This window comes from Puma concolor, chromosome C1, assembly GCF_028749965.1.
Source record: "Puma concolor isolate L17-30 chromosome C1, mPumCon1.1.hap2, whole genome shotgun sequence".
NCBI lineage: Eukaryota > Metazoa > Chordata > Mammalia > Carnivora > Felidae > Puma > Puma concolor.
In genome coordinates, this window is record NC_141674.1 from 150,675,237 (window position 1) to 151,251,952 (window position 576,716).

At 39.6% G+C, this 576,716-nt stretch overlaps 2 protein-coding genes and 3 pseudogenes across 21 annotated transcripts; 1 reads left to right on the forward strand and 4 right to left on the reverse strand.

Moving 5' to 3' along the window:
• Positions 1 to 6,456: 6,456 nt before the first annotated feature.
• ITGB6 (integrin subunit beta 6) lies at positions 6,457 to 139,458 on the reverse strand. Of its 11 annotated transcripts, none has more exons than XM_086718742.1 (19): positions 139,177 to 139,458; positions 84,140 to 84,221; positions 83,395 to 83,447; positions 83,048 to 83,209; positions 82,794 to 82,869; positions 81,977 to 82,056; positions 79,138 to 79,169; positions 77,863 to 78,109; positions 65,962 to 66,127; positions 64,575 to 64,736; positions 61,519 to 61,614; positions 43,839 to 43,928; positions 36,826 to 36,960; positions 36,187 to 36,604; positions 29,975 to 30,197; positions 27,326 to 27,423; positions 21,983 to 22,102; positions 16,213 to 16,379; positions 6,457 to 7,110 (listed from the first exon to the last, which is right to left on the reverse strand). In XM_086718742.1, exons 5-19 carry the CDS (start codon positions 82,806 to 82,808, stop codon positions 7,012 to 7,014), a joined length of 2,148 nt encoding a protein of 715 aa, XP_086574868.1. In that variant the 5' UTR covers positions 82,809 to 82,869; positions 83,048 to 83,209; positions 83,395 to 83,447; positions 84,140 to 84,221; positions 139,177 to 139,458; the 3' UTR covers positions 6,457 to 7,011. The 11 variants fall into 11 exon arrangements, with proteins under 11 accessions (XP_086574868.1, XP_086574866.1, XP_086574861.1 ...); XM_086718740.1 differs by having other exon boundaries at positions 82,978 to 83,209; XM_086718735.1 differs by lacking the exon at positions 83,048 to 83,209 and adding an exon at positions 82,978 to 83,047 and having other exon boundaries at positions 78,965 to 79,169; positions 139,177 to 139,454.
• On the forward strand, positions 11,358 to 13,615 carry LOC112867998 (oxysterol-binding protein-related protein 9 pseudogene; annotated as a pseudogene).
• Positions 139,459 to 157,738: 18,280 nt separating the features above from the next.
• Positions 157,739 to 380,153, reverse strand: RBMS1 (RNA binding motif single stranded interacting protein 1). 10 transcript variants are annotated; one of them, XM_086718725.1, is made up of 15 exons: positions 379,623 to 380,153; positions 251,522 to 251,694; positions 202,083 to 202,141; positions 196,855 to 196,946; positions 187,612 to 187,769; positions 185,324 to 185,403; positions 171,863 to 171,978; positions 170,920 to 170,969; positions 170,700 to 170,793; positions 168,163 to 168,210; positions 167,230 to 167,280; positions 164,199 to 164,309; positions 163,002 to 163,082; positions 161,162 to 161,246; positions 157,739 to 160,407 (listed from the first exon to the last, which is right to left on the reverse strand). In XM_086718725.1, exons 1-14 carry the CDS (start codon positions 379,695 to 379,697, stop codon positions 161,169 to 161,171), a joined length of 1,266 nt encoding a protein of 421 aa, XP_086574851.1. In that variant the 5' UTR covers positions 379,698 to 380,153; the 3' UTR covers positions 157,739 to 160,407; positions 161,162 to 161,168. The 10 variants fall into 10 exon arrangements, with proteins under 10 accessions (XP_086574851.1, XP_086574850.1, XP_086574853.1 ...); XM_086718724.1 differs by having other exon boundaries at positions 251,522 to 251,697; positions 379,623 to 380,151; XM_086718727.1 differs by having other exon boundaries at positions 171,872 to 171,978; positions 251,522 to 251,697; positions 379,623 to 380,148.
• Positions 380,154 to 444,083: 63,930 nt separating this feature from the next.
• On the reverse strand, positions 444,084 to 444,963 carry LOC147578497 (actin, cytoplasmic 2 pseudogene; annotated as a pseudogene).
• A 67,038-nt stretch (positions 444,964 to 512,001) lies between these two features.
• On the reverse strand, positions 512,002 to 512,147 carry LOC112849201 (U2 spliceosomal RNA; annotated as a pseudogene).
• Positions 512,148 to 576,716: the final 64,569 nt, after the last annotated feature.

The window sequence follows — 576,716 nt, forward strand, 5'->3', positions numbered from 1 at the left end:
AACCAGAGAATTAAGGCCTTGGCCCAAGCTGTGGGACTATTTGGCTGCTGCTCACCCTCCTGGCTGCAGAAGCATCATCCAGAACTTCTCTCACTTAGTACTAGAGTATTCAGACCCAAGTGACCTATTAAAAGAGCCACTGTGAAGTCCTGAACTTAAATTGCCATGCTTTTTAGTTGCGTTTACTTGAGTCCGTTGCAGTATGATGACATTTAACAGAAGGGAGAATTTCTATTTATCACATGTCATTCAATTCCTCTGAATAGGGAATATTTTCCCCATTTAGATATTTATAAAATGAAGATGACACAAAATTGTTTTGAATCCCTAACATTTAAATACATTTACTCTTTTGAGAGGTCAGCCTTCTCCTAGAGTCAAAGAATGTTATTGGCAGGTTTGCTTCTCTAATACTGGGAGTACTTGAAGGACTGGGTGTGGAGAGGTGAAGGAGAGAGCAAATCAGAAGATGCTGGTTTGCTTTGGGGGCTGCCCTTTGCCCTTTGGGAGGGTTCACAGAAGCTTTCAGGGCATGGTTGTTTCTGATGTTAAAGAATCTTAAAGGAGAAACCTGAACCAGATTAAATCCACATTTGGACTCGCAGCTGACACACCCACAGAGCTGGGTCTTCCCACTGGGAAGCCCCACAGGTTGCCTTAGGGCAACAGTAGGCTCACAAGAATGAGTACATTTAAAATGAACAGCCAACCACCTGCAACCCCATATATCTTATTCTCAACACTGCCCAGACCCAGTTGCTGCTCCAGAAACTTTCTCTTCCCTCTTCCCAAACTTCCCAATCTTTCCTGGCTCTCCCTCCAGCCCAGACAGGTAAACTTTTAGTTTCTTTTCTCTCCCCTCCCTGGCTCAGTGCCTTACTGTGCCTTACAGAGCAACTTAGCCTTAGATTTTTCTTTTAAAACTTCTGTTTTCTTTACTACCTAGATTCAGCAACCTCTCTGGACTGGGGAGTTAGGTGCAAGATGGGTTTTACTTTTAAGGGAAATGTGTGAGCTGATGCTGAAGTGACACTTAGCTTAGACCTTGGAGACAGGTGGGGACATGTGCATCTGGGATGTGCATACCCTGATATTGTACATTCATTTGTTTACTATCTTCTCCCTTACTAGAGAGCACAGGAACTGCTTATTTTGTTCATTTCTGTATCTGTAATCATAAGGAAAATGTCAAAAAAAATTAAAAAAGAAAAAAACGTCTAGCATATATTAAGCACTCAATAATAATGACTAAATGGGGACATCTGGGTGGCTTAGTCGGTTAAGCTTCCAACTCTTGATTTCAGTTCAGGTCATGATCTCATGGTTCATGAGTTTAAGCCCTCCATCGGGCTCTGCACTGACAGTGTAGAACCTGCTTGGGATTCTCTCTCTCTCTCTCTCTCTCTCTCTCTCTCTCTCTCCTCTTTTTGCCCTTCCCCCACTCTCTATGTCAAAATAAATATACATTAAAAAAATAATACTGACTGAATGAATTTATTGAGCATCCACTATCCTGTAGGTGTTGGAAGAAGACAGGCATTGCCACCATGTTACAGCTGGAAAAACTGAGGAGAAAAAGGACTTCCTCAGTGCTATCTAAAATGTGAACAGGTTCCGGATTTTCAGATATCCAGCTTTTGTCTGTAATAAAGTGTTTCAGAGTATAAGTACTTTTGACTTGAATTTCTCTGCCCTTCTATGAGGAAAGAGCCCAAGAATAGGACTTTTTCTAAGCCGGGTCTGTTTGTAAGCATTGGTTTCTCTCTGCTTAACTTTGGAAAATGAGCATGGCCCCATGGAATCCAGCAAATGGATGCCCAGAAAAGCGGCACCATCTGACTGTACTGGTTTGCTAGGGTTGCCATAACAAAGTACCAGGAGTGGAGGGCTCAAACAACAGAGATGCATTTTCTCACAATTCTGGAGGCCAGAAGGCCCGGGGCAAAGTGTTGGCAGGGTTGGTTGCTTTCAAGGCCTTTCTCTTTGGTTTGTGGATGGACTTCTTCTCCCTGTGTCATCACATGGTTGTGCCTTTGTGTGCATCTGTGTCCTAATCTCCTCTTCTTATAGGGACACCAATCATATTGGACTAAGACCCAATCTAATGACCTCACTTTACCTTAATTACCTTTTTATCCATTCTGATACCCTATGTCTTTTGGTTGGCGCATTTAATCCATTTACATTCAGTGTTATTATAGAAAGATATGGGTTTAGAGTCATTGTGATGTCTGTATGTTTTATGCTTGTAGTGATGTCTCTGGTACTTTGTCTCACAGGGTCCCCCTTAGGATCTCCTGTAGGGCTGGTTTAGTGGTGACAAATTCCTTCAGTTTTTGTTTGTTTGGGAAGACCTTTATCTCTCCTTCTATTCTAAATGACAGACTTGCTGGATAAAGGATTCTCGGCTGTATATTTTTTCTGTCTAGCACACTGAAAATCTCGTGCCAATTCTTTCTGGCCTGCCAAGTTTCAAAAGAGAGATCAGTCACGAGTCTTATAGGTCTCCCTTTATATGTGAGGGCACGTTTACCCCTTGCTGCTTTCAGAATTTTCTCTTTATCCTTGTATTTTGCCAGTTTCACTATGATATGTCGTGCAGAAGATCGATTCAAGTTACATCTGAAGGGAGTTCTCTGTGCCTCTTGGATTTCAATGCCTTTTTCCTTCCCCAGTTCAGGGAAGTTCTCAGCTATGATTTCTTCAAGTACCCCTTCAGCACCTTTCCCTCTCTCTTCCTCCTCTGGGATACCAATTATGCGTAGATTATTTCTTTTTAGTGTATCACTTAGTTCTCTAATTTTCCGCTCATACTCCTGGATTTTTTTATCTCTCTTTTTCTCAGCTTCCTCTTTTTCCATAACTTTATCTTCTACTTCACCTATTCTCTCCTCTGCCTCTTCAATCCGAGCCATGGTGGTTTCCATTTTGTTATGCATTTCGTTTAAAGCGTTTTTCAGCTCCTCGTGACTGTTCCTTAGTCCCTTGATCTCTGTAGCAAGAGATTCTCTGCTGTCAGCTATACTGTTTTCAAGCCCAGCGATTAATTTTATGACTATTATTCTAAATTCACTTTCTGTTATATTATTTAAATCCTTTTTGATCAGCTCATTAGCTGTTGTTATTTCCTGGAGATTCTTCTGAGGGGAATTCTTCCGCTTGGTCATTTTGGATAGTCCCTGGCGTGGTGAGGACCTGCAGGGCACTTCCCCTGTGCTGTGGTGTATAACTGGAGTTGGTGGGCGGAGCCGCAGTCAGATCTGATGTCTGCCCCCAGCCCACCGCTGGGGCCACAGTCCGACTGGTGCCTGCCTTCTCTTCCCCTCTCCTAGGGGCGGGATTCACTGTGGGGTGGGGTGGCCTGTCTGGGCTACTTGCACACTGCCAGGCTTGTGATGCTGGGGATCTGGCGTCTTAGCTGGGGTGGGTAGGCAAGGTGCACAGGGGCAGGAGGGGCAGGCTTAGCTTGCTTCTCCTTAGGTGATCCACTTCAGGAGGGGCCCTGTGGCAGCAGGAGGGAGTCAGATCCGCTGCCGGAGGTTTGGCTCCGCAGAAGCGCAGAGTTGGGTGTTTGCGCGCGGAGCCAGCAAGTTCCCTGGCAGGAACTGGTTCTCTTTGGGATTTTGGCTGGGGGATGGGCGGGGGAGATGGCGCTGGCGAGCGCCTTTGTTCCCCACCAAACTGAGCTCTGTCGTCCGGGGGCTCAGCAGCTCTCCTTCCCTTTGTCCTCCAGCCTTCCCGCTTTCTGAGCAGAGCTGTTAACTTATGACTTCCCAGACGCGAAGTCGCGCTTGCTGTCGGAACACAGTCCGTCAGGCCCCTCCGCTTTTTGCAAGCCAGACTCGGGGGCTCTGCTTGGCCGGCGAGCCGCCCCTCCGCCCCGGCTCCCTCCCGCCAGTCCGTGGAGCGCGCACCGCCTCGCCGCCCTTCCTACCCTCTTCCGTGGGCCTCTCGTCTGCGCTTGGCTCCGGCGACTCCGTTCTGCTAATCCTCTGGCGGTTTTCTGGGTTATTTAGGCAGGTGTAGGTGGAATCTAAGTGATCAGCAGGACGCGCGGTGAGCCCAGCGTCCTCCTACGCCGCCATCTTCCGCTCTCCTCTACCTTAATTACCTTTTTAAAGACCTTATCTCCTAATACAGTCATATTCTGAAGTACTGGGGGGTTAGGACTTTAGTACACAAGTTTTAGGAGAGGGACCACAACTCAGCCCATAACACTAATCCTGATTTTACAAAATGTAGGGTAATATCCAAGACTCTTTTTTTAAAAAACCTTATGATGTGGATATTGTAACCATGCAGCAAACTGCAGCCCATTCCCTGCTGTCTCTTGCCATTGGTGACTGCCTCTCTCAGCTCTTCTGCTTGGCCCCAGAATGAGATCAGCAAGGTGGTCAGAGCAGGTCACACAGGGATCCAGAAATCCAAGAAGAGTGTTTTGTGTCAAGTAAATAAAAGGAATTATCATCCATCTAAGATTCGTTGTTTAAATTACCACGTTTATTTATGTCAACACAAAATACAATACAACAACTTACAAAAAACCATTTATCTTCATGTAATATAACTCTTCAGTGAACAGAAGTACTACTGTTAATGTTTTGACCTTTTAAGGTCCAGCCTTGGGTCAAAACAGTATTTAGAGAAATAGCAGATTCTTCTCTACCTTCCCCAATATACACACAAAGAAAACTCATATTTTCTACAGTCCCATTCCTATAATTATACAAAAATATCACGGGTAGAGGTGAATACTACTGTTGGTTCATCACTATTGCAACTTCCTTGTTGCTGTAGGTTTTCCCCAGACCCTGGGCTTCAGTCAGGAACAGAGGGGGTACATCTGTCCTTCAGGTGTCCAAGGTGATTGTTTAGTAATTCTTTGAGTGTAGCTGTGTATTCCCCAAGTGTCTGATTAACCTGAGTTACTTAGAAACCAGAAATCCAAGTGATCAAATGTGAATTGAAGAAACTTATCATACATTACCTGTGCCAATTCCGTGGATACATTTGAAGTTTCTATTACAGAATGAACTATTCACCTAGTAAAAGTTTTCACATTACAATTTACTCAAAGGTAATAAACACTGCACAAAAGTACAAGACCTCACCTCTACTCCAGTACTCCAGTCATTTAAATGTTATTTTAGTCTCAGTACATTTTCAAACAAACGATAGTGATCACTTAACTAACAAAATCTTTCCATCATTTCACGGGCAAAAGGGTCTGTCTCATACTGTGGAGAGAAAAAATATCTTGGAGTGGAAGATCTAGATTCTGGACCAGTTCTTCTACTCACTCTCTGAGGCTTAGTTTCCTTATGAACATCAAAAAAGAGGACAACACTTTGTGAAGCAGTACTAATAGGAAATACTATTCTACAACGTCCATCTCTTCAATCAACCTATGGAACTCAAATTATCCACATCTATTTTGCAAGTAAAATCTTACTTTTTATTTTTTATTTTATTGTTTTTTTCATGTTTATTTATTTTTGAGAGAGAGAGAGAGAGCACAACCTGGGGAGGGGCAGCGAGGGGGAGACACAGAATCGGAAGCAGGCTCCAGGCTCTGAGCTGTCAGCACAGAGCCTGACGCAGGGCTTGAACCCATAGACTGCGAGATCATGACCTGAGCCAAAGTCAGACGCTTAACCGACTGAGCCACCCAGATGCTCCATAAATCTTACTTTTTAAAGTAAATATAAGATGCATATTTACCATATGCAACTGAAATGTGCAAGTTAGGTTATGTAAATGGGAACAAATATAGATAGAAAACCTATTACTCATGAGAGACTGTGTACTCTTGATGTGTTTGCTTTAAAGCCATTTAAAATTTTGTTCTATTTTTAACCCATGTCCCTTTTGCATTATTGGAGCTCTTTTTGAATAAACTACCTAATCGTTTACAGTAGTTTTTTAACAAGAAATTAAAACTTTCATATGGCATTTCCAGGGGTTAGGTGACTATGAAATTAAGTAAAAAGGATTGAAAAATATGGGAGAAGTAAGAGTTTGAAAACTTGGGGTCAGGAGGGAACCTGAGTGTAGAAAATTTTCCGGTAATTAAAAATAATCCAAATAATGGACTAGCTATTTTTGTTTTTACCGGTAACTTTCTAATTTATAGATTTCTTCTTCATTTGTAAAACAAATAAAATACTTGTTTGTGTACCTGACTTTTAGATACATGCAAATCCACAGAAATTATTTTTTTTTTAATAATTTTTTTTTTTTAATTTTTTTTTCAATGTTTATTTATTTTTGGGACAGAGAGAGACAGAGCATGAACGGGGGAGGGGCAGAGAGAGAGGGAGACACAGAATCGGAAACAGGCTCCAGGCTCCGAGCCATCGGCCCAGAGCCCGACGCGGGGCTCGAACTCACGGACCGCGAGATCGTGACCTGGCTGAAGTTGGACGCTTAACCGACTGCGCCACCCAGGCGCCCCAGAAATTATTAACACTAATTACATTTGGGGCATCTTTAGAAGAATTGCATCTTCTCAGTTGAAGTAAAAGTCAGCATCTCATTTTTCATAGATTTTTAAAAGAATCCTCCTTTAGGAAAGGGCAGATTTACTCAAAGTTTAGAATTAATTCGCAAGTGTGATTATTTAATGTGAGCATATGGACTTTGTGACTTTGCTGAGACAAAGACTTCAGGTAGCTATATTCCTGCAACAAATGAGATTCTAATTTCAAACATTTTTCAAATGCAAATCAGGCCCCCATGTGTCATTTTGATGATTTTTTGAGGCATTAATGCAACAGAGTTAGTATTCCTCAATGATCCCCAAAGTCACCCCTTTGCTAAGGATATTTCTCTTCTTGATTATTTTGAACCTGCCAACACAGTCTCTAACCTTCATACAGACAATGACTGATCTCCAAATGACCTATTATTATCTTAAACCAACCTCATTTTAAAGCAACAAAAAAGAAAAATTAAATAGTGCATTAACATTTCATATCAGTGAAGCAGACTTTTTTTGTGCATGAAGTAGTTCTATCCATCTGCGGAAAGATCCATCTTTTGTTTCTCCCTGTGTTTATAGGTTACGTTTTTGAAGGTACTGGTCGAACCTCTATACAGTGGATTGGTTCCCTAAAAAAAACAACAAAAAAGTTCAAATGAAAGTATGTACATATTATTATATGGTTTTAATATATCTTTAATAATTTCATTGTACATTATAAATGAGAAGAAGAGAGTCAGGCTCAAGCTTGGAAGCCATTTGAATAATTTTGATTAATTCCATAGATTCAATATATTCTTATGTAATTTCATATATCATTTTAGCATTTTAAAATTTATACTTCTTCATTTAATTTTTTATTTTTATTCATTTAAAAAAATTTTTTTAATGTTTATTTTTGAGAGAGAGAGAGAGAGAGAGAGAGCACGCACACGCGCACACAAGAGAGGGAGGGGCAGAGAGGCGAGAGGGAGACACAGAATCCAAAGCAGGCTCCAGGCTCCGAGCTGTCAGCACAGAGCCCGATGTGGGGCTCAAACTCACGGACTGTGAGATCATGACCTGAGCTGAAGTCAGCCGCCCAACCGACTGAGCCACCCACGCGCCTCCTGTTCATTTAATTTTTTAATATGCAGAACCAGTGCCATATGTGTATCATAAAAATCTGACCCTGTTTGGAAACACACTAATTTATGGATAGAAAACAAGACTTTGACTGTTTTGTTCACTGCTGTTTTACCAGAGTTGAAAACAGTGCCTAGCCAACAGCAGGCATTCAGTATTTACTGAACGAATAGAATGAACCATAAGGTGGCCCCAAGAGGAAATAAAAAGTAAAAAATGGGAAAAGTGCACTTGTAGAAGCGTGCAAAGACAATGACATAGTATCTGCCTTTAAGAGAGGTGTTGCTGGTGAGAGGCATCACACAAGGGCACAGATAATCTTGCTAACGTGAGATAAAAATTCAGGAGAAACAACTAGCTGCTTGGGAGAAGCAAGGAAAGATCCCTAGGACAGTGAAAACCTTTTCTAGAGACTGGAAGAATTAGGTAGCATGTGCTTCCTAGAGAATAGCAGTGTGTGAAGCAGAGAGTCACCAGGGACTGGCATGTAGGACACTGGGCGCATGACAGAGTACAGGTCCCAAGGCAGGTTGGGCAAGAGGGCTTTGCCTTTGGGGAAGTGCAGAGGATTTGTGCCAATGTCGGATAATTCAGTTGTGCTCTTTAGGGTGTAGATGTGTTTCTAGGTGCCATCACCAGGACCAGAAGAAGCCAGGCTCTGTAAGTGTTTAAAGAAATACCAAGCTTGATCCTCCAATTTCCCTCCTTTGGTTGAATCGTTCCAGGCAGGCACAAGATGTCTGTGTAAGTTGCAGTTTCTTCTCTCCCACTTTCCAAGGTTGACCACACAGGCTTTGATGTCAGACAGCCTGGTTACAAACCCAGCTCTACCACATGACCTCAGTTAAGCAATTCTGAGTCTTGGTGTCCTCGTCCACTGGAGGGATTACCAAAGTGCTTACCTCATTCATGAAGTATACTTTAGCACAGTCCCTGACACACATTCAGTGCTCAATAAATGCCGCCTCTTATTAGTTCTTATCTCTACCTCTTCTTCATATTTGGAATTTCCTTCAATTTTAAGTTTTGGAGAGGGTTAGAAAGATACTTTCCCCTGGAGCTTTCACATTCAACATTTCCAAGCCCACTTCTGCTTGTGTATGAAGTCTAGGTATCACCTAAGACCTTCCAAATTACTAAATCTTATATTTTGGTCTCCTTATCCTATATATTGTAGAGATTGTTGCAAGTTCTAGACATAGATTTCAAAAACAGCTGTATTTGCTTTCCCAGGACATTTCTCTCGGCTCTCAGAAGAACTAAATAAAATTGAAAAACATTCCTGGGCCTTCCACTTGTTGTCCTTGCATTTGCCACAGTGTCTTTATTGTGAGGAGGAATCACACCTGCACCCACTTCTCCCAGAGCCAGTAACCTGACCTCTGACTGAGTAACATGTAACCTTTGTTCATGTGCCTTCAGAAAGAGATGCTATCTCGGCCATAAGCGCAAATAGGAAACAGGCTCTCTGATGGTGGATGATGAATGAGGTCCAGGTCACCATACTTCTCTATTCCCGAAGTCAGCCTGGATGATTCTGAGGATGCTCCTGTCGTAATTTAGTCCTGCTGCCATAAGAACTTGGAATTTGGAGAATGAAGGACACACTAATATGGTCTTAAGTGCGGTTGGAGTCTCATTTGGAAACAAAAATCATGTATGAATTCTATTCAACTTTCAAGACTACAAGCTATTAAGTTTAAGCCGGTTACAGAAAAATAAAGAACTCAGTCGAAGAGGAAAAATGGCAAAAATAAGTACAGGTTGGGATGACAAGTCCTGGAGGAAGAGGAAGGCTTAGGGAAGAGAAAAAATACTCTGAAAGAGTAAATGGGCTGTGAGCAGGGCCAGCTTAGATCTTCATAGGACCAGGAACTCTTTCATGAACCTCATCCCATGCTATGTCAAACATATTAAAATGCACCCACATTCCACACTAAGTATAATTTATTGCACCATAAGGGAAGTGACTTAAGTTACAATGAACTGAATGCATGATGTTATTTTGTAGACATTTAGATGATTGTTCATTTTGATTACAGTGTTCATTCTGTATTTTGAGGCAACTTTATTCAGGGGGTCTCTTGCAAAGCTAGTTGTAGGTCCTGGGCATGATGGCTGAAGCAGACCCCACCATAGTAAGAGGGTAAGGTGGGAGTTGAAAGGTGTAGAAAGAGCAAGTACATGTTGCTGGGAGGCAGTTGTGTTTCCTGCCCTCAGCTGACGATCAGAACTCAGGAGAATAAGCTCAAACCAGATTTTGTTGGTAGAAAAAAGGATGGCAATGTGTAGTACTGCCTCCTCTAGGCCATGCAGATGGTAACTCTCCTACAGGTTTCCAGCCAAGCCACAGCCTTGGGTCTCCATTTCAGGTGGGTCTGAATTCTTTCACTGTTTAGACAAGGTTGGGTTTCCCCCACAATGATCTGGGGTGACCAGGCTGATTTCCCCTGAAATCTGGGGGTGCTAATTTCGGCTGTGGATTCTGTAAATGCAGTGGCATATTTCTGGAGCTTGAAAAAGTGGTAATAAGAAACCTCTTTGTCATGACCCACAGCTCTCTTAATGATTGCCTAACTGCCAAATGCAGACCTGATTTGCTTAGCACAGTACAAAATCAATCCATGGCTGCAAGAAATGTCAGACTGAACATTTTTTGCCTCTAGTTAATGACTTGTCATCCTAGAAAAAAATGTCTAATCAAAGATGAATTTAAATATCCTCCCTTTGTGTTTTCATAAAGAATATGGATGGGGAGGTTATTTTTAAAAGTATAATAAAAGGTAACCTTTCTTTATGGCTATGATGAAATGTTTCAAGAGGCAAGAAACGGAGCTCTTTTTGTCTTGAGCTCTGTCACCTTTAGAGTCCAGTGGAGGCCTATGGGTCAGGAGATCCAACCCACCCCTACTGACTCTGGAGGTCCCCTGGGGTTTGAAGACCAGTCAAAATCAGTTCTCAAGAAGAAACAGTTTTTAGATTAAAAGTGGAATCAAACTGAGGACCCCAAAATGGATGCACTGAGCAACACTTTTTTTTCCAATAGGATATATTAGTGAAATTTGAATTGAATTATTTGAATTAAACCTCTTTTGCATCCAAGTGAATAATTATTACCCAGTTATTATCTAGTCAAGAACATCAAACATTTGTTATTCAAAGAAACTCAGTTTAACAAGGGAATAATATTTTTCATTTATGATTTTATCTGTTTAATGCATATTTTTGTTCCATTTTAGATGAAGAAACAGTAAAAATCAGCATTTAAATTTCAGTCATGTTCTACATCCTGAGGGAACACAATGCATGTTTTGGGGAAATTAACTGTTAATTAAAATGTTATTTTAAAGATATTAATCATTTGTCAGTGTTCATGCCTTTGTATGAGAACATTAAAATGTGCTGGTTAGTAGATACACATCACATAATTGCCCAAGTGCTTGTTTGTAGAACACCTGCTTATTATTTCTAGGAGGGTCAAGGCTGTGCTTAGAAGAAGGCTGCAGTTAGGATCTCAGCTCCAGCATGGATCAAAAGTTTGGGAAGTCTGGAGTGGACAGACTTCACTGCATTCTGGGGGGTACAGACTGGGGGAGAAAAAAAGGGGTGCTTGGAAGCAGCCCCTGGTTCCCCCCTCTGGAGGCACAGAGGGCGGGGGCTTTGGTGAATGGCTTTCATGCTGGCCACTTGTGGAGTGAGTAGACCCAGAGGGTCTGGGAAAGGGGCCGGCCCACACTCCTGAGTCCCCAGGATCCCTGCTGCCTGTCTGGGCCGGGCCGTGGGTGTGAATGTCGCTCTCTCCCTGCCTCCTTTCCGCTGCCCTCTGGGGGTTTGGATTCAGGATTTGTTCCTAGTGTCCAAGACTTTGATAAGAAACTTACAGAGGCCTATGCTTACTTACAAATCTTGATAGAACAATTAAAGCTTTTTGATGATAAACTTCAAAACTGCAAAGATGATGAACAGAGAAGGAAAATTGAAACTCTTGAAGAAACAACAAATAGCATGGTAAAATCAATTAAACATTGCATTGTGTTGCTGCAGATTGCTAAAAGTACTATTAATCCTGTAGATGCAATATATCAACCTAGTCCCTTGGAACCTGCAATCAAAACAATGCCTACTCAGACTGTCTTACCTCCAGAACCTGCTCAGTTGTGTAAGTCAGGGCAGCATCCATCTTCCCTACCAGTTTGACCTGTAGTAGCTACCTTGGGACATCATCAGACTCCAACACCAAATAGTATAGGCAGTGGGCACTCACCACCTAGTAGCAGTTTGACTTCTCCAAGCTATGTCAACTTGTCTCCAAATACTGTCCCTGAGTTCTCTTATTCTAGCAGCAAAGATGAATTCTATGATGCTGATGAATTTCATCAAAGTGGCTCATCCCCAAAGCACTTAATAGATTCCTGTGGATCTGCCTCTGTCTTGACACACAGCAGCTCAGGAAATAGTCGCAAGCACCCCAATACCACAGAGTCACTTAATTCTTCCATGTCCAATGGAACAAGTGATGCTGACCTCTTTGATTCACATGAGGATAGAGATGATGAAGGGGAGGCAGGGTCCATGGAAGAGCACAAGAGCGTTGTCATGCATCTCTTGTCACAGGTTAGGCTTGGAATGGATCTTACTAAGGTAGTTCTTCCAACATTATTCTTGAAAGAAGATCTCTGTTAGAAATGTATGCAGACTTTTTTGCACATCCGGACCTGTTTGTGAGCATTAGTGACCAGAAGGATGCCAGAGATCGAATGGTTCAGGTTGTGAAATGGTACCTCTCAGCCTTTCACACAGGAAGGAAAGGATTGGTTGCCAAAAAGCCATACAACCCTACTTTGGGTGAAATCTTTCAATGTCATTGGTCATTACCAAATGATACTGAAGAGAACCCAGAGCTAGTTTCAGAAGGACTAGTTCCCTGGGTTTCCAAAAACTGTGACATTCATGGCTGAGCAGGTTTCCCATCATCCACCCATTTCAGCTTTTTATGCTGAGCGTTTTAACAAAAAGATACAATTCATTGCTCGTATCTGGACCAAATCAAAATTCCTTGGGATGTCGATTGGGGTGCACAACATAGGGCAGGGCTGTGTCTCATGTCTAGATTATGACGAACATTACATTCTCACATTCCCCAATGGTTATGGAAGGTCTGTCCTCACAGTGCCCTGGGTGGAACTAGGCAGAGAATGCAATATCAATTGTTCCAAAACTGGCTATAGTGCAAATACCGTCTTCCACACTAAACCTTTCTGTGGGGCAAGAAGCACAGAATTACTGCTGAGATTTTGTAGTTCTCCAAATGACAGGAAATCTTTTTGCTCAATTGAAGGGGAATGGAATGGTGTAATGTATGCAAAATATGCAACAGGGGAAAATGCAGTTTTTATAGATACCAACAAGTTGCCTATAATTAAGAAGAAAGTGAGGAAGTTAGAAGATCAGAATGAGTATGAATCCCACTGCCTTTGGAAGGATGTCACTTTCAACTTAAAAATCAGAGACATTGATGCGGCAACTGAAGACAAGCATAGACTTGGAGAAAGACGAAGAGCAGAAGCCCAGGAAAGGAAAGAGAAGGAAATTCAGTGGGAGACAAAGTTATTTCATGAAGATGGAGAATGTTGGGTTTACGATGAACCATTACTGAAAAGTCTTGGTGCTGCAAAGCATTAGGTTGGGAAATGCAATGTTTACACCTGATGACCAGGGCAATAGGCATAATTAAGCACCAATCTTCCTTTGGGAGAACCTATTCACTCCCTTCTTATTGCAGTGGTTCCTATCTCAGGGATACTGGACTTTCTGATGCAGATGAACAATTAAAGCAAGGAAACTTCCCTTTTTTTCCTTTTCTGTGGCAGTTACAATTGTGACTTCAGTCCTGAGAAAAACTTCAGGTTTTGAAAATAAGGTGTCTGCTTTTTCCCCAAACCCCATGCTTTGAAAAGCATTTATGAATCCCAGTCTTAAACCTTACATACCAGTTTGGCTGTTTCATAGTTCATATAATTCTGGCTTCTACATATATATATATATATATATATATATATATATATATATATATATGTAACACATATATAAATATATACCTGATGCCAGATTTTTCATAAATACTCTATCTACTATAAATATTGATTCTTCTGAGTTGTTTTAGAAAATTAGTGCAATGCATTAAAATCAAGTGTTAGAAAATGTCATGGCCTCACCTATAAAAACTTTTTTTTGGAATTGGACTATTAATAGGAATTAGACTATTATTAAATTGTGTCTAATGCTGGACTATATTTAATTATACTCAGTGCCTCTTAAGGCTTCATAAAGTAATTTTTCCAGTTAAAAAAAAAAAAAAAGTTTGGGAAGTCCCTTAACTTCTCTGAGCTTCCATTTCCTTACGTTCAAAATGGGATTATCTAGACTACTTCACAGGGCGGTGGTGTTCAACCAACTACTGCTATTTGTTTTTTTTTTGTGTGTCAACTTAATCATATTCTTTTGCCTGATTGCCCTTTTTAAAAAATTTTTTTTAATGTTTATTTATTTTTGAGAGAGAGAGAGAGAGCGCGCGCACAAGTTGGGGAGGGACAAAGCGAGAGAGAGACACAGAATCCAAAGCAGGCTCCAGGCTGTCAGCACAGAGCCTGCGCGCAGGGCTCGAACTCACAAACTGTGAGATCATGACCTGAGCCGAAGTTGGACACTTAGCCGATTAAGTCACCCAGGCGCCCCTGTCTGATTGTCCTTTTGACCATTGTCAGGCATTTGCTTGACAGTTGATGAGAGTTATAAACACCCACGGCGGGGGGGATTAGATGAAGTTAACTGCCCTCAACTTTAGCCTCATAATACTATGTTCTAAGTCACCAGACTAATCTAGCAAGTTACATTTTACCTTGTTAGGGACGGATAAATTGTATCCTCATTGCAAATCCAAATTTACTCTCCTAAAGCATTTTATTTAATTATGAATAATTCATACATATACAAAAGAGGAAAGCTGTATAACAAACCTCTATAGACCCATCACCCAGATTCAACAATGATCAAGATTTTGCCACACTTGCTTCACTATTCCCTTCTCTCTTAACATGAAAAAATTTTTTAAGTTTATTTATTTATTTTGAGAGAGAGAGTGAGTGACAGAGAGACTGAATCCCAAGCAGGCTCCATGCTGTCAGCACAAGCCTGACAGGGAGTTCGCTCCACAAACTGTGAGATCATGACCTGAGCTGAAATCAAGAGCCAGACGCTCAACCAACAGAGCCACCCAGGTGCCCCACTATCCCCTTCTCTCTTTTGGCTGAATTATTTCAGAGTAAACCTAATCTTCATTTCCTTTCACTTCAAAATGTGGATATTTTCTAGCAAAGTTATCATGCCATTATCTTACCTAGTGAAATTAATCATAATTCCTTGCTTTCATTCTAATATCCAGTCTCTATTATCCTCCTTCCAGGTGTCCAAGAAATGTATTTTTACAGTCAGACTGTTCAAATCGGGATCGAAACAAGATCCATGCATTGAATATGGTTGTTGTGTCTAAAGGCATTTTTAATAGGAAGATGAAGTAGCTGAATATTTTTGTTGTCCATTGTCCTGCACTGTATCTTAGTGTTACTTCAAAATAATTGCATGATATATAAACATGCTTTATCAAGATAAATTTATCCAAAACAGAAATTCCATTTGCTTTAAGAATTGAGGATATCACTATATAATTAGAGGGAAAAAAATGTTAATATCAACTTATTGGGGCAGATGAACACAAAAGAGCATTGTGTTTGCCTGTATTTTCTGCAGTAAAATCACTGTTTTTAGAATCAGCAATGTAAGATAATTGCTATTAGATAGCTGGCACACCATTAGAAATAGAAAGATGAAATTAAAACCATGAAATTGTTTCTATGGCCCTCTAGAAATGTAATTATCTCTCCTGTGGAAAAGAAACACAGAAAATTGGAGTCCTGTTTTGTGTTTGTCTACTGCGAAGGGGAGACACATAAATTATATCTATTGAGTATACGTACTTAAAGGTTGACACTTTTTAGGTATTTTTCAGGTAGCTGTTTAAAATTTGTTATTGAGAAGAACTACCTGAATGATATTTAAAAGGTCTTCTCAACTTGGCATTGTAACCTATTATAAATAATGAGTATTTCTATGGAAATTGGCATGAACTGTAATACTACTCACAAACATTATTCTGTTGGCTATAACACAACTGATCTATGGAAGTGTTTAGATACAGGCACCTATGCTTTATCAAGAGGGGCCTGAATGATCCTCCTGGTGGTAATGATTAAATGTATCTCCTTTATGTCCCTAAACAGTATATAAGGAGTTTCAGGAGACTCTTCAGAGTGGGGGAAATGCCTACTGCACTGAGAGACAAATGTATGCTATGAGCGTTATTTGGGTCCCAAATAGCTATCTGGGTTCCTTTGTCCTCAACAAATCAAAGCTGTTAGGGACATGGTGAGAGGGGTAGGGAAAGAACCAGTGAAATCACTCTCTTTTAGAGCAGAAGAAAGCTGACACCCATCTCTTCCATGAGTCACTTTCTCCAGGAGACAAGGGATAGCACCCAAGTGTTTACATACCGTTTGCCACTTGGCCTTTGACCGTTCTGCTTCAAATTTGGCAACTTCTTTACGATCATGAAATGACACCAACAGCTTCCAAATGCACAGGAGGACAACCCCAATGAGGAGAATAGCCAGTGAAACCCCCAACATGATCATGGGAATGTTTGGGGGCTTTGGACAGTCTGTGGAAACAAAGAAAATTATATTAAGAAGATGGTATAATCTTGTGAGGCAGAGAAAAGATTTCTCGTTAAAATGTCCAACTGTATTTTTTCTCCAGTAGAGGGAAAATTGTAACAAGTTTTGTTTTGATGAATTAAAAAAAAAATGAGTTACTTGTTGAAAGATAGCCCTATTCCTATGAAGTAGAACAAAAGATAAAGTTTTGTTATTTAAAGCAAATGGATATATACTTGAATGGCTGACTCAAAAAGAGTTAGAATCCAAGAATGAGGTTCATACACACAGAACACGTAAAGGACCGTGAAAAAGACTATAGTTTAATTCCTAAAAATGGTCTCTTCTGGATACATGATAGAATAGAAATGAAATGTGTATGTGTGTACACATTCACACACAAACACGTGATATTACTTTTTTATGGATTTCCTTGAAACATAAACTGTTTAGGAGATTATATTCAGAATTATATAAAACCCACCCCCTGAGAAGTTTACTACTTGCCGCTGCTTCTTTTTTTAATCGAAGACAATGATGGCTATTTGTTTTATTTTAATACTAATGTAGTGCTCTGGTGTCCTAGAAAGTTCCTGGACTGGGGTCAGGGGAGGTGGTTTCAATTCCCATCTGATGTAGCTCTCTGAAATCCATCAAGTCCATCGATCTCTCTGAGTTCCAGGACCTTCATCCATCAAACAAAGGTGTAGGACTTCAGTGTTCCCTTAACTTCCCTGAGGATAAGGTTGAGCTCAGGTGCTTATGCTTATTAAACCCACAGCTTCCAGTGGGGAGCCCGGGTGGCTCAGTTGGTTAAACGTCTGACTTTGGCTCAGGTTATGATCTCAGAGTTGGTGGGCTGGAGTCCTGCTTCGGGCTCTGTGCTGACAGCTCAGAGCCTGGAGCCTGCTTCGGATTCTGTGTCTCCTTCTCTCTCTGCCCCTCCCTGGCTCACCCTCTGTGCCTCTCTGTCTCTCAAAAATAAATAAAAATGTTTAAAATTTTATAATAAATAAATAAATAAATAAATAAATAAATAAATAAATAAATCCACTGCTTCCTAGAGCCCAGAGATTCTGATTCAGTGGGTCTTAGATGGAGCCACAGACTTTTTATTATTAGCAGTGTCCCAAGTGATTCTTATCTTCAGGGAAGTTTGGGAAACTAAAGTTTCTGTATAGTCCTTTCAACTTGAACATTCTATGAAATGTTATTTTGACTCTATTGATGATATTAATATAATTTCACAATTACACAGTGCCTTCCCTCATTGACAGCAGAATGACTAATAATTCTTGCAATATGCCTGAGAGATGATACATTTCTTAATGAAACATTATAATTAAGCTCTCCCCTTGCTTTCACGAGGAAAAAAAATCCCACATAAAAATTATCATTAAATATCTGCCTCCCTCTGCAAGAAGTGAGGCAAATCTGTGGTATCTGGGGAGGAAATGAATCATGCTTAGTTTAGCCTAACTCTTATTGCTTTTAGATATTTAATCAGGAGAGTTATACACATGGGATGAGTGATGCTGCTTTCAAGGTAAGGATCTATAACTGATCTGAATTTGAGCAGGACTAATGACCCTACAACAGCATGATGCTTGGCCTCAGACACTTTTGTTCTTTGGACAAAAAAAACCATGTAAGGAGATTATGCAGAAATAAGTAAAGGAGCTAATGAAATAGCGACTCCAGTATGAAGATCTAAAGACTGTTTCTAGCACAGCAGATGAACCGTGGCTGCTTCTAAGAGGTTAGCAACACTCCTGCAAAGAAAGTGGGAGGTGTGTGTCAGTGAGAATATACACTAGCTACATCTTTGACAATGAAATGTTTGGGATGGGGCATCATAGCATGTTCTTGCCGAAAGCAAGATGAAGCTTACTAGGACCCTGCCACCAGAATGTGAATTAGGAGGGCTCTCCAGTAGAGAATAAATAAAGGAGGAACAGGCACAGCTTGGCAGAGACAATTTTTTAAGAACTTAGAGTCATTATACATTTATACATTGAGAATACATTATACCTTGAGAAATTATACATTTCTCAAGAAAAGATTTCGGCCCAAGTACCAGGGCAGGTATCACACAATAGAAATCTCCACTGTATATTTTCTCTTTAGTTTTTTCCTGAAATGCTCAGACTGAAGACATATTTCTAGGTGGGAAAAGAGGGCCATCTCCACCACGGTGTGCAGTATTGCCTGTCGAGTCCTGGCCACTGCCACCTAATTCTAAGGTCCAAACTTTTAGCTCTGTCACATGCTAACCGAGCATGGAAACATGACTTTTCTGAATTAGGTGGTGTGGTAAGTATACAATACACACTGATTGTGAAGACTTAGTTTGGAAAAAAATAAAGCATGTCAATAGTTTGGGTATTGCTAAATGACAATATTTCGGATATGGATTAAATAAAACATATGATTAAAATTCATTGCACCAGATTTTGACTCTTTGGTGCAGTTACTAGAAAATTTTAAATTACACGTGTGGTTTGCATGACCTTTCTATTGATGCTGATGTAACATATTTTTGGGAGTCAGGTATTTATTATGATCGTACAGCCAGTGGGAGGCAGTATCGCACAGGAGTTAGGAGCCTAGGCTCTAAGCCAGCCAGCCAGAATTCCCTAACCAGCACTGGTACTTAATTGCTGCAAGACCTAACACATTTTTAAACTTTTCTGCTTCAATTTCCTTATCTGTAAAATGGAAATTATAGCAATACTTGCTTTATATGGTTGTTATATGAGGGGGCTAAAAGAATGCATGTAAAACATATAGAACAATACCTGGCATAAGGCATTAGTATGGGCTCAATAAATGAGAGCTATTACTGTTATTGTTATTCCTATTCTTAAAAATGCAAATACATTCTTCCTCCTTTTCTATTCTCAAGACTTCAAGGACCTGGATCCTCCATGTTGGAACCTGTGGGTGTAAAATCCACATCCACATCCCTGCCAGGAAGGCTCCTGAATATCATTTCTTTTTTTTTTTTTTTTTTTTTTTTGCGTATTTATTTATTTTTGAAGGAGAGAGAGACAGAGCATGAGCATGAGCAGGGCAGGGGCAGAGAGAGAGGGGAGACACAGAATCCGAAGCAGGTTCCAGGCTCTGAGCTGTCAGCACAGAACCCGATGTGGGCTCGAACTCACAGACCTCAAGAACATGACGTGCCGAAGTCGGACGCTTAACCGACTGAGCCACTCGGGTGTCCCTCAAATGTCATTTCTTGACTGGCTCTTATCCTCTGAAAGTTTTTCCAGATGGAAGAAAAAAGATGAGCAAAGCTGTCCCTACATCCACACACACCCTGATACTGACTGTTCACTTGGTTTCTATTTAAATCTGTTTGTAGGACTGTGGGAATCCTTAGCATCCACTTCCTCCTTTCTATCCTTGCCTCTGATCCCCCGCCATGGGATTCTCTGGTCTTATAGCTGTGAGAAGGGCCTGCAGATTCCAGGGCAGACTCTGCCCTCAGGGCCCCTGGAAGCTCGGGGCCTACCTAGGAACATGAATCTTGCCAGGGAGAAGCATCTTTGCAGCTGTCAGGTGACTTCTGTTAAGCCTCAGGGAGGTAATTTTCCCCTCACTTTTCGCTACTACAAAAGCATAGGGAGAATAAAAAGCCTTAATAAAAAGTCATCAGGGAGTCTGAGTGCTTTCAGAAGGACGTCATGTTTATGTGCCACTCAGATTGTGTGGAAGCACACACACAGACACACACACACACAAACCCAATGGTTCAGTAATGAGGGGGCATTTGTCAGCCAAAGGCATGTTTCTCTCTCTCTCTCTCTCTCTCTCTCTCTCTCTCTCTCTCTCTCTCTCTATCTCTCTCCCACTCACACACACACACACACACACTCAAAATAAAAATCAAACCTACCAGATACAAAAGCCCCTGAATTAAAGACAATTCTGGAAGTTCATTTTTGTTGCTTAAAACTCATTTTTCCAATGGAATCAATATTATATTTCACGAGAACTTGCTAAAGCCACTGCCATGGTTACAAGTAGAGGGTTGGGGGGATGTAGTTCACGAATCTGGCTTTATAAAACACATAATGAGGAGCCAGGTTTTTTGTACTAAGTAATTCTTCTTTGTGCAGCAGGATTCACCTTAAATTTCATTAACTAATGGCCTCTACAAAGCATTTTATATATGCATTTCAAAGAGTTGATTCATAGATTTTCAAGAGCAAGTCTCCAGGTGCACTCTGCCCACCTGAGCTTCAAGGCCAAGGTCACAATCATACTCTTGTATCTTGTATTGTGCTGACTTCTGCCTCCCCTTGACCCCTAATACTATACTGTGATATTTTTCTAATCATGTTTTCTTGGTTGGTTTATAGTATCTTGAACTTACTTTTTGGTTACATTGGTATTGCTTTTGTTTTTACACACTTTAGTGATGGCAGTTTGATATCCTTGGTTTCAAATTTAAGAGTTACTATTTTGTTGACACACTGATAAGCAAGCACACACAACAAAATACATCTGCCTGCTAGCCTTCCTTTGCTGCTGTTTTCTGGGGCAGAACTTAGGCTCCACACTTTTGGGGGTAGGAGGAGGAAGAGGTTGCTGACGAGAGCTGGAGCGATCTGATTTAATGCAGGTGTCATTTCTGCCAGAAAGATTTAGGAACACGTCATTAATTGAAGACAGAAAAGGTGAGGCACTTGTGAATATCTAAGAATGCAGGCAGGGAGGTCTGGAAGCCATCTGTAGCAGAGTAGTGTTAAAATGCAGAGTCCTGGGACACACATCACACCTGCTGACTCAGGATGCAGGCAGTTTAGCAAGCTCCCCAGGTGAGTCTGATACTCACTAAAATTTAAAACTTCTGGACAAAAGTATCTTTTCCACTATTTTCTACCCAATATAAACTTCTCTCTGAGATTTTCGAGATTTTTTACTTGAGAGCTTCCCAGGTCCTAAGCAAACTCCATGAGCTGGTGTGTTGAAAACCTAAGAAGCTAAGGACCCTGACTTCTTTGTGGATCACTTTCTTCTTCATTTGATGTTTCATGTCTTTTCTGGCTCAATGACCCATTGTTGTAGGTTATGAATTGGCACATGTTTTATATGCATTATTCCATTTAATCTTTGAGTCAACCCTTAGAAGATGGTACTATTATTTTTCCCATTTTACAGATGAGGAGACTCAGAGGCAAGTATCTTCCAGAATGTCAAGCAGCTATTAAGTGGTTAGAGCAGGATTTGAACCAAGGTTTGCCTGATGCAAATCTCATCCTTTTAGAGTATTATGCTCCTCCCTGTTAGCCTTTCTTAAAGATATACCTTTTGCTTACATTGCATTCAGTCAGTCCATCTTTCTACAAACCCTCAGCCAGCTTTTGGGGAGATGATGGTTGGTACAAATGCGCTCATCATGTTTTGTGGTCTAAGTAACAGACATTGGACCATATCAAACCTCTCAACAGGTATATTTCAATCCCTGGGAAAGTAGAAGCACTCCATCAAAATTCTGGAAATGCCTTTCGTGGAAAGCTACCCCAAGTGTCTTTCTGGTTGTTTCCTCCTCCCCCACGTAGTATCACTTACCATTGACAATAGAAGGCATGCCACCCACCTTTCTCATTGATGCTATGAATGATGGTTTTCCCTTCATTGTCTGTAGTTATTAGGAATGTAATAAGACATTCATTTTCTCCTTGCAGAGAACAGGGAACAGAACTATCCTTTGAAAAATCTGCAGATAAAGGAGTCATTCATTAGATTAAATGAGATTCCAAAAAAGATTATTTTTAAAGCAAAGTGGCATTGAGTTTTAATATGCAAATAGGAATTTTTGACATTGCAGAATAGGAATCAAAAGGACATAGGATTTTTCCCACCACTGAGGTTTTAGTTTCTACTCATGTTCCAGAAGAACAGTTCCAGGTGTGGTCAATCAGTACTGACCATCAAATGCACTTATCGAACTAATGGGAGCAGGATTTCAATAGAGTGAAAGTACTTGAAGGCAGGTATGCCTAGATGTTTTGGGAATAGAATGACCTTGATTGTGGCATTGAGAGGGCTGTATGTTCCTCTTGGCTGGAAGCATCTGGGAGGAAGCCTAGATTACATTTCAGAAAAAGACTGCACAGCCCAAACTGATACTGATACTTCTAAGGGGGCCTTTCCCACAGTCAAGTTGATGGTCATGTATTGTCACAACAGTAAATATACATTAATATCAGGAAATGGCCATTGAAGTCTTATGTGCTCAGGGACTAGTAGGATGAAAGTAAACCCCAGATTAAAAGGAACCCAGTTGACAGTTTGCCTACTATTCAGTATAACCCCCTTTTTTAGTTTAAAAAACAAACGTAATCCAGTTTTCTTCAAATCTTTTTCAAATAAACTCTTATTGAGCTTATTCAAGAGGCAGAAAATGAATGTCATACAGAAACTGAAAATATAGTAAAATGGTCAATCCAAGATGTTAGTACTATTTATCAGAAGTTTTAGAGGTTTGGAATCTATGCCAAAATTATGTAGCATTTTCCAAATTAAAAAAAAAAATCTTGCTTAAAATTCTCCTATCTTCTAAGTTGGAGACTTTGTAATGATATTGTTTTTGATACAAATGATACAAAAACTTTTTTCAGAAACCTGTAAATGGAACAAATGTTTTCTTTTAACCTAAAATTTTGACATATGATCCAATATTAGTGTATGATGACACAGTGAGTCAGAATATTGAAACTGGGACAGTCTCAGATAACCTTAGACATACTCTTGCTAGATCTATAACTTTTCCCATTAGCTTAAACATGAGCTTTAACAAAACAGAATCTACATGTGTTCCTCTGATTCTAACAAAGTAAATGATATGCTATTTTTTGTTCAACAATGCTGTAGCCACAGAAAGGAAGATATTAAGTTGGTTTTGCATTTAATTTATAAGATAAAAACCTCACGTCAGGGTCTATAAGAAGAATGCTCATATTATCTATGAAAAAAAGGAATGAGTAAAACATTTACCATTATTAATAAGATTTCAGATGATAAATTTAAGTGAAAAAATTGCTTTTGAATCCATTAGAGGCATCTATTTACATAAGAATATTAAGAAGTCGAATTATAAATCATTCTCATCTGGTCATTCCCAAATGTTTATGATCATGTAAATCACCTGGGATTTATTTATTGCATTTATTTCATGCAATAGCACTGCATATATAATTCATACTTTGGTCATTTTTAGATAACCTTTACCACATGTCCTCCTACCAAACCACTCCAATTAACTAGAATTCATGAAGTCTTGGAGAATATGCTTTTTCTTGTTAGAGTGTTTTTTCTCCCCTTCCTCCTCTCCACCATGACTGTGCACAACCACTCTTCCTCCCAAGTTTACTTAACGGAACATTTTATTCTAAGGTAGAAAATATGTGGGTAGCTTATAATACTCCTTTCAGTAATATTAATCTTGCTCTTTTATTTTCTTTTAAATAGCTACACTGAAGCACAGGGAGGCTTAATTTACTTCACTAGGATTATTTAAGTTTTTAATGGAACTGTTAATATGACCTTTGCGTCATGACTCCCTTCTTGCTTTAATTACTTCACCACTCCTTTTCATGACTGTTATGACTAGATTTAGCCAGTTTTGTAGTGTTTGGGTATTAAAATGGTATTATTGAATGTGCAATGAAAGAGTCCAGCTTGGGCTGAAGATTTGCATAATTAGCTGTTAAGGTTTTCTTTTGTTGTTCATTAAGAAATGGACCTTTCTTTTTTACTCTTCTTTATTCAGTGCCAGCAGTGCTGCTCCAGAATAATACAATGAAAATAAGGTCTCGGGCAGTCCATGAAATTATACTTAGAAAAGGAAGAAATGTGAGAATGGGGGTGAGGAGGCCAGCATCCGGGAAGGTCCAGGAAGGATATAGAAATATAAACCATCTGTACTACTGAATTAAGACACCTATGTGTTTAGGACCTGTGCTTTGGGGCTGGGTCAGTAGTTCTCAGAGAAACAGTTTCCCAAGGAAAAAGAAAAGGGTTCTGTGGTCAAACAAGTTTGGGAATCCTTCCTTACTCCAATTCCTTCTATGCCTCTCCTGAAAATTCACAATGCATATTTAATATAATGTGCATAATTTTTCAGGAGTCGCAAAATAAACAAAAAGCTTAGCTCCCCATTTCCAAAATTTATATGACCGTGGATGCTATTTTCCATTCAACACTTTTAGAATTAGTGTTCTCATGGAACACACTTTGAGTAATAATGCTCTGAGTACCTTAATGTTGGGGTAGATTAAAAAGGGTCTTTCACTAAAATGGAATGAGTAAAGTTAAGCCACATGTCTTTAGAAATGCTCACACTTGGGGCGCCTGGGTGGCGCAGTCGGTTAAGCGTCCGAATTCAGCCAGGTCACGATCTCGCGGTCTGTGAGTTCGAGCCCCGCGTCGGGCTCTGGGCTGATAGCTCAGAGCCTGGAGCCTGTTTCCGATTCTGTGTTTCCCTCTCTCTCTGCACCTCCCCCGTTCATGCTCTGTCTCTCTTTGTCCCAAAAATAAATAAACGTTGAAAAAAAAAAAATTAAAAAAAAAAAAAAAAGAAATGCTCACACTAGTCCCCACAGCAGAGCTGAGGAACGATGTATTTGGATTATAAAGTTTTGCTCTTCTACTTTACTCTCCATATCCTTGTCGGGAAAAGGTGGGGCTGAGAGAAGACCCTATGTGAGAGCAAATACATGATGATAATTTCAAGGTGATGTGATCAATGACATAACTGCATAAGTTGAAATAGAACTCATAAAAGTCTCATTAGAAAAGTGACTTTTACATTTTTATTTTTGTTTTTTATTTTAGAGAGAGAGCACATAAGCAGGGGAGGGGTAAAGGGGGGGAGAGAGAGAGAGAGAGAGAGAGAGAGAAAGAGAGAGAGAGAGAGAGAGAGAGAATCATAAGCAGGCTCCACACTTAGTGCAAAGCCTGACATGGGGCTTGATCCCACGACCCTGGGATCATGACCTGAGCCAAAATCTAGAATTGGATACTCAACAGACTGAGCCACCCAGGCACCCCAGAAAAGTAACTTTTTAATTCACAGGCTGACAAATATGTTTTTTCTCTTAAATTCAACAAGGTTAGTGCCTTAAATGGTATTAGAAATCCAGTTAATATTTTCAGTTTCTGAGTTACAAATAATTGTATTCCCCTATTTTGAAGATAATTTATCTAATTACACAAAAAGAATAATGCAAATATTTTAAATGCCACTTGAGGCCCAGTGTTCCTCTGAAATCCAAGAATTTATGATAATTACTTGAAAACTGTGTATTTAAATATAGCAACTCTGTTCATGACTTACATGTTTCCAAGGTTTATTCCTTTTTTCCCCTTAGCACATTAGATTTCCCATGCTGCTGGTGAATGGTGTTCTAGTAATTTGCAGGACATTTTTCTGCAATTTTTAGCCATTTCTTAGAAACACTTGCTAAATATCTCAACTGTTTGCTGTGAAATGAAGCCCGGGGATATGCTTTGACTTTGAACTAGTTACTGATGTGGATGGTCCACAAATGTTACTTTCCTCAGTGCTTTTACTGCATCCTGCTTTCAGTATTAGTGTAAGGTACACACCATCTTGTCCAATTTATGGCTATTCGGCATATTTATCTTTAGTCACCAGAAAAGAACAGAAGAGGAGTTTTATGAGCAGTAATCATGCTCCTCCGTGCAGGCATATTCAACTGTGCACAGTCAGAAATCTCAATTTTGAAACAATGTAGGTAATTTTTAAAACAATAAATGCCACTAACTTATTCCTCTTTGGAAATGAATTAATTTCTTTATTTCTGTCTCTTCAAGATATGTATCCTAGAGTGTCATAAATTGTCTTGATTATTGCACTTCGCCTGAGATACATCTTGGTCACTGCTCTCATGTGTGTAGGGCAGCGAGCGGTTCTGCCTGAGCAAGATGGGAATGCAGAGAGCTTGGGATGATGGAAAAACTAATCCCCCTAGATTGGCCCTTCAGGAAGAGTCAGGCATCTTCTTTACAAATTATTTGTTTAAATGGCCTTGCCAGCTAAAATACAACCTATTTAAGTATTTGAGATGACATTTTGCCTTTAAAAAGAATCTTATTTTAAATAATTAAATTTTAAAATGACAGGTGAAAGCAAGAGCAGAATTTGCTTAGCACTTAAAGATAACAGGCCCTTCTTGTTTTGGGGGAGTGAGGCAACAGGGAATTAAGGGTGGCCATGTAACACTCATGTTCAGAAAGCACAGAGAAGGGATGGAGGAATAAACGGCTACTAACCAGAAACTGCCTTGTGCCTGAGGCTTGCTCTCAGGAAACCCATATCATACTTTGCCTTGTCCAGTCTTCAAATAGGGCAATCAGATGATAGAGGATGATTTCAGGTTAAGAGATTAACATTTAGCTGTTTTTCAAATTTTCTTCTTTTCTAATTAAAAACATAGCATTCTGGAATTCTCTGCAGTTGTTTTTTGTGAAGCAGAGGTGAATTTGCCAACAGAGCTGAAGCCAAATAGAATAGCTATGACTTTAAATTGCTTGTGTCCCAAGCCATCATGTTTTTAGCCTTACGGAATGCATTTACTCTTAAATCCTAATGTTGCTGGGGCGCCTCAGTGGCTCAGTCAGTTAAGCATCTGACTCTCAGTTTTGGTTCAGGTCATGATCTCACAGTTCGTGAGTTCCAGCCCCGTGTCAGGCTCTGCGCTGACAGTGCAGAGCCTCCTTGGGATGCTCTCTCTCCCTCTCTCTGCCTCTCCCGCTGTCTCTCAAAAAATAAATAAACTTAACAACAACAACAACAAAACTAGTGTTGAACTAATGCCCTGGTTCAAATGAGATTAGTTACTGAAAAGCACTTCACGGCGTTTCTGTTCTCAAAACCTATGCTAAGAAAAAGAAAGCAACTGGAGACAAGTACAACCTTCTGCTTCATTGATGGTCGCACCAACTAGTTTGCATTTGTCAGCACATTCTTCTCGGGCCTGGCCATTGGCAGACAGGTGACATTCAATGCAGCTCCTGTGAACATTATTCAGTAGAGTTTATCAGTTCATGTTGTTGGAAAACAGATATGTAGCTGGGTTATTGCTTTAATGGTTTAATGCTGTTACTATGGCTCATGACGTAGGAGTGTCTCATAAAGGATGTTGCTTTTTATTACTTTCAGAAAGATATTTGAGTGATGTTCAAGAGGAAACTGCTTTATTCTGATTCCATTTAGTAATCAGTATTTCCTGAACCAGGCTTGACAGTAGCTGTTATCCTCATTTATCTCTAATAATTGTTTCTGATTGGTTAAGTAGCAAACAAACAAACAAAGAAACAAACAAAAAAAAACCCAATAATAAGACACACTTATATTGGTGTTTGATTTAGGGTTGTTGTTTTTTTTTTTTGGTGGTTGTTGTTCATTTTACATTTTCCTGGGAAAGGTTTATGCTGTTAAAATATGATTCATGACTAAACAAAGTTTTAATTTCTTAACAGAAATCATCTGTTTTGAGAAGAATTCTAAGAATTCATACATGTCATGAAAGGCTATTTCAAAGATTCACTTATCTGTAGCTATTTTGAATGAGTCTAAGCCTTATAGGCATATTTTCAAAAGCTGGGGTTACAGCTTGGGTCCCCATTAATGTGGGCTTTTTAATAAACGAACTGTACTTACAGAAAAGTGTATTTTCAAGAACATAGCTCAGGAATTAAGCTTCTCTAATGATGTCTCCACAGCAGAGTAAAACTCAGACTCTGAATTAATGTTGTGCTAAAAATCACTTTATAACCAGATTCTGTATGGAGTAATCCAAAACAGCCAAAGTTCTCTTACTATGGGCACTCATCATCCTGCCTCTCTCTCTTCCCCAGGCCATGCAAATGTATGCTCTTGTAAGTGCTGGAAACATTCCCCACAGCCGTGCCATCAGTGTTTCCCTCAGTATCAGCTGAAACTGCAGTGCCCTAGGCAAGCCTTCCCTGACTCCTGCCAGTTAGTTCTCTTACAGTGCAAACCTCTGAATTCCTTTGTAGGAAGGGCTAAGAAGCAGCAGTTTACGTGGGGGTGGGGAGAGAAGTCTTGTCTGGAAATTGCCTTTGCAATGCAAGTATATTGCATTTATCTAGGTTATATATTTACTTAGAGTGGCTTTGCAGGGGTCTGCTGGACATTGTGGAAACCCTTAAAACCTCTACCGTTTGTATGTCTCATTGATGTCTGCCCAAGCTAGGGTGGTAGGCCTGCCATATAGTGCCACAGTCCCCTCTATATCCCTTATTGTAACTGTCAGCTCAGATATCATTATAATTACTTTAAAAAATGTCTGTCTTTCCCACTAGATTCTTAGCACCTGGTATGGCAGGAACTATAACTGTTTCAGTCATCATTATGTGCCCTTGGTGAACAGTAGGTACTTAATATCTATTTGATAAACGAATGTATGAATGAATAAATGGAAGAATGGACACATCTCAAAGCTAATATAAACACTCAAAGCTAACATAAACACCAAGGAGATTACCTGATCCCTCAAATTCAAACTACCTGGTTTGTTAATTTCACATTCTATAAACCAGATTTAAATTAAATCATGTTTACTGAGAAGGTGAAGCAGATAAATAACGGGAGAAACATCCTGAAAGGACGTTTTACATTTAATTCTGTTCAACTAAGTCTAACTATGTCCCCACACATCTCTTGGCATATGTCCAGGCACAGTGACAGAGAAGTTTTGACACCTGAACGGTGAGGAGTCACTGAGTGAATATTGATTTGCTTACTTAGTTTACACTGGAAATGCAAATGTTACCATGTTGGGTACGGAGTTAACGAAACTATGAACTGCTTAAGCAGTGTTCACTGTATAATAAATTATATTCTGCAGTGTCATCACACAGCCCATTTGGAGACTTGCTTTTTTTGACCTATAAATGTTGCCCCCACTACCCATGAAGAAGTTAGCTAGCAACCAAAGGAATAGATTTTTTTTTTTTACTGGAAAACAAAAACATGTCGTTGTTGTTGTTGTTGTTGTTCATCTGGTATAAAAGAAAATACAAAACACAATAGCTGTGTAGAATGACAACCAGAGGGAGGTGCCAAAAGGCACGAGAGGTAAAGAAGAGGGAAGAAATGGAAAGCCAAGATCCTCTTTCTGCCTTTTTGCCTCCACGAGTCTATAGATAGGAATGAATCAGGAAGGTCAAGCTTTAAACTTCTAGATAAGAAAGAAGCTTGTCTGTTTCCCCTGAAAAGGTACTGAATGTGGATGTCCTCAGTCTACCTCCAGGGTATTCCTTCTGTGTGGCTGGTATTGTAAGTGAAAGGCCACCTGATGTTATCAGTGTGGGACATCAGCTCAGCTTCCCCAGGCTTGTTTCTAGCAGGAATGTGAGTGACACTGTGGTCCTGGATAATAAGCAGGACAAAGAAAGAGTCAAGTCCGACACTGACGTTCCAGGTTGACGATCACAGGGGCCCTGTGGGTCTGTGTATTTGGGCGGATGCTCGGAGAACAAACCCACCAAAAGCAATATGAGGTCCGAGTAAAGAGACCAAGGGAAGTTGAGACATTACCGTTTGGAGTTACAGGGATCGCCACAGGTAGGACAACGTTCACAGGTGGGTCCAGAGGCCCCCGGGTTCGTGCAAACACACTTGCCACAGATGCAGTCCCCTCGCCCGCTGCAGAGCACCCCGTCCTCCGAGACGCAGGCGTCGGTGCTGGTGGTGCAGTTACAGTATTCGCCCGCCCAGCCCGTCCTGCACACGCACTCGCCGCAGTCACAGTCGCCGTTATCTGTAAAACAAACACCAGGTGATGCTTAGGGCCCACGCCACTTCTGATTCTGGGGCCATCTTTTCTCTTTGCCTTTATTTATTTATTTGTTTTTCATTTTTTAATGTCTATTTTTGAGAGACAGAGAGACAGAGCGTGAGCAGGGGAGGGGCAGAGAGAGAGGGAGACACAGAATCCGAAGCAGGCTCCAGGCTCTGAACTGTCAGCACAGAGCCCGATCCAGGGCCCGAACCCATGAACCGTGAGATCATGACTTGAACGTAAGTCGGTCACTTAACAGGCTAAGCCACTCAGGCGCCCCTTCTCTTTGCCTTTAAACACCATTAGAAAGACTGAAGAAGAAGAATGAGAAAAAAGTTGAGTGGGGGTGGGAGGGGAAGCAGTGAGCATAGATATATTTTATGGAACAAATTTTGCTAAGTATGTATATTTATTGATCTGGTCTCTTAACTGAAGACTGATTTGATTACCTGATGTTATATCAAACAGAACTTAGAGCCAGATGAAATGAGATAATCCAGAAGCCTATAACAGCAACTTGTGGGGGGGGGGGGGAGGGGGTGTGATTGTGTGTGTGTGTGTGTGTGTGTGTGTGTGTGTGTATTTAAATTGTTTTTACAATTTTTTCCTTTTAATTATGGTGCCATAAGATAGAGATGCAGCACAGACCTGGGTAATACCCACCTCTACATCATTCAAGCTGAGTGATCATAAAAGCCTCATCTATCAAATAGAGGGAATAAAATCTTACAGCGGTGTGGTCAGATGAGATAATGTGTAAATCTTCTACTTCACATTCACCAATTAGATGTCCTGCAGGCATACAGTGAATGCTCAACAAATTCATTTGTTTAAGAAACTTTAATTGAGCATATATCATGTGCCAAAGATTGCATTAGGCATGAAGATACAAAATTAAATAAGGTCACTAAGCTTATAGGCTAGTATTGGAGACAGGCAAATAAATACCACCAGTAATAAATACACTGCAGTGTGATAAGTGTTATGTACACAGAAGGAGAGTTTCCAAATTGGACCAGAGATTTGGAGACCTCTCCAGAAGAGGTGATGCTTGAGCTGAATTTGGAAGATACAGATAAAAGGTAGAAGATGTTTATATGCATTTTAAGCAGACAAAAAAGCATAGGTAAAAGACAGAAGTGTGTAATCATGGGACCGGCTTTTTTTTTTTTTTTAAGTTTTATTTATTTATTTGACAGAGACAGAGACAGTGCAAGTGGGGCAGGGGCAGAGAGAAAGGGAGAAAGAGAATCCTAAGCAGGCTCTGAGCTGCTAGCCCAGAGCCCGATTCAGGGCTTGAACTCATGAAACTGTGAGATCATGACCTGGGCTGAAACCAAGAGTGGGACGCTTAACCAACTGAGCCACCCAGGTGACCCTTGTGTGACCTGCATGTTACCCAGAGTAGTTTCATATAGACAGAGCCAATGGTGCACAGGAGCTGTGGCAGGAGGGGAGGTTGGAGGAGGCGGGGGTTGGAAAGATCCATGGAAAGTCAGAAATCACATCACATCACAAAAATCACATGAAAAGCTTTATGGGCTAAAGTAAGACCTGTTATCCTGACAATTATGGACTTTTAAGTAGAGGAGAGACTGAACAAATAGATATGTGTCTGGTAATATCCTGGCATCAGTAGAGAGGGTCAGACGAGAGATAGGAAAACCACTCGGGAAGGTGTTGCAGCAGTAGAGGCGAGAAGACATGAGGCCCTAACAGTGCCAGTGGGGATGGAGAGGAAAGGGGATACAGTTCAGGGGTTGGAATAGTGCAAGGGCATAGTGTACTTGCTGCCAGGGTGGAGGGAGAGGGGAAGAGAGAGAGGGATGGAATCTTCCCCAGGTAACCAGACTGGGCTGCTCAGTGAACGGTGCAACCTTTTTACTGACCTGGAATGGAGGCTGCCAGCTCATGCTTGCTGCCTTATCCGTGGTGCCTGGCACAGAGTAGTGCTTAATTGTTGAATGAATACATTGTTCTGAAGCAGAGGAAGAAGAGCATCTTTGGGTGGGGAAGATGATGAGTTCATTTTTGGCTCTGTTGAGTTTGAGGGGCCTGTGGGACATTCTAATAGACAGATATATGTATCTATGTATCTATATCTATAGAGAGAGTTTTGAGGTTTGGATCCATCAGAGACAGATGGCAATTAAAGCTGTTGTGGATCAGGTAGAGAAAGCAGATAGAGCGAAAAAAGCCCTAGAGAGCATCAGCATTTAAAATGTGATCAGAAAAAAGGATCTTACCAGGACGACTGAGAGGTAGGAGATCAATGAGTGCAAAGCTGCAGAAACCCAGGGCAGAGCAAAGCTGCTTGAAGGAGGAGACACATGGGAACTTGCAGCAGACATGTCTCATCTAAATTATCCTCTAAACTACAATTGCTTTTTGTTCCTTCCTCAGCAAAAGGGGAAACTTATTCTCATAGTAGGGATAGATTTCTATATTGAAGTTTATTCCAGAAAATCAATATGATTTATAAATATTGTCAAATGAAATGTGCACTTCCTTTGCGAATGCCCAAGTGTATCACTGCATGTAAGAATTACTTGGCAGAGGGGCGCCTGGGTGGCTTGGTTGGTTAAGTGTCTGACCCTTGATTTTGGCTCAGGTCATGATCTCATGGTTCATGAGTTCAAGTCCCACGTTGGGCTTCTCGCTGACTGTGTGGAGCCTGCTTAGGATTCTCTCTCTCTCTCTCTCTCTCTCTCTCCCCCTTTCTCTCTCTCTCTCTCTCAAATAAATAAACTTTACAAAAAGAGAATTATTTAGCAGAAATTTAGAAAACTCTTCCAAGAGCTTCTGTCAGAATTTAGAAACCTTTCTGTGGGCTTTCCAGAACCATCCACCATATTGTTGCTAGTTGATATTCACAAGCAACCAATTATCTAAAGTACCTGCTCATATAACCACAACCACAAAAAGAACAACAAGACCCACACAATGGCTTCATGAAGAGGCAAGATGATAAACAAAGATTTAAAAAAAAATGGTTAGGCTCTTTTCAGAGGGATAGATCTTTCTGGAATGCCATTGACTGATAATTGTAAGTGCATAATGGCAGGAAGTATTTTCTGTAATGCCTTTTGCCTGTTAGTTTCCCGTCTCTTAGAATCAAAATACAAAGGACTAATGGAATTTGGGCAAGGGAATAAATCAATGGAGTACTTATAGGTGGATGAAAGAAAGTACACGAAGAACCTTGTGGTAATAGCCCTTCAGAGAAGTGGCACATTGCAGGGCGAATTAGTTGTAAAATCAGAGAGATCTGCACGAGAAGTGAATTGGTAGCACACTCTGGCCTCTGTTACAAACGACAGTAACCACAGAGCAAGTCACAGTTTCCATCCCTGCGCGAAATGCGATGCCAGGCACCTAGTAGGTGCTCCACAACTATTTGTTGAATTTGAATAATAGTACTTGCTTTTATTATACCTTTTTAAAGAGAAAGTTACTAATGATCTAGTAACATCTTTTGCGATGTTGCTACAAACAAAATAGCTTCTGAGAAACAGTAATGATTGAGAATTGTAAAGTATCCCCAAATATGAAGGAACCGGGCATTGGTGAAGTTTTCTTAGTCCAACTGCAGAAATAATTGCATTATCTAGACAGAACTTCTCTAGCAATCACTGTATCTGATACAGAGAGAGGCCCTACTGCCAGACCTCTCAAACTACGAGGCACAGATCAAGTCCACTCTTTTTAAAGAGTTCAATTCCGTGTGCATACGTGGTACCAAATGCAGTAGAAGACCATTAAGAAACGGTAAGAACTGTGTTGCTAAGCACAGTTCAGCACTGCTCTGGAATTCTTTGATTTAAGATTTAAAGGGTGAAATATAGGTAGGGGTACTATCGCTATCATATCATATTAGGCTGCACATAGAATTTTGTTGAAAGGTAATTTCAAATGTTTTGAGAACATATTTTATTCAAAGAGTTTTATGAGAGATGCAATCTGGGAATCTGCGGAGCATATCCTGTTCAAGACATGGTGACAGCCGCAGGCTTCAGGCTGTCTCCTGCCTGCAATCTTGTGAGAAGAGAACTGATATGGGTTTGGAAACACACCCATTAAATAAGGAAATAGACCTCTGAATGAAAGGGGAGAGAAAAGTGTCTCAGTCTGGACAGACCCTAAATTTTTCGCTCTCTGGGGAGAAGAAAGAAGGCGGCCTCGGAGGAACTTGTTGGTAGCAAGAGCCACCGCAAAGAAATGAAATGGAGGTACGCTTCCAAAGGCATCACACGGTTTTTTCAAAGACCCTGGAATTCTTTGAGGCTGCTCTTCTCAGGCCTTTTTTTCCCGAGAATCAGTCTCTTTTATATGTTCCCGACACTGTGGTTTGAAAACATAACTTGCTTAGTTTTCTTTAAAGATAATGGCTTTCTGTTTTGAAAAGCTGACTGTTCACACACTGTGAAAAAGGGAGACATTGGGAGCTTCAATTCAGCAGTTAGTTAATATTCCAGTTGTAACACAAATTTATATCATTTTAAAGAATATGAACACGTTTGTAATTCTTATGCAGATAGATTATACTTAAATATATGGATATATATCAGAATGACTTTATAATAGTTATTCTTAAACTATTCTTAGACTAGGTCTTAAACTGTAGCAATTTTCCATGTGCAAAGGATTTTTAAAACATACACTTTTCTGCTATTTAAACATTTTCTTTTTTTTTTTAATTTTTTTTAATGTTTATTTATTTTTGACAGAGAGAGAGACAGAGCATGAGCAGGGGAGGGGCAGAGAGAGAGGGAGACACAGAGTCCGAAACAGGCTCCAGGCTCCGAGCTGTCAGCACAGAGCCCGACGCGGGGCTCGAACTCACGGACCGTGAGATCATGACCTGAGCTGAAGTCGGATGCTTAACCGACCGAGCCACCCAGGTGCCCCCAAAATTTTCTTGATCTTAAAAATTTTCCAAGCAATTTCTCATTTTTACCCATTCCATAGCGTTCTTCACACATATCCTTATTCATCTTTATTATACCCGGTGCCTAATCTAGTATCTGTCACATAAAAGGTGTTTAATAAATATGTGTGGAATGAATGAAGGCCCTGAAAGTTCATTTAGTATTTCTGTGTCCCTTGTCCTCGGCAATATGCTCCTTAAGCAGCCTTGCTTTTTATTTTTCCAAAGAGTTGGTTAAGAGGTGCCTAGGTGGCTCGGTCGTTAAGTGTCTGACTCTTGATTTTGGCTCAGGTCATGATCTCATGGTTCATTTGTGAGTTTGAGCCCCGGCGTCAGGCTCTGAGCTGATGGCTCAGAGCCCGCTTGGGATTCCCTCTCTCTGCCCCTCCTCCCCATGTTCTCTTTCTCTCTCTCAAAAATAAATAAACGTTAAAATTTTTTTTTAACGTTTATTTATTTTTGAGACAGAGAGAGACAGAGCATGAACAGGGGAGGGGCAGAGAGAGAGGGAGACACAGAATCTGCAACAGGCTCCAGGCTCTGAGCTGTCAGCACAGAGCCCGATGTGGGGCTCGAACTCACGGACCGTGAGATCATGACCTGAGCCAAAGTCGGACGGTGAACCGACCGAGCCACCCAGGCGCCCCCCCCCCTTTTTTTTTTTTTTAAGAAGAGATGGGTAAGATATCTGGAAACCTGATCCAGGAAAGTCTGGAAGATAATAGAGTTCAGATTACATGCAATTTTGTAAAGTCTGGATAATAACCCAAGAACCTTCTTTTGCCTACTTATTCTTAGGGAAACAACAATAGAGATGTAAATTGAATTGGCAGGCATCTCACCCCAAGAGAATGTAAGAGCCAGAAAAACTACAAGAGAAGATCAGTTACCTTACGTCTAGAGATTAACACATTCACTTGATCAGCAAATACTTATTGAGCACCTACTATGCCCAGGCAACTGTGGAAGGTTCAAAGGATGCAAGGCCCCTCCTCGATACTTGCACAGCCACAGTGTGAGGTGGACTTAGACGCCGCCTACCTCCGCAGAGCAGCCCTTTGTGTCTCACGCAGGAGAAGTCATCACACTGGCAGTAGGGCCCATAAATGTTTCCGTAGGGAGACAAGTGGCAGATGCACTGCCCACAGTAGCAGTCGCCTCTTCCACTGCAGGAGGGGTGATCCGGGGCCTCCTTGCAGGAGTCTGTGCTCAGCATGTCCTCTCCGCACTCACAGCGAGGACCCATGTGGCCAGGGTTACAGGCACACACACCACACTGGAAGGACCCGTTCCCGTTGTGGCATTTGGAGCTGTTCACTTCCACTTCTTTCTGACAATTGCAGTTGCATTCCGGACTGACAAGTATTTCTAGGGTGTCCCCCAGCCCCACGGGCTTTACGATAATGTGCCTGTTTCTTCTCTCGCAGTTTGGTATACTCACGGTCACGTTGAATGAAGCCTGGAAAAGAAAACTCTAATTATCTTCTTGTAGCCTCCCAAAATGCATGGGAGGAAACAGAGCTGCATGGGGATTGGCTCTTCCAAAAGCATTTCTTACGAAATTTTTGAAAATTCCTTTTGAAAGTCTTGAAAGGAAAAAAATTCAGCTTCGGTGCAATAAGGTAACTTCTGACTTACCTGAATATTTTTTTTCAGACAACCTATTGACCCTGTACTTACTGTGTCTCCCACCTTCATGTGAGAGCATTTCTTTTGGTGTGGGAAGAGGGCACCGTTGTTACAGATCGCTGTGAAAGACAGGTTGAGTCCCTCCGTGTCTCCTAACACTTCCAGTTCCACCTCAGACCGGAGTTCCTTTGGTGAGGACGCAAAGAGTTAAAGTCACAACCACAAAATACAACCAGAAGAATCCATGAATCATGTTCATTAAGCTCCAATGAATAAAATTAAATTGAGTCTAGAAGAAATTCACTATACCATCAATCAAACAACAAAGCCAGCAAGATACACATGCACACACGCACACATGCACACACACACACAGGCACGCACACATGCACACACACAAATACATGTCCTATTTTATTGAATCTAAGATGGCATCAATTATAAAACACACCATTATTTTATGACAATGATATTATGACAAAATATCTCAAGATTGCTCTGTGCAACATCTAAATCAATTGTATCAGTCTATCATTTCTTTGAAAATTATTTACACATTCTGAAGGATTTGGCAAATTCTCCAGCCCTCAGTTGCACTGCCTGGCATATAAAAGCCTTTTTTATTTTTTTGCTTGCATCTCAGTAACAAAATATAGTAGCTTCCTTTACTTGTAAGTATCATCATTTCTTAGGTCACAGAGAGCAGCTGGTTGTTGCTTTGCACGGAATACAGAATTATAGTCATTCCTTCAACAATGAATGTTTGCTTCACTGATATCAAATTGATACCCTGCTGCTCTGTTTTGGTACATTTCTGCATACACAATAACTTTTCATTTCAGTATCAAATCATAGTGCAAACTTTTTGAAGGTATTTTAAAATGGCAATTACATTCAACACCTGTACTACCTACCAATGGTGAACTTAATGAATTCAGGTGACAACTACATGTACAGTTACAGCCGATTTCATACATTTGCAGTTGACAGCATTTGTAAGACACCATTAATCATAAAACACATCCCAATTTTAGAGATGTTAAAATGTGGGAGAAACTGTTCCTTAAAATCAATATTGGAATTTATCAAGTACCTATTGTACATTATCAGTGTGGAGTCAGCTCTGGGGGATGAGTGTAAAACGGGATTTGTGCCCTCAAGATGATTACCATTTTGCTGAAAAAAACCAGATGGAACAAGTAAAGCAGTTAATGTCCAAGTCAACTGATGTATAACTAAGGTAAAAAAAATTGCATAACACAGATGTGGGTTTGGGACAGTTCAGAAAAGAGAGTGGTCACTGAAGGCTGGAAGTATAGAAGTCCTTAATGGCTATGTTGGATGTAGATGTGTGGAGAGGATGACAGTGGTATTTCAGGTGAGGGGACCAGAAAAGAGAAAGTTCAAGGCCAAGAGTGGTGTGGAACGCAGACAAATGGGGCTCAGACGAAGCCCCAACTCCTACTGTTCTGGGAGACACCAGACAACAAATAGCCTTGAGGTTTGGAGAGATGAGTTAAGACCCATGGGAAACGTTCCCTATAGCTTTGAAGCAGGGACCCGTTCTACTGAAAATACAGCTGCAGGGAAGTTTTCTAGAAGGTGTGTGCAGGACAGACTCATGGTCTATCAGACTTACAGACATGGTAGGAAGACAGGAGTCAAGAAAGCTGGGACGTTGTTGCGTTCACCCCGGCCTGAGGCATGAGGATCAGGAACCGGGAGTGGTTGGTATATATGATGACATAGATGGAAGAAAGAAAGACTAGATAGGAAGCATATGGGTTATGGCAGAAGGGAGATAAAGGCAAGGTTTTACAGGAGGAAGAATGTCAGGGAAGGAGAAGAAAGAGCTATTTGTTATGAGGAAAGCTAGTGTTATTATGTAGACTTTATTCTTCTTTCTTTTGCAAAATAAAAAGTCTCTAGAGAACAAAACAGAACTTTTAAAAATAAAAAAAAATAAAAATAAGTTGTAAAACATTATGAATTAAGTAATACTTCAGTTCATCTAAGAAGACTTGAGTCCCTATACTCCTGGAATTTTAAAAGCATATTCAGCCTCAAATTTTCCTTAAGTATAATTTTGCCAACTGCATAGTAATATGACCCGCCTTCCTCCAAATTCTAAGTCACTGACTATAAATTCTCAGTCATTCTTCTTCTTCTTCCCTTTTTTTATATTTGCCCCATACCAACACACCTTCAGTAGAGGGACATAAGGCTGACTTTTCAGAATATGGTCTCCATCAGAGATTGAAGTGTCATTTCTCAGTCTTAAAGATTATGTCTTTTCTTTTTTTTTAAAGTTTTTTAAAATGTTTATTTATTTTTGAGAGAGGAAGAGAGACACAGAGCATGAGTGGGGGAGGGGCAGAGAGAGAGGGAGACACAGAATCCGAAGCAGACTCCAGGCTCTGAGCTGTCAGCACACAGCCTGATGCGGGGCTTGAACTCACAGACCGTGAGATCATGATCTGAGTCAAAGTTGGACAACCAACCGACTGAGCCACCCAGGCACCCCTTAAAGATTATTTCTATCATGTCTTAAGATTTCAAATTCTGCCAATTTAGCATTAAAATGTACTCTTTTAGGGGCGCCTGGGTGGCGCAGTCGGTTAAGCGTCCGACTTCAGCCAGGTCACGATCTCGCGGTCCGTGGGTTCAAGCCCCGCGTCAGGCTCTGGGCTGATGGCTCAGAGCCTGGAGCCTGTTTCCGATTCGGTGTCTCCCTCTCTCTCTGCCCCTCCCCCGTTCATGCTCTGTCTCTCTCTGTCCCACAAATAAATAAAAACGTTGAAAAAAAAAAATTAAAAAAAAAAAATAAAAAAAATAAAATGTACTCTTTTAATCTGTTTCATTTCAAATAGTTATATTATAACTTTATTCACCCAGAAAATATTTATTGAGTGTCCAATATGTGCTAGATACTGTTCTAAGTGCTTGGGAGGCAAACAGCACTAAAATAGCTGACCTTTTGTGGTTTACATTCAGAAAGGAAACAGCATAATACATAAAACTATGCAGCATGCTAGAAGGTGATAAATGCTATGAAAAAAAGTTAGGGTGGGATAATGAAGATTAAGAGAGTGTCTGCAATTCTTTAAAAAAGTAGTTACAGTAGGAAGTAAGGTGACATTTCAAGGAAGTGCAGGGTTAAATAGCATGCAGGCATATGTCAAAAGAGTGTTCCAGGAACAGGGTACAGTCGGTGCAAAGGCCCTGAGCAGGAGCATGTCTTAGGACTTGCTTGCTCTGGAAATAGAACAGCAAGGAGGCCAGAGTTGCTATACTGGAGCAGAGACAGTTGGTGTAATATGAGGTGAAGTCACAGAGGTAAAGGAGTGGAGGAGAACAGATCTGGGAGGGTCCTAGGTGGCAGTTTTAAAGAATTTGGCATTTACTCTATGTAAAATGAGAACATAATTAGGGTTATCTATAGAAGAGTGATATGACCTGACTTAATATTTTTAAAGGAAAATTCAGGTTGTGTTTTGTTTTGTTTTATTTTGTCTTCTTGAAAACAGAATGTAGGAAACCAAAGGTAGAAATGAGAAATAGCATTTAGGAGGCTTTTGCAGTCATTCATGTGAGTGAAGATGGTTGGTCTGACAAGGATGAGGGCAGTGAAGGTAGTGTCTGGATCAAATTCTAAATAATTTTGAAGATAGAGCCAGCAAGGTTTTCTGATGGATTAAAAGTGCAGGGTAAGAGAAAGAGGGGAGTCAAGGATCATTTCAAGCTTTTTAGCCCTTGCAACATGAAGGATGGAATTACCATCAATTGAGAAGGAGAAAACTGTTGGTGAAGTAGGTTTAGGAGAGTCCAGGTTACCCTCCTGAATTGCCAACTAATGTATCAGCTGACTCGTGGACGTCTCCACTTGGATGTCTCCTAGAGAAGTACAGCGTGGTTGCTGGGTGGCATTGAGGAACCACTTCAAGTACATGATCATGAATTTAAAGTGAGACCAGTTAGCATGATTGTATGTTTTCCCTTTCCTGTTCAGTTGTGCAGGGTGAATGGACAGTTGGGTTTAACTAGGACCATGATTGGCTAAGCGACCTCAGTGGAGCCGTAAGGGGTAGGGGAGCTGAGGGTATGTCTACAGAGTGATCGTGATGGTGGAATTTAAGCTTGGGGCCCAGGCAAAAGAGGACATCAAGGAGATGAGGAACTACAAAGAGAGGGTAGAGTCACTTGAAGTAAAGAGAGAGAGAGAGAGAGAGAGAGAGAGAGAGAGAGAGAGAGAAGGTAAGGTTAATTAGTTGGAGATCCTGATGGGTTGGAAGAAATACAAAGGGAACTCACCGGGGTGAGCTGAAAAGGTTGGAAGTGGTGAGCAGGGAATGGGTTACATGAAGCTGAGATTAGAGAGGGTCTATTGGCAATGACAAGCTTTAAGGTATGACAAGAGAGGGGGACTAGATCATTTTAGAAGCAGAGTTCAAGAAACAGAGGGCAGGGTACGGGAAGGAATATATGTATACTTAGACTGAAATCATCAAGAGTTAAGGCAAGACTAATGTTAGAGACAGTGGCACAGTGAGTCAGGAGCAAAAGAGGTGAGGGATATGACCTGCAAGTCTGTTCTGTAGATTTGAAATTAGGTGCAGTGGGTGACATGATCTGACCAAAATAAGGGAGATCTTAGCATTGATATAATTGGAATATCACATTGCAGAATTCACCAGGAATATTTTAATGTGAATTTCCCAAAGAAAGGATATAAATATTTATTTGTATATTTTCATCCTATCATTCATTTACTGAGCATCTATTATGAACCAGGCAAAACAAACCAAACCAAGTCATTTTCCTTCTGGAGCCTAAATGCTAGGGGCGCCTGGGTGGCTCAGTCGGTTGAGCATCCAACTTCTGCTCAGGTCATGATCTCACAGCTCATGAGTTCGAGTCCCATGTCGGGCTCTGTGCTGACAGCTCAGAGCCTGGAGCCTGCTTTGGATTCAGTGTCTCCTTCTCTCTCTGCCCCTCCCCCATTTACTCTCTCTCTCTCTCTCTCTCTCTCTCTCTTTCTCTCTCTTAAAAATAAATAGACATTAAAAAAAAATTAAATGCTAGTAGAAGAACTTACCCTTGGGAGCACTGATATTTCAGTAGCTTCTATTAGGTGGTTAAAGAAGGCAGAAAATCAGTGAATGATGGTCAGATGAATACACATCTGGTGTTTAAGGGTTTTCATGTCAATATGGCACTGTAAAATACTGAGCTGCAGTTTGTAGTCACTAGTTATAAACACAAATTGTGTAACTCTATCCCACTGGAAGTTAGAAGTGCTTTATCTTTTCTCTCAATCTATTCTCTTTCCTTTCTCTCTTTTTATAGACTAGAAAGAAATCCAGTCAATGGATTCTCGTATTTTAATGTCTTTGTTGAATACATTTTAAAATAACAGAATAGAAAAATAATTTGAACTAGTGCCAAAATCTATTACATACTTGATTCAGTGAATCATGAAGTTACACTAACAACTCTGGAGCAAGATTATATAGTGTAAGAATTATAAACACTTGTTTATATTTTTGAAACAGTAAAATGAGATTCACTTCAAATGTTTGATGCCTTGATTCAACTACCCTGTAAGTTATGTGAGCAATTTGGGACCACAAAGTGAGACAGAACCCCTGGCAGCACGGAAGGGGCTGGTCAAACAAGAGGGAGAAATGTTTTTGACGTTTATAATTTTCTCATTTGCGTAATTCCTTTGAAGATGTTAGTGGCCAACACTTTTGAGAAACTGGAGTGTGTTCTAATGCATGGAGGAGTGCTATGTGATTTTATCAGATTCTACACATTAAAACTTTAATTACTGCATAAGAGAGAGGAAGGTTTTCATAGTATTTTGTTGACAAGCTTTCCTATCTGGAAGAATTTCAAGCCTGAGCTAATGTGGTAGTTAAATTTTGATGTGAGCCAAGGAAACTGAAGTTTCTGAGGATATAAGTTAAAAAAGCAAAAAACAAAAAATACCTCATCCTGTAATTTTGATGGACACATCTGTTGAGCTGACAAAGGGTTCAATCCCACGACCCTGGGATCATGACCTGAGCCAAAATCAAGAGTCAGATGCTCAACTGATTGAGCCACCCAGGTGCCCCATCATTTCTGTCCTAATTTAAATCTTCATTTCCATCTGTGTGTGTGTGTGTGTGCGTGCACGTGTGTATGTATGTTTTTTCTATGTAAGTGGAGACAAAAAAGGGGAATGATACTTAGGAACCAAAATAAAAAAGAGTTGGTAACTGGCCATCTACCAATGATTAATTGAATTATGAAATGGGGACAAAGCAAGAGAACATAGAAACTCCATAGCTATGTATTTTATTTTAAGGGAGGAATGCTTACCTGATGTACTATTTTCCAAAGTCCAGGCAAAAAAAAATGTCAATTTTTGTATATATGCATACATATGTGTACATATGTGTACATATATACATATATATATATATAGAGAGAGAGAGAGAGAGAGAGAGAGATCTGTCTATATCTTTCTATATATATCTCCATAAAAATGAAAAATTCCTTGGTTCTCAAAAGTAGAGAATCCACAAAGTCGTGTTCCTGATACACTTTTGTCTTTTTTCTTTTCCTTGAGTAATGAGGTGGTCTCATTAAGCCTGTGGAGTTAGTTCTTCACATAGTTCAGTTACTCATTTTAAACTAATTTTTTTTTTTTCAGGTAGAGAAAGGGGAGCTTAATTATAGGACTTGTGGAGTCTTTTCAATAGAATTAAAGTTTTGCAAGTGACAGTGCTGCTATTGGTTATTATTATAAAAATAACCTTAACTTTATGATCAGGTTATGATTTCTCTACCTTTTGCCTCACTTTTCAGGAAGGATATCTGCAAATAATGTGAACAAAATTTATATTTTGGCTGCACGTTAAGGCAGAGAGATTTTCTTTGGATAAGTACTCTTTCTACTAACAAATCAGAATGCACTTAACTGCCTAAAACACATCTGAGTTTTTGAATACCAAAACTGCATGAAAAAAATTAAAAAAAAAAGGAAAGTAAAAAGAGCCAACTGTAAAATATCATACTTCGTAAGCTGAGATGATCAGCTGGAGAATGTTTCCAGAGTCCTTCTGAAGTAGCCCTACTGTAGCTCCAGGAATGAGTTTTGCATAATTCTGTAAACAAAAAAGAATAAGTCAATCTGTTCACTGTGATCAAGAAACACTACCTGTGGGTTTCAACCTGCTGGTTGAGATCACTTCTATTTAACTGGCCAGGGGAAACAGGATCCTGGTGATAAATGAGTGTTTCTCCTGAAACTGTAGTCCTGCCTGATGCTGCTTCCTGCATGCAAGTAGGAACTAGACTGCCATTGGGGATATCAAGTGTCTGTGGTTGCCTTTGTCTAGAGCTGTGATTTATGTCACAACTGGAGTCAAGTCTCAAATAATAATAGCACTTATATACCATCTTCCATTTGCAGAACATCCTTTGTCCAAAATATTACGAGCATACTGCCAGGAGTTTTCTTCTCTTTTTGTAATGTTATGGAAACTTTCTCTGCCATCAGGTGCTCTCCAAGTCATTCAGCCCAAGGGTCTTAATTGTCAGTTGTTTGGTGGAGAAAAGGAGTGAGTTATGTGGATGCTTGCTGTTAACCCCCTTTCCTAGCAGTAACGAGCACTCTTTTAGGGATGTCACCACGGTGCTGGGGTTGACTGGAACTGAGTCCCCACTCATCATGACTGACTCAGTCAGAACCTATCTCTAAACCATCTGCATTCTGCACTTACATCCCTCTCTGAGATGTCATTCCCACCTGAGGAGAACTCACAACATTAGTTTATTCACACTCTAGATATCAATCATGACCAGGGAAATGAGGCATTGCAAGGAAGGGAATTTTCCAGACTGCTGAAAATTACCCCTCCCTTAAGTTTTATGTTTTAATACTTATTTTCAAATGAAAAGTTTCCTGAAGTGTATGGTGCACATATCTGTCTTCCTAAGAAAGATTCCCAAGCACACCTGGACTTTTTTCTTGAAGAAACAGCCTTACTTATCAATATGAGTTATAGGTCTATAATCAAAGACTTCTAAAATCCACGGATAGATCACACTCATACCAAGTGGACCCCAACTGCGATGCTTTTTGCTTCTTTTATTTGTTTTTAAATAGTTTCTATCTTCTCCTTGTTAAGCTGTAAGGTATCACTCACCTACCAATTTTCTCATTTATTCATTTACTGTTGCATTCAACAATGTCTATTAAGCCGGCTTAATATGCTGTGCTACGTCAGGAAGAGACAATCACTCTTTTTGTCAGCTGTGGTCTTCTGAGTTGCTGTGTGTTGTGAAATCAGATGACTGAATTTATTAAAAGTGTATGTAGAAATAGAAAGTAAGTTTTGGCTGGAGGATTTAGGGCACCTCCTCTTCGTTCAAACATAATGCTATTCTGTCTTATTCCAAAGAAGATTTAAGTAGCTTAAAACATGTACAAAAATAAGTGAAAATTAGTAATAATTATTGATTATGATCGTGATGCTATATCAATGGATCAGATCGAGGCGAGCCAAGGGGAGGAACAAATGAAGCGGGGTGACTTTAGAACACCAACATGTTCTAGGAGGTACTTGCTAGAGGTGGGTACCTGGGTTAAGTTCAGGTTTTCTACACCTCCAGGATGGAAAAACGGATGCTGCTTTTAATTGGTGGGTTCTGTAATATTCCACTTCTTTCCATGTTCCTGATTGTGTTTAAGTTTGAAGTTGATGGAAATCTGAATTCTTAAAAGTGGCAGTTGTGATTCTGCCTTGACCCTGAGTTTTATTATCGAAGGGGTCATGGACAGTAAACCAGGGAGGAACATTACTCCTATTACCCAGTGCCCCACATCACTGCCTATTGAAGGTGGGCCCCACTCTGTTTCCCTGAGTCAGGTAGAACTTGTCAAATATGAGAAAGGCACCGGTTCATTGACTTACCTTTTCAAATAAACACATGTCAAAAGGGCTGTGAAGCATGAGACCTGTGGTTAACAGTGAATACCTAAATAGGAACTTGAATTTCACTCAAGTGGAGCTGGAATGTGTGTAAATTTGACTGGTCCCAAAAGAGAAGGCAAAGGAAAACTTTAAAGCTTGACAAAGAAAGGTTTAGATCTTTTCAAAAAAGAATTTCAAGGCTCTTAGCTTTGCATACAACTGCTAGCCTTGAAAAATGTCCTGGTTTCTCCAAGGCCAAGGTATAAAGGGTACTGTCCACAAGCACTAGTTCAAGTGGCCTCTAGATTTTGGGTTAATTCTTGGTTAACACAGCCAAATCCATCTACTTCCCAAAGCATAATTATGATCCTGCATGTGGTATGACGTTTGGCGTTTGGCTATTAGGACAAGTGGTTTAACATTAATTGCATTTGCTGATTGCTACCAGAGCGAGGGTATAAAGGAGTTGGCAGCTAGAGGCAGCACCCTGTGATAACACTGACAATTGTGTAGAGGAAAACTAGTAATTAATTTCTGGATGCTGATTCCTCCCAAAAGCATTGCAAATAATTAACTAAAAACATGGACAATTTGGCTTCCTGATCTAACACTGTAAAAAATTATACTTTAAATCTTGTAGTATTATGATTACTGTAAATATCGTGTGTCAAACGTCTTTCTTTCATTAAAGCCCTAAAGTGCTATTATAAATTGTTCTTATTAAACATGTTTAATGTTAGAAAAAGGATGATTTTGCATGCCTGGATGTGATAAATTATAGCACTGTGACTGTAAAGGATAACTCTTGGATATAAGAAATGGTGAACTCTAAAAACACGATGTTTCATGAGCTAATTAGAAATGCCAGCTTCTTGGGCTTGAATTTCTTGGGCTTCAATTCCCTGTTATCTGCCCATGGGTTATCCTAATTATGGACTTTCTCCCTCTCCCACCACCATGCCACCCAGGAGTTCCTGAGGTTGCTTTTCTCATTCATGTTTGCAAAGTTGGCTTTTCCTGATTGCCTTAGTTTTCTTAACTTCCTTCATCAAACCCTATTTATTTGCTCACTGTGCCCCCACAGTGATTTCTTATTTGTCCCACGGTCTGTTTTTGCTCCTTAGAAATCTCCGCCTTGTCAAGGATGGAGGCTAAGAAGTGGACAGGGGGTGATTTAGTGGGCAGGCAACAAAAGATACAGAGGAAAATTCTTAAATTCACACATGTGCACCTGGGCTCCTCTCGGGGAGTGTCTTCAAGGTCAGTGCTTCTCGGTGTCTGGCTGCTAGAACCAGCTGTCACATGCATACCCCTACACACCTGCCACCCCAGCTATCCATGGTCAGACTACTGGTTGGCTCTTTCTTCAAAGACACTCAGACTAAGGACCTTGGCAGATACTTGGCTGCCTTTGGTGCTAGAAGGGGCATTACTGATGTGATCTTCATTCTTGCATTGACTGAACTTCCTGCTGGGTTCACTCATCTCCAGGTTTAGGTTCTGGGACATGGTTTAGTATTAACTGTATCCTAGCTGGACATCTTGATTGGGTTTCTGCCTTGGACCCTTCTGTCCTACTACTGTGACATTCCTGCTGTGGTCTCAAATATTCTTCACCACCTGAGACTCATAAGCCACCATTTTATATAGACCACACTACTCATGCCCCTCATCAGAGGTGGGAAGCTAGACTTGCCATATATCTGCTAGCAGCATTTTAATAAAAAATCTGTAAGACCAAATTCTTCTCTCTTTAGGCTCTATGCTTGCTTAACTCTTTCTGTGAAGCCTCATTGATATGGAGGGACTTTATGCTCAGCACTGATCGTTTTCAATATTATATTATTAATCAACATCAGTATTTATGACCTTAAATGATATTTACTGAATGTTTTTTGTTTGCTAAAATACATTTAGTAAAAGTTTGGCTTATATAGATTGAGAACCTATGATGTTATAGAATGTGTCCACAAATATTTTCTCTAATATCTCACTGTATATACATAGTCATTACCTAGTATATCTTCAATTAGTAGCTTCTATTCATCCATTTTCTCTCTCAGAAAATTTAACGGCAGTATAACACACATGCACAGCATACAAGTAATAAGTATACAATTCAATGGGTATTTTAAATGTAAACAAGCAGGTGTAACCACCCCAAGATCAAGAGGTAGAGAGTAATCAGCCCCCTGAATCCTCCCTTGCACTGCTTCTCAGTCATTCCCCTCCCTTAGAAGCCTAACTACTATTCTGACTTTTATTACTATAGAAGTCAGGAGAGATATCTTCATTGCCTTAAGGGTAACAAAAATGTCTTAAGTAGGACACAAAAGCACTATCTATAAAAAGGAAAAGATTGATAAATAGGACTTAAACTTAGGAATTTCCACTGTGAAAGGATGCCTTTACGAGAGTAAAAGGGAGTCACTGAGTGGGAGAAAATACATGTAATACATGCATCTGATCTGGCACCAGAATATCCAAACAACTCCTACACATCCACAAGGAAAAGACGTTTGGAAAAAAAAATGGACGTGCAAGTGGCCGAAGAGTACGGCAAATTGTTCACCATCATTAATCATTAGAGAAACAGAAATTGAAACCAAAAAGAGATGCCAGCGTGCGTCTACTAGGAGGGCTACGATTTAAAAAACTGATGATGCGGGGCGCCTGGGTGGCTCAGTCGGTTGAGCGTCCAACTTCGGCTCAGGTCATGATCTCACAGTTTGTGGGTTCCAGCCCCGCGTCGGGCTCTGTGCTGTTGGCTCAGAGCCCGGAGCCTGTTTCAATTCTGTGTCTCCCTCTCTCTCTGCCCCTTCCCCGCTCATGATCTGTCTCTCTCTGTCTCTCAAAAATGAATAAACGTTAAAAAATTAAAAAAAAAAAAACTGATGATGCTCTCAACTACTTGCTGGGGGAGTCTACACTGGTACAACTACTTGGCAGAACTGGCAGTAGCTGCTAATGCTGAACATGAGCTCATCCAGTGACCCAGCCATTCCACTCCTGGGTGTAACCCCCAACAGAGATGAACCCGCAACGTATGACTGCTCTGAGACAAACAAATGCACAGAGAGGCATTCATTCTTACTGCCAAGAGGGTGCTTCTGGTCATCAAGATGTCACTTAAATTGGAGAAAGTACAGATAATTCTTGAAGGGTCTCAGATCATTCAGGGATTTGGCCACAAGGGGGAATCAGTTCTTACCCAGATTCTTTCAACCTGGGGACGGACCCAGGGGAGGTGTAGACTGGCAAACTCCCCAGCACTCACAGCATGGTCTGTCTCTTCTGAATCTCCCTCCATCCCCAGGCACTGGTCTCAGGACCAGGTCTTCATGAGCCGCATTCACCAATTCTGGGAGCCACACAATGGGACGGAGAGGTCCTCACATGCCCCCGACTTCCCTGTGCACCTCCTGCCTTTTGACACCTGCATCCTCAGAAACCCAAGCCTCCTAGAACATCTGCTGTGGGGACTCTGGGACAGCCTTGGGAGAGTGACAGGAATGGACGAGGAAGGGACCACCTTGCTCTCTAGCGGAAGCAAAAAGAAATGAAGAAAAAGTTGTGGTTGTAATCACTTTCAAATGGAAAGGCTACATCTTGAAAAAATGTAGCAAGTAGCAAAAGCATAGAAGCAAAAAAAAAAAAAAAAAATTTTTTTTTGTCCTGGGGGACTGTATTGTGCTGTTTATCTGGTCAAAAGAAAACAGCTCTTTGCTGATGATGCCTTGCTTTTGTTGAGCACTGTGCTTCTTCCAAGTTGGGGGGAGTGGGGGCCGGTAAGGGTTTGCTGAAATAAGTCCTTCTTCTGAAGGCAATCAGAAGGCTTTCTTCCCGTGAGGTCTTTCATTCTTGTGGGGTTTTATACTGCTGGTTCTCATGTTCATTATCGGTAAATGCAGGGCTCCCAGTATTATGCAAAAGTTTACCCCCAGGCTTGACTGTGTTACTAGGACACCCAAGATTCCAAAAAGAATATGTAATTGTTTCTGGCACAAGGTAGCCTGAATGTCTGTCTCTGGGTTGCATGATATCTGCTTTGCCTTCAGGCTTTCAATTGTCAGCATTCCACAGGCAGGCAGGCAGCAAAGGGAGTGTGCTAATTAGATCAGGTGTTTGATCTTGAAGTCTGCACCAGCAATGACTAGGTAGTCGCTTCGGAACTTTTGAGCACTACCTGTCTTTCTTCCAGTCTGCCCTGGAATGTAATTATCTTGTCAGCCAAGAAGCAGCAGCACACAGCTGAACGAGTGCTCGGCAGCAGTGACAGAGTGATAAGGGAAGACGAATGGACCCACCGTGCATGACTGTTCTGAGACAAACAAATGCACAGAGAGGCATTGGAGAATGGAGACTTCAAGAACAAAGAGGCTACACCGAGTATTTGTTGCTGAGGATACTTCACATGGTCCCTTAATAAGATTACCCTGCATTTTGAGAGGGATTGTAGACCTTTGTTGGCAAATGCAAGTCCCAAAGCTTTAGAAAGCTCTTTTAAAATGGGCAGCTGTGTTGGCTTCAGTAGCAGCTTATGTGCTTTGCAGACCAACCGGCAGGTAATAAAACATTGAAAGATGACTAGTAGGAAAACAAGGAAGGGGACCAAAAAATAGAAAGCAGGTGTAGATACAAGGGCTGCTAAAGAGGTATCAGCAGCCCTTGCTGCTAGAAGGGTGTTGGGTGGACCAGTAGCAGCAGCAGCATCTGGAAGCATCTGGAGAAATGCAAAATCTCACTTTAATTTTTTGAGGACCCTCCATTTGGTTTTCCATAGTGGCTGAAGCAATTTACGCTTCCACCAACTGTGCAGGAGGATTCTCTTTGCTCCACATCCTTGCCAACACTTGTCAGTTCTTATCTGTTTGATGATAGCCATTCTGAAAGGTGTGAGGTGATATCTCATTGTGGTTTTGATTTGCATTTTTCTGATGATTAGTGGTGTTGTATATCCTTTCCTGTGCCTATTGGTCATCTGCCTATCTTCTCTGGAAAAATGTCTATTCAAGTCCTCTGCCCAGTTTTGAAAAAGTGTTTATGTTTATTTTTTGTTTGTTTTGCTATTAAACTCTTTACATATTGTATACTCTTGTATGAATTCTTCATATATTTTGGATATTAACTATCGGATATATCTATTGGATATATCTATTACATATATCCAATGTAACTATTGGATATTAATTATTTGGATGTATCACCTCACACTTTGTAGAATGGCTATCATCAAAAAGACAAGAACTAACAAGTGTTGGTGAGGAGATATATATATATATATATATATATATATATATATATATATATATATATATACCTATATATATATATGGTGGAATATTACTTGGCCATAAAAAAGGAATCTTGCCATTTGCAGCAATATGGATGGACCTTCAGAGCATTATGCTAAATGAAATAAGTTAAGCAAAGAAAGACAAATACCATATGATTTAATCAAATCAAAATAAAACAAAACAAACAAAAATGCCAAGCTCATAGATTCAGAGAACACATTGGTAGTTGCAAGAGAAGAGAAGGGATGGTGGGGGAATGAAATGGGTAAGGGGAGTCAAAAAGTACAAACTTCCAGTTATAAAATAAATATTTCATGGGGAAGTAATGCACAGCATGACAACTATGGTTAATAATACTATATTGCATATTTTGGAAGCTGCTAACACAGTAAATCTTGAAAGTTCTCATCACAAGAAAAAAATTTTGAAATTATGTATGGTGATGGATGTTAACTAAATTTATCTTAGTGATCATTTTGCAATGTATACAAATATTGAAATATACAACTGAAACTAATGTAATGTTCTACATCAATTATATCTCAATTAAAAAAAAATTTTTTTAAAGTTTTTATTTATTTTTGAGACAGAGAGAGACAGACCATGAGCAGGTGAGGGGCAGAGAGAGAGGGAGACACAGAATCCGAGGCAGACTCCAGGCTCTGAGCTGTCAGCACAGAGCCAGATGCGAGGCTTGAACTCAGGGACTGTGAGATCATGACCTGAGCCAAAGTCAGATGCTCAACCAACTGAGCCACCCAGGCGCCCCAATTATATCTCAAATTTTTTTTAAAAAAGAAGAAATGCAAAACCTCAGACCCCATCCTAGACCTGAATCAGAGTTGGTATTTGTTTGTTTGTTTGTTCTTTGAGACAGAGAGAGAGAGAGAGAAAGAGAGCATGCATGGAGGGGAGGGGCAGAGAGACAGGGAGAGTAAGAATCCCAAGCAGGCTCCATGCTGTCAGCGTGGAGCCTGATGTAGGGCTAGACCTCAAGAACTGTGAGATCATGTCCTGAGCCGAAACCAAGAAATTGGATGCTTAACCAACTGAGCCACCCAGGCGCCCCAGAGTTGGTGTTTTAATAAGCTCCCTGAGTGATTGGAGACACCAGAGGAACTTAAAAACAAAACAAAACACTGATGCCTGGGCCTCAGCCTTAGAGATACTGAATTAATCAGATCAGGGTGTGGCCTGGGTACTGGGTTTTTTAGAAAGCTCCCTGTGCGATTTTAATGAACATCAATGTTTAAGAATGGCAGATATAGAATAGTCTGTCTATACCATTCCTGTTGTCAAGCAGATGCTTCCAGGAAGGGCTATGGTAATTTGGAAAATAAAGTTTTTATTTATTTATTTATTTAGTTAGTTAGTTAGTTGGTTAGTTGTTATGTTTTTAAACCTGTACACCCATAATTTGTAAGGGATCCTCAGTTGGTCATACACCTGTGACATCCATTCTCTACTCAAGAACAAAAGTGGTGTTTTTGAATGCCTGATGCCCATGGAATAATAACATGCTTACTTCCCTAGGCCTTCAAGACTGAAGTATCTAGTGTTAGCCTATGTTATCTACTCCATCCTCTTCTATCCTAGCTCATATCAGTCTGACTAGCCTTTCTTCCGTTTCTCGAACAAATTGAGTGCTGGGTCCTTTGCTGCCTCAGGGCCTTTGCACATGCCTTCTCCTCTTGAAAACTCCTCAACCTTTTGGTTGCTGCTTTATAGTCACCTTTTGAAAGGGGTCTTCCCTGAAGATCCTATAGAAGTAAAGTCTCACCTTCTCCTCTTTCATTTTTCTCCATTGCTACACACTACTCTTTTCCATTTTTTAGTAATATTTTCAAAATTTTAGTCCCAAATATTGCACTGGAACATACTAATACTAACAAAATTATATATTACTTATTTGGAATTCAAATTGGATACCCTGTATTTTTATGTGCTAAATCTGGCAATCTTACAGAAAAAGTATGTGAATTTCTGAATAAATAAATAAAGTGTGCCCAAACTGTTCAGGCTCAATAAAATGTTCTACTTCGAGAATTTTCTGTTTATTTATTGAAGATTCAATACCGTAAAGGCAACAAAATATTAAACTATGTTATAATTAATAGTAACCCCTTTGTAGCATGTTTTTGGCTCTTGCAGGTAATTAAGCATAATATTAAAATGCATAACCCTCCCAAACTTCTCTGTGTCCAGGGACTGTCAGTTTAACTTGTCCATTGTGCCTTGATGCCCTATGTAATCTGTAAAAGGCTATGGTGGAGAATGCTTGGTTGTGGCTACACACCTGTGTGGTGATCCGTGTCAAAGGGAGCTTCCTTTAAGCATTGCTAGAATTTGGGCCAGCTGCACAGACATGGACGGAGTGGCCAACTGTAAGCATAGGAAAGGTTTCAGGGGATAAATGTGTAGCTGAGTTTAGTGAGAGTCCCTGAATTCTGTGAGGCTCTGAGAAAGCATAGAGTAGAGCAACTGCACAGCTTTAAGCACTTTGTGGTATGGAGAGGCACCTTTGAAGGAACTGAATTTGTTCACAGATATTGGAGTCCTCACCCAAAGGGCACTTTCAAGGGATAAGAAAAGGGATACTGGAAATAATTTGTTGGTTCTTGTTAAGGCCATCACATGAATGCATAAAAAAGTAACTAAGTATCATTTGAATATGTAAACAATGTAACCTAGTAGTTAATGTAAAAATATAGTAATTGTGGATGTTCTGGGGCTGCTGGTGGGAGGGGAGCAGGTTTGTTTTTATTTTAAAGCAGACACCCTCTATGTATGGCAACCACAGATTTGGAATGTTTTAGAAGACCTTGATTTCATCTAATGTGATTCTTGTCAATAAAAGTGATTGTTTGACATATAACTAAAAGCAATTTAATTTTCATGCCTTTATAAGGCTATAAATGTACAAACTCATTCAAAAAATCTGAACCTACTTAATATGTACCGTATGATGCCAATTATGTTAAAATATGTAAAGGAATGCAAAAAAAGAGAAGACTTATTTTAAAATGTCAAGAATGGTTAGCTGTGTCTGAATGGTGAGTTTATGAGTGATCTTTATTTTCTGCTTTGTGCTTTTCTGGATGCACCTCCCCCACCTCTTTGGGGGCAAATAACATGTATTAATTTTGTCGTCAGAAAAAGAGTAAAGTACGTGGTGGGTTTTGTTTGTTTGTTTGGTTGGTTGGTTTTGGCCATACTCCCACACTGTTGGTAGGAGAGTAGCTGATACGGCCACTTTGGAAAGCTTGGACACATCCGGGAGAGTTGAAGATGCCATTGCTTGGGACCCCGAGACTTCAATTCTAGACATGCATCCTCCATAGAGAACACATGTACAAGCATGAGCATGGGTGTGACATTTGCCATGCTTTACCAACTGGGCGTGATCCATGCTCCCAGCTACAGAATGAAGACACTACAGGTTGTACACTCGATGGATTGTCCATGGCAGTGGAACAGAGTACAGTAGAGTTATATGCATCTCTGCAGACAAGCCTCAAAAACGTAACATTGAGCACTACAATATGAATGTACTTAATGTCACAGAACTGCGTATTTAAACATGGTAAGAATGGCAAATTTAGCTTGGGTGTGTTTTACCCTCACAACCCATCCCCAAACATAACATGGAGTCAAAAAGAAAATTGTCAAAGTAATACGTACAGCATGAAGTTAAACTTGTAAGCCAAGATTATGTAATTGTTTATGGATCCATATATATTTTAATGGTACAAAAAATAAACATGAGAATGATAAACACTAAGTTCAGGACATTGGTTACGTCTATGGAGGAAAAGAGGGGAGTGGCATCAGAGTTGCACAGGTATACAGCAGGCAACTGTATCTAGAATGTCTTACGTCTTTAAAAAATCTGAAGCAAATATGGCGGCAAAATGTTAAGATTTGAGAAGGCTGGACAGTAGATGCGTGGGTGTCATTATATGACTCTATTTTTCTGTGTACTTGAACTGTATCATCATAAAAACCTACAGTCTTTGTTAGACCAGGTGTCCCCTTTGTCTCTTAGGCTGGAACTGCAGATGGTGATTCCCATAGACAGTAGCTGCTGTTTAAAGGATGTGTTGACCAATGGCATGATGCTCCCTGACTGTGTGGCCTGTTTTTACCACTCAGAATCCAACAGTCTCTCTTTTTTTCAAGTCCACCCATTTTTAAATTGCTCTATTTGTCTAAATTAACAGCAACAGTAAAGGGCCCTAGATGAAGTGTGCACTGATTTTAAAGGACTCTGCCATTTTTAAGAATTCCACCTATTCATCTGTTCATCTGTCAGGCAGCTCGGCTCCACCCTTAGGCTCTCTGCTTTTACAGCTCAGTGACTTTCAAAGTTGGTGACTTTGTTTAAAAGGCGGCTTCTTTGGTGGTCTAGTAGTTAGGGACTGGCATGTCCTTTCACTATAGCAGCCCAGGTTACAGTGTTACTTAATTCAGTGATTGAGGCTATAGATTCAAAGTGCCTTGGTTCGAATCCCAGCCTACACAGGCAACTTGCTTTATTTTGAGTTCTTTTATTATTTACTTTAATTTATTTGGTCCAATTTTTATTTTTTTATTCTATTTGGGTTTATTTGGGGTCCATAAAATGGAGATTAAATGATAAAATGAGTTAAAATATATAATCCCAAGCTGCCACCTAATGCACCCTCAGCAAACCTTCCCTATGATTCTCATAGTCATAGTTACAGAACATCTTGGCTCTCAGTTTTCCACCACTATAAAGTGAAGGTCTTAGCTCAACACTATCATACTGTTAGTATCAAAGCTAGTTTTATGATGGCCAATTAGTTTACTGCCCATTCTAACAAAGATGGTGAGTGAAAAAAGTGAAAACATTGACAGACATGCAAACTCTGACCCCTCATCAAAACTCTGCCTTGGATAGGGGCACTTGTACCCCAATGTTTATAGCAGCACTTTCAACAATAGCCAAATTGTGGAAAGAGCCTAAATGTCCATCAACTGATGAATGGATAAAGAAATTGTGGTTTATGTACACAATGGAATAGTACGTGGCAATGAGAAAGAATGAAATTTGGCCTTTTGTAGCAACATGGGTGGAGCTGGAGAGTGCTATGCTAAGTGAAATAAGCCATACAGAGAAGGACAGATACCATATGTTTTCATTCTTATGTGGATCCTGAGAAACTTAACAGAAACCCATGGAGGAGGGGAAGGAAAAAAAAAAAAAGAGGTTAGAGTGGGAGAGAGCCAAAGCATAAGAGACTCTTAAAAACTGAGAACAAACTGAGGGTTGATGCGGGGGTGGGAGGGAGGGGAGGGTGGGTGATGGGTATTGAAGAGGGCATCTTTTGGGATGAGCACTGGGTGTTGTATGGAAACCAATTTGACAATAAATTTCATATATTAAAAAAAAAACAAAAACAAAAAAACCTCTGCCTTGGGGTGCCTTTCCAGAACATAACCTCTAAAATGCCCTCATCCTGTTCTTTAGGCAAATTATTGGTCTACAAGTCTACTAATGCTCTGTGACACTTCTTAAGGTAGGCACTGTGTCTTATCCTTCTCTGTACTCACAAATGAAGGGAGGTTCTAATGAAATGCTTGATGAATGATTGAATGAATGAATGCATGCATGCATTCAATAGCATCTTGGTTCTATTGATATGCTAGATATCCTGGGTGTTGTGTAAATCTTAAAATATTTAGGCCTTGTATTGAAATTCCATTTTGTATTTGTTCATGGGCTGGCCTAATAGAGCATCTCATTAAAACCCTACTTTAAGTCTGAATCTTCTCTTTTCTCTCTCTTTTTTTTTTTTTTTTTTTTTTTTTTTTTACCTTTGTGTTTATTTACTGGATTATGAGTCTTTGAGTTCTTTAGAAGAAAAGTACTATGTGTAAACTAAGGGTAACTACTGATGACTTTTCATGGTTATAATTTATTAATTAGTCTGGAAAATGCTTCTAACAACTTTGTGCTGATAATCTGAGGACATGAGTTTTATTTCCAAATCTTCCCTCTCTAAGAGCTATTTTTATTAATGAGGAAAGTATAGGCTGGCTCTCCTCAGTCTTATTCCCAGATATCATCAATTGAAGAGAAATAAAAATCCTTTTCCATTACACTTGAATTAAGAGCAATTTGTTAACTGTATGGGGATTTCTCATAATTCAGAAGTTCTCTTTTTATTCCTAGATGATTTTATATTCACTAAAAGCATAAATTTGGAATACTTCATTACAAGATGGGGTTGATAGGATAAAGAACAATTTTTTTCATACATGCTTAAAAATTAGCTATATTATGGCTAGCTGAACTTTGTGCATAGATCATTGGAATTCATGGTGATTTCCCTTCTTCAGGTTCAGAGTCATTGACTACTAAGGCTGGAGGTCATCCAGTTCAGTCCTTTTATTTTGTCAAAACTGAGGCCAGAGAAAAAGGGATTTTCATCAGAGCAAAATCGTTTTGATCTTTTCCAATAGTGAACATTATAAAACAAAACAATAATAGAACAGGATATCACAGAGCAAAAGGGCTCAATTTTTGCTTTATCTCCCTCTTTAATTCTCTGCCTCCTTTCAACTCTCTTGCTGCAGTGAAAAGCTCAAAAGATAAGCAAAAAAGGAAAGAAGGGGTGATATAAAAACTGGGTTATTGATCTTAAAAAATTGAAACTTGCATATGATAGGTTATATTCACAAGCCACACAAGCTCTTAGCATGTTGTGGCTATACTTTATGCTGGTTCTTAGATAACAATGACCAGCAAATAGGGGTAACTGCTCAGGGGTTTTCCTTTTGTGGCTTAGCGAGAAGGCTCTTGAACTTATCCAACGGGTTGGTCCCAGGAGTGATGGCAGTGTTCCTTTCCCCTGGTGCCATCTGGGTCCAAGGGCCAGAGATGGGGGAGGGGGCAGCCAGGGCTGCAAATGACTGTAGCTCTGGGTCAGGCACACCCACACCTGCTCTTATACATGGGCTCCCTCAACTTCCACAGGTATTTGTCACACAAAATTCCAAATCACTATTTAGAAACTTTGACCCAAATTGACTAAAGATGAAAATCTATTGTGTATCGAGAAATAGCCTAAACAGAAGGATGAGCAAAACCCACCATTCTCCTCAAAGAGGTGATAATTGAGGGCTTTTCACTTCCAGAGGGAAGGGCCCTTTGGTGGTATTAAAACCTGCATGGGTGGGGCTCCTGGGTGGCTCAGTCCCTTAAGCAGCAGACTTCCGCTCAGGTCCTATCTCACAGTTCCTGGGTTCCAGCCCTGTTTCATGCTCTGTGCGAACGGCTCAGAGACTGGAGCCTGCTTCAGATTCTTTGTCTCCCTCTCTCTCTTCCTCTCTCCTGCTTGGACTCTGTCTCTCTCAAAAAATAAACAAACAAGCAAACAAACAAAACCCTGCATGGGTGTCCTGTCCCTATACTTTAGATATATCACTCTGTCCTATTACCAATAGGGACACCAATCAGCAGTCATAAATGTTAGCAACTAAACTGGACGTGTCTATTACTAATACGTCTTGTTTGCTTTCTAATGTTTCAACATTTCATTGTAAATACTAGGTTATATATTAATTATCATTATCGACTTAACAAAACTCATCTTTTCCAGCCAGATGTGAACATTTTGAAAGATTAGACTATCTTAAAGTCTTGTAAATAATTCCAGGTGATTAATAACATGATTTGACAATGTAGTTAAGAATGCTAATTTAATTGCTTTTTATATCAATATCTCACTAGGAAGGAGACACTAGTCAAATTAGACAATTGGGCTTTAGTAGCCTGATACTATCTTAATGTAAATTAAGAGTAAACATTTGAAAACAATAGAGGAGCTAAAAAAAATTTTTTTAAGCTTGGGTAATTGAATCCTGATTCAAAATGGTATTTACCACTAGAATGTAATATGCTACCTACTGCTCAGTCTATTATCTATCATTATCTTTTGAACCCTATAATTGGACAAACAGGCAACTATTCATAATAATAAGTTTGTTCAAAATCATCCTTTTGCTGGAGTCTGGGGTGCACTCTGCAGTCATATTGAACTGAAGGCAAAACTGCTTACTTTATCCTTTCCATTGTTTGTTCTTCTTTGTTACCACAAAGCACAGCAACGCTGCACATCTGGACCGTCCGGAGCATCTTCCCAAAATTACAAAACAAAAACCTATAATTTTTTTCCTGCATTCCATGAATGGGCAACATAAATCATATTTGCTACAAGATGGGCCACCATTGAATCGGAGCCATCCTGTGCCCAGAGTGTATGCACATAGCTATGCTTAACACAGAACTGGGGTACGCAAATTGCCTTTTGGAATTTCCATTAGATCTAACCACGTATTTATCCTATCACTGGTTTTATTTTTCAGTGATTCTTTAGTAGTTATATCCCTTCTATCACAGCTGTCCAAACATCAAGTTGTGCAGGGCTCCACCTCACATTGGGCTCCTTCTAAGAGATTTAAATGGAAAGGCAACACAAGCCATTATTGGTTTATTTTCAGTTTTCATTATCAATAAAACAAGAGATCAGCATTTTCATGCTGTGTGAAGCCTTCAGGGAAGTGCAATGTCGCTGTCATTATTTTTAGGCCAGACTGCCGCCTGCCCCGACTAATGCAGATGGGATGATGAATCCATCAAAATAGAGATAAAATGATGAAAGAAAGCATCAGAGTCGGAGAGTGGGCTTCTGCCCTGGTCTGCTGCATGGCTCCCTGACAATGTCCCTTTGAATTTAGTGGAGCCTGGATGGTAAAGACCACAGATCATGACAGAACATAAATTCGCCTCATAATGAGATTAGGAGGCAGGCAAAATAAATGTCCTGCTGTTAAATGAGAGCCAGGCTCTAATCTGGTGTTTTCCTTGGAAATGATCATTTCCTTTGCAACAGGGGAACCGTCGGCCCAACTAACTTAAATCTGACAGATTCTGTTTTGCCACATGGTTATTTTTCATCTTCTTCTGTCTTTTGGTAGCAGTTTTGAGGAGGCGTGTAAATGAGTTGTGAGTCTTAAAGACTATTACTGAAGTGAGTTATGGACGACTATGTTCATGATCATCAGTTGTATTTCTCTGACTCCCCTTTTAAGAAAAGTTCTGTGCAACTCCCCTTCCCCCTTCTAAACAGGACCAGGCTGTGGAGGAGGTGTTGTGACCCCCAGGGTCCTCTCGCTCTACCCTTAAGGATCAAAGGCAGAATAGACTCACTATTGTATTTGGGGTATTTTTTTTTTTTTTAATCTTAACCGCAACTCTACTACTTAAAACCACTGGAAGCAAGTATCACATACTAAAGAGCCTTAAAAAAATGCCCAGATCAGGTGAACCCACATGGTCTCTGAGTAGAACAAAGGCCTTGAGTATGCAGCTTGATTGCAAAGCACTTTTTTGGTTTTCAGCAGAAGGCAATCTCACCTGGAGTACAATACCCTCCTCTCATTAAAAATGCAAGATAGGATCTCCTCCTGGATCCTTTCTATAGAACCTGATGCAAGTTCATGGGCTGCACTGTCCTTAGCAGTGAGTGGCATTTAATCAAAGCCTTCTGTGAAATAATGTCAGAGTTTCCCGAGCCCTGTAAAGTCACCAAGAGAGTTAAGAGGTCCTTTAAAAAGGAATGGGAGATCGGACTCTGAACTTAGGAGTATTTAAAGCTTCTGCATAGAAGAAGGCACAGACAATTTAATGTACACCTAGTTTCTCTACATTTTCTCAGGTCCGGGCTAGAGATTCCTTACTTCTTTGTGAAACTGCCCAACAGGAATAAGTCATTTGCTAGCATCCTGATATATGGTATTCTGACATATTGTTTTTAGGCTGGAATAAACCCACAGAAATCTTTTGTGTTTACATATGCATTTTACAGTGTATGCAGTGGCTTACAAACACTAGCGCATCTAATGAAACAGTTTCCTTTCTGCGTCTGGTGTTTCCATCCAAAAACTTAAACTGCAAACCCAGCTACTATGAGGGAGAAAATATATTTGTGGCCCAATTTAACAAGCTTTTCTCTTTTACCTTTCTTACTTCTCAATGGTTTGAATTGTATCACTACTTGTATATTTTCTATGCCTTGATTTGTAGATGTCTGAAAGTTTCAAGTCAATTCTGCTCCCTTGCTCTGTTAACTCCCCTCCTTGTCACATGAAACAGTCCAAGGGAAGACAGACTTTCTGTTAAGTAGGTGCTCCCATGTTCCTTGGTGCTCTCTTACAACTCACCTTGTCATTCCTTAATTCTTTCTTCCCTGCCCCACCAGATCTCTCCCCCACTCTCCACGGCACCCCTGGATTTGTAATTTAAATTGCAAACAGTAACTTTACCAAGTGTCCAGCATATCTGTCACATGTTAATGATTTTCTGATAGCAACCCATGCATTGAACTCTGAGTTCATGCTAAAGTTCCACGTCCAATACTTTCCCTGAAGGAATTCCCCAAATTATGTTTGCTTACCTCATATAAATGAACTTGTTCTTGGGTTACAGCAAAGATTAATAACACGTTATTTTGCACCAGTTTATCAATGAGTTGTCCAATTGTTGGATATTCCTAAAATTGACATATAGATTTTAAATGTCATCTTAACACAAGAGTGTAAAATAAAGAAAGGAGTATTTCTTTCAAAGATATCATACTGAGTTTGGCATTTCAGTTTGGTTCTAAGTAAACAAATACACAATTAGCATCAGTCACTCAATTGGTTTAATAATTGTTTCCTAAATCTTGCAAATCGAATTAATTCCAGAGAGTCAGTGCCTGGCAATGTGGTATATTATGCTCAGTCACTTCTAAGGAGAGCACTTGGGGAATTTACTTAAAGAATTATAGTGTGTCGTATTTTCAAGGGTAGAGACACGGTTCTTCTAAGCGCTGCTTGCCAACAGGCTCAAGCTGTAGAGAATGTTAGAGCTGGGGGAGGAGCGGTAGACATGACGGATGTGACTGCGGTGACTCAGGTAGCTCGGACACTCCTACTGGAATTGGATGAGGCGGGAGGAAGGGACAGCCTGCTAAGAAATGACACACTAGGGTTCCTACGTCCATCTGATTTGAGACGTTCCTGCACCAGTTTTGGATTTGGTTTTACTGACTTTTTGATGTCACTAATCAATTTTAGGGGATCCTGCGACATTTTTACAGGACAACTGAAAACACATTGTATTTCTTTTTCATTGACACATTCATGCCCAAGTGATACGAGCTCTTTAAAAAACCAGAAAGGCATAAATGATCAAATTTGAACATGGCCTCTACTTTCCAAGGTTAAAAAACGTGCAGCACACTTGGCTGTTGTACGAATCCAAACGTGGATAATGTACAAACAGGAAACTCAAATGAAAGAGTAGCCTGCAAACAGTGAGGCTAAGATGATGTTGATCATGAAGGCAGCCAAAGCAGAGCAACACTGACATGTAAGCCCTCTCATACACTGATGTGTTGTGTTCACATATTCTCAGCACTCTGGGACTAATTCTGCCTGATATCTTCTTTAGGCACAAGATTCAAATTCCAGGAAAACTATAGTTTTGTCTAAAATACTCCGGTAAGTGATCCAGCTGCGTATCTGGCTGTGTAAAATGGGCTTGCCATCCGATTTGGATTTTTATTAGTAGATATCCAGATAACATAAATCTTCCGGGGTCTGACATTTTCAGTGTCCCCTGCTTTTCAATAGCCCAAACACCAAAAACCCCTGACCTTCAAGCCTAAATTCCTCCATCGCTGGGCCTTCCTATCTCCACATTCTCACACTTTCTACTGATGTGCATGTTTTGCAAGGATCACACTGTGAAGCCCTTCATAGATGGGCAAATGTGGTTTTCTATTTGGCCTAAATCAGTTGGTTTAATTTCCACAGTTATATTGTAAGTTCCTCAAGGCCAGGGACCGTGTCCTATTATTTTGTGGCCCTTGGAGCCTGACTCAGCACTGAGTACATAGGAAGTGTTCAAAGGACCCAGGGAACTATGCTGTAGGCAGACATGGAAATAATCCACAACTTCTGTGCATTTGCACCAACTCACTGAGCAAAAGTAAATTGAACTTTTATTAGATGGGAAGGTCATACCAAGCAACAAGTAGTGCTTGCTTCTAAGATCCTGCTTTTTCAGAGATGTCTATTAATGGGGCATTTGAATAATTGCAAGAAAAAGTAATAAAAAAGAGATCCATGCCTCACAGTTTCTTGGCCCTCAAAGGCTAAAACACAAAAATGTGGCTACTCTCATGGATATTATAATGTGGAAAGGCAACTTACATCATAAAAGAATATATAAGTTTGAGGACTACTATGGGTCAATAGGGGGAAACACTCACGTTGAAATTTAGAAATTTAAGTCAAGGAATGGTAGCAGGTAATTTATGAATCATTTGGTTTTTTTTAAACTAATATATATTATATATATTATAAATAATATATATAATATATATTATCTCATTGAATTCTTTTTTTCAGGAATAGTTTTTCCAATCTGATATTAGAATTCTAGGTTCTTTCCCTCTCTCTCTCTCTCTCTCTCCCTCTCCCTGATATATATTTCTATAGCACTGTCATTTTAAGAAGTCACTTGAATTCTCTGTACCATATTTTCCCAAGTGTTAAGTAGGGATAATGTGATCTTCCCAGGTTGCTGCTTCATAATTCAATTTTATTTCATACATAGTCAACACCCATTTTGTTCCAGGCACTGTGCTGTCAGGAAATAGAGATAATACACCAGTCCTGGCCCCGAGGAACACATATTAAAGACTGACAAATATGAGCAAACACATTTGTGCATGGAGATGGGTAAGGAGACATCTACGTATTAAGAGTGAGGGGAAGGATGATCATTTCGGGGCCAGCAGAGGGCAAAGAGCACTCTCTGGGAGCAGTCATAATTAAGTTGGGTTTTAAAAGATAAGTAAGAGTCTCTCAGCAACCTACGAGGGAAGAGCATTCCAGACAGAGGGAAGAACATGTCCTTGAGAGCCTCATGGTCCAAACAAGGAAAGCAGTTAGATACATAGGGTTCTGGTGAGGATCAAATACGATCATACATGTCAAAGAGCTCTGAAAATTTTACCTTGTTTTACAAAAGTCAAGAGCTTTTTTTTCTTTGAATGTTACCAGCATTTTTTAAATCACAAAAATAAGCCAAACGTGAATAAGCACCAGCCAAGCAATACTTGACTAGTTGTTCCCCATGGAACATTATGGTGCACAAAAGCATGGCATTATTTAGGGGGCATGACTCTGGGACCATCATTCACTGAAATTCCTAGGTGATTGTTATTTTGGCCTAAGACCCCCTTTCTGGGGCTGTCGTTGAGAGCAGACCCAGACTTCTCACATATCCCCACCATCCACCTGTGCTCCTGTCGGAAGCTCTAAGGGCAATTTGTTAATCTCAAATCAGAAAATGTATGGTTTTCACCAAATGTGGGTTATTCTGCTGGGTACTGCAGCAATTGTTGCTTCATTTGCCTACTTGAAGCCCTGAAAACAGTGATGAATGCAGGTTACACACCAAAACAGTTGACATGGAGTATTCATTTTTGTTGTCCAAGTGACAGAGCCCATCGTTAGGAATGACGATGCCTGCCAGTTTGCTGTCCATTCCAAAATGAGAATCAGCATCACTCACAAAGACCAGGAGATGGAGGGAGTCATTCCGCCAGCCAATTTTTTCCTATAGTGAGAAAGAAATATTTGGGTTGTACGGGATAGAGGCAGGCATTTATTGAGAGTGGATCAATTATGATTGGACACATTAAGATCATAAAAACTATAATCCTAATCCATCTATTTTGGTCCTTTTCATCTCTTGTGAGTTGATACTATTAATGAATTAAAAATATGAAACTCTATGGCATTTGATTTTTCTTGGATAACACTTTTAGATGATTTATGCTTCAGAAAAAAACGTTCCACTATAATCACTATCCAGTTGATCTTGACTTTTACATAGTTAATTATTTTTACTGTCCAGCTTTCAATTTACCAGAAAAATGAGGAGAGGGAATGAGGGAGGTCATAGATCATTCCAAACCCAAGTCTAAGCAAAACTAGTAAGAATGCAATACACAGTGGACTTAAAGTATGCCTGTTTTATTAAAATGTCACCCAACGTTTAGGCACATTTTTCTTTTTCTACTGATACCATCCAAAAATTATAAATGTAACACAAATAAAAGAATTTTTTTTTCAAAATCAATCCCCAGCATACGGCTTTTTAAGATGATCTGTTGTCTGTTTCTTAGCAGAGCTCCCCGCTTTAATTGATATTATTCCAGGAACTAGCGGGACAAAAGCTCATACTGGCAGTGCCATCCCACCTGGCCCCTTTTCCCTTTTTCCCTTAATACCTTGGCTCCTCCACCTTCCAGAACCTTCAGCCCTGTCTGTTTCTTGGTATTTTCCAGGAAGACCTGTCATCTGGATAGGGGAATCATTCCCTTGGATACCTGTCTGATTGTCAAGGAGGGGCAATGCCCCTGCATTGTTGTAGGGACAGTGTAGCTTCTGGTACTTATTTTGTTGGCTCAAAACAATAGATGTCTAATCTTATGTAGAACTTTATACTGATTAGGGCATTTTTATTTTTCATTAATTTCTGCCTGTGATTTTTATTTTTACCATGGTTTATTCAAGAACAAATCTGATCTTGATCTTTGAAAATTGATCATACCTAACTATTGTTTTAACCAATTTTTCCCAACACTACTATAATTTTATTAGATTATTTGAATATCAGGCATTAAAAAAGTGTCCATTTCAACATTAATAAATTACAAATTTTTGGAAATTTTTTGTTTTAAGAAATATAGAAATATGGCAGTTAAGGGAAAGATGGCTAAGCTTTTCAGAATAGATTTGCTAATAAGAGATGCAATTTAGGTTACCCCTCAGCATACCTTACACACAGCAGCTTGCATAATTGCATCAAATCCGCCTTCTGGTGTATCAATATTAGCAGAAATTTTCTGATTCTTCACAATTTCATTGAATCTTTCAGCATCATTTGTTAATGGCAGAATGTGCTTGAATCCAAATGTAGGTAAGCAGAAGTATGGAATACTACTGCAAAAGTAAGATGTGAAAATGTTCTTGATGAATTATGATACAGCACACAATTAATGGATCTAGCAGCCTAGCAACTTCATCTTATATCAAGATGAATTTTCCTCAAGTACCTGACTCTGTAACTTGATTATGAATTTCCCCGTTAAGGTTGTTCATGATCTTCCACCTACCCCTTCCAAACTGACCCTATTAGCTCGCACTTAGAGCTTACTGTGTATTTTACTCTGATTCAAGCTCAGATAACAGATAATCAGGTCAGACTCCCCACTCCTCTGTGTGTGTGTGTGTGTGTAATCACTACCTTCCAGTGCTTCTCAACCAAAATCTACCATTAAGCTTGCGTGATGACAACAATTCCTTTGTATTCTGCTAGCTTAAGCTATTATCAAGTATGAGTCACCCTATAGCAAGACTGAGAGATACCTGTCTTCTTTCTTCTCTGCTCCTTCCTGTACTCCAAACCCTACCTGCCAAGGGCCCAAAAGTCAGCGCCAGGACTCTTGGTTCTCTAGCTTGATTCTGTTATGACTGAACAGACTGTTGCATACCTGGCTAGGAATAAGACTACCACTTAAAATAGTTGACACATTGGAGAAATGCCATGTTAAGAGGAGATCTGCTCCAAAGATATTGCAGTTGAACAGAAAAAGTTGATCATGAACTCAGCCACATCTTATTCTAAAAACCAGTTAGTAAGACCTTGGACAAGTTACTCAACCCTTATGAGATTTGGGTTTTCATTTGTAAAATGGAGATAATAGTATACAGCAGAGGCTTTCAAAGGATGGTCCTTGAACCAGCAGCATGAGCATCACATGGGAACTTGTTATAAATGCAAAATCTGGGATCCTATTCCAGACCTACTGAGTGAGATATGTGAGGAGTGGGCTCAGTGTTGCATTCATATCTTCCTGACGCATTCTGATGTTTGAGAAACACTTGTATAGAAGTATGGAAACAGAAGAGAGTAGTCCACAGTGAGGTTGTGCTATGCTACCTGGGGAGAGCTGGTTGATTCTTGTGAGAATAGTTTTTTGGTTCAGTAGCCAAAACTTTGTGTGTCACTGGCACACAAAGAACTGGAGCATCCTTCAGGGTCAGGGTCCTGTTCACCAAGTTCATCTGCCCGAGTCAGTCTTCGTTATTCACAGAATCCATATCTGCGAATTCACCTACTTACTAAAATTTATTTGTAACCCCCAAATCAATACTTTTAGTACATTCTGAGTCATTTATATACACACACAGAAGGGAAAAAAAATTTGAGTCACCTGATTCACATGTTCCCAGCTGAGGTCAAACAAGGCTCTGTGTTCTTACTTCACCTCTCATACTGTAAACAAGTGTCCTTTTTGTCATCTATTTGGTTTCCTTTTCCTTTTTTTTTTTTTTTCAATTGTGTGCTTTTTGTTGATGATTTTGCTGTTTAGAATGGTCCTGCAGAGTAGTGCTGAAGTGTTGTGTAGTGTTCCTAAGTGCAAGAAGGCTGTGATGTGCCTTATAGAGAAAATATGTGTGTTAGATAAGTTTGTTCTGGCATGAGTTATAGTGTTGTTGGTTGTGAGTGCAAAGCTAATGAATCAACAATATATATTAAATAAGGTGTCTTTAAACAGAAAGACACAGAAAATAAAGTTATGTATTGATCAGTTGGAAAAAAAAAAAAAAAAAAGTCCAGAGGCTTGCATGAGCCTAATCCTGTATTTTTTCTAGGAGCAATGATTTAGCATTAGCTAAGTAAGTATTTGAGGATACTTTATAGAGCAAGACTCCCATGAGTAATGAGAATCAACTATACAAATCAGAATGATTGTGGATGCACTCACACTGAGAGATGGGGCTCTGCTGGGACCAAAATGCTAGTATCTGCAAAGGTAGCAATTTTTTTTTTTTTTCCCTGTCAGTAGACTTTAATGGAAAGCAGATCATAATCCAATATGTCCTCATGCTTTAGAACAAGGGGAGTTGGATGACCCCAGCAGTCTGAGATGTCCTAAGACAGCCATCTCCAGAATGGATGCTCTTGGTCATATCTGGCTCCTCCCTCACCTGTGGTTGGCTTCCTCAGCTAACAAAGTTTAGGACGTTCTGATAGTCAACGGGACTAGAAACTCTGGAAGGGCCTTGGTTAAGGCTCTTGGGTGCATGTGGCCCATACTTGCCTCTGGAACCGCTCTTTCTTCACATTCCCTAACCTCCCATGAGCAAACCTACAGGCCTGTTCATTCTTTCAGCTCTGTCGAGATACCTGGTCTGGTGGGCCCAGGAAGCCAGCCTACAGTTTACAGGGAACTTTCTGACTTTCTTTCTGACTCATTATATTTCACTTTAATTCTCAGAAGGCAATCGTTTTCTCTTATTTTCAATATCTTGCATCAGCTTTCATTGAAGCTCTGAAGTGCTGACCACAGATAGTATCTACTTAGTAAGATTGTTGTAAGGCTTGAATGAGCTAAACTATGCAAAGAACACAGCACAATGAGCTTTTCGGTTAAGTGCTTGCTAAACCTTAATGTCATTTTTTTTACCTAAATCACTTTTACACAAAGTCTAGCACAGACTTGACAACAGATCACAGATTTGGCCAATGGCATCTCAAGAATTGTATGTTTTTTACTGATCAAATATTAATACAGGTTCACTGAAGAAAATTTGAGTTAATATAAAGGTATAAAGAAGAAAATAAAAACATAAATGTTAAGTTATGAGATATATCACAGTTTATTTGATAATCTATTAATAAAATTTTATTTCATAAATCTTTCCATAATTAGATAATGTTGTGATCCTTTCGCATACACCTTTGCAGGCTATGCTGTATCTCTGCTGAGAATTGACTCCAGAGAAATTGCTGGGTTACTTTTCAATCCATACTAGCAAATGTCTTTCCAAAAAGTTTGTATCAGTTACATCGTTATAAACAAAACAAAACAAAGCAAAACAAAACAAAAATATACCAGTTGATTAGTTAAAAATGGCATCTTAATTTAAGGTTTAATTTCTATTTTATTGCTACTAAGACTGAGCACTTGTTCATATTTATGGACAGTTTGTATTTCTTCTTTTGCCAATTGCCAGCTTACATCCTTTGCTCATTTTCTTATTGGGGTATTTTTTTTATTTTCTAACTAAATTTTAAGAACCATTTCCCTTAAAAATATTAACCTTTTGCCTTTGTGGTTTGTATTTTAGTTTTGTGTATGCTGTTTTTGGATATATACCTTAAAACTTTATGTAGTCAGGTTTGTTTTCAACCTTCAAATATGAGATGTATTTTAAAGAGTTATATGAGGAAGATGTTTATTTTTTTTTTTCAAATCGTTACCTATGAAATGACAATAATTTATCATTTGTTCTAATTGCTCCAATAGCATTTAACGTAGTTGTGTGCTGGAAGAAAATGCATTTGATTTAGAATAAAAAGACTGAGAGGTGATCTATCGTTGGGCAAGTTACTTCACACTGCTGGGCCTCAGTATCTTCATCTGTAAAATGAGACTGGTGCACCTACTTGACGAAGTTCTTGTGGAGGTTACACGAGATAAAAAGTATGCAACTATGTGAGGTGCACCACTGTCCCTATGAACTAAGTATTCTTGAAAATTGTTAGTTTAACCTTTTATTTGGGGCTGCTTGCTCACACTGTACAAAAGTGACATTTGAACATCTTCTGAAACCAAAGAAACTAGCATTCCTATCTTTTTGTAAGAAATGTACATCTTTGTTGGTAAGAATTGCTAGGCAGATCTTACTAGAATGCATGCTTTTGGAAAATGGAATGAAATTCAGTAAACACACATGTGTGCTGGGAGACCGAGGTAGCTAAAGCAAAGCAGAATGTCAGGCTTGGGTCATGCCAGGAAATTTTGATTAGAGACTCCCCCTGTTTTGGTCAGAGTCTTTCCTCTAACGAATGCTCATATTGGGCTGTTATTTTCTTGGCATAGCAATTGAAGGAAGTAGGTACTCATTACCAAATAATTTTATTTTGAGTCCCTAGATAACAATAGATTTTCATTTAAAACGAAGAATAAGGGCACCTGGCCGGCTAAGTTGGTTAAGCATCTGACTTAATTTCGGCTCAGGTCGTTATCTCACAGTTGGTGAGATCAAGTCCTGCATCCGTCTCTGTGCTGACAGCAGCAAGCCTGCTTGAGATTCTCTCTCTCCCTCTCTCTCTCTGCTCTCCCCCCCTGCCCCCCACTTGTGCTCTCTCTCTTTCAAAATAAATAAATTAAAAAAATAAACTGCAGAATTATTGTGAAACACAATATACAAAAATACTATCTACATTTTTTGTTAGACTTTTAAATAAATGTACACAAACTAAGATTACAATGATACATACCAAATAGCTAGCACCATCGTTTTGAGTGGAATTAGAAATAATTTCCATTTTCCTCTTTTTGTCTGTATTCTCACATGGGCTAGTTATTGCCTTTGCAAAAAGAAACTGTTCTGTACACTCATATGTGTTTGTGTGTGTGTACATGTAAGAAATCTAAGCATTTCATGGTTCTACTTCCTCTTTTGCAAAACTATAATGAATACCTCATTGTTGGCATCATATTAAAAAAACCCACAAAACAAAACATAGCACATGTGGAATGATGTTAAAAAAGAAATCTCTCAATATGTTTGATAGAGGGAGAAAATTTGACCTTTGTGCTATTAAATATTTTAAAATGCGTATTACAACCTATCTAACAGATATGAAAATGGGGAAAATACATTTTTGTTAGTGTATCTTAAACAATAGCATAAGGAAAACTTCTTTAAAAACTGTAAGCCACTTGAGCATTCTTTACATGGTGTAATAAAATTTTTTAGTGACCCTATATCCAAGGAAGATAAAGAAAGAAACTACTCCTAAAAGCATTAGAGATTAGATTAAACAGGTTTTAAAAGTGTGGTGCACAGACCCACATAGGTCCCTGAGACATTTTCAGAGAGGCCATCGGGTCGAACTATTTTCTGATAATAATAAAAGATGTTATTGTCTTTTTCACTGTGTTGACATTTGCACTGATGCTGCAAAAGCAGTGGTGAGTAAAACAGCTGGTGCTGGAGATCAAGGCAACGGCTCAAACCTGGCTAGTAGTGGTTCTTATGATTTTTACTGGCAAGCATTTATCATCATAATAAAGTTGCTAGTTTTACTTGGTTATCTTTGATAAAGCAGTAAAAGTTATTCATTTTATTAAGTCTACACCCTCGAATACGTGTTTTTAAAAAAAATATATTTCTGGGGCACCTGCCTGGCTCAGTTTGTAGAGCATGAGACTCTTGATCTCGGGGTCATCAGTTTGAGTCCCACGTTAGGTATGGAGCCTACTTAAAAAATAAAAATATAATAAATAATAAATAAAGCGTTTCTGTGTAACCACATGGGAAATATGCATACAACATTTCTGCGGCACACGGAAGCACGATGTTCACAGTGACAAAAAACTTCTGCAGTTGTTTGAACTCAACTGGCCCTTTTTTTATAGAAGATTTTTACCTGAAAGAATGTGTGCCAGCCAAACTATTATTCCAACTTGGGTATGTGGCAGATATGTTCTTAAACATGAGGAAAACCTGTCCTTCAAGGAAAACAGCTGTCAGTATTTGTTGCCAATGATAAAATTTGAGGTAACTAGAAAATTAGAATTCTGGAAAATTTTAATCTGCTACCCATGAGATTAATAGCTTCTCAGGACTTGCACACTTATCTGATGAGATTTGTGGTGATATTAACAAATGTGACTTTTTTCAATACTGTGTTAGGAAACTTGGAAGATCTACATAATTCACTGAAAAAATATTTTCCAAATTACCGAAGTATATTACAAAATCACATACATGGGTAAAACAGCCATTCAAAGTGCAAGACAGAACAATGGCTTTATGCAAAGTTCGTTGATATTGTTTCAGACTCCACTTGAAACTAACTTTTACCTCTTGTCCAGTTTGAATGTAGTATCAAAGAAGAATGTCCACAGACATTGTAAAAAGCTATTAAATGCTTCTCTCTTTTCCGACTATAAATCTATGCGAGATTTGACCTTCTTCATGGAATTCAACCAAAACAAAATATTGCAACAGATTAAATGCTGAAGAAGACATGAGAATCCAGTTGTTTTCTATCAAACCAGACATTTTAAGAGGTTTGTAAAAATGTAAAACGGTGCCACTCTTCTTGCTGATTTGTGTCTTGTTATGAAAAATATAAATTTTTTTTATAAAGATGTGATTTTATAATAATGTATGGCATGTTTCTTATTGGAATTATGAAATGAATCAATAAATAATCATTTAAAAAATTTCTCAGTTTTATTTTCTAAGATGCTGAATTTTGATAGATACAACCCACATAACTAAAGCTTTATGGGGTCTTAATTTTTGAAAATATAAGAAAGTCCTGAGGTCTAAAATTGTGAGGACTCTACTTAAAAATAACTAGAAATACTAAGTATGGATGAGAGAAAGAAAATTAATACTTGTTTTGAATGTTTGTTATATTCTGACCTCATTCAATTGTCATGATTACCCTAGGACATGAATATTATTATCCTCATTTATATGGGAAGAGACCTACTAAAAGAGAGTAAGTTGTTTGTCCAAGGTTAGGATTTAAACCCAGGTCTGAAGAACTCCTTACTCTTTCCTCTTATTGCCTTCCTACCAAAGAACATTTTATTCCATAATTATGAGGTTTGGATTGATCAAAGGATTGACTATTATGTTTGGTATTTGAGTTCTTGGTGAGTATATGTCTGGGGGTGGTATCTGGACAGAGAAACTGGGAGAATTAGGGATGTGAAAGGCAAGGAAAAAATATAATACTGCAGGAAATAACTCATTATTTATAATTTTAACTAATGGCAAATTTTGCAAACAAGAATAAAAGAAACACCTTTGGAAAATATTGACTTTTCAAGAGATCAAATGGATGATTCTCCTTTGGGACTCCATTCACCACAGCTTGTGCAATGCTCTGCTCTCCCCCTAACTTCACTCTGTTGATGTTGGTAGTAACTACCACTTACGGAGAACTTCAAGGTCAAGGCCAGTACCAAATGCTTCATTACCTCACCCAGTCTTTACAACCACTCTGTGTGATCAGTATGGTTAATCCAAACTGAAGCTTTAAGGGTGAAAGTGTTCACTTAAGTTGATGTTACAAGTGAGTAGACAAATCTGAACCTAATGCAGGGCTGATGGCAAAGCCCATGCTTTTAATGACCATGCTAATACTGTGTGCCTGCTCCTCAAAGAATTTCAGCTTTTTGAGGACTGAGTGTAAGTCTTTTTCTTCCAGATATCTCCATGCCTGGCACAAGGCTTGTTATGTAGTTGGAGCAGAGTAAATTTTTGTTGAATGAATTAATGAATAAATGAATGCATGAATGAAATGCAGTCAGAGCTATAAAAAGCCAAACTGCTTCCTTTTTTCTAGGAACCTGATTAAGGACAGGGTCTTATTGTTAGATGATGGGCTGCCAACTTAGCTGAGCCATTGGTTTGTTAATTTTAATTGTTTTCTCTGGTAACAGTCCTTACTCATTGGTTCCCATGGTCATTATTGTACTTGATGTTACTACCTCTTATCTGGCCTGTGACAGAAAGAATGATTTTGACTAAGCCCCTGGGGCAGAGGTTGGACTTTGTAATCCTAGATGAAACTGCACTACTAGACTTTCTACCAAAGCTTAACATACCAGAGATCTAAATAAATACAAATTAAAAATAAATAAATAAATACACATTTTAAACAAATACAACATTCTCTATTAAATATATATATATATGAGGGCCAGAGCATCAGAAATGCTTTGGGAGGCTGTTAGAACCAAGTTCACTTCCCTTCACAAGTGAATCAAACAATTGATAATAGTAATCATACCTTACTATTTAATATGCAGCATAAATCTATTCTCTAGAAAGCTCTTTGTTGAGTCTTGCCAGAACTGCTATTCTTCTCTACTACCAGAAATCTGGCTTCATTTGGGGTAGCAATACACTTCCTTTGCAACTAGCCATGGCTATGTAACAAGTCCTGGCCAATGAGATGAAAGTATGAGGAATTGGGGAAAATTTGTGGCAAAACTCCTTAAGTCAAGGAAATAAAATTCATCATCCATTTATGATTTTTTAAAAATTTACCAAATAAGGCATAGAAAAGAACTTTCTTGATCTGATAAAGGAATAAAAACAAAACAAAACAAAACAAAAAACAGTAGCTGATAATATAACCAATAGTGAAACATTGAAGATTCCCTCCTAAGATCACAAGCAAGTTAAGTAACATCATTCTCCACTTCTATTTAAAATCGTATTAATGACCCTAAGCAGTACAACAAGGCAAGAAAAAGAAAGAAGAGGCATAAGTATTGGAAGAGGAAGAGGTTGTTATAAATGACACGATCATGTACATAACAAATTCTAAGAAATCTATAAAAAACTAGACTGGAACCAATGAGAAAAATTTATCAAGGCTGCAGAATGCAATGTGAATATGCAAAATAATTCCATTTCTATATGTTATCAACAAACAAGTAGAAAATACCTTTAGCAACAGAATTAAAAAAAAAACCAAACAACCCTAGGAATAAATCAAAAAAAGGATGTATAGGATATCTACCCTGAAAATGACAAACCATTGCTGAAAGAAAGTAAACAAGACCTAAATGAATGAAAATATATGTCATATGCAATGATTGGAACATTCAGTATTTTTAAGATGTCCATTCTCCTTAAATTGACTCATCATTTCAATGCAATTCCAATCAAAATCTCAGCATATTTTCTGAAGAAATCTACAATGTGATTCTAAAATTTCTGTGGAAATGCAAAGGATCTAGAATAGCAAAACAAAAGAGGAACAAAGTTGGAGAATTTACGCTCCTGATTTTAAGACTGTTTATAAAGTTGTAGTAATAAAGACTGTAAGGCATTGGTGGTTACATGGGTGTATTCAATGGATCAGGGGAACAGAATGGAGTGTCCAGAATTACATTCATACATATATAGTCAATTACTTATTAACAAAGATATAAAGGTAATTCAATGGGGAAAGGAAAGTCTTGCTTAACAAATAGTGCTGGAGCAATTGGGTATTTGCATGAAAACAAAAGATGAACCTAAGCCTTTTCCTCATTCTAAATACAAAAACCAATTTGAGGTCATAGACCTAAATGCAAAAGCTTCAACCGTAAAGTTTCTAGAAGAAAAATAGGAAGAATATTTGGGATATTTGCTAAGGTAAAGATTTTTTTTAGGACAAAAAAACACACTAGCCACAAATTTAAAAATTGAAAAATGGAACTCCCACAAAATTAGAAACTTTTGCTTGACCAAAAAGTTGCATTGCTAGAAAAATAAAAATACAACCCACAAACAGGGAAGAAATATTTGTGAAACATATATTTGACAAAGAACTTTTATCCAGGATATACAAGGAAATTATATAACATAATATTGAAAAGAATCTAATTTTTAAAAATGGGCAAAAAACTTGAAAAAATACTTCACAAAATAAGATATGAGAATGGAAGGAAAACCATGAAAAGATGCTCAACATCATTTGTTATTAGGGGAATGCAAATCAAAACTACAATAATATACATAGCTATCAGAATGGCTAACACTGGAAAGACTGACAGTACTAAGTGTTATCAAGGATTTGGAATGATTGGAACACACTGCTGATGGAAATGCAAAATGGCAAATCTACTTTGGAAAACAATCTCATAGTTTATTTAAAAATTAAAACTACATTTATCATACAATTTAGTAACTCCAATTCTAGGTATCTATCCAAGAGGAATAAAAACATACATACACACAAAGATTTAGTGGCAAGCAGTCATGGCAGCATTTTTCATGATAGGCAAAAAATGGGAAACAATCCAAATATCCATCAATGAAAGAATGAATAAACAAAGTGTAGTAAATCCATACAACGGACTATTACTTAAAACCGAAAGGAACAAGCTACTGATCAACATAAAATCATGGATGAGTCTCAGAAACATTATATTGAATGAAAGAAGCCAGAAACAAAAGGTGTATACTATTTCATTTATATGAAATCCAGGAATAGACAAAACCAATCTAAATTATGGAAATCAGAAAGCAGTTACCTCTAGGCGAATAGAACCAACGATAATGTGCCACAAAGAAACTTTCTGCGGTGATGGAAATGTTCTACATCATGTTTTATGTGGTAATTATATTGGTATATTCAATTGTCAAAACTCATCAAACTGAACATTTCTGATGTATGGCATCTTGGTGCGTGTCAATGATACTCGAAATAAAAGGTGGGGAGAAAGGCAGTGCCTTTTATTGATCTGCCCCTCTTTTCCTCTTTCTTTACTGCCTGGAATGAAGAAGTAATGAGTTGCATCCCTGAAAACTCCTTGGGCCTTGAAGATAAAATCCAAGAGTCAATGATGGGAGAGCAAAAAGCAGATAAGGCCCAGATCCCTGATGTGTGGAACTGCCATACCAGCCTTGAATTGCCTTTTTCTAGACTCCCTTCATGTGAAAAAGAAAACAAAAACCAAAAACCTTCCCTTTTTAAGCTACTATCTCTGGTGCTTGCAACCAAACACAATTCCTAACAGCTACAATCAGTGATGAGTTCCTTTCATGGTCAAATTATCTTTGTCTATGTCAGATTCTAGTTGGGAACCACACTGAAAAGTTTTTAAATGATATTATAAAGGTGCTTGTCTTTTAGAGATTGATGCCTTGGGTGTATAAAAGTATTAAAAGTCAATATACTTTTGGAAAGCCGTTGCATATATACTGGATTCATAATAGTAAGGGGCTTGGTTTTAGACCAACCCAGATTTTGGTACAGATCACTGATTAGTCATGTGGCCTTGGGAAAATTACTAACCTCTCAGAGCCTCTGTTACTTCCTCTGAGTAGAAGGATGATAAAACCCGCTTTGAACTGCTGTTATTATGAAGATTGAATAAGGTCATGTGTGTGCAACCTGTAGCACAGTGTCTGGCACACAGCAAATGGTAGCTCTTTTTAATAGAAGGATGTTGAATCATTTGATTTTGAACATGTCATTGACTGTACACGTATGCCATCACAAAGCCACTTTCCCTTGACCATCACCTGGATAACACATGGTTTTAATAGCTGACAGTAGCAGGTTACAATAGAGTCCATAATGCTTATTTTCCTACTGAATTGGGTAGCAGAGAAGGCTGGAAATAATAAGAGAAAGCCAAGCGATAAGAGAAATCCACATTTCCCAAAGTATGTCAGAGGGAACTGTATGAATTGTTATTTTGGCAGAAATCATGGTCATGGAGAAACATACTCTGAGAAAGTATGGGTTACTGTCAAACAGGCTCAGAAAGAGGCGGCCTTTGGGAATAGAAGGTCTCTGAGAGGTTGTAGATGGACACAGGCCATTGAAACCTATAGCGAAAGAGTCACTTCCCCTGTCTGCAGAACACAAAGCCAAATTTGCCACTCCTGAAAAAAGATTCTATACAGGAAGACAGATGTGAGGGTGCTGAAAGAACCCAAGGCCAGAACCAGGTATTAAGATGAGGTCACCTTGGTTCCAAAATGCCCGGACAACTGAGAGAGCTGCCAAGATCCAACCTGGCAGGAGGGAAATGCCAGGGAGTTAGCAAGCTCCTGGCAAATGCCACTCAGAGCAGGGCCATCTCTACAGAAAATCAGTGTTCAAAGATGCCAGAGAATCATTTACTTACCTGCAAGGGTTGGCGATTTCTTCTGGTGTTGTTTTCATAAAAGGGGAGACGGGTTTTTCCACAAAAGAGCCGAAGCCCAGTCTAAAGTTGCTGGTTAATTTAGACATCTCCTTGGAAAGCAGGGAGCCCAACTCTTTGATTGTGTTGAGGTCATCATCCATGGAGGCTGAGAGGTCCATGAGGTAATACAAGTCCACTGGGTAGTCCTCTGTCTGGCGGACTTGCACTTGCAGGGTCTGTTCACTACCTGCAAAGCCCATGGAAGAAAAGAAAATCCTTAAAAATACATTGAGACTGGGGCACCTGGGTGGCTCAGTTGGTTGGGCGTCCGACCTCAGTTGGGGTCATGATCTCACAGTCCGTGAGTTCAAGCCCCACATCAGGGTCTGTGCTGATAGCTCAGAGCCTGGAGCCTGCTTTGGATTCTATGTACCCCCCCCCCCCCCCATGTACTCTCCCTCCCACAGTCGTGCTCTATCTCACTCTGTCTCTCAAAAATAAATAAATGTTTAGATGAAAAATACATTGAGACTTACTTGTGAATAGCCATTTACTGGGCCAAGTGGCTACTTCATACCAATAAGAACTTGCTGAAGATACTGAGGATTTCATAAACTACCTGGTCAAGTTTACAAGTGAATGAGCCCATGAAAAATCTTTCAGTAGTGAGTTTAGAGCTACTAAAGGAGGTAAAAGTTAGGATATTTTATATCTCCTTGGGAGAACTAGCGTCCATTTAGATGGAAGATAAGCTGAATTTTTTGTATGTGGTTTTAGCCAGGGAGAAGAAAATAAAGAGGTGTTTAAAGCTACATTACAGTTCTTGAAGAAATGTGAGGTAGGCCCTAACAACATTTGAGCAATTCAAATGCTTACTATTAGATAAGCTTATTTTAGTGATGCATTTGGAGTGTGAGTGACCAATGTGAATGAAGAAGAGTATTAGGCCAGAGATTCTCTATTTCCTTAAGAATGGGAACTCTGACTCATAATAATCATGATATGTAACATGGTACCAGATCTATTAGCTTAATAATGGTATTACCATATGTGACGGTAGATTTATTTACATGAGCCAATGCTCGTGTAAATCACAACATACCTGGTCTCAATTTAAGAGTCAAGCTTTGAGGTGCAATCTGAACAATGTCAGAACTATTTTTCTGTCTGCCTACACTGAGAGGCTTATTTGTAAGTATTTCTATTTGGGAGACAGGGTTTTCGATGAAGGTTAGTTGACATCCTTTAGCTAAAAGATTTGCTGGGGTATCACACCTTTCTCCAATTCCAGATGGATGGGTAAAATTCTAAAACAAGAAAAAAAAAAAACCAATAAAGAGAAAAATAAGACAAATCTCCATTTCTTTATAAGACAAAATTTTTTTTTTTGCTTGTTTTGCTAGTTAGGCAGCTTGCCATACTCAGTATATCATATCCCCATGTGCCTGATGTTAATTGTAGGCCTAAAATTAAGTTATAGCAGAATAACCAGAGAATTCTGCCAGTGAAATTCTGAGTAAAATTGGATTCTCCTTTTAATTATACCAGTTGAATTCCCCTACCAGTTGTTTATTTGTTTGTGTTGCTATTTTGTTCTTAATGCTCACTTCTTTAAAGCTCTGTGCCATGACCACCAGATCCTTGAAACAGTTGGTTGATAAAGTTAATATCATTCCATGAAAATATCTGCTTGGATTGACCTGTAGGCTCCTGGACTGTCTTAGCTCTCCGTGTGTCTGTTATCAAATCTGACGACAAAGAAAGCCTTTCCTGTGGGTTCCGAAAGGGCAAAGATTGTGACATCTCCCCATCTAGCTCTCTGTTCTGGCTTAACTTGTGGATACATTCATTACCCCTCTATTGAGGCCTTACTTCACTAAAGTTGACCTGTTGGGGACTGTAAACTCAGTGTCTGAAAGTATTCCAGTTCAAGGTCTTTTGGAACTTTTCTCCAAGATTTGGAAGTGGAGAAGGGAAGCAAAGGAATATGGTGTAAAAGACTACTTTTTTGTGTAGGTAGGACTCAGGAATTTCCCAGGCCCCTTCTGATCCACTTGGTAACAGGAGGCAGTGAGATGATGTTTCCAGGCTAGAAACAACCTTGCAACATTGACCCAGATGGAGTTGAGAGATAATTACCTGACTTACCCCACAGCACAGCTGCTCTAGAGCTACTGAAGTTCTAGGCAACGTCAAATTTGAGGCTCATGGACTGTCATGCTTGGAAAGAAGCAAACCAAAGCTCATAGGGTTTTCCTCATCTCTTAGAATTCTAAGCCACTCTAGCTATTTCACCAACTAGAAAGGTTACATTTCTTCTGAAATTGATTTTTTAGAATTCATTATTTGTCAGTGAGGCCTGGTACATATTTGAGGCCCTAGACTAAGCATAGCAAACACTGTAACTTCCCATGCTATATCCAAGACTAACAGTGGCTTGACAAGGCCTCAGAACGCTTCTCAACACAATATCGCTGCCACCACCTGAAACCACAGTGTTGGCCAAAGTGTCAGAGGTGGTGTTAACCATAGAACCTATTTTTTTTTCCAATCTACTCTAAACAGAAGCCTCGTGTACTGTTTGCTTCAGTTGTCTCAACTGATGTAACTACTTCTCCTGTTAGAGTGTGTTCAGAATACTCTGCCTTTGAAAATTGACAATAATGTGACTAACAAGTGTCATGCACAAATAAAGCTATTCAGGAGTGACTTAAGAAGCCCCCTCTAGGGGCGCCTGGGTGGCGCAGTCGGTTAAGCGTCCGACTTCAGCCAGGTCACGATCTCGCGGTCCGTGAGTTCGAGCCCCGCATCGGGCTCTGGGCTGACAGCTCAGAGCCTGGAGCCTGTTTCGGATTCTGTGTCTCCCTCTATCTCTGCCCCTCCCCCGTTCATGCTCTGTCTCTCTCTGTCCCAAAAATAAATAAATGTTGAAAAAAAAAAAAATTAAAAAAAAAAAAAGAAGCCCCCTCTAATGAGTGCTAAAATAATACATTTAAATAAAAATCTACAGGTAGGCGTATTGTTAGACTGATTTGTCGTTGTGGGTCTCTGGCATGAAATTAACACCATCTTCCTCAGAGAGTCAACATAAAAAAATGTGGGTTTTCCTCTTTGTATATTCTCAAAACTGCTTTTGATATATGAGTTTACAAAAAGCATAACTCCCTCACATGTGTATGTATGTCCCATCAGTCAGATCAGTAGTGGGGGAGTGAGCTGGGTTTGTGCTCTGTGTCTGTGAGGCTTTCCTCCATGGTATACACTCAACTTGGAATTTGAGATTTAGTAATTATAGCCTACTCCTGAGCCAGGCACTCAGGTTTGTTCCCCTTTGAGCATACTACTCAGTTCTTGCTGAACTTGGCGTTTGTATGCTTTGATTTGTGTTCAGATTCTTTTTGTGAGATTCAGTAGAGAATTGTTTTAAATCCAGGAAGAGTTAAGACAGCTCAGGAATCATTTACAGATGGCTCTAAGGTGTCACAGGAGGCAGTGACTTAGGATTCCTTGTTACATGTGCCCCCACCCCCTTATACTACTTTTACATAGTTTTCCGTTTGATCAGATAAGGAATGTCTGTTTCGGGCTTTGTCATCAGTGTGGTACAGAGTCACCAAGCTCATGAAAGCTTAATTTTTAAAAGAACTGGATACTGTCTGAATACTAAAATTTGCCCCAAACCTGGAAGACATCTCTTAGAACCCGGCAGTGGCTCCGAATGGATCCTTAGACAGAGTGCAACTATGCTATTGAAGTTAAATGTATGTTTAACTTTAGAAAATATCCTCTCCGTGATCTCTGATTACTCAGAGCCTTGGCATTTGACATGTAACCGGTTAGAAGCGACTTTAAAATAAGAGGAGGGATCAGGTTAATAAAAGACCCCGAGTTAGGTATTTTTCACAATGATTTGACATTCACTACTTCCGCAAATTGTTTCTGAGAGTAATCACGTGAATGACACTGTGATCTACTAATGCTTACATTTTTCTTTCCTGGTTTGTTTCGCTCCTATACCCCACAGAAAGCAGAAAACTATCAGAATAATCATCGATGGAATCCGCAGGAAGTATAACTGCAGTTTTTATAAACACGATGAGGTCATTTGTTTTACCTCCTGAGAACACCAGGCACACTGAGGTCCAATGAGTAAGCAGTCTTCACAGGTTTCTGCACCTCCCATAGCACAGCCACCTGTGTTTAAACCCAGCAAGACACAAGGGATTCAGCACACTTTCGGTCACTCCACTTACGAGAAAGAAGTATGGCTCTTAAAATACATGAATGAAACAACATCAAAGTCAGTTTTAGTCTTCAAAGATCAGTCCTTGAAATTTTGGCAGCTCGTTAAAAAGTTCATATTTTACATCCGTCACATTGAGAACACTTATGTCTTTTTAGCCAAAATGATCATTCTTTTTTTCTTGAAATATAAAACTATCTCAGCTTTCACAAACTTAGAATCATTCAATTTATTAGCCTCATTCACTATCATCCACTTTAATTTTTAGAAATTATTTGCAACCATTAAAAAATGCTTCTCTCTTAAATGTGTTATTTTTTTATTCTTAAAATAAGGTCTTCTTTTTCAAGATTATTACTCTTAAGCGGAAGACCTTGTACAATAGAATAGCTAGAAAAGTTACCAAGATGGTTGTCACGAAGGTATTAAGGAGCCCTATTGTGTAGAAAAGCTGTTTAATTCTCCTCATTAAGATGCCCACGCAACCTTTGTATTTATTTACCTGAAGCCTAGAGCATTTGCTGTGGGAACAGCCCTGCCTCCGCCTGTAATTTGTTAGTGTTCCTTCAATGGCAACGAGCAAACGAACAGATCAAATAAAAAATGACTTCAGATCTAGTTTCTGAACCAAATGACAGGTTTGTCAAGCATACCGCGAAAGCAATATATCGGAGAGCTTAGGTCTTACCTTGTACGTGATCATTCCTTCCTAGAAATAGAAAGAACAGGCAAAGCAGTTCAATCCCCATTCGTTTCAGTTCTCGCTGTGCAGACAGATTAAAAAATGAATTACCTTCAACATTACAAGACCAAAGCTGAACATCGTTAAAGTCTTTCTTTTCTTGAGGTGTAAAATTTTAAATACTACTTACGCTGCTTTGAAAAGAAACTTGAGATGTAAATTTAAAAGTTTTCATTAAGACTGAAATGAAAACAGGCTACCTGGACAGGTAAAGAAGGAAAGCTGTGTTTAAAAGCAACTTCAACATGATTTACTTCCTTGTTCTCCTTATAAGGAAGGCAGGTGTACGTACAATCACCAAGAAGGTGGGGAAATTCATTCAGTAGAAATTTTTGTATAATTTCTCTTAGTCTCTCTGCACCCTAGAGAAAGTTAATATCTTTAGTGAAATAGTAATCAATGAAATGTCAAAAGAGCAATGGAACTAGAATCTAAAGTTTTTCCTAAAAGAGTTTTAATTTAATGGCAACAGTAAAGGTGATACATAAAATACAAGGCTATAACTTCTATGTAAGAAGGGTTTTAAAAATAAGCTAAAGGCAGATACCTGAGATTTTTGTATTCCATTGTTAAATCCTTTGCAGAAAATTGAAATGAACTCTGAAAAATAAAATTCATTTTACAGTCAAACTAGAAGGCAGACTAGGGAAAGCAAAACACTGCTCCTTTGTTTTTTTGGATGAGAGATATTTTTTCATGAGTATAGAATTCTTTTTTTTAAGTTTATTTATTTTGAAAGAGAGAGGGCACAAGTAGGGGATTGGCAGAGAGAGAAGAGAGAGAGGGAATCCCAAGCAGGCTCCATGCTGTCAGCACAGGGCCTGACGCGGGGCTCAAACACAAACTGTGAGATCATGACCTGAGCTGGTATCAACAGCCAGACACTTAAACAACTGAACCACCCAGGAGCCCCCTCAGCATAGAATTCTCAATTAAAAAGTGTTATTGGAAATAAATATAATATATGAAAATGAAATTAGACCCAGAGTAGATAATTTCACAACAACAGCAATGGACACAGAAATGGTGGTGCCTAGGATTCAGCATCCCTTTGGATAGGGACCAACGGCTCTTCTTTCTGTCCCAGCCTCTAACTCGCCACTTAGCCCATAGCAGGTATTTACTTGTTAAAAGAAACAGTGACCAATTTAAAATATATACAATCTATGGCTAAATTCATGTGGTTGATTGCCTATTTTCCCAATGTATTCAGGAGAGTGTTTGGGGATTTGTAAAAACTGAAAACCGGTAAGAATCAAATATTCGTTTTGTTACTCTCTAAACTCTCTGACCTTGGACAGGCTTCTTTGTGGCTGGGCCTATGTCCTGGGAGATTATCCTTTAAAGGTGTATTTCTAGACAAGCATGCGAATTCTGTGGAGAGAGGAAAAGCTAATTATAGACTGCTCAGCTTCTTCTTGGAAGGCTGTGTTCAATTTTGAACTCCCATCATACACAAGAACATGAAAGAACATGGCAAGAATCCTGTAGAGAGAAACTAGAATTATTAAAAAGCTGAAAGATATACCTTTTGGGAGAAAAATACAGTTGTACAAAATCAGTTGATTTATAAACGCTTGAAGAAGAAATATTTGAGGCACAAAATATCTGTGTCTTTGATATTGTCTCCATATTTGTACTTAGTATTAGCAGTCATTCATTCATTCATTCATTCATTCCTTCAGCAAATATTTATTGAACATCTACTCTGTGCCAGATATTGTTCTAGAAGCAGAGGATATGTCAGTGAACAAAAGCAAGTTCTTGACTCATGAAGCATATAGTCTAAGCTGCTTCTTAAAATCAGGCAATAATGAAGTTGAATAAAAATGACAAAGCTGGGTAAAAGGAAAGAGGGGTAGAGAGGGTATGTTATTTTATTTAGGATAATCAGGGAAGAGTTTTCTGCTCAGCTGACATCTGACAGAGCCCTAACTGACTTCGGCAACCAAATGCAAACGCCTTGAGACAGCCTCGTGCTCAGCATTGTCAAAGACAGTGAGAACAAAAACGGACAAGAAGCATAGGAAATGAGGTCAGATTTAGAGGCAGAGGCCAGAGTGCATGTAGTCTCGACCTTGAACTTTATTCTAAATGTGTTTGCAAGGTCATTGGAAGATCGAAAGCAGAATAATATTATTTGATTTGCATTTAAAAAGAATTACTCTGGCTGCCATGGAGGTCATAATGTATGGGGGAAGATTAGAAGGCAAGAGGCTGATTAGAAATTTATGGCAATTGTTGAGGACAGAGACAAAATGATTGAAACCAGGGTGTTGATGATATAGGAGGACAGTGGTAGGCGGATACAGGTTATAATTTGAAAACAGAATAAGGCTTATGGAATATTGGTGTGCATATGGAAGAGAGATTTTTGGCCTGAGCAACTGAATATATAATACTCTTTCCTAAGAAGGGTTACCCTAGGTAAAGATCAGGTTTCACATGATGGAGGATGGAACTAAAAAATACGTTATGCTTGAGACCTCTAGAAGATAACCAAGTGAAGACGCCACATAGGTAGCTTGGTATCTGAGTCTGGGAGTGGGGGTGGTTTTGAAGTGTGAACTGTAAATTTGAGACCATCAACATGGATTTAAGCTGAATTAGATCCCAAGCAAGGGAAGGTAGATAAGGAAGAGCTCTGAGAACTAAACCCTGGGGCCTGCAAATAGCTAGGGGTCTGGAGCAGAAGGATCCAGTAAAGGAAGCTGCTATCTAAAAAACACTCCTCTAGCTAAACAGGAACTTCTTTCCTGGAAGACCATTCTCCAAGTATCTCCCACATTTGTGTATATCTTTCAAGCAGAGGCACTGACTGCTTTTGTTCTGGATTATCTTTTCAAGGGTGTTTGCAAAGTGAATAGCCTTTGAAGGTAGAGATACTGTCTGTCTGTGGGACAAAGAGCAAATTGCTTCCAGCTTTGGAAGACAGAGATGAGTCACCCTCAGAATAGGAGCAAGCATGCTTATTGCCCATTATAAAGGATTTGGTTTCCCTAAGCTTGGGGCTCCTCTCTTGTAACACAGGCATTCACATGAGCAGGTGCCACTTCTTCCCCTTTGTGTCACCTCCTGGGAATTGGCCTTGGGGAACTGGTAAAAAGAAAGTGCTGTTCCTCTGGCCATTGCTATTGCTGTGAATAACATAGTCCATTATCTCTGACCTAGGCACCTCATGTGTCTGTCAGCACCCATGGATCTGTGATAAGCTAACTTGTTAGCTTGCAAGGAAAATCTCAAGTCCTTCACAGTTCTTGACAATTTTCTACTTGAAATCCACCTTTTCCTATAGACCAAACATGCAATTGTCAAATCTCATTTTTAAAAAAAAATTTTTAACGTTTTTTGAGAGAGACAGAGACAGAGACAGAGACAGAGACAGAGTATGAGAGGAGGAGGAGCAGAGAGAGGGAGACAGAATCTGAAGCAGGCTTCAGGCTTTGAGCTGTCAGCGCAGAGCCCGATGCAGGGCTCAAACTCATGGACCGCAAGATCATGACCTGAACCAGTTGAACCCTTAACCGACTGAGCCACCCAGGTGCCCCTGTCAAATCTCATTTTGAAAGATAATCTTACACCCCAAAAGACTGCCTAAAATACCTTGGACTGACCAGTGCCACCCCAGTCATTGAGCTGTCTGTGTACCCACTGACCTCCCTGGCAACCACCATCAGGTACTTTGGACAAGCTGGGATCAAGGATACCTGCACAACCCTGGATGTGACCACTCCCTAGAAAGTTTTCTCTAAGGATCTAGCCACCACCAAAAATCTACCTCTCCCAGCCTGTCTTGCAGTTAAGAGAATTCCAGTGACTAACTCATGCCAATGGAATATGAGTGAGAGTGGCTTACACCAGGTCCAGGCCATCTTCATGCCCCTCTGCCAACTGGATGCGGGCAGCCGCAGCAAGGTCCTGGGGAAATTCCAGACACTGAGTTCCACCCTGTGCTTAAATTGAGGACCCTGTACCATCCCATGTATAGACTTCCATCCCAGTTCTTAAAGTCATAATTGCACTGCTTTATCTATCCTGTCTCTGATTGCAACCCCTCAATGTTAATTCCCTCCCCTACTTCCAAGCCTTTGCACATTCCTTTGTGCTGCATGGAGGCCCCTGCCTTCATCTCATTCCTCTCACTGGCTACCTCAGCTCGCTGCCAGGTCTCAGCGCAGACATCAGTACCCACAGGAGGTCCTTCATGGTCTCTCCAGACCTCTGTGTGCAGACTTTCTCTAGGATAGCCCTGTTCACTCTGCTTGTAATTGCCTAATACTTGCCTCTCGTGCCCACTAGGCTGGGAGCTCCTTTAAGGCACTTGCTTATTCAACAAGTATTTATTGAATTCTTCCTCCATATCAGGCAGGGACTGTGTCTTAATCTTTATATTCCCAGCAAACAGCATAATGCCTAGTACTTTGTAGGTAGTCAGTTAATATTTATCAAGTAAATGAATGAATTTTATATCTTCATTGTCAAGAATTTTACCTGTTATAAAGCAGGTACTCTATGGATATTGAGTAAATTGATAAGTAAATGAATGAATGCTTTTTGGAAACTGCATAATATAATTAGGAGAGGGAAAAGGTGTCCCCTGCTTGGGTGGTGATGAAAGTTGACAGAAAGCTTAAAAGGCAGGGTGGAAAAAATACTTTAGAGAAAATATAAAGCAGAACAATACTACAAGAAAACATCCATCCACTCTGTTTTCACCTGGGCACCACTCTAGATAATTTGTAACAGGCTATAAGGCATAGAGAAAACATTCTTGCTTCCTGAAGATGTGGTGCCTGGTGCCTTCTCCTGGAAAGTACCTGCCCTCTGTACCCCTATAGATGGAAGTGGCCCTCATTGTTCCATGAGCTAACCAGCACCCCATGAGGTATCCTAAATGAAAACAGTGTCCCCTGAGCCAAGCCACTCAGATTAATTACTTCTGCTCCTTTATATATGGAATTTGAACTAGAAAGCACAGACTAAAAAATCAAGGATTTGGCACTGAGGCTGAAGCTGAAGCTAGCAGGGAGAAGATATCCGGTTAGAGGGAAAATGATGCTTCAGGAGTGAATCAATGTCTAGAGGAACTGGCAGCTACAAGAAGGTAAAAGAGGAAGAAGCCCGAGGTAGAGGAAAGCCATAATGAGCAGAAGATGAAGTGGGGGGTTGAGAGTATCAGAGTGAAAGCAGCAGAGAAGGGCCCCTGTACCACATGAAGAGGACACTAGAGTCAGGTCCGCAAACTCACTCTGTCAAGGAGGAAGCATGGCACAGGCTGAGAATTGCTATGGATCCCACATGCCCGTCCAGATCAAATGTCTCTGAGGCTTGGTCTTCCTGGGTTTCACAAGATCCTGTCTCTTTTAGGGCACTGTGTATTCTTACAACCAATTCCCATCACTTGTAGGGTGTCCAAGGAGTCTGTATATTCTTTAAAATCAAGAGATCCTGTCACATCATGTAAAATTTGGACAGAATTATACTGTCCTGATTGCTCAGAGTCCTGCCTGGGGCTCTCACTCTGAGGGTCTGACCTTCTTCAAAGGATCTGAGCCAGGGGGGCAGGGGAAGTAACACACCTCAGCTCTTACACTCTGCCCTTCAACTAGCCTTTCCTTCTGAGATTCAGAAATGGGCTGAGTTCAGCAGAGCCCTAACTTCAGGAAGCCATGTGAACCCATCTGACTCACTATAATTGGCTTGGGTCTCTCCAGACGCAGCCAGTCATCCATATTAGAGAATGACAGTCTAGGGCTCAGTTGGGCCAGCCTCCAGGCACCTCAAAACACTCCTGAGTAAGCCTGGGTGGCATCCAATTCAAACTCCGGGGACCTTAGTGAGGACTGCTAGCTCTTGGGATGTACTCCCTGCTTTATTTCAAGTACCAGTGACAAGTCCACCTGTAGTTGTCTTTCTAAGAAAATGTTTCACAGTGAGTAGAAGACAGAAGAAAGAAGACAGTGGAAATGGATGCTTTGTCTTAGGGTCTGACCCTGATGCATTTATGTATGTGACACACTGCTGGGTAGGCCTTCTGCGGCACACTATGGCTGACTTGTGGATGTGTGTAATTCAGGGAGTGCAGAATCTGGAAGTGGATACGTTTGTCTCATATTCAAGACTTTCAGAAAAATTCTTTTAAAGAAGGATATGGAATAGTTTCCTGTCATCTTAGTGAATAATGCCCACGGTATATTAAGTGCTAGTGAAATTTTTTGTGGCCTAGGTCTTACATTCTAGTCTGGAGTTTACTTTTTCTCTTGTGGTAAAATATACATAACATAAAATTTATCACCGTAACCATTCTTAACTGTATAATTCATTGGCATTAACTACGTTCACATTGTTGTGACTTTCACCAGTATCCATCTCCAGAATTTTTATCATCCCAAACCAAAACTTTGTACCCACTAAACAATAACTTTATGTGTCCTTGGCCCCCGTCAACCACAACTCATTCTTTCTATCTCTATGAATTAGACTATTCTAGGGAACTCACATAAGTCGTATCATACAATAAAGTCTCTTGGGGCACCTGGGTGGCTCAGTCGGTTAAGCGGCCGACTTCGGCTCAGGTCATGATCTCGTGCGGTCTGTGAGTTCGAGCCCCGCATCAGGCTCTGTGCTGACAGCTCAGAGCCTGGAGCCTGCTTCAGATTCTGTGTCTCCCTCTCTCTGACCCTCCCCCGTTCATGCTCTGTCTCTCTCTGTCTCAAAAATAAATAAACGTTAAAAAAAACATTTTAAAGTCTCTTATATGTGACTTATTTCACTTAGCATAATGTTGGCTCATCCACATTGTAGATGTTTTAGAATATCATTCCTTTTTCAGAAATAGTATTCCACTGTGTGGATAAAGCACATTTTGTTTATCTCCTCGTCTGTCCGTGGCCATTTGAGTTGCTTCCACCTTTTGGCTATTGTGAATAATCCTGCTACAAACATAGTCTCTGTTTGAGTCTGGAGCTTCCTTTGTAAAGTTTACATGACACCCATGATGGGAGGAAGTCAGGTGCAGTGGGAAGAATTTACATTTTTTGTGTAGAGACCTGGGTTCAAACAGCAGCCCTGCCAGGTCCTACTGTATATCCTTGGGGATTGATCTCTGAGCACTTTAGTTTCCAGTCTGTGAAATAGTGATAATATCCACTTTTCAAGATTATGGTGAAGATTCAATCATACCATTCTGGGATAAATCTGTATTGTGAAGGGCCCAAACATTATATGATTTGGGGTGTTGTCTTCAAGAAAAGGAATGCAAAATTGGAAATAAATTAGGTATGGAAGTGTCTATCTAGTTAAAATGAGCAAGAAAGCAAGAAAGGAAGGAAGGAAGAAAAGGAAAGAAAGAAAGAAAGAAAGAAAGAAAGAAAGAAAGAAAGAAAGAACAGAAAAGAAAAGAAAGAAGCCAAACAAACCCATGATAAACTATGCAAGACTTGGAGAATCCACTCCCTTCCTTCATGGTATCTCCTTAGGCAGTTCACCAGAAATGCTTCCTCATGGTAATCTGGCTTCCCCGTCCGCACTTGGAGCCACCTGCAGCCCCCAGCTACTCCCAGACACCTGTACAACGTGGCACCTAGATTGAGCCTTCATTCCTTTCATGCCAAAACTCCCTCTGATTTCACTCAGGACTCATGTTTACTGTAGTTAGCTTTATTGAGTTCTTCCCATTTGCCAGGCACTGTTAAACATTTTGTTAATATTGCCTTATTTCATTCTCACAATTCCCCTATGAAGTAGGGACTATTTTATTTCCATTTACCAAATGAGGAAACTGAGGCATGAGAAGCTCTGTAACCTACCCAGTGTCACTGACCTGCTCAGGCAGCAGAGCCCTGGAGACAGAACGCCCCCTCCAACCTGAGCTTAGCGTCAGTAGGGAAACTGCCTCCTGATAGATAAAAGATGTTCATAGAATTGTCAAGCAGCTGTCAGCAAGAAATTAAATCCTCCAAGGAATCTTTAAACATGTCTGCCTCTCAATCTCCAGACTCTGTCTCCAGCTCTAGCTCTGTATCCAGCTGTCTTCCTTTTGGTTTGTTTTGTTGTTCATCTTGTGGGTCATTCACCACCAAAAATGAGACAGAAATGTGGTCCTGGATCACAGTCATGTTTTTATTTCTCCTCTGATTGAAGTCTGCTACAAAATCACTTAAAAACAAATGAAACAAAGCATGCTGCCCGGCCCTTCAGGGGAAGGAGACACCACTTGGGAGCCAGGCCTGGCATCGAGTCCAGAAGAGGGAGGTCACAGGCATGTCCTGTGGCCAGGAAATGACTCAGAATTAACTCCTCCTGGTCTTCCACATGCAGTCACCCTCCACCCAATTTTGGAGTTCAGTACTCAGTCACACTTAGTTAAAAGAAGATAGTTCTTACTTGGCAAATCTGATGTAAATCTTACATGTTAGGCCTGCTTGAGAAGCATATTCGCTTCAGGTTTGCGAAATTATTTTGAATTCTAAAAGAACTAGTTCCTTCTGTACTTTAGTTTGTGGAAAAAATTCCAAAGACAAGATTTTTCATGAAATATCAGTGAATCTGAGTTTATTCTGACTTGACTCAGAACTAGACTCTCTCTTTGTGCCCCTATTTTCCTATCTATGAAGTGAATGGTATGCCATGGTAAGACGTCCGTTGCAAAGTGATTTACTCATTCACAGCTTGCAAAACCATTAAATATTTTTTTCTTTTCTTTTTAAAAGATAATTCAAGTGGTCTATCCAGAGGTTAGGATTCCTTGGTTTTAAGCAAATATTTTTTTTTCTGATGAGCACCATCACTTATATATGGGGCTGCAATGGGCAACACCATTACTGGTAAAAACTGGTTCTGATTTATTCATTCATTCATTCATTCATTCATTTACTCACTCATTCAGCAGATACCTGTTGAGATCCTACTATGTCCCAAGCACTGTTCTGGGAATACAACATTGATTAAAACTGACAAAGTCTCTCCCTTATGGAGCTTACATTCCTCGAAGAGATGGACAATAAACCCACAAACAAATAAAGATGCCAGGCAGTGACACATGCTAAGAAAAGTAAAGGATAGTAAGAGGTCAGAAAATGGCCAAGGTGGGGTAGCCAGAAAAGCTTCTGATAAGGTGGCGTTAGACAATACCCTGGAAGTCAAGGAGGGAGACACATGGCTCTCTGGAGGAAGATCAAGTATAAGGTTTTAGGCAGCACTATTTGGGAATAGACAAGGTGGCTGGTGAAATTGGGTTGGACAGAGTGAATGACCATGAGGAGGTAATAGGGGACAGGCCAGAGAGGCAAGGGGAAGTAGGGAGCTCATTAGGAGAGTCTTGTTGGCCATGGGCAGGACTCTGGATTTGTATTCTGAGAGAGAAAGAAAAGTTTTATGGGGTTTTGGTGGGACATGATGTAGCTAATGTTTTAATGTTTTGAAGGGATAACTCTGATCAGACAAAGATGGAAGCAGGGAGACCTATCAGAGGCTATTTTAGTAGTTGTGACCAGAGATGTTGAAAGCTCAGACAAGGAAGGTAGAAAGAAGTGGTTAGATTCTGGACATACTTCCAAAATAGACAGGAGTTACAAATGGACCTTGTGTAAGGAAGGAGAGAAATCAAGAGCTCAAGGAAGACTCCAAGAATAACGGAGGTCTCCACTTGATAACCCCACCATCACCAACAGGTTTTTCCAGACATGTCATAGAGACATTGGATAATGTTAGCCCACAGTAAGAGTCATGGTCAGTTCTAGTTGGCTCTGATAACCTGTGGAGTCACGTGGAATCATAACTGTGCAAAACTTGTTCTTGGCAGAACAGGCAGGGTCAGAACTATGCAGGCAGGTGCTCCATGGTGAGACTGTCAACATACTTGTGTTGTTAATATTCTTTTAGTCCACTGAAAGTCTGATTAGCTGATGTCTCTGTTCTTGAATTCTTCATGACTTGGCATTTGGGGAGCAAAAGAAAACCTGGAAAATCCTCATGGCCCCACAGTCCTCTCTAGCTGCACAGGTAGATGATTGGGGTGACTTTCAATACCAAAAGTCTGCCCTAACAGATTTTTAAAAATGCATTTCTCATTAGGCCACTGTGAGAGGGCAGGTGAGCTGGGCATTTTTAATTAAAACAAGATCTTGCAAAGTGGAAGGATTTCAGACTTTTTTCCTTAAAGATACAATTTAGGGGCACCTAGGTGGCTCAGTTAGTTAAGCATCCAACTCTTGGTTTCGGCTCAGGTCATGATCTCACAGTTGGTGAGTTTGAGTCCTGCATCAGGCTTTGTGCTGACAGTGAGTGTGGAACCTGTTTGGGATTCTCTCTCTCTCTCTCTCTCTCTGCCCCACCCCTGCTCATGCTCTCTATCTCAAAATAAATAAATTAACTTAAAAAAAAGATGCAATCTATTAGCTGCAACAGTAGAGATGGTTTTTACTTATTATTATTATTATTATTATTATTAAAGTAGGCTTCACGTCCAGTGCAGAGCCCAATGCAAGGCTTGAACTCAAGACCCTGAGTTGACATCAAGAGTCAGACACTTGGGGCACCTGCATGGCTCAGTCAGGTAAGTGTCCAACTCTTGGTTTTGGCTCAGTTCATGATGTCACAGTTTCATGAGGTCAAGCCCTGCATCGGGCTTTGTGCTGGCAGCATGGAGCCTGCTTGGGATTCTCTCTCTCCCTCTCTCTGCCCCTCCCCCACTCACACTGTCTCTTTCTCTCTCAAATAAAACATAACTTAAAAAAAAAAAGAGTCTGGTACTTAACCAACTGAGCCACTCAGGCACCCCAAGGTTTTGTTTTTGTTTTTGTTTTTGTTTTAATGTTGTTGTTGTTTTTTTTGAGAGAGAGACAGAGACAGAATTCTAGTGGGTTAGGGGCAGAGAGAGAGGGAGACAGAATCCGAAGCAGGCTCCAGGCTCTGAGCTGTCAGCACAGAGCCCGACTCAGGGCTAGAACTCCTGAGCTGTGAGATCATGACCCGAGCCTAAGTCGGATGCCCAACCAACTGAACCACCCAGGCGCCCCCAGGTTTTTATTTTCTAAAAAACTGGGAGAAATGATCACCAGCAATTACGTTTAAGGAATATCCTTGAGGAGTTCTATAGAAGGTTTATTACTTTCGACTGCCATTTTACGGACTTTTCTGATTGTTGCTGATACCCACTCACTGAATTCTACCAGTAAGTTTAATACCCAATAAATTATTCTAACAATTATTCAAAAATCTCGTTAGCCTGGTGATGTCTCAATAATTGGAAGGGGAGAAAGAAGAAAAGCAAAATTCAGCTGGCATGTATTAAAGATGGTAAAGCAGATTTTTATACAGCAGAAACAATGTATCTAAATGTTGTTGGGCTTGATTGCTTTCAGACAAAATGTGCCTCCAAGGAGCTGTCAGATGTGAGGGACTTCAAGGAAGTGTGAAAACTGCCTGCCTGTCCTACAACCTGTTGTCTCAGAGCTCCTCTGGGTGCAGCTGTACTGGCAGAGAGTCCCTTCTCTAGGCCAGGTAGCCCAAGAGAGTGTACCAGGGTTTCAGCTGATGCTTAGTGCAGTGGAGGGCTCAACAGTAGTTTCAACATTTTTTTAGGTGGTGAATAATTTTCTTCATATCAAGGAGTTCAAAGTGTTAAAATTCCAACCAAAACACATATAGTGAAAGTTTTTGATAGAAGAATATTTGTGTTCGTTGCGTATGTTTGGGGAGAGTTTGCTTTTTTGTTTTTTGTTTCTTGGTTTTTTTGGCAAATATTCCTATACATTGATAGAATTAGGATATCTGGAGCATTAATAGCTCAAATGCATGGAAAATGCAGTTGTTGGCTCTGGTCTCATCCAGACCTTGGTGGATTATTGGATATTTGTTTCACAGTGTAAATTAATTTTGAAATGGTTTGGGGTCTAAACTTTAGGCAATCAAGGATTAGGAAGACAGGATTTAAATGTTAGGTCAACCAATAGAATGATTTATTTTGTTGTGTGTCACTGGAGGAAGAACACTGAATAAAGTATGACTTTAGATCATAATGTATCAATATTGTCTCCTGAAGTCTGTTCTCAAGAGAGCTGTTAATCCTTGCCGTTATGATGAAATGCTCCTATAGTTTAGTTAATACAGATGATCAAATCGCCCATATCAGAAATCACAATGCTCATTAACCTATTAAACACTTTAAGAAGCCCCACAGCGAAGAAAATAGCTTACCTTTGTTTAACAATTAAACAAACAATTAAACAACAAATATTTGCTTAAGGAAAATCTTTTTTCTTCATGTATTTATTAGCATCCCTAGATCCATTTCCATCTAATAGTTTCAGAAGAATAGAGATATTGAAAGTTTTATGAATATTTACCTAGGCTACTATCAAGGAGATCCAGAATCAAATTTAAAAATTGTAGCCAGATTTCCCAAGAAAATCCAGGTCTGAATTTGTTTCCTGTTGTATTTTGAAGGCATTATCTAATTCAAAGATCTTTCAAGATGGGTTTTCCTGAAAAAAAATTCTCTTTCTCAGAGAAGTCCAAAGGGCAAGTCCATTTAGAAGATAGTTCAGATAAGGGACTTGGGATAGTGCTGATTCAAATCTCTAAACTCAAACCCAGGCCTTGACCTTGGTTATTTAAAAAGCCCAGATATCATTGGGCTTTTTGTACTGAACGACTTAGTCTTGTCTCCCTTGTGAGACACTGCATGTTACTTCCCTATGACACAGAGGACCCCACTGCTGCTTGTGTCTGCCCTTTGCTTATTTCTTGTTAGTACAGCAGCCCGTCCTCAAACTCTCATTGGTGTACCCATCAGCCTTGTCTTGACTGCAGGTCTAGAAGAGTTCTTTGGGTAGGAAGCATCGCTTTCAGGCAAGAGATTGTGCAACATTTGTTGTTGTTGTTGTTGTTGTTGTTCCTGTTGTTTTTTTCTGTCTCAGGCCCTTAGGATGTAAGGCTTCAGGCAAGGTCTGAAAGATCTGCTTAGATCTGGATGTCCCTCCTTGATATCATCATTCTGCTAACAAGACTCATTTCTAACAGTGGTCACTTGTGTGTCATTCTTTAACAACAAAAATGTTGTTCCTTCATTGAGATAAGAGCCTAAGTGAATATATAAGAAATGAGTTATTTGTCTATGTTGTGTGAGGTGTCAAAATAGCAAAAGAGGAGTCACTGTAATTCACTCTGCTTAATTTTCCAAGAAAAGGGTAAAATGGGATATAGGTGCTTTTAAAACATGGAAGCCAATAACTTATTTTTTTTTTTTAACACATAAGGACCATGTTTCAAAGCTTATATTTCCAAGTATTTTTTTTTTCTTGTTCTTAGATAAGCAAACTGGATTATTCATTTGAACTACATGCAGATAGTGGGAAGGTTGTCAGAAATCAGTTGGAAAATCCAAAAACCAAGAAATACTGAGATATAAGAAAGAGAATGTTCACTGATTTTATGTGGCTGAATCTAGCTTTGGAGTGAGACAAAACTAAAGTTACAATAACATTTTCAGACAACCCCACTCTAACAATATAGCATCATCTTACTTTAGCAAGAAATCATTTAACCTGTTCCATGAACATGAAAAACAAATTACCTTGGTCTTGATAGTAATCTTAAAACAACAATAGCAAACAATCGCCCTTACAATGTACCAGGCACCATTCTAAATCATTTTTCACACTGTTAGGTAAGCTACTAATATTCTACCCTTTTAAAAAACAATATTTAGGGGCACCTGGGTGGCTCAGTCAGTTAAATGTCCAACTTCGGCTTAGGTCATGATCTCACATGAGTGAGATCTTGCCATGAGTTCGAGCCCTGCATCGGGCTCTGTGCTGACAGGTCAGAGCCTGGAGCCTGATTCGGATTCTAGGTCTCCCTCTCTCTCTGCCCCTCCCCCCACTGTGCTCTATCTCTCTCTATCTCTCTCTCTCTCTCTCTCTCTCAAAAATAAACATTAGGGGCGCCTGGGTGGTGCAGTCGGTTAAGCGTCCGACTTCAGCCAGGTCACGATCTCGAGGTCCGTGAGTTCGAGCCCCGCGTCAGGCTCTGGGCTGATGGCTCGGCGCCTGGAGCCTGTTTCCGATTCTGTGTCTCCCTCTCTCTCTGCCCCTCCCCCGTTCATGCTCTGTCTCTCTCTGTCCCAAAAATAAATAAAAACGTTGAAAAAAAAAATTAAAAAAAAAAAATAAACATTAAAAAAATAAAAATAAAAATAAACAATAATTTAATTTTATATTTTAGAACAGTTTTAGATTAATTAGTACAGAGGGTTCCCATAGGTCTCACACCCAGGCATCTCTATTATTCCCTATCAGTACATCTTAGATTAGTATGGTATATTTGTTACAGTAATAAACCCATATTGATACATTATTATCATCTAAAGTCCATACTTTATTCAGATTTCCTCAGGTTTTACTTAATGTCCTTTTTTTAATTCAAGAATGCAATACAGGAAACCACATTACACCTGTTGTCATATTTCCTTAGGCTCCTCTTGAATTCTCCCCATTATACAAAAGAAAAAACCAAACCAAAAACAAACGCTGCACAGAGAGAGGTTAAATAACTTGCCCGTGGTCTCATAGTTACTAAGTGGAAAAGTTGGCCTCAAATCCAAGCAGTCTGATTCCGGCATGGGATTCACCTTTGTACTGAATTATTGTTGCTCTAATAGTATTATTTCAACTTGAATTACTTACATGACATGTCTGGTCAGGCAGCAGAGTGGTGAATGTACCTGACCCAGGTCCTACTTAGTGTTCTCTTCGGTCTGAATCATCTCCTCTTCTTATAAGGACAATTATAATTGGATTTAGGGCCCACCCAAACAGTCCAGGATGATCGTCTCAAGATCCTTAATTTCTCTGCAAATCTCTTTTCTAAACAAGATCACATTCACAGGTTCTGGGTAGACATATCTTCTGCTACGGCCACATTCAACCCACTACAGGGGCTAATAATGCGCACAGGGCTGTTGTGAGGTACTTGATACATGGTAGGCATACTTTAAAAATAATAGCCATTTTATCATTCTTTTATACAGCATGAGGCCCCGGATACAAAAGTGTTAAGTTGGGTAAGTGTCTCAACTGAAATAAATGCATTCATCTGTATCTAGTTTACAACTATTATTAACCTTAACGATTGCTTTATATTATGGTTGTCTTAGTTCCTAACACTCGGTCCTGCCAGGAACTTCACAAGGTTGTGTGAATTGAGCCTTCTTTCTTTACTAGGTGGTAGGGGTGGGGGACACCCTCAATCAACACTTTCAGCTAATGACTTTTGTCAGAAACACAAAAGGACTTCAGGCTTACAAATAATTTCCTCATCAAGAGTATTATGACCCAGAGTCTTGATGAATGAATTTCCTGTCTGTTGCCCATGCTGATGGATATGCAGCAGAAAAAAACAGCTGGGCAGCCTCAGCTGCTTCTCTGCCCTTTGGCTACCCTCTGTGGTCACTAGATGTGGCAGCCCCATTTCCTGATCTGGATCTTTATTTCAGGGATGGAGTTAGGGCTCACTGCTGAGTTTTCAACACCCATCCCACTTCACCCCCACTCCTCTGCATTGCTGTTCCACCCCCTCCCCATGCTGTCTCTTGCAGTCACTTCCCTCTGAGTTGGCTTCTGTGAAATTCCTTCTGCATTGGTCAGAGCCACAGAGTCTCAGAATGTTAGCGCAGAAAGGACCTTTAGACAGCCAAATCCAATCTCCCTCTATTGTTCCCCCAACGCTGTCTTTATATAGTCAGCCAATGCACTGAACATCTACTCTGGGTGACACGTGATGCTAGGTGCTAGTTATGGTGAGCCAGCTCAATGGAAAGCTTCCCAGAATGACAGCGGGTCACCTCCATGCTGCCTGAGTAGGTGTCCATATGATCTCTGATACCTTATGTTTTACTTAGAAGCAATCCTTTAATATACATGTTCTTAACCTGAGGTCTACCTACTAACAGAACTTGGGGAGGAGGGTCTGTGGCCTTGGAATGGGAAAATAATTATACCAATCTCAGATTAAAATGAAACATTTCCTTCCATTATAAATGCAGAAAACAAACCACTGTCATATTAGCAGTACCCGTTAACTCTCACCAGGAGAAATTGCACATATTTTTCATATCACTTTATATTCGTGGCAGATATTTCAAAATGTTGTCAACACTTATCATTGTGTCAAAATCATAGTAGTCATTAGACCTGCCTCTGGGCATTGTTATTTAAAGTGTTAATAAAGAAGTACGTGTGTTACTGTAACATAAATTTGTTTTTCAGTACTTTGATAGCCATGTTTCAATCTAATTGGCTATACTTTAGGAATTTTAAAACATTTTCCCTGCAAAGGGATCCGTAGGCTTCATTAGATTGCCAAAGGGGTCCATGGCATACAAAAAAGGTTCAGAACCCGTAAGTGAGGAAAGGCAATAATAGGCATGCAAGCTAAAAAGACTCTAGACCTTCCAAAACCCACTGAAATGTTCTTCATCTTTTTATCCCTGTAATGAGATTGAGACATCAGATATACAGATGTAGGCCACCTAACTGTTCCTGGATCACTCAAATGTACAAGTTGGCCCTGTGCAAGGTAAAACAAGCATGATTTGGGGTTTCCAAAATAAGATCTAGTACTGGGGAGTAATGTGGTCAGGTTTTGACTACACTGATGTTCTTTAGGCCAATGCTTCCAAATTTCTCTGAATCCCAAAGTTAAGAAAGACTCTGAGTGTTGAGAAGGACCAGAGAGGATTCCCAGCGATGAATCCAGAGTTAAAAAGTTCTTAAAGAAAGGTTTAGGCAAATAATTAATACATTGAGTTAGGCGTAGCTCATAAATTCAACTTTTATTCAACCTATACTTCTTTTAACCCTCATTTAGGTATGCTATCACTGAATTACCTACAGTGATTTTCATTTGTATTTCCACATACCAGTTGGTGAATTAACATTTTAAATTTAAGCTACTGTACATAGCTCTGTCTCGGTGGCCCATATTTCCATTTGGGGAGTAGTGCCATCTTTGTCCATTGAAGTTCAGGCAAACTGAGTATTTTGTTAAATAAATTGATTTCATTTTATTTTTTTTCCAAATAATTGTATGTAAAAAAAGTTGTTGATAATATTTATAAGAAGAAGAAATATCATAAGCCTAGAAGCTATTCGGTTGAAAGCAACACACATTTAGCCTCACATGGATGCTCACTGACTGTGAATTTACTTATGAAAGAAAAGAGCAAACTGAAGGGGAAAAAAAAAACAGACACACATTAGAAGCATACCACTGAAGACTATGTAAAGTGAGAAAAGGATGGGGGGTATAAAGGTTTTTAACTCCCTGGGAACAGACTCTTCACTCCTTCCATCACAAAGAAGTATTTGATTAGCTTTTGTATCCTCAACTTCCACGTGTGTTTTTAGGAAACATGACTATCTGCTTCTGGACAAGGAACTTAAAAAAAAAAAAAAATCTATATTTTTCTTATCCAACTCTCCACCCTGCCCACCCACAAACAACAGCAAGGGTTCTTACGTCAATAACAAGATTTCTACCACCCTCTGAAACCTGCCAGGCCCCTCCATGCCAGAATTCTCAGTTGAAAAGTAGGTGACTGAAGAGGTCTTTAATCCACTTTAAGTGGTCTTTAAGTGGTCTTTCCTCTCCCAATCTTTCTTCCACCACTCACATATTATGCATTGGCTAAAACATAACTTTTAATACTTCAACCATCTTTGGTGATTCTCCATAACCTATAGAATAAAACCCCAAAACCAGCATTCAGAGCCTTCCATAACTTTGCACCAATCTATTGTTATAACTTATACTACATGACTCTCCTATGATAACTAATGCTTCTGGGGGAGAAAAAAAAGGTTTTCCTGATTTCCCCAAAATCCATTTTTACCAGTTTCTGCTGACACCCTTATCCTTGTTGGAAATGTCTGCACCCACTCACCATGTCTCACCTTCTGTGCATCCTTAATTGCCAAGCTCAAGTCCAATCTCTTTCCTGATACTTTGGCCAAAATATCTGTCCTGCACAAATTTCGGTAGTCCTAAATATATCATCCACTTAGGATTTATTAGGAACTATGTTGAACTGGAGACATTTATTTTCTAAGTAAATTGTACTTTAATCTTTTTTAAATGAGAACTGGCACAATTTCAAACACATAGTAGGCATTCAATAAACCCTGGCTTTGTCATTTACTAATTGTTTGATCCCTTAACTTGTGTTACTTAACACTTGGTCTTCTCATTGGTAAAATAAGAATAATTGCTACCCTTCAAGGTTGTTGTTAGAATTAGAGATAATATATGTCAAGGGCCTTGCATAACACATAATATAATGAGGCATCCCAACCCTAAAATAGATAATCATCTAGTTGAAGAAATAGATATAAATTGAAACAGACAAACTGATGTAGAGGAAAAAAAGTAACAAGGAGCTAGGAGACTTAATTCCCCTCTCCATTTAGCCTCTCAGCAAACTAGTGACTTTTCTGTTCATTCTATTCCTAAGTCTCAATTTCCTCACACCTAAATTCAGGGGAGGTGGTGTGTGTAAAGTAGAAAATCTCCAATGCCTTTACTGACAGCAATTTACAATGATTCCAGAAGCAGGAAATAAAAACAGCATAGAGCTATAATTCTGAATTTTGAGCAGTGTAAAAAGTGGAGAGCAGTTATTCAGGACATCATTTTTGAAGATGAGATTTGAGACAACTCTTAAAGAAATTGGAGTACATAAACTTGTTGGAAAAGAGAGAGTAAGGCAGGCATAAGAAACACGAACAAGATTAATATCACAAGCAAAATCTTGGAGTAGTTATGTAGAAAAGCATCGGCTCCCTGGCTGGATCTGTTCTTGGGGCTGTGATGCAGTTGGACATTAAAGAGAAGATCATTTGATGGAAACCTTGAGCACTAAGCTGCAGAATTTATATTTGAACTGCTTGGCAATAGGGAGCTGCTGCAGGTTCTGAGCAAGGGAGTGACAAGAATATAATAGCATTTAAGAAATAGCATAATGGCAACCACTTCACTGTTGATGTAATTTGGAGACACTAGAAGCAGGAAGACTCAGGGGCACCTGGATGGCTCAGTCGGTTAAGTGTCCGACTTCAGCTCAGGTTATGATCAGGTAATGATCTCGCGGTTTGTGAGTTGGAGTCCTGCCTTGGGCTCTGTGCTGACAGTTCAGAGCCTGAAACCTGCTTGGGATTCTGTGTGTCCATCTCTCTCTCTGTCCCTCTCTCACTCATGCTCTGTCACTCTCTCTCTCTCTCTCTCTCTCAAAAATAAATAAGCACTAAAAAAGCAGCAGCAGCAGCAGAAGAAGAAGAAGAAGAAGAAGAAGAAGGGAGACCCAAAAAGGGTCTGTGGGAATACTTCTACTGGGACCAGATTAGATTAGGATTAATAATCCCCTGAGATTTAATAATCCAGGTTATGAGGTGATTGGATCCTTGGCTAAGATAGTATAGTAGATTGTTTTATTGATCAAAATATTCATTTTGTACATTCATGGCCACTGATGTCAAGCTTGGCCATATGACTTGCAGTGGCCCCAATTTAATGAATATCATATATATCCCTTCCTACTGGACTCAGAAGCCATGTGGTCTTCTTTGGCAAAGAAATATGAGTGGAAATGATACATGCTACTTCTAAGCAGAAACTTTAAGAGCCACGCAAGGTCCCACTAGCTTCTCTTTTCCATCTGCCATCAATAGTATTCCTCAGAGGAGCTGCTTCATAAGCCTACATCCTAGAGTGAAAAGAGAGTGATGTATAGCTGCCCTTGACCCAGAGCCAACATGTAATGTGTAAGAAATAAACATTGCCAATGTAACCCCTTGAGATTTTGGAGTTATTTGTTAATGCAGCTTATTTTAGCCTTTGCTGACTGATACAGCTGGTAACTGTCAGAGAAGACTCTATTAAAGAGAATGAAGAGGGAGAAGGAAGTTGCTAATTTAATGAAGAAGAGAACAGCACTTCATGAGCTCAGGGCAGCACTTTGTGAGCTCAGAGCATTAGGCTGTTACCTCAGCTGTGATAAGGAGCTTATTAAAGGTTTAGAGGTAGGTGAGAAGCAAAGGGATAGTAATCCTGTTCCTGACCTTCTGAATTAGATCTGACATTAGGGCATCCAAAGGGATCCTTAGGTGTCAGACCTAGCTGGACTTCCTTCCCACTCCTCACTTTTCTAATGTGACCCAGGTGTGACCCTGGTGTGCTAGATCCAATGGAAGGTAGCATTTCTGGGACTCCCAGATCAGATCGTTGAGTGTGCTAATGTTAGTCGTAGGAATTGAGTCTTTACAGACAATAGACTCTAATGAGGTCAAGGCAGTCAGTAGGAATGACCACTGGACTCAGAACAGTGATTTAGGTGGTCTGGAGGTGGGAGAAAAGAATTATTGAATCAGAGCAAGAGGTGAAGGGGATCTGATGTAGTGCAGGGCCCTGGGAATGAAGAGGGATTGACATTTTAGAGGTCAGATTTGCATGACTTATTTATAGACTTCCTACTATTTGTGCCACTTTTGTCCTTTATATTACACCTGAAATCAGTGATCTTTCCAAAAAGGAATCCAGAAATTAATCTCTGGCCTCACAATCAACCCACCACAGAGCCTGCCTTATCTTCCATCTAATTGCCAAGCCCATTTACCTGTCATAATAATGGTGATGATGAGAATGTTGATGTTATTTAGTACCTACTGTGTGCCTGGCACTGTGCTAAGCATTTTATATGATTTTTTTTCGTTTAATCCTAACTATGACTGGGCCATTGGTTAAGTTACTGTCTCAGCTCCAGACTCAGCCCTCTCTACCCAGCTTTGTGTTGCCGATGCTGGGAGCCTACAAGCCCCACTTGTGCTTCGGCAGCTGCTTCACATCAGGCCCTGCCAATGAGGCCAACAGAGGGAAGCTGTAAGGCTGGGGGCAGGAGAAGGAGCCGCGGCTTCTTGTCTGCTTCCTGTTCCAGTGTCTTCCCAGCGACGCCTCCGCACCCTGGCAGTGGAGCTCATTCCAGTAGCATAGTTGAATTGATTTTTTGTTTGCTCTTTTTGCAGAACCAGCCTCATCATGCCAACCCGGAGACCAGTAGTGCCAGCCCAGCGGTGTCCCTGCCCATAGGTCTGAGTCTCAGCCTTGCAGAAACCCTCCTTAGGTGTCTAAGGTTGCTTTTTTCATGTTTGTTTGTTTGTTTGTTTGTTTGGGGAGGGAGAGAGAGAAAGAGAGAGAGAGGGAGAGAGAGGGAGCATGCAAGCAGGGGGTGGGGGCAAAGAGAGAGGGAGAGAGAGAATCCTAAGCAGGCTCTGCACTGACAGACGTGGAGCTCAATCCCACGAACCATGAGATTATGTCCTGAGCCGAAATCAAGAGTCGGATGCTGAACCGACTGAGCCACCCAGACCCCCCTGTATTTAATTCTTTCTGTTCAGATAAGGTGTGTCATTTCTGTCTCCTGCTGGGACCCTGACTGGTACAGTGAAGTAAATATTGTTATTTCCTTTTCATGAATAAGGTAACTGATGCATAGTATTAAGAGAGACTAGGTAACTTGCCCAAAGTCACGCCGATAATAATTGGAGTCAAGTCAGGGGTCGTAGCTCCTTCCAACTCCCTGGTCATGGATGTTCGCATGTCTGCTTCATCTGGGTCTCATTATCTTGCTCCCTTTCATGGCCTTCTTTCCTTTGTGTCTTGGGGTATGCCATCACTTAGCAGACTGCAGTTCTCCACCCCCCACCCTGTGCGCTGGGTGCAGAGTGGAAGGCCCAGGATGTGGGTCGTGCAGCCTGGCCTGGGGCCAGAGAGATGGCCCAACTAGCTGCTGGTGCCCATTTCTGCTGCATCACGAGTTCAGAGCTTGGCATCCCGTGAACCACTTTGCGACCCTCAGCTGACAGCTTTCTCTCCTCAGCTTCTCCCGGCAGCTTCAGGCAGGGAGAATGGAGCATCAGGGTGTGGATAGCCTGGTGGCTTGGAGAAAAAGCAAGCCTGGTGGGGGCCAGAAGATGGGATCTGCTGGGAACTCCCCAGTGTTTGGCCTGTTTTCTTGGGAAGGAAGAAAAGCTTTAAATCTTGGTCCTCTATGAATAAAAGCCATTCTGGGGTAATATGGTTTTGCTTAGTGCCATAGCTGGAATGTCCTTCTCTTCACAGAGCTAACAAAACAACACAAACAGTCCATCCTGTTGAGTACCGGCTTCCAGCCCTGGAAGCCTCCTGCAGGGAGAAGTGGTGGCCTGAGCTGTGGCTGAGACTGGACCTGGAGGAATGGGAGGAGGGAGGGTGGGCTCAGCCCAGCTGCCCCCTTCCCGCTTCCAGGAAGCCCGGCATAAACCCTCCTCTCTGGCCCTTCAGCACAGCCTGCAAGAGAGGGAAAGTGCCAGTGTTCGCTCCAGGCCTCCTCAGGCCGGCCCCACACGCCTCCCTTCTATGCCACCTGGCTCTGGCCAAGATGATCAGGCCAACATCTGGAAGGCAGTTGGGATGATCTGAGAGCCAAGCAGGACGCTTATGCCACTCACAGTGTCCTCGCTCTGATTTCATGGATTGAGAGGCTGGGAGAATCATCTGCAAACTACCAAGAACTCTGAGAAGGGCCTGATGGCTCATTGTGATCCTGATGGTGATGAGCATTATGGATTGAACAAACTAAAGTTTACTGATTGCCTACAGTGTGCCCGGCCCTGGAATGAAGGTGTTAACTTAATTCGGGTAACCTGGGTAAGCACGGTCCGCATGGCGGACATCGTACATTTGTCTATTTATTATGACAATTTTCTGGGAGATGGCAATAGTGTCTCGAGGGAGGGGCCTCACCTATCTTGGGTAAAGACCCCACGTGGGCACTTTTAGTCTACTTGGTCACCCCTTTCCTCATGCACATACCCCGCTATGGATTGCTGTCTGCATCTCTGGTGTCTATAATGTATCACAAATGCACAAGAGCTTTCTTCTTTCCTCTTGGAGAGGGAAACGCCGGAGGAGCGAACGAAGTGAGGAGGGTGGGAGGACTGGCGTGCTCTTTACTCTTCGTCCAGTTTGGAGGACTCGGGCCACAGGGCAGAATGCCGCAGCACATAGAACTGCTCAAGAAATGTCCGTGCGGGAGGTGTGGGCAGCAAACTGCCTTGGGGCCCAGTGACAAGATGCTGGGAAGGGGGGCCTTCTTCTCTCTGCGTGGCACCCGGCTCTCTTCTGGCCCCTGAGAACCGCAGGCCTCAGGACCAGGCAGTGGCTGCACCCCCAGCAGAAGACCCCAACCACCCCAAGAATAGGTGGTGGCAGAGAGGCTCTCTGCAGCTTCGTGAGTGAGGAGCATAGACAAGCGGGCACCGGGGATGCCAGGTGCTAGCTGTAGATTGAGACTCCCCCTCTGTTCTTCACAAGCACAGCTACAAAGGATCCAGACTTCGGAGACAACCACCAAGAAACAGCTGGCAGACCCATGGGGGAGGCTGAGATCCTGCTGTTCCCCACTCACCAAATATGTAGGGAGTATTAAAGAAAATGTGGTTGGTTACTTTACCCAGTGTGGCCAGGGTGATCCTCTCTAAGGAGCCTGACACAGGGAAAGGGGACGTTTTAGGAGGAGGGAACCAGTTCCAAGGCTTGGAAGGGGGAGCTTTGGAGATGCTCTCTGTGTGACAGAAACCACGAGCCATCCAGTGGGGCTGGAACCACCGGTGCGGGGACAGTGGTAGAGCCGAGAGAGCTAGCAAGGGAGCCAGAACCCTGGAGGTCTCAGAGAGCCTTTGGGTTTTCCTGTCAATGAGATGGGAGCCATGAGAGGGTCCTGAGCAGAGGAATTATGTGGTTTGGGGGATGTAGATATGTCTCCTAAATCAGCAGCCATTTGAAATTTGCACATAGCAACTTTGATGGGGGTATGATTGTTATCCTTGTCCTAAAAGCAGGGAAGCTTCACTTAGAGAATTCAAGGCACCTACCTAAGTTTAGCCAGTGAGGAACAGGAGCTGAAATTTAGCCCCACGCAGAATGAGCCATGCTTTTGATCATTACCGCCTCTCCATTGCTGAAAACCTCCTCATTTGTGAAAACCTTTCCCATGTAGGCTCGTAGTAGATGTGAAGGTACTCTCTGTGCCTGCCAAGAACTTCCTGACCTCCCGGGGATTTACTTCACTCTGCAATCATTCTTCCCACTCTCTGGAACACCCACCTGTCGGGGCTCTCCGGAGGATGCTAATACTTTGGGGTTAAGGATCTTATCTCAATTTATGGGGAGACCCCCAGGGATCCAGAGATCTAGTCCCATTAAGCCTGCACATTTATTTAATTAAAAACAAGTCCAAATGCTGAGGCTTGGGAGATTGCCTGCCTGGTAATACAAATCTATAAATCCCACTTCCTGCTGCTTCCAGGCTGACTGTACATACCCTGAAAATTCAGCTTCACTGGAAATGTTTTGACCATTCTGCTTCTGGCTCAACGGGTAGCAATAAATAAAAATGAAAAGTGGTGGGAGAAAAACTAGATTAAATTTATTTAAAGCTTAGCATGGCTCAGCTCAGGGAAAATGGTTAAGGACTTCTGGCTTGTTCCTGTCATGTCTGACTTGGTCCTTTAATTCCTAACCTCGGGCCCTCAGGGTCTGGATTACCATATCCTGCCTCTGTGATGACTCACCTTCAGCTCTCAAGGTGATGGGCACAGATGAATCACCATCATTCCAGAAGCAACGGTTGATGGAAAGAGCCGCAGTTTTGCTATCTAAATATACAACTGGGGCAGTTGTATATTCCCAGCCCAAAGTAAGCACCAAACCCAGACAAGGGCTACCCAGGAGGTCCTCATGGGCCAAGGGAACAGGATATCTGAGACTGAGGGTCTTCTTGGGAACCTGGATGTGTAGCTGTAATATGTCATATGAAATTGAAATCAGGGTCTTGGGGCTGCCTGAATTCTCTAAAAGGGTGGGCTATCATTTAAGGATGGATATGTGCTCTAAAGGATACATTCCACTCCTGGTAATAATAGTTGTAGTGATGCAACAGTAGGGAATATGGTACACCAAACAACCCCCAGATGCTGCGATCCCAAGGCCTTCTGAGCTCTCCCGAAAATCCCTGGGAGATTCATTTGTGAAGTCAACTCTGAGAGAAGCAGACTCTCAGAGCTGTTGGTGATACTGCCTGGATTTCACGTGGGACAATGTGACCAGTTGGTCTACTTTGTGGCCCCGGTGAGGCTAAGGAGGGGTAAATAAGGTGTAGCTGTGAGCTCCTTACTCCACTGCAGCAGACGCCTGCCTACTCTGTGAGCACTACCATCTTCTTTAGGCACAACGACCAGCTTCCCCCCAACCCCACAATGACCTAGGGCTTTGTTTTATTACCATTCAGAGGTTCCTGGTCTCCCCCATGACGACAAAGCCCATTGTTTGTTTGTTTGTTAATCACTTATTTACTTATTTATTTATTTATACATATATTTATTTATTTTGGGGGGGGAGGGGCAGAGAGAGAGAGAGAAAATCCCAAGCACACTCTATGCTGTCAGTGCAGAGCCCAATGTGTGGCTTGAGCTCACGAACCATGAGATCATGACCTGAGTCGGATCAAGAGTTGGATGCTTTACTAACTGAGCTACCCAGGCACCCCTAAAGCCTATTACTTTTAAGTCAGCCTTTAAGTCTCCATCCTGTGCACTCATGAACTGTGTTCTAGTTGCTTAGTGGGGCCTTCGCAGTGTTCACCACTGTGGCTGTAGACTGTAATTTTTTGTCACTCTGTTAACATAGCACACAAACACATGTGGGCACACATACCCTGAGACCCTACACACACATGCACACACAGAGCTTTCCAGCAAAGAGAATGAAACCAAACACGTGAATCTTTTCTAGAGTGGGGCAGCTAGATCACCACAAATAGTAGAATTGTTTTGTCAGCTTCTTGTTTCACTTTGAATTCAGCTCTACGTAAGCAGAATTGTTTTACATTTTACCGGAAGTGTTAGTGGGAAGGGAACTGATTCTCTGCATGTCCTTTGGAATGTGCCTCCTTTACCGTACACTCTGGGGTTTTTGCAATAGATACTAAGTACGTATCTATTTAAATACAATAAATAAAGTTAATAAAATAAAATAGTTAAATTTTAACTATAAAAAAGTTAAATTTCTTGCTGGTGATATGGAAGACAATTACATATGTTTATATTCAACTCCCAAGTAGACAACTTTATGAACCCAACCTGAATTGAACCATTTTGCCATAGGTCTTTTAACAATCTTGGGGCCCATTTCTGTTGAACTTACAGTGTCATTGCAGGGAAGAAAACTATTTTCCATATTTTGTAAACTTATGCAGAACGCAACCCTAAGGCAGAAGCAATTACAATTAGCTCCTGTTAATTAATTATACCTATTTAAGCACAGAAGCCGACCAGCCGGTGGGCTTGGAGAGCCATCCCAGCAGCCCACAGAGGCCTGGGTGCCACAACAGGGCCCGTGTTCTGCCCATTATTGCCTTTGGCTCCCTCTTGGCATTGGTACTTAATTGCCTCCCGACTGAGTAGGTCTGAACCTGTTTACCGAGCCTCCTTGGCAAGGATGTAACCAAATGTCCCCAGGCCTCACCAGCCTGTGGGGGCCAATTAGATCATATTTTCACTCAAATTTTGCTAGCTGACTGCTCCACCTGCTAGCCCTCCATGCCTCCCCTTTCTCAAAGTCTCTTTACTTATTTGGGGTAAGTCCATAGGACGTATCAGGTATGCTCAGAAAAATTTTGCAGCTCTTGGGAGTACATGGTTTGTCGGTCATTTGAAACCACCAACTCTGCTGGGTGCCCTGAATGCGAACATGTCTGCACAGGGCCCCAGTCTCTGACTCAGCCCCACCTGGCACAGGGTGCCGAGCTGCTGGCTGGGGCCTCTGTGAGCTTTTGGGTGCTGAGGCCATGCAGAGCTCCCCAGTGGCCTGGGGATTTATTCAACGCACTGGGACTTGGGTGCTGCTCAAAGTCCCTGGTGAATATGCTCTTTATGACACTGCCCCTGCTCAAGGTCTGTCTTCAGTGCCCTGAAGCTGCCCCCTTGCCAGGCCCCTCCCCTGTGTGCACAGCTCCCCAGAGCTCTTTGTCTCTCCTCCCCATGCTGTGGGCACATGCTGCACTCCCTGCAGAGGAAGGGAAAACACCCTCACCCACCCAGTACCATTGTTTATATTCTGAGTCCGAAGGCTGCTCTGCTTTTCCTCAAAGACCCGTAATTCTTTCCTGCACATAGCACTTCGGCTTCTGACTCTGGCCTTTCTGCCCTAAGGGCTCAAACCCTGCAGGGCCTCTCTCCACCATCTTGCACAGTGCCCCCTCCAGGTCTCCCTTAGGGTCCATTCCCATTCATTAAAATCTACCTTGATCCTGGGGCACCTGGGTGGCTCAGTCAGCTATGCCTCTGACTCTTGGTTTTGGCTCAGGTCCTGATCTCATGGTTTCGTGAGTTCGAGCCCCTCATTGGGCTCCGTGCTGGCAGTGCGGAGCCTGCTTGGGATTCTCTTTCTGCCTCTCTCTCTGCCCCTCCCCCACTCATGCTATCTCTGTCTCTCTCAAAATAAATAAACTTAAAAAAATCTTCCTTGATCTTTCAGCTGAAAAAGATGATGCAGATCAACCAGGCAAAAAAATGCTTGGAAACTGTTGGTGGGTCCTGGCCTCATGAGTCAGATCTGTGCTTGGGCTTAGCTGGCTCTGCTACAAGGAAAGCGTTGAGCCTCCAACACACATATTCCTTTTTCTGGTATTAGACAGAAAGTAACTTATGGCTTCTGGGCAGCAAGGTCCTTTGACTCCTTTTCCTTAATTTCCTCGTAGCTTCCCACAAGGATCATATGCAATAATGTGTTGATGGTTATACTTAAACAGAAACTGACCATGTTATTGTAAGGTAAGTTGAAAACCTTGCACACTGTGGATGCTCAACGGATGCCATTGCTGAATGGCTGTTGGCCATGACATTTAGCTCAAAATATATTTAACAGCACCCACTGTTTGGCAGGCTCTGTCCTAGACACTGAAGATACAGAGTGAGTAAAAGAGAGGTAGCCTAGTAGGGAAAGATGAATGCTACATAAATTAATTAAAAATAATAATAAAATGTTAGACTGGGATACATTGCAGAGCATTGATTGGGGATGATATGGTAGGGTGACAAGGTGGCTCCTTTGGAGAGGGATACCAAGGAAAGCCTCCCTGGTGAGGCGAATACAAGTTGAGATTAGAACAAAGAAGACACATCCATGTGAAGATCTGAGGAAAGAGGGCTGCAGGCAGAGAAACAGCACAGGCAAGGAGGTGGGTCATGCTCCATGAGCCTTGATGATAGGAAGAATACAGGACATCCAGGGAAGGAGAGGGTGCTGCCAGAAGAGGTCAGTCGGTCACCATGAGAGACCTAGGTGGTAGAGGGCTGTGCAGGGCAGGAGAGACATTTGGTTTTTGCTTTGAGCAGAATGGGAAGCAATTATAGAGTTTGAACCAGGGTAGCCACATAATCTGATTTATGTTCTAAAAAGAGAATAGAGGTTGCCATGGGAGGAAAGAACTTTAGAGGAGCAAGAGATAGCATGCGATCAGGCAGGAGTATGATGTAAGACAGATGGGAGAGATTGGTAATCAGGTGACTGTGTCACACCCCGGGAGCAGAGACAGATTCGGGGTCTTTGGGAGCAGAGCTAACAGGACTTGCTGATTGGCCATGGAGAGTGAGGAAACGATAGGACTCCAGAAGGAGCCCCTCACCAGTTTGGAATGCAGGTGGTTGTCAAAGTATCTGGAGGGTCACTTATTCTATGTATGAGAGGGAAAAGGGGCATGAGCCCGTCCATCCCTCTCTCTCTCTCTCTCCCTCCCTCCTTCTCCCCTGCCACCCCCACAGATATGTACAGGTACAGGAGAAACATGGAGAAAATCTGCTAGAGGAACCAATTGGTTCCCGATTTGTTTTAAAAAAGCAGCTTTTAAAAGCAAACTATAACTAATTTCACAGGCTAGAAAGTCAAATAACTTAAAAATAGCTCAAGGCAGGTAGAGTGGATTGAAGTAGCCAATCGTTCTGTTTACCTGATAAAATATCCATGGCAAGCAAGAGGGAGAGTTCAGGAGCTGGGCGGGGCATGGGAACTTGTGATAACAGTCTTCACGTTGGAATTTAATTTGTTTTACTTAAAGGTAAACCTGAGTGCCTATTCACATGAAGACTGCCAGCCCAGTCTATTCTCCAAGGACCTGAAAACCCAGACCCTGAAGGAACATTCTTCTTTGCCAGCATTCACTGTGTCCCAGTGTTTGCTGACTTCACAAACACATCTCTATGAAAATACGAAAAAAACGCAAAAAACAAAAAACAAAAAACAAACCCAAGAAGGGTAAATGTATGAAATGAGGACCCTCTGGGAGCTCAAGGAAATTTCAGATCCTTCAACTTTATCACTGTACTTACTTTTTAATTAAAGACAATAACTGCTTCTTATAGGTTCTTACAGACAAATAAAAATGCAATGTCACTTAAGCCTATGATATGATAATCTTTCCCAGAACTGGGAGTATCCGGGACTAGATAGTCATGGCATTTTTTTTTCCCCCAACATCTGACACTTTCTCCTAATTACTCATAGTTACTCATTACCTAGAAGGGCATTAAGAGTTTATCCATGGCCACTGTACATTTTGTGCTGCTTTGTTAAACCAGGAAAAATGCAGACGACTGAGTCATTGCTTTCAATTAGTTTTTCAATTTCACCTAGAGCAAAGTTTCTCTATATCCATACCAATTTTATTGCTTTCCACGTTACTCTGATCACATACTTTGTGAGATAATTCAGTCTTTTGCTTGAGGATATTAATAATATGTGTTGTAAGTGGGGAGTGGCATTATCAAAGTACTCTTAAACAGATGTAAAAATGGAAATAAGCAAGATTTAGTAACTCATATTCAAGGTCTATAGAGATGTGGCAGAGAGGAAAGGATAATGAGACAATAAAGAACCTTGAAATCATGGCAGAGCTTTGTTACCTCTGGAAGAACTACAGTAATATGGTTTTCAAATTTAAAACTTATTTAATTCAACAGGAATTACACACCTATTATAGACCCAGCCCCATTTTACAGAATAAGTACATTCAAGCAGTTAATAAATAAGATGTTTTAAGTACTGCTAACGTGCCTGTCTTCCAGGAACCTTTACCTAATTGGATAAAAATACACACATGAACTAAGTTCATGTTCAAGCTCAATGACAAAACATGGTGGAGTGTAAGATGGGCTAAAATGAGAGGTGCAGATAATACATGCTTGGAAGTTAAAGACATAGAAACGATGCAGCATAGAATCGTCAGAATCCCAACCTCAGCTAAATGATCCTTGAAAGACAAACACGACTTAGATGGGAGAGACTAGAGGACAAAACACTCCAGGCAGAGGGAACAGTGTGTACAAAGGCACCTCACTGGGAAGGATTAGTGTGTGTATGTAGGATGGGGGACCCACCTGGTGAGGTGATTTGGTGGAGACACATTGAAAATAACATCTACTAACAGATCATGTCACTTGCTGTGATAAGAAATAACATCCGTCTGGAGGCAATAATGCCTCAATTCACATTGAGTCTATGTGCAGTTGATGAGGAAATTAGTGACAAATAATCTCCCTTATCTATATTTGCATGAGTCAGGCTGGAGCTAGAAAATTGATGATGAAGCATCTCATTAAAGAAGTGGTAAGTCAATTCCTAGAAAGGAGGATGAATTGAGATGGACTAATACTGGAGTTATTTGAGAAAAGAAAGGGAAGAATCACTGGTAACAAATTTACCTACCAGCCCTATGCATTCATTTCCTCCATTGAAGAAATTGAACCTCAAAGGAATTAGTTCTTCATTTTTGGAATTAAAAAATAACCTCAATGATCAAGAGATTCCTTTGGCTCAGAGGGTTCAATGGACTTAAAACCAGAATGGCGGGGCGCCTGGGTGGCGCAGTCGGTTGAGCGTCCGACTTCAGCCAGGTCACGATCTCGCGGTCCGTGAGTTCGAGCCCCGCGTCGGGCTCTGGGCTGATGGCTCAGAGCCTGGAGCCTGTTTCCGATTCTGTGTCTCCCTCTCTCTCTGCCCCTCCCCCATTCATGCTCTGTCTCTCTCTGTCCCCAAAAAATAAATAAACGTTAAAAAAAAATTAAAAAAAAAAAAAAAAAAAAAAAAACCAGAATGGCAACTTTAGAGATCGTCCAATTCTAAATTTTCCGGGACTATTAATTTGCTGCATGTGTGATCCTGGATATAATTATAAAGCCCCAGTTTCTTCATCTTTGAAAAAGACACCAAAGTGTCTCAGAAAGTGAAAAGTAAGAGAATGAGTCTTGGGGCACCTGGGTGGCTCAGTCAGTTAAGCTTCTGACTTCGGCTCAGTTCAATGTCTCACAGCTCCTGGGTTCAAGCCCCACGTCGGGCTCTGAGCCTGGAATTTGTTTCGGATTCTGTGTCTCCCTCTCTCTCTCTCTCTCTCTCTGCCCCTCCCCCACCCACTTGTGCTCTCTCTCTCAAAAATAAATGAAATTTTAAAAAATTGTAATGAAAAAGAGGGTCTTATTCTCCCTTTCTTGCTTTGGCTCTCTACGTAGAATAATGCTGTAAATATAATCCAGCTTCTCTTCAGAACCATAGTTGGCTCTGCCACTTGCTACCTGTGTGACTTTGCACAAGATATTTAATTTCTATAAGCCTCGATTTCCTCCTTTTAAAATCTGCACAATAATACCACCTGATAGAGATACTGTAAAGATTAAGGCAACGTGCAAAGTTTCTAGCACAGAGGCCAGCCTTCGATAAAATACACCTATTGTTCTTTTTGTTCAACCTGCATAGTTATTTATAGTTCGCAAAACATTTTCATAAATTTTACAAAAAGCTTTTAAGGTGGTTACAATTATTACCAGCTTTAGAGATGAGAAAACTGGGGCTAAAAAATACTAAGTCCAGAGACACCCAGTGGTAGGAGACCAGTTGCAATACCGTTTCAATGGTCTTTACCCTCTGCTCTAGTTATCTTTTTTAGTGAGACACACAAACTAAAAGAAAACAAATCGTGCTTGTATTTCATACAATGCATCCTGAGGCCTTGATCCATGTGGTTCCCTTTTGAATTCCACTAGGTAGCTAGCAAGAGCTCTAGGTGACACTGGCAAGTGTTCCCTATGGGAACCATGACCTCACGGGACTGTTGAGTACTTGGGATGTGGCTGGAATGAAGGGCGAAGCAGTACACCTATAAAACACCTGCTGGATTTCAGAGACTTAGTGTGGAAAATATGTAAAATATCTCATTAATAACCTTCGAGTTGATTACATGATGCAATGGAAATATTTGAGGTATGTTCGGTTAAGAATTTCACCTATTTCTTTTTTTTTTAATTTTATTTTTTAAAATTTACATCCCAGTTAGTTAGCATATAGTGCAACAATGATTTCAGTAGTAGATTCCTTAATGCCCCTTACCCATTGAGCCCATCCCCCCTCCCACACCCCTTCCGGTAACCCTCTGTTTGTTTTCCATATTTATGAGTCTCTTCTGTTTTGTCCCCCTCCCTGTTTTTATATTATTTTTGTTCCCTTCCCTTATGTTCATGTGTTTTGTCTCTTAAAGTCCTCATATGAGTGAAGTCATATGATTTTTGTCTCTCTCTAATTTCGCTTAGCATGATACCCTCTGGTTCCATCCATGTAGTTGCAAATGGCAAGATTTCATTCTTTTTAATTGTTGAGTAATACTCCATTGTGTGTGTGTGTGTGTGTGTGTGTGTGTGTGTGTGTGTGTATATATATATACCACATATCTTCTTTATCCATTCATCCATCAATGGACATTTGGGCTCTTTCCATACGTTGACTATTGTTGATAGTGCTGCTATAAACATTGGGGTGCATGTGTCCCTTCGAAATGGCACACTTGTATCCCTTGGATAAATACCTAGTAGTGCAATGGCTGGGTCATAGGATAGTTCTATTTTTAATTTTTTGAGGAACCTCCATACTGTTTTCCAGACTGGCTGCACCAGCTTGCATTCCCACCACCTATTTCTTTTTACTTCTTTCGAATGTGGCTCCTAGAAAATTTTCAGTTGCATAAGTGACTCTTATTTATGGCTTGCATGATATTTCCATTGTACAGAGCTACTCTACCTACCCCCTGCCCTTCCACTGGTGTTCCCTGGTCTCTCAGCCTCTCAGTGGACTCTGAGATCCTCCTCTCTGGAGAGCAGTGATCTGCTGACCTACTTCATGCCAGGGTGCTCAGGATCTCTCTCTCTGCAGAAAATCTATTTTCAGAAAAGGTACTGAAAATGGAAGTTAATGCAGCTTGGATTGAGAGAGATATTAGAGTGAGGGTCAAAATTTCAAGTGCCTAGAGGGATCAGGTGAATACCATAAAGGAGATTAGGTATGGATAGCAATAGGGAGTCGTGGGGACTATGGCAAACTGAAGCTCACCTGCTTGATCCAAAGGGGACAGACACCACCCAGCTCTAGCTAATTATTGCCATATTAGAATTTGAGCCCAATTTGGCCAGATCTTTTGATTTTTCAAGAGCTACCAGAACTCTACATTCTTATGTGATGTCTTCTGAGTTTCAAGAATTTTCAATGACATAAAAGCTTTTAATTATTATAAAGGGCCTATAAGTCTGCCTTAGGGCTTTATTTGGCCCACTTGGCCTCAGTTTGTATCTTTTTATTTAGCTATAAGTAAGGCCCACCTGATGAGATGTGTGGCAAATTGGATAGGTAATGCTTATGACATTGGCTTTGCCTCTTGATATTTGTAGAGCTGGAAGAGTCTTCTCCCTTTATAGATGAGATACTGAGGCTGAGAGAGGACAAGTGGCTTATCCACAGTCTCACTGTCACCCGTTCAGAATAAGAATATCAGGTTACTGATTCTTTGTCCACTGATCCTTTAAAACAACAGACAATGTCTTCTGTCTGCCCCAAGGTTTGCCTCTGAGAAAGAATCTTGATGAGCTGAAACACTCTGCCAGGTGTGTAAGCAAGTCTTAAAGCAGAAGATGCTGTACCCATACTGGTCTCTGTTGGCTAGGGGAATAGCACCAATGGGTAATACCCTTTGTGAGCCTTGCTCACGCATCATAGCTTTTACTCTCCAGGATACACACTAATTGTTTACCCAGAGTGAATTGAATCCCCAGACAATCCCGGTGGAGAAAAATAATCACAATGCTGAATAATCCTGCTATTTATGGGCAAGGATACGTTCTAGACACCTGAGTCAAGCCCCGCAGGGAGAAAAGTTCTTGATTCTGCAATTGACACAGAAAGATCTCCATCAAGGTCATACTTGAAATGTCTTTGCCCTCTTCCCAATTTTAAAGTGTGAACGACCTAAATTGACCGGTAGGAAAAATGTGGATATAAACTTAGCATTCCCTCAAACCAGCATTTGTTCTTTCTGGCCTCTCCTTTCGCAAATACATTTTACAGCACTTAAGACTTAAACCGCCTGCTTGTGTTATTGATAATGGTTCCAAAACAAATATCAGAGTCTGAATAATTTCAACTCTTCTTGCTTAAAACCTGGTACTTTCCCGAGTGAGGTAGAAGGATCAAGCTTTTCCAAATGATCCAGGTTATGATAACATTGCAGAGTTAACTTTTTGGAAATTTATAATACCATGGTTTCTAGGGTTTTCAAGTCTTAAGAGCAATTTCATTTCTACTCTGCTGTTTGTTCCAGTCAACAGTCTAATGAAATTGGAAGAACAGATTTATTGTCCACCTTTTAGAGATGAGGAAACAGAGTCCTAGGGGACTGACTCCATGACTCACCTACATAATGACAGCACCTGGTCCTCATAGACGTTTCTTTCTATTATAAACTGAAGCAGTGGGGATGTAAGAATTCCTTAGCTCCCATTTCTAAGAAGAGTGAAACCCCATCACAACACAGTAATTTATTACCTTGCCTTAGATATTCTGTGGACAAAAAGGAAGTGTAAACCTTCATATTCACATTGATCCTATGTTCTAACCTAAGGCATAAAGATTATTTATGACATTAATTTAAAAATCAAATCAAACAAGCAAGAACGAGCAAACAAATAATTCCAAGAGTATTGAATTTGCCACAATTCCTGATATCCCTGAATGACATGGGGACATTTTCTCTTTCTTTATGGGTATCTAGACAAGAGACCACCTTCTTCCAAATAGGTGGTCTTGACAGGCCCTTTCTCGTTGACTTCTTTTCTATTTTAAGGAGGACAAGGGTATAGAGAGAGGAGAGTGTTTGATAAAGGGGTACATAGCCAGCAAAAGGGAAGGTGAAATGGCAAAGACCAAAGAAAAGTTGGGAGAGGGGAAGAATGGAGGATGTAAATTGAAATCCAGATTGAAATCCAGACTTTCAGCTTCCCTTGAGGAGTTCAAAGATCCTTTTCAACATCTTCAAGTGCTTTTCTCAAGCATGGTCTCCCAAGATACATAACAACACCCTTTGTAATTCAATTTATATTTTGTTATTTGATATTAGTAATTCAACAGTATTCTAGTTTTTCATCTTGAACTTATAGTATGTCAATTGCATTATTCTTTTTTTATTTTAATTTTTTTTTGAGAGAGAGAGAGAGAGAGTGTGTGCATAAACGGGGGAGGGACAGAGAGAGAGAGGGAGACACAGAATCCGAAGCAGGCTCTAGGCTCCAAGCTGTCAGCAAAGAGCCCGACGTGGGGCTCAAACTCACGAACTGTGAGATCATGACCTGAGCTGAAGCCGGCCGCGTTACCAACTGAGCCACTCAGGCGCCCCTTAGTTGGATTATTCTTAAATGAGCTTTTTAGCCCAGTCTGAGAAGCTCTCCCCTTTATCATGCAGATTCTATAAGACAACATGTTCTAAGTTCCATCAGTTGAATTAAAAATGAGTTGTAACGGTGCAATCTGTCAGTTGGGGGCTGTCTATAAGTACAATGACACCACAGGAATGAGTTGTAGATATAGGTTATGCATCTTAAAGTTGCTTCAAGAAACTGGAAAAGACAACTAGCACACAATGTTTTACCAAATACACTCATCACTGCACCCCAGTGCTTAGCTCAGTACTGGCCAGTGGGAGTTTCAGGGTAAATATTTGTCAAAAGAAGTCTCACATCTTCATGTGAACTAACATATGCCTCCTTTAGCATATGTTTTTGTATTTTTACCAAATCAAGGGATAGAATAATTATTTTCAGATAACCACATGGCCCACAATAAATGTGCTTTGCTGCTTTAAAAACTGTATGTAACAAGTCTTCTGCACTGTTATTTAACTGGTCCTAAGTCCTGTGATAGTTCCCACTCAAGGAAACAGTCCATCATTCATTCCAAAATTCTCTGTGAAAGATCCAGTGTGCCAAGCTGTATTGTAGGCCTTGGGGAGAGGAAATAGACAGAAACCCCTGCTCTCATAGAGCTTATGTCCTGAAGATGAGGACAGAGACAATAAACACTATTTAAATTTTTTTTTTTTTTTCAACGTTTATTTATTTTTGGGACAGAGAGAGACAGAGCATGAACGGGGGAGGGGCAGAGAGAGAGGGAGACACAGAATCGGAAACAGGCTCCAGGCTCTGAGCCATCAGCCCAGAGCCCGACGCGGGGCTCGAACTCACGGACGGCGAGATCGTGACCTGGCTGAAGTCGGACGCTTAACCGACTGCGCCACCCAGGCGCCCCAATAAACACTATTTAAAAAGTAAAACGTACAGTTCATTAGGTAGTTAACAGGGCTAAGGAAGAAAGAGAACAAAACAGGGAAGGGAACTAGCAATTGTCAAGAAGGTGGAGTAACTACAGAAACCCTCACTGGGAGGCGGCATTTGAGTGAAGACCCAAAGGCAGTGAAGGATCCACCACATGGATATCTGAAGTGAAGCATTTAAGGCAGAAAAAGCAACAAGTGCACAGAGCCTGAGTGAGGCAGGAGCATTTCTGATGTGCTCAAGGAACATGGCAGAGGCCAGTGAGGCTGGCAGGGTGAGGGGGAAATTGCTCTTGATAAAGCCCAGGAGGTAACATCTAATACAGGTCTTACGTGGAGAGAAGGAAAAGGCATCTATTCCAAATCTGATACTATTCTCCCATCAAGTAGAAACTCCTTTTCAGCTTTTCTCATCTCCATGCAGACCACCCATCTGGAGAAAATCATCCCCCAACACAAATCCCAAAGATGGCCATCTCTTTGACTTAGATTACGCTTTTTCTTACTGGTTGCACATAATATAAGTCATCCATGGACTTCATCAACTCTGCTCCATTTCCATCCCCCTTATCACAGCCTAAGACCACAGGGTCTTTTCTCTGGGTTAGTGGTTAAGCCCTGGGCTCTTGTTCTGCCTCCAGGGTCTATAGCTTGTTACCATCCTGCACACCTGGCCCAGCCACTTCCCTAATACTAAGAGTTCTGAGGGTCCTATGGGGTCTCTGGGACAGGCAAGAGAAAGAAGGAGGTGATGGTCGGGTCTCTGGACTCTCACTCCCACTTCGGCCAGAGCTTCCCTGGTTTATCAGAATTAAGTATGATGCCTCTATGTGAGATTTCCTTCTTCCTCTCAAATTGGAAAACCACTCACCTAAAACAACAGCTCATATCATGTTGTTCTGTCACTCTCTTGCTCCAAAACCTTCAACACTACTTTGCCAATAAAATAAAGCCCAAGCTCCCACTATGCCTCGAATAAAATACAAAGTTCTTACAGTGGCCCATGAGGCATAGTGCAGCCTGGCCTCTCATGGCCTCTCTGACTTCCTTCCCTCCTGTTTCCTCGTCATGCAGCCCAATCCAGCTGCTCCTGAGGCTGGCTCCAGAACCCTCCATGTATACACCGCCACCTCAGACTTCGGCCTGAACTTTCCTTCTGCTGGGGACATAATTCTTCTGCATGTTTGCTTGGCCAACTCCTCATTTCATTCAGGAACTCAGTCAGGTGTCATTCCCTTTTAGTCACCCTCAGCCACCTCATCTAAAATAGCACCCCATTTACTCTCTATTTTCCCAACCCTGCTTTATTTTGCTTTATGTCATCTATTACTACCTGATGTATTACATGTTTGCTTGTTTACTGTTTCTATGCCCAGAACTGCAAGCTATATGAGACTAGGAACTTTGGGGGTGCCTGGGTGGCTAGGTTGGTTAAGCATCCAACTTCGGCTCAGGTCATGATCTCATAGGTCATGATCTCATGGTTCATGAGTTCAAGCCCCACATCGGGCTCTGTGCTGTCAGCATTAAGCCCACTTCTGATCCTCTGTCTCCCCCCTCTCTTTCTCTCTCTCTCAAAAATAAGAAACACTAAAAAAAAAAAAAAAAAAAAAAGAATCAGAGCTTCATTTTGTCACTGTCCTATCCTTAAGCATTTAGTATAGTGCCTGGCCCATAGTAGGTACTCACTAAATATTTGTTGCAGAATGAATGCATGAAGCATGTAAGCATGGCCTTCAAGGCTTTTCACAGTCATTTGGCCAATACTCTCCAGCCCAAACTTATGGCTCTCCCTGCCCTGTCCCCACCCTACCCCCAACCAAACTTAGTGTTGACCTGACCCCAGCCAGTATTGTTTCATTTTTGTTCAAGGGGCCCCTACGCCTGAAATGTCTTTCCTGTCATCTTCACCTGACATAATATGCAATTTTCAAGACTAGCCTTTCCCCAGAACCCTGCCTGGAACATGTTTCCCTCCCTCGTCCCTAGAACTCTTTATTCTCTGGTCTTCCCATAGAATCGCTCTCCCTGCCTGCCTGCCTCCATTTGTGAGCGTGCTGGCACTCCTGGCTATGCAGGGCATTCTGCGTCTAGGACAGTGTGTAGGGGTGTATATGTGCTCAATAAAAAAAATTGATTTCAGAGCTAGGAGAAAGCACTGAGTGGTGGCTAACACAGCCTTCTTGTCCTCCTTGCTTTTATTTTTACTTGGACTGAGCTGCAGTCTGCCTTATCTTTGGGTGCTAACTCACAGCAATGTAACTTTTGTCTCTCCTGGATAGGTTTTGTCTTCCCAGCCTGACTTTTTCTGGTGCTTCTATTCTCCACTGTGCCCACCAGCACATTTCGTACATCCCTGCCTTCAATGCTTATAGCTAGAGAGGCTCGTCAACTTGTATCCAAATTAGTTTTCACCTGATCCTAAGCCAGCATGTCCCAAAGGGTGTCCTGGTGACACCAGTTCTGGGAGGAGTGGAGGGGGAAAGACTTCCACCTGGAGTATGTTCAACATGTTAAATGTTCTGTGAAGTCTTGCAGTAAAAATACCTAGGTAGCATCATTAAGCCAAAGAATCACATATTTCTTTAATTAGTGAAATATTTTGGGGGCGCCTATTAATGCCTTGAAAAATAATAATTCTGCAGTGCATAATTGTATGATGTTATCCTGGATGATGTAAGTGTGCAAGAGTATTTGTGAGATAAATTAAGGAATAAACAAACAGCAGATGGTGTTGCAACTCATGCACGTGCAGAAAAGGAATAATAATCAGTAGCATAATAACACAGTATAACAGTCAGCCTATGTCGATGGTCCTTGCATACCTGGCACCACTCTAGAATAATCCTCACAAAAACTCCTACGAGGAAAGCGCTATCACCATCAGACCCATTTTACAGATGGGGAGATAAGACACAGAGAGGTTAAGGGACCTACTAAGTCACACAGCTATTAAGTGGCAGATGAGGGCTACAAGACTAGGGGTCTGTCTCCATGGGCCCTGCTTTAAGTCACCCCACTCTAGTCAGGCATGGCACATGGGCCTCTCTATAATGCGGGTTTATATGAAACTTTTCTAAGAGGAGGAGAGGAGGACTCGTTTTGTACCTACTGTGCATCAAGCACTTTATCCTCATCTCGTTTAACATTCTCAGTAACCTTATGAAGGAAGAATTATGATTGACATCTCCAATCACCCGGTTACTGAGCCGTTCATCTCCCCACTGCCTTTCCATTCCCGATGGTGCTCAAAAATGGCACCAGGACCTAATGTGCTCTCCTAACCACTTGTTAGGTCTTCCTTATGGCAACTCCTTTACATAAATTCCTTCCAGAAGCCTGGGGACGGGCTGAAGGAGAAGGTCTCTCCTGGGAATGGGTTGTAAGCTGAGGAAACAGCCTTGTATATTTGGAGAAAAGGCAGCAGCATCTACCAAGGGCACCCGTACATCCAGGTAGCTTTTCTTTCCTTTCAGTAACAAGACTGTCGGGCCAGAAATAAAAGCATAAAAGGGTCTGTTGGCCAATACAGGTGAGATCTGTGGATGATCAAAGGCTCAGTGAGGAAGACAGGAGGGCTTGCTGGCTGCTACAGCTGCACTCTGAGAAAGGGGCCCACTGAACACTGGTTCAAGTCTTTCTCAGAGCTGCAGTAAGCATCCCGCACCCCAAACCACACATATCGGCATCGAATGGAGTGTGGTACAAGGATGAAGTGAGCACCATTTTTCTCTCTCCAAAGGATAACGATGGCAGAGTCCAGATTAATCAAGCCAAGTCTGAGAGGAAAGTATCTCTGGGTCTGTGTCCTCAGCACCAAGGCTGCTGGAGGAACCCAAGTGGAACCCAAGTGGCCAGTGCAAAAAATAATTGGACAGGAGCATGACTCATCTGGGCATTTGCATCCCTCAGGTGAGCCCCTCAAGAGCAAGTGGAACAGGGACACCTGGGCTTCACTCTTGGCTGATGAAACCTCATCCAAATCAGTTAGATATTTTTCAGCCAAATAAAGTTTATTGAGATTCTTGGGTAAATAACTGACCGGGAAGATAGAGGAGACACTTGCAGGCAAGAGTAAGATGATTGTGGGAACCTGGAAAATTCTACCGCAGGTTGCCAGGTGGGTAGCTCCGACGTCCTTAGCTCTGGAGCTCCACGACTCCTGAGTGAGCCCCTCAGGGCAAACCATGGGGGGATTCAGTCTCATTTAGGAAGAGATCTGAAGCTGTGGATGCCTCTCAGCTAAACTGGGCAAACCCCCACCCACAGCTTCCTGAAGTAAAGGAAACCCACGTGGCATGGTGCTGGAGATGTTCTAGGTCCACCACAAATGGCTGTGCCTTGCAAAACCCTGGGGGGCAATCTTTAAATCCTATTCCCTGTGGATTCCTATACTGATTAAGACCATCTTAGGGCAGATGGCAGTCAAAAGTCCAAAGGAAGGTGACATTTTTTCTTATTCATAAAAGAGTCTTTTGTGGACTCACTCGGTACAGCCTGAACCCTGAGCTGTTCACAGGTTCTGAGTCTTGCCTTCTCTTCCTGCTACTTCCTCCTCCAGTGAGGAGGAAAGGTGTGGTCATGTTCTTGGTCAGGGAGAGAGCCCTGTGACAGGAAGGGCCTATTCCTGGTTAGGAAGGGATCTGGCTTGTATGAAGGCTAACAGACCTCCGACTGCCTTCTCTTTGAATCTTCTGGTTTGTTTCATTTTCACACTGCTTTCTCTTATATCTTTTCAACAGAGACTTACAAACATCAGGATAGCATATTCCTTTAAAAGCTAATTTAAAAGGTGCCACTTTTAAATCTGCAAAGAGTAAAGGTTTTTCCTGCTCTTTCCCAGCAGCTGTGCTCCTGGGCCAACGTGTTTAAGGTGCAGTAACAGAACCCAAAGCCAGCCTTTCCCTGAAGCTGGGCTGAGGAAAAATCCCCAGGGCTCCTGGAAAGGAAGTGAGGTCATGGTGAGGTCATCCCACCACATCACGAAGGGGAATTCTTGAGAATCGGTACCTTCGGGGGAAGAAAGAGTTTTCAACCTTAAGGTTGCCAATATCCAGAAAAACCACCCTGAACATCTCTCTCTTTACCCCAAGCTTTTGTCTTTTCTTTTCCTTCTTTTCTTCTTCTTCTTCTCTTTTTTTTTTTTTTTTTTTTCCTCTGCACTGTGAAGCCTGGATGCCCCAGATGCCTGGGCAAAATGTTTTATTCCTTCTTGGCTCTGTGCCGTTCCTGGCTGTCCCTGCCCCAGGCCAAGGCAGCTGCAGGTGACTCAGTGTCTGAGTCTAGTTCCTGCAGATTCTAGGCTGAGTTTGTTTCTTTAGGAAAACTCCAGCACTGCCCTCGACTTGCCTTAAATTTTTTTTTTTCAACGTTTATTTATTTTTGGGACAGAGAGAGACAGAGCATGAACGGGGGAGGGGCAGAGAGAGAGGGAGGCACAGAATCGGAAACAGGCTCCAGGCTCTGAGCCATCAGCCCAGAGCCTGACGCGGGGCTCGAACTCACAGACCGCGAGATCGTGACCTGGCTGAAGTCGGACGCTTAACCGACTGCGCCACCCAGGCGGCCCTCAACTTGCCTTAAATCAAAGCTTTCTTTGAGATCCGGGACTGCCTCTTTCTACCATTATTCCTAGCACTTAGCACAATGCCTGGCACTCAGAAAATATTTGTTGAGTGAACTGAATAAATAAATGAACGAATGAAAAATGAATGAATGAATGGTGTGTTTTACATGGATTCATGTATATGATGTGTATCAGTCAGGGTTCTCCAGAGAAATGGAACCAATAAGAGATATTTTATATAGATATATATTTTAAGGAATTGACTTATACAATTGTGGGGTCTGACAAATCCAAAATCCATAGGACAGGCTAGCAGCCTGGAAACTCAAGAGGCAAGAGCTGATGCTGCAGTCTTCTTCTTCTTCTTTCTGAGGGAAAGAGAGAAAGAAAGAGCGAGCACACGTGTGTGCACGCACATGAGTCGGGGAGGGACAAAGAGAGAAAGAGAAAGAATCTTAAACAGGTTCCATGCCCAGCATGGAGCCCGACACCACAGTCTCATGACTGTGAGATCATGACTTGAGCTGAAATCAAGAGTCAGACACTTAAACAACTGAGCCAGCCAGGTGCCCCAATACTGCAGTCTATAGTCAGAATTTCTTCTTCAGGAAACCTCAGATTTTGCTCTTAGGGACTTCAACTGACTGGATGAGGCCCACCCATATTATTATTATTATTATTATTATTATTATTATTATTAACATTGATTTATCTTTGAGAGAGAGAGAGAGAGAGAAAGACAGAATATGAGTGGGGGAGGGGCGAAGAGAGAGGGAGACACAGAATCCAAAGCAGGCTCCGGGCTCTGAGCTGTCAGCACAGAGCCCCATGCAGGGCTCGAATTCACAAGCTGTGATATCATGACCTGAGCCGAAGTCAGATGCTTAACCGACTGAGCCACCCGGGCACCCCGCCTACCCATATTATTAAGAATAATCTCTTTAATTTAAAGTCAACTGATTGTAGATGATAATCACATCTACCAAATACCTCCACAGCAACACCTAGATTAATGTTTGATTAAAAACTGGGTGGCATAGCGTAACCAAGCAACACAAAAAACTAACCATCGTATCTTGTGTCAAGTTATGTCCATAGAAACAATTACTATCACCACCACAGAAACCTGTCACCGAACAAATACTAATTAATAAAAACCCAGGAAAATAGAGTTAAAAACCTGTACCCCAGTTCCAGAGAGGTGCTGGCAGCCCCAAGGTGCTTAAAACACAGTCAGTGCCCTCAAGGTGATAACTTGCCAGTAGGAGAGAGAGTCCGGTAGGCAGATAGTTACAAACAAGTAATAAATGCTACAACCAAGATGTAGCTAAAACTTGCTTACTGCTATTTAGAATTGGTAACCTCTAAGTGGTCAGAATGACTGGTAACCTGAGAGAGGGTCTCGTGTCTGCCAAGCTAATATTACAACCTTAGCTGCCCCACAGGGAGAGTTTCAAATACCTTAAATAAATGGGCTGTGAAATGGCCACGGGGTCTTAATGCCAGCAAATGTCAAAACACCCAAGGCAATCTGGGTATTTGGGGAGCGGCCTGCCAGGCAGCCACCCTCGTTTTGCTGCCCACAGCTTTTCCTGAATGCCAATCACATACCCCTGGCCCTGCTCAGTTTTGGAATAAATTCCCCAAGAAATTAATTGATGTCTGGGAGGGCAGGTGTGAGAGGTGACTCTGCTGCCTCACCTATGGCAAATGAGGCCCGAGCTGACTTTAGCAACAGTTGCATTTCTGGAAGAGCAGCTCTGCATCCCGTTTCCCTCTCCTCGGTGTTGGAGCAGATGAAAGGCATCTCTTTACTTCAACAGTGCTGATGACTTCTATAATGTGCATGTTCTTTTTTCCCAACAATATCTGTTGTCAAAGTAAAGACTGGGCTCAATATGTTTAGCTGCAAATGCATTGCTAACACCAAGATGGGGTTGTCTGATTTACCTCCTGTCCCCTGCATGGAAATAGTAAGATCATACAGTTAAGTGCCAGTACATTCTCAGGCCAGTCCATGTGGTCAAATCCAATGGCAAGACTCCCAAATGGAGGTGGCCCTGTGTTAAATCTGCCACTGAGTCTTGCAGAAGCACAGAGGCAGGACAGGAGTGGATCTCACGGGTACAGAAAAAGTAGCAGCGATCCTACAATGTCATGTTAAGGTGTCAGTATCTGGCAGGTCAGAAAAGTATTCAAAGACTGCAACCTAAAGTATAAGAAGAGTCTGAGAGGAAAGCCTCAGCCCTCACTTGGTTCTCTCTGGAGGGTGGGATGGGAAGGGGCACGGAGGAGCCCTCGTTTTTTACTTTGTACAATTTCATGTTGCTTGAATTTGGATGCAAAGGATAATATATGACTTTTGCATTAAAACATTAAAAGCTAAAGTTGTTGTTGTTGCTGTTGTTGTTGTTTAAATAGAATTGATTGTTTCACCCTGACACAACAGCAGCAGCAGGGATGGCAATGCAATGCTAGAGTCTACCAACTGACCCTGACAGGGAATACCCTTGACCTCACTAAACACACGCTTTGTAAGAGATTCTCCATGACTTTGATCTTATATTGCTCGATGTGGATTTTAAAGGCACTACCTATCCAGGGCAATCCATTCAGAATAGTGCCAGCCCCCGGGGGGGTCCTGGGTAAGGAAGCCCCAGGGCCCTGCCTGAGCCTGAGGGGTGGCGGATGGAGTGGTCATCCAAGTGTGTATTTGCCAACCCAGACGGAGCTTGGGACTGACACGCAGTTTAATTATCATGCGGAGCTGCTGCTGGAGGCGGCTGGAGGGAGCTGGCATCTGCTTTTGCAGAGCACAATTTCTGCAAATAATTAACCACCAGAACTCTTGATTCTCTCTAATTAATGAAGAGGAAGGCTGGAATCTTCAAAGTCCACGGATGTCATGCTGCCATTGTGTCAGGATTGATCTCCTTTGTTCTAAACCGAAGAGCATGCCTCTGCTGCCTCTCCTAATTCTTTATAAATTGAATTTTTCTATTACTAGTTGTGACAGCTAAGTAACATGACTTCAGAAATTCACCCGCAGTTCATGCCAGTATTAGAAGCCTGAATAATAATAATTTTTTAAAAAGAATCATAATGGAACAAGCTTTCTGTCTCTGACCGAGAATTAATCATAGTGAGGAGACACCTCCTGAAAGGAGGGTCGTTAATTAGCTCTAATGGATCTCGCTGGGTGGAGTCTGAATCACTGGGAAACTGCAAACAGGAAAAGAGGAGATTCTTCCCTTTCTCTGTTCATCTCTATGTGAGTCTGGGCTGGAAGATGGTGGGATTTTGTTTCCAGAGGGACAGGGAGTCATGAGGGAGATTCAGATGAGTTCAGTTCAGTGGGGGATACAGTTAGCCTGGAAGCCTGCCAACTCTGAACATCTTTGAGGAAAAGCAGTGGAGGTGGTTATTTTCAGTGCAAAGGGTCTATCTCTGTGACCTAGACTAAGCATATAATGAAACCATACAGAACGGGATCCTATTTAAGTATGTCAGATCACTCTCCTCCAAAGACTCCAAGGATCCCATTTCCCTAAAGAAAAACAAAGCTTATACATCAGCCTACAGAGTCCTACCTACCTGATCACTGTTCCTCTATGACCTCATTTCCTCTACTTTCTTTCTTACCCACTCTGTCGTAGGCATACTGTCTTCCTTGCTGTTCTACTCACACTCCGCTCATGCTCCTACCTCAGGACCTTTGCACTGGCCATTCTCTCTGTCTATAGCACCGCTTTGCATACTCATTTGGCTCCCATCTCTTCCTTTAAGACTTTACTGAACTCTCACCAGTTAATGAGGCCAACATTGACCACCTCGTGTAAAATGAACCCTCTCACCCCCAGCACTGCCTATTCCTCTTGCCCTGCTATATGTTTCTCTCCTACCTCCTAAGATACCATGTAATTTCCTTATTTACTGTATTTGTTGTTGAATATTTGCCTCCTCCACCTCCCCCTAAAATATAAGCTCCACAAGATCAGGGATTGTTGTCTGTTTTGCTCATTGATGTATTACCAGCACCTAGAACTGTGCCAGCTCAATAACTATTTGCACAGTGAGTGAATCAGTCATCACACTTCACAATGCTTGCTAGTATGTGTGAAGCCTGCATGTGCCCATCCAAAACGATTGCTCAAACATCTTATAAAGGCTGGGTTATGAGCTGTTCCTTTTTCCTTCTTAAGTGTCTAGATGAAGTGCTGTTGTTTCTTCTGGTTGCCAAATGTTAATAATTCAAGCATAGCAGTGTGATCAGAGTTAAATATTACTTGAGCTGTTTCTTTTTTTCCCAGTGACTTCTGATAGAGAACACTAGTGTGGGACTGGCCAAGAATGATGCTTTTAAAAAAGGGGGTTGGCTTTTGTCCCCGGGGTCTGTGTTCTTCCTCTTTAAGTCCATAGAGAGTCTTCTCTAAGACTTTAGAGACATGGTGCAGCAGAAGTCATGGCAGGGTGAAATGTGTCCGTGGTGTAATTTCACAGTGACCCTATGAGAGGAGGCATTCATAGGCACCCAAAGAAGAGGCATATCTGCTGAGGATATGGGGTCAGGGCCAGAGCAGAGAACTGTAGGCAGGGAGCAGCAGTGAATTTTACATCTGTGGATTGTTGCCCTATCTATGGATTATTTCCAAATCCCCTTGCACCCTTCCCACTCATGCTTCCCAACAATGGGGCTATAATAGATTCCTTCCCTTAGATTCTTTCCATTAAAGAATATCTGCTGAGTCCTGCTTGTATCTGGAACTTACTGAGGATTAGGTAAATCTGGAGGAGTTGCAGGGTAGACTGATCGGGGAAGTGGATAGATCCCACCTTCCATGCTCTACTTAATTTATGCCTATCAATCCAGTCCTTAGTTCAGAGGGGCTGATGTCAGAGGAAAACATGTGTGCATTCAGTTAACAAGCCACCTGGTACTAGGCTAGGTGTTGAGTCGTGAAACATAGGTTGTAACCCTGATTCTGCAGCTGCTGGTTGAGTGACTTTGGCCATTCATCATCCTGTACCATGGTTTCTAATTGGGCCTTCTTAATACTTTACAAAATTCTTTCTCATGTATTCCTCTGAATAACTCTTTTTTTAATTTTAGGGATAAAGAAGGAAAGGCCCAGAAGGGTCATTGCATTTGCCAAGGTCACACTGTTATTAAGAGGTAGGAGTAAAAAAATCTTAAAATATTACTACCATATGATCCAGCAATCCCACTTCTGGGTATTTATCCAAAGGAAATGAAAATAGAATATCAAAAAGACACCGGCACTCCCAAGTTCATTGTAGCACTATTCACGATAGCTGAGATGTGGAAGCAACCTGTCTATCAAAAGATGAATGGATAAAGAAGATGTGAGATACATATACACACACAATAGAATATTATTCAACCATGAGGAAAAGGAAAATCCTGCCATTGACAACAACATAGATGAACCTTGAGGACATTATGCTAAGTGAGATACATCAGACAGAGAAAAGCAAGTGCAGAATGGTTATCATTCAAATGTGGAATCTTTAGAAACAACAAAAGTCAAAGTCATAGAAACAGAGCGTAGAAAAGTAGTTACCAGGAGTTGGAAGCTTTTGGAAATAGGGAGAGGTAGAAAGAAAGAGAGAGAAAGAAAGAAAGAAAGAAAGAGGAAGGAAGGAAGGAAGGAAGGAAGGAAGGAAGGAGGAGTAAGAAAAGCAAAGAAAAGACATAGGACCAGGACCTAAGCTCTCGCTGAAAATCCATAATGCCCTTCAGGTCAGAACAACATGCACCCTATTTTCCTCTTGGAGCTACAAATGAAACTTCTTATGAGTAAAAAGGGATTTTACCAATCCAAAATGGATTATTATTAATGTGGCCTCCCAATTTAGAGGATGTTCAGAGGTCAGAGCTGAGAACCCGGAACTACTGTTTTTTTTTTAGATATTTAAATTCTAATTCCAAGGCTGACATTTAGAGCATCTCTTCAAAGCCAAGTTTGACACAGTGCTCTGGTTCTAAATAGCAAAATTGACCTTCCCTCTTAGACTCATATTCTAAATTATTCTGAAGATTCTTCCTCCTAGACTGCTCCTGACAACCAACCTGAAGCAGCCTCCAGGACACTCTCGCTGATTTACAACTGCAATCTTGCTAAAAGGAATGGAAAAAAGCCAGGGCGAGTTTCTGTTAGACAGAATGACTGGCATGAAATACTAACATCGCTACAACTTGGCTTACAACAGACTGGCTGACTGAGTGACGGCCCTCCCTTTCTTACTTCACCGAAACAGGTCATTTGTTAGGAAACTAAGGGAGCCTTGTTCCTCAGCCTCCACCCGCAAAAGATGAAGGGAGAAGGCTGCTGACCATGTTCCTTAGAGTGTGCCTGCATGTGGTGCTCAAACGTCAACACTGGGCCAGCAAGCCTTTTCTTGTGACGTTCCATGTCAGTGGTTTGTCTTTGATGAGTGTCTGTGACTGCTGTGTGCAGAGCCCTTCTGTTTCCTGTCTTTATAGAAGGAATAAAGACTGGGCAGGATTCAAGCAGTAAGCTCCAGCTGTCCCTGCTTAACATACAATGATTAGATGTGAATCGGCCATTTGGGTTTGACAAAATATTTATCTAAATGAGGGAGGGGGTCTTTTTCCCTAATCCTTGTTTTCTCCCGGAAACTTGACCCCATGCTATCAATTAGTCAATCAAATACTTGACCACTCCCCTTATCTCATTTTACACAAAGCAAAGGGTGCAGCAAGAAGTAAAACCTTACAAATTATTAAAGACCTAGCTTGGAAATTATGGTGAATATTTATTCATCAAGAGTGGAAAACTCAAATGACTACAGGAGCCAGGTGGACAACATGAAGGAATGAGTGAATGAAGCTGTTTCATAATAGCATCTTAAGGTATTTTTTGACACAGATACATTTTCCTTGTATGTTTAATTAACAGGGATATTCTTTTCTCGATGAAGTCACAGCCCTATTCATCCATATTTAGTTTTTACCTTTTTCTTAAAGAGATGAAGGTATCTTCTTCAACTCTTCTATAAGACAATAGGGTATGTGCCAATTCAAATGGCAACCAACAGCGGAGTCCAGTGTTAAGAGACAGTTGGAAATGCTACATGCAGTGGTGGGGCTGTGTCTAGTCACAGAGCCTGGGGAGTTATCAGCAGAGAGCAGCTTCTTACTAAGTACAACGTTGCCTTACTGCTGAGTTAAGATGGGGGCCCAGAATATATCTTCAAATTCTTCTAAGACACCATTCTTCCCTCAACAGGTCATGGAGTATGTCGCCATATTTCTTTAAGATTGTCTTGTCCTTCTGTTTCCCCCAAATGGATGGGAGGCTCCTCCTGGAGGCTGAGGTTTCCCCCTTTCAGCCCCTCATAAGGGTGGTCTCAGCTCTTTGTACATGGCTGCTGGGCAATGGCTAACTCCATGTCATCACTGGGCTCCTCATGACAGAGAACACACTCCTTGTGCTGTGGATTATGCACAGTCATGCACCAATGCATGAGTTTTGATTCTCAAGGAAAGCAAAGGGATCTCCAAAGTGACATCTAGACTTCATTCAGGTAATTTGGAAAAAGCCTCTGTAGTAGATTGCAAAATGGCCATAAATACCTTTCTTGTGTGCTGACCACTTTGCCACTCCTCCCATCAAGAAGTTTAGTTGATGCTGGGTTTGACTATGTAACTTGCTTTGACCGTTGAAATATTGGCAAACATAATATAGGTAAAGACTTGAAATACAGGTAAAGACTTGCTTACCAGCTCCTACTGCACTGGATCCATGAGAGCACCATAAAAACAAGCTCAAAACCCCAGCAGACTATCTGTTAATCACTGGTCATGTGAGTGAGGCTCATCCTAGACCAACCATCTGGCCCAGATGAGACTTGAAGAAGAACCAAACAGCTGAGCCCAGCCCAGCCCAAATTTCCAATATCCAGAAATGTGAACTAACAAATGATCCTTATTTGAAAAAAGAAAATGTGCCTTGCTTTCTAATCCAACTGAAGAACAGATTCTGCCCACTGCCATCAATTTACTCCACGCTGAGGTAATGATAACTACACAGCTACATGAGGAAAGCATTTGTGAGATCACAGAGTCTCCATGCAACAATACCATACCAGTTCCCTCCTCCTACATGCCAAGTCAGCCCTCTGACTATTCCAATGCCTCTGATAACAAGAGTGACCCTTGAAGGCAGCCGCTTTCATTTTAAGTCCGTTTTGACTCTTAGAAATGTCTTCTTTACATTGATCCCAAGTGTCTCTCCTGGGACTTCAACCCATTGGTTCTGGCTGCAGCACGAGGCAAGCAGCACAAGTCTATCTCTATATATGAAAGTTCTTCACATTCTTGAAGATAATGACTGCAGCATACCTAAGACCACATGACCTAAACTTCTCTTGTTCCCTCGACAACCTTTTATAGGACATGATTCCAAGTTTCTTGACCACCCTATTTGCTGTGCTCCACATGGGCCCCAGTGTGTGTTCCCCATGTGGTGCCCCAAACCAAACATGGCTCTCTGCTGTGGTCTGACCCCAACACAGTAAAACAGATGTGACTCACTTCCTCACCACAGATGGCACCTGGATTTTCAGGTGGCCTAAGATCATGTTGATTGAAGCAGGCCCATAATGAACTCTGTTGACTAAAATTCCTAAGAATTTTTGGGGCGCCTGGGTGGCGCAGTCGGTTAAGCGTCCGGCTTCAGCCAGGTCATGATCTCACGGTCCGTGAGTTCGAGCCCCGCGTCAGGCTCTGGGCTGATGGCTCGGAGCCTGGAGCCTATTTCCGATTCTGTGTCTCCCTCTCTCTGTCCCTCCCCCGTTCATGCTCTGTCTCTCTCTGTCCCAAAAAAAATAAATAAAAAAAACGTTGAAAAAAAAAATTAAAAAAAAAAAATAAAAAAAATAAAAATCCTAAGAATTTTCATTCAGACTGCTGCAAAATTATGTCTTTCACATCCTAGAATTAGATTTAGGCCACAGCCCCAATATTCAATATTTAACAGCTTCTGTGGTTTTAAAATATATTCACAAAGTTTGTGAATACTCCTCCCTTCAAGGTGTGAAGCCTAATTCCCCTCCTTGTGTACAGGTGGACCCAATGACTTGTTTCTAATAAATAGAATAAAGTGGAAGTGATGGTGTGTGAGTTTAAAAACTAGGCATTGTGACTTTCTTCTTCTCTCAGCTTGTTCTTTCTGGAGGAAGTTTGCACCATGTCCTGAGGATGTGCATGCAGCCTATAGACAGGTTTTACTTGGTGAGGAACTGAAGTCCCCTGCCCACAGCCATGCAAGTGAGCCAGATTCAAAGAAGATCCTCCACCCCAGTCAAGCCTTCAGATCACTGCAGCTCTGACCACATTCTGACTGAAATTATAGGAGAAACCCTGAGTCAGAAACACCCAGCTAAGACACATCTGGATTTGTGAACTAAAGAAACTATAAGATGATAAATACTTGTTGTTTTAAGCCACTTAATTTTGGTGTGATTTGCTATGTAGCAAGAGATAATGAATATATCTTGATTCTGTGGTTGGATAGCTTTCTTACCCATCCATGCTGTTCACACAAGGAGTAAGCATGCCTTTTCTATGTGTATCAAAACCTCCAACTGATACAAGTTATAGGTATGACAGAGCCCTTGGAGATACCACTAGAAGCCTCTTTAAGATCAGCACTCTACACAACATCCTTAGATATGGTACTTTAGCCAGTTCTTAATACACCCTGATGTAAGACAGAGACAACACCAGGCTTTGGTGGGAAGACTTGAATAGAACCTTGATGAATTATAAGAATTCAGACCGGTCAGAGGGACGGCAGGTGTGAACTTACTCAGTGCACACGGACAGATTTCCTATATATAAGTCATATTCAAGGGTCAATAGAGAAATAGCTAGATTGCAAGCTCTTGAGGAGAAGGACAGTGTTTGTCTTGTTTACTGACCGTATCTCAGGTCTGGGACATGAAGAAAGGCTCAGTAACTTTTTAAAAAATGAGATAATAATAAAACAGAGAGCTTTATAGATGAAGAGTAAAAGAAGGTTAGATATGGAGACTCGTCTGATATGAGAAGAACTTCATGGTCAAAACACTTTTCTAGGAGTCAACTTTTCAGCAGTGAGGATCGACGTCTGCTTGAGCTTTGAGCACAACTTAAGCAGTATTGACACTTGGTGTGACAAGGAGGTACAGAAAAGATTGTGGGTCATGAACTGTGACTCCCAAACGTGACCCTGGGTAGGTAGAGATTAGTTCAACCTTGGCAGTCTCTTGAAGAAATATTTGTCTTGGAGAAAACTTCATGAGGGGAAATGATTCACCTAGAAAGGCAAAGGTAAGAACCATGCTGGTAATTGACCTTGAAGTGAAGGTTACCAAGTTAAGCCTAGATGTAAGCTGGGAATTTGAATGGATGAGCAGAGCATATAGGGATGTAAGTAAGAGAAGAGACAGCCTCGAGGCATACAATATGTATGAACCATCCATGGTGTCTGTCTCAATTTTATTTTATTTTTAATTTTTTTTGTTTATTTATTTTTGAGAGTGAGAGAGACAGAGTGTGAGCAGGCAAGAGACAGAGAGAGAGGGAGATACAGAATCCAAAGCAGGCTCCAGGTTCTGAGCTGTCAGCACAGAACTCGACACGAGGCTTGAACCCACGGACCACAAAATCATGACCTGAGCTGAAGTTGGACGCTTAACCAACTGAGCCATCCAGATACCCCCATTTCAATTTTAACAGCTCCTTTGGTTCCAAAGTCTTCCAGAATTGGACTGCGCTTATTGGGTGGCATGCCCCTGCCCCAGAACATCCTTGTTCCTGACTCTTTTCCTTTGACCTAATTCTCTGGTCCCCAGTATTTTTCTAGTTCATCTCTTGGCAAAAGCATGAGCTTTCCTGAAGTTCAGATATGGGTCCTTAGAGTACAACCCAGCATAAGACCTGGTAAATCGAGTTCTGTTTAGCAAAGGGCATAGGTTAAAAAAAAAAAAGAAAAAAAAAAAGGACTTGAATTAAAATACACTTTCTTGGATGTGACTGGCTGATTTCTTTGTGAGATTTATTAATACAACAAAATTTATTTATTGCTTTAAGTATCGCTATAGATATTGAGAACACAAAAATCAATAATATAAGATTCTTACATTAAGAACCTCACAGCCTAGTGGGAGAGTCTAAAATCTGTGTGTGCGTGCGCATGCGCACTTCCTAGTGATACAAGAACTAACAGTCAACAATCGCCTATGGAGCATGATAGATGGAAGGACTAACTACACCTGTGTATGTATTTGAGCCATGGGGCAAGTTTTGGAAGAGTGTCAGGGAAATCCCCATCAAAAGGATGATGCTCAAACTGAATCTTGATGGAAGAAATATAGATCACTAGGTAGATAAGATTGCTAGACAGATCTGGAGACATGGGCGAGCATGGAGGGTTTGAGGGAGCGGGTATATTGATATGATGAAGGGAGAGATAGAAAGATGGCCTGAAGGGAATGATAAGAGATGAGCCTGGAAAAGTAGTCTGGAAAATGTCAGTCTAGAGAGTTTGGGATTTATCTTGTAGCCGATGAGGAACCAAGGAAGGGTTTTAAACAGAAGAGTTATGCATTCAGATGTAATTTTGAAATATAACTGATGGTGGAATGTTGGTGAATTGGAGGCAGGAGATTGGCTGGGAGGTTATTACTTCAATCTAGGCAAAAGTGGATGAAATGTAATGGCAGTGGACATGGAAGAGGAGAGATCTATAGGGATCTGAATGGACAAGGCCTGGCAGAGATTAGAGGTTGGTAGATGACGGTAGAGAAGAAGGAAGCTAAATAAGCCTGAGGGTTTCCCGTTCAGGCACTTGGTTGAAGTAATTTGATGTAGCCCTGGTGAGCTTTGTGTTGTTAAACAAAGATCAGTAAAGGTCAGTTTTAATATTATACTTTGACATACCTGTGAACCCCCCGTGGGGGTCTGAAAACAGGTAGGATATTGTAAAGGTGCAAAGAGGCCAGTGTGTAAAGCAGATTATGGTTCAGAACGGTTAAGTATGAAAGTAACTGTCAGCAGCATGAAGGGCAATCAAGGGCCTTCTTGTGGAAATTCCGACTCAGAATAGCTCTCTGGGCTAGACTGGCTGGACTGGCAAAGCCCATGCACTCCAGCAACGTATGGGTGCCATCGCTGTAGCAGGCTTGGGAGATCCCCAGATGACCTTGGCCTATAGTTAGCTCTCACAGTCAGCTGTGGCTGGTTTCCAAAGTAGCAGCAACGGCAGCTGACAGCTTTGGAAGTGTATTTTCTTCTCTGTTAAAGAAAAAGTGCCCATTAGCAATACATTTCCCAAGAAGCTACTCTTCCTGGTTTGACTGAGGGCTTCTGTGGTAGAAAATATGCCAGTGTTTCCAGAAGGCTATTTAAAAAAAAAATTAATCACTTTTCTCTTGAGACAAAATACCTTGAACCTCTTGGATAACTTAGAAGAATCAAAACGTAAGTTCTATCCTTGGAAAACATGTCAAACGCCTTCTTGAATGCCTTAGTTCATTAGAGAATCTTTTCCCCTTTTGCCTATCACAGTAAAACTGAATTAGAATGTAAGGTTTCAAAGGCAGAGAAGGAATCTAAAGCCTAACAGATTAAAGTCAATGCTTACTTTGGGGAGCTGAAGTTGGAATACAAGAATCTAAGTTTGAGACTCTTCGATAAAAAATTCTTGCAATCACTTAGTGTTCATGTCGAAACATCTGGTGGCAACTTTGCTTTAGTGTATGGTAACTGGGGAAAATATTGAGAGATTGCAGTAACGTTTTTTGTTTGTGTGTGAATTGAGCCTTAATTCATGTACTTCATCCAGAAAACACTAGAGGGAGTAAGTCAGATAGAGGAAAAAGGCTACCTCGGAAGGAACAGCAGTGTAGAGGAGGCTGAGGAGGAAAGCATTTCTGCATTTCCCTAAGGCGCAGAATTTTACTTAGGTAGACACTAATCTTTACATTGTGACCAAGTGACTTTATATTTGAAACCTGGTGCTAAAAAACTTTAATTATGATCTGCTGAGCCTGTTCAGAATCCAAAACAGTCAAGGAAAACCATTACTCTCTGACTAGAATCTGTATCCTGTCCATTTTAGGCATTTTGAGAGTGAATATGATAGAACTCTGTGAGTCTTTAATTTTAGAGGACACATTCTTTGGATGAATAACCTTTCAGATATTGAATTTTTTTTTTATAGCACTGGTAGTAATACTTCCAGTGCTCGAAGTGAATAGTAATGATACCAGGCATTTTCAGACACTTGTAGGAATAAAATGAGCTCTTTGTAAATATCCTCGATGGGAAGCCTTCCCCTCTTCATTTTTTCCATAGTTTTCATGAATTAGGTCTACCTTAAAACATCATTTTACAATCTAGTAACACTGAGGTTAACTGGCCCAATGTCATGCACGTGTCAATGAGAACTGATAATGATTCTTCTTGTTTAAATTCCCAGTTCCTCAGTTCCTTTGTGACGCTTTGAAAATGCCAAAAGACCTAGTGAAGGCTAGAGTCAAATCGCCTACTTAAAAAAAAAAAACAACTGACAATCACTATAATCAGAAACAATATCTTAAAAAGCTGTTTAAGAGACTATTCAACTGAATTTTAAATATTTTCCTGAATGATGAACTAATAATTCCATGAAATACTGTCCTTACAACCATAGCAGATTTTTGAAGAAGAGTTGTTAAAAGCATGTGTGAATTCAGATGTAAGAAAAATCACAATAAAGCATGCTAAATTAATGAGGATCTTCCCTCCTACAAACCATGGGGGTCAGCCTCACCTGGATGTTAATATCCAAAGAGAAGTAACATTATGAACTTCCTAAGGCAGAGGCTGTCGGAAAGGATCAATTACACTGACAAGGAAAACTCAGCTCCCAAGTTTGGGTTTGCATTTGTTAGTCATGCATTATACTACTTACCTCTCAGGGCAGACCTTTAATTTCAGAAAGTGCTGAGATGCATTACTGCACCCGTTATCAAGTCTTTGGCAGAAATACCATTTATCCTTGTTGTGGTAATGAACAGATTTGTAACATTCTGGTGTCACCATTCCTGAAAAAGCACGTTCATTTGAATATTTCTTCCACAAACATAGTGAAATATTTCATGAAGGCACATTGGTGTAGACTACTATGGAGAGATATTGCTGGTGAATGACAGAATGTCTGGTTGATTTACATGAAACCCCAAGTGCTCGTATGAGAAGAGGTTAGGTTTAGATTGACGAGCAAATGTGTAACCAGACTTCTGGCTGACAAATGGCAGAACTATGCCAGCGCATTAGCTGCTCTGGAGAGAGACCAAAAGTAAGGCAGGGGGATCAAGTTCGTTCCATAAAGGACATTCAAACCTAATGGATGGCAGGAGGGCTGGGGCAGGAAGCGCTTGCAGATTTTAATGCCCCAAAATAGTAGTGGGCAAGTTGAGAGTTGAACTGGCATCCAAGCCAATGATCAAACTCTTATCAAACTTTTCTGTATCATGTGTGTTGTTTATATTTACATTTCTTCAGAAGGATCCTGGTGTTTTCAAGTTAAGTCTATTTTATTGGCAGCTCTGGCTTAAAGTCACTAGCCTCTAAAAATGGCTTGTTTGGATAAACTAGAAAAAGAAAATAAAAACTGATGAGATTAGTATTAAAAATGGTGCCAAACAGTAAATGATCCAGATTGGATTGGATTTGTTCCAGTCGTGCACAGCGGAGACGAGACATCCATACAGCTTTTGAGAAGAAGGGTGAAGTGTTTGGACCACACTCTTCTTCTGAGGCTGAGGCCAACAGTGTAGGGCTTTGGGTCTGCCTTCAAGGAAGTCCTGTGATAGTAACGAGAGATGCTGTCCATTGAGCTGCCGTGGTGTGCAGCTCAAGCACTTGAGATGCATTACCTCACTTAATTCTTACCAGCACACTGTGGAGTGGGTGTATGGTCCTGCTTTAGAGATTTGTTGACTTGTCCGAGGTCACACACGAGTGACAGGATTGAAACTCCAGTCTGACTCCAAAGCAATTTCCATTGGGCAATTTCCAAAGCATTGCCTCTTGAGCATCTGACCAACAGTCCTGGAGGAGGTCTGGCGGCTTTCAAGCCATGTGGTATTTGAGTACGATGGAAGCAAAAGCTGCAGAGAGCCAGAAGACCCGGGTCTGAATCCTGACTCTACCACTTACTTGGTGTTTGAGCTCAGAAAAATTCCCTACGTCTCTGAACTGTCTTCTTGTCTATAAAGAATGTGTGTCTTGCGTGTGCTGGATTATTAGAAGACTTTTAAGCCGCTTTTCGTTTCTAACCTTCTATGATACCATGGAGCATTCAAGGGGCTTTTAATTCCCCATATTTGAGGTGCACATTCAGTCTTTTGCTCACTTAGTAAACTCATATGTGAGGAAACACTTCGATTTGGAATTCAAGAACTGACTTAATTTCTGCCATAGAGATATTACTCTTTCCCTGCAAAATTCATTTCCTCTGTGGGTAGTCCCAGTGCTGACTATCTTCTATTTCCTGGGTGGACCTACTCCATTGTGTGCAAAGCGTAGTGCTCTGCTCACAGTAAACCATAGACAGAAAGGCCTCTAGAAATACAAAATGGTATTTCGTAATATTATCGCAAAGAATACCACTAAAGTTGGCATTCATCTGAAGGCAATAAATGTGCTTCAAGTAGGTTAGAGAACCAAATGTCCAAGTATTCCCCTCCTTATGTGTAATTCACTGTAATACTCTGACAAGTTTTCTCTGAAAACTGCTGTCTGCCATTAAACTGTGCCCTCTATTGCTTGTTTGGCTTGTACCCATTCTGTTGGTGAAAATGTATACTTTGGCTTTCCTGCCATGGGCATTCATCTCCTGCTACTCCCCCGCTCTGCTCAGCATTCTTGAGGATCAAGTGACATGGGCTGGGCTGTGTGTGGGGAGCAACATTGGAAAATTCCTTTGATGTTGTGCCTTGTGATACTCAATGGCTAAATCCAAGCTTTTGCTATTTGACCAAATGCCAACTGGACTAGTTCCTGAATGAATATCTATGATCTTACAGATAGCTGGATGGAAAAATAAGAAGAAACCACTGGAAAAAAATATTTCAAGACTATTTTACAGGGCTAATTAAGGCAAAGCTTTGATTAATTGGAAAGTGAGTTGAGCAGAGCGTTAATTAATGAAGAGCTAAGGTGTAACATTAAAAAAATTCATTTAATATATCCTGAGTGTCATCTATGTATAAGGAATGCAAAGAGGGTCAAAAGGTCATATAATCCCTCTGTCTAAAGCACCTTCTGGCTTTCTTCTAGCCATTACTGTTGAAAATTTTGTTCTTTTTCCTTCTGGTCCTTTTTAATGCTTATGTTTTTTGTTACAATGATGTGATCATACAGAATATATACTTTGAATCCATTTTTATTCACTTAACATTGTAAGAATTTAATCTAAGCATCATCTAAACTGTAATGGTGTGCTTAAACATTCCTTTATTTGGTTAAAATTTAAGTTGTTTCCACTTGTTTTCCATGATAGGAAATGCTATAAAAAAATCTTTACACAAAGAGAATGCCCCTCATTATTATTGTTAATTTTGTGTTTCTTATGACAAACTCTCATGTGGAATTATTGGATCAAAGAAGACAGTTTTAAGTACTCATTTAAATATTTCATTTAAATACTGAATGCAGGGGCGCCTGGGTGGCGCAGTCGGTTGAGCGTCCGACTTCAGCCAGGTCACGATCTCGCGGTCCGTGAGTTCGAGCCCCACGTCAGGCTCTGGGCTGATGGCTCAGAGCCTGGAGCCTGTTTCCGATTCTGTGTCTCCCTCTCTCTCTGCCCCTCCCCCATTCATGCTCTGTCTCTCTCTGTCCCAAAAATAAATAAATGTTGAAAAAAAAAATTTTTTTTTAAATACTCAATGCAGAGGCACCTGGGTAGCTCAGTTGGCTAAGCCTTGGACGCTTGATTTCAGCTCAGGTCATGATCTCGCAGTTTGTGGGTTTGAGCCCTGCATCGGGCTCTGCACCGATGGTGTGGAGCTTGGTTGGGATTTTCTCTCTCTCCCTCTCTCTCTGCCGCCCGGCCCCCCACATTCTCTCTCACTCTCTCCTTTTCTCCCTTCCACTCAAAATAAATGAATAAACTTTAAAAATAAATAAATACTCGATGCAATATGCATTGCAGTTGCTTCCAACATATACTTGCACAACCATTGTTTGACTATAAATTTCTCCCTACTATCTCTATCATTATTGGGCTCTTGATTGTTTACGTTTGCCTAAAACAGGCAAAATACTTTTGAATCAAAAAAACAAATTTAATGCTCATTATCTATGCAATTCACACAATAACCTTGCAAAGGTTTACAGATGAATAGCTACGGGGAAAGATTAAGTGACTCTCTCAAGACCGTACAACTATTATCTGAGCTGGGACTTGATCTTGTTCCTTGAGCCCAGGCCCGCGTGCTGCCCTCTTCCACAGCTGCCCCTAAAACCAGGAAGCTTTAGGCAAATGAGCCTCCAAGATAAGCCTGGAGAGGCTCCATGATTGGTATGTATCAAGATGGAAATGAGCAGGACTGTCCAAATGGCTTTGTTCCGTTAAAAACCAAACACTTCCTCAAACTGAGTGAATTTTTGGTTAATTTACACATGCTGTTTCACCTTCCCACATGCACATTAAAAAGTTTTTTTTTTTTTTAAAGGAATGTTATTTAATAGTGCCTGAGTGTTGGAGTGTTTTAACTAAACTCAGATATACATGAGTAACTTCAGTGGAAGTTGTTCATGCATATCTGAAGCAGAATGTGGACTTTTGACTTTAGCCTATTAAACACAAGGAAATGCATCGTTAAAATTCCACTCTTGGCTCTCCAGCCAAGATGAGAATTGCCCCGGCCACAAAACATGACAGACAGGTCTGCCACGAGGCCCAAAAATTTGTTGGCATTACAGAATAGGGTAGGCAAACCCCAGTAAATCAAGGCCTCACCTTCATTTCTCAAAAAGCCAAATGAATGAAAGTGTGTGCTTCATTCCTTACAGTGATAAGTTGGGTTTTGCTGGCATGTAAATGTGGAGTAAAGGGGCAGAGTGCAAGTGTGGAGGAAATGACAGATGCCCCCCAGTCAGAAGGTGTTTGGATGCCTCAGGTACCCATTTGGAAGGTCATAATGGAGAAATGATTTGGAACCATGTGGCCTTCCTGTTCTTTGCAGGGGTGAAGAGAAGGCAAACCCAGTTTGCAGGTCACAGTCCTGTACGATAGCAATGTCTGTCAGTCCTGGCTCCGCTGAGTGTGGCTTGGGCAGAGCAGTTTGTGCGTCTTTCCAGCTGGAGGTTCTTAAGATTTAGAAGGTCCCCTGTAAGCTGAGCAGGAGGTTAAATAACGGGGTTTAACAAAACTCAGAGACAGGCTCATCTTACCTAGATTACAAATCCTGTTCATCTCTAATCGGACTACTATTTAATGGACATTAAGAACAAAACAACAAATCACCAATATTTATTTCACAAAGATATGACCCTGACCGTGGATAGCAGAAAGGATGCCTTGTTAACATCACCCACCAACTCCGTTTAGATAATTGCAAAGAGGTCTGGATTTTCCAAGCGTTCCGACAATTTCCTCTAGAAGCTTCTATAGGGAGCTGAAAGTGCTTTGGTGCATCCTTCTGTCTGAGAAGGTGATTTGGATTCACTGTGCTTTAAGGGGAGAAGCGGGAAGCAGCAGGATGGATTTTTAGAGATGTGGACAAGTGAACGTCTCTCCAGGTCACTCGTTTTGTAACCAGATTATAGTTTTAACCAGTGAGGAATCCTGAAAAACAATAACAGAAAACAGCTTGGAAGCAGCTTTGCTTTCAAAATTTCTCAGTGATGTCTCCACTCCACCAACGTATTTTCATAGCCTTTTGCCTGAAAGGCCAGGCAATAAATATGCATAACATTCAGAGCTCTGCCTGGAGCTGGGTTCTTGTTTTGCTGGAAGGCATAGAGAGAAGACTCGCTGAGCAGATTACCAGGGGCATTTTCCCCTTTCTAGTGAAATGGCTATTCTCTCTGATGCTACTAGAGTGTTTTCTGTCACCTCCAAACACTACACACTGTGACAACACTGATCTCCAAGGCCCGTACCGTCTGTGACACTCTGTGTAAGATGCAGGCAGAGTTGGACAAGACGCTGAACCCCTCCCACCCAGCCCTGGCCAGGAGGTGGAGCTGGGGAGGGGCTGGCCCTCAGTTTGCCTGTTGTTTTTGGAAGCTTTCATTTAGGTTTTTACTACTGGGTGGTCCCCTGGGCCTCCCACTACATTCCGACTATTTCCAAAACTTTCTGAGAGGTGGTGGTTCAACCGAATGAGCATACTGTCCTCACTCACGTGGAAAGCTGTAGGCACAGGCTTCCTTCTGTCACACATTCTTTCACGTTTTCCCTCTTTATTTTCTTTAAAGTCAGTTTGAACAAAATAGAATTGTGACTCTGAAGTTCTAAGATTCTGGGTACAGTGGTATATATGCTGTTGTTGTTGCTGTTGTTGTGTTGTTGCTTTTCCAGCCCCTTATGTTTCGATGCTCAGTGATCACACTTTTTGGATGGCTGGCCAGAATGAGTAAAAGATTTTAGAGATACTCCCAATACTTGTTATTTGTTCATATATACCTGTACTATTGAACTAATATATTCTGTTCATTAAAATCATACAAAGACAAACATTAAAAAAAAAAAAAAAAGGCGGCGGGGGCGGCGCCTGGGTGGCTCAGTCGGTTGGGCATCTGGCTTAAGCTCAGGTCATGATCTCACACTTCGGGAGTTTGAGCCCCGCACGGGGCTCTTTGCTGACAGCTGAGAGCCGGGAGCCTGCTTCGGATTCTGTGTCTCCCTTTCTCTCTGCCCCTCCCCTACTCATGCTCTCTCTGTGTCTCAAAAATAAATAAAAACATTTAAAAAAAATAAAAAAAAAATAAAAACACACAAAGACAACATTTTGAAAGGTAAAACAATATTAGGTTCTTTTATTTTCTCCCTGGCACACACGCAAAAAAAACTTTTTACTTTTACTATGCTATTAATGTCATATGCTCATTTTATATTTACATGTGCCTGAACTGAGTATGCCTCGCTTGAAAATCTTGCTTTACCACTTGGTGATAGGATTCAGAAATTTAATTCTGAGGGCAGTTTATGTTAATATTTGGTCTTAGTGATTATTGTGGCTAAAAACAATTCTACAAAGACAATGGGAGAAGTGCACTGTTGTCTGTAATTACTCTATCCTGACTCATGTTTCAGCCACATCTACCAGCTAATGCAAAGGTTCTGTTGAAAGTTCACTAATAAGTTTCCATCTTCCTTGGCATCGGTCATTTGCTCTTGTAATCCAATCAAAAGTGCTTCCCATTGGCCAAACCCAGAGCAAGTCAGAAGGCAAGGGAGACTAGTTAATGTGCATTTTCATAGATGGATACATGATAGATAGATAGATAGACTCAAAGCTCTTTGAAATTATTCATTTGAAAGATTTTTTTTTATTTTAACGTTTATTTATTTTTGAGACAGAGACAGAGCATGAACGGGGGCGGGGCAGAGAGAGAGGGAGACACAGAATGGGAAGCAGGCTCCAGGCTCTGAGCCATCAGCCCAGAGCCTGACGCGGGGCTCGAACTCACGGACCGCGAGATTGTGACCTGAGCTGAAGTTGGACGCTTAACCGACTGAGCCACCCAGGCGCCCCTCATTTGAAAGATTTTTAAATAATTTAGAAAAATCCCACTTCCCAGTTTTAAAAATATGTACATATCAGAATTTTTTTTTTTTAACAGAGAAATCATTGTTTTCAGAAGCAAACATATACAATGATGGAAGCTATTCTAAATGTCCATTTGCAAAGTGTTCTCTCCAAGGCATGAATTTTTCAAGGCAGTCACTTTCTCACTCACCAGTACAATGTCAACATTACCTTGGTTGCACAGATTTGGTGTCTTTATTTTTTGCCAGGCTCACTGCTGGGTTGCAGCTTCTTGTCACCATAGGACATTTCAGAAAATGTTGTTTGTTTTTCTTTTTTTTTTTTTTTAACGTTTATTTATTTTTGAGACAGAGACAGAGCATGAACGGGGGAGTGTCAGAGAGAGAGGGAGACACAGAATCTGAAACAGGCTCCAGGCTCTGAGCTGTCAGCACAGAGCCCAACGCGGGGCTCAAACTCACGGACCGCGAGATTGTGACCTGAGCCGAAGTCGGATGCTTAACCGACTTAGCCACCCAGGCTCCCCTGTTTGTTTTTCTTTAAGAAGTACAGCGGCAGAGGGTTCATCTCACCCAGTGACCCCGTGAACGGTTGTGGTTTGTTTCCGCCAGGTAGGATTAGATTTTAGGAACAATTTGGGCGAATGGTGAGGGCAACAAGTGGATGGGTTGAAGTTCTTGCTAGGAACTCCTAGTGTGCGAATCGGGTATTCGAAGTGAGTTTAGCGAAGGTGGGTAGCAAAGTGAAGCAGCCATGATGCAACAGCAAGACCAAGGAGCCTTTACTTCCTTCCCCGAAGCCTGGGGTCTGGGGACAGAACAATAACCCATGCCCAGGGAGAAAATTGTTTCTAGGAATGGAGCATGGTCTGTATCTGTGATTTTGGTAGAGGGACTGTATGAGTTTGTTCAGAATGCCCTAACAAAGTACTGTGACTAGGTGGCTTAAACCACAGAAATTAATTTTCTTGCAATTCTAGAGGCTAAAAGTCCAAGGTCAAGGGGCTGGTAAGGTTGGTTTCTTCTGAAGCCACTCTTCTTGGCTTGTAAATGACTCTCTTCCCCTGGGGTCTTTGCATAGCCTTCCTTTTATGCATGTGTCCGTGTTCAAATTTCCTCTTCTTATGATGACACCAGTCATGTTGGATTAGGGCCTACCCAATGACCTCATTTTAACTTAATCACCTCTTTAAAAGCCCTGCCTCCAAATACAGTCAGTCACGTGCTGATGTACCGGGGACATATAATTCAACATACAAATTATGGGGTGGGGACACAATTCAATCCATGATAGGGACATGCCGATCCGTGGCCCACAGGGAGGAAGCCTGGGCAATAAGCCTCATTGGATCTTCCCTCCAGCCCACGAGTTCTCTGCATGTACTTTGCACTGGCCAAATTCAGGTGGAAGCCAGAGGACAGGGAACCTGCTTGATGCTATACCCAAAGGTCAGTGTCCTAGGACATGCAGAGTTAAAAAGGGTAAAAAACAGAGAATACCCAGCTCACAAAATCACAGTGCTGAGCTTAGAAAACAGAAATGCCATTGGCCTATAGGGTTATCAATAATTTAACATAGAAGGAAAGAAGTAATGGTCAGAGAAGCCAGGGTACTCAGCTTTGGGGATTGCACTGAGATGCTAGCTTCAGAGAACTGCTGTTACTAGGTAGCTCCTGGTACCAAACACACCCTGCATGACTCTGTGCAGTGACCGTTATCACAGGCTCAGTGTCATGGTCAACATGTCCTCAGTCCCCTTCTTCCAGACCCTTACCACGGACACCTGGAAGGATGCCTGTTGATTTGTGGCTGCTTCAAACTGGCAGCCGCTCTAGTTCCACGTGGAAAAAAAATCATTAAACTATGGCAAAATTCACATCGATCACTGGCTGTTTTATGAAATCCATCAAGCCCTTTTTGCTGGCAGTTTCTGGCTGATCTGAACTGATCTTTTGGTGGTTCTCCCACCTAAAGGGAGTAATTAGTGTTCTTTTAGACAATTGTTCCTTGTGAGCACCTCTTGGTAACCCCATTTTAAGAGTTTGGGATGACTGACAAACATGAGGTCTGAGTATAAGCACTGGAGTTTAATCTATCCATCAGACAGGCTGCAGCTCACGGTAAGAACAACTCTTGGGGGGGAGCACATTCACATAGTCACTGCAGATTTGTATGGTCGTTCTGACAATTTTCTGGCAGGTGGCAGCATAGAGTTCTAAAAATGGTACACACGGAGTTCTAAGAGAGGGTACTTCCTCTGTCCCCAGTTGCTATAAACTTGCTGTCTGGGTAAGTGACTGGTTGGTGCCCTGTGTGTGAGGGACTCTGTTAGGCATGGGAGTGGGCCTGGGGAAAGGGAAGGACCCAAGGAAGACTAAGACATGGTCCCAACTTCTCCATAGAGTGAAGAGGAGGACAGAAGGGTATCCTCTCAAGAGCTTCAGCTTCAGAATAATGTCCAGATGTACCGCCTTCTCTGTCCCACCCTCTCAAGTTCTGACAGTAAATGAGGAGTGGAAGGTCCAGAGGGAGAACTTCCGCATCCCTCCCAGGTGGTGGCGACATTAGGCTATTGCCTGGGTTCTTTGGGCTCAAAGGGTTGAGCCTGTGAGAGACCCCTGACAGCCATGGCCAGGCTGGGAGTGGAGAACTACTGGAGCTGAAGGGTGAGAGCTGGTAGGACTGGGTGGATGTTGGTTGCGGGAGGGGGAGGGGGGCGTGCGGGGCAGGCCAGGAGCAGCCTGGTTGGTCCCGCAGCAGCTGTGGGCATCTGTGGAAACCACCAGAACAAAACCCAGGCACCAGAGCACCCTAACAATAAACTGCAGCTTGCTTGGCAAAGCCCAAGGAAAGCCCTTCTTTTTAGGAGAAAGGAGGGGAACTCTTTTTCAGTGTTCTCAGTGGGAAGCCATTTATACTAGTTATGCACTTGCCCCAGCACTACCCCCTTCCCATGGAGACTGGGCCCCCTTGGCTGTGGTTACTCACCCCGACTGCTGATCTTTGCCAACACTCACCCTCTTACCTCTGGGCTCTTACGACTGCTTCCCCCCCCCCCACCCCTTAAATCTTAAGTAGAGGTATTCTTTGTGAGAAAGACAGTTATTTCACATAATCTTAGGGTCTGTGATTACCACTTTGAAAATACTTGGACATTATCTTATAAAGCCAAAGCTAGGCATACCTCATGGTACAGCAGTCCCCTTCCTGATATACCCTGCAGAAATACGTGTGCACATGTATGAAGTGACACGTACAAGCCTTTTTGATCATTCTTGTTCACACTAGCCAAAAATTGGAGACAGCTCCCATGTTTATCAGAAATGGAATGGACACATTTCAATATGTTTATACAATTTTTACCACCATACAGTGGTACAAATAAACGCATTACTGCTATGCGAAAACACACGATTAAATCTTACAGATATAATACTGAGTGGAAGAAGCAAGACACAACAAAATATTTACATTTTTTAAATGTTTACTTATTTATGAGAGAGAGACAGAGAGCAAGCCGGGGAGGGGCAGAGATAGTGGAAACACAGAATCCGAAGCAGGCTCCAGGCTGTCAGCACAGAGCCTGACATGGGGCTCGAACTCAAGAGGCATGAGATCATGAACTGAGCTGAAGCGGGACGCTCAGCCCACTGAGCCACACGGGCGCCCCGATGCAACAAAACATTTAGTGCACAATTCCATTTATATGAAGTTCAAATGTAGGCAAAACTAAACTGTGGGTTTTCGGGACACATATTTGGGTGGTAAAATCATAAAGAAAAGCAAGGCATGGAATCCTCTATTGTCTACATAGTGTGACCCGCTGAGTGGAAGAAGGGGTTCATTGTGAAGAGGCATCATTGGGGATGTCTAGGCAGGCGGCCATGTTCTACTTCTCATGGGCCGAAGTCATAGGGAGCCCATTCTGCAATGAAAATTCGAGCTGTATATTTGTGTTTTATGCACTTTTCTAAGCTTATCGCACAATTAAAAAAAAAAAAAAGTGAAAAAGAAAGCAACTCTTTATTGCCTAGTTATTCTCAGGAAGATTAAGTACCGGGTTGAATCTTGAAGGATAAATAAGAATTATCCACGTGGAGAAGACTCAGACAAGAAGGGGCAAAGGTGCAAAGTATAGAACTTTTCTGAGATTTTAAAGTTCAGGTGGAGGTGTGGTTGGAGGTGGAAGCGAGGTCTTGGGGAGCCAGGTGTTTAGACGTGGTGGGCTGGTAGAGGGATTTGAAGCCAGGGAATGGAATTTCAAGTAGAGGAGGGCTAGTAACAGGGACAAATGCAACAAAGAGGTCATTCAGATAAAGACTGAGGGGTGTCTGACTTGGGAAAGGAGGTCCCTGGCCTCCAGGTGGGAATTGTGCAGTGGGGCCTGGCAGTGGACAACAGACTGGAGTGGGAGGAGGGTGGGAGGGGAGGTGGGGGAGTAGAGACAGATGTGTTTGGCAGCCCTGACCAATGCTGCAGGGAAGGCCAACAGATGAGGAGGTTTAGATCGGGGAACTCACTATTTCTCCATGACCATAAAAGGATGTAGCTCTTTGGTTCCCCAAGTCTGGAAGGCATTTATTTCAGACTTCAGAATTCACTCATGGGAAATGAGATGGTCAAACCGGTGAGGAAGCATCGCCCTGCTCTGTGAGGTTGGACTACATTCACTTAGGAGGCGCTGGAAAAATCCCTGGGAGTCTCAGGAGACTGTTGCGCCTGAGTTTCTGCAGGATGTTGGATTTGTGGCCTCAGAGATGGCAACTCAGAGATAGAAACGTCTCTGTTCCCTTAATTTAATGCACACCGGAGTAGGTGGCTGAGAGGTTGCAAGAGACCAGTCTGTCTGCCAGGCCCTCGAGGGACAGCTTCAGGAAAATGGTGTCAGTCAACAGTTTCTCTTCTTTTCTCTCCTGCACTCAAACCATCTTATATGCGTTTTCCTTCTTGTCTCCCTTTCTAAGCCTCTCTTTCCTGCTTCCGTTCCTTCTCTCCTTTCAGACATCCTCTCCTTCTATCTCCTTTCTGGATTTTCCACTTCCACACCATTCCTGCACTTCAAGTCTCTGCTTCAAACCTTTTGCCACATTCCATCTGACAATGAGAGGTAAGCAGACTTCATGGGGCCAATTTATGGCATCACAGAAGGCCCCCTTCTTTTGGGGGAGCACCTGCCCCGTTATGGCAGAGAGACTCCTGCCCCTTGACATACAGTTCCTGTCTCCTCCTGGGCAGAGTTGGAGGATGACCAACTTCCTCACCACCCCCAGACTCCCACACAAAGCCTGAGCAGGGGAGCAAGGCTGAGGCATTGGCACAGCCAAGATGGTGATGTCGGAGCTGGGAGGCTGGTTATACACAGGGGAACTGACCAAATGAGTAAATATACCAAGTAAATTTATCGGGATCCAGGTTACTTGCTGTCAGAGAAGAGAATTACAAACATGGGAAGGGAAAATAAACCCGGAGGTGTTGGATTGGAACTGGAGGTATAAATGTGTGAACACGTTTTTCAAAATATATGGATAATGTAGAAAACACAGATGTGAGTGTGGGCATGTGGACACCTCCCCCCACATATACATTCCCTAACCCCATTCACTGACAGGGCTTGGGAACAGTGATATATCAGCAGCACAGTGCACCAGGTCCTCAAATCTTACCTTCCAACGACCATTCTCAACTAAAAGGAACCAAGACTCTTTGGAGAAATGGCCGAAGCCAGAACTGGGACAGGAAAAGCACAAGAGGAGCTTGGGACATCTACTGGTACTGGGGAGCAAGGAAACGCTTAAAAAATAATGGGGACATGTTTTGTTTTTTTTTTTTTTTGTTTTTGTTTTTAAATTTTTTTTTTCAACATTTATTTATTTTTGGGACAGAGAGAGACAGAGCATGAACGGGGGAGGGGCAGAGAGAGAGGGAGACACAGAATCGGAAACAGGCTCCAGGCTCTGAGCCATCAGCCCAGCCTGACGCGGGGCTCGAACTCACGGACTGCGAGATCGTGACCTGGCTGAAGTCGGACGCTTAACCGACTGCGCCACCCAGGTGCCCCAATGGGAACATGTTTTGAAAAAAACACAGAAGCTGGCATGCACAGGGTCCCAACTGACCAAATTAGGGACAATTTGAGCATTAAAACAAATAATGATTGTAACAGATTAGAACCCAGCAGATACAATAGGAAACCCTGAGTCCATCCTCATGTAAATAAGTAAATGAATAAATTCAAAGTTTGAGGAAGTCCAGGATATTTACATGGTTGCAAAGCATCTCCCCACGAAATACTTATTAACGGCCAAGTGAGAAGGAATAACTTTACAGTGGAGATGCCATGCAGAAACCACCTTAATTGAGTGATCAAAGGGAACATTGTTGGTAATGAGAAAAATGGAAATCCTGCACCCCCCAAAGGGATTCGGTGGGGAGAACACAGCCTCACTTTGGTGATACTCCTGCCAAAGGTGCAGGACCACGTGGAAACTTCAACCAACCTGAGGACAATCTGAATAACTGGCACATAATCTTCAATTGTGTCAAAGTTGTGGAAGTCAAATAAAGACTGAGGAGCTATTTCAGACTGAAGGAGACTAAAAACACAGCAAGTAAATGCAACGTATGATTTTGAACCGGACCTTTTTATTATGAAGAACAACGGTGCTCTCATTGGCGTTACTTTCCTTATTTTGGTGGTTGTATTGTTGTCACCTAGGAGAATGTCCTCATTTGTAGAGGATAATGGAGCACTGGGCTGGTAATTTGCTCTCAGACAAACCAGGCTAAAAAAACTCCTTTGTAGTGTACTTGCCACTTTTGTTTCAAAATTAAAAAAATAAATAAAATGGCACAGCCATGTTGGGGGAAAAAGAGAAAGATAGGTTATAAGGTGAACACAAAATTCCCATTAGTTGAGGAAGAAAACATGAAAATTTTTGTGTTTATCAGGGGTCGTGCAGGGCTGTGCCTCAACATCCTTGGAGTCCCCGATGCTCTCTCCTCAGCTCTCAGGGGTCGTTTGACAGAAAAAGCGAGATGTATTATTGTTGACAGTCGTTGGAGAGCTGAAGTATTAGGTAATGGCAAGTGTCATGATTCTCCTTCCCAAGTCACAGGCCTTGCCAGAGGACTTGAGCCCAGCGACTTGAGCTGTAGCTGCTGCTTCACGGGAAGTGGAAGAGAACGGACCATGTGTTGGCTGTCACTGGAAGTGCTCAGTTAGTGGTAGGACAACTTGTGGCTTACATCTCTTTTTCCATCTGAGGGGCTGAACTTGGACGGGAAAGGAGCATCTGGAATGTTTGTGCTGTTGCAAGACATTTTGTCCTTCAGGATCAGGGCAGAAGGAGGGATGAAGTATGTAAGAACATTTGAGAAGAGACTTAACTGAGAACATTTATTACAAGTTTACAGTCTTCCAGAGTCACTTTCATGGAGTGGGGCTTTGAAGTGCTGTCCTTGGCTTCCATTAAGGGGCCCTACCTGAAACAGCCTTGGGAAAGTGTCCTAGTATTGGCAGATACTTCCCAGTATCTCCTGCAGAGGTCTCTATACAAAGGCAATAAATACTATCTTTTCCCAGAGGATTTGGTAGGCTTTGCTACCTTTGACAAGAGTAGATGTACTTTCTCCCTTTTCACCTTGGCTGCTAGGAAACTCAAAATTATTGAGGTTCAACTATAGGGATAATGGAGGCCTTTTGGCTTGCAGAGTTACATTCTGTGCTCTCCTTCTCTCTTCACTGTTAATCTCCCAAGCCCTGATTTTTAAATGTGTTTTATCGTATTTCCTATAAGCTGCTTTAAACTACTGTAAATTAAAGGTTTGTAAACCAAATAAAGGGACAGAAGGATCACTGGAAGAGTAAAAGTTGAAGGAAACAGAAAATTTCCTCTGTAAGACAGAACTAAACATTAGGAAGAAAATTACACAGCAAGAATGCAAGAAGTTCCTTCGGTATTTCTTAAGAAAAGAAGAGGTAAGAGGGCCAGGAACAATATTCACGGTCTCCAGCATGTGTCAAAGCACAGTGTATGACAAGTGGGTACAATGGGATGCCTGCCTAGACTTCTGAGAAGAAAGTAATAAATATAAGAGTTCTCAAGATATTGTGGTGGGGTAGGGAGGCAGGTCAGAAAACCACACAGGTGTTTGCAAATCCACAATCTGGCCTGTGCAGAACATCTGACAGAGGGCGAAGAAAGTCAAAGTGATGCTATTTAAAAAGTATCCTACACCCTGCTTGATTAAAACAAACCAAACCAACACTTTCTTTTCCTACATTCCAATATTTTCAGAGCAGGAGTGACAAAGAACATCAACTCTTTGGACATCTGCTCCAAGTCTCATTCTGGCACTAGCAGACCTATTGAAGACTTCATTTGTCTGCCTGACAATTTCATCTCTCAGAAGACACAGGGGCCGAGGACGGAAACGGCTGCTTTGGCGTGAATTCCGATCAGTAAAAACGGAAACGGTTGGTAATGTGGAAATGACAAGAGTATCAGGAGAGAGGGTTTATGTCGTTCGTCTTGGCCCCTCCCGGAACTCCCAAAGCTCTTGATTTAGGTCATGCTTTTGTTACTTCTCCTTGCTAGATTGTCATTCATATGCTTGTGTCTCCTCGCAAGACTGTCCCTGGAGGACCGGGACCACATCATGTCATCTTTGTGTTTTCTGATGTCTGCTGCAGTAGCTTTTTTTTTTTTTTTTTAATATATGAAATTTATTGTCACATTGGTTTCCATGCAACACCACCCTCCAAAAACTCCCTTGTGCTGTCCCTTTATAATCACATCTTCCTCTCCCTCTTTAATTCCTGGCAATCTCTCATGGCTGTCAATACACTTTTGTCTTTTCAAGAGTGGAAATGACTGACTTACTCTGCAGCATCTCAGTTGGCAGGACTAAGAGTGATAGGTAGAAATTACAAAGATGCAATTTGACTTCGTTATAAGCTAGTTTGGGATCTGTTCCAAAAACATACGTGATGCCAGGTAAGGTGGGAAGTGCCCTGTCTCTGGAGGTATTCAAGCAGAGAAATTGGATTTAGGGATACTAGATGGTGGAAGATATCTGCACCTCATTTATGATCCGAATCTTGTGTAAAAGAGCATTGGAATAACCTAGATCAAATCTCAGCCTCTCAGAATCACATTTAAAATGAAATGAATAATAGCATTAAAGTTTTTATTTAATCCAAAGCCACCTGTTTTCAATTCTGAGCAGCCCAGAGACCTGCCAGTGCTTTCTCGTGCCTCCAAGTCATGAGGTCTGGCAAGGCTTTTGGCTTTCTCCCCTGCCCCCAGCTTCCTTGAGCCTTAAAGTCACATTTGTTACTCCCCGGGTCTGAGCAACAATGCTCTTGGTGAGGAGAGGGCTCTGCCAGCAGCAGGCAACAGTGGTTATGTGTGTCTGTTCTTAAAATTACTCTCCGATTCAGAGCCCGGTTACTCCCAGCAGCCTATGCCTGGAGCTTCAGAATATCCTACCCACCCCCCTTAGTTGCCCTCTAAGGCGCTACACTGTGTCTGTGCATGCAGGTCTCCCAAAGGAGAGCTCACAGCTGAAGGTGAAGAACAACATAACCCTCCCTCTAGTGGCTCAAACTAAAACACTCTGGCCCTACAAAGGTCCAGAGCGAGACGCTCTGGAGCCACCTCGCAGGGCTGAAATTCCACTGCTTCTCAGTTTATCCTGAACAAAGGGATAGGCACAGAGCAGCGCCTCTCAGCTGTGCCAAGAGCTGCCTGCTGGGACCCGTGGGCACCCATCTCCCAGACCCACTCCCCGCTGCCATCTGGTACGGGCCCCGGGTGGGAGCCGTGTTCCGTGATGGAGGGGTGGTTGTCTCATCACGTTGCTATCTGAAGGAAGAAACTGCCCAGCTTTTCTTAACCCCTGAGCTCCGAGTTTCCTCCCTCCTCACCTACGTGACATCTTCTGAAGCTTTGTGTGTAGGGAAGGGACCTTTACTCAAGGTAGCTAGAGCTTTTCCTTTTTGGCTACTCGAGTGGAATGAAGGCATGAGTCAGATCCAACTTTGTTTGAGTCCCACTCAGGCTGGGAAGCACTGCATTACTACTAGTGAATTTTTAATCAGTGTTTGTGAAATGCACGAGGTGGAATTCAGGCTCCTGTGAATTTACCTAGTGTCACTGGCCAACTTCACCCCAGCCAGTATAGAGAGGGATATATATGCATCCCAGGGAGCAACTGTCAGCTCGTCCGCCCTCCCTTCCAACCCAAAAGTTCCATGTCAGAGGATGGGCCCAGCCCACCTCAGACAAAGGTGAAATCCTGGCTCCCGAGGATGACCAGAGCAGCCACGACCTTTTAGCAGGGCACCACAGTTCCCCTATATATGAGGGATGGCTCTTTTGAAAGCACCATCACTCTGGTGATAGAAAGGGTGCTCCTGAAAAAGTGTCTACCAGTTTCCTTAAAAAAAAAAAAAATTTTGCTTTTAATGCTTATTTTTGAGAGACAGGGAGAGCGCGTGAGAGCGTGCACGAGTCGGGGAGGGGCAGAGAGAGAGAGGGAGACACAGAATCTGAAGCAGAGCTCTGAGCCATCAGCACAGAGCCCAACATGGGGCTCAAACCCACAAACTGTGAGATCATGACCTGAGCTAAAGTTGGATGCTTAACCCACTGAGCTACCCAGGCACCCTCAGTTTCCTTTTAAAGGCAGCCACTGGATGTCTCAGGACTCCAGTGACTTAAAGCCTTCCTAAAAGAACAAAGTTAACAAAACCTAAGATGCTTAGCAGCCCAAATAGCAGATCTTTCCTGCCTTTGGTCACTGGTCACATGAGGAAGCACTGGGACAGTGTGAGGCTGGGAAAGAAAGGAGACCATGCAGCTTACAGTCCTAGCAGCCTGTGTTCATCCTGGCGAGGCCACACTTCCTCCTGCCCTGACATCCTTCTTGCTCAAGCACTCATTATCATCAAAGGGCCATATTTCCTTTTCTGAAAGAGCCATTCAGTACCAGGGTTTTCTCGGCCCTGGCAAGTTATGTGGTCTAAACTCCACTTACGTACTTCATACCCCACATGGCCCCACGGCAGGGAGGTGTACACAGATGGGGGGTGTGGGTTCTTATTGCCTACTTCTCTCATCACCGAGCCATTGGGTAGCAGAAAAAGAATACTGTAGGACTACACCAGAACATTTAATCTGCCTTGGGTAAAGGACTCAATTTCCTGTTCTGAGTATTTCCCATAAAGCACCTTAGTGTGGCAAAGAGAAGAGTTCTCTCTCCCCCGTGAATGCTGAACAAGAGCTTCTTAGCCAAATGAGGTCACTGAAGGAGGCCCGTGGTCATCAAGGCACGGATAAGATCATCCTGAAATCCTTACCCATGTGCTTACTTAACATGACAGGGCAGTTTTTATTCTGTTCTGGGCAATGACAAATAGCACCACAGTCAAAGGGTAGCAGTAGGAAAGAGGGAGACGGGTCTGGCTTTCTGGCCTTTTAGAACAGACCAAAGGTGGACTTTGGCTGAGAAGGACTGTGGTCAGCTGATGGCTCATGTCTCCAGTTCCTATCAAAAAAGAAGGAGGTGGCAAGGTTTTCCCACTTCTTTCCAAGGACATGTATTTTGAGTACATACCGAATCTGAAGTAATTTTCAACTCACTTTCAGACCAACTTACTGAGCTGAAGAAAGAGATCAGAAGTGAAATGCATGAAATTCTAATCTACAATGAACCAATTAAAAAAAAAATAATTGACAGGAAAAATAAAATTTCAGATGTTTTTTATTCAAAGGTTTTCAAAAGAAATAAAACAGAAAAAGCTAACAATCTGATCAAATGTACAGTTCAAAAATGTCTTTTGGCGTTTAACAACAAGTCCTAGGAAAGAAAACTACAGAGTTATCTTGAACCGGACAAATAAGTTACCACTGGCAAGTTTGTGGCACTAGTAAAACAAAAATAAAAAATTAACTCTCTTGATCATATAGATATCTCTATGAAAATCTTTTTTTTTCAATCTGTACAAAAGGTCTTTCTTCATAAATTAATTTTTTTTATAATTTAATGGCTGTCTACTATGTGATGTTTAACTGATTTTTTTTTTATTTTTATTTTTTTATGTACAGAGGTTATGTTTCCCAAATCTTACCCAGACGAGTATGGCACTTAGTTCAGACATATCTAGCAGCAGATTTCCCCTCCCCTCTAACCGAGCTATCAAATTTCTGTCTTAACTAATGCAAAAATATCAAGTAGTGAGAGACCCAGGTTTATAAATGTATTAGGTACAAGGAGGGCGCTGCGTTCAGTCTGGACTTTCACAAAGCAGTAATATTCCAGGGAGCATAGAACCAATTAATACCACAACTTTAAAAAAGGAAACAAAAACAAAAACAAAACACATTTCTCTTAGGACTATGTAATTTTCACTAGAATCTACACTTCTCAGAGCAGCAAGGACTTTTGAAACTATGAAATGTCACTGACATCTATAATCAAATACAAGCATAAAATTTAAGAACTAAAAAATACTCGAAAGAAATAACTGCTCAGCCCTAGCTCCTGAGCTAGGAGGATTTGGTCTGTGGAAACAGGGAGGGCCAGCAACCTGTCCCAGCACAAAAGAAAATAGACTCTGAGGTAGATAACTGATCACACACCGTTGACCAGACAAGTACACAGTTTTGGAAGACAACTTAATTTACCATTGCTTTTCAAACGTATGCAATCGTCTCACTAAAAGAGCTTTAAGAACAGTGAATCACCTTAGATGTACTAAAGTAGAAATAACCGTGTATTTATGAATCAGGAATTTCATAGTTTCAAAATTGGTTTCTCTTTACACTGAATACTTGTAGTGATGATGTAAAGTGTGGCACTGCTTGGATCCAAATCTTCCTTCATGCTTTTTTTTTGTTTGTTTGGGTGTGTCCATACATCAGTTAAAATTATAAAACCTAAATGCAAAGGTACAAAAAAGGCACATTCTCCTAACCGCAAACTGGTCCGGCAAAAATAAAGAGCACAGAAGATATGACGCTGAGACAAGGTGGAGCAACTGGTTACTGGCTCTTCGGTCTTTGGTGAAGTTACCTTTTAAAAGTGCCAAGTAATTTTTATTTCTCAAATTTATGTAATAGAGAGAGCGAGTAGCCAATCGTTTTGCTTCTATTCATATCTCAGCTTAGGTTTGAAGATAAAATCCTTACTTTTAGCTTTTGCCATTTAGTTGCAATAGCAACGTTTTTCGCTTTGCCAGATCTCAGGCAGAATTCTCATTCTAAAGCACTATCATTAGTATAAAGGAAGGACAAAACATTCGGTGACTCCCCGCCCCCGCCCCCCACCCCCAGCCCCAACGCTACCTACACTAAATCTAGAACATCGAGTTAGTTTTTTTTTTTTTCCTGAAAAAAGGCAAAAAAGACTTTACATTGCATCATACAGCAGATATCCTAAATCAGTCAAACTATCAGAGGAAACTGTTGGCATACAGCCTTACAAACAATTTACCCTATTAAAAGTTCCCCAGTCAGAAAATGTGTTTCACACAAAACATTTTTTCCCTTCTTGCATTTCACTACCTTACACATCATGTGAAAAATCATTAAAAACACCTACTACATATTTAAAAAAGCCAAAATTTCAGCAACTTTTATTGACTACCTTTTAAAAGCCCTATGCTGCTGTTTTACAAGGCATAATAGACCAGCTCATTTGGTCAAAGCGTTCTACATCATTAGTTTGAACTAACTTTTACTGAAACAGCTACAGCATCAAAGGAGTTAAGGCAAATTGGAATTCATAGAAAAGGAGAAGACACTTCACACTACGTTGAAAGTAAAACGGAAAAGCTAAGAAGAGAGACGCAGAGGGCAACACTGAGTACAGGGACACTCACACGGCAAGCACAGAACGCCATGGGGGAGGTCGGACTACTTAAACTTCAGAGCCCATTTCATACAGCTGAAGAAAACGCAAATTCAACACAAAAATGGACAAAACCACAAAAAATCTGGTCATGCACTTGGATAAGTCTTCATGGTCTTTGTGCATACCCAGAAAATTGAAGTTTTCTTTTTCTTTTCTTTTTTTCTTACTTTTTTTTCTTTTTTCCTTTTTTTTTCTTTTTTGCATCATAACATTTGATAAAAATCTTTCGTTTTGTTTTTTTTTTTTGTTTTTTTGTTTTTTTTTGTTTTTTTTTTACTAAAATAAACCTGTTCGGGGGAACAGCTACTAGATGAATTTAAGGGTTTTATGCACCTTATAGAACTTATAGCAAAAATAGTTTTAGTTGATTTCATTATAAATAACGTTTTCAAGAACCTGTGCAAAACTGTCAATAATTTCCTAAAGCACAATTGATCAGAAAAATCCATGATTGTTCAGCCTTCACACCCTTCTTCATGTAAGAACACCCTTCTGTACATCTGGAAGAGAAAAATAAAAGATAAATGCTTTTGTGCATTTGGTATAATACGGCACCTCCTTCTTGTTTTAACGGTGTAGGTGTTTGAGGAAGGCAAGGTGGTGGGCATCTCTGGTGGTAGACCAATAAATGCTGGAACCAAGGGTCGTTCCGATGCCTTGACTCCACCTGTCAAACCTGGGACCTGCACCAGTTCTGGTGCACTTGCACCAGAACAAACAGAGACCCAAGTGTCTTAAGTTCCACACAGCTATTTTATTACAATCTACATGACCAAGTAAAAAGTTTTGAGACTTGTGGTCCAGGTGAGAGCTGGGAATGCAATCCTCCCATCTAAAGATACTAACATTAAATTCACAGTCAAGATATTGCTAATCTTATAATGCTAGATGAGGCAAAATCTCGTATTTCCTTCAGTTTGTGAGGCGTAAAGCAATATAAATTTGGGTACATGTACTATAGGTCAAATTTGATACCTGGTGTTCTGACAGGTTACAGAGTTTTAGGGTGGGGAGGGGTAAGGAGGGTGAGAGAGTAACTATACACTTGACTTCAATACAAGGCACTATTTTTTTTGGACAGAACTGGAAATTGCACAAAATCACTGATTTAACATTTCAGTAACACTGGATTCCTTGGCCATGATTAAGGCAGTGTGACCAAATCTGAGCTATGCTAAGTATCACTATGATAAAAGAATCATAGACTTTTTCCTTGACGTGAGCCCTACAGTTACAAAGATGTTGCCTTCATACCTCACAGTTACTTATTAGGTTGAAAGGTGTATGGTGAATGGTCATTAGACGTCTCGACAGCCACCTGCTGCTGACCAGTTGCTTCCTACGAGAAAGCAGAACAGGTGACACATGAGCAATGGCATCCAAGCTCTGCTACTCACGTCTGAGCTCCACATCTTAAAAAGCAAGCACTCATTAAAAGTGATTTTCTTCATATTACGTAGGGTTTTCAAGGTTAATTATTTTCCTAAGGAGTTAACATGTCTGACAGACCCAAAGAACCTCCCACCCCAATGTTTATGAGTTGTCTTTTCATATCAAGCTATAACTTATCAAACAAATATCCCTTGAGGCCAGATGTGACTTGGAATTCAGTATTTTCAGATTTTAGAATCTGAAAAACGGTAGGCGCATGCTGTATATCACAGAACATATCCAGTGGGGTCTAGGGCTGCACCTCATAACCAAACACATGAACAGGTCTACACTGAAGGATATAAATATGCCCAGTAAGTGCGCTAGGATTCTTGCTTTCCATAAATTCGGGTTCAGTCTTGCCACAGGTCAGGTTTTTGCTGAAGTGGTTACAAAGAGAATTTTTACTTTCAGATTTTATTGTGTTTCAGAATTGCAGATAAGGGACTGTGGGTTCTGTAACTGTGGCTGTCAATATGTACGCAAATTTAAATCAATCAGAGGAGAACAAAACAAAGCAAGAATGCCCCAAATGATCCAAACACAGGCCTAGGGGTGTTTCTGCAACTGGAACTTGTGGGATCTGCCTAGTGGGTACGGCTGATTGGGATGACGAATTTCCTTGGAATTTTAAGGGTACTGTGCAGAAAAATGCTACGTTTTGTTCAATCGTCATTCAAGTGTCAGTCTTCTTCCATGATCATTAGCATATCGGTATCTTCTATAATAAAAACTAAGAGTTATTTAGCTATACTAACAGCCTCTATTAAAAAAAAAGGTATGGTTTGTTCCTCATCCCTATTATGATTCTAAAACATCTGAAATACCTTACTTGCAATTGACTACTTCTTGTAGTTATTATTATTGACAATCTTTGGTACTAGGATTACAATCTTTAGCTTTATCTTTTTTTTTTTTTTAACGTTTTAAATTTATTTTTGAGAATCAGAGAGAGGCAGTGCACAAGCAGGGGAGGGGTAGACAGAGAAGGAGACACAGAATACAAAGCAGGCTCCAGACTCTGAGCTGTCAGCACAGAGCCCGATGCGGGGCTCGAACTCACGAACTGTAAGATCATGACCCGAGCCGAAGTCAGATGCTTAACCGACTGAGCCACCCAGGCACCCCTTCAGCTTTATCTTAATTTGCCTGTAAGTATCACTTTACAGGACACAAGATAGATTCCTGAAGGGTATAAAATGTGCTACAACCTTGGGAAAATATTTCTGGGAGTTTTGGGGTGTGTGGCCTGGATGTTGCTACACTCATCGGTATGCATAGAATTATCTTTCACAGTTGAAAATAATCCTAGCTATACACGCCCTCTAAACTCAATTCTTTATGCAAATATTTGACTTCTGATGGATCTTTGAGTCCTATCTAATTTACCCATTTCTTTTTTTTTTAAATTGTTTTGAATGTTTATTTTTGAGATAGACAGAGAGTGAGTGGGAAGAGAGAGAGGGAGACACAGAATCTGAAGCAGACTCCAGGCTGAGCTGTCAGCACAGAGCCCGATGCGGGGCTTGAACCCACGAACCACAAGATCGTGACCTGAGCCGAAGTTGGATGCTCAACCGATTGAACCCCCCCAGGCGCCCCTAATTTACCCGTTTCTAAAGCTACTCATTGCCAGAATGGCCACTGGAGGGTCTGTACCAACCTCAACGGGAACCGCCGTTGTCTGCACATGTGTATACTGTGGCAAATAAGCTCCTTGCATAGCTGACGTTGCAGGCATGTACTGAAAAGGAGAATACGGTCAGGATGGGAAATGAGAAGCCATGCAAAATTCTGAGTGCTTGGGAAATTTTGAGATGGGATGTCAAGTATTTGAAACTCTCAAAGGAGAAATTTAAACAAGCCACCGCAAAGTTTAATTAGTAAGTATGTCGCATGGAAGGCAAAGTGAATGTTTTCTACTTTCTGAATTTGTCAAACTAAAATTCCCACCTGTCTTTGGATTTCCTAACAAAGAAATACATACATGAAGATCACTAGGGCTTCTCATTCTCAATTAATTCAATATCACTAATGTGCAATTTTAGAAGATCTCATCTCAAACGACCTCATTACTTTCCAGCAGCCCCCTGAACTAGTATCTATAGAGTTATTTCCATAGGTGGAGACCTAAGGAGTAAATGATGTGTTGAGTTTTTATCAGGTCACCGCAGAACAGGAAATGGACCCTTGGTTTCCTGATGCTGACAATCATCCTTTTCCAAAGGCCGCAAAGCTTTCTTGTTGATATCACTGTGTACGAACCTGGCTGAGCCTTCACAAGAAGCTGCTGCTGGTTTTGAATGTAAGCAAGGAAAACATACCTCCCTTTGTTCTTTTCTGCCACCATCGATATGGTCTGAATTAAAAGCCTTTGGCCATCTTACCGTCTAAATGCTATGTTGATATATATCAACCCCGAAAGTTCCTCTGGTACCAGCTCAACCTCAGTACCCAACTAAGTCCCCTGGACTTCGGAGAAGTCAATACTAAGACTCTAATACAGGGCCTCCAAATTTCATAAAAGAAGAAGCGAGGAACAATCTCCTGCCTTTATCACCAAGTACCACCTTCATCTTTTGCTTCATGAGACCAGGTCTGCAGTATGAATGAATGACACCAGTGATTAGGGCTATATGTGGTCAAGTGTAGTTGCCAGATTCTGGTAAAGGAGAGCTACCCAAAGGACAGGCATTTAGTTCATCAATTAATCATGTGGAAGGCAATGTTGGGGGGCGGTGAGAAGGGCTCGGACATAACCTTTGATGTCACAGAGCCTGTAATTGATAGATAAGACACAGGCTGCATTAATTTACCCCCCTCCCTTTGCTGAGACATAGGATATTAATTTGCCACCTACTGTTCCGGTGCTGCCTAGTGACAGATGACTCATCTGCTGGGCCAGAGGGCTGATCATAGATGCAGGCTGTAGTGACATGGTGTGCTCCATTGAGGGAGTTAACACGGCCCCCTGGGGAGTCGGGAGACAAGAACAGTGTAAGATAAACTCAAGGAGGGAATGAAGATTCTGTCATTCCTTTTGCAAAGGAAATGCCCTAGTCTGTTGAGATGTGAAGCAAAAATAACCTCTCACACTTGCAAACGGTTTCCTTAACAATTGCCTAAAAGTCTTCTAGCTAATGCTTCCTAAAACTTTCTTAAGAGCATTCATTTCACTGAAATCACTGCATTGAACATCTTCCCCTTTCCTTTTGCTCAGCTGTAAAGCAGGCCAGTCCAGCAGGAGGAGCTGTAGTAGGAAATGCAAACTATTTTTGGCTGGATAAGGCTACAAAAATGCTTCCTTAATTTTTAAAAACTAAATGACAGCTGATGTTCTATGCAGCCACAAAACAGCACACATATCATACGGTGTCTTTGTGTGAAAATGTTCTGGACAGTCACTTGACTCAACATCAGGCTGTTAGGATCAAGATCACATTCTTCATTCACTCTGTTTCTCAGAACTTTCAGCTACAATTTGGCACCAAGGGAGGGAAGCAGATCCAGATATGATTAATACTCCAATTTCAGGTTCTTTGCTTTCATTTGAAAAAATTCTGGGCATTAAACATAAAATTAAATACGATTAAATGGGGTGGGGTGGTGGAGAACAAAAAAAGTATCGCCCATAACCCAGCCTCTCCCTAATACACAATAAACAATTTCATATCCTAGGTTTTTGCTTTGAATGTAACATTCTATTATAAATATTTACCTAACTTAGTGCATAGCCATCATTATCATCATTTTTAATTTTTTTTTTAATGTTTATTTATTTTTGAGACAGAGAGAGACAGAGCATGAGCAGAGGAGAGTAGAGAGAGAGAGAGGGAGACACAGAATCCGAAGCAGGCTCCAGGCTCTGAGCTGTCAGCGCAGAGCCTGACACGGGGCCTGAACTCACAAGCTGTGAGATCATGACCTGAGCCGAAGTCGGACACCCAACCGACTGAGCCACCCAGGTGCCCCTATCATCATTTTTAATGATTGCATAATGATACACTGATTGTCTAAACCGAAATGCAGTTAAATCCATTTCTGCATTTTCTCTAATTTATCCTATGTGATATTCTTATGGATTACATCATTCCTCTCACTTCTGCAATCACCCAATTACCTGAGAATGCAGTTATTCTGACACATCCTACCAATATTAATGTCACGTTTTTGGTATCATTGCAACTGATCTACCCCTTCAATAAATACGCTGTTATTTATTGATGATTAGAGCACAAATAAGGCAGAGACTGGTATGTGGGCACTTTAATTCTGGTTGCAGTCTAAACTGGGTAGGGAAAGGCAGATAGGAACCTTCTGCACACACTACCACTGTCTCCTCTAAGATGTTAAACTAAGATATGTGTAGGCTTTGTCTCCAAAAGTTGCCCAAAAAAGATATAGATGTGTGTCAGAAACTGTTTGTTGTTAATGCATGTCATAGAAAATTTCTTTTTAAATTTTTGGTGTGCATCACCAAAAAGTATGTGGGAACATGGAAATGATTCAGAAGCCCAGAATATGCTGAAGGAATTTCCTGCCCCCTTTTCTCATTCATCGGTAGGAGCTACTGTCCAGGATTGTGCACACAGAGACAAATATGTGTGTGTGTTTATATAGACACAGACACGTGTCATCGGAGAGCTCATCTCCTGTGTTATCAGCGAAACTTGTTTTCTCTACTTCTTCAAAGTCATCTCAGCAACTTCCGATTTAGAACATGTCCTTGGATTACTGTTTCATACACATGGTTTCATATTGCATGCTATCCTTCAGGAGCTGTCCTGAGAGACATTCCTACCTCCTCTTATGGCCAACAATGGTTTGCTTTTCCTAAACAACGGATCTGTTATTATCTTACAAGTACCATGAATTGTTCTGCTTATCAGAATTCCCATTTTGCCTTAGTGACTAAAAGCAGAGGGCCAAATTTGTAGCCTTCTTATGATGAGCATATAGGCCACTGTGTTGGGTGCTGTTAGCTTTTTTTGGTGATTCTGTTCTCCGCTTTTATTTTTCAACTGTTATTTACTTATTTTTTTAATTTTTATTTATTTTGGGGGACGAGGAAGAGAGAGAGAGAGAGAGAGAGAGAGAGAGAGAGGGAGGGAGGGAGGGAGGGAGAGACGATCCCAATTAGGCTCCATGAAACATCTGTCAGGGCAGAGCCCAATGCGGTGCTCGATCTCACAAACTGTGAGATCATGACCTGAGGTGAAATCAGGTGAAGTCGGACACTTAACCCAGTGAGCTACCCAGGTGCCCCCATTTTTCAACTTTTAAAAGGCATGTTTTAATTCAACAAACTGGATTTTATGTATTTTTGAAAAACACATAAATACACTTAGTGTAACTCAATTAAAAGATGTAATATGCACATAAATATAAATGCTCACGCCACTAAAGAAATCACATTTATCAAAGAAAGTGTTACTGTTTCAGTATTTATAATTTCTACACAGGCTAAAGTAACACTGATAAAAATCTCTAGCTTAATCTGTAACGCTTTATACCTGCATTAAACAGAATGCAATTTTAAAAAAAAAGTGAACTGTTTCATCCCAACTACTGTTAAAAACAGTAATTTTAAAACTTCAAAATTTTAAAATTCAATTGGGTGGTCCTCTATAGAACTGGTATAAAGAAGAAAATGGTACCCTGCTTCAAATATGATACATTTTAAGTTCTTACCATTGCAAATTTAATTTGATGTCAAGTACCAATCTGTTTTAAGACAAGGGCGAGTGGACGCTTTATACTGAACTTGTATATTCGCATATGCCATGCTTAACATATCCCAAATCCCATACCATCTTTGGCAAAAGGTTTTAACCCAGAGAATGGGTTTCTAAATGTTGCAAACCACAAGGCCATGAAGGTGAAACACTTACAGGGTGCTGTAGGATATATGGTTGAGGTTGCATCCAAGAAGGACTTTGCACCTGGAAAAGGGAGGATTTTGAAAGAAACATTGATTTTCATTGGAATGCTAGCGACTTCTCTAGAGATCTTTTAATCATGTTAAAATCTACAGGAGGAAAATAAGGAAGCAATACTATCAATGATTAAAAAGATCAAGGCAGTTAGAGTTCTTGGCAAACTGGTCACTCTGAATAGGATGAAATGATTATTTAAAACCAAGTTCCACGTGCCCATTCAAGAAGTATTAACTGAGTACCAGGCATCAAAGAGAAAAAGGCAAAGAAGATATGGGCCCACCCTTAAGCAATTTATTGTCTAAGCAAGGAGAAACAAGTAAACAACTCAAATGGTGAAAGTGTTAAGACCTAGGCACTTTCGGGATGCAGATGAATGAGAATTAATTCCAGCACATCTCATTACAAACTAATCCTTAAAGTATGTGCTTATTTAAAAAGAATAACGAAATTCAATCCCTCTTTGATACCAGGACATTAGGTTTCAGGAATCTTGTCTGGTGGTCAACAATTTCTAGTTAGTGTGTAAAATAAAAATCTGAAAATCAGATTTAGGAAATTAAACTCCAGTAACTACATCTTGACATGTACAGTCAAAAGGGCACCTGCACAGTAGACCCTCTGGGTTGAGGAATAAGCCATGAGAGTCAGGTTCCATGGCAGGAAAGAAAGCCTGTGCAGTCTGCCACTCCAGAGAAAAAAAATATCAGTCCATTTCTTGATGCCCAGAGCATTACAGAGGCTACACAACTGTTAAAAAATTAAGTTTCAGTCTCTAATTCTTAGCAACAAAACCCTCCTGTATCTTATCCCCTACTGTTAACTTCAAAGGTTCTATAGAGAGGATATGGGGGAAAGTCATGGGGGGAAGAATGTATTGTGATTTACCTTGATAGCAGAGCCCCGATACTTGTTTTCTCTGGTTTCCTTTGCCACCTAAGGCAGACCAAAGTTAAGTGCTTCTGCCTTGTTAACATTTCAGTTATCTGGACTGCAGTCTTTCCCCACTGGGGTACTACTGGTGGTTTCTTGCAGATGCCAATTTCTCAAATCCAATTGTATAAGCATATGGTGGTTTAGTGGAGAAAGGCCCACTCCAACACGAGTGCGAGGCCTTCACTGAATAAATTGTGGGGAGGAGAGCAGCTCCCTGTAGCCCCCAATTGGGGCAAGATGCTCTCATTTTTGTATGCTTTCAGTGGTCCTAATAATCTAACAGTTTACAGCATTATGGGGTTAGGGAGCTATAACACCTAATCCAATTTTCTTTCTGAAGCAGCAAACGAGCTCCTGTCAATTTCTATTCCTCAATTTTCCCTAACTATAAAATGGGAATAATAATCTATGTTCTTTGAATTCTTCACACCATTGGTTCTCCCCTCCTTTGGGTCATGGCTCCCTCTGAAAACCTGATGAAAGAAATAGAACTCTGTCTCCCACCCACTGCCCGCCCCCCAACCCCGCCAACTAACTGCATACACGCAAGCAACATTTTGCAAACAATTTAAGGGAATCTCAGACTACTTGAAGCTCATCTGCTGACCCCACTGTGTCCCTGAATTTATGGGGTTAAGAACCTCTCAGTTTTACAGGTTACAGCACTAAGTGGCAAATGGAATGAAATTCTACATGCATCTTAGGGAAACACAGAGTGCCCAGGAGAAGAAATCAGGCCTTTGAAATGAAATGCTGTTTCCACAGTCAGGTCTCCTAATTTCTTTTTTCTATTCTATGAAACAATTCTGTGGCCATAATGCTCACTGCATTACAGTAAAGAGGGAAAAAGGTGGTAGGGACATGCATTAGTAGCTGAAATAGTTATAGCAGCACAATTCAAATCAATATGCACAATCATTTACCCGAGAATAAGCTTACTTGTCCCTAGTTTTAATGATCTACATAAATGGCAGAGGTTTCCAAGTTCGGATTTTTAAACAGAACTACCTTTCATTAGGGAATTGTTAATTAGGGAAAACACATTAGAGCAGATGTCACTGAGGCTTCTAGAGTAAGGGAAAATAGAAAAATTTTATGTCCAAAATAATGAAAGAGGCATGAAATCAGCAAATACCATGCCCAGCAGATTGAAGGACTAGCCCAAGTAACATTGAAAACCCAGACAGATAAAAGAAAAAATGAGTGAGAACTCAGGAAAAGGCAGAAAGAAGACCTAAAAGCTGAGGGAAGCTACGAATGCTCCATTAATACTTCAGTTTCAGTGCACTTAACCACTTCTCTTTATTATTCGAAGCTACTTTTATGTTTTCAGACAGAACCACCTTAATGATATTGCTTATGTTGACCAATCCATTATTTTAAAAAGTATAATGAATATACTCTCATCAGCCTGCTAATCCTGTATATGTATTAACGATGATGATGATAATCACGGCTAACATGTAGTGCCTGCTCATGATACACCAGGTACTGTGCTGAGCTCTTTACATTATTTAGTCCTCATACCAAGCCTATGAGAAAGAAACTATTATTATCCCCATTTTAAAGATGAGGAAACTGAGGCTTACAGAAATAAAATAACACAGTTATTAGATATTGTAGTTCCCTAACCCCAGAAATCAGGGCTACAACATCTAATTCAATTGTTTTTAAAAAAACCAAACAAACAAGAATACACAAAAGTTTAGTCACACAGGATCTCAACAGTCAACAAAAGAGAGAACTATATTCCCACGTGTCTGTATTGAACTGTTGTTATGTTTCTGTCTGGACCAAGGCGGTAACCCTGTTAGAGGTACTCTGCTATAGGAGGAGAAATGAACACCACCGGGTTCATGGCGAATAGGAGGTAACCCTGCAATAAAACCGAATCACAGAACAAGGTACTTCATGAGATCTCAGTGCTAAGTTGGGAATTTAAGATAAAGCCTCCTCAAAATAACCTGTTTAAACAGGGAGTCACCTCCTTTTTTTTTTTTTTTTTTTTTGCTGCAAATCTCATTGCATTGCTCATTTAATGTTACCTGATGGAGACACATCTTTACTCATTAGCATGTTCACTTGCTCTTTTCTTAGTTCCTGCTGAGGAATAAACAAAGGCAACGGTGCACACCTATTCTGTATTTTACCTAACGTCAACGTTTTTTAAGTTTCAACTTCTGGGACACGTGGTGTCCAACAGCAAAGCCCGCTGTGGAGGAAGTATGTGGGTTCATCCCAATTCTAAAATGCTATGATTTCAAGGACTGACAGCTGATAACCATTTTCTCTTGTTTTATATTCTCTTACATAAAAGTAAGTCTCTCTGTCAAATAAAAAGCAGCTTATTCTAAACTGGCTATCCAAGCTGCATAACATTGGACTTAAATTTCATTATAAGTGTTTAAAATTTTAAGACACATAAAAACGCAGCAGTGATTCACAGCCGGCAAGTTGTCATATTCTTGATGAATCCTAAAGGTACAAACCTGGTAGGCAGATACAGGAGATGCAATATAGGGTGTGAGAGAAGTTTGAGTGATCATTCGGTTTGTAGCAATACTGTATGGTGAAGGATAAAATCTAGAACAAACACAAAAGCCTTTATTAAGTAATCCTTTAAAAAGAATAATTCCCGGAACAAATGTCTGATATCTTCCACCTTCACATTTTCCCTCAAGCCATTATGCATTGATCTTAATGACATACCCGTTTTGTATAGCAGCTGTGGTTGGGTCATATGTAAGTGTCATTCCAGCCTATGGGAAAGAAAAAAAAAAAAAAAAAAATGAATCACTCACCGCAAGGGCAAGGTTTACAAATTCCATTTCTTAGGTCATGGCAACATAAAATAGAGATAGTTTACTAGCATTTGATAAAAGTGAGAGTTTCCTTTAGGCAAACATAAACTCAATGTGAGCATTCAGCTCTACACCTGCACAGTCTCGTTTGGTAATTATTAGTTGCATGCAGTTATTGAAACATGGCGTCTCTCCAGCACAGTGGCTATATCTCAAGTGCTCAAATAGCCACATGTGGCTCGTGGTTATCACTGGACAGTGAAGACTCTAAACATTTCTCTGAGTCTGAGTCTCTGAAGACTCTAACATTTCTACTGGATGGCACCTCCTTAGACATTCTTGAACTAGTAGGTTACTTAAAAAAAATTCATTGAAAATAAATATGGAGAAATGGACATCCAATATTTTTATTGTCTTTTTTTTTAAAGAACATTACTCAAAAGAATTAGGCAAAAAACTCAACAACAAATACAGTTTGTTTTAATAATGTTACTTAGGATAATTTCTGAGTAATTATAAATGTAAACCTTGAAGAGACCATGACGTTAAAAAAATACCAAACAGTTGTTCCATTTCTTCGAAGCAATTTAAAATTTTCTTTTACTTGATATGCAGCTAACTGGGAACCATTAACTGCACCCACCATCTACCTGTCCATCTGGAGAGTCATCACTCTCTTAGCACCATTTTCACTGGGAAGAGTTTTAATGGGACATCATCTGCATCATAAAGCCTGAATGCTGGCACCTATTTCAGAAGTACAGCGGCCAAGTCAAGATGCTGCATGTGTGCCCAGTCAAGTAGGCTCTCATGATTACACACCCACACTGAAGTCTCAAGAAGGGACTTACAAGTCTCACCTCTCCTTCTCTATGCCATGGTCTTCCATTAGGGATGTATTTGTTTGGGTTCTGCCTCTTCTTCTGTCCTCCATCCGCAAACTTACACAATAAAGGTTCTGTGGGAGCTGAATGAATGGGGACAAAAAACAGAAAACAAAATTGTATGTGTGTGCATGACAAAATGTAGTTCAACTTTTTTTCTTTAAATTTTTTTTGAATGTTTATTTATTTTTGAGAGAGCGAGAGAGACAGCATGAGCAGGGGAGGGGCAGAGAGAGAGAGGGAGACACAGAATCTGAAGCAGGCTCCAGGCTCTGAGCTGTCAGCACAGAGCCTGATGTGGGGCTTGAACCCACAAACCATGAGATCATGACCTGAGCCAAAGGCGACGCTTAACCGACTTAGCCACTCAGGCACCCCCATTTTTATCCCTTCAATAGAAGCTGTGGCAGGTGCTGACATAAGGGAATTGATAGAACACTTTAACTTTAAGCCAAAGGTTTACGCAGACCCTTATATGATTATCCGATGGTGAAAAAGATAGTAAAGAAAATATATTAGTTATTATTTTCAAACCACAGAGTGATGAACAAATTTATTCTAAGGAACCAAAGGAATCTTTTCATTCACTTTTATACTTGTTTACGTGCAGACCCACTTGTTTTCAATTCTGTTGATGAATCTCCAAATGCAAATAACATTGTATCACCTCCCCCCACCCCCAAATTAAAAATGCTCCCTTAGCATCTCATCATTCATTCTTCAGAGGCCTTCAATTCCCCCAGGAGAAAACAAGTTCCCCTTTATACTATAGCTCATATTATATTTTTAAAAAAATTTTAAATTTTTATTTGTATTTTTATACCTAGCATTTATAACAACTTGGAAGTGTGGTGATTTGTTTGGTGTCTGTTTCCGCCTCTGGAATGTAAGCCCCGTGGGGAGCGGTGACACTTATTTCTTCATCACTGTATCCCCAGTGCCCAAGTATCTGTCATGTTGTAGGCATGCATGGCACCTTGGTTGAACCAATGGATGAATAAAAACAGGTCTCATATGTTTATTTGTGAAGTACAGCCTTGAAGACAGCTGTTGTAAGAAACGCAAAAACACCTACCCAAGCTATTTAAAGTTTTTTTTCTGTTCCTTTAATCATCCCTCTTGGGGTTGCTTTACTGTATATCCACATCATAGAATGATCCAAAGAACAACTCAAGAAATGAACGTAGAAAAGCAAAAGATTCAGAAACTATCACACAGGGATAAGTATTCATTAGCTTAAAAGAAAAAAAAGGTGGGGGGGAGGTGACGGCATAGTAGTCTACCCATGACTTTTCATTTTCTTTGCTTTTCCACAATGAAAATAGTAGTATATTCCTGAAAGTTGTGCATATTTCGATAGGTTTCTGGTTAATGTAATAAAGGCAATCATACCTTCCTGTCTGGTTCTCACATTCTGTCCTTTGTCTACTACAGAACTCTGATTACTACTTTCAAGTTCTGTTTCAAAGTTAAATAACCAGGAAGAGAAAAATATTACTTATGGAAAATTTACTCCTTTCTCCTTTGCCTCTTATTATCCTAATTCATCTCTTATTTTATATCACTATTACCCACCCACTAATGACAGGGTGGAAGCAAGAGTGCCTCTCAACACTTCTCTGCCAAAAAAACAAAACACAACAAAAAACGCAACTGTAATTCGTTCTCAGTGAGGGATCTAGGCTGTCATCTGGTATGGCTTCCTCCTCTCCCCGGTGTGAACCAGTCCAGAGGGACAGGCTGGAATGTGAGCTCACTTCTGAAAGGCAGCTGTACTACGGGAACCAGAAGTTGAGAACAACACTGTGAGGTGTTTGGGGAGAATACCAGGGAATCTTGGCCCTACCACTGTTTACCTTCTGACTCCACCCCCAGGCCTCAGGCTTTCCTGAACAGGGAACTTCCATTTAAGACAAATGGGCGTGAAGAAAGACAGACTGGGGCCAAATCCTAGACTGCAGATGAATTACTCTGTCTTTTCAAAAAAATGTACTGACTTTTGGAAATTTCTATACCCACCAACAATCTCAGAAGGTAAAGTAAGTGGATACAAAGGAACAAGAGGGCTTTCTCATAGGTGATGATGTTTTTAATTCTATAACCACGCGTTTGGCAACAGGTGGAAACGAGGGCCAGGAGAACACTGCTTTCGAGTAGAAGGAAGGGATAAAGGGCAAACCTGCCTGAAAGTTAGGATTTTCCTTCTGCCACACGTGGGGATGTCTCACCTTGAAGTCTAAGGACAGACAGCTCAGAAGCACAATCTCATTCTTCACAGATCTAAAAGTCCTTCTGGCATTGAATGTTTCCTCCAGTGATGTTTTAGAATTTTTACTCCCCATAATCTTGTAGGGCAAGTGAGTAGAATAAACTCTGCAGTGCTAGCCCTTTGTGGGACTTCACTTTGAGGACACCCTTTTATCTAGAGGCATTATAAACACCAGCTAGCTCCTAGACAGAGATTTAAGAGTTTTCCAAAAAAGATTTTAACTTGGCACACTGAGTAATGCAAATGGACCATTTTCCTTCATGAGCATCATTTCTTCCAGAGAAAGAAGGCAACCAAGTTGGACACATTCTAGAAACTCACTCTGGGCTGCCTAAGTAGGCAGGTGTGAACAAAAGTATTTAGGCAGCAATCCCTGGGAGCACCAAAGCTCTACATTTGCTCAAAGGCCAAGTGTCCCTATCTGTGGTAAGATGCTGTCAATACATTTTCATTCTTCTAGACTATGCTCTGGCAAAAAAAAAGAAAAAAAAAAAAAAAAGCAATCTCATGCAACAATAAAGCCTGCTAAAAACATCTAATGATGCGGTAAAAGTCGATGAGGTAAACATCAGGTAAGCAATGACACGTTTGCAAATATATCATTCAAAATGAAACGGAATAGGATGTAGCTGAATCTTTCAACAACGAATTATGTTTACTACATGATGTGGTGATGTCATGAGAATATTTTTCTCCCTCCAAAAGCAAAAAGGTAAGTAGTTTAAACAGTTTGATACTGGCAGGTATCCCATATTGTTGGAAAGCAAATTTCTTATTTTAAAGAATTACAACCAGCAGAAATGACAGATTTTTTTTTTTTTTTAAACATAGTTGTTGGCTCCCTGTTTTAGGGAAATGGGAGTGCCCCAGGATTCCATGTGAGGCAAAATAAAATTCTAACAGCTTCTTTCCTCTGTTAAAAATTCTCTTTGGTCTGTTTAGCAGTTGGAACTTATTATTGAGTGCCTACTATGCGTAAGGTATGGTGTTAAGAACAAGGAATACAATTGTGGCTAAAATAGGGTCTTATCTCACACAGCTCTGGCAATCTAATGGGAACGAGAGTGCACAGAGTCTTATGAAAACCCATTTAGCCATTAATGGGACAGAATATTGTTTTGAGAGATGTCCGTTTTTTAATAAAAATGCCACCCAGAAGCGAGATACTTCTGATACTGAAATGGCTGTTATTTCTTTTACAGTGGCTGCTTCATGTACCTGGGTGACATTATAAAAAGCAGGTTATCCCTCTGTGTTCTTGATATGTTATTTATTACATGAATTGTACCGTGTGCTCCAGGAAAGCAACTATGTGAAGATTTCTTTAAGATATTTATGTTAGCATGAAGCTGAGCAAGGGTTAGAAGATTTCAGTTAGATTTCTGAATTGAAAGCAAACAAATACACCCAGATCTGTGTCATGGCTCACTTATTTTTAAGTGTGTGGGAGACTGTTGCAAAATGAGAGATCCTTATTTGATTAGCATATCCTGTGTCTTACTTCAAGCCAGACCAGAAGTCTCTAGCATTTGTGTTTTGAAGCCTAATACACAGTTTCCAGGTTGAATACTGAGAGATGCCATGGGATGTTAGATTGTTCTACACATCAGATACTTCCGGTGGCCTGCTTGGCTGTTCTTTTCAGAAGGGAGATATTGAGGAGGACTGACATGCAGAAAAGGAAGTGCCATGAATACTAGCAATATGACCATGATTAACAGGTAGATTTGGGCATATTACCTCAAAAATATTCATATGTAACAGTCACCCCATATCTTTTACATGGTCAATTTTCTAGATTAGCAATATTTTATCCTATTATGCAAAACAGTAATTGGTAAGAGTCCTAACAAATGATTTGTGACCTGAGATATATTCCTGTATTAAAGTGATATAAAAATTCTATCAGATTAGCCATACTCGATTGGTTTTGCCAAATATGCAGAGAATTCTTAGCCAAATTTAATTAACCACCATATTTTGGGTTTGTAAAGGGTGTGCCTCAAAGGGTGTGAGAGAAGGTCAAATTCTCTTACTATCCAAGACAGAAAAGTTACTTATTTATCAGAACCAACAGGAACATGTAATTCCAAAAGCTTGACCACTGTAGTATATAACCTTCCAGAGATGATGCCACAAACGCAAACACTTACCTGATATTTTCTGGCATCTCTTCAGAGCCATCTAAAGTGACTGCATTGTAGGATTCTCCAATGCGCCCTCCACAGGGCCTTGTGAGCTGGGATAACCTTTTATGAATGCCTGATTTTGTGGCACTAACAATCTGGTCCCATCGTAAGGGACAATGAGCTCTATGGGTGATGCCCTTGCTGATTCACTGCCCATCTCTACCAAACAGTTTGCTTACCTATCTTCTGAAGCTCAAACTCTGTAACTATTTAGGCTAAAATGTCTTCCCTTGACATCCACACTAAAAATCACTTCTGGTATGCCTGCTTTGACTAACCACTGTGGCTCATAATTTGACCTCCTAGAAGTCTTCCTCACCTATTCTAATCCAGTGGCTCAGAGAATTAGAGTTGTCTGTCGTTTGTAACAGAGTGGGCCTTTTCCTCACTGTGTTCTAACAGCTGGAGAAACTGCTACTTCCAAACTCCCATTTTTCTAGTTAAGCAGTATTTATCCTAATCAACATTCTGTAAAACGTGAACTGCCCTCGATGGAAGTTTTTCCATCGGTTGTGGAAAACCAGCCCACTCAGCAACTGTAATTAGCTTTCTTTCTGATAACATTGCCTACTTTCAAAATTCCTCAACTAGCAACACGCAAGGAACTATCTGGGGCTCTTCCTTTAAAAATTTCGACGTAGGGATCTAATACATATTATCCATTTTTTGTGTGCACGTCATCACTTCCTGCCTAGCTTCCTCTTTGTTTCTAACCAAATCCTGCTGTCCTGTCTAAGCACCACACAGAGCCACAGCCTCTCTCCGTAGATGCATGTCCTCCTACGCCTATTTTGTTAGGTTCTCTCCCACATTCCTGACCTTTGTAGAGTGGTTCCTTCTCCCACTCAGCTTTACCTATCAGTAAAATAATGATTTAACAACATAAAAGTCAGGTTAAATAAAAAATAAAAATGTAATCCTTCCACATCACTCCAAGTTAAATATTTTACTATTCTATATTTACTGCTTTTCACAGTCTAAACTTTTCATATTTGCAACGGTAAGTCTTTTTCTCCTACCGTTTTCATTGTGGACCTTTCCCTGTCTTATTATGGAATCTTTTTTTTTTTTTTTAAGTGGCTACATAAGGTTCATTTTGAAATGGGTTTATGTACAGTTTCTTTGTTGTTGTAACTAACACTATATGAACATCTGTGTGTGTATCTTATTTCTCTCTTTAACCGCATTAATGCCGACTGCTAAAATGGTGGTCAGGTTGTATGGTAACACTGGCTCCAGACTAGTCTCCCTGGTTTGAATTTTGGCTTTGCCATTTGTCACTTAGTGACTCCAGGCAAGTTATTCAATGTCTGAAGTTTCATACTCTGTGGAATGGGGATAGTAATTGTACTTATTTCAGAGGATTGTTACAATTAACATACAAAATGCTCAGAACAGCTCAATGCACAGTAGCTATTGTTATCATACTATGACGACAGGAGGAAGTCAAATGTTTGAATTATGACTCTTCTTCTCGCCTTTGAATTATTAAAACAAGTTCTCAGGAGAGGGACTTCTGGTTTATTAATGTTAGAAACATTTGTAGAGACTGGCCTGTTTTCCGTGGACTTTGATTTTTGTGAGATTTTAACAAGCTGGCCAGGGGTTGCCGCCTTGGCTTCACATACAATGAAGAAATGTTCAAGTTGGAGTTAAGGATGAAGTTACTGGCAAATGCCTTTCAGAAAACTGTTTCACAGTAACACTTACACTTCCCACCCAAGGTCCTTATGCTTTAATAAAATTTTACTCTGCTATTTATTGTTCCTCCCTGGCAGAACCCGATAGCGAAAAGGTATAAAACTGATCTGAGTGATCTGCTGTAGGCTGGGTATGATCGATGGAGCCCCATCACCGGCCTGGCATGGCACGCCAAGCATCTGAGGCTGAAACAGTGGCACATTTCCAGTTGAGATCCCTTGTTACTTTTTAAAAGCTAGACTTCCCCTCCACAGTAGAGAATGAGTTTGCGTTTGGAGCTGTAAGACAGCCCTCTCCCCACGGGCCACCCAGGAGTATTCCAGCAGTTTCATGGCAGTGACTGTTCTTCCTAAGAGCACAGCCCTTGGAGCGGCTGTCTTGACAATACACATATTTAGACTCTGCTCTATGTACACACTGGGTAAGGGAGACAGGAACACATCGCAATCCCAGGGGTGTGATCACATTGTCCTAAAGCTACTACCAGGAGCATCACACATGTCTTCAAGGGTTTCTTTTGTCCAGAGCTGTCAACGTTTTCTGTTTTTACAGAATAACAATAGCTTAAGACAAACATTCAAGGAACAAAATAGGCAATAAAAACCCATGAAAGATTTCTAGCCTTTTTGTTAGAGTCGTAATTTTTCCTCTAAACATTACCTTTCTGCCTCCTGGCATAGGACAATGCCCAAATAATATCACCTATAGACAGAGACTTATGAAATGTGGGTAAGAGCAGTTCTCAAGCCCTGCTGGGCATATACCCAGTCTGAAAAGTCAGAATAACACAGAAACAGATGTAAAACAAGCTGAGGTCTTTGGACAGACCTGGCCAGTAGTTATGCACTTCACTGGAGCCCTTCCATGACAGACGAAGCTTCGGGCTGTGGCAGAATGATGCCAGCACAATACCGAGAATATAATGACTCACATATCCAGGGCTAGACACATTTTTCTTTTTTAAAATTCTTCGCCCTTAGCACACAGGAACGTATTCAGACTCCGATAACATCATGGAGAGGTCCAGAAAGAAAGATGAGTAATCACACTGCATCCTGCAGCAATGAACATATATGTGGACTTTGTCTGTGTGTGTGTGTGTGTGTGTGTGTGTGTGTGTGTATGCGTAGGCAAAAACAGAAGGCACGGAGCAAGCACTCTAGGACAGTTCCAGCTAACATGCCAACGTGCATTCATTAGTCTTCTCAGAGACTGTACTCTCTTCCAGGCAGGTACAGGAAGAGCATTTTTTAGACAAAACCCTGAATCATGACCATGAGTGACAGTGTTGTTGCCTGGGGCATGTCTCCTAATCTGAACATCTGGTCTAACTAACGAAAACTCCCCATCCCTTGTTTCTAACATTCACTGTGTGGGAAACCACCAGCATATGATTTCCCCGTAACAGAATTTTTATCAAGGAAATATTAAGTTATTTCAAACCTCTGTGAAATTCACCTGGATTGTCTGACAAAGCAGTCATTGGTTCTTTAACCCTGGTTCGGAACCTTCCACGCAAATCTGATGTACTGCAAACCAGCTAGCACTCAAAATCAAGATAGAAATCAAGACAAATCCAAATAAAAGGACAATGCTTCAACATTTTCAGGGGAAAACAAGAGGCTGGATGGGGAAGGATAGAGGGGACGGCCTTATGAGTAATTTTTTTCCAACACAAACTATTATGTATATTTAAGAAAGTTTGCTGGAAGATAAAGCCTCTTTGGAAATATGGTAACATCAGGGCCACCTGGGTGGCTCAGTCAGTTAAGCGACTGACTCTAGGTTTTCAGTCAGGTCACCATCTCATGGTTCTGTGAGTTTGAGCCCCGCATCAGGCCCTGCACTGACAGTGTGGAGTCTGCTTGGGATTCTCTCTCTCTCAAAATAAATAAATAAACTTAAAAAACAAAATATATGGTAACATCAGGCACCAAAGCACAAGATTTTTAAGAAGCAATTTCAGAAAATAGATTGCATTGAAAATCCTGATGTGGATTTTCACAGAGCTATAAACACATACTACTTTATGCACATGCCCCCAGGACAGGGTGGAATATGTCTGGTGCGGGGAATTCAGCCACATCACTCTGGTATGAAAAGAGCTGGCAGAAGAGTGGGTGGCACGTGATAAGTGACAATTTATGTGCAGATCTGACCTCCTGCTTAGCCACCTAGAGACTTTCTTAAGACCGCTACAGTTAAGATGAGTTCACTGTTCAGTTTGTTAATTTTCATAGTGTCTTTTGGGGAATGCATCTAACGTGGGTTTCTTTTCTGTACTTGCTTGGCTCCAATGTCACAGGCAAATTGCCAGTTGTGCAAGAATCTGAGTACTCTGACAGAAACCATCCTGGGTAATTCTGCTTATGCCGGCTCAACAACTTGCATCACTGATTAAACCATCCTCTGACTGTATTTATGAGACGTTATGTCTGCCTAGCAATGAGCCTACATTATTTAGACATTAAAGTGGAGGCTCATTCAATTTACCCTTGCCTGACAATATTTTTGTTTTTCATCTGGCTCTACTGAAAATAATATATGCATTCCTTGGAGAAACCCATGGTATGCAGTAGCCATTTAGGCAATTTGAGAGAGCAGTATCTAATAAACAGACTGGTAGTCAAAGAAAATTTTCATATTATGTGTACCAAAAAAGGGGAAAAATCCAGAGAAGTTCAAAACTGCTTCAAATTCTGTTGTGGCTCTCAAATCCACTTGGGACTTGTTTTGGGGAAAAGTTGAGTTGACTGGAACTATCCTTCCAAGGCCCACATTATACATTTCAAACTCCTGCCTAAAGGCAGTTCAAACTCGTTTACATGCAAAGAAGTATTCAGAGAAACCCTCAAAATAGCCATGATTACTGTGATGAGCGAGCCCTACGTGAAAAAATGCTCTTGGAAACCACTTGGTAACCTCTGCTGCTATAGGGCGATGCACAGGCTTTCTGTGCCTAGCACAAAATTAAAAATAAAACAGCCCCTGCTGCCAAAGAACTTGCAGTCTAGTTGGGAACTAATACATAGAAAAAAATCAGGAAACGTTAGAAAATGGCACAAAATCAAGTTCTGATTCAGAACAGAGAGAGTGACTTGACTGCACCCCCCCCCCCCAGCAGTGATTCTCTGGAAGCAGAAGGAATCTGTTTCTTACCCCCCGGGTGACACCTGGCTGGCACAACTTAGAAGAAACTATTCTCTACTAGTTGCAAAGGTACAGAGACTCCTACAATCATTTACATGTGGTTTGGAAATCAAGGTCTTTTTTTCCTTGAATAGGTATGACCAATAGTCTTTAAACCCACTTCAAAGAAAACAGTTTAAATCATACAACCATGAAGTCCAATCTCGATCTGTGACACCCTGAGATCTACTTCATTCAGGAAACTGGTAGATCTTATCTCATCTCAGACTCACACAATAGCAAAACAATTGTGTGCAGGGGTATTCTTCCTTCTCGAACTTTCTTTGTTGTACGTAAAAATGAGCTGAGAAAGTAAAGTGGTCACTGGTGGGTGGATGAGCAGCCCTTCAGAGAGACTAAGAGCGTGGGGTCCTGACACTGATGACATGGGGAAGTGAGGAGAACACCAGGAGTTAACCTCAGAAGGCCCCGCGGGGTAGGCTTTACAGAAAGCTCCCACGTATTAAATTTCTCTCTCGTCTTTACTTGGTTGGAGGGTAAAAACATCGCTTTTTATTTTCTTTCAACTCAAGTGCTGTTGATGGAAAACAAAACGAACTTAAAAAACAAAAAGAAAGCTCCTGCACAAGGTTGAGTTCCCTGGAATAGTGTATTCCAGGTCTTTTTATTGCACGCTCCAAACTTGTGCCCTCAGGCACTTCAAGTTCACAGGCAGTCCTGCAAACTGTGTGCTGTTGGGTTTTAGCATGCCAAGATGAAGTGCAGTCTGTGGTATCACATGTACTTACAAATAGGTTCTTCCATGAAGTGAGACTTAACTAGATGTGGAGAATTAAAGTAAATCTCTAATCACTACTACCAGCCACCCAGTGAAGCATGGAATACTGGGGCTACAGCAGAATAAATACTCAACACCAGTTACACATGCACAGCCTAGTGTATGGGGCAAAATGGAAACGTCTTCCAGTTGGTGGTCGGCCGTTAGCACACGAGCATGTGAACATGTAGTATTGTCTTGGTGAACAGTACAGTGAAATTGATACAAAACCAGCAAACATATGGCTGATGTACTGTGCTGGGATAAAACAGGAAGATGAGAAAAGTTTCTGCCTTCAAGGAGCTTCTGGTTTAGTCAACTGACACATTTAAACATATTAAGGGGACACAGAGGACAACCCAACCGAACAGGGGAGGCTCTCACACGAGGAGGCAAGATTTGAACACAGGCCTGAAGGGTGAGGGTTGGAGAGCCAGGTTAAAGGGAACTGGAGGGAACTAACTTGGAGACCTTATGAAAGAAAGCAGAGAGGAACAGGGCAGCATGGCATGTTTGGACTACATCTGCAGTTTGGCCCGGGAGGACAGTACATGGTAAGGCAGAGAACAGAGAGAGGGCTCAAAGTAGGCAAGAGCCCTTTCACCTCTGGCCTTCAATGACATTCTAAGAGCCTGGAAGGGAGAAGGGGGCTTTTCGCCATAAAATGACACAGAGGCCTGTATTTTATCAAACTTGCTGGCCGCAGGCAGGGAGGGTATCTGGGAAAGGAAAGGCTAGCTATCAGGCAGGCAATTAGAAGCCTGCTGTAATGGCCTTGGTGACAGAGAAGGGGTTAAACTAGGCTGCGGTGGGAGGGATGGAGGGGAGAGGGTAGGTTCTAGAAGTTATCAAGAGAAAAAAAAGTAAGGACTTGAATGGCTTTGTACGTGAGAGATGACGGATGGTGCGGAAGGCAGAGCCCAAGGTGACTCGACTCTGAGTTTCTGGCTTGAGTGCCTGGCTGGGTACCAGTTCCACTCACTGAGAAATGGCTAACTGAAGAAGAGCAGGATTAGACGGGAAAGGGGGCTCGTTCCTCTTTGGAGACAGTGAACGTGTGGTGACTGAGACCAGGCAGCCTGAAGCTCAGGGGAAAAGCCAGGGTGGGAGATGAGCGCTTCTGAATGTACATACCAGCTGAAACCTTGAGAATGCAGGACGTCTATTAGAACTGTGGAATTTGGGGAAATAGCAACAGTTAGGGTTTAGATAGAAGAAACAAGCCCACAAAAAGAGAAGGAAGTAACACAAGATGGGAAGAAAACAGAGAGATGGGTGAAAGAGACGTCAAAGGAGGACACGTCAAAGGATGAGTAATGGACCAGTAGCATCAAGTATAGCAGACAGACAGCATCACAAAGGTAGAGAAGCTTCCAAATTGGATAGTCAGGAGCTAAGTGTTAAGGGCTGCATTGTGTTCTCATGGCTCCCGCCCCCCAAAAAGGCTGGCATCCTAACCCTTGGTAACTCATAATGACAGAACAGGACCTTATTTACAAATAGAGTCTTTATGCTTAAAAAGAGTGGGCCCTGATTGAATGACTGGTATCCTTGTAAAAAAGGGGAAATTTGGACATGGAGACAGACATGCACAGGGGGAAGAAGGCATGAAGAAACACAGGGAGAAGATGCTCATCTACCAGCCAAGGATGGAGGGAGGCCCCTCCCTCCCTGCCAACACCTTGACCTTGCACTTTCAGCATCCAGAACTGAGACAACACATTTCTACTGTCTAAGCCACCCAGCTTGTGGTACTTTGTCACAGCAGCCCAGCAGACTAATATGGACAGTTTACCATGCAAGACACAAGGGGAAGAAGTCAGGTTGGGGAGGGCTGAGGTATGAATGTAAGGCAGAAATGGGGACTACACTCTTACAAGGTTTATGTGAGAAAAAAAGCTAGAGAGGAACACAGTGCTTGGTTTAATTTAGTTTCAAGATCAGAGACACGTGAATGATCTCAAACACAAATGGATAGATTTTTCCGGGAAACTATTTCAAATTTAAAACGTATTGGCATAGTTCATAGTTTTGTTCTCTGTATTCTGTTATTTAAAAAAAGGCGTGTTGTAGTAATGGTCACAATTTTTGTTCCTAGTGTTATTTGTGCATTTTCTCAACTTCTCTACCAATTAGTCATGCCAGAGATGTTACAAATTGAAAATAAAGGTTTTTGTGTTTTTTTGGAAAAAAAAATAAAGGCAAAAGACTTTGAAATTATAAGAGAGGGAGGGGATAACTGGCAGAGCAAGGTCCTGATGGGACGCGATCAAGGCCACAGCTTGGGACCCCCTGTTTTTTGAGACTTCAGGGAAGGAAGGAGTTAAGAATGGGGATGGAGGTGGTCCTTGTTGGGAAGAGGCAGGAAGTTGATGGTGTTTCCACCTGTGATCTCAATTTTACTCATCAAGTAAGAAGCAAAGTCATCTGCTCAGAGTTGACAGGGGGTTAAGGAAGAACCGAGCAGGTGGGTGGAGACTGCCGCCAGGGAAGGATGAGAAAACTGAATGAGGGCCAATGATGCTGGGGGTCTGGTCATGCTGGAGACAACATTTACCTGCCTGGATTTAACAGAGGCAGAGGAGGTGGCCTGTTGTAGAATTAATCCAGGTTTAGCATTCTGCAAAGCAGGTGTGACCAAGGTACGGGTACAAGAGAAGTCACGATACTGTTAAAGAAATGGTTTTAGCACTCAAGAACGGAGATGAGATTTGGCAGGGATGGAAAAGTGGTAAAGGAAGATCCTTCTGTATTTTGGATCAGGTTTAGTGGGAGCTAGAATGAGAGCGATCTTGGAATGAAAAGCTCCTGAGGTGTGGTATTCTTGGTCATGACAACACAAGGCAGAGCGCTGGGAGGAGGTGGTTAGAATGGACTGGACAGAAGGGCTGTAGGGACTGAGGTCCGGGCTCCAGAAGGGGGTGCACGGTGACACATGCTGGAACCTTCCACAAGAAAGGCAGGAGCTAAGATGGAAAGTACCTCGGCCCTCAACGGACAGGACTGCAGGACACAAGATTTACTGAGGATGGTAGTGGTAAGATGGGGAGTTACAGGACGGCCTGTCTACCAGAGAAGGAGGGGCTTCTACAAGTCAGACCCTCTGTCCTACTGGGATGGCTTCCATTCATATTTAAACACCCAATGTCTGGAAGAGACACATTTTTAAGTCTTATTTGTACGATCAAAGAAATAAGTTTTAAGAGCTAAATGAGAGTATGTGGTTCTTGATACATCATGTGCTAAAATTATAGATACATTACATAAAAAACGACTGATAAAATTTTAGATAAACAACATACCAGAAACTCCAGGTGGTGTCTTAATGAATTTTCCATTAAAATGACCAATAACGGCTTCGCACTTTTCTGTTGATTCCATCCTATTCATCCATAAAAATAAAACACACGTTTAGAGATGTCTTAGTTGTCATTTGGTTTTGTGCATGTGAGCACTCTTACAGGTTTACTAGATACAAATGAAACCTAGCAAAAATGTGAATAAGAAAAAGTGGGTTTATTCTTTTATCTAATTGTTATATGTGTACTTCTGTCATAAAATGAAAACTGGTCTCCACAGAGTACTTTCTGAATCATAAAAGAAATACATTATACCCAGAGAGTTTAATATCAAGCATATCAAATGTGTCAGTTTTTTTCTACTTATTGGAAAACTGGCAATCGATACACAATAGTCTTTCTTGGTCATGATATTGAATTAAAACAGAAATGCCAGCTCAAAATACGATCGTATTTATTATTGCTGCCAGAATATTAGTCATTTGATGACCTTTCCTTTTATATAGTCACAAAAGGACACTCAAAAGTCATGATAAGAATGAGTGAAAATCACAGGACACTCCTTGTATGGTTTTACGTTAGCTTTAGGTTTAAAATTAAGTCAGCAAAGTCAGTTATGTACCTTCTTTGTCACCCTGGCTTCAGAGAATGAGCAGAGGACGGAGTCTAACTTCACAATTTATTCTACATCTGCAGGTGGCTAAAAATGTTTGAGAAACATTTCAGGGAAATTACATTATTTTGACTTTTTTTTTTTTTTAAATGGAAGAAACACTGAATAATCTATTCAAAATGCACTACACTCCTGATTACCCAGAGAGTTACATCTTGGTTTTAATGGGTAGTAACAGTTTTAAAAAGCCATAGAATTTAATTGGGTTCCATCTTTGGATACAAAACTGAAACTGCTTGATCTGCTTTCCGAACACCCACAGAGGTAAGGATATTTAGATGGTGCTGAGCTTTTCACTGTTACCCTTGGACCTTTGAAGCAATGAAGGGTACGCTGGAAATGCAAGTTTTGGTGACTTTCCACCCGTAGAAATTTTAGTTTTGTTTTAAAATTATCTGGCTGAACAGAAAGAGCTGTTAGCTAAAAACCAGAAGAACCGAGTCCCAGACCAGTGCTTGGAAGTCTGGTGAAAATGCAAACATTTCTTCTTTGACTCCATTTTCTTACATGGAAAATAGTAAACAAATGCTGTTTGTGTTGATTTCACAGGTCTATGGGAGACATGATGGTCACCAAATAGGATACTGCATATGAAAGTAAAATGCCAGCAGTTTTTCTTCTAAAATAAAAGTCAACACATTGAAAGATATAGACGTTATGTGTTCCTGCACAGTATGAATAGGTTCCTAAATAATGTAAAATCAGTTTTCGTGCATGGGCTTTCAAATTAGAACTATGTCAAAAATCAAAGCTCCTTCTGTTTAAGATTTTTCTGTTGGAAACCAAATTAACCAATACACTGAAGTATCCTTTCTGGGGAGGAAGGTATGAAAATAAGCTGTAAGGGGCCCCTGGGTGGCTCAGTCGGTTAAGCATCTGACTCAGGACTTCAGCTCAGGTCACGATCTCAGGTTTGTGAGATTGAGCCCCGCTTCAGACTTCTGCGCTGATAGCGTGGGAGCCTGCTTGGGATTCTCTCTCTCCCCCTCTCTCCTCTGCCTTCCCTGCTCTGCTCCTACTCTCTCTTTCAAAATAAATAAATAAACTTTAAAAAAAGCTAGAAGTGAAAGCACTTTTAGATATATCTGTAACATATTTCTTAAAAAAAAAAAAAAACACTAATCTGAAGCAAAACTGTAAAATGTTACAACTGCTGTAGCAATTGGTGGTTAGACAGGTGTCCAATCATTGTCTTACTTTCTGAATGTTTGAAATAATCTAATCCATTGACTTTATGATGAATCAAATTTCCATCTAATAAGAAAAAGCCATACCAATTTATTTATGAAATTTAGGAGCCTATGATTGTTACTTTTAAGAAGTTATAGGCATCCTGGTCTAATTAATCAAAACATTAAGGAAACATATTTTCAAAACTATTGCTCATGTGGTATTTCCTTGCCCTGGGTCACCGAATATTTAGTGTCCTCCGGTTCAAGAATCCTAATGAACTCCCAAAAGATCTGGAAAAACTACCAACCAAAACTTACACATTTAAATTCATGGTAGAGCTGGCTCCCATAACCCTGCCTCTTCTCTTTTTGCTCAACTTTTATTTTGCAGGAAACTTAGCAGAGCTATTGTCACTGACACGATAAAGACAGAGCAGCGTGCTTACCTAGCAAAGCCAACACCACGACTCGTACCACTGGAATCACGTAGTATCCTTGTAGAAATAACTTGTCCAAATGGCTTGAGCATAGTTTCAAGTTCTTGCTCATCCATGGACAGTGGCAAATTAGAAATATATAGGTTAGTAGGATCTTGTTCCTGTTGCTAAAACAGAACAGAGAATTGTCCGTTAATGTCGAACTGAAGTTGAAGTATTTACGTTAACACACTTACTTTTCTTGAGCCACTCTCTCTGCTCAGGTCCTTTTAGAGCGCTACCTAGAGAGAGCGTGGGAGCTACAGAACACCCAGGTCACCTTGGACACTTGAAAACAGTGTCTGAAGCTTGGACAATCTGTGCAGGTCGGACATGACTCCACTGCGTCGTTCTTAGCGGATCTGGGGGTGGAATTGCTGGCATGCACTGCGGAGCTGGAGAGGAAGCCCTCATTGAACCACACTCTCAGCTGTTTGCAGCGCTCCCAAAAATAACCAACCTCTCCTCCACTACTATTTTTAGGAGTCCATTTCGGGCACACTATTGCACACAAGGGTAATACTGTGAATAATTCAATCCAGAGACAGATAACGGATTCTGAACGAAGGCGTCTAAAGTCCACTGGGGCTTTATCTCAGTCCCCTTCCTCTGCTCCATGGCACGGTCCTTACTACTTCCTTTTGAGTTGTGATCACCAACGGGGAAAGGAGAGCCCGTAAATTCACAAAGACAAATAAACTCAAAGACATATAAAATGATAAACTCTAGGCAGAGCAAACTTTAGAATCTGCATAAAGGTAAACTCAAGAGTAAATGGGGGAAGGGAGCTCTGCTACATCCTTGCTCCTCAAAGAGCGATCCAGGGGCCAGCAGTGATGGGATTACCTGCAAACCTATCAGGAATGCAGAATCTCAGGCGCCCTCCCAGGCCCACAGAATCAGAAGCTGCATTTTAACAGGATTTCCAGGTAATTGATATGCATATGATGTTTAAGGAGCAATAATTAGATCATTTCCCACTCACCTTTCCTTTGCTCAGACAGAATCAGCTGAAACCAAAGATACACAACTGAATTTTCTGAGAACCAGTAACTACTAGGTATATTTACTAAGAGTCCAGTGTTAAATCATCAGAGAAAAAGCTTATATGACAACTGGAATATTTTCTGACCACGTCAGAATCACTTCTAATCACTTCTGCAGGATCACTTCTGCAATTGTAAGATTGGAATTTTAATTTAATTTTAAATCAGGCTTTCCTTTGATCTTACTAACCAAGTGTACCTTTACACACTGAACTATGCAGGCTTATGACTTTTCTTTAATGAGCACTTTTAGTAGTCATTCATTGATATTTTAGCATTAGGCAACAGAATGGCAAACTCATATTTTAGGTGTCCAAAATGCACAGTGCTTTGAAGCATACACATATTTGAATTGTACAAAAGTCTCTACTTTTAAATTTGCCCTATCATTAATTAAACCTGAAATGAAACCCGTCCTTTTATGTCATCTGGAGTAAAAGTGAACACTGACCTTTTGTGATATACTTACCTGGTAAGATTTAAAATAACAACCTGGTATCCTAGGACATGGCAAATGCTCTGGTATTCCCAAGCATTCAAGTTATCAAATCTGGAGAAACTATGGGCAAAAAGTATTGTCCCTATGACCTCCTGGTTCTGACAGTGGGCAGCAACATGGAACCAGGCCAGTCCCAAACGTGTGCAGCAGAGGCTCCAGGCCTGGGAGTCCCTGGGGTGTGTCAGTGTGGGTGGATCCAAGAAAAGAAGTGAAATTTTTCAAATGCTCACTAGCAAGCCAAATACTTAACCTCATTAACCCTTCACAGACTGAACAAAATGCTAACTATCTTTGCTTTTAGCTGAAATTAGGATCAGCTCAATGTGGAACGACTGATTATTTTATGCTGAACAAAACCTATCTTTATATCTTTAAGGTATAAAAATTGGAAAGTGATTTAATAAATGCAAAACACTAACAGATAAAGTGTTTGGAAATATAAAGAAAAGCAAAACGGTCTTAGGTATGAAAGTTTTCAAATGCTTCTGCAGTAGGGTGAGAAGTAAAATGTTCTCCTTATTTTCATTTCACTCACTACATTTGCCCCATTAATTGCACAGCTCCTGGGTTAGTCATCTCACGTGGGCTCTACCCTCCCAAGTCCCTGAAGATTTCCTGCGGTGCAGAAGGCTCTATTTGTTCATATGGAAGTCTGGTCCTTAACTGGCCAGTACAGATGGAGTCCTTTCTCTGAGGGTGGGTCCTGATGAGCCCCGTAGCCTCCTACAGCCAAATGATGTGTACAGCACATTTCATGCATCCCAGACTCGCATAAAATAGCCTTGACTCCAGTCCCGTCTTCCAGCTGCTTATAGTTAAGTAGGAGAGATAGAAACACAAGTAATAAGTGCTATGACAGAGATGGGTACCAATCACAATGGGAGGACGGATGGGGGGAAACGTGTCTTGGGGAGACAGTGAAGACTTTCCGGAGGGCATGACATTGAGTTGAGACTTGGGAAACAAACAAGTCGTTGAGGCTGAAATCAGATTGTGAAAGGCTTTCTAAAGAATTTGATTCTACTTGGTCAGTCACTGCTGTTGAAACTTCCATTTCAGTGCTGCGAACAGCAAGAAGGACTATGTATCCTGAGGAGTCGGCAGGCAGAGGCCAAAGTAACCTTGCCAGAGTGCAAAATTTTTTTGAAGCCTTGTGTTGTATCTTAGAAAAAAAAAAAAAAGTCATGTAAATGTTGCAATCTATTCCCTAACTATTTAGGTTTGTTTTAGTATAGAAACAGTATTTCTGACCTCATACTTTCAAGTACTACTGATACTCTGGGGAGATAAGCTGTGTTTATCCTGTGATTTCATGTACTGGGGTGGGGGAGGGGAAGCAGGAGGAAGGAGGGACTGCCGTCCATGAACTGCAGTTAGAAAGCCACAGTCTGACAAACGGGGAGGTTTCAGAAGCATGGAAACAAGGAAATGATATGATCAAACCTATCTTATGAGAAAAATCTCTGAATCATGCTTAGTCAGATTCAGAATAAAGCTGGGAACCCCCTAATTAAAAAGAATTAAAACCCTCCCTGGGCAAAGATATGGCCTAAAAAATGTTACGTAAGAAACATATACCACAAATATTGTGGAGACTTCTCTATAAGTTACAATTATAACAATTAAATGACTAACATTTAAGAATGTTCAGAGGATATTTGTCATATGTGAAGTATTTTTAAAAGGGTTAACAATGTAGGTACAAAATACTTTCTAAATCCATGTTTTAAAATACGATTAAAATATGTGTAAAATACTACATTCTTTAAAGTCTTGATTCAACCTGAAAATTTACCAGTGAAGAAAAAAATAAGCACTAAAATCAGAATCCAGAAAGAAACTGAGCTCTTAACCCATTCATTGGTAAATAGTGAGCTAAAAGTAGACTAAACACAAGTGAATATTTCCTATGATTTTAATACATTTGTTTTCAACAGCAACAACTCAATTAGTTTTTTCATTTGGGATGATCTTTAAAGCTAATGCTATTTATTTTTCTTTTCAAACGGTCAACTTATCCTGCAAACATTAGCTACAAAGTTGCAGTAATTAAAAAAAGAAAAGAAAGAAAAGAGAAGAAACTCCAGGCTGGCAGGACTGGCCACAAAAATATCTAATCCCCAAAGTGTCCATGGATCCTAATTACCACACGTTCATAGTGAATGGAATATATAATACTTGCAGTGAGTGGGGAGTGGTTCTTGAATGAGGGTAATTTAGTTTCTTTAAAATCAGTGACAACCATAACTCTGTTTTATTGCATACAATGTTATGTCCCAAAAAACAATTATTCTGTAAATTATGGGTGGCCAAACATAAAGTGGGGCCAACAGGCCTCTTTATATCCATCCTTAGGCATGGAAAAGGTTCAATGGCTTCTCTAACAAGTAGAAAACTAGCTCCCACATTGGCCATGAGAGGGATAAATGGCCACTAATGTTCACTTGAGTAGAAAAGCAGGGCTCAGAGGTCCCGTGTGGTGTAAAGCACTCAGTCATCATCTGAAAGAAATTAACAAAAACCTCCCTGTGCATGTGGAATGGTTCCTAACATGCAAGAAAGGGACTTGGCAGGAAGACCAGACATCTGTTTTCCCTTGTACTGAATAGGTTCACCAACCAGCCGAGAGCTGCTTACAGGCATGTGAATGCAAACTGCCTGAAGCATGGTGGACTCTGTGTGGAAGGGGGATTAAATTCCTGCTCCTTTGCCTATTTACTGGGGGAAAAAAATGTGCTCGCTCACCACCAGGCAAAGAACATATGATGGCCTGCTGACTCCCAGCAGGCCTTAAGAGGTAGTGCTGAAAGGCCTGGAGAAGTCATTCTATTAACAGATATTACCAATGTTGATTTGGTTGTTAAGTCTTTTCAGCTTGGTATCTGAAATTTTCTCTTCTCTTTACTGATTCTGAGTCTTCTATTCTAAAAACAAACACATTTGAAACAAAGCCAAGTTTAACAGAAACGGGAATGGCCTTGAGCCTTTGGCAAAAGCTTTTGATAAGTTTCATCAGGGTAGTCTATAGACAGAGCTCAATAAATCTAATTTTTAAATATCCCATTCTTGTCACTATCTGTTCAAGCTAGGAAGAAAGTTTTTCTCTCACTTAGTTGGCTTCTCTGGTCATCAACAAAATAAACATTTAGTGTCTACCCTATGCCAGGTACCAAGAAAGGTACTGAAAGTTAAAACATGAATAAGAAACCATTTCTGCTGCTGAATGCTCTCCACTCTCAATTCTGCACTTCAGTTCTGAGTATCTGGGGAGTCCTTTTTCAACCCAGGTACCCAATGTGTCAAACAATGTTATATGCTTCCTCACCCTGAACCCCACCCCCCACCCCCTGACTTCCCTGGAATGCACTTTAATTTTTTCTAATTACATAAGAAATCAAGACTTTAATATGTAACAACATGAATTTTCAAAACCTTATGTAGTATCCTGATTAATTCACTAGCAAAAAGTGGATGGCAATGGGTCCCTTATGACTCAACATGGGAGCCAGACCTTAACTTCTTTTAAAAAGCTGTCTCCACAAAAGGTGCATGCCAGGTGCTCCTTTATCCAGACAGCATAAAGGGATGAAGTCAATTCCAGATCTTCAAATCCATGGTGCCATGCTACAGAACAATGGACCCTCTAGCATTTAAAATATCTTTTGTAACTTTAATGATATGATAAAAAATAAATCAGGTCCAGGAAACTCAATCTTTCCACAGAGACCTAAAGAAATTCAGAAATTCATGAAGTGCAGGATGTTGGCACACTGCCAGCATCTCTGAACCTACGTACTGTTCCTTCCCGACAGATGATGTAGAGCGGGATCACTCTTCCCAGCCAATTTACACTATCCAAGTCTCCTAAGGAGGCCTTTGAACAGTGCTCATTATCAATCCACAGGAAAGTGGCGTTCAGGTGCACTGTTGACATGTGCCAATCTAGACCCAGTCCAGTTTTGACTAAATGCAGCGTAAAGAGTCCTTCAAAACAGTGGTTATTTCATAGACCATGCTGCTTAATATCACTGGCACTGAAAAGATGCCTAGGTAAGTGCTCTTAGGGTTGCTTTAAAGAAGGCCTTTGCATTTGTAACAGGTTGTTCAATAGCCCTCTTTCTAACTTGGTTTCAGCAGAAGCCACAAAACAACGGTTGGCACTCTGACATTCCAGAGTGAGAAACCAGACCACCTAAAGAGAGCTGCTGAGAACTGGTTTGGGGTGCTTAGCTGACCACCCACCTCCGTCTGGCTACGAGAGATTGGAGAGGCTGAGGATGAACATGTATGTGGAGAGAAATGCTGATGTGTTCTGAGTCTCACCATGTGGGCTGCTTCCCTATCACTGCGAGTCAAGCAAGAGGGGCTTGAACAGACCACTCAGGAGGCTTGATCTGTGTGCCGTGGAGCTTGGTGGATACAATGGATCAATGTCCGACTTAAACCTGAGGAATCTAAAAGGCAAAAGGCTGGCTGAAGGGGCATATAAGTGTGGTTAGTAAGTTACCTACTCTCCCACAGACAGTTGCCAAACGCAGATCAGATGAGGGCCACGCAGGGTAGAACTGGCCCAGCGTTGTGTTAAATCCTTTCAAGAAGGCAGCCTTGAAGGTCAAGGAGGTCTCAGCAGAAAGGGGTTGAAGTTAGACTCTTAGATTATCAGGAGCTGAGGCATATATTTACCAGTTTCGAGGAACCACAGGAGAAAGATCAATTAGGGGTGGTGGTGGTGGTGGTGTAAGAGATCTCTGAAAACCTCCCAAAGCATTCCATGAAGGAAAACATTAGCCCTCTGTCTGGCCAGAGAAATTAATACCAGATTATACTACTGTCAGGTCAAGAAACTTTCCCATCCTGTACCACTGTTCCAAGGTGGTGGGGCGGGGGCATAGGGGGCAAGAAATCACAGTTAGTTAGCTGATGGAAGCACAGGAAAAACAAGCTTGGGAAACAGGAGAGAAACTAATCATGCTCCTATCCTGTTGTAGGCTTACAAATTAGGGCAGACCTGAGCTGGAAAAAGGGAGAAGCTTCAATGGGATACTCAAAGTTTCATAAAAAAAAAAAAAAGGGGCGCCTGGGTGGCGCAGTCGGTTAAGCGTCCGACTTCAGCCAGGTCACGATCTCGCGGTCCGGGAGTTCGAGCCCCGCGTCAGGCTCTGGGCTGATGGCTCGGAGCCTGGAGCCTGTTTCCGATTCTGTGTCTCCCTCTCTCTCTGCCCCTCCCCCGTTCATGCTCTGTCTCTCTCTGTCCCAAAAATAAATAAAAAACGTTGAAAAAAAAAAAAATTAAAAAAAAAAAAAAAAAAAAAGTCCAAACAAGCCAACAAAACCCACCAGGGCTGGACATTTAAATTACAGGCATCACACATACAACATCAGTAATGTGTTCTTAAAAATCAGATGTTCAGCATTAAAATGTTAATTAGGATCCCATTCCACATTATTTCAAATAATAAAAAATCATAATGTATTACACATGAATCACCACCCTCAATTTCCTAAAATGTCATTACTTATTTTCCTGTTTTTCTACAATTTCCTAAAATGTGACTTAAATACATTTGTTACATATGTATGTATATACCCACGTAATAGATGGTTGTATTGGGATATAAACCTTTAAAACATCGCTTCCTGATCACCAAGTAATCAATACAGTTGTTAGCAGACAATTGCAGTTTAAGCTGTGATTTCTTTTAGCACCAGTGACAGCCGAGACACCTATCTCTTTTGCCCACTCTCAGCAGTTTTCAAAACCTCTCCATGTGATTCTGACATTTTACAAACTGTATTTAGAACGTAACTTGAGACTCCCGATACAACATCTTATTTACAATATCGTATTGTTTGGTGTAAGTACATTTAGAAATGGCTGAAAATGTGTCGAAAGATAATTCTATTCCGTGACGTTTGGATATAAAAAAAATCAAGAGGCATTCTACCGAAAAAAAATTTATCAGAAAGACCTGGAATGAAAGCAGCAATGGAAGGGACGTTTTAAGATAATGAGAGTGGCAGGAAAAGTCATGGGACCTGCCCTGGATATTATCCATGAGAGGATGAAGCAGGAACTTTATAGAACAGAGGAAATGGACAGAGTAGAGGGACAAATAGAGTTGTTTTTTTGCCTGTGTCTTGAAAGTCCTGCTTAGAAAATGTACGGTTATCCATTGTTTACAGAGGCAGACTAAACATTCTGTAAATCATTATACAACACAGGTACTGCACAATCATAATGAAATATATTTAAAATCCTCATAATCATGATCTTTCAATAATGCCACAGGGAATTAATTACTCTATAGTATAGACCATCTGAAAATCATGATACTTAATATTTATAGATTTGTTTTATTTTTTTTTAATGTTTTTTTGTTTTTGAGAGGGGGGAAGCACAAGCTGGGGAGGGGCAGAGAGAGGGAGACACAGAACCTGAAGCAGGCTCCAGGCTCTGAGCTGTCAGCACAGAGCCCGAAGCAGGGCTCGAACTCACGGATCACGAGTTCCTGACCTGAGCCTAAGTCGGATACTTAATCAATCCAGCTACCCAGGTGCCCCTCAGTTTATTTTAACTTCTTACTCTGGAGTTTGAGAAAATCTGAAATATGTCCAACTTATGTCCAAATATTGGGGCGCTTGCGTGGCTCAGTCAGTTAAGTGTCCGACTCTTGATTTTGCGGTTCGTGAGTTTGAGCCCTGTGTCAGGCTCTGTGCTGACAGTGTGGAGCTTGCTTGGGATTCTCTCTCTCCCTCTCTCTCAAAATAAAGAAATAAACAAACATAAAAAAATATATCCAACTCCATTCAAAGCTTTAAAAATATTAAAAGTCAAGGACTACTTTAGAAAGGTGATTCCTTTCAGTAATTCCTGACATCTTTCATGATGTTGAATCTTTGAGTCAAGGTAAATGTCTATCTTGGTAGGGGCACCTGTGTCCTTCAGGAGCCTCAAGGTCTTAGCAGGTAACTTATCTCTTTCCTAGAACCCTTTAACTTCTATAAATCTTTCCTTCTGGAAATGGGAATGTCCCTGAGGGAATGATCACATGCTACTAGCCAGAAGTAGCAGAGGACAGCACAAAATTACTTTCCTTTGTACTTCAAGAAGCCAGAGAATATAAAATTATCGATCTTTTGAAAAGGATATACGAAATATCAAATTGGTGAGTTTCAGGCTTGAAAATATTTCCCACAGCAATTCAAGGACCACAAATGGAAAAAAAAAAATGCATATAATTATATGAATTTCTGAATAAGTGCCCCCTACAGGTACTAAGTATGACATAACCTGACTTTACATTTGGGCAATAAAAAGACTGGGGCATAAACCTCACTTTAACAATATTCTTCATCTAGAATGCTAAAAGTTCATCAGAAACAACCCTTGAGTAAAGCCACTATAGAACTACTAAAGAAGAGATTTCTAACCTATAAATAACCAGTGTCTAAAAATGTCGGACTTGTGTACAGATTCGAAATAGCATTTGTGGCTTCCACCTCACTTAAAGTACTACTGAGGATGTGGGGGCACAGGACAGGTGTTCAGAAGTGACCCAGGCTGTCTGGGACGGAGGGAGGATGTTCGCAGTGACAGGCAAAGCACCAATGCCAGGCTTCGGAACCAAAGCCAGGGACCAGAGCAGCGACGACTGGCTCTCGACTCACCTTTGCCATTTGAGCTTGAACCCCACTAGCCTTCAGGGCAGACACAGCTTTTTGAGCTGCCGCAGGACTGTCGAAGTCGACAAAACCATAACCTGAAATGCAAAACACACTTCGTTATTAAGCCATTCTTTTGTAATAATGTAAAGAGCAAAAAAAAATGACTCTAGTTGGTTTCCAATGTGGGCAGCAGAAACGAAACCCTGACGTCCTGACAGATGTCTAGCACTGACAGCTGCAAATGCAGCGTCCTTCTCAGGCTGTCTTTCCCTGTCGTCTCTCATGAGCTAGACCAATGTCCCTTCAAAGTAAAAAAGAAAACAAAACAGTTTCCCCTTTTCTCAGGTGTCCTATACTTACTGGAAAAAAAAAAAAAGACATCTAAGTTAACCAACCAAAGTTAAGAAAAGAAAGGGGAGGGAATCAACTTCAGAGAAATAGCATTTCTAACGATTTGGCGAGAAGGATAGAACAATCCTTTGGAACTTAAGACATGACAGGAACAAAAATGTTTATTCCACAGACTAAACTATATTTTTCAAAGAAATTAAGAATACCCATTAAATACCCCAAATATAAAATAATCTAAATTTTAGTACTTGATTAAAAATATGATCACTTGTTTACTTAAAATACACCTCATGATCCCCCTTCACTTAAAGAAGGGGGTAAAAAATGCCTCCAGATATCCAAAAGAGCTGTTTCAGCAGTTCATGCTCTAAAACCTAAAACTAAACCTCCCCAAAGAGGCTCTGATTTAAAGCTTATTTACCCATAGCTTTAGAAATATTTTTAACAAGCTGGTCAGCTACTCCTTGGCCACAATGTATCAAAAGCAGAAAAAGGGAGGGGGGGTGTCAGGCTAAGGGTAGGGCTGCTACAAAAGAAGCATATGGATGGTACTTACCAATGAAAACTGGCAACAAGCGATGAAAGAGGAAAACTATACAAAGAACAGGACTTACTCAGTGTAGAGCAATAGCTCCACGCGTTTCGCACAATCCAGTGAATATCACTGTACTAAAATAGGCAATCTCTGATTTTTCCCTGTGATCATTCTTAAGTTATTGGCAAAAAGCTAAATTGTATTTAACACACTGTTTAAAAGATCAGGGAGGGGCGCCTGGGTGGCGCAGTCAGTTAAGCGTCCGACTTCAGCCAGGTCACGATCTCGCGGTCCGTGAGTTTGAGCCCCGCGTCGGGCTCTGGGCTGATGGCTCGGAGCCTGGAGCCTGTTTCCGATTCTGTGTCTCCCTCTCTCTCTGCCCCTCCCCCGTTCATGCTCTGTCTCTCTCTGTCCCAAAAATAAATAAACGTTGAAAAAAAAAAAAAAAAAGAATAAAAAAAAAATAAAAGATCAGGGAAACCAGGCAAAAATACCAACAGAGATTTTATTGGAACTCAAACCTATTACAAAATAAATTTTCAATGAGTAAGAGTATTTTGAAAAACAAAAACACTGTTAGGACGCTGCACAGAAGAAGGGCCAGTCCTATCATTGACGTGTAGATATCGTAAAGATAGTTTAGACCGTGAAGTCCTAGTGCCAAAACAGACCAACATACAGATCAACAAGGCCAAATGCAAAGCTTGGAAAAGGTTCAAAGGTCAGTGTGCACTCTTAGTACCAAAAATACGGTCTGGTAACAAAACAAGTTGTAATGAAACAGAGTAAGCCATCAATTATAGAAATAGATGTTTCAGTAGAGATTAGATTAGTTAAAGCTGAAGTAAGAAGCAGCTTCCTTCTATTACTTGGAATTGGACTGAAATAAAGCCTAGTTTGATTTAGACAGTGGAGAAATAGCCAGGTTGGAAAGAAAAAGAAGAGTTAGCTCAGGTAAAAGCAGAGAATGCTACTCAACTACCACATCAGAAATTAGGTTAAACATATTCTGAGTGTTACGTAGAAACCTGTAGTTAACGGTAATACGCATCCCTCCGTGGGCACACACAGGCACACACTCTCTCGCTCTTGTATGTATTTTATTACCAAATACAACTTGAGCAGGCCATAAATGAATACCCAACTACAATGAAATGATGTAACTCCTACTCATGGATATTTAAGCGTGTCCTCCGCACAATTCTGCTGTTGCCAATAAATCACAAGAGACAGAGGATCTCAATTTTGATGTAACTGTGGTTGAATTTATCACCAGTCAAGTACTATTAGTATCATTTTATCTGTTATTTTCTTATTAGGAAAAAATCCATAATGGTTGCATGCTTGTTGTTTACATCCTTTTCTAACCACATAGCTGTTTCATAAATATTTGCTTTAAAACAAACGTTAACGGATAGGCATGCAACCACGTGCCCTTTTCCATTTTCTCTATTGTATCACTTTCTAGTAAAATATGAGAGTATGCAAATTTGAACTACAGGTTCTATGGGTTTCATTATAAATATATGTATAAAGATGTTTCTGAAGGTGGGATTCACTAAGTAACACAACACCCTCACACTGGGTCCTCAGGAGGGGTCTCAGCTCTCAGGACCAGGCATGTCCTGCTTCCTGGATTTTCCTCCACACTGTAGTGACTGATCCATGAGAACAGCTATGTTTTCTGTTTTTGCTTTGGCTATTAGGAAACATAGGCAGGCCATTTCTGTAGGAACCTGAGGTTTCCTGCTCTTACCCTTAGTTTCTCAGTGGTCACCCATTTTTACTTTGCGTGCATGTGTTCTAGTCCTGTATGTAATTCTGTAAGCATTAATAATTAATCAGTGTCATCCTCAATACTTTGTAAGTTGTTTCTTTTTCTTTTTTCTTTTGGTCCTGAATTGCCATATATACCAGTGTTGGCAAGTTTTTAAATACCTTTAGTTGGCTAAAAATGGACAAAAACTGAAATGCAGGAGAGCAACTGATTCGTGAATTTTCACATTTAATAACTAAGGTACATGTTATTCAGAGCAATGTTTCTCCCTTCAGTGTAATTTTCTTTCTTGGATTCTGTCTATAAAATCTGCTTTGTGACCAAAAAAAATGTTCCGTGACCTCTAAGGTCTCTTAATTTCTAGGTGTAAAATTCTTTGATACAGTCAACATCAAAAAATTAGTATATAACACAGGAACTTTCCATTTATGTGAATATAATCTCTTAGCATTACCTATTTATCCATCTATCCATCCATTCACCTACCTACCTTCTCAAGTTATCAGTGGCTAACATGTTATTTGTCTTTACCATGAGGTATGTTGTGTTATTTCTTCTCATCTGTCTTAAAATTACTTTTTTTTTCAGGAGCTCTCTCATTCTCACTTCCAGGATTTTATAAACCCATTTTGCTTCCTTGGTCCCCTCACTCCCTATCCACCCCTCACATATGCTGACATCTATCTATTCCTGAGAGTCTGTGTGAAACAAAGAGCCCTAAAAGATTCCTGTCATTGCCCTCACACAAAGCAGTATCTCCTTCGATTCACTTCAAGAGAAGGTCTCTGAGAGATGTGGCGTATAGAAAATCAGTTCCGAATTATTCCTTCTCTTATTCTAAAAGCACCACAACTCTCTCCACTTACCTTTGAACACTTTCCAACTGTTAAGGCTTTGTATTATGAAAATAGTTTACATTTAGCAGGAGTATTTTTTATTTATACCTTTTCTATACCATGTTGAGCATTTTATGGATTTTGGTTTCTAGGGAATAAGTTCTCATTGGAGAAGAGTGCATAATACGTAGGAATTTTCAGTGCAGGGGCGTAGTGAGGAATTCACCCTTACTTAACTGGGGCAGCTTTGCTAATTTTAAACACACTGATCTGCCATGGAAGATTCTTTTGCGGGGGGGGGGGGGGGGGGGGGGGGGGGGGGGGGAAGGGTGGGGATGGGAGGAAAGATAGGGTAAAGCCATAAAAGCACTGGTCTACTGCGATTTCTCTCTCAGTTTGAAACAAATGTTGGAGATCAGCTTCCTGTTTTATGCCTGCAAAAACCCATTTTGCTTTATACAACTAAAAGATTTTTTTTTCTGTGTCCTGCTTTCCCAAATCATTTACAAATATGTGAAGTGACGCTAACCTTGGCAACTAAATGTAAACAGTTCAGTCTACAATTTGACTCCCTCTAGTTTAATTCATTTAAAATATTTATTGAGTACCTCTCTACATAAAGCAATGCTTTATTCCCTGTCCCCAGGCAAAACTGTCTTAATGTGCTATGTTGCTTCAACAGGAGCTTAGATATTGGCCACAATGGCTTCTTTAAATTTAGGAGCTTTGAAGAAGAGTCAAATACAATGAACCACTTCACGTCTAGATTAAAGGAAATGGCTGGCTTCTAAGGCGAGGCCTTACCATAGGGTTCATTTACATTCTTTGCTTTTCTCAGACGGTGCTAAACCACAGCCATCACCACTACTTGAAAAACTAGGGTCTAATTAATGAGGAGATTTGCCTTCTCTGCCTATTCCTGTCAACCTTATTTCAATTCATGGGGTCAGTAGTTCGACTCAAAGTCAGCTGACTCCATTCTTCCCCTTTCCTAGAAATCACATGCCCATTGTTAAGATGCTGGATCATTAAAAGTCAGAACCGGGGAGCATCAGCACTGCCTACTGTAGACGCCTCCTCTTCCAGCTCATGGAGCTGGATGAGCTCATCCTAATTACATGGAAAACTGAAGGTCAGTGCATCAAATTAATGCAGCAGCATATTTCAAAGGGGGATATGACCTCCCCTCCCTATTACAATTTGGTCAGTGAAAATGGTTCTCTCCTCCCCGCTGCCAATATTGTCAACAGGCATTCAGCACAGAACAATTGGGAGTATTGAAACATGTAATTAAGTACTGCTTAAAACTACTCTATTCTAATTAATAGAGCCAATTTGCACAATATGTAATCTTTTCAGTTCTTTAGTGCAGTCCAATGGTCTTCAGTAAGCAGCTCTAATCTCCTTGGGCTCAGGAAAGAAAAGCTATTTTCTAACTTTACTTCCCTTTTAAAAGTAGCGGCTAAATGCCAACCAGTATCCTGCACATTAGCTCCACTGGTGTCCGATATGCGATTCTGGCAAACTGCTAACTGCTTAGGGTTTCCAGCCAAAGCTCGACCAGGGACAAATGTAAAGGCATATGCTGACAGTGTGCAAGACGGGAACTAGGTGACACATAAGACTTGCTTTTTAATAGAATGGAGGTAGTTTTGAAACCAAAGATCAGGTTTAAAATTCCATCATTTTCCTAAAGCTAGGATTTAGTAGATTATCATCCAAGGGAAGGTACCTTTGCATTTGTTCGTTGTCTTATCCAAAATTGCCTTCGTGGAGACTATTTTCCCATATCTAAAAGATAAACAGGAAAAAAAAAAAAAAGGAGAAGTTAAAATCAAGGAACACTTGTTAACATCTAAGTCCAGAGAACACACATACTTTTCAAACATCTGCAAACTTTAAGATACAAAATGTTCTATACTTAGAGGACAGAAAATGAGACTTCTAAACTCTAAACTAAAAAGGGGAATGACTAGGTCTGCTATTTGAATCTTTGGATTACAGTTGGATGTTGAACTTTGAGGAATCAGAGGTACTTACCTGACAACCTTGGGACCAAAAAAAAAAAAAAAAAGAAAAGAAAAAGGAACATGAGCTCTGTAAAAAGTTTCTTCTAGTAACCCTATGTGAATACAAAGCCAAATGTAAGGCTACAAAATTACTGAAGTACTATGATCCCCAAAGACTTTATGAACTGACATGAGGGGAAAGCTGCCTGCATTATATCTATTCATTTTGGTTTTGCAGACAGCACTGCATGGCTCCACATCGTCACGTGCACGCACGTCCTTGTTTAACATGCCTGATGGTGTATTTAGTGCAGGTCTTTTTTTACCTAAGACTTTGATAGCTATTTATATCTATATAAACAAATCTATAAAAATATATAACTAACACATTCATTAATATCTGTTTTAACTGAGCAGTAACAGCTATATAGTATACACGCTAATGTGTGTGTACATGCATGTGTGTGTAAGAAATGAACACTAATGAGGGTGTGTATAAATGTGTTCAAATTCCTTAATGTACAGTAGACACTGGGGGAAGAAGGGAAAAAGTCCAGAATACACTGTTACTGAAGATGAAAGGGCAGCATGGCTTAAGTATATGTACTGATCCTATATCCTTTATAGTGACTAGACCATAATGTAAGGTGCTGCCACCTATGTCTGTCTTCAAAACCCTAAGGAAAAAAAAAAAAAAACAAAACGCTTTGAAAAATAATTCTTAAAAATGATTGGGACTCAGATATGCACATAACTTACTTCATGATCTGAAACCTGTGTCCTCATTTATACATGGTCAATTTTCAGATTTTACTTTCCTATGTTTTACTTTTAAAATTTCACGTTTTCTCATGATCTTGAGGACTAAAAAGTCTTAAAAGCTTAGGAAATGAAGCATCTGTGCAGCACTTTAAACCATTCTGAATACTGTAGGTTTCTAGTTTATGCATTGAACAAGCTGAAATGTTTTTATCAAGAAGAAACAAATGGCTTGAGCCACCTCTTTCCCTCAGTTAATTTTTACTCTGTGTAATCATGTAATCAAATGATTACTAACTAGGCATGAAAGTAAAGATAATTTAAGGTTCAAAAGACAATTACATCCAAGAGGCATAATGCTGCACAAACACCTTCAATTCCCTGTAGAGACTCTTGAGTATTTATAACAACATTAACACAGGTCACTATGCTTACCAGGAAAAAAAAAAAGTAATAATTAAAAATAAATAAATAAAAAAATAATTTTCTGCTAATCAGAAAAAATAGGTGATTTTAGCAACCATTTCTCTACGTAGGTTATTTACATGCTTGATATTTACCAGTGCTCTCTCCTTTGCTCAAGTTTCGGATGAAAAGATTTTTAGACTGCATTCCTGTCTCATACCATTCCAAAAGTACGGAAGAAGAAAGTTAGTACAGCTCCAATTTGGGATAAGGAGATTGAGAGTCACGGAGATTAAGAGACTTTGCTTGAGGTCACAGAGTTCAGGGTCTTTTGTAAACCACACAGAAGAAAGGAAATTTAGGGAAGGTCAGGGGCTGGCCTTCTACCCTTCTGGTCCTGCCCTCCACACTAATGATGGGAAGGAAAGAGAGGAGTGGGAAGTAGGAAAAAAGAAAAGGATCCCGGAACTCAATCCATGTCACACTCTCTTTGGGTTTCTGTTCTCTCTGGTCTCTTTGCTACTTTGAGGTCACTCCTCACTTCCACATCTATGAAACCCACACCTCTTCTGCTCTGAATTGACTCCCCAGATCTTGTTCTACTTCTCTGGGCACTCTTTCCATTCTTCTTTGCCCATTCAGCCTCTTCTTCTCCCTCCTTAACCAAGTACTCTCATCTCAACCCTTCCTTTGCCTAGGAAATCCATCCAGTGCTATGGGGTTGTTTAACGCATCTTCTCTGATGGTGCCTGTCTCCTTTTGGAGTTGCTTGTTGTTGTTGTTTTATTCCCCCCCCCCCCCGACTTTAGTTTTTGTCTCCTCCGCTTTCAACTTAAATATCTTAGTATGTTATTAATTAAGATACTTTAATATCTCATTCAATGTCACCTAATGCCCGATATTTTCTAAATCCCATCCCCAAAGAACCACAAACACATCTTCCCTGTCTTTTTCATTCAATAGCACTATCTCACTCCCAATCTCCCCTCAAGCTCGAGATCTTACAGACACCATCAACTCAGGCATTCCCGAGTCCAGGCAGTCAGTAACTCTTCTGACTTGTCTCTGATGTGTTTCTAATATTCATCCTTTCCCTTCACTGTGTCTAGACCCAAGCAAAAAACACATAATAGCTCTTGCCTTGCCTCCAGCATCTGGTGCTTCCAACCCTGTCTGCTTTTATTTACCTTAAACATCACTTTAAACATGTCTCTCCCATCCATCCCACCATTATCCCATTCTACCCATGCTTCAACTTGAAGAACCTGTTCAAACATTTTCTCTTCCATGAACCCATCCCTAATCTCCTCATCCAAATCTGTTGTGATTTTGTAAGAAACCAGAAAAGGGATTACATGTACTCAATTCCTACTTATGTTCTAGGCACTGTGCCAGGGACTTTGTATGCATGATCTTATTTAATTAACTTTGCAACAATCTTAGGAGGTAGGTGCTATTATTCCCATTTTTGCAAATGGGAAAACGAAAGCTCCTGTAAATTTTAAGCCTAAGATCTCACCTAAAACCCCAAAGCTTAAATGAATTGTGTTTCATTTTTCACTGCAACTTACTCATGAAATAATTTTGAGAAACAAGTTTCCTTTATACACTGAGGGTATGAAAGGAGAGGAACCAAGCAGAAGCCCTCTTTGTATTTTATTTTACCTGCAAAGACTTCTTCTTATCAAGTGGGAGTAGACTTACTTTTCAAGCCAAAGCAGAGCTTCTGTTTGTGTTAAACACAAGAAATAAACATGTGGTTCCTGGCTGAAAGAGGGATGGGGGGGGGGGGGGTGTGGGAGAAGAGATATTTCTAAAATGTATCAGTTTTGCTTTCTACTGCGGTTTTTACCATGATTTGTGGGTTAAGCCTGAAAGACTGTGACTCTCAGGCAGAAAACAGTTTCCACTCAGTCTGTGCTGCTAGTATTCCATATCGTCTCCCGGCATTGCAGTGGATCAGTGGACTGCCCGTATGGAGTTACCTGAGGGGTGCAGCAGGGTTTACCTCTCATAAGCTATCTTCTTTTGGGGGCTATCCACTCACCTACACTTCCCACAGTGTCAGAGGTACCTCATTAAAATCACCAGGCTGGAACATGTCACACTTGCCATCACTCAGGCCCTGGCTAAGGTAGCTTCTCAGCGGGTGATGAAGTCAGCATGTTGTGGGGAGGGAGTACGGGACAAGTAGTTCTGATGACAGGTGAAAGGATCTAGAACATGGGGATGAACCGTCTATCAAATGGCACCTCAAGAAACAGGAAAAAGTACAGCAGGGCTTTAGAGCAGTCACCATTTCCCACTACTGGTTCTATCTGCAGTAAGATTTACTAACGTGGGGCCAGGGATGAGGGTGTTATAGATGATTAACATTTCGTCTCATTCTGTTGTTGATCATCAGGGTCCAGGTGTAAAAATTCATAAAGCAACTATTCACCTACCCTTGTTCCAACATGCATTTTGTTTAAAAAAATCATGAATTGGGGCGCCTGGGTGGCTCAGTTGTTTGTGTGCGACTGGTGATTTTGGCTCAGGTCATGATCTCACGGTTTGTGAGTTTGAGCCCCACTTTAGCCTCTGCGCTGACGGCACGGAGCCTGCTTGGGATTCTTTCTTTCCCTCTTTCTGCCCCTTCGCCACTTCCCACTGCAAGTCTGCATGCACTTGCTCCCTCTCAGTAAATAAACTTAAAAAAAAAAAAAAAAAAACTCATTAATTAACAGGGACATGTTGGGAAAAACAGGCCTCTTGACTGGCAGAATTCATATCCTGACAACACCAAGGAGAAGAGAGCAAAGCATAGACTTTTATGGGAAAAATGTGAATATGAAGATTCTTTGGGTTTTTACCCGATTCAAAGTAACAAGGCTCAGACCACAGCTCTGGTACCCAAAATATAATATTCTTTGCTAAGAGTAGATAATCCACTCCAGAGGAAGCAAAAGGATAAAGAGTAATTAGGAGATGTGACTACAGAATCATTAGAATTTCAAAGGGAGAGGATAACAAGTAAAGACTCACATTTAAACCTATTGGCCCAAGTGAACTTGGCTGATAAAACCTTCTGCTGATAATCTACCAACATTTCTTGTGCTTCTATCACAGCTTTAGACATTTCTCCCCCATTTTCTTTTAAATTTCTTTCATCTCAGTAAGTTTCAGTCTGTACTTAGTAAATAAAACTTCATTTTCTCCTCTGCCCCCATCAGTCACTCCTAAGCTCTAACTTTTTATTAATTTACCTTAATTACAACAGAAATGCATACTTGTAATTAGAAGACACAGAAAAGTAGGTTGAAATGTTAGTATCACCAGAAGTCCTGGGTAGGAATGTTAAAGCTCATTAGTGCCTATCTTTAGACTTTGTCCAACGTGCGGGCACATATGGAACACACACGTGTGCAACCTGTGTACACACACACACACACACACACACACACACACACGTGTGTGTGTGCACAAACTCCTGTACTAGGGAACTCATGGCTTTTATCACATTCCAAGTTACAAGCCCAGGCTCTGGAAAGTGGAGTCCAACCCACCCACCACCAACAGATGGCGACAGTGGTTGATAAGTTATTTTAACATTGGTCATTCCAGTTGTAAATTTATTTAAGATACCACAGGGTTATGTGCAGTGTCTGTTTTGAAATATTTTAGGATCATTATTAAACCTGAAAAAGCAATGAGTATGTGGAAAACAGGAAGAAAAAGTATACACTTATAATGTGAACAAAAAATATATTTTAAGTTTGATGAAGGTGGGATACTACTCATGTATAGAAGATGATTGGTTTTTGTTTATTTTTTAAATTTTTAAAAGTTTTAAGATAGAGACAGAAAGAGAGAGCATGCGAGTGAGCAGGGAGAGGGGCAAAGGGAGAGAGAGGATACCAAGCAGGCTCCGCACTACCAGTGCAGAGCCTGACGTGGGGCTGGATCTCTTGATCTCAGGATCATAACTTGAGCTGAAATCAAGAGTTGGATTTGACCCAACTGAGCCACCCAGGCTCCCCATGGTTTTTGTTTGTTTTAATAGCTGAACTGCCAGTGAAGGACAGATTGAGTATGCATCCTGTGAGATTCTGTGCCTGTGCAAAGGACAATAATCAGCAAGGAGGGACAGGGAACTGAAATGACGTATGAGTATACGACTATCAGTTCAACATCAATACTGGACAATATGATCTAATGAGTTAATTCAGGAGACTAATAAAAGCAACAGCTTACATTTATCCAGCTTTTATTTTATGCCAGGCACTACTCTAAGTGTTTTAAGTCATTTTAATCTTAACAACCACCTTTGGAGTAGGTGAGGGCTTTTTCTCACTTTGTAGATGTGAAACTAGAGAGCAGAGCACGGGGCCTAGTAAAGGTAGCACAGCCAGGAAGTGGCAAAGATGGAAGACAGGAAGTTTGCTCCAGACAGCCATGCTGACAGATGCAGAAACTGGTTACCAACCATGGGCTGTTCCATAGGTTCAAAGCAATTCCCGTCTTGAGTCTGCATGGCTCTAAATGAGTGAGAGGATGAGGGCAGACTCTAACTGCAAAGGTTTCCAGGACAGATGCTGATAACATTCAGAAGGGAGTTACTGCACTTTCTGAGATAAAATAGACAACACTGTTCTGCTTGGAATAAAATGCCCAATAGAGCATATGTATTAGTGGAAAGGAGGCATGACTGGCTTTAAAGCTTAAAAGGAATAATTCATGTATTTACTGGGTAATAATGGATTTGGGGCTATAAGCCATAACTCTTGTCATTTTGGACTTTTGGGGGAGAAGAAAAACAATGCACACACAAACACACCCACACAGAGATCAATCATACTGTATATGCTGTTTTCTACCTTGCTCTTTTCGCTGCTTTACTTTTCCAGTGGCCTCCCAGGAAAAGAGAATTTCCTAAAATTTGTTTTAGCTCTTCTAACAATGGGTTGAAAAGAGGAAGGAAAAAAAGTATTAGATAACACTCATTTTGCTAATAGAAAAGTTTGTTGGAGAATGAAATAAAAAAGTAGGAGTTTTCCAGTGAGGATTCAGAATAACATGGATAACAAAGCCATGGATATATGTTATATATGTGTATATATATGTATATATATATATATATATATATATATATATATATATGTATATGATGTAACATGCATAACATATATATATATATACATATATATATATATATATATATATATTTCCATGGCTATGTTATCCATGTTATTCTGAATCCTCACTACCTTGAGTAACTCAACTGGTTATGTTTTCTTTATTTACTTGGTATAGGAAGTGGTAAGCATTTGAAGATGTGACATTTTACATTTTAAAATTAGGCAACCAATATCAAGCAAATTTTGTAAGACTTTACCTTTTTAGCACTGAAGATTTTATTTTAAAGTTTATTTATTTATTTTTGAGAGAGAGTGCAAGTGGTGGGGAGTGGGGGGAACAAACAGAGAGAGAGGGAGAATCCCAAGCAGGCTCTGCACTGTCAGTGAGGAGCCCAAAGCAAGGCTTGAACTCACAAACTGTGAGATCATGACCTGAACTGAAATCAAGAGTCAGATGCTCAACCGACTGAGCCACCCAGATGCCCCAGCACTGAAGACTTTAAATGTTTCTGCAAGACTCTTCTAAGATCTAAAAATACGAAAGGTATAGAAAGTTATTCTACTTTTCATTTCAGTTGTTTTTGCCTTAATGGTCCCTGTTACTTGGGTGTAACAAAGGCTGGGTGTGCCTTTGTGGATAAATGATTTCTGGCACATGGGACAGAACAGAAATCTCCCCCATCTTATGCAGCTGAAATTGGAGCCAGAGTTTGAAGGAGGTAAAATGCTTGGCAAGGGAAAGCTGCTACAGCCCTAAAGGTCAGGAACAAACCTGGTGCTGAAGGTGAACGGAACACAGGAAAGACAAGAACAGTCAAGAAAGGGATCAGACCAAGAAACCAACCCACACAGCATGTCTTTGGCATGCCCTTCACCATATAAGGCCTATGAAGAATATACACAATGCCATTCTTGTCATCAAAGGGGGGACACTCTGTTGGGGGAATGTTAGGGAATCTTTAATATTAAAAAAGAACTAAGAGAACTTGAGGTGTTGTCTGATGAATGCTAAATCAAGGAGGCATAAAACATAGGATAAAGGTCAAGTTCATGAAGAAAGACTTTGGGGAAAGTAGAAATTCAATAAACAGAAGAACCTGTCTAATGCAACCCGTGTTGGAGGAGCAAGGGACGCTAAGTGTGCAAAGGTCCTAGAGGGCCTGGAGTTCCAGGAAAAGGAGTCAAGGAACAGGACAAGGCTGGAGGTGTTGCAACTGCACAGTGATATGACGAAAGCAAGAGTTTAGTAAGATTAATGAAAATCTTATGGCTAGGATCAGCAGAGAGATGCCACATTTTATTATTTTTGTTTTTGTTCTTGGTACTCAAGCAATAACACTCACGTTCAAGAAATTAAAATGGAGGGATCAGAGCAGCTAGGAGATGACTGGAAAGGTTCCAAAGGACAGAAAAGTTTTAAGACAGAGGACTTTTGTGAACTAGCCTTAAATGCTTAACTTGACAGCTGAGAAAAATAATCCATGGTGTCTGTGCTATGGAAAGCCGGTGGCTTGTTTCTGTGAATGCAGAGAAGAGGGAGAAAAGGAGCCACTGCAGCTCACTTTTCCACACGGTCCTGGAAAGGACAAGGGGTTCCAGACCCTGTCCCAGACCTAGAGCTTGAGGAGACATGATCTGGCAGAAGCTCTGACTGTCCTTGGGCAGTCTATCCCTCCTCTACACTGGTTCTATCATGGCACAGGTGCTGGTGGAGAATAAATTACAGAAGCTCTGGAACAAAGCGTCACATTTTTCAAGAGAAAATATATACACCTGCGGATCTGATTTTTTGTAACACTAACATGTTAAGATAAACATGCCCTTCAGGAATACAAATAAAATTGGCAATTTGTACCCAGTTTTTGAGGTTTATAACCTCTTCTGACTAAATTTAGAGCCATGCCTGCTCATCTGCCTTTTCAACATTCCTGGGTGGCACAGCTCATCTATTATAATTGCTACACAAAAGTAACCAGTACAGTCTGTTTATTGCATATATGGCTTGAACTAAATAAGTCATAGAGAACGGACATTAAAACTACCTCATTAGAAATGGCTAAGATGCATTTTTGCCATATTCTATGAAAAAATTACACTTCTAAATAAAAGGCACACTATAAAGCATTTGATTTATTACATGGATTTGCTATTGTAGTTTAAGATCAAATCTGTTATGATCTGCAATCAAGGTAAAGTAGCTTTAGACTATTTTATGGTCTTTTAAGAGCACACAGCATGCAAAGTGTCATTTACATTATCTTATGACAGAATTTTTGCCACAAGTCACTGTACTACAGCACTTAGGGATGCAGTCACAGACCTACGTTAGCGCTCCCAATACTAATATGTCAGAGGAAAATAATACTCCCTGAAAACGGAAACCAGAATTTTACATGTAAAATAGAGATTATCTATCAGTCTGAAACACTGATTAGTGTCTAACGTTTAAAACAAAGACAGCTTGGTTGTAGAAAGTGGTCTTTTATTTCTGAACTGAATTTATGCACTGACAATGACAGAGCATTTTAAAAACTCTCTTCCTCTCCCATCAAAACCCGGAATGTATTTTCTTTGCTTTGACAATGTCACCTTCATGTTGACTTCACGTTACTGTATCGTAACGAAGACAGTATTATACTAGAAAGTAGACAGATTTGCAGCCAGAGAGGTCTATGCTCAAGGGATCCTTTGGTCAATGACCAGCTCGGGGACTCTGGTGTAGCAGTTGTCTGGCCTCAGTAATCCTACCCATAAAGCAGAATGGTAACATCTAACCTCACAGGACCACTGCTAAGGGGCTGGCACAGTGCTTGACACAGAATACATACTCAATAACTAATAAATGCTGTCCTCTTCTCCCAACACACTCCAAATAATGGCACTTCTAATTCTTACCACTTGATAGCACTAAGCTAGACTACCTCCTTACCTTAATTTCGACATGATCCTGGGTTTGCAAATGTTGAGAAAATGTAGACCTACCACTTTTTATCGTGACTTTTCAGTACAGTCATTTGCATAATGTAGCCACTCAATATATACTGGCTGAATATGTGAAACATAAACATGTAATATGAATTTTTTTCCCCTGAAAGTGTTTGGTGTAGGGAACTGAAGGAGGTTGGCAGTAGTAGGGAGAAGGGAAATATTACATTTTGCCTTGGAAAATGAACACTGCCTTGTATTTTATTCCAATTTAGCTTATAAGAACACCAAGGAGGGAAGCAAGGTAATTTAACAGTTTAACACGAAGTAAAAATTAGTACCAAGAAGAGAACTGTAAAATGTTAGCAGGGGGAAAGACCCAAAAAACTAACAGAATTTTTGTTCCTAGATTGTTTTTCATGTATCTCTAAATTTGTTGCTCTTATAAAGAAAAATCAAAACTAGAAATCTTTCAGACACACACACACACACACACACACACACACACACACACACACAGTACCAAAGAACTATGTCAGAATCTGCAGAAACTGAATGCATTAAACTGCAACACTGAAAAACATATTAATGTTTTCATTAATTCAAACTGCTTCATTCAAAACAAGAAAAGCGTGACAGAGACTAAAAGTAAACAATGCTCTCTGAAGCAAAACAGAGAGTTATCTGAAACTATTAAAACAGAGTGTGCAAATTACCTAGAAATTTCTTTTGATTCTGATACAAGCAAAAGAGGCAAGAGTCAAATTGGACATTGGACATTTCCTAGACCAAACACTAGTGTTGGTTTTGATCCAAAACACAGCACCAGCATATTGATTTTCTTTTCTTTTTTTTTTTTTTTAATTTTTTTTTTCAACGTTTATTTATTTTTGGGACAGAGAGAGACAGAGCATGAACAGGGGAGGGGCAGAGAGAGAGGGAGACACAGAATCGGAAACAGGCTCCAGGCTCTGAGCCATCAGCCCAGAGCCCGACGCGGGGCTCAAACTCACGGACCGCGAGATCGTGACCTGGCTGAAGTCGGACGCTTAACCGACTGCGCCACCCAGGCGCCCCATCGTATTGATTTTCAAATGCAGTAGGTCCATCCTTTTCTAAAGTAAGATGTCTTGACTGCCACAGGACCTTGAAAAGCCAGTCTGGAGAACAGACTGAAAAGGGAAATGATATCTCTTCTACTCATTTTTAGCTCTAAGAAATCTGGGGACACAGTATAAATGCATCACTGGTATATACACTTGGACAGTATAAGCAAGAGAATGCTAATGTAATCTGCCAGCACAGTTGATGTTCCTAAACTCAGATATTTCATTCAAGGGGCACTTGTGACCATGGTCACGGCTCTGAGTGGATCTGATGGAAAAGGAATGTTGGTTTCTCCCACGTGGATTTCCTACTGGTTTGCCTCTGAGCAAACCGTCCTTAGACACTGTAGCTGAAGATAAGCAGTCATTCCAGAGCCAGAGCAGTATGGTTCTGAAAGTTTATAGTCTTAACAATTAAGAAAATCAGAGGGGAATCATCTGTATGTAAAAGAATGGAACTAAGGAGAACCAAATGCTGTAAATTACTTCAGAATCAGTTTCACGAAATTACCATATCCCAAATCAAAGGGCTATACCTCACTCTCAAGATGGCTGGAATTCACTGCATTTTCCAGAAGATGTTCTCATTCTCCTTTGCAAGTAAGGGGGCTGTGAATGAAGGCTAGGACTGTTTACATGACTTTGTAATAATTTTCCCATCTTGGTTGTTTTGAGAAATCTTGCACAATAAGAGAGGTACTAATGGAAAGTGAAAATGCCATTCAGATTCTCTAAAATAACAAAAAACTAGATTCAAGAAATGAAGGCTAATACTGATCTGAAGCAAAATTCCAGAGTGGATTGGTAAACAGAAGGTTAGAGAGACTTGTGAGAAGAACAAATACGAGTGAAGTCCTGAAGAGCAAACCATACACATTCAAGTTTTGTTCTTTCTGTTTTGGGGGGGGGGGGGGGCGGTGCTAAGGAAGAAAGAGCTGCTTGGGAATGCCACACAGCGTATTTTTATTTGAGCTAAATAAAAATCATTATTTGCTCATGGAACTGGATGAGGACACCTGGGAAGAGAAGTTTGGTTTGGATGAGTGGGTATGTAAAGGGTTAAACAGGTGTCTGGGCTGAACTCTGTTGGTCAGTGATCGCAGCATGGAGGGAAGGCTCTAGTGCTGTGCCACACGGCTCTGTTCCTGGCAGCACTTTCTCAACACGTAAGCAACTACATAAATCAGGTAACTAATAGCATGCTAATTACATATATACATGTCCCAAAGCTGGCAGGGGAGGATGGTGGATGTAAGCTGTCAAAATTAATACTTTGAAACTGTTTCAACAGGCTAGAATAAATCCTTGGCCAAAGCCAACACTATAATATTTAACAGAGAAAAGTAAGTCATTTGTATATGACTTATTCTGGGGGCGGGGGTGGGGGGAATCAACTGTATAAATTTAGGTAATGCTTCAACGTATTCATGTGAAAATACATGATTTTTTGATTAGGAACAAACAAGTTCAAGTTCTCTGAATAAAACAGACTTAGGTTGCACTAAGAAAAATACATGATCCTGATCATAATGATAAATTATGCTTTTGGGTCTCTTTGCTCACCAATCCCCAAAACCCACCATTATGGGTTAAATTGTGTGTCTCATAAGATGTCTTAGGCTCCAGTACCTATGAATGTGATCTTACTTGGAAATAGGGCCTCTGCAGATATAATCAAGTTAAGAGGAGGTCATTATTAGGGCAGGCCCTCATCCAATGTGACAGGTGTCCTTATAAGAGGGAAATTTGGATACAGAGACACAGAGATGCTGTATGATGACAGGTGGGGAACTGAGCTACAAGCCAGGAATACTAAGGATTTGTGGCAAGCCACTGGAAGCTAGGATGAGGCAAGGAGGGGTTCTCCCCTATAGGATTCGGAGGCAACACAGCTCTGCTGACACCTTAATTTTGGACTTCTGGCCTCTAGTACTGTGAAACAATAGTTTTGTTCTTATAAAGCCACCCAGTTAGTGGTACTTTGTAAGAGCAGCCCAAGCAAACTCCTAAAACTCACGCTTGCCTATTGCTATACATGTTGCTGTGCCTGCCCTGCTCGGTCTTAATTTCCTGACCTTTAAGCTATTACTTGGCTCGGGGAACTTTAGTGTCATTCTGCAAGACTCAGTTTCATGGTGTTCTCGGGCAGCAAGGCTTTCTGACCGCCCCTCCCCGCACCCCCCCTCCCCCGCTCCCCATGAAGTGGAGTGCTGTGTCTGCACTACGTCCATGGCAGCGTGTCCTCAGTGCATCTTGTGCGGCAGTCAGCAAGCTGCCGCACGGCCGGCGTGTCTGCGTCCTCGTTAGATGGGTACCTTTGAACTGCTTTCCTTTGTGTATCAGGCTCCAGAATAGTCAGCAGTCAAAATTCAGAAGAAAGGAGTGGAGGAATAAATAAACGAGGAACAACAGCCTGCTTTCTACATCGAACGTATTTGTTCTAAACCTCTCCTCTTCCCCAGTCTGGGTGCTTTTCGGAAGAGAATGAGCACAATAGACAAGTCCAGAAATCACAGCCTCTGAGGCAGGCACAGCTGAGAGCCTTACAGATGCTTGCCTGGAAAGGGAGACTATATATCTATATATCTATATCTATCTATCTATCTATATCTATCTATATCTATCTATATCTATCTCTATCTATCTATCTATCTATCTATCTATCTATCTATCTATCTATCTATAAAGGCCTTTCTAAACACGACGTAGAGAGTTGCCACCACTAGCAGTGGTGAAGCAGAGAAGGATCTCACAAAAACTGACCTAGGAAGAGAGGATCACCAGCACTCAACAGAAAAATAAGTGCAGCGAATTCTTCCAAAAGTTAAATTTATTCTAAGATTAGTTTTAAAATGGCCTTTCTTTTTAGGAAGTAGTGGTGAAGAGTGGTGGTTATTTCAGTTTGTGTCCTTTTTGACAAAATATAATCTTAACTCTGTACTGGCTCTCTAACCTTAATTACTTTTGTTTAGTATACTGGCCCTTAGAATCCAAAACCTGGGGCACCTGGGTAGCTCAGTCAGTTAAGCATCCGATTCTTGATTTTGGCTCAGGTCATAAGCTCAAGATCCGTAGACTGAGCCCTGTATTGGGCTCTGTGCTGACAGCGTAGAGCTTACTTGGAATTCTCTCTCTCCCTGTCTCTGCCCCTCCCCTGCTCTCTCTCTCTCTCTCTCTCTCTCTCTCTCTCTCTCTCCCCATATAAAAACATAAACATTTTTTTTTAAAATTCAAAAACCTGGGGAACCACTAAAACATGCTGGGTTCGTGAGCAGGAGGTTGGTATCTCTGCTTTGAAAAAGGGACCCATCTGGATGACTAAGAAAATTAATGTCAATAAGAATAATGGTTATGTGGACAGAATCACTGGGTAAAAGAATAATGGCAAAAACATCTTTTAAAAAACCCACAGTTCACAGCATTCCACTCATTTTAATTTTAAGTTATAAACTGGGACAAAAACAGCCCAATAAAACTCTGTAAAATTATACAGGAATTTACCATGCCCCCAATAAAGATATACCTGTGGGAAAAAATGAGACAATGGGGAGAAAGCCTGTGGTTAGCTTCCCTCTCTCCAGTTTTCTCCAGGATTCAGCTGAAGTGGGTACTATTACCAACAATGATGCCTCCTTATACTTCCTGAACTATCCTGCTGAATTAGCAGAGCACAACCCTCACTCCTGACTTCCTGCTTTGTTCAGGGCTTACTTAACCTTGAATGCTTCAACTGTCAAGGTAAAACAGGTTCCGAATGTAAATGTTGTATTATGTCCTGTATCTTTAGAAAGGCCCTCTAGAATCTGCTAGGAGAGGATCTTCGTAAGAGAGCCCAAATCCCAGTGATACTAGAAAGTTACTGAAGACAGGGAGTCAAAGGAAATCACCAGAAAGTCTCACTACGTAACACAGTCTTACATATATAAACACGTACATATATGCACGCACGCACACAGTTCTTTTCAGGTGAACGTAAAGTTCACTTACCCCAGATGCCATCCCAGGCCCTAGTGGGTGGAGATGGGGGTGGGGGGAGGAAAGGTGGCCTTTCTTTGAGCTTGAGTTGAAAGCAAAACGTAGGGATACGACATGATTATCTCCTGTGCTTACTGGAAAAATACACATAACATTCAATCTATAGGATGATCCTAATAATGATAATTCCCACTCTCTTGTAAGAAACATGGGACTGTTTTAGAATGCAGATAAAATAAAATACAAAGTGTGAAGTAAAAGTGAAGTACCCTTTCTCAGTACTTAACTGTTCAGAGCTCAGCTTAACAAAGTATTTGTTTTTCTTTTACCTGGGTCGGTCCCCACCAGGCCAGTATCTGTTCCAAACTGTATCTGACGAAGGTGATAACTGTCCCCTTAACACCCGGGCCTACACTGGGCACACAATTGCTCCATGACCTTGAATGTTTCTACTACAACACTCTAACTCCCAAAGAAATCAGGGAATGTCTTTAAGCTGCAGCTTGCTTTCTAGATCTGTCTCCAAGCCCTCACACTTCAAAGGGTTTCCAAACCATACACTTCATTTTCAGAAGCAACGCAACAGGAATGAAGGGCAAGTGAAGAAGGGGATGGGTGGGGGGAAGGAAATAAGCACCTTTCGGTCCAGTAAATGAAAAATTACATTTCCTTCTGGTGGCTGAGCGTACAACACAAAGAGATACCCAATTATAGAAATCAGAGAAAAGTTGCAATGGAAATTCAGAAGATAATAACAAACCAGCATTTTTTAAAACCAACAAATACTTCAGAGACATGTGAAACCATGAAACTCCTGCACATGAACCTTGAATGGTGCACCTTAAAGAAAACAGAGACAGAGTACACTGGTTTTAAATAGATGAAAACTTGAGGGGTCGGGACCTGCTCTAGTCACATGTGTAATGAGCTGCCCACATTTGTGTTCGGCAAGGATGATAATTTTTAACACTCAGTTCTATAAATATTTTCATCCTTTTCAATGAGAACAACTACTTTGAATTACTACTCAGAGAGGATTTATCTGCAGTACCTGAAGATTTCCATTTCTCTGACGTCATTTTACCTAAGGAGATTTTGCACAGAAGGAGAATAAGATGTTACTCAGATAACAAGTTACTCTTGAGTAAGCAAATGAGCTAATAAATGGGGAATCGGTACGTCTACCAAGTGTGCAACGGACAAGTGGGCAGTTAAGAACTAGGAGAGAAGCGATAGCACGTGTTTGATTTCTATGATAAACTTTGTAAAGAACTGTCACATTCAATATGTTGTAAGGACTTTCACACACATATCTTGTGCAAGCCTCATGACAACCTGGCAAAGGAGATTAGTCCTGAACAGGACACAGGAAAGGAACGAAGACCGAGGAAGAAAGGGGGTCATCTTTCCACTGCACTGCAGCAGAGATGAATTGGAAGTCAGGTTATTTGGTAGGTGCTCAGTAAAAAGGAGTCTGAATCAGGTTCTTCCTGGAACTCATCAAATAGCCACTTCCAGTGACAATGTGCTTTAAGGAAACTTGGCTAAATGGGAAGAGCTTGTCACCACAGCCAGACTGGACCAGTGCCATGAAGATTGTGTTGGGCCAAGGAAATAATGCAACACAACCCTCTTCTTTAGGAAAATGAAACCAAAACATTTAAGGCCAAAATCCATCTCTTTAAAAGTCACCACTTTAGGCTACGTTGAAAGCACAAGTTTTAAGTTTACTTTTATTAGTAGAGACGAGATAATTTGGGGGAGACAAAAAAAATTCTAATGTATACCTAAGACTTTATCCTGAAATGGGGGGGGATAAAGTAAAAAAAAAAAATAATAATAAAAAAATAAAAGGTCAAAGCTCTTCAGCTAATCACATAACAAAAAGCAAAATGACGAAGATTAAAATCTATCATAACCCACGGTGCAGAAGATAGAAAGAAAAAGGCATTTAGAATCTAAAGAGTATGTTTTAGACACAGGTGTTTATTCTCAACAAAGAGAAATGACACGGGACCTAGCTGTCACCTGAAAAAGGGATGAAAGAGTGCGCAGGACATTATTTTGGGGGAAAATATTTTTTAAATCGTATTTTTTAAATTATCAAACCAATCACTAAGTGGAAACATGCAAAGGTATAAGGATCTGCAGTACCACTGGGCTCTGGTCAGAATGTGGAGGAGTAGGGAGAGTAAAGGTGTCACAAATACCCAGGAGTGTCCAGTCCCTCAACTGGTGGAGCCTCTTACTGTTACATCCACACAGCAAACCTGACACATGACAGGTGCAGGACAGCAGCCTCCTAGGGAACTGTTCACACTGTTGTGTGGGAAAAACGTTAATGTGCTCGAGACAACAGTGACAATCAAGGTCTTGACATAAACCAGCTCCTACCCTTGCTAAAAGAAGAGAAGGAACGCAAAGGGGTGTTCAGCATTTCTTGTCATTTGCTCTCCTCAACTGCAGAAGGCTCAGAAGGGATTTTCATAAACTCTGAGCTAATTGGCCTTGCAATCCTGATGCAACCGTATCCCATGTAGTCGTGCCAATTAAAAACTTCCCACTCGAGGAGGACTCTTTTCCCCAGGATCTTCATTATGTACTGCTAAAACTACACATAATGTTAACTGTTCTTGGCTTCTTTTCATTCCTAGGGCACATGTATGGATCAGTTCCCACAAGATTCATCCCACAGGTATTCCATGCATTTTTAAATTATTTATGTCTTAGTGGCTTCGTTGCTGGCAAAGAGAACCAGACATTCATTAAAACTATAATTTGGGATGGTCACTGAGTCTGATGTACTTCTGCACAGACTACAAATTAATTCAAGCCTCCATCCCAACTGGGTTTGGATAAGCTGTCCGTCATTCTTTCCTCTTATTTGACACTGGGCAGCTCATGTCAGAGTATAAAATTTGGTTGTTTTTCCTTTTCTAATAGAGATAACACACACTCTCTCTCAAATCAGCAACGATGATAACAACAACAAAGTAAAGACCCCCAGGTTGCAGACAAAATGGCCAGAAAGGCACACACCTCTGGCTAAGAGCAAACTGGCCATGCTCACAGGGCAGTGGACACTCTGGAGCCAAAGCTTAAAACCATTTCTCTTATGGAAAAGATTGAGAGTAGGTACAAAGATTCTGTGGCAAAGATTACATAGAAATATTATAAATAATCTAAATATTAATTAAACTGCAGAACAGCCTGGGATGGAAAAGCCATGTAGTCAATGATATTGTATATCCTTGTTACAATACCCTTGTTACTTTGCCCCAAGCAAAGAGGGAACAAGATACGGTATTTCCTGAGCTATAGACTGTCAAGAAATCATATACAAATATCCCTCCCTTGTTTTCTCTTGAAATACCTCAACCAACTCTATCCAATAGGAACAGAATTCAAACCACAAATGTGACCCACATATGTAACTTTAAATTTTGTAGTCACCACACTAAAAAGAGAAATATGAAATTATTTTCAACGTTTTACTTAACCAAACATATCGAAGATATTATTTCAACACGTAATCCGTGTCAAACATCAGAATGAGATGTCTAACATTTTTCCGAAGTCTGAAATCCAGGGTGCGTTTGACACCTCCAGCACGTCTCCATTTGGACTGGCGACATTTCGAGCACTCTGGAGACGCCTGTGGCTGGTGGATATCCTGCTGTCTGCACAGATCTGGATGTTTATGTATTGCTGTCTCTTCTGCAGTTCAGCATTTCCCTCGCCATGGGAAATAGTAGCCTGACACTATTTAAATCACGGCTACAGCAACTGGCAACTACTACTTTAGATTTCTTATGGTAGCTGCCTATAGTGGGCACAAATTAGGGCAATAATCTAACTTTTGTACTTTCAAGTGATTTTTCTAAACTTGGCTGTAAGGGAAATACCAATCATTCACTTTGGGGGGGGCTAATCTTTGCAAATGTCTGAACAACAAGATATACTTGAAACATCCTGAAAGATTTTTCTTTTGACTTACTTGGTAAGATCTTATGTTTACTCTCACAGTATAAATTATGTCTCATGGCACATACATGGCAGAACATTCTATAATTCTTCCTTCACCATCCCCAACTCTTGGGGCTTTGGATGAGCTTAAATCATATACTTTAAATGAAATGAACGACACATATGAAACAGGACTGCACATCAGAATGCCATCTCAAACATTTGTTTGGGAAGCCTCATTTCAAGAAAAAAAATCTGGGGGCACCCACATGTCTAATCACTGTCTAAAAACAAGGAACTGACTAAATCTGAAGCCAATTGGCCAGCATATCTGAGATCGGCACTTGTCTCAAGTATCATATTTTAACTTTATTCTACACCACATGATGTTAGGGAAAAACCAGGGCAGATACTAGCCTCTAGAGCACCTTTCATGCAATTCCAAAAAAAAAAAAAAAGATATTCTCTACTGGAGGAGGAAATCACTTACGCACAGGACTTTGTGACTTGAGTGGGAGACAGAGTTTAGCCCCACATACCCCCGGGCCAGGTATTTTTTGTACAGGTGGCAATGTCTCCAATTGTACATAAAGTCCTGGGAACAATGCATACAATAGCAGATCTGGGTAGCAAGCTCTGGACACAGCAATGAACTCAATATGTAGGCTGCATATTTCCTGTAGGTGCATAAACACTAAGAATGCCATCCTTATTGAATGTTGTAAAATGGGGATAACCCCTCCTGATGGACAGGTGAAGCAGGAGATAAGGAGCAGAAATCCAGATTTTCAAAAGGTAAAAATGCTGTTAAAGATATACACTGGAAATTAAAGTTTCTGAAGTTAAGTGAGTTCTTAGTATGAATAAACACACGATGAACTTCATAAAAATGTTTTCTACAAATGTTTATAAGGTACATAATAAATGATTCTGAAAAAGTCCATTTAATGGTATAAATGGGAAAACCGGCACTTGTTGATCACACACTTTTTCATTCTTCTTTTGCTACAATAATTTGATTATAACAGAATATAGAATATTCTATTTAATTTTACATGTGTGCTAATAAAAAAACATTACTGTACATTCTACTGTCCATCTCAATAGGGTTTAAATGAAAATCTACAATCACTTCAAGCCAGATTCACTGTCTCCTAACCAAACCCAATAGTCCTCCTACATTGGAAAAGCAGGCAGAGCATCCTGCTGTCTATCAGTCCACCTGTCTAGTGATCTATCTTTTTTCTCTCATATATATTATAATCTTGTTAAAGACAGGAAGCATGTCTTATTCATTTATATGTCCTGTATCTACCACAATGCCTGTCGCATAACAGGTGCTCAATAAACGGTGGTTGAACTAACGTAAAAAACATTAAACTGTGAAAAGGTAAGGTAGCGGCCATAAGGCACAGACTACAGGATGAACACAGAGAAATAGCCAATAACCACTCGCCAGTTAGAAGAGAACAGGAGAGGGAAAGGAAAGAAAGCAGCTGCACTTGTTCCATCATGACCTATCTGTGTGAAGCACTGGTGGAAGAACTTTACACACATCACTCACCGAATCCACCCTTGCCCCCCGCCCCTTTATGACTGAGAACACGGAGGCCAGAAAGGAAAAGCAACCTGTCCAGGGTCATCCACCTATTACACACGGAGCCAGGACTGAACTTGGCTTGTCTGTGCCGAATCGCATCCCTTTCCCTGTGCTCTCGGCTCCAGGGGAGGAGCCATTAAAGAACAAGCCAAGACCCAGCTGTACGGACTCTGGAGAAAAGTTCTGTGCTCCACTGTCTAAGTAGCTATTTTTCTTCTCTCTCCTTTGCCTGTCACACATCTCATTCTGTTCTACGAAAACAAGTTTATTTTCATTATGAGCAACATTACAATCTGAGCATAAACTCTAAATTAATGATCAAGTTACTCTAATAATATTCAACATAAAATTCCAGGAAAACAAATTATTTCGAGCCTTTGAAGTTTATGGTAACAATGGTTTTGTTACCTGTTGTTTTCCCTGTTTCTGATGTAGCTGGAAACAAAGCTATGCTGATGCTCTAAAATTATTTGTGACAATCGAAAATGGAACAACATTCGTAAATTAATTTTTCCCACAGTGCTGGGAACTGAAACACAAGGATTTATTTATTATACACCGTGAACTAGCTTAAAACAAGGTTTTCAGTAAAGTGTCCAAAATAGTAAAATAAGTATATGTATATGCTCAAGTGTATGTACACATCTTTACACATGTGTATACGTGTGATCAACTAAATATATATATATGTATATATGTGTATATATACATATATATATATGAAATAGCCTTGTGACTAAAGTAAACTGTAATAAGGTATAACATTTATAAAAGACTAGTTTTTAGTTTATGGGTTTTCTTATTACATAGAAATATATATATATATATACATATATATACACACACACACACGTATATATATTTTCTTACACAGAAATATATTTTATTTCTTCTTAAAACTTCTTTTAAAACTTTTATTAATTTTTGAGAGACAGAGTGTGAGTGGGGGAAGGGTAGAGACAGAGGGAGACAGAATCTGAAGCAGGCTCCAGGCTCTGAGCTGTCAGCACAAAGCCCGATGTAGGGCTAGAACCCAGGGACTGCAAGATCGTGACCTGAACCAAAGTCAGACGCTCAACCAACTGAGCCACCCAGCTGCTCCGACACAAATATATTTTAAAGGCACAAATTCTGTCCTTGAATTGGTCCTGTATGGACAATGATTAATGCTCATCAAATGTTCATAATATTCGAAGCACTATGTAAGTCCTTGTCCCTGCCCTTTAGAGGCCTGTACTGTTTGGGTTCCCATCTCTCAATCATATTCCTTCTCCTTCTCCCCTCCTTCCCCAGGTAAATTTGGTGCTCTGTTGTGTAGACCTTAATGAATCAGTTTAGGTTAACTAAATACATGCATTTTAACTTTTTTTTTAAAAGATTTTTTAACGTTTATTTATTTTTGAGACAGAGAAAGCATGAGTGGGAGAGGGGCAGAGATGGGGAGACAGAATCCAAAGCAGGCTCCAGGCTCCAAGCTGTCAGCACAGAGCCCAACGCGGGGCTGGAACTCAAGAGCCGTGAGATCATGACCTGAGCCGAAGTCGGACACTCAACCAACTGAGCCACCCAGGTGCCCCCTAAATATACTGATTAAATATTAATCAGTAAACTATGAGGAGAGGTTCTTTAGCAATGAGATTACTTTGGATTCTTAGTTTCTTCAAACTTTTGTATGTTTTTCATTTTTTTATTTTTTTAAAAGATCACTTTTATTTATTTATTTTTTTCAATTTTTTTTTTTTTTTTTTTTGGGACAGAGAGAGACAGAGCATGAACGGGGGAGGGGCAGAGAGAGAGGGAGACACAGAATCGGAAACAGGCTCCAGGCTCTGAGCCATCAGCCCAGAGCCTGACGCGGGGCTCGAACTCCCGGACCGCGAGATCGTGACCTGGCTGAAGTCGGACGCTTAACCGACTGCGCCACTCAGGCGCCCCATGTTTTTCATTTTTTTAATAAGCAGATCTTATTTTTGAGAGAAAATATTAAACCATACCGTTCTTAAAAAACCTCTGCTATAATTTATTAATGGATCAATATTAAAGAACATTAGCCAAAATATTAAAATAGTTGTGAGATTATCATCTGAAGACATATTTAATTCTGCTGAATTCTGCTGGAATTCATACTGAATTCTACTGAAGGATTCAAAAAGGGACATCTTTGGGTTATGTCCTTATGGTGAATGTGAGACTGTGGAACACAGTGGAAGCAAGAATGTCTGAAAACATACTCCCAAGAGGTCTGACACTGGCTTTTGGGTCACCAAGGAGTAATCTAGTAACAGAAGAAACACAGCTGACCTCCAGGTACTTAGGGGAAAAGGAGGAAAGAAAGGGAATCTCAAAGGAAACAATGAAAAATTACAGGAGGCTGGAGAGTGTGAAAAATCAACAACTCCTGGAAAACATGTGAAGCAGATGCAAACGCAATAATGAAGAAATGTAGATAACCAGAATTTTCTGAATTACAAATTACAAAAGACGGACAAAACTGTTGGCCACCATCCAGAAAAAAAAACCCCAAAACCTTAAGGTCAGAGCTGCAAAAACCAGGAGTATGTGTCCATCCCTTGATGAACAGGTAAAAAAAAAACTTCCAATTTAATCCTTTAGAAAACTGGGATAACTCACAGGTGTTGTCAGTGAATATACAGAATATATAGATGTTTTTAAAAAACTGCTATCCTAAAACACATGGAAGTCTGAGGGAAGATCAATGTCTTCAAGCTGACTTAAGCACCCAACTATTACAGAGGATGACCCTTAATCCAATGATTAAGAACATAAGGACATTTTCATAGCTTACTCTCATTTTTTCTATTTCTCTGTGAAATGTTCATTTTTTAAAAAGATTATAAACCTGGCAGATGCTCTTATAAAGTGGGAAACATTGATTTTCTTAGACTTAAAAAAAGTACACATTTGAGTAGACAAGTAAAAATTGTTAACAAAATCAGGGTCATGTCGAACATAGAAGTATTCAATCTTTTTCACGTAATACACTGTGAGAATTTTTTGCATGTCATTAAGTATTTTTCAGAAAAAAGATGTGTAATGATTCTAACATGTTTTAATGGGCACACTATGAATTCATTATTTCTGAACATTTAATTTGTTCCCAATTTTTTAATACTATAAATACTACTGTGATAAACATCCTTTTACTGATTTCTTCAGCCCCGTGATTACCTTCCTTCCACTCGGCACTGAGCCCTGAGAACTAGTGCTGACACTGAAGCTCATAGCCTGGTACCACTGTCAAGAATAGAAAGTCTCCAGGGGCGCCCGGGTGGCTCAGTCGGTTAAGCGGCCGACTTCGGCTCAGGTCATGATCTCGCGGTCCGTGAGTTCGAGCCCCGCGTCGGGCTCTGTGCTGACAACTCAGAGCCTGGAGCCTGTTTCAGATTCTGTGTCTCCCTCTCTCTGACCCTCCCCTGTTCATGCTCTGTCTCTCCTTGTCTCAAAAATAAATAAAATGTTAAAAAAAAAATTAAAAAAAAAAAAGAAAAAGAATAGAAAGTCTTCCTTCTGACAGCCGACAAGGGGCAGGGGAATCTCATGTTCACCATGAGGTGGGGAGGGTTAAGAGTCCAGAGAGAAATCAGAACTGGAAAAACAAACCATAAATCTACTTACATTGCCACAAAAACAGACACATTAATTAGAGAACACCTGAGAATATTCTCCCTGTTCTTGGGGAGACCTAGAGATGGACGTCCCTAAATGAAGAGGGGATAAGACAGCTGAGCTAGAGTACCAACTGTTTTCTGCTTTGTTTTTATTTTTAGAACATTTTTTTAATGTTGATTTATTTTTGAGGGAGACAGAGAGAGAGAGAGAGACAGCCAGCATGAGTGGCGAGGGGCAGAGAGAGGGAAACACAGAATCCGAAGCAGGCTCCAGGCTTCAAGCTGTCAGCACAGAGACCAACGCAGGGCATGAACCATGAACCATGAGATCTTGACCTGAGCGGGAAGTCTGATGCTTAACTGACTGAGCCCCCGAGGCGTCCCTGTTTTCTGTTTTAAACTGAACCAGCAGAGTACATTAAAATGACCAAATAATTTTATCTCAGACCTCAATTTCCCTTCCATTCCAAATTCCACAATAAATATTTGAGTGGATAAGTGAAATGTGAGCAAGATCTAAAGCTGGAATTTCACCTCCAATGTATGTCTTTTCAAACATTTACAACTAAATTGAAATATATAATGTGGTCCACTAGTAAGATTCAGAAAACTCAATAAAAAATTTACTCTCCAAAAGAAAAGTTCAGTAAACCTGGCAAGAACTTCCTTAAACCCTTGTTCAATCTAGCAATGATATATGAGTTTCATTTCACAACCTTATATTTGATCTCAAAACCTACTAGAACTGCCTGTGAAATCTAGTGACAGTAACGTGTTATTCAAAGGGCTAATTAAAGATGCCCTGGTTCTGAGCAGCTGCCTTATTACTGTCATTTACAGAAATTTGTCTTAAATATCTGACCCCTTGTCCTTGAAGAAAATGACGTCTACTCATGGTTGGCATAGTATCATGCCTTGCTTTTCTTTGGGAGGCAAATTCTCTTCTGAGAGATTGAAAGGTACAAACTTCCAGTTTTAAGACAAAATATATTTGAAAGTTGCTAAGAAAGTAGATCCTAAAAATTCTCATCATAAGAAAAAAATGAACTACGTGTGGTGATATTAATTAGACTTCTGGTGGTGATCATTTCACAACATATACATATATCAAATCTTTATGTTGTACACCTAAAACTATTAGTCAATTATATCTCAATAAAAAATCACCTGAGACATAGGTTTCTATATACGTTTAAACATCTAAATAGACACCACTAGTGCCCCTTGCAGCTACTAAAAGATGCAAAACGTGTAAGTAAGATTCGAAATGTGTAAATGCAAAGTAAGAAAACCCAACCTGGCATTATTTTACACTCATTTCACTCATACTCATTTCTTAATAGTGCCAGATGCCTATTTATTTAAATGGTCACACAGAAATAGAAGGTTTTTTAGAGGCCAGACACTCCTTCCACTCTGAAGCATCCACACCATTTGTTCACATTAGAGTCCTTAAGAGGCATACATCAAGTTAGCAGTAAAGAAGGGAATTTTTTTTAGGAAAAATTTTACAGTGTCATCAATCTACTACAACCCAAACAAGGCATCGTCAAGTGATATACGAAAAAATGATTATCTCCTAAGAACTTGAGTAAAGGACCTAAGAAGCCATCATGGCATGGAACACACCTCACAGAAACTGACTGATGAAACCAAATTATGATCAGGAAGTAGATTACTACTTGGGTCAAAAATGCTCACTGCAGTCAAATGCTGTATCCTAGGAAGGACAGTGCACAGTTCTCACAGGGTAAGGAATTCCCCTTTCTGTGGAACCTCAGGCAAGACAGAACCTGATTTCCAGTGAATACTCAAAGTAAAATCAAAAGTGTCCTTTACTCCTACCTTCAAAAGTTGGGTGTTTAGCATTTCAGAAATTCTCTTTGAATCTCGTAAATTTAAGAAAAACAGAAACATCAAAATCCACATTAAAATGACAAACCCACTTTAGTTAGCATTGCAGCATTGACCCCATTGTCTTACTATAGCCAAATCATAGCAGGGGCTCTGTTCTAGGTTTGCATATGGAAATGGAACAAGTTTATTTGGGTCCCCTGTTTCATTACTAAACCTATCGGATTACTGGTTCTAATTAAGGACTGTGTTACTGGCTATCACAGTTATTAATGTGTATTATTACCATTATAGGACATTCTGACTTCTGCTATGAGTCACCTGGAGTAAAATAACCAACCAGAGAAAACAGGAGTAAGGATGACACAAGATGCCTTCTTGTGAAGCATTTGTGATGGTAAAATACTATTTTATAATTTTTGCTTTGACAGTAGGAGAATAATGACAACTGGAACCTAAAAATAATTCATCCTGAAGATGAGACCACAGTGTATCTATTCTAATTTTCATGTGTGTTATTAATTCAATAAATTCTTTACATAGTATTTTTTTTCAAAGTTCAAGAACATAAGCTTCTAGAAACTGGATTTACTGACTGAAATTTGACTGATGTTAAAAACAATATTGTAGGACTTGCCAACGTATGTTTTATTTCCTACCATATCTGTTGGCCAAAACAAACAGCTTGAAATTAAGAAAACAGGTACCATTTGAATGGACATTTTTGTTTTTTTAACCTGAATGTTATATTTTCAAAAGGTCAACATGAGGGGCGCCTGGGTGGCTCAGTCCATTGAGCAATTGAGCGTCGGACTTGATTTGAGCTCAAGTCTTGATCTCAGGGTTGGTTCCTGAGATGGAGCCTCACCCAGAGTCAGGTTCTACAATGACAGGGCAGAACCTCATTGGGATCCTCTCTCTCCCTCTCCCTTTCCCCTCCCCCAAAATAAATAAACTTAAGAAAAAAAAAGTCAACATGAAATCAATAAAATTGACCTATTTCTGGTATCTTAATAACTAATTACTGACATGGTCCTCACAACAGCTAGTAAAATAGGTAAAAAAAGGTAATTGGTAAGCATTAATACAGGTGGGGCAGCATGTATTACTAAAAAGGCAACAGTTCATTCTCTACAAATTTTAACCTACAATCAAACATTTACCTTTCTGAAATAAGTTCAAAGCCTTACTCAAAGACAGAACATGGGCAGGTGCATTTTTATATTCCTTTCCACATCTAATGATGCTTGCTTGCCTTGAGCAGCATTTTAATGTAGGACTCTAACAATATATGGAAACATTATTGTGTTCTATGAAGATGCAAACATAAGCTATTCAAAAGGAAGAGGTCAGAATTTAACGTTCAAGAGGCATTTATATGGGGATGGCAAAAACTTCACAACTATGACATTTCATGGTTATGTACTGAGTGCCTACCATATGCTATCACTCAGTCTAAATGTTGGACTAGATGCTGGACTAGAGAGGACAGAGAGGAAAACCCAGTGTTTAATACAGGTAGGTGTTAGCTACAGGGGCTACAGGGTGTCCGTCTGTTCCACTTAGCATCATCTTAGTAGCCCATCTATTTAGCACCGTGCCTGACATACGAGTAGATATTCAAATAAAAGTTTATTAAACTGAACCTAGTATACAATGATTCCCCCAACTGGCTAGGCGATGCATCATTAATTCTTAACTTAAAACATGATGATGATAGTTATAGTAATAGAAACTTCCTTCTGTGAGTGTCCATGGATTAGATAGTTTATATGACAGCTAGGCTATGTCTCTATCTCTCCTAAAAATAATCTTGGAAAAAAAAAATAATCTTGGAATGTTTGGTACTACCCCTATTTTACAAAAAAAGGAGACTAAGCTTCAGGGAAATTTACCCAAGATTATACAGTAATTTTAGTAGAATGACATAGAAAGTAGAGTCCTTCTTCTTCCCATTGAAAACCCACAATGTTAAGGTGAGTAACCCGTAGGACATTCAGGTCCTATAGACTAGTAGACAAAAACATCAGACAGTAAGTTGCTCAGGAGAGCAGGAGAGTGCTCTACCAGACATTGTCACACCAGAAATAATCAGTTTATAAACGGCAGCTGAAAATACAGGAGAGGGAAGGAAGACCGAGTTATCAACATTTTCACGCAGGAAGAATAGCCTGTATGGAGAGGCTAACAGAAAGGGGACAGGGGGAAGTTCTCAAGGGAGACCTGAAACTACCCATTCCTGAGAAAGCCTGTAATAAGGGTCAGAATGTCACAGTCTGTGTAACATAATTTCCATACTAAAGATGAAGAAACTGAAACTTAAATGTTTACTGAATTCTTAGGATGATTCTGTAACCAACCTTTGTTAGTAACTGGTGGATGCAGGGCTTGAAAACAGGTCTTGTGCTTCTTAAACCAACTCCAACTCATATGCTTTGTTTCTCATTTATTCTTTGAGAAGACAGCCCAGGTAAACTGTATCCCTTTAAATCCTAATAAAAAAGTAGGGAAATGCCCAATGGATGGGCAGAATGGGAACGAATCAGGTTGCCAGTGCTTGTTCCGACTGGTTAGTCTCTTTTAACTGTTAAATATTTTGACTGTCACTCTAAAAGGGGATGGTAAGTAGCAGGAATAATCTTTCCCTTATAATGCCGTGTGTAAAGGTTTCAGAAGGGTAGATATCAATCCCTTTAACCGTCCAGGCTATGTCAAGAATGGTGGCATAAATAGTATCCTAAGCAGAAAGTGATTGTTCAGAGTAAAGGACTGTGGTATTACCTTCACTTTAGATTTCCCAGAACCTAGCATAGAAAATACTTTTTTTTTTTTTTAAATTTTTTTTCCCAACGTTTATTTATTTTTTAGGACAGAGAGAGACAGAGCATGAACGGGGGAGGGGCAGAGAGAGAGGGAGACACAGAATCGGAAACAGGCTCCAGGCTCTGAGCCATCAGCCCAGGGCCTGACGCGGGGCTCGAACTCTCGGACCGCGAGATCGTGACCTGGCTGAAGTCGGACGCTCAACCGACTGCGCCACCCAGGCGCCCCAAAAAATACTCTTGATACGTATTTGGTGAATTACTTGATAAACACATTTCCCCCCAATTTCGGAAGCCTTCTTAGTCTACAAGGTCTCCTCAACCACGAAACATCTCCCATGCCTGCCCATTTAAAAACAACAACAATTCCATTCTTGACCTCTTTTGGCATGGGTCTTTACAATTCTTATCACAGATGGGCTATAATATTAGTCACCATCAGAATGTACTTTTTAATTCAGATATGACAACCCACATGTGATGTTAAAAATACTTAACACTCAGTAAGACATAGGCACCAACCAATCAAAATGTGCAGCAGCCAGTGGGTCCTCCCAGGGCTGAATGTGGGACCTGTGCCAGCCTGATCACTCCTTCAGAATAGTAGCCCACTTTCTTGTTTTCCTAAATGGAGATTTTGTTCCTTTTGTTCAATTTTTTTCATTAAAATTACATCAAGAATCATATCATATCCTTAAAATACAGACAATCATAGAAAATATCCAACTCTCCTTCCTACCTACTTCTAAATTTAACCTAGATTGACCTGAATTGCCATGTTATAAACTAGCTTGAGCTTCCATTCTGTCCCTTACTTCTAATTAAAGATAAATAAATCAACACAGAAATGGGGTTAGAGTGAAAACAGACAGCAAGCAAGAGATGCTACACATGAACTCTCTCGATGATTAATGCTATGACTGAGTCTTTCATTTGTTTTGTTTGTTTTAATGTGTATGTATTTATGTTGAGAGACAGAGAGAGAGAGAGAGAGAGGCAGAGAGAGGGAGACAGAGAATCCCAAGCAAGCTCCTCACTGCCAGCTCAGAGCCCGATGCAAGGCTCGAACTCATGAACCATGAGATCATGACATGAGCCAAAACCAAGAGTCGGAAGTTTAACTGACTAAGACATCCAGGCGCCCCAAGTCTTTCATTTGTTTTAAGTCATTCTTAAAAGTTAAGACTTCAAAGGCAATACAATGCAATGGACGAACCAAAAACAGAGGTTAGTGGTCTTGTGTCCAATTACAAAACCTTCTAAACACTGCAGAATTCTGAACAAAATTTCTTAAAGCTTCCAAAAACACCATAGAGAACTTTTATTTTTCAATTGGGTTCCTCAATCTATTTAAACTAAATGTAATTATTATGCAAAAGTTCCTTTTTAAAAAAAGCTAACTATGCAAAAGAATAGCAACAAAAGAAAACTCATTGTTTGCTTTTCCAGAAGTACTATGAAAAAGAGATCCTTTCTTATTACCAGTGGAAAAAAAAAAATAAGTGCAAAACTATTGGTCAGAGAATGGGTCTTTGCAGTTTAACTTAAATCACGTAAGAAATGATTATCAGAGAAAGAATGAATGACTTCTAACTAAAAGCATAAATCACTTTTAGTGTTAACACAGAGGTGGAGCCATGGATGATATCTTCCTTTCTAAGGGCCAGCGATTGCTCAAAATACTAAACAATATTCTAGCCTTGGTAGCTGTATTAATTCAAATGGTTTAGTTTCAGTGAAAAAACCCAGCATATTGCTCAAAAGGCATTTCAAACCACATAACTACCAAAGTAAATACAAACCTGCAAAAACATAACATTCTTGAATAAAAATTTTTCTAACACCATGCTAGGCTTATTTAAACACAATTTTTACCTTATTTTTAACCCCATGTATAACAATCATATAATATCCAATATCTTGATGTAAGAGGACAGTCACAAGAATGGATTTCACTGATGCAAAAGACCAAGTAAGGCTGTAGAACTGGACAATTATTTGTTGTAGAATGGTGGACTAATCTGTTTCCTCACTGGAGGTCATCAAGTATTGGTATAAATAACCAACCCTGAATCAAAGGTTGGTCTGGCCACCACTTTCATCCATGGAATGTGCGATTCTGAGAGTTACATTTTTACTGATCTCTATCACCATATAATATTATCACAGGAATCATAACATTTCTAAACTAAAGAACTCTGCTGCATTTCACGAGTCATATCTGAAATCTAGCCTAACAGCACACCAACAGAGGCTCTGATATCCCTGATTTTCTGTTTGAATAGACTGTTTATACTTACAAAGTGCTTTCTCATGATCTCCATCTTAATTTAGAGTTCATGCTTGAGAAAGGAGGCTAAAATAAAGGGTAACAAATTAGACATTGTCCATTGCATGGAGAAGAGTCAAGGGCAATATTTCTGAACTTTGACCATTCTAAAATAGAACAATGGCCTGCACGGTCATTATCTCAAATTTTACTACCTGAAACAAGTTTTTCTAATTGTGATCCAATTAAAGAACGCTAGTATCTACTGCACTTAAAACATCATATGAAAGGACATTATTAAGTAAATCTACCCAAAACCAATATTGGATATGTTTTTTTTTAATTTTAATTTTTAAATGTTTACTTATATATTGGGGGGTGGGGGAGGGGGGAGAGGGAGAGAGAGAGGCAGTGGGACAGAGAGAGAGAGACAATCCCAAGTAGGGTCTGTGGTGTCAGCACAGAGCCCGACGTGGGGCTTGATCTCACAAACCATGAGATCATGACCTGAGCTAAAATCAAGAGTTGGACACTTAACCAACTGAGCTGCCCAGGTGCCAAGTACTTTTTTTTTTTAAAGGGGTGTATGCATTTGACACTCTAAATAGTCCCTACAGACATTTTTGAAAGGTATCTCACTCAAAACATCCTCTTCACCAGAGGAATGAACAGATTTCTAGTTGATGTTTTTCATTATTTTACTTAGAAAAGTAAATAGCACATTTATCCATCCATCTATGCATTCAGACATAGAAGCAGCTGTGTGCATACATGTGCATAGGTACAAACTGACCTGCTGTAGAAAGGGCTCAAGGGAGCTTATAAACAGGCATACCCTACCAGATAGAATAAAGGTACAAATCAATGGCAAAGAAGACAGGAGGCAAGGGAAAATGAGGCAGGAAGGAAAGGGCTTACTGACAAAGGTCAATTGTTTCAAGTGCCACACTTCTCATGGGTGGTGGTTAAGTCCGAAGAGCTTGTCTAATGACTGTCACCAGGCAAACATAGTGAATGACCTGGAGAGGAAGTATCTGATTGACAAGAAATCTATCCTAAGCAGCTCTTCAGCACAAGCATAGTTCACTGATAATTGGCCCTAATGATGACTCTGAAATTCAAGTGTTAAGTGTAACCTGAATCATGATAGAGAAATGTATTCCCTTATATCCTTTTGCTAGGAGAATTGACAATTCATATAAAACACATAAAGTAAAAATCTATAGTCAGAAAATTGGATTAATTACTATAACTGATTTCTTGACTAAACTGAAGATAGCTCAGTTATTGATTATTTGGAGATACGAATCCCTGGTTTATTAACGCATTTTGTGGATATATATTAAATATCAAAAAACAGAAGCAAGCAATGTTCTAGGTTCCCAGAAAGACAAAAAGTAACCCTTTAATTCTCCCTATCACAGGACTGAAAGGAATCTGCCAAGGGTTTTAGACAGGTTTCATCTCACATCCCAACTCTGATGTTTGTATTGTGTAGGGAAGGGTTCTGAGGGCCAGCCAGGCCTCGCAGGAAAGGGCATTCTCATCAATTTATCGGCGATTCTGACAGGGAAGAGGAATTGAGGTGGCAGGTTGCCACTTACCTGTTTATTCCTTATCTCAGTTCAATTTGCTTGATGTTACCAATGAGGCTTAAAGCGGTTGGTTATGTATTTACCATTTCTTTTTAGATTTATTAATTTGTAGCCTGCCTTATTACCAAAACTATTTGATGTGTTACAGAAATACACATAATAATAGTAAGCAGATGAGAAAAACAGGGTAAGAGAGAAAAAAAATACATATCCTGGGGGAGAACAAAGTTTGTCCCTGAGGCAAATTCTAAAGCCTACATTTTCACTATGGCCTTTTTCAGCACTGAGTAATCCATATTCAGTGATGTATTAGAGAGGGAGTGGGAGAGGCAGAGGGAGAGGGAGAGGGAAAGGGAGAGAGGGAGAGAGAGAGAGAGAGAGAGAGAGAGAGAGTGTGTGTGTGTGTGTGTGTGTGTGTGTGTGTGTGTGAGTGAGTGAAATATGCACCTCAGAAATGGGACAAGTCCTGGGGCGCCTGGGTGGCTCAGCATCTGACTTCAACTCAGGTCATGATCTTGTGGTTTGTGAGTTCAAGCCCTGCACCAGGCTCTGTGCTGGCAGCTTAGATGAGTCAGGAGGATTGGGGAGGAGCAATGCAGGTAGGAGAGGAAAAATCAACGCAGGGCTGGAAGGCAACGCAGAGCCATCGTAAGACTTGTGAATGACATGTAAAGTGAAAAAGCCACTTGGAGTCAATAAGCCAGGACAAGTAAGTTTACCTGTCTTTGGAGACAGGGCCAACCTGTCCATTTCGTGCAGATGTGGGCAGCAGTAGAGTACACAGATTTTAGGCACACACCCAAAGATGTTTATCTTTATGGTTCATATTGGTCCATAACATGAAAAGACAGGCTCAGATTGTGACACATCCTGGCAACTGCGTCCGTGTGACAGCAGCACTCCTTGGATGGTGTGGCTGGGGAGATACATAGGTACAAGAGGGGAACGAGGGTTGCCTAATTTGCTGCTGTCTGAGATCATGTATGAAGTGCTACCTCCTCATTTCTCTTCAATGTGGTATTAAAATTCTTCCTCCTGGACATCTGTAAGTGTTGGACCCAAGGTGGAAACCTTGGTCTAGCTGTATCAGGGGTCAGAAAACCATTAATCTATAGAATAAGATCAGGGTATTCATGGATCCAATAAAAAAAATAAAACCAGTCCCCAAAAACTCATAACCAATATATCACTGCTGTCTGTGGAAGCTGAGTAAAGACTGGTGCTATTAGCACAGAGAGCCAGAGAGGAAAGCAGAGGACAGAAGGAAAGGAAACTCACAGAAACTCTAGCATGATGACCTACTTCCAGAAGAATGTTCCTTCAAGATCAAATCTGGGAACTTGTCAGGAAGTCATAGTAGAGAATAAAACAGACGCACAGCCCACACGAGGTTTAGAATCTAGAACCAGATATTTTATTTTTTTTATTTATTTAAAAAAAAATTTTTTTTCAACGTTTATTTATTTTTGGGACAGAGAGAGACAGAGCATGAACGGGGGAGGGGCAGAGAGAGAGGGAGACACAGAATCGGAAACAGGCTCCAGGCTCTGAGCCATCAGCCCAGAGCCTGACGCGGGGCTCGAACTCCCGGACCGCGAGATCGTGACCTGGCTGAAGTCGGACGCTTAACTGACTGCGCCACCCAGGCGCCCCTAGAACCAGATATTTTAAATTGTGACTTATAAAGCCACCAAAACACAAGTGAAGTAAACTCCTATGGCTAAAACACATCTTCAGGCAAGTTACTGAATGTTTCTGGTCTTCAAACATTAAAAAGAAGGACAACTGATTCAAGGCCAAAGTGAATTTCAAGTGAGAATGGGTAGAAGAAAAGCACATTAAAACAAAACAAAACAAAACAAAACCCTTCCTTTTTCACAAGATGTCCATCAAGCTGAGTTGCTGAAAATCATGATTTTGCGTATTTGCCGATTTTAGTGTTTAATGACAGCTGAGGAACTACTGTCTTTATAGGGACACAAAGAGAAGGGACTAGATTTTCCTTTACAATGGAAATGCCATTAGATATTTTAAAATATCATCAACCTCAAATGAGCCACTCTGACAAGAATGATTGCTGTACAAACTGACAACAGAAGACGGAGCGACATTCCACATGCTGTGATTTTAAAAGGGGTAGTCAAAGAGACAGCACGAGAAGCATTTATTTCTGCCTCTTTCCAAAAGAAGTTTGAGACTGCTGGCAAAAATCTAAGCAACACTACAAGACAGAAATGGATATGGAGAGCTCAAGGTGAAGGGGAAAAAAAAGCCAGGAGTAGAGTGTTACACAGGCGAGTCCCCTGCCAACTGCCAACAGGGGATGTAAATCTGGCTCAGGACTACTACTAGGAACAGTAGTCAAAATTAAGAAGGAAATACAATAATTATGAAACTGAATGCTCACTAGAATAAAAGCAAGCCCAGGACTTCGGAGAAGTTCCCTTTGTCCCAGCCTGAGGGCCAGAAGGAACTTCCTCCTGGGGTCTTCCTAAGGGCTACTACCCCCTAGCAATGCTCGGTCAGAAGAGCACCTGGAGTCTGAGATTCCCCAGTGCCTGTGTGCGATTCTGCAAGGGCAAATAGCTATGTACTGCTTACTCTCCCTGATGACTCTGTTGTATCTAGGGATAAAATACACACTCCCTGGAACAGTGACTATCAAGTTAGGCTCTTGAAGAGATGCTTTAGGAGTTCCACCAATTTTCCATTTGAATTTTATTATCTTAGCGCTGAAAAAAACCAAACAGGAAATGCAAGCAGATGTGCGGCACAACAACCTTAAAACACAGGTAACAGCCTTCACGTTAAGTCGCTCCAAATGGAGACGCTGGGTCAATGTGTCTCCTGCCATCTCTTTGTGTACATTTGAGCTTCTTCAAAATGAATCACTGATTAGGAAAGCTATAACTCTGCATTGGCATTCTGGAAACTCAAGTCTGCGCATGCCCATTCATATAAAATTATACAAGCAACCTACACACACATCACGCTCAAACAAATGACAGACCAAGAGCAGGTACAACTAGTTGGCATACACCCTCACCATGACCTAACAGCCAATTGTATAATAAAGCTGCCTACCATGTTGACTCAGGATGAAGTGACGTCATTACGACTGGTACTGACTCTAAGTTTTAGGTGCTCCTGGTTGGACTTTTTGGTCTATCATGATGCATTTGAATAGCTGTATTATTAGGGATTCAACATAGAAACAAAACATTTCTAGTTCTCTCTAGCTTCTGGATCAAATTAATTCAAGAGGGTACTGAGATAAAATGCACTGTTAAGAAACTGTCACCTGTGCAACTGCTTATGGGTATAAATAAGCATTTTCCTGAATGCTATACAACTAAAATGGAACATAGAAATAAATGAAGTATGTTAGGTTAACAGAATGCTGTTCTGCAACTGTCAACCGGAAGTCTCAATCTCAAATTTTTGAGTTCATCAAAACTGCCTCATTGTTTTCCCTGGTCAATTTTATAAACATTACAATTCTGTATTTACAAAATATATACTTTAAAAAAACCCCATTAGTTTGAAACATTTTTACTGTTAAAGATTTCATTTGACTAAGGGGCTTTCCTACTAAAGAAAAATGTCTAAACTTCCCTTGCTGGAGCAGTTCTATTACAGATGTGGAGATAGTGACCCACCAGTCCCTGGAGACTGGGTGAGGCCTATCATTCCAGAGGACAGACGAGCAGCCTCACCAATTGATGATATAGTAATCTAATCTGACCTAATCCTAATAGAATTGAATACAAACATTACTCTTTTCTGTGTGTGCCATGACGAGGTTGGGAAGCTCGGTGATGCAAAAAAGAACTACCAATCCTTTAGGCAATCCTTCATAAATCTAATTTCTTCCAATAGCTTTTGACAAGAGCTGGCAGTGGAGAGGTTAAAGTTAACTTCTTTGGCAAGACAGTGAAGTACAGATATTTCCTACTCATGAGTATAAGGACAGAGTTGAAGGTAGAGTTTACATTCGCTCATGAAAAGAGGCAATCAGGATGGGTGGGTGTTTCAGGAGCCAATGGGATTTATCCTAGGACTGCCACCACCTAATTTTGACTCAAAGAAAGTCGCTTAATCTTCTCTGAGCCTCAGTTTTCTCAATTTTAACATGAAGAGACTAAAACAGAAGCTCTTAACTGGGACTGAATATCAGAAATTTCTAGGAGTTGGCGGTAACATTAATACATGCGAGGGTATGTTCTGAGCAGTCCACATGTACTAACCCATTTAGTCCCCACACGAACCTGGTCTTAGTATCCTGATTTTGTACGTGAGGAAACTGGGGCACACAGAGGTTGAGAAATCTGCCTAAGGAAGTTGCAGAGCCAGGCGGAAGGCTCCAGAACCTGTGCTCTTCAGTATAATTGTACGTTACACTGCCTCTCTCTATTTCTCCGAATCTATTTCTCCGAATCTTCTGACTCAGAATCTCCTGAAGAGCCTGGGCATGCAATTTTTAATTCTGGTGAGTACTCCTTGTTAACAGCCTTGACTAGAGGAGATGTAAAATTCTGTGATTCAGACTGGAGATTGATTAAATAAATAAATAAATAAATAAATTTTTTAATTAAATAAACGCTCATATTTTTTTGTCTCAATCTGACTCAAAATTAAATGGCCTTTAATAGCTAACTGCATTGTATCAAACAAAAAAAGATAATGAATAAAGGGATAGTAGGAAAAACTGAAGAAACAAAATGTTAGCTAGCCAGCTAAGCAGGAATGACTTACACAGGGCCATTTAAGTAGATGAACTATTGGAGCAAAAGCTATGCCTATAAAGGGGCCATAACAATAATATTTTCATAATTTATGGCTTAGATTTGGGGGTGACGATGAAACATTTTGGAAAAACCCCTGGAAAGGATCTATGCTCCTATCCAAATGGGCTGGCAGCATAATTTGTTTCCAGGATCACAAATGATTGCCTCTTCGCTTCATCTTTAAAGAAACAGTCCTTATGTTATCAGAGACTGGCCTTTTTGCAAAGTTGGAAGTCTGAAACTATGCATGTAAATGTGGATACTCAAATGGTTTCTCATAAAGGTTCTCTCACATTTGACACTTAATAGAGGCAGGAAGAAGCTATGGCACAAAGAGAAAATAAAGCAGACAAGTGATGCCGGTCTCATAGGCAATTTAGAGAAGCTTAAACCTGGGCTAGCCAGGTCAGTGAGTACAAAGACAGCCAGGAGAAAAAGCCCATGTCCATTGGCAGAGCCATGAACTTGGTCAGGTTTGTTTGTGTTATGAGTGTACTTCCTCACTAATTCTAGATGCCCCATTTAAGGAAACTCAGCCTCTTCTCCTCCTACTCAGTCCACATCTCTCTCAAAAAATCTCATCTTTAAAGTCTCCAACATGAAACCACATGATCCTATCAAGGGCATGGCAAAGCACGTTATCAAACAAAAAGCAACCTTTTAAAAAGTTTAAGCCCCTAATACTCAACTAGAAAAATTTAAGAAAACAGTTACATGTTGCAGGAATATATAGACCTTATTGTTGACCACGAGGGCTGTATCAATTGAAAGTTTCTATTATACTCGATTCCACTGATGAATAAACATGTTTAATCACTAGTATCTCTTCTGCACTGAAGATTCACTAGTTTGGAACTGATGCACTATTTATTTCCATTTAATAACCACACCGAAAGCACACAAACTCATAAAGCAAATGGGCACTCAATCTGAAAAGCTTCCTGTGAGTGGATGAGAATTTCCAGGCAGGAATAAAAATAAGCTCTTTCTCCTGATCCCCTTATCTGCAATGGCACCAAACTCCCAGTTTCCTACACTCAAAATCTTACACTCAGCTTTGAACCATCTTCCTCCTTGGAGCCACTCCCAGTTTTACATTCCATCAAGGGCAAATCCTAAGGCGGCATGTATCCCCTACCTTCCCAGTGAGGTGCAAGCCTTCCTCTGGCATTAAAATCCCCCACCGTACGGTCCTAGTGAAAAAAAGGCAGGCAGCCAGGCTAGTTCTGGCTTTACACCTGAGTTTGAGCTGCTCATTCCCACCCTGACCAAATGCCAAGCTTTTCCTGATGCCCCAAACCACATGCAGTCACTCCCTATTTTATAATTTCTGTAGCACTTTCTTCTCTCTCTCATGACACATCACATTCTGGCCCATATGATGTGTGAAGTTTACTTTCTATGTGAGACAAGAACCTCCTTGAGGGCCAGAAATATGCCTGGGGCACCATCTAGCAAAACCAAAAGCATGATGCTTAGTAAATAATGGAATTTCCCACTCACTTCCAATTGTTTAATTTCTCCTCACAAGTGGCTTGGTCTTATGTTTGAAAGAGGTTTATACTTGTAGCAAAACTGTAACACTATGTTGTGTCCATTATTATCTAAAACAATGTTGTTTGGATTTGTCAGACAGTGGTCCCTAAAAGAATGTTTCTTTCTGTACGGGCGCTAACCCCAGGCATCAAGCAGATGACAAATTACATATCTCCTCTGTGCTGTGTGATCTTGGGGGAGCTGCACACTCTTCAGCTAACCAGGAGCTGAGTTTTGTACAGCTAGGTACATTAAAACAGATTACTTGGTTAGATGTCAAGAAAAACGAATTTCTCCTCTAAAAACGAATTCCTCCACTATTCCTCCTCTGCCTTTACTTTGAACTTTGACCCTCTTGGCTATTCATGTGAACTTAAGGAAAGCTGATTTTTTTTTTGAACAAAATCTTACTACAACTATCACAGCTGTGTATCTCTTTTAGGGTTCTGGAGAAGGGAGCCCTTTTTGTAGCCTGTGGTAAACAGAGGAACATGGATGCTAAGGAAGGGAGGACAGAGATGATGAACTGGCCTTTAGAGCGTATCTGGGGAGGGAGGACACACAGCGGTTCAGAGGATGGGCTCTGGAGTGAGACTGAGCGCAAGCCATGGCTCCATCAAAATCCACTGTACTCCTGAGTCATAAGAGAAAGAACCCTCTTTCAACTTCATCTTTAAAACAAGAATACTACTACTGCTCAGAGAGTTGTTCTTACAATTAAATAATCAAACTACTTGGCACAGTTACTGGCACACAGTAAGCACACATCTGATTAGCTGCTGGCATCATTCAGGTGTTTACACACTGTACAGGGTTTTTTTCATGGACATTTGTGGAATGAAGATGAGGAAAAGTGAAGAAAGAGGTTATAAATTTCTAAGATCCATGGTAACCCAATAAAGAAATTCTAAGTCAAACTAAGCACAAATGCCAAATCAAGATTTTAGAGGCTTTTATTCCCAATGATACTATCGTCACTTTCATATAATGTTTAAACACCCCAGCCTACTGCTACAGAACTCTAAGGTTCCTATAAAGGAACATGGAATGAACATAAAGCAAATTCCATCTGCTCACAGAGAGAAGGAGTGGTTGTTCTTTTAAAAATTATTGTGGTTATGGGGCGCCTGGGTGGCGCAGTCGGTTAAGCGTCCGACTTCAGCCAGGTCACGATCTCGCGGTCCGTGAGTTCGAGCCCCGCGTCAGGCTCTGGGCTGATGGCTCAGAGCCTGGAGCCTGTTTCTGATTCTGTGTCTCCCTCTCTCTCTGCCCTCCCCCGTTCATGCTCTCTCTCTCTCTGTCCCAAAAATAAATTAAAAAAAAAAAAAAAAAAAAAAAAAAAAAAAAAAAAAAACAAATGCCTCTGTTAACTCAGGAGGTCTTTTAAAAAAAAAAAAAAAAAAAAAAAAAAAAAAAAATTATTGTGGTTATGGCCATTATCTTCAGTGCTGGCTTCCCAATTAGATGCTGCTAAAACTAATATTAAAATAGGTGTGCCGACAGCTTGTGCAGTATTTGGGCAATGCAGGGGAGAACGGCTTTTAATCATGTGTAGGAATAACAAAAAGAAATCCTAAAGAAAAATGTCAATTGACAATAAGGAGGATTGGTTAAATCTTTAAAGATTCATGCTTAACAAGCCAATGTTACACTGGAGATAAATTTGAAAACAGACATCACTGAGATTTTCTGCCGAAATATCAAACATATGCATACAGTAGGTACTTGGCAATAATTAGCATCTGCAGTTTCATGTACTCATGACAATGAAACTGGAAGTCTCTTACCTATAGTTAGTTTTAATTTTGCTGCAGTGTGTATTTGAATCATGGAGGGGTTAGGCAGAGGGAAGTGAGTCATGTAGTCTATCACCCACAGTCCATATTTCAAGATTTTTGTTCTAATTGTGTAGCAGTAACTCTCGAGAAGGGATTAAATACTGTGTTAATTTCTGAACATTTTCCACCACCCAATAAAAACCAACTGATAGTTCTAATGATAAAAGTGAAGGGAGAGCTAAGAGAGGTCTAAGAAAGACATGGATCTCTACTAGAAAGTAGGTACCTGTGTGGAATTTTTTTTATGCTGAAATTATTTTTGTGAAATTCTGGGATTTCCAAGTCTTCAGACTATGTCTTGGTATGTCAAAGATCTACTGTGCATGCCAGAATTCTTTCATACCATGAAAGGAAATCAAACAGTTAACACGCTGAACAAGAAAACCAAGAGATGAATGAAGACGAAGATGATTCAGTTAAATACACTGTTGGTCTGAAACTCTCAAATCTGTTTTGACTGCTGTTTTTAGAAAAAAAGATCACAAATATGAAATTTGGCTCAGTCTCCAATACATCGTGTTTTGCTCTTTGAGTACACAGAACCTTACGGGAATTTTGACCATAAAGAGAGACTTAGATTACAATTAGTAATGCAACATTTTGACTAAGTAATTTGGGATGCCTTTAAAAGGACGAGACAAAGTCTGAAAACTTCACATCTTAAATCACACTTTTCATCAAAATGCCCAAGTTCCTCAGCGTAAGTCCTCACTGAGTTATTCATTACGTGACATCCTACTACGCTAGCAATAATAGAAAAATTCCAAGTCCCTGAAACTATTGCTATTGGTATTTTATGTTTAAGAATCTTTTTTTTTTTTTTTCAACGTTTATTTATTTTTGGGACAGAGAGAGACAGAGCATGAACGGGGGAGGGGCAGAGAGAGAGGGAGACACAGAATCGGAAACAGGCTCCAGGCTCCGAGCCATCAGCCCAGAGCCTGACGCGGGGCTCGAACTCACAGACCGCGAGATCGTGACCTGGCTGAAGTCGGACGCTTAACCAACTGCGCCACCCAGGCGCCCCTATGTTTTAAGAATCTTTTAGGGGCGCCTGGGTGGCTCAGTCGGTTAAGCGGCCGACTTTGGCTCAGGTCATGATCTTGTGGTCTGTGAGTTCGAGCCCCGCGTCGGGCTCTGTGCTGACAGCTCAAGGCCTGAAGCCTGTTTCAGATTCTGTGTCTCCCTCTCTCTGACCCTCCCCCGTTCATGCTGTCTCTCTCTGTCTCAAAAATAAATAAACGTTAAAAAAAAAAAAGTTAAAAAAAAAGAATCTTCTAGACCAAGAAAGAACCCTTGAGAGGATAAAAATTAGCTGCTTTATAGCACAAAAACATTTAAAACTTAAAAGAAATTCTGTTATTCATAATACAAATAAAATCTGTATATGGTCAAGAAGCTATACAATAGTAATAAAAACAAAAGTGGCATGCATTTTCTATGATTAAGTTCAGAAAACTCGTCATAACTCAATTTCACTTTTTGGGAAGATTTTACTTTAAAAAGTGTGCCAGTGAATAAAGAAAAGGTTTTTTTGTTTGTCTGTTTTTAAAAAGACGCACTAAATGAGAGAACAAGTATTTTTCTACTGCTTTGTTTCTGTTGACTTTTCTTTTTCGTTCCTCATCTTTCAAAGGAACGAAAAATAAAAATTTGCTAGATAACAGTTTTCAGTACTCTTGTAAAAGGCAATTAAAAAAAAATACTAAAAATTCAGATGGCTTTGGAATACAATACAGCTCAACGAATACAATACAGTTCAACAGGTCCAAATCTCAATTGTCTGAGATAGACAATACCAAACAAAAAATGATCTGTTCGTCTTTCATTCTCAGTGTGTGTGAGTTACATAAAACACCACCACAATCACTAAGACACTACTTCAACTTGCTTGGAAGACAACACTTAAAGAGTAAATTATACATTAAAGAGAGATCATCTCCTTGTATCAGCTTCTAATTTAGCCCTACATCAAGAGCTTTGCGTTTGGGAGACTCACACGCCTGACTTCAGAATGATGCTTAATGTAGGCAATAAAACCTTTGGTCTGGGTCTTTCATGTCTGTATAGCTATCGGAATATTCCAGTATAGAATCCGTATGTGGAGACAGAGGGAGAGAGAGGTATAGAGAGTAAGAGAGAGGGAGAGACAGAGAGAGAGAGAGAGAGAGTGCACCGCGTGAGCGTTTCTTCTCTTAAAAAATGCAGTAACTCGGTATGTTCAGGCTTCTTGGACTGAGTCATTTGGGAATACCTGAATGACCTTGGATCACCTGGCTCAACAGTCTCTCCTCAATGTGGAAGTGAGAACCAGCTCTCTTTTGGATGGAATGATTTTTCCTACTTCATCACAGGATCATTGTTTTGAATTTAGGGTCCTTCTCATTTCATGTCATTTTTGTAAATTTCAGAAGATTTCATATTTACCTGGGATTTCAGGGTATTAGATCTAGCAGGCCCGTTGTTACTTTCAGAGTAAAGACCAAAGGTAACATTATTGGGTAAAAGTTGATTAATGTTCATCACAGAATGAGTCGCTTTTAGTTTTTACCCTAAAAGTAACCTAATCATTTTGGATTAAAGGGATGATTACTCCATTTGTAGAGGAAAAACACCTTTAGTAGATAGATTTCTAAAAAAAAATCTAGAGTTACAGAGATAAAGATGTATAGGGAAATAACATAAAAGTTTCAAGTTGCCCATTTTCCTGATAGTTGCCCGAGTTTTTTTTCCTGTGCTTTTTCTCTCACTTAATACAACTCAAGTTTTCCCTTTATTCAGAGCTAAAAGCTTACAGTCATTTTTAATCATGCTCAAGTCCTGATATTCCTATCTCCTATGCAGTTCCAGTACCTTCTCCTCTTCTCATTTCCTACCACTGCCCTAAGTCAGGGTTGCATCATCTCTCACCTATAAGAGTCTCCTCCTACAAGCCAACCTTCCTACTTCTGGTAGAATTATAATTCTGAGAGAGGGAAAAAACAAAACAACTCACTGGATTATGCTTCTCTTCCATTACATGCACTTTGTAATTGAAGAATAAACACCAAACTTTTTAGCCTATTACTCAAGGTCTAACAATATGCCCCCAACCTGTACTTCCAGCCCCATTTTTGTCTTTACCCACACTCTCCACTCTGGTCACCAGAAGCCTTGCCAACTAGTAATTGTTGAATGACAGCTACACATTGTGCTCTTTTTTAAAATTTTTTTTAATGTTTTATTTTTTATTTTGAGAGAGAGAGAGACAGAGCATGAGCAGGGGAGGGTTAGAGAGAGAGGGAGACAGAATCCGAAGCAGGCTCCAGGCTCTGAGCTGTCAGCACTGAGTCTGACGCGCGGCTCGAACTCACAGACGGTGAGATCATGACCTGAGCCAAAGTCGGAAGCTCAACCGACTGAGCCACCCAGGCGCCCCAGTGCTCTCTTAAAACACCCAAGTGCTGTCCCACCTCTTGGGCTCTTTCTGAGGCCTGGAGGACCTATTATTCCACGCTGCATGAAATCTTCCCTGTCCTTTAAAGTCGAGACGCCTTCTACCTGAAAGCAATCCCAATGCCCTGGCAGTAAGGTGAACAAAGCCTTCCTCTGACTTCTCACAGAACACCACACTCATTACAACATTGACTTTGTTCTGTTTTCATTAGGGTTGGTTGTTTATGTCTACCTTTGTAGACCATCTTGCTTCTCTGTTTTGCCTTTGTAAAGTTATATTTGAAAAAAAATACGGCAAACTTGCAGAAAACAGAAAACAAAGGGACGGGAAATAAAAAGTATTGGGTATTACAACCAGGGACATGGATGACATTAAAAAAAACATTTCCTTTTAATTAGTAACAGGCTATAATATTGTAAGTTAGACTTAATTTCACATTTACACTGAAATCATGTTTTATTGCACTTTGACATGCATTAGATATCTATTGAAAGAAAGGACAAAAATAATGGCTGACCAAGATTGGTTCGGGAATGAAAGAAAGGATACATAAGAGGAGTGGAAATATCTTTTGGTTTTTTGTTCATTTGTTCGTTTTGTTTTTTTTTTTTTAATAGTATATTTGCCTTTATTTGCAAGGCTGCTTTATCATTTTTTTAATGTTTGTTTATTTTTGAGGGAAAGAGCATGAGCAGGGGAGGGGCAGAGAGAGAAGGAGACACAGAATCTGAAGCAAACTCCAGGCTCCGAGCTGTCAGCACAGAACCCAAAGTGGGGTTTGAACCCACGAACCATGGGACCATGACCTAAGCCGAAATCTGATGCTTACCTGACTGAGCCATCCAGGCACCCCAATACCTCCTCTTTTGTTTTAGTATCAATAGACTCTTTCTCCTTCAAAATAAGTTGTGGATACACTGAGTTATCCAGACCTTTTCATGAGATGTCATACCACAGTAACCTCTAAGCTACCTAGCCACAGCCAACAGAGACTCACACATCTATTCCTGCTGCAAACCAGGAAGAACTATACCAAAGCTTACATACAAATACTGTTTCTAAATCTTAAAAAAAGATAGTTTGGACACAATGGAAAATTTTACATGCTATAGTCATTATTAAGTCAAGAAATAAATCATGAAACCGAAACCAGTCTTTTTTAAGTGCCAAAAAAAAAAGAGCCTCAAGAAGGAGGCGGGCAGTTATGTTAACTATGTTAACATAACCCACTTCCCTGGCTTTTGCAGACTTCAGGATCAGAAAAGCTGTTTGTCATTTTTTTTTTTCCACCCTTAGTTTTAAATGTAGGATTACATATAATTTAAGTTTATTCTACTAGTTAGGGTTGTGAGGAATAAAGACATGGGCATGAGGGAGACTAATATTTGTTCAATGACGACTGTGTTCTAGGCAGCAGACCAGCTCCATTCCTCAAATTACTTGATTTAATCCTAATCACAACTTCGTGATATAAGCCATATTTGACCCATTTTACTGGCTCCTAACTGAGAATTAGGTACTTGCCTACCACTGTGGTTGGGAACTCTAGGGTACCAAACACTTGCCATGCTGACCTCCATGATTTTATAACGTAGGTGAGAAATCTATGAAGATGACACACTGGGGTACATGGCTGGCTCAGTTGGTAGAGCATGTGATTGTTGATCTCAGGGTCATATAAGTTCAAGTCCCATGTTGGGTAGAGAGTTTACTTACAAAAATAAATGAATAAAATCTTTAAAAAAAAGATACACTGTCAGCATCGTATCTATCATAGATACACTGCTGAACAGTGGAACAGGCTCTTGGAGAAAAGAACAGTATAAAGATGGCTGACTGTGAGGAAGTGACACATAAAAGGAAATAAGGAGAGTTTAGTATGGTCCAAGCATGAAGGAGGCAGGATGGGCTTGGACTTAGCCTTGAAGAATCAAAAAAGGGAAACGGGGAGGCCCCTGAGGTGAGGCAGCAGCAGGATCAAATCATTCTCACTTGTCACAATGTGGGGGTGGGGGGAGGGAAGAAAACATTTAATTCTTTCGGCAGTGAGAAGGAAGAAGAAAGGTCATAGAATCTGCAGGACTTGGTGACTGAAAGGGTAATGGGAAATAGTCACCACTGCTCCAAAGCTTCAAGTTGAGAAGAGTAAATTTAGAAATGTGATAGCTTGGAGAGGAAGGAGATAGTGTTGAATCTGAGGTGATAATATGAGAGTGGAAAATGTGTAGAAAATAGTGGCCTTACAAGAAGATGAGGCTACAGAAGAGTGAGCCAAAAAGTAAAATCAAAAGAGCAAAAAGTTGACGAGAAGTGGACAAGGGTAGAAAAGAGCCAGAGAAGATAAGATAGATAGAAGATGCAGTTTCCTTTGAGAATGTGAAGGCAAAATGCAAAGGGTTAAGGTGGCAAGAAAGTGGAAGTGACAAGAGCCCTCAGCCCATCTGTCTCGAAAAATCACCTGAGAAGTCTGAATGAGAGAAATAAAATGGTAACAAAGTCAGGCAAAGTATTTGTTTGGCTGGATGTTAGAGAAGGGAGGGAATTAAGACCGTCTGAAGGTCACGGGGTAATAGATTAATCCCTTCTGTTACTCAGATCATTCCATTTCCTAAGCTTGCTTGTTAACTGTGCTGATGTACTTTCCGAGCAGATAACCTTTCAGAAACAGAAGCAAAGTTGCAGCAGCCTGCAATGGTCACGAGGCTCCAACCAGATTTCCTACACACCTGCCACAATTTAGAAGTTACCTGGTCTGCTTTTCTCATTTAATACTCCTGGAAAATGTATCTACTTTCAACCCCTATCGCCTTACCACTATGGCCAGGCACATCTCCGCCTGGTTCTTGATGCAGATCTCCATCCGTAACCAGTTCCCTCCAGTCTGAGCCCTGTCCCGTGACCCTAACCATGTTGATCTATACTTTCCAGGGTCAGGAGTCTCTCTCTGACTAGGGTGAGGCTGCTTTCGTACTCTCGTTTCTTCTAAGATAGCATGTATATATTCGACTCCAAACATAGCTTTTTAAAAATATTTTTTGCTTTCCTCTCCTGTTCTCACAGCCCTTATATCATTCTTGTCTTAGACTTGTGCATTGTTTGTATGGAACTAGGTCACTACTACAAACATTCTTAGATATCTTTTCCCATCTTTCTGTTGGATAATACTCTAAAATAAGCCCCCCAAGTTACTTGTTTCAATTGTTGCTCCTCCTGCAGTTCATCCCTTAGGGTCAATTTATAAATGTAGTGCTAAATTTTTAATTCTAAAACATTTTTTCATTTTTAGACTTATGAATTTACACCCATCTTTTCTGAGAAGTTTTGATACCTACTTTCTAAAAAATCTCTAATTATGTCCACTGGGTTTTTTAGGCTGTGGATGAGTCACTTTTCCCATAGGATGAGTCACTTCCATGTCACCAACTAGTATTCTTTATTGGAAACAATTAAATCCAGAACAGGAATGCCCTTTTTTCTCTCTCTACATTCTAAGACACAAAATCGTCAGCAAGTCAAACTGGTACTTTTCAGAGGCTCTGTGGTAAATGGAATGAAGCTCTCAGCAGATACTGGCGTATGTATGTCTTGCCTCTGTATAAAACATATCAGGAGCACTATCATCAGAGTTAAGTATCAAACCAGGGGTTTTGCCGATAACAGGAAGGAGTGACAGTGGCAAATGTTTATCGCTGTTATTGCTAATAGCGAAGAGAGTGAACCACATTAAGATAATTCACACACAGTAAAGAGACCAAGAACAAAAAAAAGGAGTGAATTGTCTAGGAAAAGTGAGAAAATGATCTTCTACTGCACTTGGAATATGATTTGACTAAATTAAAAAAAATTACTGGCCTAATTTTTCAAGTACATACTTACTGTGCATAAAACATGGCATTCCTCTATTATTTTATGGTTATTTAACCTCTGTGTCCTTGATATTAAAACTCACCTTACATGATTCAAAACTAGCTGAGGAACTATTTGTCTTTTGAAGTCCTCTCTCCTCTTATACCTCAAGAACTGGAGGGCTAGCTTCATTCTTTTGTTTCCTCCAGTTATATTTTTAGCTCCTTAGACTTTATGGCGCTCTATCTACCTGTAATTATGCTGCAAAAGCATAAGAAGACGCCAGTAAAGACGAGCAGCAGACAAGATAGCAAAAGGCCTATTTGTGGTCTCGAACAGCTGCAATGGGGCAGGGCACGCCTGGCCAAGTTCCCTCTGACTCTGGCCAGGAATGACAAACCCCACGGGCTGGACTGGCCTTCGGAGGAGTCCCTAGCACAGGACATTATTTCATGATTTCACTGCCCCTAAAGCAAAGGGCTTCAGTCAAAGTCCAAGAAGGCTGATCAAAAGGGTAACCCAGGAAAGGCACAGGGAGGGTGCTGGGAGTGGTGGCCTTAGAGAAACCCTCCAGACCCTGAAGAACTACCACCCACCACCCTACCCTCCTCTCTAAAAACAAAACAAAGCAAAACCACCACCACCACCTCCTTATGGAAGGCCAGATGTTACTTTTAGTTCCAGTTTGGAAATACTGCTCAAGTTCTGAAACATTTTTTTTTTCTTAAAATGATAAGTAATATATCTGTATTTTACCCAAGACAACAGAAATGAGATGCCATTAATCAGACGTTTAGAAATGGGAATGTTTTTCAGGAAACAGAAACCATTCTCAAGTGGACATTTTCTTCCGCAGTTATGTAAAACTCCTTTTTTGTAAGGGGACATTACTGTCTTTGGGTAAATAAAAGATGTTGTTTGTGTAGGCTTTTATAGCTCAAAGTGATTAGTCTTTACACAATGATCCCTGCACTCTGTATACTGCTTCTGGCTCCTTGATTTAAATTAGCGCGTTCTTACTTAGTGAGTTAACGTAATTTGCAGCAAAGCAACATATTTATATTCTGTTCATTGACCACATTAGCATATAATGCATATTTACTTCGGAACTTCATGCACACGAACACATTTCTTCACAAGACTCAGAAAGGGTGGCAGCGAGAAGGGAAATTGGAATTCTGGAAGCAAGAATTCCCAAAGAGATAAGGGTGGACAACCCAGACCACAAAACTGCAGATGCTAGTGAGAACACACTATTATTTCCTGGCCAAAATTAACTCTTACGCACGCTGAAGATACAGTTAGATGGTAACTACCTTCCCGACAAACAGTAACAGCTGAAGTTTCTCTTGTTATGGGATAGACCGGCCTCCACAGATGCTTCCTCAAAAAATGAGCAGTTCTAAAAAGGATTCAGCCATACGTTTTGAAAAAAATTCTCATTTTACTTCTCATATGCCAATGAAGTCCAATTCTACTGCGAAGGTGTTCCAATTTGTTTTGTTACACAGGCATTTTGCTGATGTTAATGCTGTGTCCAAAGACTTAGAACTTGAAAACTGTCATTTTGCCGATAATGAGGATTTACACTTGTACTAAAACCTCTCCTTTAACACAACTGATGTCACTTTAGAATACGATAAAGGATAAAAGAAATATCTATCAGCTAAAAACAACCAAGAGTAACCGGTACTTACGGCTGACACAGCTTCACCAGGTCCTGGTCCGTGGTGTTGGGAGGCAGTCCCCGGATATAGAGGTTCGTTTTGCTTAGCTGGTCCCATCCTGAGTTGCTGCTACTGCTGCTGTTGTTATTACTGCTGGTGGTGCTGGGGCTGGGAGGGGCCATGGGGTGGGCTGGGACCAGAGACTGCTGAGAAACAAAGATGAGGAGTGTCAGAACACTAGCTGCAAGGTATTTAGCACCATTCAGAGGCTATTAAGAGCTCCGCAACAGAATACACATACAGATCATCTTAAGCGACTTTAATATGTATATATTTTAATTTACACCTTAAAAAGGTCTGTCCATTCTACAGAAAAAGCCCTCTCCTTCAACATGCAATGAATTGTAGAATTTTATTCAGTAGAATGTTCTCCATGTGTCCCTTGAATAGGACTAAATTTATGTAAGATTAACGTATTCACACATTTTAAGGAACACATCTACTGAGACTCTAAATTAACTTGCATGAAGTTATATGATAATAATCATTTTACTGTACCGTAATTTTCTAGTAATTCAGAAATCACTAGACTTTTGAAAAGGTTTTCAAATTCTGAATAACATTTGATTGAAAGTTGCCGATAATTTTATTAAGACTCTTGGGGGAAAAAGATGACTCTTCGAGTGTAAGAAAGTTTGAGTTCAATCACAATGCTGAAATAAGGAAGCCTGCACCTCGTTCTAAGTCTGGCACACAGCTCCACTGAGACATTTGGATTAAGATTCACAGGCATGCTGCCTTTCGCTCTGTAAGATTCACAGGCATGCTGCCTTTCGCTCTGGCTAAGCCTGTGAAATTTAACCCCTGTGAGAACGGTGTGGTAGCTGGAAACCTTCCCAAGTCGCACAGCAAGGAACAGAACTTGGGTAAAGCCTGAACCTAGGGCTCAGTGTGGTTTCACAGTCAGTAGGCACCTAGGAAGACTGTCTGAAACCACTCGCACCAGATAATTCTCTGTCAACCAATCGAAAGACACCACACTTCTCTGCCCCTGTGCCACACACATGACTTTTGAGGAAGTTAAATGGTTCAGTCTGAGACGGCAGTGAGCACACCCCGAAGTGTCCTCAAAGCAAATGCTCAGCAGTTTCAGACCCAGACAGGAATTTTGTCACCTCACATCTAAATGATAAATAGACTACCTAAGGACTTTACTTATATGAGTAACAGTTTGAAAATATAAAATTAGTCCCTAGATATTAAAAATATTTTCAAATCTTACAGCTTGATTTTTACAACCACAAACAAAAATTTTAGGCACACCTCTAAGACATGATTAAATCCCACTTTGGAAAGTTCGAAAGCAGAAGACTCCTTGTGATAAATGTCACCTTGCTACCTTGTCGGCAATCTCACCTGTTCACTACAGGTATCTGGCTCTGCACCGAGTTTCTGCCATGACTGTCCTAACTCCACAGTATCCCATACACCGGGGTCTTCATTAATCTACACATGTAACCGTTTCTTCATTCCCATACTATGTATTTTTTTTTTTCTTCTCACTGCCCAGGGGCCTTGCCAAGATTTTTATGAAGTCCAAACACAGCTTGATCTCAAGAGATTCTCTTTTAGAAGGACAATAGCAAGAAGGGTTAACAATAGTCAGTGTACAAATGAAGGCTGAACTTGAACTGGGAATATCCATGCTGCTTAACCCAAGAAAAAACACACCCGAGATCATATCCTATCAAATGTATTTGAGTTATGCCCGTAAGAAGCAGTTGAACTCCCATCCTTTTCTCTCATCTCTGGTTTTTCTCTAGGGGATAAAGACTCTGCTTTCTAGAAGTAAAACAAAGAGTAAGCCTGTCCCTTGCTCTGCCTCAGGTGGCACCTCACATCTCCCAGGCGTGCCACACAAAGGCCTGTGTTCCTTCTCCAAAATCACTCGATACAACTTGCGCGAGCTGCTACTTGCAATTAGCCAGGCACCCCCTATTTCTCACTTCAGTCAAGTACAGAGGTGCAGGGAAGTGAGACACACATTTGCCTCCCTGTCCTGAGCCTTTGATTTGCACAAAGAACTTTTAGCTAGGCAAGGCTGAATTTTTTCTTCAATCGTCTTTGATCAATGTCGGAGAACCTGTCCTTGCCACAAAACACATGGTCACTCACAGTAGGACCCAGTATGTTCAGTGCAGCTGGTGGGGGATGAAACATGGTCACCTGGGATCAGCCTTGGACAAGTCTGCGAGAAGCCGTGGATCCGCTCCACCCCCACCCCTCTGGGGCATCACACCAACATGAAGCAAATGAACCATCAGATGGTTTAAGGACTGCATGCCAAGTCTGCATCGGCTCTAACCTCTTCTCTAGGGGGGAAAGTGGAGTGCCAGGTGTGGACTTGCAGAAGTAAAAGACACATTTGGGGGCATGATTTAGTGAGAGATTATTTGGACATGAAAGGAGTAGGTTTTTATTTATGTATTTATTTTTGGCAGAAGCAAAACCATAATTTACATCTTGGAATTTACATAGCTGATTTAATATATCTTTGACAGGCCTCCCTATTTATTACAGTAACATTTTCTCACTCTGGGAAGTCGGTGTGGAGCCTATACAGCCTGTCCCTCCCTGCTTCCCCCCTAGTCTGTCCGGTGGTGGAAGAAAGTTTCTAACACTCTGATCCCAGCTGGGAGAAGGGGGTTTCTGAATGTGCCCTGAGGGGGAATGCCCTCTGGTGAATCTTATACAGAACAAGTTCAAATTCAAACGTTATCCTGATATCAATTATTTCTCAGAACTAGCTGAAGGCAGACCAAGATACCCGGAAGAGAGAAGCATTCAATTGTTCTAGGTTGCCAATGTTCTATTTTCTGGTGTAGAAAATTTTAGATCAAAGATTAGGTTTATAAAACGCATAGAAATTAACAACTTAAATCCTAATGACAACTGGACACATGTATAAAGAAGAAAATTCAAACATAAAAAAGCTGGGTTTATTTGCAGAATAGGAAACTTGAGTCTCAACAGGGGTTGGACGTCAGGGCTAGAATGTGAACCCAGGTCTAATGGACAACAAAGCCAGAGGCCTCAAACAGTACTCTACATGGTACACCAGAACCGTCTATATCCTAAATGTGCTATTTGTATTATTTCATTTCTCTGTGCCCATCCTTCCTGCAATCTAAAATATTAAATTCAAGTTTCTAATACCACTGGTGGCCATATATATATCTATATATATTATATATAGATCTTTTTTTTTGAGAAAGACAAAGGTGCTCTTAAGTTAATTTAATGAGTGCACAGGTAGCTTTGTGTGTGCGTGTGTTTAACAAAGTCAGCTTCTAAAAGGTTAGTTTTTAAAATTCTACTTTATATTTTCATTAACAAAAGAATTCTGCAAAAAAATTTTTGAAAGCTACAGCACATTACAGCTGAATACCAGAGTCAGCATTTTAGAACAGCTAGACTTAACCAGGGAAGACTTAAATTCCGACTCCCAGATTAAAACGCAATTGAAATGTAAACACTGACAAGTCTTTAAGCACAACTTCAGAGCTCTGATCAATTGAAAACAGTGACACTGTAGCTATGTGCTCAATCACACAAAGAGTAAACTTAAAAAGATATATTAAAAAAAAATGCTTACCAACAGATGGTATTTTACCAAACTCCGTTTTCATTACTGGTTGTCTTTTTATATTTTGCCTTTCAAAACCCCCAACTTCCCTGGAATTTGACAAGGACTCTGTCCCCATCCCCTGTCCCCTTGGATGTCGCTAATTTATACAAATTGGACCTAATTAAGGAACCGGGTGGGTGGCTGGCTGACCACAGGTAAGCGCTGACCCATCCCACAAGAGCCTTGCCGTCTAGCTCAGCCTTCTCTGGCCTAATTTCACTGCTTCACATCAGGTCAACAAGCTACCCATCAAGTTCTCTATCCAAGAGCAGGGAAAACAAACGAATTTAGTTTTCACAGCAACATTACCTGGGCTTAATTTGCATGCCAAAATTGAGAGAGAAACAAAGTTGGTGAACAAGCGGAATGGCTGTGCATGCAGACCCTCACTGCACTCCCTGCAGGAGCGAGCGTGGGCACCAGTGGGAAGAGTGCTTGTCAGCAATCAGGGAGGACTTCCTGAGTGGATGGCTCTGAGGCCGCCATCCCGCCAGGAAGGCCCATTGGTCTCCCACCCTCACACAGGATGATCAACAACAGGCACATGGCAACTACACACACAGCAAATGAATCTATTTCCCTTTCCATCACATCACCCCCACTCCAACGCCACACTAAGTACACTCTTCTGTATATAAAAAAGTCTAAAGGGTGTTTACAAAAAAAAGGGCAAAACTCACCGTGTGTGACCTAAAATATTTAGTAATCATGCATTGTTGTAGATTTCTGCTCAGCAAAGATAATGAATAAAAATGAAAATCTGACATTGTAATTCTATTGCCTCGTTTCCTCCCTAATACTAATAGGCTACATGAATTGTGCTCCCACCAACCTCACAATTGCAGTCATCTTCCCTTCCCCCTTATTTTCTAACTTCTCTGGGGACTCCAGTACATTCCGAAGGGAAACCTAGAATCTACCTCTTAATTGCCTTCAAGGCTTCTTTAATGCTATCATCCTTATAGCTTACAGAGGCTATGATCCAAAATCCATAAGCCCCATCTCCATCCTGCCACCCCCTGTGCACACATGCTCACGAATGCACACAACACCACCACCATCACCACCCCAAACAACACATCAACTACAAGCCAGAAGCAGCATAACCATTACAGTTGCTCCTGAGAGCCGACAGAAGTTATGGAACAGTCTCATTTTCCACCAGGAAACAGCACATTATCAAACCTGACGTGAACTGAGTACCATGTAAAGACACTACATACCACACTAACTCCACACACTGGTTCTGCTCCTCTGCTCCATAAGCTTTCAAGGTATAAAAGAAACTTAACAATTTAAGGGAACTATCGAAGGGGGAGGAGGAGCATCCAAATGGGCCAGTTTCACCAGTTAGGGTATTTTCTCCGTTTCCTTTTAGACATCTGAGTGGCTCAAAGAGGGCCAGGAATAGTGGCTGTCAGAGATAAAGTTCCTGGCACAGGGAGCTGGGAAAGTACACACAGCTGAGAAGTGGGAGGTGAATTAGTGAGAGATGAGAAACTGGCCAGGAAGCAGATGCTCTTCCGGGTAGGCCAGGATGTGAAAGATCACCTATATTAATGAACAGCGATAGGGCCCCTTCACACACGCAGGCTCTTACTTCTCCATAATGTGGGAGAGACAGCCAAAGGGCAAATATCAATTAGTCCCATTTGATGCCAGGATATCAGGGCTTGAAATCACATGGCTAATTAGTTAATGAAACTGGTTTTCCTAGAGCCAGTGTCCCTTCTTTGAAAACAAGCTTTGTAGCCTCTAAGACTATGAATCTGAGCAACAGATTTATTCACTAGTTCTTTCTTGGATTATGGTTAAAAAGGAGAGGGCCATATTTTTGTGTTAGCTATTAAAATAAAATCTAAAAATAAAAATCTCCAATATACTTCACAATCAGTATTCTCCAAGACACTAATCAAACTGATCCTTGCATGTAAAGCCCCGTTCTTTGCACAGAAATCTCCTTACCTAAGTCCATGAATAAAGCATCATTTCCTTAGGCTTCAGATAAAAGAAACAAATTTAAAACTTGCATTGAATAAGATAAATATCTGTTGTATACAACATGACTGAATGAATGGACAGAGACCATGTTGCAGAAGTGAAAATAAACAAAGAGAAAAGTACTTATAAATAAAAACAACAACAACAACAACAACAACAGCATAGAAAGGCTTTTAGGGGTGGAGGTGGTGTTTGTGAAGGAGGTTAAGAAGAAGAACGAACAGGCAGGTGTTGAAAATCCACGGTAGAAAACATACCTTAGCTATGGTGCGTGAATTCTGAGGTCATATTTTCTTTCAAGATCTCATTGAAAACAAAACAAAACAAAACAAAACAAAACAAAACAAAAACTAGCTTCCTTATCATCCAAATATCTCTTAAAGATCTGGTTTGTGCTCCAGCATGCAAATCAGCTCAGTTGTTTGGTTCTCTCCAAGGTTCTGCCAAGAACACCACAGATGCCCCAAGTTGCCTACTGAGAACTCTGGGCCAAGGAACACACCAGAGTTCTTGTGCTATTTGTTCCTTCCAGGGTTTGTAACAGTGTTTATAAAGGGGGAGAATGCTAAAAACCAGCATGAACCCCCCGTAAATACAGTCAACAAATCTTTGACAAAAGAGCAAAGGCAGTATGATGGAGCAAAAGAGAGTCTCTTCAACAAATGGTGCTGGAGCAATGGGATGTCTGCATGCCAATTAGGGATGCCTGGGTGGCTCAGTTCGCTAAGCGGCTAACTCTTGATTTTGGCTCAGCTCATGATCTCATGGTTCATGAGACGGAGCCCTGCATCCATCTCTGCACTGACAGAGTGCAGCCTTCTTGGGAGCCTGTCTGCACCTCCCTCGCTCTCTCTCCCTCAAAGTAAACAAACATTAAAAAAACAAAAACAAAAACATGAATCTAGATACAGACCTTACACCCTTCCAAAATTTAAAATGCAAATCTGTAAAGCTCCTAGAAAATAACAGGAGAAACCCTAGATGACCTCAGGTATAGTGATAACTTTTTAGGTATTATATGAAGACAGACTCCATGAAATAAGTTAACTGATAGGGTAGATTTCATTAAAATTAAAAACATCTGTGCTGCAAAGAAAAATTCAAAGAATGAGAAGACAAGTCACAGAATGAGAGAAAATATTTGCAAAAGACAGATCTGATAAAGGACTGTTATCCAAAATATATAAAGAGCTCTTAAAATTCAACAATAAGAAAACAAACAACCCAGTACGTGGGGTGAAGGTCTTAACAGAAACCTTACCAAGGAAGATATATGAATGGAAAATATGCATATGAAAAGATGCTCCACATCTTATGTTAACAGGGAACTGCAAATTAAAACAATATAAAGATACCAGCATATAGCTATTAGAATGGCAAAAATCTGGAACACTGACAACACCAGACGCTGGGGAGCACATGGAGAAACAGGAATTCTTGCACAGGCTGGCAAGAATGCAAAATGGTATAGCCACTCTGCAGACAGTTTGACAGCTTCTTACAAGACTGAACACACTCTCATTATACCATCTGGCAATTGTGCTTCCTGGTATTTACCTAAAGGAGTTGAAAACTTATGCCCACACGAAAACCTGCACCAGACAAATATAGCAGCTTTATTCACAATTGTCAAAACGTGGAAGCAATAAAGATCCCCTTCAGTAAGTGGAAGGATGTTCCTGTGGTACGTCCAGGCAATGGAACATTATTCAGTGCTAAAAAGACATGAGTTATCAATCCATGAAAGACATGCAGGAACCTTAAATGCATATTACTAAGGGAAAGAAGCCAATTTGAAAGGCCACATTTTATATGGTTCCCCCTATGTAACATTCTGGAAAAGGCAAAAACAATGGAGACAAGAAGAAAGATCTGTGGTTGCCTGGAGTTGGTAGGACAGAGGGATATACAGGCACAGAGGATTTTTTTGGTTAATGAAACTCTTTTACATGATAGTAAATGGTGGAAACATATCATTATACATTTGTTCAAACCCATAGAATGTACAACACCAGCAGTGAACCCTAAGGTAAACTCTGAACGCTTTGAGTGACTCTGATGTGTTTATGCAGATTCACCCTTGGGGAAAAAAAACAGTACCATTCTGGTGAATGATGCTGATAATGGAGGAGGAGGCTATACATTTGTGGGGGCAGGAGTATACAGGGAATCCGGGTACTTCCCTTGCAATTTTGTGTAAACCTAAAACTGCTCTTAAAAAAAGTCTTTAAGACAGACTGGAGGCATTGGACGTAACTTATTCACCAGAAAACTGTAGGGACAAGAAAGTGAGGAGCTTAGGCAATCAGCTCAAAACTTCCCTACCAGAAAATACATTCATCAGGAAGGGAAAACTTTTTTTATAATATATTTTTTTAAATTTTTATTATTGAGGTATAGTTGACGTTCAACACTATATTAGTTTTAGGTATGCAACATAGTGATTTGACACTATACAACGCTCACCAGGATAAGTGAGGTTACCATATGTCACCACACAATGTTATTAAAAGATTGCTGGTTATATTCCCTATGGTATATCTGTCATCACGATGTATTTACTTTATAATGGGAAGTATGTACCTCTTAAATCGCCTTCACCTGTTTCACCCATCCCCCACCTGCCTCTGATCTGGTAACTAACATTTTGTTCTTCACATTTATGAGTTTTCTTGTTTTTCGGTCTATCTGTTCATATGTTTTGTTTTTTAGATTTCACATACAAGTGAAATCATGGTGTTTGTCTTTCTGACTTATTTCCCTCAGCATAATACCCTCTAAGTTCATCTATATTGTCACAAATGCCAAATTTTCATTCTTTTTTAAGGCTGAATAATATATTCTTGTGTGTGTGTGTGCACGTGTGTATCACATTTTCTTCCATTCATCTACTGATGGCCACTCAGCTTGGTTCCATACCTTGGCTATTGTAAATAATGCTGCAATAAACACAGGCGTGCAAGATATACCTTTGCAAGTTAGCATTTTTGTTTTCCTCAGGTAAATATCCAGCAGCAAAATTACTGGATCAAATGGTACTTCTATTTTTAGTATTTTGAGAAACTTCCAAATGGCTTTCCATAGTGGCTGCACCAATTTACATTTCCACTAATACTTCATGAGGATTCCCTTTTCCCTACATCCTCACCAATGATGGTTATTTCTTGTCTTTTTGAAACCAGCCATTCTCACTGATGCAAGACACTATTTTGTGGTTCCGATTTGTATTTTCTGATGATTAGTGATGTTGAGCAGCTTTTCTTGTGTCTAGGAAGGAAACACTTTTAACAGTGGGCTCCTAGCTGTATAACCTGCCTCACATATAATGGTCTGGTATGGAACAATTTCTAAAAGAAAAAAGTAAGAGTTCAACAAATGGAAGATTGAGGATGAAAGGGTCTAGGACAGAAATGCTGAGGAGGGCTTCAAGAGGGGTAGATATGGCTGAGTGAGCTGAATACTGGTGGCAAATGGCAGTCTAGAAAGAAGGGGGTATGTGGGGAGGGGAGAAGAACCAACAAAAACAAAGACAGGAAAGATCATTGTTCGTGAAAGTGAAAAGACCAACCTTGGTTGGCTGAGAGGGCATCTAGGACAAGCTGGTGTTTGGGGAGGGGAAGGGACAGGAAGATGGTATAAGAAAGGCAGGAGAATAATCTAGAAATTGAGAGAGAATATGGACATGATATCACAGATTATTATTCAGAGTGTCCCAGGTAGAAAAGAAAATTTAAAGATGGTCAATGAAGAGGGTAACTCATGGGGAAAGTTAAATGAGGAAGTTCTTGCCCATCCTCTCTATGAAAAGGTATATAGTAAAGGGGAAAAAAAAATGAGTGGATGAAATAGTCTGAATATCTGGATTCGAATCATGCCTTGGCCAGTAACTAGAACATCATCTGGGAGCAACTTTGTTCCTCATCTGGGAAATGACAGGTGAGACTACAGGATTCCCATCTTCCCTTCCAGCCTGAGAATTTGAAGGCTGGGTAATGTTGCTCCAACTAAGACATATCAAAACAGAACCCAGTCAGGCCCTTGGATACTCTGCTCCATCTGCCCAACAGCCAGAGAAATGGAGGAAGCTAAACAGGCAGACCCCGGAGGGAAGACTTGTACTCTGCATCATGCAGCTGGAAGACACAGCAAGCACCCACCTGGCTGCCATGTTTCCTACCCTGCTCAGGCCAAGCACTGATTCCCTGTTTAGTCACACATGATTCTGAGAAAATATTATAAATATGTAAAGCTATACTAAAATTAAACCAAAGCTTAAAGGAACAGTTTTGTTTGTTCTTTTTTAATGCCATAATATTCAGAGTTCCCCAAACGAGGGTGTTCTTAAGGTGAAAATATTACAGCTGAAATCGCTTTAATAACACCTCTGTCAAGACTTTATGCTGGTTAATGGGCCGGCATCTTTTTGTCTCAACAGGTCATTGGTACAAAAAGTTGCATTTCAATTCTGTTTAATCTCTTCTACAGAAAAGGGTCATGCAATAGCTCCAAGACCATCTTAAAAGAAAATTCAAAACAATAAACAAATTACACCCCAAAAAACCAGCTATTAGAACTCGGTAAACTTAAAATCCTGCCCAACTTCAGGTGTGAAATTAATTACCCTTCTGGATTCTGAATGCAGGTATGGAGGGTGGGTTTTTTTTCCCTCCTTCTGAGCCCCAAATGAGGAATTTTCAGATCTGTACCAGTTTTCTTCCTCAGCACAGAGCCTTGTGAAAAAGACAAGAACAAACTCTTCTTTTCCTTTCTACTCAAAATAACTTGAAAAACAGAAAACTTCCTAAGGGAAGTGCAGCATTGCCTTTATCATGACAGTTCAGAACACCTCTGCAATGTTCTGATTTCCTGCCTCACCCCAATGGAGTTAGGATTCCAGCATCGACAACTTCCTTCCAGCTGTTTTTAAAAATCTATGTACAGTACAGTTTGTATTTCTTGTAAGTAGAGACGTACTGCTGAGATTGCAAAGTTCTCAGGGTGGGAAAAATTTTAAAATATTCCTTTTTCACATTAAACAATACTTATTGAAAATATTGTAAAGTTGTTAACTGAACATTAAAGTTAGAAAAATTATACAAGTCAGCTTACCCAAGGAAATCCCAATGAATTTATTCACTTTTTTTTTTTTTTTTTTTTTTAAGATGTGAATTGCCATGTGAATGAGCATGCAGCATCATGGGTTTCATAAACGCAGCCCTAGAGAAAAAAGCATTATCTGTACTTTCAGGAAACTACACAACTAGTATTTGAAATCTCATAACAATTTTAAAAATGAAATCTCACACTGTTGTCATCTATATATCGCCAAAGTAAAACATCATCACAGGAAAATTTGAGTTAATACAAATTTTTTTGAGTTGTATTAACTCAAAAAATTAATGAATATTCATTTCTTTCTCATGATAAAATCCTGCAGCTTATATCTGATACACAGTAGGTAATTAGTGTAGAACAGCTCTTTATTATGTTTCTCTGTGTATCTCTATGTAAATGTCTGTGTATATATGTGACTGTGTGGGGGTAAACAGAAGGAAGGAGCCGGTTGTCTCTAAGATACATTGTCTCTGATGTATCTGAGATATACTGTCTTGCTGTCTCTGAGATACCTAGTCTCTAATACAAAGCACAGTGGCTTTAAAAAAAAAGAATCTTTTTTTGCCTGAATTCCACCTCAAAAATGAAATTTTTGCCTGAGGCGAAACCATATAAAAATGAAAAAAATTTTGTGAAAGTTATCTTCCTTTACCATTGTCAATGCACCTTCATGTTCTCTTTTCTCGTCTATTTCCCTAAAAAACAAATGCTGGTAGTGACCTACTAAATTAATTTGAGACCCCACTAATATAGCCCCTAGCAGGTTAAAAACCAAGGTTGTGTTGCATTTCTGAAACCTTGATGTACTTTCGAACCACTACTCAGTTATTTCAGGTGAGGTCAGGATTGTGCATTTCTACCAGGCTTCTAGGCAATGTCCGTGCACAAGGCAGGACTCAAGACTGTGCTCTTGGTGTGTGAGGATGGATTTTAGAAAGGTCTCCTTTTGGCTTTAAGAAGGAACAAGCTACATCTCTTCACTAAAAGAGATAAAAACTTTTGATTTCCAATTCAGTATCTGCTCAGGATCACAAAATGTTAGAGTTGAGAGAAGACATCAGAGATAATGCAATCTAGTAATTCTCAATTGGAAGCATAACAGAATCTTGAGAAATGGTTGTGGGGGTTTACAGTATTTTAATTTTTATCAAAGGGAGCTTGGCTTTAATAACACTGAAGAACAATGATCTAATCTAACCCCTCAACCCAGAGAAGTCAAAGCATATATCCAAGGTCATACAGCTAATTCAAGGCAGAACTAGGTCTCCATTCCCACCACTACTGTCAAAAGGCACCAGCCCTTCTTTGTTCCAAGGATTGTACAAAAAATGATGGCACATGTCAAGTTTTCTTAATGAGTTTTAAAAAGGGAAATTGATATGGTAGTCTTATTAAGGCATCACAGAAAAAGTATGTATTTTGTATGGCCTCTTTTATCCCTCATATTTCATCTGTCAACTTCTAGATGACTTACTTGGATGCCCATGTCTGTGTTAGACATTTAGATTCCCGCTTAAAAAAAAGAAAAGAGAAGGAAAGGAAATTCACAGCATCTATTACATTTATAATCCAAAACTCCTAAAAAATTATGAATGGCACCATTTCTATCTGTACATATTAAAACCTTGTGAATAGCATGCATCACCATTATCTGACCATCTATCTACAAGAAGATACAAAAATCAAACAGATTAATTACAGCAGCTTGTTGCCTTTCTGTCAGAGAAGTGTATTTAGGGTCAACTGGCAATTTAATAGGCTTAGATTAGAAACCTTTGAAGAATCATCAGAATTGTCCCCTCACTGTCTGATTTCCTTATATATTCACAGAATTCATATACTTAAAACAAGTAATTTCAGCCTCTCAGTTTCCTTATAAAGAAAAAAGAGAGATCTGTACAACTTTTCCTTTTGTGTATTCCAGCGTTGGCTTTTATCCTGAAGTTTGCCATGATTATGTTCATATTAATTCTCTAAGGTGAGCTGATTTTCCTCAACAGTCCAAAAAGGTATGCAAACCTTGCTCCCAGCAGCTCATTGGTATACTATGGAAAGCTGTTACTTACTGTCTTGATCTGACTAAGCATTTCCCCATTTTTGCAGGTACAAGCTTTCAGACATGTCCTATCTCTCTTTATCGATACTGCATATTCGGACTGAGTACCCACAGCTACTTAGAGCTTGAGACCGGCCCTTTTTTTTTTTACAGGGCCAGCCCATGCACTACTGTCTAATCATTTCAGGAGTGATGCTATCAACCTTGGAGTACCAAGACACGTTGGAATCTAACCAACTCCTGGCAAGGTTCACCCCTCTCTTCATCTTTCCTCAAGCAGATAAACTGAAGAAGAAGTGCATTCTGCGGTAAGTAGAATCTGGGAAACGGTTTCAGTATTTACAAAAACCAGATGCAATTTTGTTTTTCTTTCAGTCTCAAATTGTTTCACAACACTTTTTGTTTAGAGTAGGGAGTTATTACTCAAGATGAAAAAGAGTGAGGCTATTAATCTTCCTGAACACCTTTTTCTGTTGCTAAAGTTAATCACAATGCACCAGCTCCATCACTGCTACCAAAATGAGCTAAATGTACATATTGCTAGTTATTACATTTCCAGAGGAAGTTTCTTTTCCAAGGAACTTGGGCAATCAAGTTACAGCTCTCTGGCATGGAGACCCAGAACTTCCACGGTGTGGCGGGGTCAGATGTGGGGATCACATGCCCCACAGCAGCACAGCACGTAGACGTTACACTTGGGTTCTACAATCCCTTTTTCTTCTCATTATAATAGCAAATAAAACATCTTTTACCTTTGAGGCACATAATCAAACATGCAATCTTTCACTCCAGTCACAATTCCAGGTTAACCTAATTAGTGACAGGTATCCATATTGGGTCTCACAAGTCTCTGGCCTTCCAAATGCACAAAACAAGAAAACACCACCACCCATTCCCACCAACCACAAAGAAACATTTATGAAGAAAATCGTGTCTAAATGGAAACTGACTTAAGAGACTCACACTCAATGACCAGTGACAGGAGACCAGCTCTCCTCACCTCCCTACCTAATCCAAAGCAGCCAGCGAGCATTTCCAGCACAGGAAAGGGAAAAACAGGCCAGAGCCCAAACACCGCTATGGTCCCCTGCCCAGACAGAGCAGAGAGGAACAAAGGCCCAGGTGTGGCCTGCAGCTACACCAGATCACTGAATTCAGTGAACACTGAGCAGTGGAATCAAAACTTCAGAGCACTCCTACATTATCAAATCATTTTCCTAAAAAAGAAATAAATGCCAGAGGGGAACACATTTTTAATTTTCTCTTGCTCCACAGAGACGTCACAAGCCCTAAAATTCACGTTCTTTGGATGTTTTCTTTACATTTTGGACCCAGATCTAATCTCAGAATGGTACTCTCTTCCCAATTTAAAAATCAGAGCATAGAGCAAAAGAATGAACTAAGAAGAACGGTGGATTTTATTTTAAGGATCAGCATCAGGCAATGTACCTTCTCACATGGAAGAAAAATCAGGAACGAACAGGCAGCCTTCCTTGCCTGCACCGTGGCCAGGAAGCTGATGCAGCAGGCCCACACCTCAGGGCAGTGGAGGACTACAGCAGCCACCCTGTGCTCCTCTCTTGCAACCCAGCAGTTGGTTCTAGTACAGAAGAACCGCTCAAAGTAAAACGTCACCCTACTTTCAGAAGAACTTCCATCACCACGGAAACTGAGAAGATACAAATCTAAAGGAGAGTTTAGTCTGGCTGGATATGTTTTTTAAAAGGCAATTCTGTAAATTATAAATATCGGGGTCAGAATTTATCCATCAAACCTTGGACAGGTCACCTCACTCTGAGGTCCCTGGAAATACATGTGGGAACCCTGCCTGAATTACACACTAGCTACATCTCCATTCTTCCTTACTGCAAAACCCAATTCTTACCTTGCAGTGACAACTGATGTGCAAATCCCTGCTAGCGGGCTTTCCAGAAATAGAAAAAAGGCCAAGACCAATGTTTTCCCCTTAACTGAAGGAGGTAGGTTGTAGCCATTTGCTTACTCATTTTAGTTGGAGCTATAATATTTTATCTTTTTCTTACTCTCAAAGTAATCTAGGTAATCTTTAAACATAGCTAGATAAGCAAAAACCAAGGGGGGGGAAAAACCATTTTAAGCCAAGACAACTTAACTGAAAACATTTTTTCCCCCTAGAGAAATGTGTGTTATTCATAGTACTAATCATTAACATTGTTGACCATTTATCACGTTTCTGGTACCAAGCTAAGTGCTTTGTATATATTGTTTCATTTAACCAAAACAGAGTAGGTATGATTATCACCATTATACAGTTAAGAAAACAGAAGATAAAGGACTTTCCCAAGGTCACTGAGGAGGTAGCAGTCTGGTAGTGAGATAAGGTCTGTCTGACTACATGTTTAGGAGCTAAGCAGAAGGGAAAATGGTAATAAGGGACATATGCCGTTAAGCTTCACTGTTTCGGTGGCCTGGTTGATACACAATTGCTCTAATTAAGGCTTTTGGTCATGGTTACTGTCACAGTTACTAAAAATCTTCCTAACACCCATCAGTAAAACAAAACCAAAAGGTTTGGCTCAAGAAAGTGGTTGCCAAACAGCGAAACTCAGTGACACGTCCTTCTTTACTCCAAAACTAACAGTACAACATTACTGTGAGGGAATATTGCTGGAAAACACTCAGGCAACTTGCTTTCCTTTAGATCTTCTCAATATAGGATATGTAATCTCAATACATGTTTAACACTTTCTGATATGATATTTCTACGTTTGAATTAAAGAACAAATCTCCCCCATTAACCTGTAAGCCTTTTGAGTACACATGGTCACGCCCTGTCTGATAATCCCACTCTGCACCTCGGACCCAGGGCTTTGTGCATTTGATGAGGAAATAAATAATAGACTGGCATACGTCAGAAAGCATGTAACTGTGGCAGGGATTAAAACACTGTATGCTGAACAGGTCTCTGGTACAAGGAGGTAAGAGGAGTCAGCAAGAGTAAGATGGGGGAGGAACCTAAGTATTTTGGAAAGGAGTCTGACATCTAGGCAGAAATACATCAATCATATCATTTTTTTTAACTGAAACAAGACCTCTACTTACACTGGAATTCTGTTCTAGTTCCTCTCTAGACTGAAGCATCTCGGGAACAATGGCCCAACTCTATGACTTTTAAAATTCCTAGTTTAGACTTCAAGACACCAGGGACAGTAGACAAATTATGATTGATAGTGAGAATTATAATTCAGAGAAAAATGGGAGTCCTAATAATCTTAATCGTATTGCCTCTGGATACATCAGATCTGTGGGAATCTGTCTTTTCAAAACAGATTAATCAGAATTACTATAAACCTTCAAGAAGATGTAATCACTTTGGGATCCTACTGCCTTTGGTAATGGCCACATCTGGTCAGGCAGTTGTTATTCATTCTTGCCAGGATTCGCTTTATTAGACTCTCAATTGAAAAATGACACCTTCGCTCCAATCCTTTTAATTGATTTTTAACCTTAGAGAAGTGTAAGCGAAAGAGTTATTTAGAAGACTAACTTCTTAATGGAGTCATCTAAGTGGTCTGGTAAAATTCTTTCGGATGAATGATACCCCCGCCCCTTCCAGCAGGGCTCTAAAAAAAAAAAAAGAAAGAAAGAAAAAGAAAAACGCTACTCCTTGAGATGCACTGCACCTCTTTATATAAAGTTAATTCAATATAAGTGTAGCCATGCTAATACAATTTAATGTAATTAGTTTCCATGAGGAAATTTAAAACTCAGTTTGTACACTAACTACAACATTATATACCTGCATTAAGCTATTCAAAAGTTAAAAGATAAAATAGAAGTGGAGAGAAAGTGGGAAATGGCTGTATTAGTTTCCTAGGGCTAGTGTGGCTTACAACAACAGATATTTACTCTCTCACAGTTATGGAAGCCAGAAGTCTGACATCAAGGTGTCAATGCTCTCTTGGAAAGCTCTAGGGGCAAATCCTTCTTTGCTCCTCTGGTTTCTGGCAGCTCCTACTGTTCTTTGCCTCTTGGTGGCATAATCCCAATGCAGCCTCTACGTCACATGGCCATCTCTTTGTGTCTCTCTGTGTCTTACCCTCTTTTTATAAAGAGACTGGCCACTGGATTTAAAGCCTACCTTAAATCCACTTTGATTTCATAGCAAGATACTTCAACTAATGACATCTGCAAAGATCTTATTTCCAAATGAAATCACATTCTGAAGCTCTTGTTAGATATGAATTTGGGGGCACAGTCTTCAATCTACTACAGCAGCTTTCTCTAAAGGTCGATTTTGACTCTCTTAACCTTACTTTTAAAAACTTGGGATACATAATCAAAACACGTATAGAGTGCTGCACCTGGCTGGCTCAGTTGGGAGAGCATGCAACTCGTGATCTCAGGGCCATGAGTCTGAGCCCCGTGTTGGGTATAGAGATTACTTAAATAAAACTTAAAAACAACAACAACAACAACAACAAAAAACGTGTAGGGATGCCTGGGTGTCTCAGTCGCTTAAGCGTCCGACTTTGCCTCAGGTCATGATCTCACAGTCTGTCAGTTCCAGCCCTGTGTCGGGCTCTGAGCTGTCAGCTCAGAGCCTGGAGCTTGCTGCAGATTCTGCGTCTCCCTCTCTCTCTGCCCCTCCCCGGCTCACACTCTGTCTCTCTCAAAAAATAAATAAGCATTAAAAAAAAAAAAAAAGTGTAGAGGATTATTTTACATAAGCACCCACCAAGTTATATTACCAATAATTCTTTAACCATAATTAGATCCAGAAAGAAACTTATGGGTCATCTTGCCCAGCCTCATATCCAAACTAAGATGTTTTCCTATGGTGTGGAAATTGGGGGTGAAGGTAGGGCATCATTACAGACCAGCAGATGCCCCAATTTGACATTTCTAATTGCTACAACATATAAGTTGTCATAATTTAAATCTTTAATGATAGCTATTATCCCTCCAGTGATATTCCTTTAAGGCTACAGACAAATGACACTAACCGACAACTCTGGTCAAAACAACTTCTAAGGAGGCAATATAGCAATTAGAGTTGAAAGGATGGATTCGGAAATCAGACTGCCTCAGTTCAGATCCCACCACTGCCATTCACCATGACCCTGGGCAAATGATTTCACATCCGCACATTTCATCTCTTCATCTGTTAAGTGAGGACGATAGCATCTATTCTAGCTTGCAGAATGGTTACAAAGATTGCACAAGTTCATCAGGGTAAAATGCCCAACCCACAAGGAGTGCTCAGTAACTGCCAGCTGCACTTGGGTTCATCTTTCTCAATATCCAGATGGCCGTGAGGGCTCAGCCCAGTGCAGGCACCCCTAGACTGAATCTTAAAACTGACTAATAAGTAGTTTTCTCAGTCCTTCTCCTGCTACTCTGAGGCTCTTTCGCCCATAAAAATGAGGGGAAAAAAATGGAGAAAACTAAAAACAAAAATGAGTTCAAAGTGGAAGTTGCTGCAAAAGGCAGGTAAAATGGGGGGTGGGGAAGTTGGGGAGGATTTCCCAGGAAAGGCTCCCTGGAAAAGCTGGCCTGATCAAATCTGATCAGTCCTCATATTCCCTGGAATTTTTTACTTAGGTTAGGTTTACCACTTGAAATTCTAACTAGGGATGCATTAAGTTACGGCCCCTCTTTGAAATACCACAACTTCCAAGCTACAATGTGGGAAGAGAGTCATCACTTAGGACAGCTGAGAAGCATTGGCAAGACGATTTAAAGGCGGGCCTATGTTCCGTTTGAGTCAACTTGAATAACTTCTGTTATTCTCAATCTTCGGAGAGAGAAGAGGAAGAGTACAAAAGGCCATCTGATTTACATTTTTCATTATGATTATTAGAAGTGAGAAAGCGATTTTTTCCCTCTACTTAATGTACCACATGACAATGCTTTGCTCACAGAGATGCATAACTGGAGCTGTCGCTGCCAGTTCTGAAATTCCATTAGAACACTACAGGCTTTGAAGGTAACCTGGGGTTCTAACTACTATTAATAATACTTCAACAGGAAAACCTGAGAACTAAACTACCAAATCCAACGCTTCTGTGAAAACAAACAAAAAAAACACCAGTGTCCTAATTAAAAAAAAAAAAAAACTCACCGTAGAGATGAACTTTTGGATTAGAACTTTTAATGTCTATGCAGTAGGATGATCTCATTTTTTTTAATCTAAATACATAATTTTATTAAATGTAGGCAAAGCTATATTAATGGTCTAAGCAGCGAAGTCAGTTTTTTGGCTAATACTCATTTACGGCCAAACCAACCACACACGCCTTTTTACACACTTAGTTATACTCCATTTCCCTCAGTATTTTTCACTGAACTGTTAAGACTTTGATTATTTATTCCTTTTAACCCTCCTTTTGTTAAACTGCGCCTATTTTCCAGTGTGCTGGTATCTTCATGCTAATTGTTATTCTACACAGATCACCCTGCCTCCTAGCTGGACATCATCTGAAGAACCGAGAAGCATGTTTCCTCCATGGCATACAAGTTGCTGTTTTCAACAAATTTTATCACAGGATATTCACTGTCTGGCCTTTCAAATCCTAAGACTGCCCTCATCTCTTGATTTTCCTGGTTGCTTTTCCTTTTCTAGCTACTCAATAAACCTATATACAGTTGTCAATACAGAAGTTCAAATTATCACCATCCTGTCACTCGCTACAGTAAGCAGGGCTGGGGAGGTGGTTAACAGTGGAGAAAAGGCTGAGGCAAGTAAAACTGCACTACAGTAACCATTCTTTTTATCACACTGATTCTCTTTGTATTCTTTCCCTTAGGAGGGAGGAGGAAGAATTGGGAAAATCTCAAATTTTAGCAGGAGCTTTTTATTAGTAAATGTTATTTCCTAATATTAACAGTAACTGCTAAGTTGTGTGGACTGTGGCTGAGCAAGCAGAGGAAGTGTATTTGAAAATACAAGGAGCAGGTGCCACTGTCTGATGGGACAGTCCTTCACCTGGCGATGATTATACATCCATCCAACTGGGGCAGGAGATGGGGGTGGCGGTGGGGGTCTCTGCAGTGGTGTCAGCCCCGTCCGTGCTGTCAATGGCAGTCTTGCCCACTCGGGGTGTAGAGCAGAGAGGGTAAGGAAAAGGGTCAAAGAAAGACAGAAAATGGAAACTGACTCTCATCACGCACTATATTTCGGGCTCTGAAATGTTCAGAATTTCTCCTCCCCCCCAACAAGGCAACACACAGACAGAAATGGTATCTACTTCCCCCAAGCCCCCAACACACAAACACACCACAGGGAGTTACTTTAAGAGAAGAGAAAAGAAGGGAGGGGAGGGGAGGGGAGGGGAGGGGAGGGGAGGGGAGGGGAGAGGAGAGGAGAGGAGAGGAGAGGAGAGGGGAGGGGAGGGGAGGGGAGAGGAGAGGAGAGGAGAGGAGAGGAGAGGAGAGGAGAGGAGAGGAGAGGAGAGGAGAGGAGAGGAGAGAGGAGAGGAGAGGAGAGGAGAGGAGAGGAGAGGAGAGGAGAGGAAAGGAATCCATGGCAAAAATTTGACAGGAAAAAAAGAAAAAGCTTGTCTGTATCCTGAATTTCAAAGATTTCCATCTGGTCCTTACGGCTTCTGCTTGACCCTGGAATCCTAGTTGGCTCAACACAGTAACAGACGCCTGCAAAACCACTTCCAGTTTCTTATAGAAATTCAGAACGGCTCAAATGCATCAGCCGAGCTAAGTCCAGTACTCTGGCCAACCAAGTTTCCAAGGGACACGCGTGGTTAGTTTTTCTGACGTCAGTCATAAGAGATGTATCCCAATTTTTCTTTGGACCCAATTTTGACTTGGTTACTCATAAATTTGTCATTCTCTACTTGGCACCCATTTACATTTCCTGCCTGCATCATCTGTGGACTTAAAAGATCACTGCTTTATAAGACAGCTCATTCTTCATCACTGAAAGATTCAAACAAGCAGAGCTTCTCTGAGGATTATTTTACCCCAGTGGTCCTTAGATTTCAGTGAGCTTCTAAATCACTTGGAGACCTTAAAATAGCCCCACAGTGTCTGAGGATGCCTGACGCAGTGGGACCCCAAAATGTACATTTTTTTTTAAATTTTTTTTTTCAACGTTTATTTATTTGTGGGACAGAGAGAGACAGAGCATGAACGGGGGAGGGGCAGAGAGAGAGGGAGACACAGAATCGGAAACAGGCTCCAGGGTCTGAGCCATCAGCCCAGAGCCCAACGCGGGGCTCGAACTCATGGACCGCGAGATCGTGACCTGGCTGAAGTCGGACGCTTAACCGACTGCGCCACCCAGGCGCCCCAAGAACCCCAGGAGATTCTGATGCATGTAGCCTTGGGACCACACTTTAGGAAATGCCTCTAAAAAGGGTAGAACCAAGATAGTGTGTCTTTGAAATTTAGAGTCCTGGTGTTCCTCCTACTGGGGGGTGGGGGGAGAAGTCTATTCTATGGTCTCTACAGCTGATCTGAATCTTCCGGGCACTGGGGCTCTCCTAGTCCCTTATGCCCCAGCACCCTGACTTTGTGACTATGCAGACTATGCCACTCCCAAAGTGGCCACCATCTTGTCCCCTGCTCTCCACAGTGTCTATCTTTCAACTCATCCAAATGACACTTGATCCTTTCACTAGCCAACAGGAAAAGGCGTCTCCTGGTTCTAAAACTGCACACTCTCTGGCCACACCCTCCAGATCCTCTTTTGCATCAGCTGATCTGAGCAATTTCCGGTTCCTTGATCTGACAGTTCTGACCAACCCTCCCTCAGATGTGAGAGGGTTTCCTGGCTCTTCACTAATTGACATGCAGAGTTCACTGTCCAGTTCTAGGTTAACAACTCTATGTACGTACTTCACTGGGTACAAACAAATACAAACCCTCACCTTGGATGATGCCCCTGGAGGAGGTCTTCCACAGTGCCCCTCCTACACAACAAGACCTTTCTGTTCCTATTCAGTCATGCAGTGAATTCCACACGTGTTCATTTTACAAACCGTCTCAATCCTTACTTTAGTTTTTGTGACTGTTTGTGGCCAAAAACCTCAGAAGGTGGTTGCTTTTGTAAACCCAACAACCTCATTTTGGGCAGAAATGTACATTCCCTGACACACAGCACTGCAGTCACTGATAAATTCTTGCTGAAATAATGACTAATAAATAAGTATGCTCAACTTCACACACTGGATGTGTTGCTGAAAAATTCTACATGACCAAATCCAAGCTTTAAATGCAGCAAGGAAACAGGACTTTGAAAGAAAACTTGAGAAGAAAAACAGCAAATGTTGTGCCCCGAATATATATTTAAAATGCTACACTACATAGACTGAATGTTACAAAGAAATACAGGTTCCAGTGCTCAAAAATATGAAGTAAACTAGTTGGTAATGAGAAACACACTCAAACAGAAGAACAACTCATCAATTAAGCAAAATTCATATATAATTTACAAAAGGAAGAGAAATAACTGATTTACTGTTTTTGTAAAGAGAAAAAACTAATTTATTGTTTTTTAAAAATACTGCTGGCATTCAAGATGTGTCCTAGGTTTCAAAGGGAAAAGAAAAGAAAAGCAAGAAGAAAAAAAAAAGAAAAGAAAGAAGAAAAGGGGCATCTGGGTGGCTCAGTCTGTTAAGCATCCGACTTGGGCTTGGGTCATGATCTCATGGTTTGGGAGTTTAAGCCCTGAGTCGGGGTCTCTGCTGTCAGTACAGAGCCCATTTGGGATTCTCTGTCTCCCTCTCTCTCTGCCCCTCCCTGGCTCTCACGAGTACTCACTCTATCTCCCTCTCAAGCAATAAATAAACATTAAAAAAAAAAAAAAAGAAAAGAAAAGAAGGGAGAACAAGAGAAGGTTGAGAATAACCAAAGTGAGGTACCTCTAATGGAGCCTATGAACATCTTTAAATTTTTGTATAAGACTCAAGAGGCTTTAATATCACTTCATATTTCCACAGAACTACAGCTCTATAATAGCTTTCAAAACAATACTTGCAAATGACAAGAACCTTGCTGTTATGAAGGACTTACCTCATAACTACAGTAACTCATTCCCATTCCAAGTCCCTAGAGGTAACCTGATGCCTTAATGGGTAGTGGTGCAAATCATCCTCTCCTCAATAGAAAGGGCATTACTGCTTCTCCACTCCGCCTACACACAAACCCCAACTGAGATGTAGTTGATAGAAAACCATCTCATCAGAATTGTCTTAATGTAATAGCAGGAACTGAAAAAAAAGGAGACTAAGCACAGTGATCATCTTCCTGGAAAAGGCAGACCTTAAATTTCAATTTAAAGAAGAGAGGAATGTGAACTTGAAGAGGAGAGAATAGAGTTCTGTGGCCATTTGTGATAGCTTAACGAAAGCTTGGAGGAGAGGAAGGAAAAACAGACTGCAAGAAGCAAGGAAAAGACTTTTGGCTGGAATGCCAGGTACAGACTTGGGCAAAGCCAATCAGAGGAAGGAGCATGTTAGTTACTCAAGGTCCTTGAAGACTATGGTTCATAATGGACATTTCCATAGCTATTTTACATGGTTAATTCTGTAAAGAAATTTCTTTGATCCTGTAGGTTGAAAACAACAACAAAAAGTTTCCTTATATGTTGTGCACAACAGGGCCACCAGTATAATACTTCTTTTTAGTCATGAAGCATTCTGGCTTTATCTTGGGCCCACCATGGTGCCCAATTGATGAGTTTTGACTAAGATGAATGAATGTCTGGTACCAGGTTGTTATGAGATGAATCGCCGCTCCCACCCAAAAGATAACACTGGAGTTCTAACCCACAGTATCTTAGAACATGATCTTATTTGGAGATAGGGTCTTTACAGAGATAATCAAGTTAGGATGAGGTTACTAAGGTGGGCCCTAATCCAATGACTAGATCCTTACAAAAAGGGAAAATCCGGGCATAGAGACAGACACATAGGCAGGAGCATGTCATGTAAAGATTGGGGTTAGGAGAGAGGCCTGGAACAGATTCTTCCCTCGCACCTCGAGAGGGAGCATGGCTCTGCCAACACCTTGATCTTGGACTTCTCTTTCAGGCCTGTGAGAAATAAATTTCTGTTGTTTAAGAACTCAGTTTATAAAATGTTGTTACAGCAGCCCTAGCAAACTAATTACACAAGTGCAACAGTAGTTTTGCTTGGACCAGGTTGTTCTGATAATAATTAGTAAAATACAAATTTAGCCAAAAATTATTTTTAAAGAAAAAAATTAACATGTTACTCCCTAGATGCTATTTCTATTTTACCATGGCTCTTGTCTCATCACTTCAGAATTACGGCCAAGCCTTAGCGATTCAAAATACAAAAAAATGACTAAGGAAGTATTGATGACACAGATACATGAAGGATGCCTACCCAAACAGAATCAAATAAAATACTTAGTCAAGACTGAGCCTTTAATCTAAAACTTTCTGGTCAAAGCTATGAATCAGACCTACATTCACTTGGTTTCCTTCTTTGTCTAACCTGTTTTGATGGTGCAAATAAGTATCATTATTATCTGGTTTGAGTTTCATTTTCTTCCAATTCCTTCTGTGTACCTTTCGGTAAAAGAGCCAACAAAGATTCTATAGATGAGGGGTCTGCAAACTACTGTCCACAGGCCAAATCCCATCTGCCACTTGCTGGAACACAGCCATGTCCATTTGTATATGCATTATCTATGGCTGCTTTTGAGCTACAAAGGCAGTGCTGAGTACCTGTAAGAGAGACCTTATGGACTGCAAAGACTAAAATATTTACTATCAGGCTCTTCACAGAAAAACATCTGCTGAGCCTAGCTACCCACAGTGCTATGAAAAGTATGAGCAACTCCTATGTAAACCTTTCCTGACTGTTTACCTTGATTGTCAACAATCCCAATTCCACTAATATTTTCCATTCCTAATCCACACATTGAACTAGAGAACAATGAAAAGAAGATCCCCTTTGAACTTGAAATAGCATCTTTTTTGCTTGAATTTATCTTAATGTTCTCTAGTTTTCCACATCCCTTTTAAAGAATTAAAACCAAATTTGGCAAGGAATTGATGCCAGGAAAGTGGAAGATATACTTTCTTTTCTTCACTACGCTGCCTTAGTACCCCAGTAAGCAGCTCAATATGGTCTGTTAAAGGGTAGAAGAAATCTAAGGTGACAATCAACACAATGACAAAATTGATCAGCCAACTCAGAATCTTATTTCTACCATGGAATCAAATCAAACGTACCCAGAAATCAAACAGTCTAAGTTCAGGTCATCTGGAACATGACAGCTGTAGGTTAAACATGTTGGTACTATGAACTTCTCAAATACCTGCCCTTCATATGGCATTAATTCCCACCTTATATACTTATTTATATACCTGCCCCAGAGCCCCTACTGGACTGTAAAGTTGAGAATAGGACCGTTTATGTATTATTTTCAAGGCCTAACATAGCAGTTGGTCCATAATGGACTCTAAAAAATTAAATGAATGAATAATGATCCAGGCTGGATTTGTTTGAAAAGATCCCAAACTGCACTGTCAGGATATATGGGTTCTAGTCCTGGTTTTGTTATAAATAAGCAGTGTGATATTGAAACATTCTGACCTCTAAAATAAAGACTTGGAAAAGCTGGTATCTTAAGATTCTTTTAGCACTAATAGCCTACGTTTGTTTTTGTTTTTTTGTGGTACACATGATATAACAGACATTATTTCGTATCACTTCATCCAAAACACTAGTATCATCACATCACTGGATTCATTGAGGGTTAATTTTCATGCTGTGGGCACAGAAAGAATCGATGATGGTCTCCGAAAGACACCTGCCCACAAGGCAACTGAGAACCTTAAAATACATAAAAAGAGAAATGTTCCACATGAACTACTGTGACTGAAATATCTTAATTATAAAAAAGGGGAATAAATTGGTCGTTCACATTTTTCAAGAACACAGAGAAGCATGTCCTGGAGGGGCCTTCCACACAGCGGGGTTGTAAAGTCTTCACTGTGGTTTCTTCTATACAGGAACTTAACCTAGAAACCACAGAGCAAATTCTGCATGCTGTAATAAGTCAGGCAGGAAGGGGCTAAAAATATGTAAATTTGTCTACCCACAGCCAATTATACCAAAAAAAAAGAAAGAAAGAAAGAAAGAAAGAAAGAAAGAAAGAAAGAAAGAAAGAAAGAAACGATAAAACAAATTTAGAGGGCAAGGGAGGGCATTAATAATTAGAATGTGTGGGTTTTCTAGATCACTGATATTTTAAACTAGATTGATTTCCCAAGTCAGTAATCATGATTTCATAAGTGCTTCAAGAAGCAATAAAATAGGTGGAAAAATGAACCCTAAGAGATAAGAAATTAAAAACAAAAGAGATGATAGCTGGTAGATTCCAGTTTATTTTGTCCGAATGTAATGTGAAGCATACCATCCCTAAAAGCCCACTTATTCAGAAAATGATTTTTAAAAACCTCATATGAAAACACAGTTATAAGGATGTGCCACACTTGAAACAGCCAAGACTTTTAAGGTAAGGTGGTGGAGAACTAAGAATCAGAAGACTGAGACTTTTCAAGCTGTGAGACATTGGACAAATCACTCACTGTCTCTGGATTTTAATTTCCTTGTGGGTCAGTTAAAGAGGTTGCACTAGACAGCATCTAAGATCCTTCCAACTCCAAATGCAAAAGGCTCCTTAAATAAATGTCTCCTAAACATTCCCACAGAATATAGGTAGTAACTATTCTAGGACAAGTAGTTCCAAGATCAAGTAATTCTAGGAAATGATGAAATGCACAAAGCTGGACAAATGTCTTTATTGCAGGACTTCTCAGAGACTTTTTTATGCTAATTTATACCGTTACTCTCCCAGACAATACCATATAGTATGTAGTATTTCCCAAGTTTCTTTGAACACTGAATATTTTAATTCTTGGAACACTTTCAACATTTAATAGAATCCAAGTATCTTAGTGAACACAATTTGGGGAAAGCAGCTTTAAACAATACACTTCATGAATTTAAAATCAGACGCTGAAAGAAGCAAAATGGTCACATAATAGTTTAGGGCATCCATTTCAGAAACCGTAATATCACTACAGTGTCGACATGTCACAAAGCACTTTATCTTACATTAACTCATTGACCCTTCACTCTAGAAGTCAGGGATGGAGAGAAGAATCATTTCCATTTTACCAATGAGCACTCAGTTTCACTTCTAGATCTTTCTCATCACAAAGTATTTTCTGCTAATGAACAGAATGATCCATCTTCCACCACTATTATCATTCCAGGCTTTCCTTGACCCATCTTCCAATGTCCTCTTGTGTAAACTGACTTGTTAGGTGACACTCTAAGGAAAGAGAGAAGCAGACAGAGCCCCTATGCCAAGTACTGTGCTAAGAACTGTCACATACATGATTCACCTAATCATCTCAATAACATTAACTATTACATCTAGTTTTGCCTCTGAGGAAAGTAAGACCAAGAAAGTTTAAGCAATGTGTTCACAGGGAGCCTGGGTGGGTCAGTCAGTTGAGCATCCGACTTTGGCTCAGGTCATGATCTTGCGGTCTGTGAGTTCGAGCCCTGTGTCGGGCTCTGTGCTGACAGCTCAGAGCCTGCAGCCTGCTTCAGATTCTGTGTCTCCTTCTCTTTCTCTGCCCCTCTCCTGCTCATGCTCTCTCTGTCTCTCAAAAATAAATAAAAATGTTAAAAAAAAACATTAAAAAGAATTAAAAAGAAAAGAAATGTGTTCTTTATAACTGTGAACTAATAAATGATAAAGGTCCACACCCATATCCACTTTTTTTCTGTAAAAGCAATACTTGAGATCCTTCCCGCTGATGGGATGGAGAGAGAAGCCCTGGAAGCTGGGTAAGGATCCAGGTTATATATCCATTCTCTCAGGGATTTGGAGTGAACAACTGAAACTGTCCAGGTTCTGTGAAATGAGGACAAGAGGAAATACCTCACAGAGGTGTTGTAGAATAGAGACGATGAAATGTAAAAGTACTCAGCCATAGGTCCAGTGCACAGAGAGTGCCCAATAAATTTAGCCCCTTCCCTTCAGAACTCACATGCTTTGTGAGGAGAAATAATTAGATAGTTCAGATGCTAAGACACTAAATAGAACGAAAGGCAGAGAAAGACATATAGGTGTATCTGGAATGGTGTGTAAAGGCTCCTGGAGGAGAGGTCTTAACAAAGCGGTGATGGTGAGAAAGATAGCACTGACAGAGCCAGAAATCCACCTGACTTTCTACTCTGAAGTGAAAAAGAATCTAAGTTTGGACCCAGGAAGGAAGGAAGGAAGGAAGGAAGGAAGGAAGGAAGGAAGGAAGGAAGGGAGGGAGGGAGGGAGGGAGGGAGGGAGGGAGGGAGGGAGGAAGGGAGGGAGGAAGGAAAAGGAAAGGAAGGAGGGAAGCCGGCCGGCGAGTTGGTCCAAGAAGTGATGGAGTTGGGATCCACACCCATTTCCACCTTTTCTTCTTCAAAAGCAACTCAGATTTTCTGAAACAGTTTGACAGTGCATTTTAAAACTTAAGCTGGACTTGTGGTTCAGTTAAAAAAAAAATCAGTATTTTATTTTGGTTTGTGGTTCATGGTTCGTTGAAGTCTGTTTGAAATATGATTTGATTTACAAATCATTATAACAGTAGAGATAGGGAGGTATAAACTATACAAGAGCTACATCTGTATAATTATAACCACCTGAGCATTTACTGCCTGCCAGACACATTATCTCATTTAATCCTCCCAGCAGCCCTACAAGGTAACATCCTGAAACTGCTCCACCTTCAAGATCTTGACCCCAGAACGTCCTCTCAAATTTCTCCTTCCTTCACTCCAAAGGACTTGTCTTTTTATCTTATTACAACCTGCATGCCCTTCCCTGTTCCCAAAGTTTATTATGTCTTTTCATTTCACCTGTCTCTTTAACCTCCATAACAGTGCTCTCAATTTTTGTACAGATTCACCTTAGCAATGCCAAACCCTCTTTACCCAGATTCTTTTCCTCCATTTATTGCTGGAAAAGGGTCAAAATATCTTGCCAACGCAGACTATTGAACTCCCAGAGGCCCTCACTACAGCTCAGTCATCTTTTTACTTGATTTGAATACTCACCAAATTCCCAAAAGTAATTATTCCAAATCTTCTGTCATACTCTTTAAGCCTAGAATTACAATCCCTCCCCCACCATCTCTTTTTCAACCTTAACAGATGACCTAGCCTCTTTACTGAAATGTAAGCTTTTTAAAGGACTGAGTTTCACTGTTCTTCCTACTTCTCCTTGACATCCCTAGCATTCCCAACCTCCTCCTTCCAGTTATCATTGACCTGAAACTCACTCAGATCCCTTTCCTTTAAGACTAACCTTGCGTCAATCTTTCTTAAAGATCTATTTCCACCTATTCCCTCTGTTTCCTATTATCTTGCTCTACCCTACATCCATAGTCAGATACTAAGATAACCCTCCCTCAAGGCTGTCTGAAGGGACTCTTTCCTTTGGACACCTAATTTCTCTAAAGACACACCCTCCTCCCTTATTCACTCCTTAAACCCTCTGGAATGTGCTTTCTACAACCCTCACACCTGCCTTCCCTTCCCTGCCCCACCACACACATACTACACTATTGAAACTTCTGTTTCAAAGGCTTTCAAAGACCTCCCAATAGATTATTTCCGATAGCCTTTTACTCAGCCTCTGTCTTCCCTGACCTCCAGGAAACCTGTTAACAGAGCTGACCATCTTTTCTTGAAGCTTTGTTCTTCTTGGGCTTTTGTGACACTCTGGATTCCCCCAACATTTCCCGCTACAGAATCTTTGTTTTCCCAGGTCTATCCAGACTCCTCTGGACATACTGTTTCCCCAGAGTGCTTTAACCTATACGCAGTGCTCCACCTCTTAAGTTTCAGGAGGTTCTGAGTATTGTGTCCACAGCTCCAGTTCTACCTGGGGAGGGTAATGTGTGACAGGGTGATGGGCAAACCGAGCTCACTGGCTTTCCTCAGAAATTTTTAGTGTGGTAGGATGAACATCCTAACCCCTGAAGCACCCTATCCGCCCATCTTCCGTACTTCTGTTGAAGTGGTTGAAGTGAGAGATCTTTTAACAAAATGAATGTACTTGCCACGCTATAGATGGTATTGATGACTCCACAGCATAGATGACACGTACCATCAAGGAAAAGATTTGCTGTATAAATGCTGCACTCCAGAGAATGTGGGGGTCTAGTCAAACATGAAAATCCATGCACCCATGTGACACAGCCTCTATACCGACTTTAGGGCAATCCCATGAGGAGAGTAGTAAAAAAAAAAAAAAGTTTACAACCATCTCCTTGATGCAAAGTGTGTTCGTACAGTGGTTCACACTGTGGGCACTACTAGCCCTTGAGGCTGGACGATTCTTCCTTAATGAGACTGACTTGCACACAAGGGCCTTTTGCATCCCTGGTGTCTGAGCATTGGAATTTAGCACACCCCTCCCCGTACTTATTTTAACACATAAAAAAATGTAGAAAATCTCTGTATCAGAATGGTGGGGTTCTTCCTTACCACTGAGACCAGAGCAAGCAAGGCTGCAGTGACTTTTCATTTTCCTAATCATCTAAAACTAGAAACCTAGGATCTTTTACTAAGCAACCTCCCATCCAGTCACCAGCCATTCTCGTCAATTTTTGTGTGTGCAGTATCTTAAATCCATCCCATCTAATACATCCACACTGCCACTACTCCCTTTTACAACTTTATTTCAACCAGGGCCCCACCTGCTAAACTCAGGCTCTCCCATCCAGCCATTCTAGCAAACTAGACCCTATCCCCCTCTGCCCTCCAACCTGTACGCTGCAGTCTGGCCATCCTGAATTGCTCACTCTTCCCCTAATAAAGCCCATGCTTTCCATCTTCCATCTTTGCTGTAATGTTCCTTCTGCCTGAAATGTCACCGTCTGTGATGTAACCAATGATCCCATCTCCTGAGTTAGAAATTTGGCATCATCTTTAAGTTCTTCTTCTCCTTCCACATGTGGTCATAAAATCTTTTGGAGGACACAGATCCCTTTGGCAAGCTGATGAAAGCTGGGAACCTCTCCCCAGGTTTTACATTTTACATACAATTTTAGGGGCTTTATGTACTCTAATGTCTATAAAATTTGGTTGTTCCTCTTGTCTACAATTTAACTGCCTTCTTCTGGGTCCTCACTATCTCCCATCTATTTTAACAGCTAGCTGACTGGTTTCCCTGCACAGCCTCTCCCCTGATGCAGTGTATCCCCTGTATGCCACCAGCTTACTTCCTACAGAATGATGTCTGTTCCCAAAACCACTTAAGTTAGGTTACATACTCAATAATTATTTAACTCTATGTTTTGGAGTCTGTTAAACTTCCAGTTAAACTAAAGAACATATCCACTCCCTTGGAATTGGTCTGACGCATCTGACCTATAAAACTGAGAACACACAGAGAGAAAGTAAAGACAATGTCATTTCTAGAATCTTTCACTAGGTAGGATTGGTTTGATCACAAATGGTCTTCCAAAATGGCCATTTGGGGGCAGTTGTCCGAAGGGGGAGAGACAGAGAGCTTGTCTTCGAACACAGCTGAAGGAAATTCTACGTGATGAGAATGACATGAAGAAAACAACGTGATGTAATAATGTGAGATAATACAAAACACAAAGCTACATACTTGCGCTCGGCCTGCATACACAGCACCGAAACAATGAGACTTGAGCAGATGTTGTAAAGTGACCTACCAACTAGCACGGTAAGAACCAGACAAGGCAATACTGCTTTCCTTCTCTCTCTCAGCCCCCACCTCTTCCTTCCTCCCTCAGGCTCCCTCCTCCTCTCACTCTGGAGCCTCGCAGCCTCTACACGGTGCACATCTAAAACTCCCCTGATATACTGAAAATCCCCCTGGGTTACACAGTAACAACAGCTTCTAAAGTGCTGACATTATCTGAACAGTGTATTTCTTACTGAAACCTCATGTTCCATTATAAATTAAAGACGACTGTAAAGAAGCCACACCTCCCACTCCACTGCCCTTTCAAAAAGCTAAAACTAAAAAGGAAGTATGTGATGAAGATAGTCATGAGCATTCATAATAAAATAAATCCAAAGGATTCTGACATAAGTAGTAGAACAGTCTCGTTTTTCACATTTTACGTAGAAGTTAAATGTGGGGGAATCTGCCCCCAAAGCAGCTCTGTTTAAGTGCAACTGTAAGTCAAATGAAAACAGAGACAATAATGGTCAATTCCTCAATATTTAGGATAGCTATTTTCTGGAAAAATAATCTAGGATAAGAAATTTCATATATATAGCTACATTTTCCCCTTACTGACTCATGTAGATAAACTGGTGTAGATAAATGTTTTTAAAACATCAGAACACACAAAGCGTATTTTAAGTGTGTTTAAAATAGGAAAATATTGGGGTGCCTGAGTGGCTCAGTCAGTTAAGCATCTAACTCTTGACTTCAGCTCAGGTCATGATCTCATGGTTTGTGGGTTTTGAGTCCCACATCGGGCTCTGCACTGATAGTGAAGAGCCTTCTTGGGATTCTCTATCTCCTCTCTGCCTCTCTCTTTCAAAATAAATAAACTTAAAAACAAAAAGAAAGGAGTCAGTTAAAAAAATAAAATAGTTGGGCCCCTGGCTGGCGTGGTCGGTTAAGCATCCGACTTTGGCTCAGGTCATGATCTCGCACCTCGTGAGTTCAAGTCTCGCGTCGGGGTCTGTGCTGACAGCTCAGAGCCTGGAGCCTGCTTCAGATTCTGTGTGTGTCTCTCTCTCTGCCCCTTCCCTGCTCTCTCTCTCCAAAATAAACATTTAAAAAATTACAAATAAAAAAATAAAAATAAATGAAACAGGAAAATACTAAGTTCATAAATATAAACAAACTATCCATCAGTAAAAGTGATTTCCAAAAAGATGCTATTAATAATTTTCAGTAAAAATAAGAATAGAAATTCATAAAAAATAGGAAAGGACCACATCTCAAGGCTCAGGCACAGAAACAAATAATGCCTATATGCTACTTGCTGAAATTCTCAATGACATCAATTTCTTGGATGTTCACAAGTTTTAGACATTAAAAATAATACAATTTTCTAAGTTTTTTTCATTTTTCATTTATTTTTTTTCTTGACAACCAAAGAATTATATATTTATTGTGGGAAGCAAAAAGGACTGGAAGGTTGAAAAAAATGTAAACAATCTCTCAAAATAAGTCACTAGTGATTCTGCCTACCAACAGGAAAATATTTGTTAATATTTTGGCAATTTCCCTCCAGTCCTTTTTTTAAAATTCATTTTTGAGACTGTAGCGTATGTACAATTAACAAATATGAATATAATCTTATACTATAGTGTTTACACTACAGTGTTTTGAAATTCTATATGTTTAAATAAATAAGGTGGAACCAAAACATCATTCTATTTACTAGGGTACTACTCTGTATCACATCAAGTTTTTCTGTCCCTGATGCCGTTTAATAAGTGTTAAATAACAATAGCTATATTGATGCTAAGTGAAATAAGTCAGCAAGAGAAAGACAAATATCATATGATTTCACTCGTGGAATTTAAGATTCAAAACAGATGAACATAAGGGAAGCAAAAATAATATAAAAACAGAGAGGGAGACAAACCATAAGACTCTTAAATACAGAGAACTAAAGGTTGCGAGAGGGAAGTGGGGGATGGGCTAAATGGGTGATGGGCATTAAGGAAGACACTTGGGATGAGCACTGGGTGTTATATGTAAGTGATGAATCACTGAATTCTACTTCTGAAATTATTATTTCACTATATGTTAACTAACTTGGGTTTAAATTTAAAAAATAAGCAAGCTTAAAACAAAAACAATAGCTATGTTGATTCATTACCTGAACACAGAATTGTTTGCTCCATTTAATTTTTCACCTTGTCTTTACTCCAGAAAAAGCTTGCTTTCTTTCTCATGGTATGTCTATCCTATTTCAAAATTTACTAAGCTTTTAGAATGTGTTAAGCAAAGCATTCTCTATAGATGTGAGTTTAAAAACAAACACCCACCAAACACCTACAGACGTCCGAGGACAAAAAAAAAAAAAAAAAGTTTATTTTTCTGAGTAATGCAGAGATGGCGTCTTTGAAAACCAAATATACAAACAAGACAAAGGAAAGAATTCAGGAAATCATCATGCATATACTAATAATCAAATCTGTTCTCAAATTAAAAGGTAGCAATTCTCACTGATAAAAGTGATCAATGCTTTTTTTTTCCTTCTCCAATCATATATTTGCACAAATAAAGACATGAAGATTGAAGGCTTTCTTTCCCCAAAGAGAAGGCAAACTCTGCTAATAAGAGCACAATACAGAAATAGTTGTTTTAAAATATGGTGGAATGCACTTTTCTACTTTTGTGGTTCCTTCCTTCCTTCTTTCCTTCCTCTCTTTCTTTTTCTTTCCTTCCAGTGGTTAAAGAATCTCATCTTCAAGCTCCAGGTCCTTACCATTTTGGAGGCTGTCCCCACTTTCTAAACATAGTCCATTCTTAGAGGCTGTGTCAAGGTCTCCTAGATCACACAGAGCCTCTCAGGACCACCCGCTGTTGCTTGCTCTGTGGGGACATTAATAATAATAGCACCTCCCAGAAGGATTGACAGCAACAACCCTGTGGAATGGGCACTACTCTCTCCTTAACAGAAACAGAGACGTAGACAGGTTAAGGGGAAAGCATTCAAGTGGGAGAGCCAGCACATAAGCCAGGGTCTTTCAATTAGGCTGAGCAACAGTTAAAGAAGTTACAAGGGGAAATCTGCCTTATCATCAGGGTTCAAAGTATAGGCTACGAGGCAAAATTTTAGTGGAAAAAGTAGGAATAATAGGGCTTATCATTATGATTTTTTATATTTATACGATTTATATGATATTTTATGAATTTTAGTTGTAAGAAGTCCAGGAGACAGGGTTGCTGGACTGAGCGAATAAAAATACACAATACTACACAATATTTGGGACATACGTATACTAAGAAATTATTCATGGTTTACCTGAAATTCAAATTTAACTTGGCATCCTATATGTTACCTGACAACCCTAGAGTAAAGGCCTTTATGAAACAAACAAAAAAACACGAATAAATTACAGAGCTACACTTCCCAAAGCTGAAATCTGGGACGCTCTGTGTGCCACATGTCTTTGGGAGGCCACGTAAAGGGAAGTGTAGTGGGGCTACAGCTGGGCTTCCTTCTCCTTCTCCTGGTGGCAGACACAGCCTTGATGGCAGAGACCTAGCTTTCACCAACCAGGCCACTGAAATTCACTGCCTCCAAATTCCTGACCCTTCTCTACTTTCTACGGATGTTGTGAAGATTAAATATAGTTGAGGTTGGGAGGGAATATCATCTATATATCTTTAAATACTTATTTTTGGTGGAGTGCTTTGGAAACATATTCTCAGAAACGTGGGAAAGACAGACTCCCCCCCATCCCCCCACGCACACACACCACCAAGAAAGGGCTTGAAAAGTATCGCCAATAGATGGGAAGCCCAGTTGACATCAGTCTCTAAAGGGAAGAATGAACGAAAACAAGAGATGTGTTCAAAACCCGAAGTGAACTACAGAAAATGTAGTGAGCTGCCAAAAGGGATGCCCAGCAGAAAAAGTGGGTGATCACAGATGGAGAATTCTGTACTTTTCAAATGGCTATGGATACATGTTTAAAACACAGTTCCTTGATTCATAAATTCTACTGAATCACCAAGACGCTGAGATAGCTTAAAAAAAAAAAAAAAAAAAAGTGTAGGACCTTACTTATGCACGCCAATTTAATTTTCTGCTACCTTCCCCTAAACTGCCAATCTCTATGGTCTGAGTATGTTCACCTTCTTCTCAAAGCAACAAACTGGGAGTAGCTCAGTGTTCATTTGAATATTTCTTTTTTTTTTTAATTTAAGTATTTCTTTTTTTTTTTTTTTTTAATTTTTTTTTCAACGTTTATTTATTTTTGGGACAGAGAGAGACAGAGCATGAACGGGGGAGGGGCAGAGAGAGAGGGAGACACAGAATCGGAAACAGGCTCCAGGCTCTGAGCCATCGGCCCAGAGCCTGACGCGGGGCTCGAACCCACGGACCGCGAGATCGTGACCTGGCTGAAGTCGGACGCTTAACCGACTGCGCCACCCAGGCGCCCCAATTTAAGTATTTCTATGCACAACTTTAATCTTCAAACTTAACAAAACCCAATCTACTACACATCGATTGCTGTGAACAGAAAGTGCTTGAAGAGGATTAATCAACAGCTTTGTATGTCATCCTCCAACAAGGCCAAACACTGAATCACTGTTGGATTCTTCACGTGCAGCTACACCCAGTTAATCTTCAAGAAAGCAGCAAACTATGTAAATCTACTTAAACTGGGGAGATAAGTACTTCACTCATCAAAAGTTAGCAACACTTAACAAGTACAGCTATTTGCTGGCAATATCATTTGTAAAGAAAAAGACACACACACAAATTCTTGTGTTCACCCCTCTACCTCAAAGGCCCCAATGCAAATCACTAGGGCATACAGCAAGAAAGGAATTGCTACCTGCCAGTTTGTAAAAGCCAAATTACAGGACATAACTGAGTCAACTACCCCGAGAAGGCAGTTCTAAAGTGGAAGTCACAAAACATGGAGAGAGGAGTGGCTAATAAAAGAATTCAAAGAAAAATCGAAATATTCATTTTCTCTATTTCAAGGCTGTAGCATAAAGCATTTTCTTTTTGTGAAACACAATAAAATAGGTTCACAGCTACAGAGGTCCTGATAAATGTTTTTTTGTTTAGACTGTGGGGGCACTTTCATACAGACTGGATATGCTTAAGAAATACTGTGTATCTGAAAGTCATAGGCAACAATAACAGGATGTACACACTTCTCCACCGAGACTTGAATAAACCATCTTTGTCCACATACTGCCTACTGGGTTATCACTTCACTCAAAGCCTCTCACTTTGACCTGAGCCAAGCAGGTGTACTTCTAATGCGCTCCTAGGCCTGCGATGCAGGAAAATCCTGTTTATCTGAGATGATGACAGACATCAGTGCTTTTTGATGCCCTCGATATACAACATGGGGCAGGAGGGAGATGAGCACTGAACTAAAACTGCCTGACTCCTATACATGTCAAATACAAACTTTTTAAAGACATTGTACAGTCTCCACTGAAACAATACTTTGACACAAATGCTGCTTTCAAATATCACGAACCCATCATCCATATCATCCATTCACCTCATTCTTTGCTTCCAACCTCACAACCTCCACCCTTTCCCTTCAAAAAAAAAAAAAAAAAAAAAAAAGAGGCAGGAGGAATCCCTAAACTGAACTTTGGAGATGAAAAAGGCAATAGGCAGTGATGCAGATGAGCTCCGTGTGAGTTTCTATTGACATGTGCACATAAGCAGGCAGTTGCAGTGTGGTGGTTTTAAGAGCTTGACTGCCAGGGTCTATCTAAATCCTGCCTTTGGGTTGCACAGACTGGACAAGTTACTTAAGCTATGCCTCAGTTTTCTTAACTGCAAAGGAGATATTATTACCCACCTCATAGGACTGTCAAGATGACTAAAATTAGTTAATCCACCTAAAGCACTTAACACATTGACCAGCAGGCAGTGAGGTGCTCAGTGATGGTTAGCTACTACTAACATATATGGAAAAAAATGATTTTCATATCATTTTCCAAAGGTGACTTTTAGGTATTCCTCATATTCAATTTTTTCTTTAGGCAAATAATTTGAAATCAGCTATATTTCTAGATTAAAATCAAACCACATTAGACACCTAAAGTTTACCTATTCTTTCATCAGAATGAACAAATTAATATGAACTGAAAGGTGCAAGCTTAACATCGCAAAATCTTACAAAAAGCATTAATTGCACTTCTCGTTTAGACGAAGCCAGGATGAGATCACAAAGTCACTCATGGTAACCAGGTCCCCACGCTGGAAGTGTGCTTTCCCAGTGAATGGCTAAATACTAACAAAAGAAACCTTTGACTCAAATACCACTGGTACCCGGGGTCTTGTGTCTGTATAATGCCTACACATTCATTTCTTTCTTTGCCTATAGAAAAAAGAAAGTCTGTTTGTTTTTCTGATTCAGTCAGCCCTTTTAGTCTCTGAATCTAAGGAGAGCCCAGTGAAAAGAAGAGCATCTTATCAGCGTGCTCCAGACCAGCAGGCTGTCCCCCTCTACACACAAAACCTCCAGCCCCTCACAGCAAAAGGGCCTCGCCCTCAGAGCCTTTTCCCCATTTCAGAGCTAACACCCCGCCGGGTTTTGACAATAAATAAATGAATACACAAGGCCTTTACATAATTAGCCATCTTTTCAGGTAGAGAGGGGTGGGGGGGGGGAGGGTTCAGGAGAAGAATATTTATTGTGAATTGGCATCATGGGTGAAGCTGATGTAAGTGTGCTAGATCCCAGTACATTTATTTTAAATGAGGCCACACGAAATGAGTTTAGAGATGCCTGGTTTTGAATCTAGACAATTTTAGCATTATACTTCAGACAAGTCAGAAATGCACCTTTTTTTTTTCATGAAAAAAAAAAAGAGAGAGAGCTTTTCTTAAACCAGGTAAAAGTTACATTGACTTGGGCAACCAGGGCATTCAGACAAGGGTGTGTTTACTGCCTTTTCAAGGGAAAGCTAACAAGTAAAAGAAGCAAAGACTGGAAAACAATACTTTGTGACACCATAACTGTTTGATCAAATTAGCCCTACTTTGACATGTACTTATGCTAAGACATACCCCCCCACCAAATGACTTTGAGAACAAAAAGGACTAAATATAATCAATAATCCTGTGAATGTCTTTAGGAAAGCCACCAGGCATCACCAGGCATCTGTCATGATCTTAACAGAGCCACGGTCTGGATGGAAGGATAGAGTTCACTTGTATCATTATTGGGATAATAACTTAATTGATTTGTCTCCGTAGCTAAGGATGTAGACAAGAGATTTATTATGGAAGAAAAATATCTGCAATCGTGTTTTTGTTTTCTCAACAAGCCTCTTGCCACTGACCTCTAAATCAGTTTAACCTTTTCTAAACAGACCTGCACATTTTTTACATAATTTAAAGCTAGGTTTTGTTATTGCTGCTGCTGAAAGGCTCTGTGAGATTTATCACAACATGGCTTCAGTAACCTTCTTTTAAAAACAAAGATGAAAAACAAAACAAAAGGCCAAAACTATAAGCTCCCAGCTCCACTCCTATTTCCCGGCAGGGGATTTCGATCTAACCACTAAAGTGCCTTTGGAGTTCAATCTGTTAAAAAATGTATGAAACGGTATTAAAATAGGAAAAGGCATGTGTATGACTCAGGCTTATCCAAGTATCTCTGCAACTAGGATGTCACAGGATTTCCCTGTGCTTCTGAAAACTGAAAACCTTGAGAAAGTGACAGAAGTTCCTGTTTCGTCTTTTTTTTTTTTTTTTAAATATATATCGGGGGGGGGGGGGGGGACGCGCGCGCGCGCACACACACACACACACACACACACACACACACACACACACTGGTCTTCCGGGTTTGCTATGAATCAGGCAGGTTCTTTCAGGTTCCGAGTGAAGACTGTTGCAAACCAATGTTACCACTTATTATCGTACTCTTCTACACACAAAGGTTTCAGGGGGGGAAAAAAAAACCAAACTTGTTGCAGAGCTGGGAGAAGCCCCTGGCCCCGCGCTCTCCGCTCCGGCTGCCTCACCGCCCCTTCCCCTTCCTCCTCGTCCCACCCGGCCCGGCGGAGACGAGGGCATCTCCCCTGCTAAGGTCACCGGCCCGAGCCGTCCCCGCGGGCCGCCTCCTTCGGAAACAAGGTCACCGCCCAGTCCGGTCCCTCCGAGGAGGAGAGCGGTGTCCGGCCGAGCGCTGGCGCCCTTTGTAAAGCCGGGCGGCCGGCCTCAGCGCGGCATCCCGGCCGCCGCCTCACCTGCTTGCGATAGGGCGTCCTGCAGTTGCTGCTGCCCCCGGGGTTGCCGCTGCTGCTGGGGAAGATCATCGCGGCGGGCGCGGGCGGCGGGCGCGGGCGCGGGGCAGCCTCGCCGCGAGGGGGAGGGCGCAGGAGGGGCCGGCCGGGGCCGCGGCCGCTCTGGGAACTCCCTCTCGCCGCGCGGCGGCGGCCGGCGGGGGCTGCAGCTCGGGGCTGACTTCTCCTCCGCCCTCAACCTCCGGACTCGCCTAAAAGTGCGGCGCGACGGCGGCGGCGGCGAGCGAGACTCGGGCAGCTCCGGCGGCCGCCGCCCTGCGTGCCATGGACGGGAGTTCGCGCGCGGAGCTGGCGGCGCCGCGGACTCTCCCGGCGGCAGCGGAGGAGCAGCGCCGCCGCGTCCCCACCTACCGCGGCCTCAACCACCGCCCCGAGAGCGCGCCGGCCGGGGGCGGGGAGGCGGCCGCGCACCGCCTCGCGCCGCGCCCAGGCCCACCCGCGCCTCCCCGCCCGCCCTCTGGGCGCGGCGCCTGCAGCCCCGCCGGCCGATCGGCCCCCGCACGCTCCCTCCCGCGCTTGGGGCCGGGGCCGGGGCCGCGCGGCCAGGGGAGCCGCCGGCGCCCCCGCTCCGGTGCAATGGTTGGGTCTGGCTCCCCGCGTGCCGCACATTCCTTGGAGTAGCCACCCCCCTCCTCTTTTCTTTTTTTCCCCTCGGCTCTTTGCCTAAGCACCAGAGGCAGCTTTGCACCCCTGCTCGAAGCCCCTTTTAAGGGTATGGCTTCGGAGAGCACAATGACACCTGGGTAGGAACTGAACCAGTCCCGGGTCTCTCTTTTCTTTCATCCTTCCAAACTACCACCCACCCCCGCCCCCGCCATCTCTCCAAAGGGTGCGGGCAGTCCCTCGTACTTCAACAAACCAGCCTTCCACCAAACCTCTGCAAATCCGCGCTTCCCCAATTCACAACGCTAAAATTTTAGCACGGGAAAACAGGTCTACACTCCCAACCCTCTTAACGCAAATACGCACGGTAAAGTTCTGCCAGAGTTTACAAGCTTACCTTCAAGATGACAATATCAAATAGCAAAAATCACTTAAGGCCAATGGTTTGGTAAGCCTTCCTTTAAACTGGAATAGTGTAATCCTTCTATACGTTAATTACTAGATGCCACACAAACGTGCTCTGAGAGGGCACAGAAACTGTAAAAGAGGGACGGGGCGGGGGGGGGGGGGAGTTTCCTTTGTTTCCCTGTTGAAATTATCTAACTCGTCTCAAGATGCCCCTTTTCTTGATCACTTTCGCTTTGGTGTATCAAGCCTAGAACCTGTGCATTGCAGAAGGCTTCTACAGCAAGTCCTACAGGCAGAGCCCGCAGGCTCTGGACAGGCCGCTGAAGTAGGCTTGCCATCTGTCACGATGGCCGGTTCAGCTGTATTACAGGGTAGTATCAGGGTGCTATTACAAAGTTCTTCCTGGCCGCTGATCTAACGCCTTGGAAGGGGCCATCTGCCATGAAAATGAAAAATCCTAACTCCTCTAAGAAGTGAAGGCACTCAACTTCTGGCTGCCATAAGGAAAACAAAGTGAGTCTACTAACAAAGCTGTGGCTACTGAGCCCCACATTGTGTGTAGAGATACTACATTAAATAAATAAACTTAAAAAATAAAAAAAACTGAGGCCAAAGGTTTTTTCAGCGCAAAGAACTGAAAATATCTATCTTCAATAACCTGCTGGTGACTTAGCTACCTCCGTACTCCAAGATGCTCCCAATGCTCTCCAGCAGAAGTGATGACTCGCAAGTTTAACCCAATTTAAAACAACCATATACACAAAATACACAGCAGCAGCAAAGGACCTTATTCTAGACACAGTACTAGGTACACCATAGACAAGTAAGAACTTGCTAGATAAAATTCACAGAAACATATCTGTCCTTTTAAAGTGCTTTAAAAAAACAGCACAACTAACATTCAATTGCGTGTTAATATATATGCTAGAACTATTTCCTCCTACTCCATAGATTTATAATTGTCTCAGCCGCTGCTATGCCGTCACCTGTAACTAGGACACTTTACTGCAAGTTATTAACCACAGGTATAAAATATAAGGTTTTAGGTAGAACTGTTCAGGTTATAGGTACCTTTTCCTGAGAACTTAATGCCCAGGACCCCAGCAGTTGAGGCAGGTCATCTATGGAAAAAATTCCATGTACAACCTCAGTTGTCATGATTGGTCTCTTAGGAAACCACAATCTAAACCACAAAGAACAGCATAGATTAATTTTTCTATGGCTCTGCTCTAAGGTATTTTTGATGTTGTGCTATTCTAGAATGCTAAGACTTGATTTGAAACCCTGCAGTAGTTTTACAGGGATAAGGCAAAATTTCAAGTGATAACAAACTTTAAATTAGAACACTAAAATATACTTAGAATATTTTATACTAAGTAATTAAAGAATACATTAGTATTCTTATTAAATATAAATAACATTAAAAGGACTCTATTTCTAAGAAAAAAAAGGATATCTAAATATCAAAAATATATAGCATCTTATAATGATGAATGGCATACAAGGAGAGACCATTTTTTAAAACAGTGTCTACCAGCCAGGGTTCAAAAGTTTCAGACTTAGGTAGGTACTCTTAACTAAGCAAGGCTTTATAAAGAAAGGAGAAGATAGCCCCAAAGACTATAAAATGTAATGAAGTGATGCTTAAAGCCCAAATGATTCCAATGTAAAAGAAATAACAGATATATGAAACCATGTGTATATACATAATCAGTTATAGATATTTACAAGTGCTTAGTTGCAAATGATTACAGGGATAGATCCTAGTGAGCTTCATCTGGAAAAGTTTATTGACCTTTGAAACAAATATGTTTTAAGACAGACAAATCAAGGAAACATTCCAGAGAAACTGCAAGTTATCATGGGAAGAACATTGGAATCTGTCCTGTAAATGCTCATGCTCCTGAAAGGGAAACTGAGACTTTGCTACAACACCCTCCACCTCCAGCTCAGCTGGTGGGTAAAGTTATGAGAATCTGACCCAGGAGCAGCCAATCCAGAGACAGGCCAGTGACCTATGACATGGCTTGGATTGAAAAAAAGGAGCAGAGCCAATCAGATTCTCACCCTTGGGAATTTGATTCAGAAAACTCCAAGGGCTGAACTAGTGAGGAAAGGGGCAGAAAACTGCAACAGCGCCAGGGGGTAGAATTGAGGCGACAAAAAGCCAAAGCCATATGTAAGCCAAGGTTATGAAGCAGCAGAAACTATGAGTAAACAGGAAGCTGACTGGCAGCAAGCAGAGTAAAGCAGATGCCAGGAGCGGGTGAGCACTTGGCCGTGAGATGATGAAGGGAGCAGCAGTCCCTGGAGCTGCTGTGGCTTCCAATAGCCAGCCCCTCCGTGTGTATACTTTAACCCCACCCCCCTTCCTCAGATGGCTTAAGTGAATCTGTATTTCACAATCCAAGGAAGAAAATTTAAACAGCCAGGCAGATCTGGCTTCCCATTTCAGCTTCCCACTTACGAGCCACATGGCTGGGGACAAGTTAGTTAACCTCTCTGAGTCCCAGACTCCGAACAGATTGTCTTAAGTATATATACATTATACCAACAAAAGGGCCAAACTCAATAAATGCCTGTTGTTCTTATTGTTTTTCTAGGTTTTATAGTGGTGGTTTGTAGATTTAAGTGGGTGTACTGTATAAATAACTGATGCTTAGCAAGTCTGGCTGACCATCAAAGAGCCGGAGCAAGGGTATATAGCTGGAAAGGACAACAAGTAAAAAGAGCTTTCTTATGACTGTGTATACCACAGACTTCACTTTTAGAGGTTAAAAAAAAAAGTGTGGCAAAGGTCTGTTTCAATAGCCGAGGTGCCCTGAAGTTTTTTCTCCTACATTTGTTTTTGTCCCATTTCCTTTAAAGAAGTTATGTATTGGACCAGAACGATTTCTGTATGAATGGGGAGACTGTGAGCCAGCATCAGAGATCACACTCTGTAAGGCAGGAGGAGTCTGCAAATGAGGACAATAAGGATGGAGTCATCCATCAGTAGAGGCAGAAGCCTGCAATCTCATGGAAGACATAGGACCTGTGACTTCCAAGCATTTATATAACTAGAATTTGAGAATCTGAATTTAGGAGACATTTGTCCTAAGAAACAATCTGAAAATGTGACTTTCATTTATAAAGCTCTGACAACAACCCTATTAAGTGGGAAGGGTGACTAGGCTCCATTTACAGATGACAGGGGAAAAAGAGTAGGACTGACTGTCCTACCCATAGCTAGCAAGCAGCAAGCAAGTGTTAAAATCTAGATCTGGCTAGGGTTAAAAGACTTCATCCTGTGCTCCTTTAACTCTATAATGCTGTATCTCCACAAAGCCTTATAAGTAATGTTCCAGTTCCCAGGTGAGTACTTGTAACCCCTACAGCACCCGAGTTGCTCTACACTAATAATGCAAGGCATTAAGTGGTAAGTACCAGCCAAGTGGTCTAGACAAGTATGTGCTATGGGAGTCCGCCAGAGAGAAAGATCAATACAGGATACATAACATGGGTGTGGGAAGCTCAGATGTATAAATGTTTTGTTTGAGGGACATTTAGAAAGAAGCACTATGCAGATGGTCTGAAAAACAGAACTTGAGACAGACAGCTTGTATGAGAGAGGATGCAGATTTGGGGCAATCGCTGCTGAAATCATTGCTAATCGATGAACTCCCTGAAGGGAGCAGATGACAAACGATCAAAAGGCTAGGGAACCCCCTCATTCCAACACGCACATTACTGAGCCCCACAGCAGAGAGGAGCCTTTGAATGAAATTACTACAAAGAAAGTATAGTGAAGAAGCTAAGCTTTGCAAGAAATAAAAAAATGGGGACAGAGAAGATGTCCAATGAGGTAAGAAAGAACACCTCTATCAACAAAAGAATAGATTTATAATAGATTCTAACCCTATATCACTGCTTAAAGCACTTCAAGCACCTTTTTTTATTTGGATCACATTAAAAACAGAAAGGAATTGAGGGAAAATTCACCCAACATTATTTCAAATTACAATCTTTAATGAATAAAATATAACCACATGGTATTGGTTAGCATAAGCAGTTCACACTAAAAAATTATTTACATTTGAGAGTCTCTAGGTTTAAAAGCTCACAAAGCCTCTGGCTCCCAGCAAAAGAGAAAAAAAAAAAAAAAAAAAGAAAGAAAAAATATGAGGTCAGCAGATTCTTTAAATTTCTTTTCTTTCCTGGTACAAAATGGAGTTGATAAAGTACCCAATTTCTAAAGTAGCTGCAATATTTTCTATAATTTACTATTTTGCTTTTTTAAAAACCTATGATTCTTATTCTAGATTTAAAGCCTCCCTAGACATACATAAAATCATATGTACATAAAAATGAAACTACTCTAATAAAATAAAACTATAGCTCTACAGCTATAATCCTAGAAGGTATACAGAACAACATAAACATAGCCTGATGAGTCTGACCACAAGCAATAACCTGACGATCCTTAATTCTGTTCTGGGGAACAAAACAGAACAGTCCTTGCCCTACTACTGCTTCTCTGCATGGGCTAATAAATAATAGTTGTCATTTATTGAGTGACTACTATATTCCAGGCACTCTCTCAGCATGTCCTCTGCCCCATTTCTCTGTAACACACACGCAAACACACACACACACACACACACACAGAATCATGAAGAAAGAATGATTATCCCACTTTACTGAAGAAAAAATGGAAGTACTGAAGCTTAAAGGTTTAAATAACTTTCCCAAGGCCACAGATCCAATACGTAATGGAACTGAGGTTTGAACTCAGGTTTCTTTGACTCCAAAGTCCTCTGCCTCCAACAATACTAATGATGGTTATTAGCTAAGGATCAAGTGCAAACCCCATACGGGAAAACTTAAGAGCCCACACCTCAGCGTATATTGAGGCTTCCGCAATTACCATCTATGTGACCTTATGCAAGTCACTTAAAAAAAGCTATGGAAAAGCATAAGAGACTCTTAAAACTGAGAACAAACGGAGGGTTGATGGGGGGGGTAGGAGGGAGGGGAGGGTGGGTGATGGGTATTGAGGAGGGCACCTTTTGGGATGAGCACCGGGTGTTGTATGGAAACCAATTTGACAATAAATTTCATATATTGAAAATAAATAAAAAAATAAAATAAATTAAAAAAATAAAAAAGGCGATGGAGGGGCGCCTGGGTGGGCCCAGTCAGTTAAGTGTCTGACTCCTTATTTCGGCTCAGGTCATGATATCTGGGTTTGTGACTTCAAGCCCCGAGACCCGTGTTGGGCTCTGTGCTGACAGTGCAGAGCCCACGGGGAATTCTCTCTCTCTTCTTCTCTCTCTGCCCTCCCCTGCACGTGCACGCTTTCTCTCTCTCAAAATAAATAAACTTTAAAAAAAGGCTATGGAATAATGTTGAGTTTTCATTCAGTTAAATATATAGGCAAGCTTTTCAGTATTAGAATATACAGTAAATGGTACAGATACATACTCTGACTAGCTCCTAAACCTCTTTTAACTGATGATTACTGGGGCACGTGGGTGGCTCAGTCGGTTAAGTGGCCGACTTCAGCTCAGGTCATGATCTCGTGGTCTGTGGGTTCGAGCCCCACATCGGGCTCTGTGCTGACAGCTCAGAGCCTGGAGCCTGCTTCAGATTCTGTGTCTCCCTCTCTCTCTGCCCCTCACCCCCAGTCTCTCTCTCAAAAACAAACATTAAAAAAATCAAACTGATGGTTACTAAGATGTAACTCCTCTCTTGAACCAGTTTTATTTTCTGGGATAGTTGGTAGGAAGGAGTTGGAAGAGACACAGGAAGAACTATCTTCCAGAAGCTAGGATGGTATTTAGGTGGAAGGTACTTCCAGAAACCTGCACTGGAACTGAAAACAAACTTTCCCTTGAAAAGTAGTGGGAGACAATAGATGGGATTCATAGATGCTTCTAGGTCAACGAAAATCCTCATCACCATTTAGGACCTTCCTCTCTATGGAGAAACATCCTGCAAATCTGAAGCAAATCGTACATTAAAAAACTTTTGGATATAATCTGTTCATAAATTAGTTACTGCCTTGCTCTTATAGAATAGTTTAAAAATTCAAAGCTTACTCATATTTCAGGAATAATGGTTCTCTGTGAGTTAGATTTCTTTCCAAAGTTTTTCTATAAAAATAGGTATATGGGTGGGGGGGGTGCGCCTAGGTGGCTCAGTTGGTTAAGCATCTGACTTTGCCTCAGGTCATGATCTCAGGGTTTGTGAGCTGGGAGTCCCGCATTGGGCTGTCCCTCTCTCTCTGCCCCTCCCCCATGTGCACACGTGCTCTCTCTCTCTCTTTCAAAAATAAACATTTAAAAGTTTCTTTAAAGAAACAGGTATATGGGTTCTTATTCTTTTCAAAAAAAATACAATCCGGGACAGGGGAAGGTTATACAAATTAAAAATTAAGGATTTTTGTTTTATTTTGTACTACATTGAATTTGCATCAAATTCTATAACTAAATAAAGGAGAGTCAACTATTTGGAAAACCAGGACAAAGAGCTCTGTTCATTTACTGTGGATTACTGTTTTCCTAAATTACCTGGATGGATGCCTCAATCCTCTATATTCTTGCACTGTGGAAATGTAGAATTGGGGCTATTATTCTCCATTCTATAGCAAGCCTATAAGAAAACAAGTGTTTGTTTTCACAATACTTCAATTCAATGAACTGTCCATGAATTATAGTAAAACATACAAATTATGAAGGATATTAGATGATCTCTGAAGTTACAGTTTTCCTAAAGAGATGTAAGTTAACATAGTCATTTATTGTATGCCAGCAAACTATGGTCAAGGCAAAGCGCTGAGGTGAGGAAGGGAAAGGCTTCTGTGCTGTGGAAACAGCAATCACATCCACCTCTTGCTACTTGGAAAGAGACAGAAAGGACTTAGGGTATCAACAGAATTTGTAGAAGTAGGGCCAAAAAAATCTCTAAAATAATGAAAAACAAAGTTTGAACCTGGAATGACCACCATATCCTTTCCATAAGTAAAAATCAACTGTTGAAATAACAACTTGGAGAGTAGAGTGAACAACTGTACATGGGACAAACAAAATCCTTATGTAAGCTCAGATTCACAAAAGGTTATCCTAAGACTTCCCCAAGTGTCTGGGGGACATAACCAATGTTCATCCAAAACCTGGGATCCATAGCGCAAAAGAGGTTTTCAAGCCTTTAAAACACAGAAGAAAAAAACCCAATGAAACAATTTCCTTTCTCCTCTGTTGCTAAGATTACCATTAAACTATGTCTAGAGGATGAGAGGACAATTAATTATGTCCAAATGGAAATGCTGAAAAGCTTTTCATTCTCCACTGAATTATAAATGTAAAGGTTCAAATAAGAAAATAAAGAATCAGAAATGAATTTCTATTCAGTTGAATGTGTACGATGGCAAACTTTTCAACATTGGAGTATTTCGTTAAAAGTTCTGGAATGGGCTACATACAGAGCTTATAAAAATTCCCCACCCTAAGTGTCCTTAAGAATGACTAGTTCTGGGTTATCTAATACATGGGGCAAACTGATGACAAACCTGTCACAAATTGATACTCCCCAAGTGAAGAGAAGGCGAATGAGGAAATTCTGATGTTGTCAGGACAATATGACTGATCATGACATCAGCAATTCCTAATTCCAGACTATAAAGAACACTCCCAGAATGCTGACAGCATATTAAATGGATCCTCCCAGAACCACCCTCCTTTCAGCTTCCCACCTAATACTTGATCTCATGGCAAATACGATAATGTTTCAACTAAAGGATTATTAATTGTTAAAATCATGTTAGATTCTTCTAAGCTGGAGGAAGCAGATACCTTCTGAAGACATTTTGCAAATTCGTTTTATATATATATATATATATATATATATATACACACACACACACACACACACACACAATGTATATAATATTTTATATATGTATAAATATATTTAACACTTAAAGAAAAAATGAATATATAAAAATGTTACAATTTACAAAATGCTTTATTGTATGTAACCATATTAAAATCTCAGGGAAGGAGGCAGGGCAGGCATTCTCTACTTTTTTTGAACAGGTGACACAGCCTCAACTAGGTTAAACAACATGCCCAAGCTCATGAAGCCCGGAAATGTAGAATCTCAAGGTAGGAAAGGATTATTAAGGGTCAGTCCCTGTGCCTGGCATATAATAATCATTCAATAAATATTGCAATAATGGAAGGAATTCTACGGTCTCTTCTTGGACATCCTGACCAATAATAGACTCATTCCATCTACTCATATTTAGCCGTATCTATTACAAAGTTCTATGTTTCATGGCCTCCAAATCTGAACCTACCCCAGGACTATGTCTTCTATAAGATGGTATAGTGTTTTTTCTCTGTATTCCACACTTCCCTACCCATAAAAGTGAGGGCAGAGTCATCTTACTTTGAGCTTTCAAAGTCTTATAAGATGACTTAAAGAGTCTGTAAATTTCTGATGAGTTTCTTAACCCACTGTCCTGTATATAGTAGGTTTTGTTGGAGTCACGAATGGATGAGGCAAGTCAGCCTTCTTATACACACACATACACAAGTAGCACAAATAATGATTTTCAACCATTTTTCAAAACCATGATTATCTGAAGTTAGAAAGAGCTGAATGTGAAAAAGGGAGTGATCAAATCTTTAAAAAAATTTTTTTTAATGTTTACTTATTTGGAGGGGGTGGGGCAGAGACGGAGACACAGAATCTGAAGCAGGCTCCGGGCTCTGAGCTGTCAGCACAAGAGACTGACACAGGACTGCAACTCATGAACCATGAAATCATGACCTGAGCCGAAGTCAGATTCTTAACCAACTAGCTAGCTACCCAGGTGCCCCTGGAGTGATCAAATCTTAAAGAATAAGTTTTATATGGGCACCTGGGTGGCGCAGTCAGTTAAGCATCCAATTCTTGATTTCGGCTCAGGTCATGATCTTACGGTTCATGGGATTGAGCACCATGTTGGGCCCTATGCTGATTGTGCTATGCCTGCTTGGGATTCTTTTTCTCCTCTCTCTCTCCCCATCACCCACTCTCTCTCTTTCTCTCTAAATAAACATTTTAAAAAAAGAATAAGCTTTACAAATTATGATTAAACACGATGAATTTTCATCCTAATTTTTAGATCACTTGGGATTATAAAAGCGGTTGTAATAAATGATGCATTTTGCATTTGTGTGTGACTTATTAAGGAAATAGAAGTCCATAACCAAATGGTTTCTTTTGACCTAAACTGTTACTGTCAGAATAAATCTTCTTGCTTTACTTCTTGGGGAAGAGAAAGGTCCTACTCATCTCTCTCAGATCAGTATCCTCGAAATATTTGGATATAAACAGTATAGCGTGCAATCTAAGATGCAACTGATTGTAAGATGCTTGATAATTACATGTCAACATTTGAAAAAAAATGGACAACAGTAATTATAAGACATCATAAATTATAAGATGGATCCTGACTTCAGAGATGTTGAAATGTGAAAAAGGCGAGTCTTAGACTCCGTAGAGATGGCATACAGGTACATGAACACAATGAATGCGCATGTTCTTTTTATTCATAGCCTAGACTGGAGAAATCTATTTTTTCAAACACTCATTTTTAACCTTCATAAGAACACAGAGCTACTAAGAGGTTACAAGTCAATGACGAACAGACTCCGTTCTTCCAAGGCGATCTGACAGTATGTCTTACAAGCGGTGAGCACAGTCTCCCAGTGTCAGAATGAGAAACTTTACCCTTATCTCACAAAGGCATCCATTACAAAAGAACAAACTCAACTGTCTGCTCCTCTCCTCAGCCATCTCCCTACAATCATTTCAAATTACGCCCACAGTGTTTTATACCGTGCATTTATGTAATAAGAAAGGGTAAATGGAGATGAACCTCAATCTGTAGATATGTACCAGATTTCTCCATTCCACACTTCTTGCTATTGGTAGTGCTTTAGAGTTGTCAGTTGCAAACAGGACTTCAGACCATTCATCCTGGACTGTTACGTCTTTATCAGGTTTTACTCACACAGATGTATACAGAGACATACACACACATTCCCAAGATTAGGCAACGGTACAGTTTTGGCACACGGCATCAATTCGAACCTACGTGTCTTACAAACGGATTTCCATCTTTTTGCAGGACCTGGAGTGCCAGTTCTCAGTCTTCTTCGGGTTTCAGAAAAGTAATTTTTATGTGAATCAGGTAAGTCAAATATAAAAAGACATATATTTAAAATGGTTGTCATAATCCTTAAAATTGATATGAAATTACAACATGAATTGAAAACAATAACTTAGCAGATAAGATGACCCAATTTTAGAAAAATGTCCAAATGGTTTACTCGGAGCAATGACTACTAGTAGATGCTACTATCTGATTTCGTATGTGTTCAGGAAGCAACTAGTCACCTTTTATTTCCTTTTTCCTTATGCAGCTTTCCTTTTAGTCATTTCACTGCTGGTGTGAAGATAAAGCCAAAATGAAAAAGTGAGACAAACTGGTCAATCTATTATTTGTCTCCAGGTTAAACTAACCTATTGTGTGGACCAACCTACAGTCTCCATAAGCTTGGGAACCACCTATGAATTTCACTTATCTGTAATGTTTCCCTTGTAGTAAGAGAAAACTGTAATTGATTTCACAATGAAAATCATCTTATAGGAATTATTAACACATCAAACTGCTAATATATCCTAAGCCCCTAATTCGGGGCCTAGAACATATCAGGCATTCAAATATTGGTTCAATGAGTGTATGAATGAATGAATGAATGAATGAATGAATAATGTCTTCAAATGCAGGTAAGTCCTATTCGAACAGACACTATAATTTCATAAAAGTCCAACCACCTTATAATTTTGAGACATGTTAATTCAATGACAAATTATAAATTCTAATTTATCAGCCAAACTTCTTAAGTATTAGAGAATATCATTCCAGGATCTGTAATTCATGATCTCTTGAGTGATTTGAAAATATATGCTATTTTAGGGCCTCTTTAAAGAAGTCTTAGAATTAACTTAAGCAATACTGAGAAGTATATCAGGTTACAAAATATTGCAACTCACTGAAGAAACTGATTTCCCCTGTTTCTACATCTCTCTGCCCCCTTTATTTAAAAACTCATAATTTAAGTTTTTGATGATTACCAAATTTTAAAAAAAATTTTATTTTAATGTCTATTTTTTAGAGAGAGAGAGAGAGAGAGACAGAGACAGAGACAGAGAGAGACAAAGCACAAGTGGGGGAGGGGCAGAGAAAGAGGGAGACACAGAATCTGAAACAAGCTCCAGCTCTGAGCTGTCAGCACAGAGACTGACGTGGGGCTCTAACTCACAAACTATAAGATCATGACCTGAGCCCAAGTCGGACGCTTAACCGACTGAGCCACCCAGGCACCCCTGAATACCAAATTTTTTTTTTTTTAATTTTTTTTTCAACGTTTATTTATTTTTGGGACAGAGAGAGACAGAGCATGAACGGGCGAGGGGCAGAGAGAGAGGGAGACACAGAATCGGAAACAGGCTCCAGGCTCTGAGCCATCAGCCCAGAGCCTGACGCGGGGCTCGAACTCCCGGACCGTGAGATCGTGACCTGGCTGAAGTCGGACGCTTAACCGACTGCGCCACCCAGGCGCCCCCCAAATTTTTTTTTAAAAGTAGGTGTACAGGCTCTTGTAATGGAATATCATGTGATTCCTTTCATCGTGTCACACAACATTTTTAATAGTTCTATCAGTACATAAGAATGGACAAATTGTTGATAATTGTTGAAGCTGATGTTTCTATTTTAAAGTAGGTTTGAAAATTCCCATAACCAGAGTATTTTTGGGTGATATCAGTGTATTAAAAGCCTGTGAGGTTGATTTTCAGAGGATCCAGAAACCAAAGCAAATGGATTTTGGGGGCTCCAACACCCTAGAAAGGACTTTTAAATAACTATTTTATCCACCCATTTTACTCTTTCCTCCATGAATCGCTCCTAAAAAAGAAAAAACATTCAAAAGTTGAGATATGAGACTAAATCTAGATGGTACAGAGGTAATAGTGAATCTGTTAGAAAAATACTACAAATCCAAGTGATTAAACAGGTAAGATTCAGCCAGTTTCTTTCTTTTTTTTTTTTTTAATTTTTTTTTTTAACGTTTTTATTTTTGAGAGCTAGAGACTGAGCACGAGTCGGGGGGTGGGGAAAGAGAGAGAGAATGAATCTGAAACCGGTTCCAGGCTCCGAGCTGTCAGCCCAGAGCCCAATGTGGGGCTCGAACCTACAAACTGTGAGATAGATCATGACCTGAGCCGAAGTCAGCGCTAAACCAACTGAGCCACCCAGGCACCCCTCAGCCAGTTTCTACACTTGACGGTGAGAACCCATGATTTCTAAATTAGCAGCATTTCTTCGGTTCTTACTGACTCTTCTTTTTTTGTATCTTTTATCTATTAGTTTCCTCAAGCTAGAAATGCTGGGAGGTCTTCTGTTTCTCCCCCTGACTGGTCCCTATTAATTCCAAATTGTTACATATATTACTTCCAAATATCTTCTTTATGACCCCTCTGGTCCTCTCATTCTACTTCCTAAAATCTCCACATCCAATGCAAATTTCTGAACATCACTTATAAAGCACTCTCCTTCCAACTCCTCTCCGCCTTTACCTCTCTTCCAATGACTGTTTGTGTTTTGGCTGCCCATGAACTCACTCTGTTCTGGTTCTGAGTTTTGCCAGGAAATAGCCTCTGTTTTTCCATCAGCCAAACCACATTCATCCCTCCCTGTTTACTCTGTTGAAATCACAGCTCATGGTTCACCCCTTCTGAGTTTTTCCTACTCTCATTTATTTTCCAAGATCTCTCACTATATTTTCTAACGACCGTAGTAATGCCTGAATTAGGTCAACTTAGTGTCTTTACATTATAAACTCCTCAGCTGATGAAACTATGGCCAAGATGTGCCATGTCCTCTCCACTATTTACTATACTGAAAGGCATTTTCGGAGAGCTCAGCAAGTCCTCACTGACCTGGCTTCACCATAAGTCAGCTGTTCTCAGCGTCTTTTCTAGTCCAGCACACCTGAAGAATGCTATATATACTCCCATCAGTCACTGTGTCTTACTCTGCACAATTCAGAGTCAGAAATGATGAGGACACACACTCCCATCCTTATCTGAACAGCGTTGTTATAAAGAATGAAACAGAGAGTGGTTACAGGAACCCAGAAAAGATAACCATTTAACTTCAGCACTCGTGAGCTCATGTGCGTGCATTCGCTTACTCTCTCTCTTTATTCCCCTCCCTCCCTCTCTGCCTCTCTACCTCCCCCCGCTTTGTGTCTGTCTGTCTCTGTTTTTCTCTACATACACATGATATATAACAGATGTATCTATATACAAATATAACTACATGTAACAATTTATATAGAGATACATAAATATCAATATAATAGATACACCTATAACATACTATACATATAAAGTTTTGCTATGAAAAGAAAGAAGCCTTCCTATAAAGTGTATGAAAATTACAGCCTCTTGACCTAAGAAGGCTTAGAGATGACTGTTTTCTCAAGTGAGCTTGTATTTATTAAAACCCAAAATGGTACCAAAATATGTTTTAGAATGATTAGAGCAGCTGGGAAGGACTTTCCCCTGATGACACAATTTTCCTTGAAACTCCAGTGGCTGATTCCTCTGACTTCCCACACCAAGAGGCACCTGCCTCTTCCTTGCTCCTCTTCAATGCAAAACAGCACAGCCCTCAAAATGCACTCCATCTCCATCTATCACCTATAGGTTGCCATTGCCACTTATAATATGGAGTAGTGGACAGGCATTCACTTTCAATAAAAATTACCACGTTCAAAAGATCATTCTACCACTTGCTAGTTTAGCAATCTTCATCTCAGTCTAACTGTAAAAAGGGAAAAGATAACAGTATCTCCTTTACAGTTTTGGGGAGAAGCAAGTAAGACACATCAGTTTGTTAAATTACAAAGACTAGTTATCATTTACTTACCTTCAGAGAATTTAGCACATAACTAAGAGCTTTTTGTAGGTGATACCACATCCTCTAAAACCCCAACCTCACAGATCCTTGAACTCCACTCCAGCCACACCTGCCTATCCACTTTGCCTCAAGGACTAATGTCATTGCATGGCATCAAGGTCTGAAATTACCATTCTTCCATCTATCCTGTACTCTTAATAGAAAAATAATGGTATTAGATAACACTGTTTGAGTGCACAATGTGCCAAACATTGTTATTAGTATTTTACAGGCATTGTTTCTTTACTGTCCATAGCACCTGTATTTTTTAAATCCCAGATGTAGAAACTTCAGCTTCCTCTTCATTCTGTTTATGCTCCCATTCCTCTGCTTTATCATGTCACTCCTGTCACCAACAGCACCCCTTCCCCACACTTCACGTACTTCCAACCAATCTAGATCCCCAAATCAGGTATCCCAAGTTTGTTATTTCTAGTACCCAGTATCCACAGCCCTTTTAATCTTTCAGATGAACACTTTAACCATCAGATTTTTCTATTCCTTCTCCTGAGTTGCTAACAACTACAAATCATAACTACGCCTATAGGCTTCATTAATAATTCACTAGCATTCATTTTACTCAGTTCCAAGGGGCTCCCTACCCCTTCTCACAGAGAATTAATCCCAAACCTTTTCTTTCTTTCCCTCAAACTCTCAATCTCACTCTTCATTGCCAAATGATAAGGTAGAGATCATTTAACATTATTTGCGTGAACTTCCCTCGTTCCTTCTCCAGTGTGCGTGCATGCGTGTGTGTGTGTGTCCTTGATTTCAAATGAATTTCCTTATTACCTGCTCTCCCCATCACCCTCACCTGTCTCTCCAACTCAATTTCTGTAATGGTTTGCTTGCTTTCTTTCTTTCTTTCTTTCTTTCTTTCTTTCTTTTCTTTCTTTCTTTTTTTCTCTCTTTAAGTTTTGGGGGGCTACTTAATGTTTATTTCACTATAAAAGTAATACGTTAATATATTTTTCTTTTAGAAAGAAGAACAGCGCATGCAATGGCTTCTTTTCCCTGTAAAGTAACTTGCTTGTGCCTTCTTTACCTTAAAAGAAGAGAAATGCTTCCTTGGTTAAGCTGTTTTATTCCTTCTCTCCTTCATTGCCAGAGTTCTCTGAAGACTGTTCATCAGTGGATGTTTGTTTGTTTTCACTTCCCATTCTAGTTACAGACTACGGTAATTTGGCTCATGCCCCCCACTACTCACCCACCACCACCTCTTCATCCTCTTATCCAACGTGATTTAGTTCTGTCACCCATCTTCAAGGAATTCCAAGATGTCACCCCTTTTGGTCATCCTCCTTGGTCCTATCTGTTACCTTGCTCTAGATTTTTTTCCATATACAAGTTTACTCACAACTAGCGCTCCAGTAATCACCCTGGACAAAGGAGTCCACATCTAGAAATCCAATCTTAGCTTTTCTTTAGGGATCCAGACCCATGGTTCAGACTTCCTTGAGCCTCTATTTCCCCTAGTCAGCATTCACTGCTTTAATCTGGTGTCACTACTGAAATCAATATGCTCCCTCCTATGGCCACTTGTGCTGTACTTTGATTATATCTGTGTGTTTCGCTGGAAAGCAAGCTTGTCAAGAGCTAGGGGTCTATCTTAATGCCTTGCACACAGTTGCAACTCTATAAACAAAACTTATTTTAAATGTATTGACTTATGAATCTAGGAAAAAGTACCGTTTTCATAAAATTAAAGAGAACATTTTCTTCATATGTATGTAGCACTTTTTATTATTTATTTTGTTTTTGTTTTGTTTTCACACAGAAAACTTTCAGAATCTGAAAAGCACCTTTACCCTAATGAGGGAAAATACTCAAATGCATTTGAGAATGCTGATTGTTTCCAAAATGCAGTGGGGATGGAAGCCCCATTAACTGACAACTTTGGATATTCATGCTCTAGGAAAAGATAGCTGAGCAACTAAATTTTAAAATGCTTCAACCCAACATTTAGTTGAAAACCTTTAAATAAAAAGAAAAATTACACATTTGGGTCTAATTATATTTGCTGTCCACTTATAAACTATCATTTAAATGGCAAAAACTAGCAACGATTTTATTTACGGAAGGAACTTCAAAACCATTCTTTCCTATTTAAAAAGAAAAAAAAAGCAAGCAAAGGAGGGAAGAATTGAGAACTCCTTCCTGGTGTTTACTGTGGTACCCTGAGCAACCAAAAGTTAAAAGATGAGTAGCTATAGGTAGGCATGGGATTTTGAAAACTGTCATAAAAGGGATGGTTGTGTTAAGGCAATAGGGAATTGAAAATCTGGGGCGCCTGGGTGGCGCAGTCGGTTAAGCGTCCGACTTCAGCCAGGTCACGATCTCGCGGTCCGTGAGTTCGAGCCCCGCGTCGGGCTCTGGGCTGATGGCTCAGAGCCTGGAGCCTGTTTCCGATTCTGTGTCTCCCTCTCTCTCTGCCCCTCCCCCGTTCATGCTCTGTCTCTCTCTGTCCCAAAAATAAATAAACGTTGAAAAAAAAAAAATTAAAAAAAAAAAATCTATCTATTCACAGACAATTAAGATTAAGATCTGAAGCTCCCAATTATCTCCATTTCAAACAGTTAGGCGTTTAGCTACCTAAATGGGGCAACACAGAAGTAGGAGAATTTAAAGTATCTTTTATAAATAAACAAACACTGAAAAAACACCGGCGGGGGGTGGGGGGTGGGGGGCACTGGGTGGCTCAGTTGGTTAAGAATCCAACTTTGGCCCAGGTCATGATCTCACCCACATCGGGCTCTGCGCTGACAGCTCAGAGCCTGGAGCCTGCTTTGGATTCTGTGTTTCCCTCTCTCTACCCCTCCCCTACTTGAGCTCACGCACTCTCTCTCTCTCTCTCTCTCTCTGTCTCAAAAATAAATAAATAAATATTTTAAAAATAAAGTATCTTTTAATGTGATAGTCTGGACTCTCAAGCTTAAACATATAAAATCCTTCAGTGCCTCTGTAAACAAGTAATTTTTTTCTATTATTACAGTGAATATTTTTTAAGCCAAAGGTCTCTTAAAATTTTCAAAATATCTTAGGGCACCTGGGTGGCTCAGTCAGTTAAGCATCCAACTTCGGCTCAAGTCATGATCTCGCGGTTTGGTTCATGAGTTAGAGTCCTGTGTTGGGCTCTGTGCTGACAGCCTGGAGCCTGGAGCCTGATTCGGATTCTATGTCTCCCTCTCACTGCCCCTCCCCTGTTCGTGTTCTATCTCTGTTTCTTAAAAATAAATAAACATTAAAAAAATTTTTTTTTTTTCAAAAAATCTTTCCCCTTCCAGCTGCCTTTTAGTTATTTGGTATATTGTTTGGTATAGTTATTTGGTATATTGTTACTCTTTAAATCTCTTTAAATCTAATGATGTTCTTCGTCTGTTCATTCAGAGAGAATATATACAGGGAGCCAACCATAGTCCAACTGCAGGGTGCTGGGCCTACGGAGGGAGGCCATGAAGTCGCTGGGGGCCGTGACTAAGCTGAAGTTGGCAGGATGCAGAAACAATGAGACAGAAGAATAGTGACTCACAGGGCAGGGGTTTTCAGCAACACTGAGACTCACAGGAGTGGAGGAATGAGATGCCGGCAAGAAGCAAAATAGCCAGACACAGAAACCAGCTGACAGAAATGGTGGAATTTGAAGAGGAAAACTTTAAACCTGCTGTTCTTGAATTTGTGCCTTGAACTGAGAGCGGTCATCCAGTTGGTCTCCATGAGGCCATAGCTACTATGGTTCCTGCCCTTCCTGAGGCCCAGGAAGGCAGATTTCCAGGGTTCACGTGAGGTCTGGTCTCAGAGCTGAGATTCTGATGCCCTTACGTATTCTCAGAACCATCACAACCCTATTACTTAACACAAACAATAGTGGGTCTCTATTACTTGCAATCAAAAGCATCTTAGTAAACGAACACAAACAACATAGTTGTATAAGAAATTGCTTCTTGGAAGTTACCACTTAGCAATATCAAGTCATTTCAAGAGGGAAATAATATGATGTCAGGCAGTACCAGCTGCTTATTAAATTACTAAATTATTTCCACTTTCTTTCAAATCATTTATTACTAATGGAATTGCCCTAATTTTACCTGTATGATCAGCACGTATCACATTCATCTTTCTTATCATCCCAATTAAAGTGTTGCCTGGTGTCCAAAACAAAACAAAACAAAACAAAACAAAACAAAACAAAACAAAAAAAAACCAAAAAAACCCCCAGAAAATCTGAGTTATCTCAAATTCTGTAAAAGAATTTTACACCCCTCCAGCCCCCCCCAAAACCCACATACAAATTAGACTAACCTTCATCAAACTTAAAATATGTCTTCAATGTTTATATATTTCAATGTCTCAAGAGATAATGTTATTTGCTACAAATTCTTCTAAAAAGTGTATGTACTATGTATTGTTTAAGTAAGTCAGTCTTGGAGATTCTATTTTGGTTTTAAATCTATGTTTTAAATCAAAGGAGACATCTTTTTGCTATTAAAAGCCAACAGATTTTTGATAAGATGGTCTTAAGGGTCGTGTTATATTTTGGGAATGAGCATTTCCTTTCCAGATTTCTGCTGCCGCCTCATTCCCTGGTGACTTCTAAACAACCTAGGGTCACAGTGGCTTCTCTTTAATTAGTATCTCACTAGAGGGAGGGGAGCATGTCCAGAGGAAGAGAATGCACAAAAACACTATAAACAAAGGTCTTCAAGGCAACTTAGTGATTTTGTCAGGGAATGAAAAAAGCCTAGTTCCTTCTCTGTTACCAAAGTAAAGTGGGAAATGGTTTTGATTCCTACAAATTGAGAAGTCTAGAATTTTTATATATGCTTATTTGTTAATTCTAGCTTAATTATCTCTACTTTGATGGTCTTGATTGAAACCTATACATTCGTGGTTTAGACAGCAAAAGAGTGACCTGTGACATAAACAACTGACTCAAGTAAAAACTTTCCATTTAAGGCATGATTCTATTTGGGTTTAGCAATATCCAAGTTATATTCATACAACGTTATCTTTTTTAAAAAAATACAAAAAATTAAAAAAATTAAAAAGTACATTATTTAAGAGAATAAAAGTCAATAATATCTATCCAAAAGATACTTTTAAATGGATATTAAATATCTAAAGCTATATCTCTCCTATTTATGGGTAATCAATTAATCTTATAAGCCAGGAACAAAGATTCTATTTAAATTAGGCTTCATGAAACAAATGAATGAATGAAACTGAATCAAAAATAAATTTGGCCTGAAACTCATGAAAAACATAATTTAAAAATTCTGAAAAGCCTAAATATGTACGTATGTACGTATATGTATGTATATTGACATCTCTATCTATATATGTATATATAAGTGTGTGTAGATACATAGGTAAAGATTCCATATAACATAATCCTACAAGGAAATTATATTTTCAAAATACTAAAGGGTAAAGTTTTTGAAAATTAATATGGTTATGTGTATGAAGAGGCAATGCTTTTAAATTATTAAATTTTCAGTTAAAAACATGGACTCTGATTAATGGTTTCTATTGGGTACCGTTTACAAGAAATCACCTCAGCAGGGTGCCCGTGTCCAGTTTCATAATCACATAGTACACTCGCCCTACAGGATTATGTTCCAGGCAAGTTCGCATGTTAAGTTGAATTTCATTCTCTTCAGGAAGTGACTTTTACTCAAGATTGAATACAGCTGTTAGCACAGACCACTGTTCCAAAAACACTTCTATGAGAACTGGAAGAAAACACTACTTTAAGAATTGCAAATTCACTTTCATTATTCCAAATCTGTGCAACTAAATGGGAGGAGAATCTTTGGTCTCTGTTAGTTAAATTAGGTTTTCATCAATATTCAAAAGAAAACATGCAGGGTGGTTGGAAGATGGCTATAAGACTTACCATGTACTTTGCAGCCTATGTATTTTAATAACCAGACCACCACTTTGTTTATAACAGATTTAGTGCTTCATTTTTTGTTTCAAAAATCAATGTTATACTAACACTTAATTTTTTCTCAAGTTTCACTCTCTAATACAAGTTGGTTTTCTCTCTTTATATTCACAGAAATGAAGTCTGGCAAATAAAGTGGGGCCTCAACAGAGGAAACGCTGCCAGCTAAAAACACCGGATGTAATCGAGACCACAAGAGACACATACTGGGTTATAAATGTCGAACTAAAAAGAGGTATTGGAAAGAAACAAAGTCTAACTTTTTATTGGATAGTTTAATTGTTTTTATGAAATCTTACTAGTTCATAGTTTACTCCCAAACTAAACAAAATCTCTGGGAATTATGATAATCCTGGGTTCCACTTTCTGAAGTTTTAAAAGGAAAAAACAAATCTATGGATTCTTTTTTTTTTTAAGTAATCTCTGCACCCAACGTGGGGCTGGAACCCCCAACCCTGAGGTCATATATATGATCTACCAGCTGAGCCGGCCAGGTACCCTGAAATCTCTGGATTCTTACCTCCCATCCCTGGCCTGGAAGAAGAGAGGGATGAGGGTCTCAGCCTGCCAGACAAGACAATGCAGTAAAGTAATCTGGATCAGCTTCAGCAAATAGTGGAGAAAACAGCATTTTGTAAGAATGTCTTTGCTGACAGCATTACAGAAAATGTCCTTTTAAAAAGAAATTGGAATTACTCTGCCTGTGAATGGATAGATAACACAGGAAGTTAATGAGCATTATTAACTCTCTCTGGTGAGGGGTGGGGATAGGAAAACTTCATGTACAAAGTCCATAGTAGCTGTTTTTCTATTCCCACCCTTTGACATGCTTCCTTTAGGTAGAATGATGGTGATAGCTACGATGAATATTGTTTCCCAACTGGCTATGAAAATCTAAATGTGAACTTTATTTAAGAGGGAACCATAGGGGCGCCTGGGTGGCGCAGTCGGTTAAGCGTCCGACTTCAACCAGGTCACGATCTCGCGGTCCGTGAGTTCGAGCCCCGCATCAGGCTCTGGGCTGATGGCTCAGAGCCTGGAGCCTGTTTCCGATTCTGTGTCTCCCTCTCTCTCTGCCCCTCCCCCGTTCATGCTCTGTCTCTCTCTGTCCCAAAAATAAATAAACGTTGAAAAAAAAATAATAAAAATAAAAAAAAAAAAAGAGGGAACCATAAGGTTTTGACACCTCTATTTTTTTTTTTTTTAATTTGGCTATCAGTGCTTTCCAAGCTCCATATTTTTAATAGCTATCTATTGCTCTCTTTCTAAAAATGTTTGCAATTAAATACATATATCTGTTCAAAAAATATTCTTCAGACAAAAATTAAAAATTCAATTTACTTTCTAATCAGGGATCAGGATATTTTAGTTGTCAAACTATAACAATTTTTACTTCAGACTTTAGTTTTTATACTTCAAAAGAGGAAATTTCCTTTCCATTTTTTTCATAAAATATGATCGAAGTTTCTTAGGAAGGTTAAAGTTTCTCATAAGAGATGAAAAAATCCTATCATAATTTACACAGGAGAAAGCATACATCTCAGTAAGAATCAGTCACTCTTGAAACTGTGTTCTGTTATATATGTCAGCCATCTTATTATTTCAAGCAAGCTCTTTGGGAAAGAAATGAAATCTTTTGCCACTAGAGGGAGATCAAAATTCCCTTTGTATCAATAAACGTCTAGAATGAATTTAACTTCTGAAACAATAAAATGTAGGATTGTAGTGCATTTCTTCTTTATTAAACAATAAGACTAAATCAGGAATTACGTTTTTAGGGGATATATTTTCCCCTTCAATTAGAATAATTACTGTGGATTTATTTGATGGTTATTATGCATGGCACATTTATATTAAAAACGATGTTGAAACGTTAATCTCCAGGAGTAGTACAGCCCAAGAGTTTGGTTCTAATTTCTTACCCATTGAGTATGGAATCTTTTCATCTATCAAGCTTCAGTCAATAATGGTTGTGATAGTGGCACAAAAACAGACACTCAGATCAACCGAGCAGAATGGACCCACAAACGTATAGCCAACTAATCTTTGATAAAGCAGGAAAGACTATCCAATGGAATAAACACAGTCACTTCAAGTGGTGCTAGGAAAACTGGACAGCGACATGCAGAAAAATGAACCTGGACCACTTTCTTACACCATACACAAAAATCAACTCAAAATGGATGAAAGACCTAAATGTAACACAGGAAGCCATCAAAATCCTCGAGGAGAAAGCAGGCAAAACCTCTTTGACCTTGGCCACAGCAACTTCTTACTCAACACATCTCCAGAGGCAAGGGAAACAAAAGCAAAAATAAACTATTGGGACCTCATCAAAATAAAAAGCTTCTCAACAGCGAAGGAAACAATCAGCAAAACTAAAAGGCAACCAACAGAATAGAAGATATTTGCAAATGACATATCAGATAAAGGGTTAGTATCCAAAATCTATAAAGAACTAATCAAACTCAACACCCCAAAAATAATCCAGTGAAGAAATGGGCAAAAGACATGAATAGACACTTCTCCAAAGAAGACATCCAGATGCCCAACAGACACATGAAGAAATGCTCAACATCACTTATCAGGGAAATACAAATCAAAACCACAATGAGATACCACCTCACACCTGTCAGGATGGCTAACATTAACAACTCAGGCAACAACAGATGTTGGCGAGGATGCAAAGAAAGATAATTTCTTTTGCACTGCTGGTGGGAATGCAAACTGGTGCAGCCACTCTGGAAAACAGTATGGAGGTTCATCAAAACATTAAAAATAGAACTACCCTACGTCCCAGCAATTGCACTACTAGGTATTTTTCCAAGGGATACAGGTATGCTGTTTTGAAGGGGCACATGTACCCCAATGTTTATAGCAGCACTATCAACAATAGCCAAAGTATGGAAAGAGACCAAGTGTCCATCGATGGATGAATGGATAAAGAAGATGTGGTATACACACAATGCAATATTACTCGGCAATCAAAAAGAATGAAATCTTGGGGCGCCTGGGTGGCGCAGTCGGTTAAGCGTCCGACTTCAGCCAGGTCACGATCTCGCGGTCCGTGAGTTTGAGCCCCGCGTTGGGCTCTGGGCTGATGGCTCAGAGCCTGGAGCCTTCTGATTCTGTGTCTCCCTCTCTCTCTGCCCCTCCCCCGTTCATGCTCTGTCTCTCTCTGTCCCAAAAAAATAAATAAACGTTAAAAAAAAAAAAAAAAAATTAAAAAAAAAAAAAAAAGAATGAAATCTTGCCATTTGCTGAGGATTTCGGCTGAGGTCATGATCTCATGGTTCATGAGATTAAGCCCCGTGTTATGCTCTGTGCTGACAGCGTGGAGCCTGTTTGGGATTCTCTCTCGCTCCCTCTCTCTCTCTGCTCCTCCCCTGCTTACAACTACCTGAATGAAGTTAGAGGGTATTATGCTAAGCGAAATTAGTCAGAGAAAGACAAATATCATATGACTTCACTCATGTGAGGACTTTAAGATACAAAACAGATGAACATAAGGGAAGAGAAGCAAAAATAATAAAAAACAGGGAGGAGGAGAAAAACATAAGAGATACTCAAATATGGAGAACAAACAGAGGGTTACTGGGGGGGGGGTGTGGGGGGGGGATGGGCTAAATGGGTAAGGGGCACTAAGGAACCTACTCCTGAAATCACTGTTGCACTATACGCTAACTAACTTGGATGTAAATTAAAAGAATAAATTAAATAAAAATTAAAAAAAATAGTGATAATGGTTGTGATAGAATGTTCCAAAGATGGCTGCCACAATCCCTTCATTCTGCATATGCTTTCCCAATATGAATTTGCCCTCTTGAGTCAAGACTTGGAACCTATTTTTAACCCCGTGAAAGTGGGATGGTCCTGTGACTAAAACGGAAGAGTGCAAAAGTATTGCTGAGTGACTTGCAGGTCTAGGCCTTAAGAGCCCTGAGCCAATTGCCACGTAAGGAGGTCAAGGCTAGTCTGCCATCCAAGAAAAGAGCCTACGTGGAAAGAGAAGCCCTGCAGAATGAGAAGCCTGGCAGAGGAGAATGGAGGCACTCCAGCCAAGAGCCAGGTAACTATAAGGTATGTGACTATGGCCATCTTGGACATTCCATCTGCAGCCAAGCTCCCAATTACATGCGGCTGTGTGAGTGACCCAAAGTCATATGGAGCAGAAGAGCCACACAGCTGATCCCAGTCAACCCAGGGAACTACGCAAAATAACAGATCATGTTTTAAATCTGAGATGGTTTGTTCCTTAGTAACAGATGACTGAAACAATAACACTAGTAAATACATTCCAATGGTGCTCTATAGTTTTTCAAAAGCCCTTTCACATCCATGGTCTTCTATGAGCCTGACCAGAGGCTCTGTTTCCCAGCATGAGACTGGGTCAGAGATTAAATACCCTGTCCAAGAGCTGCGAGTGTGAGAAATTAAATCGAGTTTACATTTAAAAAAGATGTTCTCCTCAACACATGTGACATTGTGTGTCAACTACATGTCAATAAAAACAGAATTAAAAAAAAATTGAACTAGATGTATTTAAATATGAGAAATCATGAGGCACACCTAAGTGAAGGAGATAATAAAAAGATCTTTCTCATAAGAAAATACAACACCTCGGGGAGTCTGGTAGCTCAGTTGGTCAAGCGTCTGACTCTGGATTTCGGCTGAGGTCATGATCTCATGGTTCATGAGATCGAGCCCCGTGTTGTGCTCTGTGCTGACAGCGTGGAGACTGTTTGGGATTCTCTCTCGCTCCCTCTCTCTCTCTCTGCTCCTCCCCTGCTTACACTCTCTCTTTCTCTTAAAATGAATAAACTTAAAAAAAAAAAAAAGAAACTACCACAAACACACCTCTAATTTTCTATTTTCCATCTAGTATACTAGTAATTATCAAATAACCAAGCACTGACTTAAAACTATTCTTTCGAGTGTTTCTTTTTAGTAAGAACTGATCAATCCAAACAATTTATGTATTTTTACTTGCCCAAAGGATTCAAAAAGCAGACATAACCTTTCTGAACCTGTGCCTCTTTATACACACTTCCCTTTTTGTTTCCATGTTTAAGAAATGTTAATCATTTAAAAGTGCTATGCACAAAGCACTGGCATCTTCAAGCACTATTTATTAGAAACTGGATTTTTAAATCTGAAATAACTCTTTAAAACTCCTTGCCTTTTTGTTCTCATTACATTCAGCTGTCTGCTTGAGTTCCAGTTCAACAAAATAATCACTGCTATCAAGCCCAGCTCCTTTGCATTTTGGTCCCTCCACCTCTTCCTTTGTCTCCTCCAGACTTACCGCAGAGACTGCTCATACAAGTGATATGGACACACAGCTCCAGCGAGAGAAAAATGCTGGCATTTATCCTTTGATGGTTAAGTGTTGGTGGGGAGGGGGTTGTTTGTGGCAGGAGGAATGGTTTCAGAATTCAAGAAAGGCCTAGTTCACTTAGGCAAAAGTCTAAGAGTAAACTGAGAGGAAGATGATTGCTAGAAATCAGTTTTTCAGAATAAACTGAGTGGTCCATATCCAAGATAGAATAAGATTCAAATTCTGAAAACCCTGGATCCAGACTGATAGTCCTTCAACCTACTAGTCAGTTTCTTTTCCAAAGAGGCATCCTGTTATCCTTCGGTAGAGAGGTTCCAACTGCCCGTATAACTTATGCTTTTCCTCTTTTCCCCCAACAGTCAGTGCAGATGAGATCGAGTGCAAATGTAACTTACAGAAGCTGGAAGCTGGAGGCTGCTAGGATTTAACTGAATAAATGTAGATTAAGCATCTTCCACTTTATACCTTTTCTTGATCTTACACTAAAGACTCAAATCCTTCACATGGCCCACAAATCCCTGGGAGCTTTGATGCCTATCCACTCCTCCTCCTCCACCATTCCCTTCCTCACCCACTTAGTTCCAGGTATTCTGGTCTTTCAGCTCTTCGATCTGTAAGGCAATCTATCCAGCAACGTGTTTCACACATGCTGTTCCCTCTGCATAGAGTCCTCCTCCTCTACTGCCTGGTTCATCCTTCCTATCTCAACTTACAGCGCTCCTACCAGAAAATCCCCCCCACCCCCACCCGCAGAAGAGGCTAGACCCTCCTGTTGCATAATCTCACATAGAGTACAGGGTACAGCTCCTTTTCCGGACTCATCAAATTGTAATTTAAATTATTATTTAAATATCCATCCTCTGTTGAAACCTCCTTGAGAGAAGGGATCATATCTCTTTTGTTCGTTGCTTTTGTTTTCACCAGTGTCATGTATAATGTAGATACTCAATACTATTTATTGAATATGAATCTATAATATTTAAGAAACTAATATATATGTATATATATGTATGTATAAACATATATTGTTATAGGTGCTTCTAAAGGTACAAAAAAGAATCTGACAGTTTCAATAAGAAAGAGACATGCACAGATGGCCAAGTGGCAAAGCAGAACCTGACCAGTAATAGATGGAGATCTAGATAACATACAGTGGGAGAACAGGGAAAAGGAGATTGACTCCAAATGGTGACTATAAAGAGCTCTGTGGGACAGGTTCTCAAAGGGCCTGTGAGAATAGGTAAGATTTACACACATTTTTCTGGCCCACTAGAAACAGTAAAATTCACAAGCGTTTGTCATTCTCACAAACACTTTTCTATTCTCTGCTTTTTCTTAGCACCTGGTGTCTCAAATGCCTTCTAAACTCTAGGAAATATAGAAAATGGTAGTTTCATAGAACATTGGCCATGATTAACTCAAGGAAACGTCATTTTAATGCCACACTATTCGACAGAGGTGTAAAGACTGATTTAACCCCTTGCAACAATGACAGTGTGGCATCTGTGGGGGAATTCAGATTAGGAGCTGCAAATCAATCCTGACCAAGAAAAGTTCTTAGCTAGATCCAGATCTAGGGATATAAAATTTTTGTGAGAGACAGCATAGCATGTAGGACATGCAGGTAGCCTAATGGCAGTGTGTCCAAGAAAGAGCCAGAGTTTTGAGGAAAGTTAGGCTTGCTGCAACACTGCAGGGAAATCTCTGTGACTCCTTGATGAGTCATGACAGTGATTGGGAAACAGGACTAGCATTTCATTTAATGGTTTGGAATGCTGGACAGATATGCTAAGTAGCCTGCCCAACTACCTAGAACAAAGCAGATTTAGACCTGGGACATCACCCTCATTGCTCAATACTCAAGCAACTCACATCATGAAGGAAATCTAATGAGATAAGCTATGAGCTATTCTTCCCTTCTGAGGTTCGAGGTTCCTGGCTAACTGGCTGGATCTCCTGGGTGAGTATCTACTCTCACGGTTTTGATATAAAGATAGGAAAATGTGCTTAGAACAATTCTGTTGACAGAATTCAAGTTTCCAGCAACCAAACTTCATTTTTAGCTTTACAACTAGAATTACTAAAATCTGGTCCATCTAGCAAATATTAAGTGATATTAAGGTATACTTTGTTTCCAGGTTTTACATAAATTATGTCAACATTAGATAGAAAGCAGGCTTCCTTTACAGAAGATCCATTTGGCAAATAACACGACTTAGACCAATTTTTCTGGTTCTGAATCCTAAGAAATGTGGCTTGGCTTTGAAGACTGTTCTTTTTTACACCACAGCTCCACAGTGCTATCTTAAAGCCTTTTTAGCAACTATTCATCATAACTGAATTTTAATTCCCAGTATATTTCAATATCAATCTCTCAACATGAGGCACTATAAATTTAAAAGCAGTCTGGAATATCCAGGAGCATGCCTGTGCAACTGAATCGTGTTTCTTACGTACAGAATTGTGCAATCCTCGTTTACTTTGGGTTTTATGATAAGGACTCAGCTCCTAATCATTTTAATCTCACGTTTTTTATGACCCCTTTGTTTAAAGTCAATATTTTAATTGGTATATATCAAGATCTGAACATACCCTGAATTAGAAATTTTTGTTTAAACTGAGAAAAGGGCACGTATTACTTCAAATGTCTTAGATATGAGCATAGTGACCTAATTTTCACCTAGTAAAGGAGTTTGTAGTCAAGTGAAATTTTTAGAAGTAATGAAACAATACTCATAAGAAAAGTGCAGGGGCGCCTGGGTGGCGCAGTCGGTTAAGCGTCCGACTTCAGCCAGGTCACGATCTCGCGGTCCGTGAGTTCGAGCCCCGCGTCGGGCTCTGGGCTGATGGCTCAGAGCCTGGAGCCTGTTTCTGATTCTGTGTCTCCCTCTCTCTTTGCCCCTCCCCCGTTCATGCTCTGTCTCTCTCTCTGTCCCAAAAATAAATAAAAAAATAAAAAAAGCTATTTCTTAAAAAAAAAAAAAAAAGAAAAGAAAAGTGCAGTCACTAGCTCATGAGAAGTGTTTAGCTAACACATGATTTTAGTCCACTTACCACCACCTATAGCCACCTCTGTGATCACTGCTGCAGGCAATAGATATAAATTAAATTCAAAGGTACTTCAAAAACCTTACTCTAGTCAATAGTTCCAGTCCACCCAGTTATCAACTATTTCATCAACGCTACTAAAAACCAGACATATTGGACACGAGCTTGATCTTTTTCCCTGTTGCTCACCCCAAACAAACAAGCCCAAAAGAAAGAGCCTTTGAAGGAGACAGCAAGAGAAGAAAAACAACAACATAAGTTAGGAAAAGTCTACAATAGTGTTTTCCATTAAAATTTTCTATGATAAACATGTTCTACCTGTTCACTGTCCAATACGGTGGCCACTAGACACAGGTGGCTACAGAGCACTAGCAATAGGGCTAATGTTAACTGAGAAACTGAATTTTGTATTTTAATTAACTTTAAAATGTCACACATAGCTAGGGGCTTCCATATTAGACGGCAAGGGCCTATAATTTACTAAATCCCTGAAAAATGAAGAAGCAAACTATTATATACCATCAGATAAATGTGGCAATTACTTTATGGCCAGCAGCAGTCTAGAATTATTTTTATCTGATGATTAACTAATGATCCCTTCAAATCTTTATTACTTTAGTCATGAAAAGGATCTTTGACAAAAAATAAGGAAAACTATTGTCAAGGAAGGCCAGAAGTGATGGAAGCAGGGCAGAAAGGACAAACTCAATCCTGAGTCCTGTGGTTACTGTTCTGCCATATTACCCAGCTTTTAGAGAAAAGGTATTTAGATATTAGATATTTAGATATTAGATATTTAAAGGGAATTGATAGGGGCGCCTGGGGGGCTCCGTCGGTTAAGCATCCGACTTTGGCTCAGGTCATGATCTCACAGTCCATGAGTTCGAGCCCCAAGACAGGCCCTGTGCTGACAGCTCGGAGCCTGGAGCCTGCTTCAGATTCTGTGTCTCCCTCTCTCTGACCCTCCCCCGTTCATGCTCTGTCTCTGTCTCAAAAATAAATAAACATTAAAAAAACATTTAAAGGGAACTGATATTTTGGCCAGGACAGTTCAGCCTGATCCAAACTTTCTACATAACCAGCAGAACCAAACAGAACTGAAAAGAAAAGTTCTGTTCTTTCTGGAAATAATTAGGATTACTTTAAACTATCCCTATGCCTTAACTAGATATCCTACTGGAAATACTCTAAGGAGATGCAAGTCTTGTGGGGCAGGGATATGTATATGTAGGTATACATATATAAATATATATACATTTGAGTTCTTTCTCACTTTTTTTGGTATCTCAACACTTCTTTTATTATCATACCCTAAGTATGGCCCTGAATGCTTTTCCTCATTTAAATTTCATAAACATTCTCTGAGGTAGGTAGGTGGAGTAGAAAGTATTCTCAGAATAGCCATCACAAATCCCTTCCCTTCCCGTAGTCACCTGCCATTCCACCCATCAAGGGGTGGACTTTATCTCATTTCAACTCGAACGTGGGCTGGCATGTAACTGGCTTTGACCAACAAAATATGGTGGAAGTGACGCTGTGCCTGGCAGCTTCCACTTTTCCTCTTGGGAGTTAGCCACTATTAAGAAGTCCAGCAGTTTTGAGACGACCGTCCTGTGAGAAAAGGCCAAGCTATCAAGACAGAGAAAGGATAAGAGCAAAGCAAGAGACACTAGCTATTCAAAGTGAAATGTTCACAACTTCCTAGCTCATCGGAGCCACCAGTTAAATGCAGCTGAGTGAGTGAACCCAGTTGAATACACAGCCCAGTGCCCCACCCAGCTGATAACATGTAGAAGGGCCAACCCTGACCCTGTCCCAATTCCTGCACCACCAAATCATGAGAAAGAATAAATTATTGTTGTTCTGGGTTGATCTGTTATCCACTCCATACTTTAGTACCAAACTTATACTTCTACTTTTTATTCTGAATAAAAGAAATATCTTGAAAATTTTGGTTGTCCACTTTCACCCATGTTTAAATAAGGCATATCTATGAGGGTGTTACTGCCATCACTAAGTTAAGAAAAAAAAGTAAAATTAAAAAGGAGCTAACAGAGTAATGGGTTCCTGGACAACTTAGCATACATGTTTATACTATTCAGAATGAATGTATTTAGCAAAAGGATCTTCAGCTAAGATCTTTAAACTGAAATTTGAAGGACTATGAAGAAAAAAAGGCCAGGTTAACTGAGGTCAAGCAGCCAGGCTGTCCATCTCTGGAGTACATCCTAGAATCTCACCCTGCCCTCACTCTATTTCTTATCTTTTCCTTTTTACCATGAATATTTACTTCGATGATGGGATTAGAACTTTATGTCATTAAAGTAACTAGGTAAGTGCTAAGTTTAAACATTAATCTCGTTTCCACTTTGTTTCCCTTTCCCTACAATGAAATGATGTTGGGAAAATATTTTTAATAGACAAAATCAGTATGAATGGTATGAAACAAAATAGGTGGAGAAGTCTAAAATGCAAAAGGAATGTTGGCCAAGGCAAAACCTGCTTGAGAGTTCCCAATTCACTTAGACTGAATCCTGAAACAGTGATGTTAAAGGGGGAAAAAACTTACATAAAAATAGAATAGCAAATTGGCAGCTACTATCCTAAAGGCCATCATCCCAGACTTTTAGGGTTATTCTTAGTGACACTGATTTAACTTTACCACAACGACCCGCTTAGTTCTTTGTATAGTTTGTGGCTCCCACCTGAGCCCTTCTAAAGGCATTCTGGGAAGGGAGAGGTACAGAGCACAGCCTGATCTCATTTCTCTTACAGTCTCTCTGAGTTTAGCACAGTTAGCAAGAATGGTATATAATCCATAATAAAGAGATATATAATCCATAAAGCAAAGTCTACCCTAATGCCTCACTCAATTTGAAAAATTGCCAGATCTGTCAGAAATGCCAACACTCCAATCCAGTATTCACTGCACAGAATCTTCATCTTTCCATCAGTATGTGCCAGAGTAACAGATGTTGAAATATGACCAATTCTGTGGCTGACAAATGAATCTTGAAATGTCTATATCCACATGAACAAAGGCATCCCATGAATACACTTCCTCTAGGTCAAACTCCCAAGGGTTTTTGGACAGTGTCTCACAACATTTTTGTACCTTATAATATATAACAGGAAAGATTCAAATTTTGAGGGCTCCAGATACAAAGGAGCAGTCCATACCACATGCAGTACACACTGCTGTCATTCAGGAAAAAAATGACAGGCATTGATTATTAAGGGATGCAAGTGATACTTTATAGTTTTTTTAAAAACAAGTTCCAGACCAAGCCCTGTGAGATACTTCTCCATTTAAGGGATTAAGGACACATAAGTAAATTTCTCTGACAGAGTTTTCAAGAGCTGACTCCAAAAAATGCAAGAGAACCACCACTTTCACTCCTGTGATCAGCTGAGATTTTTGACGGGACCTGGACAAGAAATAAGAAATGCCTTAGGGTCCTGCTGTTCCTACCATTACAGAAAAGGATAAGCTACTGTGAAGTCAATGCCCTCTCTGACTTCCTATCAAGTCCTTTTTGCTTCTCAGCAGCATTGAAAGCATTCAGCACTCAAGAATACTCTTTGCGATCACTGTAAGGGACTCTGTAGGGGAATCGAGTTATATAAAGCCCATTGTTTATTGCAGATGGAAGGCAATCTTTGGAGAATCAATGCTTTCCGGTAACTGGCAACATAAAGGAATTTTCCTTCTTCATCAGGAAGGCTGAGCACATGGATCCAGCCTCATGTCTGAGGAGGAACCCAACATTTCTGGCCTGAAGAAACTGGGTCCAAGAGGGGGTGCCTGGGTGGCTCAGTCGGTTAAGCGTCCGACTTCTGCTCAGGTCATGATCTCAATGTTCATGAGTTTGAGCCCCACGTTGGGCTCTGTGCTGACAGCTCAGAGCCTGGAGCCTGCTTCGGATTCTTTGTCTCCAGTCTCTCTCTGCCCCTCCCCCGCTCACACTCTGTCTCTCTCTCAGAAATAAACATTAAAAATTAAAAAAAAAAAAAACAAACCACAACTGGGTCCAAGGTATAATTCTGATACCAAAACCAATCCAGCATCCCTAACTTCCGGATGCTTCTACCTCAGTTCCACCTTCCACATACACTGACTAATTGATCTTTCAGTCAATCGGCTCTTAAGCCAAGGAACACCAGAGGTATCTTCAGAAGGATCCCCATTTACCATAGTCTTCTCTGGGTGAAACACAATAGTCGCCATCTTTACTCCTGGCAAAGCCCACCCCTGCTCCCCACTTAATCCCCACCAAAATCTGTTTGCTTTAAAACAGCCTGTTCTGTGATATCCCTAGATCTGCTGGTATAACAGCACTGCTTTCCATTTGCATTTCCTTAGTAGGTTGTTCACTCCAGGTCCTCTTCTCTTATATTCTTTTGAGGGGTTCTCAAAGCATAGACACATATGTGCACATTGGAGGCAGCCAATTTCTTTTTCCAAGAAATCTCACATATAACATTTTCTCACATTCTTTAAGCTCCCATCTTAGGCTATTCATCAGTCTGCAATCATTTTGGAAGATGACAGTTTCTTCTTATCTTTTTAATTGAGATATAATTAACATAGAATAAAATACACAGATCTTGAATGTTTAGTTCATGAGTGTTGACAACTGCATGCAGCTGTGTAACCAAAACTCAAAACAAGACATAGATCATGTCTGTCCCTAAGAGAGTTACGTCATACCCCTTTCCTGTCAATCTCCTTCTCCAACCACTATCCGACATCACCATAGATTAGTTTTGCCTGTATTTGGATTTCATGAAATAACACAATAAGGCCTTTTTCTTGGGACAGGCTTTTCCACGCAGCACATTTCTGAGATTCATCACTGTTGCTTGAATTAGTAGTTTATTCTTTTTTACTGCTGAGTAGTATTCCATTATAAAGAAATTTGATTATTCATTCTCCTTTTAATGGACATTTGGACTGTTGCCAATTTTTGGCTTTATAAACAAGACTGCTATAAAAACTGCCTATGTTTTTATTTCTCATTGGTAAATACCTAAGAGTCAAACTGCTGGGTCATATGGTAGATGTATGTTTATCTTTATAAGAAATTGCAGAACAGTTCTCCAATGTGGTTAGACCATCTTCTACTCCCGCCAATGACTGAGAATTCCAGGTGCACCACATCCTCCACAGTGTTCAGCGTTCCCAACCAGTCTTTTTTCTTTTAGCTCTTCTAGTGGATGTGAAATGGCTATAATTTGCATTTTCCTGACGTCTAATGATGTTGAGCACCTTTTATGAGCTTATTGGCCCATGCCCATATCTTCTTTTGTGCAGTAACTGCTTAAGTCTTTAATTGAGTTGTCTTTGTCTCATACATTTGTAAAAATTCTTAATGTATTTTGGATTTAAGTCTTTTGTCATACGAATACATGCTGTGAATATTGCCCCAGTGGGTACCTGTCCATTCGTTTTCTTTTTAATTTTTTTAATGTTTATTTATTATTGAGACACAAGAGAGAGACAGAGCATGAGCAGGGGAGGGACTGAGAGAGAGGGAGACACAGAATCTGAAGCAGTTTCCAGGCTCTGAGCTGTCCGCACAGAGCCCGACGCGGGGCTCGAACTCACAAACTGCGAGATCATGACCTGAGCTGAAGTCAGACGCTTAATCGACTGAGCCACCCAGGCGCCCTCCATTCATTTTCTTAAAGGCGTATTTTGGTGAGCAGAAATGTTTAATATAGATAATGCCCAATTTATCATTTTTTTAAGTTTGTGATTTGTGCTTTTTGTGTGGTGCCCAAGAAATCTTTGCCTAGTATGAGGTCACAATCACATCCTCTTTTGTCTTCTAGAAGATTTATGGTTCTAGGTTTACATTTGGGTCCATGATTCCATTGCAACTAATAATTTAAAGTATGGCGATAGCTGTCAATGTTCATTTTCTTTCCAGAATAAGAATTTTATTTATTTACTTATTCATTCATTCATTCATTCATTCATTCATTCATGCTATTCAATACTATTTCGTGATACTGTATTTACCATTTACCCATAATTTGATAAATAGGTGCATCCCAGTACATTTAAATATAATTTTTATACACCTAAGTTTACATGCAAGTTGTACATGCCCACTCCATGCTAATTTTATTTTCTACTGCATTCAACATTCTAGTTGAACTGGCCATCCCAACTCTGAAAAGTATTACAGGGATAGATCACTTAAATTACACATCCTACAGCAGCTAGACACTGCACTACATAAATATTTCATTTTTTTTAAAGGCAGGAGCTCAGATATAAAGACTCTTAGGTTTCTAATCTAATCAGAGTGAAAGTCTTATAGTCTCACTCATAAGTACGACTATTTAAGATGAAATGTTTATAAGTGTAAAATATCTATAATTTGTTCATGTACTCAAAATGGGATAGGAGGTAAGCAATGGGCCCAACTCATGTAACATGAATTCAGAAAGCAGGAAAAGACTGTCTGCTATGAAGAGGGCTAAGAGAATTCATGGGCATTTTTTTGCTTGCTTTTTTTCTCTTCCTGCCTCCCACCCTACCCTTTTTAAATCCTATCTACCAAACAGAAACAACCTTGATTGATGTTTATAGAAAATATAGCTCTTCCTTTAGACTTAGAAAGAGCCACAAAGGATTGGAGACTGTCTGATAGTATGTGCTACAAATCTTGAAAAAATAATTATTTGAGAATCAGTTAAGAGTACTTTCTCTACCCTTTTAATTCAATTCAAATTCCAGTCAGTGTTCAATTTAACACAGGAAACAGAATATTGGTCAATGAATTAGAGAACTGTACCTTACCATAGAGCTACTGGTAAGTTGTCCACTGTTTTCTACCTAACTTTCCCAGACACTAACTAATTGAGGATATCTTTGACCCCAAATTCCCTATAAGGAGAACTGAAAGACTACTGAATTTCTTATTATGGATGAAGTATCTTGATTTCCACAGCAATAAGTTATACAACCATGTGTTTTATTTTTAATTGTACAAGAAGGAAAGTTCTGTGTGTGTGTGTGTGTGTGTGTGTGTGTGTGTGTGTGTATGCACGTGCAAGGGCTAAGTAGAAAAATGAGAAATGTAGAGAATTCCTTTTTCTGTTGCTAGGAAAGTTACTCTACCCTTGCTTTTTCAGGTAGAATGTACACAATGTCATCCTGAAATCGTTAAGTGATAAACTGAGAAGGTCCTAAATCTTTTTGGAGAGCGGACATTCTGTAGTGCTGGAGGATGGAGAGGAGTAGGGAGACCAGATCAACACTGATGGGAAACACTTCTTTATAAGAATTTTATAAAATAAAACATATTCTATTCTCCACAGCGGGAAAATTTTTAAAGCATGCTGTGAATTCCCAATGCCAGTAATCATTGGATATGTAAACATGAAGTACTTGACTACCACATATATAGAATCACAAAAGTCTTAGCTAAAGGTACAAATATCTTATTAGATATTTAGTAATAACTAACATTTATTAACCACTTACTAGATGTCATACACGAAGTACTTTGCATATCTTAATTCATCTATTCAACACGATAAAGCCATAAAATAAATAGTTACCATCTTTATTCTAAGTTTACACACCAAACTAAGAAACAGAGAGGGTAAGTAATTTGCCTTAGGTCACATTCCAACTCAAGCAGTCTGACTCCCATGGCGAGTGTGTTGTGGACTGTATTGTATCCCCCATGCAAAATTCATTATGTTGAAGCCCCAAATTCCAGTGTAATCCTAGTTGGAGATAGGGGCTTTCAGGACGAAAGTAAAGTTAAATGAGGTTATAAGGATGGGGTCCTAATCCAGTAGGACTGGTAACTTCTCTCCAAGCGCATGCACCAAGGACAGACCATGTGAGCATACAGCGAGCAGACAGTCATCTGCAAGCCAGGAGAAAAACTCTCATTAGAACCTAACCATGCTGGCACCCTGACTTCATACTAGCAGCCTCCAAAAATGTGAGAAAATAAATTACTGGTTTTTAAGCCACTCAGTTTATGGTATTTTGTTATGGCAACCGAAGCAGACTAAGAGACCATGGACATCACTCTTCCCAGACACTTCCAAATAAGGAGAGAATCAAAGAGAAGAAAAAAATCTAATTTTTGCCTCACCTATAATTTCTTTGCAAACTAGTAAACTTACCCTTCTTTCATAGGGTACCCAAAGCATCTAAGACACTGAAATCTTATTGGATTTTATTACTATAAATATTCATAGGGTTTTAAAATATATGCATCAATACATGCAGGTGAAGACACGTTTACTATATTGGTCTTTGCACAAGAAACATCAAAGCTTCTGATCGATATAAATGTGAAACTTTTTGGTCAGATTTTTAGCATAACTAGATTTTCAGGCAATGACTCTGGAATAAAATGGAATAAGAATGAAGACCTTAAATGGCTGCTGTTACAGTGTCCTGATTTATTAAAAATAATCACAGAGCACTACTGGTAATGTTAAATCTCCAGCATTCCAATCTAGTGCAAGGAATTATCAGTGTCTAAAAGGTCTTTGTCAACTTCAACATCTATACACATTTAAGTGGTATTGAGCAGATTCCATAATCTGATCTGCTTTTAACTGTGGAAATCAATGCAATTATTAAGAAGCTATTTAAATAATTCATGTTGTAAAAGAAAGCCTTCAGAGGGACATAATGTGTTTGCATCTTAATGGTATTTTAAATAAAGTTGTGTCTTGCTCCAGTGCACACTGGTAAGCAAGACCAATCAATCCCCATCCTTCAGTTCGGAGGCAGCGATGAGAGAAATTCTGACAGTTTAGAGGAACAGCTGGGCTATCTGGCTTTTACAAGTAAGGGAGTTAAGGGAAAGTTTCTTCCCCCAATATCTCAGAGGAAGATGGTATCTGCCTTTTCATTCACCCTACTGTCTTCTTGTTGGTGTTTGACACTCTGCACTGCGTTGGAGATACTATTCAGTGATATCATTGCAAGGTCATTTAGCCATATTAACCAGACTAAATGCCTATTCATCAGCCCCAACAAAAAGTACGTATCAAGTGCCAAGTTGTTATCTCTGGGTGAAGACATCTTTGTGCAAGTATAGTTTTCTCTCTGGAAGTTTTTTAACGTTATACACTTCCTTGGTGTTGAAAGCAGGGTGAATGTAAGTAGTTAGCCTTCATAAGATTTTAAATTTCAGATAAATATCAAAGAATATGAGAATATTATTAGCAAAGACATCCAAAGTTTTCTAATCCCCGTTTCATCCAATACCTGAACCATCTGTATCACAGCATCTCCCAAGTTGTGACACCAGTCTATTTCAACCCTTCTTGTTCATCAAACTCATTGCCATCTTCTCTAGGACTGAACAACTGCTGTTCAGGCAATTATGACAGAAAGTTCTTCCTTATGCTGAACCCAAATCTCCCTACCTTTCTACCTATTATCTGAACTAGCCGTTTCGTACCACTCAGTCAAGAATATGCCTCTTCCACCTGCTATCCACACTTGAAGATAATGATTATTGCCTTTACAGGTTCCCTCTTCTTCAAGTGACACATTCCCAACTCCTTCACTTTTCTCATGTTCCGTCCATGTCCATGTTGGCATCAGTATTGGGGTCTACGATCCCAAACTTCTGAAGATCATGTATGCAGGAAAACCCACTAAAACGATGTCCATTACTAAAAATTACCTCAATTATGAGAAACTGTTTCTATTATTAAACGATTTAGCACATCTGGGTTAGCTCCTCTTTATTGTTTGAATATCTCCATTACACCCTTCATCTCTTACACTGCTTGTCCCTCAAGTCTAGGTGGTTCTCCTTTCTTAGGTTGGCCCACAAAGCTTTCTGTCATCTGTCCTTGATGTCCATTCCCATCCTTTACTCTCCAGTCCCATCCTTAAATATTGCTCTCCACTCCCACTACACCTGGCCACACCAAACTTCTATTTCCTGAAAGCTCCAAGCTTTTTCCTTCCCCTATGTTGTTATCCACCTATAACACCCCTCCTTCTCTTCTTCTTCTTTTTTATATTTATTTTTGAGAGACAGAGAGAGAGACAGAGCCTAAGCGGGGGAGGGGCAGAGAGAGAGGGAGACACAGAATCCGAAGCAGGCTCCCGGCTCTGAGCTGTCAGCACAGCCTGACGCGGGGCTCAAACCCATGAACCGTGAGATCATGACCTGAGCTGAAGTCGGACACTTAACCGACTGAGCCACCTAGGCTCCCCCCTCCTTCTCTTCTTCATATAACTGATGCTTACTAGGGGCAGATATCCTGAGAGTGGAGAGAGAGTACATTAAATGGTACAATTAACTGCTATAAAAAAACAACCTCAAATCTAAGAACGTAACACAATAAAAGTTTATTTTTCATTTATATTACAATTCAATACTGTTTGGAGGGGCAGTGTTTATAGGTGGGTGAGTGAACTGCACAGTCTTTCAAGGTGCCAGACTCCTTCCTTCTATCTGATAATGCTGCCATCTTCTAAATCCAGCCTCCAAGGTCATCTTAGAAAGGGAAGAAAGCAAGCGAAGGATTTCGCTTGTCGTACACAGAAGTGTACATCACTCCTGCCCACATTCCAGTCACCACAACTCAGTCACAGGGCTCCACCCTGACTGCAAAAGAAGCTGAGAAATGCAGCTGCCTGAGGAAACTGAAACAGGATTGCTAAATCCATAGGCCTGTTTCTAGATGATTCTACTTTGTTGTCCATGAAAGTCTATGGTTACTGATCTCATTGCACTTACTGCTATGGCTGGGGAAATTACACAAGTTAATTTGTTTTTTTTCCCCAACTAAACTATAAGCTCCTTGAAGACATCAATGTGGCTTTTATCTTTATATTGTTAGTATGTGGCACAAGACATTTCTGCCACAAATGTCATTTACACTTATGAGTGAATGGATTAATGAAGGAGTCTTGCCTACTCTTCCTGACATTCCTAACTAACTTCTGATATTTTGAAGACCCAAAGATCAACACACACTGCAGCATGGCTCCTTTGACCATGGGGAGGGGTGGGTGTCAACAGAGGCCAGAGTGGTCTCACAGTGGATTGGATGATGCCTTTGGCAATTTCAGAGAATATTAAACTATGTCCTTTTCCCTTAGACTATGGGCTCTCCAAAAGCACAAACTAGGTCTTACTCATCTAGGAGTCCTTAGCACTCAGCACTCTTAGAAAGTGTTGAATGAATAAATGCAAAATATTGTTATAAATAGGGTAGTCAGATCATAGGCTGTATTAACTTTAATTTCATGCCTGATAACAAAATTATCAGGACCAACCATGAAATGCCAAAAGAGTTAGTTTTAATAAGGTTTATAGAAATTATCTTTATATCCTTTTACAATACTTTCTACTCTGATATTCTTTTTGTAATACCCATTTTAAGGCTAAGAAATTTTTGAGAAAGTTGCATTAATTTTTAAATAAAGTGAAACGGTGAAAATCACTTAACTACTTGAACTTAGCAACCCTGACCCCCAGCTTTTAGGAGTGGTGGTTTCTTCTGAAGATGTAAGGAGACTGCCTTCCTCCTTTGGATTTATTCATTACAAGCTGAGATATCATCATTAGGAAACTGCAAAAGCAGGAAAGGCTGTCTTCCTCTTCCATTCTATAAATAAACAGGAAGACAAAGATAAAGACTAAAGTAGCTCCCAAGCCAGTATTTTGAAACTCATGTTGACCTGCCTTAAATGCCTTTACTGTGAACAATTTTCAAGGGAAAAACAAAAACAAAAATTAAAAACCAAAAACACTCAACTAATGTCTAAACTAGAAAAAATGAATTCTTTCCTTGACATATATTAACTCTTAAACAGTGAGGATCCTTAAGTTTATTTATGTCAAAACTCATTTAAATGTTTGCTCTTTGGATGTTTGTTATTGTGCTCAAAATAGCAGAGATTAATGAGTGTCCACCTTCTAGTGCTTTCACAGTTTTTATCTCTCAGTAAATAGAATAAATAAGCAACAGGTCCAAAAATATACAGTGGTCTCCCCTTATCCACAGGAGATATGTTCCAAGATGCCCAGTGGAAGCCTGAAACTATGGATAGTACCAAACCAAATTCTTTTTCACACACACACACACACAAACACACACACACACACGCACACACACAAAAACACACACTCACTTATGATGAAGTTTAACTTATAAATCAGGCACAGTAAAAGATTAACAATGATAATTAATAATAAAATAGATCAATGAAAACAACATACTATAATAAAAGTGATGGGACTATAGACTCTCAAGATCTTACTGTACTGTAAGTACAGTACATGGTGAGAAGAGGTGTGGTGAATGTCATAAGCATTGTGATGTAGCATTAGACTACTACTGACATTCTGACAATAGGTCAGAAGGAGGATCATCTGCTTCCAGACCAGGGTTGACCATGGGTAACTGATGGTGCAGAAAGTGAAACTGTGGATAAGGAGGGACTCCCATATTTGCTTTAGAATGTATAGTGCAACCCACATCTAAACTGAAATGCAAAAATTAAGAATTTATCTCTTTTTTTTTTGTATTAAAGAAATCCATTTCTTTATTGGTAATTTGCAAGTCTATTTAAATCCGATCCATCAGACAAAATATGAAAATGAAAATTTTAATGCAGCATTACCTTGAAAAATCATCTTTCTATGATCTCCATCTATTTTTTTTCAAATTGTAAAACCTTAAAAGTTCAATGAAAATCAGATGGATAAAACCTGGATAAAACCAAACTTGAGGGACACCTGGGTGGCTCAATTGGTTAAACTTCCCACTTCTGCTCAGGTAATGATCTCTCAGTTCATGAGTTCAAGCCCCACGTTGGGCTCTGCATTGGCAGTGCAGAGCCTGCTTGGAATTCTCTATCTCTTCCTCTCTGTCTCTGACCCTCCCCCATTTGTGTTGCCTCTCTCTCTCAAAATAAATTAACTTAAAAAAAAAAAAAATAAGCAAACTTGAAGCCTTAAAATAAGCTGCTCAGAGAATTTGAACATCAACCTTGGCACGCCTAGAGTCCCTGTTGTCTAGACTTGCATGAGGATATGACTAGAAAATCGTGTCAATTATAAGATGGCAGTATGGAATAAAGGGAACTGAGAGGATTTGGAAAAGAAGATATACAGTTTGATCTAGAGGCATCTAAGCTCCAGGAAATCCCAAAGCCCTCATATCTCAAGGCCCCAGGAATATCATGGAGCCCAGCTAACAAGGATCCTCTTCCAGTTTGGGTGATTTTACCAGGTCGGTACATTATAGGCTTAAACGAAACTTACCACAAGAGTAGCAGTCTTCAGTGTCAAGTGGTTGGTTAATGAACACCATACTGTGCGCCATGTGATCACAAAGCTAAGCACTGGACGATACAACTAGGAATAAGACAAACACAGAACATGCCCTCATGGGGCTTAGAGTCGAAAAGGAAAGATACACATTTATCAAATAAGTTCTAATGTGATAAAAGTCTTCCAGGAGAAATTAACGGCTATGAGATCCCATTACAGGGGTTCCTAACTTGGTCAGGGATGTGAGCTGTTGGGGAAGGCTTCCCTGAAGGAGTGATAAGTAGTGATATTTATACCTGCTCAAGTCACTTAATTTGGTAGTGTTCTAGTACCTTCATCTATAGAAGGACATCATCGTACCCACCATACAGAACTCTTGTAAGGACTCAATTGCATAACAAATGAAAGCACTGACCATAGTGCCTAGCATGTGGCAAGATATCAACATATGTTTCTGCAACTGTTGTTATTATTATGATGCTTATTATTAATACTATTATTAGCTCGAAGGTGTAAAACTTAGCCAGGTAAAAGGAGGAGAGGAGGAACAGCAAGAGGAACTACTCCAGACAGTGGAAAAAATAAAAGCAAAAACCCTGAGACCAAGAAGGTTATGGACCTTCTAGACGGATAAAATTAGGAAGGACATGCAAACAATCAAACAAACAAAGGGATCTCCATAAGGGAAGATCCTTCTGGATCTTTTCCAAAAGTTCCTCCTCTCACCCTGACCATCCTAAGAGCATCCTCCCTTGACTCTGCTTTCTCTTCCAGGAACCATATTGTAATCTTTATTTTCTTTTTTATAATATGCTGCATTTTCCAAGTTCTCTCTTTCCAAATCTAAATTCCAAATTCCCTCTTTCCAAATTCCCAAATTTAGTACATATCAGTGTCATAATTTTTTAAAAAAGAAAGATTTTAAAAGAGATCCCATCATTATTTCTCTTTCCATAGCCACCTAACTTCTTCAAAGTTTGGCTATTATTCACTGCCCTCTTCTGTCCCTTCTCACTCCCTCGGCAACTCATGGCTACCACTCAATTGACACAGCTCTCTTGGTAAAGTCTTCAGATAGAACTCCCGCATTTTGTTTCTAAAACACAGATCTGCGCTCTCACTCATATGCTTCAAGTATTTCATGGCCTCTATCTCCTATAAAATAGCATCCAAACCTCTAAGCAAAATCACTCAAATGACCCACAGTCTAAGCCCAATCAGTCCTTCCATGATCATTTCCTGCCATTCTCCTCCATTACCAGCCTGTTTTCTACCCACTCCCAGCCACACAGAACTTCCTTCAGCATGTACTCTGAAGCGTGTCTGCCTTAGCCCAGCTCAGTCTTTCTGGCAAGAGCAGTCTTCCGACCTTCCTCTAGCAAAATTCTACTCCTTCTTCTAAACTCAACGAGCTTCAATGTCACCTCTTTTATGAGTTTCTCCAACCCTATCCACCTCTCCCCAAAACACAAGCAGGCTGCCCTCCAAAGAGTGAAATGTTTACCTCTCCGCTTATATTATGAGTTCCATTAAGGGAGAAGCTATATTTAATTTATCTTTGCACATAGAAGCACCCAGCTCGTAACTCAAAAAATGTCGTTGCTACTCAAACTAAAATAATATTATAATGGTTTTTGTTGAGGAAATCACATGAGAGGTGGGATATTGACAGTGAACTAGAGAGAGAGAAAAGAAGCAAAGGCACATGCAAACCATTTCAATTATTTCTTGCAACCTTATGTGAGTATTTACCAATTTGGCACAGAGTTATTGAGGGCTTGCTATTTGTCAGGCACTGTGCCAGGCACTGCGTATACAGCTGTGAATAAAGCAAAACCCCTGTCTTCCCCTTCACAGGGCCAAGGATCTACTTGTGAGATGGATCCTGAAGAAACACACACAGAAATACACAGTTACAGACTGTGGTAAACGTCATACAGTTAAAGAAGAGGAGACGATGAAAAATGGCAACTTTGAGGCTCCAAATTAAATCAGGGGATGAGGAACACCCTCTAGCGGAAAAGTAACTGTGACAATGAGAAGCACAGGCCGAGGAGGAAGTAACCGTGCAAAGAACGGGAGAAAAGCCATTCTGAAAGAGGGGAAATATCCTGGAAGGTCCTGAGGCGGGGGGATGGGGAACATGAGGAAATGAAGGACGGCCAGTATGCTGGGAAGCTGGTGAAGAAGAAACATGATGGGTCAGTTCCTCTAAGGCACCCTGGTTCTATGAAAGAGACTGTGCTTTCTTCTCGGGGCACCTATAAGCCACCGAAGATTTTAGGCATACAGTATTGTCTGTTTGGGGCTGGGGGTATAATGGCATCAGATTTACATTTTTAAAATATCACTCTGAAGTGAGGAATTAAAATTCCTTTTAGGTAGAATTACTAGCGAGATGGAAAAGTTGCCCATTTATTTGATTTTTCAGTACATTTGAGGTAATAGTTATGTGAACATCCATCAGTCAAATATTTGTCTCTAGTCATTGTCAAAAGTTAAACCCAATCCACCCCTATAGCTCTGACTTCCCTGAATAGTATTCTTTAGGTGTACAAAGTTATAGTACAGAGAGATCCTGGTTCCTAGAATGCCACATGGTACATGCCAACAAATATTTAATCAGAGCTGTCATTCCAAAGTGTGTAAATCCACTGGTTGAGATAAAGACTGGTATATGACATGGACTAAACCTCAAATTTTTCATTTTAACTTCAGTTGAAGACTTGGCCTTTTCTACCTGAGCTGACACTTATAAGAAACAGTGAAAGCCGGTATTTTTGTTTGTGTAGAAATGTCACAATCCTTCCCTCTGTTGAGAACAAATTCACTTAAGTTACAATTATGTCACAAAAAGGACATAAAGCACAGTAGCATTAAAAAAAAAACTTTTTTTTAATGTTTATTTATTTTTGAGAGAGAGGGACAGAGACAGAGCACGAGCAGGGGAGGGGCAGAGAGAGAGGGAGACACAGAACCTGAAACAGGCTCCAGGCTCTGAGCTGTCAGCACAGAGCTGGAAGGCGGGGCTCAAACCCACGGACCTCAAGATCATGACCTGAGCTGAAGTCAGCCGCTCCACTGACTGGGTCATCCAGGTGCCCTGAAGCACAGTATCATTTCAAGAATGTTTCTGTGACAATTTGTTAAACCAAAAGAAATACTACAACCAGAAAGAGGGAGAGGAGGGAAGAAGAGAAATATAGTTGCAGATTGAACAAAAACGAACGGAACATACTTGCACACTTCAGCATATGGACTTAGGCTGGCAAGCAGCAGCGGTGACTGGGCACTACTTACAGCTTGGGAAGGAAAACTGTGAACACACATGGTGAAGATATATCCAACATTCAGCCAAGACAAGAAAAGAAAGAGAGCACACGCAATGTAGTATAAATTCCTTTCCCAAGCTTTTAATGTGCAGCAAGTTACCCAATATAAAAACGATGTTTGGGAAATGGATGAAAGAAAAGGAAATCTAGACCAAACAAAGCAGGAGACGGTGAAGACCTCCAGGTAATATAAAAGGAGTGGAATTTAATGATTTCAGAAAAATACTCTGGAGAAGGTAAAACAGTAGCTATAACATTCATAATAAGAACACCTGTAATGAAAGCTAACCTTTATTTATCAGGTTACTAGCTCTGTAGTGGGTAGTAATTTTATTTCCATTTGAAAGATGAGGAACCTGGTGCTAACTCAAATATCCCTAAGCTGAAGTGTCAATGGGAAGTCAGCTCTGTCTGACTGGAGCTTGTGCAAATGAATTCCAGGTAGCTCTGTTGTTGCTTTTAATCTAGATCATTAAAGCTTTAATGAAATACAATACAGATTTCCGCCTTGTCTTTTAAAAAATTTTTTTAAGTTTATTTATTTTGAGAGAGAGACAGTGAGAGGAAGAGAGGCAGACAGAGAGGGAGAGAGAGAGAATCCCAAGCAGGTTTCACACCATCAGTGCAGAGCCCGACATGGGGCTTGAACTCACGAACCATGAGATCATGAGCTGAAACCAAGAGTCAGACGCTGAACTGACTGAGCCACCCAGGCGCCCCTACCTTAACTCTTTTAATGACAAGCTTTCTAAATCATATTTTAGATTTTTCTTCTCTCTTAAACCCAATATCCTAAGCATGACTTAAGGTTCTCTTAATGATACATAATATACTGAGCATAATTTAAACATTAGCTATCATGTTCTGCCTAACAGCAACCTCAAGAGATACTAAGATATGCAGGACTATTTTGTTCCTACACCAAATGGGACCCAAAGCTCTTTGAGTTGTTCCTGTTCATCACATTCTGACTAGTCTAGTCCTTCACTGCCAGGTTATCAGCTCTAACTGCTAGCTGCCATCGGGCACCGAGTTCTAGTAGCAATCTGTCCACACACCCTTCCCCACAGTTCAGCTGCTTCTTGCTTCTCCAAACTCCTCTTGCACCATCCACTGTCTTCTGAATTCCAACCAGTTCAATTTGACACATTTTCCTAAAGTCTATTCTGCCCTGTATTTGTTCTCTGTGGGCTATTTCATCAACAATAATAGTGGAGACGCTGTGCCAAACCAAGAAAACTTGTACCTCCTTTCCACAAACTTCAGCTATCCAGTTCCCAGGGGCTTTGTGTGGCTTAATAGAGGTTGAGAAGACTAACAATCCTGTGAATCAGTAGCAGTGTCCTCATTTTCCAAAGTGGTAAACTGAGGCTCAGAAAGGTTAAGCAACTCTGTTAGGCTTTCACAGCTAATAAGTAGCAGAGCTCACATTTGCACATGGTCTTTCTGATTCCTAAGCTTCACTGCCACAAATGGAGGGAGAAAGACACAACAATTTTTTGCCATATGAATGGCCTGAAGAAATCGCCACAATTTGCGTTTTATCTTTAATACAAATTAAGTATTGAATAATATCACAAATCCACACTGAAATTATAAAACACAAACCAGATTCAAAGCACAAACCAGAGATTTACTAAATAGGCGGTATATAATATTTGAGTTGTGCATGAATCAGTGCTAGCCTGAATATCACACTTTCACATATCATGTGACTTCCTTAGTGATTTCCTGGCACTCTTGGGTGCAACCCACAACTTTCGAGGCAGATTATTGCATAAGAGTAAAACAACTATGCAAAGATATAAAGATTTCTCTAGTATATATTCATTATCTCTTAGAATAAAAATATTGCTAGCATCAATTTTTGCATATCATCACACTCCAGCTTTATTGATCACTTTATTCAGAAGCCCATTTACCTCTCCTATTTAGACCTAATTCTATTACAGCCTGGTGGTCCAAATTCAGTTATTTATTTAACCAATATTTATTAAGTAGATACTTTGCCACAAATACTCTGTGCTGCATATTATGTAAAACAGCAGACAGAGGTAACTCTTTTTATGGTGTATAACCCTGGATGTTTACTTAGGTACAGAGATTGTAACTGAATTAACATGCACCTTCATTTATTCCCAGTAATCCTTAAAATCGTCAATTATTACAAAGTTCAAGAAACTTCCGTAGGAGTTGTTTCATACATGAAATTACATTTTAACAATTTACTAATTGTTACTAATATTTACTAATATTGGAAGCTCAATTTACTAATTTGAGCTCAATTTGCTAATTGACTAATTACTAATTTACTCAATTTACTAATATTGGAAGCTACTACAGTCTTTACATGGAGTGGAAAGGTCTTTATACAGCAACCACACCAAAAGAACATCCTTAGACCTGTTGTAAGCACTGTTGGTTATGTCTTGGGGTCCTGGGTCTCAGAAAGAAATCTCCAGAGAAACTTTTAAACACAAAAGCCACATACACACGATATGTACATGGAGTTGTGGAAAAATGGCTTCTTGGATGGGGCAGGTCCTTGTGTTTCATTACTTTAGACTCACACAGCCTTTATTTGCTGCTTTGACTCTTCTAAGCCACAAATCAGAGGCACCCTAGAAAAACTGCATCAATTTCAACAGCTCCTTAGAAGTTCAGGCAGCACCTTTCATAGACAAGACCTAATACCCACCACGTGGTCTAACTGTTTTTGTGATGCAATTATATTTTGAAATTGTTTGGCTTTCGGTTGATCAGCATTTTTGTTCCAAACAATCCTACTAATAGACTATCTATGGCACTTTAGAGACTTTTCATTCATGTAGCTTTGAGCTTTGTCTCTTTTCTAACATTGGCATATGTATTCTTATTTTCCGTAAGTATCTACTCTTTCTTAGGGTTACTAAATTGTTGCCTCCCTTCCAAAAAATTCTAGTAGACTTCCCAAGTACATGACATTTAGTTTCATCTTAGAAAAATAAACAGGACACCAGTACTGCCATTCTTCCTGCTTACAAGATTTGCGTTTAATGGGGAAGAAGTGAGAGCTTTCCCCCTAAGGTCAGGAACCTAACAGGGATATCCACTCTCACCACTGTTGTTCAACACAGTACTAGAAGTCCTAGCCTCAGCAATCAGACAACAAAAAGAAATAAAAGGCATCCAAATTGGCAAAGAAGAAGTTAAGCTTTCACTCTTTGCAGATGACATAATACTCTACATGGAAAACCCAAAAGACTCCACCAAAAAACTGCTAGAACTGATATACGTGAATTCAGCAAAGTTGCAGGATATAAAATCAATGTACAGAAATCGGTTGCATTTCTATACCGATAATGAAGCAACAGAAAGAGCAATCGAAGTATCAATCCTATTTACAATTGCACCAAAAAACGTAAGATACCTAGGAATAAACTTAACCAAAGAGGTAAAAGATCTGTACACTAAAAACTATAGAAAGTTTATGAAAGAAATTGAAGAAGACACAAAGAAATGGAAAAATATTCCATGCTCACAGATTAGAAGAATAAATATTGTTAAAATGTTTATACTACCCAAACCAATCTACACATTCAATACATTCCCTATCAAAAAAATGCCTACAAAAATCCCTGCAAAAAAATGTTCAAGAGCTACAACAAAGAATCCTAAAATTTGTATGGAATCAGAAAAGACCCCGAATAGCCAAAATAATGTTGAAAAAGAAAGCCAAAGCCAGAGGCATCATAATTCCAGTCTTCAAGCTGTATGACAAAGCTGTAATCATCCAGACAGTGTGGTACTGGCACAAGAACAGACACCCAGATCAATAGAACAGAATAGAGAACTCAGAAATGGACCCACAAATGTATGGCCACGTATTCTTCGACAAAGCAGGAAAGAGTATCCAATGGAAAAAAGACATTCTCTTTAGCAAATGGTGCTGGGAAAACTGGGCAGTGACATGCAGAAGAATGAAACTGGACCACTTTCTTACACCATACACAAAAATAAATTCAAAATGGATGAAAGACCTAAATGTAAAACAGGAAACCATCAAAATCCTAGAGGAGAAAAAAAGCAGCAACCTCTCTGACCTCAGCTGTAGCAACTTCTTACTACACACGTCTCTGGAGGCAAGGGAAACAAAAGTAAAAATGAACTATTGAGGCCTCATCAAGATAAAAAGCTTCTGTACAGTGAAGGAAACAATCAACAAAACTAAGAGACAACCAACAGAATAGAAGATATTTGCAAATGACATATCAGATAAAGGGTTACTATCCAAAATCTATAAAGAACTTCTCAAACTCAACACCCAAAAAACAAATAATCCAGTTAAGAAATGGACAGAAGACATAAATAGGCACTTTTCCAAAGAAGACATCTAGAGGGCTAGCAGACACATAAAAAATGCTCAACTTCACTCATCATCAGGGAAATGCAAATCAAAACCATAACGAGATACCATGTAACCCATCAGAATAGCTAAAACGAACAACTCACAAAACAACAGATACTGGCGAGGATGCAGAGAAAGGGAACACTTTTGCAGTTGGTGGGAATGCAAACTGGTGCAGCCACTCTGGAAAACAGTATGGAAGTTCCTCAAAACATTCAAAATAGAACTACCCTACAACCAATAATTGCACTACTAGGTATTTATCCAAGGATACAAAAGTGTTGATTTAAAGGGGTACATGCACCCCAATGTTTACAGCAGTGCTATCAACAACAGCCAAATTATGGAAAGAGTCCCAATGTCCATCAATTGATGAATGGATTATGTGTATGTGTGTGTGCTTGTGCATGTGCATGTGCATGTATATCTATCTATCTATCTATATACACACACATACACATACAATGTGTATGTACATACATACAATGGAATATTCAGTGACCAAAAAGAATCAAATATTGCCATTTACAACACTGTGGATGAAACTAGGGTGTATTATGCTAAGCGAAATAAGTCAGTTAGAGAAAGACAAAAATCATATGATTTCATTCATGTGGAATTTAAGAAACAAAACAGATGAACACAGGGGAAGGGAAGGAAAAATACGATAACAGAGAGGGAGGCAAACCATTAAGAGACTCTTAAATACAGTGAACAAGCTGAGGGTTGCTGGAGGGGGTGTGGTGGGGGGATGGGCTAAATGGGTGATGGCCATTGAGGAGGGCACTTGTTGGGATGAGCACTGGGTGTTATATGTAAGTGATGAATCACTGGGTTCTACTCTGAAACCAATGCTACACTATCTGTTAACTAACTTGAATTGAAAGAAATAAATTTAAAAATTAAAAAATAAAAGATTTACATTTAAAATGCTTTTACTTGATCCTCCATGATCTTTTTAATTGCACAAATGCTTAAATGATTAAATGTACTTTGGAGAAACTTTAATTTTTTTTTTTCAACGTTTATTTATTTTTGGGACAGAGAGAGACAGAGCATGAACGGGGGAGGGGCAGAGAGAGAGGGAGACACAGAATCGGAAACAGGCTCCAGGCTCTGAGCCATCAGCCCAGAGCCTGACGCGGGGCTCGAACTCACGGACCGCGAGATCGTGACCTGGCTGAAGTTGGACGCTTAACCGACTGCGCCACCCAGGCGCCCCTGGAGAAACTTTAAATCCATAATTCTTAATGGCATATTTCAAAAAACTGCAAATGATACATATGCTTATCTTTAAAAATTTCAACAGAAATACAAACTAATATAAGCATTACATTTCTGCCCTATTTTCACATGTTTTCCTTTCTTCAACTCATGAATCACTATTAACCATTGACCAAACTGTATATTATTTCATATGATATATGGTTAATTTTATTGCCTCAGGTGATCAGCGAGCATTTTATGACCAAAGTTATCACTAAATAATTTATTCCACTTTTCCATTACTTGAAAAGTAAAGTTTCATAACAGTGCCTGACACTAATACTTGAAGCATAGCCCCTGACTTACTGGATAGATGAGATAAGATTTAATGCATTTATCTTCCTTCTAAAAGATCAGCTCGTCAATATTGATTGAACCCAGTGTGCACAAAAGTATATATCAGGAGAGCAGAACTTCCTCTGAACACTATTTTATTTCAAGTTTAAGCTTACCAAGACATGGGAGAATTTATGGCTTTTCCTACACCAGCATCATTAATTGGGAAGAATCCTTAATTACAATCTAACACATAATTAAATCCATTAACCTTGTGGGTAAGTTAAAACAAGAAGGCCCACAGAAAGTGGAGTCTCCCTAAAACAGGTGATGACCTGAAACAGGTGATCACCCCGCCCCCAACTGCTCCATCTTAACCCGAAGCAAGGCAATCAAGGTGAATGTCCTGCATCTGGTCATAAATTTTGGGACGCATCTGCTTTCTGTGGAGAAGAGGAAATCGAGGCCACTTAATGACTCTGGAAGGCACCAAGTGCGAGGAGCAGAAAGGAAAGGAGGCGGTGACCACATCTGGGTACGTTCATCACGCAGCATGTTGCCACAAGGTAAGGAAATCAACAAAATGGTGGCATTACCAACATCAGAGATAGGCAGGGTGGCTGTGGCTTTGTCTGCAGTTCTAGAACTTTATTCGACCCAATTCAAGTAAGTGGAGGGGCAGGATGCAACTTCCCATCCCTTTCCTTTTACTTTTTTAAAGTCAGCACTATGGTCACTGACCAGCCCGCGCCTGCACCCTCATCACCTCTGGAAGGGGAGCCCCCTGTGGCTGGTCTGGCTCTGTGAGAGTTCTGGGGCTGCTGTGAACACACATGATGACCAAGACTGTGGAAGACACCCTCCCTAGCTCACATCCATCACTGCCACTCACTGCCCTTCTCCCTGAGTTATAACCTCCCTTCTCACTGCTCTATATAGTCGATTAGGCCCACGCAAGTATTTGCCTACAGCAAATGACTCAGAAATTCTTCACAAATTTCCAGTAGAATATAATAGAAAAGGGGTCAGAGAAAGGAGAGAGTTTAATTTCCCTTGGACTGCTGTTTCTTTTCTTCTAGGCATTAGCCGTGTGGCCTTCTGCTTAGCTATAAAAAATTCCTCGGGCTAATAGGCAGCTGAATGGAATCACCACTGTCACCTTCTTGATTTAATAATTTTTCTATATTCGGTTTTCTATGACAATGGAAGGCAAGTGGCAGAGCTGATGATCTAGAACAACAGATAACACATGTCATTATTATTGTTTTAGCTATTATTGTTTTACATGCTCTACCCCCACCGATTTCCTTCCCAAGCTCTCCTCCACTTAGCCCAAAGGGCCCCAAACTTGAACTGGCATCAAATACATCTGGGAGAGGGTATTCAAGTGGCCTGAATGCACATTGTGTCGTGAGGAAAACCAATCTGTTCTGTGCTGTTTACCACAGATAACTAGCAAATGGACACTGAAGAGTTTCTGCTTAATGTTTACTGAGTTCACAACTGTGCTAAGTACTATAATGAAATAGGAGGGTGATCTCTGCCCTATATATGCCCTTTGCTCTTTGCTCCTATATATGCTCTTTGCCCAGGGGTTTCAAGGTAGCAGCCCTGAGAAAACGTCTTGACCTGTAATTTACATATCACACTGGTCAGATCAGGGCAGGAAAGGGTGGGCTGACAAAGAGGAAGGCTGGATTTCTGAGGACAACAGCAGTGAGTAGACCCAGGAGGAACTTGACAACCACGTGATTTTTGAGATTCTAGTACTGAGTACAGAGAAATGACACTCTCAACAATAAAAATATTTGGCAAGAAAAATAGAGAATTTGAACAAAAGATACACAACATCATATTAGCCGTGGTCATTTGCTAGATTTAGATAGACATTTCAGTGGAAGAATGAGAATCTGAGCAGAATGGCAGAGATTGGAGGTTAAAAGGCAATCTAACACTTGCTATTTATACATTAAAGGAAAAGCATGGCAAGGAAATGGGCTTTTCCTGCAGAACTGAGAAGAAAACAGAACACACTGTCAGGAGAAGAGAGGTAAAGAAAACAAACAAACATGATCCATAAAATTAGGCAGAATGCTTTTTTTTTTTTAATGTTTATTTATTTGAGAGACAGAGCACAAGTGGGGGAGGGGCAGAGGGAGAGGGAGACACAGAATCCGAAGCAGGCTCCAGGCTCTGAGCTGTCAGCACAGAACCCGACACAGGGCTCGAACTCACAAACCATGAGATCATGACCTGAGCCGAAGTCCGTCGCTCAACCAACTGAGCCACCCAGGCGCCCTTTTTTTAAAAAAATTCTGATAGAACTAGGGTTTCATTTCTGCTAACAGCAGCTTCCCATAAGAAAGATGTTACCTTTTCTACAAAAAAGAGGTTCACAAAGATGTTCAGAATGGTCGGATGGTGAATCCAATGCCTATGAAAGCTGATTCTTACTCACTTGAGCTATTTAATCCAGAATCTTTCATTAGATATCTACTTTCATTTCATAATACGCCTCTCAAAAAGCATCAGTTTGGCTGCCACAAGAGTACGTATTTAGGGCTGAAAAATGATTCCTGCCAGCTGGGAATGTCACCCGGAGGTTTAGCCAGGACCCTTTCTGAATGAGACGGATGCACTTTCAGTGTGGTTCCAAGCAACCCAGAGGGAGGGTCACAAGAGGGTTTTTAACCCAATATCTTCTATTTCACTCCACAGTTACCCCTTTTTCTCATTCACAAGTGTTTTGTCTATTATGTTGTCTTCCTTTCTCCTCTATGGTTATGAAAAAGAATTTAAATTTTGTGAAACTGACTTAGCAGTTAAACCATCTACCATGAACTTTAAAAAAAAACCCGCTTTGCCTATTTTACAAAATACTAAAGCCCCTTTGAAAGAATATGGAGGAGAGGTCCTCTCCTGCATGCTGGTGGAAGGATAAATGAAGACATCCCTTTCAGAGAGCGACTTTCCACTCCTCCTCTTCCAGAATTCTCCTCAGAGAAGCTTCTGCACATGTGCACAAAGAGATCCAGATAGGGATATTCACGGGGATATTTCCATAACAGTGAAAAAATGTGCATCAATCTAATTATGCATCAAAAATTGAATAGATAAATTATGACATAAGACAGAAAATTACTAAGGAATAAAATGAATAAAATATATAATATGCAATCAACATGACATTTTTCAAAAACCTAAGTCTGAATGAACCAAACTACAGAATGATACTCTATCACACAGTATGCTATCATAAACGTAAATTTATTTTTTTAATGTTTATGTATTTTTGACAGAGAGAGAGAGAGAGAGAGAGAGAGGGAGAGAGAGAGAGAGGGAGAATGAGTGGGGGAGGAGCAGAGAGACAGGGAGACACAGAATCTGAAGCAGGCTCCAGGCTCTGAGCTGTCAGCCAGAGCCCAATGCAGGGCTCAAACTCACGGACCATGAGATCATGATCTGAACCAAAGTCAGACACTTAACTGACTGAGCCATCCAGGCACCCCATAAACATAAATCTAAAAACACAAAATAATCTAGTACTACATATTGTTTTATTAACACGCATAAACGTAGGAAAAGTAAGGACATGAATGTGAACACTAGTCTCAAAATTCACGATGAGAGGTACCCCTGAGGAAGTAGGGAAGGCAATATTTTATGTCTTTCATTAAAAAGAAAAAAGGAAATTAAGCATATGAGGCAAATGTTAATAACTATTAATACTTTAAGGAAGATACGTGAGTTCTTATGTTATTTCCTTGCAGCTTTCTAGATGTTGATTTTTAAAAATAGTTCACCTCTGATTACCTTTTATTTTAAAAGTCATACATTTTCTTAAATTCATTCAATTGACTATTTGCTCAATGTATTCAACAAACATTTGTTGAACATGTCATTAATCCTGGGATATGAAGAATACGAAAAGATCGTGCCCTTGTAAGGTCCACATGAATAGACTAATTCTTATTTAGGAATCTTGTCACATTCTGCAATGTAGTTTTCTGTATATAGTAAGGAAGGATTCCCGCTAGGTTTGCAATTGCCCAAGAGTAACTGCAAGGTGCTTATTTGCAGGATAGCATACGACTATAGTGCCAAAACTATAATTATCAATATTTACCTTTAACTATCTTCTTGCCATGAGTTTTTAAAAGGGCATTAAAGCAAATGAGTTTTGAAGATGTTCCAAAGTAAGTTATTATCAAACAGACAATTATGATGACAAAAAAGTCAAATAAATTCATCTTTCTTTGAAGGTTTTCCAAGGAGACAGATTAATTGGCTAACCTGTCACTACTAATGACAACAGAATGTGATAGGGTGAAACTTGAATTTGTCATAGTTGCTACAACACTACAATAGCACTTCCAACATCTTACGGCTCAATTCTGTAGACATTCAAGACTAAAAGTATTGCCTATTTCGTTTTTCTCTAAGGTAGCTGTATATAGTCTTTGCACAACAAATATACATTGCCATCTATACTGAAAAAATCGGTCCTCAATTTGTTGGCTAACTCAACGGTAACTCAGTTATTGCAACTGACCAACTCAATTCTACATTTTTTATTCAACTTTTTTGTTTGATAAAGATGAGAAAGGCACCACTCTCAGTTATCACCTGTCAGCCCCCAGGTCTACAGTAAAGCTACCCTATTATTTACTTTCAAAGGAAGACCAGGTCTAAGGGTATGAAAAAGTCAAATACTAACCAGATCACAGCCAGTATCAGGAGTAAGGAATCATCAAACATGATGGATCATGATGGAATCATCAACATGATTGATCAACATGGAATCATCAAAACAGGCTTAATCAGAACCCGAGTGAGGACTGTGGGACTGGATTCTGTCTTCTCTCTAATGTCTTCTGATAGTATCGTCAATCATCAAAGTTCACAGTATAGCCATAAGATTAGGAGGCTGGTACAGATTACCCCAATTTATTTATGCCTGGGTCTGATCAACCAGTATGGATCAAGATGCCAGGTAAATAAGTTAGGACTTCATAGGGCTACAGTATCTCTCTCTCTCTCTCTCTCTCTCTCTCTCACAAACACACACACACACACACACACACACACACACACACACACATTCTTACACTTCTGAATTTCAATTTTTACCTAGTAATTATGTTACCTGGTTTCCATAAAACCTCCCTCTTTGAGTAATTCTAACACTTATCAGAAAAGGGTTTTTTAGGTGACTGGGTGGCTCAGTCAGTTAAGCATCCAACTCTTGATTTTGGTTCAGGCCATGATCTCATGGTTGTGAGATCAGGCCCCACATCAGGCTCCGCAGTGAGAGAAGCCTGCTTAAGATTCTCTCTCTCCTTCTCTCTCTCTCCCCATCCTCTCTCTCTCTCTCTCCCTCTCTCTCAAAAAAAAAAAAAAAAAAAAAAAAGAGGGGCGCCTGGGTGGCGCAGTCGGTTAAGCGTCCGACTTCAGCCAGGTCATGATCTCGCGGTCCTTGAGTTCGAGCCCCGCGTCGGGCTCTGGGCTGATGGCTCAGAGCCTGGAGCCTGTTTCCGATTCTGTGTCTCCCTCTCTCTCTGCCCCTCCCCCGTTCATGCTCTGTCTCTCTCTGTCCCAAAAATAAATTAAAAATGTTGAAAAAAAAATTAAAAAAAAAAAAAGAAATTACTTTTTTGCTTAAAGTGTATTCATGTGTTATCATCATATGGTATGTATACACTCAAAGTGTTTTATCATTTTATTTCACTTATTGTCATTCTAGGTGAGTGAGATGATGTCTGTCAATCATACCTAAAAAAAACAAAAGTTTCTAAAATCATTTCCTTTTATGACATTAAATTTACTCAATAAATTGTATCATTAAGTTCCAGAGATTCTCAGAGTATAGCTAACTGTAAATATAAAATATTGTTTGCTTTCCACTGATGCTTTATCAAATCCTAAAGAGGAAAAAACTCTAAATCAGTCATCCATGGAAAAATGAGACACCAAAGCGGCTATCAGGCTAATTTTAAGATTTTTAAATTTGAGAACTGGATCAGCAAAGCCTCAGCTTTTGTTTCTAACTGAAGTAAAAGTACTCATTCCTCACATGTTAACACAGTGACCAAAACCAGTAAGTATACAACATCCACAACCCCCCATGCCACACATGCCTCAAAATGAAGGCCCAAATTTTACTTGGCTATACCTATGATGTGGTCAGACGCAGTATCTGTTTTAGCTGAGTTCTGTGTGTTCAATCTTTACTATAAACAAATCACTTAAGTGAACCTAAGAGAAAGAAGCAAACAAGCAAAAACCAGGTGAAGCTCTGACTTCAAGGGAAGCAATGAGATAAAGTGAAGTAGTCTGGCTTTGCAGTCTGACGCAGGTTTCAAATTCTGGTTCTGCTCCCTCCCTGCCTTATGGCCTTGGGCAGGTGCTTGACCTCCATGAACCTCGGTCTCCTCTTAGGTAAAATAGGATAAAAATTATCTGTCACAGATTGCTGTGAGGATCAAATCAAATGATTTCATAAAGTACCTGACAATAGTAGCCAATAAATAAATGTTAATACTTCTCCTCCGGTCTCTTTTCCCAAAGAAGAAGAGAATCACCTAGGGACAGACGCATTAAAGGCATGCTGGCAACACTCATGAAGGAGAGAAACAGAGAGTCTGTTAACAAGTGGAGATTATAATTCAGGAGGGCATTCTAGTACACACGTGTGAGGGCAAAAAAATGGACGAGGACTAATTGCTATGAGAAATGCAAAGGGATGCAGCTGACCAGTAAGCGTGTAATGTAGAAGTGTGGCCATTAAGGAAAGGACAGGGTATTTAGTGAGAGCTAATGAGAAGAATCAGGACTTTTGATTAAACACCACTTGGATTCCTGATTGTATTACTTGAGTGCCATCTCCGAGTAAACCTTAGGCATAGCAAGGAACCATGATAAAGCAACTACAGTGGGACCTTGTTTTCCAAACCCCAGATAGGCTTAGCAGAATTAACAGTGCTAAGGCACCGGTTGTCATCCAGACTGACACACCTTCAGGTCTACATGGGCATCCATCCTAACCATCTACACGAAATTAGCTTTCTGGCCCCCTGCGTACTGGCAGGCCAATACACAGAACCTCCGGGCTTTCAAATGCCACGGGATCAGGTGGATAACTGCAACCTGAGCAAGTACTGTGTTTCATCAAATCTAAGATGCCCCCTCATCTTAGATGATGATCCCTCAACAGCAGGATACGCCATTATTTTATGCGCCACTTAGAAATAAAAGATGCTCCAGGAATCTGATAGAAGATCACTACAGACAACTGGGACACCCAAGAGTCACATCCTCCGGGGAAGGGCCAACAAGAAATAAACCTACCATGCTGAAAGAGAACCATACATGCAAGGAACGGTGCATGTCTCAAGCTTGTGACTAGGTGAAGAGAAGAAATCTCCGCTGAGAATTTGAACTACCAACTGGTCCTACACCCACACAACCAGTATGGCACAAGAAAACCTCAGAGAATTTAATTTCAAGTGGTTTCAAATTGAGAGTGTCCCCAGGTGGTTGTCCCAAGTACACAAAAATCCACAAATCCCCTCTGGAAGGACTGGACTTTAATCCAGGCTAACAAGCACTCAAACATGCCACCAACTACACAATGCACTCCAATTTCAGGGAAGTTAAAGTGTTGGGGGATGAGGGGAAAGAAATGTGTGCATTTGGAATTTTTAAAACACAGTACCTGTTTTCTTAAAAAGAATAAGACGATGTTATTTCTGGATCTGGGTCACTCTTCGAGTATTTATTAGTATATATCCACTATGTGAATAATAGAGGTTTCAAAGCAATTGAAGGCATGACCCTTGCTCCCAAGCGGCTTACTAACGATCTCTCTGGAAACAGAGCTTCATGTCTCTATCTGATTTACTTTTGGATTATTATGGTTGCAGTGCTGTCACAAAATGGTTAGAGGGGTAAATGCACACGCCCCTCATCTTGGGTCTGCTTTTTATCATGGTCTAGCATTGAAATGGTGTCTTTACAAAATCAGAAGTAAACCCGTTTTCATTCCTCCAATTTCAGCAAAATTGATTAAACAAGATACTTTACGATTACTTTGATTAGCTTTCACTTGAAAAAACAGTATTAGGTGCAGCATGTGGGATATGCGATTTTGATCATTTAGTTGAAATTTATAGCATAAGTAAATATGATTAACTTCTACATTGGATAGGAAAGCTTGAAGGAACCTTACCTTTAAGGCTTTTTTTAAAAAACCTGTAAATGTCAGAAATCATTACAGCAACTTTTATTCATTAATTCAGCTTTGAAAAGTGAACATCTAATTTGTTGGGCAAGAGAGATCTGAACTCTTGCATAAAAAGAGGTCGCAGGGCTAGCTTAGTAACAACCCACTGAAAAATTGTTAGCATTACTTCTGTCCTTACCCATGACAGAGTTAGTATTTACCTGTGCTGCAATTACTACGTGCACATATGCCAAAACCCAGCCCCAGGGAACCTTACACAAAAGTCTCTGTCAGATGCCACTTCGTGGGAAATGTTCTGTTATCACCACCCGAAGGAATATAGTCTCCTCCAAAGACCACTTGGTTTCATGCCTTGGTACTTTTCTTACAATACCCTCAACCCCCACTCTGAGTCCTCAGCAAGACATGTTCAGAAAGTCATTTAAAACAGACAATATGCCTGACTTGGTACCTGTTCACAAGCAAACATGAAGACTCTCAGAGAATAAACTATATACAAATTATACACATCATAAATGTTTTTAATGCTTATTTATTTGGGGAGAGGGGGCAGAGGGGCAGAGAGAGAGACACACACACAATCCCAAGCAGGCTCCGGGCTCTGAACTGTCAGCCCAGAGCCTGATGTGGAGCTCGAACTCACCAACCGTGAGATCAAGACCTGAGCCGAATTTGGATGACTGCGCCATCCAGGCACCCCCAAATTATACACATTATAGATACATACTCTCACACTGCACATGAGCTGGCTCACACTAGATCATTCTTTCATGGCTCTTCTCCAAGTAACCTTAACCTTAACTCGAACCAGAGACCTCTGTCTGTCTCCTCCGACACGAAGGACCCAAAAGTTCTTGCCTGGGTCTGGTCCTCATCCCGAGTCCTTGCTGCCACCACGGCCTTGACTTCAAGTTTCCTTGGACTCTGCCCATACAAGTTATGTGGTCCCTGATAGCAACTCGGGGCTGCAGGGCTTTGAAGGCTTCAAGCATTTTCTACACTCGTCATTTTGCCAGTAGGTGCTAGCTTCCTCACAGTGGGACAACCCTCTGCCAGAATCACTACCCATACCCAAAGGTTTCTAGTTGCCCACTTTGGTATGCGTCCCCTCAAGACCAACTTTCTTCAGGGAGTTGGTAATCTCAGCATTTAAATCCGGACCTTCTGTTTTCTCTCAGGATCTTACTGGTCTCCCTATAACTGTCTCTCAAGCCACAGACTTATGCAAACAACTTGAAAATTATTCTGGGGAGGCACTGAGAGAATTGTCACAAGACAACGTATATAATTACATTCTAGAATGTAACTCCATAAGTGAGTAAAAGAAAGATTTCAAAAAAATACAGTTACGGAAATGAAAAGCTGACCTCACAGTGAATAGATAAAACCATGAAAAGTAGGGAGGAGGGATGGGTTATAAATTTCTGAAAGGAGGAATGAAAAAGAAGATTCTTTTTTTTTTTTCAACGTTTATTTATTTTTGGGGGGACAGAGAGAGACAGAGCATGAACGGGGGAAGGGCAGAGAGAGAGGGAGACACAGAATCGGAAACAGGCTCCAGGCTCTGAGCCATCAGCCCAGAGCCTGACGCGGGGCTCGAACTCACGGACCGCGATATCGTGACCTGGCTGAAGTCGGACGCTTAACCGACTGCGCCACCCAGGCACCCCAGAAGATTCTTAATTAAAGATGCTCCACCTCCATTGGCAGCATCTGAAGCCTAATGCAGAGAACTATGATTTTCGTTGAGTGTGGTACTATTGGACCAAGATGGTAAAATCGCACAGATACATTTTAAATCCATGAGGTGCAGGTGTAGACGTAAAAGAAAAACAAATCCAAGCCAGTGTTCTGCTTGGAACAGCTCCCCCTCACAATCCCCAAATACTATTCTGTACACCCACTTTCCTTTTACTTTTTAGCATGTATTAACTACATTATAGATTTTTTTCAACGGTCAATATAAAACGGTGTCATTATTCATTTCCTATGGTGCCCCGTACATAGGTATTTTCTTGATTATATGAAAAGGGACAATATTTATAGATTAAATATGTTCTGTTTATCAACCACATCAATTATTGTTCTCTTCCCTTTTTTTATTGTTTACTCTAAGATACATTTATACTTAATTGCTATATATTATATTTTAACAATAGTGATTTGCATACATATACATATAAACTCCTTGGAACACTGCCTGGAACACGGCAAATATTCAATAAATGTTAGCTGTAATCATTGTCATTATTATTTTTGTTATTGTTGTTAAAAACAATTTACCTTAGTATAATGAATTCTAATTATATCACAGCTTATACCCGCCAGGAAATTCCTACATTGTGCAGAATGGATTTACACAGTACTTGAGACTTACAAAGTGGATTCCAAATTCATATAATGCAAGAATGTAGAATCACTTTGGCTAGGTATCTTTTGTACACATCGCAGGCACATTTGATTTTATACATAAATATTTTTGTGATCGGTAGTGAAAAGAGCTGTTTAACACTAATTTTAGTTGAAGTATATAGAAGGCAACTCAGCTAGGGGTTTTCAAGAAACCTTTGACAAGATTCCCAGAAAATCAACTTTAAGATAATAAAGAGCCTTATTATGCTTGGAGTTACCCTCACCTTCAACCCATCCTTCATGCACCTGCTAAATTAATCTCCCTAAAATGTTGTCATTCTTCAGCTAAAAAGTTTTAATGGCTCCCATTGCTGCAAGGACAAACGAGAACTTTTTGCTTGCCTCACCCTCCTACACGGTTTGCCAGACAGAATCCACACTGCTCCTCCTATTAGCTTCAAATATAACAAGGCTTTTCTGCCACCAACATCACTCGTCCTCATCATTATTTCTTTCAAGGCTGAACACAAATGTTGACCCGTCCACAGAATCTTTCTGCTCTCCCCTGAAGAGAAGTAAGGTCTGTTTCTCCAGTTTTCCACACACCATTCCCCTCATACCATCCATGGCCCTCATCGTAGGTTGTTAACGGTTACTGATCATGCATTAATTCCTCCAGCTGCACTATACTCTCTCCAAGAGTGGGGATATGTCCGACCTTTGAATCCTCCATATGTGTCGTCAAGAATACTTGTGCAAAGTACATTATTATGGAAGGATACGTAACCAGAAAATAACATAAGAATCATAACATAATTCCTTTAAGTTCCAAGAATGGTCTCTCTCGGACTAATGTTGGGCTTAACATTTTTATTTTTTTTTTCAACGTTTTTTATTTATTTTTGGGACAGAGAGAGACAGAGCATGAACAGGGAGGGGCAGAGAGAGAGGGAGACACAGAATCGGAAACAGGCTCCAGGCTCTGAGCCATCAGCCCAGAGCCCGACGCGGGGCTCGAACTCACGGACCGCGAGATCATGACCTGGCTGAAGTCGGACGCTTAACCGACTGTGCCACCCAGGCGCCCCGGGCTTAACATTTTTATATAGCATTTAAAAGAAGCATTACACATCGAAACAGCCACATCTAAATATAACTCTCTACCCTTTCGTCACAATGACATACTGAGCTGATGAGGACAAGCTGTGGCAAACTGGATAAAAGAGGTAACTGATGATCTCCAGTATCTATAAAAATCAGACTAAAGTAAAGTAGACATCCCACTAAACTATCAGTTACAACTGGAACAATATTTGGAATTCATTTTGGACTACGTGAAAAGTAGCTACATGAACCATAACCCAAAAGAGCAATTAACACTGGGCATGGGAAATTATTATTGGAAATAAAATTAAAAACCTAATGTTAGTATGTACAAAATTCAAGTGCATCCAGGATGCTACAGGAAGTTGTAACTACTGCCCTTCCAATAAAATGAAAAACAACTAAAATGACTCAAAGAATAGAGATATTTCCATGCAAGTATAATTTTAAAATTAGGATTCTTCAGTGTGGAAAAATATTAATTTGAAGGAAATATTTTTAAAGTTTATAAAACAATAACCAAACTCATTCCTCAAATCATGGAAAATTAGGAACAGAGGAAAGATTTGAAATGTGTATTTTCTTGGGGGAAAAAAACAAGCCAAAAGTACTTCACAAATGTGTGTGGATTACATAGCTCTCAGTGTCCTAAACACATAAACAGGCCCAAGAATGGTCTAGTCATACTCACAGATGTTAGATCCATTGGTTATTTAAGAGATATTTGGGGTATCTGGTTGACCTCATCCAACTGTCATCTAATGCTCCAAAAAGTTCCTCCCTTATTTCTCAAAGTAGGGTCAGAATCATGTTTGGAAAAATCCTTGGTCTAACTCAACATAACCTTTCATATATTCTAATTGTAAATGGAAGCTTACCAAGTATTTTGAGAAGCAGGCAGATGGGTTTATACTGTAAGAGAAAGTAAAGGGCTATAAAGAAAATTGTTTGTACTAAGGGCTCTAAACCCAGTTTCGCTTCAGGCCAGGGCTAGGGGGAGGCAAACATTTAATTTTTTATTGAAAAATAATACTTTGGATAACCTTTTAATTTTTTGAGGTGCTCTAACACTCAGCCATTCAAATATCATGATGCAAACCTTTCATATTTCCAATTTTTCCAATTTCCAATTTTTCAGGTTGACAGTCCTCTTCTGAAAAAAAACTTTTTGGCCATATAACAGGTTAACTTTCTGTCAAGTGGTTCAAACCTCTCTAGGAATATGCTTGACAAATTCTCAAATTTTAGACAACAGACTAGAAAAAGGAGGCAAAAACAGTTGGAACCACTGGTCTAAACTGAACTCAAACCTTCCTCTCTGTATTGAGTTTTGTGATATAGCTATGCTTTATTTTTGTGTCAATATAAACGAATTTTCATTATTATAAAGCCAAACATCCCTGGGAAACTGATAGGAAAAATATTACAGAGAAAGCCCAGTATGTATTTTACATATTTTACATATATACATATATTATTAAAGCACAGAACTATAAATCAATCTTTTAAATATTTCCCCTTTCCAAAAGAGAGAGAGAGGAGAGAGACAGAGAGAGAGAGAGAGAGAGTTATCACTCCAGTTGTGTATCTTGTTACCATCTTGTTACCTCTTGTTATCATCAATGCTGAAGGATCAACTCTTCAGGTATTAGCTATAACTATTAAATTAGCCTAATCTAACTTTAATATACAAGATGTGGACTTAACAGTCTATGTTTGGTTTCATTTAAATCTATGATATTCTGTTGCCTCTTTGCATTTGATATTTTTAGTAAATGCCTGAAAGAAGGAACCAGTAAATATACTTTGTACTAATTTCTAGTGTAAAGTTATTTTCAAACAAATAAAACTTCGTAATAAACTTAAACACAATCTCCTTTGTTTATGTCAGCTTACATAAAAGTCCAAAGAGCTGAATGCATAGGCTCAGTTGCAAACAAAATAAAAATATTAAATTCTTTGACAGTCGAAGAAATAATTCTCATTCAGTGATCCTTTTATTATTGCTATCTTTGGTTTCCATGGGGGTTCATGTGAATAAAATAAAGTAAAATCCCACATGCACTTAGACAGAATTACAAATGAATGTTCTCTATTCCTGTTTAGGTTAAGAGTTCCAAGAATGACTATCATGTGAGTATAATGGCGGTCTTTTAGCAGTACCGACATAAAAGGGCCGTTCAACTGTGTTGTTTAATTGTATATATTCCAATGCTAGGCAACTCTCCAAGCCTTATTGTAAACATTGTATAAGGCCTGTAAGTTCAGCAAAATAATGGAGTTCAGGCTTTTCACAGTGAACTCCAAGTGACAGTTGACTTCTCTTCAGGATTTTATATATTGTTTGCCATGATTAGTGCAGATTGCTTTGTCACATAAAACAAGCTGTCATGTGGATCTCAGACCAATGTTATGTTCTAAGAGTGTCATTTTTTTACCCCGTGAACACTGACTTGGGGCAGTGTTTTGTCTCCATGTCTATAGAAAAAGGTAATCTATTACAAACTGATGTTACAGTTGTGTTAAGGTTAGTAATACAAGAGAATGTAATAGAAATAGATAATCAATAGCTATACTGAACAGGTATTAAGTATACTGACTACTGTGTTACAGCAACAGAGAAATTTTAATTATGAATATTATACTTTAAAAGCACTTTTAGGCAAAAATTCATGTTTTTGTACATTCTCGAAGTAGTCACCAGTTTCTAGTCAGTAGTGCCATGATTAAGGAAGAAAAAAGGCAGAGAACCATAGGATAAAAGGTACTACAATACTACCCTTTCGTTTTGTAAGAATGAGGCTCATTTACTGTTCAAAGGACATTGTTTATACATTCCAGACTTCCATCTTATAATTGCTCTAGGATTTGTAAAAAGGAAATCTCAGCAGGGCAGCAAAATTTATTCAAAGCAATAGCTGCACATAATTGGTATAAAATACCAGAACAGTCTGCTCTGAAAACTCTTTTCTCAGCAATGCAGATTTCCACTCCTTCAACTCTCTTTCTATATTCAAATAAAGTTTGCTTCCTTCTCTTCCACTACTTGAACCTTTCCTTCCCCTTTCCAGCTCACATATTTTTTAAAAGGTCCTACAAAGATTTTTCAACACAAATGACATGAGCAACTTTGATGCCCATGTAGTTTTATTTGTTTACCTGGTTACTATGACAACAGGGAAGTAGGATGAACCCCTGTTGTGGAAGAAAAGTTGGTTTTATCTTTCATACTTACACAGAACTTCATGAGTTAGTTATGTGTTTTATCACTCGAGAGAGAGGGGGAGAGGGAGAGAGAGAGAGAGGAGAGAGGGAGAGGGAGAGGGAGAGCTAAAACTTCATTGTTGTGTGAGGATCATCTCAAGAACTGAATTAAATGAACAAAAGAAAGGAAGCTTAAGTTTGAATACTATTATACAAATTTGAGAATAAAGGAAGGAGAGTCCAAAGTGTGATACACGCCATACATAATTAATTACAATCACACCCTTTCTCTAGCACACTGTGTCGCTGTTCCAGAGTGTGAGCTGGGGTTCTGACAAAATTCCTCCAAAAATGAAATGGAAAGAATAACGGCATCTTCCTATTCAAAGTGCCATTTTCATTTTAAAAGTTATTTCAACAAGTTCTTACAAAGCTTACAATAGCTTTGCTAATTTAACACCACTTTAAAATGCCATTAGATAGGATTTTAGCAGATGTTTCTTTACTGACATGAAGGAGAATTTGTGGGTGATTTTGTTGTTCTTTTTGGAAAAGAAAAAAATCTCCATGAAACTGGAAACTTCACCTCTCAATATTAAAGATTAAAAAATGTTCTTGAGTGGTGATGCTTGCACACAAGGTCAATGTACTTAATGCCATGGAATTGTACACTTAAAAAATGGTTAAAATAACAAATGTTACGTTATATGTATGTTACCACAATAAACAAAACACAAACATTCTTGAGTATGTAGAGCAAAAGCCATTTTCAAATTTTGTCATACTGAATTTAAAACTTGCTCCTGTTAAAAGTCACAGTCTTACATATAATCCTCATGTCCTATTAAAGACAGATGAAATAAAGTATAATGTGGAAAAAGGTAGGCAAAAGGTAGAGTTGAGTAAAATAAGAATAATCAGAGGGGCGCCTGGGTGGCGCAGTCGGTTAAGCGTCCGACTTCAGCCAGGTCACGATCTTGCGGTCCGTGAGTTCGAGCCCCGCGTCAGGCTCTGGGCTGATGGCTCAGAGCCTGGAGCCTGTTTCCGATTCTGTGTCTCCCTCTCTCTCTGACCCTCCCCCGTTCATGCTCTGTCTCTCCCTGTCCCAAAAATAAATAAACGTTGAAAAAAAAATTAAAAAAAAAAAAAAGAATAATCAGAAAACAAGTATCTATGAACTTAACACTATGAAAAATATTTTCAGCTGTATTACAGGTAACATATGATATTATGATGTGATAATCTGCTTTTCCTTATGGAATATTTATGAGCATCAAGTGACTATTTTTTCAGATAAACTCCAAGAGAACTCTCAGATCAGATGTAAAGACATTTTATCATAAAGCTGAATACACACACACACACACACACACACACAATACATACAAATACACATACATATATCCAATAAACTCAATGAAATAAGCAAAAAAATTAAGCCACTACATATCAAAACCTTGAAGATATATATGCCTTCAGTATATATTCAGTCATATATTCTTCTAGCTGTGTACATATTAATTTCCTGTCTTCATTCTTTGAATATTTCTTTGTAACCAATTCCCTTCACATGGAAGCAACTAGTATGGCAATTAAGGATCAAATATCCAGAATAACTACATCATAGAAATATATTGTTTTTTAATTGAAGTAGACATCTTAATGGTAAGAAATGTGGACACAGGTGTCATTTAAAACACAACTCACTCGGGGCGCCTGGGTGGCGCAGTCGGTTAAGCGTCCGACTTCAGCCAGGTCACGATCTCGCGGTCCGTGAGTTCGAGCCCCGCGTCGGGCTGTGGGCTGATGGCTCAGAGCCTGGAGCCTGTTTCCGATTCTGTATCTCCCTCTGTCTCTGCCCCTCCCCCGCTCATGCTCTGTCTCTCTCTGTCCCAAAAATAAATAAACGTTGAAAAAAAAATTAAAAAAATAAATAAAAAAAAATAAATAAAATACAACTCACTCTAGGGGCGCCTGGGTGGCTCAGTCGGTTAAGCGTCCGACTTCAGCTCAGGTCACGATCTCACACTCCGTGAGTTCGAGCCCCACGTCGGGCTCTGGGCTGATGGCTCAGAGCCTGGAGCCTGCTTCCAGTTCTGTGTCTCCCTCTCTCTCTGCCCCTCCCCCGTTCATGCTCTGTCTCTCTCTGTCTCAAAAATAAATAAACGTTAAAAAAAATTTTTTTTAAATAAAAAAATTAAAAAAAATAAAATACACCTCACTCTAAACAAATATAACTAACCTACATTTGTAAAGCATATGCTATATAACATAAAGGGTTCTGGTATATTTTGCTTCGCTTTTATTATCCAAAGCCTTAGGACCTGCTCCATCTTGGTTACTTTTAACTTCTCTCTTTACAGTCCAGTGACCAGTATGTGCAAGGCTCCTATATATGGAGGCTAATAATCTGAAAATCTGAAAATGCTATGTACGCAACTTTTTACTTCAAAATGGATTTCATACAAGAATTAAATCAGGTGGTGCACATTTATTTAACAATTTGTTATGCACAGTGTCCGATAGGAGAGTCACTATCCAAATGTGGCCAAAAATGTTAAATTCAGTTCCTCCATGGCACTTGCCAACTTTCAAGTGCCTAATTGCCCCTATGGGGCCAGTGGCCACCATATCAGAGTGAAAATACAGAACATTTCTATCATCTCTGAAAGCTGTACTGGACAGGGCTGCAGCACAGGGTTGTTCCAAACAGCAAGCTCCCCAAATTTACTTGAAATGAGGTGTTTTGTATTACTTTATAATGCCACTTCCAACTATTTAATATCAACACTTGCTTAACTGCTTTCGGCATCTATCCGTTATGTAAAGCAAGGTACAGCTCTACTAGCAGCTAATGTCTTAGAAAGTTATCCACTATAGGGTGGCTTAGTCAGTTAAGTGTCCGACTTCAGCTCCGGTCATGATCTCACAGTTTGTGGGCTCAAGCTCCCATCAGACTCTGTGCTGACAGCTCAGAGCCTGGAGCCTTCTTCAGATTCTGTGTCTCCCTCTCTCTCTGCCCCTCCCGCACTCTCTCTCTCTCTCAAAAATAAATAAACATTATAAAAATTTAAAAAAAAATAAAGTTATCCACTACTGATAGCAACAGGTCTGGTAAAATGCTTTGCATATGGCCACTCTACTAAATAATGTTTAGCTTATTTGACTAATAATGCAGATTTTTAAGAAGGCAATAAGTAGCACTGCTAAGTAAAAGTAACAAAACTATCCATTAAGATAAGTAATAAGCGGTCATTCATTTATTCGACAAATACTGAAGGAACTCCAAACCTCCTCTGGCCTTTCCACCCTCTTCTATGCCCTGGGAGGCTGACTTATAATGCCTTCCCCCTGTTCCTCCTCCCTCCAGGTTCCTACTAGTTCCAAAAGAAGGCACAGGCAGGAGATCCCAACATAGGAAGGGAGTGAGGGATGTCTGCCCAACATGGGTTGGCCTTGGTCCTCCAGTGAAGGTCAATGCTCCTCTCTGAAAGCCCTCTTCACAGGGCTATCCCTCTAAGTTCCAGTAACAGCTTCCAACCTAGCTCTTCAGACCCAGCTTAGTAAAGGTGCCCATCTTTTGCTGGCCTCAGAATATGTCATTATCTCTTTTTCGTTTCCCTAATTTCTGCCAACACATTTACAAACATTCTTGTTTATTAAACATCCTTTAAATACCAAGTTTAAGTACATGTTAAGTATATACTGTTATGCTTCCTGCCAGAGAACCTTGACAAATACAACACTCATCCTTCCACCCACAGTTCTAGGCCCTGGGAGACCTCCAGCTAATCCTAAGAAAATATATTTCTTAGAAATGTAGCCCTTTTAAAAAAATTTAAGTGCCTTTCAATAATAATGCCCCATCCTTTTATTATTTATAAAACTACACCGATAGGGGCACCTGGGTGGCTCAGCTGTTTGAGCATCCAACACTTGGTTTCGGCTCAGGTCATGATCCCAGGGTCATGAGATCAAGACCCGTGTTCGCTCTGCACTTAGTGTGGAGCCTGCTTAGGATTCTCTCTCTCACTCCCTCTGCCCCTCTCCTTCACTCTCTCTCCCTCTCCCTCTACCCCTCTCCCCCACTCGTGCTCTCTCTTTTCTCTCTCTAAAAAAATAAAATAAATACATAATTATACTGACAAGAGCAGACATTTTAATGTGCCTTCCATTTCTAAATGCATGATATTCACTATATGTAACTTAAGGCAGTCATTGAGTATTTCATTTTTGTACTTCATGAAGTGCTTATATGACAATGACAAACTAGCTTAATAGCAGTGATGGAGTCTGGGCACGAACAAGGAGTCCAATAGTAAAGCTAAAGATTGAGAAAATTCTTTAGGTGATTTAGACTAACAGCCCTTTTTTATCCTAATCATATGTGTACTTTAAGCAGAAGCATTCCATCCCTAAAGCATTCTGTCTATGCTTCATATTTCTCTTTGTCATGTTAGACACAAGATATGGATTCAGTTTTATCAACATTTATTAAGTACCTACTATACGCAAAGCATTTAATAGGCACAAATATGAATAAGATATATTTTCTGTCTTAGAATCTTACATTCTTATAAAGGAAACCATAGATATACAAATTACTGTTAACAAAACATTATGTTAAACTATTTCTACTTCTTTAATTTCATGCTACACTTTTTCTTTCCTGATATCTTCCAACATTTTCCATTTTTTTCCATTATAACATGTAAGTTATATTACATTCTAATGCAAATTTATTATACAGTATAGTCTAAATGAAATCCCACTTAGTGGGATTTACAATATAATAAGAAAAGGAAAAATCGAATTAGTAAATTTTCATGTCTCATTTTAAACATCGTAAAAAAGACATTTTATAAGCTGCCTAACAGTGAGTACATAACCAATATAGAATTTGATATGTCTGCCTCAATTTCTGTATATTCTGCCTTTATATTCTCTGCCTGTATATTCTTAACAATCTGGGTGAAAAAACTGTGCTCGAAATCTTCATCATATGTTCAGGAAGTTAGATGAAAGCTACTAAAACCAGAAACTTTTGGTTTAGGAAGTAAACGTGGACCAGAAAGGAAACTCCCTGTCTATGGAGGGATAAGAATTACTCATATGGTTACTGGAATCCTAACTTTCCTTTTATATTCTAAGTTACTCTCATTGAACACATATGGTTTTTGTTGTTGTTGTTTTAATTTTTATTTATTTTTTTTTGAGAGAGAAAGAGAGCGCAAGCCAGGGAGGGGCAGAGAAAGAGGGAAACACAGAATCAGAAGCGGGCTCCAGGCTCCAAGCTGTCAGCACAGAGCAGGACGCAGGGCTCAAACTCACGGACCGCGAGACCAAGACCTTAGCCGAAGTCGGACACTTAACTGACTGAGCCACCCAGGTGCCCCGAACATGTATGTTTTAACTTAGGCAGATAATGCACAGGATTTCTAAAATGTCAAGCATGCCCATCCATCTTCCACTGCTGAATATTAAGTAAGTAAAGGAAATCCAAATACAGGCTACTGCTGTGTTTGGGGAGAAGTTAAGAGCAATTTATGCACAAACATTATTCACAGTAAAACGTGCTGGATCAACATGTTTTAAGGTGATTGGCTCAATCCACCTCAGAGAACTTTGTAGCCCAAGGAGTCAACTCCTCTGTAAACAAAAACAACAATAAAAACAAAACACCTAAAATGTCTAAAAACACATGTGTCTCCCCAACCTTTAAACATACCACCAGTCTGGAAACCTCCCTAACTGTGACAGTCGTCAACTAACAATGGTCCACAAATAACCAAGTTTTCCTACAGATCATACAAAGGCACTAACAGGATCTTAAATCGCCCACAGCCCTTTCTGCCATTTCCTTTTGTGCATCCCACGGCTTCCAGGGTTTATCAGTTATGGTTCCACATAGTTACAGGAAGAAACACAAAAAGGTTTGAACCAATCAGTGCAGAGAATTCTGGAAAGAGTGAGAAAAAACAATACTAGCTATGGTTGTACCTTGCTTTACTCAACCATGCATTCCTAAGATGTTGGGTGTAAACCAAATATAACAAAATAAACTCATCCTTTCTAACTGACTTAAATTATTTCACAAATTGGTTTTCTTGGTATCTAATACATCTTTAATAGGGCATGGTTCCTGACGGCTTTACTTTAAATATACCTTCTGTCAAAGACTTAGGTACCTGTAACAACCTCTGAAATATGTAAATGAACTAAGGATCATTTTACCAGTGAGTCTTTTTGTAAACTGTGGAAAAATCATTCTCTCTTATTTGTTTAATATATCCCAATTTCTCCTGTATTTGATTTCTCTAATGCATGGCATAAAGCCAGGCATGATATTTTCAGCTAGTGTACTTGAGGAGTATATGATAAAACAGGATGAGGGAAAAGCTGTGTCCAAGCGGTATAATGGGCTTGTCGATGCCACCTACTGTGCATTTTGTGTTTCCAAGGTTCCCCACATAATTGACGAAAAACAGAGCTGCTGAAGCCTGATCATATGATGAGTAATGAAGGCTTCCAACTATGTTCAAATATCTCGTGAAAAAACAAGACACGCTGGAGACTAGTGGGGTGTGTTTGACATTAGGAAGAAGGCAGTTCCCATCAGAGTGGTTGACCTTCAACAAAAAAGGAGATGTTTAATCAGAGACTCTCTGGTTTGTTTGTTTGTTTGTTTGTTTCCTGTGGTGACCAAACATGTCACAGCAGGTAGTGATGGCAGGACAGAGAAAGGTTAGCAAGAATGAAGTAGTTCAGCATCTATTTTGCTAACATGGGAAGGCTCCAGGCATGCTGAAAAAGTGAGAGGGTCATGGCTCCAGATTCAGGACTATTAAAACAAAGACCCTCAGGAACATGGAGGAATCCAGAAGCAGAACAAAGCCATGAAAAGGCCAAACGCCATGGAGGATGAGCAGAGCCCGGCTATGGGCTTCCTAGCCAATCTGCAAGGTTAGAAACTTGAGAACAAAGCAGAATCGGCTCTGGATACTGTTCTGGCAAACCAGAAGCAGCAGCCACGCCAGTGGAAGTAAGTGCAGAAGTCTCGCTGGCCCTCCCTGCTGGGGTGACCTCGGACAAAGTGACCACTACTGGTTTCTGATCAGGCACCAGCTGGCGACACTGGCCCATTCACACTCATCGACTTCTGTGATTAACTTCCTGGAATGACTGCTAGAACTGTGTGTGGCCTCCCTTTTCTTTTCTTCCTCTCTGGCCGCGGCACTGACCAATCATGTGAGATCAGGCCTCACCACCCCCCCTACCCCGACTCAGACCCTCTGAGCTCAGCTTCTGTCTCTCTACTTTGGGTAGCTTTCCTCATCAGCACAATGAGTAGCCGGGACCAGATTATCTTAAAAGTTGATTCCAGTTCTAACATTCTGCAATTCCTGAATGTTACAAATTCCCAGAATCTCGTCTATTCAACCTCCTGCTCAACCTAAACTAACCTAGCCAGAACTAATAAGCTTTGAAAGTTCTATGGAGTTGTTCTTGGCTGGATGAATACAGCAATAATCAAAGCTTAAAAAACTTAAATAATAAAGCATGAAAAAATATGTATATGATTTTTAAAACATCTAAGAAAAAGTTTGAAGGTGCCAACGCCCATGGAGCAGTATGTCCTGTTGCTTAGAAGTTCATACCTAAGTAGCACTTCCCAATCTCTGTTTTCACAATCTCCAGAGCCGCTTACAAAATCACAAGTGGTGACAGAAAATTCTCCAAACAAAACCAATTTTCAATATATTATTATGCATATAAATATATAAGACGAGATGATGGCACGTCATGTCAAATAAAGTCTCAAAAGGAGAATAAGAAGTATTAAGGAGAAATGCAGTTATACTTTGAAATGCATTCAAGAAAAATCAAAAAAAGAACCTCATCTGTTCTTAAATTGTGTTTTAGTAACCTACTTTTCAAAATTAATTTTGATCTCTAATAAATATTCTCTTTTTAAAAAATTCTTTTAAGTTTTATTTATTTTGAGAAAGACAGAGAGAGAGAGAGAGAGAGAGAGCATCAGCAGGTAAGCAGCAGAGAGAGGGAGAGAGAGAATTCCAAGCAGGCTATGTGCTGTCAGTGTGGAACCCGATGCAGGGCTTGAAGCCACGAACCATGAGATAATGACCTGAAATGACCAACATCAAAAGTCAGAGGCTTAACCAACTGAGCCACCCAGGTGTCCATAAATATTCTCTCCCGCTTCAAAAAAATTTTTCTTAACAGAGTTTAAGGCAACTATCATACTATAGATCTTGAAAAAATTATTGGAACAAGCATTTAAAAAACATTTTCCATTGTATTTTATTATCAATTACTTCAAAGTGGTAAGTTCATCAATAAATAAGAATAGATATATTTACAGTTTGGAAGATATCAATTCTCCAAAAACTGACATATAGATTTAATGCCATTCCAATAAAAATCTTATATTTATTTTTTATGGAAATTGAAAAGCTGATTCTAAAATTTATAAAGAAATTCAAAAGATCTAGGATAGTTAAGACCACTTTGAAGTATATACACTTAATTTATTGCTATAGTAAGTAAGACCCTGTAGTACTGACACAAGGATGCATAGGGAATCACAGAGAAAGTCCAGAAAAAGAAACACATAAATGTGGTCACCTGATTTACAACAAAGGCCACACTGAAATTCAAAGGGGAAAATGAAAATGTCTTCTCCATAAATGGTGCTGGATCAGCTAGATATTCATATGGGATGGGGAGCAAAAAAGGAATCCTGACCCTGTCCACACTAAATGCAAAAATTAATTAGAAATGGACAGCAGACCTAAATGTGAAAGGTAAAATACACCTTCTAGAAGAAAATATAGAAATATAATCTTCATGACCTTAAAATAAGCAAAGATTTCTTAAACAGACACAAAAAGTAATATTCATAAAAGGTGGGCAAATTGGACTTCATTAAAATTAACAACTACCATTTATTAGAAAATACTAACCAGACACTTAAAGGGAAAACTGGAAATTGGAATAAGATATTCTCATACATATACTGGTAAAAGATTTGCATCCTGGCTATATTTAAAAACCTACAAACTGGGCCACCTGGGTGGTCAGGTGAGCATCCGACTTTGGCTCAGGTCATGATCTCGTGGTTTGCGAGTTCAAGCCCCTCGTGGGGCTCGCTGCTGTCAGTGCAGAGCCCACTTCAGATGCTCTGTCCCCCTCTCTCTCTGCCTCTCCCCGGCTCTCTCTCCCACTTTCTCTCTCCTTCTCAGAAAAAAAAAAAAAAATTAAAACCTACAAACCAATAAAAAGGACAACTCAATATAAAAAGTGAGCAAGAGGTTGAGTTGTATATTATGTAAGTTATATTCAATAAACCTAGTATTTTTTAAAAATGAGCAGAAAACTTAAAAGACATTTAAAAGACAAAACATAACCAATTAGCCAACAGATACATGAAAAAGTTCTCAATATCATGAATCATCAGGGAAATGCAAATTAAAACCATAATGAGATACCACCTACCATTGGGGCTACAATTAAAGGCTGAGAATTCCAAGTATTAGTGACATATACAGCAAATACATTTCTCATGTATTTTGCCAGTGGGAGTAGAAAACTGGTAATATCTACCAAAGCCAAACATACAAATACCCTATGACATACCAGTTTCTCTCTTACAAATGCGTGCATATACTGACCAAATGATATGAACAAAAATAATTATAGCAATTTTATTCATACTAGCCCCAAATTGAAATAATCAAAACACTCAGATAAATCAATTGTGGTATACCCCATGAAGGAATTACTATTAAAAAAAGAACTGGGGCTCCTGGGTGGCTCAAGTCAGTTGAGTGTCCAACTCTTGATTTCGGCTGAGTTTATGATTCCAGGGTCGTGGAATCCAGCCCCACATTGGACTCAGCACTGAGCGTGGAGCCTGCTTAAGATTCTCTCTCTCTCCCTCTGCCCCCTCCCCTACTCGCACTCGCTCTCTCCCTCTCAAATTAAAAAAAAATTTTTTCTAAACAAAGAAAAGAACAAACAACTGCTACACATAACAACATGACTGAATCAATCAAAGCAAAATAATAATGAACTAAAGAAGTTAGACAAAAAAGGATACATACTATAGGATTTCACTTTTATGAAGTACAAGAATAGGTAAAACCAATATATAAAGATAAATGTAAGACTAGTGGTTACCTTTGGGGAGTACAAACTGGGGAAAGAAATGAGGGTGCCTTTTGGGTGCCAGAAATATTATATAGTGATCTGGGTGGCCACCCAGATTAAGGAATACCTTAATCTATATATTTAAAATGCATGTCCTATATGGGGCACCTGGGTGGCTCAGTCGGTTAAGCATCCGACTTCGGCTCATGATCTCACGGTTTGTGGGTTTGAGCCCCATGTCAGGCTCTGTGCTGACAGCCCAGAGCAGGCTTCAGATTCTGTGTGTGTGTGTCTCTCTCTCTGCCCCTCCCCCACTCATGCTCTCTCTCTCTCTCTCTCTCTCTCTCAAAAATAAACATTAAAAAAATTTTTAAATGTGTGCACTGTATGTTCTACCTCAATAAAAATTTTAAACACACAAGTAAACAAAATTATCCCATTGTGCTCCATGATGGCACAAATCATGTCTTATTTACATATTTGCACCTCCCAGAGCCTAATACCATGCCTGCTCAGTGTTTGCTGAAGTTAATTAAATTTGCCAGGTAGTTCCAACTACATGATCTTAACTACATCATTTTAAGTACAATAAGTCTGAGTTGTCAATGGTAGAACTATAGCTTAGTGCTTTCTGCAGATTCCTTTTAAATTCCCAATTCATTCATATTTAAAATATCTGGCTTTCCCACCGCCCTCCCCCCCAAAAAAAGGGAGACAGGAACATTTGCATATTGAAAACCAGCCCCATCTTCAGGGTTTAACAAGATTCAAATCAAAAAGGCAAAGGACGAAAAACAAAGAAAGGTGCTGTCGTGGCGCCCTAGAAAGCAGATGTTCATTAGGGCCCAGACACACAGATTACTATCACAATGTACTTATCTGCACATGCTATCGTCAGACCACACAGTCAAATCAAATTTTGAAGGCTCAAAGGATGTGCACTGAAGAACATCCTGTACTGCTGAAACATGAATTTGAATTTTGTGACAGAGACAGAGGGGTAAAAGAGAACTCCACAGATCACCCACTGTCATTTGAAATCCTATTTATATGTTAAGAAATCATCTATTCCTTAAAAAAGCAATCAAAATCAGCATTTAAGATTTCTGCTACTAAAATGAAAATCTGAGGAACTACTACCAAATAAGAAACATACCTTGTTTTCAGTCTTTAGCCAAGTAAAAAACACACAATACTCTTGCAATTATTTCTAGATAAAGAATCAGTTTGTGAAATATCCAAGAAATAGAAAAAAAACAATTCTGTGTGACTTTAAATATCAGTATGGGTGAAGAAAAATGTAAACAGTTTACCATTTCACTATCTCATAATTAAATTCTAATCTCATTAGGAGTAGCATTGGTCATCAAAATACTTTCTATTATGCTAATTATGTTCTCTTTTGTTCAAAGTATTACATCATGTCTGCACTTCTGTAACAACATTTATACATTGCCAAATAAAATTTTATTTTAAATTTCCACATAAAATTGGATAAAGATTCAGAAGGAAAATCTGATTCAAAGAGGCAATTGTAGTTAGCAAATTCTTAATCATAATCTGTAGCATTAAGAGTTAATAAAGATTTTTTTTTTTTTCAGTCAGGTTAAGTTAGACACACTTGGTCCCTGATTTGGGAATAGCTTGTATGCAACAATCACGCCAGTAGACCAGTAGCGTGGCACACACCAGTAGCTAGTCAGAAGTAAGTCCAGACTGACACTACTCTTAATGTGCAGTAAGAAAAACTGGGGGCAGGAGCAGGGGAGAAGGGAAAAGAAGAAGGGAGTAGGGGAAAAGGAGAAAAGAAAGAGGAAACACCCTGAGAATGCCCAAACCCATGGGTTTTTCCCTCACATATTCCCACTTTGCAGGCTCTTCACTCCAGAAACAAAATACCAGGGGATCCATGGTCTGAATCATCCTCTTAAGCACAGATTGGTTCCGTTCTGACTTCCTCTCAGGGTAGGATTCTTAACCTGTGCTCCACAGGCTGTCCTGGTAAATATTTGAGGTTAATGGGAAAGTGCCATCATCAAATTCTCAAGGTTTAGAGTTCCCCTATGAGTTATGAGCCATTGTTGGACCAGAACTAGATGAAAATAAGAGAAGTGATGGAACTGGACAGTTTGTTCTTTGTCACTTTGTTTCCTTCTTGTTTCCAGCCTCACAAGGTGTTTGCTTGATCTGATGCTGGAGGAGAGCGAGCAAAGCAGTGAGGTTGTAATCATCTAGTCAATAAGGGGCAAGGGATGAAACGCAGAAAGCCTTGGACTACATTTTTTAAAGTGAGTTTTGGGGCTGGAGGTGGGGGGGGGGGGTATCGCTGAGGCCAGTGTAAGAAAATAGGTGAGTAGGAAGCTAGTGTCCCAGGGAATAAGGAATAAATCAGCTCCCAGGGCCTCGCACACAGTGAGAAGCTCCAGAGTCTACACCTCAAAGGACTTCACAAGCCACACCTCCCATCTCTTCTTGGAACCCAGTCCCCAAGTTCTAGAAGCTCAAAGCCCTACTGAAGGACTGCAGGGAGCTCTTGTCTTCCCACAGCCTGTCAGGGGAGTTAGGAAAACCTACCCACCCCCCTAAAGGATGCAAAGATGGGTTCCTGGAACCTGGAATTTCAACTCTGAATACTCATGCACCGCGTCCCTCCCCCAAACATTGCCCAAAAGGGTGCTTTGGTTCTATGATGAGATTAGTACTGGAACAAGTACCTGTGAATTATAAAGTGGATTACTTTTACAGGCTCTTAAAGGTTGGCTGTGGGCCCTACCACTAAGGATAACAATTTATGTATGAAATATGTTAGATGAGTTTCAAGTTCTACATAACTGATAAGTGAACTTTTCAGAACAAACTTGAAAACAATTCACTTGTAGGTTAAGTCATACCCAATCACTGAACAAATCACATAGAGCTCTAGAAAAATATCATCTTTCAGCTATAGAATTTTTGCTATAGAAAGTGTTCTGGTAGCCAATTCCTTTTGTGTTGCTGCTGTTGTTGTTGTTGTTGTTTAAATAAAAGTGCAAACAATCATGTGGAATGAAACATAGAAGAGGCTGAGATTAGGAACCTCTTTTCGTTAAGGCTTCCATTTTTAAAACAATGAAATTAATCAAAGTTGTGCTTTGCAGGAGGCAAAGAAAGTTTTGAGAATATATCAGTTAATGACCTGAAAATAAAAACTGCCAAATTTGTCTTTTTATTAATGTCTGTATTTGTCAAAAGCCTATTCACTGATGAATCCAAATGCTGTTGAGAAAACAAAGGTAAAGGTGATGGTATTACAAATTTTTAATAAAATGTCACTCTTGCTTACAACCAAATATTTTATTTGAGACTTTACAAGCAGCTAGTATTATTCTATAGGTAAGGAAGGATTTAGAAGTTCTCCAGTACAAATATACTACCAATGGTAACTCTCAAAATCACCATGTCTAAAAATTGTTAAATAAGGGAAATGGCATAGTGTCATTTGAAGAGCTTAAGCATAATAAAAATGGAAGTTTAAAATCTAAAATTCACTTTTGGCAACTTTGATTTCTCCCTTCCCCCAAGAAACTCAGGTTAAGAGAGCACAGTATTCCATGATGATGTAGCCATCCAATTCTTCCCATTCTAATTAGTAAAATTTTCAATTGATTAAAAAAAACAAAACTGGTATCATCTAAAACAGATCCACACACTTTACTTTTCCTACAAGATCGGTAAAAATTATTTGTGATATCTGTGAAAATATTTCGTTTTTTTGCACAAAACCTTTCCCTGGAATCACTCTTCATCTGGGAGGAAGCCCAGTAGCACCTGTTGTTCAGTGGGCAGCCAGAGAGGGGAGGGTTCTATATTCCCCAGTGAGGCCAGTGAGGCCAGAGGACAACGTGACTCTCGAAGCACATCGTTCCATTTGCAGAGGCGAAGAAAGCTTATTTTAGAAGAATTAAAGCTAGAGAAAAAAATAGTTATACCTATGAAAGATCATGAATAATAAAAAATCTGTTATTTTCTAAAGAAATAACAGCTCACATAGATACGTTATCAACTTGTAGATTGTAGGCACACAATGATGTAATTAGCAGCATAACAAAACATTTTCTCCCTTTGCCGTGAGCACACCTAATGAATTAGAAGAAATAAACATCATTTCAAATGGTTTAAAACAATAAGAGTAACAAATCTGTGTAACCATTATGTCATCACTTAAGCATGATATTCTCAGCCTGTCACAACCCAAATAGGTTGGCTTCGTAGCACACTTATAAGCCTAAAACTTGAAAAATAACAATGTAAAATACGGTAACTGCATATGAAACTTTGTGGGGAAGGAGTTAACATAAAGTACCAAAAAAAGTGTTATTCTTTAACATTCTAAGCACTCATAAAAGGATTATAAAGCACAAGAAATACAAAACAATGCTGATTATCAATTCAAGACATTTTCACTCATTAATCTAAAGCCCCAATTTCTTTCTAAAATTCCCAGGTTTATTGTGGCCTTTATATGCCCTTTACTTTTTCTCACAAAACACAATGGCAGTGTTTTTAATATCACAGATGTATATCTCAGAGCTTTCTCTGTCACTCAGACTTCTGGTTGATACGTTACCTTCCTGGGTGTACTATTTTGTAAATATTTTTCTTCACTTCTTTCTTGTATTGTGTCTATTCTGTCTTTCCTGGTAGCTGATGAGATGCTAGAGAGCAAGGACCAGCTATTATACTCCCTAACCTTTCCCAATTTCAAGTGCAGAGAATGGTGCTCTGGGATCACTCAGAAAATACAACCGATTAGTTGGTATGTCAGTCCTTCATGAACCTCAGCAATTTTTCAACAAGCTACCAGCTGAAAACTTTAACCTAATTCCAGAATACAGATGTTACAGCCAACGTTAGAAATCATCCACCAGGCATTGTGTTTAAAATGCCAGAGTTTGAAAAGCAAATTAACTGTTTATATTAGCATCTAATCTCTTTTAGGATTTAGGTTTTCATATTTATCATCTAGAAAACTGTTCTCCATCCTCTAAAATGACAAATGCATCCATTTAAGAATTAGCTAAAAGACAATGTATAGAGAAGGGCAGTGTTCAGTTCTGTATGTTTTCTCCCCCAGGAGGACTGGGTGTTGATTTTTGCCCCCCCCCCTTTTTGTCTCTCTCTCTCTCTCTCTCACCACCTTTGACACACTTCTTTTCCAGTGCTTATTTGAAAAATTAAGATATTCATATAATTATGTTAAGGAGACAAAATACATTAAGAAAAAGTAAGGAATTCAACTATGGGAGATATGTGTTGAGTTTGTTATTAGCTTAACCATCACCATCCCCTTTATACTTCCCCTTCGTAGGAAGAAATGTTTAGTTTCTGTTACCAAATTAGTGTGTGTGCTCAAGTTTGCATGTATGTTTCACACACACGGTTCTAAGAAGACATTTTGCTGTGTATCACCCGGCCAAGCTCCCACTGGTGAAAGTCTGTATCCTCCAAGTGCTGCCTTCATGAGGCACAACCAACTTCCATCAGGTTTGACTATCTACCCATTAAAACAATAGAGAAAAGAAAGCCAGAACATTTAAATTCATTCCACATAAAACCTCCAAGTCCAATGTTCAATTTTGAACATATGGTTTGATCTGACACCAAATACTACGGCATTACATTTAAATCACTCACATACTATTACTACATTTTATTTAATAAAGCTACGTTACATTAAATATAGTACTTTTACTTCAGAGCAACTTGATATGTTCCTGCTCATTCCTCTAACCCCAATGAATGGGATAACAAGCTAGGTAGCTAAATGTCATGTTTAGGGTTATGCAACAGTCAGTAATTGAGAGAGGACTAATTCTGAACACCTCAATGCTAGTTTATATTTTAGTTGTTATCCATTAAATGAATACATGTTTTTACCGAGTCTGAAATACATTTCTTTAAGAAGCTGATTTTCTTGAAAACTGAGCAGGAAAAAGTTTCAATTATATTGGTGGGGGCCACTGATAGGAAACAAAGACAGGCTCTGAGTCACCAATTCATCACATGTAACATTTCCCACCTCAATATAATACTATGAGATTTTTTTTCTGGCACCAGAGGCTTTAATGAAGAATGTACAAAACAGCACTTTTGATTCCATAAATGAAGCACTGACCAACTGATATGTGATTCCTCCCAGGGATCTTACTCAATCCATAAAACAATTTAAAGTTGTCAAAATGGTAACAAAATAAATCAAAATGCAAATCAAACTATAATGAGATTGCTATAGAAAATCAGACTGGATTATTATATTTGTACATTTTGGTCTACATTTTTTTCCTGGTCTAAAAAAATTCACATGTACTTACTCTGAATAATAATAGTCACTAACAAGCATTTATTTAGCACCTACTGTTTTGTGAATCAAGCAAGAAACTAGGGAGGTGTTGATATCCTTTGCAGAGAGACTTACAGTGGGGGAGAAGACCATGCTTGGGGAGAGTAAACATTAGTGAGACTAAGCATCCAATAAAAAACAAACTGGACAAAAAAATTCCTCATCCTTAAAAACAATGAACAATATTTAAGTGTCTGTATCATTTTTACTAAGCACTTATCCTTCCATTGTACATATTTCTCTCACATGATTTTTACTGGTTAAGTAGACATGGGGAGAAATATTTTATTTTCTGGAAATGCTCAATTTAATAAAAGAAAGAAAGACCCTTTTGTCTTTAGGTAAAAGACCCATAACTTAAAATTTTAGTACTCATTAAGTAAGCTGGGGTAATTTTAAAGTTCCAATAAACCATTAAACCAAATACAAAGTCTGAGCAATATATCAGTAAAGTTTTAAAATGTTTTTTCTTGAAACTGCATTACATGGAAATTGCCCATATTTGAACTTAAACTCAAAACCAAGATTGCCAACCATGTAAGGTATATCTAGTTATACTAATACTAAATGACTGAAAACTTTCCTACTTCACTTCTCTTTTCCTTTTCCTTTCCAGTAGCTTGAGATTTAGCTCCCAGCATATAAAAATATAATTGATGCTATGGAAAATCCAAAAGAAATAGCTATCTCGGGGGAAGAATGCTACAGTACTGCATTACAATGCATGTTCATTTTAACCATCCCATGACCTTGGGCGTTCCAATACCACTTCTAGATAGCCACACTATCTCATTCACCAAAGGAACGAAGGTGTGTATTCAGGGTATAAAATATTACTTGGCTGTATTGATCTATTTAAGCAAACTTTATTCGTTGTATAAACGCGGTTACTTGTTAGGACACAAAGCACCCTAAGTTCTAATATCATGCCTCTGTATCTCCAAACCACCCTACTATACTCAGTCGTTCCATGTATCAAATCATAAACCCTAAGCCCTAGAGAAACAGATTGACACAACAGTTATATGGGTACCAAGTAAAAGTTAAGGAATTCAACAAAATGTTAATGCACACAAAAATTCAATACAGAAAAACTACTTTGTTCTGGTAGCCTTTATTAACACAATCCCAAATTATATCACTCGTTATTTTTCATATTTTGAAGATAGGTGATATGTTCTTTAGCATACACATATAAAGATAACTTTAAAAGAAGCTTTTGTTTTAGAAAGACTTCTTTAGCGTATAGACAACAATACTGTTTATGCATAAAAACTTAAAAACCAAGCTTTCAAAATGGTATGTTTTATAGAAATATCTTTCGATAACTATGAACATACATCACAAATGTGTACACTGCATTTAGTTGGTACAAAATATTAGCTAAGCATGTAAAGAACATTTTGTACTTTCCTTTCTTCAAAAGAAATAAGAAGTATTTCAATTCCCATATATATCTGCATACATGCATTGGCAGTAATGTAGGTTGTAGGATCTCTGAAATAAACAGACCGTGAGGAGTGACTTTATACTAAGTGAAATTAATACGGCCAATGTTTGAAAATGTGCACATACAAATCTTTAGGCTAAAATATGTTAAATTATCAGATTTTTTTCCTGTGTAGCTGAAAAGTGGATACCAAATTTAATGTTTCATAATATACCACGGGTCATTTATAATTCAGAAAATCCTTTAGAACGGTATGTGCTTACATTTACGAAGCTACATCAAACTACCTCGTAGAATGAACGTGTCAGGTGATAAAGAAAGCCTGCTGGGATAAGACCACCCTGACAGAGAAACACAAAAAAAACCCAACAAGCATGTAAAATCAGGTTACTTCTAATCTATGTTAGTCCACACTAAGATATTAAGAAAATTTCACAATCTCCTCATTTCCGCCCATGCCCGCCCTTCCATATCATCCTCCGATTTACTTTATGTGTAATGCAGCTGTACTACTTTCCTAATGATTTCTGTCAAATTATTTTTCTTTCTGTCAAAGTACAAAGCATGCTGATATGGTCACGCTGTAATAGAACTGCACAGATTGTTGTTGTTGTTGTTGTTGTTAATAACCGGAGAAGTGACCAAGATGTTTTTATGGGGAAAAAATACGAAATAAAATTTACAACAGTCTCTAATTGGACGAGTAACTCAAGAAGAATTATTTGACATATGTTAATTTCTTAACATAGGAAAACAAAACTCATTCTCAAGTGTCATTTTAACTGGTATGTATTCCTCCTGCTGAAAAGAAATCCCATCCATGTATTCTTTCTTGATTCAAAACCATCACATCTGTCTCCCGATTGCAAGTTTAAGTCAAATATCACTTTGTAAACAACCATGCCATTACTTAGTTTTTGATATAGTTTCCAAACGGAAGTTTCAAAACAACCCTGACCAGCAAACACATCACTGTACTTTAAACAGACTGATGTTTTCTATCGCATGTTTCAGGAAGGTTAAAAGACACACATAGGCAAGGATCATCACCGTACACAACAGATTCTAAGTGAGAATATTAATTCTTTAGGTAGACTAGGCAACACTTGTTTTTAAACTAACTACCAATCAAACAAAGTCACTTTTTTTTTTTTTAATGACTCACACTACCATGTTACCAGCAAATACGTCAAGGAGAAAAAACAGAGCTATGCATTTCAAACTGTGCTTACCTAAAATCTGCATCTGGTCACTTTACATTTTAGGAGATACCCCTTTCTGGGATAATCAAGATACGTACAGTAGGGAATTTAGGTTTAATTATCGAACTTTAATACCACGTTATATAGGTCAAGTCGGTATGTGTGTCTTTCTCCTGAAACAAAGAAATTCCGAGTAATAGGATTTCAAATTTCATAGTAGAAACAGCAAGATATGTTTTGAGAATGTCACTTACAGTAACACAAATCAATATTAAATGCTTTATGCAGGAAGCACACTTTCAGAAAATGGGCCCTAAAGCTTTCTGGGATCCGACCCTAATTACTGGAGCAGGCTCTTGCCGTTTGTCTCTCTCTTCAATTATTTACGGGGCAAAAAGAGCCAAATGGCAATGCATTAGCTATATTAAATGCTATGTACTTGGTTTCTAACTTACTAATGGTACATAAAAATTACTAAGGTGAATGTGCCTGTAGAAACATGGCCCTTTTTCTTCTTCACCTGAGTGTATCTATTTATTATTCATATAGTTAAGTGTTGAATAGACTGTCCTTTAGGCACCCGATGCTGCATAATTTAAACAAGTGCATTAAACATATATGATATCTAAAAGGTAGTGCATTGATTATACCTCAAAATTTCTTTGAACAACCTGTATTTACAATGTATCTCACAAAAAAATGAGCACCTCCCTTGGGTCTCTGAAAACAAATATGTGGGGACCACACAGAAATGAATGAGTATTCTTGCTTCTACCATCTTGCTGCTTTCTGGCCACCCAAAGTAAGATGAGAATTGAGGGGAACAAAAAGGAGGTCCTTGATTACTCGAAAATTTCTGGTCTCAGTGCTGACAAGTGTCCTTTTTTACATGAGAAAATACAGAGCTATGTTGTAGGTACATAACGCGGACCACACACACTGTAAGAAAGAAAAGCTTATCAAGATTGAATCAGAGATTCTTTGCATCAGGCCAGGAATGTCCTCTGCCAGCAAGGAGGACATGATTACAACCTACCAAAGAAAGTTCAGACACTGCATCCATATTTGATTCTTTTGTGATCTAGAAAGGCACCTGGGGTAGTGATAGGAGATGCTAATCGCTGAAGAAGGCTGCTGCATCCAACTTCAACCCTCCCAAATTATGGAAGAAGCTTCCAAAGCAGTGAAACCCTCCCTCTTCATGGGCCCACTATATATATATATATATATATATATATATATATACACACACACATACACAAATATTTATTTTAGTGAGTTCGGAATGCCTCAAATCTCACTGAAAAAATAAGACAGGCCCACTAACAAGGTACCCGGGGTCTCCAGAAAGTCAGTCGCAATTTGTATGGCTACATGTCATCAGCTGTGTTACCTAAGAGTATGTCAAGGCCACTTTTGAGAAAGCACCACTGGAAATCGAACTGTGGTCAACATATAAGGTAGCATTTTTCTAAACTATATATAAAGTCACTTCTTTGCACTGAAATCTGCCCATTGTCCTTCCTTTGCAAAACCTACAGGATAGATTAAAAGGAACATCAGTGAACGGGGAGTGAACTTTGGCCACTTTTTCACCCAAAACACCAGCGTAAAAGTAGAAATCAGTAACCAGGTGAAGTGCCACACCGCACAAAGATCAAGGCGAGAGGCGGGCGCGCAAGGCCGTAGGCGGGGAAGAAAATGTCCCGTCCCCCCACTTCAAGCCCCAGTCATCGCGCGCGCGGGAGGTTGAGGGGCGTCCCTGGGGGCCCCGGGGCTGCGCACCACTCCGAGGGAAGGCAAGAGTTACTGCTCGCAGGGCGAGGCCCAAGGAGAAGCGGTCGAAAAGCCGCGCCGGCCGCGGGTCCTGCCGCGGAGCCCCAGGCGTCGGCGGCTGAGCAGCCACCGCTCGGTGAGGGGCGCCGCTCGGCCCCGCGACCCTCCCCGCCTCCCGGGCCAGGAAGGGGCTGGCGGCTCTTTCCTGTCTAGTCTCTCCCCCCACGGCTTTCTGTAACCCGATCCCCGCACTCTGCTCCCCGGGCAGCCGCAGCCCCGCGCGCCGCCCCGCGCCGCCCAGGCCAGCGCTATAGTTAGCAACCCTCCATCAACTCCGCCGGGGGTGGCGGGGGCTCGCCGCGCGCGCCCCTGCACGGGCCCCGACCGGCGCGCGCGCCCCCGGCGCCCCCCGCCCCCGGCGCCCCTTTACCTTCGCTTGAAGATACTGGGGGTAGTAGTAGGTGGCGTACTGAGGGTACATCTGCTGTTTCCACACTTTGCCCATGAAGCTGGAAGGGAGCCTGCCGTGAGCCTGCCGTGCAGGGTCGCGGGCACTTTGGGGTTTCCAAGTCTCGATCTCTCCTGCCTCTCCCTTTCCGGCGGCGGCGGCGGCGGCGGCGGCTGCCGCTGCTCCACCTCCCAGCCCGGACCAGACGTCGTCGTCGTCGTCCTCCTCCTCCTTCTTCTCCTCCTCCCAGGCAGAGAGAAAGACACTGCAGAGCGCAGAGGGCACCCTGGACAGGGCGCTCCCAAGGAGTTGCCTCCCGGAGCCCGACTGCTCCGAGGTTGCCAAGGGCTGGCGCGCGGGCCGCTCTCCGCTCCAGCGAGCAGGCAGAGCGGGGCTGGGAGGTGATCAGTACAAGTGGAAAGTGCTGCTGCGGCGGCGACGACGGCTTCGCTCAGTGCCAGGCGGCATCTGGGGTGGGTGCGCCGGATTGGGAGAGGGGAGAGGGGCTGGCGCGCCGAGGCGGTGGGGGGAAGGGCGGGCGGGGCGGGGCTTGGGCGCCGCGGAGCTCGGGACCCGCTGGAGGTGAGGGCTGAGTTTTAACCACTCCTCACTTCCAGGTCTCGCTGTTGGACGAGCGGAAACCTTGGGAACCCGGGTCGCTTTGTGTGGGCGATGGGAGGTGGGGGGTGACTTGGGAGACCCAGTTTAAGAACTGCAAAGTGGACACCTCGTTTCCTTTCTTGAGTTTTTATCGCCGTAAGGGGGAGGGGAAGTAAGGAGAAAGCGGAGGAAATCTGATCAATTTCTCACTCTCCCCCCCCCACCCGCCCAATGATTTTTTTTTTTTTTTCGTAAGAAATCGAAAATGATTTAGTGTCCAACCACAAAGCTGGAGTCGGGACACCTGGGTTCTGTTCTCCCAACCCCCAGACCACAACACTTAATTTTCTAGGTGACCTTGGGAGGGTTAGTATCCTTTGGTTTGGTTTTCCCAGATGTGAGGGGTGAAATCGTGCCCTCTGCACAAGGGGAGGCAAAGCTCTCTCAAACACACACACACCTCACAACAAATAGATGGATCCTTCTAAGGGGGAGATGCCGCAAAGAGGCAGAATGTTATTATTAGAGGACACAATATAGACATCAGCTCTTCTCTGCCTCTTTCTAATGCTGCCAGACAGTCTGTCAACTCCCACTCAGGAGCAAGGAAACTCCTGAGTTTGGAATATTTTAAGGCCATTTTGAAAGTCACACTGGCATATTGTTGCAGCGTGCTTCAGTGACATATAAAATCAATCTCTCTCTTTCTGCCTGTCTCCATCTCCTAATTGTCACAGTTCTAGACAGCCCCAGACAGCAGTGGTTCAGTTCACTATGTAACTGGTTATAATTTAATGGAGTTAATTGGTTCCTGAAGCAGCCTGTAGAAGACTTTTATATTCTAGCTCAAAAAGAGATAATACCAAAATGCACAAATAGAGTAAGGAAGCACCTCCAAATTGGAGTCCTTGCACATCTAATAAAATGTAATAAAAAATTCATTTGTTATTAAATAGACCTTGATTACTTTGTTTTGTCAATTTGGTTTTCTGAGAGTCTGTTTTCCTAACAGCACAAAAGGTAAACCAAACTGACATGGAATGCATGATTTCGTTAAAGTTACATTTTTATACCATTACATTTCAAAGCAGGTTTAGTTAGATACTTTAAAACAAAGAAACAGTGTCATGAAACCCTTACAATCTTTACATGATTTGGACAAATTTTAAGGTTATGCATTTTGACAAAACAAAATAAGTGTAAGCTGATATGAGAACATTTTGGATATGCTAGGAGGCAAATCATGTATTCTTTAAAAAATTAACAGTTAACCTATGTAAAAATCCTATACAGAAACTAGTGTTTATTGGGTTTCTGATATATGGTGGGCACTGTTGAGGTTATTGTAAATCTGAAGGTCAGAATGATTCACTATCTGGCTAGGCAAACGTTAAAAATTTCCTTACATGTTTCATTGTGGGACTCTTTAATGTTTTGGGGAAGAAAACTGACATGAACTAACTTGTGCTTTAGGAACTTGTGTTTGAAAGGCTTGAGGTGATAAGGGAAATTACCAAACTTAGACTGTTCTACTTTTTTCTGGATGATGACAATTCAGCCTGTGTTCAAGAACACAGAAGCACACACACAATTATGTGGACACTTGATTTATGACTGAATTGGTATTGCAGAGCAGTGGAGAAAGAATGAGCTTCTCAATAAATGATTCTAGGTCAATTGGCTATCCATATGGAAAAAATGAAATTGGAGCCCTGCCTCACAAAAGGGAAAGAAAAAAGTTCAAGTGAATTAAAGACTTAAATTAAAAAAAAAAAAAAAAAAGATAAAATGGGGCACTTTGGGTGGCTCAGTGGGTTAAGCGTCGACTTCCGCTCAGGTCATGGTGTCGTGGTTCGTGAGTTCGAGCCCTACGACGGGCTCTGTGCTCATAGATCAGAGCCTGGAGCCTGCTTCAGATTCTGTCTCCCTCTCTCTCCGCTCCTCCCTCGCTCATGCTCTGCTTCTCTCTCTGCCTCTCTCTCTCTCTCAAAAATAAATAAACATTAAAAAAATTTTAATGATAAAGCTATTAGAAGACAATTTAGGGAAATATGTTTATAGCTTTGAAGGGAAAAATTCCTTTAATAAGGTGACCAAAAGTGCAAGATTGATCAATTTGACTATATTAAAATTATGAACACTGGTTCATCAAAGGATTCTGTATAGAAAGTGAAAAAGCAGACCACAAAATAGTTATTTGTAATCCACAAAACTATAAGGAGTTAATATGTAGAATAATATAAAGAATTCCTTGGTATCAATAAGAAAAAACAAAATGAGCAAAAGATGGATGCATATTTCACAGAAGAGGAATGATAAATGTTCCTATAACTTTGAAAAGATACACTCTATAATAAAGGAAATGCAAATTGAAATAATAAGATACCATTTCACACTTACCAGAGCGGCAAAAAATAGTACTGAAAATGTTAAGTGTAGGCGAAGAAGTGGAAAAGGGGGAACTCTTGAAAACTACTTTCCAGGGAAAGTGTGAATTGGTACAACCACCATTTTAGAATACAGTTTGTCATTGCCCAGTTTCATTTGCGTGTATATTATGGCACAATAGTTCCACTTGTACATACATACCTCAAAGAAAGTATTCAATATATGCCCCAAGAGAAATATACAGAAATGTTCACAATATACTAACAACTCAAATGTCTGTCAACCATTGAATAGATAAAAAGACTATGGTACTTGCACACAATGGAACACTTTACAGCAGTGAAAATGAATAAACTACAGTTAAAAACATCAACATGTATCTTTTCAAAATGAATGTTGAAGAAGCAAGTCAACATAAAGCATCATTCCATTTGTATCGAGTTCAAAAACAAAAAATAACAAAAAGTATATTGTGTAAGAATAGGTACATGAAATATAAGGAGATAACAGAAAATTCAGAATGGTGGTTATCTCTGAAGGAGAAAGGTGAGATATTCAGAGAGGCACCAAAGGGGCCTGGTAGAGATGGTAACTTTTCATGTTTTGCACTGGGTTGCGGATATGTAGGAATATATTTCAATGTTTTCTGTAAGTGGTTCAGAGAATTTTTTGTATGTTTGCTGTATTTTATACTAAAACACTTTAAAAACAAAACTCAGCTTTTAATTTTACTCATGATCATTCTCAAACAAATACAAAAGCAGAGAGAATAATGAACCAGCTTCAATACTTATTAACATTTGTAATTCTTGTTACACATGCACCCACACCCACACCCACTCACACACTCACCCATACACCAACATGCTTTTATTTTTCTGGAGTATTTTAAAGCTAATCCCAAACATCATGTCATTTCACCTGCAACTACTTTAATATCTACCTCAAGCATATAAGAACGTTTTAAAACAATATCATGATCACAGCTAACAAAATTCATAATTTATTAAGATCTACTAATACCCTGTTCTTTCATTTTTCTCTGATTATCTAAAAAACTGCGTTTGTAGTTCATTTAAATCAGACTGAAACAATGTCCACATATTAAATTTGGTTGATGTCTCGCGCAAGCCTCTTTTAATATATAAAAGTTAGCCCCCACTCACTTTTTATTTTTTTTTATTTTTTATTATTTTTTTAATGTTTTTTTTTTTAACGTTTATTTATTTTTGAGACAGAGCATGAACGGGGGAGGGGCAGAGAGAGAGGGAGACACAGAATCGGAAACAGGCTCCAGTCTCTGAGCCATCAGCCCAGAGCCCGACGCGGGGCTCGAACTCACGGACCGCGAGATCGTGACCTGGCTGAAGTCGGACGCTTAACCGACTGCGCCACCCAGGCGCCCCTCTTGGTGTCTTTTAAAGTGATGATTAGTTCTAACAAGGGAAGGGAAGCAAAAATAATGTAAAAACAGAGAGTGAGATAAACCATAAGACACTCTTAAATACAGAGAACAAACTGAGGGTTGCTGGAGGGGTGTTGGGTGGTGGGATGGGCTCAATGGGCAACGGGCATTAAAGAGGGCACTTGTTGGGATGAGTACTGGGTGTAATATGTAAGTGATGAATCAATAAATTCTATTCCTGAAATCATTATTACACTATACATTAACTAACTTGGATTTAAATTTAAATATACTACTAATAATAAAACATAAAGTGATGGTTAGTTATAGAGGTTTAATTACATTCAGGTTCACTTTTTTTTTGGCAAAGAATGCTTCATAGATGGTGCTAAACATACACAGGTGATGTGATGTACATCATATCACATCAGGAGACACATAATGACTGATTGTCTCATTTTTAGTGATACTAAGATTGATCAGAAGTTTTGGTATTATCAGTCTGATTTACCCATTTAAAAGTTCTATGGTTTTAAGAGTCGTTCATCTATTGGGACCTCATGAAGATAAAAAGCTTCTGCACAGCAAAGGAAACAATCAACAAAACTAAAAGGCAACCAACGGAATGGGAAAAGATATTTGCAAATGACATATCAGACCAAGGGCTAGTATCCAAAATCTATAAAGAGCTCACCAAACTCCCCACCTGAAAAACAAATAATCCAGTGAAGAAATGGGCAGAAAACATGAATAGACACTTCTCTAAAGAAGACATCCGGATGGCCAACAGGCACATGAAAAGATGCTCAACGTCACTCCTCATCAGGGAAATACAAATCAAAACCACACTCAGATATCACCTCACGCCAGTCAAAGTGGCCAAAATGAACAAATCAGGAGACTATAGATGCTGGAGAGGATGTGGAGAAACGGGAACCCTCTTGCACTGTTGGTGGGAATGCAAATTGGTGCAGCCACTCTGGAAAACAGTGTGGAGGTTCCTCAAAAAATTAAAAATAGACCTACCCTATGACCCAGCAGTAGCACTGCTAGGAATTTACCCAAGGGATACAGGAGTATTGATACATAGGGGCCCTTGTACCCCAATGTTTATAGCAGCACTCTCAACAATAGCCAAATTGTGGAAAAAGCCTAAATGTCCATCAACTGATGAATGGATAAAGAAATTGTGGTTTATATACACAATGGAGTACTACGTGGCAATGAGAAAGAATGAAATATGGCCCATTGTAGCAACGTGGATGGAACTGGAGAGTGTGATGCTAAGTGAAATAAGCCATACAGAGAAAGACAGATACCATATGTTTTCACTCTTATGTGGATCCTGAGAAAGTTAACAGAAACCCATGGGGGAAGGGAGGGAAAAAAAAGAATGAGGTTAGAGTGGGAGATAGCCAAAGCATAAGAGACTCTTAAAAACTGAGAACAAACTGAGGGTTGATGGGGGGTGGGAGGGAGGGAAGGGTAGGTGATGGGCATTGAAGAGGGCATCTTTTGGGATGAGCACTGGGTGTTGTATGGAAACCAATTTGACAATAAATTTCATATATTAAAAATTAAAAAAAAAGAGTCGTTCATGAGTATTACCTCAACCCATTATTTCATTAGGTATTACAAAATTATGGTTTTATAATTTTATCATTTCTTCTGCACTTGTTAGTTGGAAATTGTCTATGGAGAAGAATTTTCTTCAACTCTTTGGTTAACTTGAAATACAATTAGCACAGGCAAAGCAAGATACTTCCTTCTTCCTACTTACCAGTTTTGAGAATAATGAATTGATGCCATAGGAAACTCCAAACCTAACCAATTTTAAGTAATATTCTGAACTTACAGCTTTTTATATATTTTCTTTATTTCAATCAATCACAGTCATTATTCTTATTGGTGCTTAAATTGCCCCATCTTTGGTCAATGGAAGACTCTTTGAATTGACTCCTATGTCTTTTTTTTTTATTATTATTATTACCAGATCCCAATAGTCTGATCGATTTTTTTTGCTTTCTAGCTTGATAAAATTGTCCCAGGTTTTTGTATAGTTTGTGTCCAAGCCTGGGTCAGCTATTTCTCTAATAAACCCATATCAGCTTGCTGAGAAAAAAAATTTTTAAATAATAACAAATTCTTTAAAATGTGTTCTTCATACTTATCACGTTTGGTAGAAGGAGCTCATGAAAGATTCTTAATGAATTTGATGCCAAGATGAGCCTTAGGAGAGCATGAGCCATTGAGTGATGTTCCCCAAGAGAAGCTGTACATTTACACCTTCACTAACATTTAAGAAGTATACTCTATATTCAGGACACGCATAGATACCATTGGGGATGTAGTTTACTTGGTGTTTGCCTGCACAGAGCTTACCATCTAGTGAGAGAGACACAAATGAAACAACATTAAACTGTGGTAAGCTCTATGAAGAAAGTATAATGAGAGGAGAGCAACTTTGTGGGAGTTGGGTTAGAAATTTTAAGTAGAGTTGTCGGGAAAAATCTCTTCAAGGAGACATGCTGGAAGAGAATGATGTGTCAGCCATAAGAAGCTTGTATGAAGTGAAAGATGGGGGACTGTGTCCCTGCAGAAGCAGCAGCAAGTTAAAGACATTGAACCACCAATTATCCCATCCAAGATCTCTAATCTGGTTTCACTTATAACCAAGGGTAAACATTTTTTTATTATACTTAATCAGAAGTGGACCAAACAAGTTAGCATTCATTAATGCCTTTGTTCTTATGCCATCTGCCTGAGTATTGAAATAATTGAAGGATAAAATTAGAAATTTTGCAACACACCCCTGTAGTAGAACATCAGCAAATTGGAAATGGGATTTAGAATTTTTAGAAAGACTTCACACAGAACTTGGAGAATTACTGGCTGTGAGTTCTCTTGCTTCCACATTAGATAACTAGGTGATGTCTGTAATACATTTACTGAATATTAAAACAGAAAGGCCAGTTTTTGCAAGGTGAAAGTATGACTGACATATATGTTAGAAGTCTGAGTGGGTTAAACAAATAAGAATGTATATTCAAGGGAACCCGTGGTTTTACTCTACAATAGAATTTTGTCATGAATAAGGAATTGTTTTTTAAGAGGTTCAGTATAAATCTTCTAGCTTGCTATTTCTTAGATATGTGGCTTTAGACCTTGTTTTGTAGACCCCTGCCCTAAGAAACTAAAATCTTATTATCTTTCTAAGTGGAATATTCTTTAAAAATATTTTTTCATCATGGGTGCCTGGGTGGCTCAGTCAGTTAGGCATCTGACTTCGGCTCAGGTCATGATCTCGTGGTCTGTGAGTTCAAGCCCCACATCTGACTCTGTGCTGACAGCTCAGAGCCTGGAGCCTGCTTCCGATTCTGTGTCTCCCTCTCTCTGGCCCTCCCCTGCTCACGCTCTGTCTCACTCTTCCTGTCAAAAATAAACATTAAAAAAAATTTTTTTTTAACTTTTTTTCATCAAAACAAAACACAAATTAAAAATTTCTCAGAATGTGTCCCGTATCTCCCACCAGAGTTTGGGAAGCACTGTTCAGTTCACACTTTTTATCACAGCTCACAACTCCTTTCTTGACCAGGCCCTTCCCATTTTTCCAGATTCATCTCCTTCCACTATATTACTTGTTGGCTTGTAGTTCTTTCCTCCCCTCCATGCCAGCTCCTTTCAACTCACATTGTATTGTTGTGTTACTCCAGTTTTTTCTGATCCGTCTGCCAACCATACCTTTCACCTTTCTTCACCTGGTCCACTCTATTCTTTTCCTTATGACTCAGCCCTCTCACAACTTCCTCCCACCATGTTGGATCAAATGCCCATCCTATGGAACCCAGTCTGAGCCTCTCTCCAAGCACCAATTATCTAATTATCTGATCAACGTGCAAATCCATTGGAGGCACATGGAGAAGTGTTTCAACACTAGGAATCCTCCAGAATTTGTAGTAGTGAATATTTTAAAGTCCTCAAAGATCCTTTCCAATTTAGACATTCGTGATTTTGTTACTTGCAGGAATGACAGCAACAACCATCCACCCATCCCCTCTTTGGCCCAACATATTTTGGACAGATAAAAGGAACACATATATTTCAAACAGTAGGTATTAACTTTAGAAAAAATTCCTCCAAGAAGTGAAATAGACAAACAGTACACATGATTTAAAAATTGCTTTTGATAAACGTATTAATGAAAGCTAAAAATGGGCACGGTTGAGGAAACTCCATTACAGTGAATATTTATTAACGTTGGTAATGACAGACTACTAAGTCCTAAATTTAGCAAGTAATGCGTGGAGTTGGATGCTGCTATCTAAGAATGTGATGGAACTAAGGACTCCATTGACTATCAAGAACATGCATTCCCCCAAAAAGCTCTGCTTGGAAAGGGTGGTCCATAAAGATTTCACCTCTTTCTCACTTTAACTGACCTAAGTCAGATGATCATATCCACCAAGGGACAAATGAAATAATTTAGTAACTAATTAATTCATCCAATGAACATTCAGTAAGCACAATCAGTATGCAAGAGACTATTTGTTGATGAACTCTAGAGGCAAGTAAAGACCTGGACCCTGCCCTTAAGGAACCATGGCTCGATTATTTGCACTCATTAGCTCATCTTAACAGTATGTTTGTTCACAGGTTGCTGATAAGTATTATTATAATCTTTGATGACATCAAAACTCAAAATAATTTAAAATGTTTAAGAGTCAAGGGTGTAAGCCAGTGGAATGGGAAGGAGACAAATTGCTCTCACTTTATTGTCTGATTTCTTTTCTATAGGCCAGGAGTTGTCAAGCCACATTTGTTAGACATTTGCAAAAGACATTTGGGTTTCATGCAGATCAACATTTCCTAGAGACAGATTTTAACTTTTGGGCCTTTGCTTTCCAGGTTTATAAAATGCTTCTGACAAAAAAATGATTTAACAGGATAATTTTTTAATGTTTTAAGAGGACCAACAAAATCATTTCATTAAACATGTATCTACTCCTTGAATAGTTGTATTGTTAAAAGAAATCCAAATTTGTAACCATCATTGTGTAATGATATAGACTACCATAAAATATTAGCTTTTTATTAAAGAATAACTCAAACCTAAAAAAAAATAAGATATGTGCTTATACATAAGACCTCAAAGATTCTTACATCAACATAAAGAAGAACTACTCAAAAACAAACAAACAAACAAACAAAACATGTGTCTACTGAGGGTTATTTCTTTCAACTGTAATTTCAATTTCTAAAATATCCCGATGTTAAGCAATATGTTTAGAGGCCTGTGTGAGGTAGGCTGTGATTTCATGATTTCACAAAAGAGGTCAAGAAAAGGTGCATGTGCTCCAAATACCTTAATGAGGATATTTCCAATATTCTCTCCAATGACAGAAGTTCTACAGAAGTATCTAAAGTTAAGATAGAATTTTTGCTTCTCCCCCATTTCTTTCTTTTTTTAAAAATTATACTCCTCAACATTGAAGACAACTATTTAGTCATTTCAATTCTTAGATATTAGAGATTTTTTTTAAAAAAATTAGAAATGAGATAAAACAAAGCTGAGATTTAACCAGTGTGTGTACACACGTTATATATACACATACATATGTGTATACACACACAAAAATACTCTTCAATGTGGTCCTGAAATGAAAAGGTGTAACGTGTTTCAAGATCACATAGAAGTATTCAATAAAAATAAAAACCCAGCACTATAAATTCCATCAATTTTTATCTTTTAGGTCAGGGTTCTGTGGCATTGTAGATTATTAGCCAAGCCAGGGTGGAAGGCATTGGTAATTCTATTTCCTTGATGTTGCTGTGGAATTAGAAAGCTAGGAAAGAAGGAAAGAACACGTAAAGGAAACATCATCTTCAGCTTCTTTAGCACCTGTACATTTCCCAAATTGAAATTATAGCTGGATTCTCAGCAATGCTTTCTTTTTGTTCCTAGGACTTCCTGTGGTCTTATCTGGACTTTGTCACCATCATTGCCATCACCATTATTTTGAAATTATTTTAACATCATAATTACTTTATAGTTTACAAACCCTCTCACATAAGTTACCTCCTTTGGTCTTCACTGAAATCCTTCCAGGTTGAGATTTTTACTACGGGCACAGACTCTGGAGTCAGACTACCTTGGTTAAAAGGTGGCTGTTCGACTCCCTAGCTGGGAAAGGGTAAAATAAAGTAGTTGAGAGATTAAATGAGTTAATATACAAGTGGGAGCTAGAATAGTGCCTGGCACAGGTTAAACACTATAAAAGTATATTTTACCACCGTATGTTGCCACCAACATCACCACCAGAAACACTGGAATGTTGCTTCAAACTTAAAAGGAACTTGTGTTGAGAAATTTCTCTTTAACAGGTTGATGAAGAAGGATGAAGGATGGAAAGAAAGAAGGCGGGACAGAAGGAAGAAAGGAAAGATGATTTATGTGTTATGGCATGAAGGGGCACAGTTTAGCTGACAACCATACTATGAGGTATATTTAACTAGCAATTATGACCTCTACTTGTTCATAAAAAACAATGCCTGAGATGAAAGGTGTACCTGAAAAGATTAACAGCAACTCAGACACTGCAGAAGAAAAGATTAGTGAACTTGAACAGGTAGCAATAAAAGCTATCCAAAACAAAAACAAATTCAGAATGCTGAACCATGTTAATACTATGATTATAAATTGATAATTTATGTAAAAATATGGGAATGCTTGTGTAAAAATTACAGGAGTATGTGAGCTAGGATGTTGTGATAGTGGATAGTTTTTGTTGCTGTTGTTGCTCTAATTTTCAATATTTAGTCATTCCATTGTTTATCATATGCACACTAGGTGGCTGACACTGTTAGTCAACAGAGCACTAAGGGTAAATTAAATATTGTTCTTGTCCTTGAGTGGTTCTCAGTCTAGTAGAGAAAACAGACATGTAAATACATGATTGCTATAGAATATGACGAAGCACATTATTTGGACTAAGGAAGTCCAGGGAAACGTCTCTAAGAAGAGACATTTTTAGCTATAGTTTATGGGGGGCAGGGGGAAGAATTTACCGAGTAAATAGGGATACAATTGGAATGGAGTAGGGATAGAGCTGGAGGAGAACTGGAAAATTCCAAGCAAAAGATCAGCATGTGCAGAAAAGTATATGTATAGTTAATGAACAACACATCTTTCATCATGACTTACAACTACCAGTACATGCAGAAGTGAGTAGGGATTGAGGTTAGAGGGGCTTAAGTGAGGGCCGGATCATGACAACCTAGTTAGAATACTACTGTGTAATAAGTGAAATTTTACAGTATTTTCTGCATAGGCAGAAATGAAGAGTTTTGTGAATCATCTGAGGTTTATTCTGTAGCCACAAGAGAGTTATTAAAGGGCTTTATACACCCTGAATTACAATCTGAGCTATAAGGTCAGATTTAAGATTAGAAAGATTACACTGCTATCACTGTGGTAGATACATTCAATGTGGATGGGTGAGGCTAGAATCAGAAACTCCAGTTATTCCAGAGAAGGATGACAATGGCTAAGCTAAGCCAGGATATATGAGAGCAGTTGGGAGCATTTCATTCTGGGTACAGGCAATAAGCGGATGCAATAGCTGTGGAGAATTTCAAAGCAATAAGAAAGCTAACTAACGTCAGCATGTTTTATATTATCACTAGGCACCCTTTTGTCACTAAACAAAGTTAGTGATAAAACACTCCTCCCTGAAAAAATCTTTCATTGGTCTAAGTTCCAAATAATTGCCAATGGTTTCTGTCGAGTTTTAATAGTTGCATTAGTTATTTGTTGCTGCTTAACAAATTACTGCAAAGTTTGCAACTTAAATAACAAATATTCATCATCTCACATGGTTTCTGAGTGTCAAGAGTTTGGGAGTGGCTTATCTGGATGATTCTGGCTCAAGGTCTCTCATAAGATTTAGCTATCAAGTGGGACTGTAGTCACCTGAAGGTTTGACTGGGGCTGGAGGATCCATTTCTAAACTCACTCATGTGGCTGTTGGCTGCATCTTCAGTTAATCTCCATCTGAGCCTCTCTATAGGGCTGCTCAGAACGTGACAGCTGAGTGTGTCTATATACACACACACACAGAAAGAGAGCTAGCGCATGTGCCAGAGAGAACAATCAACCAAGACAGAAGCTATAGTATCTTTTATAACCGAATCTCAGAAGTGACATACTATGAACCCTGCCATATTTTATTAGTTACAGTGTGGCAAGGGACTGACTACAAAAGATGTGACTACCAGGAGTGAAGATTGTCGGAGGCCATTTTGGAGTCTGACTACTACAGACAACATGCATTATGTACCATGATGCATTAGAAAGTTCAAATGAACATATTCTTATTATCTACTCTACTTACTCATTTAATAAATATTGTACGCTACATGAAAGTTAAATCCGAAAATGACCCATTAAGCGATCACTCCTACTCCCATTCTCTTCCCAGCCTCTGTCAACTAACAATTTCTGTCTCTGTAGATTTGACATTTCTGTATATTTCATATAAATGGAATCAGACAACATATGATCTTTTTTGTTTGGCTTCTTTCACTAAGCATGTTTTTGAGCACATTGTAGCACGTATCAGTATTTCCTTTTTCATGGCTGAGCAATATTCCATTTTATGTTTATACCACAATTTGTTCATCCATTCATCTATTGACGGACACTTGGGTTGTTTCCATCTTTTGGCAATCTTGAATAGTGCTGTTATAAAAAATATTTGCTTGGGGAAGTGCTGATTTTGAGGTGCCAGTGAATGGTGCGAGTGAATGTGTCCAGCAGCTATTTATTTATTTATTTATTTATTTATTTGTTTATTTATTTATTTATTTTTGAGAGAGAGACAGAGCATGAACAGAGGAGGGACAGAGAGAGAGAGGGAGACACAGAACCTGAAGCAGGCTCCAGGCTCTGAGCTGTCAACACAGAGCCTGACGCAGGGCTTAAACCCATGAACCATGAGATCATGACCTGCACAGAAGACAGAGGCTTGCCCAACTGAGCCACCCAGGTGCCCCAGCAGGTATTCATTTGTATCCATGGGTCTGAAGTTAAGAGGAGAGGTCAGAGTTGGAGGTAAGCTTGCGATCAGCACTCTATATGGCTCGTAGTCAAAACCAAGATTGGGGATGACATCACCTAAGGAAAGCATGTACAGAAAAGAGAGAAGCAGACTGAAAGCAGGAAGTAAGTCAAAATGTTAACGACGCATAGGATTGGCTAAGTCCTCTAGACATGCTCTGGTCTAACAGCTTGAATCTCATGAGCATCAAACTAGCTCACATTAGGCACAGCTTCCTATTTGTCACTGACCTATAGATTTTGTAGGGTCACAGAACTTCCTTCAAAAACTTATTCAAGAATACAGTCATTTTTATTATCAAGAAATCACTTCCTTCTAGATGCTTAAATTGCAATTTTTAACATTAAGAAATCATATCTTAGATGCGTTTTCTAGGTCTCCAATAATTTACTACATCATGATTCAATTGGATGGTCTAATAAAGCACTGTCTCATGCTCAATAAAGTATGGGCTCTACCAAGCTTTTACAGTTTACCCTTCTTTTAAGATAGTATCGTGTTCTATTGTTATAAGAAGAAACAAGACAAATCCACAATTGAATTATTAGTATATCTTCAATATGTATTATATTGGAACCTCAAACCCTTTTATTGATGTTTATGTCTAGATAATAATTTCTCTTATTATATTAGCAGAGGGTATTTTAATTTCAGGGCACATGTTAATGTTGCCTTTGCATTTTTCCACCAAAATTCTCTGTTTACACGTATCTCTAATTTATAAAGAATGCTTTCAATTATCTTCTTATATTTTTTTAAGTGTTGATAACCTTGCCATATTCGATATCATAACCAGAACTGAGAATTCTCCCAATTCCATTTCATCACTGATAAAGAATATTGAATAACATTAGGGATCTCAATTTATCCCAGTGGGGTAACTTTCAATTAGACCGACACTAAGTTGTTCACCTATACTTTTGGGGGACATTACTTTCCATCAAATTATCTTTCTAGGATTGCATGGACTTTCCCACTTTAATGGGTACTGCAACATAAGCAAGACTGTAAATCTGTCTAGCGGACTAAATTCCAGCTCACATGAAACTTAGTCATTTCCATTTCCTGTATGTGCAATGCAGAATGCAGTGATTGTAAGCTGTCCAATCTTTGTCAGGACTCTGTGTTTGGTATATATCGTGATTGACACAGCAACGATAATGAAATGCGAGCAGTCCTGTGCTGTCAAGATGTTTTAGAAGGATTTCCTTGTATTCAGGAGATGTCTGGCCTTGAGGGAGGAAGAAATCTAATCTAACATTCAGAAGACCAGTACCTACTCCCTGATGTCTAGAAGGAAGTAAGTTAGACTCCTGGATAATGTGATTATAGGGCAGTGGTGTTTACTGCTGAGGAATCATCAGGATATTCCAACACTTTGAAAGATGGGTCTCTTATGTGCTCAAAGGGTGGGGTTGACACCCCTAATGAAAGCTGTGCAGGAAAACTAGATTGCCTAGGGCGTAATTGGCACTGGGGGGAATGGGCAAAGTTTGGCTGGGTCAGGGCACCCCTACCCCACTAAGATCCAGCCTGCTAAACATCCATTTTCCAGTTGACTTCCTGGAGATCAGGCTTACATTTGACTTCCATAAATCTTTTACATTGATAGCTCTTGCACAATGCCACTTTTTAAATGTTATCTCACTTAATCTTCTCAATCGCCCTGCTTTGTAGGTTACTATCTTTGCATTTTCAGATGAGAAGACAAAGATTGTGTGAGGTTACATCTTGCCTAAGGCTTCAGAGTGAAGGAATCAGGATTTGAACTGAGTTCTTAGTGAAGTATGCCTCCTTATTTCACATTAAGCAAAGAGCCAACACAAGACACGGATGGTGCAGTTAATTAAATTTAAATTAATTTTGAAATCATTAGGCACATTTATGTAAATTTTCTCTGCCCTTATATTGTAAAAGCTGCTTCTAATCCTAATTCTGGTATAATTAAGATTTTTATATATTTATAACCAGCAAATGTGCAATTTCAAGTTCTATCTTTCTCATATACTATTTCATTTATACTTTCCCAGGTTGTATAGTTTTTACAGTTATAATTTTAATAGCTACACAACAGTGCAGTCAGTAAATATTCAGTGATTAAAAAAATTCTTAATGTAGAGGTGCCTGGGCGGCTCCGTGGGTTAAGCGTCCAACTTCAGCTCAGGTCATGATCCCCTGGTTCATGAGTTTGAGCCCCACATCGGGCTCTGTGCTGACAGCTCAGAGCTTGGTGCCTGCTTCGGATTCTGTGTCTCCCTCTCTCTCTCTGCCCTTCCCCCACTTGTGTTGTTTCTCTCTCTCAAAAATGAATAAACATTTTAAAATACTTAAAAAAATTCTTAACGTAGTAGTGAAAATTAAGACAGCACTCTACAACTACATCTCACTTTAGGAAACCCAGAATTGTGGACAAAAAAAAAAAAAAAAAAAAAAAGGCAAAACCAAGGGTGAATATTTTCTTAATGAAAGGATTCAATATAGAATTCCTTTAAATAGTACACTTCCCTGAATCCCCAGGGATTCAATTGCCTAAAATTAAGAGTTACCCATTTTTGTGAAGGTCTGCCTAAGGCTGACTAATTTCTGGGATCCTTTCTAGCATCACCATGTCTATTACATTGAGTGGGTAAAGCGAGGCTGCCCATACATTCTAGGTGTTTCAGTTACAGAAACCTATGGGAATGAAGGATGTGTTTACTTCTTGAGCCCTCATAGTTCAATAAAAATTCAGAAGAGTTTGCCAGTCATTTATTCTGACAGGGCCGAGTCCAAGCATTTCTAGAATCATAGTGTCCCCAGGACGTCAGGGACAGAGTGCGGTCATCTATTCTAGTTCATCCTCCGGTCTCCAGTCGGGACCACACCCAACTAGCCCAGACAGATGAGACTCTGTCCTATTTTAAAAATTTTTTTAAATGTTTATTTATTTTTGAGAGGGAGAGAGAGACAGGGAGCAAGTGGGGGGGGGGGGGCAGAGAGAGAGGGAGACGTAGAATCTGTAGCAGGCTCCAGGCTCTGAGCTGTCAGCACAGAGCCCAACACCGGCTGTGAACTCACAGACCGCGAGATCATGACCTAAGCTGAAGTCCATTGTGCAAATGACTGAGCCACCCAGGTGCCCCATGATTACATTATATTTAAACAAGATTATATATGAGCAAGATTATATTTCAGATACATGATATTGAAGACCACTCTACCTCCTTCCACTTACAAAATACAGTTTTATTTTTGCTCAATGAGTTAGATTGCTTTGCAGAAAAAAAACCACTATTTCCCATTCTGTTGGTATTTTGCTAATTGTGTCCCATCAGCTTTTATGTAATTCTTTTAAATGCTAGGAAACTGAAGATTTTGAGGAGACTTAAAATGACAAAGATTAAGGGTGCCTGTGTGGCTCAGTCAGTTGAGGATCCGACTCTTGATTTTGGCTCAGGTCATGATCTGACAACATCAAGCCCCTGTTGGGCTCTGTGCTGATTGTGGAGCCTGCTTGGTATTCTCTCTCTCTCTCTCTCTCTCTCTCTCTCTCTCCCTCTCTCCCTCCTTCCCCGCAGTTGTGCTCTCATTCTCTCTCTAAAAATGAAAAAATAAAATAAAATAAAAAAAGAGGACAAGGGGTCAATCAAGGCTAGAAGTGGCTACTTTAAGTTGTACCTGATCAGCCTCTCTGCTTTTGTTTTCCGTGTAGCCCAAACTGCTTGTTTGGCATTGCATGGGAATCTTTCTTAGGTAAAGGACATGATTTCCTGAAGTATCATGTGTTATTGCTGTAGTTTTGGTTAGTTTATTTAATAAAGTTATCCTATCAAAATAGATTGTTTTCCTCTGATATCAACATTCTGACAGGCTCGGTTTCCTCACTTTCTTCTTCTTAGAAGATTTCTATATTGAAGAATGTAAACAAGAGTGCATGTGCCTCCCTCATCCAGTCTCCTTTTTTTCTTTTTTGGCTCTAAGGCTGATATGCAGCCACAAGGGCTAGATAAGAATTCTCTATCAGATTCAGCCGTTCTGTACATGATTAATTTTGTTATGGGCAAAACACTATGTTTTCAAGGTTGCTCTGGCAGTCACTGTATAAAGCTATTCTTGCCTTTAAATCATCTTAGTCTATGTGTCGTAAAATAGAGTATGTCTTAGTTGAAACAATGGTTTTCTCCCATTCATGCTGTCTTCTGGACTTTCTAGGATCATATTTTCATACCGATGACAATGGTTAATATCACTCTGACAGGTTGTCTTAATCTTCCTCCATGAATTTGTCCCCATGACAAAGACATGATTTTATTTTTTATATTATAACTAATTTTGAGGCAAGTTACATCAAAAAAAAAAAAAAAGGAAGACAACAGTCTGAATCTAAGAATAAAATAAAATAAAAACAAAGCAGAAAGCAAGATATCTTTCTTATCAGGCTCTGGTGAAAACTTACTCCTCAAGTGCAATGAAATTTTGTTTTTTACTAGTGTTCGGTAGATGTATGTTCAACAAATATTACTAAGTGAATAATAGTTCTGCAGAACTCTAGTTCTCAGAAAATGTAGCCATAGATATATTTGCTGATCATATCAAACTACAGTGGAGTCTCTTTACATTTACAGGTGGCTCAGTGGGTAGGAGTCAAGAGATGAACTTAGATTTGAAACCTTGCTCTCTCATTTAATTGCTGTGTGACTCTGGACAAGTACTTAACCTCTGTGTACCTCTGTTTCTTCCTTATAAAATGGAGAAGATAATAACTGTTCTTACTCATAAGCTAGTGTCACTATCAAATTGCTTGTGAATATATTTATTCATATTATATGAATATTATGAATTATAAGTATTAATATGTTCTACATATAATATGTATATATCACTGAGAGATCTGATAAATAATAAGCACTATATATGTTAGCTGTTATGCTCATTTTATCTTATCTTTATTTTTTAAAGTTTATTTGTTTTGAGAGAGAGAGAAAATTCCAGCACATGCATGCTAGCTGGGGAGGGGCAGAGAGAAAGGGGGAGAGAGAGAGAGAGAGAGAGAGAGAGAGAGAGAGAGAATACCAAGCAGGCTCCACGCTGTCAGCACAGAGGCCTACACGGGGCTCAAACTCACAAACTGTGAGATCATGACCTGAGCTGAAATCAAGAGTCTGATGCTTAACCAACTGAGCCACACAGGTGTCCCACTTATGCTAATTTTGAAATCCAAGACCTCATTGCTGGGATTCTTTATACTGATCTTGGACATTCATAAAAATCGTGGTGTTTGGAAATGATTACCAAGAGAGCAGGAATTTTGGGGTTTCCTTGCTTTGGTTTTTTAAGTAGGCTTCATACCCAGCACAGAACCCAACGTAGGACTTGAAGTCACAACCCTGAGATCAAGACCTGAGCTGAGATCAAGAGTCGGATGCTTAACCGACTAGAGCCACCCAGACGCCCCTAAGAAGAGGAGTTCTTCATAGAAATTCCAGAAAACACAGAACTCCTAGATGGTGTGCAAACATGAGGAAAGAATTTACTCTTTTCGGAACAAATCTGTTAACTGTCAGGAAGAGTCACAGAGGCAACTATGACTTCCTTGAGATGTCTAAAGCTGGCACGACCTGATCCAGTTAACAGAAGTCAGGATGGAGGGAGATCCATGTTCCAAACTTCCATTAGTTTAAGGGAACCTGCAGACTGCCTTAACTTCATCCTTGTCAGCCTCTCTACTTGTCCCATGGTGTTGTCGCCAAGTTTCATCTGTGTCCTCCACATTTGGGTAACCACTTGTCAAGTTTCAAACTTCTTCAGATGACATTGGAATAGTCAGCAAAAACCACTAGATCATTTGTAAATTCTCCCTATTCTTCATGTTATATCTAAGAATTACTTAAAGAAAAAAAAAACCTACAAGCATATTACAATGCTTTCTGTTTCTAGTGTTCATTAATTTAGTAGATGAATATGTGTTGAACATTAGTGTGTGTTAGGCCCTTGACATATAAGGATAAGTAAACCATGGTCCTTGTCCATATTGGGTTTATACTCTGGTAGTTTAGTGTCGATCTCCTATATAATTGATCCTCATTATTATTTAATCTACCCACTAAAATTTATTTGTAATTTTACAATCAACACCTGTGGTGTTTTTGTGGTCATTTGTGGACATGCACAGAGAAGCAAAAAGTTGGAGTCTCCTGTCATGCACACTTTTATTTGAGACAGAGCAAGGCAATGCTCTACCTTCTTGTTTTGGCTCTCATACGTAAACAGTGTCCTTTTTGTGGTCTATTTGTTGCTGCATTTTTTGCATTTTTGGGCTTTTTGTTGGTGATTTTGCTGTTTAAAATGTCTCCAGGTGTAGTGTTGAAATGCTGGTTAGTGCTCCTAAGCACAAAACCGTGCTGTGCCTTATGCAGAAAGCACGTATGTTAGATAAGCTTTGTTAGGGCAGGAGTTGCAGTGCTGTTGGCTATAAGCACAATGTTAATAAATCAACAATATTGTACATCCAGAAAAAGGAAGAGGGAATTCACTAATCTGTACATGAGACTACTCCAGAAACTGCTACCTTACCATCCACAGTGCATGATGATGTTATGAAAAAGATAAAAATATGGCTGAATTTGTGGATCCACGAGATGCTGAAAACCAAAGAAATTTATAGTCATATCACTCAGGGTCGGGAAAACGTGAAACCCCTCTTAGCTAGTGTTTTATTATGAAGAACCACTGCATACAATTATTTTTGAGACACATATTTTAAATATGCTGCTTTTATTTATTTGTTTGTTTGTTAGTTTGTTTTAAAAGTGTATTTATTTATTTTGAGAGACAGAGAGAGGAAGAGTGAAAGCAGGGGAGGGGCAGAGAGAGAGAGAGAGAGAGAGAGAGAGAATCCCAAGTAGGCTCTGTGCTGTTGGCACAGAGCCCAACGTGGGGCTTGAACCTGCAATCTGTGAGATCATGACCTGGGCTGTAATCAAGAGCTGGACACTTAACCAAACGGAGCCATCCAGGCATGACTTAAATATGCTGCTTTTAAACAGAAACACGCATAAAACAAGACTGTGTATTGGTCTTATTGTGACCAGAAGCTTGCAGGAAACTTACACTGTAATTGCTCTAGAAATAATGGCTCAGTATTTACCAATTTGGTGCTTCCAGTGATTTTATAGAACCTAACTAGTGTGGATAAGAATGAACTGTTTATTCTCTGATATTCTACATCAGTGGTTCTCAACCATCATGATTTTGCACCCTGGAACACTTAGTAATGTGTGGAGGAGCTTTTTAAAACAATGTTTTTTGTTTTTATTTTATTTTTGAGAGGGAGAGACACAGTGTGAGCAGGGGAGGGGCAGAGAGACAGGGAGACACAGAATCTGAAGCAGGTTCCAGGCTCTGAGCTGTCAGCACAGAGCCCAACGCGGGGCTTGAACTCGCAAACTGTGAGATCATGGTGCCACTGGCAGCTAGTTGATAAAGGCCAAGGATGTTGTTAAACCTCCTAAATGCATAGAACAACCCCCCGCAACAAAGAATTATACCATTAAAAATGTCAACAGTGCCAAGGCTGAGAAACCATGCTCTGTACTGAGGGTCTGCAAACTTTTTCTTTAAAGACCAAATAGTTAATAGTTTCTCCTTTGTTGGCCGTGTGGTCTTTATCCCAACTATTCAGCTCTACCACTGTCCCATGAAAGCAGCCACTGACAATATCCCAGATGACTACGGACAGAGCTATTTTCCAATAAACTTCCTTTATTAAAACATCAGCATGCTGGATTTGGGCCTGCGCTGTAGTTTGTGGACCCCTCTACCACAGTGATTTTCAATTTTGGATGCTCATTAGGGGAACTCAAAAGCTTCTAAATGATGATATTGCCCGGACTTCCTTCCCCCAAGTTCTGATTTGATTGGTCTGAAGGGGCCCCAAGTGTTCATAGTGCCTAAAAGCTCCCCAGGGATTAGAATGTACAGGCAATGTTGCGAGCCATGGCTGTGAAATAGTTGCTGTTTGTGTATTTAAAAGTGGCCCCAGCACAGTAGACCCTTATCAGCGATCAGCAGACCCTTCTCTTGCAATCTGGCTTTTGTCCCAGGCACTCTCTTACAAGTCCCCAAATTAATGGCCTTTTATTAGTGTGCATTCCTCTGAACCTTTGAGGTTCAGATTTAGAAACATTCCATGTTTTCAGGTACCTCAAAACTCCCCACTCTCCTTGTTCTCCTCCTGTGCTTCTTCTTCAACCTTTTGCACCTTACATATAGGTGCATCCCAAGAAGCTGCTCTGGGGTTCTTTTCTCACTAAGTTCCCCTGCAGTGTGTCATGACTTTCCCTCTCAATAAACCATGTTCATATAAGTCTCTGTTGGCCTGATCTCCCCTACAGAGGGTGTTTTTCAGTAGGCCACCTGATGACTCTCTTCTTGGTTTGATCATAGTTTTAGAAATAGATATGAAAATTCTTATTCATAAAACGAGGTTACAATCTCTTCTTCCAGATATCAACTCCCACTGCACAGGATGTTTCATAGAACGTTTTATTTATTTATTTATTTTTTTCTAAATTTTTTTTTTAATTTTTTTTTCAACGTTTATTTATTCTTGGGACAGAGAGAGACAGAGCATGAACGGGGGAGGGGCAGAGAGAGAGGGAGACACAGAATCGGAAACAGGCTCCAGGCTCTGAGCCATCAGCCCAGAGCCCGACGCGGGGCTCGAACTCACGGACCGCTAGATCGTGACCTGGCTGAAGTCGGACGCCCAACTGACTGCGCCACCCAGGCGCCCCTCATAGAACGTTTTAAACATTATAATCCTTTCTGTGGAACTAGCTTATAGGGGAAACAACCCCACAGTAAGGTCACTTGGGGACTTTGTAATGTATCTTATGGATTTAGACCTACCTCATAATGAATTCAAAGTTATCAGCATATGCAAAGTTAAATGCTATTTAATAATAGTAATAGTAATATATAATAATAATAGTAACATTGGATGTTGAATTTATGTCACCTGAATAGTCCTAGGGTTCAGAGTTATAATAATGAGGCACTAAGTCATTGTCAGATATACCTAGCAGATTGTGGCAGAGGTTAGGTAGCACACACAAACTGGGTCAGGGGCAAGAGTTTTAAGAGGGTCTGTTTACAAAGATATGGGCAGGTGCGTTTGTTTCCTAGGGCTGCCATAACACATTTCCACAAAGGTGGTGGCTTAAAACAACATAAACTTATTTATTTTGGAGATCAGAAGTCCAAAACCAAGCTGTTAGTAAGGCCGCACTCCCTCTGGAAGCTCTAGGGGAGAGTCCTTCCTTACCTCTTTCAGTTTCTGGTAGCTGTTGGTATTCCTTGCTTCCTTGACATGTGTCCATATCACTCCAATCTCTGCCTTCCTTTACATCACCTTCTCTTCTCTTCTTCTCTTCACATTGCCTTCTTTTTTTCTGTCTGCTTTGCCTTCCTTTTATAATGACACTTGTTGTTGGATTTAGAGCCCACCCAAATAGTCCAGGATCATCTCCTCATCTCAGAATCCTCATTAATTACATCTGCAAAGATTATTTTTTCAAATAAGGGATTAAGACGTGGTCATATCTTTTTGGGTGTTACCATTCAACCCATTATAGCAAGATTGGGAGACAGCAACAAGGGACAGTGAAGCCATTCACTGTTTGTCTTTACTAGGGCTGCAGGAAAAAGGGGAGGAAGCACTCAATGAAATCCAGAGCCAGTAGCTATAACTGTAGGGTGAGAATGTGGCACCTGACAGCAACGTGGCTTTTAAAAGAAAATTTTACTCAATGTGTAGACTGACATAAAGAAGGCAGGGAGAATAAATACCCAACTTTATTCTCTTCCCACCCTTGTGTTGATGCCTCTCATTGGCAAAACTAAAATGGATCTCAGACACAAAGATGTTCAATGATGCAGTCCCTCAAAGAGAGCAGTGGAGATTGGATCTGGAGGGGCAAACAGAAAACACAAGGACATTACCACTCTAGAGGAGAAATAGAAAAGTTCTCAAATTAGAGGTTCAAATGAAGTTACATTCACAAATGTGGCAGTACACTTAACTTTTTCTATATGTAAAAAACAAACGAGAGCATATTTCACTTTTTCCTGTAATTTCAGACCATTACACACTGGTACTGAGAAATACTAATTACCTGTGTGTTTTGGGAAAAGAATTATAAACAGAGTACAAACCACCATAGTCCTTTCCATATATAGAAATAATCCCATTATCAGAAGCATCATTATCATTACTGTAATTTTACTCTTCTTATTTATATTCCTTTTCTTTCTCAAAAAGAATTTAGGCAGCTTTTGAAGAAGACATGTATTGTAAAGATGATGAAATTGAAATAGAATGTCAGGACGATAGAAGGGATGCCTGAGTGGCTCAGTTGGTTAAGCTTCCAACTCTTGATTTCAGTTCAGGTCATGATCTCGTGGTTCATGAAATGGAGCCCTGTAACAGGCTCTGCCCTGACAGTGTGGAGCTTGCTTGGAATTCTCTCTCCCTCTCTTTCTGCCTCTCCCCAGCTCACGCGTGCTCTCTCTTTCAACAGTAAATTCAAAAACCTAAAAAAAAAAAAAAAAAAAAAATGATGGAAAGGAGTAGAAAGCAAATATGTCAATTGTAAGGGCTAATAGGGGCTTTGTGGTTGAGCATCACATTTGGTCCTGCCTTTCTGGCAGCTGTCATTTTGATGTCACACTTATGCCCACCTCCCACTCTAACACAGTTTTGCTTATTTCATCATGAGAAATTCTGCAACACATGATTCTGTAAAGCCTGTCTCCTTCTCCTTTTCATGTAACAGACACTTTGTATGACTAAAAATTACTAGATAATTTGTACAAGTAAGCACTTGTGGAAATAAAAATTTGACCGATGGGAAAAAGACTATGGAAGAATACAGAGAGACCAGAAGGAAAGAAATAATGAAGAGGAGAAGGCCTTAACAAAGTTAAGGTCAATGTAGCTTTTCTAATTGCTAATTATTTTTAAATTTTCTCACCCCTGCTTTTATATTTTTTATTTGTTTTTTGAGGTATAATTTAAAATGCATTTTAAGTTTTACTATTTTATTTTTACTCATTTTATTATATTTTTACTATAATATAATATATAATATAACTTATATTTTTATTATAATATATAAGTTCGCCAACTTTATGTGAATTGTTGATGATTTTTGACAAATGTTAACAGCTGTGAAACAACCACCACAATTACAATATAGAACTTTTCATCACCACCCAGAATTCCCTCATACCCTTTTACACTCAGTCCCCTCCTCTCATTGTTGCCTCCAGCAACAACTGACCTGCTTCTTAACAATATAATTGTGGCTTTTCTAGAATTTTCTAGAATTTCCAATATATAGTCTTTTGTGCCTGGCTTCTTTCACTTAGCATAATGCATTTGAGATTCATCCATGTTTATTATTGAGTAGTCATCCATTTTTTTTTAATATACCACAATTTATCTATTTATCAGTTGAATGGACATTCGAATTGCTTTCAGCTTTTGGCAATTATGAAAAAACTGTCATGAACATAGGAGTACATGTCTCTGTGTGAGCATATGTCTTTGTTTTCCTTGGGTAAATGCTTCATAGTGGCTTTGGTGGGTTGTATGGTAGATATAGGTTTAACTGCATAGGAAACTGCCAAACAGTTTCAAAAGTACCACTTCACATTCCCACCACCCATGTACACTATTATTTCACATCTTTGTGAAGATTTAAAAAAAATTTTTTTTAACATTTATTTTTGAGAGAGAAAGAGAGAGAGACAGAGTGCAGGCGGGGAGGGTCAGAGAGAGAGGGGGAGACACAGAATCTGACGCAGGCTCCAGGCTCCGAACTGTTAGCACAGAGCCTGATGCGGGGCTCAAACCCACGAACTGGAGAGATTATGACCTGAGCTGATGCTTAACCAACAGTGCCACCCAGGCGCCCCACTTGGTGAAGATTTTGTATTGTCAGTTGTCTTAATTTTGGCTATTCGAGTGTGTGCATTGGTGGTATTTTTCTAATTTGCAGTTTCCTAATGATTAATAATGTTAAATATCTTTTCATTATTCATTTGCCACTCTTTGGTGTAGTGTCTGTTTAAATCTTGTGCTCATTAAACAAGTTTTTGAGTCCCAAGAGGTTATTTGTGTTTTAAAATAAGTCTGATTTAAACAAATTCTTCAGTGTGTTTGTAATTTTTTTTCAGCTATGAAAAAGAAATAATATTACTTTCATCACAGAGCTGTAGTAAGAATTAAATTAGACTAGATAATGGGCAAAGCTTCTGATACCTAATAACCACTTAATAAATGTAGGTTCTCTTCCCATATCCTTTCCCCTATCAATAGATTCAAATCCTCTAGAAAAGCTGAGAATGATGCAAACAAGAAAACGTAGTTTGAGGAGGTCATCTTGGAAAGAATATTTTTCAGGATAGTAGTGGGTGGGGTCATAAAGGATGTTACAAAGGATTAAAGAGTAAATGGTAAGAATTTAATCAAGGGTGGGGCACCTGGGTGGCTCAGGCAGTTGAGACTTTGACTCAGGTCATGATCTCACGGCTCTTGAGTTTGAGCCCTGCATTGGGCTCTGTGCTGACAGCTCAGAGCCTGGAGCCTGCCTCAGATTCTGTGTCTCCCTCAGTCTCTGCCCATCCCCTGCTCACACTCTGTCTCTCTGTCTCTGTCTCTGTCTCTGTCTCTCTCTCCATCAAAATATACATTAAATTTTAAAAAACTTAAAAAATTTTTGAATCAAGGGCAAAGATTATTTATGTATTCTTTTTTGAAAATTAAGAGATGAAGGATGAAGAGAGAAGACAGCAGCACCAGGGAGAAGCAGTAAAGCGTGCCGGGGAAGCACAGAAGTCTGCAGCCAGGTTGCTTGGCTTTGAAGCCCAGCTCTGTTGCCTACAAGCTACGTGAAAAGGAACATGCTATTTAATCTCTTGGTAGAAGAGCAGTTAAGTGAGGAGGGCAAGGTCGCAAAGGAAGTTATGGGGCATGAGCCTGGGGAAAAAAAAGCTCAGATTTGCATTTACTGAAGGATGACGGGAGAAAAGTCCATGAGGAATTCTGAGGGATACGTCAAATCAGATGACCTTTATTTTTTCAGTAAAGTATGATGCTAAATAATCTTCCTAGAAAAACTCAAACCAAGGGCACAGTTGGGAATTAAGGAAAGTGAAGAAGGTGAGGAAATAGTAGTTGTTGAGATTCAAATAGCAATTTGGCAAGAAGGATGTTAAAAGATTGTCAAAAATCGAGAAGGATCCAGCTGAACTTGGAGACCATGAATTAGAAATGGATTTCATCAACAGGTTCTTGTGACTTGCCCTAATGGTATTTTATCAGTCTGGAAGTAGTAAAGGGAAAACAGAACACAGCCTGAGAGAAAATAGCAGTTGACAAAATAGCAAATATCTAAAGGCTTCCAGAAGAACACATTGTTGAAATGGTCAAGCGTCTGATAGATATATTTCTGTTATGCAATAGTGTGCAGCTAAAGAATGAGGTGTTCATGAGTGTATTTTGTTTTTATAAGTAGAAAAAAGAAAGGGTAGCTTTTGTAAGTAACAAATTTTAAATGGTTTCCCAGATGGACCAGACAGTATAAGACGGAGAGAAAACCTGAAAATGCTGAAAATGTGGTGGCTCACATATTTCAGATTCAGTGATAACCAGATGCAGATGGTGTTGACATGAGGGATGGGAAGATGTCAATGGGAGGTTCTCCTGCCATGGGGAATTTTTAGAGCGGAGAGTTTCAAGGTAGAAACCTTTGGAAGTTGCGGTACATGGTCTCACGAGTGTTAGAGTGGAGATGGGAGAAATCGCAAATTCATTGGTTAAGAGACTGCAGGGTCAGTATTAGGATGTGTAATGCTGCAGGTGGCACATGAAGGGTGCTCACACATGCTGAGGAACACTGAAGTCCCCATGAAACAAGGAAGAGCGCTTTGGAGATTAAGAACTTATTGTGGAGATCTCTCAACTACCTTATTTCGCCATTCAATTCTAATAACAGGTGGTAGATCTGTATCCAGCTGAGTGTTTGTTTGGCTTTGTCTTGTATGTACTACTAAGTGAGCTTCTCTATTATCTTTGATAATTGATGTCCTCTCACTACTCATAGCACACCCATGCCCTGCTCCAGAAAACAAGAAGCTATCAAAGCCCAGACCTCGTCTGCTTGCTCCTCACTCTCAAGTGTAACAAGCCTGGTTGGGATAACTCCAGTGAGCTATCTTTTTTTTGCTTGGGACAGAACTGGAGAGTTGGAGAGAGTGGAAAACAAAGTACTCTTCCCTTCTGCTTCCTGTGGGACCATTCTAAGGGGGCAGAAATGTGGGAATAGGGGAGAGCGTATCTATATTTCAGTGCTGGTTGAAAAACATACCTTGGCTTTTCACTGAAGGTGTTAACTTGTGTATTGTGCACATTTGCACTCTGAGCCCCAGGGTTCTTAACTATAAGCACACAGACATGTGAAAGACCACTTAAGGCAAGTCAAGGAAATCTGTAGGGGAATCTGTTCTCTTTCCTCTTCCACTTCTAGTGTGCTAGGTAAAGTTGTATTTGGTCCACAAGAGGAGCAACAATCTTTATAATTCAGCTAAAGCTCATGACTCATTATTTACCACATTGAAAAAAAAAATTGAACTTGTCAATGTCTACCTAAAAATGTTTTAAGGTTTATTTAAGCAGGGTGAACTTCTTCGTCTGTGAAAGTAGGCAGAAGATTGCCATTTAATATCCCTATTCCAAGTAATTTGCAGCATATACACAAATAAGTGAGGGATTGAGGAGCCTGTATTGATCATTCAAATCTCAAAAAGTGATTCTGAGAAAATGTTTTACTGCTTATGTGGTCCAGACTGACTGTCTCCATTAAATACATTCATTGGATAATTGCTTAACTTTCCATTTTCCTTTTCTGGTGAAGTCACATATAATATCTCCAAAATGGCTAGAAGGAATCATGGGATTTATGCATATAAATACAGCATTGCTTTTCAAAGAGGACAGAATACATTCAAGAACTATTTATATTCTGGGTAAGCCTTGAATTATATATATCACATGCACAGAAAATAATTCATTATGAGGATATCTCATGTTGTAGGCCACACTAAATGACCCTTTGATCCTGATGTCATGTTCATTCATTTTGTAGGAGTGATAGATACCAAGAGGACCAAACACTAATGCCAAGAATGCATGGAATGGTCTCCACAGAACATAATGGCACAATTGTCTGATGGAACAAAATTGGAAAGAACTAGAGGACGGGAAAAGGGTGTGGTGTCTGCAAAAATGAAAAACTTTATTCATGGATTCAAATTTATGCTTAAAATGAATTGGATGTGATATATCATTCTCGGTTCTCAGGCAAAAGTTAGAAACTAGTTAAATAGTGATGGAACTTTCAGAGTAATCTGGCAACTTCTCCTGGAACGCTCTTTCCTTCCACTTCAAATATATGAATTATGACCAGTCCTATCTTTCTTCCCTCAAGGATGACAGAATATCTTCCTTTTATAAACCAATACTTTTGAAAAGTTTCCTTCCATATCCTTTTTGTGACTCCATGTCACTAATCTTCACTTTGCCTTATAAACTTTCCATTTCTTCCCACACATCTGGAAGGGCCTGTTGGTAGAGTCCATTACCACAAAGAACTCAACCTGACTAAGAGACAGTTGGGAAAAATTCTTAAGCCAGGGATAATCCAAAATATTTCTTTTGTCTTTTCATTATACTGTTGGTTATATTTTTTATTCTGCCCTATAACCATAATTAAACTTGACTTTGATATCCTTTATGAACACTGACAACCAATAAGCAGCTTTAACATTATCATGAGTATGTAAATAGCAGTCACTTAGAGGCTTCCGGACAGTACAATTTCATGACTTTGGTGTCATTCCAAAGATAGTTTCTTGTGTTAACTTCAAATGAAGGTGCTTTTCCTATGTTACCTACTGCTTAAAATCAGTCCACAGTTTAATTTGTTTCATAATGTCTAGTTCAGACAGTTTTCTCATGGAGCCTTCCCCAGTAAATAGTCCCTCTCTTACTCTTTATTATGTGATATTCATTTCATTCTTCCTTAAGGTTCCTGACTTTGTGTTTTAATTTGACGAGTTTCTTCATCTGTTGGCCAATGCTTTCATACTTACCCTCACTTTCAACTCTTACCATAGATCTCTTTCTTGGGATCCTTTCATCTTAATAGCATTATAATTTGGGTGGATTGCTTCTGGACTTGATATTCTACTAGAGTTTCCTTTTCTTGTGCTCCTTGACTGGATGGATCTCCTATGTTTTTGGATCCTATACATTCCTTCTGATCACTTTGCATTTTGTTTTGCTGTTGTACATTTTCAAGCAATTGCTCATGAAAAAAATGAACGAAATGCAAATGTTCCGAGACGTTACCAGTTTGAAAAGAAAATGTCTTTTATCTGCTCTTACCCCTGATTGAGTGAGAGGTTGGATGAATAGAATTCTAGGTTGTAAAAAGCATTTTATTATAATTTCCTCAATGTGTTAAAAGAAATTTATGAAAAACTCACAGTTAATATCACACTCAATGGTGAAAGACTGAATGTTTTCTCCTAAAGACTGGGAATAAGGCAAGTTTGTCTATTTAATTTTCATTCAAAAAAACTTTTAAGTCTATTTATTTTGAGAGAGAGAGAGAGCATGGGGGGGGGGGGTGGAGCAGAGAGAGAAAGGGAGAGAAAGAATCCTAAGTAGGCTCTGCACTGCTAGCACAGAGCCTGATGCAACCTTGAACTCTCAAAACCACGCAATCATGAGCTGAGCCAAAACCAAGAGTCAGACATTTAACCAACTGAGTCACCCAGGGGTCTCAAGGTTGTCTGTTTTCACCACTTCTATTCAACTTTGTACTGGAAATTTTAGATAGAGAAATTCGACTAGAAGATGGAATGAAAAGCATCCAGATGGCAAAGGAAGGAGCAAAACTATCTATTCACAGATGACATGATCTTATATATAGAAAATCCTAAAGAATTCTTCAAAACTACTAATGCTAATAAATGAATTCAGCAAAGTTGCAAGATGCAAGATCAACACACAAAACTGAGTTGTCCTTAACATCTGCAATTGGTTAGTTTTAAAGAGATTACCCTTGATAATGTGAATGGGTTTCATCCCATCCGTTGAATGGCTTTAAGAGCAAAAAAAGAAATTCTGCCTCAAGACCACAGTGTCAACTCCTGCCTGATTTTACAGCCTACTGGCCTGCCCTACAAATTTCAGACTTGCCACCCTTATAATTACATGTGCCAATTTCTTCAAATAAACCTCTCTCTCATATATATGAGAAAAAAATATTCTCTTAAAATATTGAAGATAATCTTCCAAATCTTTTAATTGCTGATGAGAATTCTGATACTAGTCTGATAATCATGCTTTTGTAAATGATTCTTTCCTTCCTTCCTTCTTACTTTCCCTCCTTTCTTCCTCACCCCCCCCCCCCACTCTCAGCAACAAAAGCCACGATGGTCACACTGAGAATGATCTGGTTTATATGCATCTGCTTTTGAGGTAATCTTGAACCCTCCCAAAATAATTTTATTCATGACTCAGCATTTGAAGTCCAAGAAATCAGTCATGGGTTCATCTCCTGGCTGTGATAGGGAAGGGGAGAGGGAATCTGGATCATTTGGCTTCTGAAATATGAGGCATCCATAGGATAATTAGGCAGATAAGGAGAGGTGGATATCAAACAGAGATGACCAATGGCATCTTGAAGTTCAACACATACTGTTTCATAAATGCTTATTATAATACATTATGAACTTAAACAGTGGTGGGGTTAAGTGGCTCACTTAATTATGTAATTATTTGCTCATTCATTTATTGATCTCTCTTGTGAGTCTACAATTAAACAAGAGCCCTTGGTTAAGTTATCCAAGATGTGCTCCTTGGATATCACTGCTGTCAACCCAAGAGTATATTAATGTTCAAGTAAAGCAAATATACACATGGCAAGAAGTTCAGAAATTTATGAATCAGATTCACATCTAAATATGCTCTCATCAGCCGTTTCCAAGAAACAATATTGTCAGAGGTTGCTGATAACCTTCACAAATGAATTTGTTCTCGGTTATCAGGATACTAAGCCCATATTGAAAATCAATGTTAATTCAAGAATTCTCGGCTCAACATGAAGCTTGTTCTGAGCTCTAGGAATTGTGCAGGAAAAGGAAAAAGGAATGATTTGTGATCTGGGGAATATGCTTTGACAGCCCAAACCCAAAACACATTCAAAAATTTTCACAGGGGCTCTAAAGGTGACCTTAGTGAGGAGGGGAAAGCAATCTTCACCCAGTGAATACAGGGTGAGAAACATTGCCTAGAAAGATACACAGATACATTTTGTTTCAAAATGAAAACAAATTAGAATTTTACCAGATGAGTGCTATGGAAATACAGTTTGAAATGCTGGCATCTCAGCAATAAGTATCGGAGAATCTGAAGACTAGAAATCAGATGGTGGCCCCTGCCAATCACCTGCAAGAACAATGAAAAGATTCACCTATTGTAACAATTCACCAGTGCTCCCACTGCCCGCAAGTCAGACTGTCATGGAAATGACTCTCCAATGGGCCTCCTTGGAAGCTGGTTCTGGAGTTGGTCTACAGGGTATAATTATGAGATTCTTAAGCTCTCATGCTGCTGTTAGCTAGAAATAAAGGTCATCTCACTTACAGTTCAGCTGGAAATCTCTGTCCTATGTTAAGTATGAAGGAACAGGAGAAGGGGAGGCCTTGAACTTTCACTCACAAATGCTTAGAAGGAAGCATTGACAGAAGTCATTCTATTTCTCCATTGTTTGATAAATAAATACAGACATAAATGCTAGATATTTAAATGTGCCCCCAAACTCCCAAACCCTTCAAATATGCTCAGAATAGAGCACATGGGCTCTATACTATGAAGTCATAGTAAACTGTGATATACATGTTTAAATGAAACTTAAAAAAATAATACTTTCTACTCATGATTATCTTCATTAGCTTAGCCGTATTATAAGAAAAAATGGGACGCAGTACTACCAGAATTAGAAATTTTAAATATTTTGTTTGTTTTAGAGAGAGAGAGAGACAGGGGGAGGGACAGAGAGAGAGAGAGAAAGAGAATCTTAAGCAGGCTCCATGCTCAGCACTGAGCCCAACATGGGGCTTGATCCCATGACCCTGGGATCATTGACCAGAGCCAAAATCAAGAGTAGGATGCTCAACCAACTGAGCCACCCAGGCGCCCCCAGAACTAGAAATTTTAAAAGCCTTGTTTCATTTTCAAAATGAAAAATTGCTTGCAATGACATGGATGGAGCTAGAGAGTATACTGCTAAGTGAAACCAGAGAAAGACAAATACTTTATTATTTCACTCATATGTGGAATTTAAGAAACAAAACCATCAAAGGAAAAGAGAGAAAGAGAGAAGGCAAGAAATAGACTCTTAACTATAGAGAATAGATGGTTAACAGAGTAGAGGTGGGTGAGGGGTTGGTGAAATAGCTGATGGGGATTAAGGAGCACACTTTGTCATGACGAGACTCGGGTGATGTATGGAATTGTTGAATCACTATGTTGTATACCTGAAGCTAATATTAAACACTAGTATGTTTACTAGATTTAAAATTTTTTTTTTTTTTTTTTTTTTTTTTTATTTTTTTTTTTTTTTAAATTTTTTTTTTCAACGTTTATTTATTTTGGGGACAGAGAGAGACAGAGCATGAACGGGCGAGGGGCAGAGAGAGAGGGAGACACAGAATCGGAAGCAGGCTCCAGGCTCTGAGCCATCAGCCCAGAGCCCGACGCGGGGCTCGAACTCACGGACCGCGAGATCGCGACCTGGCTGAAGTCGGACGCTTAACCGACTGCGCCACCCAGGCGCCCCTAGATTTAAAATTTTTTTAAAGGAAAGATTGTTTTCTTAGTTTTTAAGAAGAAAGTATTAGATAAAACATAAGACAGAGACTGATCTCAGGAGTATTTCTGACTTAAAAAAATCAAAGTCCATTCTCTCTCAAAACTGATGTGAGTTTCAAGGATTATTTCTTGTTCAAAGACCTGTTTACATATTTTGGGCCAATTAGAAATTTTTAAAATGATTATAAATGAATGTCTATTTGGGGCCTTCCATGTGTATCATATTGTTCTAAGCCATTAAGCTGATCCTTGCCCTCACAGACTCACAAATCAAAAATCATAGACTCTAGATAACCCAACCTCAGTGGCGGAGAACAAAGTACTAGGCCAGAAAGCTGAAGCCTGACCTTTTTACCAACAGTTCATTTGAACCTTGTTGAAATTCAATACATGTTTAGTATCTCTGTTTTCTCATCCTTCAGTGGTAAGGTAATAATACCTTATCTCATGGGTTCCTGTATGGAGAACACAGATACTGGCTATAAACATTCCTAAAAATTCTAATGCATTCTTATGATCTATATTAGGCTCCAAAAGACTGCAAAGAGATGTGCATTTCCTTTTAAATAGCTTTAAGAAACATCATTAAAATTTGTACAGTCTTGAAAAATCTCTATAAAACCCCAAACTGCAGAACTGTGTTTTTTAATGTATTTTTTTATTTAAAAATTTTTTTAAAAATTTACCTCCAACTTAGTTAGCATATAGTGCAATAATGATTTTAGGAGTAGAATCTAGTGATTCATCCCCTACATGCAACACCCAGTGCTCATCCCAACAAGTGTTCTCCTTAATGCCCCTTGCCCATTTAGCCATCCCCCCACCCACAACCCCTCCAGCAACCCTCAGTTTGTTCTCTATATTTAAGAGTCTGCAGAATTGTTTTTAGCTGCAAGTTGGTTTCTGATTTCAGAGGAAGATGTAAGTTATAACTCCTCCAACCAGAAGCAAAATGTTGATTTTTTTGAAGAACTTTTTCTCTTCCAGTTTTATTGAGAAATAATTGACTATATAACATTGTGCAAGTTTAAGGTGATTTGATTTACCTATATTTGATTTACAATCAATGATGGCCGCAATAAGTTTAGTTAACATCTGTCATCTTGTGTAGATATAAATAAAAAGAAAAATTCTACTTGCGATGAGAATTCTTAGGGTCTACTCTGTTAACTACTTTTCTATATGTGATACAGAAGTGTTAACTATAGTTGTCATGTTGTATATTATATCCCTAGTACTCATTTATCTTAAAACTGGAAGTTTGTACCTTTTGACCATCTTCCTCCAGTCATCCTTCCTTCCACCCTACCCTCCACCTCTGGTAACCAAAAATCTGATCTCTTTCTCTATGAGTTAAATGCAGGTTGTTTTGTTTTGTTTTATATTGAAGAACTTTTTTACTGACACTCACAGAAATGTGGAAAAGAAGAGGAAGAGGAAGATTATACTTTTAAGCCCTGAAATATATTTTAAAAACTGATGTGTGGCCTTTTGGGGGAATTGACAAAATACCAGGTTAACCTACTTTATTGAATCTTTGGAATGTCAGAGAATAACATTTCTTAGGAATATGATGATCCTTGAGTAATATATTTGAAATTTATATCAGATATTAATGACTTATAGAAAAAATGTAGACAGTTGAGTTAATATGCTAAAGGCAGAAGATATTTATTTTAATTCTAGGTGTATTTATGATAAAATGAAAACTTGAATGTAAAAAACTTCATTCCCGCTAGAGTTGAAGATGTTTTGTGCCATTGCCTCTTATCTTACTACTTACCTGTGTGTCTCTGATTTTCGGCTGCAGTGATCAACACTGTTTCCATGTATTTCATAGTTAAACTTCCCAAGAGAGGATTGGTTGGGTTCTTTAGTCTATTCAGTATTCAATGCCCCTCTGGATCTCAAAATAGGTCACTTCTGAGGTCACTGGCTGGCCAAGTGCGGTTCCAATTAGTTGTGGTTGTGCTTGTGAGGTCAGATGATGCAAAGCACACTCTGAGGATTCCAATGCACACAGTTTATGTGGGAAGAGCAGGAAACACTAACTGGGGAGTAGGGAAGTAAGACAAGAAAGGAAAGGCAGTCAATAAAGGATGCATTATCTAGCACTGCGAGTGACCAGAGTTTAAGCCCACAGGGAAACCCAGGTATAACCCCCCCACTCCCAGGCCTATCCCAGTGAAATGCAAGGGAGTTGGGGTATTTATATACCAACTCCCCTTAGTCAGTTGTTGAGGGCTGCTGGGAGGGAGGTGGGGGAATTGTGTTCATTTTTCTATACTCCAGTGTTCACGCCCTCAGGCCAAGAGATGGTATTGAACCAGCAGTTAAATGTGCTGCAGCTCAATGAAATGGTTAGGCCTGGGGGGAATCTGTGTGGGGCATTCACAGCACTTAGTATCGATATGTGAGAAATCACTCATAGCCACTCTCCACCAGAAAGACTTTTCATGTGTAAGCTTCATAGTTTATCCAATCACATTTTTTTTTTAATTTTTTTTTTCAACGTTTTTTATTTATTTTTGGGACAGAGAGAGACAGAGCATGAACGGGGGAGGGGCAGAGAGAGAGGGAGACACAGAATCGGAAACAGGCTCCAGGCTCCGAGCCATCAGCCCAGAGCCCGACGCGGGGCTCGAACTCACGGACCGCGAGATCGTGACCTGGCTGAAGTCGGACGCTTAACCGACTGCGCCACCCAGGCGCCCGGCCATTGCTTCTTAATAATATTCAGTCTAACCTTGGGCCACTTCTTCCATCAAAGTGAATACAGCCATTGCTAGGAATATATATATATATATATTCCTATGCTTTCATTTCTTTTCAGTAAATATCTAGAAGTGCAATTACTGGGTCATATGGTAAGTATTTGTTTAACTCTATAGAAAACTGACAGTGTTTGCAAAGTAGCTATAGTATGGAATCCCAGCAAAGTATGGAGGTCACATGCTAACAACATTTAGTTTTCTCTGTTTTTAATTTTAACTATTTTAACTTTGATGTGTCATTACATCTCATTGTGATTCTGATTTGGATTTCCCTTGGATTACTTCTTAAATTATTATTGAGCAATAAGGTTTCTTTACATGCTTTAGTTTTTTAAGTTTATGTATTTATTTTGAGAGACAGAGTGCAAGCAAATGTGCATGAGTCAGGGAGGGGCAGAGGGAGAGAGAGAGGGGGAGAGAGAGAGAGAGAGAGAGAGAGAATCCTAACCAGGCTCTGTGCTGTCAGCATGGAGCCTGACAGGGGATCGATCCCACAAACCCCGATATCTGCATGACCTGAGCTGAAATCAGGATGCCGAACCAATTGAGCCACCTAGGCACCCCTACATATTTTAGATTCAAGAAATATTTTCCACTTGCTGAGACTAGCCTTTTCATTTCTTAATTAAGATAATCTTTTGAAGAGAAATTTTTTTCCCAAAATTTTTGTTTATTTGAGAGAGAGAAAGAGAGAATGCAAGCAGGGGAGGGGCAGAGAGAGAGAAAGAGAGTAAGAGAGAAAATTCCAAGCAGTTTCCATGCTGTCAGCAGAGTCTGACATGGGGTCTGAACCCATGAACCATGAGTTCATGACCTGAACCAAAATCAAGAGTTGGATACTTAACCAACTGAGCCACCCAGGTGCCCCTGAAGAGTCAAAGTTTCAATTTTGATGAGGTTCAGTTTATCAAGTTTTTCTTTTTATGCTTTATGATTTTTGTGTCCTGGCCGAGAAATCATTGTCTACTACAAGGTTGCAAAGATTTTCTCTTATGTTTTTATCTAAAAGTTTTATAATTTTAGCCCTTATGTAGATCTATGATCCATTTAGAATTTTTTTTTTTTTTTTTTTTTTGCATTTGTGTACAGAGTGAAGGAAAAATCAAGATCGATTTTTTCTTTCTATGATGTGCAGTTGTTCCAGGACCATTTGTTGAAAAGACTGCTTTTCACACTGAGTCACCTTGCACTTTTGTCAAAAATCAATTCACCATATATATGTGGGTTTATTTCTAGACTCTCTGTTCTGTTCCATTTATTTATACGTTTCTTCTTATGCCAATATAACACTGTCTTTTGATTTGTTCCAAGTCTTATTTTAGCTTTATAATAAGACAACATCAGATATATAAGTTCTTTAATTCCATTCTTATTTTTCAAAATCGTTTTGTGTATTTTAGAACTTTGCAATTTCTATGTAAAAGTTTACTGGTATTTTGATTGGGATTGCACTGAATCTGTAGATCAATTTGAGTGAAAGTGACATCTTAACCATACTGAGTCTTTCAACCCAATAACGTGGTATATTTTCCCATTTATTTTGATATCTAATTTTTTTTTTTGCATTTTTCAGTGCAAAGATCTTACACGTGTTTTTATTAAATGTATATCCAGGTGTTTCATATTTTTGGATGCTAGTATGAATGGAATTGTTCTTTTAATTTTATCTTCCAATTGCTTATTGATTATATATATATATATACACTTTTTTATTTTTATTTATTTTTTATTAATATTTTAATGTTTATTCTTTATTTTTCAGAGAGATAGACAAAGCATGAGCAGGGGAGGGTCAGAAAGAGAGGGAGACACAGAATCTAAAGCAGGCTCCAGGCTCTGAGCTGTCAGCACAGAGCCCGATGTGGGGCTTGAACTCACGAATGGTGAGATGTGATCTGAGCTGAAGTCAGACGCTCAACCGACTGACCCACCCAGGCGCCCCTCAATACACTTGATTTTTATATATTTGCTTTGTATTTAGCAACCTTGCTAAATACACTTATTGGTTCTAGTAGCTCCTTTGTAGGATTTTTGGGATCATGCTATTTTACTTCTTTCCTTTAAATCTTTATTTTATGTATGCATGCATTTATTTATTAGTTTGTTTGCCTATGGCACTGGCTAGGACCTCCAGTTTAATGTTGAAAAGAAGTAGTTTGAGCAGACATCCTTTTTTGTTCCTGATCATAAGAGAAAAATAGTCTTCTACTATTAAATGTGATATTAGCTGAGGTTTTTACAGATATCCTTCATCAGGTTGGGGAATTTCTCTTTTATTTAAAAAAATATTTATTGAGATATAATTCATATACCATATCACAGAGTTGTGCAACCGTCACCACAATTTAAGTATAGAACATTTTTGTTACTCAGAAAAGAAACCCTGTGTTTATTATCAGTCTCTGCCCATTCTCCCATTCCCTACCCCTCCCAATGGCAAACAGTAACCTACTTTCTATTTCTATAAATTTGCATATCCTGGACATTTTACATAGAGTCATGCGATATATGTGGTCTTTTGTGACTGATTTCTTTCACTTAGCATAATGTTTTCAAGGCACATCTAAGATGTAGCATGTAACAATACTTCCTTCCTTTTTGTTGCTTAAAAATTATGATGGCGATGCTGCTGCTGATGGTAATCCCTTATGGTACATTTTATTTATTCACTCATGAGTGGATTATTTCCACTTTTTGGCTATTTTGAGCACCACTGCTATGAACACATGTGGAAGTTTTTGTGTGAATGTATGTTTTCATTCCTCTTGGGTATGTACCTAGGAGTAGAATTGCTAGGTCATATGGTAAATCTATATTAAACATTTGAAGAACTGTGAGAGTGTTTTACAAAAAGGCTGAAACATTTAAAATTTGTACAGGCCATGTTTGAGGATTCCAATTTTTCCATATCCTAGTCAACACTTGCATTATCCATGTTTTTGATTATAGCCATTCTAGTGGGTATGAAATGGCATCTTGTAGTTTTGATTTGCATTTCTCTTGACATTCTTGGTGTGATATTCTAGAGACAGATAGAACTGCAAAGAAAATTAAATTTAACTCAGTAGGTTTTTTTTAATAGTAATATTATTATTATTATAGTTTTGAAACAATTTTATTTATAGTGGGGTAATGCAAATAAGGCAATTTGTTACCGTTATTAGGAACCCAGATTTTTAATGTAAGCAATAGGAGATAAAAATGGAAAATTAAAGTAGTTAAGGAAACAAACCTCTGATATATAAATCTGAATTGGAAATACCAATATAAAACTCCTCCTATTATATTAAACTTGAAATTGTCTAGAATCAATGACACTCCAATAACAACAATGAAAATCTTCATCTTGGTTGGAGCTGAAAGGAATTCTTCTTGGAGAAACGCCTAATTCTCCAGCATGTGACAGGAAAAATACAAAATGAGCCTGGTTTGTCTTGTTGTCATAGAAAGCAAAGAGGTACTCACAGAGCAGTAGGCATGTGACAAAACTATGTAAGAACCAGATTGAGAAGGCTCCATTGGCCAAATGTGGAACAGTTTTAGCATTAAAAAATATCAAGTGTAACTGATTATAATTCATAAATCCATAGTGAGAGAGAGAAGGAAAGAGAGAACATGCCTCGTTTGTCACACTGAAGGTGACTTTTACATCAAATCTTCACTCTGAAAATCTATAATTAAAATGGAAGAATGATCATTTACCATATTGTTTTAGAAGATAAGGGAAAGCTCTTCTTTATAGAAGGATGCCAGCTAATAATTGTAGAAGAAATGAGAAAATTAGAAAACCATTGTTTTGCAATTCCCAATGAAATGATGGATTTTTGCCAGGATGATCCTTAAATGTAAAGACCAATACCATTAGGTGAATGGTAGCTGTGGAGAAGGACTAACTCATGGTGCTTAATATACCTTTATTGCTAATCTCTAAGGGAAAAATAAAACTGCTTTTATGCAGATGAATCTGTTTGTCAACGCTTAACTCAAATCAAGTTCAAATAATGTCCTTTCCAGTAAGAAGATCCATTCCAGAATTATGTGTTGCACCCAGTTGTCTGTCTTTCTAGTCTCTCTCAGTCTGGAACTTGTATTCTGTCTGTCCTTGAGTTCCATGCCATTGACATTTTTTGATTGCAGGGTGTCCCTGTTTTAATGTGCCTCAATTTGGGTTTGTCTAATATTTTTTTCATGATAAGACTCAGGCTATGCATCTTTTGCAGAAATATCACGGAAGTGATGCTGTGTTTTCCTCACTGTATGCTATCTGGTGTTACACAAGGTTCATTTACACCATTACTCATGATCTTAACTCTGAGTACTTAATAGGAGATGTCTGCTAGATATCTCTACTATTAAGTTTCTTTTCTTTCCCCCGTAACTAGTATTTTGTGAACAGACACTTTTGAGAGTATGTAAATATTCCATTTCTTATTCTTCTTCCAGCCACTGCTTTTAGCACCCACTGATGTTTCTTATATGAATTATTACTGATGATTGTCAAATGATTTTCAAATTCCATAATTTCTTCTGCATTTATTTCCTGGCTTTCTATGGTAAGAAAGCTCTTTCTTTCCTTCCTGTTTGTTTACTTATTTATGTCAGAGTGGACTCAGGGGTTCCTGTTTTATTCAATAACTTATAATTCATCACTATCTTTTAATGCTTCAATTGTTCCAGATTTGGGTATTAGAAGATCCCTCAATGCTGCCTTCTGTATCCTTTTGACATATCCCATCACTCTTTGAGCATTTGCTTACTTTCTGGCATAACACGGTGTTTTTGATGTATCTTGTACCTTGCCTGCCCACTCCTGAAGTTTGCTATTTTTCCAAGAAGTCCTCGTTCCTTTTAGTGGAGAGTGTGATTTAGAAACTAAGGTTTGGGTGAGCACTGTGCTCAGGGTTATTGGAAAGTTACTGCTCCTGGACCTTCTCAGGAGCAGCAGGAGATGCGCAGGCAAGTCTTTATACGTCCGTATCTCTCTGAGTTTACGTAGCTTCAATTCCAATTCGGTAGTGCAGGATGCATTCTTGTTTCTTTTTTTCCACATTTGTATTCCCCCTTCCATCAGTGAGAACCCTGTCTCCCATTATCCTTAGAGTATTTACTTATTTGTCTTGTCATCTGTATGTAGCTAATTTCCTGATCCTGCCAAGCTGTTTCTGCTGCCCCATTACGACATTGTCCTTGTGTGGGACACAGGTACTGGCTGGCACCGAAATCATGTCCTTCGTCTTCTATTGCTGTTCTTACTATAACCAGCTGTCGCTGGGTTCCCCGTGACAGCTCGCTCTAACACTTCTCATGCACACTGTCATTATCCATCTTGTTTCTTACGATAATGGAAATAATTCTAATGAATCTTCATTATGTATGATGCCAGATTTTTGTCATGTATGTACTGCAATATATGTATGTATACTCATATATAATACATGCCCGTATATTTATATGTACACATATATGAACACATATATACATATATGTGAATATATATATATAACTTTTAAACCAGGGAAGGACATTCAACTTTGCAAAATACTTTTCATTTATTCAAATGATTAGATAGGATTTCTCTCTAACTTATGAATAGCATGATAATAAATTAACAGATATTCTAATTTTGAACTATCCCTTGCATCCCAAGAATGACCCTCATTTGATCATCATGTATTAATCTGTTTATTTGCTTATATATTATGGCTTTCCTGTATTGTTATTAATTCTATATTGGTATGAAGTTTCCCTTCTTATGCTTTATTGTTAGATTCAACGTCAGTTTCGTTTTTTCTTTCTGTCTCCATGGTTAGGGACCACTTAGGATTGAAATAATATGTTCCTAGATGTTTTGAATGAAGTCGTTAGTGAGACTGATGGAGCCTGGTGCTTTTGTAAGGGGTTAATCTTTAATAATCTTCTCAATATCTTTACCAGTAAATGGTCTGTTTGTCTTAAAAGAATCTTTTTTAGGGTCAGTTCTGGTAATGTATATTTCTTCAGAAACTGATTTATTTTATCTAGATTTTCAAGTGTATTTGCATAATTTTGTGCAAAGTATTTCTTATGATTATTTTGGTTTCCTTTTAACCCATTTAAGCACCGATTTTGTGTTTATGACTGTCTTATACAATCCTTTAAAAAATGAGACAAACTACCATTTTATTCATTTTGCTGATATTTCAAGTATTATTTATGTTTATTTCATTTATATTTTTTGTTTCAAAATCATTAATATGCAATTTTGTCTTTAATTTCTTTTTTCTGCTTTCCTTAGATTTATTTTCTTATTCTTTTTCTTACTTCTTATTTTAAATATGAACTCATTTATTTTCATTTTTTTTGTTTGATAACTTGATGAAGTCTCTGAATTGTTCTTCAAAGCCATAACACATGGATTTTAATGCGTAGTGTTTTCATTAATATCATTTTCTAAATATCTTTCAATTTCAGTTTCGATTGCCAGTAAGTCAACTTTTTAAATAGTTTCAATTTTTAAGCAGCTGGGAATTTTGTTTTCTATTAAAAGATCAAGTCTACTTTTATTAAATTTGACAATATGATCTATACTATTCTTATTTATTGTAATGTATTCACAGTATTCTGTGGTTCCTCAAATGAATTTTTTTTGTGTGTGAATATTCTTTGGGTACTTAAAGATGGAGTATTATTTGTTTTCAGGGTGAAGACTATGATATATTTTAGAGAGATTAAAATTTTAGAGAGCTTTTATAAATTGTATAATTTGATCCTATATCTTTACCTTTTTTACTGTTTTCTTGATCTCTCAGGGGTCAGGAGAATGAGTGAACTTTCTCCATTACTTCTATATTTCTCTCTCTTTCTCCCTGTACCTTATGCAGTTTTTCTTAGGAATTTTCAGGCTAGGATGTTTGGCATTAATGATCCATGATGGACCTTCATTAAAATAGACTCTTTTATCATTATGAAGTGAACTTATTTGTCTTATTTTATGCTTTTTGCTGTGAATTCAATTTTGTTTGATCTTAATAATGCAATCACTCTATTAGTCTTTTAAAATTAATTTTCTCATATATATGTTGAGTATTTAACCTTGTTTTTTTTTTTTTTAATTTTTTTTTCAACGTTTTTATTTATTTTTGGGACAGAGAGACGGAGCATGAACGGGGGAGGGGCAGAGAGAGAGGGAGACACAGAATCGGAAACAGGCTCCAGGCTCTGAGCCATCCGCCCAGAGCCCGACGTGGGGCTCGAACTCACGGACCGCGAGATCGTGACCTGGCTGAAGTCAGATGCTTAACCTACTGTGCCACCCAGGCGCCCCTAACCTTGTTTTAAATGTATCTCTTGCATACTCAAATAGTTGAGTTTAATTTTCTAAACCAACCTGAAAATTTTTTTTCTTTTAATATGTGGCTTTATTCCACTTATGTATATTGTTGTGCACATATGGTTAGCTGTTAGTTCTCTTTCATCTTCTATGATTTCTGTTGCTCTTTATTTTTTATTTTGCTAAATTATCTATACTTTTACTATCAAATGTGCATGTGTGTTTTACTTCTGATAACTTAGAAAATTTATAAGGTGGTATTTTTTAAACTGATTAAAAAATTTCTTTTTTTTTTTTTAATTATTTTAGAGGTGGGGGAGAGGGTTAGAGGGACAGAGAAATAGAGTATGACAGAGAGAGAGAGAATCTTAAGGAGGCTCCAGTCTCAAGAATTGGAGAGAATCTTAAGTAGCATGGACCCCAACGTGGGGCTTGATCCCATGATCCTGGGATCATGACCTGAGTGGAAATCAAGAGTTGGGCACTCAACTGAGCCACCCAGGTGATTACCCAAGCTTGTATTTTTTTTTAAATTTTTCGACTTTTGACACTAGATATTGCCTCCCTCTTATAAATAAAAAAAAAATTTTTGTGTGTGTATTTCTACACACCTGTTGGCCAAGTCCTAATTTTAATTAATTATATTTTCTTTAATTCGTCTTTATAACTGTAATTTACATGATTTATAAGTGAGTGTCTTTTGAACATTAGATTTTATTGAAGTATAATTTACCCTTTAAGTATATAGCAAAATTCATCCTTTTCAGGTGTATAGCTCTATGAGTTTTGACACATATATACAGTAGTATAAACACCATCATCATTAACATATGGTAGAATATTTCCTTTACACTGTAAAGCCTCCCTGTAGGCCTTTGTAACCAACCTCTTACCCCACCCCAGCCTCTGGTAGCCACTGATCTGATTTTCATCCTTACAATTTCGCTTTTCAGGAATGTCATATAAATTGAGTAATTCATTATACAATCATTAATGTCTGCCTTCTTTCACTTAGTGTAATAATTTTGAGATTTATCTATGTTGTTGAATGTGTCAGTCGTTTTTCTCTTACATGGCTAAGTATGGATATGTCACAAGTTGTTTCTCCATTCCCAGGTCAACATATGGGACATTCCCAGAATTTAAGGATTATGAATAAAGCTGCTTTAAACATTTGTGTAGAAGTGTTTGTGTGGACGTATGTTTTTCATTTTTCTTGAATAAATACCTAGTAGTGGATTGTTGAGTTTGTTTAACCTTACAAGAGACTGTGAAACTGTTTTCCAAAGTAGCCATACTACTTTATATTTCCAACAGAGATATATGAGAGACTCAGTTGCTTTGATTCATTGTTACCTCTTGGTATTGTCACCTTTAAAAACTTTAGCCATTCTAGTAGGTGTTTGATAGTATATCATGAGGCTTTCATTTGACTTTCCCTAACGATTAATAAGTTCATTTATTTGTTTGCCATTTGGATTTTTTCTTTGGCAAAGTGTCTATTTAAATCTCAATTTTTTTAATCGGGTTCTTTGTTTTCTTATTACTTTGTTTTGGGAATCTTTATATATTCTGGGTAATAGTCCAATTTATCATTTTTTATTTATGTCTTATTTAAGATATCTTTGGTAGCCCAATATCATAAAGATTTTCTTTTCTTTTTTTCCCCTAATAGTTTCATAGTGTCAAAGAAATACGGGAGCTGGACAGTAGTTTAAGTGGTAAAAACAGATTTCATTCAGGACTATTGTAATGATCCTCAGTACAGAACAAGTCAGGCAAGGAGAAGGATTCTGTGGATAGAAAATTCCTAAGAGGAAATATTAGAGGTAAGGGAGATTCTGGCTAAACCCATCCAGTAGAATTCTTGCTGAAGACAAATCAGAATGATCACATCACCTGTGAGATGTTGGAGGATGGGGAACTTGATCAAACATCAAGAGTGATCAGATATTCAGATATGGAGGGGGGAGGTTCTGGTTAGAATGACTTTGTAGCTAAAACTGGGTTTTATAAAATAAAAAAAAAAATTAAAAAAAAAAAAAGCACAGATAGGCCTAGGAGAGGGTGCCTGACAAAAGTTTGGTCCAGCAAAGACTCTTTGTCAATAACTTTAGATTTACATTTAGGTGAAAGATTCAGATTAATCTTTTGTATATGGTATGAGATATTGATCCAACTTACCATTTTTTTTCTTTTGTGGTTTGTGCTTTTAGTATGCTATCTAGAAACACTTGTTAGCCTAAGGTTCTCTCATATTTTCTTCTAGAAGTTTTATAGTTTTAAGTTTTCCATTTAGATCTCAGATTTTGCATTAATTTCTTTTTTTAATGTTTATTTATTTATAAGAGAGGGGGGGGAGAGAGAGAGAGAGAGATGAGAGAGAGAATCGTAAGCAGGCTCCATGCTGTGGGCACAGAGCCCAATGCAGGGCTCAAACTAATGAACTGTGAGATCATGACCCGAGCTGAATTCAAGAGTTGGATGCTTAACTGACTGCATAGATTGGAGATGTGGATCAAGGCTAGTTTTTGGTTTTTGTTTATTTTTGTTTTTGTCTTCAACATACAGATGCCCGATCCTAGCACCATTTGTTGAAAAGACTATCTTTTGTCCATTGAATTACTTTGTCAATATTTGACTGTAGATACATGGGTCTATTTCTGAACTTTTTGTTCTATTATCTATATGTCTATCCTTTTGCCAATATAATGCTTTCTGGATTATAATACCTTTATAATAAGTCTTAGAATCAGGGAATATGAGTCCTTTGACTTTGTTTTTCTTTTTTCAAAATCATTTTGGTTACTCTAAAGCTTTTGGTTTTTCTTTTTAAAAAAAATTTTTTTTCAACGTTTATTTATTTTTGGGACAGAGAGAGACAGAGCATGAACGGGCGAGGGGCAGAGAGAGAGGGAGACACAGAATCGGAAACAGGCTCCAGGCTCTGAGCCATCAGCCCAGAGCCTGACGCGGGGCTCGAACTCCCGGACCACGAGATCATGACCTGGCTGAAGTCGGATGCTTAACCGACTGTGCCACCCAGGGGCCCCTAAAGCTTCTGGTTTTTCATATAAATTTTATACTCAACTTGTTGGTTTCAACAAAAATATCTTTTAGGATTTTGATTGGGAATTGCATTGACTCTGCAGATTAGTTTTGGTAGAACTGACATCTTAATGATACTGAATCTGCTCATCCATGAAGATAGAATATCTAACCATTTATTATGTCTTTGATTTCTCTCATCAATGATTAATAGTTTTGAGTTTATTTGATGATTATAGGGGTAATATAGACTGGGAATAGAAATAGCTTTACTTTTTCTTTTCTAATTTGTATGTCTTATATATCTTTTCCTTTATTGCTTTGACTAGAACCTTCAACACAATATTGCATAGTTGTGGTGAAAGTGGACTTCTTTGTTTTGTTCCCAATCTTAGGGGGAAAGCATTCAATTGTTCATCGCTAAGTACGATATTATCTGTTAACTTCATTGGTTTTTAAACAGTATAATTAACCATGTCCCCTTTCCATGAAAACTGATTCCATCTCTACCTATCGACTTGTAGATTTTCTGAGTAATATTATTATTTCTATATTCTCTTGGTTCTTAACATTTACATTTTATATTGTAACCCCATTGTTTAGTCTTAGTTCTACATCTAAGTTAATTTAAAGAGCACTGCCAGTACTTTAGCCACATTTTCTCTATTTGTCTCTTGGTTAGTAAAGTTCTTCTTTAAATTGATTTAAGAAGATTCAGATGAACTATATTCCTAAATTCTTTCATGTTTGAAAATAGCTGCTATTCTTATACATGAGTGAATGTTTGGTTGGATTTTTCTCCTATGGTCTTTGCAGACATTCTTCTGTTGTTCTCTAGAATTAAGGACTACTGTGGAGAAATCCAAAGGTATCCTTACTGGAGTGAAGGTGGGTGTGGGGATGGGTTAAATAGGTGGTGGGTATTGAGGAGGGCACTTGTGATGAGCACTGGGTGTTGTAAGTGAATCACTAAATTCTACACCTGAAACTAATATTACACGGTATGTTAACTAACTGTAACTCAAATAAAAATTTGGAGAAAAAATTCTTTTTAATCCTTTAGGTGATTTTATTGTTATTACTGCCTGGACTCTCACAGAAGTATATTTTCAATTATTCATTTAGTGCCCAGGACTTAATCACTTAGTAAATGTTAGCTGTCTGTTTTGACTTCTTGTTGCACAAAGACCATTGTTTTCTTCTAAGTTCTCTTAATGGAGAACTCTAGCTTTTTCTATGGCAAAAATTCATGTGGGTGTTCTTCATCTGTTTTTTGTTAGCTCTTTTCCTTGAATTATTTTTGTAAATATTCTAACTTGATTTTGTTTTTGAAAATTACTGATTTCTAAATATGGGGCAGTCTTCCTAAATAAGCCATTTTGGACAGAAATGTGAGTGAAAGAGTCAGGGGACTAAGCTGAGGTAGCAAGTAATTCAAGAAATTGTAGAATTTTTTGGAATCTCTTTTCTTAGCACGCTGGCCCACAGGCATTAATGGGTCTCTGGTTAAGTGTGATTTCTCTATGGCTCACAGTGAAGTCCTGTATGATACAGGACATATGCGTTTATGTGTGTGTGTATGATTCGGATTTCCTTTTCCACCATACCCTTGACTGTATTTTAAGCACTGTCTACTTTTTTTTCTTGTTTATTTTCCGTATTGGTTTTATTTTCTTTTAGCTGTTCACTCTACATGTCTCTCTGCAGGCTAATTAATTTTTTTGTTTTGTTTTGTTTTATTCCTTTTCTCTTCACTGGTTGCACAGTTCAGTTTCTGATTATAACTCATCTCTAAAGGAGGATAGTCCAGTCACAATGAGCTCGACCTCAATAATTTGGAGGAAAGGGGCCCAGAGGATGAGCTGAAGCAGCGGACAGTTTCACCTTAGCAGACTAAGCTAAGGTAGGAATGATGTGAAGTATTGTAGAGTTTATGGAACCTCTGAATGTCTCAGAGCACTTTCTAGCACTTATTGTTAGGGCTCCACCTGCGGGCCTGTCTCTCCCCAGTGTTTGTAGCATTCTCTGTACCCTCCTTTGGTGAGCAGGTCAGCTTTCTTTTCAATAATGACCAAGTTTTTGTGTGTGATGATGTTTCCTTCCTTCATTTTTTTATTCACTCGTATTTCCCTTCAAAGAGGCACTATAACTTGGTGGTTCATGCTTATAACCACGTTGGGTTTGAATTCAGTCTCTGTCATTCACCAGCTGTGGCCCTGGGCAAGACACTTAACCTCTCGGTGCTTCAGTGTCCTTACTTGTAATAGAGGGATGGTGATGGTAACAGTACCTGCCTATCTCATAGAACTATCAGAATTAAGTAGATCAAAGTTTTGTAAGATACCCTGCACAGTTCTGGACAAAATGTAAGAAGTAAGTGTTTATATATATAAATAAATAATTCTGTGATTATCTGCTACAAACTCTGATTGCTTATTATCATGTATTCTCCATCTGATCACATGAACAGACTTCTTGGTTACGTGTCACATCCCAGTGCTTCTCACTTAGCTCCACATCTTGTACTGCTAGCAGGTTAGAGAAGGCTTCAGGGATATTCCTGGGCACACTCCAAGACCTTGCTGATCCAACCTAGGGATCACTGATTGAGCCCGTCACGGCGACAGGCTGCATTTGGGGAATTGGGTTTGCTGCAAAAGATGTTAGTTTGGTGGCTTTCCTCCCAGCCTCTATCTTTCAAGTTGGTCCAGGATCTGCTGTCTTTTGGCAGCTGGTTTTCATAGTTTGCTGTTTGACGTTGTGATTATTTTCCAGCTTCATTGGAGATGAAGTTTTAGTGTCTGTTTTTATCATTGTTTTGTTGTTTAGGTTGGTTTTCGGGAAGAGAGCAGGGGTAGAAGTGTCTTTACTAGGTCATCTGAAGCTAGAGGTTGAGTCAACTTGATTTAAATCACTTTTATTAATCAAATTCTAAGTTGCTGTTCAGAAACGAGAAAGTTGTATATTTATGTTTTATAAAGTATAAATTAAGCACTGTTATTCACAATTTATAGGGACATGTTCCATTTTAAATTTGTACATTTTAGGGCAGTAATTAAATAATTATTAAATAATTATTTATTTAATAATTAAATATTAATTAAATATTAATTCACCAAGTTACAAATCAAATAAGACAGAGAATCCTAAACAAAAATTCCTCTGCCCCTTCCCTACTTCCAATTCCCTCAGTCCCACTTCTCAAGAACAATCATTTTTACCTGTTTCTTTTCTTTGTTCTTCTTGCAGTTACCTTGATGTATTTAAATTATCAAGAATGTATTTATATGTGTGTGGTTTTATTTTCTGGTTAATATTGCAATGCATAAAAAAACAAAATAACAGATTGGCATGTTAGAACATGTTCTGTGGATTGCTGTCACAATTCCTCTGATAGAGTTTCACTGTGTGAATTTTACAAGAAACTTCATTAACCCAGTCTCAAATACAAACTCCTCGTGATTTGCTATCAGAGTAGATTTTCCCTCCTGCCAGAGAACTGATTCACTGACTCTCAGGTAAATGGGGGCAATATTTCCTGAAGATTACCAGAGGGGTCTGTTCAAAGCTTTCTCTGTTGTTTCTGCTTATGTTTAAGTCAGATATTACTTCCCTACTCAGATTTACTCAGAGTTTTCCTGAAAGCACTTTAATTCAATCTTAGATTAAAAAACAAAAATTGGTCCTTTGATTAGTCCTTTGGTAGTATTTCCTGATATAAGTTCAAAATGCTTTATTATAATTCAAAATTAAAAAGCTCTGAAAACCACAAGTTTGTGTGTGTGTGTGTGTGTGTGTGTGTGTGCACGTGCGTGTTTAAACTCATTTGGTGGCAAAACTTGACCTGAACTGATTTGAAAGACTATTGTTTAAGTGTTTAATAATGAGGGACTATTCCATATCTCATTGGAGCTACTACACAATTTAATGTATACACACATTGCCTTTCTAAAATCTGAAATATTCCGAATTCTGAAACATTTCTGGCTCTGAAAACTTTGAATAAGGATGTTGTTGACCTGTATTATAAAAGTGAAATATTGTTAGTACTGGAATTCTCAGCTTAATAGGTGAACCCTGTGTGTTAAATGCCATCTTAAGCCAATAGTGCTGTTTACATTTGCATTTCTTAGTGTCCAGTCAGGAAAAAAGACCAGTTATTTTAACAGGGATAATTTTTTTAAACATAATTTATTGTCAAGTTGGCTAACATACAGTGTATATAGTGTGCTCTTGGTTTTGGGGGTAGATTCCTGTGATGTATCACTTACATGCAACACCCAGTGCTCATCCCAAGTCCCCTCCTCAATGCCCATCACCCATTATCCCCTCTCCCCTCTCCCCTGTCAACCCTCAGTTTGTTCTCTGTATTTAAGAGTCTCTTATGGTTTGCCTCCCTCCCTCTCTGTTTGTAACTATTTTTTCCCCTTCCTTTCCCCCATGGTCTTCTGTTAAGTTTCTCAAGATCCACATATGAGTGAAAACATCTGATATCTGTCTTTCTCTGACTGACTTATTTCACTCAGCATAATACCCTCCAGTTCCATCCATGTGGTGCAAATGGCAGGATTTCATTATTTCTCATTGCCAAGTAGTATTCAATTGTATGTATAAACCACATCTTCCTTATCCATTCATCAGTTTATGGACATTTAGGCTCTTTCCATAATTTGGCTATTATTGAAAGTGCTGCTATAAATATTGTGGTACATGTTCCCTTATGAATCAGCACTCCTGTATCCTTTGGATAAATTCCTAGTAGTGCTATTGTTGGGTCATAACAGGGAGAAATTAATCTAGGACCTTTGCAAAATGGTTGCTAAAGAATCAAAGAGCAAAAAGGGAGATAGTGCATTTAGATAGAGGCAACCATGGTAAGAAGAGCTACTATTCCAGGAAGAATAAAGGGAAGAGTTTGGAATGATCAGAATCTAAAAAAATGAATAGAGACCCTGGGGGGGGAGTGGAACTCAAGCCTCTAAAGAGATGGCACTGGGGCGCCTGGGTGGCGCAGTCGGTTAAGCGTCCGACTTCAGCCAGGTCACGATCTTGCGGTCCGGGAGTTCGAGCCCCGCATCAGGCTCTGGGCTGATGGCTCAGAGCCTGGAGCCTGTTTCACATTCTGTGTCTCCCTCTCTCTCTGCCCCTCCCCCGTTCATGCTCTGTCTCTCTCTGTCCCAAAAATAAATAAACGTTGAAAAAAAAAATTAAAAAAAAAAAGAGATGGCACTACCTGTCTAGAGCTGGTATGTTTTGGTTTTTTATAAGTTTATTTATTTATTTTGAGAGGGAGAGAGAGCAAGCAGGTAGGGGCAGAGAGAGGGAGGGAGAGAAAGAGAATTCTAAGCAGGCTCCACGCCAACAGTGTTGGTGGGGCTTGAATTCACAAACCCTGAGATCATGACCTGAGCTGAAACCAAGAGTCAGACACTTACCCAACTGAGCCACTCAGGCGCCTCTAGAGTTGGTATGTTTGAGGGGGCGTTATGAGGCTGGTTCCAGGAGTGCCAGAAAAAGACAGAGTAGCACCAACTGCTGCAGCCAAGGTAAAGGGCAGTTGTTGCGGTAACACGGCTGAGAACAGCAAGCAAACAGGAGGAATCCATCCTCTCCCCTCTGGCCTTCCTGTCTCCCTCCAGTGTCTTCTATCAATGCAGCCTATCAAAGAGCCAGCTGGCAAAGGAGGAATAAAGTTTGCAGATTTTTATTGACAGGTTTCCAAAGCAGAGTACAGAAGGGTAGATTTGGAGGTAAGGGGCAATCGCTGGAGAATGGGCACAGTCCAAATTTGGGGCTACGTGGGATCCATATACACCTTCTAAACGTATTTGAATTTCCATACAGCAACAATAACAAATGTATGCAACTACCCCCCTAAAAAGGAAGTAGTTTTCACCATTGCTCAAAAAGGGGAGATATTAAGGCACAAGAGTCAAATTAAGTAATATCCTAACATCTAATATTTAACATAAGGAGATGATCATGGTGTCTATCTCTAGGTGATATTGATTAGTCTTGAGATTCATTCTCACTTCCATACAAATATTCTGCAATCTGACTAAATTTTAAAGTCAATCACTACCAATAATCTTTTCAAAATAATAGGGAAAAAAGAGGTCAATATATGCAAATATATATAATACAAAAGGTAATAAAATAATGCAACATTGTAATAATACATCATGTAATATATTATATATTTATTTATATTTATGTAACAAGCAAGGGAGAAAATACACATAGTTGTTATAGTTCTAGTTTCAGCAGGCTGTAGTGATATCTATAACTTCCTTCTTCCATGAAACATTTCATGTTTTCTTTTCCCTCAGCCAGCACTTGAACTGGCCTAAATCCTTTAACTGGTCGGGTGACTCAAATATTTATTATTAAAGGGTCTGAATCTTTAGTGGTCATCGTTTCTCTAGTTGTTATAATTTTCCCATATCTTTTGCTATTGGAAATGGAAAGACTAGGGGGCACCTGAAAGAATACCTGGGTTCCATACATTGTCCTTCCTGCCCCCATTTTGTAACAGCAACTCCCCCTTGGTGATCAGGATCAATCACTGCAGTTGATAAGTGCCCCTTCTCTTTCACTGTTGACACAATACTGTAAGGAATTCAAAATTGCCAGGGAGTAGTCTCAAACTTCTAGTTCAGCAGAATCGTTGTTGTGTCCCTTCTGTGGAAGCATTCCTCTAAGACTTCCAAACCTGTAGAGCTCAAAATTGGGATAACAGGAATCAAATAATCTGGGTGGGTATAATACTGAAAGGAGCCACTCCCACTCCTACCCCTTCATGATTCCTGGACCCATCTATTCTGGCTATGGGAGATCTAGCACCTTACGGTCACTGATTCAAAGCTTGTACTGTAGTCTATTAGGGACAAAGCAAACATTTCAGAATATTGTCTCATAACTGGTGCTGCAACTGAATCTTCTTCAGTAGGTCATTTTAATGTTCTATCTATCCAGTCATTTCTCAGTGATGGGTTCTTGGTTATATCCCACCAGCCATTGATCATCACAAGCATAAAGTTAATTTTATTAGCTTGTTCCTGCAAGGGAGAACACACACCTTAGGAAGCCATGGAGTGTATTACAATGGGTGAATCACGGAGGTTTTATAAGTTTTGAAGCTGGAGTTAGCCATTGAATGATCTTATCAGTGATTAGTTAAGAATTTGTAAACCAGTCAAGTTGCCGACAGTCAGTGGTCTTATCTTTAATACAGGAATCCATGCAGTTACCGTTGGACCATTTCAACAGTGGTCTTTTTTTTTTTTAATGTTTATTTCGTTTTTAGAGAGACAGAGAGATAGAGCGTGAGCAGGGGAGGGGAAGAGAGAGGGAAACATAGAATCTGAAGCAGGCTCCAGGCTCCCAGCTGTCAGCACAGAGCCCGACACGGGGCTTGAACTCACAGACTGCAAGATCATGACCTGAGCCAAAGTCAGATGCTTAACCCACTGAGCCACCCAGATGCCCCTCAACAGTGATCTTATCTTGGAACACAGGGATCTAAATGAGATATGTTAAAATAGGGTAAGTTTGACATTTATTTATTTTTGAGAGACAGAGCACAAGAAGGGGAGGGGGAGAGAGAGAAAGAGGGAGACACAGAATCCAAAACAAGCTCCAGACTCCGAGCTGTCAGCACAGAGCCTGTCGTGGGGCTTGACCTCACGAACCATAAGATCATGACCTGAGCTGAAGTCGGCCACTTCAGTTGGTTACAACTGAGCCACCCAGGTTCTAAAATAGTATGAGTTTAAAGTGCTTTTGTTGTATGTTATGGTTTAGGATAGTTCATCTGTTTTGTGAGTCCTGGTATAGTTTTGCAAATTGTGTTCTCTGCTTCAATTTTCAGATATCTCCTTACAGCTACCATCTGGGGTTTTTGTTTTTGTTTGTTTCTTGTGTTTTGCTTTTTACTTCATTAGACTCCCTTTCTGAAAGATGGACTGATGGAACATTATCTTCTGAGGATGTGGTCAATCTAGAGCTGCACTGTTTTTTGAGAGGGCATTATTGTGTTGTGGACTGCATTTTGAACGGTAGTTGTTTTCATCTCTTTAATTGTCAGGCCTTCTTGTTCTCTTTGTTGGAGATTGCTAGTTGAATTACATTACATGGCAGCAGCTGTACAGCAACAATCAAGACTCTGGAGATCACATGTTTGGCTTCTGCAACACAGACAAATACTAAGAAAAGGATTAATATTAAAGCTTACACGGTACACTAGACTTCCAAATCTGAGCCATGAAGAGATGTCTCATAGTCCATTTATAATCACATGATATTTCCCCTTAACTTGGGTATGGATTATTCAACTTTGCCAGTGTCCAAATAATCAATCCTCTATCTGTTGACTGTCATGGGTAAGGATCTTAAGAATATTGTGATTAAAGGCCAGGGATGCCTGTGAACTATTTAGGACCTTAAATGAAATAAGAAAGAAAAAAATAACCCAAGAGTTAAAGACCAGAAACATGTAAAGACCTGAGAGGCAGCCAGAAATTTTTGGCGTCCGGTGGGTCTTCTTCTGATGGTCTTGGGTGAAATGAGTCTGCTTCTGCCTGTCTTTCTTCTAAAGCTCAAGAGACAAAGCAGCTTACACTGCAGACTGGACTTGCTACAGAGATTTTTCTCACTCTGAGCCCACTCAAAATTTGCAGGCTTAGAAGCTGTTGGGTAAATGGGTCAGGGAAGCACACACAAATGTGGTATATGTTTTCCTCTGATTTGAGATTCCCAGGTTTGGTACCAAGAGACAAAAGCTTAAAAATCAGCACAGTATTTAACCTTTTTGGACCTTAACATTTTTAGAGAGAGAAGAGAGCTGGACTCTAAATATTTCAAGATGAACAAATCTGTTGTCTTTTAGTTCCATTATAATAAGCATGTTAAAAAGATTGCTCTCAGCACATGCTAACTAGATGAAATTCTTTATATGCATTATGTCGTTTAATGCTGACCAGACTAGAAGGAAGTAAAATTAGGCAAATTTTCAAGTTTATCCTTAATGATCCTTGACTCTTTTGGAGACATAGATTCATAATTTATAAACTTAAAGTAACATCTTCACTGATGTCCAATGAGAATTTTAAGAGTTCCTCAAGGCTGGGCTGAAACTACTCACATCAGAGTCATTTTAAGAGCTTAGTGAAGACATAGACTTAGATTTCATGCTCCAATTTCCTTATGGGTATTTTTGAGGATGGAACCCTGGAATGTTCAATTCATCAAGTTTCCTACATGATTCTTATGCACAGTAAAATTTGGAGGCAACTTTTTTAGCTACATTCATTAATTTCAGATTTCTTGGGTATGTTATTTATTTATTTATTTATTTATTTATTTATTTATTTATCTTTTTTATTTTTGAGGGAGAGAGAGAGAGGGAGAGAGAGAGCATGAGTGGGGGAGGGGCAGAGAGAGAGGGGGACAGAGGATCAAAGTGGGCTCTGTGCTGACAGCAGCAAGTCCTATGTGGGGCTTGAACTTATGAACTGTGAGGTCATGACCTGAACTGCAGTCAGATGCTCAACCCACTGAGCCACCCAAGTGCCCCGGTATGTTAATTTTTTAAGAGAAATTTTCTAAGTAATCTAGTGAAATGCTTAAGGAATTTTATAATATTAAGTTTTTAACAAAGTCTTTGACCTCTTGCACTTAGTAATAACACCTTAATAAAACAGCTGTTTGAGTAAATACTCAACATGTTATATGAGAGTCCACCCAATTTGTGAGGTGTAGGTTCCTAAAAACACCATAGAAGGAGAATTTAGAGGCAATAAATTTTAGAACTTAAAGGAATAAAGGGGTTGGAAGATTAAAGTCCTGTGTGAAACTATTACGCATTCTTTCCGTGAACACAAATAAAGATGATAAAGATATCAGGCTAAATAAAGGGATTATCATTGGGCATTTTGCATGTCTCATGTTAGTATTTCAGTCTGCGTTCTCTCTGCTGTAAGTGGCAGATAGCCAAACCAAGCTGACTTGACTTAAAACATTTTTTCTTAGTTGGCCTACATAATTGAAAAATCAAGTTGGTGGGCTCGGTTGGATCCAGGTGCACACATAAGAACTTCAGGAATCTGTGTTCCTCCCATATGTCTTCCCTGATGTCCCATGCATTGTCATGATTTCAGACAGGCCTTGCCCAGTAGTGCAAAAAGATGGTCACCACCAAGGCCAGGCCTGGAATACATTGGTTTAGCAGTCTCTAGGAAGAACTCTTCTCTTTCCCAGTAATTCCAATAAAAATCCTGTGGTTGGTAGACTCCCCATACACATTGATAAGAGGGATGCAGAACTTTTAATGGCCAGATCTGGTCCATGGTTCTAAGCTCGGAGTGCAGTTTGCCCTGACATGGTGGGGGAGGGTGATTTCTCAGAGGGCTATCAAGGGCTCACTTCGAAAAAGAAGTATAGATCATGGACAAATGCAAACCACAGCTACAGTGTACAAATGGAGTAGTGTGCAATTGGTTTCCGTTAACTGACTTAAGATATTTTAAGAAAATCTTTACAATCTTCTTTAAACTTTCAATAAGACCCTTGTTAAGTTTGTTTGCCTTTGTTGTGGATAGTCTTTATACAAAGGCTTCCTTCCTTGCTTCCTTCCTTCCTTCCTTCCTTCCTCCTTCCTTCCTTTCCTGCTCTTTGTCTTTTTTTCAAATAGTCCATGACTTTCTAATTTTTGACTCAGTTTTTATTTTTTTCTCCTCATTCTGGGTCCAGAGATAAAGAATAACCGGAAATCTCAGCTTGCAAAAACCTTTACTTAGCTTTGATTTAAACTTTTTGGCAAAGCTAATGAGGTACATCTCACACTCTGCCCCCGTACAGAGAATTATATATATTTAGTCACAAGGATAGTGTTATATACTGTTTAAGCCCACAGTCCCTGGAGTCAGACTGCCTGGGTTCAAATTCTGTCTTTGCCATTTGCTAGCCATGACCTCTGCACGTTTTAAGACTTTGCATGACTCAGCATCTTTATCTATAGAATGAGGCTAACAGTACCACTCCAACAGCCTTGCCATGAAGAAGGATTAAATGGTCTGATCTGTGTGGTGCGTGGTAAAGGGTCAGCGAACGTTAACAGGAGGCTTTATTCATGCCAAAGCTCATGAAGTCTGCTATCACCTTTACTAGTTTCCCATTTGCTTTCCTTTAGTAGATATGCGTGTGTAACTCCAAGCACGGGTTTACTTTCTCTCAACATTCTTTTCTTCTTTGCAAAAAATCTTTATTGCAAAACTCTCTACTCCAGTTCTGCCACATACTTTACCTTCCTTTTCTATTTCCAGCTCTCGGGTTCCCCTTTTCTCATTACGGCTGAGAAGACTGACTCAGCAGTCTCTTACATGGAACTGAAATTCTTGACTTTGCTGCAGAAGGTATATAAAAGTAAAGCCACATGAGCAAAATTTGGGTGAGGTCAACTCAAGGTCGGGGTAGAATATGCCCTATTGTGTATTGGTTCTTACATACATTTCACAAACGTCTTGACTGCCACAGACCTGTGACCGGAAGAGAGTTATGGAGATGCAATTGGAGGTAAAAGCTAAATGCCGCACACACTCTGTTCTTAAGGAGAGGAGGATTTTGCCTCCCTTTCCATTATTATGTATTTGAGTTTAACACAGATTAAAACCATTTTTACCAAATGATCTGATTCTCAAAATCTTTTAAAAATAATTTATTACTTTTTCTGCATCTAATGAATCTGCTGAGGATGATGATGATAATCGCAATCATAACTAATAATTATGGTATGCTTAACATATGCCAGACTCAGTTCTACTTGATTTATGAATACAAATCGCTTAACTTTGCTACACCACTCATTCCCACTTTGCAGATGAAGAAAAAGAGTTGTGGAAAGGTTAAGTTTCTTGTCTCAGGTCATGCAGCTTGTAAGTATGGATTGTGCATAATGACTATACACAGGAGAGTATTTGCTTATTAGGCATTTACTCAAAGAGAATTCAGAAAACCTACTAAATACAATGATGTGGGATTAGGATAGCTCTTTGCTTTTTTTCTAATCATTGCAGGCATCTACAAGATCCCTCATTTTGAAAATTCAAGGTTTTTAAAAAAAAAATTTTTTTAACGTTTATTTATTTTTGAGACAGAGAGAGACAGAGCATGAATGGGGGAGGGGCAGAGAGAGAGGGAGACACAGAATCCAAGCAGGCTCCAGGCTCTGAGCCATCAACCCAGAGCCCGACACGACCGAACTCACGGACCGCGAGATCATGACCTGAGTTGAAGTAGGACGCTTAACCGACTGAGCCACCCAGGCGCCCCGAAAATTCAAGGCTTTTAAAGTCTCTCTGATGTGGTATTTCCACGTTTGTCCCTTCTATCATTTTCTTCTCTTTTTTCCACATTGATTTGTTCCATAAATATATATTGGGTGTCCACTCTATTGCAAATCATGTAGGACTGAGATAAATAAAAGACTTTTTCTTTACAAGAGTAGGTTGTTTTAACTCTATGGATGGTCACCTTTGGGAATTACAAGTTGTTTTTCATTCAATATATTTTTAAGTAGGTTTTTTTTTTGAGTGATATTGACAAGGAAGTCTAGGGTAAGTTAATAAGCAGGCAAAACTCTCTTTCTTTCTTTCTTTCTTTCTTTCTTTGTTTATTTATATTTTTTTTACATTTATTTATTTTTGAGAGACAGAGTGCAACAGAGCGTAGCAGGGGAAGAGAAGAGAGAGAAGGAGACACAGAATCTGAAGCAGGCTCCAGGCTCTGAACTATCAGCACAGAGCCTGATGTGGGGCTCGAACCCACGAACTGTGAGATCATGACCTGAAGCAGGCAAAATTCTTAACAGCACTTTACCGGCAAAGTATTCTAGGGAGAGGAAAATGTCTTTTCTTTATTCTGCCTTGCACTGTGTCCACTTTGCCCACATCCATAATTTGCTGTCAAAGAAACCTGCTGATGCACAAGATAAAGAAAAAGATGAAGCTGTTAACCACCCATTTCAGAATAATTAAACATTTTTCTCTCAGTGGTATTGCCTTAAAGTTGAAGCTGACTCTCAAAGAGGTAGGAAGAGTTTTTGAGGTGGCCTCTAAAATGTTCAATGCTATTCTACACACTTGGTAAAAATAATCTAGATGAATGTCTTTGTTGTTCACTTGTCTGTTTTCAAAATTTTCTCTGTTACAATAATGCCATAGAGAAATTATTCAGTCTAACAGATACTGGCCAATACTTATTTCTCAGGATTGTGTACAGCAGTATTCAGAAAGACAAAAATTCTAAAAAGTAGATATACTTGATGATATAAACTACCTTATTTCTATTAATATTGCTACACTCTTGTTCTTTACTGTTTCCACCTCACCTCTCATAGAATTTCTAGTTAAAATAAAACAAAACCTCCCATATCCTTAATAAGAGAGTAGGGGAAGCATGTCTCAATTCCTTATGAAGGCATGTGGAACTGAAGACATAGATACTTTCTAAGCAGGAAGCTGGGACATTTGGTCCAGGATGTGGTGAACTACAGAGTTTTGGATCTAGAGGTGAAAAATGCGAGCCCTGGAAAACAAAGAATCCATTTCTCATAAAAGACCATCATAGTTTAAACTACTGCAAGACAAAAGTTGGCTAGTTGTCAGTTTCATTTATTACTGGTTTCTGGAAGCTATGTTAAAGTAGTCCATGTTTGAAAATTTGAAAGAATAGTCCAATTCAACTTCAAGATTAAAGATTTCCCCCTCCTCAAGATAACCCTTTATAATATTTATTCGACTTTAGTTTTTTCCTGTCGGCAAAACAAAAACTTGATGCAGAATAAAGATAGAATACATTCAATTTAGATTTCATGCTTTTGTCTTCATCTTTGACCAGAGGTTAGTGATTCTGAACATGTTTTTCTGTTATTGAATAAGACCCACAAACCTAGGTGCAGTTGTATGATACCAACTTGAAAACCCCCTACCAATCGGTGGAAACCGCTTGATTGCATTGACAGAATTAGAAAATGTTCCCTTGGCCAAGCGGCAGAGCTGGTTATTGGGAAGGAAACGAGACATTGCTCCATATAATGTGCGAATATGCTACTTCTCAGGCTTAAAAAGAATGCTTATTGTTTAAAAACTGAGGCTGTGTGGGATATGAGCAATCAGCTTGCTCACATAAAGGTGCCAGAGCCAGCAGAATTTTTCTGTTTTTGTTTTTGTTTCTTCTTCTCCCACTACATACTCATGGAGTCCGTTCTGAGTAGTAATTTGGGCATCTTCAGAATTTAAATTTCTAACTTTCCATAGAAGATCTAGCAGAGGAATTTTTTTTTTTTTTTTTTAAATCCAGGTGTCATTGGCTTTTAGCCCAACATATTTATGCCTCAAATGAACAGAGCATTTTAAAGATTTGTTCAAGGTTTTGAGGACAGGAAAGACAGAGTGCCTTTTAGCATTAAAGATATCTTTAAGTTTCTCATTTCCTGTCCCTGATGTGTTCACCTTCAATATTTCTTTCGTATCAACAGATTTCTGAATAGCTCTCCAATAGCATTCCATTTGAAATGGAATTGATTTTGTTTTGAGGCAGCTAACATTAGGAGCTAAGTGCATATTTCCTGTTTAATCATTTCAACTTCATTTCCTAAAAAATGAACACCCAGAGTATTTAACCTATTTGGTGGTGGGGAAAAAGGTACAGACCTTTGGCCCAAAGCCTAAAAAAAAAAAACCAATAAGAGCTCAAGAGGCAGCAGTTTGGGAAGCGGTTAAGTATGTAATTAAAAAACAAATCTAGAATCCTCAGACTGCATTAGATAAACTCTCAGGGTTTCTGAGGGTCAATGTTACAAGACATCTAATCCAATCGCCCATTTTGGATTTGAATCCCATTATATCCACGCCAAGTGGTTGTATAATGCCTTATCGTTGTGAGGACAGGGAACTTAGCACATCTCCCTAACTCTGATCACGAGGAAGATTTTCATTATGTGGACTCCGAATCTATGTCACGGTAATTTTTACTAATTGGCTCTGGGAAAATCAGTGGGAGGGGGCACACAAAACAAGTTCCAAATTCTATTCTACAGGCATTACACTTCCAAAGGCAGACTGACACCTCCAATTCTGTCAACAGCTCCTGCATTCCAGGTCTGTTGAACAGACTCCAATGTGTTTATGACAGTTTGTGACTATGGCACCCAATCTCAAACCCCTGCTCCAAGTTGCAGCCTGAGCAGAACACAGTCAGTCAGAATTTCTATCAGCCTCATTTCAAGCAGGGGATTCTAATTAAATAAAGCCCTTTGGTAACTCTGTTCTACAACTGAAACCTATCGAATGTTTTATCAACTACTAAATCTTTCCCACAACTATTTACTAGGTAATACTGCTACCAGTCTCCCCCCCCCCCCACGATACTAATAACAACTAACATTTTTCTCTGTTACTCTGTGCCAGGGATATTCAGCTGCTCTCCATACATTAGCTCACTTAAGTTACTATGAGTTAGCTATTATTACTCCCTTTTACTGATGCAGGAAGTAACTCTTAAGATTCAAGGTGCTTGCTGAAGTTTATACTTCAAGTTATACAGGGAACTGATGGCAGAACTAGGGAATGGCCTCAAGCTCTTTAGTTGCATATAGAAAACATCTCATAATGAGTTGGCTTTTCTGGACTCAAGTGAAAGGCTGGTTGCATATTTCCATTGTATCAGTTTATATTGGCTTACCACCCTGATTGATCCAGATATTTTTGGATCCTGAGCTGGCATCTGATGCATTCATTCTCACCCTAAGTTTCGAGTCATCAGCATCAGCTTCTTTTCTAAATCTCATCCAAGATACTCACATAAAGGTAATACCAGACAGGGCCAAAGTAAGACAGACCCTCTGATGCATCATGCAAAGCCACCTCCAGGTCAACATCTATCCATTAATCAACAACTTTGGATAGTAGTACTCAACGACGTATGTGGATTCATAATTATACTATTTTTCTAGCTGAAGATTTCTCAACTCTAATGTCACAACATACTGGTGTGTTGTAATCAGCTGTGAGGTGTTTCATAACTAATTTGCTTCTTAAAAAAATAGAGTGGATTAAAGATTACCACCAAATTAAAGCCACTCTCATTCACTGCCACTTTGTCAAACTTTCTTGAGAATGATAAATATGGTAGGGGTTAGAGCTAGCATGAAAATAATAGTGGATATGTCCTTGGGAGAGTGACAAATAGAAAACTCAACTCTCAAGTGTGTAGTGGTGGAAAAACAGATGATAAATGTTGCACTGGTCCACATTTTTCCATCTTGTTTACAAGGATTTAATGAGAAACTTTGTCAAATTCATTTAGAGTATTTTCTCTCTCCATTCCCATGGCCATGACCTTGTATCAGATTCTTATCCTCTCTTTCATATAGTATTAGAATGGATTTTTTACCTTTTTATTCTGAAAAAATATCAAGTGTATAGAAAAATGGAAGGAATAGTTAAAATGAACATCCATATACCAACCCATATTCAACACTTCAACTTATTTGTTTTATCTGTATTTATATGTATGCATTTTATTATCTGAACTACTTGCAAGTAAGTTGCAAGCGTCATGACAATCCCCCCCGTGGGACCAGTCATTTGCCTGCTTTATCTCTTCCTTGCTTTTCCTCTAAATTGTTCTGTATCTCATAGAGCCAGTGCCTGCAAACTACGTTTCCCATTCTCTCTGGCGACTGGGTTCTATTTAGGTTTTGGCCAATGGGAAGCATTGGCTGGAGAAAAGATGGTAAAAAGAGAGAAGAAGACAGGATATTTCTACTTCCCTTGCTGTGTTTTGGGAAGTGTCTTTGGCAGCGTCTTTGTCTATTTCTGTCAAACAGCCCCTTTCTCCATGGTCCAATCTTCCACAGGAGAGCTCCTGTCAATTCCTGAACAGCGTTGGCTCCGGGGCTGTGATAACACCACTTCCTCCCATTGTTCCTCAAACTCAAGAGCTTTCTGCCTTTGTTAATCCCTGGACTTCCTCTTTTTACCGTTTGCCCTTTTAACTCTTCCAACACCTTTTTAACCAGTTCCCTGTATTGAATTCCCTCTTATGAACTCTCTTGTGGGTTCTATTTTCTTTTTCTCTTTTCTTTTCTTTTCTTTTCTTTTCTTTTCCTTTTCCTTTTCTTTTTTCCCCCCTTTAAGGTGTGCACTTTATCCAATTGGTCTCATGTCAGTGTATACCTAAAACCTGGCTGCCTCCATGCCTCAACTCCACTCCCAGGGAAACCGAAAGCCTTTATATATCTCAGGTTGAGAGGGCAAGGAGAACAGCCATGATGGCAGACCATCCAAAATAAAACAAAAAGAACAAGTATTAAGACGAAGATTAAAACATTTTGGACTATCTAATTTATACAAACGCAATGCTATCACCTTCCCCTGTGTGGACTCAGGCAAGGACTGGCCCTTCTCCTTAGGGAGAAATGGGGTGTCTTTGGGGGAAGGCACGGGGACTTCCTGTAACAACGCATCCCACGATATTTGGAATGACTATTAAAAAAAAGAACAGCATACATTCAAAATCCCCAGCCACATTGTAGAACTTGGGGGATGCTCGCTCCCACCAACTGCTGTCCCCTTCACTGTATCAGTTTTAAAATCCTGAGTCAAGCTCCACCCCCACCCCCAACACTAAAAACCAAAGGACAAAACACACAACATAAACAAAACCAAGGCAAATAAAGCCATGCCAGTTTCGTCTTGTTTTCTTCGCAAGTTAGGTTTTGTCAAGAAAGGGTGTAAGGCACAAAACTAACAACAGTCCGCCTAACTGCCTCTGCGGTGGCCGATGGAGGGGCCGGACTCGGCATAATCCTGCTTCCTGACCCATGTCTACTGGAAGGTGGGCAGTAGGGGCCAGGATGGAGTCACCGATCCACGTGGAGTGCTTGCGCTCAGGCGGTGCCATGATTTCGAGCTTCATTGCGCAGGTTGCCCGGGCGGGGATCTGCATTCCATCAGCGACGTCAGAGTACATGGTGGTGCCACCAGACTGCACCCTTTCCGCGTAGAGGTCCTTGAGGATGTTGCCGTCACGTTTCTTGATGGAGTTGAAAATAATTTCGTGCATGCCACAGGACTGCATGTCCAGGAAAGAAGGTTGGAAGAGCGCCTTGGGGCATCGGACCGTCTCGTTGCCAGTGGTGATGACCAGCGGGTCTAGCCGCTCCTACATCGCTCTTCTCCAGGGAGGAGCTGGAGGCCGCGGTGGCCATGTCCTGCTCGAAGTCCAGGGCGAGAAGTCTAGGGGAGGCCGTAGCCCTTGTAGATGGGTGCGGTATCGGTATAGGGGACCCAGTCACTGGAGTCCACCAGGATGCTGGGGTACAGCCAGACGCGTGCAAGAATAGCACGGTCTGGATGGCCACATATACGTGACTGGGGTGTTGAAGGTCTCCAACATGATCTGGGTCTCCTCTCACGGTTGGCTCTAGGGTTCAGGGGGACCTCGGTCAGTAGCATGGGGTGCTCCTCGGGGGCCACATGTAGCTCATTGTGGAAAGTGTGGTGCCAGATCTTCTCTATGTCGTCCCAGTGGGTGAAGATACCATGCTCGAAGGGGTACTTCAGGGTCAAGGTGCCCCTCTTGCTCTGGGCCTCATCGCCCATGTAGGAGTCCTTTTGGCCCATGTCCACCATCACGCCCTGGGGCACCCCATGATGTAGGGGAAGACAGCTTGGGGGGGCATCATCACCTGTGAAGCAGGTCTTAGCACCTGCTGTAGCCGTTGTCTACAAGGAACACAGCGGGGTGGTCATTCAGTGAACTGGTGATGGTGTAGACTGAGGCGTAGCAGCTAAAGTGCTGGGGTGGCCAGGGGTAGGGGTTTATGCTCACGGGGTGGACTCTCACTGGGGTCGCAGGTTCTGTTTTCTTGATTCTGAATACCACAGCCTTTAAATTCTTCGACAAACTTCTCCTAACAATAAGTATTCTATCAACCTCAACACCATTATCACTTAAGAAAACTAATAATAACTCCCTAATATCATATAATACTCCAGTCCATATTAACATTGCCTTGTCTCCAAAATACTTTTTATAGGATTTCTTCAAAGTAATGCAAAGTTAAACCATTGCATTTGATTATTATGTCTTTTTTAGCTTCTCTTAATCTAGAACATTTCCAGGACTTTTTTTTTTTTTTTCCCTCTATGACATTGGCTTTTTGAGATCCAAAAGTTGTCTTCTAGAATTTTCCACATTCTAGATTTTTTCTGATTTTTTTTTCTTTTTGCTGCTGCTGGACTTATTTCTAAACTTCCTTCATTATTTTATAATTTGGAAGTTAGGCATAAAAGCTTGATTAAATTCAAGTTAAATTTTTTTGGCAAGAATGCTTTTTAGATGTTGCTATTTATTTCATATTGTGTCACAACAGGAAACAACATTATAGGATGTCCCACTATGAGTGATGAAATGTTTAATCACTTAAATAATATTATGACTACTAGATTTCATAAGTAGTCAATTATAAGGGTATTTGCCACTTGTGCATTTTGTTTTTGGCACTTTGTAGCCCTGTATGATACCTAACTGAATGCTAGCTTCTATTTCTATTATATTTTAAGCTTATGCTTCATATATATAGCTTAGTGACCTATGTAATTTCTATAGAATTTCTATAGATTGTATGTGTTCTGTGAATATTTGTGAAATGAATGGCCAGCCATGAGTATCATAGCAGTGTGATTGCTTGCTTTTATATCCTAGGTCTTTATTTACTGATCTCTTTCTTTTTTACTAGTCTCTTTTACTCTTAGCCTTTACATCCAGTAAAAACAAACAAACAACAACAAACCACAGTGAAATAGAAGTGGGTTAGGACTAAAGTCAACTTTAGTTGACTCAACATTCAAATTAGTTGACTCAGCATGTCTGAAAATGAACTCATCATCTTTCCTACCAAACTTGCTCTTCTCCCTTTATTGCTTAACATGGTGATTAGCATCATTCGATGGCACCAACTGCCAACTGAGGATGTATCCTTGACCCCTGACTGTCATTCACACTCCGTATCTAATTATTCCCCAAGGTGTGTCCATTTTGCTGTCCTCAATAACTTGAATCTTACCACCATAACTCAAGTTCAGTTTTTCACCAACGCTTCTGTAGACTACTTCAAAAACTGCCCTCCTTGCTTCTAGGCTCACACCCTCAAGTCTTTCTTCCACATTACTTTCAGAAAGTTCATTCTGATATGCAGATTTTCTCATTTCATTCTCCTGCTTAAAATCTTTTAATTGCTCTCCATCACCTACAGGATGCAAGGCCTTCCATATCAAGGTGCTGTTCAGCTCTCCAGTCTCACATCTTGATGCTCTGTTCCTTGAACCTTCCACGCCAATGCTCACACATCACAGTTCCACAACAGGCTGTGCTTTCTCATCTACACACTTGTACCCACGCTATTCTTCCACCCTGAAATCTCCTTCCATGTCGTACTCACCTGGTTACCTCTGCTCATGCCTCAAGTCTCAGCTAAAGAGATATCTTTATGTGAATCCTTCCCTGATGCTCTCAGGCAAATTATTCTTGAATCCCAGTACCTAGCACAGTGCTGGTACAAGGAAGTGAGCAATACTTCTTTCCAGCCCCTTGAAGGGGGGTCCTCAGTCCTCAAAAGGCTTTCCCTGATCCTTCTTTCAATCTGAATTGATTCCTCTATCCCTTTTAATTGCTCTCTCGGTAAAATTTTCCTTATTTTCCTAGACTCACGATGACTGGATATAAATATAAAGATATTAAAAATATAAAAAACATATCCCCAAAATCTCAAGGCTTGAAGCAGAGATCCTTAGGCCAGCATTGAGGCTCCTGCCTAGGCCTATAGAGAAAGCCTGGGGACAGAAGTCTAACGAGGCCACAGAAATCATCAGGCCAGAGTATGTCACCACCAGGAGTGAAGGGCCAAGATCCAAATTGGGATGCGGGAACCACAGCAGGGCTAGAGCTGCAAGAATCCCACTGTGCCCCTCTTTTTCATCTCTCTTTGGGGCTGTGAGGCCGGTGATGAATCTAGAAGTTTGTAGTTTGTAGCAGCCCTATGAAATCACAAAACAAGGCTGATAATAGTTGTATAAGAAGGAAGACTGGGCATTGGTGTTAAATTGTGGTACATTAAAGAACCATTTCTTTTTCTTGAATGAATCACTCTGTTTTTCTGCATCTTTTAGAGCATAGGCAAATGAAAAAACAGGGACCTAAGAAAGAATAAAAATAAACCAATGATGAATTTTAATAAGCCCAATTCAGAAGAATGCAAATACTACTGCATGAATCTGGATAGGAGAAGGAAAAATGTTTTAAAATGTGATTATACAAAGAATGATAAAAATAGCAGTATAATGTATGGGAAAATGTTACACATGGAAGGAAAATAAGAAACCACTCTCCTAACTTCCTCATGGGCTTAGTATCTGATAATCATGTCATTTTTCTTCCTAAAATCCTCTCATGCTTTCCTAATATATTTGGAATAAAATCCAAAAACTTTAGTGTGACCTGCAAAGTCCCGAGATCTGTCTCCTGTCCACATTTCCAGCTGTATTTCACACCTCTCTTCCCTGTCACTGGATTCTAACCACACTGGCCTTCCTTCTGTTTTTCAAATACACTAAGTCCCTTTTTTCCTCAGGGTCTTTTGAAGATATTTTCCCCTCTTCCTGGCATGGTCCTAATCCCCTGCCCCCGATCCTGTGCCAGCTTCTCCTCTGGGCTATACTTCTACCCACAGCCCTCAAAACCCTTTCCCTGATCCCTCTTCCCATCTAAATTAGCCTCTAACCCCATTAATTTCTCTCTTAGACAAATTTTCCTTTATTGCACGAATCAAAATTTGTAATCATATATTCATCGGGGTGGTTATTTGTTTGATATTTGAAATCTTCAGAAATGTAGGAACCATGTCATTTTGCTTAATGCTAGACAGTAGGCGGGGCACCTGGTGGCTCAGTTGGTTGACTGTCCAACTCTTGGTTTTTGGTTCAGGTCATGATCGCATGGTTCATGAGATCAAGTCTCGTGTCTGGCTCTGTGCTAACAGCAAGGAACCTGCTTGGGATTCTTCCTCTCTCTGCCCCTCTACCACACATGCTCTCTGTCTCTCTCAATATAAATAAATATTTTTATTTAAAAAAATTTTTTTAATATTCCTTTATTTTTGAGAGAGACACACAGAAAGAGAGACAGAGAGACAGAGCATGAGCTGGGGAGGGGCAGAGAGAGAGGGAGACACAGAATCCAAAGCAGGCTCCAGGCTCTGAGCTGCCAACAGAGAGCCAGACGTGGGGCTCGAACTCACAGGCCGAGAGATCGTGACCTGAACTGAAGTTGGCTGCTTAACCTATTAGGACATAGATATATATTTTAAAGTGCCCCAGATGCATGTAATGTTCAGGTAGACTTGAACTCTAAAAAAAGCTGGTAAAAATGGTGCCATATGCTGTTCTGGGGCTTATTCTAAAGCCAAAGGAACAGCCTTATCCCCAACCCCAAGCCAGTTACATATGCAGAATACTGTGCAAGAGAGAGAGGAGAACGAGAAGTTACCAGGATCTCAGTGTTCATCATCTGAGGTTGTCCCCCACCACGACTGAAAGAGAGCTATTTGTGCTTCCTACCCAAACTCTGCCAAGCTCAGAGGGGAAGTGGGCTCTAATATTGTGTGTAAATATCACAGTCTTGTTGGAAGACCCCAGGTGGACATCTGCTTAGGCAGAGGACATGTTGATTTACCCAGCCTCTGCCCATGCAGGGCGACAGAGGATGGAACATGGACGGCAGGGCAAAGGTAGAGGGTGAGAGGGAGGGGCCTGTGCTGCCACCGTTTGGCCTGCATTTCCCACGCACCATGGAATATCACACCAGTATCATTAAGCTGGAGTCTTTGGGCTATTGCTCTCCGCCGAGAGAGAGAAAGGCTGGCTGAGGGAATCCTAACAGTTGCGGGGGTGGGGGTGGGGGGTGAAATGTTGGTGAGGAGAGCTGAGGAGGGGCGAGGAGGGTCAGCAGGAGTGGACCCCCAGAGCAGGGCCGTGGGGAAGCACTGACAGCCTTTTGAAGAGCTCTCACGGATGCCCTGTGAGGGAGCCAGAGGATTTTGAGGTTAGTTCAGCATTAGGCAGAAAAGAAGTAGGAGATAGCAGACAGGGGAGCTTAAGAGCAGCCAGCTGTGTGAGAGGCTGTCATCCCTTGTCAACTCCTTCTCGGCACAATGGAGTAGCCAGTGTAAGGTTCTCAATCCTGGCTGCTTGGTAGCATCACCTGGGAGCTTCTAAAATTATTGCTACTCAGACCTCACCCCCCAGACCCCTCACCTCGAGTCTGACTGACTCAAATACCCATGTTACATTACCTCCCAAAGACATGGTGCAGGGCATCTCCCTTTCAGAGCCCCTCTCCCATCTGGGGCACCAGTCACCCATCAAAGGTGAGCCAGAGCCCAAGGCCTGCCTTCAAGCCCAAGCCACTAGCCACGGGTTCCTGCGCTGAGTGGAAACGTATGACACCATAGACAGAGGCAAGCGGGAGAGATTACAAAGTAAATTTAAGAGAGTGCAAGAAAAACATGACAAATGAAAGTCGTACAGTGAGAGAATGGGAGGGTCGCCTGGAGGCTCCTAGGGCTTATTTTTGCATGTGCACAAGGAGTGAGTTATTAGCGATAGCGACAATAGGGCTTTCTCAGAAATGGAAGATGCCTTTTACTAAAAGAGAAAGTAAACATTACTTAGAACAAATCTCATATCATACCTTAATGTTTACAAAGGAGACAGAGGGAGAGAGGGCAGGAAAGAACAGATTTCCCAGGGGAGGAAATTGCAATGAGAACAAGTAATCTGGATCAAGCCAGAGCATGTTTGAACAAAAAGAATACCCGAGGACAGAGGAAACTCTAAGGATAAGATAGGATTTTACAGAGCAGGAACCCCTACTAGATGGATTTTAGACTGTTTTAAAGTGGCGAATGTAGTCAAATGCCAGAGCAAGAGGTTCTATAAATGAATGCTATTTCCTATAGGTTTTGATGCTTGGAGGCTTTTCCCAAGTTCAGAATAAATATTTCTAAATTAAAGACAACTCTAACCTCCAATTAGGGGAATGGTTAAGTAAATCATAGTGGACAGCATGAGATGGAATAGTACGCTACCTTTAAAAGTGGTTCAGATGACGGGGTGCCTGGGTGGCTCAGCTGGTCATGTGAGTCTTGATTTTGGCTCAGGTCTTGATCTCGTGATTTGTGAGATAGAGCCCTGGGTCGAGCCCTGTGTCAAGCTCCACACTGACAGCACGGAGCCTGCTTGGGATTCTCTCTCTCCCTCTCTCTGCCCCTCCCCCTCCCCCTCCCCTGCTAGTGTGCTCTGTTTCTCTCTCTCTCAAAATAAATAAACATTAAAAAAAACGATGCAGATGACATAAACCCAGGATAACACAGACTGATTAGGTTTAAAGAAATAAGACACAAACTACATGTGCTTACAACTCTGTGAAAAATGTGAACTTTCTTGTATACTTCTTTGCTGCCAATTTCTAAGTTTTAATCAATGAGTATATATTATTGTAATACTTAGAGAATCAAAAGATAAATATTATTTACAATCTTATAGCCCTCTTTCATGTTTTATATCCTTTTTTTCCCACCTACGTGCTCACAGAAGGTACTTTTGACACCACCGCTAGGTTCCTGGCTATTTATCTCTCCCTAGGCTACAAACACTGCTATTTATGTCTCGGGCTTCCTTCTCCCAGTGCTGAGCTGCCAAGCATTTTATTCCTCCAATGGCTTTTTTTCTGAAGATACCATATCAACTTCGCAGTTTCTTAGAATACCCTGACTGCTAGGTAGGCATCCTCCAACATTTAGCACATACTGTTTTCCATACTGTTTGTATTAATTTTCTATTGCTGAGAAACAAATTAGTACAAACATGGTGGCTTAGAATAATTCTTTTATTATCCCATGGTTTCTGTGGGTCAGGAATCCAGGTATGCATTAATTGAGTCTTCAGCTCAGGGTCTCTCAAGGCTGCAGTCAAAGTATTGACCAAGGCTCTGAGGCTCAGGGTTTTTTTCAAGGTCAGTTTTTGTTGTTGTTTGTTTGCTTGTTTGTTTGTTTGATTGTCTTGCCAGGATTTGGTCTTTTTGAGATTTTGGGACTGACCCCCCCCCCTTTCCAGCTGTTTATTGGCTAAGGATTACTCTTAGCATCTAGTGGCTACTTCCATGTGGCCCTCTCACAGTATGTCCACTTACTTCTTCAAGGCCAGTGGAGAGTAGCTGCTTTTGCTTTGTGTATCTTTTAGAGGCTCACCTGATCAGGTAAGGCCCACCCAAGGTAACCTTTTGATTAGCTCAAAGTTGACTGAATAGAGTCCCTGTTTATACCTGCAAAATCTCTTCTCCTTTGCCCCATAATTTAACCTAATTATGAGAGTGTTGTCCTCTCATATTCAAATTACATAGAGTGGTGTACACCAGGGGATGGAAATCTTGGGGTCCGTATTAGAATTTTGCCTACCACAAGATTACAGGGGTGAATTAAGGGTACTACAAATATTGGATTAGAATTTATTTAAAATATATTTTAACTGAAATTAATAATAAAAATAACACGCTCTTAATATATTACATGCCATTTTTTGCACGTATTTCAACATTGTCTTGCCATTTGTGTTTGCTTCAAGAATTTCCCAAGAATGCAACATAAGCTTACTTTACAAAAAGAAGCACCATTTACAACAGTTATCTCTGGTAATCTGGATTTCCTTGAAACTGTAAAACCAATGAAGGAATAAAAGAATCAACCAAGTAACCAAACACAGCCTGGAAATAAATTGGAGACTGAGGAGAATAAAGGGATATTTATGGCTTTTCATACGGGGGGGATGACATTTCAGACTTCCTTTGAAACAGAAAAGTCCTGCTGTTAAAAAATTGAAAAATTTTCAGAAGCATCTACTGAGGTAGGGTGGGGGTATGTGATGTGTGTCGAGGCAGTGAAAGTTGATAGTTCCTGGCCCTGTCTGGGGTTAAGAGACTGCCTGCTCTCTTACCTCATAGCCAAGTAGCTCTCCAGTATTTCCAACCCAGCTGGGAAAACAGCATTGGCTAGCACTTTTATGGCGCTTACTGTGTGGGGGGCATTGTTCAAAGCTCTTTTTATGTAGTAACTCGCTGAGTCCTTCTAATAATTCTGCAAGATATGTGTACTATTATTATTATTCTTGCAGGTTGAACCCATTTGCATGTTTTTATCTTCATCTTTTCTGCTTGGCTGCTCTATTCTACTTTTCTTTGCAACACTGTAGTCCCTGCTCCTCATTCTCTTTCTCGCATCAGCCATTTTGTGCAGCCACTGGTCTTGTGGCTAACTTTCTTGCCTGTTAGCATTTAATACTTGTGTGACAAACCTTTCCATGGTCTCTACTAGTACTCAATCTCTTCCATGCTCACTATGATTAGATGAGAGATGCATTCCTTTATGTTTCTTGGAATGGCCGTGTGGACAGTGCAGTCTCCTGAACATTGGCCACCATTCCCAATGGAATAGATTTTAGAGCATTTTGCTCGAAAAATCTTGATCTAAATCTTGGTTGCAGGTGGCTGAAACCCAAGTCAAATGATCTAAAGCATAAAATAATATATTCATTCTCGTAGATTTTAAGGGTAGTGAAGTCTCACAGAAGTGAACTCACAGAAGCAGCTCAAGAAGATACAGTAGCTCGTAGAACTTTAGGCATCAGAGTCTCAGAGACAAGAACTGTGGGCTCCTTTCTTGACTCTGGCCTCTGCTTGGCTTCATGTTGCAGCATGGCCCTCTCCACACGGCAGAGAAGACTGCCATCACTAGCTCCAGAGCTGCCTCATCTCCTTTTATCCAACACCACAGCAAGAGGGCTTCTTTCATCCAACATCTGAGCGTCACTCACAGGGAAAGGTTCCGATTGGCCTACTTTGGGAGGCTTGTGATTGGCCCAGCCCATGGGAACTTCCCATTTGTTTCAGAGGTAGAGATGAAGCTATGCCTGTAGGTTCACTGGGAGAATTGGAGCTTCCCAAAGGAAAGCGGGCTGTGTTTCAGAGGGGATGGGGAATCATGCTAGGTGGCAAAACCTCTAGCTGCCACTGACCAATAGCAGCAGGGAGATCTTCAAATACAACTTAGCCTCCAATAAAGTGTCTAAATAACTTTCTCCCTAACACTCAGTTTTCATCTGGGTGACATGATTTAAGATATGGTTTACGCGGAATGCAAACTGTAGAACACCATTCAGCAAGCGAATCACAGTGCTGCCCAAGCCATATTGGGCTTTATGATGGTGCAAACCCATAAATTAAAAATTGCTGGGAATCAGTGGAAATTTTCTGTACAGGGACAGGAAGATCTCAACCCCAGGAGGGAGAAAGCTAAAAGAGCTGGCACAAGGAGCCAGAGTAGGGCCTCGTTGAGCCCCAAGTTAGCATTTGCTATATTACTGTTTAAGATGATGATGTATACATCGGATATAGCACACCATTGTCTGGAGAATGCAGAGCTTGATGGGAGATGTCAGAACGCCACTTGAGTAGGAGACTGAAGGTGGCTCAACAGTGGCAAGTGTACTTTTTGCCATTGTCAGGAATCAGCAAAAACAGCCAGTACATTCTGTGCTCCATTACCGGTTTTGCTATAATTAACAATCAAGGGTTTGGAGGGAACTAAAGAAAGGGAATGAGGTAGGAGTGGGAAAGGGGGAAGAGGCATTCATGAAATACTTTACTAATTTGAATTTGGGAAAAGAGTTTTGGGATTTTCTTATAGGACCACACCTTTAAAGCCTTCATCTGGGTAAAATCAAGATGAAATATTTGCTGACTGCTTATACCCTACGGGGCGGTGGGATGTTCTTTCTAAGAGCTTCTGAAATCTTCTTTTCAAGGAAGTCTCTGTTATAAAAAAGACAATAGGATGTTTGTAGTTTCCTCCCTTCCTCCCTTCCTCCCTTCCTCCCTTCCTTCCTTCCTTCCTTCCTTCCTTCCTTCCTTCCTTCCTTCCTTTTTTCTTGGTAAATTCTAGCTGATGGTAGTTCAGAACCATGCTTTGTGTTGTTTAGTTTTCTTTTATGCAGAAATGCAATGCTTGGGCATGTCATGAACTTAGCAAAGAAAAAGAATATGCTTTTAAAAGAATTTGGTACCCCAAATTTGGAACCCAGAAAATTGGAATCTATGAGGAATGAACATCTAAATCTTTAACTTGGCACCTCCGGGGGGTTGTGGGTGGGAGTGGGGTGGGGGGATGTAATTCAAATACCAGCCTGGAGGAATCATTTCGATTACGATGTAAGAAATGTAAGAAGTTATTGTAATGAGGTCAGTTCTGGTCCTTATGTTATTAGCCGACCAGTGAGGATGCAGATGAGGTGGAACAGAAATTAATTAGAGTATTATGGGGGCTTTACAATCTAAGGTATTCAGAAACTGAGCAAAACTAGGTCTGTGTTCTTAAAAAAAAGATTATAGAGAGACCTTATTAAAGCACAGAAGGCTCAGCTATTTAAGATGGTGACATACATAGAGGCAGGAATGTGCAAAGAGAAGCTGAAAGGCAGCCAGGCCCTGAAGGAATTTCAGTGGAATTTCTTCACCGGAGGAGTAGTTAATAAATAGAGCAGATTTCTAAGGGCAGAAACTAGAGCAGCTACTACAAATAGTTTTTTTTTTTTTTTTTTAAAGGAAGGGAGTGATAGGAAGTTAGAGAGGAAAATGTTGAAACAAAGAAAACAAGTCTTTTAGCTAGCAATCCCGGCCACCTCCCATGCAAAAATGTCTGCTCCCTGACATTGAGACTGCTGTATCATTTAATAATCATAAAACACACTGTGGAGTTGGCCTTGGGTGTTAGTTTTAGATTAATGCTAGATATCATTAAGAACTGCATGTAATATAATACTTTTCCAAAGTCTGAAAGACCATTTGCTTTGTCTTGCTGCCAGCATTTCTGCTATTTTCCATTGCACAGAAGGACAGAATGGAGGGCTAGAAATCCTTTTGTGCTCTGGGATGGTCTCTACTCCCGCTTTGATGTGTCCCTCATAGTCTGATACAGGAAGCCTTCTCTGGGGCAGTTTTAATATAGTGTGTGCTGATGAATCCAAGGCTCTGATTCTTTTATTTCTATTCTCGATCAGGTACGTTGGGATGGTTACTAGCTCATTGTGCACAGGGCTCTTATTCTTCAGATTGTCAAATGATGACAAAAAGGGAATGGATGTAAGTGCATGTATCTTTGGGCCAACATGTCTGCAACTTCATCAATATGCAGATTTCTTCCCGCCTCACCAATCAAAAAATTTTTTTACCAAGATTCAACTTGGCAAAAACTAACTTTAGAATTTGCCAATTGATTCATAGGGTTGGAACTGTTAGCTGTGATTTCTGTTCTCAGTTCTCTATGTGGGTCCCTATCACTATCCAATGAAAACTGAAAGAAATATTTACCCCCAACCTTCAGATTTCATGGCAGAAGGATTCTGTCAGGGCAGCAGCCCCTGATTTATGGGGAGGCTGACAGGTGTGTGGGATGACTGGTGTTGCCACACGGCAACACTTCCCAGACCGTGGGCCTCATGATCCCCTCGGATGTCAGTAGAGATGCAGATTCCTGGGCTCCATGCTCAGACCTACTGAAATGGAATTCCTGAGTTCGGGACCTATGGATCTGCAATTGTTTTTCAGTCACACGGGTGATTCTGAGACCTGTAGGCCCAGAGGACTGGGACTTGTAATTTGAAGGAGAAGACATGACAGAGGCTAAGTAGGAAACCTTATGGATATTTGCTTTCATTTCAGCTTTCATTTCCCAAACATTGCTGGGAAGAGCAATGGCAGGGTCACAGTGGGTCCAGAGCAGCAGCGATTTGGGGGTATCAGGCAAGCAGGATATGGAATCACAAAATCTGTGCAGGAGTAGACAGGGGCCAGGTGACAGGCTCGCATTCTGGGAGTTTATTAGAAAATAGAAAATAAGTGATGAATGGAACATTCTGATATCCCATGTGTATTGGAGATCGTTGATGGTAAATCTGGCTGACTCAAGCTCAAAACAATACACTTGCACATGGAAGGAAAAGCTGTAGCGTGAGCTAGCCCCGGAGGAATTGAAGGTATGGCTGGTGATCTCTCTTGCAGTTCCCTTGGCTGAGAGAGGGCATAGTACCTCTATCAACCATCCCCCTGTCTGTACCAATGGAAAAGAGGGATTGCCTTGGAGGAACTCAGGATGTACTCGCTGAAAGTAAGGTTGTAAAATGGAGTGGATGTGAGGCAGTCAAAATAAACTACTCTTTCAACCAAAAAGCAAGAAGCAAACCAAGGAGAGTCAGTCTTCTTCTGTGAATAGCCAGCAGTCAGAGGCCCTCCAGTAAGCAGGATGAGGTGGGTGGTCAAAGGGCCAGATTAAAATCAGGAACTTCATAAGAACCGAAGAAAGAGATAGAGTTAGCTGGAGGGCAGGTACTCTGCAGTTAAAGGGAGACTTGTCAATGTTAATCTGCTTATAAAAGATGGAGGGGGCTGGTCTTTGCTCCTCTGCCAATAGACTCTTCCCAATCTGTGATAGTTCCACTTTGCGAGCCCGCCCCCGGCAGGGGTTCCCTCTGCTGTGCAACCTTCACTTCTGCTTGGTTCCCAGCGGAGATACTGCTCAATGTCTTTCTTGCCTCCTCGGCCACTGCATTTCTCCATGTTTCCATGGGGGCTGTTAAATTGCCAGGGCTTTTCACTCTCTTGCGTATTCCCCTCTGGGCCAACCTTGCTAGACTTAGGGGACACCGTGGCTTAGGCCAGCTAGGCCAGTGCCATGACTGGTTAAATAGGCCTTTGTAGATTGGCCTGGGAATCACACCACTATTTATAATAATTTTTTTTTTTTCCTATGGGGAAATTCTTTGAGTTCCAAACACCCCATTGACTGGTGACCTTTTAGAACACAGTCCTATCTAGGCTCCACAGTGGGGTGAGATCACTAGGAGTTGTCAGAGCCAAGCTGGGAACAGCAAACCAAGGCCAGGCCAAGCTGGGGTTAGACGGTGAGCTCACAGCAGAGAGATTTCAAAGTCAAGTAGAGATTTGAATGCCTAAGTGTGTGGATGAATCTAAGATTAACCTTGCTGGGATAAGGGTCGGGCAGGGAGAGGTTGGGTGACATGATAAGCAGACCAGGTGAGGTAAACCAGGGTGAGTAAAATGTGCTGTGGGGCTAGAGATGTACATTGGCAGTGCCTTTGTTATCTCACCCCCCTCATGGGGCCTGACTGCTTTGAAGTGGGAAACTTGGCCACTGTTCTCTCCCTGAATAAATAAAGCACAATCCCTACGGATCGGAGGCAGGGAGAGCTTATCAAGAGCAATGACTTGGGCTGTTGGTACATTTCTGTCATTACCACTTCCTCCACCCAGATCCCTCTGGCTCATCACTCAGATTCCCTGTTGCTGCTTCTTTATCTCTCGGTTCCTCTTTCCCTCTTCCTTTTCACAAAGAATTTCTTCAGTGCAACAGCACCAGTTTTCCAGCCTCTGTGCCTCTGTAACCATACTCTCTGCTTGCCCCACTGCAATGATGAATTGAGCTGCAAGGTAGGGCTTGGACTTCAGAGCAACTCCCCTACTTCTGCAATGGATTTCATCACCTCCTGCCTATTTTCAAATGTGCTTTCTCTCTCCTGCATCACCACCCACTGGAACGTAAATTAAAATAAAAACATATAATGCCTTCCACTTAGAAATTAGCCATACCTTGACCCTACATTTCTCCCCAGCTGCTGTCCCATATCTCTGTCTTTTTATAGCAAATTCCTCAAAAGAGTTGGTCTTCTCAATGTTCTCGAATTCTTCTTTTATTTTCTCTCTCCCTTTTCACTTAAAGCTTTATTGAGATGTAGTGTACATGCCATAAAATTCACACATTGAAAGCACTCAGTGATTTTTAATATATTCAAGTTGTCAACCATGACTGTAATCAATTTTAGAATATTCTCATCACTTCAAGAAGAAATCCTTTACCTAATTGGTCATTTCTCCCCATTTTCCTCAATTCACCTTCAGGCCCTAAACAACCCCTAGTCTACTTTCTGTTCCTATAGTTCTGCCTATTGTAGACATTTCACATAAATAGAATCACACAGTATGTGGTCTTTTGTGACTGGCTTCTTTCACTTAGCATATTTTAAAAGCTCATCTATATTGAAGCATGTATCAGTATTTCATTTCTTCTTATGGCCAAATAATATTCCATTGTATGGATATGTCCCATTTTATTTATCTATTTACCGGTTAATGAACATGGGGTTTGTTTCTGTTTGGGGGCTATTACGAATAATGTTGCTATGAACACTCATATATAAGTTTTTGTGTGAGCATAAATTTTAATTTCTTTTTTATTTCTCAAGGTTTTGTATGAATAAATAATTTACATACCTAGCAATGGAATTGCTGGGTCATATAATAAATCTATGTTTAACATTTTGAGTAGTCGCCAGACTGTTTTCCAACATGCTGCACCATCTTACACTCCCATCAACAATGTACAAGAGTTCCAATTTCAACAGTTGTAGCCATCACTTGTTTGTAGTCTGTCTTTTTATTATGCCATCCTAGTTACTAGGAAGTGGTAGTGACTTACGTTTGATGTAATGATGGCTGATGGCTAATGATTTTGAGTATCCTTTCATGTGTTTATTGGTCATTCATATATGTTCCTTGGGGAAATGTTTATTCATATCCTTTGTCCATTTTTTTAAGTTTATTTATTTTTTTGAGACAGAGATACATGGGGAGGGGGGACAGAGAGAGAGGGAGAGAGAGAGAATCCCAAGCAGGCACTGTACCATCAGCGCAGAGCCTGATGCGGGGCTCAAACTCGCCAACCATGAGGTCATGACCTGAGTCAAAACTGAGAGTCATATGCTCAACAGATTGAGCCACCCAGGTGCCCCTTCTTTTCCCAATTTTTAATTGGGCTGTCTTTCTCTTATTGAGTTGTAAGGGTTCTCTATATATCCTATACATTAGTTCCTTGTAAGATATGTGATTTGCATTTATTTGTTTCCATACTGTGGCTTGTCTTTTCTTTTTCTTAATGATGTTTTCTGGAGCACAAAAGTTTTTAATTTTGATGAAGTCCAATTTATCTATTTTTTATTTTGTTGTGTATACTTTTGATGTCATATGAAAAGCTATCCCTTAATGTAATCAAATTTGTTCCTATGTTTCTTTTAAGAGTTTAGTGGGTTTTGATTCATTTAGTTTTTTATTTATTTTGAGTTAATTTTTGTATACAATGTGAGGTAGGTGTCCACCTTTATTCTTTTGCATAAAGATATCCAGTTGTTCAGTACAATTTGCTGAAAAAAAAACATAATTGTCTTTACACCCAGATGAAAATCAATTGACTCTGGATTTATTGGTTTATTTTCAGAGTCTTGGTCCTATACATATATATATATATATATATATATATATATATATATATATACATATATATATATATATATATACACACACACATATATATAGGTATATATGTGTATACATATGTGTATGTATACACATATATATGTATATATATATATACATACATGTATATCCTTATAGAAGTACTGTACTGCCTTGTTTTAAGTTATGAAAATGAGATGTAAGAGTCCTCCAACTTTGTTCTTTTTCAAGATTGTTTTGGCTATTCTGGATATCTTGAATTTCTTTATTAAATCTAGTATCAGCTTATCAATTTCTAGAAAGAAGTCACCTGAGGTTTCAATTGAGATTGCACTGCACCTGCAGACAAATTTGGAGGAGCATTTCCATTTGTAACATTATCTTCCAATTTGTGAATATGCAATGTCGTTCCATTGATTTAGATCTTTAAAATTTCAAAAATGTCTCCTTCAGAGTATGAATTTTACACTTTGTTAGATTTATTTCTAAATATTTTATTCTTTGTGATGCTATTGCAAATGAAATTGTTTTCTTAATTTTATTTTTATGTGATTCATTGCTAGTGTATAGAACTATAATTACTTTTCACATATTGATTTTGAGTCCTGCAATCTTGTTGATCGTATTAGTTCTAATCATTTTTTAGCAGATTCCTTTGGATTTTCTGTATACATATACGATCCTTAAGATGTATATACAAGATTATGCTATTTGCAAATAGAGATAGTTTTACTTCTTCTTTTCTAATGAGGATGACTTTAATTTTCTTACCTAATTACCTTGGTTATAACCTCTACTATAATGTTGAATGGAAGTGGTGAGATCAGACATCCTTGTATTTTTTCTGATCCTAGGGGAAAAGCTTTCAGTCTTTCACCATTATGTATCATATTAGCTGTGGGTTCTTCGTAAATGTCTTTTATTAGAGCGAGGAATTTCCTTCTATGCCTAGTTTGTTGAGTGTTTTTAATATGAAGGGATATTGAATTTTGTCAAATGCTTTCTCTGTATCTATGGAGATAATCTTATGGTTTTTATTTTTTATCTATTGATATGGGGTGCTACATTAATTGATTATCAAACAAACATTAAACTAAACTTACATTGCTGTGATAAATGCCATTTGGTTATGGTATACAGTCATTTTTATAGGTTGCTGGATTCAGTTTGCTAGTATGTTTTTTGACGATTTTTGTGTCTATATTTGTAAGAGGTATTTTATCTGTATTTTTCTTTTCTTGTGATGTCTTTGTCTAATTTTGAAATCAGAGCTCATACAATGAGTTAGGAGGTGTGTATTCTCTGATTTCTTGGCAGAGTTTGCAAAAGATTGGTGTTAGTTCTTCTTCAAGTGCTTTGTAGAGTTTGGGTCTGAACTTAATTATCTGTGTTTTTGATTACTAAATCAATTTTTTTACTTGAGAGAGGTCTATTCGGATTTTCTTCTTCTTGAATCAGTTTTAACAGTTTATCTCTCACTAGGTATTTGCCTATTTTAAGTTACCTAGTTTATTGGCATAGAGTTGTTCATAGTAATTCCGACAGTTCTTTTTATTTCAGTAAGACTGGTAGTACTGTTCATTCTTTCGTTCCTGATTTTACTAATTTGAATCTTCTCTTTTTGCTTGGTCAATCTGGAGAGTCTGCCAGTTTTGTCCTTTTCAAAGAGCCAACTCTTGCTATCGTTGATTGTTTCCATTTGTTTTCCTGTTCTTTATTTCACTGATCTCTGCTCTGATAATTATTATTAATTTCTTGTTGCTTGCTTGGAGTTTAGTTTGCTCTTTCCCACCCACATGTTTTAAAAGTAGAAGGTTAGGTTATTGATTTGGAATCTTTCTTCTTTTATAAGGTAGGTACTTACATGGATAAATTTCACTCTAAGCACTGTTTTATCTGCATCCCATGTGTTTTGGTATGTAATGTCTTCATTTTCATTCATCTCAAACTATTTTCTGTGTGGTTTCCTATGGAATTTCCTTTGAGATTTTTTTCTTTGATTTATTGGTTATTTAGGAGTGTAGTATTTAATTTCCATGTATTGGTGAATTTTATAAGTTTGTTATTGATTTTCAATTTCATTCCATAGTGCTCTGAGAAAAAAGCATTAAAAAGGATTAAAAATATATTAAAAATTTTTTAAATCATTTTAGATATGTTGATGCTGTTTTATAGCCTACCATAGAAAGTTCTGTGTGCATTTGAGAATATGTATACTGCTATTGTTGGATGTAATAAAGATACCTATTAAGTTTAGTTGGTTTACAGTGCCATTCAACTGTTCTACTTCCTTGTTGATCTTATGTCTAGTTGTTCTATCCATACTTAAAGAGGGATATTGATGTCTCCAGCTATTATTGTTGAATTATCTATTTCTCCCTTCAGATCTGTCAATCCTTGCCTCATATAATTTGGAGGCTCTGTTTGATATGTATGTTTATAATTGTTCTATCTTACAGTTGTCCTTTTTTAAAAAAACAAAATGTTCCTCTTTATGTGTAACAATGTTTTTTAAAGTCAATTTTTTTCTGATATTAATAGTGCCAGATTTTTTTCTTTCTTTTTTTAAGTAAACTCTGTGCATAATGTGGGGCTTGAACTCAGAACCCCAAGATCAAGAGTCACATGCTCTACTGCCTGAGCCAGCCAGGCACCCCTAATATTGCCAGATTTCTATCTTCACTCATTAGCCATATATATATATATATATATATATACACACACATATATATTTCTCTATATACCAACACTTCTGAGTTACATCCCTAAAATCAATCTTGCTCTAAACTTGAAACTCCACATCTAATTCCTTCTTCTCATTTCCACTTGAACTTTAATAGGCATCTAAGTTTTTTTTAATTTTTTTAAAGTTTTATTTATTTGAGAGAGAGAGAGCGTGCACGTGTGTGCACGCACACACACACAAGTGGGGAAGGGCAGAGAGAAGGAGAGACAGAATTCCAAGCAGGCTCTGCACCATCAGCACAGAGCCCAATGTGGGGCTGGAATCCAGGAACCATGATATCATGACCTGAGCCGAGATCAAGAGTCGAACACAAGTTGAACACTTAACTGTACTACCCAGGCATGCCTATGGACATCTAAATTTTAACACATTTAAAAGCAACTTGCTAAACTTGTTATACCTCCAGTTTCTCCATCCCAGTAAGTTCAACTTCATTTTTTTCTAGATACTTGGACCAGAAATCTCGGAGTCACACTTGACTACTCTTCTTCTTCTTCTTCTTCTTCTTCTTCTTCTTCTTCGTCTCACACTCCATATCCCATGTATTAACAAGTCCTGTCTATCTGAAATTTAAATACCTCTCCACTTTCTGCATTGTTACTGCTCTAATATAATCCAAAATATCCCCTTATCTGGAATCCTGTAATTATCTCCTTCCACCATTTCCTTCCACATTATATTCACAGAGCAGCTAGGGTGCTGTTTTTAAAAAGATAATGTACTTTTGTATTGAACACTGTAGTACCTCCACATCTCATTTAGAATAAAATGGAAAATCCTTACTATTATCTACTAGATCCTATATTATCTATGTAGTAGTTTTCCATTGCTGCATAATAGATTATCTGAACACTTTGTGGCTTCAAACAGTAACAATTTATTATTTTTCACAGTTTCTGTAGGTCAGAGAATAGAGAACATCTTAGGTGGGTGGTTCTGGCTTGGAGTTTGCAATTGACATGCTGGGCAATGTTGACTGGCGCTGTGGTCATCTAAGGGCTTGACTGAAGATGCAAGATCTGCTTCTGAGGAGGTTCAATCGTGTGCATGGCATGATGGGCTGGTGACAGGCCTCCATTTCTCCCCATGTATGCCTCTTTCTAAGTTGCTTGATGGTCTTTATAACTTGGAGTTTTCTTCAGAACGAGTGACCCAAGAGAGAGGGCAAGCACAAGCTGGTTTTTTTCTGACCTAATCTCAGAAGTCACAGGACATCCCTTTATCACATTCTATTTGTTAGACCCAAGTCACTAAATCTGGCCCATATTTACAGGAGAAGAATTAGGCTTTCTTTTTTGAACGGAGAGGCATCACAGAACTTACAGACAAATACAAAACCACCACAACTTGTTCCTCATCTTTTTTTTAAAAAGTTTATCTCTTTTGAGGGAGAGAGAGAGTGCGAGGAATAAGAGGGGTGGAGAGAGAGAGAGAGGGAGAGAAAGAATCCCAAGTAGGCTCAGCACTGTCAGCACAGAGCCGGATGCACGTCTTGAACTCACAAACCATGATGTCATGACCTGAGCTGAAATCAAGATTTGGATGCTTAACTGAACCACCCAGGCGCCCTCTAATATATTTTTTTTCTGATTTCATTTCTTTCCCCTTCTCCTTGTGTGCTCAACCACAGCCGTGTTTGTCTTTACTATTCCTAAAACATGAAGAGAAATATTGCTACTTCAGAACATGCACATTTGCTGTTCACTCCACCTGAGTTTCCCTCCGGACAGCCACGTGACTCACTCATTTACTCACCTCTCATATCTCTGCTCAAATGTCGCCGCATCATTGAAGGCTTTCCTGACCTTTCCTGACCTATTTTATAGCTAAAATAGAATTTTTCCCTTCCACTTCTCTATCTGCTTTATTTTGCCTTGTTTTTTTCATAGTTCATACCACTACCTGAATATATACGTGTATATGTTCACACACACCTACACTTCCTGCTCTTAAATATAAACTCCCCAAAAGAGTAGGGCTTTGGTGTTTTTTATTCATGCCTGTAATCCTATTACCTTGAACATTTGCTAGGCACATTGTAGAAACTTGATGCGTATTTTTTTTTTATTGATAGAACACATTAAGTTGCTGTGTTCATAATTATCTTGGTGAGCATATCTACCACATGACACAATGAGCATTTGGAGAATCCCTTTTTCAGTAAAGTAACTGAGAAGAAGAGATTGTATGGGTGGGTTTGCTAGCAACTTTTTTCTTGAATTTGGGCAGTAGCTCTTCTTATATACTTACATGGAATTTTACCCAAAATGATAGTTATAGACCTTCAAATAACTTCAGAAAGTTAATTCCCAAACTTTCAAAAAGCTTTTGGGATTGTTATTAAATTATAGTATTTCAACAAAGCATCTATTATATAAGCATTTAAAATCATCATCCCTAAAAATTTTTTTTCTTTCCACAAGCTCCCTTAATGAGCACTCTACTATGAATAATGTTTTGATAGATAAGATAAAGTGAATTAGCTCCAAATTTTTGAAAATGTATGGATGCATGCTCAGTTAGAAACATTTTCATCACAAGAGCTTCAAGTCAGTAACTTTTTGATGCTGTTTTGCTTTTTCATATGAATTATGTATTTAGTGAAAAATATAAATTTGATATCCTTGGTATTTCTCTCTCTGGAAGTATTACCATTCTACTTGTTTTTAAGAAAAATAAAACTTTGTGCGTGGCCTCAATGACTACTCATTAGACATCAGTATTGTCTATCCATTTTATTTTATCTTATTTTTAATTTTTTTAATGTTCATTTATTTTTGAGAGAGACAGAGGGACAAAGCACAAGCTGGGAGGGGCAGAGAGAGAGACAGAGACACAGAATCCAAAGCAGGCTCCAGGCTCAGACCTGTCAGCACAGAGCCTGATGAGGGGCTCAAACTCATGAGCTGTGAGATCATGACCTGAGTCGAAGTTAGACCCTTAGCCAACTGAGCCACCCAGGTGCCCCTTGTAAACATTTTAAAGGAGGTTTACTAGTAATCAGCACTCTATCATATTAGGCACTAGCATTTTTTATCTTTCTTAGTGCTTGAGTGGTATTTTGTATCTTAGAATGGTTGCCTATATCTTGCCATTTTTCTATTTCAAATACAATTGCATTTTTTGTTAATAAAAATTTGTGTCAATTTAAGCATTCTTTTGAAATAAACATATTAGCCTATATTATGTTCATTTTCTGACTCTTTGCTAACCAAACCCAAAAATTTGATAATCTTTTTAATAGGTTGTTAAGAACATTGTAATGTTAACCATGCATTATCAAGTTAGAAGATAAAATGTGTGTGTCTACATAAATATAAATATGTATCTCCTCAATGGTCTCAAGGACATTTGTTGCTGTATTTGTTTACAAGTTAACAAGAAGCATAAAACAAAAAGAGTGTATTATTATATGCGTCTTCAGGGACATTTCACAGACCCTGAAGTGCAGGAAGAGACTAGAAATAGATCTGAATATTAGGAAGTCTTCTTCATATCTAGTCTTTGCTTCTTTCAGAAGCTGTCTCTTATTCTTCCATTTCTGTAGAATAGTTTTAGCTGCTATGCTAATATGGGTGACCCAGAGCTCCTAAGTTATGATATCTCCATCCATAAGACCAGCTCAGACCAGCCTGGAATTCCTGAGTCCTGATTCCACACTCTCAGAGAGAATCTGATTGGTTAGGAGTCTGTTTTTTGTTTTGTTTTTTAATCAATCAGCTCTGGCCAGTTTTGTGCAGTTAGACATGCCTGCTTGGGTTCCAGCCAGTGAACAGGGCAGGCAGATTCTAGAGAAGAGGGGGAAGGCAGCAATAACAGGTGTTCACTATTGTTTTCTTTCTTCCTTTCTTCCTTCCTTTCCTTCTTTCTTCTTTCTTTCTTTTGTCTTTCTTTTTAAAAAATTTTTAATGTTTATTTATTTTTGAGAGAGAGAGAGAGAGAGAGAGAGAGCTCCTGTGCAAGTGGGAGAGGGGCAGAGAGAGAGGGAGACACAGAATCCGAAGCAGGCTCCAGGCTCCGAGCTGTCAGCACAGAGCCTGATGCGGGACTCAAACTCACTGAGTGTGAGATCATGACCTGAGCCAAAGTCGGATGCTTAAACCGACTGAGCCACCCAGGTGCCCTGCTACTGCTTTTCTTTAAATGTATATGTTTTTAAAGTTTGAGAAGTGGTCCTATATATAATGATGCTATAAAATTAATTTTAAAACTAAGCACTTTCTGTAAGCAAGCAGATTATTACATATGAAGGCTCTCTTTCTACCCATATCCAATCATTTATCAAATATCACTGATTTAAAAACAAATTCAGTTTACTATATACTGCCCCAGTGTGACTGCTCCCTAATGCTAGTTAATGTTTGTTGAGTTTGACTTATGTGTTGGGAATATAGCTCTCTGTAAGACACTTAACATTATATTTACTCCTCATAATTTCCTATAGGTAGAAAACTGGGGCTCAATAATATTAAATATCTTATCTAGAGATACATTCCTAATTGGTCATGGGTTGGAATTCTAACACTTGTTACTATCTCTGATCTCTCATTTACAAGTAGCTTGGGATTAAACAATAACCTAAATGGTACCATGAGGCACATCCAGAACATGGGCCATTCTATAGGACAGCTAGCTTAATCTCTTTAACAAATTGATGTTATTTAAAAAAAAAAAAAAAAAGGGTAGTGCTACATTAAAAAATCTTAGGGGACATAGAAAAAGATGCAGTATATTGTCCTGGATCGGATATTTTTTTAAACAAATCAAGTGTAAAAGACATCGTTGGGTCATTGGAAAAATTTGAATGCTTTCAGAATCAGGAAAAAATTTACTGGAATACTTGTCTGAAAAAGCAGATTTTTAGAACTAGGTGACCATATGATCTCATTTTGATAAAAATAAGTATGTGTATATACAATGGGGTCTGGAAGTACGGGCTCTAAGGGGTTACACTGGTGAGTTCTAAGTAGTAGGAATATGACATTTTAATTTTTTCATGTGTGCTTCTCTGTATTTTAATTTGTTTTCACATTACATATGTACTGCTTATGCGTTAATAAAATGTTACTTAAAATTTTTTAATGTGTATTTATTTTTGAGAGAGAGACAGACAGAGTGTGAGCAGGGAAAGGGCAGAGAGAGAGGGAGACACAGAATCTGAAGCAGGCCCCAGGCTCCGAGCTGTCAGCATAGAGCCACTCAGGTGCCCCTAAAACACTTTTTTTGTTTTTTGTTTTTTGTTTTGTTTGTTTGTTTTGTTTTGTTTTGAAGAGAGTACAAGCACTGCATTTAGAACACCTTGATTCTGGACCATGACTCTGGTCCTGATTTAATTCTGTGATCTTGGGCAAGTTATTTACTTTCATAAACCTTGCTTTTCTCAACTCTGAATGGGCACGGATCATAGGACACTTGCATACAGTTACTGTGAGCGTCAGACAGATGACAAGTGGAAAGCGCATGGCAAAGTCTATCATTTAGTCGTGGCCTGATAAATGTTAATTATTATTACCATGCTCAAGTGTTACCAACAAACATTTGAACGTAGCCTTCATCCAAGAAAATAAGCCAACTTAGTGCTTAAGATCATGACTTTGGGGCATACTGAGCCATATTATAGAGTGAGATGTCCATGAACGTGTGTCCTTAGCTTAACATGCTAAGGGCCTTTCTTTATGACCTAACTGCAAATCAAATAAGCACTCTGGACCAAAGCACACTCTGTTCCTAATGGTCTGTGGGATCCAGACACCTGCCAATGCCTGTAAAGCATCTGATGAACTTGGGAGTTTATCCAAAGCATGCTTCTCTTCAGTACCCATAATCATGCTTCAAAGGTTTAAATTTCACAAAAAGGAATTTCACCATGACAAGGGCTCTACTACTTACTATTTATATTATAGAGTGGCACCATCTGTCTTAAAACCACAATTGTGTAAATTGTTTTTGATGACTTATTGTAAGATCGCCCTGCATATGTAGTTTATGACGAAACCCTTCAGTGAAACCTCTTTGGTTGAATCAAAATCAACTATTAATGATTTAAAGGAAAAAGGCAGCATCCACATTCTGCTTGGTGAATCAAAGATGCAGGTTGCAAATTTCATGAGGTGAAGGTTTGCTTCCATCAGATTGACATCTAGAATCTGCATTAGTATTCAGGATCACCTTGAATCAGGTACTCTTACTTGTCCACATGCCAGTAAGGCCCCTAGGAGTTGAATCAAGTTCAGAGGAAGTATTAGCTCCACCTTTACTCTTCCCTCTCCTCTTCCCCTTCAGACATCCTGGTAAATATTAGGAAAATATAATTCAGGAATATGGAGAAATAAATGTAAGAGGGGTCCACCAAAGGTTAAAGAATGGTGATGAGGAAACTTTATCTATCAATCAATTTATCAAATCAACACCATAAGAGACAGCAAAAGACTAGAAGAAGTGGAATACTCTGACTTTAAAGAAAAAATAGGGTAGCGGTCTTCTTTATTTGTTTAATTAATATCAATTGCCATTTCAACCCTGAAATCCCAGTAATTTAACCCAACACAAGTTTACTCTTTGCTCCTCTCACAATCCATTGAAGGGTTTCCTGGTCAGCAGCCTTCTGTGGGATTCTGGGAGTCAGGGACCCAGTCTCCTTACATGTTATATGATCCTCACAATTACTTAGTATCTATTTTGGTCTGGAAGAAGCTTCTATCATGTTCTATGGGGAAGAAATATATATGAACCATCTGAAGGAAACTAGAAAATATGGTCCATGGCTGGGAAGTCACTTAATAGCAACTCAGCTAAACGTCTTTGTTTCTTTGGTTCCCTTTCCTTCTTTGCCACCTTTTTTTTTTTTTTTAATTTTTTTTTAACGTTTATTTATTTTTGAGAAGAGAGAGACAGAGCATGAGCAGGGGAGGAGACAGGAAGAGGGAGACACAGAATCTGAAACAGGCTCCAGGCTCTGAGCTGTCAGCACAGAGCCCGAGGCGGGGCTCGAACTCACGGACCGCGAGATCATGACCTGAACTGAAGTTGGATGCTTAACCGACTGAGCCACCCAGGCGCCCCCTTTGCCACCTTTCAGGAGCAGATACCTCACATGTGAAGGTGGTAGTGATGGTAAAACCTTATATGGCACATCAATAATATAGTTTCACAAAGTTCAAGTTAATAATATGGTTATTACCAAGCATCACCCAATCCAATACACATTTGTTGAGAATCTAGTCGTGTCAGATTCTACTAGGTGCTAAGGGAGAGAAGACGAATGGACTTGGTCTAACGAAAAGTGAGGAGACAGATACATGCATAATTAACATTAATTGAGGGTGAGATAAAAGTACCAAAATTGAAGTATAAATCAAAAGGGTTAGTAAATGCCAACCAGGAAGATATTACATCTTGAACAGTGAGCAGACAAACCTGATCTCTGTGCAAGACGCTGTTTGACTTTCCCTGTTTTACTTAAGACCTACTCTTAACTCAGGTAAAGCAGAAACTGTTGCAACAGTATGAAGGTCACAGAGAATGAAAATGCGCTCCAGGCTAAAGAGGAATAGGGCCTGGGGCAGACGAACAAAGGCAAAGGCCGTCTGTGATTCCTCTTCTTTCTGCTTTTCTTTGTCCCTCTCTGTTTCTGCTAGCTTCCCCTTTCACTTGGCTCTGTAGTGTTGCCAGCCTTAGCCTGCCAGAACTTTTTGGGTCCAGTATTCAGTACCATTCTGAATGGTTCCTATATTTAGGAAGGAACCTGATTGGCTGCTAATCAGCAGATAGGTTGCCCTCAGGTCAGCCACTGCTGAGGGGCATGAGTGTGCAGGAAGGTGGCATCACATGGCCATTGAGCTGCCCCTTGTGGGGATTGTGATAGGGGCAGGCAAATTAACTGCCTAGTATAGGAGGCAGCTTGCAATTCAATATTAAAAGTGGTACTGAGGGGCGCCTAGGTGGCTCAGTCGGTTAAGGGTCTGACTTTGGCTCAGGTCATGATCTCACAGTTCATGAGTTTGAGCCCCACAGTGAGCTTTCTGCTGTCAGCGCAGAGCCCCCTTTGGATTCTCTGTCTGCCTCTCTGTCTGCTTTTCCTTTGCTCTTTCTCTTTTCAAAAGCAAATAAAACATTTAAAAAAATAAATAAAAGAGGTATTGAATTTCAAATAGGTGAGTAAAGGCTAGAGGACTTTTTGAAAAAAATTTTTTTTATTATTACATTTCTTTATTTTTGAGAGGCAGAGAGAGACAGATCATGAGTGGGGGATGGGCAGAGAGAGAGGGAGACACAGAATCTGAAGCAGGCTCCAGGCTCTGAGCCATCAGCCCAGAGCCCGACATGGGGCTCGAACCCACGAACTGTGAGATCATGACCTGAGCCACAGTCGGACCCTTGACTGACTGAGCCACCCAGGCGCTCCTAGGCTAGAGGACATTTTTGGCTTGAGCAGAGCATAAACAAAAGCAAGAAAGAAGGAAAGTCCAAGTATATTTGGGGAGTAATTAGGTGTCTAGAGTGATTGGATATAAGACCCACTGGGCCACTGGATTTAAAGTGGATTGCGAAGTTGAGAGGCTAGAGACAAGGAGTTTAGAGTCTATAGAAAATAGAAGGACCCTGAAAATGTTTTCCATGGAGGTAGTGCGCAAAATATCAAAAGCACAATGCTCTCATAGGTGATATGAGCATTCAGCATGATTTCTTCATGGATAACTTGCCATCCAGCATCCTAATGGTCACAAAAAACCTCTTAGTGTGGAGCTGGTCACTCTAACAGAAGGAAGCATGGTGGATCTGTGTTCACGTCCTGACTGCCATTTTCTAGCTGTATGTCTTGGGCAGGTTTCTTAGTTTCTCTAAACCTCAGTTTTTTTGTCTGTACCGTGTGTTTTATTATTGTCCAGTTCTCAGTGGTATGGCATAATGACTGGAGGGGGTATGGATAGGTCAGATGTCCGTTAATTTGTCAGGCCAGGGGTGTAATTACTAAAGAGTATCAGGAATGTTATCCTTAGGTTTGTGGTAAGAAGAAATGGCATAATGTTTGTAAAATACTTAGCGAAGTGCCTGGCACATAGCAAATGGTCATTACACAGTTTTTTTTTTTTTTTTTCTCCTCTCCATTTCTCTTTGAATATTTCAAATCTTTATTATGATGATGAGAGCTTGAATCAATGAATCTTTGAACTGGGTAGTTGTATGAAGTTTATCTAAGGCACCTCAACAGCCCCCAACCCAGCACAGACAAGTAAGGAAACTCCTCACTATTGTATCAGAGAGATTCATCTTTTCAATACAACTCTTGTCAAAGATTATGAATGTAAATTCCACAGTTGCCCAGTCATCACTCCTGAATCCTTTAATGCCTGACCCACATACTGATTTCTAGAACTCAGATGTGTTATCTCATTTCAGTGATTCCTTACTTTTGCAGTTGACAGAGGACAAAGTCATGGATAGATTTTAGATATGTTCACATAATTATGATAGTTAGCTGTCAGGGGAAGAAAAAAAAAGTGACCAGGAACATCTGGTGTCAGCTTCCAAAGAAGCTACTGGTATTAATTCCAGTCAAGAAAGAGAAAATGGAATCTGTGATAGGCCCAAGCTATAAATAAAGTAAGAATGTGGTCCTTCTAGAGTTACTCAATTTTATAGATTAAAAGGAATGCACTAATTTTGGATTTCCAAGCATGAGTATACTTTCTGGAATATAAAAAAAATCCATAGGCTTTTGAGTCTGTGGTATTGTAACCCTCACAATTTGCAGTAAGAAGTGAGCCACTGGTAATTCCTCAGGCCCCTGTTATTGCGTGTGTGGGGGGGGGGGGGAGGGATGATTACTAGCATCACATAGAAGGTATCATGGTGTGTATTTTTTTAAAAAACTCAAGAGGTTTGAATATTCCTATTGCTACAGCTTGAAGAAGAATGGTGCCCTTGAACAGAGAATGCCGATTCATAGCACTATTTAGCAAGAACAATATGTAAAATTTGAAAGGTAATGCAAAAACCTAAGCCCCCTTTCTTGTCACTTGTGACTCCTTCTACTGCTCTTAGAGCAGACATGAATGGAGTAAGAGAATCAAGTTCAAGGTGAGTAAGCTGCAGGCCTGTGGACTCCTTGGTGTTCTATGAGGACCCAGCTTCTTCCCTCTTCTTTCTGTTTCACTTACATTTTGATAAATCTCTATTTAAGTGGGAGCACTTTTTTTGCTCCTTGCCTCAGGCACAGAGCTCTGAGGGTGACAAAGAGCTGCAGCACTACCTTGTCATCCTGAAGAACTGACTAGACCACCAGAATGGTACATATTCAAAAATGTAGGATGAGGGCAATGCAAAGCTCTAACAAGCGTGTCAGCTGGAGCAGAACTATTCTCTTAATCACTCTGGTTAAGCTTATCATTAGTTCCACAGTGCGGCAGAACTGGGCACTGCTTCCAAGATCACTATTTCTTTCTTATAGTTTAGTGTATTCAAGCCTGTGAAGTAAATGGAATGGGATTCCCATTACTGAATGTGGTTTAGTCATTTTCAGTAAGTCCTTTTGTTTTCTTCATCCCAAGATAAGATTCAAAACCCTAATTGTTTACTTGTGATTCCTGAGCTGCTCGAACCTGACCTTGTGATTCAGTGTTTGGGTGCTCAGAGTGAGCAAAACCAGGCAAGGCGCTGACAAATATATGAATCTGCAGGGCTTATTTAAACACTAGTATATGACTAGTATGTTGAGATGATCAATAACCACTATTTTCTTGTTTTTGACACTTCATCTCATGATGTTGGGGCTGGGCACAGTCAGGTGAAAGTGCTGAGACACTAACTGCCTAATAAACTCTGTAATCCATAAAGCACAACTACACAGAAACTGACTGCAAAGCCCTTGCTCACGGGAAGTGCCACAATTACCACTAAAGGTGCCTCTAAAATTTGTGTTGATTGTAATTCTCTTTTAGCTTCTCTTCTAGAAAGGAACCAAACCCTTTAATTATGTCCCTCTAAAGAAGTTTATTACTAATCTATTTACTGATCTTTATTACTGCAAACTTGTCTGTAAATCTGGAAGAACTTCATCAAATGTCTTTGCACTCAGGCCTTTCTCTCTGCAGATTCCAGATCTTGTTATGCCGCCTCCACTGGAAATTTCAGTGTTAGAAGACTTCCCTGATCCATGTGTTAATGCTGATCAAACTCTGTGATTAATGGTGTGGAATCCCACGTAGCAAATCTTAAAATAGATGTGGAGGAGGTAGAAAACCATCCTGGGGAATTCAAATCAGTCAACATGATTTATCATTCATAAAGGATCCTTCTATGGTAGCTTGACAGTTATCCTGGAAAATAATTATTACTTTATTTTAAAGCCACAATAGTCACAACACATTCAGAAATTATTTGTGTGGAGGCAGAAGCTTTAGCTCTGGGTAGTGAATTCTGATATTTATATCATTCATTGGAAAGGAGGATGTATATATCACATGTTGAACTGATTGGCAAATATGTCAAAGGCACTGGTTTTTCCACAAAAAAGTGAGCATGAACTCTTGATATTTGATTCATTATTGATTGTTGCATAACAGGGATTTGAATGATTATTCAAATTTGGAAGAATTTGCTTATCGTATCCTGTGTTTTGAAACCAATAACATTTTGAATTATGTAATCCCAGGCATCTGCATAATAACCAGAGTGTTATTTGCAACATACAGATTGCAAAACTCTCTAACAAAACTTCTGCACTTACTTCATGAGGCCCTACAGGGTGCTAATGTAGAATTCCTACAAGGGTTTCAGGAGTCATCCTGGAAGACTACTGGGAAGAAGAGCCCTGCCCCTTCCGGAGCAGTGTTGTTTGATGGAACGTGAAGGACCAGGATCTAGGACGGTAAGTAGTAGCAGGAGCAGCCGCCATAAGAACCATCGTGAAATTCAGAGACAGGTCCTTTCCCTGTTCTGAGACATTTACATAAGCATCTCCAATTCTGTGATGCTCAAAGCAGAGGCTTTTAAAATATGACACCCCAGGGGCGCCTGGGTGGCGCAGTCGGTTAAGTGTCCGACTTCAGCCAGGTCACGATCTCGTGGTCCGTGAGTTCGAGCCCCGCGTCGGGCTCTGGGCTGATGGCTCAGAGCCTGGAGCCTGTTTCCGATTCTGTGTCTCCCTCTCTCTCTGCCCCTCCCCCGTTCATGCTCTGTCTCTCTCTGTCCCAAAAATAAATAAACGTTGAAAAAAAAATAAATAAAATATGACACCCCACCATGATGAGGAAAACTTGGTATTGGAATTTATGTAACTTAAAGATCAGGGGTGCCTGGGTGGTTCAGTTGGTTAAGCATCGACTTTGGCTCAAGTCATGATCTCGTGGTTCATGGATTCAAGCCCTGAATCGGGCTCTGTGCAGACAGTTCAGAGCCTGGAGCCTGCTTTGGATTCTTTCTCCCTCTCTACCCCTCCCTGGCTCACACTCTATGTTTCTCTCTCTCAAAAATAAATAACATTAAAAAACAAAATCAACACATTTTTGGAATGCTTCTTGCTCCAAGTATTATTGAGTAAATTCATACTTTTTACACAACTTACAATTTCTTTTTTAGAGAAGTTACACCATCTCTCTTTTTAGGCTCAGTATCACCGGGCATTCTCTTCCTTTTAGTTGGTTGTAAGATTCGTGCTGAAGAGTTCTTTATGAAAAAATTCATTGTTTCTATATGTCTGTTTTTATGATTCACAAACACACTTCCATTAATTCTTAGTGTAGTTTTCCAATTTTGTTGGCTCTTTCTTTGGACTTCCCTTTCAAACTGGCTTTAAACAGCCCAAATTTTTTGTGTTAATCTTTGTCTATTGTTGAGTAACTGGGGTCATTAACTCACTAATAGCATTGGAGAGGTGCTAAAGTTTTTCAAAACTGCAGATTGACCTAATTAATGTCTTTTCTGAATTGTGCTAATTCCCCCATTAACCACTCTGGGGCCTCTTAAAACTCCCCAGTCTCTCCCACCATCTATTCAGAAGTGTTATGTGCTTAGAACAGGTTGTGATTGCCTTGATTATGTGTAAAATAGCAGCGTTTTAAAAATGTTTGCAAAAGCATTTTCCTTCTTGTCATTTATTGCTTGGGTTATTCATTTGTAACTCTCACTTACTTTCACTTTGCCAACTTTTAATTGTCCTCCGTTATGTGTTTCTGTACGCACTGAGGTCTGCCCACTGCCACCCAGCAGCTACTATTGCTTGGTGATTGACAGTGAAGAGGATTAAGCACAGGCCTAGATCAGAAATAGTCTCAGAACGACACTGATTAGAGATAATTATTTCACAGTGAGAAGAGACTAGAGATTAGTGCCAGAATCGTTCTATAGCTCTCATTGTTCATTATCTAGGACCATGGATAATAAATCGCCTATAACAGTAAACTCTCCTGTCATTTCCATGCCATACCTTCAGAGAACTAGAGTTACATGTGGCTCTTAGGTGGAGGTGCTGAGATTAATATTTGGGTGCACAGGATGGAAGCAGTAAGTAAGCAGCTGTTTTGGCAGAATGATGACTTAAGTCTTCTATCTGTCTGGGTAGCTTCTGTGCTACACACACATGTACATCGATAACCCAAACCACCCTTTCTTCTTCTTCTTCTTACTTATTTTTGAGAGAGAGAGAGAGAAAGAGAGAGAGAGAGACAGAGAGACAGAGAGACAGAGCACAAGGGGGAGAGGGGCAGAGAGAGAGAGAGAGTGAGAAAGAGAGAGACAGAATCCACAGCAGGCTTCAGACTCTGAGCTGTCAGCACGGAGCATGACGCGGGGCTTGAACTCGCGAGCCATGAGATCGTGACCTGAGCCCAAATCGAATGCTCAACCGACTTAGCCACCCAGGCGCCCCCCAAACTACCCTTTCTTATTTTATTTTATAACGTTGTGCTTAGTCACCAAATGTGCTTTAATTTTCATATGTCAGACATTCTCACCTGCATGTCAGTCAGTTCTGCACTGGCAGCTAAGGACTAAATAAAAAAAAGTCAGAGGAAACATAAACCTACTCTAAGGAAAATTCACATGTCCATTTGGTGGTTTATTTGGTAAATATTCTAGATTTGGAGATGATTACTGACTCTTCAACATTATTTCTCATCTTTGCCCTCTTTGTTTTTCAGAGCACTGTATTAACCATGTGTTTCTGATGTTTTGACATCTGGTGCCTTGCTGACCCCAGGAGAGACTACGCCTCCAGGCTAGCCAGTTCCTAGATATAGTAAACAGCTGGCCTGTAAGTGCATCTTTCATATGCAAACCAACATGTCCAGAGCCCACACGCCCAGCCCAACTACCCACCCAGGGATAATATTCCCCTACCCTAATTATCCTAGGGCTAGGTATATATACCTACCCCAGAACCTGCTGAAATTATTCAAACCAGCCAATTCTAAGCCTGCTTAACTTGCCTCACATGTTACTTCCTGTAGAAACAACAGTAAAGACTCTTGTCCACATTTTCCCTTTGCTTCCTCCGCCTCCTGATGGATCTTGGTGCTTCCCTGTGTGGCTCCTGTGGTTTGGCGGGACTTGGGAGTCTAACAACTGTCTTTTTCATGGCAGTCGTCTTCTGATCCGTTGGCCTCGCAGGAGGCCGTTTTACAACAGGTATCTATTACCTTCAAAAGTAAAATGTTCTTTAATCATGTTAATTTTCACTAACTCCCCTCCTCTCTGCCTTCTGTCTGCTAAAATACATTGGGAGATTGACATTTTTTTTCCTTTTGTTTACTGATGGATTCTAAGGGTGTAGAATGGTGACTGGCATATAGTATATGCCCCGTAAATGTTTAACTGAATTAATTGCTTCTTTGATTTCTTTTGTTATCTTTTCTCCAAAGGTGCTTGGCAGAGACTAGCCAAGTTGTGGCAATTGCCAGGAGCAGAGCAAAGAAGAAATTTTGTGTTGTCTTGTGCTCTTGATACACGCGGAGAAAGCAAAACAAAAAACCCGAAGGCTCCCTTTCAGTTCACAGGACGGTAGCTGTCCTTGCCTGGGTGTGCTACCCAATAAAGCCTAAATTCTGGCCCCAATGACAGGCTAGTTGAGGGATCCTGAACAAGACCCATCACTTCTTAGTCTCTTTGGACTGTTTATTTGTAAACTGAGGGGATGGACAGAGAAGCAAACATTTACTAGGCTAAATAATTTTTTATGAATTTTCCCACTGAACACTATAAAGCCAGTAAGTATTTTTATCTTATTTCAAAGATGAAAAATTGAGGCTGAGAGAAATTACATAAATTACCCAATGTCACATAGTTTGTAAATGAGAAATAAAGATTTCAACCCTTGAGAGTCAGTCTATGCCCTTAGACTTATGTTCTCTCTCTCTTAAATTTTTTTCAGAAGTGTGATATACTTAGAAAAGTACACAGATTGTATATGCATAGCACAATAAATCATCACAAAATGGTTCCATGTGTGAAATTGTAAGTCTTGTCGAGAAATAGAAAAATCACAGAAGCACCCCTCTCTTCATCCCTGTTAATGCTATCCCTTCCATCGACCCCAAGGATAATCCACATCCTATATTCTAAAATTACGGTTTAGACTATTTTTGAAATTCATATAAATGATTTCCTAGTTATATTCTTTTGTGTCTGGCTCTTTTGCCCAACATGATGTTTATTACTTAAAAAAATTTTTTTTAATGTTTGTTTATTTTTTGAGAGAGAGAGAGAGATAGAGTGCAAGTGGGGGAGGGGTAGAGAGAGAAGGAGACACAGAATCTGAAGGAGGCTCCAGGCTCTGAACTGTCAGCACAGGGCCTAATGCAGGGCTCGAACCTACAAACTGTGAGATCATGACCTGAGCCGAAGTCGGAGCCACCCAGGTGCCCCACCCAACATGATGTTTGTAAAATTCACTAGTTTTATTGCATGTAAGTGCAATTTGTCATGTGATATGCTATTGTGTGAATATACTACAATATGTTTATTCATTGTACCATTGATCAACATTTGGGTTGTTTGTAGTTTGGGGCTATTATGGCTAATACTACTCTGAACATTTTGCACATAATTTTTGGTGTACATGTGCATACAATTCATTTGAACATATCTACTAGTGAAACTTCTATGTCCAAATGTGTCCTCATCTTTCCTATCAGCAGTATGAAGTTTCCAGTTAGGGGCGCCTGGGTGGCTCAGTCAGTTAAGCGCCCGACTTCAGTTCAGGTGATGATCTCCCGATCTGTGAGTTTGAGCCCTGTGTCAGGCTCCGTGCTGACAGCTCAGAGCCTGGAGCCTGCTTCTGATTCTGTGTCTCCCTCTCTCTGTCTGCCCCTCCCCTGCTTGCTTTCCGCCTCTCTCTCTCAAAACTAATAAACATTAAAAATAAATAAATAAGTAAATAAAAAGAAAGTTCCAGTTGCTTCACATCTTTACGACATTGGTGTTATCAGCCCTTTTCTAGTTTCGTCTTCTACTATAGAGTTGTATTTAAGTAGATCTGAATTTGCATTATCCTGATGACTAATGAGATTAAATACTCTTTCTTACATTTATTGGCCATTGGATATCTTCTTTTTGAAATATGTCAAGTCTCTTTCCCATTTTTCTATTGAGTTGTCTTTTTCTCACTGACTTGTAGAGTTCTTTGTAAACTTTGGACAGATTTGATTTTATATATTTTAAGTATATTTTCCCACTGTAATAACGTTGCTCTATCACTTGGCTGGTGACATCAATACTGGAACTAATTTTGGTACTCTAGGGTTGGGCGGATACAAGTTGACTCAGTATTTTCTTTATCTTTTTTAGTGTCATTATTAGGTGTATTAAACTTCCCAGAGTAATTCTGGGTTGATTTCCTCAGTGTTCTTTTTTTTTTTTTTTTTTTTGTAAAGTTCTCTTCACACATATATGGACTTTACAGAGCTAAAAACCACTTCTTGAGATTCAAATTTTGGTAAGGAGAGTGTAGAAACAGTGTGTGGATTCAGTGACCTTGAAATAAAAAGTCCTTAGCTACAAACACCAAGCTTTCCCTGACTTTCCTTCCACATGAGCCTCATCTTTATTCTGACCCTCACTTTATCATTATCTCCCTTTATCTTCACCCATGATAGGTGGTAGTACTCTTTACCTAAGGGTAAATTAAGTTAAGGACTACAGTATCAAGCATGAAGGGAGTGTTAGGCACGAGCATGAGAATTTTAAAGTATATTACATGAAAATTTTAATAAAAAAACAATTTTAGGGGCACCTGGGTGGCTCAGTCGGTTAGGCATCCAACTCTGGGACTTCAGCTTGGGTCATGATCTCACCATTGGTGGGTTCGAGCCCCATTTCAGGATCTGCGCTGGCAGTGCGGAGCCTGCTTGGGATTCTCTCTCCTTCTCTCTCTGCCCCTCCCCTGCTTTTGAGAGAGAGAGAGAGAGAGAGAGAGAGAGAAGGGGCAGAGAGAGAGAGAAGGAGAGAGAGAATCCCAAGCAGGCTCCTGCTGTCAACACAAAGCCTGATAAGGACTAGAACCCACAAACTGTGAGGTCGTGACCTAGACCAAAACCAAGAGTCAGACACTTAACTGACTCAGCCATCCAGGTGCCCCTATTATATGAAAATTTTAAAAGCTGAAAGAGTAATTGTTTTCAGGTGTGATGTCAAATGTTTCGGTTTTAAGTTTCAACATGGTGGTAGCATGAACCGCACAACATAGGCCAGCACAGACACTATGTGGAGTTGAAAGTTAGTGCAGGGTAATGCTGTGTTACTACATCTTCAGCCTCTGTGAAATCCCTCCTTTATTGAAATCCACCTTTATTGAATGGAGACTGCCTGCATTTACACATAATTTAAGTTCCAACCTATTCACATATTAACTTTTCCTTATTTCATCACGGTACAGGTTGGTATTTGATGTATTTAATGTGCCTCAATCTAATGTCTATAATCTACCGTTCCCATGTGGAAGCTGCTCAAGAAACTAAAACCATAGGTTTTAAAGCTCAGATTACCTTAGATTGTTTGGCTCAGGGGTTTTAGACCAGGATTCGATTCGATTCTATTCGAGAGAATGTGTGTGCATGTGCGTTATGGGAGCAGCAGCAGCAGAGAGAGAGAGAGAGAGAGAGAGAACCTCAAGAAGTTTCCATGATCAGCTTGGAGCCCAACATAGGGCTTAATCCCAAGACCCTGGGATCATGACCTGAGCCCAAATCAAGGGTCAGAGGCTCAACTGGCGGAGCCACCCACGCCTTCTATTCTTGAATAAGCTTCTGTTGATATATTCCTGCCATTCTATGTGTTTTCCCACTTCTGCATCTGTGTACATGTGTTTTTCTGGGGAAAGGGTCCAGAGCTTTCATAAGATATTCATAGGGATCTAGGATTCACCAGTATCTTCCTTAAACTAATCTAATTCAACACCTTCCTTTGGTGAGAAGACGGAATTACTTAAGGTGTCCCATCTAATGACTAGAGTAACTAGAGTCAGGCATCACTATTGCTGACCTGGATGGGCACTTGAGCCAGAACTAAAGATTACAAGGTTAGAGGTAGGAGATTGTATACCGAGATATCTCACAGTCCCTAATAATGGGATTAGACATTTCTTTCTACCAAAACTTACTTTCAATTATGAGAGGCTTCAGTGGAAATAGAGGATGTAATATACAAAACATTGCTTTATTGCCAAGCCATCCATTTATTTTGTAACTTGGGGGAAGCCTGTAATTAGAGTTAGCAGTAGTTCTGATTAATAAGTTCTATCTGCTCTCATACTGTGCTAGGGTTCCTTCGAGTGCTGGGACATGTTTTATTAACATGGAAGGGCTGTTGCCGCTTACCTCTTGTCACTTGAATCAGTTGCCTGCTGGCCTGGCACTCCATTTTGTGTGGCAGAACCTTACTGAGTCTGCATGATGATGGGCCTTTTAAATCCTAAACAATAAACATTCATTTTACCACTCCACCCAGCACAGAAATGCTCTCTAACCTCAAATCAGCCACAAATAAGACTTGGAAATCAATTCATTGTGCATCGGCTTCCTGCCTGGCTCCTGCTTTGCAGCAAATGATTTTAGTAAAATATCTGCAGAGCATGTCTATTTTGAATATGCACAAGTTGAGGTATTGTGTGTAATGGGGTCTTCAACCCTTTTGTGATATTTCTGTTTTTATCCATAGAACAAATTCTATTGAGGAAAATTGATTTTTTATGCATTGGTAACTAGGAGAAAGCCCTGAGGTGGGTTTCAGGGGAGAAAAAAACCCCTCTAGTGATCCCCCCAAATTTGGGGAGAACTTTCAGCACCCCAAAGTCCTCTGATTGTTTAAAAAATTGTGTTTCGTAGAAAAGCAATTTATTATATTTGTGCTGGTCAGATTCATTAGAATATTCTCATGCATTAGGTATCAGTTGTTGGAGAAGCCAGTATGCGTGCATTTGGCCCTGAAAAGGAATATCTTGTCAGGTTGAGACAGAAGATCAAATGGTTATGTCTCAAATTCCCTTCTGCTGGGGCTTGAAGTTTGAGCCAGACTTTCTTCCTCATATCTCCTAGGCCAGGGTTCCATTATTTCAACACGCTCTGGTGCTCCCGGGAGCTTCCAATTTCTTAAAATTCATGAGAACTCAAGGCCAGCAGGGGCAAGTCCCAAATGTTTTCAGTTAGAGGACCACTCAGGGAGGCAAAGAGCCCTGTCCCAAATATTGCTATTGTAATCACTCTCCTTCTCCTCCACTGCCTCAACAGTGCTGCAATTAGTGGCAAAACTGATGCTGCTTTTGGGAATTTCAAGGAGCTGATGTGTGTTTTTCATTAGCATAAGAAAATTAGTAACTTATGCCAGAAACTGAAGCATTGGCTCAGTTAAACTATAACGTAAACCTTAATATGCAGGAGACCAACCTGAAACAACATGGGGGTCCTCTTGGCCCACACTAAGATGGATGTTTTAGAGCAGGGATGTGTGGCTCAGCCACAGAAGATCTCCTGACCTTTTAATGATATTCATCCATTCTCTCTCTCTCTCACTCTCTCTCTCTCTCTCTCTCTTTCTCCATGCACATTTGCTTTCAAGTAGGGCTTTTTCTTCATTTTAATCATACATTCTAATTAAAAATGGGGACCTCTCCAAGTTTATTGTATGCCTTTTATTTTATGTTTCAAGAGCTCATCTTGAAAAAAGGAGAAACAGAGAGGGCATGTGCCAAGGCTATTGTAGGGTACCAATTCTATTTTAAAATCACAGCAGTGTATTTGAGATAGAGGCATGATATGATGATCTCCCTTATTGCGGTTATGATTAAACATAATGAGTAGGATCAGTCTGCAAGCTTATCACTATTCTGTGTTATAAAGTTGCCCAAGAGTGAAATGCAAATACAAACAAGGAGTTTTAATGAGCCAAGGTAATAAAAGATCCAGGCAACAGGAAGCTGGTGGCTGTGCTTTGGTTCCTTCCCAATGGGTGGCTTGAACCGGACTCTTTCAGACCAAGTCTGAGTTGGGGCGAGTCAGTTTCCAAACATAAAATTTAAAGTACTGAAGATTAGCTGTAAACAATATTATTTGCTTAAAAAGAAATTTATCTCATTTTCTTTCATGTGAGGAGTTCCATTGTATTACCCTGAAAGATACAAAAGGAAGGAAAGCCCATTTCCTTATAATATTTTTTCTTTTGTGAGTTTGTATAAATGTTTTGGCCACTTTAATTGACCATAATTGATAATACTGGGTTAAGAAAAAGGCTTTTTGGGAGCATTAGAATTAGAATTCTTTTCTTTCATCACAATCATGTTCTAATTGAAGTTTATACTAAGTCATCATCATAAACTAAAGTGTTTTTTTTTCTTTTTGTAGTGAGAACAGTTAAGATTTACCTCCTTAGCAAATTTCAAGTATACAAGACAGTATTCTTAACTATAGTCACCATTCTGTATGTTAGATCCCCAGGAAGTATTTACCTTGTATAACTGAAACTTTGTTCCCTTTGACCAACATCTCCACACTTCCCCTTTACCCCTCCCACCAATCATCCTATCCCTATCAACCACCATTCTACTTTTTGCTTCACTGAAACTAAAGTTTTCATACAATATAAATAATATTCTAATGGTCAGTTATCTCTTTGTAGAACAGCAAGAGCCCTTTAGCTTTCTTTTCCTTGGATATACATACTTCTGCCTGCATATAAATATTCTAGAAGTGCCAAAGATGGACCCACACAAGTGGAGCACTCAGGTTGATTCGACATGTGATGAGTTTTTCTTGTTAATCTCTTGCCCAAGCATGGGTTAGATTTTAGACTTAGACAAAATGGAAGGAGGAGGTGATGTGAGTCTGTTCACCTTGAGTTGTATCCCCAAGGAGCTGTGCTGCTGGTGAAGGTTCTGTGATGGATAAGGATAAACATTCATCTACTGACACGGGAATGTCTTTTGGGTGGCTCAGGGCCATCCCGGATATATATGTTTGTGAGGACCTTGGTGTCAAGCATTGAACATCTGCCAAGAGTGGGAGAGACACCTGATGACTTTTTCTGGACTAGTCAAAGAATGTCTACGTATTAGGTATTTGGGTTCTGGTGGGAAACTCTCAGGGAAACCAGAACATAAGTTGTCTTGCTTCATTATGACATTTAAACTTTTGGAAAAGAAAGTAGCTTTCTAGTATTGTTGATGATTTTGTTTTCTTTTTTTCTTTTTTTTTCTTTTTTTAACCTGGGGTGCATGTCTTGGAGCTTTTGGATTTTAACTATATCCTCTCTTTTGTGTAAACTTTCCCTATACAGAAACATTTGATTCAGTAAAGACGCATTTATCTTTGTGATTGCAGAGTCTCTGTCTAGGGTGACCAAGAGCTCTTACCAAAAGTAGATCCCCAAATGTGAAAGTAATAAATAAAGTTACCATTTTAGGAAGTGCAACTCATCTCACTACACATTGGGGAACAAATATATTGTTAAGCAGGATTTTCTTCATGTTTTGAAACCAAGAATATAATTATCACTTGTTAATTTATGGGGTGTCAACTCTTTAATGGCATCTAGTAAGCACTAAATTGCTTTAAGGGACAGAGACATTGTGTCACCTGCAATTCATTAAAAGGTCAAAGGCTATTGTCAAAAACAGCACGTTTGAGTTCCCTGCCGTGATGTGATAACATTGTATTCGGTCTATGAAGAGTCCAGAGTCTGAGGTTTTTCTGGAATCCCCACTTCCTGGGAGTATGATGCGGAAGACCTATTATGAATTGGGATGTTTGAATGGAACCAAAGAGTGGCTTTTGTTTCAGAGAGATGCCCTTTAAAGCTCCAGAGGACCCAAACCAACTGGCTTTCGATACATGTTGATCTGACCGCATTGCTCACACAATTTCAATGAATAATTTCCTGTTTTATGGGTCTTGATTTTTAAAAAAATTATTTCGTGCTCTGATATTTCAACCTTATGAATATAGCAGCAACTTCAGGATAAAGGAATATTTTACCTGCTGAAAGAAACCATACTTCTGGAGCACTTAAATTATATCTAATACCCATGAAATGAGGGGGAAAATCTTGGGAATACTAGAAATGTCAAGAATCAGTCCAAAAAGCTTCCCTAAATTTAGACTGGAATATATTTTCATGGGGCTTAGTTAGAGACGTAAAGGTGTTGTCAGAGAAAATTTGACAAACCCACAAGAGTGGCAGCTGTTACTCTTTTAGCTTCTTCCACCTTCTCTTTTGAGTCAGGTCTCCCTGATGGCCTGTCTATCCTCCAACAACCTCTCAGTTGTTCCCTCTAAATGCACGACTGAACGTAGTAAGGTACACACATACACAGATAACATATGGGAAGAGTCACACATTTCCTAAAATGTTGACAGGTGTCTGCAATACTCATCATTGGAGATACTTACTGCTAAAGTTAAAGTACAATATTGAGATTGATAAAGATCAAAAGAGATGGGGGAAAAGAGACTTAGCTAGTTCATGTAACAGCTGCAACCGTTCCCAAATGTTTTTCTGCATAATCATGCAAGAAATTCATCATGCATTTCCTATTAAATATTCATGCAACTTGCTCCATAGGAGGGCTGTGGTATTTATTAATTCCCTGGTGTTGGTACATTTTGGTACATCTACTGCCAGCAATAAATGTGTCATGCCTAGCAAATTCAATTCTTGGCAGAAAATATTAGAATATAATGCTTACTTACAGGATATTGCAAACTTTAATTATGCCTAGATGATTTTCAAGACCACCTTGAAATAAGCAATTCCCTTGCTTTCAGATGAAAGGAAGGGTCAATGGGGTGGGAAGTGGATGGGTAGATAGCATTTCATTTTAAGTGAGCCCTTTGTGAGAGGTGATCCATTTTTACGCAAACTAGTAATTACTGTAAAAAGAGTTGGGTCTAATGATTATCAGCAAGTGAAGTCATCTGCTGTTCTACATAATTGAAAATTCCTTATCCTAAGATTTTATTAACTGAAAGGATGAAATAGAAAAAGCTAATTGTCAAAAATTGTCCCCCAAATTTGTCAGCATATAACATTATGAATCTCTAAGCTTTATCAATAAAGATTGATAAAAATCAAAATGAGTCTTATAGTCTGCACTTCAGAATTCTTTAACATGGACAGACACAGGGTAAGTTGACATTTTTTTTTCAGCAACACACTTAAACATGTCTATTTTGTTAATTACACAAAATTTGAAACTGCAGAGAAAAAAATGGAAGTAGAAGACACAGACCTGGTTCTTAGAGTGTTTATAGTCTAACTGGGGGAGGAAAATATTCACCCAATGAATAGCTAGATAAACCAACAAATATTTGATCATGTAGAACTAGTTGACCATACTCATAATTTGCATTCTATATGCCTTTCTTTTTTTTTTTTTTTTAATTTTTTTAACGTTTATTTATTTTTGAGACAGAGAGAGACAGAGCATGAACGGGGGAGGGTCAGAGAGAGGGAGACACAGAATCCGAAACAGGCCCCCGGCCCTGAGCTGTCAGCACAGAGCCCGACGCGGGGCTTGAACTCACGGACCGCGAGATCATGACCTGAGCCGAAGTCGGCTGCTGAACCGACTGAGCCACCCAGGCGCCCCTCTATATGCCTTTCAAAAACACTTAAATACTTTTCTCCTGACAACTACATGGAGGAGGAAGAGCAGATAATGTCTTCATTTATAAAGTGGAGAAAGTCGAGTGGCCGGCCTGTGTTTATTCAGCCAGCTATTGAAGAGTTGTGGTTACAACCACTTATTCTGACTCTTGGATACAGTGAGGTAATACAACACCACTAAGGCAGCCTCCAGGTGGTGTGTCTTCCAGCAGCTCCCTTTTGTTTCATAGCAAGGGCTCCTCAAAATCCATTTTAAAAACAATATGGATCTTTGCTTCTGGTTATGATGAAGTAGTATCTAGCCAGAAACAACTAGAAATACTTGATAAAACAAAACAAAACAAAACAAAACAATTAGTTTCAAGAGATAGGAGAGCTGCTGAAACAACCTAGGACTGGGGAAGAAGAGGATATTCAAAAAAGGGGAAAAATCTCAGAGATTTCAAACAAGAGTCTGCATCCACTTCTTCCCTGGGAGCATTTGTTGATTATGGGAATGGGGAAAGAGGATGAGAATCTGGAAATCGACTCTCATATGGAGGGATGGACAGAAAAATAGCAGGAATCTTTTTCAGGAGGGAAGTGGAGTGGCTGAGAAAAGAATGGGGTGGAAAACTGAGGCTGATATAAGGCTGGCTATCTCCTTGACACGTTTGCTAAAAATATAAAGCTGTGTCTCAGAAGGCTAAGAAACGAATCAGAAAGACTTCAAAAAGCAGAGAAAAGTTCTTAGCAGTCTTGCCATGCTAATCTAATCAGGATTAGAGTTCAGGATCCATCCAGAAAAGGACTATGTCTTAGGAACTGAAATAAACCAGAGGTGGACTGAGCCATTGCAAAACTGCCACCAGCCTGAATCAGTTCACACCTTCACTGAATTAAGTAGATGAGTTCTCACCCTATCTGCCTACTGGAGTAAAGTTAAACCTCTCTAGATGTAATTAACGTTATATAGAGCCACTACTACCATATCTCTGTATCTATATCATCTATCTATCTATCTATCTATCCATCATCTATTCTAGCATTCCATAAAAAAATACTGGGTGTGCTAGAGATGGAATCATATGATCACAGATAAGGGGACAAAAAAGATAAGAGAAACAGACTTACAGGTGATGCAGATATTGATGTTAGGATACAAGGATCTTAACTATGATTAAGATGCTAAAGAAAATAGAGAAAAGGTAGAGAAAATAGAAAACAAGATGAAAACTTTTACCAAAGAGTGTGAATCTATTTAAAAAAACAAAAAAAAGAAAGAAATGGAAATTCCAGAATTGGAAAACAATGAGCTCCATAAATGGTGTTTCACAACACAAAAATATCCAAATTGCAGTACAGAGAAAAATAAAAGTGAAAAATGCGCTTTTTTATAAAGTGCATGAGGAACACCTGGAAGACAGTAAAAAGCTCTATCATATATGTCAATTGAATACATAAAGAAAGGTCAGAGCACAAGCAATATTTGAAGATAAACTGATCGAAAATTTTCCTAAACTGATAAACCTACAGATTAAAGAAGTGCTTAAAACCCAAACAGGATAAATAAAAGGAAAACAAACCAAGGTACATCAGAGTAAAAACTGATGAAAACCAAAAATGATAAGAAAAAATTTTAAATACCAAAAATAGGTTCATTATCTTTAAAAAAGTAACAAAAAGAATTATACCTGGGTTTTCACAGAAATGATAGAGTCCAGAAGAAAACAGAATGATATCTTTAAGGTCATGAAAAAAATGTACCTGTCAACCTAGGATTTTATACTCAGCAAAAATATTCTTCAAAAATAAGCTAAAATAAATGTATTTTTCAGGAAACACAAGTGAAGAGAATTTTTTGGTAGCAGATCTTCACTTAAAAAAAAAGGAACTAAAGGGAGATTTTATAAATGAAATTTTTAACTAAACTTTAGAAGAAAAATCACTCTAGATGGAAAAAGAGAAATATTAAGAACAAAGAACACCAGAAAAGGTAAAATATAAACAAATCTTGACAGAAAACCATTAATACTAATATCTGCTGGGTTTATAATATATATAAAAAGTAAAATTCATGCAATAATAATGCAAAAGGTGGGAGAACTATATGGAGTTAAAGTGTTCTAAGGTGTAGCATTTTCTTTTTTTTAATTTTTTTTAATTTTTTTAAAACATTTTTTTTTAACGTTTTATTTATTTTTGAGACAGAGAGATACAGAACATGAACGGGGGAGGGGCAGAGAGAGAGGGAGACACAGAATCGGAAGCAGGCTCCAGGCTCTGAGCCATCAGCCCAGAGCCCGACACAGGGCTCGAACTCATGGACCGCGAGATCGTGACCTGAGCTGAAGTCAGACACTTAACTGACTGAGCCACTCAGGCGCCCCAAGGTGTAGCATTTTCAAGGGAGACACAAGAGAAAAAATTTGATGTAATTGTGATAAGTCAGTGACGCATGCTGTAATCTTTAGGATAACCACCGAAAGACTATTAAAAGAAAGTATAAATATAAGATGTCATAAGGAAAAATGAAATAACAACAAGTAGATTTGTTTAATTAAAAAGGAGACAATGAATGAGAGAAAAAGGAGGCTAAGACAGGTTGGATAAATAGAAAACAAATAAAAATTTAACTATAAACCTCAATTTATTGTAATTATACTAAATAAAAATGGGCTAAATATTATCGCAAAACATTTGAGATTTTCAGACATAATATAGAAGCAAAACTCACAATATTCTAAGTAAAAAGACATACCCTAACTGTAAGGATACAGAAAAGTTATAATTAAAAGAATGGAAAGAGATGCGCCATATGTAATACTAACCAAAAGAAAGATATAAATTTCAGACAAACTATACTTTAAGGTAATAACTGTTAAAACATTGAAAGAGATACTTTATAATGAAAATATTCTCAAATGCATGAGGAGAATATCATAATTCTAAATCTGTACCCCCCCATATAAAGCAAAAATTGGCATAAGTAAATGAAGAAACAGATAAATCTACAATCATAGTTAGTAAACTTTCACTCACCTTTCTTAATAGATGATTGGATAGGTGAAATAATCAGTAAGGTTATAGAAATTCTGAACAATAAAATTAACGAACTTGAGCTAATTCATATTTATAGAACAATGTTCCAAACAATGTCAGCATACTCATTTTTTTCAAGTGCAAATAGAATACCTGCCAAGTTTTTTGTGCTGCAACATTAAGCAAGGTTTAATAAAATTTAAAGATGCAGTCATTTAGAATTTGTTCTCTGACCATGGTGGAATTAAGGTAGAAATCAATTAACTAGAAAATTCCCATTTAAAAAAAATTAGACATTGCATTTCTAAGTTAAATCACACATAGAAATTAGAAGATAATGATAAGGAAGATCAAAACAATTTATCAAAACTTGTGTGGTGTACTTAAAGTAACTGAAGACCCATATTAGAAAAAATGGCAGAAAAGGAATGATCTAAGCTCGTTTCAAGAAACTAGAAAAAGAACAGCAATCACAAATAAAATAGAAGAAAGAAAATAAGAAAGATAAAACAAGTGATCAGTGGAATAGAAAGCAAACTTACAATAGAAAACAATTTCAACAAAGCTAAAGTTTGGTTATTTGAAAAGAATGATAAAAATGATAACCCTCTAGCAAGACTATTCTTGAAAAAGAGGAGATACAAATTGCAAATACTAAGAATGAGAAGCAGGCATCACTACAGATCATTGAGACACTAAAGTAATAAATGTTACATACAACTGGCATACAACTTTATGTCAATAAATTTGATGATTTAGAGGAAATTGACAAATTCTCAAAGAAATTAACAATTAAATCTGTTACTGAGGACATTTTAATTTCATTAAAGAAATCAAATCTGTTATTAAAACCCTTCCACAAAAAAAACTAAGCATATGTCCATCCACTGATAAATTATTGTAAACATTAAAAAAAAAATACCAGGGCACCTTGGTGTCTCAGTTGGTTAAGCATTCAACTCTTGATTTCAGCTCAAGTAAGGATCTCATGGTTCATGGGATCAAGCCCTGTATCTGGCTCTGTGTTGACAGCATGGAGCCTGCTTGGGATTCTCTCTCTCCCTCTCTCTCTGCCCCTCCCCTGCTCTTGCTATCTCTCCCAAAATAATTAAGTAAACATTTACAAAAAATAAAAAGAAATACTATCAACCTTATATACATTCTTCCAGAATATAGAAAAAAAGGGAGCATTTCCCAACTTGTTTCATGAAGCCAGTATAAACTCATTACTAAGACCTGAAAAGGAGTTTACATGAATAGAAAACTACAAGCCAATCACTTTCATGAATTTAAAAGCAAAAATTCTAAACAAACAGTAAATCAAATCTAGTAATATGCAAATGGATAGTTCAACAAAACCAAGTGGGATTAATTCCAAGAATATAGGAATTCCTTTAAAAAAATACAGGCAGGGGCACTGATGGCTCAGTTGGTTTAAGTATCCAACTCCCAATTTAGACTCAGGTCATGATCTTACAGTCTGTGAAACTGAGCCCTGCGGCGGGATATGTGCTGACAGTGTGGAGCCTGCTTAGAATCCTCTCTCTCCCTCTCTCTGCCCCTACCACACTGTCTCTCTCTCTCAAAATAAATAAATAAACATTAAAAAAGAAAGAAAAGAAAAATGCAGGCAGCCTGATAGAAAATGGGCAAAAGACTTATACAGGCACCTCATAAAGGTGAATTGCCTGAATTGCCATAAATATATAGAAAAGTGCTCAACTATATTGAACTTCAGGGAGATGCAAATTAAAACCATAATGATATATACTATACATTCAAATGTGGTTTTGAAGTAATTGGTGGTAACAGTGTAAATTTGTGTAACTATATGGAAAGCCATTTGGCAGTATCTACTAAAGTTGGTGCAGCAATTCCACTTGTGATACACCATCCATATATACATGAAGTGTGTATGTATGTTCACCAAAAAGATATGTACAAGATTGTTCATCGCACACAATTCATAATAGCTCCAAATTAGAAATAAACAAAATGTTCATCAAGAGTAGACTGAATAAATACATTGTGGTACTTTTATAAAATGGCATGACCCATAGCAATACAAATAAACAAACTATTGCCACACAAACAACACGAATGAATCTCAAAAACATAATGTTGAGCTAAAGAAGACACAGAAGGGTACATAGTACAAGAATTCATTTACATAAATTTCAAAAACAAGCAAAACTAATAGATGGTGTTAGAAGTTCTGAGAGTTGTTTTCTTTCAGTTAGTGACTAAAGTAGACATCAGGGATGATTCTAGAGTTGTGGTTATGTTCTTTTTCTTGATCTGGTGCTAATTACGGGGTGTGTTCTCTCTGCACTCTTAAGATTTGGGCTCTTTTTTGTATTTGTTGTACTTGGACACAAAATTTACTTGAAGAGATATAATGAAGCTCTTAGATAAATTGTTGAATGTTTTTGTACCAAAGAGCATTTTTCTCAGTTGACTCAAGAGACTCTTTTCCAATGCAGAGAACAAGGAAGATATAACAAAAGCTTTCCTTCTTTTACCCATAGATCCTATGCACACAGAGGTGTAAGAGGATAAGGTCAGTGTAAGGCAGGTGTGAAAGAGAATTATAGATAAATGAAAGATTGGTGTTACTGGGAAGAAAAGGTTTGAGACAGAGGGCTTCTGGGTGAGGTGAGGGCTCTGTTTGAAGCAATGTATCTGTTCACTATTGGAGTTTTGTGTCAGTCAGATAGAGATGCCCTTGAGTTGTGGGCGATGGGAAAATTTCCTCAAAGCAATCATGGGTTAAATGAAACATCAACAAGGGTGGATGGAAAATGGTCAGGTAATCCTAACTCAGAGTTTAGCATAGAATGTCTATTCATTTTCTAGCTACCTTACACTAGGAAGATTGGGTCCTCCCAAGGAGAGAAAGAGGAAGTTTATGTGTTCTATTATTTTGGCTTTCCAAGTACTCTTGTGTTTCAGCCATAACATAAAGTGCTAATCAGACTATAAAAGAAAGCCCAAATTCCGCTTTGAAAAATAGTAAGTTTTTGTAACTTTTAAACATCAGTCAAGTTTTCACCATTAGCTTATTTTTTTCCCCTCTTAAGTAGAGTACTGATTTTGTGTGTATGTGTGCCTGCCAACAGAAGGGATATTTATTTTCTATTCTTTTCTTTGATCATAAAAAAAAGTTCTTGGTGTACCAAACCTGAGTCTCCTTGATTTCTTGGTCAATTTAAATCTTGTTTCTACTTGTGTTAAGTCTCCTGAAGGTCATTGTTAGTTTCTTACAGAAGCAAAGAATGGCATGAATAAACTTGTTTCATTGTAGGGCACAAATACAAGCTTATCTGGGTATAATACTGATGTTTATGTTGTTAAAACACACTTAAATGACTTGAATGGCTATATTAGAAGAACCAATTTAAAAATATAACCAAAGATGAAAGGCAAACCCACTCAAGATAGTTTATGATTTTAGCTCTCAGAAAATTATAAATGTTCAGCTGCATTAGATGTAAAATAAAATCCCTTCCATCATATTCTCTGAGAAAATAGTACATTGTAACAATGCATATACTAATTCACCACTCAGAAGTCTTAAGTAGGTAAAATAGTAAGTTGGAGCTTAACAATATACAACCAAAAACCTTCCAGAAAGGTCCACTGCAGTAACAGTACATTATTTTCAAGAGCTATTAAATGCTATACCCATGCCAGTTTACTAATCTGCAGAGTCTTATGAAAGGAAATAGGTAACAAAGGAAACCTCCATGGATATTCATGAACATTTTGTGATAAGAGCACCAGCAGGCAGCTGAGCCCAGTCTTCCAGGCCCTGAGCACAGCACACCCAGGATACCGAGTGGTTGGAAGAGACCTCCAAGCAGAGCATCTCGAAGCATGGTCTGTGCTTGCACGGGCATCATTGGGGATACTGGAAACAAAACCATACTGACAAAAGCAGGGTCCTGGCACCCACCTGAGAACATTTTGGGACTTTGATCCAGAATCTCTGGGTGTGGGGTCTGGGAATATACACTTTTACCTTATTTTTTACCAAGCTTCCCCCCAGTGACACTGATGCCCACTGAGGTTTGACACCTATTCCCTTAGAGGTCATCTAGTCCACTTCCTCATTTTCAGATGAGGAAGTTGAGGCTCCGAGAGGGGAAATGACCTTTGGAGGTCACCAGACATTTAATGGCTTGAACAGATCCAGGTATGTTACTACTCCCAGGCCACCTCCCCCTACCACAGCTTGCTGCTTCTGAGAGAGTTCATTTCCTCCAGTGAATGACATGAACATCCTAAGACTTAGCGCTATACACTCAGAGATATGACTCCAGATAATTCTGAATTTCTCTAACCTCACATTTTATTTGATGTAAAAAAAATACTGTTAAAGTCCAAAGAATATGGAATAATTAAAACCAACTCTTTCCTTTCAGCTCTTCAGAAAGTGATAAGGCTGGGAAAGCAGGAAATCCTCTCTTCTACTGCATTCATGGAAGTGCTATCATTTCCATCCAGTGAAAAAAGATAATTCCTAAGGTTACAGTTTGTTATCCAGTAGGACATTAACCAGTTTTTTATATAGCTAAGCAATCTTATTCTAACATTCCTTTATTAAATTACCTATCAGTACTTGCCCCTCTAAATCTCTTCTGAACCAGGTTTAGTATCTCACTGTTTCCTTCATCAGTTAATGAGTTAAATGCAATCTTTGAAATATTTATTATGTAGTTGAATGAGTGCTGTCTAGACTTTTAAAAATCATCCTTTAATATGATAAATAGATCGTTGTAGATGGCATGAGGGAGTGGGCAGCAACTTTCTGAAGTCTTCTGTGACTCCACTAGAGCACCTGGCACATTCTCTTCTCAGTTGCCAAGCCATGCCACATGCACAGAACACGCCTCTCAGGCATTTATCACATTGCTGGCAACACCTGCTAGGGGCGAGGGACCCTCAGCGGGCTTTGCATTTTGTTTTTGTTATTTGCACGTGGTAGACAATACTTTTTTTTTTTTTTTTGAGAGAGTGAGAGTGCACAAGTGAGCAAGGGGCAGAGAGAGAAAGGGAGAATCCCACAAGGGGGAGAGAGAGAGAGAAAGAGAGAGAGAAGCAGGGCTCACCGGGGGCTTGTGTTTTATCGGATGAAAGACTTGAGCTCATTTGAAGCTGGGCTCGTGCTCGCCCGAAGTGGGGCTTGTACTTACCCCATGTGGGGCTTGAGCTCACAAACTGTGAGACCATGACCTCACACGAGCCCCGAAGTCACATGCTTAATGGCTAAGCCACTCAGGCGCCCGACACTTCATACATTTTTGTTTCAAGAAGGATTGACTGGCTTTCTTAGTGAATGAAGATCCATCACGGAAGTTAAAGCTGAACGAAGGCCAGGACCCTATCCTACACATTTTTTGCACTTTCCACTGTGCACTATTCCGCTGTGCTGAATGAAATAAGGCTAATGTGGACACAATTGTGAAGACGCTGCTTTGGTTTTGGAGACCTCCTTCTTAGTGGAAATAGTAATAATAGTATATAGTACTGCTATTTAGTGCACACATATTTCATATTATGCAAAGATAAGCTCTTCTAGTTTTATATATATATATATATATATATATATATATATATATAACCTCACAATACACTAGATGCTAAATAAATCTTCTTACCCCAATTTTCCAGAGGAGGAAAAGAAGCACAGAGAGGAAACTTACTTGACAAAGTTATGCATGTAGTATGAGACAAGAGGATTTGAACTTGGGTTTCCTTGGGTTTCTTTAATTCCAAAGCCCAGGAGGCAATCCAGATTTTGTCAATTGTTGGCTATAGACGCCTAGGCAAGTTACCTAACCTCCCTGCACTTCCATTTCCTCATGCTATCCACATTGCGAGGTTATGAGGATCAGAAACAATGTATGAAAAGCCTTACCATAGTGCCTGCTGTTGTCAGTGTGTAATCAAAGCTAGCAATCACCATGATTGGCACTGTCACCCTCTTGGTACCTTCTTTCCTCACTTGGGCTGGCCTGTCCCATTCACCTGACCTTTCCCTTACTCCCAACCTTTACAGTCCCCAGAAGCCAGGCTCCAAGCACATGCACAATATCAGGTCTTGTTCTTTGGAGATACTGCCTCAGGACCCAGAGCAGTGCTTCAGACATTGAAACCTGTGCAGGAATTGTCCGAGGGTCTTGTTACAATGCAAGTCTTGACTCAGTGGGTCTGGGGTGGAGCCCAAGCTTCTGCATGTCTACCAAGCTCCCAGGCTTGTGCTCATGCTCTTGGTCCCAGCTCCATACCTGAAGAAGGCCCCATCTTTCTACCGCTTTCCCTCTCTCCCCTCTGTCCTCCCCCAACCCAGTCTCATTCACTCAAAGATTTGTTTTTGGCTACTGTGGTAATAGAAAAACTGTAGGTACTAATAATTGTAAGTAAGAAGGGATAAGGGATAAGCCTAGGGCATGAAGAGGAAGTTTTTTGGTTCCGTCAAGTCACATGTACTTGTATGGGTCTAGTTAAGTCACATATACTTGTATGGGTCTAGTTATTGAGTAAATAAAATAATTTACCATAGTTTCAACATTCCTATAGTAGGCCAATGAGTGTTCTTCTCTTATGAACCTATCTTTCATATTAAAAGTGAATTATGGGTGCCAGCACAGTATTCCTGTTGAAAATGTTGATTAACTTTTTGTGCAGTCGAACTGTTAATAGGCAGTCCTGTTTCTCTGGAAAATCTAACAAATATTGACAGAGTCCAGTGAAATGGTGTGGTGATTATCATACCCTTTCTCCCAAAGACCAACAGGGGCCCTCCTACAGCAGCTCTCAGGCAAACTCTGCCCCTGGGGAGAGATCCAATAATTGACATAATCAATCCTTCTTTATCCAAGCTTATAAATAATTCTCAGAAAATAATCCATTTTGAATATACATATACATATATATATATATATATATATATATGCCTTCTCCAAGTGTTATTCATGCTATACCCATTTTTAAAGATTAGGATATTGATTCCTGGAGTTTACATATCTGAACAAATTAATTGATATCTAAGGGGAAAAAAACAACCATTCAGAAATACCCAGTTTTATTGACCATTGCTCAGAAATATACTTTGCAAATACAAGTATGTTATTCATTTACGATCATCATCATCATCATCATCATCTGGAATGTGGTAATGCCCCTCTTATTTATTACCTGATGTGCAAACATAGCAAGGCATGTTGGTAAGGGATGCTATTTGTAAGTACAAAGGAGCATACTTTAAATGTTTATGGTTAAAAGCAGTTAACTTTCTGCTCGTGACACTGTGGCTGTCCTCCCAGTTGCTTTCTATACCTGCTCCTGCCGCCTGTCCGGCATCCATTTCTGTCTTGCTGTCAAACTTTGACGGGCCAGAACTGAAGACAAAGAGATGACCAATGTTGCTTTTTACCTTTATAGCTAGGGCTTAAGCATGTACCCAAATCAGTTGTTAAGTCATTCAACAGGAGGCTTCTGCTAAAGGACTTTCTCTGAGATAAAAAAGAGATGCATGGAAAGTCTGTCTTTCTTCTATATTTTGGAGTAAAGCTCTAAGTAGGGAGAACAGAAAGATAAAAGAACCTGGGTCCTCAATGACATCGTGGAGTTCTTGCTTCAATTGTGAAATGATAAATGCTCTTTTGTTCCAGCCACTATTAGTGGGCATTCCTGTTCCTTACAGCCCAAAGCACCCTAACTGGTGTTCCAGTATTCTAGAAAAGAGCTCATGGTGTTGTGACTGAGCACTTTTAAGGCAGGGTAAGCTGTGCTGTTTGAGCTCTTCCTGAGGTGGCAGAGAACAGTGTTGTGGTCAGCTGCACTTGGAAACAGGTCTATCTAGTGGGAGCCATAAAAATTGACTCTGCCATCCCTGATCAAACAACCTGACCTTGCTTCCTTCCTCTGCCAAATTCCTGGTGTCATTTGTAATAAAATCTCAGGTTTGGGGCCAGTGGTGGTTTTTCAGAGCTTTTAGCTTCATGGATAGATAGATGGTTGAGGAAGTTTATTTCTCTGAATATAACCTATACAAATGATAGTCTCTTCAGTCATGTGAATGGAATAGAATTTAAAAGCAAACTATTAACAGACAGAGGCCATTTATGTCCTTTGCAAGTGATGTCACATATAAAGGTCTTGTCATTTATGTGAACTATTTTCATTGCTACAAGAATTATCTAAAATTGAGCTCATATCCTCAGACTACGCTGTGATGGAAGGGGATTTGTGTTTATGAAAAAGGTGGTAACTGTGAAGTGAGGCAGTGCTATTTTTGGAAACTCACAGGAGCCATTTGTAAAACATACATTAGAGGGTAGGTTGATCTTGCCTATCCACTTTCCTTTTGATTTTTGTTATAGAAAAAATTGCTTCTTGATTTAGATTAATCCCTTTCATAAAGATAGCTTTTGACTTTCTATTATCATGCATTATTGCAGTTACTGTTTGTGTGTAGGATATTCAACATTCAAACAAAAGCGAAGATTTTGGAATTAGTAATTCCTTACCATTTTGGACTTACAGCCTCAAGATTTTAAATTGTTGACATGAAAATAGTGGTCAACCTCTTTTATTTACTTCATTTTATCCCATACTTTTCTAAATCTATTTTTATGTGCCAGTGAAGTTTATAAAGCAAAATAAATCTTATTCTGCAGGCATAGAAAAGAAAATAAAATAAATTGAGCACAAGAAAATCACACTGATAGGTACTCATTAAATTTAGAAAGTATAAGATCTAAGTCATCAAACAAAAACAAAAAACCAAGGTAGTGCCACAGAGGACATCGCATGACAAAAGCTACAAAGATGTCATTGCATCAGCTGTGGCTGCTTGGCTCTGTGTTCCTTCTTCCAAACAGTGAGGGAGAAAAAAATTCAAAGGGATGGGAGGGCAGAGAAGATGAGGGCTGGGAAGCCTGTGGTTTCTGTTCTACCTAATTGTATTTCTCTCTACCTCTCATCCATCATCTCCATTGTCAATGACACCTTTGTGTTGTAGAAATTTTTGTATTATTTTTATAGCATGAAATAAATAAAGATTTAATTGAGTCCTACAGTAGTCCTTCAAACATAGAATACAAATAGGAATCTTGATCCTTCCAGCAATAGGGAGACACTAAAGAATTTTTTTTCAGGAGAATAGGATGTTCAAAGTTGAGCAGGGAACGATGTGTAGAGTTGATTGAAAGGAATGGAGGAGTCTAATTGGGAAAACTGGTTAGAGAACACTATACTGGTTTAGATAAACTTAAGAGGTTTTGGTGGGTTGAATTAGGGTAGTGTTCAAAAGAAAGGAGAGGAGATAGGTGCAGAAGCTCAATATATCTTAGGCCTTGCATTCCACTCTACCTCATTTAAATTTGGTACTCGAGGCCAGCTCTGCTTGAATATCTAGGAAATTTCCCATCAGATGCCAGAGATGCTTCTCCAAACCTGTCTACATGGTCTGATAGCTACACTCATAGCCACCCTTGCTCCCAATGCAGTGTACATGAATGCCTTATAGTTCCCTAGGCACTGATCCTCAGCACTTTTGCTATGTTCTCTGTCTGAAGTCCCCTCTCCACATTGCCAGGGCTTAACTGTACTTGAAGAACCTGCTTGAGCACCATTTCCTCTATGTAGCTTTGTATAACACTTCCAGGTGGTACAGCTGACCATCCCCTCCTTTGGACTCTTCTGAACTTGTCTGAATCTGGATTTGGCACTTGTCATACTGAATTGCACTTACGTTTAAACTCTTTTCCAATGTCCGCTGTGATGGTAGTTGGTAAACATTAACTGAATGGTTAAATTCTGATAATCAAAGATCCCTGGTTCTTATTCTACTTTATTCTTGAGTTCTATCCTCCTTGCTTCATAACACAGTTCTTACAACTAAATTCCTGCCTTAGTCCCTGTTTCTGAGTTCCTCTTGGGCTAATTGCTCAGCAACACAGTCCATATTTAAGGGGTGTTCATCTGTGTTGTCTTATTGCCCCCTTCACCTGCCATTGAGGCCTGCCTGATAAGAGGGCTTCCAATGTCAGTACTGCCATTTGTTGTAGACCAACTATGAATCATGTGACCAACCATGTGCCGGCTTCCAACTGTCACCTGTTTTAGATACCTGATGAGTCGCATGCCCCCTTCGCCACACATATCTTTGCAGACTACCTGGTTTATAGTTGGAGAACCCTACACACTTGATCTTACACCTCCCCTGGCATGCGCTCCTCTCCCCAGCCACCCACCAGTGGGCATAAGTGATGTCTCGTCTGTCCTTCCTGCCTTCCCAGTATATAACTGGTGGTATCCTGCAGAATCTCAAGGTATGACACACATCCATTGCATTTGAAAATTGCTTGGATTTGGAGGAGAGGCAAACAAATGTGGGGCAGGAGTCAAAAGCTAACTGAAGCTAACAGGGTAATTAGGAATGTGGAAGTGGCATGAAGGAAAGAAAGCACACAAGAAGGAAAAAATTTAGGAAGGGAGGTAATGAGTTTAGCTTTTAAGAGGAGATGATGAGTCTAATTTCGGATATAACCAGGGCCAGTCTTAAAATACTTAATGAGGTATGACATGGCACCAGCCAATCAGGATAGATGCCAGTGTTAGCTATACGGCTGACTACCAGACTAGGATATATTATGTTGGGCGGAGTGAGCAGGCAGAACAACTTACTGGAAATTAGAGGAGTCATAGACTTGGGCCAGCAAGTTTATCCCAGATAAACTTCCCACCTGAACTTCGTTTTCCCTTCCCTTTCCTCTAAGGGTTAGACTGTGCCTAACAGTCTATCAGTGGGTGGTAGTCAGCCTTTTCTTTACCCTCTTATCAACCCTTAGGTAGTTTGTCTTAAAATTACTCCCAGGCTCCTAGTTAAAGCACTCCATTGTACTCATCTTCATACTATTTTTCATGACTTTGTAACAGCATAGCCAGACCTCCCCTTCAGCATGTGAAGACCTCTTTTATCCGCACAAACAAGAGAGGGCTGACTGCTATGGATTTATGCAAATTCAGTTTTTAACCTGCCAGCCAAAGAATAAGGCATAGAGATTAATTCTTAAGATGTTTTTCAGCTTTTGAATTTTGTTTCAGGGAGGATGTTTTTGATTTTTCTTTTTGGCACATTTGATGTACACGTAAAGATGGAAAGTTAATTGTTAGCTCTGGGCATTAAAAAAGGTGAGGATTTTTACCCACCCTTCCTAGAAAGGAAAAACCTATTGCCTAAGGATTTAACTCTGGATTAATAGCTTTTGATTCAAATTGAAAATACAATACATGTCAAATAACCAAATTGGTTGCATTGGGGGTCACTCAGAGAGAACATAGCTACTGTAACTTTCTAACAAATGAAGCAAGAAACCTGGATTCTAGTCTAACTTCTGCTAGTGCCAGACTAGGAACTCCAGAGTGTGAGACTTTGATTTTTCTAAATTCTTTCAAAAGAGATGTGTATTTGTTTCCCTTTTACTGTACAGGTGTGTAAGAGGCTTAGGTATCTGGAAAGCACTAGCTTGTGTGTCTGCTGGCACCTCAGGCTGATTACAAGCTTTTGCCCTTTTATTTCAACAGGCTTAATGGGTATAAAGGGCATTGATAGCAGGGCTATTTGTCATGCAAGGCAGTTGCTGACCTATTCAGTGGAGACAGACTGCCACTTGGGTCTTGACTCTGCCTTGAGCTTTGCCAAGTGATGACATGAACACCCACTCAAACGTCTGCGAAATGTCTGCCTCCTGAGTGCTCCATTTGAGTGCTCCATTTGAAACATCCCCCACCCCACCCTGAACACTGGTTTCCTCGCTGACCTTGCTCTAGTCTCAGGAGTGAGCTTCTTGGCTTTGATCCTATGCTGGCAGAATCAGCTACTCCTCTGAATGTTCAAAAGGCCCCTCTTGGCAGGCATTTCTCTCCCAGATGAGTCGCAGGGTGTTGGAGGCATATCACTTCTTAGTGAGTTTCTTAAGAATGCACTCTATCTGGCTTTAGGCCCAGGGTTATCTGGAAGGAATGATATGTTGGCTGACTACTACATTTGCAGAGATAAGTTTAATGAATTTCTCAACATTTTCAGGTGTATTCTTTACAGTTAAGATTGGCTTCATGAAAAAAAAAACCCACAACAACTCTGTTTTCTCTGCCTTTAACTAGGCCTAGGTTTTTCCCTACCTTGGAATATAAAACTTTACATCATTGCCTTCTGAACTACTGCATCCAGACAACCACCTTTCATTGACTAATTCCTGAATAGGTAGTATATATTATTGATCGTGTTAATTTCTTCATCATCTCTTCTCGTATGAATCCTTGGCAATCTGGTTTCCATTCCCAGTGAACAACTGAAATGATGCTTTTCTGAGCTTTTCTACCAGCTCTTTGTCACTGTCTGTTATTACCCACTAAATCTCTCTGTGGCATTTGGCACTGTTGATTATCTTCTTTCCTTGAAAATGTGTTCAGGGTTCTGATTATATAACATGGGATCTTTTCCTCACCTCTTCAACTCTTCATTTTCTCCTTTGATGTCTCCTTTTCTCCTTGTAGTCATTGACTCAAGTCTTTGTTCTTATCCCTATTCCCCTCCATTTTCAAAATGAATACTTTCATCAAAATGGTAGTGACTCCCTCTAAATGTGTTAAACTGTAATTTCTCACATAAAGTCTGTTCCATACTTCTATCTAACTACTAGTCATTTCCACTTGGATATCCAATCTACCTTCCCAAATTCTCCATTCCAGGAAATAGATGACCGGTTTAAGTCTTGGATCTAATCACCCATAAGTTGTGGGTCTCTGGCCAAGTTACTTTATATTGCCTAAGTTACCTCAACTGGAGAATGGGGGGATGATAGTGATAATAAAGTCCCCTTCAGCGGGGCTTAGCACAACATCCAGGCACCACAGTAAATGCTTTACAAAAAAAGTTAATTATATTACTTGTTATTATGTACAATACTGCCTTCTCCTTAGTTCTTAAGTCTAGTAATTGACCAAATTCTCTTCTGCCTTAATAATCTACTTTCTATCTCTCATCATTTCCACTATCCAGCGAGTGACTGTTTTCATAGAATTTAAGAACCTCTTTCCTGTGTGTTTATAATTTATTAGGCTGCTTTCCAGTTCAAAAAGGTTTACCACTCTCAATGAATCCTATTCAAATTCTTCAACTATCCAAATCTCAGCATCCTGTTCTTGCAGTGCTGATCGGTTTCATCTCCTGCTACTTAGTGTATAAACTTCCACTCCAGACAAGGCAATCAACTTCCTTGTCCCTGAATATGCCATGCCATTTCTGCCACCCACACATGTCCTTAGATGGCAATACCTGCCATGGGTGGGGGAGTGGTGATATGAGCCCCATGCATTTGCCATCTTTCATACCTTCTTAAAAAATACATCTTAAATCAACTGATGTTGAAGGAAGGAGAAAATCCTTTTGAAAATCATGGAAACAGGATACAAAGTTCTAGAGGGCATAAAAAGCATAAAAACTAGAAGTAGTTGGCTCATATTATTGATTCTCTAAGTTAAACTGTAATAAAAAGTATTGGTTCATTGAGCACTTTACAGTTTGCCAGGCATTGTACAATAAACATAACCAGAACTGTTTTCCTCTAGTTGCATCTAACTCTTTCCCATATCAAGACAAAGGACTGCACTGCATGTTGACCTCTAGATTCTTTTTATAAAGACAAAATTAGGTTTGAGATTATATCCCACAGGATCTACTGTCAAATCCACAGAATTGGCATATGAGTGGTCATTATCAAATAGTATATACTTATTTGGCTTCTAATATATTCAAGGTACTATTTTAGTGCTGTGAGGAAACCGCAAAGAAGAATAAAACATGTCACTTGACTATCCATGTTCTTGACTTGGCAGTATTTTCAGTGCTTGAGTATATTTTTTCAAATATTAATTTCTAGGAAACAATACATCTATGAAGTTAAGAATGTCAAATACTATTACAAGACTTGTGATAAAAAATGATAATCTTCTGCTCTACTCTTCCCTGAGTTTCATTACCCAAAGGTAACCATGATCAGGTCTTAGAGTTTTTTGTTGAGCTACTTAACTCAATATATATAAACAGTAATCCTTGATTTTTTAATTCTTGCAAGATGAGAATTTAGCTCTCTTATTATCCCTGACCTCTGCTATTTATCACCTTATTCTTTTTAAGATAATCATAATCTTTGGAAAACTAAATATTCAGGGTTTTTATTACTATATTTATAGAAACACCTCTCACCATTCACTAAATAATGTATTATAATCACACTTCCTTTCTTATACAACTTTTTTCTTACAGTTAATGATTGCCTCATTTTGTCATTTAAAAAAAATTGTTGTTGTACCTCTAATTCTTAAAAAAAATCCTTCCCAATATGGTCAAAAACATTAAATAATCTGTCAGTTGTTTTTTTTTTTAATTTTTTTTTTTCAACGTTTATTTATTTTTTGGGACAGAGAGAGACAGAGCATGAACGGGGGAGGGGCAGAGAGAGAGGGAGACACAGAATCGGAAACAGGCTCCAGGCTCTGAGCCATCAGCCCAGAGCCTGACGCGGGGCTCGAACTCATGGACCGCGAGATCATGACCTGGCTGAAGTCTGATGCTTAACCGACTGCGCCACCCAGGCGCCCCTGTCAGTTTTATCCTTGACAACATCTCCACTCTCAGGGACTCTCTTGGAATCCTCAATTTCATGTTCCTCTCTAGATTGGCTGTTCTCTTAGCTTCCTGAATAACTATTATAATGGGAAATCTCCTAACATTTCTCTTGAGTTGCATCTCATGTCTTCCTCTTTATTGTTTTGTTCTTTTTTTTTTTTTTTTTTTTGAGGCCATCCTTCATCCTAGCTTCCTGAGGAAGGGTTTATAACACGTCTTTTCCTAAACTTCAAACTTGAGTGTTAGTGTGGCTGGGTATAGAACTTTAGAAATCATCATTTCACAGAATTTTGAAAGCATTGCCCTCCATTGTCTTCATCTTTCAATGTTGCTGCTGGTAAATCCAAAATTGTGCTGACATCATTCCTCCATTGTTATCATTTCTTGTCCTTTTTTTACTTTGTGACTTTTTAATCTTTTAAAACATATTTAGCTTTTTGTGATGCTTGGATATAATTTTATGGGTTCAGTTTTCTATCCTTACTTGGAAATCTTTAGTGTCCTATTAGTTCTGAAACACTACATATTCATTCTGAAACTCTAAATTATATCGTTGTGTAAAGTTTATTTTTGAGTTATTCATAAAGAAGCATCCTGATATGACCATGCATTGATTATTCAGTGACTATCAATCTCACATGTTTGAAATTAATTGCCCCTTTCTCAATGTATCCTATTCTTTTTTTCATTACTTGTAGCTTAGAACAAATAGTGCCACTTATACCATTTTAAGAATGTGTCTATCTCTACTGATGTTTATAAACATATTTATTGAAATATAATTTAAGTACTATATAATTCACCTATTAAGTATACACCTCACTTTTTGTAGTGTAATCACAGAGTTCTATGTACATCACTACAATGTACACTATAACCTCCAGACAAAACCCTCTATCCATTAGCAGAAATTCCCCATTTCCCATTCCCTCCTGTCCTTGTAATCACTAATCTAATTTCTAACTGTGTATATTTGTCTATTTTGGACATTTCGTATAAATGGAATCATACAATTTGTGGTCTTTTATGATTGGTTTCTTTCATTAGTACAGTGTTTCCAATGTTTATCCATGTTGCTGTGGGTATCAGTATCTCATTCCTTTTTATTGTCAAATTCAACTAAACATCAAGTTTTTTGAAGACAGATTTCATCTTTGTATGTTCAACATCTAGCCTAGTATTTGGCTGCTGTTAATATCTAACCTTTTTATTAAATAGATAGATGGCTAATGCTAAGTCTATTTTCAAATTTGCCCTCACAGTTCTACTTTCAAAAATTTTGTCTGACCATTCCCCCCAATGAAGATTTTATTTCAATAAAGTTTGAAGAAGATTTAGATAAAAATTATTCTAAATATAGATTATTGTTAATTTCTCTTCACAGTGGGAATTGTATACTTGCCACAACTATCTCCCTTATATCAGACCTTCATTGGGGTTTTGTGGTTTGTACCTCAGGCATTTAATCAAGTTCATAGTCATAACCAAAGCAAGATTGAGGCAAAACAGTTTTTAGCTTGGTTCTAGAGTCTCTTTACTTTGCTGAAGGGGATGGCCTTGATCATCAAACCAATGTAATAGTTGGGTTCTTGTGGAACTCTGCTCTGATTTAGCACCACAGGGTTTTTTTGTTTTTTGTTTTTTGTTTTTTCCTGACAGCACTGTTTTTCTCTTTTAATTCTTTTCATTTCTTTAAGCTGAACAGAATTAGGTCAAAGTTGAGGCATTAGCATTCCTTCTGGTGTTCTGTCAAGAACAGGTCAGATTGTGCGGTTTCCTCTCCTATCTCTTTGTCCAGTCGACATTGGGAGACAAAAAATTTGTTAAGACTTGTAACTATGTTTTCATGGTTCCTCCAAAGTGCTGCACTCTTAAAAGAAAATTCACATACACAACAATTTAGGAAGCCTCCCCACCTGAATATTTAAGGATCGTTTAAGAAGACTTCAGTTCGAAGAAATACAAATGAATAAATGACTTCTCAAATGTACCTTTCTGTGATTCTAAAGTATTTCAAGTCCTAACACAATGATACTAAAACATGTGGGAGATGGGTATGATTGAGCAGATACCAAAAATTAAACTCACATCTATTTGCAGGCTATAGTTTCCATCTATGTTTATGACTTCAAAAACAAGGATTTAATTTTTTAAACTAGTTTAATGGCTTTGAATTGTTTTTGAACAGCTGGAAATCTTTTACAGTAACATCAAAAGTGATTACTCCTTCATGGCAAGAGATCAGGGGGTTTGTGTCTCTTGGATTGATGTTAACTCAAACATTTTTTTTTTTTCTGAACACACACACAGTATTTTTTTTTTTAAATAAGTCTTTTATTCTGAATTCAGGGGCTATGAAAAAGCTTTAAATGCCCTCTGTAGGGGAGCTCAAACCCAACAATGCAAACATCTGACTTTATCCTTATGTTTCTTCCTCAAAAAGATGAGAAGGACACAGGGGAAAGTTTGCCTATTTTTATCCATGAAACAAGGTCACTAAATATGTTATGTCAGTTAAATCAAATTCTTATCTTTTAAAATGTTTCTATATTATATATCGGGTCTTCTTTTTGCTATAATTCAAGAGTGACATGGGTTCTGTAACTATTATTTTCCTAGTTGGTTATTACAGTCTGAATTTTTGGTTGACATTTCTGAAATAAATATAGCTACTGAAGCACTAGCATTCTGATTTAAAAATCTGACTACATTAGAAGAAAATTAACCTTTTCAAAAAGCCACTGTTCTAAGGAATGATTTTAATCAAATGAGCTTTAAATGTTGTACCTGCATTTAGAATTTTTAGAAGGATTGTAATTCCCCAGTGATCTACTTGTTGAAGGAGAAAAAAAATGAAATAAACTATGAGAAAAGTAACCATGAAAGTTATAAAGAAGATCCTAAATGAAACCAATTTTTTTAAAACTCAAATGTTTTTTAAAGTAACATCAGGTTCAGAAATCAAGGTAGAAACTGACTTTAAGTAGTTTGATATCTTCAAAGAAAAATATCAGGTTGTATAAATATCCAATAAAGAGAAAGGTTTCTGTTGGAATTCTGTGATATGTTTATTCATTTATTTCATATTTGATAGGTACTTACACTGTATAAAACACTGAGGGAGGAGTTAGGGAACTCTTGCAGAGAATTCCCAGATCTCTTGTACAGAACAGATTGTTAAGATATGAAACACTTCCTATACATACTAAACCTTTGAATGAAAATCATAGTGCACACAGTGTTTAGTCTACAATCTCAAGTATACAAGATATATTTTTACTCTTAGTAAAATGGGCTTAATTCGGTACCCAAATCCTGATATCATAATATCAGGGATATATTGAAGAGCATCTCACCTCAAGAATTCTTGGTGTTCCTTCTTACTCTGGGGTTAGGCTGAGATATTGAGGCTTGTTATGGATTGAATTGTTTGGCCCCAAAAGATACGCTGAAGTTTTAACCTGCAGTACCTCAGAATGTTACCTTACTTGGAAATAGGGCCATTGTAGGTATAATTAGTTAAGATGAGGTTATACTGGAGTCATATGGGCCCTTAGTCCAATATAACTGGTGTTCTTATAAGAAGAGAAGAGAAACGTGCTGGGAGAAGACTGCCATGAGATGATGGGGACAGAGACTGGAATGATGCATCTATAAGTCATAGAACACCAAGGATTGCCAATACCTCCAGAAGCTGCAAGAGGCAGGGAATGATTCTTCTCTATAGCTTTCAGAGGCAGCATGGCCCTGTTGACATCTTGGTTTTAGACTTCTAGGCTTTAGAATTGTGAGACAATAACTGTCTATTGTTCTAAGTCACCTGGTATGTGGTAATTTGTTAGGAAATGAACACAAGGCCTTATTACCAGGCAAGGTGTCATGGTGGGGTGGCAGAGCATCTGGTCTCTGGTCTTTTGGACACATAAATGTGAGCAGGCACTGTCCCTGTTTACCTGACTCTTCAGGCCTGGTAGTTTTTGTTGTTTGAATACCATGCTTGGGACTCAGGTACTTTTTAGGAGTCAGGAACCTCTGAATTCTTTGCCTGATGTATCAAGTGACCACGGTTAAGGCTCTGACACACCCTGGGGTACTATGCAGGAGGAGTAAGTCTTCCCCATTTTGTCTCCTAGCCCTGGGAGAAAGTTGACTATTTTGGCAGAAAGCTCCTTTCTTCTGCCTGCTTTTCCAGACTATTCTGTTTCTTCTTTCAAAACCTGTGTCCCTTTTACCCTTTCTCAAGTCTTATAAATTCTCCTAAGGGATTATTCTTTTGGAAAACCTCAAGGAGAGGGCCTTCCTCTATTTTTACCCCTCTCCTTCCCTTCCCCCAGGCAATGAAACAACAAACAATGGAGGAGAGCCTGCTATAGGTAGACTGGGGAGTGAAAGCATGCAAAATATAAGTAAGAAATGTCTATAAAGTAATCTACCAAACTATTATTCACTCACACATTTATTAACAAGGCAACATTAAATTAGTCAATGGATTTTTTAACTATTTGCTCAGACTCCTTATGCTTTGACAATAAATTAAGTTTAGCAGATTGGGGCTGAGCAAAGAGATCAAAAGAATAGTCTTTAATGCAATGTTTCAGTGTTGAAAAACTATTAATAGGTCTCTCCAAGATTCCATTTTAGGAAATTTTTGCATGAATAATTGACTGACTCAATCATATATGTTGCTGATCACCCCATGACGGGCGTATTGATTTTTAAGGCAAGCAAAGTAACCAGACACAACAAATTAAGAGCCAGTTATCTTGGATTTCTTAAATCAGTGATTCCAAACCTGTCTCAGAATCATTGAGGCTCTTTTTAACAGTACATGCCCAGATTTCAATCCTGGACATTTCCATCTGGAGTAAGATCAGGGAATCTGTGGTTCTTAAAAGTCCCTGGGTGATTTTGGCCAAACTGAGGGAAGCACTAATCTAAAAGATGAAATTAATTTAATAATTTGAGCAATGATTACTAATATAAGTATAGTCCAAATTAACACATATATTTAGTGTTTTGGGATACTGTCTTCTATCACCTGCATAACCTTTGCTTTAGCAGAATTAGTTCAATAGGTTACACTTACCTTTTTATTTTGATATCCACAATTGGCATTTAAAAGAAATTCATTAACTTCTCAGATATGTCTTTACTAAGGTCCCATTAGACTGGTAGGAAGATTTCTTGCCATTTGATAAAAGGAGAAACTGAGTCTGTTTCTAAGTGACAGAAAAGTTCGTCACTTACCAGGACAAGGGCATTCCCAAATATCCTGTAGCAGAATAAGCTTACATGTGTCCTGTATTATCCTGGGCCTTTGAGTACCTATTTAGACCTCAAATGACACTATCTAGTCCTCTTAATTTAACACTATTGGCACTTCTGAAATTAATCATCAAAGTATTCTAAATTACTTATGTTGTTTGACTGCTAATAAAAATGACTCATTTTCAGTGGAAGGCTGTCTTTAAAATACCTGCTCCAATATAAGACTCTCACCTACTTCATTCAGCAAGTATTGTAGGTGTGTATGTGAGTGTGTGTGTGTGTGTGTGTGTGTGTGTGTGTGTAGTAAGGTGGGCCTATCACACTCCTTTTCCCACTCTTGGCTAAGATATGCCAATCAGGAACAATAAAGCACCAATACAATAACAAAACAAGACAAGATCAGGTGAATTGCTTAACTAGATGCATCTAGCAAATTTAGAACAAACACAGTTGATCTGGTAGATTTAGAAAGACATAACACAAAGTCTATCCAACTGCTAAAATTCACTGGATAATTCAGTTCAGATAAAAATATACATACGGAGAAGCACCTAACAGAAAGACACCGTCAAGCTAATTGTAGGACAAGAGTCTTTGTTAAGTACTTGATGCAAAAAGGCCAAGTGCTGGTGTAAAAGGCTTCCAGGAAAGCAGGAAAGGAATGCTTACTGACCTAACCTGCTGGACCTTATCACTTCTCTAGAAGTTGCGGTATTTAGAATTGTTTGTGTAAGAAGTAATAAAAACCATGGCAGGCCGATACCTGTTAAGCTGCTGACACATGTTGTCCATGCAGCTCGTGGATTGGCTCTGCGTTCCTTCATGTGGGGGCCAGAGTAGTTTCATAGCCCTCATGCTGGCCAAACAAAGTCAAGTCTGAAAAAAAAAATCAACCCTGACCTCAGTGCCACCTTCTTTTCTCTCAACTCCTGGTCAAGGGTGATGTCACTTGCATTTGGAGGGATATGTTAGCTTTGGGAAGACGTCAGCTTGATTGTTCTGAATTGCTTTGCTGTTCCCTTTTCATAAGGCTGTTTTTCTGCATAGGATTTCTGGCTAACTAGCTTCTTTCCTTTGGTTTTCTTTCCTATTTTTACCTAAATCTGTGTTCTTCACTGGTCCTCAGAGACTCACCATCTGGTTACCATCTGATGTGATTCAGGTGTTACTACACCTGAGGATTTGAGTGGTGGAGTGAGGGTCTCTACTGCAAAATGCCCCCAAAAACTATTTCTGGGGCGGTTGCTTAAGATGGGTATTGCCACAGGTACTGCTCTCCTCTACATGAATACTTTGGGGAGTATTTTTAAATGTTTCCGTTCAGTTTATTTGTCTTTAGTGGTAGGTTTATTATAAAATAATTTGCTAAGTCAAATGAAAACAGCAATAACTTGCTCACTAACAAGATTAATATATTTTTAGCAAATCAGTGCCACTCATTATGGATTGTACCTTTTCGTTTGTAAATAAGGGGCTGGTAGAAAGCGCAAGGAAGGTTGACAGCATTGTGTAGGTGGTACAGCGACAACCTTAGAGTATACCACTTATAGATTTGTCTTGGAGTAATGGCAAAGTGACTCAACTTGCTACTTGGGAAATTTAATCTCACAGGAGTTTTCCAGAATTAGATGCATACACGGGGAAAAAAAATCCTATGAAAATCAGAGAAGCTGGTCACCATTAAAATTCAGTCTTGGGAGTTATTTTCCCACCTTCGAGCTGAAAGTTTCCTATGATCCTCAACTTGAACACATTTCACATTTCCTTAAATGGTATCTCCATGTGTTGCTCGTGCCAGAAACCTGGGAATTGTCTTCGACAGCTCTGTTTCTTTTGCCTTTGTAGTGAACGCGTTACCAAATGTGGCTGTGTCAACCCCCAAAGTGCATTTGAATCTGTCAACTCTTATCTCCATTGCTACCATCTTCTGCTTACACAGAACCCCTCACTGGTTCTCCTGCTTTCGCACTTACCCCTTCCAATCAGTTCTGTATAGGGCAACCAACATGATCTGCGTGTGAATTTTCATCCATGTTGCACATGTGCAGAGTTAGTGTGCATGTGCAGGGAATTACCACAAAGAATTCAGCAATTCTTATAATAACTACCCAGAAATAACAAAGAGCTGTCCCTTTCCTCCTCCATTCTCAGTCCCCAGCAGTAATCACTGGTACCCTTTTTTAGTTGTTTAGCATTTATATTATATTTCTAAATTACATGTTTATAATGCTCTCACCTGACTTTTCTATTTTTTAAAATGTTTATTTATTTATTTATTTATTTTTTTATTTTTCAGAGAGAGAGTGAGCAGGGGAGGGGGAGAGAGAGAGAGAGAGAAGGAGAGAATCCCAAGCAGGCTCTGCACAGTCAGTCCAGAGGGCAATAAGAGGGCTTGAACTCACGAGCTGTGAGATCATAACCTCAGTCGGACGCTTAACTGACTGAGCCACCCAGGCTCCCCATTGCCTTTCTGTTTTAAACTGCTAAGAACAGATACTACACTTGATCTTAGCCAAAAGGCCAAGAAACGATGATTTTTCTGTTTTAGATATTACCTTTTGACTTACTGTTTACTATGAAATGATGAGAATTTATGCTCTCCTAAACACCTCTTTCTCTCTTCTCAGCCCTACCCCACCTTCCTAATAGAATGTCATACTTGTGAGTTAGATCAAAATTCAGGGTTTGTCTTGCTCTGAGAATAATTTTTAATCACAGCTGAGTCATATGGTAGACTATTATTGTATTTCTTTTCCTGTTTGACTTGTTTCCTCTGTTAATAATTGCCTGGTTTTTGTTTGCTTAGTTATCTATATATGTATCACTAATCCATCCCTGATTCTCCACAAAAACTGGGAGCTCCAGTACTGACACATGTCCATGTTCCAATACAGTCTGGTGGCTCTCAAGGGCTGCTACACAGAGGCCAGGGGAGTTATTTTGCCATTATTCTGAGGATTTCCATTACTTCTCTTTTGTATTGGATTCCCTGTCTCTTAGATCCACTGACTGAAGGGATTTTGTTCTGTTCTCATACTTGATTGAGAGAATTAATTCTAGGTTGGAAATCATTTGCGCTCCAAAATTTGAATTACTCCATTATTTTCTAGCTTCTAGTATTAATATTGAGTAATCCAATGTCATTGTGTTTCTGGATCTTTTCCATGTGACTTTCCCTCTATTCTATTTCTTGAGTCCCTTTTAGGACCAATGGGCCATGGTGTGGGTTTCTTCTTGCTCCCTGCATTGGTTTTATTCGCTGTTTGTTCTTCTTTTTTTGCTATTTCCATATTTTGGTTTCCGATTCTCCCATTAGAGATTTTCCTCAACTGTCTAGTGATTTCTGGCTTTCCATTTATGTTCAGGGTGCTGCTGGGAGGATTTGTCAACAGGGGACTTTACTCCAGAGCAGTGGGTTTTGCAACCTAAGGCCCATGGGTCAAAGCTGACCCGCTGCTTGTTTTGTATGGTGCTAGGAATGGTTTTTATAGTGCTAAATGTTGAAGGTAAAGCATGAGGATAATAACATTTTGTGACACATGTAACTTCTTCCCACTTTTACTCTAATTAGCCTCCTGTCAAGCACTGAGTGAATCCTCGAAGTTGGAATTCCTATATAGAAGAAAACCATCTCACCTCCACTTCCAAGGGCTATGTTCTTCAGTTGACCATTCCAACTAGCAGACAGCTCTAGCACCAATACAACTCAGACAGTTCAGGCACTGTCCCCTCAAACCTGCTTCGACCTGAATGGTTTGAAAACACAAAGCTGGTAGGGCTGCTCCGGAGAGGACAGTACTGTAACTGTTTGGTACCAAAATTGGCAAGTCCCAGATGGGTCCTATGGGACATTCTGCACCAGAGGGGCAGGACAGGGGGCTGAAACATAGCAGAGATTTGTGGGAACATATGCATACCCAGCACCTGAGGTTACTTATGTTTGCAAGGTGAATGAAATCTTTCAAATATGTTGATCAGCTCACATTACTCTAGTACTCAAACATTTCCATGGTTTCTCATCATGCTTAGCACTACCCCTAAGTTCCTGACCATAGCCTAGAAGGCCCTGCATGCTCTGGCCTCCACTCTCTCTCTCTCTGACTTCCTCTGCTGCTGGTTTATCCTTTGCTTGCTCTGCACTCCCCACACCAGCCTCCTCACTGCTCCTTGACCATGCCGAGCTAGTCTCTTCAGGATCTTTTCATTTGCTCTTCACCTTGCCTGGTGTAGTTTCCCACATCTGCAGATGTTTTGTCTGTTTCATCGGACACCCATTCCCCACCTTTGCTCTCTCCGTGCTGTAAGATTGATCCTTACAAGTTACATCTCCCAGCCTCCTTTGCCAATTGACTTCTAGTTAAGTTTGGTCAGTGAGAGATACTCATTTTGGGGGGGGGGAGAAGAAAAGGAAAGAAGCAGGGAGAGAATTTTGGAGATTTCTTCCCTTTTCTCTATTTTTGGGTAGTATATCCAGAAATCACTGCATCTTTGCCATGGTCCCAGCATTTGCAAAGTGGCTTGGCCTTTGGGCTTGTTTTCCTTATTCTTCAGTCCAAAGGCCAACTACAAATCTCTGGGTTATCTCATTGTCACCTGTTTGCTCTTAAAGCATTTCTAACATCATCATAATTAATTCTCCATATTAAACCTAGACCATTGTTTATTGGACTACTGCTTTCCTGCTTGGATTCTGACTGATATATCTTGCTTTATGTTTTCCATAGCACTTTATCACTACCTGTTTTTACATTAGTATTGGTTTATTTGTTTATTTCCTGTCTCCCCTATTAGAATGTAACTTCCATGAGGCCCGCAGGATAAAGACTCTAGAGCAAGTATCTGAACCTGCTGAGGAATAGAGGACCATGAATTTCCACTTCCTGACAATTCACCAGAAAGCTGGAAAGAAGGGCCAGCTATGTATTATTTTTTTGGTTGTTTTGTTTTTCTGGAGAAGAGTAGGGAAGGAGGCAGGCACATTTGGCAAGATGGAATCTGAGTCAAGTGCTACACAGAAAGCTTTAGCTTCTCTAACACAGCTTTTTTTTTTTAATGTTTATTTTTGAGAGAGAGAGAGAGAGAGAGAGAGAGAGAGAGAGAGACAGCATGAGCGGGAGAGGGACAGAGAAAGAGGGAGACAAAGAATCAGAAGCAGGCTCCAGGCTTCCAGCTGCACAGAGCTGGATAAGGGGTTTGAACTCACAGACCATGAGATCATGACCTGAGCCGAAGTCGGATGTTTAACTGACTGAGCCACTCAGGTGCCCCTAACGAAGCTTTAACTATGTTCTCAATTACATTTTCAGCTTTAGGGAAGGTGTTCAAGTTCTGGCCCCAGGAACCCATTGAGAGTAATGGGAACTGTCTCTATGTAGAGGAGGTGAACTATGGGAAATTTTGAGCACATTAAGGGAAGGAACCTGCGGACCTGCAGGGGGGAGGAGGATGCAGGGTTTTCTATGAAACTAAGCAGGTAGGAACTCGTGTATTAAAATACTGATAGTTAACATGGGATTTGTGACACACAAATCTGTGTGTCCTGTCCTAAGAGTTTTGCATTATTAACTAATGTGAATATATGTGACTAACAATGTGTAAAACTGTATTAAGCCACACATTTGAAAATACCAAAACTATCACTTCTCAGCCTTTTCGCTAAGATCAAGTGAAAATACCAAAACTAACCACATACTCTATATGTTTAAAAGAAGAGCAATTTAACTTGTTCTTGAATTACTGATTTACTTTTGAAAGAACACATCAGTTATGTAAATAAACAAACCTATAAATATCAATCCTGGACACATACCAGCATATAGAAGGAGTAAGTGTAACTTACTTGCTAAACACTAAAGTAACAGAAATGAAAGATGGCTTCTTGTCTCCTCACAGAGGGCCATGTACATGTACATGTGGGTCTCTTCTACATCATTCCATTTTAGTAGCCACTTTCATTTCTAACAGTTATTTAGGAGTATGGGTTTTAATTTCCAAGTAGGTAGAATTGCCTACCTACCTACCAAGTAGGTATTTTTTTTATTATTTATTCTAATTTTTTTTGGATTATGACTATAGAATGTGGCTTATAAAGTCTCTTTCTTTCTTTCTTTCTTTCTCTTTCTTTCTTTCTTTCTTTCTTTCTCTTTCTTTCTTTCTTCTTTCTTCTTTCTTCTTTCTTCTTTTTTTAGTAAGCTTCACACCCAGTGTGGAGCTCAGTGTGGGGCCCAAACTCATGATACTGAGATCAAGACCTGACTTGAGACAAAAAATTGAACACTCAACCAACTGAGCCACCCAGGCACCCCTTAAAGTCTCTAAAGCTTTTTGCTAATGACATCTTTTTGTGGCCACTACACAACTGATTTTGTAAATACGTCATGGGCATGTAGGAAGAAAAATAATATTGTCTATTTGAAGCATCTCTCCTTACATTATTATGAGTTGCTTATTGTATCTTTTTTCTTATTTTGTATTATTCATACTTTTTAGCCTACTTCTGACGAGATATTTTTAAATCTCTCACAATATCTTGGATATATTTGCATTTCTAAAGATTTTTCTTGTTTATATGCTGTTTTGTGCGTATAGATGTATGAATGTTATCTTTTTTTGAAAAATATGACTTTTATAACTTGTGACTCATCATATTTTCTCTTTTTCCCGTTTCACACTTGGAACCTTAAACTTAGCCTATGTAATATTAATGTTTCCTCTGCTATTTATTTTTGTGATTACCTAGTATTAGTTTGCTCTCCCTTTTGTGTTTAGCCTTAAAAAACATCCACTGTTGAACGTGGTTTTCTTATAAATAATATGTAGCTCAGGCTTAAAATTTTTTTCTTTAATACTAAAGTAACGGTACTTGTTTTTAAATAGGAATATTCTATCTGGTCACATTCAAGGTTACGATGGATATACTTGGTTTTATCCAATCTGGCTGAATTAATATTCACATCTTAATTCTCTATGCCCTTATTTCTATTTATTTTTGCAAGTGATCAATTTACTTTTCATTCTTTAATTTCCCTTTTCAGTTTGGAAGTTCTCTTGAATATTTCTATTTGGCCATTGGTATATTTCCCTTTTATTGCCCTTTTGATCAGACACATATTTATCCATCGGATTGACCCCAAATTTTCTACTATGCAAAAACTCAGGGCCTTTAGTCAAGTCATAAGTGAATGATGCATCTCAAGAAGCAATGTTTTCTTTCTCTGATAAGGTTTCAGAAGCTTAAGACATTATTGGGAAAAAGTAGGTGTGTTCCAACAGTAGAGATTGTGAAGAAATTAAGACCAGAATAACAAAGGAGACAGTGGCCTCATTGAGTAGCCACACAGGGCCCACAAGGTGAGCCACAGAGTTCTGAAAATGGGAATAAGAGTCATCTGGTACATATGCAATGGAGGATCTGCACATGGGCCTTTAGTCTGACTTGTAAGAACTGCCCTCCCTAAGTCTTACAGGGTATGCCTTAGGAGAAGGCTCTGGTTCCATCTGGCCAGGTGGTCAGAGGAATGCTAACAAGTCCGAGGTTGGGAAATATAAATTGGTCAATCCCTCTATGGTGGGAAGCCTAATGATCAGTAGTAAGAATGACCAGAATTTTATATAAATGTGCAATAGCAATTAAACACATTACTGATTCCTTATGTTCTTTCAGTAAAACATGACAGTAATGAACTTACATAGATGACTCTAAAACTGCAATGGTCTCCATGAAAACATGAATGCATTGTTCATTAGGGAATCTAGTTCTCATCTCTTTATGAGGCAGCACTGTGTTTCCCTCAAAGTCTCTGAGACCAGCTTCCCCAGGCCTCTGTGACTTTAAACTTTTGCTTGACAAGAACATCACTTTCTTCCAATGGACAGAATATAAAGCAGGGCCTGAGTGGAGGCTGCAGCCCCACAGAGCCCACCCCTCTGGCTTGTTTCCTCCCTATTCTACTCTTCTTTCTCATTCTGTGTTTTTCAGTTAATCTTGAAAATCCCACCTTGCCTGCTTTCTCCAACATATTTAGATTCTAAACTTGGTTCACAATTTTGCTCAAGATGAATCTTTTCCAAAAGAATTCCATGACTCAGCCCATTTTATGATTTAGGCTTTGTGTATCCTCTCCTAACCTTAAATATTTATGTATTTTTTTTCTTTTTCCATCAATATAAAAAGCTCTTTAAGGTCATAAAATGTGTCTTTTGCTTAGTTTTCTCCTTCTTTACTCTAGAATAGTTGTATGTGGGTCTTAAATACTGTTTTAAAAAGTTCATTTAATTGATGTTTGCACTGGAAGTATAGAAATAGGCAAATATAAAAATGGAAGAAATAATTTTTAAGACCAGCAGAGCAGCATTGCAAATTATTTTAGGAAGAGCTATTGAAATATCAATGGATAAGAAAAACTATTTTTAGAACTGTGAGAATCAGTGAAGCAGAATTCTAGCATTAAATGGTGTTATTGAAAATGATGAAAGAACCAACAATACAATAAAAATGGATGAAGGATATAAATACATTCCCAGAGACAGAAACACAAAAGCCTCTTGTTAAACACATGAAGAGATACTCAACCTCACTCATAGTAAGAGAAATTCATATTAAACTGATAGGAAGTTCTGATTCTTATCCAGACAGAGTGAGAGGAATCAGATTTAATCTTCTGCCTTAATAAAATAGAAAACTAGACAAAACATATGAGAGTTTTCAGACATTAGGCAACAAGCAGTCCAGGTCTGTGATCCCTGAAAAAAATAAACAAAAACAAAAAAACAAAAAACCAACAGCGAACAAACAACAAAAAAGAAAGAACTATATAGTAGTCTCTCCTTATCTGTGGTTTTGCTTTCTGTAGTTTTAGTTACCATGGTCAACTGTGTTTGTTAGTAGCCTAACGCTGCATCACAGTGCCTGCGTCATTCACCTCACTTCATCTCATCACATAGGCATTTTATCATTTCACATTATCACAAGAAGAGGAAGGTGAGTACAATATAATGAGGTATTTTGAAAGAGAGAAAGAGACTACATTCACGTAACTTTTATTATGCATTGCTACAATTGTTCTATTTTATTATGAGTTCTTTGTTAATCTCTTACTGTGCCTAATTTAGAAATTAAACATTATCATAAGTATGTGTGTATAGAAAAAAAAATATATATATGGTTTGATGCTATCTGTGGTTCAAGCATCCACTGATTTGTCTTGAAATGTAGTCTCCACAAATAAAATGAAACTACTGTAATTGCTCTAGCTTGCTGTGCCTGGACAGTTTCTAGGCTTCAGTGCAGAAAGAGGGAACCCAGCAGAATAGACTCTCTGGCTGAGAAGAGGACAAAGATTAGAATCCAGGGAAGCCAAAGGCTAGAAATCATGGTGCAGATACTGGAAAGGAGGAACTGTCTCAGAGAGAAGTGGATATCTGCAGCAAGGTCTCTTGAGTCTTTTGGTGATTACTAATGTATACATGCATGAGAAGAAACTACCTGCAGCTGGGTTAAAAACCACTCAAGGTCAGTAAGTAGTCAAATTCAAGGACCTCACATAAGGTTGGAAATAGTTTGTGTTTATGCCAGCCAGAGTGGAAAGACCTAGTACTTAGGCAATGATTAGAACCCTAAGTAGAGCTAAATTGGCCCTAGACTAAAGTCTGATCTACACCTATTCTAACAAAGTTTAGAAGCAAGCCTTAAAATAATGCAACTGATTTCAAATTACTTAAGCATAAAAATAAAACATAATATTATTTAAAGGAATACAAAACATCCAGCAACAAGCACCATATAATCATTAAGTCCAAAAACCTACCAGGCATCCAAATATGCAGACAATATAATCCATAACTAGGGAAAAAACAATCCATACAAACACTCAGACAGAATGATGAAACTAGCAGACAAGAATATTAAAACAGCTATTATAAATATGCTTAATGTGTTTAAGAAAATATAAGCAGTATGAGAAGAAAAGTGGGAGACAAAAAATAAATGATATTTATATAAAGAACTTTTTAGAGTTTTTAAATAAATGACAGTCCAATATCTGAAATGAAAAATGTACTGGGTGAAATTAACATCAAATTAGTAATTGTGGAATAAGTGATCAGTGAACTTGAAGACACAGCCATAGAAACTATCTGAAATGAAGCACACAGAGGAAAACAAGATGAAAAAAAATAACTGGACAGCAGTAACCTATAACCTTAAACAGTCTAATATACATTTAATTAGAGTCCCCACTCATAAGTGGAGATAGAAAAAATATTTAAAGAAATTCTGATCAAGAACTTTCTAAATTTGGTAAAATTTCAAACTCATAAATCTAAGAAACTCAACAAATCCGGCATATTTTACATATAGGACAAAGCACACCGTAATCAGATTGCTGAAAACCACTAACAAAAGGAAAAAAAGTCTTAAAAGCAGAGAATACAGACACATTATGCTCAGAGGAACAAAGATAGGAATGATAGAAGAATTCTTATCAGATGTTATGCAAGCCAGAAGATAGTACACAGACATCTTTAAAGCACTAAAGGAAAAGAAATCTGTCAACCTAGAATTCTTTAAACAGTCAAAATGAGAAGTTAAAAAAAAAAGACATTCAGAAATATAAAAGCTGAAGGAATTTATCATCAGTATGTCTGTACTTCAAGAAATATTTTTAAAAATTCATCAGGGAGAAGAATATAATACCAGAGGGAAATTTGGATCTATGCAAAGAATGATGAACACTAGAAATGGAAAAAAATATGGGTAATATAACTGACATATTTTTCTTACCTTAATAATTTCTTTAAAAACAAATTATCTGTTTGAAGCAAAAATATCAACAATGTATTATGGAGGTTATAGCATATGTAATAGTAAAAAGCATGACAAAAATAACAAAGGACAAGAAGGAGAATATGGAAGTAACTGTTGTAGGGTTCTTACCCTTCTCCCTACATAGGGTATAATATTATTTAAAAGCAGACAGTGATAAGTTAAAAATGTAAATTGCGAACCCCAAGGTAACCACAGTAGTAATGAAACAAAGATACATAGCTAAGAGTCAATAGTGAAGATAAAATGGTTTCATAAGAAAACACTCAGTTAACCTTTTTGAGTAGGAAATGGGGGGCAGGGAAGAAATAGTGAATGGAACAAAAAGAAACAAATAGAAAAGTAGTATATTTAAACTCAACCACATTGTTAATCACATTAAATGTAAATAGTCTAAATGTCCCAATTAAATGCAAAGATTGTGAGGTTGGATCCAGAACCCCATAATCTAAAAACACAGGTTAAAAGTAAAAAAATGAAAAAATAATACCATGCAAACACTTATTAAGTAAAAAAGTTGAAGTGGCTTTGTTAATATCAAACGGAGTAGAATTGAGAACAAGGAACAATAACAGGGAAAGAAGAACCTTTCTTTAATAATAAACAAGTCAGTTTATGAAGGGCATATAGGAATTGTAAATGTGCATGCACTTACTAACAGTGCTGCAAAATACATGAAGCAAAAACTGATAGAACATAAAAGAGAAATAGATAAATCCATAATTACAGGTAGAGATTTTAACACTATTCTTTCAGTATTGATAGAGCAAGTAGACAGAAAATCAGAAATGATATACAATAGTCAAACAATACTGTCAACCAACCTGACCTAAGTAATATAGAACATTCCATCTAAGAACAGAAAAACATACATTCTTTTCAAATGCACACAGAACATTTATCGAGATACCAGAATCTGGGCCATAAAACAAGTGTCAGTAAATATAAGATTGAAATCATAGAAAGCATGTTTTCTAATCAAAAAAGATTTAAGTTAGAAATTGATAACAGGGAGGTGCCTGGGTGGCTCAGCTGGTTAAGCTTCTGACTCTTGATTTCTGCTTAGGTCATGATCTTGTGGTTAGAGAGTTCGAGACCTACATAGGGCTCTGCAGTGACAGTATGGAGCCTGCTTGGGATTCCCTCTCTCTCCCTCTCTGTCTGCCCCAACCTCCCTCTCAAAAAGATATCTGAAAATCCTAAATATTTGAAAAAATGAGTCAACACATTTGTAACTAATCCATGGTTTAAAGAAGAAATCACAATGGCAAGTTAGAAAATATTTTTAGATGAATGAAAGTGGGGCACCTGGGCAGCTCAGTCTGACTTCAGCTCAGGTCATGATCTCTCAGTTCGTGAGTTTGAGCCCCATAACAGGCTCTGTGCTGATAGCTTGGAGCCTGGAGTCTGCTTCAGATTCTGTGTCTCCCTCTTTCTTTGCCCCTCCTCTGCTCATGGTCTGTCTGTCCGTCTGTCTCTCTCTCTCAAAAATAAATAAACATTTAAAAAAATTTAAAAAGATGAATGAAAGTAAAACACAACAAAATAAAATCTGTCAGGCATAGCCAAAACAATATTTATTAAAAGGAAATTTATACCGTTTAGTATATTAAAAAAGGAGAAAGTTCTTAAATCAATGATCCAAGCCTAAATCTTAAAAAAACTAGAATAAGAAAAGTAAAGAAAGCTTAATGTGAACAAGAGGAATGAAATAATAAAGACAAAGTCAGAATCTTTGTAATAACAAATAGGAAGACAACAGAGAAAAACAACAAAACAAAGTTGGGTTTTTAAAAAGATTAGTAATATTGATAAACTTTTAGATTGATCAGAAAATAAAGAAATGAAATTCAACCAATATTAAGAATGGGAGAGGTGAAATTACTCCAGATTCTACAAGTACTTAAAAGACAATAAGGGAATATTATGAACAGCTTCATGGCATCAAATTTGATATAAAGATAAAATGAACAAATTTATGAATGACACAAATTAGGTAAATACACTTAAGGAGAAATAGATAACACAAATAGTCCTAAATTTACTCAAGAAATTAAATAAGTAGTTAAAAACTTGTCCAAAAAGAAAATTGTATGTCAAGAAAGGTTTACTGGTTAATTAACCAAATGTTTAATTAAAAAAAAAAAAAAAAAAAAAAACCTCCACTATTTCTATGCAACCTCTTCCAGAAAACACATGAGAAAGGAACACTTCTCAACTCATTTTATGAGGCCAGCATAACACTGATACCAAACCCATAAAAGACAAGGAAAAAAACTAGAGACCACCAATTTTCATGGACACAGAGGTGATAAACTTTGACAAAATTTTGGTAAATCATATCCAACAATAAAAAGATAATGCATCATGACCAAGTGGCATTCATCATAGGGATACAAGGTTGTTTTCGCATCTGAAAGTCAATCAATGGAATTTACCACATGAATAGACTAAAAAAGAAGAGTCCTATAACCATCTTTACAGATGCATAAAAAATATTCGACAAAATTCAACATTCATTCATGAAAAAACCCTCAGCACAATACAAATAAGAAGGAACTTCCTCAATATGATAAAGAGAATTTACAAAAACCTACATCTTACATCACAATTAATGGTAAAAGACCAAAGCATTTCCGCTCAGATTAGGAACAAGACAAAAATGTTTACTCTCATCATTTTTTCCCCAGCACAGTACTAGAGATATTAACTGGTGCAATACGGTTAGGAAAGAAATAAAGGCATACACATAAGAAAGAATATTATTCTTTACAGATAACGTAATTACCTACCTAAAAAATTAATGAGTGAATTTAGCAACAACTTATGATATATGGCCAATATACAAAAATCAGATGTATTTCTATGCTATCAATAATTGGAAATTAAAATGAAAATGCCATTTACAAAAGTATCAAAAATGAAATATTTAGGATTAAGTTTTAAAAAAAATATTTAAAATATGTGCAACAGAATCTATAAAACATTGCTGAGAGAAATAAAAGATCTAAATAAATGAAGAGAAAGGACGTCTTTATGAATTAGAAGAGTTAATACTGTTAAAATGTCAATTTTCTCCAAATTGATATATAATTTCAGCATGATCCCAATAAAATTTAGCAATATTTATGAATCTCACAAGGTGAATCTATAATGTATATAGAGATAAAAAGGAACTAAAATAACCAACATGCTTTTGAAGAAGAGCCAAATTATAGGATTTATGCAATCTGAATTTGAGTTACCATAAATAACTCATTAAGATAGCATCTTAATAGTGTCTCATTAAGTATCTCATTAAGGTAGCATAATATTGGTGTATAGAGCAATGGAACAAAATAGAATCCAGACACAGACTCTCATATATATGGTCATCTGATTCTTGACAAAACTGTTGAGGGTATTCAACAGGGGAAATAGAGTCTTTTCAATAAATGGTATTAGAACAAATGAATATCTGATTCTAAGATGAAACACAACTGTTACCTCATAACATACACAAAGATTAACTCAAAATGGATCATAGAAATATAAAAGCTCAACTAGATAACTTCTAGAAGAAGATATAGGTGAAAATCTATGTGACCTTGGTTAGCAGAGATCTGTTAGATAGGAAACCAAAAGCACAACGTATAAACCAATAAGTGGTTACACTGGACTTCTTTAAAATAAAGAATGGGAATATTTTGATATGCAAAAGACTCTTTTAAGAAAGAAGGGCAAGCCATACCCTGGAAAAAATATTTGTGAAAATACATACCTAATAAAAGACTTTAACTGGAACATATAAGAATACTGAAACTCAATAATAAGAAAACAACATGATAAATATTGGGCAAATATCTGAATAGACATAGATATGTGAATGGCAAATAAGCATATGAAAAGATGTTCAACATCATTATCATGAAGAAAAAGTAGATTAAAGCCTCAATTACCATTGCCTATCCACTAAAATGACTACGGTTAAAAACTGACAGTATTTTGCATTGGGAAGGATATGATTCAAATGTAACTCTCACACATTGCTGGTGGGAATGAAAAAGGTAAAACTTTCAAAAACAATTTGAGTTTCTTTTAATGTTAAAAATATACAACATACAACTCAGCAATACCACTTCTAGAGTATCTAAGGTATCCAAGAGAATTAAAACATATTTTCACACAAACGCTTATACTCAAATATTCATGGCTTTCTTAATAATAACCCCAAACTGGAAATAACCAACATGTCCATCACTTGGTAAGTGGATAAACAAATTTTAGTCATCCTTACAATAATGTTCTACTCTGCAACAAAAACAAATGAAAGATTGGTACACACAGCACGAATAATACTTAGAAACATTGTGCTTAGGAAAAGAAACACAGAAAAAAAGTACATGCTCTGTGGAGTTTATATGAAGTTCTACAAAATACAAAACAATAATAACCAAAAGCAAATTAGTGATCGTAAGTGGGTGGAGGTGGGACTAGGACATTGGCTCTGGAAGGGCATGAGGGAATTTTTGTCTGTGTGATGGAAAAGTTCTTCATTACATTTGTGGTTGTGGTCACATGGCCATATACAGTTGTCAAAATTCATTAAATTGTACACTTAAAATTTTTTTATTGAATGTATTATACCTCTATAAAGGTGATTTTAAAAAGTTCATCAGTTTTTCACCTATGAAACTGGCAAGACCCTAAAAGTTTGATAATGCGCTGTATTGATAGGCCTTTGAAGAAACAGACACTGTTATGCATCATTTGTGTATTTGTATAAAATAGTTCATTATGTTATAATGGGCCATTTGGTAGTATCTGTCAAAATTACAAATATGTGTAGCCTTAGATGCAGAAACTCTATTTCTCAGAAATTACCCTAGTCATATACTTCCACATGTGTGAAAAGTTTATGTACAAGAATATGTTCTACCTTGTATGATAGTAAATGATTGGAAATAAACTGAATGTCTATTAATGGGGAACTGGTTCAATAAATTAAAGTACGTCATACTATAGAACACCAGACCAGTGTTGAAAAGAACATGGAAGACTTTTGTAAATTGAAGATACATTATAAATTGGAAAAAGCACCATGCTGCAAAATATGTAAAAGAAATGTGAAGAAATGTAGATGAAAAAAGAAGCCATATTGGCTTAAGCACACTTAAAAATTCTCTGGAAGGGCAAATATGCTAACAAAATGGTTACCCATTGGGAAAAAGAGGAAACTGAAAAAAATGGAGCACTGTATACATTTTATACTTTTTGAGTTTGAATTCTAAAAATAAAATAATAGCTTAATAAAAATGAGAATTCATAAAGTATCTGTAATATAAACACAAATATATGATAAAAAAATCCCTGAGAAGAAAAACATGTATCTAAGGGGAAAACAAAGAATGTGGATGCTAAATAAGGATTTGGGTGAAGTTAATTATGATGCAAATTGATTAGACATTTAATTAGTGGTCTTAAATCTTTCAGACATGCATGAAAGATGAACAAATGATGTCTATAAAAGAAGTTATAAAAATCTTGAAAACACATTCATGAAAATGTATTAAAAATATTCAACTCGGGCGCCTGGGTGGCTCAGTTGGTTAAGCGTCAGACTTCGGCTCAGGTCATGATCTCACGGCTCGTGAGTTCAAGCCCCGCGTCGGGCTCTGTGCTGACGGCTCAGAGCCTGGAGCCTGTTTCAGATTCTGTGTCTCCCTCTCTCTCTGACCCTCCCCCGTTCATGCTCTGTCTCTCTCTGTCTCAAAAATAAATAAACGTTAAAAAAAAAAATTAAAAAAAATATTCAACTCAATGTACAACTTAGTATCTAAGGATGACACTATTAAGATAATTACCATCCTTATTCAAGAAATAATTATAGAAAACCTATTGCAGCTATCTCACTGTGTCTACAGGATGCATGAAGCAGAGACCTACTTCTTCCCTTTAGAATGCTAAGAATTCTTGATGAGGACAAGACTCAAACACATGAAAAGTTAAATAAATACAAGCTAAAATATGTCAGGACATGCCTGTATGACCAGAAAGGCTTCAGCAAGAAGATGGTTAATGAGGTGGGCCAAGATAGTGAGTAGGAATAAATGGGAAGGGCCACTCTTTCTAGGATGACATACATTGTTTGAGCAGTGGGAGGGAACTTAGGGAGGGAATGGAACAATGCACAGGTCAGACCAGAGGGAAGGACTTCATGTGAGAGATGGAGAAGATGAAATAAGGGCGTAAGAGACTGTGATGTGGAACTTACAGGCACATGATACCACCGGAAGCTTGGAGCAGGGTGAGCCCTGCAGACTGGAGTTGTAAGTAAAGCATATCCAGCTGCGGTGGGCAGGATGGATTGTGGCGCTGAGAGATTGCGGGCAGAGACCAATTAGGGAACTGTTGCAATAACTTAGGTGTGAAGTGATAACAGATTCTGGACAGGGTCTGGCTGAGGGATTGGAAAGGAAAGCATGGATCCAAAATGGATTACTTCACAGGACCAGTCAGATGTGTGGGAGAAAAGAAGGAAAGAGAAGAATCAAAACCATCTCCAGCGTTTGAGATTGTCCGGCAGAGACAAAGATAGTGCCATTGACAGAAAGAACAAAGTCAGGGAAGATGCTGTTTTAGAGGAGGAAGAGAGAGAGTTTGATTTTTAAAATATTGTATTGGAGTAGTATACTGTATATCAAGTAAAAATATCCAGATATAGTTAGGAGGAGACACCAGACTTGCATAATGCAAATATGGAAGCCATCAAAGGACAGAAGCATTAGGAGAGAAGTCTGGTGGAAGGGGAAGCTGATGAAGGAGAGCAATACAGACAAGGTGTCACCCCAGTTTAATGGCTGACACAGTAGGGAGGCTAAAGGGAATAAAGCCTGAAAAAAATCCATTAGGTGTGGTGCTTAGGAGGTTAGCAGTTCCAGTAAATTGGGCAGTTGAGGCTAGGATTCCAGGATTGTGGGGGAAGAGACTCCAGAGCATTAGAAACAGGGGATACTGACTACTTGGTTAAAGAATTGTCAAGAAAAGCAGGGAGAAAAATATAGACAGAGTACTACCAAATAGTCACATAGTTTGGAAAGCGCCAATAGAGGAGGAACCTGAAGAGGTATTGCACGTAAGTCCTGAAACCAATTACAAGAGGCTTAATATCCATGGTTGTATTAATTTTTAAAAGTTTGAGTGGATATTGACATTTTTATCAATGCATATATTAGAAAGAAAACCAGTCTTCCAACGAAAGTAAGGAATAATGTATTTCTTGGCACTCTAGAATAGAGGTCCCAATCTAGAACCCCACAGGCTAAATCTGGCTCATAGACACATACTGTTGCTTGAGTGACACAGTCCCCATCCCTCCCTGTGACCCCATAGCCAGCCTAACCATGTAGATATTTGCATTTTTTAAGTTTCTTTATTTATTTTGAGAGAGAGAAAGAGAGCAATCAGGGAAGGGGCAGAGAGAGGGAGAGAGAGAATCCCAAGCAGGCTCTGTGCATCAGGCTCAGCACAGAGTCTGATGTGGGGCTTGATCCCTTGAACTGGGAGATCATGATTTGAGCCAAAATCAAGAGTCAGATGCTTAACTGAGCCACCCAGGCGCCCTGATATTTGCATTTTCAACTTCTGCTCTAATGCTTTTTAATGTTAAAGCATCCAAATGAAAGGGAAACATTAAAATAAATAACCCAATAATTCAAGGCAAATACATCCTGACTCTGTCAGAATATACTATTTTTTTTTTTAACACACTGAGTTTAGTAAATTTTACTTCTAGTTGTTACGTTCTTCTGAATTATCTCAATGTGCAGAGCCTGCCTCTGCCCCCAGCCCCAGGGCTCCCACTCACGAAGGACTGATAAAGTTTTGAGGGCTCTCACCCTTGCCTTTGCCTTGTGCTCCTGGTTGCTTGAGTGTTCCTTTTATCCCCTTTGGTTTAATTACCACGCAAACCCTCTGTTGAGCTTTTAATTAGCAAGTTATCTTCATCTGAAGACTGGAAACCCTGGGCTCTTTCAGCATATATTAGACAGCTAAAATATGAAATTAAAGAAAACAGAGTTTTAGCCAACAGAAACAAGTGACTCATTTCCTTGTGAAAACACACAAGGTTTATGTTACTCTGGCAACGATATTCCAGAACAGCGTCTCTCCCCTCCCCATTTAGAGCTTTTATGTGTTCCTGTTACAGTCTGTGTTCTACGGTGACCTAATGTGGAACCAAGTCGGTCAGTGATTCATGAGACAGGAGAATGGTGCTTTCAACTCCGCTCATCCAATGTCCTTTTGACCGAAGGAAGCAAAGTTTACTTTGCACAAAGAGAGGAACTGTAAGAAGAGAGAAAGAACTCATGACGGAGTACTGTCCTAGCGTGGAAGTGTGGTCCCGCCGTGACTTTCAAAACACCACAACTGGTTCCAGTATGTTAGAATTCTAAGTGTTTTTCTAAAAGCGTCTGATTAAATCATAGTGTGCAACCTGTATGCTTGCCACGCAGGGAAATGAAGATTTAGAGACTGGTTTCGCAAAGACCCCAGATGTTTCTGGGGCCTCCCATCATGGGCGGGAATTTCATGGTGCTTAGGGCCAAAATTTCAATCCAAATCACTCCAACTCTCCAAAGCAGAAATGTGTAGAGCAAAAGAAGTTGCACTAATCCTCCCCCCCACCCCCTCCGCCACCCCCTAGGTTTTGAACTCTCTGAAGCACTGGAAAAGAAGTGGAGAGAACCTTCAATTTATTAGGCTCTTGCTGCTGATGTTATTTGAAAATTATGGTCTGGATGAAGGGAAGGCTTCAGGATTTTAAGTTTAGAGACTCTTTGTGAGCAGCTTTATACTTTTATTGAAAGGACAGTAAATTTTGTAGCTATTAGAATGTAACAGACTAAAATTATTGGTGTATGAAGATTTTTAGTTTCTCTCTCATACTTACAACCTGTCTGTGCAAGAGATACCCAGCCTTGCTCAGCCATTTTCCCCCCTCAGAAAATGTCCTGCCAGTTCTCTGGGCTTTGGAGAGAGAATGGATCAGGCAGAGAGAGAAAAAGAGAGAGAGAGAGATGGGAAAAGTGGAAGGATGAAGGAAAACAATTCAGTGTCAATTTATATATATTGTATTTATATATGGTGTCAATTTATAAAATGAGGGGCTAGGAGAAAGAAGATAGGTTAAAAATAGTAGGAAAAGTCATATAGGCTGAAGGTAGAGAAGGAGATTTTTTGGAGGATTTGAGGAAAAGGTCCAGGAATAGTTCATATATATGACAGTGACAGATGAGAAGGGGGGAAAATGGAGGATTTTAAGAATAATTGCTGGAATTCATCATAGTGTTGAGGAAATACAAGAAAAAGACCTGATTTATTTTGAAATCAAAATTAAATTTGTTTGCAAGAACTATATATATTTAGCCATAACATTGCTCTGAAATGGAACCATATGTATCATGGTATTATAAACATTAAAAAGTGTTATTATTTTAAAAATTGCTTGGCAAAACTCAAAATTATTTCTACTGGAAAGATAATTTTAACTTGGAGAATGCTGAGTAGAAAATATGTTCTATCTTTTCTCTTTCTTTCTTTCTTTTTCTCTTTCTCTCCCCTTCCTTCCTTCCCTTTCTTTCTTTCTTTCTTTCTTTCTTTCTTTCTTTCTTCTTCTTCTTCTTCTTCTGGATGTCAGAAGGCAAAAGTCAACAATTTATTTAGGGCAAAACAATCTCTCAATCAGTGTTTTCATCAGGAAGTTAGCTCTGATATGAATGGCTTTCCCTCCCAATGTAAACAAAAGAAAGGCATTGGGAACAATTTTAAGTTCAAATCAGTTCATTACAATTTTTTACATGATTTTCTTTTAATGAAACAATTTACTGATTTTTTTTTACTGTGACTTTTTTTTTCCCCAGACATCTCTTCTGCTTCTAGGTATTAAAAAAAAAAAAAATTCCATCTGTTGGGCATGTAGCTCGTGAAGTTACAATTACAAATTCCCCATAGAAATACTGATAAAATTTTTTGAAGTTAATAATACAAACTATTGCAAAATATTTTCAATTTGTTCAGCAATATAAAATGAGAAAGCAGTTTGCTATACAGGGTGAAGAAAGCATGTTTTACATTTTTGAAAATTATAATTGTCTACTATAAACATTAATGGATTACAACTCCATAACTGTGTAAGAGCCAGTTTATAAACATTTCAAACATGAAATACAAAATATGAATGAATTTGAATTATAATTGACTATAATTAATAAACTACAATTTAATGGAAATAAACACTAACCAGAGTCTTGACCATCAGTCTTAAAAAGATGTTTCATGTTATACCACATTGGCTCTGAAATGCATAAAATAAATGTCAGATTCCCTACTTCTTTGGCCAACTGTTTTTTAGCCATCTATTAAATTTCATAATACTGCCAAATTTGATAAGCAATTTTATTTATGCAAATTTGGGAGAAAATTTGGGTGATTTTATTCTGTAATAAATATTGGCTTGCCTATATGATATGAGAATGAGTAAGCTTGGGGGAAATTCTGGAATCATGGAACCAAAAGACCCCTGATTAAATAAAAAACTTTTCAATTGTGATAAAATACATATAACATAAAATTTACCATCTTAACTTAATATTTAGCATTTTTAAGTCTGCAGATGAGTAGTAAGTACCTTCGCTTTGCTGTGCAACCAATCTCTGAATTCTTTTCATCTTGCAACATTGAAACTCTACACCCAATAAAGAGCTATTTCCCATTCTTTCTTTCCCTAGCCTCTGGCAACCACCATTCTACTTTCTGTCTCTATGAATTCACTACTCGAGGGACCTTATGTAAGTGAAATCACATAGTGTTTGTCTTTTAGGAACTGGCTTATTTCACTTAGCATAATGTCCTCAAGATTCCTCCGTGTCATAGCATGAGTCAGAATTTCCTTTCTTGGATGAGGTCATGCCATTTGAGACGACATGGATGGACCTAGAGGGTATTATGCTAAGTCTCCAAGAAAGACAAATACCACATGACTCCACTTATAAGGAAAAAGTGAATAAACAAACAAATAGCAGAATCAGACCTATAAATACAGAGAACAAACTGATGCCTGCAAGAGGGAAGGGGAGCAGGGGATTGGGCAAAATGAGTGGAGGGGAGAGGGAGATACAGGCCTCCAATTATGGAATGAGGAAGTCACAGGAATAAAAGGCAGAGCATAAGGAATACAGTCAGTGATATTGTAATAGCGATGCAATAGGACAGATGGTAGCTATACTTGTGGTGGACGTAGCATAAGGTATAAACTTGTCAAGTCATTAAGCTGTACACCTGAAACTAATGTAACATTGTGTATCAACTATACTCAGATTTAAAAAATTTCCTGTCTTTATAAGGCTGAATAATATTCCATTGCTTATGCATACCACACTTTAATCTATCCATTCATCCGCTGATGGACATTTGGGGTCTCTTCCATCTTTTGCCTATTGTGCACAATGCTGGGTGTGCATATATTTCTTCAAGAACAGGCTTCCACTTACTTTGCAAATATAGTCAGAAGTGGAATTGCTGGATCATATGATGGTTCTATTTTTGATTTTTTGAGGTACCATCATACTTTCCCATAGTAGCTGCACCATTTTACTTCCTTTACTTCCTGCGACTCACAAGGATCCCAATTTCTCCATATCCTTGCCAACACTTATTTTCTGTTTGTTTGACTTTTAAATTTTCTGTAGTGTTTACTCGTTTTAGAGAGAGAGAGAGAGAGAGAGAGAGAAAGAGACAGAGTGTGAGCAGGGAAGGGGCAGAGAGAGAGGGAGACACACAATCCCAAGCAGGCTCCAGGCTCTGAGATGTCAGCCCAATGCAGGGCTCGAACTCACAAACCATGAGCCAAAGGTGGACGCTTAACCAACTGAGCACCCAGGCACCCCTGTTTGTTTGATTTTTTGTATATTGGCATCCTAATCACTGTGAGGTTGTTGTTGGCTAAATTCAACTAAATCTCCAAACATAAAAATTATTAAATAGAGTTAATAATGTACATGTAGAAAGAGCCATAACTCAATTTTTGCTTATGTTGCTTATCCTTTTTTAGTTTAGTTTCAAAAGTGAGATATATATTTTGTAATAACATATTTTAAAATAAAATTATTTCACACTTAGAGGTCTACTTATCTATTACTGAGAAATAAAGCATTCCAAACTTAGTACTTTACAATAGTGAAAGTAATTTGCAAACAGTAATTTAGCTCAGAAATCGACTATTGGTGCAGTGTTCGGAGGGGACTGCTCATCTTGGCTCCACTTGGCATCAGCTGAGGGTGTGTGTGTGTGCAGGCTGGAATATTCTGAAAGCTTGCTTACTCACATGTCTGGTGGTTGGTGCTGGCTGTTGGCTGGGACCTCGGCTAGGCATGGGACAGGAATGCCTACATTTGACCTCTCCACGTAGGTGGTTGGCTTCCTCATAGCATGGTGGCTAGGTTCTAAAAGCAAGTGTCCTGAGAGAGAACTAGGAGGAAGTTGTATTGCCTTTTATGTTCTATTCTCAAGTAACATATGGTGCTGCTTTTGTTGTACTCTATTAGTTAAGGAAGTCATAAAAGCTCACCCAAGATCAAGGAGGAGACCTAGATTCTACCTCTTGATGCCCTATCAAGGTTCTTGTCCCAGTGGTAAGGCTCTGGAGGAGCTTGTGGAATGAGAAGTATTGTTGTGGCCATTTTTGGAAACCACAATCTGCCATTTTTAGTAACTTAGGAAACCAGGTAACGGTATGTGGAGACATCTAACTCTAACACTAACAATAGTCACATTTATGTTATATTTTGAGGTATATTATAGATCTTAACCATGCTATTTTATATAGAAATGTACCAAAGATACTTGTTGGTTTGTGTGTATGTGTGTTTGTGCAAAAATTTTCCTCTGTTTACATGCAAATGAAGTCTGTCTATCCTGCTTCTATACTATGACTCATCTATAGGCTTTGCAGTCTCAGAGCAAGAGTGTAGCTGAAAAATCACATATAATATATTAAATATTTAGTAGTTTCAAGTTAGTAACCTGTTAAGTATAATCATTTCCATTCTTTTAACTTGACAAATTTTCATTCATAACAACCTGGAAGGTCAGATTTTAACTTAGAATTTTTAAGCCTTCAAGTTCTCTGTCAAATATGATTGGGAGAGACTGTGCCTGACTGATGGCTCCTGTTTCCTTTTTCTCACCCTGCCCCCAGCCCCAGTGCCATCCAACACATTGAAGAATCTTCATGCACATCCAGTGCAGACACCCAGCCCGTGTCCAAACCTCAGCAATAATCCCATACTACATGTGAACACTCTTCACATCAGAAGTGTAGACCATCTTCCAGAAGATGATGCGGGCAAGGTGCCCGTGTAGATGTTGGAAGCCTAGATGGCATTTGGAAGCCATTTGTATAGGGAATTCTAGGGTCCAAAATTCACCGAATGAGGGGTTCCTGGGTGGCTCAGTCAGTTAAGCAACCAACTCTTGGTTTCGGCTCAGGTCATTATCCCATAGTTTGTGAGTTTGAGCCCCACGTCCATCTCTGTGCTGCTAGTGTGGAGCTTGCTTGGGATTCTCTCTCTCTCCCTCTCTCTCTGCCCCACTGTCTCTCTCTTTCCCTCTCTCTATCTGCCTCTCTCTCTCTCTCTCAAAATAAATAAACAAACTTCAGAAACCAAAACAGGGAACCTCTTGCCTGGGCCTGAGGGTGGTAGCTGTGGGAGGGAAGAGAGTGAGGAGTGCTGCTCCCTGCACTCGGGTCCGCTTTGAGTGTTAGGTGTGGCCCTATTTTTCTCCTCTCTCGTGTTTTTCTTCTTTCTTTCTTTTCCCTTTTTCTTCCTCTTGCTCCTTTTCTTTTCTCTTCATTTATTTCCCTCTTTTATTTTTGTAGTTCCTTCCTGGACCTTCTAGTCCGTCTTTTTTCATCTTTGTAATCTCCCACCCCTCATCGTTCAATGCTGAGACGTTGTTAGAGGACTTTTGTGATAGCATCATCTGCCTGGACTGAGGTAGTTCTGTCCCAACAGTTATTCCACTGCCTTTCTTTAGCTGCCATTTTACTTCATTTTCCTGCATATCTAAGCTGGAGTCAGAGCCTGCATATTGGTGACATTGACACCCATTCTCACAGTTTAAAGACTTAAAAACCAAGCTTTATCATATAGGAGCCATTTCATTCCAAGATAACCAAGACATAATTTGCCCTATTGACCTCCAACCATGCATGAACAAACAGCTTTTATTAAAACTGGTCATACTTGGAAAGGATATTTGGAAAGAGTGAGTCAAATCTGTTTGTATCTTATGAAAAACATTTCCCCCCACCCCTGGTTTTTAGCTCACTTTAATTTGAGTACCTTAGCAGATGCTTTGGGTTCAGTTCCAATTCGTTTATCCAAAACTAATATGACAGAATTAATTAACTCACCATTCACTTCTTTTTTCTCCTATCCTGTTTCATGTTCTCCAAGCCTCCTCTTTGGCTTGAAATATTTGCTATCCTATACCTAGCAGCATATTTCCTGCTCCTCAACTAAAGGTTACTTTAGTTCCTACTGGATTTGCACATCCTTCATGTCCAGATGGGTGATGCTAAGAGGTAACTAAATTATACTGCAATCAATTGCCGTTTTTGTCATTATCTCTGCTGGCTCTTGTTCTGGCAAAATTTGAAGGCCAGAATACTAATATACACATTTCTACATAAAAATAAACAAATGAAAAATAAGAAAGTCATATCATGACAAAATCTCTTTAACATTAGTTACATAAAGAGCAGAATATGTGTTAGTTTCAACTTTTTTCCATTTAGATCTTGAACAGGGCAGAAGCTTCTAGATACTATATTTGCATATGTACAGAAGCTCTCAGTACATGTTGGATATACAGAATTTAAGACACTAAAAACTGAAAACCAAAATTGACATCAAAATGATTTGTCAACCCCTAATTCCCAATGGTATAATATGAGTGTTGGGAAGCTAAGCATGGAAGCTATGGACCATTACAAAATGTTTCAATTTTTCTGATATGATCTTCCTGATAAACTTTAACTTTTGGTTATTTTTGAGAAGATGTACATTTTTTTTTTTTTTTTACGTAACACTTCTGGTTACTTTCAGTTTCCAGTGTAGAAAATTTGGAAGAGCACAGAGTAAATATCAATAATTTCAAAAACCAAACATACCTTTTATTCAACACATGTTTTTTCTTATTAAAAATAGTGTATTTACCCATGACAAAAAAATCTTCTACAGCAATATTTATGGTATTTTACAGCAATATAAAAATACTTTGTGTAATGGGGCTCCTGGGTGGCTCAATCGGTTGAGTGTCTGACTTCAACTCAGGTCATGATCTCACAGTTTGTGGGTTCAAACCCCACATCAAGCTCTCTCCTGTCAGCACGGAGCCCACTTCAGATACTTTGTCCCCCTCTTTCTCTCTGCCCCTCCACCGCTTGAGCTCTCTCTCTTAAAAATAAATGAAACAATGAAAAAATACTTTGTGTAAGTAACATATGCACATGATAGTAAAATTTCAAACCATGTAGGAGAGTTCAAGAAAGACAAGTAAATTTTCCCCTGGAAAATATAACATGTATTTTTATGTCACTAAATGTGTGTTGTTTCAAAGAAAATATTACTAAAAAACAAATTAAGAGGAGAAAGTGGGAAAAAAGGAGTTACTTAAATCTTCATTCTCACCTTCTTTCCCTCTTATTAGAGCATGATTTTCTTTTTTAAATAAATGACCAAAAAAACTAGCTATTTAATTTTTTACTTGTTACAAATAATTTCCTTTTCCTTTGAAGACATTCTTGCTGGAGACTGTGATTCCCTATTATAAATTTTAGCTATTGTTTTATAAGACTTGCTGGTTGCTGTCAACTTGAGATTTCTTTCACTACATTCTTGGGTTAGCATTGTTGTTCCTTGGATTTCTTATCTTTCTTTCTTTTTGATTACCTTTTCAATTTGTTGTAGTATATCCTTGAGTAGTATTTTCAAGACAGTGTTGGGGTCATGATAAACTTTCTGATCTTTCCATGTCCAAAAATATACCTATTTGCACTCATATCTGATTAATATTTTGGTTAGATACAGAATATAGATTCAATTTCTTTCTCATTCCTTTATACATAACTGTTATTTTTTAGAATCTTGTAGGATCTTTATTTATCATTGAACTTGTCAAAATATTCTGAACATGTCCACAAAACAGCCTTTGAAGAAACATTGACAATATTATAACATATCACCCAAAGAGTTAATACTTTAAAACAACAGCAACTTACCATTGCTTATCATTCTGTTGGTCAGGAAACAGTGCCAGACTTGACAAGGCAGTAGTTTTGCTCCACAGGGGTCAACTGGGATCACTCACTCAGTTGTATTCAGCTGGCTGCTGAGGTGGGCTGGAAGGTCAAAGAAGACCTCATTCACATCTTTGTTACCTCAGTGGTCTTCCCCATAGCCTCTTTCTCCAGATGGTGTTCTTCATTCTATAAGCTAACCTATGCTTCCTTGCAATATGGCAGATAGCTTTTCCAAAAAGGGCTAAGTGGGAGTTACAAGAGTATATCAAACATAGTCTCAGAAACTACCCAGTGCCACTTTTGCCACATTCTGTTGATGAAAGCAAGTTTCAGGATAAATACAGTTCTAGGTATAGAAAAAACTGATTCTACTTTTTGCTGAAAAAAAAAATAACAGAGTCTCATCACAAAAGCAATCTGGTATAGGAGGTATTGTTGTGGCCATCTCTGAAAACAGTCAAACAGAAGGATTAATAAGAATTTTCAATCCATAGACCTATTATTTTCAGTTTTAGGAAATTTCCTTCCACTATTTTCTCCCCCTTTCTGTTATATTCTCCTATTTAGGAATTTTTGTTAGAAAGATATTGAACCTTCTGGGTTGATCTTCTACATCCTTTTCTAAATTTTTAATTAATTAATTAATTAATTTTTGGGGGGTGGGGAGAGAGACAGCATGAGCAGGGGGAGAGGGAGAGGAAGGGAATCTTAAGGAGGATCCACTCCGTGTTGAGCCCGACTCAGAGCTCAATCTTCTGACCCTGAGATCATGACCTGAAAAGAAATCAAGTGTTGGATGCTTAACCGACTGAGCCACCAGGGACCCCTGATCTTCTGTCTTAACTTTTCTTCCAAGTTCTGTTTTTTATCTTTTAGAAGATTTCTTTATATTTTTCCCCAGAACCTCAATTAAATTTCATATTTTGCAATGACATTTTAAATTTCTAAGCCTTCTTTAGACTTTGCATATTTTTCTCAGCATTGTATTCTTGTTTTCTATATGCAACTTGTTCTCTAATATTTTTAAAATTGAAAGTTATTTTCTGTTCTCTTAATTATCAGTGTTTCTTTGGTGGGCCATTGTTTTTATTTCTTCATTATATCTATGAGCAAAGGATAGGAAGACAAGTTTGTTTAGTAGAGGTAACTAGTTTGAGTTTCCTCTCTGGGTGTCTAGACCTGTTGAACCAACAAGTTTCTCCCAATTCATGGAAACATGGGTGTAAATAATGAACAGTGAGTAGTTACTGGGAAGCTTCACTTGGGGAGTAAGATCAAGTGGGCAGGCGAGTAGACCAACTCCATCCTGTGTTATGCCAAATGAGGAAGGCTTTGTTCTGAAGCACTTCCAATCCTCACTAGTCTTACTTTCTCCCCAGCATATTGGTCAGGACTGTTTGTTTGTTTGTTTGTTTGTTTGTTTGTTTGTTTTTAGACATTAGTACTTTAGTTTTTATTATGGAGACAAACATTGCAACTCTCCTAGGAAAAGTAAGATGGGGTTGATGAGGGGCCAAATTGTATAGTTGCTGTGTAAATGATTTTTTATTCATCATCTTGATTTTTACCCCTTTTCCTAGTTTGGCCCTCTCCAAGCTTGAGCCTCTCCTTGGCTTTGTTGCTGAAGAAAATACTCCTATCCTCCTTCAGCCTTTTCAGTGTCCATTCTACTTTCTATCTTCTGGATATTTATCAAAAGCTCTGGTTGCTTGATGTTTCCTCGTCTCCTTTACAACATTGTTATACACTTACTCTTTTTGTCCTTCTTTATTGTCCTTAGTTGGGAACGTGTTCTGCCATATTGAAATGGAAGACTACAACATGATGTTAATGGTTACTTGGTATTCCACTATATGGATGGACTGTAATTTGCTTAAAAAAGCTCCCATGTCTGAGCAGTTAGATTGTTTCCATTGTTTTGTCGCTACTCTTATAAATGTGTCAAGGAGGACAAAATGTTATTTTAAGAGATAGTTCTGGGCGTAGCTGGAATAGGATGGGTGAATCAACAAGATGACTAAAATGTTTCTCATAAGAAATAAGATTTTCTGGGAGGAGAGGATAAATGCTCTGAGGAGAAGAGAAGATTAAAAGATAGAGGCGGTCCAGCAATATAACAGGAAACTGAAGCTTAGGTAGAAGAGATAGCCAGAAGTAAGGAGGATCTTGTCAGGACAGAGGTGTCCGAAATTGGCTGTGTTCTGTTGCCATGCAACACCTTCTGTGGCCTTACATATATAGCAGAGTCTAATATCACAGACTTAGCAGGGGGAAGGGATTGTGCAGTGTCTAGCAATGAAGGGTGACATGTTGCAGAAAAGAGACACTGGGAATGAAGAATACAGCAGAAATAGTCACTTGGAACCAAAAGTTACTAGGAGAAATAAAACCAAATCTGCTCACCCATCACTCTCCATAGATCCCCAGAGAGATTGGAAGAGCGTTTGGGTTTTCCAATGTGTGTGTGAGATAGGGATTCGGGGAAATTTTACTTGAAACTTGAAGTGCTAATGCCCCATATCAGGTTTCTTCCACTCCACCTCTTCTTTTTACTGGGATACACATTCAGAATAAGTTTCCAGGATGCCTTAAGTGAGTGGGGTTGGACTGCTGACCTTATCCTAATTTGACCAAAAAAGGCTTAGGCTAGGCCAAGAGGGTGGCCGGAAGGACCAGCTTACCTGTCTTATCATATCCTCTGTACTACTAAGAGACCTTAGGCTGTTGTGGAAAAAAAAAAAAAAAAAAAAAAAAAAGCTCAACTCATACTGGCTTATAAAAAAGAGGGAAAAATGGTTAGCTAACTTGACATAAGTCTTGTAGTAGAGTAGGCTTTAAGTTAAGCTTCATTCTATCTCTCTCCCTTATATTGCCATTATTCTTCAAGGGGTCAAAAAATGGCTGCAGATGACAGCATCCAGAGTAGGAAGCGTGGATATCTTCTAGATATTTTTCTTGAGAGAACACTTTTCTCAGAAGCACTTAGTAAACTTCTCCTTACACATATACACTCTTAAACCAATCCCTGTTCTCAGTGGATCAGGTAGGTCCTGAACCAACCAAGAGATATGGGATCACATGATTAAATAGGACTGGGAGAGGGGACAAAGGACATTAAGGAGACAGCCTCAATGCCCAGTGTGTCCTCTTTTTTATAGTCAGGGCTCCCTTACTCCATCTCTGGCCTACATGATAGGATTTTGCTGGTTAAATACAGCTATATCCATGTCCTCTCTCTGACTTGAGGCCTCCATGAAAGAGTGATAGCAATTCAGCTTGCTTTTTCATTGCTCTCCATGTCCACTGCTATTTCCTCACCCTTTCCAACAGGGATTACCTTCTGTATCTCCTTATTTGGATTCTCAGCCTCAAAGTAGTTGTCAAGAAATTCCCACAGCCTCTATAGACTACCAAATGTTTTACCTCAAAAACACTACCCTTATGCAAATATTGGTGTCCCCAGCTATCTCTGGGATGCTGCCATGACAATCCTATCCTATTGTCCTGCTTGGACAATCCTCCAAGCAGACTATAGTTTGATAGCTACCAGAGGATAAAAACATTTCATTAGATACCTCTAATTGCCTTTAAAAGAGATGGTACCAATTCACACTCCCATAAATAAGAAAGGAGTGTCTGTCTCCTATCACGTCCTTGTCAATATTGTGTACTATCAACTTTTGATGATTGTAAATTTTGTAGGGTAAAACCTGAAATTCTTAACTTTGTTAATCTCTTGGTCAAGTATACTTCAAGTAATTTTTGTTTGTGTGAAGAGTCTCTGCATGAAATATCTAGCATATCTAGGACCATCTATTATCTATACACATGAATGACAAACCTGAAAATTCTAAGTTCACACCACAATTGTATCTTATTTTTGAAGAGAAGTGTGAAGCTGGGCTGATTTTTATCTTGATACATCACTTGATATTGTTTGGAGTTCTTGAAAATGTGGGTTTTTCCCCTTTTTGTCATCTAAGCTTTTTTCCCCCAGAATTTATATAAGTTTTTTGTGTATCTAGATGTAGGCACGTGAACGCACCAGTTTCCCTCAAGAACACGTTGTTATGTTTTAGTTTTACTATTGCCACTGTCTATTAGTTCTAGTTGCTTCTTCACCAAATCCCAGTTTTCAGAATTATTTCTTGGCTCCCTATATCCTATGTCTATCTGGCATTTTATATTCAGTCCACTTTTTCTTCACTAACTCTCCTAGGTTAAGACGTACCACATCTTGAACATCTTAAAACCTATTAATATACACTAATGATTTTTGGTTACTCATTCACGTTTCATTAATAAGGCATCTAAAATTTTTATTCTTCAGAATCAGGCTCTTAGTAAGTACAAAGATAAGACGCTTGCAAGGGCATTCCTTTATCCATGACTAAATATAGTCTTTGAACCACACAGACTTTGCCCAAAGCCATTCTCTGTGACAGTCTCAATTGTTTGGACAATTCTTATACAACCATACCTGTGTGAGGAATTCAAGGGCAAAATTGGTGATATATGTTTAACATTATACATTGTACCAATTATGAAACTTATTTCAAGAAGATTAAGTAATTAAATATTAGATAGTCACACAGTTCCTGCAAACAATCAGTCTCCACTGTTAACATGTCATTGTCAACATTTATAAATAAAAGATTAGGTTTCATGCATCACTAGACTAGATAATTGGGGATGAAGTGGCTGGAGTAATTATGAAGAAACCACACCCAGCTGAACCGTAATGTATTTTATAGCCAGAACATCAGAGAAGACAGTATCAAACAGCTCTTCCTCTTGGCTGCACTTTGGGGATGTATGATGAGCCCAAGCACACTGACCCCTCCAGACCACAGTGTCCACTTCAAACACATCAAACAGTCTGGACAAACTGACCATCCTAATATCTACTCAAAGGAGCAAAGCATATGCCCTTTAATGCAGCAGTTCCATTTCCAGGAATAAGTCTTACAGAAATACTTGTAGATATGCCTAAAGATTCATTTTAAATATACTTATTTATTCCTCCAACAAATATTTGTGGAGCTCATATTCATGGCCAGCACTTTTCTAAACACTGGGGATAGTAAACTGCCTGTGGCCAGGAAGATGGCAACCTTGCAGGAAAGGCCAGATAACACCCAAACAGATAAACTGGGGAAGTCACAGACAGATATTAAGTGCTATCCAGAGAATTCCAATATGGTATCCAGTGATGTCTTTTGGAAGTTTTACTTCCAGAAACTAGGGGAGATGCTGTTTTAGACTTTTTTCTGCCTTGGCTTTCCATGTTATTTCTACTGCACTGTGGAAGCCTGTGATTGGGAAAAACCTCTCTCAGGTGCCTCAACCTAGATTTCCAGTAGGGAGTGGAACTATATCATGGGAAACAAGGGTACCTTTTCTGATCCCAGATGCTCCCAAACTTACCTGGTTTCTTTCTTTAAAAAAAAGTATTTATTTTTATTCTTATAAAATATATATAACATAAAAGTTATCACTTTAACCACTTTAAGGTATACAATTCTGTGTTATTAAGTACATTCAAACTATTGAGCAACCATCACCATTATCCATCTTCAAAACTTTTTCAGTAATTTTAATGAATTCTAGCTGATCAAATATTTCTTTAATCGATTGTGTCTTTGGTATTTTACCTAAAAGGCGTCACAAGTTATAAGCATTTTAACAAATAAATCAGGACCAAAGTCAAGAAATATGTTGTTTTTATAACTGAGGAAAAACAAAGAGTAGAAAAAGTACACACACATACACATACACACACATTCATTCATTCACTCATTCATTCATTTATACTGCTCAGAGACCAGGACATCAGAGCAGACAACAGGGAATAGGGAATTTGAAGATGAATAGGGACAAAGAATTAACTGATAATTAAATTCAAAATAAATTGTATGAGATAAAAATTCACAGTAACTTATTGAAATCATTGCATATGCACTTGTTAGCACTTTATAGAATTTAAGAGGAATCAGAATGTTGGATAGATAATATTATATTTTTTTAAATAACTGTAAAAAGCAAAAAGGATAAGCTTAATTTCCATATCTAGAAAACATATTGGAAAGCATTATAAAAATAATTTTTTTTTATTCTTAGAAAAAAGATACTGACTAATCACCATCAAAGTTTTGACAAGACAAACTTTAGGTGGGTTAATCTGACATATTTCTTTTGACAGTCATTGATCAAGATGATACATGAAATACATTAAAAAATTGTTCATAGCCCTCTTGGAGGGACACAAAATGATTTAAAGTCTGAAAAATGTATTTTTATATGTATCATTGATAAAATACAGTAGGGCAGTTAGTGGTCATCCCGGAGTTGCAAGAATGTTGGGTGATTGGGGCACCTGGGTGGCTCAGTTGGTTAAGTGTCTGACTTTGGCTCAGGTCATAATCTCATGGCTCCTGAGTTCGAGCCCCACGACCGGTTCTGTGCTGATAGCTCAGAGACTGGATCCTGCTTCAGATTCTATGTCTTCCTCTCTCTCTGTCCCTCCTCCACTCATGTTCTGTCTCTCTCTGTCTCTCAAAAATAAATAAACATTAAAAAATTTTTTTAAAAAAGAATATTGGGTGGTTGTTTTTGGGAAACTTGTCTTTGTACTGACTCGATAAGGAGAGAGTAAATTTCATCTGCTGCAGGAGGAATTTAGGCTAACGATTAGAAAAGTCCCTTTTTTTTTTCCTAGCTGTGGAACATTGGAATACATAACCATCAGAAATCATGGAAGCTTATTCTTTGGAACACTGTGACAATATGGGGAATTCTCCTTCCCGATTAATTTAAATGCATAAAAAAATAATATGAAAGATGATACTACTGGGGGTTAAGTTCTAGATTAGAGCTTCAGTTTATTAACACTCTAGATCACAAAATAGAATTGAAAGCACAGATTGCATTCTCAGACCCCCTGGTACCATCACAGTGGTTCTTAGAGGTGAGTGGTCCAGCATGCAGGACCTGGGGCCAACTGATGGGCCACCTAGTTTCACATTTAATGGGGAGAATAAGAGTGCCAGGACATTGAAAGACTGAATGGTGTGAAGGCACCTATAGAAACATATTTGTCTAGAAACTCAAGCATCAAAATTGCTTTGATAAAGTTGAACACTAATCAGAAACTGACAGCACACTGCTCAGTAGAAATAAGTGGAAAGTAATAATAATTAAACACTTCTGCAATACGGGCCAGATATCAGGCAGCATTCTAACCCCTTTATATGCCAATTCTGCAAGGGAAATATAAAGCACAAATATAATGTGGGGTGATAAGTTCTCAGCTTGTGTTGGGGGAAAGATTTGAGAATCTCATTTAAAGAAGTATTAAAATATTTCGGGCCCTGGGGTGGCTCAGTTGGTTTAGCGTCCAATTTCAGCTCAGGTCATGATCTCACAATCTGTGAGTTTGAGCCCCAAGTCAGGCTCTGTGGTGACAGCTCAGAGCCTGGAGCCTCTTCAGATCCTGTGTCTCCCTCTCCCTCTGCCCCTCCCTACGCTCGCACTCCGTCTCTCTCTCAAAATAAAACAAGGACGTAAAAAAATTCAATTAAAAAAATGAAGAAATGTTAAGAGATTTAATTTTTACGGCATTTCACTGAAAGGTTAGAAGTTGTTAATACTGTGTATCTATATTTTAAAAGAAAGAATGAAGCTAATAAAGTGATAGATAGGAAACCAACATAGGAAAAAGGAAACATTTGCAAAAATCTGCTATGTGTCAGACAGCATGTCACTTATTGTTTTGTGACTTACCTTATTTAATCTGCACGATAATCCCTGTAGGTGAGTGTTATTGTCACCATGTGATAGATGGGGAAACTGAAGCTTGGAGCAAATTAGTTGCCATTCAGTTGCTTGAGGTGCCCCAATATCTGGGTCTTTAGGATCCTAAATGATGGGCTCTCTCCCTATGATTTATACTACCTTCTATAGAACAACAGGCATACTGGTGATCAATAAAAGCCTGAGTAGAATAAAAAAGAAATATAATATAATATAATATAAAATTATACTCTCCTATGACTATAGCTATAAGAAAGCACATATGCATTTTGTTCCAGTTATCCATTGCTGAGTAGCAAATACCTTAAAGATAAACAACCATCATTTTAACATGCCCACAGATTCTTCTGGTCAGGAATTAGGCAGGGCATAGTGGAGTTGTCTTTTCTCTCCACCATGTCTGGCTTCTCAGTTTAGAAACTTGAGTGACCGGGAGTGACTGGATCAGCTGGGTCTGGAATCATCTGGAGGCTTCTCTCAGATTCTGGGCACTTGGGCTGGGAGGATTCAGGGTAGGCTCACCTGGAACTATTTACTACAGGCCTTATGCATGGTCTTACCATGTAGTTTGGTTTCGAAGAGGGGCATCCTCTGAGAGAGCATCTGGAGGGTGAGGATGCCAAGAGAACCAGATGGACCTTTTCTAGCCCACCTGTGGAAGTCATGAGGCATCATTTCTGCCTCATTCTATTGACTACCTGTGAGTCACGAAGACCAGCCCAGATCAAGAGAGGGCAACGAGATTCCACCTCTTGATGAGGGAGTGGCAGGGACACGTGCAGAGGAGCAAGTGGAATGGAGATATTGTTGCTATCGCCTTCAAATAAAACAATCTATCACACATTTGATCAGTGATTGGATGAGAACAAGAAAGTACGAACTATTTACCTGGAAGGATTGGAGTGTGTGCGTGTATGTGTGTGTGTGTGTGTGTGTGTGTGCATGTGCCTTTTAAAAATCGCTCTTTTAAAGTGTTTTTGCAAAAACATTTTTAAATAATAAGCATGACCTTTGGAGGTGTGAACGGTTGTAGTCTGAACAGAGACATTGGCTCCACTTTCTGGTCTACGTATCATGCCCTGCAGATAGAAGTGGAAACAGGATGACTTATTTCCTAACCTAAGTTGAACTTAAGAGAAAAAAGGCAAAGGTGTGATGTGGCCTACGGTGGAGGAGGGATGTGGCTTATTTGTCTTTAGGGTTATTACTGTGACTTATTAGAAATGATTTATACTATTGCTCAAAGGATTTAATTTAGATCCAAAGAAATATCCCTGCCTGGCATAGTAAAGTTTGTTAGAAACTCCAATGAGTTTCCTGGAGAAAGATTGTGAAATCTTCCTTTCAACTGTCAGCCCCACTTGAAGATTTGCAAAAATACAATTTAGCCAGGCTGAGCAGGACAAATGACAGCCTGTTGTTAGGCAAACAGCTGTTCTGCCTTAACCTTAGTGAGGGCTGCTGGACTGAGTTTACTATTTCAGAAGAGGCAAGTTTGAACTCAGAGGTAGATTGTTCCTCTCTGTGCTTTGAGTCTAGAATTTTCCTGAATCTTTTAATAAGGACGGTTGAGTTTTGTGGTGTCAGTAAAAGGATTCCCATCTCCTGTGTTTAGAAAAGCACTGCCTAGATTTTGCCCAAATATTAGTTTATGAGTTGAAGTTTTCTCCAAGTCTTGGTAATTTTTGGTGAATTTCTCCTGCTTAGTTATAGCAAGCCAATGTAAATGTGAAATTAAATCCATAGAACTAAATGTGCATGATGAATAGAACTTTGGTCTGTGTTGAGTAGCCTCATTTGGAGTATTACTGAGCTTGAAGAAACAGGGAGTAACCGTCAATGAAAACTCTGTGCTCTGCAGAAGCCAGCCTACATAAATATTTTATTTAGCTGAGATAATAACAGATTCGTAGAGTAACTTATTTTTACTGCTGCAATCAAATATGATTTTATCTATAAACTCCTAACTATATATTTACCTCCAGTGAAGTTAAATAGTTATTTAGACATGTCAAAAAATTAATTTTGCCTTTTAGAACAGAATATGGAATCTAGTTAGTTGGGATCCATAGTTCTCTTTATTGGAAGTGACCATTTTCCCAGTTATGGTGAATAATTTTGCACACAATTTTTCAAAAAATTGCATTTTAGAGTTGATACATACATTATTAATTTTAGAAGTAATTCTTTAGAAACCAAGAGAATTATCTTTTGGAAAAGGCACTGTGGTTTGAGAGTTTCTAAGTGTATGAAATGTAAGAGATGGAGTGTCGTTGTTAAATGCTGGCCTCCCTCACCCTCCTTCATGCCCACCCATGTTTCTGCCCTCCATCTCTTCTTGAAGAAAGAACAAAGGAAAGCAGCTAAATCCCCAGAAGAGAGATCATGCTTGATTACAAGGCAGAAGAGCCTGTCCTTGAGAGTTGTGAGGCAGCCAGGGCTTAGGAATATCCTCTTCATATTTTAAACTTGGATCCGTTCCCAGGTCCAGGCTGCAAAGATGTACTCCAAACCTGTCACTCTGCTCCAAAAAGAACCACTTCAGTGCTACAGGACTTATCAGTCAGTGTTGTCCTCCCTAGCCTTGATCAGCAGAGACCTGGAAATACTAGCTGAACTGAAATGACAGAAAAAGGGGTATTGTCCCCCACTGTAGAGACAGAGGTGGCTTGTTCTCTGGATTCCCACCCAACCTCGAGACTTTTGTACCGTCTTCTTAAAGATGTTGGTGCAAACACACGCCACCACCACCAACACTGACACCACAATGGCCACAACCACAACCACAGCAAAGACGGCTGAGCCCAGGTGCGGAAATGGCACCACCCAACCACTGAGGAACCATCTAGAAGGACACTTTTATGTTTTATTCATGCACGGTCTTAAAATAAAGGTCCTATTTTGATGATTCACTAGAAACTACCAAAGTCGTGAGCATGAGGGCTAATACTGACAGCTGTACTTCTTTTCAAGTAAGACTAATCACATAATTAGTTTTTTTCCCCAACTTCTCTTTACCTCGGATAGATAAAACAATATGAATTCGATTGATGGAAAAATAACAAACAGTAGTAATAGCCAACATGTTTTGAGTAGTGACTGTGCTAAGACTGTGCGTCTACATTTTCTTCTAATATATTAAGAATCGCCACAAGTCTATGAAGTAGGCACTCTTATTATCATCCCATTTTACAGATGAATACTCTAAGGCCTACAGATATTAAGTAAATTGCTTTAAGTCACAAGCCAGTAAGTGGCAGAGCCAAAATTAGACACCAGTTCTGTCTGATTCCCAAACCCAACCTGGTAACTGTCTTGCTGCTCATGGGGTTATGAAGAATGACAACCAAATACAGTGTCATGCTGATGCGGCAAATTCAGAAATTGCTTGGTTCCAGTGATTGACAAAAACAGTTCAACAAAATTCTTATCCATCCAAAACTCCAATTTAAATCATACCGAAGTGATGCCAGGAGGCCAGGGACATTAATTTGACAAATGAGAAGTGTACATTGTCACCCCTGGGCAAGGAAGTATGCTTTCAGAATGGAGTTGCCTATCTTTCAACTAGTTTGAAAATCTCAAGATTTCTGTATTTCCGAGGTTGAACAAAAGCCCAGTTGGGCATACAGAATCAGAACCTAGACTGAAACAATGAGTCATAGCCAATTCAAATAGTCTGTTAATCAGCAAAGGATATACTCCCAGGGTAGAAAATCCCCATTAAAATCTACAACTTATAATAGAAATATTGTCTAAAACTTTTCATAGTCAGAAGGTAATCCTCAGCAAATATTAATTTCTCCAGATGTTGTTGGTAATAAGACCTAACTTTCATTGAGCATTTACTGTGTGCCAGCTACCTTGTTGAGCTTTCTGTGTGTGGACTCATGGAATTTTCACATCAACCCACGAGTAAAAGACTTATTATCTTTTCTAGTTGAAATGGTTTAGGCTTAAAGAAGTTGAAGAACTTGCCCAAGGTCACATGGTATATAGGGAGCTAGACCTGTATGACTCAAGTCCAGTGCTCGTGGTATCATTGTTCTTAGGATTCTGCTGTGTAAAGAGGGCATGCAAGAAGAGAGAATAAGCTGAAGTCAGAAAAGGAAGAGAATTTGCTGCCTCCTCCTTTCTCTTATTTAAGGAGATAATTCTTCAAGAACAGACTTTAGGTTATAGAATTAGGCATCCCTTGGTCACTGATATTCTCCCAGTCTACTAGTGCCTTCCCAGCTCCTCAGCTCCTCTTTCTACCTGTGCAGCTAACGCTATACATTCTACATCCTCACCTGCTCTCTCCCCAGCACCATCATTTCCTTTCCCCCTTGTTTCCCCACAAAGCCTCCAGCCCTGGGCACATCCAGCCCTTGCCGTTGTCTGAACTAAGCCAAGCTGGCTTCCAGGAACTGCTAGAGAAAGTTCTTCCACCAGCTGGTGGTCCCACTCCTCAGTGCAATGTGACATCTTGACTCCTCGCTCCTTGCTCCACACCTCCCACACTCAGTGGGAAAACCTGGAAAACTTCTAAGCCCCCACTCAGCAAATTTATCTCCAAGTAAGTTAGACCTTTTCCATCACATCCCCTACCTCACCCCATATGGACCCACATATTTTTTTCAATATATGAAGTTTATTGTCAAATTGGTTTCCAGACAACACCCAGTGCTCATCCCAAAAGGTGCCCTTCTCAATACGCATCACCTACCCTCCCCTCCCTCCCACCCCCCATCAACCCTCAGTTTGTTCTCAGTTTTTAAGAGTCTCTTATTCTTTGGCTCTCTTCCACTCTAACCTCTTTTTTTTTTCCTTCCCCTCCCCCATGGGTTTCTGTTAAGTTTCTCAGGATCCACATAAGAGTGAAACCATATGGTATTTGTCTTTCTCTGTATGGCTTATTTCACTTAGCATCACACTCTCCAGTTCCATCCACGTTGCTACAAAAGGCCATATTTCATTTTTTCTCATTGCCACGTAGTATTCCATTGTGTATATAAACCACAATTTCTTTATCCATTCATCAGTTGATGGACATTTAGGCTCTTTCCATAATTTGGCTATTGTTGAGAGTGCTGCTATAAACATTGGGGTACAGGTGTCCCTATGCATCAGTACTCCTGTATCCCTTGGGTCAATTCCTAGCAGTGCTATTGCTGGGTCATAGGGTAGGTCTATTTTTAATTTTTTGAGGAACCTCCACATTGTTTTCCAGAGTGGCTGCACCAGTTTGCATTCCCACCAACAGTGCAAGAGGGTTCCCGTTTCTCCATATCCTTGCCAGCATCTATAGTCTCCTGATTTGTTCATTTTGGCCACTCTGACTGGCGTGAGGTAATATCTGAGTGTGGTTTTGATTTGTATTTCCCTGATGAGGAGCGACGTTGAGCATCTTGTCATGTGCCTGCTGGCCATCCGGATGTCTTCTTTAGAGAAGTGTCTATTCATGTTTTCTGCCCATTTCTTCACTGGATTATTTGTTTTTCGGGTGTGGAGTTTGGTGAGCTCTTTATAGATTTTGGATACTAGCCATATGGACCCATATTTTATGGGAAGAAGTGAAACTTCTTGTTCCTCATCCCATAAACCTGGTAAATTTTATAGATGGCAGTCAAAATCTTGGAGATGAGTGAGATTTCTCCAGTGTACAGTAAGAAGCTAAGAGAACTCAGGATAGAAGTTGGCATTTATTATATGGCCATAGGAACAAAGACAGTAAAGGAACAGAGAGGAGAATGTCAGGGGAGGAATCCAGGAGTAGGTGGTGTTAGGGAAGCCAGCAAACGAATGGAGTGTTAAATTCCACAGTGTTAAATGCTGCAGAAGGGTCAACTTAATAATTGAAATTCAACTGTTAGATGTCATGATGAGAGGTTCAGCAAGGTAATCCTCAGTGATTGACAGGGACAAGGGATTCAAGGTCAGAAGCCATGGGCTGAAGGACAAATGGTAGAAGATATTAGGAAAATAGTGAATGTAGAACACTCTTTGCATTTATGGAAGTATTGAGGCTTCTATCATACTTTCTTTGCCTGGTCTATGGTGCCTTCTTTACCTAGCTCCTATTCTACATGATTTGCCAATCTTATGGGGAAAGCACTAGAACATCTTTTAAGATGCCTTGTGGTAAACAAAGAAATATATGGAAGAACCCATAGATGAGTGTAGGCCTGGGAAGAATTATTTTCATTTTGGAAAATAGGAACGACTTGTACATTATCAGTTAATCAGTAACAGTCTACTGAGTGTTTCAGCTAAGCACTGTGAAGGGCAGGGCCCTTGGCCTCATGGGGTGAAAGCCCATTGGGAACAGGAGACACTAAATGAATAATTTTAAACAATTAAGTAAACAATTATGAGGCAAACAATGAAATATCAGGTGCTCCAGGAATATAGAACAATGATGCCTAGGGTTTGAGGAGGGATAAATAGAAGCTGGCCAAGTGAAAGGAATGGTGGAGTGAAGACAACATTCAAGCATACTTTAAAACCCATGCAAAGGCCCTGAGGTAAGAAAACACATGGAACGTACTTGGAAGCAGTAGGAAGTGCCATGTGACTAGAGCACAGAAAGAGGGGAGTTGTTGAGATGAAGCTGGAGATGGAGATAGAAGTGATGCAGGAAATGTGGGTCCAGCTACAGGGAAGTTCACAGAGAAGGTAAGGGTGGAAATCAGGATGGGGAAGGGGATAATTACCCTAGAAGTTCCCACAGAAATCAGAAACAAAATTCTGACTGCTGCTAGGTGACCCCAGATGGGTTTTCCAGAGGTGCTTCCAACATAACAAAAATGGAAATGATCTCTTCCCTTTATGACATTCCTCTTCTAAGCTTTTCTCCCTTCCATTCCCTATCCCAACCCCAGCTTTTGGCCTTGTATTCTCCTTCCTGGTAAATGAGACCAACCGTTGACCAAGATGTCTAGTTTAGAAAGTCATAAACCTGGAGGTGATGTTACTGTAAACTCCTAGTAACACTCATCTACTTCATATGATCAGTTCCTAAGTCCTGACAAGTCTACAGTCCTAACGGCTTTCAAATCTGTCCCCTCCACTCCATCTCCAGAGACACTATCCTGGTTCAGTCTCTCAGTTTCTCTTACTTGGACCATTATAACAGCCTCCCAGTCCTTCTTCCTGTCTCCAATACATCAAGTACACAGCTGCCAATGTAGCCTTTTTAATATTCAAATATATGGATGTGAGACATCCAAAAGAGAAAAAAAACCCAACTTTTGATATTTTCCCCATTGTCTATAAAATCCAAATTCCTTAGCTTAGCACATGTGTCTTTTGGGGTCTGGAACTCTTCAACATCATCTCTTGTTTTGCTACCTCGCACATATTTCAGAGCTGCTTGCAATCTCTCCACTTATGCACATCAGCCTGGGAATCCTCTCTTCGGCATATCTATGTGCTAATCCCAAATCATCCTCAAGGTCAAGTGTTACTTCCTCCAGAATGTCTCCCCTGTCCTTCCCTCCCCAGGCAGGTTTTGGTCCTTCCTCTGTGCTCTCATAGCGTCATGTGCATGCAACTACCGTATCACTTATCAAACACTGACCGTCACAATTGTGGGTGTGCTCCCTGTTGCTTCTCCCTAAATGTGTATTTTAGAGATAGGAACTGGCTGAAACTGTTAATTTTCAAATTCCAGGAACCCAGCACAGTGCCTGGGATAAGGCAGATACTCAACACGGATAATGAATTGAATCTATTTCTTTGGCAGTTAGCTAAGAATAGGAGCTATATATAAATTTTTTAAAAAAAATTTAAATTTATTTTTGACAGAAAGAGAGAGAGAGAGACAGAGCACGAGTGGGGGAGGGGCAGAGAGAAAGGGAGACACAGAATCTGAAGTAGGCTCCAGGCTCTGAGCTGTCAGCACAGAGCCCGATGCGGCCCGAACTCACGGACCGCGAGATCATGACCCGAGCCGAAGTCAGATGCTCAACCGACTGAGCCACCCAGGCGCCCCAGGAGCTATATATAAAATTTTGCTGGGGGCACCTGGGTGGCTCAGTCGGTTGAGCGTCCGACTTCAGCTCAGGTCATGATCTCGCGGTCGGTGAGTTCTGGCTCCGCATCGGGCTCCGCGACGGGCCCTGTGCTGACAGCTCAGAGCCTGGAGCCTGCCTCGGATTCTGTGTCTCCCTGTCTCTCTGACCCTCCCCCAGTTGTGCTCTGTTTCTGCCTCTCAAAAATAAAAAAAAAAACTAATAAAAAAAATTATAAAAAAAAATTCTGCTGGAGTCCCCCCAAATTCTAGCAATGGGACAGCTTTGAGATTTTGAATTAGAAGTCAGGTTATTCAGGAATTATACCTCATTCACCTGAGTTGTAAGTACATCATATCAACAACTGAGAACCTTATGCAGCAGCCTGTTGTAATTTGATGCATTTAATTTTTTTATTATAACCTCCCCACCCCAGGTCAAAACAGATTATAAAGGTAATATAAATTTCAAAAGACAGTTGTGTTGGTCATGGATGGTTGTGATTCTCCTCCTCTTTCATACCCTGATTTTGTTCATTTTGTTCAGGTGGCAATGCGCCCAGAGGAAAAAAAAAATCAGTGTCCCTTCCACCTAGGATTACTCATATAACAAAGCCCCGACTAATGAAAATAAGCAGGAATAGTACATGTCTTTTGATATTTGTGTTTCTTCTTCATTCCTTTCTTCTCCATTCAGTGCTGGAGTAGAATAGCCATCTTAAGAGCACAAGACAACAATTGTGGAAGGAAAGTATTTGCCCTGAAGGAAAGATTCACTGTTCTGTGAGCAAAATAAGATCCTACTTGTTTCAGCACCTATTTGTGGAGTGTCTTATGTTCACGGCCAAACCTAATTCCTAACTGATAGAATAATAAATGTTAGAAGTAGGAGAGAAATATGAGGCAAAGGGAAAGAAAACGGGTCCAGGAACCTAAAATAGAACAGGAATGTATTTAATACAAAAAGTATGTACTGTGAAGTGCTATGTGCTTTCCACGGGTAGGCGGTGTATTTGTTTCTAAGATATCTAGAAGACAATTGGAAGAGGGAAATGTGGTCAGTTATCTGTATAAGAGCAAAAGCAAACTTACTCAGAAGATGATATTGAATTTCAATAGCAAGACAAAATAGATATTTCTTTCCAAGGCTCCTTATTAAAGGAACAGCATGGCATAATCAACAATGTCCTTGTCAACATCCTTAGAGGAACAACGGTCTCTGGGTGGTTCTAACAAATGATGGTCTTATCCAAAGTGCAGTGAACCAAAACAATTAGAATATTTAGACAAATAATAGGCTACACATCATTCAGGCAATCCTCCATAGATAGGCTTTCTTGAATGTTTTTAAGTTCATCCCATTAAAAATCTGTTGAAAACTATAGGCCTTCAAAATTTTAAATGTACAGTTGACCCTTGCATGATACAAAGGGTCAACGTGATTCTGACCTCTTGCACAGTTGAAAATCCACATATAACTTTTGACTTCCCCACAAAAATTAACTACTAATAGCCTACCATTGATTGGAAACCTTACTGGTAACATAAACAGTTAACACATATTTTGTATGTGATATATATTATGTGCTGGATTCTTACAATAAAGTAAGCTAGAGAAAAAAGTTATTAAGAAAATCATAAAGAAGAAAACATACAGTGACAGGACTGTGCTGTAAAAACAAAAACAAAAACAAAAACAAACCCTGTATAAGTGGATCTGCACAGTTCAAACCCATGTTGTTCAACAGTCAGCTGCAGTTTCAAGTTATAGACATTTAAGGATTTGAATGTCCTAGGCTAAAACCCCAGCTCCAACCTGGGATTTTTTAATATATCTAATAGTAGTGAGGACTTACTTTACAACATGAATACGCTGCCATACAAGCAGGGTAACAAACTGTCCTGGTTTGCCCAGGACTAAGGGGTTTTCTGAGATGCAGAACTAATAGCACTAAAACCAGGGCAGTCCCAGGTAAACTACTATAGTTGGTCATTTATATGTAAGTGCAGGATCATATACCTTGATAGCTAGACAAGTTACTCTCTCCCTCTCCCTCTCCCTTGCTCTCTGTTATAGAGGTAAGAAGACTTTTTTCTATGAAAATTGAGGGTTTCACAAGGATATTTGCCTGAATTCATGGTCACCTCTGATACCAAGGGACTCTCACAGGAAGAACCAAGTCTTCATCAAAATAAATTTTGAATCTACCCCAATGAGCAAATTAATGGACAAACATGTTCCCCAAATCGAAACCCTTTTTGTAAAGCTCTAATAATAGGATTCAGTACTCATCTTGATGGCTTTTTATGTCCCCAGAAACACAGTCACAGTTTTTTGGTATACCTCCTAGAGTAAATCTTTTGCAAAACATATTCCAAAGTAACTGGATGGGGAGAATTTCTATGTGGAAATAAGTAGCCATAAAGCTGTTACAAGTTGGAGAGAATCATAAAAAAAAAATACAACTTTGGTTGCAGAATGGTTGATTTGAGGTTTTTGAATCATTGAGGTCCTTCTTTGTGGTAGTATTGCAGAGCAGGGCTAATTTTTATTACAGTTACCAGTCGACTCTCATATGAAAACCATGTTACCAGGCGTAAAGAAATTGTTAACTTTATAATCTAATGGGAAGACTGGCCCTCAAAATCTGGATAAGCAACAAAAAACAGTTACCATATTAGTCAAGAAGCCAAAATCAGTCATTATTTTACCCATTTGGCAATTATTAACTGTCCAGTCAGGAGAGCTTCCTCCCTTCCTTCCCTCACAGGCAGTAGTATTTTTTTTCTTCCCATTTTTTGAAAGTAGAAAGTTCTTATAAAATTCTGAAGAGGCATCAGTGGTCTATGTTCTCAATTTAAGTTGTCTGGCCCATCCTCAATTCTGAAGGCTTTAAAAGTCAGGAAAAACTGCAGACAATATTATATTATTTCTGAAGATTTCTTCATAAAAAGATAGGGGGTCCCTCACTTATAGGAGCCATAATAGATTCTGGGAGCTGCTGATTGTGTTCAAGCTGGGAAGAGGAAGCCAGAGAACAATCTGGAAGAATTGCACGTAAGCATTTTTGGCAAGAGATCTCAGAGGAAAACTCCAAGACTCCCCATGTTTTATGTGATTGCTTCTCTCATTTTAAATGTTCCTAATTTTGTATTTGTAATTTTATGTTCTTTTTCTTAAAAGCGACCCTCCAAATTGTATAAGCCTCAGGTCCCACAGGTCCCACAGAAACATGAAACTGACCCCACAGGAAGTCCACTGGATCCTTATTTCCCTGAGAAACTTATTGCTTGCCAACAAAAGACTGGCATAAGTTTTCTGTAGAACAGCTGATTAACTAGAACCAAGGTGTAGCTTCCAATAACCTGTTATAATATCTTATGGTTCAACTCTAAAGAACAAAGGTGCTAGAAGATAAAGTTCAGAAGGTTGATTCCTCTGAGTACCAGAAATCACTATAAAAATAAAATTCTTCATGCTTTGAATGAATCCAGGTTTTTAATATAGATTAAGCTGGGGCAAACTAGGAACTTTAGGCATAATTTTCATTGAGTACGAGAGAAAACTAATGAAGGTGGAGCCATAAGGCATTGTTTTGCATTATACAAATAGAAAGTATACTAGTGTGCTTGCCTAAAACAAAAGTACAATCTATAATCTAAAATTCTGATTTGTGTATGTGTGTGTGTGTGTGTGTGTGTGTGTGTGTATGTGTGTGTGTGTGTGTGTGTCTGTCTCTATGTCCCTCCTCTCATCCCGAAACAAGAGTGGGCTTTCCTATTGGAAAAGACAGAATAATCATTCTAGGGTCTTCTTAAGTTGGTATAATCTTTTTACTTGAAAAAGAAACTTATGAGATCCCATATGTGATTGGCAATGTTTCCCTTTGACTACTGGTGCTAAATTATGTAAATAGATCTTAGGCTGTAAAGTAGCCACTTTTTTGCACTTAGTTTGTGCTAAATTATGTAAATAGATCTTAGGCTGAAAAGTAGCCACTTGGTTTGCAAATGTAATCTGATCTATTATATTCCCTAATTCAAAGTAAATAACTTTCTATAGAACTGATTGATCTGGGATTCAAGAGTCAAAGAATTGTTGGGATATCAATAAAAGCACTAAGAAAAGTAGTCATTACGCTTAGATTTATGGAGACAAGATATTGATTTAGTGGAGCGGTGATTACAGGAAGAGGAAATTTCCCTTACAACAAAAAACAGTCATTGCCTAGGTAGATCACTCTTTGGCTTTCAAAACTTCGCAACGAATAGAGAAGGCAGATGGAAAAAAATTTTAGGCAAAGTTAGTCTCGGCACCAGTGACATACTGGAAAAAAAGTACATGTTTACCAAATCCCAATAGAGTTTGAAAAAAAATGGGAGTCGAGGCTCGTTAATTACTCAAGAACATTTTCAGCATGAACGCTGTAGTTTTTTGTTCTTCCTTTCTTGTTGCATGCCTCTGTTTGCCTGTTTCCAGATTACTGACACTTTCTTTCAAAGAATAAACCATTGGAGGAAGAAAATGTACATACCACTTAGGGACACCAGGTATGGATTACAGGTCAATGAGTTTTGGCATTTTAAGTATCCAAGAAACGAAAGGAAAAACTGGGTAGGGAAGGATTTTTAAAAAGCATTGTAAGCTGAATATGAAGAACTTGATGACTTTGGGAGATAATTTCTCCGTTTTTCCAACTAAAAGTGGTGTTTCTCTCTCTCTGAATTTCTGCTACCTGATATAACTTTGGACTTGTAAGTAGTTTTCTAAACTGAAGAATATCTCATATTGCCTTACCACATACCTTCTTGTTATTTGTGAGGAGCTCTCCATTTTTCCTTTGGTGAAAGGATACACAAAACTGGGCTTAGTAATATAAAAACTAATCTTGAGCCAAATTTGAGCCAACCTTATTAACACAAACCAAATCTCTTCTATGTGTCTCCATTTTACAAGGACATGTTCTGAAATATGATAAGAAAAGCTATCCTTGAAGTATTTCTAGACAAATTAAAAGCAGGAAATACCAGAGATTTCATGTGCTGAACTCTCATGAGATTTACTGCCCAATTTAGCAGTTTCAGCATGAGCCTAGGATATGCCTCTGTACATTTTGATGTGAATTCCAAGTGGAGTGAACTTGTAAAGCTTTAGAAATTCATCCATCACTTAGCATTTCTTTGATTTGGGGTTATATGCCACCATTAATCAAAAAAATACAAGATTCCTTGAAGTATGGCTACTGGGCTCCTCTGTAGAATTAATAGGGTATAAATGAACAAACCAATAAACAAATCAAGTTGATCTATGAGCATAATGATCCAGATTTAAGTCTAAAAGTTATTTAAAATTTTGTATTTTCTAATAATTTTTGGAATGGCTTAAATATAGCATTCTCACAGGGGTCTGATGTGACTTTCTGGACTGTCTTACTCTGCATCAATGAGGAAATTTAGCAGCAAATGTGGAACCTGAAGCCATATATGATCTCCCTTGGGTTTGCTGCCCCCACTATAGCTATCACCACATGCTTAATGCTCCTTTGACATCCTGGCTCCCATACTGTTAAGTCAGCAAAATAGGCAAAATACGACACAGGAAAATGTTTGTGGAACACACAACTAATAGTCCAAGTGGGATGCAAGCATTATTTTTATTTAGAAAAACTGATTGTATAATTCTCTTACTTGAATTAGGGTTGTAAGTTTGAGCCCCGTATTGGGTGTAGAGATTACTTACAAATAAAATCTTTTAAAAAAGTAAAGTATCAAAGCTAAAGGAACTTTAATTTTCTACTTTCTTATCCTTTCTACTTTTTTGGCTCTTAGAAAATGCTCTTTATGAAATGCTGGTATTTGCAAATGTAAGTTTGAGAAAAAGTGACTCAATTGACAAACTAGACACTTGGTCCTTTTAAAATGTCTTTAAAATTTTCTGGTCCCTATGGGGCGCCTGGGTGGCTCAGTCAATTGAGCATCCAACTTTGGCTCAGGCCCTGATCTCACGGTCTGTGGGTTGAAGCTCCACATCGGGCTCTGTGCTGACAGCTCAGAGCCTGGAGCCTGCTTCGGATTCTGTGTCTCCCTCTCTCTCTGCCCCTAACCCACTTGCATTCTGTCTCTGTCTCTCTCAAAAATAAATAAACATTAAAAAAAATTTGCTGGTCCCTAAAATCCAAAAGTCTAGGAATAACTGCCTTTTGAGATGATGATTAACTTCTTCTTTTGATAGATATATATTTTTATTTATTTTTATTTTTTTGCATAAGCTCCATGCCCAACGTGGGGCTTGAACTCACAACCCCGAGATCAAGAGTCAAATCTCTATCAACAGAGCCAGACAGGCACCCCAGTGAATAACTCCTTCTTACTGTGTCATCTAAGACTCTTCCTAATACAGCCATTTGTTTGTCCAACTTCATTCTTCACCACTTGAAGCACAGGAATTCTGGAAGGGAGACATAGTTAATGAGTTGTATCACACACTTCTACACTGTGCAATTCCTTCCACTTCATGTCCTGGAAAACTCCTAAATATCCTTTAAAACTCAGGGGGGAAAATGTGACTTTCTCTGTGAAACTTTCCCTGACAACTCCATGTGGTCTTCCCAGGAAGAAACTGATCACTCCTTGTTTTTCTGTTCTCACTGCTTCCAGATATAATATATGTAACTGGTTACATGATATCATAATGATGTGTTTGCTTGACTGCGTGCTCCATAGGGACTGAGATCCTTAGGTTAGGGATTTTTCTCTTCAGGTTTATTCTTTATTCACTGCATCTGAGCCAATGACAGATGCATAGTAGGTGTATAATAAATATATGATTTGATTCTGGATGGATGGGCAATTAAATTATATCTTGCAATAGTCTTGCTTTCATTCATTTATTTAGTAATTTATAAAGAGCTATTTAAATGCCTCTTACAAAAAGCTTTATGAGGTACCCTGATGGTTGCACAGTGTAAAATATAGCCTTTATTTGTGATTTGCATATAATCCAATTGGGAAAGACAAAGAATCCATATGGAAAATGTTATATCATCAGTACAGAAAATGATCAAAGACCAGACCAGCATATGTTATAGTGAATGAATGGAGCCTAAGGTCAGTGTTTTACCAGGAGACTTTGTTATAGTTTATGTTGGCCAGAGGTTTCAAGAAGGGTGTGGGAATTGGTGCAAATATTAAGAGCCCTCTGTGCTACGCAGCCAGGGCCACACAAAACCAAGGCTCTTGTTCTCTCTCAAAGCTGTTCCCTCCATCCATTTCACGACCCTTTGACTTGTCTGCCTGTTTATAGCCCTGCCTCATCCCTCATACTTGACACCCAGGACTGCTCTTCTGTCTCTGATCCTTCAGTTTTTCTTCCTCAACTGTAATTGATCCTTGCTGGTTGATTTTGCAGCCCTCCATAAAGGCCTAGGGTGAATAAGCCACCTGGTGCTTTCTAGTCCGGCCTTTTATTTTATTGACAAGAAATCTGAAACCCAGTGGTCACAACCCACCTGAGAGCCTCTGGCTGTCATTAAGATTCTACCTCAAGTGTTCTTCCCACCCTCCTACTTTGTGTACACATGGAGCATCTTCAAGATGTCCAAAGTAAATTAAAACGTGAGTCTCTCTGAATTGAGTTTTGTTGCTTCCATGAAACCCTGGTCGCTGTCATGTTCACTTGAGGTCTGGGGATTGGTAACTTATCGCAGCGAGTATGCATTAGATTTTCTGTCATATGAGTTCTACGTGGTTTTAATTTTGCATTTTTCTTTTCATTAAAAATGTTGAATGTTAAATAGGAAATTTTTACAAAGAAGGCCATGACAAAACTGGACCATGAAAGTTGTATCATGAAGTGTCTACCTGAGTTCTACACTCTATGTTGCCTGAGAACCCTTGGCTTTCTCTGGATCTCAGCTGGTTCATAGGTAAATTTAGGGGAGGTGGGGGCAAATAATCACTAAGATCTCTTCCAGCTTCTAAATCTTAAAATTATTTGCAGGCAGGTTATATTGAAATTTGTTTTTCATTTACCTAGTAGTACACACTTAATTTTAAAAATTCGTACTATACAGAAGTATGTAAAATAAAAAATGAGTGCTTTTGTTATGTATATACAACCACTCCTCACATAGATGCATACGCTCACACACACTGACACCCACACTTATAATTAGAAATGATCCCCTGTTCTTCAGACTCACTTGGGAGTATCTTTCAGATCAGTTTCCCTAAATATACAGAAAACAAACTCCAAAAATACTTTTCATCCTTCCCAATTTAGGCAATGATAAGTGGTATACAAATATTAATGATTTGCAGTATTAAACTCCACAGATATTTAGCAATTATTTTCAAGGAAATAACTACTTTCATTCCTAGCAATAAAGTAGAAAAGAGCCAAAGGTCATTTTCATCTTTATTCAAGTCTTTAAGTTTGCTTTATTTTTTTTAAGTCAACTTTCAAGGAGCATTTAAACATGATATTGTTTAATTTAAACCAATTTGTACCCTATTTATATTTACTGAGATGCAACAGAAGTCCCAGCTTCCCACTGTTTTCTTTTTTGTTTTTGGATGAAATCTTAGATGTTCAATGAACTTCAATATTTATATTTAGTTAAAGCTCTGCTATCATTTATAACCAGATGAGACAGCCAAGGGAAGATAAATTGATAATTTATTCCTCTTGCATTAGGGAAACAGTGCTTGTATTTACAATATGCTTAGCATAGCAATTCCCTGCCTAGCTTCCTAATATTTGTGTACATTTTATGGTGGAGTGTGACTTCCAAATTAAAAATGATTTGTTGCAAGAATATTGACTGGGAAATGCATTCTGAGAGGAGATACAGAGAAGATGTAATGAGATTTTTCACTATTCTTAGCCCTGGGCTATTCAATAATTTTTCTTCTTTAAAGCTAAGAAGAAGAAAGGGGACCTCAAACTGAGTGGCAGATGTTAAGTCAGGAAATGGGAAACTGCGCCTTCCCCCGAGCTTTAAGTCATCTCCATGACCTCTGTGGCCTTGTTGAAAGGCTTTCTCTGAACTGAATGACAACATGGAGGCTGTGGGTAATATTCCAAATCAGAGAATGTGGGTGTGACTGGGAAGCCATGACCCTTGCCCTGCGTGGTAGTTCAGACCTAGGTTAGGGGCGAGGTGTGAAGGGCTTTGCAGCACTGGTGGTCTGACAGGGTCTCTGAGGTCCTCCCAACAAGAGGACACCTTAGAGATTTACCCCGAGTCCTTCTCTGCATCTCTGGGTCTGTCCTCCAAGCCTTCCTTCAGCATATCCAATTATTCCAGGAGTCAAGAACTGTTTGACCCACATGTGTTCTAGAATCAGTATAGGCATGCAAACATAGGCAAATGCAGAATGGGTTTGAAAACCATTCCTACCTCCTACTTCAGGGCACATACACAACGGTGTATCTCCTGCAGAAACGGAACACAAATTGGTATGGGCATAAGTAGCAGAAAAAGTGATTCTGAGAACAGGGTCTTCCCCTCTACCTCTGCTAAAGCTTTATGGAGATATAATTTATGTATAACATTGTGTAAACTTAAGATGTGACAATGTGAGGATTTGATGAAGGTATACACTGAGAAATGATTACCACAATAACACATTCATCATCTCACGTAGTTACTCTGTGTGCATGTGCATCAGTGCTGGCGTGTGCATGTGTGTGTGTGTGTGTGTGTGTGTGTGTGTGTCTGGTGAGAACTTTTAAGATGTGCTCTCTTAGTGGCTATGATTTTCTCCCATTTGTTAATTGTGTATGACTGATGTGCTATTAAAAAATACCAATGGGGGGCGCCTGGGTGGCTCTGTCAGTTAATTGCCTAACTCTGGATTTTGGCTTGGGTCATGATCTCGAGGTTTGTGAGTTCGAGCCCTACATCAGGTTCTGTGCTGACAGTGCAAGGCCTGCATGGGATTCTCTCTCTCTCCCTCTTTTTGCCCCTCTTCCACTCGTGCTCGCTCTTTCTCCCTCTCTCTCAAAAATAAATAAATAAACTTTAAAACATTTTTTAAAAATACTGATTGGGAAAAAAAAGATCTACTCGCTTAGCAACTTTCAAATGCGTGGTATAGTTTTGTTAACTATAGTTGCCATGCTGTATATCTTATAACTGAAAGTTTGTTTTGTACCCTTCGGTCACCCTCAACCATTTTGCACCCACCTCACCACCACTAATCTTTGTTTCTATGGGTTTGGTTTCTTAATTTTTTTTAATTTTTAAAAAGTTTTTACTTACTTATTTTGAGAGAGAGCGAGCGCACGTGCGAGTGCATGTGCATGAATGGGGGAAGGGCAGGGAGAGAGAGAATCCTAAGCTCTGTCAGCACAGAGCTAGACGCAGGGGCTTGATCTCACAAGGGATCATGACCTGAGCCAAAAATCAAGAGTTGGGTGGGCTTAACCGACTGAGCCAGCCACAAGCCCCAAGTTTGTTTTTTTTTAGATTTCACACATAACTGAGGTCATACAATATTTGTCTTTCTCTGTCTCACTTATTTGAATAGAACTGTTTGAGGTAGAACTTTTTATGCCAGTTTAAGTAGTGCAACAATCAATGAAATCATACAATCATGATTTCAACTTTTTAGTAGGAAGTTTAAGAAACGTTTTTGTTTTTACGTGTTCTTTAAAAGATGCCAGTTACCAAGACTGATAAGCAACATATTGTCTTCTTCATTAAACTTTCTTCATTTTCTCAAAACTGGCGTCTTTTACAATTGATCATGCACTGAGTCTCTTCTCTCTCTGATGCATTTGTCCAATTTGCATGACCTTTTGTTCTCCAATCATTGCTTATTAACCTAGTAAACCAAGGAATATGTATCTTTTAGCAGCTTTCCCCGCACTTGCCTATGTGTAACCCACTGCCGAGAAGGCAGAAATGGTATTTATTACATCCGGGCAGGTTTTCACTGCTGATAAGTATCAGCTATCTAGAGAGCAGGCCTGGGGAGGAAGTCACTGAGAAATTTCTATGAAGAGAAGAAAATGTGGAGCGTGGGGACTGCTAAAAAGACATGCATTCCCAACCAGCATAAAGAGACCAGTTAACTGAGAGAAGTGGGTGCTCCAGAAAGGGAGAGGGAGAAAAGGAGGCAGAGTTAGCCGAAAGGAAATGCTTTAGACCTCCGAACGTGGCACAGTGACTTTATTTGAAGATGGGGCAAGGCTATTGGCTACTAAGAAGTTTCTCGAGGCATAAACTATCATTTTTCTCTGAATGGGTGCTGTTGATACCTGGAGAGAGGATGAAGTACATTCCCTCCTCAGGGGGATGAGATTTATTCCAGGATGCCTCCTTTGGTCATCGACTGGCATACCTTTATCAGAATATCAGTCATATTTGTCTTTGTTTATTCATCTGTCAGTAGGGAAATAATAACTAGCATCATTCCTGTGTGTGTGTGTGTGTGTGTGTGTGTTGGGGTGTGTGTGTGTGTGTTGTGTGTGGGTGTGCATGTGTGTGTACAGGAGAGGCACTGATGGACTGGAAAAAGGAGGTGTTAGAGGTCTAGGAGGGGGAAGTAAAATGGAAGAGGTGTTGGTCATGATGGAACACTGGAATGAAAGCACTTCGGATTCAAAGTTTTAGGGTATGTCAGGTTTTAGGTTTTCGGGTATGGCCAGAGCAAATGGGGAGCAAAATCACCGGCAAGTTGAGAAGCATCAAGCCAAGGTGTTAAGGCTTGTCCACCTAGAGTTATGGGGTGAAAAAGACAAAGGCAAAAATGCAAACAATACAGAAAGGTGTAAAATGAAAAGTAGAAAATTTTCATTCTAGCTCCCTGCCCCCTTATGACACTATGGAGGTGTTCATTATTAAAAATACACTCATTTTGGTGGTGTTGGAAGTCAGTACTTAGCCTTTGACAGGGGTTTAGTGCCAGGGTACCAGTGCTATGTTTTTTGATCCAGATGCTGGTTATACAATTGTAGTGAGTTTGTGAAAATTCATTAAACTTTACACTAGTATATTTTGTCTGTATCATACTTAAACTAAAAAGTTAATTTACTTAAGCGATATTTATTGTAAATGTTTCAGACTTACAGTAAGATATTGAGAATATTGCAATTCATACAAACACCCATAGACCCACTACCCAGTTTAAGAAACAAAATATTACAGGGGTGCCTGGCTGGCTCAGTCAGTAGAGCATGTAACTCTTGATCTCGAGTTCCACATTGGGTATATAGATTACTATTAAAAAGAAATAAATAGACTTAAAAAACAGCTTAAAAAGAAATAGAATGTTACAAGAACGCTATGCATCATTAGCTGAGCATATTTCCTACTCCCATCTCCAGATAACTACCTTCATTTTATAGTTTTTCTTTCCCATATATTTATACTTTTACAAAATATATATGTATTCCTAAACAAGGTCTGTACTGTTTTGAGTGCTCTAAGGTTTCATTCTATATCTATCTCTCTGCAGCTTGTCTTAGTTGAAAAAATTGACATGAAATTTACATAACATGCAAGTAACCATTTTAATGATACAATTCAGTGATGTTTAGCATTCAGTTTTGTGCAACCACTAGCTATCTCTGGTTTCATAACTTTTTCATTACTTCATAAAACACCTCATACTCATTAAGAAATCACTCCCCATTTACCCATCCTCTCAACCCTTAGCAAATTCTATTCCTGTCTCTATGGATTTGCCTGTTCTAAATATATCACATAAAAGAAATGGTACAATATGTGACTTTCGCTGTCTGCCTTCTTTTACTTAGCATACGTTTTCAAGGTTCGTCCAAGTTGTATAAGAACATGTTTCAGTACTTCGTTCATTTTTTGATTGAAGCCACTTCTTTAATGACCAATGATGTTGAGCATCTTTTTATGTATTTGTTGAGCCATTTGTTTATCTTCTTTGGACAAGTGTCTATTCAAGTCCTTTGCCCAGTTTTTAATTGGGTGGTCTTTTTGTTACTGAGTTGTAATAGTTCTTTATATATTCTGGATACTAGATCTTTATCAGATATATGATTTGCAATTATTTTCTCCCTTTCTAGGGTTGCCATTACACTTTTTAATAGTGTCCTTTCATGCATAAATGCTTTTAATTGTGATGAAGTTAGATATATCATTTTTTGTTTGTTTGTTTGTTTCTTGTGCTTTTGGTGTCATATCTAAGAAGGCTTTGCTTAACTCAGTCATGAAGATTTGCTCTCATATTTTTCTTAAGAATTTTATGGTTTTAGCTCTTACGTTTAGTCATATGACCTATTTTTAATTAATTTTTGTATATGACGTGAGGAAGAGGTTCAACCTCCTTTGTTTGTATGTGGCTACCCAGTGGCCCCAGAATCATTTGTTGAAAAGACTCTTCTTTCAGCAATGAATTGTTTTAGCACCCTTGTTGAAAATCTTTTGATTTTCCCTGTGCCAATCCTGCATAGTCTTGATCACAATAGCTTTGCATTAAAACTTGAAATTGAAATCTGGATTCTCCAACTTTGTTCATCTTTTTCTTTTCTTTTTAAAAAATTTTTAAATGTTTATTTTTCTTTGAGACAGAGAGAGAAAGAGAGAGAGAGCGCGCGCGCTCAAGTGGGGGTGGGGCAGAGAGAGAGGGAAACATAGAATCCAAAGCAGGCTCCAGGCTCCGAGCTGTCAGCACAGAGCCCAATGAGGAGCTCGAACCCACAAACCATGAGACCATGACCTGAGCTGAAGTCAGATGCTTAACTGACTGAACCACCCAGGTGTTCCTGTTTGTCTTTTTCCAGATTGTGTTGGTTATTTCAGGTACCATGAGTTTCCATACAAATTTTAGGATCAGCTTGTCAATTAAAAACCCAGCTGGAATTTTGATACAGATTGCATTAAATGTATAGATTCATTTGGGGGTTGCCATCTTAACAATATTAAGTCTTCAGTCCGTGAACTTGGAATGTCTTTTTGTTTATTTAAGTCTTCTCTAATATCTGCCAATAATGTTTTATAGCTTTTAGAGTATAAGTTTTACACTTCTTTGTTAAATTTATTCATAAATATTTTATTCTTCTGATGACATTATAAATGCAATTGTTTCCTTAATTTCATTTTTGGATTTTTTTAATGTTTATTTATTTTTGAGAGAGAGAGAGGGAAAGAGGGAGAGACAGAGTGTGAGCGGGGAGGGGCAGAGAGGGAGACACAGAATCGGAAGCAGCTTCAGGCTCTGAGTTCTCAGCACAGAGCCCAATGTGGGGCTTGAACCCACAAACTGTGAGATCATGACCTGAGCCGAAGTTGGACGCTCAACCAACTGAGCCACTCAGGCACCCCTTATATTTGGATTTTTCATTGCTAGTGCATAGAAATATAATTGATTTTTGTATATTAATCTTGTTGCTGAACATGTTTGTCAGTTCTAAAATTTTTAATGGATTCCTTAGGATTTTCTTTATACGAGGGAATGTCACCTGCAAATAGATAAAGTTTTATTTTTTCTTTTCCAATCTAGATGCCTTTTGTTTCATATCCTTGCTTAATTGTCCTCGCTCTAACTTTGCCACAAAGTTGAGTAGAAATGGCAACAGTAGACATCTTTGATTTATGTCTGATCATAGGGCAGATTTCATTGATCTATGTGCTAATTAATATTTATTAAAGTTCTCCTTTCTGCTTGTTTTAGGTTTAATTTGCTCTTACATCTAGTTTTATTCTTTAAATGATTAGGTTAGTTATTGTAGACATTTTTACTTTCTAATATATGCATTTAATGCTACGAATTTTCCTCTAAGCACTGCTTAACTCCATCCCACAAATTTTAATATTTGTATTTTCACTTAATTAAAATATGTTTAAACTTCTCTTGAGATTTCTCTTTGACCTATGTGTTATTTACCTTTTTTCACGTTTATTTATTTTTGAAAGAGAGAGACGGTGTGAGCAGGGGAGGGGCAAGAACTCAATAACTGCAAAATCATGACCTGAGCTGAAGCTGGATGCTTTACTGACTGAGCCATCAGGTGCCCCTGACCTGTGTGTTATTTAAAAGTGTGTTCTTGCAAGGCGCCTGAGTGGCTCAGTCGGTGAACATCTGAGTTCAACTCAGGTCGTGATCTCTTGGTTTGTGGATTCCAGCCTGGCATTGGGCTCTGTGCTGACAGCTCAGAGCCTGGAGCCTGCTTGGGATTCTGTGTCTCCATCTCTCCATGCACCTCCGGCCCTTCCCCCAACTTGTGCTCTCTCTCTCTCTCTCTCAAAAGTAAATAAACATTAAAAAAAAGTGTGTTCTTGGGGCACCTGGGTGGCTTAGTGGATTGAGCATCCCACTTCAGCTCGGGTCATGATCTCACGGTTCTGTTAGTGTGTTCAAGCCCCACATCAGGCTCACTGTTGCCAGCCTGTCAGGGAGAAGCCTGCTTCAGATCCTCTGTCCCCCTCACTCTGCCCCTCCCCGCTTGTGCTCTACCCCTCACCCCACCCAAGTGTGTTCTTGAATTTCCAAATATTTGGGAATTTTCCAGATATCTTTCTAGTACTTTTTTTTTAAGTTTAATTTTGTTGTGGTTTAAGAACATAGTTTGTATGATTTCTATGTGTTAAGGTTTTTTATAACCCAGAATATGGTATATATTAGTGAATATCCCATGTGTGCTTGAGAAGATGAGTATTCTGTTGTTCTCAGGTGAAATGTTCTATATATTTCAATCACAAGTTAGTTGACTATGATGTTCAGGTCATGTTTATTCTTACAGATCTTCTGCTTACTTGTTTTATCAATTCCCAAGACAGGAATGTTGAGGTCTTGAAATCGAATTGTTAGTTGGTCCATTTGTCCTTTCAGATATATCAGGCTTTTGCTTCATGTATCATAAAAGTCTGTCGTTGGGTGAATACACATTTAAGATTTTCATGTCTTCCGGGAGAATTTGTTTCCTTATGTAGTGCCTGCATTTATCCCTTATAGTTTCCCTTGTTCCGAAATCTACTTTAACTGAAATTAATGTAGCTATTTCAGTTTTCTTTAGATTAGTATTAACATGGTATATCCCCTCCATCTTTTTATTTTTAACCTATGCATTTTTATTTAAAGTAGGTTTATGTTGGGGCGCCTGGGTGGCTCAGTCGGTTAAGCAGCCAACTTCGGCTCAGGTCATGATCTCGCAGTCCGTGAGTTCAAGCCCCGCGTCGGGCTCTGTGCTGACAGCTCAGAGCCTGGAGCCTGTTTCAGATTCTGTGTCTCCCTCTCTCTCTGACCCTCCCCCGTTCATGCTCTGTCTCTCTCTTTCTCAAAAATAAATAAACGTTAAAAAAAAAAAAATTAAAAATAAATAAATAAATAAATAAAAAATAAAGTAGGTTTATGATAGACAGTATGTAATATATGTTTCCAGTGTATATATATTACTATATGAATTATCAATATATCTATAGCTTTCTATCTATGTAAAAAAATACAACTGATTTACTTCCCTGACATTTTTTCTTTCTTTTTTTTTTTTTTAATTTTTTTTTTTTCAACGTTTATTTATTTTTGGGACAGAGAGAGACAGAGCATGAACGGGGGAGGGGCAGAGAGAGAGGGAGACACAGAATCGGAAACAGGCTCCAGGCTCTGAGCCATCAGCCCAGAGCCCGACGCGGGGCTCGAACTCACGGACCGAGAGATCGTGACCTGGCTGAAGTCGGACGCTTAACCGACTGCGCCACCCAGGCGCCCCTCCCTGACATTTTTTCTAATGAAGTGAAGGTTAACTTTTCTTCTCAAAATACAAGTAATTACTGGACTGTAAGAGAACATTTTTATAAGCAGTTTCCTTGAATTTTCTGTCACAATAGTTGCTTTCTAAAGTCATTTACTTCAGGAACACTCACTTAACATTGAACATCCTGAGTTGAGACTTGATTATGTGACTAAGGGGCCCAAAGAGTCCAAAAGGATAAAAGGATGAAACAGAAGACTTTTGAATTTCAGGAAACTTTAAATTCAGAGGAAATTGCTTCACTACATGTGGTGATTTTGTCCTGCGTAACAACAATGTAGATGGAGTATAAGCATAGAGTTTAGATGAAGTTCAACTCTCTTGATTCATAGATAAGGAATCTGAAACCAAAACTAGGTTTCCATACCACCGATCATGTTTTCCTCATGCTTTTGGCAGAGCAGAGTAAGTTACATTATTACATTGTTTCTTTGATTGTTTTACCAGTTAGATCTATCCCAGCACCTACATACATTGATGCTTGTCAGTGGCCATGAGCTGGAGAGAGAAGCAGCTTTCTGTGGTAGGCGTGGGCAGGTACTCTAATAAATAAGATGCCCCAACCTTGAGCTGTGTTCCATGTGTCTAATCTCTTTTTTTTTTTTTTTTTTTTTTTTTTTTTTTGGCTATTTCTCAACATTCCTGTGTTAATTTTCAGATCTTGCAACTTTGAATCTTGATTTAAATTTCCAAATTGTACTTACTAATTCAGTTTAGATTGTTGTTGGTAAAACTAGCATTCTCTTTGTTTCTGGGCACCTTATCTTCCAGCTAAGAGAATTTGCTTGTGTAAATGACTATCACTTGCCAATGTGCAGCTGACATTGCAGACTTGCCTTCTCTGGGCGGTTATTAACAAGGGCTTAAGAACTTCAGGGTCAGTTTGATTTGCTTTAAAAAAAAGTCTGAAATTTAAAAATAAGGATTGGACTTGTGCGAAGCTCTAATGTTTTCCTAAATATATTTTAAGGTTTTAAATAAGAATTTTTTCTGTAGATATTTTTAATGTCTTATCCTAATCATCCATGATGCCCACAAATTAAAAAAAAGGGTTTAATTTAGAGAAAGCAACCACCAAATATTTACAGTATTTTTTCTTTTCAAATGTTGAATTGCCCGTTTTATTTCAGGGCGGTTCTTAATTTATCCAAACAGACTTGTCAGCCTGTGCTATTACAGGGGCTCCTCACAGTATAAGTAGAATGACAGTGTTAGTACGTCTTTCCATTATTGCAGAAACTCTATTTTGTTAAAGTGCCTTTAGTAGGATTCTGGGAATTCTCTGTAGGTTAACAGTGGGGCTCCCACCATTTAGAATTCTTTTCTCCTAATGAAAGACGTCTGAACCCTTGAACTCTGTCAGGGACTTAGGCATGTTCCCTGGGCCTGATTTTCATCCTCAGAAAATAGAGGTCAGATACATGTCAAGAATAAAGGAAGGGTCAGATTAGAGTACTTAAAGACTTTGTACATATCCAGATGACATTAATGTGTTGACCATAGTCTCTGGAAACGGCTAGGCATTTGATAAGCCAGTGAACTAACAAATGAATGAATAAGTAAATACTGAGTAAAAATGACAGCAAATATTCAGGGAAGCAATTAATTATATGCGTGGTAAAATGTCTTACTTTTAGTGTGTTTCCCTGGGGTAAATGGAGATAGTTACAAAATATATAACACTTCCCCAATGTGCTCCTTTTCCAAGGGACTAAGGCAGTAAAATTTGGCAATGCATTTTCATAAAGAAATGACTATTGGAGATGCTTATTTAGGATTATAAGAATTTCATCATTTCTTATAAGAATTGGCTTTGATTATGACCACTTTACTCAATGATAGTATCTATGAATCTCATACCAACTTTGCACCCTCACCCTCATTTGTACAATTTGACAAATGTGTGAAAGAGCATAAGGGGGAAAACCATGTCTCTGTTCTATCTCTGTAATTATAAGTATAGTGGGTTTACAAGCTCAGGTGTGCAAGACGTAACATTTTCTTTATCATCTCTTACTCAGCTTCTGGCTTTTGGCATTCTTGCCATTAGATTGAAAGAAAAAGGGAAAAAAAACCTCTAGATCTTTGTTGGGATCCCTCCCACTCCCAACACACGCCATGGGAGTTGTATGGGAACATGCACACTACTCAGATTCAGGGGAGAAGGTGCAACTTCTGCGTCATTCATACCTGCAAGATGCTGCTGAGATGTCCCTCATCCATGTCAGGTCCAGATGGCACCCTATCTCATGCTTGGGGCACAGGAAATTCTTGGTAAGGTTATGTCAAGTCTGACTTAGCTAGTTGTGTGTCCTGCTCCCTTTCCTCTCTGGGGTGTTCCTCTGTGGGGTTTTGCTACCATCTTGGGATCTTGTTAGGATATACTTCTCTCTCATATCCCAGCCCCTCTGCACTATCTATCCTTTGCTCCTCCTGCCGCTATCCCCCCACCACGAAGACCTATGCAGCAGAGGGGCGATCCTTCTCTATATTTCTTCCAGACACTTAGTCTGTGACTTTTAGTGTAACAAACGTGGGAAAGTCTTAGAGGGTGTTTCATGTTTTGCTCTGTCGTTTGTCCCCCTTGCAGTCAACTCCCTGCTTGAAAGAGAAAAAGGGAAAGAGAAACTGAAGAGGAAGGGGAAAAAAACCCAAATGGAAAACATTTCAAAATCTATAAATGGGGCACCTGGGTGACTCAGTCGGTTGAGCGTCTGTCTGACTTCGGCTCAAGTCATGAACTCATGATTCATGAGTTTGAGCCCGCGTGGGGCTCTGCGCTGACAGTTCGGAGCCTGGAGCCTGCTTCAGTCCTGTGTCTTCCTCTCTCTCTGCCCCTCCCTCACTCACACTCTGTCTCTCTCTCTCTCTCTCTGTCAAAAATACTAAACATTAAAAAAATAAAAAATAAAATCCATAAATAAATATCTCCAAATAGAAACACAGACTGAGGTGTGAATAGGAGCTAATGTTATTGTTTTCCATGTTCCAGGCACTCGGCTTGATTCCTTCAGATATATTATCTCATTTTACCATCACAACAAGACTATAAATAGATGTACTTATCGCCTTTTTACAATCAGGGTAGAGAGATTAAATAACTTACATGATATTAAATTTGAAGTCAGGTGGGGAAAATTCTAAATTTCACACTATTCTCTATTTACTTGTGCCACTTCACAGAGCTACAATATAATGCCCAGTAAAAGCTAGCTAGCAAATGAGGAGTATGAAAAGACAGTCATTTAGACCTGTATTAGACCAGCTAATCTTTATGGGGACATTTGGGCTGAGAACTAGGGTCTGAAAGTTAGGGTCTTGTTCACATGGACCCCACTTCTTGGAGAACATGCAACACAAAGTTGCTCAACCCAAATATCCTTCCACTGGGGAACTGAGAGATAAATTGTGGTGCATTACAATGGAATGCTTCTCATAAATAAAAAGGAATGAATTTTTATAAATACTTTTCATAAATAAAAAGGAAATGATACACTCAACAATGTGGATGGATCGCAAGTGTCCAAAGATAAGTGAAGAGAACCAAACCAAAAGGCTACACAGTATGTGATTCCATTTATAGGACCCTCTGGAAAAGGCAAAATTATAGGGACTGTTTCATATTTTGATTGAGGTGGTAGTTGCATGACTGTCGGTGTTGAAAACAGTAGAATTGTACAGTAAATGGGTGAATAGTACTGTATGTGAATTAGACTTTAATTTTTAATATGGGAGGGGCGCCTGGGTGGCGCAGTCGGTTAAGCGTCCGACTTCAGCCAGGTCACGATCTCGCGGTCCGGGAGTTCGAGCCCCGCGTCAGGCTCTGGGCTGATGGCTCAGAGCCTGGAGCCTGTTTCCGATTCTGTGTCTCCCTCTCTCTCTGCCCCTCCCCCGTTCATGCTCTGTCTCTCTCTGTCCCAAAAATAAATAAACGTTGAAAAAAAAAATTTTTAATATGGGAGAAAAAACACACGTTATTTATGATGAGGTGCTTTGTCATTAGAAATATGATTTTTAGATAAAATTTGAAAAATGGAATGGGTTCAGTCCCTTAATAACCAACTTCCTCTTAATATCATGCATAACTCCAGAAGCCTTAGGAGACCCCAAATGCCATATTTCCTCAACTAGATAACTGTAGTGAAATTAAGATGCTTTTTTTTTTAATGTTTATTTTTGACAGAGAGAGAGAGATAGAGCATGAGCAGGGAAGGGGCAGAGAGAGAGAGAGGGAGACACAGAATTGGAAGCAGGCTCCAGGCTCCAAGCTGTCATCACAGAGCCCGACGCGGGGCTTGGACTCACAGACCTTGAGATCATGACCTGAGCCGAGGTCGGTCCCTCAACTGACTGAGCTACCCAGGCACCCCTAAGATGCTTCTTACAACCAATGATAAGCAACCATGGCCAAGAACATACAGATAAGTAGGTTTTGATGAAGTTGTTATCTGCAAATGTATAAAATGTCCAAAATTAGCTACCAAGTAATGAATATTGACCTTCAATTAATCTTAGAATTTTTTATTGTTCCTCAAAATGATCTCAAAATCACTGCACTTGGCTGCATGTTATTTTGTACACAGAAGATTGATGCCTGCCAGGCAATTCGATTTAAGGCAAAAGAAATTGTCAAATCCTGCATAAACAAAATGTTTTAAAGCTAGGAGAGTTTGGGAGTCATCGATTGATGTATTTAAAGAATTGTTACTCAAGACTTGAATATATACCTTTGATAAGACAATATAAGCCTTTGGCTCTCCCTTCCTGTAGTGGAGAAATCTTTTTGACTCTGTTGGTTTCCAGGCTGTGTAGTGGCATTTGGGTCATGGGTGAGGGGAAGACAGCTAGCTTGGCTAATTCACAAGGGAAAGACAGAAGGTTTCTTATAGAAGAAAGAAATTCAGAAAACAGGTAGAGAAGAGAGAGAGAACCACCAGGAGGGAGTGGGATTTAGACAGAGTTTTAGGAACATGTTTTGTTTTGTACCATTTGGTGGGGAGGTACCAGAATGGGAGGAAGGGGTAAGAGACAGAGATGGAAAAAGAATATTTGAATATGCTTTTCTATGTGTTAGAAATAAAATCCTCTTTGGTATTTTTAAAAGATTGCACTAAACATTTAGATTACTTTTCGATGATTTCTGGATGTTAATATTGGTTTATGTCTTGAAGATGATACCGTGTCAAGATGGACCGTGAAGAGGCTCAACTTTAATGAGTAACATATCTGTCAAAGGCTTCAGGCTGACTTTCAAGAAAATTTGTTTAACTTCCAGAGATATGTAACTTAATGAAGGAAAAATATGAAACTATTAGTTTAAGCAAATAGGAAATGCAGAAGAAATTTTGATATTTTTCAATATCCCTCAGTCTTGAAGGGCTGCCAGTCTTCAAGGGCTAAAGAAACCAAAATAATGAGCACTGGTCATGAAAAACAGCTTGTCACCATGATGCCAGGCCTATCTGTCAAGCGCCAAAAGTGAATCCGAACACCCTTTAGACAACATGTATGAACACATTTTTGACTCAAACTTTTCTCATTCCCCTGAAGAAGAAAGTCAGTCTATAAGTAGATGCATGTATGAATGCTTCTGTGAGTTTTTAAAAGTATATCCAGTACTTGCACAATTAATCTGTATAGCTTTTTCCTCCTGCACAGCTGTTGTGAAGCCTAGGAGGCAGTACACAATTTATGACAGCGTAGAATCCAGTTCTAGGTATTCCAAAAATAGTTTTCCAGTGACCATACTTTTCCTCCAAGAGACCCACAGATAGATTGGACGACTGTGTGTGGGCAGGGTACGGCTACAAGGGCTGATGGGAAAGAGAGAGAGTAGGAGGAAGAGAAGAGGCGAACAATGCTGGCGTGTGTGCCCTACTTTCCCTAAGGTATGGCCCTGGGTCCCTGCCCTCACGCTCAGCATGTGTGAGAGACACAGGTGTTGACAGTGAAGTGGCAGGGCTTGTTTGTGGAGTGACTCTCTCCATCCAGACCCACAAGTTTCGGCCAGCCTGCAGTGTCAGGTTCTGCTTTCCTCCTTGTGTGTGTGTGTGTGTGTGTGTGTGTGTGTGTGTGTGTATGTGTGTGTGGTTTGCCAGGAGATCCGTAAGTGATCACAGAGCAAGACCCCCTTCAGGAAACATGGAGATGTCTGTCCCCTGCCCCAGGGTCTGCTGACATTTTTTTTCGACTGTCAGACGAAGGGTGTGGGAAGGTATGGGCTTCTTGAAATGGCTCGACAGCACCTTGAAAAATTCTCTTTGATGGATGGGTTGTCTCTCAGTGGTCTGTATACTTGGTTTTTGGATGCCTTTGACTTGCACTTTGCCCTCTTGCTGATCAGACTCACTTATATTTGAAGGGAGCGGTAGTGATGAAAATCACTTTACAATTAAGACATTTCTCAACTTTTCTGAATTGTAAACTCAAAGACTGGTCAGTGTCTGCTTGAATGTTAACAGTTCAAGAGTGTTTAAATTACTTGCTGAGTGGGGCCCCTGGGTGGCTCAGTCGGTTGGGCGTCCGACTTCGGCTCAGGTCATGATCTCACCATCCGTGGGTTCGAGCCCCGCGTCGGGCTCTGTGCTGACAGCTCAGAGCCTGGAGCCTGCTTCTGCTTCTGTGTGTCCCTCTCTCTCTGCCCCTCCCCTGCTCATGCTCTGTCTCTATCTCTCTCAAAAATAAATAAATATTAAAAAAAATAATAATAATAAAAAAATAAATTACTTGCTGAGCATGTGTCTTCTATGCAGGGAGATCAAGACTAAAGCAAGAACTCAAAAAACAACAACACCTGACTTGCTTGGTAAGGCCACTGTCATGTCGTCTACTTGGTATCAGTGACAGATCAGCTAAAGAAATCAGACTAACTGTGGCCTTGAATGGGAGGATTCTAGCATTTATGTATCTAGCATTTATGTAACATTATGTATGTTCAGCAGATGGCTGTGCCAGGCATTGTCTTGGGTGGTGGTTTTACAACTGACACAGAGTACCTGAGCCTTGGTCAAATGCTCTCTATGTTCTGGTGAAGGAATTATGCGTGGCCAGAGTCGGTAGTGTGCTTTATTCAAAGCATATTTTACACTGAACTTCTCTGAGCTCATTTCTCGAGGCATTTCATTCATTACCTACTGCCAGTTGCTCATTATTTTCCTTTATAAATGAATTGGCTAAGTGACAGGCATTGCAGATAGATGATATTTCTAAACCTCCTGTACCTTCATTCTGGTAAACATAAGCATTCGCCTTGAACAGAGAAAGTCACAAGAGCGAGCTAAAGTTGTTATAGCAACAATGAGAACACTTTAATATTCAGGAACCATCGTTTTTTCAAGAGTAAATGATACAATGAATGCTTGATACTCTATTGTTTACAGACTTATTGTGACTCATAA

What these genes read in the sequence shown, in the direction of transcription:
- ITGB6 (XM_086718735.1), bottom strand. Translation starts at nt 83,022, where the DNA reads ATGAAAACTTTTAAATTTACATCTCAAGTTTCTTTTCAAAGCAGC. An exon ending in ACATGAAGGTGGGAGACACA is followed by an intron (nt 36,605 to 36,825) that starts GTAAGTACAGGG and finishes TTTCTTTTCCAG; the next exon opens with GCTTCATTCAACGTGACCGT. An exon ending in CAAAGGGCTGCTCTGCGGAG is followed by an intron (nt 30,198 to 36,186) that starts GTAGGCGGCGTC and finishes TTTGTTTTACAG; the next exon opens with ATAACGGCGACTGTGACTGC.
- RBMS1 (XM_086718724.1), bottom strand. Translation starts at nt 379,697, where the DNA reads ATGGGCAAAGTGTGGAAACAGCAGATGTACCCTCAGTACGCCACCTAC. An exon ending in GACAACGAACAAATGCAAAG is followed by an intron (nt 196,947 to 202,082) that starts GTACCTTCCCTT and finishes TTTGCATTTCAG; the next exon opens with GTTATGGTTTTGTCGACTTC. An exon ending in CACTAGGCAGCACCGGAACA is followed by an intron (nt 163,083 to 164,198) that starts GTAGGTGGCAAA and finishes TCTCCTTTTCAG; the next exon opens with TACATGCCTGCAACGTCAGC.